The 512,026-nt window shown below is 40.9% G+C and overlaps 3 protein-coding genes and 1 long non-coding RNA gene across 12 annotated transcripts; 2 read left to right on the forward strand and 2 right to left on the reverse strand.

Moving 5' to 3' along the window:
* Positions 1–58,913: 58,913 nt before the first annotated feature.
* On the reverse strand, positions 58,914–117,102 carry LOC109269321 (uncharacterized). Its single transcript, XR_008420047.1, has 4 exons — positions 117,002–117,102; positions 115,688–115,863; positions 114,810–115,042; positions 58,914–60,298 (listed from the first exon to the last, which is right to left on the reverse strand). It is a non-coding gene; the product is annotated as an uncharacterized LOC109269321 (long non-coding RNA).
* On the forward strand, positions 92,218–269,421 carry SULF1 (sulfatase 1). 5 transcript variants are annotated; one of them, XM_053896527.1, is made up of 23 exons: positions 92,218–92,525; positions 127,115–127,209; positions 185,865–185,937; positions 186,231–186,462; positions 198,606–198,845; positions 209,217–209,368; positions 211,720–211,889; positions 223,068–223,218; positions 224,131–224,306; positions 226,044–226,172; positions 226,444–226,500; positions 227,221–227,350; positions 239,391–239,601; positions 242,248–242,494; positions 244,296–244,392; positions 244,859–244,953; positions 245,272–245,337; positions 246,416–246,588; positions 249,454–249,596; positions 249,691–249,814; positions 251,666–251,699; positions 252,962–253,027; positions 267,092–267,245. In XM_053896527.1, exons 4-23 carry the CDS (start codon positions 186,291–186,293, stop codon positions 267,120–267,122), a joined length of 2,664 nt encoding a protein of 887 aa, XP_053752502.1. In that variant the 5' UTR covers positions 92,218–92,525; positions 127,115–127,209; positions 185,865–185,937; positions 186,231–186,290; the 3' UTR covers positions 267,123–267,245. The 5 variants fall into 5 exon arrangements, with proteins under 5 accessions (XP_053752502.1, XP_053752501.1, XP_053752503.1 ...); XM_053896526.1 differs by lacking the exons at positions 251,666–251,699; positions 252,962–253,027 and adding an exon at positions 93,726–93,835 and having other exon boundaries at positions 267,092–269,421; XM_053896528.1 differs by lacking the exon at positions 252,962–253,027.
* A 4,686-nt stretch (positions 269,422–274,107) lies between these two features.
* On the reverse strand, positions 274,108–424,535 carry SLCO5A1 (solute carrier organic anion transporter family member 5A1). 3 transcript variants are annotated; one of them, XR_008419882.1, is made up of 11 exons: positions 424,173–424,535; positions 421,074–422,472; positions 361,366–361,498; positions 354,280–354,497; positions 337,050–337,214; positions 306,086–306,284; positions 287,375–287,534; positions 284,999–285,240; positions 282,768–282,832; positions 279,330–280,158; positions 274,108–275,228 (listed from the first exon to the last, which is right to left on the reverse strand). XR_008419882.1 is itself a non-coding variant. In XM_053896096.1 (10 exons), exons 2-10 carry the CDS (start codon positions 421,987–421,989, stop codon positions 279,689–279,691), a joined length of 2,568 nt encoding a protein of 855 aa, XP_053752071.1. In that variant the 5' UTR covers positions 421,990–422,472; positions 424,173–424,535; the 3' UTR covers positions 274,108–279,688. The 3 variants fall into 3 exon arrangements, 2 of the variants coding, with proteins under 2 accessions (XP_053752071.1, XP_019308779.2); XM_053896096.1 differs by having other exon boundaries at positions 274,108–280,158; XM_019453234.2 differs by lacking the exon at positions 337,050–337,214 and having other exon boundaries at positions 274,108–280,158.
* LOC109269323 (voltage-dependent calcium channel beta subunit-associated regulatory protein-like) lies at positions 423,151–451,469 on the forward strand. 3 transcript variants are annotated; one of them, XR_002081023.2, is made up of 3 exons: positions 423,151–423,346; positions 433,672–433,822; positions 451,278–451,429. XR_002081023.2 is itself a non-coding variant. In XM_053896097.1 (3 exons), exons 1-2 carry the CDS (start codon positions 423,689–423,691, stop codon positions 433,711–433,713), a joined length of 528 nt encoding a protein of 175 aa, XP_053752072.1. In that variant the 5' UTR covers positions 423,466–423,688; the 3' UTR covers positions 433,714–433,822; positions 451,278–451,469. The 3 variants fall into 3 exon arrangements, 1 of the variants encoding a protein (XP_053752072.1); XM_053896097.1 differs by lacking the exon at positions 423,151–423,346 and adding an exon at positions 423,466–424,174 and having other exon boundaries at positions 451,278–451,469; XR_008419883.1 differs by lacking the exon at positions 423,151–423,346 and adding an exon at positions 425,179–426,920.
* Positions 451,470–512,026: the final 60,557 nt, after the last annotated feature.

Genomic DNA, 512,026 nt, shown 5'->3' on the forward strand with positions numbered 1-512,026 from the left:
TCTCCCTGAACTCTTCCACACTGTGGGCCCACTGGGGTTCTGTGCTCCTGGAGCATTCAGAAGGCTGTATGGGAATGGTGTGGCAAGAAATAGCAGACACCATGGATGCATTTCCTCTAGTCACATACATGTTCTATTGTCCCTTAAAAAATACAAGTTCAAATGCAAAACTATTGAGAATTTCAAGATGGCAACAGCAGAACACCAAACCAAGTGCTTCTAAGCACAAGACCCCAAGTAATTGCACAGGTCGTATGCCCACGAAGCTGGCCTTGAAAGCAGATGTGGCCACCCACAGACAGTACTGGTCATGTGGTACAGTGAAGGCTTCTCTGCTTAGCCTCACCCCTGAATCGGCCCAAGACATGGCATGGTTGGAAATCTTTTCTCATCTTTCTTAGGATCGCCACGTGGTTTCCACAAAAATACCAGACACACCTGATAAAAATGTGTAGACTGAAATACATCCATAAAATATATAGATCAAAAATACACCATCTACAAACTATGTTAACAGCAGCCCGTATTATAGTTTCTGCATAAAATACTATATATTGCGTACTACAAATATATCTTCTATACTTATAAATATTAGACAAAATAAAACAACATGCTGCATGGCACTGAATATAAGTCATGTTATAATAAACTGCTCTTAATCTTTTAAATGGGCATTTTTATATCTCATCTTTATTTCGTCAGTGCAGAAAGCTCATGCAAACTGTCAGCTTCCAAGCTGGACACCTGGGTGCCCTAACCTTTTCCTGCCTGGCCTCCTATTCTGTTTCCGCAATTTCAAAGTCTGTGTCAGCCGCTAACGGTTTGTCAATCCAGCCCCATCTGTGTTGTGGTTACTGAAATTCTTCCCAGTGTCTGGCAATCAATTATTTGATATTCCTGGTTTCTGGTGTTGTTGGAACTCGGCGTCAGCTTCTATGCTTCCAAGAGTATTCAATGAGAGCAGCAGGAAAGGCAAATCAGCGAGTTGCCTTCAGAGCCAATAAATCCACCTGCTATATTGTCATTTAAAAACAAAGAGTCATGGGTTTTCTGGGGTCAAATAAAGCAAAAGCTGTGTACTGCCTTATAATATTGGTTTGGAACACACACACTAGGTATTATTCATGTGGGAGACACTGGCTCAAAAATATAATCAGGATTATACTCAACCAACCCTACCCCTCCACTGCTGTGTATGGGATTCTGCTTTTAGAGAGAGAAAATCTCTGTTCTTGTGGGACAAGACACAAACACATAAAAATGTAACATGTCAGAGGGCGCCTGGGTGGCTCAGTCAGTTAAGCCTCCGATTTTGGCTCAGGTCATGATCTCGTGCTTCGTGGGTTTGAGCCCCACATCATGCACTCTGTTGTCACCCTGGAGCCCTCTTTGGATCCTCTGTCTCCCTCTCTCTGCCCCTCCCCCGCTTGCACTCTGTCTCTCTCTGTCTCAAAAAATAAATAAACATTAAAAAAAAAAAGAGTGCACGTATGGCACTTAAAAAATTAATCAAGTTTGAGGATTGGGGGGCGTGGGAAGCAGGGTGCTATTTTAGGTAGACTCACTATGGACATCATTCCTGATAGGGTGACATTTGAAAAGACACCAGAAAGAAGCAGCCGCACAGATATCTGGAGGAATGAGTTCAGAAGGAACAAGAGCGAAGGCTCTGAGGCTGGATGGTCACGTGTTTGAGGAAGATCAAGGAGACCAGTGTCCCTAGAAGGCAGTAGGAGGAGAAGATGTCCGAGATTTTTTTTAATTGCGAGATGAGAATCCATTGGCTATTTGTAGCAAGGAGTGGTGCAATCTATCTGCTCGGGAGGAATAGACGTAGGAATCCAAGGGCTGAGGCAGGGAGGCCACTAGAAGGCAACTGCAATAGTCCAGGAGAAAGATGGCGGCCACTTGCACCAAGGCGGGAGTAAGTGGCAACGGTGAGGTGTGGTCAGATTTGGGATGAATCTGATACATTTTCTAATGAATTAGAGTTGCGGTATGAGTGAGAGAAAACCGTGAAGGGCGACTGCAAGTTTTTAGCCCAAAGAGCTTAAGAATAGAATCACCGGCTGTAATTTCACACTTTTTCTTCCTTTATCAAGAGAGTACATCGTAATGCAAGTTAGCATTTGATATGATGATAATGGACAACCTGTAATTTATTCTAATTTAGAAGATAAAATAACATTCCAAAATGTGGGTTTTCTTGACTATTAAATAATAAAGTATACGTAACGTATCTCAGAATTGCTAGTTGTAATCCCAGTGTACATTTAGATATTCCTGCATGTCTTTTATTTGGAGACGTAAAGAATAAGTGAGCATTCTGTGTTTCCCAAATGAAAGCTTATTTTAGGCTACTGTCTTTTTGTTTTCCTAAGTTGGTTTTTTTTTTTTTTTTTTAAGAGAGAGAGAAAGGAAGAAGGAGAGAGACAACATCAAGCAGGCTCCACACCCAGTGCAGAGCCCCACATGGGGTTTCATTCCACCACCTCGAGATCATGACCTGAGCTGCCAAGAGTCAGACGCTCAATGGACTGAGCCACCCAGGCATCCCTGGGCTACCGTCTTAACTGGAAACTACTTTGGAGAACATTGAGTATTTCTTTGTAAAGGTGCAAAATCAGATACAGTTTATGAATAGAGTGATCAAATAATTCCTCATCCAAATGAAGATATGTTTAAATATGAAAGGGGTGTATGCTGTAAAATGGACATAAACAAGCATGGCCCCAGGCAGCCTAGCTAGAGGGTGTGATAAGAATAGAAACGGGAACTGACAGGGTGATAAATAGGTTCCTAAAGGCTGAACTGCTGCAAAGAGCTGAGATGTGTGACAAATCAGCCTTGACCTTGGCTGCTATTGCAGTTGGAGCTGGTCTACCTTAATGGTGGGGCGTGGCGAGAGTTTCTAACCAGAGGCAATTATGAAGAGCGACTGTAGGAAAGCCATCTGGTTGAATGCAGTACAGTGTGGCATACAGGGAACAGAAACTGGAATATCAGGATCTGGCCAAGAAAACGAAACACGGGACCAGGCTCCCAGCCCAGCAGCGGTCAGGGAACCAAAGTGGAAGTGCAGTCCCAGCCACTGAACACCCAGGGGTCACAATTCCATGAGGAGCCTTCATGAGTCTTAAGACAGTTAAGCTGTCCCAAACCTCACCTCATTATGGGGGGGGGGGGGGGGGGGGGAAGGACAGTGCTGAGATTCTTGGCTCTCTATGTGCCATATCTAAAAAAGCTTCGAGAAAGCTGGAGGCTCAAAATGGAATAATGCCTGAAAGACACTAACTATCTACAGCATTTTGCACAAATAGAAAAAACAAGATACGGGATGCATCCTATAAAATATGTCAAAGGCTACTGTCAGAGGGCATTTAAAATTGGTATTGTGAAATATTTTTAAACAAAAGAGCACTGAGGAAAAATAACGTCCATTTACTTGCCAATTAGCTTTGCCAAATATATATGAAGATATACTTTGCAATATTTGCTCCAAATCTTTTATTTGTTTTTAAAAAGTAAAACATTACAGAATGTAGCTAAATTCAACTGTTGACCCTCTCCTAACCCATCTCATTTTTCTTTCTCCTCTCCCAGATGTCACCACTATCCAGAATTGGATGCTTCGCATTCCCATGCACATTTTTCTGTTTTTGCTAAATATGGATTATACATTAAAATACCCTATTGCTATGAATGGTTTAAAATTCTGTGTAAATGATGTCACATTATTTGTAGTACTCTGCAACTTGGTTTTTTCTTACCACATTATATTTTTAAGTTCTGTCTGTTTTGATAATATAACTCTAATTTATCATTTCAGTATCTAAGATGTCATTATATGAATGTACGAAAACTGCATGTGTCTGCACACACGCACGAAAGATGATAGATAGAGAAAGACAGAGAAAGAGAGAGAGAGAAACTATTGTTCTGCTAATAGATGTTTAGATTATTTCCTTTTTTTTTTTTTTTTGCTATTACAAAGAATGTAGCAACGAAAACATCTTCACATTTCTTTCTGTGCCCACATGAGAGTTTTCCTTCAACTGTGGCTCCCAATAGGGCAGGACCACCCTCCAAGAAACAGTTCAGCACTTTGGAGGGGAGATTTTGTTTGTCTCAATGATCGGGTAGCACTTCTGGCTTTCCTGCCCCGAAGCCAAGGGAACACAAAGACTTGTCCTTTAAACAACAGGAGGACATTTGTGTAAATGCGTGTAAACCGATGCTCAAGAAACATAACTACCGTGTAAGTTGAGGAAAGATTCTGTTTTGTTCCCAACTTCATTAATAGTTGCTTGCCATTTTGAAAAATTACATCTTCAGTAGCAACATAGCATCTGAACGGCCAAAACAACAGTCTGTATTTTTGAAAGTCCCATTCATGTAATACACGCAGGCATGTGTTACCTCTTTACTTCTTCTGGTTGCGTTGTACCCAAGTATGTACATATTGAAAACACATTCCATTGCATTGCTTTACTTCTCCTTTATATTTCTGTGATGGCCTTATGGTGATTTCTGTTTGTAATCAAAAAGAGCGTTATGTTGGGAGTGCCACGAAATATTTGCTATAAAAAGAGAGCGTTGGATCTGATAGGCGTAGAACCGCTACCATAGTGAACGTGCCACACAGTGACTACCACACGCCTCCCCCAAGGTACACCATTTTGCCAAGTTTCCTTCTGGGGGACTTGTGCCAGCGCGTACCCCACCAGCAGTGGTTGAGGATTTTAATTGTTCCGCATACTTTGCCAACTCCTGAATTGTCACTTCTTAAAAATTACTGCCTATCTAATGGGTATGACATAAAATATGATGGCTCTTTAATTTCCATTTCCCTGATACTAGTAAGGCTGAGAATCAATTTCACATGTTGGTGGGCCTCTCGGAGTCCTTCTGAGAATTTCTGGTTCACATCATTCACCCACTTTTCTGCAATTGTTTTTATATATTCCAGACCTAGCCGTTTTCTCATTATATGCTTTACGAATGTCCACCACTCCCTGGAATGTCTTTTCACTTTGATTCCGATGTCTTTTATTCTATGAGGTTTTCATTTTAATGAAAACAGATTCATCAAAATATATATTTTTGTATATGCTTTCTGCATCTTTTTAAAAAATCTTTTTCTATTTCAAGTTTAAATTTCTCCGGAAAGTATTAACATTTTGCTTTTTACATGCATGCCTTTAATTCACTGGAGTTTATTTTTGCGATTCGGATGAGGTAAGAATCTAATTTTTTCCAATGAGATAACTATTTTCCCCAGCATTATGTATTGAATCATTCATCCTTTTCCCTTTTGAAATGCCTCCTCCGTCAAATATGCACAGATCTGTTCCTGAAGCTTCTCTTCCGTTGACTTGTCCAAAAAGTCAAGTCATTTTCTGCTCCAAAAAATATCCCTATCTTAATTAGTTCAGCTTTATAACAAGCATCCGTATTCGGTAGGACAAATTCCCCTGCTATTTCTATTATCCATCTTCAAAACTGTCTAGCTTATTCTTAATCCTTTGTTTTTCCACACAAATTTTAAGGTCAGCTGCTCACATTCCATGAAAAATCTACAGGAATTTTGATTGAAATGGCATGAAATTGATGTATAAATTTGGAGAAAAGTGACATCTTTCCAATATAAAGTCATTTCATCTTTGCATTCGTACTCTTGTGTTTCAGTCAAGACTGCGTTGATGTTATGGCAGATTCTGTCACTTGCCAACAGACTTCTTTTTCTTCCTTGATAATGAAATACAAGTACTTTTTAGAGATGGCCACCAGCCTCGGGTGTTGAACACACAGTAAGCATTCAATAAACGGCAACTTTTTCCTGTCATCACCCCATGGCCCACGTTTAGTAATCAAAGTAAAGCTCTTTGCAGGGGTTGATGAATCACGGCCCACAGGGCAGATCTGCCTCACTTCCTATTTCTGTAAAGAAATGTTTATTGAAACACAGCTATGCTCTTTATTTACACATTGTTTATATTTTCTTTCACCCTACAGCGGCACAGTTGACTAGTTGCAACAGAGTCTGACTATACAACATCGGAAGCCTACTTCGGAAGGCTTCTGAAGAAAAAGTTTGCCAACTCCTAGCTTAGACACTTTTCTTAGCCAGTTATTTGTTTGGACGGGTCTATCCTATTTTCCCAGATGCTTACTGTTCCATTCTTTTTTGCAATTTGAAGTGTCCATGGGGCCCAGAGTTAGCCGAACGCCTCTGGAAAGATGACTATGAAAAAAGAGCTTGCTGTCACCTACTCCTCCGCCTTTTTGCTGCCTCAAGTGGAGACTGATGCCTGGAGCTTGGAGAGCAGTCTTGCAGTCATGGGGCAACTCTAATGGGGAAAGTGGAGGAAGGTGAACAGGGCCGGCTGTGCCATTTGCAGGAACCAGTACAAAAATAAAAATACAGGACCCCTTGTTTAAAATGCAGGGGGGAAGGTACTGTGAAAGGTAATCACAACATAAAGCCTTTTTCCTTTCTTCTGTGGTTTGTCTCTTGACCTGCCAGGGTGCCCTTTATTTGCTATCAAATGGCGTTCTCAGGAAAGAAAAATTAAAATCACAAATTAGCTTGAATTTTCTCATGTTCTTTTATATTTATATATGAAGTCTATAAATTACAAATATATAAAAATTCTCAGGTTCTTTATATTTATATATTTAAATATCTTTCTAATGGGCAATGCTAGTTTTTAAATGCAGATAAAATAGCCTTTGACTCATGTGCAGAACCCCCAAACTACACAACTTGTATTTCAGAGCTTATACATGCTTCTGTATTTCATTCCCACCCAAAGAGCAGAAATGCTGCGCCAGACTAACACAATTGTCTTTTTTTCATGTCTCGATTTGTACACATTCTACCAACTCTCTCTACTTTAGACTTACTGATAAGTAAGGACTGAAAGGAAAAGATACAACGGTTGCCTTAACTTTCCCTTCCCTTGTATTTCATCATTTTCAGTATAAACGAAATGGCTAATATAGGGAAGCAACATAAGTAAGAAAGGATATGATAGGGTTAGATTCCCTGGTTATTCATGTTTCTTAGAATGTCATTACTTTTTTCCTATATTTGAAGCAAGTTCTGATTTGAATGGAAAATGTACCTTTTTCTGGGGTGTCATGTCCCCAACTTAGTCACAGATGTAACATGCCTGCCTACCTAGTACTTCGAGTCTCACTGAACTCCCATACATTGTGGGTCAACCAGAGTCCCGTGTTCGTGGGCTTTCACAGAGGCTATATGTAAATGAGGTGGCAAGGAATGGCACACATGTATCTTTCACATATCTTCTCTGTTCACACACACGTCCCATTGTCCTGTCGGACTTCATTCACTAAACGCAAGTTCAAAGATGAAATTACCAAGACTTTCAGAACAGCAACGCAGAGCCCTGAACCAAGCACGGAGCCCTACTATGTGTAGGGCTTCGTGTGACTTTACAGATCACATGCCCACAAGCCTGGCCCTGACAAGACCCGGATGAGCCAGCCCACTGAGCCTCGCTCATCGCACTCATGGTGGAGCTGCCAAATCGAACTACCTTTGAACATTTTCTCAACTAAACAATGAGTGTCCTTAAGTTTGAAGTCCGTTTTTCATTTTCTAACAGCTGAAACCACTGGTCTTTTGTTTCTCCCTGGCACATTAGAATTTTCATTGCTATTGTGGGCTCCTGGGTGGCTCAGTCAGTTAACTCTCCGACTCTTTTGTTTCGGCTCAGGCCATGATCTCAGGGTTGGTAAGGCCGAGGGTGGGGTGGGGGGAGGGGCAGTGCATGGGGCTCTGGGCTGATAATGCAAAGCCTGCTTGGGATTCTCTCTCTGTCTCTCTGTCTCTCTGTCTCTCTCTCTCTCTCTCTGTCTCTCTCTGCCCCTCCCCTTCTGTCTCTCTTTCAATAAATAAATAAATAAATAAAACTTTTAAAAACATTAAAAAAAAAGAATTGTTATTGCTATTGTAAAATACAACCTCTTAAATTGTATTTTCTAATTGTCATTGCAGTGGTATCTTAACACAATTGATTTTTTTTTTTTTTATGCCTGTAGTTTATTCAGAATCTTTGCTGAATTCTCTTGCTAGTTTAAAAAAGTTTCCCTTAGGTTCTCCTAGATACTCTTGGGTTTTGATCACAAAACAGAATACATAAATATTGAAAGTGTTGCTTTGTTTTTGTCAAGCTTGATACCTTTTTTTCTGGTCTGGCCACAACCAGCACAATGATGAGCCGAGTTCCTGCTCTCAGTCCTGACTTCAAATGGAATTCTCTGCTCGTGATTAAGTATGCTGTTTGCTATAGAATTTTGATGACTTCTCATCAAGTAGGAAGAAATTCACTGCTATCTTTATGTTGCTGGGAGTTTTTATAATGAAAGAAAGCAGTTTCCTCAGATTTTTCTGCACCTATTGAGATAGTCAAATGTTTTGTCATTTAATATTTAATGCAGAGAACTATATTAAAAATTACTAATTTTAAGCATTCTTTACATTCCAGAACTAAACCCAACTCAATCATGATGTATTACAATGTTATCTATACATATTTACATATACACTCATACACAGATATGTATCTATATAAATTTAATATGAACATCTGTTTCATGAATGTTAATAGATTACAATTTACCTTGTAGTTCTTGTCTGGTTTTGTTATTAAAGTTACATTAGCCTTATAAAAGTTGATGGGAAGCTTTCCTTCTTTGCTTATTCTCTTTATTTATTAAGTCATGCGTATATTTAACAAATATTTATTTAGGAGGTGCTATAAAATACAAGAGTTATCTGTTTCTTAAATGTTTGAGAGAACGTACCTATAAATGACCTGGATCTTGGGTGAGTTTTTTCTTTATTTAGTGTGTTGTTGCTCTTGTTGTTGTTGTTGTATTTTTAACTGCTGACACAATATCTTTACCAGTTTACTTCTTCTTGATTCAATAGTAGTAAGTTATATTTTTCCCAGAAAGTTTACATTTCACTTAAGTTTTTAAATGTCCTTCATAACTTCATCATATCAATGATTATTTTCATACATTTTAAAGTTTATAAATATATACTCCCACCAGATTATAAACTCTGTCAGGCCAGACATTAAAACTATTCTTCTGAATATGCCTGGAATCTAATAATGGTAGGTGCTCACGTACTATAATATTGAGTGAGCAAATGAATGAATGAATGAATGAATATCTACTTAAAGAAAACTGTGGGAAACCTTTTTGATCTCCATTTCATACACTGTTGTGGCACACTTGTCTATTTCTATTATTTACTATCTTTTATTACAAATAGAAATTGATGCATCTAATTTTACCAGCAGATTTAGGAAGATTTTGCTGCATTTAAAGAATACTTCAAATTCATTTTAAGCAACCATTTTATTACTTTGTGTAGCTCTTAATATTTTTAATAACTTAATTCAATACTCTAAAACCAAATTTCGCTGCAACATGTTCAGAAAGTTTTCTTTCTTCCATGAAAATTGAACCTTTCTAACCAAGTAACAGTTGCTAAGGGATTTGGAATGGAGATTAGCATAGATTTGGGTAGCACAAATGATCCTTTGTGCATGGTAAACAGTCTACTTTTCATTTAAAAAATTAATATCCGTGTCTGTGATGCTCACTAAGACTAGTTTGAAAATAAGCTAAATATAATCCTCTTCTCTTTAATTTCCATGAGAGCAACACCACTCCATCTGATTATGTAATGTCAGAAAATTCAAGTTTACTGTCTAAATGCGTAGTGCCTCCATGTCCTAATGCTGACAGTCTTAAGCAGTAATTAAACTTCTATCTCTTTAAGGATGTTCTGAAAATACACTCAGGGCAGGCAGTCCAAACAATCTGAATGTAGAAACATTTTAATTTTGTTGCCTCAGAATTTTGGAAATTACTCAGGGTTTGTTTGTGGTTTTTTTTTTTTAATCTATTGGGTTTTGTTTCTTGTTTCTTGGTTTGTTTGTTTGTTTGTTTTTTAAGAGACTCCTACCCTTGCCACCAATTTCCTTCACTTCAGATCCTTGTCACCTTTCTCCAGGGGCGTGTCTCCACTATCCTCATTCTAACTGGCTACAAATCTACTGAAAGAAGTCCAAGTCCAGCTGCCACAGGAGGGAGTTCTACCTAGCTGCTTCCATCTCAGGACTTTCAAAGAAGTCAGCTTTGGGACAAGATAACGTCTGTGCACAGCACATGACTTCTCTCTGGGACAACCTTCTTAGGGTCCATTGTATACCTCTGACTTGCCTTATGTTCTGAAGATTTCCAAACTCATTACAAACGTTCAAATAATTCAATTTTCCCAAGGAGATCTTTTAAAACTGTTCCTCAAAGACTGCCTTACTGTAGCCACAAAGGACAATTAGGTGAAAACTTTATAGCGTCAACCAAGAGATAATACTACTCAAAGGGACAGAAGAGGAAGTGAGAACTCACAGCAAAATCACTAGTCAAGATGAATTGTTAGACAGTGGCTAACGCATCACTTGAATGCATAGATGAATGAAAGGAGTAACTTCAAAAAGTCAAATACTTTATCTTCGAAAACTGTGTGATTAATTACTTCAGGGTTATTTATGGAGCATCCCAGGTACAGCTGGCATTCTAGTAGTTCTTGGGAGGCATGTAAAAATCACGCCTCTATGGAGTTTATGATCCATTGACAGTAATACAAGATCTCCTATAATCATATTGAAAATTATCTGAATTACTTTGAATTCCAAAATTTATCCTTGTATCAGAACATATGCTCCTATATTTTTCACAGTTTCCGGATTTCTAGCCTTCTTCTGGTGTGGAGGTATGGTGGGGGGCAGTGGGCAGAGGTTCATTCCTCTCAAGTAAACCCTAGGCAACTGAAATACGATGAAACCCAGTAACACCTGGAGAGCAGGTGGAAGTCGGACAGACCTTTACATGACATAAGGTAAGGGTTAGACCAGTGATTCTCAAACTTGACTATCCATTGGCAGAGGTGGCTATGTAACTTGGGGTCCAGTACAAAATAAAATGTGGTGTGATACCCCTTATTCAAACAGGAAATTAAAGTTTTCTTCTTTTTTCCATGTTCTCTTTCTTGACTATTAATGGTGCTTTTTATTTACTATTTAATAATGTTCCAAATAAAGAACATTTAAAATCTCAAATCATTGGCAATTATATTGTGCAATGCCGGTTGTGAATGCAAATTTAAAAGCATTCAACTCATACACAGAATCACCAAAATTATGTAATTCTTATTTTACGGTTCAACAAACCTATGTATTTTGTTCTTACTACAACAGTGGAAATGTGGCACAAAACTAATCAATTGTCTTTATTCCACTTTTTGATTTATGCACATTCTACTAACATTCTCTGTCTTTGGCTTACTGATGAATAAGGAAGGTCCAAAAGTCAAAGGTGTGCCCTATCTTTCCTTTTTCTTTCATGTAAGAGAAAGTCTGAATGGAAATGAAATGACTAATATACAGAAAGGACATAAGTAAGACAGGACAGGATAGGGGTCCTTGGTCATCTGTAGTGCTCAAAAAATTACTGTCTTCTGAGTTTGAAGCAACTTCTGGTTTGAATGGAAAGTGTAGTTTCATTGGGCTGTTCTTCCCCCATTGACTCATAGTGTAATATGGATGACTTACTCTCACTTTAAGCCCCACTGAACTCCCGTGCATGGTGGGTCCAATGGAATTCTGTGCTCCACCTCAGAAGCTATACGTGAATGGCGTGCTCCGTTGTCCCATCAAACTTCACATCAAAACAGTTTCAAAGACAAAGTTATTATAAATTTCAAGATGGTGACAGCAGAGCCTTAAATTTTTTTTTAATGTTTATTTATTGTGCGAGAGAGCAAGCAAGGGAGGGGCAGAGAGAGAGAATCCCAAGCAGGCTCTGTCTGACCTGAGCTTGAGCACAGAGTTTGACTCGGGGTTCAAACTCACAAACCATGAAATCATGATCTGAGCTGAAATTAAGAGTTGGACACTTAACCTAATGAGTCACCCAGGTGCCCCGACAGCAGAGCTTTAAACCAAGCGTAGGGTCTTTCTGAGTACAGGCCCATGAAGCCAACCGTGCACATTGGACTCATCTGAGGATCTTTAAAAAATACTGATACCTGGAGTTGCCTTCAGAGGTTACAATTTAATTGATATTTAATTGATATTTAATCTGATATTCACCTGAATATCAGAACCATTACAAAGAAATTCTATGTGTAAGCAAGGTTAAGATCACTGGGGTTCAAAGGTTTTGGCATTACTGTTCAAGGGGAATGGAAGAAGTAACTAATATTCTAAGAAGTACAGACTGGGACCATGAGTTACCACTTTTCACTACAGTATTAGAAGGATTATTTTTATTTTTATTATGAAAACAATCCAGTATACATCGCCATATGGAGAATGCACCTTCTCAGAAGTTTTGCTGCAATGCAAACCGGTTCCTGTTTAGAGGGCATATTGATAGCACTTATCCAACTCCTAAATGGTAATTAAAGCAGTGCTATTTCTAAAAAAGAAAGAAGAAAGAGAGAAAGAAAGAAAGAAAGAAAGAAAAAGAAAGAAAGAGAAAGGAAAGAAAAAAGAAAATAGAGGGAGATGAAATGAAAATGAGGAGGAGAGAAGAAGGAGGAGGAGGAGGAGGGGGAGGAGAGAAGAAGGAGAAGGAGGAGAAGAGCAAGAGGAGGAAAAAGAAAAAGGCAGCAAATAGAGAAAACATAAGGTCCAACATAAGAAAATGGTTAAATAAATTACAGTGTATCCACGTTCTTATTTGCCACACACCATTTAAAAAAATGATTTTAATCTACACGTGTTACCTAGGGGGAAAAAAAGGTTCATAATATATTGTCAAGAAAAATATTTTCAGAACTATATAACTTATATGAGTTCATTTGTATAAAATATAAGTAGATAAGTTATTCATATTTATCTCTGTGTATATGTATAGGTTAAGAAAAAAAATCCGGAAGAATATCAATTAAAGAAATAACAGTGGTTAGCTCTGAGTAATGGAATCTGTGTAACTCTCCACTGTTTGCTTTATACGTGTCTACGAAAGTGAACTGCATTACAGTTATGTGTTAGCAAAGAATGAGAAACAAATATTAATAGCAATACGAAAAGAAAAATCATTAAATTCAGATTCCAAAGACATTGTATGCATTCACACATTTGTTTTGCACAGAGGATGAAAAACAGCACTAAAGCTGTTTATGCTTTAGGCTCTCCATCTGAAAACTGTGGGTGCTGGTTCCTATCTCTTAGAGATAAGTGAAAGTTTATGTATTTCCAGAGACTAAATATGAATTCAGGCTATTATTCTTACAAATATTTAGTATGCATCCTGACTTCAAAACAGTATAATAAAGTATAAAATATTATAAACATAAAGTATTACGCGCTTCCTGATTTTGCTGTCTGACAAAATCAAAGTCATATCTCTTAGGCCAAGGCGCCATCAAAGACCTTATGATTTACATTGAAAGAAGCAGGGGAGTGATATTTTAGGATATTTAACATGGACCGGTCTCCCTCAAGTCCTTGCTATTGTTCCCAAAGATGTCCTTATTCTTTCAGAAAAAGATAAATGGTTGCAATTGTCCCTATTAGGATGGAGGAAAATCCAAAGGAAAGCACTTCCTCACTAATTCCCATCTCCATAGAAACCGCTCAGCTCCTCAAGCCTCTTGTCTACAGACATCAGTCCACAGTTTTCTGATATTAGGCAGCCTGAGCCCAGAGCCTGCGTTCTCTCACATTGTGATACCTTGAAGGGTGAGTGGAAAGAACAAAAAAGACTTGTGCCAAATTTTTAAAAATCCCACTGCATCAAATTTAAATCCTTCCTGTATTTTTTTTTTCAAGTTTCTAAGAAACTATCCCAAACCCAAGTTAAACAGACCCACGCAAGATGTGCCTCTTATCAGAATGCCTTTAATCCTGCATATCCCTTTCTGTTATTTACACTTAAATAGTGTATTGATAAGAATTTCCTCTCTCCCTTAACTTTTTTTTTTTTTTTTTAATATGTATATCCTCAGACGGCTGAGATTAGGCTGTGGGAATTTTTACCTGCTGTGTGAATAAGTCACTTTAATGTGGAAGTGATAGATGAGTAGTATTCAAGTCCCCATGCCCCTTTGTTCCCATTCAGATCATGGGCTGGGGGATGTTATAGTAAATAGCCTAAGGTTGATTGGAAATAATTTAACTCAGTGGCTAATTGGATTTAATAATTACACCAGCGCCTTAAGTGCATTGAAGTCCATTGACCTGAAAAAGAATGATCAAACTAGAATTCTGGGGTTAGCTGGGATGATAGAAGTTTAGAGCTGGAACTTTAGAGATAATTTAAGTCAGGATTCTAACCTTAGTTTGGGTAAGCCAAGGAATTTAAAAAACAAACCAGCATCAGAGTCCCCAGCCACACCCACTGAGTCAGAATCTACAGGACTGGGGGGGCTAAAATTCACATTTTTATTGATATGCAAAATTATTTCTATAAGCAGCTAAATTTGGGAACTCTTTCCTAGTATTACCTGTCATTCTCCCCGCAGCCCATTTTACAGATGATAACATCGGTACACGGAGGTCTGGCTCAGAGATTACAAACTCAGTGCTTTCCAGATCTAGATGATGAAGCAGGGGGTGGGCCAGAATAACACAACAGAGAGCAGTGAGGACGGTGGCCACTAAGACAGCACGAGCTCCAGTCAAGGGCATGGTACTACTCGGCTCTGGTCAAGCGTCATAGAAAATGCAGGCCCAAGATCAATGGATTATCCTTTTTTTTTTTTCCCAAGAGAAACTGGATATCCACGTTTTTAGGTGGAATTTTCTAATCTTCTCAATGCTGTAGGAAAAACAAAGCAGATGTTTGGACTGAACCACGGCATGTAGCTACCAGTTTGCCACTCCCTTATAAAAATAAAAAAGTGACTTGTCAAGCATCATGCAACACTAGGAGAGAGTAACGGAGGTTTCTTGGCACTCCGATCCAAGCTCATTTCCCCTGTCCTATGCTCCTGTTTCTTCAAGTGATAGCAACTTGTGAAAGTCAGAGGGAGGATGACCTTTACATTTCCTCCCAACACGAAATTCTATGATTTTGTCCTAGGCAACAGCTAGAGGGCTTTTTTACAGTGGTTTCACATCCCTCTTTTAAGAGACTCTCTTGGCCTTTAGAAAGGCATAGTTTGCACACTGGTTAAAGTAAAAGCTAATGGCTTGATGAACACATAGGACCAGTCCTCTAATCATGTCCCCAGCTCCAGATCAACAATCAGAAGCTGATGGCTCAGTAGCTTTGTTTTCATTACATCTGTCTTGAAAAATAGGGAGTTATCAAAATTTAGATTAACAACCTTAAAAACAGGCTTCAGGGAATATTCACAACTCTTAGGTGAAAAGCTTGGACGCAAACACTGAACAGGTTAAACACAGCGACCCTCACTGATGTGCTATGACTTGACACGACCATTGGCTATCAGCTCCTGCCCCACCAGCCCCAGAAGCACCCTCTCCTCCAGCCCCCTACGCTTCCCTGAGTGACAGCAAACCCATAGGCAACAACCCAGGGTTGCAAAGTGCCTGAGTCACAAGGTATTGAGAAGGCTTGCAACGCTAAAATTGTCTTCCTGGAAAGGCACGAAATTCCACACTTCACTTTCTCACACCCCTTGATATTCTATCCCTTAGAAATGCATTTTGGTTAAATGGCTGACCTCTTTTCAAATGAGAAACCCCCTGGGAGGGCCCTACCCTAGGGTCGATTTGTTTAGCAGTTGGCTTTAGTTGAGGGCTCCTGAAAAGCCACATGGTTGTGATGCAAAGGAAAGGCAACTCAGGGGTACAGGTCACTTCAGAGGGTCAAAGACTCGTTGAGACATCGGGACTGGGGGAAAAGCAAACAGCAAAAATATCTCCACAATATCGCCACACTTGGTTATGAAGGGAAAGGTAAGAAAAGGACTTGGAAATAAACCCAAAGTGAACTTAATCTTACCTCAAAACTTTACTTGGGGATATCTGGTGAAGGAGTCAGGGAGTCAGGCCTGGCCAGACGCTGTTGTCCTCATGCTGGGGGAAGCTTCAAAGCCCTAAGAAATCTTGTTTTTCTCTCAGTCATACCTACCACTTTTCCTCCCCCGCCCACCATCGTTTTTTTTCACATCTTGAATTGGTAATTATTTTTTAGTCATTCATGTTGAAATTTTATGACAACTGACCAGGATTTGTTTTCAATTCAAACAAAGACCAGTTATGATTTTTCTATTAAGACCCAAACCAAGCAAAAATCCTTATATTGATTACACAGGGCACATGTCATTCCCTTCTTAATTAGTTAATGATTTTTCCTTAGGAACATCTCTGCATTATTGATATGTACTAGAAGAAAGAAAAGGCTCACCATTTTGATGCTCTAATACCCACAAATGCCGCAATTACAGTTGTTAAAAGTAGCTGACTTTAGAGAGCTGCTTCTTGCCTGGAGTGCCAGCTGAGCTCAGAATGACTCTTTGGAGCAATGTGCTTCCTGTGCCTGTCAACTTTTCTTGTTTTTTAACTTAAAAACTACGGGTTTGTCAGATATAATAAAAATGAATTCGACAATAATAGTTTCCTTCCTTCCTTCCTTCCTTCCTTCCTTCCTTCCTTCCTTCCTTCCCTCCTTCTCTCTTTCCCTCCTTCCTTCCTCCCTCCCTCCCTTTCTATCTTTCTTTCATTTAAAAATAATTTGTTGGGGCGCCTGGGTGGTTCAGTCAGTTGAGCATCTGACTTCAGCTCAGGTCATGATCTTACGTTTCATGGGTTTGAGCCTGCGTCAGATTCTGTGTGTGTGTGTGTGTCTCTCTCTCTGTCCCTTCCCTGCTCATGCTCTGTCTCTCTCTCAAAAATAAATTAAACATTAAAAAAATTTTTTTAAATAATTTGTTGAGGGGTGCGTGGGTGGTTCAGTTGGTTGAGCGTCAGACTCTTGATTTTGGCTCCAGTCATGATCCCAGGTTGATGAGGTCAAGCCCCACATTGAGCTCCACACTAAGTGTGGAGACTGCTTAAGATTCCCTCTCTCTCTCTCTCTTTCTCTCTCTCTCCCCTCCCTGTCCCTCTCCTCCACTCATGCTCTCTCTCTTTAAAAAAAATAAATAAATAAGGGACTAAAAATAATTTGTTGAATGCCAAAGACGTGCCAGGCATTGCTCTAGCCTCTTGGGATTGCAAAGATGAATAAAACACTATTTCTGTGTTTGAGGAAATTCTTAATATGAGCAAGGTCACTTGTTCATTCCAGAATGAAGACATCAACAAATTGCTACATCAGAGGAGAGGAGGGAGTGATGAGCTCACGCTCCACGAAGTAGTCAGGAAAGTCTGCAGAGAGTGCACGAGAGCCATGCTAAATGATGAGGGGGGGTTGCTAAGTACAAAAGGAAAAGAGCACTTTAAGCAGGAGGAACAGGTTGGCACAAAGGCAAAGTGGGATCAAGGAAATGTGTGCTGGTTCCTCGTGACTGGAAATTAGTTGGAAACAGTGGAAAGGTGGATTGAAATAGCAATCATAACCTCAGAAAGGGATTGGAGTATTAACTCAGAATGACACGCTAATAAATGGGGACTTAATTCTGGAGAAAATTGGGATTTGTTGTCAAATGTTAAGTGAGACCAAAATTGTATTTTACGTTTTTTTCTAGGTGCTGAGGGTGGAGGAGGGGAGTGTAGATAGACTAAAGGTGATGTTTTCCCACATATCGATTTTAATCCACTAAAGGACCGGAGGGAGACAAAATTTCCTTGTCTTCTCTGTACAGATATGGATTCAGGCTGAAAAAGGTTAAGTTAGATGCCCAAGGCCAAATGATAGACTGAGGATTCAAACCAGATCTCCTGATTCTTGTCCCAGTGAGAATCCATGGCCCCTGCTGGCTTCTTCTCAACATGGGAACAGTAGCCGCTCGTGAAAGGACACTTACAGTTGGCCAGGCACTGATCTAGGCTCATTGCCTTCATTGCCTCTTCTGAATCACAGTGAAATGTGTGAAATCTAAATGACTGTGTATGGTAAATAAGAAACCGAGGTCTGGAGAGATTAAACAAGGACGCAAGGATGCATTAGCTAGTCATGACGCTGGGACTCAAAACTGGCTCTATCTGAATCAGGACACCTGCTCTTAGCTACTCTGCTGTAGCTCTTCCCAACACTTAAGAAGAAAAACAAAAACACGCCATCAGTCTGCCCTGGAAGAGGCATCCACAGACGTTGGATAAGCGTTGAACGAAAGTTGGAGTCATGCGGCAAATTAGCGGCAGAGCCAGACCTAGAAAGAAACCAGGTCTCTCCACCAGCGTTCGTCACACAACCACGCTGGACAGCAATCCACTTCAGACCTAATTTAGACAGACGAAGTTGTCAAACCCACATGGAGAGAGGTTACAGAATGCCTGACGTTGGCTTGAAATCTCCGGCCTCCAAGATAAATTTTTCAAAACCTCATCTCCTTTCCGGTATGCTGCCAGCCCGGGGAGGTGGCTCAGGCGGGAGCTGACCCCTCGGATGGCCTAATACTCAGATCTTGAAAAGTTCAGCAGTCATCTCGGAAAACTAGATGAGATGGAAAGAGGGATTTGTGCTGGTTACAATGAAGAGCCTTAACCAATATTTAATTTTTAATTCACATAAAACGAGCTCAGCAAAATAACAGGCAGTGAAAACACTTCCCAAAGCGAGCTCTCACTGCATACCATACTTTGAACATTACTTAAAACACGATTTCTCACTGAAACAATCTAGAAAAATGTGATTACGCCAGAAAGAAAATGAAGGTATATGCTAAGGAGACATTTGTCTTCTAGGAATTTAACTACAAAATAATTAAATTCAATGGAGTGTGTAATTATACAAAAACGAAACCCGATCTCCCTAGAAACTTCCCTCCTACTACCTCAGGGGAACGAGCCAGATCCCGTGTTTTTTCTTGTTCGCATTTTCTGTATTAATCTTGTCATGATCCGTAGAAAAGAATCCCATTATAACATTTCAGATGGGTTTCCCATCTTCTGGAGCCTCACTGAGGAGAAGAGTCTGTTCTGTCATTGCTGCATGTGCTACCAGGTCCCTCCTGGCAAGCAGAAGAGACCGAGGGCGCAGTGGCCCTTGGCTGTGGCCCATCTCTGTGCCCAAGACCGTGACTCTTTGTAGAACAAAAGCCTTTCTCATTACAGGCACCAGGCTGATGAAACTGAGTTTTTTTTTAACTATACCATTCAGATAAATCTCTTCAACATGTTCACAGACTAAACTCTAACTGACACAGTATATGTCTTTTCAAAAGTATATTTTGGGATAACCTCATTTAATTAACATTTAGTGGCTTATTAAAACTGAAAGGAGATAAGAAGGGAATGCATTTTTCAGATTCCAGTTGGATTTTTTACCTTTCTGTTAACTATGTGATCCACATACATTTAAATTCTGTTCCATAGTATAACTTTTCCTTCATATTTTCATCAGTACCTTGAGAAAGAGTCTTGCTCAGTATATGGTATCTGAAAATTGATAACAACTTTCCTGAATCCGTTTGCTCTGAGTTAATCACTTACCAATTACTATTGAGGCTATTTTTTTCCCCAGCGAAGTTTGCCATCATGTGGGGAAGTATGTAGCCACGAATAAATAGGCATTTCCCACAAGCCATTCTTCATTACGTGACGGCAGCAGGTTTAAAAAGAAGAGACAAGGCATACCTGGGTGGCTCAGTCGGTAGAGCTTCCTTCTGACTTGGGCTCAGATCATGGTCTCCTGGTTCATGAGTTTGAGCCCCTTATCAGGCTCTCTGCTGTCAGGACAGAGCCCACTTTGTATCCTCTGTCCCCCTCTCTCTCTGCACCTCCCTCGCTCATGCTCTCTCTCTCTCTCAACAGTAAATATTTACAAAATAATAGTAATAAAATATAAAAAATAAAAAAGTAAAAAGAAGAGACAGATCCACCCGTGCTCTTTTCTCTCCCAGTCTCTCTCCTTATTCCTTTTCCATGCCCTTTAAAGGGGCTTTGAGCAAAAAGAATTCTGAGTTACAACCTTAGCAGCAGTAAGTGGAAAATCTCAGCCACCATTATTCTTGCCTGCATACACACGAATTTCTTTTGTCATATTAAGAGATTGATGATATAGTAGGAGAGGTGTCACAATAACTTGCCATATCTATCTTCGTGGTTCTCTTGATGAAAGCATTATGGCAATTTTGGGATTCTACAGGGTGCATCTCTTTAACGTCAAGTCCTCACAATTCTTTCCCCTCTTCTCCAGAACTTTCCCCTGCTGTCTCGCACCATTTGCTTTTCAGGACCCTCACTCAGCCATGACAACCCTGAAGCAGAAGTTGTAAGTTCAGAAAAGCATGAAAACCTTCCCATTTCTCTCTTTTCCTAAGATAAAACACCCACTATGGAGCAAAGATAGAGTCCCCAGGCTAGCTGCTTCAAGTGCTTATCAGTTCCAGAAGAAACTGATTTTTTTGAAAGTCCTTTGATATATACTTTAAGGTGAGATTTGGGGGTTCTCTGGAGTGAATTTTCATGTGGATGTTATAAACCCAATAGAAACGTTATTGACCTATGCCATTTGTGAATATGCTACTACAGTCAATGCCCAAATCAAATCCCTGCCTTTCTCCAGGAACCCCGTGGAGTTTACAGATTAATTCAATTGCAGAGTTAGGATCTTTACTGTGATCCTCTGCAGGGCAGTAAAAAGAGCAAAGGACTTTAGGGATAGACTGTTGGAGTAGGAACAATAAGTCTTAGTGAAGTTTTGTTTTGTTTTGTTTTGTTTTGTTTTGTTGAATGACTCTCTCTAACTTTAGTACAGGAAGGTTTCTCAAAACATAAGCAAAGAAGATTCCTTGTTCTGTTTGTGTACAAGCACGTGTATTTAATGATTGCGAGTCAAAATATATCACAAAACCTTGGTCTTTGTGGAAAGGGCTGCATTTGCATCGAAAGAGGATGGCTAAGAGACAGAGACCTGATCCAACTGCATCACAATACTTCATTTTCAGTCTTTCTTCTGAAGCCATGACACCAACTGTCCTCACAAGCTGGGAGTGTGAACTGCTTTCTGAGCTTTAAAGCATGGCTTGTTTTCTTCTTTCTTTTTTCACCTGTCTCTCTCTTTCTCTCTCTCTCTCTCTCTCTCTCTCTCTCTCTCCCTCCCCCCCCCCCCCGTCTCTCCCTCTCCATATATATATGGAGATATATATATGATTTTTTTGAAAAAAATCCATATATATATGGAGAGGGAGAGACAGAGAGAGAGAGAGAGAGAGGGAGAAATAAGTGAAGTTTCAAGGACACAGTGCCGGTTGCACAGATATTAACCGACTTTTTTCTGACTACAGGATGTCTGTGGGCTCCAAGCAATTTCAATTTCAGTTACCCACTGCGTGTACCCTGCATTACAATGTCTGCATTTACCAGACCCAAACAGAGAATTCCTTATGTGAGTTTACGGTTTTCATACCTATAAATGTATCTATTAACTCTTTTCCATGCATAGGGCTAGAAACAAATTTTTCATGTACAGTTTGACAAAGTGAAACATTACATTTAAATGATATAAGCTAGATGACCAAAATCAGTCATAAAATAACTTAAAAAATGTTTTAAAATATTTATTTTTGAGACAGGGAGAGAGAGACAGAGTAAGGTGGGTGGGGGGAGTTGCAGAAAGAAAAGGAGACACAGAATCTGAAGCAGGCTCCAGGCTCTGGGTTGTCAGCACAGAGCCTGATGTGGGACTCAAACTCACGAACCTTGAGATCATGACCCGTGAGATCATGACCCACAAGTTCATGACCTGAGCTTGAAATTGGATGCTTAACCGACTGAGCCACCCAGCGCCCTAGTCATAATGTAACTAAAATATTTCATTGCCAGACACTCTTCTAAACATAATAATTTTGTTTCTTAATGTTTTCAGATTCTTAAACTACTACATTTTCTTTTCTTTTTTTGTAATTATATTTATAAATGGTAAAACTTAGAGTCAGAAATTGAGCATCTGATTCATTTCACCTTGAAAAAATCAGTTGTGGATTATCAATGGGGGGGGGAAGTATATAGCCACCAATATCATATCATATCATATCCATAATATCACACAATATTCATAATATAGCACATGATATTGATGGGAGTTTGGGGTGATGATGGGAATTCAGAGCCAACGGCCAAGAAAGAATTCTTGAAGATGTCTTTGGTGCAAAAAGGTGATTTCATTAAAGCATGGGGACAGAAAGAGCTGCACTGGGGTTGTGACAGGTAACTGGTCATATACCCTCAGTTGGGAGGGGTCAGGGATAGAGTAAGTCTCTAAAGCACATTTTGGAACCAAAGTTTTCAGGACCTTGAAGGGCTAGGTATTGTTAGGAAAACACCATTTATTACTGTTTATAAAACCTCAGTGGTGAGACCCTTCAGATGTATATCAGGGGGCCACAAGCTTGGAGTATGATTGTCAGCATATATCTTGGGGGAGTTGAGATAAAGGAAGTTTCCAAAGGAATTTTTATATGTTAAAGTAGACTTACAGAATAGTGAGGGGTCAGGATAACGTTAAGCCAAGGTTCTCTTTTGCCCCTAGAAAAGTATCATCATCAAGGCGGCTGAGTTCCTAGAGGGAGGTCACTCTGCCTGTTTCAAGGACTTGTCACTGGGCTGTAGGTAGTAAGGGAATTTAATTTTTCATTTGCTTTTGTTTCCCACATCACCAGGGCAAACATTTAAGCCCTCTTACATCTTGATCAGGGTAATATTAGGGCTCCAGGAGTAAAAGTCTACAGGTTTCTGGAGATTAGGCTATGGATAAGATTGCCTTTTTCTTGCAGTTTACTAAGTTATCCGTAAACTGAAGGAGACTCCTGTCCTGCATGACTGTGATCAACCATTTGCTTTTTTTTCCTTTCCCCCGTTCTTGGGCAGCCAGGAGTGTCCGAGGAATATCACACATATCACACCTGGCAGGGGGAGGGGGGGAGGGGGGAGGCTGCCTTTAGCCTGTACTTGGCCCTCAGCTTGCCCCACGCTCCCTCATCAATATCATACCATATCTGTATCTTTTTTTCTTTTCACCTGTTTGATTTAAACTACTAAGAACAGAAATTTTGTCAGAATGATTTAAGCCTCATATTTTTGGTTTAACTTTCACATTTTTGTTGATGTTGATTCAGCTGAAGGGAGTGAAAAAAGAAAGATATTGATTTTAGGAGCTGAGAGTGTGCCGTAATAGTAATGACTTCTGGCTGCCATCACGATGCAGCTCCTACCGTCCCCCACCAAGCCCCTGGGATGTCCGCCTACTTGTGTCCCTTTCCCTTCACACACATTCTTGCCTTCCCTCTGTAAGCTTTTGCTCATAACAAAGGTCAGAAATAAAACGTTTGCCAAGTCCTGAGCGTACTTTATGCTATGTGAGTTAGTTTGTACACACCATTCGATTTAACTTCCAAAATAATCCTCAGAGGTACAGGTCTCTATTTTACAAAAAAAGAAACCGAGGCTCAAAGAGGTGCGCTTCCTTGCCTCAGGTCACGGATCAAATAAGTGCCAGAATGGCAAGTTTTAAAAAACGGCGTGAAGTGTTGCAACTGATGTATACAGAATAGATGGCAGGAATGCGATGGAGTGGCCTCTTCTACCCTGTGGGAGGAGGGGGTGAGGCGTTAGTTAAGACTTCAGCAAAGAGAGGACTGGAGCTGAGCTCTGAAGATGAGGAGAAACCCAGAGTTTTCTGATTCCAAAGTCAAAGCCATTCACACCATACGCTTTCATTGTCTCCTCTTCCTGTCTGTCTATCCAGAGAGACAAAGTCTGTCCTTCAGCACCAAGATCAGATTCCACTACCTTCATAGAAACTTGCTGACAACCTTCGTCCTTTGAACTCCTTGAGCAATCATTTATTAGTCAATTTAAATGATGAAAAAGAGTATGCGGTCTAATGAGATCCTTTTGTCTTTGAAATGTTTGTTTTATAAATTCTTATGCGTTTGTCCATATTTGGGGCCTATCACATCAAGTATACAGCAAATTGTCCTCATCACACTTTTTACTATTTTTCTTCTAGTGCCTTGGAAATTGCCGCAAAAATCTCAGATGCTTCATAGATCTTTCACATAATTTTAAGATTGTTCTAAGGTTTTAATTAAAACTGACAGTTAACTAAGTCCTAACTGTATATCTGACACTACTATTCAAGCATGATAAAAAAACATCAGAAAATGAAAGGAGAAGAGGTAGTCAATCTAATTATTATGAGTGTTTTTTATTTAAAAAAATTTTTTTAATTTATTTGTTCTTTTTTAAGTAAACTCTACCCCCAGCAAGGGGCTTGAATTCACGACCCTGAGATCAGAGTCACGTGCTCTACCAACTGAGCCAGCCAGGGCCCCCAATGTTTTGTTTATTGCTTTTAGTTTTTTAATTTGAGCATACTTGCCACACAATGTTACATTACTTTCAGGTGTACAACATAGTGATTCAACAAGTTTATACGTTATGCTGTGCTCCCTGCAAATGTAGCCGCCTTCCGTCACCTTACAGCGTTATTACAATATCGTTGACTATATTCCTTGGGCCATGCCTTTTATTTCCTTGATTTATTCATCCCATAACTGGAAGCCTGTATCTCCTGCTCCCTTTCACTTCTTTTTCTTAACCCCCCACCCCCTTCCCTCTGGCAACCATCAGTTTTTTCTCTGTATTTATAGGTCTGGTTCTGCTTAAATTATAAAATATTTTAAGTAAGTAAAATTTTATACAGTAATCCAAATTAAGCAAATATGAAGACCCGCCCCCTCAGTAAAAAATCCTTGCAGAAGTCAGTGCGTGGCTTCCTTCCCATCCTTCTCTTCCTTTATAAGAATGGCACCCTACAGCCTTGATCTGTAATCCTTCATTGCTCAGGCATATTTGCCTAAAGGGCAGATTTCTTCTATTAGACACCACTGCCCCTACTGGGGGTCACAGACTGTGACCTATTCATTTTTATGTCTCCAGCAGCCACACAGGACCTGACAGGTACATAGTAGATGCTTAATGTTGAGTGAATAATGAAAGAATGAGGGTGTACATTTATGTTTAATTCCAGAGAGCTGTGGGGCCCCTGGGAAGTCATCTGGAAGAGTCAGAGAAGATTCAATTTAGAATGATGCTTGAATTTAGACATAGAAGATCAGGGGGAGTTGAACAAATAGGTGTGGAGGAGAAGATGTTCTAAAAAGGAAGTCCACATACAAAGGCATAGAAGATGAGAAAGTCAGGTACATTCAGGGAATGTCAAACAGTCAGAGTGGCCCTTAGAGCTCTTCAGGAAAGATTTGCCGCACCCCCACTGAGGCCTTGATTCTTGGACACCACCAATAATAATTTTTCCTTCCCAGAAGTACCGATAAGATTTCAACCGATTGTAGCTTTTGTTCTGAAGCAAGTTATTGCAAGACCTCCGTCTCCATTTTCAGAGACAATCTGCTTATCTACTAAATAGAGGAAGCATAGACTGTCTACAGGTGCCCTGCATAAAAGACCTTCTTGATTTACAAAGTATGCTCTTATTTATGTCTTAGTAAAAAAAAAAAAAAAAAAAAAAAAAAATGAAGTAGCCCAGTTTTTAAAAAGAACAAATTGAAGAGTTTAGAGTACCTGATTCCAAGACTTACTGTAAAGTTACAATAATCAAGACCATATAATAATGGCAAAATAAGCAAACAAACGAAAGATATATAAATTAATGGAAGAGAATGGAATATAAATACAGATCCACATGTATATGGTCAATTGATGTTTTGACAATTTAATGGAGAAAACATAGTCATTTCAACAAATGGTGTTGGAATCATTAGATATATACATTAAAAACAAACAAATTGGGGTTCCTGGCTGGCTCAGTTGGTGGAGTGTGTGACTGTTGATCTCAGGGTTGTGAGTTAGAGCCCCATGCTGGGTGTAGAAATTACTTAAAAATAAAATCTTTTTTTTAATTTTTATTTTTATTTAAAAAAAATTTTTTTTAATGTTTATTTATTTTTGAGACAGAGAGAGACAGAGCATGAACAGGGGAGGGGCAGAGACACAGGGAGACACAGAATCGGAAGCAGGCTCCAGGCTCTGAGCTGTCAGCACAGAGCCCGATGCGGGGCTCGAACTCAAGGACCGTGAGATCACGACCTGAGCTGAAGTCGGATGCTTAACCAACTGAGCCACCCAGGCACCCCAAAACTAAAATCTTAAAACAAACAAACAAAACAAAAACAAAAAAACTTACCTAACTGTATACAAAAATTAATTCAAAATTAATCATAGACCTAACAATTAAACCTAAAACTATAATATTTCTGGGGAAAGACACAGGAGATTGGGGTTAGATAGAACATGAAAAGCATAACTCATAACATCATGAAAGCAAAAAACTGACAAATTAGACTTCATCAAAATTTATAACTTCTGTTCATCAAAATACAGTGTTAAGAAAATGAAAAGACCCTCAATTCAGAGACTGAGATAAAATATTTGCAACACATATACATAACAAAGGACATGTGCCCAAAATACATAAAGAATTTTCAAAACCTAAAAGAAAAGAAACCCAATAAAAATAAATAAATAAGGGGAAAGAATTTGAATGGATGGTTCACTATTGAAAATATGCAAATGGTAACAACAAAATCCACGAAAAATGCTCAACATTATTAATCATTAGGAAAATGCAAATTAAAATGACAATGAGATACTACTAAACACTTACTGGCATGGCTAGAGTTGTTTTTAAAACTCTCATTGGGGCGCCTGGGTGGCTCAGTCGGTTGAGCGTCCGACTTCGGCCCAGGTCATGATCTCACGTCCGTGAGTTCAAGCCCCGCGTCAGGCTCTGTGCTGACAGCTCGGAGCCTGGAGCCTGTTTCAGATTCTGTGTCTCCCTCTCTCTCTGACCCTCCCGCGTTCATGCTCTGTCTCTCTCTGTCTCAAAAATAAATAAACGTTAAAAAAAAAATTAAAAAAAAATAAAAATAAAACTCTCATTATCAGGGTGCCTGGGTGACTTAGTGAAGCATCCCACTACGCTCATGTCACAATCTTGTGGTTCACTGGTTTGAGCCCCGTGTCCGGCTCTATGCTGACAGCTCAGAGCCTGGAGCCTGCTTCAGATTCTGTGTCTCCCTCTCTCTCTGTCCTTCCCCTGCTCGCTCTCTCTCTCTCTCTCAAAAATAAAATTATCAAGTGCTGACAAGGAAACAGAACACTTTCTGGTGAAAACATGAATGGTTATAGTCACTTTGGAAAAATTTGGGAGTTTCTTATAAAGTGAAATATGCACTTGCCATACAACTCAGCAATCTCATTTCTAGATATTTACCCAAGAGAAATGAAAACATATGTCCAGATAAAGATTTACATACAAATGTTTATAGCAGCTTTATTCAGAACCACCAAAAACTGAGAACAATCTAAATACACACGAGTCAGTGAAGGAATAAGCAAATTGTTGTACATCCATACAGTGGAGTACTACTCAGCAACAAAAAGGAGCAGGCTACTGGAACACCTGGGTGGCTCAGTTGGTTGAGCGCCTGACTTCGGTTCAGGTCATGATCTCACAATTGGTGGGTTTGAGCCCTGCATGGGGCTCTGTGCTGACAGCTCAGAGCCTGGAGCCTTTGGATTCTGTGTCACCCTCTCTCTCTGCTCCCCCCATGCTCACGCTCTGTCTCTGTCTCTCAAAAATGAATAAATGTTAAAAATTAAAAAAAAAAAAAGAGGAGTAGACTACTGATGCATCTAATGGACAAATCTCAAAAGCGTTATCTAAGTGAAAGAACACAGACACAAAGGCTTTATAATGAATGATTCCATTTATATGACATTTTGGAAGAGGCAATACAGTAGGGACAGAAATCAAATTAGGAGTTGCCAAAAATGGAGGTGGAGTGAGGGAACTCACTAAAAGGACATGAGGGGTGCCTGGGTGGCTCATTCAGTCAAGCATCTGACTTCAGCTCGGGTCATTTTCTCACAGTTAGTGAGTTCAAATCCCACATCGGGCTCACTACTATCAGCACAGAGCCCCCTCTAGATCCTCTATCCCCCCTCTCTCTCTGACCCTCCCCCAAGCCCCCTCTGTCTCTCTCTGTCTGTCTCTCTCTCTCTCTCTCTTTCTCAAAAAAAAAAAAAAAACATTAAAAAATAAAGGGTCAGGAAAGAACCTTTTATGGTCATGGAATTTTCTATATCTTGCTTGTGATGCTGGTTATACAACTGTATATGTTTGTCAGAACTCATCAAACTGTGCATTTGAAGTGTACCGTATGTAAATTGTATCTTACTTACAACATGTGACAGAAACCTGTCTTAGCAATCCAAAATAAGAGGAAAGTAGAGATTAGATTATACTAAGAATACTCAATTGCTGTTCTGAAGAAAATACAACAGGGACCCGGACTCTTCCCTCGTTATAGTCCCTTGGCCATATTGGGTTGACAACCACCTTCTGTTGGTCTCCCTCATCTCTGAGCCCAAAACCGCTCAAATGACAACACATAGCACTTCAAGCAGTGGACATGGTTTTACATACCTAAAATCTAAAAGAGCATAATGACAACCAAAAAACTTTGATTCGGCCCCCAGCTATTCTGGATGCCGACTCGGAATTTTGTTCCCACTACCTGGACTTAGGGTTGTGAAAGATGTAGTATACACACACACAATTGTAATTCGGTACATTGGACTGTTACCAGACTAAATCATTACTACTCATGTGTTTCCAACGGGGACTGCCTTCTCGTTCTGATGATTGTTATTTATTATCTGGGTCACTTGTCTATCCTGTTAACGAAGAAAAAGTGGCATTACCAGCAGTCCGCTTGAAGCCAGGCCAATCAGATCACAACATCACCACATTGTGGAGCATCGTTTGTCCACTAAAAAGGTGTAATCAAAACGTGGAAATAGTTAAACAGTTCTCTGAGGCCACTGCCCCTGTTTGGATGCCTCTGGGATTTAGATTCCAGAATAAGTCATTCTGTACCACGGATCACATCATGAGAGTGAACCAGATTGCCTAAAAAAGAGTATGTTGAGAAGCCAAAGTAGCTGTCACAGAACAAAATCCTCAGAAACATCAATAAAGAGAGCTATGAATAATATCAAAAAATGAAATGACCCGAGAGGCAATAAAAGAGCCAGGTAGGATCATAGAAGCCAGGGGAATAGAGATTCAAGGGCTTATTGGTCCCCTGTGTCAAAATCCATCAGTAAGGTACAGATTGGAAAATGTCCATTAAATATGGCAATGTGGTGGTCAGGGTGATACATACTGAAACCATATTTTGTTGAGTGATAGAATCGGAAACAGGATGGCTGGGGTTTTAAAAGCGTGTCAGGGGGAGATAGGAGATGGTTCTTGCAAGAAACATGGCTAGAAAGGGGAAGAAGAGAGACTGGACTGTAGCTCAAGTGAATGCAGAAAAGAGAGTCTATTTTTAGACTGCCTTCTGTCCTTAATCTCACACTCTCTTCTACCACTTTACCCCAAGTCTGTCAACTTGCTCAAGTCTTGACCATCTAAAAGTTGTTGGAAAGGCCAAAGAAACATGGATCTAGGTAGATAGACATTCCTCAGAATCACACAACATAGGGAAAAGCTGTCCTGTATGAGCAAGAAGCCACTAGTAAGATTGAGAAGTTCTAGAAGCATATCATTATTGCTACAGTGTGGACACCACCAAGGAAATACCAGTCAATGCCACGCAGCATCAGCTGAAAGAAAACAGAAGAACCAGTGGAAACATAAGCATCACCCTATATTAGGAAATATAGGCATCAGCTCTAACTTAACGAGAACATGTGAGCATCAACCTCAGTGACATCCAGAATCCTAGTTAAAGAGAGTCTGGAAGCGTATGAAAATCCAAAGCGTATGAAATGAGAAACCATATGTAAAAGATATGGTTTGCAAATTTACATCTATTACAAGATAATCCTATTTTTGTCAAGACCTAGAAGGTAATATGGATAACTGAAGTCTAAAGGTAATAGGGGAAAAATAATTTTATTTTATTTTTTGATGTTTATTTATTTTGAGAGAGAGACAGAGAGAGATGAGTAAGGGAGGGCCGGGAGCGGCGGGGTGGGGGGAAGAGAGAATCTCAAGCAGGCTCCGTGCTGTCAGCACAGAGTCCGACGCAGGGCTCAATCTCCAGAACCAAGAGATCATGACCTGAGCCAAAACCAAGAGTCGGGAGCTTAACCAACTGAGCCACCCAGGTGCCCCCGGGGAAAAATCGTTTCAAATAGCACTTAAAATGTCTTCCTTTCTTTGATCCTTTTAGTGGAAATTGTAATTAATAAGTGGCATGGTCAGTATTTTGAGTTTCATTTTTGCTTCTGCACGTCTCCTCCCACAGTGCACTAATAAGTAGTAAAAGAGCCAAAGGAAGACAGCTGGCAGGAAGAAAAACAAAATGCTTCGATCTCGCATTTATTGGATAACCAGCCAGTGAAAAACTGAGCATTGGTGGAATGTATCCATATTACAATGTTTACACCAACAATGAAATATCTAAGAATATGCAAAAAGATGTGCAAAGAATAAAAATTTGTTGAGGTTTTGGGGTAAAACAGTTTAAAATAACATTTTAGGGGCGCCTGGGTGGCTCAGTTGGCTGAGCATCCGACTTTGGCTCAGGTCATGATCTCACAGTTTGTGGGTTCGAGCCCCACATCAGGCTCTGTGCTGACTGCTTGCTCAGAGCCTGGAGGCTGCTTCAGAATCTGTGTCTCCTTCTCTTTCTGCCCTTCCCCTGCTCGTGCTCTGTCTCACTCTGTCTCTCAAAAATAAATACATGTAAAATAACATTTTAAATAAACATTTTAAAACATAGGGAAAAAAAGTGACGGTCAAAGGACCATGAAGGGGCATACTAATATGGATCACAGCATTTGATTGAAAATGTTTGCAGTGAAACTAATTTGAGTTCTAGCGCAAAAAGCATAAGCCAAGAAGGACACAGCCCAGCCCACCTTTGTTCTTCTGTGTGTCTTCGTTGGGCCTTGTGCAAGTTGAACCCTCAGGGTTCTTGCCTTACGTGAGGCTTGGCTCTCTCTTCTTACACCCAGTGTCCTCCCAGATTCAGCTGCTTTTTCCATCTCTCAGTTGAACCACCAACTACTTTCTTGAGATTCTCCGCTCCCCCAAGACTGGCACATAGTTGCACTCAAATATTTGCTGAATTAATGACTGAGTAGAACAGTCTGTCCAGCCTCACATTTCTTTGCCGTCCCCCAAATTAGACACACTAATCTTTAAAAGATTAGTGCCACTTATCTTTAACAAACAAGAGAAAATAACAAGCTTGCTCCATCATTGTCCCTATTCCCTAATTTCTGAAACTTCATTGGTTAGCCAATACCCAGCAACCCCTCTCAGGTAGAAACTCCTCTTCGTTTTTAAAAAAAAGATTTTTTTTTTATCTTTAAGTAATCTCTACACCCAACCTGGAGCTCAAATTCACAACCCCGAGATCAAGACTTGCACGCTCCACTGACTGAGCCAGCCAGGCACCCCAGAAACTCTCTCCTTGATCCTGGATTTGGGGCTAAGCTGCTGAGACTCATTGCCAGCCCAGAGCATAGCAGGGCTGGCGTCAATGTTAAGACTGGCCATGATCACCTGGATAAAGAAGGTATTTTTTTCCCTCATTCCAAAGATTCTTCCCCTGTGCTTCAGACGGCCCCAAACCAAGTGTAGAGGCTCTGTCTCCCTCCTCCCTAGCAGCTGGAGCTGGTACCATTATGGCAGATTATTTTCCAACAATGGCCACAACAGTACTCCCTGGTCTACCTGCTCTTCTTATGATATGATTCTGACTCTGCTCCAGTGAGCCTATGTTCCCTCCCCCTTGAATCTGGGATGATGGTGGAGGTGAAGCCATGTGCCTTCTGGGGTTAGGTCACAAAAGGCAAGACAGCTCCTGCTGGGGTCTCTTGGATGGCTTGCTCTTAGAAGGCATGCTATGAAATAGCCCAAAGTGGCCACGTGAAGAGACCACACGGAGAGGCCAGGTAGGGTGCTCAAGGGGACAGCCCCAAGTCAGGCCACCAAGTGGACAGTCATTTCTAGATATGTAAGTGAAGACACCTCCAGATGATTCCAGGCTCTACTCTTTGAGTCATCGAGACTTTGACAAGCCGCTCCCTCTGTGGCCTGTGCAAATTCCTTATCCTCACAAGCCACGAACATAAGAAGATGGTTGTTTTGTGCCATTCAGCTTTAGGAACATTTATGATGTAGTAACAGTAGAACAAAGATTCATCTAAAAGAACTTATTGCGTCCCTAATAGGTGTTAAATATGCATTTTCAGGGCCTACCCAGACCTACTAGTTCTTTCCTATGGAAATCTGAGAGATTCTTTTCCCGATCTTCAGAGGACTTGGCAGCTGCCTCTCCCACTTCTCCTGTAAGACTACTTACCCTCTGTGCTCAGAAAGTCGTTCCCTTGGCCTGGTCCTCTCCATATGATGTGTTGTTTGTCTGCAACACAATAGCTATGTGGTTGCTAAGGCTAGTCCACCCTTCAGTGATTCTGGGATTCTTCACCTATTATTGTAAGTCAATTCTAAGTCAATGTCTAAGCCAAAGCTTTCTGGTTACCACTTGGTTCAGATGGGGAAACTTCCCAGGAGTTTTGATCAGCATGTTGCCTCTGCAACAGATCCCATCTCACTGCCCTTTCTGGCTACATTTGGGGCATAGTTAAAAGCACGTTAGAGCATTATTTTGAGGGGTCATTAGGACACCTGTGTCACCTATAACATTGCCCAGCATGCTATAGGACTCAATGCATAATAATTTTTTGTCCCCTTGCTCTCTTGTTCAAAAGGTCTTAAATTCCCCCATGATGTTCCAGAATATTCTTGTTTCTAATCTGAGAAATATTCTAAGGTCAAAGTCCATTTTCAAAGCCAAAAATGATCGTCATGCTGAGGGATTAGCATTCGATCTGAATTTTTTTTTTTAACTTGAGGGGTCTCCGAGCACATTTTCAGGAGCCCACAAGTTTGTCAACATTTTAAGTATCTCATTTTCAGCACTATGATAATTTTACAAATAAAATTATTTTGCAGTGTTCCTGCAAAATTTAGAGAAATTTTCATAAAGTTCCTTTTAATTTCTTCAGTTGATTTTAATTTAATGCTATTTCTCCTTTAGAGGTCCAGAGGTCCACAGACCTGTTCCCATGGCCCTTAAGGAAGTGTTATTGTTGTTGGGTTGTTGTAAACTGGACCATGTCTTTTTAAATACAATTTTTAAACAATGGTTTCAAATCTGTGGTCATTGACTCTTGAAGGGGCCAAGTCAGGGGAGTTCCTGAATCTATATAGGTTCATCATATTTTTAGACTGAATAAACAATATATTGTACACAGCTTTTCTGTTATTCCTCAAGTACATTTAGATACTATTATAATTATCAATTTAAAGTGCTATTGGGGGTACCTTAGCTCATTCAGTTAAGCCTCCGATTCTTGATTTCTGCTCAGGTCATGATCTCAAAGTTTGTGAGATCGAGCCCCATGTCAGGCTCTGCACTGACAGCACAGAGCCTCCTTGGGATTCTCTCTCTCCCCTCTCTGCCCCTTCCTCCCCTCAAAATAAATAAATAAATAAAAGCATTAAAGTGCTACTGAAAAGTCTTTCATATTCGTTTTGGCAAAATTTATTTTTTCAATCAATAGCTAATGGAATTTGGTAACTATGATAGGGGAATACAGAAACTATTTTCCACGTGAAAAGGGTCCTTCTGCTCAAAAAAGGTCAAGCGTCATTTCCTACTCATCTACTCGTTCTGTTGAAGATGACGAATTCAGGCGACCACCCTAGGGAACCAAGGGAGATTTCAGAATTACAGCTTCTAATAAGAAGATTACTTAACCATACGTAATATTCATAATATTCAACAAGGGAAAACAAGAATTATTTCATAACATAGGCCACATTATAATACAGAGATCCAACCAGGGTGTGTGTGTGTGTGTGTGTGTGTGTGCTCGTGTGAAACACAGGGCTGTGTTTTCATACAGATCTCTGATGTAACAACACGTGACAAGATGGCAAATGGCTGGCAAATTTAGCCTATAAATACCTCACCTCACCCAACACTGAATTGATTAAGATATTCTTCACAGGAAATATTCATTTCAAAAGTAAAAAAAAGGATTACTGTTCAAATAAGCCCTTGTTTCAGATAGCTTTTATTTTCCCACACTTACATGACAAAGAATAATTTAGCTAATCTTTTCCTATGGTATTTCTGGCTTATTTCTTAAACAGAAGGGTTCCTGTTTTGAGAAAATTCATAAATGTCCACTTTTCTTTCAAAAACCTGGGTGACCTCTAATATTATTTCAATTTTACAGGGGGTGGAGGGAGGAGTGGCCAATGGGAATCACGTAAAAGTTATTGGTTTGCTGCCATTATAATGAAAACCATGTGTACAGGGAAATTTACAGCCATAAATCTCTCAGTGCACATAACTTCTAATTAAAACCTCATAACAATCTTTTTCAAATAATGAACACAACTTTGAGATCGAGTTTAATTTCATTATTTCAGAAATGGACATGAGAACCGTGTGTCTGGGAATATGTTGCTCCGATACTATGACGAGGATACCAGAAGAGAACATCATAGCCCCCATATCACAAAAAAATGCAGGAGGCAGGAGGTTGTTGGCTTTGAAAACCAGCATTTATTGCACAGAACAAACATCCAGTGGGTTTCAGATATACTATTTGGTTAGAAATTTAGATAACCAGTCTCTCCAGGAAGAGAGACAGAATTACTCTAGACAGAATTAATATTAAATTGCATTAAAATTATCTAAGCTTTGCTGAAAACACACCTCACAGTATATGCTGTTATGTGGGTCCAGGAGAAGAAGTGCATGTACTGATGAAACCGTGATCCCATTCTTTGAATCTCGACAGCCAGCCTGCCTCTTGGCAACTCTTTCTGGCCAGTCCAAATAGTGCTAAACAAATTCCATGGAGGACAAGTGTCTTTCCAGAGGAAGACAGATTGTATAAGAGGCGTACAATAAAGTCTCAATGATTCCAGGTTACAGCAAATTTCAACAACATTCCATGAACAATGAAGAAAATATCTCCTTTCAGTTAGAATCCTAACGAGAAAACAGTAATTTGGCCCTTAAAATGGTATGTTTACTGCCTTTCTTATGGACGATTGTTTCTGATCTCAGTCGGACAATATTGATAATGGTAATAAACATGTTTATTCTATTGGTTTAAATGGAGCACTTATTCTGCCCTAAGGAGCCCTCTTTTAACTCCTTTTCCTTCTCCTGAAAGTCATGGTTAATCAACAAGTGTAAATCACTGTTAAAATACAGTAAATCTAATGGGTGTATTACTTGCCTTTTAACATCAAGTTAACTCATCAACTATGAATATACTCTAATGGTAGTTGATAGAAATTATAAATGATACTTTTACTGAAGCAAAAGAACATTTAACCACAGGTAATACAGGTGATAAACTTCTAGCACCAGCTCAGCAAAAATATATGCAACTGCCTCTATGCCAATGCAAACAGAATTTTATTGAGTGCACCTGATTTTCAGCCCCTTTCAGTATTCCCTTTTAATAGCTTAATAAGGACCAGTTATAGCCTAGCTAGCTCCTGCACATGTGCTTAAAATTCAGAAAGCTCCATCGGACAAGCTTATCAACGTATAGAAACTCATCAAAAGCAGCGTAACATGGATTTAATGTTTGAAGAAAAAGAAAAAACTATTTTTAAATTAACCTGGCCCTTTGTTGTAAATTATTTTCACAATCTGCTTAGAACATCTAAGGCCCGGCCTATCAAAGGGTTCCCAAGACCCTTAATTCAGGCCTGGCCTTTCTGTGAAAGAGCTCAAGCTGCTGGCTGCAACAAGGACTCCGGGATTACAACTGAAGGAGGGTACCTAAGAGTGATCATTCTTCGCAAACATCTGCAGCCATTGAGAGGCGACCTGCTCTGAGGGCCGGGGAGCAGGCCATTATGGTCTGGCCTTCTCTGTCCTCTCTCAGCTGCAGGCACACACGAGTGCCAGGTGCAGAAGCCTCGCTCAAGAGGAGACTATAGACTGGGGTAATGGTCACGGCGATTATGAACTGATAATTATTCCCTCCCTATTTCCTTGTTTCAACCAACCGGTTGCTCCGCTGACTATTTTCTCTTTATTGCCGAAAATGGTATCCTATGGCTAGGGGCTGATTATATCTTTCTTTCTGGCAAGACGTTCATTTCAAGATTATGTAGCATGTAGTTTGTTAGATTGGACCTATTAGCCACAAATCTTAACAGGGGAAAGTTGCAGGATTAATGCAAAATATTATACCCTTTTTATTTTTCAACTATAACTCCATATGTGGTCCACCTGATTTTTTTTTTTTTTTTTTTTGCCCGTATTGGTTGAGCATGCTCTCAGTTTATCTTTGTAGCGCTTGCTTCATTTTCACTGAAACAGACCGAAGAAGCTGTATTTCATTTCTGCTCACCTACTAAAGTACACCACTATGCTTGCCTTCACAAATGTGGCACAACTTTTATACGACACGATAAAATAAGCATTTTTATAGTCGTGTCCTCTATGGCCAAACACTAATTAAAAACAGGATGGAGCTTTTATTTCCCCCATTAGAGATATGAGAGCCAAAGTGTGTCAGTAGAACAATGGTTTTCATTGCTACACAGCGTCGTTATTTAAAGGCTGTCTGAATACAAGAGTTTCAAATGAATGTTATACAAGTAACAGGGGCTACCCAGTGATGTTACCTTAAGAGACTATCTGCCAAAATTGAGTACCGTAAAAGAAAGAAATTTGGAATTCAATGCTTAAACACTAAATAATTGAAACAATTGTAAAATGGCACAGGGCTCTCACACAAGTGAACGTATTCTTTCATCCGGAATCTCCAACTTACCAGTTTGCCAAGTTTTCATTAGTAGAAGAACATTTCAATCTTACAGATAATTGCAACCAACATCAGTGACATCTTAAAAAGCGATTTAACATTTCTGGAAATTTTGAATCGTATGAGGGGAGAAATTTGTTTTTCATCATTTCGTTCTTTTCCCCAAAGGGTGAAGAAAAAACACCTAGTTGGGAATATTAAAATCATGAAATAGTCAAGCATATTTTCTAGATCTAAAATAACTCTGCTACTTTATGAATATTAACTATATTATGTAGAAATCGGTTTGTTCACCAAATTATTATATTTATATTAAATTAAAAAAAAATCTTATCAGGCAGTTTAAAAGTTACTACTTGAATTTCTTTCTAAAACTATAAGTAAAAGGGGTGCCTGGGTGGCTCAGTCGGTTGAGCGTCCGACTTCGGCTCAGGTCATGATCTCAGGGTCTGTGAGTTTGAGCTCTGCGTTCGGCTCTGTGCTGACAGCTCAGAGCCTGGAGCCTGCTTCGGATTCTGTGTCTTCCTCTCTCTCTGCCCCTCCTCTGCTCATGCTCTGTCTCTCTCTCTCTCTCTCTCTGTCAAAAATAAATAGACATTAAAAAAAATTTTTTTTAATAAGTAGGAGCTCATATCGTTGAGCTTCATGGAATCCAACACCTCTTTCTTAACCTTTTCTAGAATATGAGAAGCAGAGCAAGACTCTAAAGAAAAAGAATATTTTTAAATGTACTCTACTGTGTCAAATGAATTCAGAAAGCACTTTAAAAAAAAAAGAAATGGATTTGAGAAGAAAAGAGAAATACAAATTTCATTGACTATTCTGCTCTATGAAATATTATCTACTATTCTCTGTTAGGATTGTATATTCCATATGACATTATTTTCTCTCTCTCCCTTGCAGTGTGGAAATGTTTCCATATGTTAGAGGTTGGTCTCACCATTTCGCTGAGGGAAATAAATAAAACAAACAGAATTTTGTGGCCAACTTGAACATAAACACCAAATAACCAGCATCAGGTACACATCCAGCCCTCACAGTCCCTCAGAGTTAGCTGTCCCGGCTCTTCAATAGCCTGGACTCTGTCTTGGCTAAGACTGGCTTGTGAATTTTCCATTCAACACCAGATTGTTAAGGATTCCACTAGGATTTCTATGTGAGTCTATTATTATTGAGTCTAAGATGTATATATTGTGAGTGTCTAATGCACATACTGTATTAACTCTGATTCAGATATGTAGGTGGTTTCACACACCTCTTAATCTAAGGTAGAGAGTGATTAAAAAAATTTTTTTTAATGTTTGTTTATTATTTGTTGAGAGACAGAGACAGAGTGTGAGCAGGGGAGGGGCAGAGAGAGAGGGAGACACAGAATCCGAAGTAGGTTCCAGGCTCTGAGCCGTCAGCCCAGAGCCTGACACGGGCTCGAACTCACAGACTGAGAGATTATCACCTGAGCCTGTCAGATGCTTAACCGACTGAGCCACCCAGGCACCCCCGTAGAGAGTGATTTAAAAATTGACCAAAGACACTTTTTCTTTTTCAAATTAAAAACGTGTAATGCGGGGCGCCTGGGTGGCTCAGTTGGTTGGGTGTCCGACTTCGGCTCAGGTCATGATCTCGCGGTCCGTGAGTTCGAGCCCCGCGTCGGGCTCTGTGCTGACAGCTCAGAGCCTGGAGCCTGTTTCAGATTCTGTGTCTCCCTCTCTCTGACCCTCCCCTGTTCATGCTCTGTCTCTCCCTCTCTCAAAAATAAATAAAAACGTTTAAAAAAATTAAAAAAAAAAAAAACGTAGAACGCTTTTAATGTATGAAAACACAGTATGAAAATACTGTGTAGGTCACTAGGCCAGGAGTAGCAAGTTCCTGTTTATTTTAGTATTTGCTCTTATTCTTCTGCCCACGTCATTTTCAGCAAACAAAGCAATATGGTTTTTAAATTCTGATTTCTACAAGAATATAGGATTGCCATATTTCTGGGTGTAGATCCAAGATCACCACGTCTGTAAGTGCACTGAATTCTTGCAGCTTCTTTTTACACGGCAACGTGAATGTCACCTTTAGGCCAAAGTGCTTCGGCTCTGGCACCCTAGACCTCTGCTCTGGTGCCGATATTCATTGCATGGAATGTTGACTAACCTGAAACCATTGATTATTTTATGAAAGTGGCTTCCTCACGTACGCCTTTGGGATGTTTTTTCCCCTCACTTTTTTGTTTTACCCCCTTATTGTCTCATTGCGAACCAATCTGGAGATAATATCGTTGAACGTATTCACTTTGTGGAGAGTTGTGTAAACAGCATGGAGCCGCCCAAGTGCGCCAAGTGCTTGGCATGCTCTTCTGTCGGTGTACAAACTGCAGCACACCAGGCCGGCCGGATCTGACACGCAGCATCACCTACTGCGAGCAAATTTGGCTCCTTTGACTGCCCATAGCCCCACTACGTCATAACCGGACAATTACCCTTAACTACTTTTTGAAAGTAGTATATGCCGTCTGTCACATTATGGGGCATGATTTTTTTTTTTTATGTTTATTTATCTTAGAGAGAGAGAGCAGGGGAGGGGCAGAGAGAGAGGGAAACACAGAACTTGAAGCAGGCTCCTTCCTGGCTCCGTGCATTTAGCACAGAGTCCGGACGTGAGGCTCGAACTCACAAACGGTGAGATCATGACCTGAGGCGAAATCAGATGCTTAACCCAGGTGCCCCAAGGAGCATGATTTTTGCTTCTTGCTATCTTCAGAGGGATACCAGAAATGGGGGATGCTAAGCACTGTAAAACATGGAAAAACCTCAGAGGGAAGCTCTATTTTCACTTGTTTGTTAGGAATGTGTTCACTGGTTAAGAATGCTAGTAATATGGAGAGAATTCTCAGAACTTTCTGGTAAAATTCCATATATATATATATATATATATATATATATAGGAGTTAAAGAGATTCAGTTATAGGCATCCAGTATGGTTCAAAACCAAACACTGTGGCTGTGGATTTGATCTGGGTAGTCTTTAAAGAGACAGTGTTAAGTGGGTAAGTCTTTAGTTTAACCTCTCTTAACCTCTTCGCTATGTGTGAGTTGCCATTTTCTTAGTCCTAATGATGTCACAGTGTATTTTCACTCTAAACTTTCAAACCCAGATGCATGATTTTCAAATCTACATTACCTTCTCTCCGCCCTAGAAGTACCCATACCGTGCCTCATTTATGAAAAACAAATAATTATTTTGCTTACTTTTTTGTGTTAACTTGATGTCTTGGGTTTCGACATGTTCTCTGGTAATTTAGTGAGTTCTCCAGATTCCCAAGATTTTCACTTTTCTGAAAAAGGATCCATTTATAAGGTACTGATTTTATAAGAATTTCAGTTTTATCTTACAGTTTTTAGTGACCAACATTAGAATAAGCTTACAACCTGAGATTCCTGTGGTGTAGACAATGACACCACTGTCTGTCCAGCACTCAACTTCTTCTGGAACTACTTCTTCTTCAACTCCAACAATGTGGGTCCAAGAAACAGGGTGGTGACTTTATAGGCCTCTGTCACCCACCCCTCAAACACAGGGCCACCATTGATGGGTCCAGAAGTGGGCACCTGACTCAAAATGACCAGTCAGATCCCTTCCCTGGGCCTCCTGAACTGAACCCAATGTGGGGAGTTGGCCTTTCTCTGGTGGTGGAAACTACACGATGTGAAACTCAGTGGCTTTTAATGATCATGTTCTCTGCCCCATGAGGAGGAGGTGGAGGAGATGAAACTTACCAGTAGAGAAATTAAAAGATAAGAGATAGAATGAAAGACAGCCATTATGTCCCTAGGCTCAGTTGTTCCTAAGACCTAATCATATCTTTACCCTTATGATTTAGCTCTTCATCCCTTCCCTTCAGTTGATGCCTCTGCCTTTCTCAGCTACTGCAAAGATGGCTTTCTATTACAACTGAAACAAGTGTTATTAATACCCTTGTGCTAAATTCTTTTTTTTTTTTAACGTTTATTTATTTTTGAGACAGAGAGAGACAGAGCATGAACAGGGGAGGGTCAGAGAGAGGGAGACACAGAATCTGAAACAGGCTCCAGGCTCTGAGCTGTCAGCACAGAGCCCGACGCAGGGCTCGAACTCATGGACCACGAGATCATGACCTGAGCCGAAGTCGGATGCTTAACCGACTGAGCCACCCAGGCGCCCCCCCCCTTGTGTTAAATTCTAAGTAATACAGATTTTGAAAATAAGAAAGCTATGATTAAAATGGGAACTGAATCATGGGAATGCAAACCGGTGCAACCACTCTGGAAAACAGTATGGAGTTTCCTCAAAAAATTAAAAATAGAACTACCCTACAACCCAGCAACTGCACTACTAGGTATTTATCCAAAGGATACAGGAATGGTGTTTCAAAGGAGCACATGCAGGGGTACCTGGGTGGCTCAGTCGGTTGAGCATCCGACTTCAGCTCAGGTCATGATCTCACTGTTTGTGGGTTCGAGCCCCACATCAGGCTCTGGGCTGACTGCTCGCTCAAAGCCTGGAGCCTGCTTCAGATTCTGTGTCTCCTTCTCTCTCTGCCTCTCCCCTGCTCATGCTTTGTCTCACTATGTTTCTCAAAAATAAATAAATGTAAAAAAAAAAACCAAAAAACAAAAAACAAAAAAAAACAAAGGGGCACATGCACCCCCATGTTTATAGCAGCACTATCCACAATAGCCAAAAGATGGAAAGAGCCCAAATGTCCATCGATGGATGAATGGATAAAGAAGATGTGGCATATATATGTAATGGAATATTACTCAGCAATCAAAAAGAATGAAATCTTGCCATTTGCAACAACATGGATGGAACTGAAGGGTATTATGCTAAGCAAAATAAGTCAGACAGGGAAAGACAAATATATGATTTCACTCATATACGGAATTTAACATACAAAACAGATGAACATAAAAGAAGGGAAACAAAAATTATATAAAAACAGGGAGGGAAACAAGCCATAAGAGACTCTTAAATACAGAGAACAAACTGAGGGTTGCTGGAAGGGTTTTGCGTTGGGGGGACGGGCTAAATGGGTGAGGGGCATTAAGGAGGACACTTGTTGGGATGAGCCCTGGGTGTTATATGTAATGATGAATCACTAAATTCTATTCTTGAGATCATTAATACACTATATGTTAACTAACTTGGATGTAAATTTTAAAAATAATAATAATAAAATGGAAACTGAAACTTCTTGACATTGGTGTTTATTTTCGTTTACTCTTAGACAATAATAAAGGAATAGACTGTGAACAAATCTCAGAATTTCCAAGGTGTCCTGCCCATTTTGTCCTTGCCTCCCAAATCCTGTATCACATATAGTGAGAATCAATAAAACAGCAATTATTTGGTCTTTTCTATTTTCTCAGTACTGGCAGGGATATAAAAGAAAAATAAAATATGTTCCATTTGATTACATTTGCCTTATATTACTCACTTAGTAAGGAGTTACTGCCTTGGTAATTTGGCTAGGGTCACATGGGTAGTAAATTTAAAATTAAGCCAAGATTTAAATACAGGAATTATCTCAGTGTCTAGTTTTTGTGTTTTTTTTTTAATCACCAACCATGCATTATTCTTTTCTAACCAAGCATGTATCTTTCCTCTCCACCTCAATATTTTATTTTGACAAATTTCCAACCTCAAGAAAAGTTGAAAGAATAGAACAATGAAAAATCCATACAACCTTTATCTAGATTCACCAATTGTGGTACATTTGCTCATTCTCATGGTAGGTAAGAGATAGATAGATGATAGATACATAGATAGATAGACAGACAGATAGATGCTAAGCTATTTGAAAGTAACTTTCAGATATCACATTTTACCCCTAAATACTTCAGTGTGTGTTTCTGAAGAATCTAGGCTGAACAGACTTCTTCCACCTGTTTCACCTTTCTTGGCATTAACATTTTTGAGAGGTCCGGGACAGTCATCTTATAAACTATCTTGCAGTTTGGATTTGTCTCATCATTTCCTCATGGTTAGACTCAGATTAAACATTTTTGGCAAGAATAGAGACTCACATCAGGAGGCATATGAATCTGTATGTTTGATAGTGATGCTGCTAATTTGATCACTTGGTTAATATAATTTATATTAGCTCTGCCACTTAAAGGTGCACTTATTGGGGTGCCTGGGTGGCCCAGTCCGTTGAACAACTGACTTCGGCTCAGGTCATGATCTCAAAGTCTGTGAGTTTGAGCCCCGCATCAGGCTCTGTGCTGACAGCTCAGAGCCTGGAGCCTGCTTTGGATTCTGTGTCTCCCTCTCTCTCTGCCCCTCCCCTGCTCACACTCGGTCTCTCTCTCAAAAATAAATAAATATAAAAAAAAATTTTGTCAATAAAGGTGCACTTATTTCTTTGTAATTGTTATTTTAGCATCAATTGCTATTTCTTGCCTCAATCAATTATTATGCTGATCATAAATAATAATTTTCTTTTTTTTATTTTTTAATGTTTATTTATTTATTTTTAAACATTTATTTATTTTTTATTTTTTTTAACGTTATTTATTTTTGAGGCAGGGAGAGACAGAGCATGAACTGGGGAGGGTCAGAGAGAGGGAGACACAGAATCTGAAACAGGCTCCAGGCTCTGAGCTGTCAGCACAGAGCCCGACGCGGGGCTTGAACTCACGGACCGCGAGATCATGACCTGAGTAGAAGTCGGATGCTTAACCAACTGAGCCACCCAGGCGCCCCTTTAATGTTTATTTTTGAGAGAGAGACTGATAGAGCACAAACAGGGGAGGGACAGAGAGAGAGGGAGACACAGAATCCAAAGAAGTTTCCATCCAAGCTCCAAACTGTCAACATGGAGCCCAACATGCGGGCTTGAACTCACAAGTCTCGAGTTCATGACCTGAGCTGAAGTCTAACGCTTAACCGACTGAGTCACCCAGGTGCTCCTTTAATTTTTTTTTAATATTTATTTGAAAGAAAGGGAGGGAGAGTAAGAGTTGGGGGGGGGGGGGAGAGGGGGACAGAGGATCCAACGCAGGCTCCTCGTTGACAGCACAGAGACCGATGTGGGGCTTGAACCCACGAACCATGAGATCATGACCTGAGCTGAAGTCAGACACTTAACTGACTGAACCACCCAGGTATCCTATAAAATAATAATTTTCTAATTGTATTCCACATTTTATTAGTTAAAATATTTCTGCAGAGAAGAGCTTTTGGTCGCTGACTCCTCACCTGTGTTTGACTATCATCATGAGATTGTGGATTAATTTTTATTGAATGTATTCTGATCCATTAGTACTATTACTCATTTTGATGCTTGAATTATTCCAAATGTGACCAGTGGAAGCCCCCATTAAGCTAGTTTCTGTGTTCTTTTGACATGCTGTCATTACTCTTTGAGCATTTTCTTTCTTTTTTAGCCCAAAATGTTCGAGGCTTACCTCGTACTTCCCTATTCCACACATGAAATCAGCCATTTTCCCCTGGAGTCTTGGTCCCTGCACTGGGGAATGGAATTAGAGACTGAGATGGGTGCTGGAGATGCTCATTGCTTCTGGAATGTTCCTGCTCCAGGCTCTTACAACGGACTGAGCTATGAGATGATTTTTTTACAAATGACTTCATCCTTATGCTTCCAATTCAAATCTTATACCATAGATTTTTACTCTTTTCATGGCATATTTCTATATCCACACACACTCCTAGTTCCCAGTGATATCGACATTATTTACTCATTTGCTCTATTCTGCAATACATATAAAATCAGTTAATAACTTCAATGCCATCAATAAATCTGCTAAGTTCAAGTTTTCTTTGCAGTTCTTGTCTTAGAATATGTGCTAATAACAGTACTGAACCAGAAGGCTGGGTACCCCAGGTGGTCACATGCTCGTTCTGAGATGTAATTTCTATCTATTAATCAATCAATCTATCTATTGCAGCCCTTTCACATCATGACCTCCTCATTCTTGAATTCTGGACTTTCATCTATCTTTATTTTAGCTCAGCTATGTTTCTAAGTAACTTTTGCAGGGCGATGTGTATTTTCTGATATCTTGCCACATCACTGAATTCTTTCTGCTGTCTTTATGCATGAGTGAAAATTTGGATCTCCTTGTCCATTTATTCAGTTATTCCAAATATGTTATAAATTTGATGCTATTACTAAGTGGAGTTTTATCCTGCTGTTCTTCTGATTATAATAATAGAGATCAGTGTATTTGTTTTGAACAAGGCTACATTATTAAATCGTCCTAGAGTTCAAATAGTTTTAATTTTTTTTTTTTTTGCTTTTCTGAAAGATAAATATATTGTCTGAAAATACAGACACTCTTCTACTTAAATAGTATAGGTAAATGAACCAAAAACTTGTTCACTAGTCCCAGTATCTGTCAGTGCAAATTGACAGCATATGGCCACTGTTAACAACATCCAATGGAGGCAAGAAGAGTTGATGTACTTTTGCTCAGGTGTACTAAAATCTGTTAACACATATAGCACTGGGTTTAAATACATGTTATACCAGCAGAAACAAAATCAAATGCAAGGACTATAAAAAAAAAAAGCCTTGAAAGGAATGTAAGATAAAATTAGACTAAGTGAATTATTTAGTAGCAATTGCCTTTGTCTTTAATAAATTAAACACTGATAAACTACCGGAGTTAGGGAGAAGGATAGCAAAGCAAAAGCAAGCTAAGTAATTTCCCCAACATTACCAATATATTCTTGATTTGGGTTATTAAAGAAACAGATTCCTTAACTTGCAGATCATTGCCAAATGCTAATGTGATGTGTATTTGCTATCTTGTTTGAGAATATTCAACTCTGCTATTGAAAACAAGCAAAATAAATGAGATGGAGGAAACCCACAAGAAGGGTTAAGCATAGTCATTAAGCAAGCAGTTTATGAGCTATACATGAAACACACAGGATGCGTTAATTGCAGATAATAAGTAAGCAGGAAGCTTGAGAGAAATAGGCAGCATACACAAGATTTATTAAATGTAAAATGTTAGTAACCTCTAAGACATGTTAAAAATATACAAAATAAATGGAAGCTGCAACAGAACAAACAAGAATGATAGTTTAGACAGAAAGGGATGGAAAGACCAAAAGGATAGTTTAGACAGAAAGGGATGGCTTTAGGAATCCAAAAGGATCATGAATCAGGCAGTGTGGCCCTTCCACTCTGTACCCTAACCTAAGTATATTAACTCTCCCTTCCTTTTCCCCTGCCTCTCACTGCGTGTTTTTAACTGATTTCAGAAACTGTGCAATTTGAGCATTTAAGTTGATCTGTGAACTTCTCTGTTCCATGTCTGTTAGGTCAATTTGTCCAGCTAATACATTTGCAGGTTTTGTTGTACAAGGGTTATTTCCCATGTGACAGCAAAATTAAGGACAAGCATATTAATTCCTATAATTCTTTGAAATCATTTAAAAGGCAAAATCTCTACTAAGTTTTAATCTAAAAGTCTAATCATTCTTTTATAAGGTAAATGAATTACCAAAGAAAATTAAAAGTAAATGCTTGGCCAAACATAAATCAAGCAAATATCATCCAAAGAAAGCACTTTTGTAATACGGACGTATTAGCGAATCGACTTGAAGAGTTCCTCAGTTCTCAAAGCTTGCATCGTGTCTCCCAAAACTGAGGAGGAGGAATTGGAGTTGTGTAGAATGTGTCAGGGATCATACATAATCTGCTACCTGTGCTAGCCAGGGAGTGGCCAGTAGCAAACAACTCTTTCCAGTGGAAGGAATGCCGGCCTTCAAAATGTCATCTCTTTTGCACTGGAAAAGTACATAAGCATGATCCAGCTGAATTTTTTTTTTTTTTTTTTGATGTGTACTTATTGAGAGAGAGAGCATGTGTGCGCATGAGCGGGAGAAAGGGCAGAGAGGGAGGAAGACGCATAATCCCAAGCAGGCTCTGCACTGTCAGGGCAGAGCCCCATGGGGGGGCTCAATTCCACGAACCGTTAGATCATGACCCGAGCTGAAATCAAGAGTCAGACACTTAAGCTACTGAGCCACCCAGGCACCCCCCCCCCAACTGAATTTTAAAAGAACCTGAGAAATGTAAGAATGATTAATATCAGAAAACTTAATAATGTTACAAATCAGCTGTCAAATTAAACAGATAAATAAACTAGATGAAAAAATTAATAGAAACAACAAAAAGTTACTTGATAAAAATAGAACACATATACCTAGTTTTTTATAATGATCTATAAAAATGTAAGATCAAAACTTCTGCAAAGTATATTGCATAGAACTTTTCTTGTTGCTCCAGGATTAGTGACAATCATCGTCTCTGTTGAAAATAAACAGCATGAAGTACCCACATTCGAATGAGCAACACCAGAGTCGGGTCCAAACAATCCCACAACCACCACCTTTACAAAGAAGTGGAGAAATCAAACATCTGAACCCTACGTTGCCCTACCCCCACCCACTGGTCTAGGAAAAGAACTGGGACACAGAGTAGGGCCATTTGGGTCATCAGCCTTAGAGAGTTGCCGAGTTCATGAAATGAGATGGTCTTTCCCCGGAGGGAGGCAGGGCACTGAGGGGAACCCCTGATACAGACTGGAGAGCCTATAGAAAGGGACATTGGCATCTGCTGCCACTCGGGTGCTCTGTAAGCCATAGGACCCGACCTTTTGTCTGCTTCTCATCTTGACACTTCTGGAAACAAGAAGCTTGTTGGACAACTCACTGGGGCAGGACAAGAAAAACTTGTGTAGAGTGTCAGGGAAGAAGACAGTCTGGCCCTCTGCTTTGGTCTTTGTGCTCCCAGAAGACGGGGTCCATGGCTCCATAAGAGGAGCACTGAAGGTGGAGAAGATGTTGCATTATTACAATCTCTGCTAATAGATAGACCCTGACATAGCCATAGAGAGGCCTGGGAATTCTCCCTACTACTAGGATAGTACCTTGCTCGGAGTACGTGCTCTACATTTCTTAAATAATAAAGAGACGATCAAACCATCAAATTACCTTTTTGGTATATTTGCATGGGACTTATATTTCAAGATGCATTTCAATTTTGTGTTTATTTCCTATTTCTCTTCCTACTTTATAACTTTCTTGAGACCAAAGACTAGGTTCTAACCTTTCACTGTATCCCAGAGAAGCATCTTAATTAGTGCTTTGGACAGAGCCACTAGAGAAGTGTTTCTGAATGAGTAAATAGATGAAAATAAATACTGGCCTGAATCAACTAATCACTGGCCCCACATTCCAAGCTCAGAACTTGATACTGCTATTACTGCTTTTGGTTTTATCTGATAATCTTAGTATAAAAGTTCAGATAAAAGACCACCATTTCTTTTTTTTTTTAATTTTTTTTTTAATGTTTATTTACTTTTGAGACAGAGAGAGACAGAGGATGAACAGAGGAGGGTCAGAGAGAGGGAGACACAGAATCTGAAACAGGCTCCAGGCTCTGAGCTGTCAGCACAGAGCCCGACGCGGGGCTCGAACTCACGAGCCGTGAGATCATGACCTGAGCCGAAGTCGGACGCTTAACCGACTGAGCCACCCAGGCGCCCCAAAAGACCACCATTTCAAGTGGCAATAAAGCCCACCTAAAAATTCCCTTAGTCCCATATCTCCATTAAGATACTGCCCTATCTCTCGCCATCCTCCTACTGTGGATGATTTCTTTAAAAAGAGTTGTCTGTGTTTGGATGAAGTGGTGATATTTACTTTGAGAGAAAAAAAAGAAAACAGAAAAATAAGTTGGAGTAGGAGAGGAGGGGGTAGGGATCAGTTCATATACTCATTTGAGCTATGTTGGGTTGGAGATACCTGTGAGGCACCCAGGGGGAAATGCCAGGTGCGCTGTTATGTGGTCAGCTTACTCTCCACTCCCTCACTTATCCTTCTTGCTACACCCACAAATGTCCAATCCCTGTTTCCACCTACATTTTTCCATAACAGACGTCAAATAAATGTTAACTGAATCAGACAAAGTCATTCAACATTTGTCTTATTACCTACCCTCTTCTAATATTCCATGATTTTCTTCCTTTTGTTATTTTCTCCTTCCTTCCTCTTCCTTCCTTCTGTTCTTTCCTTCCTTCCTTCCTTCCTTTCTCCTTTTTTTCCTTCTTTGAAATTCATCTCTATTTTATGGATATTATTGAATATTATATTAAATAAACTTTATAAATACAATTTTATATGTTTTTACCTAAAGCTGTTTCTTTATAAATCACTTCGTAAAAATTAGAAAGTGATTATAAAAATCAGAAAGGACATCTGTGAGATTATATATTACAGTAAAAGGAATTCGTTAATTTAAAAAGTTGGGGAGCCATTCTAATCTACTTTAACTATTTTCCAAAGAGTTCAAGTACACACAGTAGATACATCATTGAAGAAACAAACACACCTACTGGGCACATAACACTCTTGTCGTTTTCTTACCACAATTTGTTTAATGTTGTATCATGTTCTACAATTAAGGTTTTAATACACACACGCACATACGCTCGGACAGTCAGTGAAAGTGACATTTACAAGTCTTCCCAATCAGCTGCATATTCCCCTGAGTAAATAAAATAACCTCTTAGATTTTTTAAAGAAAGAAGCATTTGGGATTTCTTCAGAAACTTAAACAATAACCAGAGAATGAATTTATGCTCCAACTATTCAAGCCAGCATTTAGAATTCCATGTACTTCAAAATGTGTACAATTTTAATTAAGTCCTAAATCACTTTAGATGAAAGTATGCAAAGAAAATTATTTTCTGACTACAAAATCATAGGGATTTAGCTTGGCTCCCTGAGGTCTGTACAAATCACTTAATCCCTTTTCCTCAGTTTCTGATTGGAGGTTCTATCCCTACCATATAGACACAGGATGACCAAATACTCTAACATCTGTAATGGGCTTTGAAGTTCGGGTAATACGGATGTACTGGTTGGGGACCAGCACTATTGTTTTCGTTGTGTTTCATTACTTTCCTGACTCAGGGTCTCTGTTGATGGGAGCCCACAACAAAGGATTCATGGTGTGTGTGCTTCTAACTGCCACATTAGCGGCTGCTTGTGTTTACACACAAAACACCCACTTACTGGGAAATCAGTCCGAACTATTATTATTTGATATTTTTCAAATTTTCCATTCTTTTAAGTTGCCTTCAGAGAGAGTCACCAGAATTATTTCATGACTATTATTTGCTCAGAAATGCTCTTAATGTACACACTCTACATTGGCTAACAATACTTATTTCACACATATGATGTGGACCAAAAAAAAAAAAATTGTGGCATTTTACAGCCTGCCAAATGAATAAAAAAGGGATGTCATCAAAAAGGACCGATATTTAAAATATGTATACATGATGAGATCAAATATTGCCAAATCAATGTGACTTTCTGAAATCTCAGTAAAAATGAGAGCAGAAAGACTATTTTATTGACATCCATTAGAAGGATGTTAATAAAATAAGACATATTTCTCTTTTCCTTTCTTTGTCAATTTCCATGTCAGAATGATGCAAAGGTTTATGTTCCAAACTGAAGCCAAGTATCACCTTTTATTACTGTTGAGGTTTTAAGGAATTTTGCCAGACTTTTCATAGAACTCGCATAGTGCCTTCACTGGCAATAAACAAACAAACAAACAAACAAACAAACAAACAAACCTGGGTGGCTCAGTTGGTTAAGCCTCCAACTTCAGTTCAGGTCCTAATCTAACCGTTCGTGAGTTCGAGTCTTCCATGGAGCTCCCTGCTGTCAGTACAGAGCCCACTTTGGATTCTCTGTTCCCCTCTCTCTTTCTGCCCTCCCCCACTCTCTCTCATGCACTCTCTCAAAAATAAACATTTTAAAAATAAAGAAATAATAAAAAAGTAAATTTCATAAAATGAGTTTGTCATACAAATAAGGCCTCATTTAAAGTATTAATCTATTTAAAATAATACCAATTTATTATTCCTACCTAACATTTATTCTGAAAATTTTAAACTAATGATAATTAAAATTATTTTTAGTTAAGATGAGATACAGTAATACATTAATATGAATCATATTGAATGCATTCTACACAGAGAAAAAATGAATCTAGTCACATCAGTGTAGTCTTACTAGGAAACTACACATGTATTCAAATGGTATAGTTTGAAATAGTTTTGTAGCTATTATTTGTATTATTTGTATCATTATTTGCTAAAGTCCTAAAATATGAATGAATGAATGAATGAATGAATAAACAAGTGAATTGCCTTCAGAGAGTATGTGATTTTTTAATATAAAAATGATAATAAATAGTGATTCCTCAAGAGTAGTTTCAGAAAAGACAGGACCATTAGAAGCACACTCTGGTGACTAACAAGGGTCTGGTGAACGATGGAGAAAATGTGAATTGTTGGCTGAGCACCTACTATGTGCCTGGCACATAGTAACACTGCTGGTTTCTAACTCTTTTTCTGCCTGTATCTCCCAATTTTGTTCTTTTCTCTCTTTTCCCCCTACTGTTGAAAGCAAAGTCAAGTCAATCCCTTTCCCAGATCCCAGGGAAGATCCTCATGAATCTAAGGTAGTTTGTACACATAGAATTACCCTAGTAACTATAAGTGAATGAAGGGTAGGCATATCCTTTTAGCCCAGTTAGACTAACAAAAAGGATTTATACACTCTGATCAGGAAAGTTTTTTTTTTCCTTCCTCTCTCTGAATGTGAATAAAAGGAGGCCTGTTTTTGCCCATGCTCCCAGTGGCTCTGAAGTCATGAGGGAAGCCAGCTTGGGCTCAAATGAATAAACATGGCTAAAAAGTATGACCAAGAGAATATTAAGAAAAGCAGAGGTGGAGTCATGACATGCCATGACTGGTGTCCACTGAATCTCTGGAGTACTTGATGTGAAGGATAATATATTCCCAATTTTTAAGCTAGTTTGAATAGGGGTTTTCTCTTATGCCAAGCAAAAAGCATCCCAACTAAATGAATAATAGTGCCAATAACAGCAGTAATAATTTCTGAAGTGTTTAACATTTGTGAAATAAATCAGCAATATTAATGATTACTCTTGAGATCTTCAAGTTCATTGCCATTTATGTGTCCATTATCATTCACAATTGATGGTAAATAAATATAATTTACCACCAATTTAATAGACAATATATGCAGTGTGCTTTCTAATCATGAAGTTAACATTTATAAAATGAGAAAACTGTCTTGGGGGAAAATACAAAGCATAGAGACTTTCTAAAACCGGCAAGTGGCTAGAAAAAACATGAAGTTCTCCCTACAAATATTAGACTGTCTATGTCTCAAATACTATTTGGCAGTCCGGGTAGATCTAAGAGTTCAGACATCTGGCAAAGCCAACAGAACCAATGGCTTAAATGGTTAAAGATTGTGAGGACCATTGTTCTTCAATTTCCCTCAGTTGTGGAGATCTGAAACACACCATTGGTTAGGCCAGTGGCCAATACCTCCCAAGGAAACTATTGAAAAACAAAACAAAACACACACACACAAAAAACAGCAACACAAATTTTATACCTGAGCCAAAGGCACACTTTCATTGTGAGCTAGGGTTCATATTCCAATTCAATGAAAATGAAAGTACAACTTTGTAAATACTCATTGTCTATTAACAAGCATGGACTTGAAATTGATTTTAAAATGAAAAAAAAAAAAACAGACATAGTAGTATATAAAAAATGTCTAGTTACACAGTTGTCCATAGACTGCACCAATAAAAGGTATATGAACTTTCACATTTTGCTTCCCTAAACTGAATTGCTTAATTTATCTTTTTCAGCTTTATGAGTGAACAACTTGTTCTTTTTTTTTCTTTAACATTTATTTATTTTTGAGAGACAGAAAGAACAGAGCGTGATCAGGGGAGGGACAGAGAGAGAGAGGGAGACTAGGAATCTGAAATAGGCTCCAGGCTCTGAGCTGTCAGCACAGAGCCCTTGCGGGTCTCAAACTCACTGACCATGAGATCATGACCTGAGCCAAAGTTGGACACTCAACCAACTGAGCCACCCAGGTGTCCCAAACAACTTGTTCTGTAAGAAAAATTTTAAAAGATTAAAGCTGAACATAAAAAGAAAGAAAGAAAGAAAGAAAGAAAGAAAGAAAGAAAGAAAACAAACCTTGCTTACAAACCTCCAGTCATTTCCATTCTACTCCTGTCATTCTATCCCACCTTGATGCCCTGGAAATCATAATTACCAAGTAAGTCAGCTCACATTCACCCCACATAAAGAAAGAAAGATGAGAAAGAGAAGCACACGCACACTCACACACACATATATAAGACCAAGGAAGAAAATGTGACACTCTACCTTCACTCTTTAAGTAGTCATGAGGACATAGTGGCTATTTTATACTTTTATAAATCTCTTTCTTCACTACTTATTCCATGTTCTTTTTCTGTAAAATATACTCCTTGTCCATAATCAATGTTAAGTGCTTCCTCATTGTGTCTCATTCATTTGTTGTCTTATTCACCAAGAGTGTATGAGATAAGCAGTGATGTTAAAGTCAGAAGTCCAGCAAGCAAGGAAAACAAGTGCATATCTAATATAAGTATTTGCTCCAGTGAATACAATGCCTCCCAACAGAAATATCTAATATAATCTATCTTCTGCCAGAATGGGATGCTCTACTGGAGACTCAGCTTTGATATTTATGACTGACAGGTTGTGTGTTAATTAATGTCAGAAGTTTAAGTAGCCTTCATGAGAAGGAACCCAGATTCTTAAGGGTCTATCCCTGCTACCACTCCACCTTGCCGTTCAGGAGCCATCGACAGCCCCAGTGTAGCCGGAAAAGAAATTAACACCCACAGAGCAGGTCATTTTGTGCATCAGATTGTGGAGAACCTCCTCTACCAGGAACCCCTATGAGGAATAATCAGTTGGGACGCAGATATGTAACTGTTCAAACTTTCTTTTCACCAGTCTTCCAACTGTGTTCTCCCCAAGTCCCTGACCATCTAATCAAACCACTAATCACTACTCAAGAATCAGCGTTTCAAACCAAAAGCAAAATCTCCTTCCAGATTAGTGGAGAAACGGAGAAACTCTCAGTGTTTTTTACTTGGAGAATTTTCTTCCCCAATAACCCTCAGAGCCAGAATGGGGACTGGAATATAAAATATCTGGTATAAGATATGCGATATGTGGTATGTAATATTGTATGAATATAATGTTGCCAGTCTAGTTCTCGCTCGTGCCAGTGTGGACACACCACACGCTACTAGCCAGTTGGCCTTAGGAAACACCCCATGAGGAATAAGTATAGACTGAAAGATGGCAAAGGAAAGATGGCACTGAGAGCCACCCGTTCTAGTCACCTGATGATGGGATGCTCCCATGCAGACCCAGACTTGTTACAACAAGTTCACAATGTATTTTCTACCAAATCAAAAAACTTCGGGCACTTTTCTGTAACTTTTAATCTTAAAAAGTTACTCAAACAATTACCTAAAAATTCCTGGACTTTGTATAACTCACATAGCTTTGTCTATTATGTGGTCAGAACTTACTGTTCTATTAGAAAGAATTTTTCATTTAATAGGGTGATCTCAAGTTTAGCCTACTAGTCTTAATTGCCTTTATTTAACGATAACATTCACCATCAGATACAGTATCCTTTTAATTTTCTTATTGTTTATGTAAACAGATTATTTTATATGTCCTATGCTACACCTTCATTTAAATTTATAAATAAATTTATTTATGTATCATTCATTCATCCCAGCCATTGTATTCTCCTCTTTATCATTTTTTGTGTTCTGATCAGATATTAATTAGCATCTGTCAAGAGTTGTTTTGTGGCAATTTGGTTGCTTCCCTCACACTGTCAGATTGTGTGAAATGACATGTTCTCTTTTACAAAGTACTTCACATGCATGATCTCAGTTTAGGTTCCCACTAAATCTAGGAGATGAGGTAAGCAAAGAAGGTATTCATTCTTTCATTCACTAATTATCTTTTTTTTTAACTCCTTTTATTAACAGACTATTTTCAGAACAATTTTAGGCTTATAGAAAAATTAAGCAAATAGCACAAAGAGTTCCCATACTCTTGCTCTTGCACATCCAGTGTCCCCTATGACTAACATCTATCATTAATGTGGTACATTTGTTATAATTGAGGAATCAATATTAATACTATTACATTTGTACTAGCTAAAGCCCATTGTTTACATTAAGATTCACTCTCTATGTTATTCAGTTCTGTGGATTTTGACAAATGCGTAATGTTGTGTGTCCCAGTCTGCTAGGACTGCCATAACAAAATACCATAGACTATGTGGCTTAAACAGAAATTAATTTTCTCACAGTCTGAAGTCTTAAAAGCCTGAGATCAGGATTCCAGCATGGTTGGTTCCTAGTGAGGTTCTCTTCCAGGTTGCAGAGAGATGCCTTATCACTGTGTCCTCACATGGTGGAGAGAAAGAAAGAAAGTCCTCAGAGTTCTCTCGTGTCTCTTCTTATAAGGGCACTAATCCTATCAGATCAGAGCCCCGTCTTTATGACCTCATTTAACCTTAATTATTTCCTTCTAAGCCTTATCTCTAAATACAGTCATATTGGGCATTAGGATTTTAACATATGAATTTGGGGGTGGACACAAACATTCAGTCCATAACATCATGGAGTCGTCCTTACAAGATCATACAGAATAGTTTCATCAACCTAAAAGTCCTCTGTGCTCCACCTATGCAGACTACTACTGACATTACTGTCTACATGGTTTTTCTTTTTCCAGAATGTCATATAATTGGAATCATACAATATGTAGCTTTCTCAGACTTGATTCTTTCACTTAGAAATATGCATTCAGTTTTCCCCCATGTCTTTTGGTGGGTTGGTAGCTCATTTCTTTTTAGCATAGAATAATATATTGCACTGTCTGGATGTTATCTGGTGGTTAACCAGGAGTCCTAGAAAGATGAACTTGTTATAGACGAGGAGGGATATGGTCTGGTTTGTGATCATGTTAATAATAGGATTGTCAAAACTGAAGTAACAGAAGGGCCATTTAAGCATTAGGGGTGGTGAGGGGAGTATATTTTTAAAATGATTATGAGATAAAATTGACAATATTTAATAAATAGTTGAATGTAAAGGTAAAGAAGAATGAACATTTGAATTTGTATTTAAGGTTTTAAGCTGAAATGATTGATGGATGGTGTTACAACTAACAAAGAAAAGAAATACTCTTGAGTTGAATTGTGATAATAATCTCAATTTTCTTAACATTGAACATGGGATGCCTTTGGAAATTTGTTGAGAGCTTTTTCAATCAAGGTCACAACCCAAAATATGTAGTGTACTTTGAAAGAAAAATGCTTGAATAGACTTAACAAAACTATTCACAAAGTTATGAGTAGTGTTAGAGGAAATCAGTAAGAAATGATGGGATATTCTAAGTCTAGAAATCAGAAGTAAGGCTCCAACCACTGCCAGGCTTGAAAGGATAAGGGAAGGGAGTAGTTTCCAACTTAATGAAACCATTAGCTGTAGCCATGGACAAGAGCAGTGGCCATCAGAACACAGTCACTAACCACCTGCTGACTGAGAGGAAGGGCACAAAGGGATGAATATATCCACCTCTCTTCTGCTCCCCCACAATCCTCTGCCACTGGCTTTCATTGTCCAAACACAAATGGACATCAGAGAACAAGGGAGTCTGTCCATGTGTCCACAAAGGTATGCCTCCTGGGGCCCATAGCAGGGTAGGGAGAGGGGAGGGTGGAGATCCAGAGTTCTGGAGACTATCCTCCAAAGAGAATAGTCTAGAATATTCTAGATCAGAAGGATATCTAATCTAGAGATTGCATTTAGGGATTTATCACTGTGTAGGTTATAATTGAAACAATAAAACAGAGGTGATGCCCATTTCACGGATTAGAAAAATTAATTCATAAAGTTATAAATTATAATTATAGTGTATAATATAATAATTATACTGTATAATATAATTTGTAAAGTCATTTGCCTCAAGTCTATCAACTAAAAAGCACTCTGATCTTCTGGATGCTAGTCCACTTTCTTTTTTTTTTCTTTTCTTTTCTTTTTTTTTTTGTTTATTTATTTATTTATTTATTTATTTCAATATATGAAGTTTATTGTCAAATTGGTTTCCATACAACACCCAGTGCTCATCCCAAAAGGTGCCCTCCTCAATACCCATCGCCCACCCTCCTCTCCCTCCCACCCCCCATCAACCCTCAGTTCTCAGTTTTTAAGAGTCTCTTATGCTTTGGCTCTCTTCCACTCTAACCTCTTTTTTTTTTTTTCTTCCCCTCCCCCATGGGTTTCTGTTAAGTTTCTCAGGATCCACATAAGAGTGAAACCATATGGTATCTGTCTTTCTCTGTATGGCTTATTTCACTTAGCATAACACTCTCCAGTTCTATCCACGTTGCTACAAAGGGCCATATTTCATTCTTTCTCATTGCCACGTAGTACTCCACTGTGTATATAAACCACAATTTCTTTATTCATTCATCAGTTGATGGACATTTAGGCTCTTTCCATAATTTGGCTATTGTTGAGAGTGCTGCTATAAACATTGGGGTACAAGTGCCCCTATGCATCAGTACTCCTGTATCCCGTGGGTAAATTCCTAGCAGTGCTATTGCTGGGTCATAGGGTAGGTCTATTTTTAATTTTCTGAGGAACCTCCACACTGTTTTCCAGAGTGGCTGCCCCAATTTGCATTCCCACCGACAGTGCAAGAGGGTTCCCATTTCTCCATCTTTTCTTTTTTTTTTTTTAAGTTTATTCATTTATTTTGAGAGAGAGCATGAGCAGGTGAGGGGCAGAGAAGTTGGGAGAGAGGGAATCCCAAGCAGACTCTTCATGGGCAGTGCGGAGCCCGATAAGAGGCTCAAACTCACAAACCATGAGATGGTGACCTGAGCCAAAACCAAGAATGGAGCACTTAACGGACGGAGCCACCTAGGTGCCCAGATCCTAGTCCACTTTCTCTCTCTCTCTTTTTTTTACACTAGTAAGCTGACCCTAGAGATGATAATAGGCATTGACCATCCAACTCAGTGATGTAATCTTTTGTATTATACATTAGAATTTTTTTTCTCCTCTATCCCAGTCTTCATGGTTCAGATGGAGCTGAGCCTCTGTCCTAGCTTCAGAGTGGAGGACGTGTCCCAGACTTGGCTAATTAGAATATTCCATTTCTCTGGACATGGTGACTGATTCAGGGACTGCCATATGTCCCAAATTATCCCAGTCAGAATAAATGGCTGGCAATGTTGGCAAAGAGGCTTTCTCCTGAGATTGCTAAGGTTTTAAGACATGAGCCAAGAGTTGCTAATGGCCTCTTCTGCCACCACTGGGGAAAATCTAAGATTAGAACCAATACACTGATCAAAAAAGAAGAAAAAAGCAGACGAAAGAAAGTTTCTACAGCCTGCCATCCATAAAGCCAGTTTAACCTCTGGCCTTCACAGTGATCAAAAGAAAAAAAAATGTAAATGTCAGTTATCATTTGATGCTAATGTCGGTTTGAGTTTGTTTCTGTCACTTGCAACTGAAAGAATGCAGGTTAATGTATTCGTGTTGACTTTCATAAGTGTATAGAATTGATTTCAAATTTTTATTTGAACTGTCGTTGAAGATCTTCTGTCAATCCAAAAATATACAAGTTGTTAGTTTTTAAGAGCTTGCCATTAATGAGTGAGAACTATTATGATGACCCACAAGGAGAAATCCACATACAAGTCTGAACCTAAATGAGCTATTCCTAAACTTCTGGGCCCTTTATTCAGGCAAATTTCATAATAGAAAAGAAAACAAAGCGGGGGGGGGGGGGGGGGGGAGTATCCTTATAGGAAATATACACTTTAAAATGTGGATAAATCTCTCCATTTTATTTTCATGCTTTTATTTTGGCAAATCATCACTAGGAATCTCAAAGCCTAAACAATGTGAAGCAAAGCAAAAAATGGGATAATAAAAATTTTATATCATTAAATATTACTTACAGAATATTTAAAAATTCAGACAAACTAATGGCTCTCAGATTTCCATTTGCTTTTCTGTTTATCAAAATGCAAATGGGGCCGAATTGCTGACACATCGTATTGTATAATTTATTAGTTTATATGTAGAAATAATTCATGATATTCCAAATTGAAATATAATGCCTGATATAGCAGTTCTCACGACGGCAAAATCACTCTAGGTTACAGAAATGTCGTTTCAATTTGCAGTGCAAGGTTATTTTAACATGATAAAAATAGAATTTAATTAAATGCAGGTAGAATTATTTCCAACATATGTATGAGATGATTTCAAGATTTGGGGGAGGGGGATAAAACAAATATTTCTTCAAAGATGTTTTCCTTCCAGCCCTAATGGTGACAACATTAAGTCTGCCCTCTGCAAATGGTGTCATGTGGTCCTCACCAGAAGAGGCCCCTTACTTTGTGGCTGCCATTGGTCCAAGGCAGGGCTGGCTTCCTCCCTTTCACACCAATTTTCTGGTTTGAGTGCACGTGCTCTGAGGCGTATAAACCGCTTTACTTCCCTTATTAAGACATTGACATCAGCGTCCCTGGAGCACTGAAGAAAGACTTCAGCATTGAAATGAACCACCCTTGGGGTTTAATGTTCTTGTCATGTAGGGTTTCTTCTTTTCTTTCTTGTGTCCTTTTTTTCCTTTCTTTTTATTTGGATAAAGACTATAACAGCAGGGAATATACAGACCCTGAAATCGCTAGAAAATGAAATGTTTCCGCAGCACTGAGATGCATTTAGTGCTAAGACAGAAATTTAGGTCCTTCTATTGTTCTTTTGTAAGGAGTAGTTTGAAAAAAAAAAAAAAAAACACAGATGAAATAGAAATAATTTCAGAGGGAAGGGAGAGCTCCATGCTTCAGGACACACTGCTCTCTTATCATTTTCAGGGTGTTTGGTGATAAAAGAAAGTGAAAAAAAAGAGAAATTTTCCTAATCAGAGTTCCATCAACCGAGTGTATAAACTGGAGATAATGAAAATGGTCAGGCTTGGGCTCATTAAAGTGACTTTTCAAAAGGAGAGATTTCAGAATCAGGGGCACAGAGCACCTATTGCCAGATTCATTGTTGATTGTTTCTTGCAACTTCTTATTTTATGTAGTTATCTCGATTTTCTTCCTCTGTGGCATAGCTTCATAATATGTACATACATAAAAACAGTTGTATACTCATGCACGTAGTGTCTTCCTTCTTGCTTTAGTCTCTGAGGTTAGATTGCTGATAGGTCATTGTTCTGGAAACATCACATTCAAAAGAGATGCAGAGGTTTTCAATTTTTTAAAAAAGCAATGAACAGTTCAATGAACATATAACTTTTAATCTAAAAAATAAGAAATAATAAGCTATGCCTTTTATACATGTATTCTTTTCATTGTTAAAAAGTTCTTTATTTTATATTTTTCAGATGATAATGGTATTATGTGACTGTCATAAACAATTGAAATAATATAATATACATATGTAGAAATGTGAAAATAAGCTCCCAGAAACTCCTACCTCCCATTTCATCCACATACCACCATCTCATTCCACTGAGTTAACCAATGCAATGTTTTTGGATAGATTCTTTCATGCTACTAAGTTCATTGATCCTATATGGGCATATATATGGGGACTTGGAGAATGATTTTAATGAAATATAGTCATCACTTTTTTGCAAATTGCTCTTTCCATTTTGAAGATGCCATAGAAATTAATGTAAGATTTATATTATATATTTTTTAAACCTTTCATTACATAAAATTTTAAACATATACAAAAGCAGACAGATTAGTACAATTAACATTTATCATTCACCTTGAACAGTAATCAACTGAAGAAGAATATATTTTTTACTTTTTAAAAAAATTTTATTTGAGAAAGAGAGAAAGAGCATGAGTAGGGGAGAGGGGCAGAGGGAGGGAGAGAGAGAGAGAGAGAGAGAGAGCAGACTCCACACTCAGCATGGATCCCGACCCGGGGCTTGATTCCACAACTGTGGGAGGTTGACCTGAACTGAAATCAAGAATGGGACACTCAACAGACTGAGCCACCCAAATAATTTTTTTTAATTGAGAGAAAGAGTGGGTGCAAGTGAGGGTGCATAGAGGTGGATAGAGAGAGGGAGACAGAGAGAGAGAGAAGCAAGGCTCATCGGAGACAGGGCTGGTGCTCACCAGATGCGGGGCTCTAACTCAAACCGTGAGATCATGACCTGAGGAGAATCAGATGCTTAACCAGCTGAGCCACCCAGGTGCCCAAGAATAACATTTTTTAACCTCATTCTCTTTTATCAATTATATTGAAGCAAATTTAGACATAATATGACTCCATCCATACATGTTTAAAATATATCTCTAAATGATGATTTCTTTAACATAAACATAATATTTCTAAACAATCTAAAAAAATAATATACAGGTTTCAAATTTCCATAGTTTTCTCAAAATGCATTCTTTTTCTTGTTCATTGGTTGCTTTGTTTGAAATAGGATCCAAATAAGACCTAAATGTTCCAATACATCAATATGTTCCTTATGTCTTTTTTGATCTATAAACTTCCTTCTCTCTCCTTCCCTCTCTATCTCTGTGATTTATTTGGGGGTAAAAAAGGCAGGTTGTTAGTCTTGCAAACGAGTTTCTCACAACCTGGATTTTTGTGGCACGGGTACCTCAGAGGTAAGATTGTGTATTTCCCCAGGAGGCACACATCTGGTGGTCTCTTTTTGTGATATTAGCAACCATCAATGACTATTACCTACTTCCATTGATTCATTAATGGTTACTAAATTGTTATCGTCTGATGATATCATTTCTTCTTGATTTATGACCTGAAATGCTTCCATTTAAAAAGAAAAAGCCTCTCACCAACAACTTGATGGTTCTGAGGAGTAAATCACACAGGAAAGAGAGGACAAATTCTTAACACTAACCTTTTATTTAAGCTTCTTATATACTCCAGAGATGATCAATGATTTCAAAATATCAATATGAATTTATGGATTCAAGCATATTTGGTATGTCTTAGTCCATATTTGGTATGTACTTACTATCCTTCGTGATGTTTAAATTGTTACATCTTTTGCCACTTCACAGCCTTTGGGGCACAACTCTGGTAGTCGCTGATAATTATTTTACCCTCAAAGACAAAACACACCAGGTATGGATTATGTGTTACCTACCACAGATCCGGAATTATCCATTGTGCCAAAAGTCCCTGCTTCACCCTCATGGGAAATGCTGGTTAGAATGACATATTTTTAAGGAATAGGTTACCATCTATGTGTTATTGGATCAAATGACCTGTATGTCTTTATTTTTTAATAGATAATCAGAACACCAAAAGTATAGTAATAGTTATTCATTGCTACTATGTTTGTTATTGCCCCTAACCTTTCTTCTAGCCTAGTATATAAGTCTAGGAAATTTAATATTGCACATGAATAACCTTACATATAGAAATTATATATACGATTCTGATATCAATTCTATTGTGTGGTTTTTTCACACCACGAAGCAATTAGCTCAATTCTGACACTATCTGGATGAAGATTGCATCAGATCACAAGATGCACCTGCTTCAGACACCAATCAAAAAGTCCAGGTTGTCACTCCATGCTTCTGACTGCCTGGCTTTAGACGACAGCTTCCAAAGACTTCCTTCTCAGATTCAATTAACGTGGTGGAGCAGTTCACAGAACTCAGAGAAACATTTTACTTACTAGATTGCCAGGTTATTATAAAAAGATATAACTAACAAGTTGTCAGACGTAAGAGACGCATAGAGCAAGGTATGTGGGAAGGGGCACAGAGCTTCCCAGCTTTCTAAGCACACCACACTCCCCAAATCTCCACGTATTCACCAATTCAAAAACTCTCTGAAACTTGTCATTTGGGGCTTTTATGGAGGCTTCCATACCTGGGCATGGCTGATTAAATCATCAGTCTTTGACAGATGATTCAACCTCCAGCCTCTCTCCTCTCCCAAAAGGAGGGGAGAATTGAAACTTCCGATCTGCAATCACGTGGTTGGTTCCCCTGGCAACCAGCCCCAAGCTAAGATACTTTCAAAAGGTCACCTCATTAACATAAACTCAGGTATGGTCCAAATGGGTTTGTTATGAATATCGAGACACATTTACCTCTTTCATCAGTTAGGATATTCCAAAGGTTTTAGGAGTTCTGTGACAGGAATGAGGATGAAGGCCAAATACATATTTCTTATTATAAATCACAGTATCACAACTGTCAGAACTAACAAATGAATTCAGGAAGGTTGTAAGATACAAAATCAATATACAAAAAACAGTTGTTTTTATACATTAACGAGAAACTATCAGAAAGGGAAATTAAGAAAACAATCTCAGTTTAACACCAAGACAATAAAATACCTAGGACTAAATTTAACCAAGGAGATGGAAAATGTGTACACTGAAAACTATAAAACATTAATTAAAGAAATTGAAGAAGACAGAAATGTTCACAGATTGAAAGAATTCATACTGTAAAAATGTTAATACTATCCAAAGCAACCTGTAGATTCAATGCAATGCCTAGCAGAATTCCAGTGGCATTCTTCACAGAAATAGGAAAAAAAATCCTAAAATGTTTATGGAACCACAAAAGACTCTAAATAATACCCAAAGCAGTCTTGAGAAAGAAGAATAAAGCTGGAAGCATCACACTTCCTGATAACAAATCTATAGTGATCAGAACAGTATGGTTTGGGCATAAAAACATACACACAGTTCAATGGAACAGGATAGGCATCCCAGAAATAAATCTATGCACGTAAGGTCAAATAATTTTTGACAAAAGAGCCACGAATATACAATAAGGAATAAAGGATCATCTCTTCTGTAAATAATGTTGAGAAAACTGGATATCCACGTGAAAAGAACGAAACCAGACCCCTTTTTTACACAATACACAAAAGTCAGCTCAAAATGGATTAAAGACTTGAACATAAGATCTGAAACTACAAAACTGCTAGAAGAAAATATAGGAATATGCTTCTTGACATTAGTCTTCGCAGTGATGTTTTTGGACTTGATACCAAAAGCAAGGGCAACAAAAGCAAAAACGAGTAAATGGGACAATTTCAAACTAAAAGCTTCTGTGCAGCAAAGGAAACCATCAAGAAAATGAAGAGGCAACCTACAGAATATGGGAGAATCCTACTGCAGAAAGTATTTGCAAACCACGTATATAATAGGGTATTAATACCCAAAATACAAGGAATTCATAACAATAGCAAAAAAAAAAAATCCAATGAAAAATGAAGAACATGAGTAGACATTTCTCCAAAGGAAAGATATAAATGGCTAACAGGTACATGAAAAGGTGATCCACATCACTCATCATCAAGGAAGTGCAAATCAAAAGCACCTCACGCACGTTAGGTGTCTATTATCAAAAAGACAAGAGATAACAAGTGTTGGCAAAATATGCGGTAAAAAAGGAATTGTTGTGCACTGCTGGTGGGAATGTCACCTGGCATGTCCACTAGGGGAAATGGTATGAAGATTCATCAACAAACTAAAAATAGAACAACCGTATGATCCAGCAATGCCATTTCTGAGTATATATCCAAAGGAAACAAAATCGCTCTCTCAAAGATATCTGTACTCTCATGTTCATTACAGCATTGTTTACACTAGCCGACTTATAGAAACAACCTCAGTGTCATCAGCAGATGGGTGAATGAAGAAAACATGAGTATGTGAACGAACAAAATATATATACGTACAATGGAATATTATTCAGCTTTTAAAAAGAAGGACATCCTGTTTTTCGCAACAACACGGATGAAACTGAAGGGCATTAGTCTAAGTGAAATAAGCAAGCCAAAGACAAATATTGCATTGTATCACTTACATGTAGAAGCTTTAAAAACAAAAAAGTGATCTCATAAAAATAGAGAGTAATGGTGGTCGCCAGAGGCTAAGGCATGGGAAAACAGGGAGAGGCTGGTAAAAGGGTATACACTTACTTTCAGCTGTAAGGTGAATAAAGTCTGAGGATCTAATGTATAACTCAGAGACTAAAACTGTTAATAGTGCATTCTTTTTTTCGCCAATTTTATTAAGATATAATTGACCTGTAACTTACTTTAAAGTGTACGACGTAATAATTTGGTTGTGTACAAATCGAGAAATCATTACTACAATAAGTTTAGTTAACATCCAGCACCTCACATAGCTACCATGTCTTTCCTTGTGATGAGAACTTTGAAGATCTGCTCTCTTAGCAAACCTCAAATATACAATGCAGTATTGTTAACTATCATCAGCATGCTGTACACTACAGCCTCAGAACATACTTCTCTTCTAAGTGGAAATCTGTTATTTTGCTCACTCTCCCCACCCTGCCCCTCTGGCAACAACCAACCTGGTCTCTGTATCTGTAAGTTCATGTTTTTTTAGATCCCATCTATAAGTGAGATCATGTAGCATTTGTCTTTCTCAGATAATACTGTATCGTATAATAGAAATTTGCTAAAATATGAAAACTTAAATGTTCTCGGGGCGCCTGGGTGGCTCAGTCGGTTAAGCGTCCGACTTCGGCTCAGGTCATCATTTCACAGTCTGTGAGTTCGAGCCCGGCGTCGGGCTCTGTGCTGACAGCTCAGAGCCTGGAGCCTGCTTCGGATTCTGTGTCTCCCTGTCTCTCTGCCCCTCCCCCGTTCATGCTCTGTCTCTCTCTGTCTCAAAAATAAATAAATGTTAAAAAAAATTTTTTTTAAAGACCTAAATGTTCTCGCACACACAGAAAAGGTATAGATGTGAGGTGATAAATGTGTTAATTAACTCAATGATGGGCGTTCTTTTCACAATCTATGCATATATCAAATTGTCACATTGTATACTGTATTATCATTTTCACTTCTCAATCATATATCAACAAAGGTGAAAAATAAAATAGAATGCAGCCCTTTGAGCAGCAAATAAAAAAAAATTATAAGCGAACAATTCCTTCGAACTTTTAAAGAAAAGTATTTCCTAACTAGAACACCATCTTGGGCCAAAATATAGATCAAGTCAGAGAGCTAATAAAGACATTTTCAGACCAACTGTAGCAGGATTCTCACACTGAGAGTCGTGACACCCAGGCTTTTCTTTCCAGGAAGCAACTTTATTCGTTCCGGCACTGCTCAGTTGGGTTTGTACCCAAAGAACTGAGCCCTGAATGCCACGTGGTGTAGTTTTTTTATATATTTTCTACTTCTTTGTCTCCCATATATGGTAACACACACACAAACATGCAGTCTGATCAAGTGGTCTCATGTTACAAGGTCACGAGGGATGTTGTCAGGTACGCGCATAGCCAGGTTATCTTGAGGTTTTTTGCTTTTTGTTTTGTTTCGTTGTTTCATTCCTTAGGTAGGGTACCCTACCACAAAACAAGTTCTCAAAAACTTTACCATGTCTGTACCCTTTCTCTGAAAACTACTGGAGGATACACTCCAGAAAAATGAGGGTGTAAAACAAGAAAAAAGAAGAAATGAAATTTAGGAGAAAGGAGACCACGCACTGAAGAGAGGGGCAGGAATCACAAGACATGGAGAGGGATACTCAGGATGGAAGCTCTGACCTGGCACATAGTCAAGCAGACCACACATACTCAGCTCAGAAGGCTCTGGCGGGGATTTCCACAAGAAGATAAAAATGAGAGAACTGCTGAGCGGCACGAAGGTTCAGGACTAGGTTCACACCCTCGTGCCTTTCCTGTATCACTGAGTCCTCTAGATATCCAGATTATTAATTCCATACCATGAAATTAACGACTGGCATTGGGGTTAAATTATTGATAAAGACAAAAAAATGAGGCAAATGGAAACAAGACTGTTGGTTATCTTGAGAGAAAACAAAACATGCTGACAGGAAAAGTAGTACATGGCTCTGCTGTGAATAGCATTTACATCGATGTCACCATGATAATTTAAACACTGAATGTTGCAGCTAAAAGGGGTGCCTGAGTGGCTCAGTCCGTTGAGTGTTCGAATTCAAGTCAGGTCATGATCTTGAGGTTTGTGAGTTCAAGCCCCACATGGGGCTGACTGATGTCAGCCCAAAGCCTGCTTCAGATCCTCTGTCCTCCTCTCTCTCGGCCCCTCCCCCGTTGGTGCTGTATATCTTAAAAATAAATAAACATTTTTTAAAGTAAAATAAAATCAGTTAAAAGAAAGAGAAGAGAAATCTGGGAAGAAAAGTCTGGGGGAGTTCAAAGAGAATTGCTATTTTTTATACGATAACTCATACAACCATCTAACTCTTTAATATATATATATGTCATTGTGATAAAAGAAAAAGAAATTTTACTATTTTATGAAAATAGCCTCACTAAACTGCATTTTAAAATTGTGATTTCCCAAGTGAGCTAACACTTCTTCAGAGCTTACCTCCATCATTTATTTCCTCATGGAATCTTTTTATCACTGACGGGGGTTTCCCTATCTTCGTTAAAGACAAATTAGAATTAGCATAAGTATCCATTTATTTATTCAGTCAATAAATATCTATTGAGGCATCTTTGTCTTGAAGGTCTTCACGACACCTCAGGGGAACACTAAGCCAAAATTCCTTGGCCGCTATAGAAAAAGAACACAGAAAGTGCTATCGGAGTTCAGGACAGGGATTGACCTGCCTGGGCGTGTCTCACAAGGCTTCATTCAATGTAATGAGTGTTATGGAGTACATCTTTGTTCAGATCACTCTCCTCGGGGTTATAGGAAACGTAAACATTTCCCAAAAGGATAGGAATAAGGATAAGGCCTTTATACTCATGATGCACAAGATATGAGGAGGAGTAAGGTAAGCACTCGTATACAAATTCAGAGAATGGGGCTCCCGGATGGCTCAGTCGGTTAAGCTTCCGACTTTGGCTCCGTCCATGATCCCATGGTTCATGAGTTCGAGCTCCACGCGGATCAGGCTGTCTGCTGTCAGCAGAGCCCACTTCAGATCCTCTGTCTCCCTCTCTCTCTGCCCCTCCCCCCTCTCAAAAATCAATAAACATTTAGAAACAATTTAGAGAGTGATCATAGGTGACGAATCTGGAGTTGGGGCAAAGAGACGATCTGTCCCATTGAATGACAGAAGAACATTTGCTTTACCCGTTCACTGACTGTTTCAGTCATTCATCTGTGGTTACTGAGTGCCAACCATACCCCGGACACTGGCTAGGTAATGCGTACACAAAGGTATATCTAAGCATAGGTGAGGGAACAGATCAGAGAAATGAGAAGAGCCCAGGAAGGGAGGCATATAGGAGTGAGCGGGGTAGGGAAAGGGCAGGGAGGAGAGGAGAGGAAAACAGGAAGGCGAGTCATAAGAATGAAGGAAGGAAGGATAGGCTGTTTGATCATTCTGCCCTTCCTGACTTATTTTTCCCAATGCCCTGTAATCTCTAAATTATTCACTGCTTGCTTTTAGGCATTTTTAAAGCATTTAAAAAGAACATTTCAAATTCTTTTTTTTTAATGTTTCTATTATTTATTTTCGAGAGAGAGACAGAATGTGAGCAGAGTGATGGGGATGGGAGGGGTTGGAGAGAGAGAGAGAGAGAGAGAGAGAGAGAGAGAATCCAAAGCAGGCTCTAAGCTCTGAACTGTTAGCACAGAGCCCAACAGGGGGCTCGAACCCATGAACCTGAGCCAAAGTCAGACAACCTACTGAGCCACCCAGACGCCCCTCAAGGTACACTTTAAAGTCTTCTGCTACCCCCACGTCCCTCAAGGACCCCCCACTAGGCAGCGACACACTATCAAAATGCAGCTACCAAGTTCCCCAGAAATAATCCGGGAGTCTTCTCTTTGGGTCAAATCCCTTATTTCCTTTGTTTTGACTTTACTAACCCAAATGTAAGGAGGACAGATAATACCAGGTTGTGGAGCTCTTCAAATCCCACACAGAGTTGTGCTTGAGTTCCCTGTCATATGATTCTATGAAACTCTACTGTTTGGTCCGTTCAAGCATGAGCCTGGTGGGAAGCGGGGGCATAGTTATCTTTAAACTCATCTTTTATTGCTGCTTTTCCCATATCTTAATCGTCTGGGAATCAGCAAAGGCTTAGACAAAATGTAGAGGTTCATGCTGGCTCTCATATTCTCTCTGTTTAGTTCAACCAATCTGATGATTTTCCAAAAGCTTTCTAGGCAAGCTTGCTGTGGTTTCGGGCATGCGCACTCCTCAGGGGGCATCCACACTCCTCAGGGGGCATCCGCAGAGACCTACCTGCTTGGAGCAGGAAGTATTGAAAACCTGAATCTAGCGGGTGGCAGTAGGGATGGAGGGGCGCAGGTCGATATAAAGACCATTTGAAGGAATGACCAAAATGCTTACTAACTGAAGCGCCTGGATAAAAGAAAATGCTAAGTATTAAGACGGCTGCAACCTTTCCGAGGTGTATTGGCCTGCTACTCACCTTTAATACTCACTCCTGGCTCCTGGGTTTGGGATTCCACATGCTCAGATGAGCAGAGGACAGGGCCCTGGAGAAAAGCCACGGACAGGGGATGTTTTCCGGGAGGAACTTTGAATATGTTGAATACGGATGGTGGGAAAGCTGGAAATACCCATCTCCAAGGTCAGGAGACACTTGAGGACCACAAATACAAGCTAGATGGTTGCCGGCTTCCGAGAAAGGAAGGACAGAAACAGTAGGTGTTGTCCAGCGGCGAAGTTTGGGAAAAGCACTTCCTTTTAACATGGGAGAATCCAGGAAAATTTTAAGATCTGATGATCAGTAGGATCAAATAAGAAAAATTGTTTTAAAAAATGAAGACAGTTGGGTTTCACAGGAAATAAGTAAAGTTTTTAGAATCTTCTTTTATCTTGGTCTCTCTGTCTTAATCTCTTTGTCTGTTTGTCTCCCAGCCTGGGTTTTTTGTTTGTTTGTTCATTTGTTTGTTTGTTTGTTTTCCCATTTCTGCTTCTTCCCCTCTTCTTTAATTCTTTTTTTATTTTGGTATGATATACATAACAAAAGTCACCATTTTAACTATTTTAAATTATACAACTTAATGGCATTAACTACATTCATAATGGGCAACTATTATCACCATGTAGTTCCAGAACATTTTTATCAGTCCACAAAGTAACCCCACGTCCATGAAGCAAAAACCAGAAGCAGTCACTCTCCATGACCCCATCTCCCCTGGCAATTACTAATCTGCTTTCTGTCTCCATGGATTTGTCTCTTCTGGATATTTTATGTCTATGGAAGCATAGAATTTGTGGTCTTTTATATCTGATTTATTTTACTTGCACAATGTTTTTAAGATTCATCCATGTTTTAGTATATATCAATACTTCATTCCTTTTTATGGTCAATTAATACTGTGCTGTGTGGATATACCATGTTTCATTTGCCCATTCAATAAATTGGTGGACATTTGGGTCATTTCCACCTTTTGGATATTATGTATAATGCTGCTCTGAATATTTGTGAACAAGTTTTTGTATATATGTCTTCATTTCTCTTGGGTATATACCTAGGAATGGAATTGCCAGGTTGTATGATATTCCTAAATTTAACTTATTAAAAAACTACCAAACTGGGGGTGCCTGGGTGGCTCAGTCAGTTAAGCGTCCGACTTCAGCTCAGGTCATGATCTCGCGGTCCGTGAGTTCGAGCCCCACATCGGGCTCTGGGCTGATGGCTCAGAGCCTGGAGCCTGCTTCTGATTCTGTGTCTCCCTCTCTCTCTGCCCCTCCCCCGTTCATGCTCTGTCTCTCTCTGTCTCAAAAATAAATAAACTTAAAAAAAAACCCCACCAAACTGTCTTCCATTCATTAGTGGGTACACCACTTTACATTTTTGCCAACAATGTGTGAGGGTTCCAGTTTTTTTATATCCTCACCAATTCTTATTATTTTTGTTTTGTTTTTTTAGTTTGTTACTGTAGGGGATGTGAAATGCTGTGTCACTGTGGTTTTGATTTGCATTTGCATGATAACTAATGACATTGAGAATCTTTTCATATGTTTGTTGGACAACTGCATATCTCCTTTGGAGAAATGTCTATTCATGTCCTTTGCCCATTTGTAAATGGGGTTGTTTGATTTTTTTGTTGTTGAGTTATAGGAGTTCTTTATATATTCAGGAGACTAAACCCCCTCCCCACCCTTAAACTAGGCTCTGAAAGAAAAGTGAAATTTAACTTGGTAAAGAGTCAGAGACGATCTTTCTGGGCAAAGAGTACAGTGCATAGATCTGCCGTTTTAGCCTGCTCAGACTGCCATAACAAAATACTGCACTTAAACAACAGAAATTTATTTTCTCATGGTTGTCTTTAAATTCATGTTTTGTTGCTGCTTTTCCCATATCTTAATCATCTGGGAATCCGCAAAGGCTTAGACAGGTTGTAGAGGTTCATGCTGGCTCTCACATTCTCTCTGTTTAGTTCAACCAATTTAATGATCTTCCAAAGCCTTTCTAGGCAAGCTTGCTGTGGTTTCAAGCTGCAAGTTTGAATGCATGGTGCCAACATGGTCAGGTTCTGATGAGAGCTCTCTTCCTGGCTTCTAGATGGCCACCTTCTCTCTGTGTCCTCCCATGGCAGAGAGAGAGAGATAGAGCGAGAGAGAGAGAGCGCGCACATGCATGTAAGCAAGAGACCTCTGGCATCTCTTCTTATAAGGGCACTAATCCCACCATGGGGGTTATAATCTGGAGATTTTATCTAAACCTAATTAACCCCCAAAGACCCCATCTTCAAATACCATCACTTTGGCGGTTAGAGCTTCAACATACGAATTTTGGGGCAGGCAAACATGCCATTCGTAGCACCTGTAAAGGCTCTGTTGGGGAAAGAGGCATGGGGAATGAGGCACGGAGGGTATATCTCTGCTGCTGGATCCCAGGAAGCCCTGAAGAGGCTAGTCCTGTGAGGCTGGTGCAGCAGCTGGAGAACCAGATTATGAAGACCAACACTTCTCAATCTTAATGTGCCCAGGAAGCACCCAGGGTCTCGTAAAAAGGAGGACACTGATTCAGTAGGTCTAGGAGGAGATAAAGATTCTGCATTTCTAAGTTCCCAAGTGATAGTATCAGCAAGGATATAAAGCTCCAAGGAGCCTGCTAAATTATTGTATTATTTTTTTAAAAAGAGAGTAGTGAAATAAACTGTGGGTTTTTTTTAATGTTTATTTTTGAGAGAGAGAGAGACAGAGCATGAGCAGGGAAGGAGCAGAGAGAGGGAGACAGAATCTGAAGCAGGTTCCGGGCTCTGAGCTGTCATTTCAGAGTTCATTGTGGGACTTGAACCCAAAAACCTTGAGATCATGACCTGAAATGAAGTCAGACCCTTAACTGACCGAGCCACCCAGGAGCCCCTGAATTGTGAGTTATTTCAAAGATGACTCTTTACTAAAGAACAACTCTTCACTACTTCAGTGGAAAATATATTGGAATGGGGCAAAGGAATGGGGAAAGAGTTAATAATTGAGTCGATCATGGTGAAATAAATAAGATCTATATATTCATATGACAAAATGTTCTATCAATGTTAACAGCAACGGGTATGAAGATATTTTCATGACATGGAAGAGTGTTTGTGATACAAAACTAAATAAAAAAGCAGAAACCAAAATTATGTATGCAAATTGGTTTCATCTTTGTAACACAATGTGTGTAAGAGAAAGCAAATGTACCCAGTTGTTAACAGTGCCTCCCTGGAGGTTGGATGATGGGTGATTTTTATTCTTTATTTACGTTTTTCTCTGTATCATTTTTCTACCATTTTCATTATATTTTATTTGTTTCAATTGCTTTCTAAACAACAACGAAATATTATTAAAGTAATCAAAGACGAACATTTCTCTCCATGAATCTTGAATAAACCTCTACAGAACTCAGCTCTAATACAGTAAATAGGAATGCTGGGAGAATTCATTTCCTGGCCCTTCTTAAGGTGCCATGCTGTTGCTGGTTGTCAATTTCACACATGCTATTTCTATCCATTCAGAGCTGACAGCTTGGATTTTCCCCTCCATTGTAATAGCTGTTCTCTCTTCTGGCTTCCCCAGGCTTGCATTTGGTAACCTTTGCCCTTTTATTTGGTACAAGCCAAAATGCCATCTTTGGAGAACTAATGTACCAGAGAAAATGGTAGCACGAAGCCACATAACCTACTGTTCTTTTCCTTTCTGTTTGTAAAGGTTATTATTAGAGCTTATTTTAGAGAATTTCAAATCCATTCAAAGTATCATGGGTTTAAATTTTTCTAATGGAAGCAAAGCTTTTGATGTTTGGGTTTAGAAAGCTGCCTAGCCTCTTTAGAGTTCAAATTTTCATACATTGGCACAATTGATCAAAGACTTTATTTTAAGACAGAGAGAAAAGGCAATTTACCTATAGTTGTTTTGTATTCTTAACATTATTATTATATTCCTTTTTTTTTTCCAGAACCATCTCCCTGTTTGAAGATCTACTTTTTTACTAACATATATTGGCTTCACCTTCTTTTTGATCAGCCTGAGAAGCCATCTGGAAACAATTGAGAGTGACGTCACAAATCCAGCATTATGATTTCAATATAGGATCAAAGAATAGGAAGAAAAAAATCGAGGAATGGAGAAGCTTGATTTAACCTTTAAGCACAAATATCTAAACAGTAGAAAGAGGCAAGAAAACATGATAAGATGAAAGAATTACTGATGGGCATTAAAGTAAGGGCACTTTGTTTACCTGAGGTTCAATTTAGTTAATATGCTGGCATCCGTTTTTATATTTATTGTGGGAACAGAGGAAAAACAGTCATCCAGGGTGAGTCTGACAAGCGGTATACCACAGTTAAAAAGACTTTGTAGCCTTGGGCTTGGCAGAGTGTCCTGAAGCTAAATGTAGACAACTACAGAAAAATCTTAAACGGGGGTTAAAGGTCATAAGCACGAACAATAGACCTGAAATTTGGAGGAATTCATACTCTACTGAAGAATTCCTAGACCACTCATGAAAATAACAGATTGTCCAGTCACCAGAAAAAAACTTAAATTAAAACTAAAACTAAGCCACACCTGAAGAGTAAGCAAATGATTAGAAAGGAGGGATTTCAGGAATTTGAAAGGGTGAGAATCTAGAATCTAATGTAAATGACCCTGAAATTACCACTAACATAGGAAGTCTCTAGAAACTGAACTCTCAGAACCTGAGTGACAGGTAAGAATATTAGCTCATTCTGGACAGAAATGTATGTTTCTGGCTGACCAGGCAGTTGATCTCCTATGTACAGATTTCAGTCAGAAGCTAAAGGAGACGAATGAATGTCAACAAGGCGGTTAGTCTTGCAGGATGTGAGGACTTTTCTTTAGAAAAATCAGAGAGCAGTAGCTCTAAAATTCTTCTGCTATTCAAATTAACAGTCCTGCATTTTCCAGGATACATTCCCAAATACATTATATTTGTAGATCTTTGTAATATCACCTTGAACACAAAGGTGTTTATTTAAAACATCCTTGAATGCTATCTAATTTTAATATCTATTTAATATCTTTGCAAAATATCTTTACCAATACATTTGGTCATTCCTTCAAACAATCATTACAGAATTGTGTGTCCCAATTTAGGCTTAGAAAATATGGCCACTGTACTAGTTCCTAAACTTGCTTGGGCCACCAGCTATGCCCAAAGAGGTTTTCCTTTAAATTGGTTATTGTTATTCTTATCACCATAGAAGTCATTCAAATATTATATTGAAGGCATTTTTATGTAATATATTTATTTCCAACCCTTGATTTTCTTGTTATTCTTCCTTATTTAATACAGTATGTGCCAAATGAAGCACCAATAGAATCTTCTTTTTTAAAGTAAAAATACAAATGGGCATACCTATGGAAAAACTAATGTTTAAAAAGAACATACATAAAACTGAATTCTACTGTCCTTAATTTGGTGGGAAAATTTTTTAAACACTCAGGAAAGACAGATATATGTCTTCTGTGCCCCATTCCCATACCAACAAAAATTCATAAGCAGATCACTGCAATCTTCTTTTGAACCTGATCAAGCTTTCGAATCCTTCTTAACACAATATTCCAGGAGCCACTAGCAACTAATTGGAGCTTGCACTTGAGTGCAAAAAGCATTGGCCTGTCTTTAGATGAAGAACATTTCACTTCTGTTGATTATTTCGGGGAAGGGTATATGTGATTTTATATATAAATGGAATGATTTTATATTTTTGTTTAAAATATTAAAACAATTAAAACATACAGAGAAGAAATTCTTAATTTATAAATGTTCCATTTGTAGGTTGTTTAAAACTCATAACCCATGAAAACAATAGTTGGGAGTGGGAAAACAGGAAAGAAGGAAAGTAGTAAGAGTATGTTTTACCACCCAATCACCCAGAGTATCTACCCAGGTAATTCAGAGTTAAATCCAATCTATATTAAGTTGAGGTTTCTATGTGAATCCAAGAACGATGGCAAAACACATCTCTGTACAAAAACTTGTAAACAAATGTTCAGAGCAGCATTATGCATAAGAACCAAAGGTGGAAACTATCCAACTATCCATCAACCAATGAATGATCAAATAAACTGTGGTATATCCATACAATGCCATATTAAGTATTGGATTTAAGGAATGGAGTACTGACATATTCTGCAATATGGTTGAACCTTGAAAACATTATGCTGAGTGAAATAAGCCAGTCACAAAAGACCACATATTCTGTGGTTCCATTTATAAAAAAAATCTCCAAAAGACACAAATCCATAGAGATAGAAAGTAGTGACTGCCAGATGCTGGGAGAGGGAGAGTGGGGAGGGACTGTTAATGGGTATGGAGTTTCTTTTGTGGGTGATGAAAGTGTTCTAACATTATTGTTATGATGGCTGCATGACTCTCTGAATATATTAAATATCTTTAAGGTATACATTTCAAGAGGGTGAAGTATACGGTATGTGGATTATATTTTAATGAAGTTGTTATTTTAAAAAATTCTGTTGGGGGCACCTGTGTGGCTCAACCAATTGAGCATCCAACCTCTAGTCAGTTCATAATTTCACAGTTGGTGAGTTTAAGCCCCACATCGGGCTTGCTGCTGTCAGTGCAAAGCCCACTTTGGATCTTTTGTCCCCCTCTCTCTTCCCCTCCTCTGCTTGCACAAGTGCTCTCTTTCTCAAAAATAATTTTTTTTAATTCTGTTGGAAAAAGATGCAGAGAACCAAATTGTGACTCATTCAACTTCTAGGTAAGTTTCTAAGGAGCTTCCTATAATAAAAACAAGATTGTCTAAAAATGTCTGTAAGTCAACATTAGTTAGAAAGGTATCTTTGGTGTCTTCTGTTAAGGAACGGAGACAAAAAAAAAAGAGTATCAGCAAATGAATTTTGTAGTAGGGTAGGTGGCAAATTAACTTTCACTCTAAAAATTAAGGGAAATAGCCAAAAAAATCTGCACCCAGTGTTCTCAGGTTTTCTCTAGAGATAAATGAAAATAAATCCAGTTTGAGGATTCTGATCACTTACATTTGTGTTTCACTATTTTTTTTTAATTTTAGAGAGAGAAAGAGAGAGAACTGGGAGAGAGGCAGAGAGAGAACCCCAAACAGGCTCCACGCTTAGTGCGGAGCCCTACATGGGGCTCAATCCCACCACCCTGGGATCCTGACCTGAGCTGAAATCAAGAGTTGGACGCTCAACCAACGGAGCCACTCAGGCGCCCCTGTGCTTCACTAAGTTTAGATTTTCAAAGCACTTTATTATAATTCCTAATGGCAAAATTATCTACCAGCAGGACCAACCCAAGTAATCTATGAGCTTATAAAGCAATGGACCTTCCCTCTCCCTTGCAGACACACATACATAATAATATCTAATGTTGAGACCTCCCACTTCTGTATTAGAATATATTTTTTGTCTTGCAAATCGACCCTAGAGATTCATTTTAACCTGACTTTATCTATATGTATGTAGCAGATTACTGTAAATCATCTATCTATTCATTAATGCAAAGTTCCTAAAGATTCTTTCATAATTTTTTTTTTTTAGAGAAAGATAGAGAGGGGGAGGGAGAGAAGAAGAGAGAGAGAATCTGAAGCAGGCTCCATGTTTAGCATGGAACCCAATGCGGAACTCTACACCCTGACCCTGGGATCATGACCTGAGCTGAAATGAGGGGTCAGTTGCTGAACCGAATGAGCCACCCAGGCACCCCTCTTTCATAATCTTATCACTACTTTTGTTCTAATTATTAGGAAGAGTGAAAAATATTACCCATAGTAGTTCAAAACAAAAATGCAAAAACCTCCTCAGAAACAAAAGAAGTCTCATCCCAATCGGCAGATAAATGCAAACATTGAGAAACAAAGAGCTAACTAGTTTTACAGTGACTTTTCTCAAGAACACTTGGGAGGTGGGGGGGGGGGGGGGCTGGTAAGGAACTCTGTGCCTGGTTCCCAGGTCTGATGTACTATTAACTCCTAATAACTGAGGAGGACAGATCTCTGTCTTCTATGTCTACTGGCAACATGTGTAAAATTACTCATCCTTAAGAATCTTGCGGCTGGGCTTTCTGCCTAGCTGCTCTCCTGGATGAAGATCTGTGCATGTAGCAGCTCACAGAACCATGCAGATAATTTCCTATTCCTAAAGCAAGGGGAAAGGAGGCATGGGGGGCTTCAAGTGCAGGATGTGTGTGTGCCTGATGTCAAAGGTAGGGAAAACTGGAATGAGACTACGCTTACTTGTACTTGAGGAACAGTTTTAATAGAAATTGTGGAAGATTTCAGCAAAGTGAAGAGAGATGAAGGAGAACCGATGTGGAGATGGCATTGGGTGGGTTTTCCAAGGTGATTTTCTATGAACTGTCCAGGCCGGGTAAGCTCTGCTGTAAAGTTGGCTGCTTTGCGCATTTTCTGCCTCCAGTTTCAAACACAGTCCCAGTGCTGCCCAGGGACAAAGCTTTACTTTAGTAAGAGAAAGTTGTCCAGGCAAGGGACAGGTGGTAGGAGCGAGAAGGGAAATGGCTCTTCTGACAGAGATGAAAAAGTGAGCCACTCCTTCGTATTTTCTTTATTGTAAAATACACATAATGTAACATTTATTTATTTATTTATTTATTTAATTTTATTTTAAGTTTATTTATTTTGAAAGAGAGAGAGAGAATGAGCAAGGGAGGAGCAGAGAGAGAGAGAGAGAGACAGACAGAATCCCAAGCAGGCTCCACACTGTCAGTGCAGAGCTCAATGCAGGGCTCAAACTCACAAACCTGCGAGATCATCGCCTGAACTGAAATCAAGAGTCAGATGCTTAACCATCTGAGCCACCCGGGGGCCCCATAATGTAACATTTATCAAATGCAGAATTCAGCGGCATCAAGTGTATATAAAATGCTATGCAATCCCATTATTAATCTGAGAAAAATTTCATCAGCGCAAAAGGAAATCCTGAGTGCGTTCAGCAGTCATTCCCCACTCTTCCTCCCCCAGCCCCTGGCATCACCAATCTGATTTCTAGCTTAGGGAAGCTTGTACATGAACATTCATAGCACTATTCGCAATAACTAAAAGCTAAAAGCAACCCAAATGTCCATCAGCAGATGAATGGATAGACAAAATATGGCACATCCATATGACAGAATATTATTTGGCCATAAGAAAGAACAGAGTGCTGATACATGCTACCACACAAATGAACCTTGAAACATTGAACTTTCCATTTCTGCCCTTAGAAGAAATGAAGGCATCAGCAGGAGAGTGGCAGAATATCACACAAGGGTTCACAGACCTGGGTTCTGGGAAGGGTTTCTTCTCTGCTCTAAGGCGTCAATGAGCTAATCCATTTAATACCTTGCAACATTTCAAATGTTCCCGTCATAAAACTGGGTGAAGCAACCCTGCTTCCACACTGGTTCATTTTAACAATTTGAATTGTTCGGGGGCACCTGGATGACTCAATAGGTTAAGCGTCTGACTTTGGCTCAGGTCATGATCTCCCAGCTCATGGGTTTGAATCCCACATTGGGCTCTGCGCTGACAGCTCAGAGCTTGGAGCCTGCTTTGGATTCGGTGTTCCCTCTCTCTCTGCCCTACGCCCACCCCGCTCACATTCTGTCTCTCTCTCAAAAATAAATAATAAAAGCATTAAAATTTTTGTTTAAAATAATTTGAATTGTTCTTTTTAAATGCTTTAAAAATGCCTAAGAGCAAGCAGTGAATAATTTAGAGATTAGAGGGCACTGGGAAAAATAAGTCAAGAAGGATAGAATTGTCAAACAGCCTATCCTTCCTTCCTTCATTTTTGTGACTCGCCTTCCTGTTCTACCGCTCCTCTCCTCCCTGCCCTTTCCCCACCCCACTCCCTCCTATAAGCCTCCCTTCCTGGGCTGCTTTGGACTCTGTATCTCCCTCTCTCTGCCCCTCCCCCACTCAGTCTTTCTCTCTTTCTCTCTCTCCCCCTCTCTCTCTGTCTCTCAAAAGTAAATAAACAAAACATTTTTTTAATAAATACAGTATACCTTGAAGCACTGAAACATTCCCATTTCATGGATGGCAAAACCAAATCCCAGGCATGTGCAGTAACTCACCAGCATAGCTCAAACAACAGGTAGCAGAGCTGAACTAGAACGTAGATTATTTGCTTCCCATATTAGTGTTTGTTTCCTTTTCATTATGCCCGACATCAATCGCTCCTAAATGGGGTAGTGCTCCTAATAGGGCAACATTTGAAAGATATCAAAGCAGCAGCATTATTCGCAATATTCTTCCTTCTGAGAAGCCCACTCCTGCCAATCCCAGGAGTGAGACAGCTGTCAAGGAACTGCCACTTGTTAATGGAAAGAACTTCAGAGAGGCCCCAGGGGGTAGGTGTCATGGGTATTCATTGCCATGTGCACTGAAGAGTGGGGAAACATTAGATACATCCCTGAGGTTACTGTCTCAATAAAGGAGACAACGATGCCTGTAGATCATTATGTTATTGCCTCATTAAGTATGATAACAGAAGTATGAATGAAGTAAGTAAGTACTGAAAAGAAAGCCAGGATTCTCTCTGTCTATGAGGTTAGAAAATATCCTCAGAAGTGACACCTGAGCAGGACTTTTCAGGGTAGACAGAAGTTCTACAGATCAGCAGAAGAGTGTATATGTTCTGGATATGTGCCTGCAGTATAACTTTTAGACCTCACTCCCAGCTCTTAGAGTCATGCTTACTGGAGAACAGCGTTTGCTGCTCTCATTACAAGCTCCTGTCCAGGAGCATTATTCCAGTCTGTGCAAAAATTCCTGATCCTCTTAGTCCTTATCTGCTATTTCAAGGCAAGTGTTTGATATCAGCGCAGAATGAAGAAAGCCTCCAGGCCGGCAGCCACCTTATGCTAATTAGGTAAACACGCACACTTCTTCCAGATTCTGCAATGGTTTTCTGCTCTCCCGGCCTGGAATGTCTTTTTTTTCTCCAATCGTCAAGAACCCCCAAATCCGGAGGGGAGAGAAAAAAAAAAGAGGTTAGAGTGGGAGAGAGCCAAAGCATAAGAGACTGTTAAAAACTGAGAACAAACTGAGGGTTGATGGGGGGGTGGGAGGGAGGGGAGGGTGGGTGATGGGTATTGAGGAGGGCACCTTTTGGGATGAGCACTGGGTGTTGTATGGAAACCAGTTTGACAATAAATTTCATATATTGAAAAAAAAAAAAGAACCCCCAAATCCAATCCAAGCGTCCGTACTACAACCATATTCCCTCCTGCCAACTTAGACCTCTACCTCACCATGACACTTGACCTCTTGCCAATCCACTTGAATTCTGAGCCTTCTCCCATTAGTGAGACCTCAAACTATGATCTCTCTCTCTGACTCTGTTTCCCGTTTCCCTGCCAGCTCCTGCCTCATGAACCTACTTCATAAGCCTTCCTCCCCTCTTGACTCTTCCCATGAGTCCTTTTTTCCTCAACTGCATAGGACCTTGCTCTGCACTGGGTATCCACAAAGAAACCAAAATTCATATTTCTGATAGTATCTCCAAATTGATTACATTTACAGTCCCAGAAGTACTCTAAAAGGATTTTTTTTTTTTGTCATTCAGTTCAAATGTGTGTCCTCTTTTCGGCCTTTGCTCTCTGTTGTGTACTAGGAATTACTAATTTTTTTTAATATTTATGTTTTTAACTTTATTTTTTTAAATTTTTTAAATGTTTATTATTTGTTTTTGAGAGGGAGAAAGAGAGACAGAGCATGAGTGGGCAACAGGAAGAGAGAGAGGGAGCCATAGAATCTGAAACAAGTTCCAGGCTCTGAGCTGTCAGCACAGAGCCCAATGTGGGGCTCAAACTCACAAACAGCGAGATCATGACCTGAGCTGAAGTTGGTCTCTTAACCGACTGAGCCACCCAGGCATCCCCCAAGATATTTATTTTTGACAGAGAGAGAGCACCCACAAGCTGGAGAAGGGAAGAGAGAGAGGGAGACAGAGGATCTCAAGCAGCTCCTCATTGAGAGTGGAGAGCCAAACATGGGGCTCGAACTCACGAACTGTGAGATCATGATGGCCCGAACCAAAGTCGGATGCTTAACCAACTGACTCACCCAGGCACCCCTAGGAATTACTATTTTTGACAAATCTTATAATCATAGAATGAGTTTTTTATATTTTATATATTGTGGGTTGCAAGCATAAAGTTTCAAATGGAAGTATATATACCACGCTGAGTGTATACCACAAGGATGTATTAGGTGATGGCCGTCTCATTTTTTCTCATATGATGGACACTTTCCTTCAACTTTATATCTTTCTTCATAGTATTATCACTAGCAGGGGGCTGCTGAATTTGGTCCACAAGAGCCACTGAAGAGGCGAGTTCGAAAGAAGAAAAGAAAGCCTAGAGAAGACATTTTTTCCCAATGATACAGTGTGGTTATCTTGGAGACAAGTGTCAGGGCCCAACTGATGTGTACTGTAACCACATTATGCAGTACTGAGGAATGCCGCTTCCTAGCTCGGTAAAAGGTCCGTTCTAGGCACAGCTTTGGAAGATGTGATTTGATGTCTTTCTTTCCTACCAGCCCTCCCACACCACGCTCCCAGAAGCGCCCTCCCATGCAAGCTCTAATATCCTCTCGTGAGTTGGCAAATTTCTTCTCTGAAGAATAAAGGGCAGGAGGTTTTTGTTTTTAAAACCACACCTATTAAACCAGATGAATCTCCATCAGAGGAATTTCAGATATGAGAGAGGTCAACACGGCTAAGAGTTTCTGTTAGGCTCAGTTCCCCTGAATTTCCACTTCATAACCCTCAGATTATACATACAGTTCCAAGGTTTTTGCAAGGATTCTCAGAGCTATCCAAGGTGAGATTTACAGTGCCTGGTATTGGGTGAGTTTTAGACACCAAATGTTGTTAGGTTAAAAATTGTCTAAACAATCTTCCTCCCCTCTTCCAGAAGACTGGGCTTCTATTTTTAGCTCGATATTATACTGAGTTCATTTTCAGGAGACTCAAACAGCACAGATAGAGCCTTGATGAGTTTTTAAATTTTTTTCCATATCGACTGCCTGCCTTGCAGCCATGGCAAACTTTGGGTTTAGTGTCTGATATTTATGATTACATAATACCGTAAATATCAGATAACAGTAGCATTTAAAGCAATAATAAAACGCTTTAAGTGGCCCCTTTTAAAAACTACTGCTTTCCAGAGTAACAAAATGCAAATGCTTGGCTGACATTTCTGTTCTAAAAGCTGATGGAAGACAAAGATTTGGAACACTACCCTCTGCTAGCTTCTCTAGAGAGACATTGTGGCACTTTCTACTGTAGATGTCCTGTAGGGGGCATTACTCTAAAAACAGATTTCCCCTGAATTAACGTCTTTCAGATTTATTTAATTTTGAATTACCATCTCAAAAAAGTACTCTAAATTTATTCGAGTGATTTTTTGTGGAAAGTATCTTTTTAATGACTTTAGAGCCGAGTGCTAAAATATCCATTGCCAAGTGCATGAAGCACTTTGAAAATCAAGGTTCTGATATATCTTCTCTAGGAAAAACTTAAAAAAGTCAATAAAGGAGTCTGTGATAAATGAAGTATTTCACTGAAGAGATATTTATAAAACAAATGAGCACGTTTAGTCAATTTCCTAGGACTCAAACAGCCAGGTAATAAAAATGGAAGATCCCATACCATATCAAGTTTTCTTTTTTTAACATTTTAACAAACCATTTAAAAAACATTCCTGGGGTGGGGGCGGGGGGGAATGAAAACCTTAGATAGTCTTTTAAAAAAATGCTGGCACTCTTTACATTTACCCTCTGGCTATTTTTAAATTTAATTTCTAATCCCATAATTGAGTTCACAGTGGTTGCAACTATTATCAAACATCTTTCGGGGATTAGAACTCACTTTTGGTTCAAATGAAGCATCAGAAAATCATGTATGTTGTTGTCCTGAGAAAGTAATGCATGCCAATTAAAATTCCCCTGGGATTAATGAAAAGAATTGAAAATGATTTATTAAAAATGGTATTTCATGACTGCCATGGGGATTACTTGCCATATTTTTTTTTAAAAAAATCAAATGTATATCACTATTAGGCCCTGCAAAAGATACAGAGGCTTAGAAGAATGAAAGCTGACCAGGAATCTGGTACAGGGAAGGCAATTGTACACAGTGCCACAACTCTATTTAATGTAACCTGAACACTTTCTGGGTCCTAAGTGCACCCATGTGCTTGGGTTGGAGAAGTGGGGGGCCTCAGATCCCTCCCCCTGGATGTAAGAGACAGATTTCATTGTAAGAAAGTTCTCTATATGGGTCATTTGTGTCTCTCATTTCAGAGCAAAAATGGCGAGTTGTTTCTATCATTTACAGAAAACCTCTCCTTGTAGAAGGTATCCTTATACTTTTTAGACACACACATAAACATGGTGTCTGGATGGGGGGCGGTGTCTGGGTGGCTCAGTCTATTAAGCACCAGACTTTTGATCTCAGCTCAGGTCATAATCTCGCAGTTCCTGAGTTCAAGACCCGCATCCGTTCTCTGCTGTCAGCACAGAGCTCGCTTCGGGTCCTCTGTCCCCTCCTCTGTCTGCTCTGCCCCCCTTTCTTGCTCAAAAATAAATAAACATTAAAAAAAAAGTGAGGTCAGGGCACCTGTAGCAAAGGGAGAGAGACTTTTGATGAATGACTTTACCACCTTAAAATTCTCATAAATAGGAACTAGGGAGTTGAAACAAGAACAAATTCATTACTGATATAAATTCTAAAGGTGGGAGTCCAAATCCAGAATCTACTTCTTACTGAATGTTTGACCTTGAGCAGAGCACTTTATATTTCTAAACTTCCCCTTGTCTGTAAAATATAGATAATAGTAGCTTCCTTACTGGAGTATTGTAATGGTGAATTAAGTTAACCAGGGTGAATATATTAAAAGCCTACCTAACAGTGAATGTTCTAAGACTATTAGCCATTATTATTTTTATTATGGTAAGAATTTAGAAGAAGGAACAGTCCTTTTTACAAGATAGTTTGGGGGTGGGGAAAGGGAAGGCAAGACTAAAGAGCATTATCTTTAAATTAAAAGATACGTCTGTTCTTTCAAGGTTTACCAAGAGAATTTAAATAAATTTTTTAAATAAAATACAAAAAAAATCCTCTCAGAGAATAGATTTTTTAATTAATTCTATTTGTTTTCAAAATAAATAAGAATTATGGCAATAAACCTTTAAAGTGTTAGAAGCAGTTAAGCAATTAATTAGAACAAGAAATAAACAATTTCAACTTTAGTTTGTAGGATTTATACATTCAAAATCAAATCCTTTGTTACACTAAACCAGAAAGAGCTATTTAGCCTATGAAAGAGTTAACACTGATTTAGAGGTGTCCTATTTTTTTTTTAAAGAGATTTGTCAGAAGATGCTTGACAAATCTGCCTCTAAAATCAACTGCAAAAATATTGTGACTGCTCTTTCCACAGTTTTCCTAGGCAACTTAGCTGATGCAAAAGAAATTGTGGTTGTCAAAATAATAAGCAAACCACATTTTACAACCATCAAGAGAAAAAAGGAAGTGGAGTTTTCTATTTTGTACAGTTGTGCATGTCCTAGTGTCTGATGAATCAGAAAGACTAGCATAAGGAGAGGTTAAGAACATCAATTTGTTGATTATCTTTCTTAAACAATCTAACAAAATCCAAGCTTTTATTTAGCTTGTAGAAATTACATCGGTCCATTGAGTAAGCAACTGAAGATTGCTGCTCATTAAAAGAACTATATGTTCATGGAAATGAACATTTTTTTTATTAACATCTGTAAGCTCTGGTTTCTTGGTAAAGACTATAATGGTAACGAATGTGCAGCTGTTTTCCATCTGTTACTTAGAAATTTTTACCCGAGTACTTACTTCCCAGTAGTGTTAAGTGAGTACTAGAACACGATTACCTTCCTTACAATGAGGGAGGACAGTGTGTCAAGGGACTATACTCTGCTTTTGAACAGTTATGGACTCCACAGTTCAGTTATGCAGTCAGAAGTAAGGGCCTTCGTGCTAACTAACAGCTTAATCTCCTCAAACAAGCTGAGCTGCGTTGTTCAAGCTGAACCTGTAAATTCTAGCAAGACAAGCAATCCAGTAGCATTGGAAATAGATTGGAAGATCTATTATGTAAATGCACTGTGCTAAGTTCTAGACAGAAAGGATGCAAAAATGAATATGACAAGTTTCTGTTCCCAAAGAGTTTACGGTTTTAAAATGGATTGGTTTGGGGTCCTGAAAGAAGGAAACCGGTCCCCTTTTTTTCACTAACGTTTTTTAATGATATTACTTGTGCGCTATGTATCCATGTTTCTATCGTCTTCTGTTGTTTTGGTTCAGTGATTATTGTTTTGCCACTATTTTTTTTCTTTTGTAAACTTATCTATGACTTACCTTTGCATTTTAAGTTTTTAAGTAAATATCAGGAGAAGAATGAACTCAGGATCCTGATTGAGAGCCAATACAGTAAAACTTTGGATTGCAAGAATCTTGTTCTGTGAGTGTTCTGCAAGATGAGCAAACATTTCTAATAAATTTTAACTTGAGAAACCAGAGATGTCTTGCAATGTGAGTAGTGTGTGACACAGAATGCCACATCATCACAAATGAGCCAATGGTTCTCTCTCTCTCTCTCTCTCTCCCTTGCTGTGGGATTGTGGGTGATCCTCTCCCATGCTCAGATGCTCTGTCTCAGGCAGCGGTGTTTGGCAGAAATCAGTGATCTTTCAAAACGTTGGAAGGTGCCCAGTGATCTTCCAAAACTGGCATTAGTGTATGTTTTGTCACTTCAAAGCACCTATGGACACCCCTTGGCTTTTCCATACAAGAGAAAGCTTAGGAATGTTTCCTTCATACTAGGTCAGGCTGCCTGCAGCATAGGCCCTTTCTTCTGCTGCCTTACTGCCAGTTACATTAAATACAGTAGATGACAAGAGTTTATTAATACTGTATTGTAGTCAACATCCATGTGAGTATATACAATGGCCCCCATGCAGAAAAAGATTCCATTGAGCCAATAGATAGCAGTGATTCTGTTTAGTGACAGTGAAAGTCGTCCTACACGATACCCTCCTTTCTCTTGTCTCCCTCACAATAGCCAGAAAAGTTTTCAAAAGTAAGTGCTGGTTAATTTATTTTTCTCTTTATTTTGTATTTTCTTTATTACTTTGTATTATATTACAGCACTGTAATCATTTTTATATGAATATTCTAGGGTTGTGGAACGAATCATCTGAGCTTCTGTTATTTCTCATGGGGAAATTCTCTTTGATATACAAGTGCTTTGGATCACAAGCATGTTTCGGGAACAAATTATGCTCGCAGACCAAGGTTTTACGGTCCCTCTTCATTAATTTCCTAGACATTAGGCAAATAACAGGGACATAGGGACTGCCGTATGGCCCTAGTTAGGAAAATTCTCAGTTCGGGGTCTGATGTCCATTTCTTTCAAAATTAATATAACGTGAATCTCACTCAGATATTCCCAAGTTTTTAATCTTATATGTTGAAAAAAAAATACATGGAAGTAAGAAAGTTAGATGATATGTGCCCTGGATCTAGCCCACTTTTTACAATAAAGCAGGGACACAAGAAAAATTATATTATCCAATAATTATTAAGAAGAGCTGTGCTGCGTTTACAATTACATTTGCCTGACATTTCTCAGCTAAGCCACTATAGTGGCTTAAAGAAGAAATGCTGCATGGACAAAGATATTTTATGCTTCTGAACTCACAGCAACTTGTCAAATTCTGTAATGCAACACCAATGAAACATAATCACTCCAGTTTAAGAGAATCTTTGCAGTTCTTAATTTTGTTCCTAATAAAAGTGCATGTTGCTATTGAGAGAAAAATACACGATCTGATAGATTGAATCTTGGGGTTCATTCCCTGTCCACCAATGACTTGGACATTAGCCTGATCCTCCCTGAGCTTCACTTTTCTCATGTCTATCCCTGCTTCCAGTTTTCTACCTTTTTCCCCTGCTACATACCTTAACTCAGGAATGTTCATATTACGAATGAAAGATCATTATTTGACTCATTGGGTTTAGGATAAACTCCATCTGAAACACCCTCCACCCTTTCTTCCAGATTTTTATTGCCGAAAGTCACATTTTCTTCTCACTTGATACCCATACTTCCTAATATTATGTCTCCTAAACTTATTTATCTGTTCAAATGAGGACTAATACCCAATACTCAAGTACCAATTTCTACAAGATGGGTTTAAAAGAGATTTGTAAAAATGTTTTGCATCCTTTCTGCATTTATCATTGAATCCACTCCATTTCACCAAATTATCCCATTTGAGAGTTACTGTTTTGTCCTAAATGGTTTAGTGCCTCATTTCAGCCTCCCCAAATGATTTGCAGTGTAGCTACATATCCCTTTTCGGCATAGGCAGGCTTGCGCTTCCGGGAGAGAACTTCCCCTCAGTGATGAAACCATTTGTCTGGCATGAAAGCTACCACTGGCTCCAGTGCCACCTCCGATATAGCTGTGCAGTCATTGAAAACATGAGCAACTTGGATGCTTGTTGCGTGGCATGTGACTTCATTTAACAAGCAATCGTGTCTTCTCTCTTTCTGAGAGTGATTTGGTTCAATGTGACTAAAGGCAGTAAAGTATAGTTGAAGAAGAATAAGTCACCGTCTGAAGCTGGGTAGCCCTGAGTGCAGGATGTTCCAAATTATAAGATTTATTCTGCATCTACAGACACTTCATATGATATGAATAGTAATGGGCTAGTTGTCACACACATATTGCTAGCACTGTGGGCCTTTAGACGACATTTGTCATTTGCTTCAAAGGAAAAAACCCAAGGCAGTGTTACCGTCAAAGAAAGGGGGCTTCACAGATTCACATATCCCATCACATTAAGCATTGGTGATCAGAACTTTTTCTTTTCTGATACTTACAGATGACCTCAAAGCCAACTTCAGAAACCATTTTAAGAATGAAACATTTCACCAGCATCGGGGAATCTTATTCTTTCAGTCATTATTTGTATGCCAAAATAGGTGCTGGGAAGATGATGGTTAGCAGACATAATAGGAAAAAAAAGAGATCCAATGCTAGCTACCCTTTTGACTTTCTCTTACAGAGATTATGCCTGGTCGTCACAGAAGATTGGCTCCTCAGCTGGAGGCTTCCCAATTCTTACGGTTTACCTCAGCATAATACAGAATTCAAGCTATGTCCAAAGAAGTAAAATCAGCACAAAGTACGTGAGCTTATGACTTTCCGCGTTCTCGCAATTCCAAGTGCTTGCTGATGGCTCTCCCCCCACCCCCCATCAGATTCCTCTGTGGTCACACTAACCTCTGGGGACTCCAACAGCATCGCTTGCTCCCAGCCCCGTGGCACAGGGCAGCCTGTGACAGCCAGGATGCCTCAGGACCCAGTTACCTTTCTTCCCGCCAAGTGACTGGAGCCGCCGGCCCTCTCAGCCCCACTGATGATTTGTTTACTATGCTTCTGTTGGGATTCTTGGCCAACTGGCAGCACCAGGGGGAAAAGCACCGTGGTGTCTTAAGTGCACTAAATCTTCGTATTAGCCCCCTGGCTTGGTAAACCTTTCTGTTGGCTTTGTTTTCTTTTCTTCAAGCATGACAAACAAGTGGTTTTTCTTTTTCACTTTAATGATTCTTTAAACAAAAAGGGGTAGTTTAGGCCTTTCTCTGAGGCTGATAGGTGTTTCTGTTTAATGAGGTTTTTATTATACTGTATTGGCTTCCCTGAAAAGAAATTACAAGCAGCAAACAGCTGATAATAGAACAAGGCTGGAAGAAACAATAACCAAGAGGGGGAAAAATTAGTGTGGCGGTGGATGCACACGTTGTAGCTCGGGGACCAAATGCCATTTCCATCCTCCCGTGGCCACGACTGTACTGGTCATAAAGTGATGTGGGCACTCGTGTGCCGGTGATGTGTGCATGAGAGATATGAATATAGATATAGACCCAGCTAAACTGCCATCTGTGGAGGAAGAAGGGTGGCGAGCTCAGTCTAGACAAAGATGAGTGGAGCTCCGAGTGCGGGTTTACAAGGGCTGGTCGGTTGCCATGGAAACTAATTGGAGCTAATAAGTAAAGGGACATTTTAACTGTGGGAACAGAATAGGAGGGGCTATTTTTCAATATCACCGTTACCTACAATTAATCTCTCATTTGAGGAGTGTCCTGACTTAATTCTTACGAGGAAGCCAATAGCCCTGCACACAACCTCACCCTGATCAACATCACATTCAAATGCTGACTGTCATCTTCTAGAATGTGCCGTATTTTAGGTTTAGATCTTTCAAAACAGAATCAATTTCACTTTTTTTTTTCCTCAAAAAATAAACTGTTTGCAGATGGCAAGGAGAAAGGAAGAGAGGTAATGGAAAATTCTTAACTTCTAAACTGACGCTCTGCTGAGCACTGAACCGGGCTACAGGGAGAGGGAAGCTGGGACCTTATCCTACAGCACCGGCTTCAGGTTTTTGTTTGAGTTGATTTTCTTTAACAAAAGCATTTCAGAGCATCAACCAAAGAAAAATGTGTCCTTGTAGACTCATGTTATGATACTTTTGAAAGGTGATGTTTACGGACACTGCACAGAGCAAGAATGAGGTTCATAGCAAATGAGCAGGAGTGATGGCTCAACTTGTATTTTCTTATTTGGCAGCAAGTTTTAAGTAGTATAAATAGCTGAAGTTATCAATAAAAGGGAAATAGTAGCTGGGAATTAATGAAAAGATTTACAATCAAGAACAGAATAGAAATGTGTGTGTTAAAAGGCACTTTCAACAATAATGTGGGTCAGAGCCAGGATCACTTGGGAATGTCTTACAGAAGGTGTGTTACAAGCACAGGGTTGATAAAACATGATTCAACACCTTTATAGTTTCTTAGGTTTTACTTTTGTAACTCAATTACAGTTTAAGAGAATGCAAACTACCTTAATAATGTCTCCAGGGCCTTCAAAATCTATGCAGTGGAGGTAATCCAGATTTTCAGACATGAGTCTGGGTGGATTAACCAAAAGAAAAAAAAATTTTTTTTAATGAAAAAAATTGCCTCACAATAATTGCCACTATTAAAATTTTTATGGTGCCCAAGGGAAGTCTTAGCCCTGTGGTGCCACTTGCCATTGTTGAAGGTTTCTGTGTTGATTATGTATCTGGATTTAGCTGATTAAGAGTAGTGGTGTAGTACATATAGTATATATTGTGAAACACACACCTCATAATCACTTCTGGGAAGAAATTAAGCAAATGAATCGGAACTCCGACCTCTAATTCTTTTTCTTCCCCTCATCTTTTCTATAGCCCAGTTACAGGGAAAAAAAAAATCACAATCTGAAAATTATAGTTCTTAATTCTGTACTTCAAAACATTACACCAAGAGTAATTTTTAAGTATCTTAATATAATATCACATTAAAAACTCCTGGAAAAAAACAAGCCAGTCAAGTCAATTTTGCTAGTTATTGAAATAATTCTCTTTGCGATGCTGGCGTTCCAAACGTGAGATAGCCAGTTGTAATCTAGATTTTAATGCTTTGGGTAAGTCTAAAGTTTGTTGTTTTGTTTTGTTTGGTTTTTTTGTCTGGTTTTTATGCCAGCACACCCATCCCTGTTCAAAGAAATTCAAAAGGTGCAATATTTAAAATGTTGGCTCCCCACAGACACTGTCAGGGAGTTGATAATATTTCAAACTCATATTTTCCTTTTCAGATTATCAAAATTCCTTAGAAGTCTGATGGCATATTTTAAATGGTGAGATTTGTAGCAATTAATTTATTGCCAGATATGTCCTTAAAGCACTGTAACAAGTATAGCCATTTTCTGGTTCAGACTGCTATCAAAGAAGTAATTAGGTCTGTAAAAACAGTTCAGAGAACTCAAAAAAAAAAAAAAAAAAAAAGGAAAGGAAAAAGAAAGAGAAAAAAGAAAAGAAAGTAAGAAAGAAATGCACATAAGAAAGAGACACTGAAATGACCAAAAATTGAAAACATTTCAAAGCAAAATTGTTAATGAGCTGCTTGAGCTATATGGACATTATAGGTGCAATTAACTAGAAGCCAATAAAAATAATCAATGACAGAGTGCAGCCCTCTAGTACCAAGTGCTTTTACAAAGAGATGTCTGTGAAAGCAGCAAGTGATTAAAAAAGCCACCTTCATCTATGGGGGTGCGTGCTATTTTACATGAGTAGAAACTAAAATGATTTTCGTGGACTATTTCTGAAGTTCAGCCTGTGGCAAACGGTGAAGAGCCGTACGTGGGAATAGACAAGTTTCTGCTCTTAGCCCTGTGCCCCCACCCCCTTTCTCCCTGGAATGTTGGAGGCAGCCATGATCTAATCAAAGGAAGGTAGGAGTTTAGATCTCAAAATGCAGATGTCACATTTCAGTGCAAACTGCTCCTACATTAACACTTTATCAGTATGGCAGGATGAATCTTTTCTCTCCTGGGGGTGGTGGTGGTGCGTGCGGGGAGGGTGCCTCACTGAGAAGATTGCCCTCGCTAGGTTGGCCAGGAAAAGATTTTTAGTGTTTCAGTGCATCCCCGGGAGGGTCCCAGTCGTCCCCGGGGGAGCACAAGGAGTTGTGAAAAGTAACGCACAACTGGCCACCGGAATAATTCATTCCCTCCACCTTCTCTTTAGCACCTCCCACTCCTCCCCTCTTTATAGCCGTCCTTTCTCTCTGAAATCTCAGGTTACTTGACTGGGAGTTCTCAGACCTCCAGTTTCAGTCCTGCCCTCAGCCTCCAGTCGGTGAGAGACACCCAGCCCCAGCAATTGGATTGGGCAGCCCGTCTTGACACACCACCGTGCTGAGTGCTTGAGGACGTGTTTCACCAGATGGTTGGGGTTAGTGTGTGTCATCACATTCGAGTGGGGATTAGGAGCAGGGAGCTGTGTGGTCTTCTCCAAGTGAGAGTTGCGGGCAAGAGAGCTACTTTGCCTTTGGAAGCAGAGGAGGAATTCATTTGCTGCAGCCACAAGAAAGGCAGTTTTTTCAGGTAAAGTAAAAGACATTGAATGCTTCTCTCCCTCTCTCCCTCCCTCCCTCCCTCCGTCCCTCCCTCTCTCTCTCTCTCTCTCCCTCTCTCTCTGAACATAGTTTTGAATGGAATGCTAGCACAGCACACTTGTCAAAGCCAGTTGTTGCTCTCCTATCAATGCTGCTATTGTACGGTGGACAGATAACAGTGAGGAGCTGGGTGCTTGGCTGTCTTTATAGAGCGAACACTCCCCATGCCTTGCTCTTGAAGGTGTAGCTGAGAAAACGCCTTCTGGAGCGGCATTCGTACTCTCTAATGCCCTCCTTACCTACCCGAAGCGGGAGCTACGGATTGTTCATAAAGGACGCGTCAGGCCGAGAGAGCATTTATTTTAGCTTTCAGAATTAAAATTCACTTTCGAACTGTTGCATTTTACGCCTCACTTTATAAAGCCCCCCGTAAGAGTCTATTACTGAGTTGCCGGCAGAGGTGGAAATGCTTCCTTGCCCGATTTTTAAAACATGCATTATGTCTGATTTATGACGGACCCAAGTGTTTTTAACACAATTTGGCGACTGAAAACTCCTTGAGAGAAGAGGCTGCCCTCTGAGCAGCTGATAGATCGGCTTTAAAACAGAAATGCTCAGAGTTGGAAGAAAAGCAGAAAAGGAGGAAGTAGGAAAATGCTCTTTAAACGGAGTTTATCCCTCTTGCAGCTGCAGGGAAGCAGATGGAGGGAATTCATTTGCAGATCTGTTTGTGAAAGTTTTACAAGTCATTGAAAACTAAAGTAGCATCTCTGTGATGGATCATTAAAGTCACGACATTTATAGGTTTCAAACAGGCTATCTGAAGTGTTAATTAAATGGAAATAGATTTTCTGGCTGGGTTATAAACAAACATTGGAAAAAAAAAGGCTTTAATTATAAATTAGTCACTGGAAATGAATGGTCATCCGGTGCCGGAGCAACAGAAAATGAGTTGCCATCATCTATGTGAGTAGCTATTAACGGGACCAATCTGCCAAAAGCACCCACCAAAATTAAATTGAGCCGAATGAAACAATGGGGTTTATACACTACGTTTAATGTGTGGCATAAAAAAGGCCTTTCAAACTGACGCCTTATTTTTACAGGGATCAAAAAATAAAATTTTCATTTTTAAAATTTTTGGCCGAGCGAGGGGAGTCAATGAGTTACTTCTTCTGCACTCTAACAGACTTGCCCTCCTACATTCATGTTCGTATACCTGTGGTGCTCAAGAGTTCTTGTGTCTACCGGACTCTCACATTTGCTAGAGAAACCCAACACTGTCCTTACCCTCTGCAGGTGAGAAATCTGATGAATAATACTGTATATAAGCTATTCTGAAATGGGAGCGGTTTAATAGGCTGAACAGCAGGATTTATGGCTAGTGCTTTGTGATTTTTGTACTCATTCAACTGCCTAAAGATGCTTGTAAAATTATGTTTCAGGTTGCATTATACATTTTTTTTTTGCAGCCAGTTATATTATTTCATCTTCTTTTTTAAAAGTTCTGATTAAAACAACACTTCAGCATGGTGTGTAGTTGTTATTCACAGTGTTCTCTGGTCTCAAAGCCTTCAGTGCGAAATTATCCTCATAAATAAGCAGGCAGCTATGACGACTGAGTATTATCCGGTTCCCAATATTACATAACCCAAATAGGACTAAGTTCATAAGCTGAAGTCTTCTGGAATTCCAGTCATTCCACTTTGGCTTTACAATGGAACCGGGGCTTAAAAAAATAAAGACAGAAAGGCAAACTGATATCTGGGGTTGTGTTAGGATTAGGAGGACTACACGCACGGCGTGTAGCAGGTATCGTCCTGACCACCAATGCCATTTTTCACTCTCACAGAAGTATTTCAGAAGAAAGTAAAGTTTCTGCTCACAGGATGGAGATGGGTGTGATGGCATCTAACAAAGGCAAGTTTCATTTAGCCATGGAGCCCCACAAGCATATGTCGCTAATGTCGCAGACTGACCACCAGGCTGCCTGCCCAGGACTTTGACAATATGGAAGAAACCCACCCCTCCCCCCCCAAAAGCCCATTGCATGCAGGATTAGGCGGGATGGAAGCAAAAAAGGGAATGTTGAGAAATAATAAATTCACACCTTGAGAAGGCAAAGTGGTGTGTCCATCCCCCCAACAAGGCTAAAGTACGATGAAGTTATTTAGCACAGCTAAGAGGCTCTGCTTAGAAGACAGTGCCCACAGGGCAATCCCAGTTGCTTGTCAAAATCTAAATCTACGGTTCCAGATGGTAAACATTCAGAGACATATTTATGGTGACTTCTACATACCTCCGTTTGACATTTGGTTTCTTCCTGACAGCACTTGCGCTGGTAACACACATGAAGTTCCCATCAGTATTGCAACAGCTGTAAAAGTGTTTGAGCACCAAGGCTGTCCCTCCTGGTGAAGGGGAACAGAATCGGGAGGGGGGGGGGCCCGGGGGGTGCAGATCTCCACTGGCACTATTGATGCATCCTGCTATCTAGGCACGCAGTCAGGTGATGAATCTCAGAGGCGAAAAGCCATCTGAAAGCTTGATTCAGTAAGTTGCAAAATCCATTTTTATGGTCGAGTGGAAAACTAACATACATCAATCCAAATATTCACTGAGCTCATGCTAAGTTGTGAGTGGGAACCTTCATCAAAGAACTAAAAGGGCTCCTCTCTGTTCACTTCTAAGGAAATTTATGTGACTGCGGGCAGATTGTTGTGGTCATTTCCATTGTAATAGTTACTAGTAGAGACAAGTGTCAAGAGTGACACTTTGCATTTCCTTTCCTAATTATATATCCATATGGGAATGCATAGGGGCTTGCTTCCTTTGTATTTTAGACTTAAAATGGTTTACACATTACGAATCTATAAAGCAAGTTTTGTGACACTGAGTATTAAGCTTTTCCACCCATTGCCATGTGGTTGAGGCCAACCAGTGGGTCAGGTCAGGAAATCTGGTTCTTTTTTCCCTGTACAATATTTTTGTGTAGAGAGTGTGGAGTATGTTTAAGGGGATTAAAATGTTTAAGGCGCTGACTCTAAATAGATTATTATTTTTATCACCATTATTGACTTTGAGGGAAAAGAAGCCCATGTATGAAATTAATTCTATGGTCATATGGTAAATTTACCTTTACTTTAGGTTAGATCCCTGGCAGGGGGAGGCGTTTGAAAGAAGATATTTTTGGAAAAAGTTTGTCCTGAAATGTGTTTCCTATTTAAAATATTTTCAATTCTATCTCAATATGCTAGGAAGGAGGGGAATTAGCCTGTTGGGTTTTTTTTTTTCTCTCTAATAGCCCCCTCACCCCCGTAGCTAATCTGTCGTCAAATTCTGTGAGTCCTTCCTTTAAAACATCTCCCACATCTGGCCCACAGCCACCGCTCCAGTACAATGATTGCATCACACACATGGATCATTACAACAGCCTCTTATCTGGTCCGCCTGCCTCCATTTCCCTCTTCCATCCACCGGTCCAGACTGAGCTTCCTAAACTCTGCTTCCATCAAAGCATTTCTGAGCTGAGAACTACTACATGGACCCTCATTACTCACAGAATGAAGTTCACATGACATGCTGGCCATCTGTTCCTTGGTCCCAACTTTCTGACAGCATCTTCCACCAAATCCTTACAGAAGTACAAGCCAAACCTCCTTTTCCCTGCAGCCCAAGTGGCCAGTTCAACTCACCCCCCAGCCCCCAACACCAACCCCATCCCCACCCCCCATCCCTGCTTCCTGGTCTCTTCTCTTACCGCAACCTCTCTACTTTTCTAGCTTGTCTGCAAAATGAGGGTCTGCCCTCACGGGCACTGTTCCTTCGGGTTCTATGTTTGTGAGACTGTGTAGAACACACATCATCTCTCTAACTTCATCCTTCAAAAATGTCAGCTTAAGTCCCATCCCTTCCAAGAAGCCTCCACTGATTACCACATCTCCCAGGGATGTTTTCCTTCCCTTGAAACTGACCATTCGTTATGTATGGGTTGCACTTAGCACGACCGCCTTGATTTTATCTTGTTTTCTATTTTGCCATTTTTCCCTTGACTCCTCAGGTAGGGGGAGGTCTCCTAAGACAGGGACTGGCTTGATCTACTTGTACTTCCCACGGAAGACACTAATAGTTGTGTTGACTAGTTCACAGGGACATTCAAACATCCAAGGCACTTTTCTCTCTGGTTACCCCACTTTAGAGCTGTTTGCCAGCTCTAAGAGTCTTCTCCCCCCGTGAGAGAGAAGAAAAACAAAATGATGACACTTGAGTGGTTGTATTTTGGGGTAGCTTAGAACAAATTCCACCTAAACAGAATGCGAAATTATTGCCCCAAATGAAGTTTGAGTATTACAATGACAAATCTCCATCTATTTCAGCTTTCTGTAACTATGGTAGAAATTACATCTATTAGCTGCCCCTCATGGTATAAAATTTCAACTACGATTTTGAAAGCGGGAGAGTACAGTCTTCAGTTCAGGTGGACTTGTGTTCTAATCTAGGGACAACCACTCAGTAGCTGAGTGGCCTTGGACGGTGACTTGCCTTTCAGCCCCCTCCTCTGTAAAACAGAGTCAGAAGTACTTACCTTGAGGATGTTGTGGAGAAAACGCACAAAGCACTGGCTTGGCGCATGTGCAATAAATGGGAGAGAAAGGAGGTTGATAGGTGCGTACACAGATATAGATCCAGGATGCGTGAATGTGTTCATCTCAGTTATGTTAGTCATTGATTTTATGTATTTACGGTGTGTCTGTAGGTAGCCTTTTCTGCCACCAAAAGCAGGGGGGGAAGGGGAAGAAAGATCAAGAGAGTAAGACTCTCACCAAAAGCAGGGGCGGGGAGGGGTGGGGAGAGATGGAGAGGGCAAGGAGAGGGAGACAGAGGGAGGGCAGAGGAAGTAGGAGAGGGAGACGGAGGGGTGGCTGCTTTTGGCATGGAGCAACTGAGTTAATGGATCTGTGGGGACAATGGTGACAGTTGAATACACTTTGCAGGGAGGAGCAGAGTCCTGGGTCCTGCATTAAAGGATAATAAAGAGCAGGCACTGGGCTGCAGCGCTGGGGGAACAAAGGGTCCGAGCGGTGGACCTCAGCAGGGAGTGGAATTCACCAAAGGGTCATGTGCTCCTCTTCCTTCCTTCTGGCCCACTATTTAGAAAGAAATAATAACTTGGCAAAACATTGTAGGAGTCAGGTCAAGCTTCCAGAAGTAATTGGTAAAGCGAGATACCATTTAGACAAAACCAGGGGCTTGGACCTTTGCTGTCCTTCACCTCCAAAGCAAATTTAACAAAATGCTGGAAGCAATCAGCCTGAGCTCGGTTCTCTTCCCAAACTGCACCCACCATCAAACATCGAGCCTACTCTCTGTGTCCTTTCCCCAGAAGGGCAGCTCACTGAGAAATTATCTAACAAAGCACTGAATGCCACCTCCCAAACATATCTGTGGACACTGGTCATTCAATTTCAGTTTTCAGGATCTTGGGATACATCAAAGGATATTCTTTCCAAGCCTGATCATCTGGTGTGCACCTGCCCCAGGCCAGGGAGAGGAAAGAAACTCCTCTAGCATAAAGGGCAAGGAGGCCTTTCTGGAGATCCCTCCCTATCCCCGGCAAACACGTGCATAGAACTTTCATTAACAGTTATGTTGCTTGACATCGTCTCGGCTGCTTCAGTTAAACTAGCTCCCTCTGCCCCCAAAGTATATGATCTTTGTACTACTGCACGACAATGTGTTAAACCTTGTTAATTTAAAAAAAAATGGAGGTCTCTACTTCACCTTCAAAGGTAGGACTTTTTCTTATACTCTGATTTTCTTTATAACCACAGAGCTACAAATCTGTGAGACATATTTCTTCATGTCTTAAAATGTGAATCCCAGGGACTGGGACATGTCACCACTTAACTGTAGTGGGTGAGACTGATGTTAAATTGCTAGGCTGAAGAAATGAACAGACACACTGTGCTTCTGGGTAAAAAAAAAAAAAAAAGAAAAGAAAAGAAAAAAGAAAATTCATTGTAGGACGTAAAGTGTCCCAAAATTAATCTCCACATTTTGTGTGATACTAATCAAATTTTCACACAAGGTTAGATGGCTAGTGGTAGGAACAGAGTTCAGGAACCGGCAAGAGCCCGGATGACTCTGCTTAAAGTAAAATAAGGATTCTAACGTCCATCTGGGTAGTAAACACATGAGCAAGCCTCGACATTTTTGTAAGAGAAGAGTACCATTAGTCAGATGGGGACTTGTTTTCTCACGTATCCGAGTACGTTATAAAACTACCATCATTGACTTTTCTGTTCGTGAGCTACTGGCTCTGACATAGATTTTTACCTACCTTCACATATTTTTGCTTCTGTTGTGTTCTCCTCAGTTTTAATCTATTTGTTGTCATTGGCATTGCCCAGATCTTTAGTTCAGCTACAGATTACTGTTTCTAGATACTAGTTCTGTTGCTACAATGAACTGAAACCCTGACTAGTTTTTTATGACTTGTGTTACAGTTCTCCCCATCTGTGAATAAAGCTAATACTCTATGAACTTTTTCACTTCATAAAAAACCCAAGTTTGTCTCAAGAACTCAAGAAAATCCCTCTGAATCCATTCCCTTGATGAAAGAAGCCCGAAACATACCAGCCTAAGAGCTGTCCCAGTTTTCTGAGCAATATACTAGAACACTCCTAATAAACAAAATAGAAATCTGAATTACAGAGAGTTTTGTCTATTGTCCAATTTTGTGGTTTGTTGTTGTAGCTCACGTATGTTGTTATAACACCTGCTATAGTAATTTAAAATAAAACTGCAAGTTAGACTCTTCTAAGATATCAGCTATACCAGAGTCATGGTGAGAAAAGATTAACTGCATGCCAAGTGTGCATTTATTAAATTAATTTAGGAGTGTGCACCTGTGGATATTATCTTCAAACTCATATCACTAATATGGCTTAGCACTAAAATCACCTCTCTATAATATAACATGTCCTCTGAATAGACTTCCTGCCAGTTTAAAGCTTCCCCCTTAACCTTCACCTGCCAATAATCAATCTTCCCCTGAATAGAAGTTCTGAGTAAACAGATGTGCTTGGCATTGCATCCAGATATTCTTGAAACTTCAGCTTTTTAACTTTCATGTATAAGAAGTGCATCCCAGCAAAGAGGCCCCTGCAAATCATGTGATCCTTTTTTCCTCTTGAAAGCTTCATGCTGCTAAGAGAAAGAAGTGTTCTGAATATAGCAGATGAATAAAAGCGTAGGTGATGTAATATTTGTTATTTGAGACACCTAAAGTCTCCACATGTGTTATCACCATCTTTTTCGTATATAATATCTATACTTAGTAAAAGAGATTTGGGGGATATACTCAATGTCAAACAGCTTAAACTACTTTTTAGCCATTGAGTTGATGCCTTAAGGAACGGCCACAATGTGCCTTCTAAATAGAATCTAAATAGAGCCAAAAGGAACAGGCTTAAGAAATCTCCATCGATTTGTTAATTTGTCTATTCTGTATGTATTTGAGAGCTTCCTGTGCATTTCTGTCCCAATGCGGAGAGGAATGCAAAATAATAAAGGACACCATCCTTGCCCTAAAGGAATATCTAATTTAGCTGTGAGGGGAGACATGCACACAAGCAATTGTTTAATAGTAATGCAAAGAATGTGGTGATTAAATAACCCTTGTTAAGGTCTAATAAAATAAAAAGGACATCAACAGAGCCCCCTATTGGAGGAATGGGAACCTTAGCTGGGCAAGACTTTGCTCCAGATCATAAGCAGATGAATCAGAGCAGTGAATCTTCTCTATCCTTTACAAACTGTGTGGGGCCTATTGACCCTCTCTTTCATTCAGTTTCCTTTTCTATAAAATGGAGATATGGTTACCACAAAGGGTTGTTATAAAGGTTAAGTGAGATAATGAAAGTAAGATGCTTAACACAGGGATTAGACCACAGTAAGCGTTCCCAGGGCTGTATCTTTCCAAGATGGTGGAAAGCTCCTCTTCAGCAAGGACTTGGACTTAAGCCAGGTATGTCATTTTCAAATCAAGACACAGCATTTTGAATCAGAGCATTTGTATAGATGCGCTTTGGGAATACAATGAAGGAGGGCACTAGACAAAGAGGAGAAGGAAGAAGGGAAGGGAGAGAGGGAGAAAAGAGGAGTGATAGAGGGAAAGAAGAGAGAAGAAGAGTAGAGTGTGGTCCTCTGATGCCTCTACTCTCTGTCTTCTGTATTAAGCATGTCACGTCAGAGCTACATTAAGCTAGATTCTAGATGTGTCACGACATCTCAAGTATACAAGTTGAACTTTATAGTTAAAATGTACCTTAGGAAGTTTAAGCAATAGGCTTTTCAAGAAAGGAGGAAGTGAGAAAGAGAAAGAGAGAAGAGAGACAACAAGACAATTGGAACAAGACAAAGACCAAAGGTCAAAACAAAAAAAAAAATGTTGCCCAGTCCCAGTGATGATGTTGAGAATGAAGAAAGGATGGGTAGTAGGAAACATTATGAAGAGATAAAATAACAGCATCAACGACTTGGTGATTGGTCAAATAGAGGACAAGTGACAAAGGTGACACTGATGTATCAAAGCCAGGGAACAGGGGAATGGTGACACCACATAAGAAAATGGGGGTGCTGGAAGTAGAATTTCCATTTTGCAGCACTCTAAATTTCCAAAGTAACAATGGTCGTTGTGGAATAAATGTTTCTCTGTTATCTGTAAACTGATAACTATGCCTGGGATAACTTTATAATACTTTATAATTTAAACATGAAATCGAATTTCCTGATCATCAGTGATACATAAGATGGAATGCACAACTGTGATTTTTCTTAATAACATATTCCTCCTTGGATCAAAAGGATCTTCTCTCAGGTTAAGAAAACGGTTGGCCAAATAACAAGTCTAGTGTTCTTAAACTCTGGGGACGTAATAAATTTTCAAGTCAGAATAACAAACTACCTCTACAGAATACCTATAATTCTCTTCTTCCAACTAAGAAAATGCTGATGGAGAGAGACATATAATTAAAAGGGAATCTAGAGGCAGGAAGAAATGAAATATTTGAGTTGCTTCTGTCCATAAACCTTTAAATTCTACCATAGAAGAGTTGGACAACCTTTTCACAGAATGTATGAATGACTTATTTTACAAATGGTATAGACACTCCCTTCTTCATTCACCGTAAAGACAAATCATTCTTAATTTTAAGGTTTGGGATAGGTTTCCCCATCCCCTGCTTTTCTTTCTATCCCCTCTTCCTTTGCCCTTTTATTTTATTTGTTTCAGCCACATAATTCATAATAAGACCCTCTTCAAAATAGTAAGAGTTTTAGTCACTTCTTTGTACTAAATCAGGGCATAGTTTCCAGGATTAGGTGTAATTTTATTAGAAATAGAAAACTGTATTTTCCATTTCAAACTCTGGCACTAGATGTTGGGGGGCAGCATGATTGAAAGAATACACTACTTGAGTCAGCAAGATTTAGAATTAAAATGTAGTCTTATTACTAGAAATAAGTGGGAATAGCATTGACCTGTGGAGACGTGACAGCATTTCGGTTCCTCAAAAGAGACTTGGGTGCTATTCAAGTTTTTAATGAAGACTTTGGCCTGTTTTATTTTACTCAACTGAGTTTTCTGAACCATGTTCCCTGGTTCCTATGGGAGAAATGCCAGCCTAAGTAACAGCACCTGTAATCCATTTCTCATTCACGGTTGCCATGCATGATGGTCTAATTGGTATGAGCCAGTTTATATTTGAAAGCTATTAATGGCTAATGATTTAATTGGTACTTCATGAGACATCCCGTTTAATGAACCAAGGGGAAAAGATATAATACACAAGCGCCACAGTTAGATCAATAAACGTCATCTGCCGCAAGCACAAAAGTTGGGCTTAGCTGCCAAGCTTAATACCAGGTCAGATCTCTTCATCTGGTACCCCCTTAGGTCAATGGGCTAGTGTGCTTGCTTGGAGATTGGGGTATGGAACATGAGCTGCTATTCCTAAACTTAATTTCAGACCACCTAAATCCTGACTTCAACTCAGGATTCTACTCCTACATGTTCAACTTCCAGACCTGCCTCAGAGAGACAAAGACATATTGAATAGAAAGGTGTGGTCCTTGTGTTAAAAAAAAAAAAAAAAAAAAAAAGATTAAGTGGAGAGGAAGCCAGGAAAATGTCAATGTAGTCAAAATATATTCTGTCAGAGTCACTTTTTTAACACAAAAATTAAGACAAAAAGCAGAGAGAAATACCCTGTATTGTGCTTCACGTATAGCAATTGTTATTTTCAATAGCCATTTCGTTTCTCACTGTTGATCTACCATTCTGATCAACCGCGACGGTAGTCTCAGAAGTGGAATTGGAGGTGTTCCTACAATTGTTTTTTCCGTTGTTATAACCCCTGTGGAAGCTTAGAATACACCACTCGGCTGCCTCATTGGTTCAGGTCAATCATATTTCATGCTGAGCAAGTAATGAATTCAAATGTTGCTAGCAATGAAGTAAAATTTGCTGACTAATGGCAGTAGTATTATAGTTAGGAAAAAGAGGCAGGGTGGTTCAGTGGAAAAAAACATCGGACGTCTGGGTTCTAGAGCTTGGCTACCACTAGCCATGTGATGTTGAGCACATCAGTTAGCCTTTAGGGAGCACGCTGCCCACCACCTCTTTGCCTTTATTTTGCCCTCTCCCCACTCCACCTAGATTACATTATTCTCGGCTACTGGCAAATTCTGCTCTTCCTTAAAACAGGCCTGAATAAATAAAACAGACTCCTTGAAATTAGAAGGCGTGGTGGGGGAAAAGGGGAAGGACTTTAATTCAATTCTGCATCACCTTATGCTTCTACATCGAGCTCTGTTCTTCGTCTCTTCCTTATTCCCACTCAACTTACATACCACTGTTAAACCGACCTCCCTTTCGCGCGGTTCACCATGTCAGCTCTTACCCTAAAACAGCCATCTCTCAACCTTCTACAGCGCCTAGTCTAAATAAAACATCAGCATCCGAGGACCTGCATAATCTTTCCCACTAGAACCACCCCACTTTCCACATACGCTTTCTGCTCTTCATGAAGCCGGTGCAGCAGCTAATTTACGTCACTTACTTCCACTCCTAAGCATTTGCTCCTACTGTTTTCCAGGCTGACAGCGTCCTCTCATCATGCTTCTGAATTTCCAGATTTCACCCATCCTTGAAGAAAAATCAACCCCCTTCCCTCCATGGAACTTTCTTTCTCTAACTATTCCAGTGATAGACCTATTACTTCTCATAGGTGCTCTGTCACCACTTAAAATCTTGTCATGTAATATTAGCTCTTAATTAGGTACAATTTTGCATTTATTGTTACTCTTCATAGATTTTTTAAGGACAATTGGGATAGAAAATTGCATTTTGGTTACTGAGAAATTTTAGCAAACTAATCAGCAACAAATCCACAGCTCCGCCAGGCAATCCTCTATCTTAGGTGCTGGTTCTTGGCTTAAATGTTTTTCCATCTTCTGCCCACATCACTTTCCAGGGCTGCATTTGAGCCAGCTGGATTCCATCCAGAAACAGATTCAAATAGACAATAGGCCAACTCGAATTCCCATCTTCCTTGATTAGTTGTGAAATTGTATAGCTGGGTGACACTCACATGCCAGCCACTCAGGATTCTATGTTATCAATTAAATTCTGTTGAGAGCTGAACTGAGGAGTTTGTGACAATTCTGTTTTTAAGGACCTGTAAAATTATGGCTAGACAAGCATTTCAGAGATAGTGACAGATATGTAGACTTGTGCCACCTGAATGAATATATCCACTATCTGCTGCATAGCATAAATTAAAATGCCCTATAAACTCCATAGTAAATCATACTGCTTCTCTCTCTCTCTCTCTCTCTCTCTCTCTCTCTCTCTAACTTTACAGTAGGATTTGATTGTAAAAATTCTTTGGCTAAGGAGTTTTCTCAGTTGTAGGACAATTAGCCAGTCAGATGACAGGCTTTAACTTACGCAAAAGAAAAAGGAAATTAACACACATTCTGTCAAACCTACCAGATCTTTGTTCTTGTAGTTTTAAAAAATAATTTAGAATCAGGGATAGATTTTCCAGGAAAGATATATAAAACACTATAGAAACCCAGAAGGTTAGAGGTATACCTTAGAGGTCATCTAAGTAAAATCCCTCATTTTACATCTGAGGAAACTGAGGCCTGGTGGGTATTCAGAGACCCGCCTAAAGTCACAAATGTCATTCTTACCAGAGAAACTTCTACAAGCTAGGCTTCATCAAGAAGTGCATGTCAGGGGGCGCCTGGGTGGCTTAGTCGGTTAAGCGGCCGACTTCGGCTCAGGTCATGATCTCGCGGTCCGTGGGTTCGAGCCCCACGTCGGGCTCTGTGCTGACAGCTCGGAGCCTGGAGCCTGTTTCAGATTCTGTGTCTCCCTCTCTGACCCTCCCCCGTTCATGCTCTGTCTCTCTCTGTCTCAAAAATAAATAAACGTTAAAAAATTAAAAAAAAAAAAAGAAGTGCATGTCAGTGAAATTCTACCAGGACCAAAGGGAGTTCATAGGTCTATTGTACATTAGGATCTAACAAAAATGTGAAGGTATGAGCCCAGTTTTGTTTGTGACCATGGACCCTCTTGCTGAATGCTATGATGAATAATCAGGTACTGTCGAGAATTCTTGGGACTGGAACAAATACCAGAAAAAGCATTTATTGGATATATTCCTTGCAGAAAATCCATTCTAACAAAAATACCCAAGCACTGTTGCTACGGATGATCTGAACATTATCTAGTGTTAGTATAGAGAACTTTCTTTGTAGAGGCATGTTCTAACCTACACTAAAAGGATCCTACCCAAATGATGATGACAGTAGTAATCATTATCCCTTCAAAACATCGTTTCTTAAGCTAAATCATCGGAATTTGAAATATTTGGGTATGCAAATATTTCTGCACCCCATAAAGCTGAATCTGAGAGAAGACAAGCCCGAGTCTAAAGCGTTAGTAAGTGGAGTAATCGGTGTTAGAACTCGTGTCTTCTAACTCCTTTTTCACTGCTCTGTGCTTCAAGCGATTCAAGAAACATCACATTTTCTCAATATTGGGGAAAACTGTAGCATTAGAACAGTTGAGCTTTTCCTCAGAAACGTCACCTCATTGAGAAATAAACATTTGAAATTCTTACTCAGGTACTGCAATTTTCCCAAGAGAAGCCTAAAAGCAATATTCTTCATAGCTTAATAAATTACACAAGTGTATATACCATTATATATCTGTATAATTTATGTTGAAAACTGACTTATTTATAAAGGAAGTAAAATCAATCATTATTGGATTATAAATGTATTGCTTAGTCATTAACTTACATTTTTTGTGTTGTATTATAAAGAATAACAATTTAATAATTCAAAATAAAAGATGTATTTAGAATGCTTAAGTGTGGCTTTGACTTTTTGAAAAATAGTTTTGTTCCTAAAACGTGTTCTAGATTTCCTTTTTTTGTTGTTGTTTTAAGTATCTAAAGGAAGCCATTATGATTTTTAGGGCAATGAAAGAAATATGCGACCGGAAAAGCAGTATTTTTATAAATATTTTCAAGTTATTGGTCGTATTTCACTCCACTGGAGAATGTGATTGCAAATCTGGTTGGAATTATAAAGAAATTGAACTTACCAGTGTTACAACTTCTGATGAAAGGAAGAATTCTGCAGAGAATGCAAAGATAATGTGGCAGAATAATTACCTGTTTGTCACATAGCTAAACCGTATTATTACAGCAAATGCCGAAAAGGGATTCTATGAAAGATTATTTCTTTGGTTCATGCGAACACTTAGTTTCATACTATTTTCGACTAAGCCTATACATTGAACTCTTCTGTAAAACATGCTTTCCTTTTTCCTATTTGTATTTCAGCTGTTGTCTATAATGAAAATAAAGCAGCTCATGTTCACTACTTAAAGGGAGGACCAGAAGAAATAAAGCTGAGCTCTTATTAAACCCTTAGAGCTCTATGGTCCTGCCATTGAGCAGCAAATGCCCTTGAGTTTCTGTGACCTTTTCTCAAACATGCTCATAATCTCTACCAAAAATACCACACAAAATGGCAAACTGTTAAAGTAAAAAACAGCGTAAAGATTCAAGTCTTTGCAGGAGGAATAGAATTCCAAAGTTATGTTGCAAAGTGTGAGAGCATCTTTGTTGTTTCTCTCACGCATCACAGAGACTCTTGAGTTAGCTCTAGTCTTCATCTTGTTCCAGACATATGCAATGGACTTTCTTAGTTTGTACTCTACTGCACTTACAACTTGTGAGTCCTCTGAAGTTTTATGTAATTGGATTGTTCCCAGTATAGGAAATGCACATCCTTTGATTTTATATAACAATGTATACCTTTCCAAAGTGCTTTCTTTTTTTTTTTTTAAGTTTATTTATTTATCTTGAGAGAGAGAGAGAGAGAGAGAGAGAGAACAGAAGTGGGAGAGGGGCAGACAGAGAGGGAGAGAGAATCCCAAGCAGTTTCCACATTCACAGTGCAGCCCAACGCAGGGCTCTACCTCACAAACCATGACATCATGACCTGAGCCGAAGTCAGATGTTTAACTGACTGAGCCACCCAAGTGCCCTGAAGGTGCTTTCAATTGTTTATTTGATTTCGGCAACCCTGTGGAGCATGTCACACAGCTAAGCATCTGTGCCCCTTTTAAAGAATAAGAAACAGAGCCACATTCTTAGGCAATATATACTGAAAAATATTTAGGGGTATAAGACCATGATGTTTTCAAATTACTCTCATCAAGTTCAAGGAAAATATATATATATATATAATGTATATATATTATACATGTATTATATATATATATAATATATATATATATATATAATATATGCATATATATTTCAGTGGGGGGCAGAGATAGCAAGTGAGCAATTGATAAAGGAATTGGGGCCAATTGTTAACAATAGATGAATCTGAGTAAATTATCTTGCTACTTTTCTACAAGGTAGCTCAATTCTCCAAGCCTCAGTGGGTTTGTTTGTTTGTTTGTTTGTTTTTTGGTAATTATTTTCAATTTTTTTTTACAAATTTTTATTTACAAAAGTTTTTAAAATACAGGAACACAGAGGAGTTAAATAATTCACATACACAAATAGAGCTGATCAGAGGCACAGTGGAGAATGGGATCCAGGTCTTCTATTTCTCCACACCTCCCACAAACCTATAATTTATTTCTATATAAATTGAAAAGTAATTTCCACTTAAAGTATTTAGAAACCACAACCACACCTTTCTCCAATCAATCACCAGTAATCAGTACCATAGCCCAGGACAACTTATTATTATATTACCCATTACAAATCATTTTGACAATTCTACTTTATTTGGTCCTCATAACTCCTTGGATGAAGTTGATAACACAGGCTGTATTGAACCCATTTTACAGATTAAGAAACAGGCTATTAAGGTAACATATCATTCTTATTCATAGCTACTAAATGGCAGAGTCATATTCTACAGTCAGATACTCAAGTCCTCAAATTCCAGAACCACTACTCTTTCCATTATATCCTCTTGACATTACAATGCTTTTTCATACCCTAATGACCATATATCTAAAACTTCTTGGGCTCATGTTGTATTTAGCAATAGAAAAAACAAACAAACAAACAAAAAAAAACCCTTCTCTTAAAGAACAAAACAAAATGACTGAAAAAGATGCCTATGTTTTATTTACTAATATAATGTATAATAACAGGTAAGACTTCTTAAGTACCTACCTTCCATGTACAAGTAAGTGCTTTATATACATTATCGAATTTAGTTTTTTTCAACAACTCTATGACCTGGAGTCTACATGATGCAAACAACGAAACGGGATCTGAGAGCTTGACTAAGTTAACTGATATGGTTGACCTATAGGGATCAAATCAGCATCTGGAGTACTCCAGATCCCCTATCATTAATTAAATTGTCCTTATTCCACATTCCCATTTTTTTCTTTAAGCTCAGATGATATTTTAAACCAATTTCTTTATCATACATCAGTAATTTTTTTTAATTCTGTGAGTGACAGAATTCTTTCCAAGAACATAGTTTGTATGGAAAAGCAAATGTATGAAAAAGCAGGTACCACATCTCATTTACATCAGCAGCAGCCCCCAACACACATTATGCATTGAATAAATGTTTGTTAAATGAATGAATGATGTTTGGAGTTCTCTAAAAAGCTTTTAAGATGTCATGATCTAAATAGTTAAACACAAGACCTAAAAATTAAATTGGTTCAATTCACCAAACCTGGCTTCACAGCAAAGCACACCTTTCACAGCCAGAAAAAAAGAAATAATAACAGAAAACAAATTTCGTTTTTTTAAAAAGCCTTCCCCTAGAAAGTTGAAGTGCTTTGTCGATAATCTGACAGATACGGCTTTTGACCATCTGGATAACCTCTTGGATTATCATCTCTTGTCTATATGACAAAAAGAGATGCCCAGTCTCACTACTAATCGGACTTTATGAGTTTTTCTCTTTGCTATAACCAGTTGGGGAAAAAAGAGGTGAACCCAGCTGGCTTTCTAAGGTGCCCTGACAGGTGCCCACTGAGCAGTGACACAAGAAGAAACCAGGAAGAGAAAAGAGGAGTTCAAGACAGGTGGTGGGATATACGACACACACTTTTCCCTCTCTTCTTCCAACCCACGCTTTGAGCCATCCCTTTTGTGATTTCTTCCCACTCCAAAGGTTTTGGTAATACTCATCTGTATACATTATTCCTCAAATAAGAACGGTTAGCTGAGCTGAGAAGACCACATTCACCTTCCTCCTTCCTCTATTAGTAATACGACCCCTGTCCTGGCCCTGCACCCTAGCACAGCACACGGACACCTTAAGTGCACAACTTAACCTTACTGCAGTGTAAGGAAATTTCAGGGTAAAAACTGCATTCGTGGAAGTCAGTCACATATCAGGTCTCAGGTTATTTAACTTGGCATGAGTTTAAAGCATAAAGCAATTCCTTTCGGGAACTGCCCATTATCACTCCCTTTGCTGTCCATCATCCTTGCCTCAGGCTCTGGCTCTTAGCCTCTCGTTCTTCTTACTAATGCACCTGCCAGCCCCAGACATGGGTACTTGCAGATTCTGCAGAACGAGACTTTTTCCTGTCTCAGTCTCCGGACATCGTCTAACCAGCATCTCCCAAAGAGTGCAAACTCTGCACTAGCTGTGTCCAGGGCTCTGTCTCACATACCTCTTGCTTTCTCTTCCATTTTCTCAGCCCAATCTGCACCCCTGCGCTTTGCCCCAGCTCCTCTCTCTGGCATATATGTTTTTTGCATACGCAATTTATTCCTCCGCCTGTTCACAAAAAGACTGGAGGGGATAATCTGAATTTGGCACATGCTGAATTTCTTGGATGATGTTCCCTCTGTTCATATTTTCTATGTCTCTCTAACCCACTGTTTTCTAGCAAAAGCTTTCTTAGGATTTCTAACATAAACCCGAACTCCCTGAGTTTACCTAATCCCCTGAATAACTGTTTGTCCCCCAGGCTGAAGTCACAACAATAACATTCGTGTTATTATTAATGATTATCAAGCACTGCCTTCTTTGAGAGAACCCTATTGTTTTCCTTTACATAATTAAATATTCATATTTAAACACGGAAACTTAAGCAACTGTTTATAGGGTCACCCTTTCACTAATGCTTACTGAAAGAAGGAATAGATTTTTTACTCGCCCAGGGCAAATAATACTGAACTCATGCTTAGGACACGAACTCCCTAAAAGACTGTTAGAAAAGGGAGGAGGAGAGCCTGGGTGGCTCAGTTGCTTACGCATCCGACTCTTGGTTTCAGCTCCAGTCATGATCTCTTGGTTCATGAGTTTGAGCCCTGCATTGGGCTCTGTGCCAACAGTGTGGAGCCTGCTTGGGATTCTCTCTTTCTTCCTCTCTCTCTCTCTCTGCCCCTCCCCCTCTCATGCTCACTCTCGTTCTCTCCCAAAATAAACTTTTAAAAAAAGAAAAAGGAGGAGAAACTGAACGATAACTGAGTACTTAGCACATGATAGACACTGCTATTCACATTCAGACTTTGTTATTCCTATATTAGTCATTCTAGTTGTAAGCAAAGAGCTAGATGAAAATATTACACACCTGTAGAGCTAGGAATTGGACCCAAGTCTCCAAAAATCAATTCTGTCTCTCAAAAGAAAGTTCCATATAAATGCTAAACAGTAAAACTGGGTCATTAATTACGTGAAAGCAGTTTACATTTTTCTACAATTTACGCCTTTTTTCTTCCGCCAGACTAATTAAATCTCAAATGCTGGTAAAGTGCTTCTTCCCACAACTTACTAGTTTTTTTTTTTTTTTTTTTTTTGGTAAAAAGCTAGATGAAGTTTCACTGTGAAGCTGGCGAGGAAGAGAAGACCGAGCTTCCAATAAAAACTTGCTAACTGGTGCGGCACACTGTGCGTATCAAAGTGGAACAAGTCCTACAGAATACAGACTGGTCTGCACACTGTTTGCTATGGGCTGGCTGAAGTGCTCATCTCTTAGCCTCATCCCCTGGGCTCACCCCCAAGCCAGGCTTGACAGGGTGGAAACAACCCCCCAGGAAAGCACGACTGCTGATTTGGAATCTAGGGCACAACACACACACACACACCTCTCGGTGTTTTCTGTAAGGCATTATTGCCGTTCCTAATAAGCAAGACACATACATGCTTACTCAATGTGTTTTCCTTTGATTTACATGTCCTGGCTTCTTAAATCATTTCCAGAAGTCCTGAGGAAATGTGACATAAATGTGTTATCTTTTCCTCCAACAGAATGTCAGATCACTTCTTGAAAGATCCTTTCCAAATGCTTTAGTTCAAACCGGTTTTAACAAACTTGAATATATACACCATAATTAGGAAGCCAATTTATTCAGTTAATTTGCATCAGTCTAAATAATTTTTCCTGACAGATGACTTCCGTTCTAAGTACCAAGTACTTTTTAATCCTAGTCAGGTTATTGCTAAGGATAAATGATTTCACATTTCTCATAAAGATGCCAGTCATTAAGAATATTAACGCAAATTCCTTCCCCTTGAATAGAAATGAGCTGTTATGTTAGCAATGTTGCTGCGTCAGCTTTTCTATTGTCAAATACAACAAATGATGAGAAAATCAATTTACTCTTTAGAATTAGTCAAGTGAGGAATCCTTTGAAGTGGGGGTGCCGGGTTTTGCCTGGGTTCTATAATCACATAAAAGCGGGTACTGTATATATGTTGTGAAATTTAATGAGGACTATTTGCCGCCGTAGACCTTCCAGACAGAATCTATCTCTGAAAAAGAACTCCCCGCTCCTAAAATAGAGGTTTGATGAGCAGCAGATGTGGGTTAAATGAACCCTTGTTCAACTGAACTGAGAATATATTCTGATCTGTACGAGGCACAGGCCAGAAAAGGGGGTGTGATGATATAGCACAGCCTCAGCGTTGAGGTTGGCTGTGGAGTTCGAATATATTTATTTACTCCATAAAGTGTCTCTTGTAAGGCAGAATGCAAATGAGCTCTTCGTTAATACATCCTAATAGTCAGAGGATGCCATACATGACGCTCAGGGAACAATTTACAGTTTTACTTTGTAGTCAAAGAATGTGTGGAGGAAAGAAAGTCAATGGGTAGCCATAACCTTTACAGTGATCTATGCCCTGGCAATGATTTGCAAGTTCCACAATTTTTGTTTCTCCACCCATAAAGGGAAGATTAGATCGTTGCTCAAGAATGACAAGCATTTAATATTTGGAAATGACTGTGAAATAATGAAGTGCCTGGATTCTATAGAAATGCCGAGGAGAAAAGAAGATTAATTTCAAACCAAAATCTAGTACAAACACGACCTTCCTATTGTAAATCTCATGAATAGGAAAAGAAATTACATCTAAAGCTTTGTTTCTAGGGCTCAGAATTTGGAAATATATTAATATTGGAATGTTTCAAATGGAGGGAAAAAAGAGCTGTTTATTATAATCTCTTCGGCTGTGGAGATGGGAAAAATTCTTTCTGCTACATTTTACAGAAAGAATGCAGTTAGTAGAGATTTAAATGACAGGAATGGAAGGGTCATCTTTTTATTCTTTTGCCTTCAGGCAGGGCTAAAGTTAAGTCCTCTCAGGAAAGAGAACAATGCTGTTACTCCCAAAAATCTCCAGGTGAGAACGATAAAAATTAAAAAGAGCAGACAGGAAAGCTCTGGGGCCTGGAAATTAATAAAGGTCAGTTCTGGCTGACATAATTTCAGTTAAAACTCATTTCTATTTGCAAATAGCCTGACACTTAGCAAAACTCCAAAGGATGTGATATTTGGCACCAGTTCTCTGCAAAATTCCATTTAGTATCAGTATTCATGTCTGGTCATTGTTTTGTTCACCTCCTCTTCACCCCGTGGGTAAGAGGTTCTAGAATGACCAGACGCAGGATGTCCGACACTGCACATGTGGGAACAACAGCGGTTTGTCAATCACATAGACCACCAGCCCAGGGGAGGCGGACGCTACACGCCTGTAGAGCCACACAGAGGTTGCATTCGGGAACACAGTGAAACAGAAAAGGCTAGGGCGAGGGTGTGGGGGGGGGGGGTGTGGTAGGCTTTGTAGTAACAAGAGGATGAAGTGTACCTTGATTCCAGGGCGGGATACAGTTGGCTTGTTTCAAGGATCGTGTGGTCTGGCAGGGAAGTGAGACTTACTAGGCTGGGGACCAGGTGGAGTGCAGCTGGGGCAGCTGTAGAGGAGCTGGCCAGGTGGGGAGCCTTTCCGCCTGCCGAGGGAAGGGAGGAGCTCACTTTCCCTTGCTATATTTGGCCCCTCCAAGAAAAATGTCTTTGCCACACACACCGTGTCTCTTGTAAAAAGAGTTGCTTTTTTTTTATTTTTATTTTTTTATGTCTATTTATTTATTTATTTATTTAGAGAGAGCTCACACATACATGCGCATAAGCTGGGGACTGGCAGAGAGAGAGGGAGAGAGAGAATCCCAAGCAGGCTCAGCGCCCTCAGCACAGAACCCGATGTGGGGCTCAAACCCACGAACTGTGAGATCGTGACCCGAGCCAAAACCAAGAGTCAGACACTTAACCAACTGAGCAACCCAGGCACCTTGAAAGAGTTGCTTTTGACTGGATTAATAAACAGGGGGATGTAAACAGTTTTCTAGTGAGTGCTCTCAAGTCAAGCCTATATAATTAGCAAGATGATTCATGCAAAAGCGTCCTTTGCCACTCACTTTGATTTGAATGAGAAGGGGAAGAGGGTCCTAAACCATCCAGACAAATTACATATTTAATTCCTCACTTGATTTTAATTTGTCACGAGGTGAATATTGACTGACTTGAGACTTACAGCCAATGGCCGAAAACGGTCTAGCTTGCTGAAGCCAAGGTGTTTTTCTGCCTTCCATTTTTCATGAAGAATTCTGTCAGGAAAGACAGTCAGGTCAGATGATCTCTCACTTTCCCTGCTGTTTAAGAAGCAAAGAGATAAAGGGTACAGGGAGGCCAGTGGTTTCAGAAAGGGCTTGGACATCTGAAGTTAATGCTGGGCCTATTATAAAATTTGGGGCAAGACATTTAATCTCTCTGGACTTTTTCAGGAGGAAGTTAAACTATATCAAGAAGGTTGGTTTTGTTTTTTGGGTTTTTTTTAGTTTATTTATTTATTTTCGAGACACAGCCCAAGTGGGGGAGGGTCAGAGAGAGGGACAGAGGATCCCAAACAGGCTCCATGCTGCCTGCACAGAACCCAAAGTGGGGCTTGAACCCACAAAACTCCGAGATCATGACCTGAGCTGAAAGCAAGAGTCAGATGTTTTCTTCTTTTTTTCATTTTTTTAATGTTTATTTATTTTTAAAAAAGAGAGACAGAGCACGAGTGGGGGAGGTGGTGCAGAGAGAGAGGGAGACACAGAATTCATAGTAGGCTCCAGGCTCTGAGCTGGAGCAGAGAGCCCAACGCAGGGCTCGAACTTGTGAACTCCAAGGTCATGACCTGAGCTGAAGTCAGAAGCTTAACTGACTGAGCCACTCAGGTGCCCCCAGGAGTCGGATGTTTAACCTACTGAGCCACCTAGGAGCCCCTAGATCAAGAGTTTTAAAATAACTTTTTAGTAGCAAAACCCTTATTTCAAACAAAACTTAAAGTCACTCTATAAAACAGATAGAAATGAAGCTTCTTTGTTTGAATCCAATGACTGGGGCCAAGCCCAACTTACCTGGCCTCCCGACACGTGTCCTCTTTCCCAGTTCTTCCCCAAAGATTCCTAAAGCACTTCCTGGAGAGCCTTGCGTTCCTTAGAATCCGGTTTGAAAACCAGCCGATGAGACACTGCCTAAGGTTCCTCCCAGCTTTCAGCAGAATGGAAAAATTGTAGGCTGGGTAGACAGATAGATGTGGGTTCAAATCCTCGTTCTGCCACTTCCTGACCTGAGTTACCAGTTTCTCCATCTGCAAAGTGAAGATAAAAATAGTTCTGTTTTAGGACAACTGCTGCGTTAAGAATGCACGTGAAGCATCTAGCCAGTGTCTGGAACCTAGTAGGGTCTCGCAAATGGGAGCTAGAATAAACGTCATGGCTCTGATTGAGGAAATATCCTATACTTGAACTGCTAAATTGCCACGAGACTTCTGTCATTCCTAAAGCCAAAACCTCAAGAACTTGAGGCAAACATTTCCCTTTAGAACCTGAATTGGTTTTCATTGTTCCCAATTAGTGGAGGCGGGAAAATTCTTCTAACTGACTGAACATTTTGTGTGCACTGGAGAGCATGTACTGTGTAGATACACCCCAAGTCTCTTAAATGACGCCGTGGTCGATCCAACCACCACAGATGGAATTTAAAGCACGTTGCCTTCACCAGAGAATATCAGGGGGGATGTCATTAAGAACACTTTAATGCTAAGCCACAAGAAATTCAGTACCTGACAGCTCACGGTCTATATTTCACCCTGTATCATAAAACGATTCACCAGGGAGCTGTTGTTCGTTTGTGCAATTGCTGTTGTGATAGCCTGTGGTTCTTTCAATAGCGGAGGGGTACCCCCCCCCCCCTGTAAAATGCATCCCAGAAGTCTGATTTCTGAAAATCTCACCTTTGGGGAATTTTCCTGGCATTCTATTAAGTAAGCTCCACTTTATAGGTTTTCTAAATGTAGTAGCAGAGGCTCAGTGGATGCCGGCCATTCTGTTACCCTCGCGAACTTACACCTGAGGGGAGGCTGGCTCTGGTAAAGTCTGGATGCCCCTTTCCGTGTTTTGTAAAGCTTTCCTTTAAAAAACAAACAAACAAAAAAGGTTATGCACAAACCCCTCTAAGCCTAATGCCCAGGTCCACCATCAATATTTTGCCACCACGTGGCTGCGTTCACCTGAGCCCACGGACGTTACCCAGGGCCCCTTCGGCTCCCAGACTGATGGGCCAGGTGAGATCAGGTCGGCTGTCGGTTAAATTCAGGAAACATTCATTAAGCGCCTGCTTGACACAGGCCCCGGTCCCCTAGGCCATCCTGGGGAACCACATAAGTCTCGGAGCCTAGAGGGAGACAGATGGCCACTGAAATACAGCAGAGAAGCAGAGCCGGCAGACAAAAGAGGAGAAATTTGGGAAGGATTCTGTGGGGAAGTTGGGATTTAACTAAGCTTTGAAGGAAACGGGAGTGCAGACATTCCAGACTAAGGAGGAGGATGTGAGTAAGGCTAGGAAGCGAAGGAACTGAAAGGCCATCTTTAGAGCATGATTCATATTCTAATGTGCTGGGGTAGGTGAGGCCAAGCGAGGGCTGGGAGGTTGGTCAGGAGCGCGGAGACAAATAAACGGGAGTTCTAAATACCAGGATGAGAAAGTTCCTTAGGAGTTGGGGAGATGGGGAGCAGGGCCGGGAACAGGGCAGGACAAAAAGAATCTTAAAAAAAAAAAAAAAAATAGGAGGTAGCAAGTTGGGGAGGGAGAGTCAGCAAGGAAGATTGATGCTCAGAGTGAATCAGAACTTTCTCAGACCCAAGCTCCAGGGAGGCGGGAAAGAACCCTCTGGCTCGGTCTATTGCTCCCACAGAGGGAAAAAAAAAAAAGAGAGAGAGAAAGAGAGAAAGAAACCACGAGACCCACAGAGATTGCAACTGGGGGACTAAAGTTCAGCCCCGGAGCAGGGAGCTCCCTGCAAGCCTTCACCGGGAAAACAAGAGAGGGCGTAGAGAAGCAGCGGCAAACACCTGGTCTGAGTCTCAGAAACATGAGTGTTTGCTCAGCACTTGGTCTCTGGAACGCCCGCCTTTGCAAACACCACATCTTCCCCGTCCACTGCGTCCCGCCACAGGCGGCTACCGTGCGGGCGCCCGGGGCGGGGAGCCGGAACCGCCCGCCCTCCGAGGAGCCTGCCCCCGTCGCCGGCCGGCCAGCTGCAGCTCACTGTTTGTTTGCCGACGTTTGCATACAACACTGAGTTGCCTTTTTTTCCTTCCCAGTCGGTTCGGCGGTGTCCCGAGATTCACCCCCAGAGTAACTTCTGCCTCTGCTCCTCCTCTTCTTGGAACTGCCTTTTGTTTGTCTGGCAGCCCTGGTTCTATGGGGGTGTGTGATGATAATAATACGCGGGCTTATATAACCCTCTTCATCTTGCAAGCACTTCGCAGACAGTCCCTAATGAATCTTCGGGCGGCTGTAGCGGCAAAGAGGAAACCCCAAGCCCGGGCGCGGAGGCCAGAGGGGAGGGCGGCGCGGGTCAGAGGCCGGGCCTCCCTGGCTCCCCGCGCCTCGGAGGTCAGGGGAGATAAGGAACAATGACTCTCGCCCTCGGGAGGAGGAAGGAAGTCCCGCTGCCACCTTATCTCTCCTCCTCTGCACGCTCTCAGTTCCCAGAGCTTGTTCTCTAGAGAAGATTTTGAAGGCGGCTTTTGTAAGTATGATGCTCTGCTTTTTCTTTAGAAAGGAAGGAAACTTTCCTCGCTGCCCTGGTCCACCTCATATTATCTATTCCTCAGGAGTCAGTTTCCCCCGCTCAGCTCTGGTTCTTGGGTGATGGAAAGTGTGCTTCTGGCCAAAGGTCCTCCACCCAGTAGGGTCCCTCCCAAAGACCATGGGAGGGGAAAGAAGTTTGGGTTGATAATGCACTGAACGAAAGAGCACCCCGGCCAGGTGCTGAAATTGGCCACTTTCACCACCTCCTGGTCATGTCTGGCCGTCCCACACACATCTCGTCACCCTAGAGAGGAATCCTGGTTCTTCGCCTGCCTTGTTAGGCAACCAGAAAGGATGGAGGGACTTTAATCTTCAGGTTCTCTGCTTGCAGTGCTCACAATTTCAGATAAATGGAATTGTTGGAAGTTTCTTTTCACACTCTGAAATAAATCCCGTCTCTCGGTGTAGGCTTGAAAACTTGCACGGGCTTGTATAAACTCTACAAAAGCACTGTAACTGTAGTGGACATGTGAATTGTTATTAAGTTTTTCACCGCATAGCTGAAAGGTCTTAATATTAAAGGAACATGGACACTAACTTCTCAGGCCCTGGCAAACCCCAAAGCTCTGTTATTAAACGGTTCTCGTAAAGAATGCTGAATTCACAGAGTATTTTTCTCAGGGATGATGCTCACTGCTTTGAGAAACTGTCTTTCAACAAAAAGTGACCTTAAAACCCTGGAACAACACGAAGAAAGATACAATTTCTGAACACAAACTAGAACTTAAAGAAAGTTCTATTCTGGGGACTTGTGCAATTTGCATTTACAGAACCATGATTACAACTTGGCTTAAGTATGGCATATAGAAAATTACTGTCTTTACTCAGGTAAGAAAACCGAGACTTAGAAATTGGCAATAATGTAGAAAAACAAGGCCTCTCACTTTTAGTGCCAGAAGTGCTATCTATGATGTGTCCGCTGAGCTTGATTTTCTTTATCTTTAGATACACAGATGCAAAAACCCCATATAACGAGTATGTATAAATGTGCGTGTTTGTGTGTATGTTTATACACATACATATGTGAGAGTTCAGGACAATTAAATATATATTTAAACATATATACTCTTACATTTGTTGTATCTATCTAGTGCTCGGAATTTTACATGATAGCATGACATCCAAAATGGGCCAGGCGGAAAGATTTCATATCAGATTTCAGAATGCCATAGAGCTATTTATTCAGCAAACATAGGATACATTATAAAATTATGTCTGTTTTTAAAGAATCTTTTTAAATGACATTTCCACTTAGAATTCTCTGTGGCTTCCAAGAAATTCTAAGGCATAATTAAAGTTGAAAATGAGACTGGATTCTAGTTGCTTTTACCCCTAAATTTAAAAGTGATCTGTGAACACTAAATTCTATCTGCTAGCTAATGTAATTACAAGGATCGGCCACATAATCTCAACGTTAGCTTCAAAGGCATACTCAGTCATAGTAGAAAGAGTACAAACCACGATGGGGTCCAGATTTGAGGCTTGCTTTTGCCATTACCTGAATATGACCAGCGGCAAGATCTTTAAGATTTTTAGCCTCAGGTTTCACATCTATAAAATAAGTTCAATACTACTTTCCCCAAAGGCAGGATTGTTGAAAGGACTAAAAGGGAATAATATATGTGAAACACCCAGCACAGTGTCTGAAAATAGCAGTGTTTCAGTCAATTTTAGGGCTTTTTAAAACAATTTTTTTAATGTTTATTTTTGAGAGAGAGAGACAGAGACAGAGACAGAATGTGAGAGGGGGAGGGGCAGAGACAGAGGGAGACAGAACCTGAAGCAGGCTCCAGAGTCTGAGCCTTCAGCACAGAGCCCGACACAGGGCTCATACTCACGGACTGTGGGATCATGACCTGAGCCGAGGTTGGACACTTAACCAACTGAGCCACCCAGGCACTCCTTAGGGTTTTTCCATGTACTTTATTATGTTTGATTCAGTTCATTCATTTATTGAACATCTACTATGCATTGCGTGCTATGCTAAGCACTAGTGATACAAAGGTGAATAAGATTAATATCCTGCCCTGGGAGAATTGATAGCCTGAGGAGACAGTTTGAAATGACTGATAATTTTCTTAACAGTGCGATACCTGTAAAAATAGAAGTGTGTTTCAGATGAAGTGACAGAAGTGAAGCTAGAGTGATTATTTCTGCCTGGTGTCAGTCAAAGGAAGTTTCGCAGTGACACGGTGAGTGTGAGTTTTAAAGGATCAGCAAGAGGTGTGGCAGGACTTCGTAGAAGAGAAGAGCATTGGGAGAGAAGAAGGTGTGAGAAAGCGTGGGGTGAGGAGCTGATTTCAGTTAATGCCAGAGTGTTGCCTCTAGGAGGGGCTGGGGATTTAGTCAGGGGCCCAATCATGAGTATCCTGGTGCCTCATGCCGAAGTGCTTGGACCTAGTACTGTAGTAAAACTCAAACTCATGCACGGACCAGCTCACGATCTGCAAAAAATCTGTTTTATAGGTTCAGATCGTTATACAAAAAACTTGGGCTGAAATGCAAACCAACTGCACCAGTAAGATATCGTTTGGTTTAATAGACTATTATTGCATTTGTTTGTACCGAACCCATCCCAGTGACGGAAGCATTATAGCACAAGCTTCTTAAGTCACCAACCCTAGCACTTTCAGGATCACTTTTTAACCAGTGGGAGTTAAGGGAGGACTTTGCATGGGGCTGAGGAGGCAGCAAGTAGATAGGATTTTTTTGTTTCAGGAAGGTTTTACATACAGGAGTTAGTATCCAGTATGGAGTGGGGGTTGAGCAAAGGCCCAGGGGGCTGGCAATACTATAAACTAGAAGACCAGTTGATAGACTGTTGTAGGGGAGCACCTGAGTGGCTCTGTCGGTTAAGCGTCTGACTCTTGGTTTTGGCTCAGGTCACCATCTCACGGTTCATGGGATCAAGCCTTCCGTTGGGTTCTGCACTGACCACACGGAGCCTGCTTGGGATTCTCGCTTTCTCCCTCCTCCTCTGGCCCTCCCCCGCTCATATGCTCTCCCTCTCTCTGGAAATAAATAAATAAACATTAAAAAAAAAAAAAAAAAAAAAGGACATCTATTGAAAAAAACAAAAAGGCTATTGTAGTTTTCCGTGAGAAATGCTGAGGTCCTGAGCTGTGTAGGTGGACAATAGGGTGCAGATTCCAGAACTATTTAGAAGGTACGACATTCTCAGCTTGGGGGCTGAATGAGGGAGTGAAAGAAAAAGGAAAGATCTGTGTTAGTTTTGGGCTCACCCGGGTAGCTACGATGGAATACCATAAAACAAGAGGAGGCACAAGTTTGTAATAAAATTGAGTTCGTTTGGAGGGGTGGTGGGGGAGGGGAGATGTTGAGTTGAGGTGTCAGTGAGAGGGTAGACTCCAACATTGAGTAAAAATCAAAAGTAGTTCTTAAAAAAGTGTAAAAGTTGCCAGATTTGGGGTGGTGGCTTTTGAGGAGAGACAAAGTTTAAGCCCTCCCTATTCTGCTTGGTGCCCCCAAGAAATGTCAATATCTAGACTCACTGGGCTCTGCCCTTTCATCTTGCAACCGTGCTGTTGAGTGGATTGTTTTTCCATTAACTTTTCAACAGGAAGGCCATGTCTAGGGCAGTCTTGCCAATAGCCATGCATACCCTTAAAAAGACTAATCTGTACTTCCTCTGAGCCATCAGGAATGAGTAGAGACTCGGAAAAAAAAGATCTGGGCTAGTAGAATACTTGCTGAGAAAGAACACATATTCTTAAAGAATATTGGATCATGAAGAAGAAGCCCTTCCACAGCAGACTTTTCCACTGCTCTTGAATTAGGGGATACACTCAGAAACTAGAGAAAAGGAGGTAATTTCTAAGACTAAGGCAAAGTTGGTGATTATCTACTTTGCCGTTACTCAGCCTACAACCATTTCCTTCTTCGGTGTGACAAGGGAAGTTCTTCCTATATGCTTGAATGATACGTAACTGGAGAGAACGGGTGGATAACATTTGCTAATTTTTCAAAGATGACAACTGGAAGAATTTTAACATTTAGAATGAATAGAAAACAATCTGATTAACAGGAAGCTGTGACATTTTAAATCTTTGAGGTCTGATTACTTGATTACCTTCGTTTTCTTCTACCTTCCACCCTTTCTACACTCAGCACTTAATCTTCTATGGCAAAGCCTCGCTCGGATTTCCCGCATTTCAGAGTGCCTTCCCCACCTGAATGCTTCAGAGCAAACACCACTTATTATGAAACGGGCTTAGCCCCAGACTTCATGACTAGTCTCACAAAGTCATATAATATTTCTGTCTGGTAGGTAAACTGTATCAACATATTTAAAAACAGATTTTAAGAAGCTATTTCCACTTCTGAATATAAAGAGGTTTATCACTCATCAGAAAGATATATTTGGTTATAAGCTGAATCCCATCTGGCCTCTGATGGTTCACTTCAAAATCCCCCAAACTTCAGAAATTATTTTGGGCTCTTGAAATGATGAAAAAGGTTTCTATTTTTACCAAACTGCTTCCGACATTAAAAAAAGAAAGAAAGAAAAGAAAAAGAAAAATTCCAAAAAGGAACTGTTACTATCTCCATTATACAAAATAATCACCCTCAATATATTTTAGCATAAGATGAACTTGCATCCTGCAAACGTTTATTATTTAAAGAAGGAGCAAGATACATTTGGGGGAATCCCCATTAGCACAAGAGGAAGCTTGAAGAATGTAGTGAGCTTCCATATATGGTGCTGACCATCCCACACGTAGGCTACTCAAGCCATTTAAAGTCTTGGCTTCATAAGCAAGTGCTCCACTCTCCACAGTCGTTTTGGGTCTGCTGACATGATGATTTACTCCAGGCGGGGTGCCACCAGAGCCACTGCGCTGTCCTGAGCAGTGTTTGAAGAGTGGATAGGCTGCAGCTGTGCAGTCCCCCAGACACCTGAGTGCGGAATATCGCCGGATTCTGCCTCAGTTCGGAAAGCTGGAAGTTCCCCAACTCTCTCTTGGGTTTGGCTTCCTGTTCACATGTTTTCGGTCCCATGTCATTGTGCATGAAGTAATAGTCCCACATGCGAGCACCAGCCACAATGGCAGGATTTGTGTGGTTCAGTGCAAGGTTTCTAATGAGGACACTTTGGACCTTCCAACAGCTCCTTAGGGAAAGCAGTTTGGAACAGTTATTACTTTCCAAGGCACAGCAAGCAGAGACGGAATGCACTTCTGCAACAAGACTGAAAGCAGCTTCCAGAAGAAATGGAAGGACAACTACCTGAGAAATCTAAGCGTTTACCGTCCACGTCTGTCTAAATGTATATGTGTGTGTGACGTAGATAAATGCCTCCAATTCACAGTTTAAAAACATCAGTTACTGTTTCAGCATTTCGCTATGAACGCTGCTAGTGTTTTCCACCGAGGACTGTTATTTTAATGACATTGCTCTGCACCAAAATCTGATGAGTTTACGAAGTTTGAGAGCCAGGAAATGCAGCTCAGTTTCTGAACAACTGAAAAAAGCCAAGAGTTAAGTTCAATCATCTACTTGCTTTATAGCATGGATTCCTAAGTGCTAAGTACAACGCTAATGCGGAGAGAAAAGCCAAACCAAACTTTTAAAGTACAGTCCTTAAACTATCCAACTCAACTTCCCAGTATATTATCAGCAGGTGAAATTCTGGCACACACCCACATTGAGTTGTGGATGTTAATGTCAAATTAATGGGCATGGGTGCCAGCATTTCCTAGAATTTTAGAGCAGAAAGGGATTTTGGATGTCTCCCAATCTTATCTGTATATTTTATGAACAGAGAAACCGAGATTCACACGAGCACACGCTCTCTCTCTCTCTCTTTCTCTCCCCCCACACGTCTTTGCGTAAGACACATCTGAGTCTTGTGCTGAGCGGTTGCTTACAGAAAATATCATAAGTCTGGCTTGAGAAAGAGAAAGAGCAAAATGGTCTAGAGGTAGGCCAGAGATCCCCTGCTTCATTCAAGTTTGTGTGGCCTAGCTTCAGTGCCGTGTGGACCGGAAATGTATCCTTGCTTCAGGAACCATCCAAGGTCTTAGATTAGATATTTTTGACCAAAACTTAAACAAACTCCAAAACAAACCCGGGATCAATATGTGACTCGGGTTCTGGCGATAAAGTGATGCTCTGGAGTGCCTGGGTGGCTCAGTTGGCTAAGCGTCCGACTTCTGTCAGGTCATGATCTCGTGGTCCATGACTTCGAGCCCCACTTCGGGCTCTGTGCTGTCAGCTTAGAGCCTGGAGCCGGCTTCGGAGGATTCTGTTTTCCTCTCTCTGTGCCCCTTCCCTGCTCAAGCTCTGTCTCTGTCTCTCTGTCTCTCTGTCTCTCTCTGTCTCTCTCTCAAAAATAAATAAACATTGAAAAAAAAGTGATAAATAAGTGAATAAAGTGATGCTCAATCAGTGCCCGGTACTTACCAGGGGGCCACATTATGATTAGAGTATGAGATGTATATAAAATCCCAGGTATAATCTCATGCTTAGCAATCTTAAAACCTGGTTGGAGAGATGAGACCTTCACCCGTGTAGGCAGCAGCAACAACAGTGGGGGCTGTATAACTAAACGTTACATTTGTGGAACAAATTTCTAAGTGTTGGAGGGCTGACGCCAGAAATGAAAATGGACCTTGTCAAGAAATGTCAGGACTTCAGCTGATCCCAGACAGGTGCTTAGAATTTGAATATGTGGAGGGAATAACTGTGGCTTTTTCTAGGTAAGGAATGGCAGAAATGAAAGCATAAAGAGAGTCTCACAGGGGACCCTGAGGAAGCCAGGCTGGTGGGAACTCTCCTATAGCGTTTCCCTACCTGACTGATGGATCACAGAGCCCCCTGTATTGTCTTACATTACTATCTACCAAAATGTGACTGAAATATAAACCCTAAAAAAAACCTGGGCGTAACTCACTTGAATGATATTTATATAACTTTGCGTCCACAATATCATTATATTTGTATCATTGAAAATCAAAAAGAAATTACAGATTAAATATAAACGAAACCATAAACTAATAACATTCTCTTTAATAATGTTAATTTTATTTGCCAGATGATGCTGTTTTGCTGAAATTGAAGAATAAATTTGTTTCAGCAAAGTGTTCATTAATGAAATTCTAAAAAGAAAAAACATTTTAATAAGAAATTTCTTTATTTTTTTTTTTCAACGTTTTTTATTTATTTTTGGGACAGAGAGAGACAGAGAGAGACAGACAGAGACAGACAGAGCATGAACGGGGGAGGGGCAGAGAGAGGGAGACACAGAATCGGAAGCAGGCTCCAGGCTCTGAGCCATCAGCCCAGAGCCCGACGCGGGGCTCGAACTCACGGACCGCGAGATCGTGACCTGGCTGAAGTCGGACGCTTAACCGACTGCACCACCCAGGCGCCCCTTCTTTATTTTTATTAGTAAGAAATTTCTATTGCACATTGAGTACTATGCCTATTTATAATGAATTGGTATGAGTGCTACGTGTAAATGAAGACAGGATCCAGGCAATACATCTGCTGGGATCAAGGTTATGGAACAGAAAACTGCGATGGCTCAACTGTCTTATCACCTTGCTCTATTCTGGCCAATAAAACTTTACACGGCACTGCAAGAGGTATTTGACTCCCATGGGCACATACTTATCAGGCAGATATTTAGGCTGCCTCTGTTCTTTCTGTAATAGCCGGTAGCAATTAAATTGTTACATTATTCGCCCACAAATTGTCATTTTAATGATGACAAATCAGAGCCTCCATGTATAAAATTTACGAAAAGTCTGATCTCGGTCCATGAAAATATCTTTTGATTGCAAATTACCACTGCAAGAGCTAAAACAACAACAACAAAAATTAACCCCAATTATAATGCTTGCCAATGTTTACTGTGTGCTTATGATGGGTCATGAACTCTTCGAAATTTTTTACATGGATGCTTGCATATAATTCTCACATCAACCCTGTGGGTTAGATACAATGTTAGATCTCCATTTTTCAGAGGATATTGAGGCATAGGGAAATTAACTCACTCAAGATCACCTAGTGAATACTGTAGGCTGGAATTCAGGCATCTAATTCCAGGGTCTGCTACGCCCAATAGTATATTCAGAACGATTGCACAAAGGATGTTCTTTGGCCTTAGGCTATGCCAGCGCGACCATCCCAGATACTTATAGCTTTACGTTCATGTGTTAACTTTTACTTCCAGAGATCACAGGGTGTCATGCATAATTATAAAAAAAACATTTCTATGTCCTCCAGGGACGTATTTAAAAAGTAGACATCCGTGTGATACTTATAACAGTTTGTAATATTATCAGAGACGTGAGAACAGAGAGAGTAGAAGTCCTCCAGCTCACCAACCCCCAGAACGGGAAGCACAGGGGAGTAGTTCAAGGGCCAGCTGGGTTGGGTGTGCCAGATTACAAGGGTGGCGTAAGTGGGTGGAGGAGTTGAGCTTCTGTCAGGAATGGAAAGAGACATGATAAGGGTGGCGTGGGAAGAAGGGTCCTGCAGCAACAGGCCAGCTCCAGGGAGTCCCTGCTGCAGGAACCTCACTATAAGAATGAAGCTTCCAGAACAGAGCAAAGGACTAGGTACTGCCCCACATTCAACCTGGATCACTAGGGCCAGTTAAGATCGAGAAGAGATCCCAGGTCTATTTTCCTGAGGGAGATCATCTCTACCCATTACCTCTGAAATTCCCCTCTGCATATACCAATAGACAGTTGTTTTTACCAGTGAAGAGGTAAGAAAGCTCCAAATGAAATGTTTTAATATTTATTTACATGGGCAAGAGAAATACCTTTTCAAGGTAAAGGAGTTTTGGGGTTATTAGATCATGTGTGATGTTTTCCTGTTCTTTTGTATTTCTTGTATCTTATATTTTCTGATAAGATACACATTATATATCTAATATTTTTCTATATTATAAATCATAGATGTGTACATGTTAAAAATGTGCTATTCATGGCAGCAAGATTGCATCATCAAATACTTAATGCATTAAACTGCGTGTTTCCTCTTATTCAAAGTATCTAAGTTGATTTTAGTTACTTACATTTTTCAACTGTAATAAATGCAGAATAGAAACAAATTTAACCACTTGTTAAATAAGTAGCAAGGTAGCTTACTTTGCTACTCATCAAATAATAGCTTACAGCAACTTTAGGAGATTTTATGACTCAGCACATTTCCCTTTAAAACAGGTCTCATAACCTCAAATTAGATGTCACTCAACTTTTAAACTCGGAACACCTTCTAAACTTTTGAAAAGAAACTCTTCTCTATTAGTCTTAGGAAATCCAGTCAAAGAGTAATATGAAATGAATCTGAGGGAAAGTCTTTCCCTTGATGAAGAGAGAGTCAAATGGAAACTTCTACAAAAGGACTGAATTACTCACCATACTTCAAAGTCTCTTGCAAGTGATTGTAAGAAAATCGGCGTGGATAAAATTTGGAGAATATTATTCCTAATGATGTTCTCTTTTGAAGTTGTGAAAGGGCGCTATCAGAAAGATAAGAGAAGCCACTGATAAAATGCAACTGAGGACACTTTGACTCTTCTCCATCGTAGGTGCTGACTGCCACCCACCACTGTCTGAAGAAGGCGAACTTGGCAGATGACGTGAAGGTTCTCCAGGACAGAGTAACTGCAGAACATCTTCAAAGGTACTCGTATCAAACATTTATCTCTTAGTTAATTAAACCAAGGTGCTAATTAAACCTGAGCACACCATGTCACTTGAGGAGAGGAGAGTTCCATGGATGGGGAATTGTAAGAAAGAGAGCCTTCCTGTAACATTTTCATCCTTCTTGGCTGAGAGAGCTAAAAGGGGCCTTAAATGTGGTAGAGCCATTTCATGAAATTAGGCTTCAGGAATGGCAAAAGAACCATCTGAATAATGAGTATTTGAAGAATCAGGGTGCCTGGATGGCTCAGTCAGTAGAGCCTGTGACTCGTGATCTAAGGGTTACTGGGTTTGAGTTCCACATTGGGTGGAAAGATAGAAAGAAAGAAAGAGAAGAAGAAAGAAAGAAAGAAAGAAAGAAAGAAAGAAAGAAAGAAAGAAAGAAAGAAAGAAAGAAAAGAGAGAGACAGAAGAAGAAGGGAGGAAGGAAGGAAGGAAGGAAGGGAGGAAGGGAGGAAGGAAGGATCATAGAACTTTATTAACATGTCATGAGCTGCTCAGGAAGCTCAGGGGAATCAGTCACAGGGAATGGCAGGCCAGCTACACCCAGCCATCATCCACAGTCTCAGGAGTGAAAACCACAGATGTCACCTGTCTTGTTCATAGCTTGCCTTCACAGTTTCTTGTCTTGGCCACATACACACTAGTGCCCTGAGTGTTGTGGGGCTGGGAAGAGTTACAGAGACCCATCCCAGCCATGCAACCTTAGCTGCAGAAACATTCTCAGGGGTGTTGATTCATGTGAGTTTACAGCCCCATGTGTCTTTGCTTAAATGTCAACATTGAAATTTGTTTCCTTCTACCCCCAACCAAATTAATGCAATGGAAACTGCTGAGTTCCTGTTGGTTTCAAATTACAGCTCTTCAAAGTCATTACTCTCTGCTTGCTTTTCATTCTAAGCCTTGTGTTGGCCCAGGTTGGCTTGGATAAAGTCCTCCAATCACCAAAAAGTTTGTGAACCTCACACAAACAAAACAAAATGAAATCTTCAACAGGTCTGGCCTGAATTTCAGGTTTGTCTTTTGAGGATTGATTTATCCAGCTCCTCTTTCTAATACTTGTGACATTAAGCATTTTGTGTCCTCTACAAATGCCACATTTAGAAGGGAAATATCTAGAAGTGTATGGGAGTGTGGGGTTACTTCCTTGACAGAAAATTATGAACACTGGCAATTTTTTTCCTGTAATTCTCAGTGCTCTGTGTGCAAATGGTCTGGGGTATCACCAGAAATGTAGTGGAAGCTGGTTACCCACAAGCTAAATAAAAAATAAGAGAAAACAAGTTGAAGTCGAATGAAGTCTCCTTCCTTCAAAACTCTGGACAGGAGAGGAAATACTCCCAAACAGAAACTAAAAAAGATTTCTGTTCAGAAATAAATTCAATAAACAGTAGAACTATGACTACTTCAGAGTTCTTCATCTTCTTGAGTCAGTTCTCCATTTAATGGGGAACTTTATCACTTTAAGCATTATATCCTTTTCATTAGTATATTCTTATTATGAGAAAACACAAATGTGTTTAATATCGCATCAAGTTAGAATTACATGCTCAAATTTAACACACAAGACACTACTTCTTAAAAACCTATAGGCCCCCTGTGAGAGAAGTCTCTGGTCTGTTTTTTCTCTCTTTGGACTGGAATATTCAAATTCAAAGTCGGACCAGTGGCCAGCTTCAACATCTTCGCCCTTCCTCATCCATCATTTGAGCTGTATTAGATAGGTAACTGAGTCACTCTTCACCACCACATCTGTATTCACAGATCCACAGTCTTCCCATCTGGTAAATTTTGTAGAAAAAAATGAGTCCTTTCTATGTGTGCTCAGACAGTCAGGTTTATAAAATAAGGACCACTTTAATGAGGCTTAGAGCTTCAAAATGCTGCCCTGTGCATTTTTGATTACCTCTCTGCTCATGTCATCTGGATATAAAGTTCTTTCATTTAATATTTTTCCAGCTTTAAGAACTGCTTACCTGCAGTTCAGTGAACTTGGCATCACCTCCAAGATACATAACACAAGAAACAGAACCAGGAGATGTCATAAGCAAAACTCAGAAGCTGCCTAAGCATCCCCTGACTATCCGATTGCCAGAAGATTCTCTCTTGTTCCAAGGAGAGATAGGTTGTATTCACATGCAATAAAACAACAAAAGGACAATTAAATTTCACAGCTTGGGGGAGATTTTGAGGGTTCTTGTCAAAAATGTTCACACCTGTGGAACAGACTGTTATTTTTTTGTGGAGCCTGGTTTTCAGCTTGAAGTCCACCTGCCAAAATCTGAATGGCTTCTATTGTACCTTCTGGTCTCAAAAACTGCACTGTCAGACAAGGCTTGGGGCACACAGATGGGATAACTTAGAACAGCAAATATGTTGTTTATAAGGAAATTAAGACCTTTCCTAGCCCTGTTGATGCCCATTTAGGATGGAAAATTTTATCAAAGCATGTCTTAGTTGTGCCTCCCTGGCATTTTATTATTTTCTATATTACTCTAATAATTTAAGTTATACTCAATGCCTTAATTTAAATTTAAGAGATTTTTTAAATTGTCCATAAATTGTAATAGTAAACTCTATCTTTTCAAGGAATCAACTTCAGATTTAGACCCTAAAAACTTGCTAAAATTTTCTTTGGGTATCTACTGAGCATTTAAAGCTTGCTGTGGAATATAAAGAGCTGAATCTGGGGCTGCTAAGAAGCCAACTGTTTTCATTTGTGACCATTGTCACCCTGAACATTTCTCAGTGCACATCCTAATGGCAATTAAAATAATGTATTTGTTGTAAAACAATACGATAGCGGGACACTAGACTGGCTCAGTTGGTGGAGCATGTGACTTGATCTCAGGGTTTTAAGTTTGAGCTCCACGTTGGGTGTAGAGATTACTTAAAAATAAAACCTGGGGCACTTGGGTGGCTCAGTCAGTTGAGTATCCGACTCTTGATTTCAGCTCGGCTCATGATCCTAGGGTCATGGGATCAAAGCCCATGTCGGGCTCTGTGCCGAGTGTAGAGCCTGCTCGAGATTCTTGATTGCCCCTGGATCATGCATTCTCCCTCTCTTACTAAAAAGAAAATAAAATGATATAAAGTAATTCATAAAAAAAAACACAACATAATAGGGACCCAATATGAAATTTTTTGAGGTAAAACACACACCCACTTAACCCAAGCCCAGGATTTTTTTTTCTAATATGAATCTATGCAATGCGGAATCATAGAAAATTGCTGCTATGGACTATATCTGACCCACGAAAGCAGCAATTTCATATGGTCCTAGCTAATATTTTATGTAATTGGAAACATAGAGAATATACAATTTGATTCTGATTCTTTTCACTCTTATATCGAAACAGTCTACAGTTTCTGCATTGTCTTCATAGTTCATAGTTTGAAATTGTGCTCTATTACATAGATGTGGACACCTGAGTGGATTTTGCTTTTTCCCGATAAGAGATAACAGTCAAAAAAAAAATCTAACCCACACCTTCCTCACATAGCCGTTTTATTTAGTTGCCTTCTAATGCCAGTTTTTAAACTAATGTCTTCTCCTGCATCGTCCTTTCAGCCCCTCCGAAACTAAGTACTTTCACATGTGAGTCATAATACAAATGTAAGCGATCAAGCAGGTGCCAGTATGCGCAGGCATACCAATGTGCACACATGCATACACATCGTTAAATGGACCTGTGTAGACAGTACATCCTCAAAGCCAAGGAGTTTGTGGTGAAAGAAAACACCAAACGTCAATAGGATGGGAAACATTGTGCCCATCAGGCTGTGTCACCTTTTGCTGGCTTTTCTCCATTTTCATCTGACTGAGACCTATCCCAGCAGACGGCCCTCCCAGTGCACTTTGGCTGCCAAGAGAATAGGGCTTTGTCTACTATGGCGAGGAAACAAACTCCAGGGATATTAACCGACCAGAGGAAAGCCCTTTGCTCTTGCCGTAATGATACATTCAGGCAGGAAGTTAAGAGGAAAATAGCTACTTCTCTGGGGATGAGGAGTGTGGAGCGGGAGGGAGGAGAGCAGTTTAATTATGATGAGGGTGGGGGTGGGGAGATGAGGACAGTCACAAGTGGAGATCAAGAAAAAAAGAATGGGATGATGTCATTCTTTACTGGGACAGTCACTGAAATGAAATCAGGTCACACACAATGGTCTTGTTCTATGCCTGCAGCCATGAGTGTTACAAGAGATCACTTTGTGGTAATGCTTGTTAGGAAGGGTCTAAGGGCCCTGCTTACATTAAGATGTCCCCCAAGACATCTTTAAGATGGATCAGAAGGGCAGAATCAGTCCATCCAATGCTGAAATGACCCACGCTAGAGGCACAACATTTGCTTAAGATCAGCGAGCCACAGTTTAGGATAGAAAAAGTCTGCATTCTCACAACAGTGAATTTTAAGAAGTAAAATGCAACTCCACAACTTGGTTTCAGGCCAGATGTTTTAAATTGATGTCCTTTTTCATAGGATAGTTTTGAATGGCATTTTGGAGTTAAGATGGAATATATTTGCCAGTATAATGTTGCATTTCCTGAAAAGAAATACTGCTTTGTACTATGTTAGTGCATTTTCAGGACTGATTAACTCTGCTTACATAGGAAGCATTTGATTTGTGTCACTGTTGAATCCCCAGTGCCACTGGTGGCAGATATATTCAAATTTAGGTTCCTTCTCTCAAAGATGTCCTAATTTAACCTCATTCATCTGCTTAGATTTCCTAAGGAGAGCATCACAATTACAAATGAAGGTTAAGTTTTCTAAGAAGTCATCCCTTGAATAATTAGGTGATAAGGTCAAATCCTGTTATTAAGGTTCTGTTGTTACCGCATTATCTAGGGCTCCAAACAAATAGGTCATTGATGGAGACTTTTTTGGGACATTTTTGCCGTGTGAGTATTTATAAGGGTAGAACTGGAACACTGGAGGCTTTTTACATTCGCATCTGCAGGTTAGAGAATCTACAAAATTCGATGTTCGCTTTTGGCAAACCGCTGATCTTCAGGGATGGTAAGATCCTTCTCTCTCCGGTAGACTATAAAAAATGTAAAAATAAAATTAGATTCCAGTGAGAATTCATACTGGTTTTATGATGTTGCCCTCAAATTACTAGAGAATCTTGTAGTGATATATTTGGGACAAATGTGTTTGAAAGTTGCTGCGGATTATGGCTGTCACAATGCAAGGTGGCATATTTTGAAGGGATTCTTTGGGGTGGTAGAGTCTAACATGAACTTCAGTGGTTTCTGCTTCCCTTTTTTTTCGCATTTTTATTTAAATTTTAGTTAGTTCTGCTTCCCTTATTTTTAAATGGAAGACAGTCAGGCTACAGGGCCTTTGAGAGAGTATAATTATTTAAAAATTGGGGTGTCTGGGTGGCTCAGACGGCTAAGCATCTGACTTTGGCTCAGGTCATGATCTCATGGTTCGTCATGGTTCGTGGTTCGAGCCCCATGTCAGGCTCTTTGCTGACAGCTCAGATCCTGGAGCCTGCTTCGGGTTCTGTGTCTCCCTCTCTCTGCCCCTCCCCCACTCGTTCTCTCCCTCTCTCTCTCTCTCTCTCTCTCTCTCAAAAATAAATAAAAACATTAAAAAACTTTTTTTTAATTAAAAGGTATCCATAATATTTTCAAACAAGTGATAGACATCATCAGAAACTCTCAAAATTTCCAGTGTTTGATTTTCTTTTCTGTTTATCTCCTAGTAGCCTTTAAAGAAATCTAAATTCATTAACCATAGCCAGTTGACAATAGCATCTAAAATGCAGGTGTTACTTTAAGCACATCCATTATTTACAAAGCAGGTAAAGCAGACATGGCTTCTTACAATGGGATTCACCATAATTTTTTTTTTTTAATTTTTTAAAGTTTATTTATTTGAGAGAGAGAAAGGGTCGGGGCAGAGAGAGAGGGAGAGAGAGAGAATCCCAAGCAGGCTTTGCACCATCAGCATGGAGCCTGATGTGAGGCTCAAAACCACGAACTGTGAGATCATGACCTGAGCTGAAACCAAGAGTCGGGTGTTTAATCGACTGAGCCACCCAGGCGCCCTCCCACACTAAAATTAATTTTAAAATTACTTGCTTTTATAGTTTTACCAAAAAATATAAAGAAGATTTGATGCATTCTCTGATTAAAATGTATTTATTACTTAAAGTAAGAATGCCCCAGCAGATTAAATCTCTTCTACAATATTCATAGGAATCTGGGCTAGCCAGACGGTGATGCTCAGGAATGCACAGTGGCCACAGGAGAGGGACTAGCAGCCTTTCAGAGCCATCAGTTGCCCGTGCTATAAGGGATATAGATATTTTGAATATCTCTTCTGATGATGTTTGCCATCATCCTGCTAGTCACAAAATTCTGCCGTTCGAAGAACACTGCACTAAGAGTTGGTTCCCATTTTAGGCGTTTTGTTGACTGTGTAGCTTTCTACAAAATTAGAATATACTTGTCCCACTTCCCTTACTAGGCTGTTGTAAATGCAGATGAAGAATGGAAAAGTACATTTGTGGGGAAGCAGATGTAGGGAGTCGTTCCAGCACAACGTAACGCTATTGCTGTGGTATTACAAGGCTGAGGTATGGCACGGCCATCGTTAGTTCCCATCACACTCTTCTATTCCCAGCACCTTTTTGCTCCCTCATTATTCTTTTACTTTTATGTCTCTGCCAGTAAACTAATCCCAATGTGTATTTTTGATGGTTGGCAAACATTCAAAAATGCTTTGCAGAGAAGGAAGGCTATAGAATCACTTGGATTATAACTATGCCCTCAGTGGATTTTTCCAAAAAGCTTCAGAATGAACTATCTTTACTGGCTGAGGCGTTAAATATAGGCGTGAAAAAAATAACTTGTATTATATACACTTGTGGTTGTTGGAATTCAGCTCAGGACTGACTCCCAATAATCTTTATGATTGGGGCCGGAGGAAGATTAACTCACCAAGGATGGGTGCCATTGCTTTTCATAATCTTGTCCATGGCCTCCAGTCATGTCCCAAAATGGATCGAGAAATTGCCGTCACCTGCATCCCCTCAGACAGAGGCCATCCCTCTGCTCTAGGCACAAGACTGTCTTTCTCTTAGGGAAATTCTTAATTTTCTAGTTGCTTTTTCTACCCCCCCTCCCCCGTCATTGATTTATAGAGGAATTTCTTTTAAATGTCCAATATAGTATCAGCTTAGTAGTTTGCACATGCTGAAATATCCCTTCTGGGTGAGGGGAAAGGAATACAACTTACATTTCACATTTGGAAGTCCATCTTAGTTTGAAGAACTTTCTCTCTGGTTATAGAACTATTAAGACAGAGTGTGTATGGGATGAATTGCCTATATATGTATGAATAACTGTTCCAGTGACAACCAACTCCTAAACATGACAATGATTCTGACTACCAAAACATTGATTTGTTTTTTCTCCCTGACTCATGTAGACAGTAAGATCATGCATCTACCTGGTAATAAGAAGGCTGAACTGTTGGCCTTCATGGATGTCTAAAGACATACGCCGTGGGGTGTTGAAGGGATGTAAACAAGAGCCTTTTCTACCTTAGGGAGCCTTTGGGAATTCAAGAGCTATCATCAGCAAAGGTGATGTGGTTTTCTTAAAGTGGAAGTCTCTCGGTTTCTAATTCATAGTGGTACATGGAAGAAGTGTAGATACTGGATAGGAACACGCATTTGGGAGACAGACTGCCTTGGTGTGAATGGCTTGCCGTGTCGTTGGTTCGCTGTGTAACTTAATTTCTTTGTGTCTCTATCCTCATCTGAAAACTGAGGGCCACGCTAATACTGTGTCTGGCTGTTTGGAGGGTGAGAGGTTTCCATGTGCATAAAGGGCTCAGCACAATGCTTAACACTTAATACAGTGTGTTATGCATGTTAACAATTGTTATTATTTGTGGAAACTTTTAAAATCCAGAAACGCATGAAGTGTAAAATATGTTCCCCTACCATTACCCTGCCCATAATTCCACACACTCAGATACACACACACACTCACGCTGACAATTACCAGGCACTATAGGGAAAGCAACCACGGGTCACAGCACTCACCCTGTGGGAACTGGACAGGAGTAGGACGTGTGCCTCGCAAACAGTAGCAATAATAGTATCGTGTGTTTGCACACTTACAATGTCCTCCAGTAACAGTTGTCGAAAGTCCAATAACATGATCAATGGAAAAGTACTTTGGGATTATATTGTCAGCATACTGAAAAAAACAGCTTTTAGTTTTCAAACTTCTGATTTCCCTTTAGATTTGCTTAGACCTGGGTTCACCTTTTCCCCTCACCCAGCCACCAAAAACAATAAATAATAATAATAATAATAATAGTCACTAATGCGATACAAAGATTCTCCTTTAAAGACCTGCATGGTTCCACAGGTCCAGATTCTGACCCCACATAGCTGGGTATTTATCCTGTAGTCTGCATTCTGAGATCCACAGAAGTGTAAACTGGGTTTGCCTCGTGAAAGCTTTTTTTAATCTTTTGTTTACAAATGAAATACATTTGATGGGTTTTGGTATTTTTACAGCTTTTACGCTTTAGATGCTGTAATTTCAAGGCTCCAGGTTGACAAGTATACAGCACCTGGTCTCCCCATCGTGCCATCAGTAGGATTCCCTGGTTGAAAGGAGAGGAAAAATATATATATCCTCAAAGAGTGATAAAAGAAGTCTCTCTCTCTCTCTCTTTTTTTTTTAAGTTTATTTACTTATTTTAAGAGAGAGAGCACGAGCAGGGGAGGGGCAGAGAGAGGAGAGAGAGTCCCAAGCAGGCTCTGCACTGTCAGCGCACAGCCCCCAGGAGCTGTGAGATCATGAACCAAAATCAAGAGTCGGATGCTCAACCTACTGAGCCACCCAGGCGTCCCTAAAAGAAGTCTCCTGAAGAGAGCGTTCCTAAGTATTTTGGAGATTTTTCACACAGCGGAGAGCACTAATTCTGCCTGAGTTTGATACTTCTGAAAATGGCATTTTATATGTATAATTCAAAATTTTGATTGCATATCAAATGTTGCCACAAAAATCTAAAAATCTTGGGGTTTGAGGGGCACCTGGGTGGCTCGGTCAGTTAAGCGTCTGACTTCGGCTCAGGTCATCATCTTGCAGTCGGTGGGTTCAAGCCCCACATCGGGCTCTGTGCTGACAGCTCGGAGCCTGGAGCCTGTTTCAGATTCTGTATCTCTCTCTCTCTCTGACTCTCCCTCATTCATGCTCTGTCTCTCTCAGTCTCAAAAATAAATAAAGGTTAAAATAAATAAATAAATAAATAAATAAATAAATAAATAAATAAGATGAGCTTTGTGAATTGCCAAAAAGAGGCATCTGTGCTTTGGCTCGGGCCAGTTCCCTAGTGGCAAATCTTAAAACTCATACAGTCTTTCTTCTACTTGCCTAAGTATTTGAATATGTAAGGGCTCTGTTGGTGTGGGCAGGGCTTCCCGGCTGACTTTCGGCATTTCAGCCATATTTCTAAAAATAGAGGCAGAGGATTCTAGCAAAAGCTAACATCTGAAAGACAGATAGTAACATACACCCTTAGGAAGTTTTCTAGGAAGGGGTTCCAACATGTATTTTTGGTGTTGTCTGTAAAGATAATAAGAGGGTGCGGTATAAGGGAAGGTTTCAGGGAGGCTGAGTTTTGTCCCGGCTGTATATTTAAGTGGCTGTGTGACCTTGGGCAAGTTACTTAACACTTCTGGGCCTTCATTTTCTCATCTGTAATACGATATAGGTGTTCACTTCCAGCTGTAAGATGACACCACCAGATTCCGCCAGTTATGCCTTTACTATCGTCTACCAAGGATTGACCGCCTCTCAGATGAGGATTATACTTTTCACCTGAGTGTTGTTAGGAAAATGATAGATACAATGAGAATAAAGAATGAAAACATACGTGATTCCCATTTTATTTTCCTTTATTCAAACTGACCCTAGATTCTCTCAACAACTGAGACGAAATGTCTGTTGATATGAATATTTGTGAATATGGGCAGATCCCTACTTACAAATGGACAGTGTTAAAGATGATCATGTATAAACTGGTCTACCAGTGGTTCAATCTAGATTATCTAGTAATATTATTTATTGATGCTGTATTTTTTACAGGCCCTTTAAGGCACAAATACTTTCACAAGCCCGCCTAGAAATCCAAGCTTGAAGTGTAGTTTTGCAAAAAAAGGCACTTCATTGTGACAGTCTGTAAACCCGAAAACTTATCTTCACATCTCTGCTTCTTGTCCCCTAACCTACTTCCCCACCCCTTGTAAGGAAAGTAAGGGTTTCTCCTTACCTCTTAAGCAATGCTGTTGATCTATTCAGGCTGAAATTCTAATGAAACACAAATTAAGGAACCAGGAAGTAGGAGTTTTTGGAGAGATGGAAAGAATTCAGGTACGGAAAGGAGGTGGGGTTTCACCAGTAGGCACTTTAAAGGCAAGTGGAGGGATGGGGCAAAATGAGCAGAATATTTATTGGACCCCGAGGGCTTTAAACAGTAAGTATAGGGTAAGTTAATTGTAAGACGTGAACGGAAAGTAAGAAAAAAAAATGTCTAGTGAACAACAAGCCAGTAGACGACAGGGAAAGAATAGAAAAGAGTTTCTCTATATTTTTTCATTCTGTATTTTCATCATCTGCTTCTGCCGCCCCCTCTCCTTACCACAGATCCTGACCATCTTGACACTTGGTTAGACAGGAAGCAGGGGTGGGGGGTGGCGGTCGATGATCGCTCCAAGTGGATGTGCAGAAGGAAGGAGGAATTAATGCACAAGTTGGTCAAGGAAAATGATGTATTTTAAATTTAGGATAGGCTTACATTTGTGTGCTTCTGGTATAGCATTCATCAGATTGCATTCATCATGTTTTCAGTTAGCTGAGCTTTTTGGATCTGGTGGGGCTTACATTTTTTAAACACATTTAGAATTTTTTTCAGTCATTATTTCTTCAAATATTTCCCCATTACCCCCACCCCTCCTAGGACTCCAATTACATGCGTGTTAGACTACTGGATACTAAAATTGTTCCACAGGCCACGGGGGCTGCACTCACTTTTTTGAAAAGCCTTTCCTTTCAGATGTTGTACTTTTCAGCTATAGAAATTCCATTTGCTTCTTTTTAATAGTTTCCATGTATCTGTTCATTATGTTCACGTGTTCCTTCAAATCCTTGAGCATATTTATAATAGCTGTTTTAAATTCCTCGTCTGCTCATTCAATCATCGCTGTCATTTCAGAGTCTCTCTTTTTTTATTGCAGTATAATTAACATAACACCATATTAGTTCTGGGTGTATAATGCAATGATTGGGTATTTGTATGTATTGCAAAATGATTACCATAGTAAGTCCAATTAACATCCATCACCATACACAGTAATGGATTTATCTTTTTCTTGTGATTTTTTTTTTTTTTTCTTTTTCTAGGACCAGCGTTTCTCCTGGTTAGGAGTCACCTTTTCCGGCTTTTTCACATATCTAGTAATACCTGATTGGCTGCTGGATATTGTGAATATTACATTGTTGAATGTCTGGATTTGGGTGTCTTCTTTTAAAGAATATTGGATTTTGTTCTGGCAAGATAATTAATTTACTTGAGGATCAACTGGGATTTTTTAAAGTCTGTTAAGTTGTGTTTGGTCAGATCTAGAGTGATCTACACTCTAGGGCTAGTGAGCCCTATTCTCAAGGCTTGATCTTTCCAGTCAGAACATAAGTATCCCCAGCCATATGTAGTGTGAACTGCTGATCTTACAGCTCCCCACTAATTCTTTGCCTGGTAGTCATCCTTTGCCCAACTCTGTGGCGTCTCACCCCACACATCTGTGGTTTAGTATGCGGCCGAGGACTCAAGGGGACCCCATACAGATTTCTGGAGCTCTTTCTCTTTGTCTCTACCCCGCAGATTCCACTTCCCTCCTCAAATCACCCTGTCTCTTCAGCTCTGCGTGGGTACCCCGCTCTGTGCCATATCCAGAAAGTGTCTAGTGGGACATACCTCACTCGTGTTCCTTTTCTCAGGGATCATAGCTTATCATCCAGTGTCTGATTTCTGCCATATGCTTTGTCCAGTTTTCTAACCATTCATAGTGGGAGGACTAGTTTGGTACCAGTTACTCCAACTTGATTAGAAATAGAAGATCTGAAAGAAAGAAAGAAAGAAAGAAAGAAAGAAAGAGAAATAGAAGATCTACCACATTTGTATTCAAACCTTGTTTCTTTCTCTTTTCTCCCCACTAATCACTAAGACCTTTCAAGGCAGTGACAAGATCTCATTCATCTCTGTATTCCCAATGCCTAACATAGAGTTTAGCACATAACAGGCATAATAAATACTGTTGAATGAAAGAACGAATGACTATTGTTAAAGAGATCCACAATATTTAGAATATCTCTATTTAGTTGAGGCATTGATGTAAATATCTAAGCACTTCTGTAATACATGCTTTTTTAAGCCACAGAGAAAAATCTGTTCAGCAGCCAAATTCCCATAAGCTCGGGATCAATGCTATGGTAGACAAGTTCTATGTTAAGCTTACTTAACATTCCTTATAGCTGTAACATGCCCGTGTCCAGAAACAGAGATCACATGTTTTTAAGTACCTATAGGACAGTAATGACAAATTATTCTAAAATCAAAAGTAGCAGTGGCTGTTTTTAACATTCAGTCCACGAAGTTGGCAAATGCAGTATTTACCTTCAGGGATTTCTGCCTCTAAGCATATGCCAGGATTATAAATGTCCAGACCTTAGTTGCATTTACCTCCATCTTTTGAAGGGACTAGGATGGGTTTTTATTTAATAGCAAGATGCATTGAGTTGGTCTTTCAGAAGTCTATCTGGCTCTCTTTCTATGATCGAAAAGTAGACTTATAAACTAGGAATTACAGTCAAACTTCTATAAACTGCACAAATTGAGTGGAAAGGAGTCCTACATTTTTGTGTTAAAGATTTCTCTCTGAAATCTTAATACAATATCTGTACAAGTTTTATATAAGAAATATCTGTAGCTGGATGAATGTAGGATTTGTGGAACTCTCTTTACTTATTTTTTTAAGCTTACTTATTTATTTTGAGAGAGAGAGAGAGAGAGGACTCAGAGAGCACGAGTGGGGGAGAGGCAGAGAGGAGGAGAGAGAGAATCCCAAGCGGACTCCTCACTGTCAGTGCAGAGCCTGATGAAGGGCTCGAACTCACGAATCGTGAGATCATGACCTGAGCAAAAATCATGAGTTGGACACCTAACCAACTAAGCCACCTAGGCACCCTGTGGAAATATCTTAAAATTTTCTGATGCTTAAAAGTCTCTGGTTATGAGTGCATCTCCTATAATTAGAATAGTTTTACCTATTGAAAGGGTTCCTAAAATTCCAGTCCTATAAACATACACAAACACACACACACACACACGCAAACCCCATTACTGATAAATTATTCCTACTCCATATGTCAACTCAGAGTTTGCACAATACTGTTTCCGTCAAAAGCAAAAGCACAGTTTTTTAATACTTAATCGCACCTGATCCACAGGATTCTTAAGGTTTCCCTTTGTCTCTTTGTGACTGTATTTCTGGCTTCCTTCAATGAAAGGCAGCAGGCTTTTAGGATAAGGAACTGAGCTGTGAACGAGATGTCCGCTCTGTTGGCTCATTCTTGTAGGTGCCTTCGTCAGGTCACCTCCTCATCTTTGTTCTTTGATGACAAAGCCTGCCAGATGGAAATAATAACTTGATCTCCACATGAGTGTGAAGGACCCCTGAAATTTCTAATACAGGATAACAAAAAACCGGCTCATTAGTGGGGGAAATTTTTCAAAACAACGATTGCACTTATTTAAAGTGTGTGAGTGAGGTGATGTTTAAGAGCAGCGATTTAAGCTTGCGGTTTCAGGACCATTCAGAACTAAAGGTTTTATTTCACTTTGTTTTTCTCCAACATGTACCCCCTTGGTTTATATTTCCCAGTTAAGAATTTCACGTGAATCTTTGCCAAAGCCTCTGGTTCCACCTGGTTTGGGGTGGAAACCACATGAAGCCACTGAATTCTGCATAGTTTCCATTTGAAAAGATATATCAGCTGAGAGGTTCCCTTTCAGGGTGAGCCAGGTTTACATGAAATTTGGCCAAGCTTTAGATGAACCTGCTCTGAGTTTTTCATTTTATATCAGACCCTAAAATGAGGCCACTTACCTAGTTCCGTCGTTTTAGAAGTTCATATATAATGTCCCCAGGGAGTGTGTAATAGTTACCAGTGGCTGAGGTGTGGCAGCACCTTGTTTTCGTGAGATGTGGGGGAGGATTTCTCAGCTACTTGGAGTTCATTCTAATTGGAAAGCGAAAAGACTCACTAACAGGGGCTCTAGAGTCAGGCACAACATTTTGGGAACAATCTCCTTTGAAGTCTCAACAAAAAGCAAATTTCCAAGCAGCTAGCTCAGAGAAACCAGGCTAACTCACCTTTTTTGTCCCTTCCTTTACTTTACGCCTTCGTTAATTCGACAAATCCTCACTGAGCGCCTACCACATGACATGCCAAGCCCTGTCCTAGGTTTTCGGGATACATTTGTGAGCAGATTATTCAGAGGTCCTGACTCTTGTGGTTCTTACCTTCAAGTAACAGAAGACAGAAAATAAAAGTAAAGATCCACACAAGTCAAACATATATAGCCTATTAGAAAGTGGTACATGCTATGAAATAGAAGTACAGCAAACTTAGAAATCAGGCTGGGTTGCAGTGTTGAAGAGGTTTCACAGGGAAACCACTGAGATGGTAAGATTTGGATAAACACTTGAAAAAAGGAAGGAAATGGCAACCAGATATCTTGAGGAAGAGCATTCCAGACCGAGAGAACAGCTAAAGCAAGAGCCCCAGGATACCTACATGTTAGAAGACTCACCGTGACACCATTAAGACAAAAAGGAAGTGAGCAAACAGAAGAGTGGTGGAAAATTAGGTCAAACAAGTAACAATAGGCCAGCACATGACCTGTGGGCCACGAGAAGGACTTTGTCTATTTCTCCGGATGTAAAGGGAGCCATCGCAGGGTTTCGTACAAAGGAGGAGTACATTCTGATTTATATTGTCAAAAACTCTCTCTATCTGCCACGTGGAGAGCCTACTATAGATGGGCAAAGGTAAGAAAAGGTGAATTATTACTGAAAGAGATAAGAGTGCTTCAGATTTGGTGAAAGCAGTGGAAGTAGTGAAAAGTCGTCAGATGCTAGTTAGTTTCGAAGATAGAACCGGCCGTATTGCCTGATTGATTGCAAGTGGTATGGGGGTGGGAGGAGAGAAGAATCAAAGATGCTGCAAATGTTTTGGTCCAAGCAGCTGAAAGGATAGAGTTGCCACCAGTTGAGATTGGAAGCATTTTGGGGAGGAAGATCAGGAGTTCAGTTTTGGGAATCAAGTTCGAGGTGTCTTTTAGATTTCTGAGGGGAGGAGATCTCATTACACAGGCAGTTGGATTTATTTGCAGACTGCGTAGACAGTGTGTGTTTGAGAACAGAGGTTTGCGGGGCGCCTGGGTGGCTCAGTCGGTTAAGTGGCCGACTTCGGCTCAGGTCGTGATCTCGCGGTCCATGAGTTCGAGCCCCGCGTCGGGCTCTGTGCTGACAGCTCAGAGCCTGAAGCCTGTTTCAGATTCTGTGTCTCCCTCTCTCTGACCCTCCCCTGTTCATGCTGTCTCTCCTTGTCTCAAAAATAAATAAAATGTTAAAAAAAAAGAGAGAATAGAGGTTTGCATTTGGAAGTCGTAAGCATAATATCAACAAGGAGGTGCGTATACACAGAGAAAAGAAGTGACGACCAGGTGCCGTGGAGATCAAAGAAAAGAGGAGACATCAGAAGACACCGACTGAGGGGCCCAGGGAAGTAGGGGGAGCACCAAGGGGTAAGGGAGTTCCTGGTTTCCTGGGAGCTGAATGAAGACAGTGTTTGGGGAAGGGAAGAATGATCAACTAGGTCTGACAGGTCCAGTATGCTGAGGACTGAGAACTGACCATTGTATTTCTCTCCTTGGCGGTCATTGGTTATGCGCATGAGAGCAACTTTGGTGAAATAAAGGGCAAGAAAGCCTGGTTGTACTAGGCACAAGAGAGAATGGAAGGAGAGAGACTAAGACAGAAATATGGCAACTCTTCCAAGGAGTTTGTTGCAAGGGGAGCAAAGACAAGGGGCGGTAGCTGATGATACGAGGCAAGTAAGGTCATGAACGTTTTTAACAAGATGGAAGAAATGACCACATGTTTACACACTGCTGGGAATGATGTCAGTGGGGGAGGGAAGATGATTTGAGTACGAGAAGGGAGCATTGCTGGAGCTATGGTTGTTTTGAATAGATGAGAAGAAATAGAACCTAGTACAGAGGTGGAAGAACTGGCTCCAGACTGAGAGAACGAGGAGGACTCATCGACTCAAGTGAATGAGAAGGCAGAGCCTAGGGGAACAGATGCTGGTAGGTGAGCCGGTGGGGGTAGAGGAGCCTGTGGAAGTTCCCTTCCAACTGCTTCTGTCTCTTCGGTGAAGTATGAGCCCAGGTCATCTGCTCAGAGTGCCGGTGAAGAAGGAGCGCTGAGGGCATGAGCGGGGACAAGGGGATGGGAAACAGATATCTGAGGGAACAGAAGAGTAACTGGACTGGGGTAAGACAGGGTGGTTGCCCGGAAGCATCCGGGGCCTCCTTGAGGTTTGTGGCACGGGTACAGCCTGAGCCCCTTCAGGGCAGCTTGCCTTTCTCCGGGTGTGGGCAGTTGCACAGGTTGCAGATGAGAATAGGCAGGGAGTTGGACTTAACTAGGGCTGTGGTGTCCCAGGCAGAGGTGGCAAAGTGACAGGGGAGGTGGGGAGGCTGAGCATTTTCATAAAGGACTGATTACCATGACTGTGTGAAATGACTTTAACATGCTAAGGAGAGGGGTGAAGACGTCAAGGGAGTAAGGGCCACTAAGAATGGTAGGATCAAAGGACGGAAGAGAGCTCTGCCATGTCAAAGAACTGTTGGGGTTGGCAGACTGAAAGACTGAGAGAGCAATGTCAGGGCAGGACACGGGCCACTGAGATGCCAGGACAAGAGCCAGTTTCCAGTATTGTTCAGGGCTAGGGATTGACCAGCTGGACTAGGGAGTAGTTAGGGGAGAGGAGAGGTGACCCAGAAAGGAAGAGTCAGTGGTGCTGAGAAATCTTTGAAATCTCCAAGAACTCAGGCAGGCATAATACTGCAGAGACTGAGAATGGAGAAGAAGCTAAAGTCACTTAGAAATGGGAAGAAATGTCCTGGAGTCAGTTGATAATGATGGAAGTACTAAGCTGTGTAACCCAATATCATGAGCTAATCTTTTTTTGTTGTTGTTAAGATGAGAAATAAGAAAGCATGTGGATTTAAAGAGGAGAGTAGAAGGAGAGAGAGAGGGAGGGAGGGAAGATGGGAGGAAGGAAGGAAGGAAGGAAGGAAGGAAGGCAGGCTTTAAGAAAGAGTTTAGCATAACACTGATTCAGTGGATATACCCAAATTAACATTCAATTTTCTAGAACTATATTATTCAAAGATAACATATTTATACAGAAACCTGGATAAATCATTGCACTTCATATAAAGTGACATTTTGCCAAAATGAGATTTTTCCCCCTTTCCCCACCAGAAACCATCCAGATGCACAATAACTTGCTGCTTCTTATTTTACAGTGAAATAAACAAGAACGTCCTTAGGAAGGTGCCAACAACAACACAGAAGAAGGAATCCAATTTAAGCATAGAGGGTCTAGGCTTGCTTTATGGCAATACTAAACCAAGGATCTTCTCTGGGAAAAAGAGCCCAAATCTCCGAAGGAAGGTGGATAATGCTTTATATGTATAGTGGTGGCTTTATTACCCCCTTTTTATGGCTTTGCATCTTCTCTTTACTGTGACAAAAGATCATTTAGATGTGAATTTGTTTTAACGATACCTAGACAGACTTTATGCCTGCAAAAGTAATTCATAGTGTTTGTCCTGGTGACAGCTCAGAGGATATGATTAAATTTTAATACTTTCAGAGTTAAGCCATATTCCATCCTTGATGCCATAAGAGCACTTGAAAAAAAAAATCCTGGAAGTCAGGAACAGCACCTGGTCAGATTCTGTACAAATGTGAGCCCACAGATGCTCAGAGGGTGTTCAATGGGACTAACTTACTTGACCGTTAATCTTGTTGTAAATTCAATTTTGCAGTGGTGGAAACAAATCCTGTTTTCTTTGGAATGAAATTGAGAAAGATGGCCAGGTAGAATTTCCCCGGTGTAATTTTCCTTTTCACATTAATGAGTCATGTCTTTGCCATGGAGAGCAATGGCAAGGATGCCACCGGGTGATTTGTTTGAAAACTCAGTAAACCGGAAGTAACCTTTTCCTTGTACTTTTCTAGGAAATTGGGTAGGGAGAAAGAAATACTCAGATGGGAAAAAACCATTAAGTCAAAGGATTTTTGATAAGTTAAGATCTTGTTCAGTTTTTACCGTATATGACGATAATGTCATAAATTGCAGTGAGCTGCCCAGGCAGGCGATACTTTGCGAAGTGGATTTTGTGGACTTTCTCAGAAATGGCAAATCTCGGGCATTCTTTCCTTTAACAAATATCAATGCACGTATTACGTGTGTGGGATATTAACATAGGCGCTGAATATATGATGTCGGACGTGACCCACAGCCTCTGCTGTCAGAGAGCTTGCGTTCTAAGACGACCACAAGGCTGCCCCAGTGTGAGCTAAGTAATACGCACTGAAGCTTTCTGTCGGTGTGATTGCTAGAAACTGTGTGTCTTTAAAGAGGCAACAACAGTCTTTAGCACTGACTCCAGTCTGAGGTAGCGGTGGGAAAAGATAAAGGGCTCGGCAGCGAGGACAGAAGACATCATTCTAGATGCTCCAAGACAGAGAATGTATTTCGTAAAGCTCTTCAGTGGAAAATTCCCACGCTATTGTTTGTTAGAATATATTTCAGAAAAAATGATCAGACGTGAATAATGAAAATTTACTAGATCCACCCCAGAACTGTAAAGTTTATAGGTACAAATTGCTGTGTAATCAACCCTTGCCAGCTTAGGGATGCTTAGGACGGTGGCAGAAAGTATTTCCCAGGAACTTCACTAACCAGAGGCTTTGAGTGCAACACAATCCCTTCACTCACGAGGCCGTGTTAGAAGAGCAGTTACTACCCAGGCAGAGAGCTCTCCTGAACACGCTCAGCGTAAAGGACTTCTTTGCAAGGCTATTGGCAGCTTTTTAGTGCAAAGGAGAATTTAAGTTTCTAGACTTCTGTTCCCAAAGGTCAACCTATCATTTCTGAAGTTTTACTACTCATCCTGTTAAAATTATTGGCTTTTTTTTTTATTAGTCGATTTTTAAAAAAATGCTTCTATTTCCAAATAGTCATTTCCTAAAGCTTGCAGTGAGAGGCTACTTGAGTTCCACTCAAGTTAGAGAGTTTGCTTCATAAGAAAGATAGCAATAATAATAATGATGATGATGATAATAACAGTTTCTTATAAGTGTGTGACCGATAGAAGTAATCCAAAAGTACTTTAAACACTTCAGAAATAAAAATAATAAAATGTCAGTGTGTACAGTACTCGGCTGGGCCCAGCTGGTAACTTAATGGCGTTTTCAAGAACCCCCTCCAGTTTGCACACACCCATGTGCTTCCCCGAGGAAGACATCCCAGGCAGGCAGAGTGCGTGTGCACTCTTCAGGACAGACCCTGCAGATGCCAAAGTAGCTTGTATTCAGAGCTTCGTTTTTAACAGTTTGTGACCATATTCTCAATCTGTACATCGTCTCTGCACAGAAAAGATGCAAAGGGAAAATAACAGGGGAGAAACCCTCTAGCTAGCAGATCCTTCCATAGAAGGAAGGGCTTGTCGTGGAAACCAAAATAATACAAAAACCTTACAATAGCCATGTCATTGGGGGCAAGTGAAAAGACAAGGTGAATGAGCAGTAGAGCAAGAGGAAAGAGCCGGAGGTCAGAAAAGACAAAGGGCTCAGCAGAGAGGACGCAAGACTTCATTCCAGATGCTCCAAGACAGGATGGCTGGTGTCAGCAGGGGATTCCTGGGCAGCTTAGGGTCTAAGCAGGCACAGGGTTTTGGTTTACTTAAAATACCACTTACGCAAAAAACAGGATTGCAGGTGTCTCAAAAGGATGTATTTCTCCACACGTTCCTAAGTAAGTGGAGAGTAGACGGAAGATAGATAGATTAAATGAAAAACAAACACCCATTGTCCATACAGATTTGAAGGCTTAAAAATGAATGAGATTCTCATTGTGTGGTTCCTATCCTCATAGCATGGGCACATGTCTCTGTTTCCTTTCCTTTAGAATTGCGGGGAAAACCCATGATGAAAAATGTTTGGGTAACAAAATCTGTGTGCGTTTCACCGGGGTGGGCAGAGAGAGCCAAGGACAAGGGAGATCAGAAAGAGGGAACTGGTAAATAGTTTGATTAAACGCTCTCTCGTCGCTTTAATGCAGGAAACTAAAGGAAGGCCGGTTTTGCTTATTTCAGCAAAATAATGTAAATGAGTAAAGCTAAGTAATAAAAATGTGGTATATCCAGCCAGCTTCCTGCTTTCCAGGAACTCTTTTATGTCCAACTGCATGGTCTCTATCTTCCTCTAATCCTTTTTACTCTTCTTGCCCTTTGCCCCCACACGACCTTTGGCACATTGCCTCCTAACCTTAAAAATGTGGAGTTTAGAGTTTCGGGGAGATTTTGATGAAACCACCTGCTGTTCTACTCAACTCTTTCCCCGCCTCCCACCCCACTCCCCCACCCCCCATCCCACCCCCACCCCCACACTGAATTCAAATAGAACGGCTGAGTGCATAAATATGCTAATATCCTGAACCACACTCAATCCCCAGCCCCACAGCCCCTGTGAGACAGGACAGTCGTGATTGGCTGGATTCATCTTTCTCCCACACTACCCAAGTAAGAATGGGAACGACAGATCTTACAGAGAGAAGTGGACTCTGATTTCTTCTGTCGCACGGAAAAAGACTGTGAAAAAGTCAGACCAAATTCCCAAAAAGGTTAGTCAATTTAGTATTGAGCTTTAAAATTGAGGTGAATCTTGATTTTTTTTTTTCTAACAATACTTGGCTTTCTTTAATTATATACTGGTAAAGTGACTATAACCCTGGAATATTTGGTTCTCTAAAGTTTTCTTTTAAAAATCTAACTTTCAGGGGCGCCTGGGTGGCTCAGTTGGTTGGGTGACCGACTTCGGTTCAGGTCATGATCTCATGGTTTGTGAGTTCGAGCCCCGCATTGGGCTCTGTGCTGACGGCTCAGAGCCTGGAGCCTATTTCAGATTCTGTGTCTCTGCCTCTCTCTACCCCTCCCCTGCTCATGCTCTGTGTCTCTCTGTCTCTCAATAATAAACATTAAAAAAAAATTTTTTTTAAATCTTTCAGATATACAACTTTTATTTTTATATATATATATATTAAATATAATTTATTGTCAAACTGGTTTCCATACAACACCCAGTGCTCATCCCAGCAGGTGCCCTCCTCAATGCCCATCACCCACTTTCCCCTCCCTCCCACCCCCCATCAACCCTCCATTTATTCTCAGTTTTTAAGAGTCTCTTAAGGTTTGGCTCCCTCCCTCTCTTTTTTTTTCTTCCCTTCCCCTCCCCCACAGTCTTCTGTTAAGTTTCTCAGGATCCACCTATGAGTGAAAACATATGGTATCTGTCTTTCTCTGCCTGACTTATTTCACTTAACATAATGCCTTGCATTTCCATCCACATTGCTGTAAATGGCCCGATTTCATTCTTTCTCATTGCCAAGTAGTATTCCATTGTATGTATAAACCACATCTTCTTTATCCATGTGTCAGTTCATGGACATTTGGGCTCTTTACATAATTTGGCTATTGTTGAAAGTGCTGCTATAAACACTGGGGTACAAGTGCCCCTATGCATCAGCACTCCTCAGATATACAACTTTTAGAAGACAGAGTCTTTCGCATCCATGCACCCTGAGATTGGGTGTCATTTAGGCCCGGGAGTGGGAAGGGAATGAGACTACAAGACGTGGCCTTTGTGCTGTCGGTGCTGAGGCGTGCCAGCTGGAGAAGGCAGGGAGGAGGCCAGGCAGGACAGGCGACGAGCCACAGTGGCTCTCCCAGATAGTACTTCCTCTTTCTCTCAGGTTCCAGATTCAGTTTGGAAAATATCTTAGTTGGCTAAAGGAACAGCAGATGAATTCTTGGATCGTGGTGAAAAGAAGAAGAAACTATGACACGGTTCAAATATTTAGGTTGTGAAAATAAATTGGTAATAAAAATGATAATACGGGGCACTTTCTATGTGGGAGCTGTTCTCCAAAGAACTTCACATATATTAGGTTATTTAACCCCGACACATATCCGTGAGATAGGTACAGCAGCATGTTTATTAATGGGGAAACTGAGGTCCAGAAAGTTAAACTCATGCAAGGTCTCAGAGTTAGAATGCAACAGAGCCCACACTGGAGCACAGCTTGTGAGATCCCCAAAGCTATGCTTATTATCAACTTCTATGTTAGATGCTAAGAGTGCTCGCATATGTGAAGAGGGGAAAGAAGTAAGGCTCTTCTGAAAAAGCCACTAGAAAGTGCTTTTGAACTGTCACTGATATAGCTACTAAACTTTAGGACACCTCTACTCTCTATTCTCATAAATTATTAACAGTCAACAGTATAACAACGAAACTGAAAAGTGACTTCAGTCACTCATGAAATCAATCTTTTTTATTTTATTTATTTATTTTTTGTTAACGTTTATTTATTTTTGAGACAGAGAGAGACAGAGCATGAATGGGGGAGGGTCAGAGAGAGGGAGACACAGACTCCGAAACAGGCTCCAGGCTCTGAGCTGTCAGCACAGAGCCCGACGCGGGGCTCGAACTCACGGACCACGAGATCATGACCTGAGCTGAAGTCGGCCGCTTAACCGACTGAGCCACCCAGGCACCCCGAAATCACTCTTTTTTAGAAGCCTCTTGTATTAGTTCTGTATTTTTGCATTAAAAAAATTACTCTAAGTGTAAGTGGTTCAAAACAATAATAAACATCGATTGGTTTATATAGTTTCTGCGGGTCAGGAATCTGGGGTCAGGTTAGCCAGAAAGTTCTGGTTCAGGGTTGTTCGTGATGTTGCCGTGAAAGACACTGACCAGGCCCTCAGTCATCTGAGGGATTGATTGGGGTTGGAGGGTCCCCTTCCAGGATGGCTCACTCCCATGGCTGGGAGTGGTCCTGTCTCTTACTGGGAAGCTTCAGTTCCTTGCCATGGGGTCCTCACCATGGAGCTGCTTGAGTGTCCTCACAACACGGAAGCTGGCTTTCTCCAGAGTAGGTGATCTGGGACATTAAGACAGAGCAGCGATGATTTTTATGGCTTAGTCTCAGAAGTCACACTCCATCATTTCTGCCATATGCTATTGGTTACCCAGATCAGCCCTATTAAGCATGGGAGGGAATTATACCAAGGTATAAACACCAGGAGGTGAGAATCCTGCAACTGTGTTGGGGGCTGGTGGTCACACATTATCAGCTCAGTAACAGTGTTGTTTGGTGATTTGGGTTCATTTTTCTACTTCAGGGAAAGGCCAACAGAGAAATGAAATGAGAGCAATAAATACATTCAAACAGTTGTGACTGAAGCAGGCAATCTGCTTTTCCATCCATCCCCGGAGAGCTAGAGTTTGAGGAGTCTTGCTGGACTCTCAACTCCAGTAATTCTGCGTGACTGGTGATACCAAGTGTAGGACTTGTGTCTGAGTATAAGGCTCATCAAGACACTCGACCATCAAGCACTTTGAGCACGCAGAAAAAGCAGGCGTGTCTAAGACTTGCCCTCCCTACACATCATTTGGCAAATATTTATTGGATACCTGATGGTGGTCAGAACCACAGTCTGTGTAAAATCATAGATATAATGGACCATTGGGAAGGCTCAGCCTGCTACTCTTAGAGATTCATTGCTAAAGTGAGTCTTAGAGACCATTAAATATAACCACCACCCCTTTTGACAAATGAGAAAATTGAAGTCTCCAGAAAACTAAAAATTGGTTATTATTACACAGCTATGCCTGTTCTGCCTTAACTTCTCATTGATGAAATCACAATAATAATAATAATAATAATAACTGCCTAAAACTGTTTTTAGAGGTTTTCCATGGATTTCATTGTTTTTCCCTACTTAGGTAACCAGATGTACCATTTGAATGAATTGTACCTCTTTCTTGAATTCAGCTGAGAGTCGTAGGTTGCTTATAGATACGTAATCTGGTTCCTTTATCTTAAAAAGAGGAAGATCTAGCTAAACCTCAATAGAGGCATTACCCCATACCTAAATGAACACTGTCTATCCCCTTGGACCAATGTATCAAATTAGACAACTGTATTTTCCAAAGAGGTTGAAGCTGTTGCTATCTTGCATAAGCAGGTGTTTCACCCTAAGGGGTGAAACAGAGTGAGAAAAGGAGAACGTACTTGTTGAGGGCCTCCTGGATGCCAGGCAGAATGTGAGCACCCGCACCAACTCTGTAATCCCCACGAGAACGCTATGAGGTGATAGGCGTGACTATTATCCCATTTTGCAGAAGAGAAAGCTGAGAAGGCAAGAAACTTGCCTAAGAATGCTCAGGAAGCAAGAAGTAGATTAAAATCTTAAATCCAGGTCTTCCTCAGCCTGTGTTTTTACCCACCAAGCTTTCCAAATACCCCTAGAAACTGACTTCTCGGTGAAGGGGCCTAGCTCACGGCTATGCCATCTCCTCAGATCGTCCTTTAGGGCTTTGTTAAGTGTTGATCTTTAAAAAGCTATTTAATCTTTATGTTTGCATGTGTGTGTAAATGAAGAGCTTCCCAATGTATTATTACCTCCTTAATAACAGTATTCCTCTTTAACTTCCCCTTTCCCAACAGCAGGGCTCTCTGCCCACAGTGAGCTCTGAAGATAGTTTTTGTTCTCATGACAAATGTGCTCCCAAGCACCCCCCTCACCTCTCCTCCATTTCCATCCCAGCCCATTCAGTGTTCACTTCCACTGGTGAATGATCATTTATAAAGATCAAGTGATTTCCCTTAAAACTTGTTCATATTAGGAGGGCCTGGGTGGCTCAGTCAGTTGAGCGTCCGACTTCGGCTCAGGTCATGATCTCATGGTTCCTGAGTTTGAGCCCCACGTCGGGCTCTGTGCTGACAGCTCAGAGTCTGGAGGCTCCTTCGGATTCTGTGTCCACCTCTCTCTCTGTTCCTCCCCTGCTCGTGCTCTTTCTCTGTCTCTCTCTCTCTCAAAAATAAGTAAACATTGAAAAAAAAAAAAAAAAAAAAAAAAAACTTGTTCATATTATACTCTGCCCAAAAAGTTCTTCTTGGTCAATGCACTTGTTTGCCCCAGAGTTGTGATTACAGTAATTAATATGGAAGCTGAAAACCCATTGTGTTGTGACTAAGAGAGATTCCTATGGGGACCCTGCATCTTAATGTCATCTTAGAAGTATTTTTTATTCTGGAATCAATTTTTAAGTGCAGGCACATTATAATCAATGCCTTTTCTTTCTCGTTCTCTTTCTCTGTAATTACCAAGAAGATCTTTTCTTTTGTTTGTGTTATGTGGTGGTTCCACAGCTCAGTGTCAGCACAGGGAAAAAGAGGCAGTTGTAAGCTGGTTAAATACACCAGCCCTCCGCTATGAAGGGAGCACTGTGCTTCATAGGAATTCACATCCTTCATAGCAGTGGTGCTCTTGAGCCGGTGACTTGAGACTCCCTTGCCAGCAAATAACCTATGACAAGATAATTTCTTTTTTTATTTTTATTTTTTTAATGTTTATTTATTTTTGAGAGAGAAAGATAGAGTACAAGCAGAGGAGGGGCAGAGACTGAGAGAGAGACACAACCTGAAGCAGGTTCCAGGCTCTGAGCTGTCAGCACAGAGCCCGACACGGACTCGAACTCACGAACCGTGAAATCATGACCCGAGCCAAAGTTGGATGCATAACCGACTGAGCCATCCAGATGCCCTAACAAGATAATTTCTAGCTTGCTGGCCCTCCAAAAGGAGCAAGTTACAGGTTAAGAAGCAAGAGTGTTCAAGAAGTCACTGGGTCTCCACTCAAGAACATTGAGAAACAGACCTTTGAACTAACATATCCATTTAGGTTATAGAATTGCTCTTCAGTCATCATACAACCTCAAACTTTATCTCTTTTTATTAAAAAGTCTTTTTTTTTTTTTTTTTTTGCCTGAGGGTCTTTTAAGGAAACAAGTCATTCTGTCTTAAAATAATTGTTTCAAAATAGACACATGAGAAAGCTTTAAGCTTCACTGAACCTTAAAAGAATTTTCAATATTTAGGCGGGGGGTGGAGTGGGGAGGGTGAGACAACCTTCAAACCTTTAAAAAAAAGAAAAATGGACAGTGATATGAATAGAATAGATTCATTAGCATTGTGAAAAACAGGTCACTAACTCCTTTTTTTCCCAAAACAACAACAAATACTTTGCCGCTATTAATAACTGTTAGAAAAGTCTGCTCATGAACAGAAAGAAGCTTGTGCTGTCACTACCCTCTGGGAGAAGAGAGTGCATTGTGTGATCTTTAAATGCATTCTACAGTAATAAAATGAAGGGAAAAATGCAAGAAGAAAGAGATCATAGATTTACTACTAATTAGAATATTAGTATTTAGTTGTGAGGACAACCAAAATGTAGATATGCAAAGGGATTAATCTGGATGTACTAATATTAAGAAAAATCACAGATCAGAATCCTGATTGGTCAAGTGATTAAGAACATTCACTTGGCTTAACTGTTTCTACTATAGCCTTCTACAGGCCTGGTTTTATGCAGAAGCTGTTGGAAAACATGGTCACAGATACCTGGAACCCCAGAGAGTTGAGGGTTTTTTTTGGGCTGTGGAGAGTGGTAAAACCTGACTCTGAGGGCCTTTGGGCCGTTTGTTTCAAAACCAAACAAGTTGAAAAGAATGTGGTAATTTTAAGCTCAATCTGGTGCTATTACGATATTGAAATCAAAGGCTGGCTGTAAATAGCTTACAACTCCATAAACAAAGTTACAAGGCAAACAACAGATGGGGAGAAAGTATTTGCAAGGTTCCGTTGTGAAGCTGACTATTTTTCCTGGCTTAAGGGAGTTTTATTCTCAGCAGTTGTGATAATGTCAAAAACTGTGACATGGAACAGGAATGATAAGGAAGCTATTGATGGTTTAGGAAAATCTTCTATTAATGACTTTAGCGAAAGCTACATGATCAAAGTTCATGTTAAGGCTGAATATACTTGATAACGTACGTTTCACATTATTGATCTGTTAGGTTTGCTTACTTGCAGTTGTTCTGGGAAGTACCTACTAATTAAATAGGCAATCTCCAAGGACCCCATGAAAATTGAAAAATTCAGGAAGCATTTACAAATGATTTGTTTAAATGTCTGTAATACAATATTACATCTTGAGAGCTAAATGGCTCTGAGAAACTCCTTAATTAAGAGATACACAATTGCTATTTTCACTAAATCATGCCTGGTCCATTTCTGGGTGACTCACTATTAACTCAGTTTTTAAGGGAATTACTTTTATGCCATAAAAAACAAGAACCTAGTGCACTTAAAGATGCCAACTCTGAAGAACAGGGATGTATTTCTAGCAGTTTTATAATACATGAAAACAATTGCCAGAAAAGCAGGAATATTACATTCCTTTTACTCATATCTATTTTATTACCAATTCAAACTTCAACTTTGGTGAACTCAGCTCGGTCTTCCATATGTCATGAATTGCGTTTCCTCGACAAATGAATGAATTATAAGACTGTATTTCACCACTCTTCTGAGACTTAAGAGAAATGAGATGGCATAAGGGTATCCAAAGGCAATTTGACGAGGTTGGCAAGACTACAGATTTCCCGGGCCTATGAAATGAATGTGCTACATTGATACAATTGATGTCATACATATTTAACAAGAACTGTATTTTTAAGTTGTCCTAAACACAAAGTCACCATTCATAATTAATTAATATGTAAGTGAAAAAATTTTAAATAATTCAGATAGAATTGTGCTGATTAGAAGTGAAACAACAGTAGACTTCAGAGGGATTATTTTGATCACAAACGCAAGCTGTTTTTTAAATTAAAGTTTTATATATACATATAATATATATAATGTATGATAACATACATATATGTGACATCATATATCATATATATCAATTTGAAAGCTTTGGGTTGAGAGAGAAAAAAAAATCAGCCCAAATTCCTTTAGGCGACAAGGGAATGATGGGGCTGATAAATGATACTGCCCCTGTATACTGCTCTCGGCAACTGGGGCTATAGGAGCTCCATTAAAATCACGGGCTGTGTTTCTTCCATCTCATGGCTCCGCCTGCTGTGGAGAGCTCTGTGTTTAGGCACGTTTAAGTTCTCGTATTTACAATGTGGCTGCTGCAGCACCAGCTTCTCATCCTCATAGTCTTAAGTCAATGAATGACCGAGCACCGCCTTCCTCTAAAGCTCTAACAACAAAGCCTCTGAAGCAAGTTTCATGGCTCTGAATGATCTGGCTTCAGTCAATTGTCAGCTTTTGAAACAATTACTCTTGTTGAGTAGGGAAAAAGAATGCACTCCAGACAGTATGCCCTATGGGGGAGGTGAGGGATGTATGAATATCCCTGGAAGTTCGTGGATACCAAAGTGGGAGAAATGATTCCTCCAAAGCCTAAAATCAGAGCCATTTCCAAAAATAGGAAAGAGTTCCCAGACAGGAAAAAGGCAAACAGCCCCTCTAATACCATGACCTATGAAGTAAGGCTCTAGTCTTAGATACCTATTAATGTAAAATCCATGAAGCTGGCTTAGATACGATGAAGATTCCAATTAAATAGAGCCGTGTGAAGAACACATCCAACCTATCAGGGAATGACACAACCATCTTTGTCCAAGAAGAAACCATGAGAGAGCCCTGTGAGTTATCTCTGGCACCTCGCTCTTCTTGATGATGAAAACCCCTTAGATAAGAGACACCTCCATCAATCTGACTCGATCATGGTTTTTTTTACAGTATGAATGCCCAGGTGTTTTCTGGCTGGCACTGCCACTCATTTTCTATTTGGTGGAAAGACCAAAGCAACTTTCCATGTGGGTGCCAGTGAAGCCTTCTGCATAAATTCATCTTGCGGCTCATAAGAAAGCATCATCTAGTACTTATCCAAACAGTGTTTGGAGAATCAGAAAGCAAACGTTGTTACCTTTCATCAGACGTGCTACAGAAACTCATTTTGTTTATACTTTATATAAACTCCGTGATCCTAAGTATCATTTGCAATTTAAACTAATACTGCATAGCAGAGGACATTCAAACTCTCTTTGCGGCCTGCTACTCCTGCATATTAATATCTATGATAAGCAGGACACCGGCTACTAAGTACATTTGGTCAAGGGAAGTGGCAGAATGTAATCCATTAGCCAGATTCTCCAGGCTAAAAGTGGGTTGCATTTTAAGATAATCATTTAACAAACATGAAATCACTGAGGATGAAGCCCCAGAACACAGATACTGGAGGGTGTTTCCTTTTTCTAGGGATGCTTGGTATGTTGATTTCACTACCATTCACTAATTTCTATTCATTTAGAGCAGTGTGTGTTTTCCAATGTTTCTGCCAGTGTTTCAGAAGGATCAACTACAGAAGCAAGACACAGAGAGGTAACTGCCAGGAAGTCTGGTGAGATGGTAGAAAATCTACCCAATGTGGCCCTCCCAGGGAGGCCTTGTGATGTCCTGGTTCGTAATTACCTGAGTTGACCCTGCAGTGACTGGTCATGTAACCTTGGAAAAGCTATTTAACCTCTACTCCTCAGTTCCTTCAGGTGAACATGGGGAAAATAGTCTTACCTCCTCTGTTCTGTGGGAAGTTACTGCACTGTTCCTGGCACAAACTATGAGCTCAATCTTTAAGAGTACCTGTGTCCTTGGGAGAGAGCAAAGCCTGAGTTGGGCCCTTCCGAGAGTCCTCTCTGTTTCTCTCTGCAAGTGGAAGGAGATCAGCTAGCAAACCAGGTGCAGAGAGTCGGATTTCCGGGGAATTCCTGATAGCACACGGTACACAGTGGGGCTCCTTAAAAGGTTTGTTGAGTGAATGCTGGTACCCTAGCTGAAAACTGCTTCTCGCTCCCCAAGGCAGCTATCGCTTGGAAGTTTCATACATTTCTGCTTAATAACCTCAACCTAATGTCCTCTGAATGGATTTCTATTGCTAGAAACTGTCATTAAATATGCATAATTCTGTTAAAAGATTTTCTTGATCCAACTTCTGGTCTCCGGGAGTATATTATATCAAATGGATATAAAAAGTCTCAGCTCTGCTCTCAGCATGGTGTGGGCATCATAGGGATAGCATGAATGTGAATCATTCAAGAAGATTCTCCCTCATGACTAAACCATTCCCTGATTTTAAAGTTACGTGCTTCCCATTTGTACCACAGAGGACAGAGGGGCCTACAGAAATGCTTAATACCTTGCCAGAACGTCAGAGACATCGAGGCAAATTCTGCACGTTTGAAATGAGAGTCTGTTACCTGTAGCGCTTCGTGCAATATAAGATGGCAACTCTGACTTTCAACTTCTTGCTTCCTTTGTTCATTTTCAAATTCCTCTGAAGCTCTGTCATTTCAGAACTCTTAACCATGCATCTGGAATTAAAATATTATACAACCTGAGAAAACAATTGTTTTTTAAGGAGAGAGGTAATCAGCGTGCTTGTTTTGTTTCATCTGTTTGCCCCTGTGTTTTTTTTGGTTTGTTTCGCCTTTTTGTGAGCCATGGAGTTTTTTTTTTTCAGTCCTTCATCTACCCCCTGACCTGCCGCACAATGCCATAGAAGCTAAACAATCCACAGCCACATCCGTTCCCTTCGTCTGCAGGCAGTGATTATAAATCTGGTTTGAGATTTCTAGGTTAAGTGTGCCAATGCACTAGGGCCAGAACCCCTTTCTAGAATATGTCGGCATTCAGGAGTCCTCCCCAAGTAGTCCAAAGTTTAGTGAATTTTGAAAGCTCTTGTCTAGAAGGTGAGGGAGGGATACTTAGTCTCGGTTTCTGCAGTGGGGCTTGGAAAGAACGTACAGGGCAAACCTGAGACCTTGAGAGAACACAGAAAATCCTGTCATGTTTGAACCTTCCCACACTACGGTCTTCTTTCTTTTTGCAAGCTTTACTCTATTTCCAAAACAAAGTGAGATAAGCCAGGATTGAGCCCTGCAGCTGCATACCTGCTAGTGGCCAGGTCTGGCTTTGAAGAGAACAGGAGCACATCAGTCCATGAGTCCCTCCCCACCGTGCACACACTCACCACAAGGCCATCCGGCTGCAAGGCTAAGGGGCTGCTTCAGAATCCAAATACCTGAGCCTCTGTTCTCAGAAAGGCCAACTTGAGAGCTAAAAAATGGCTTTCAAATGGATTAGGAATAAAGTCAGACTGACACAACTTTCATTCCTTTTTCTTTTTTCTTTTCTTTTTTCCTCTTTCTTTTCTTTTTTTCTTTTTTCTTTTTTTTTTTTTTTTTTGAATCTGCTGAATGAAAATGACCTCTTGGAGGCTCATTAAAAGAGGAAAAGCTTTTAAAGATGAAAGATCACATATTATTTGACAAAGGCATTTAAATGTCCTAATTTTTCTCATATTATACTATGACATGCAAATATGAAAACATCTTGCTCTAGGCAATTGCTAACTAGATGTTTAGATACGGTTGAAAATACCAAAATGTGAGGTAGCCTATTTATTTTTAAACATTTTATATTTGGGTTCAAGAAATATTCATAAGGCAGTGGGTGCATTACCATCTAGACATCCGTTCTTTTATTCCACAAACATTTTCCCAACCGCTATGCTCTGCCAGATTCCAGTGGGCTCTAGAGGGGTAAATGACAGTTCAAAGGTGGAGATATGCACAGGATATTACCAGAGCCTAGAGGAGGAACACAGAATTTCTGGGGAGGGAAAGTAAGTGTGAGTGGCAGGGGAAGATTAAGGAAGGCTTCACTGATGTCTGTACTTCTCAGCAAATAAAAAAGGAGCCAACCCTTTTTGTGGGAGTGGAGTTGGCTGGACAATCAGCAAGTGCTTGAACCTAGCAAGTGTTTTTAAAAGAGGGGAGGTGATGGGGAAGGTGTTGAATTTTGAAGAGGGAAGAGACATGGTTAGGCTAGCATCTAAGAAGATCGCTGCGGTGCCTGGGTGAGTTGAAAATGAATTTAAGAGGAGGCAGACAGAAGACTGAAAGACCATTAGAAGCTTTTAGAATGATCTGGAAAGGAGATAAAGGCATGACCTATGGTAGTGGAGAAAGAAATAGAGAAAAGGAAACAGAATTGGTAAACATTTAGCTGACAGAAATAGCAGGCTAAGTGATTGATCAGATCCAATGGATGGGGAAGATGCCACAACTGATGGAGAAAAGGAATACATATAGCCTCCGGGTTTTTCTGTCATTTATGGAATGATGAGTTGTGCCACCAGCTGAGATAGAAATAGTGATAAGACCCTAAGTCACTTTCCCTCCCGACACAAAGACACGGATTATTTTGTGTAAATAGAGACCAAGATATCAGAGAACCCAATTTTTTTTTTAAGTTTATGTTTTTATTTTGAGAGAGAGTGCCAGTGGAGGAGAGGCAGAGAGAGGGAGAGGGAGAATCCAAAGCAGGCTCTGTGCTGTCAGCACAGAGCCCGATGCAGGGGTTGAACTCACAAACTGTGAGAACATGACTTGAGCTGAAATCAACAGTCAGACGCTTAACTGACTGAGCCACCCAGGCGCCCCAAAGTGCCAAATTTTTGTAAGACATTTTCATGTTCATCAAGCACGTCACTGATTTTAAATCATGTGATGGTAATAACCATCTGGAAGACAGGCAGGGCTGTTACATCACAGAGATGATGTCAGCTTCGAAATCACAGGACGAGTTAGTGGGAGAGCAGATACTCAGGTTCAGAACTTCTTTCCAAACCCACCTCTCCCTCCTCCTCCAGCATCAGGCCTCGTTCTTGAAGGAGCTGTCTCAGCGCCAGGACTGAGGCACAAGCTGGTTCTGTCACGGTGATGGCATTCCCTGATTTTTTTTGCCCAGGTTTCTGTGCCTCGTCCTATGTGCTGCCAATCTCGATTAGGAGTATACGTTCTTTTTTTTTTTCCAACTGATATATAACAGACATATAACATTGTATTAGGTGTGGGTGTACAGCATAATAATTTGATATTTATGTGTACTGCAAAATGGTCACCATGATAAGTCTAGTGAACATCTGGCACTACCCGTAGTTACAGATTTCTTTTGTTTTTTCTTGGGATGAGGACTGTCAAATATACAATACAGTGTTATTAACTAGAGTCACCATACTATACATTAGATCCCCATGAGTTATTTATTCTGTAATTGGAAGTTTGTACCTTTTGACCTTCTTCACCCGTTTCTTCCACCCCTAACACCTCCACCCTGGCAACCACCAATCCGTTATCTGTATCTGTGATTTTATTTGGGGGAGGTGGGGGATGTTTGTTTGTTTTGTTTTCTAGATTCCACATATAAGTGAGTATATAATGGTATTTGCCTTTCTCTGACTTATTTCACTTAGCATAATGCCCTCAAGGTCCATCCCTGTTGTCTCAAATGGCAGAATTTCATTCTTTTTTGTGGCTGAATAGTATTCCACCCATATATACCCATATTCATTCCATTCCAGTACATATACATCACATTTTCTTTATCCATTCATGCACCGTGGGCACTTGGGTTGTGTTTGTGTCTTGACTATTGTGAATAATGCCGCAATAAACATGGGAGTGCATATGTCTTTTCAATTAGCGTATTCTGGTTTTTTGGATACATATCCAGAAGTGAAGTTGCTGGATCGTATGGCAGTTTTATTTTAAATTTTGGGGGGAACTTCCATACTGGTTTCCATGGTGGCTGCACCAATTTACATTCCCGCCGAGAGTACCCCGGGGTTCTCTTTTCTCCACATCCTCCCCAACACTTGTTATTTCTTGTCTTTTTGATACTGGCAGTTCTTACTCGTGTGAGGTGATATCTCATTGTGGTTTTGACTTGCATTCCCCTGATGGTTAGTGATGTTGAACACCTTTTCCTGTGTCTGTTGACCATCCGTGTGTCTTCTTTAAAATATTTAAAATATTGTCTATTTAGACCCTCTGCCCATTTTTAAATTGAATTATTTGTTCTTTTCCTATTGACTTGTATGAGTTCTTTATATTGTTTGCATATTAACCTCTCATCAGATACATGATTTCCAAACATATTCTCCCATTCGTTAGGTTGCCTACTCATTTTGACGTTGATTTCCATGGGAGTATACATTCTTGCATAAGATGCCATTCGGGAGCTACACTCTAGGTAGATATTTGTTATGCCTTCTTTCTCCTTTTGCCAGTTAGAACCCACAAATGAAATACCAATGATGAGTTCCTGGGGGAAATATGCTGTCTGTAACTTTCACAGGACCTGTCACATAGGTGATGGCAAGCTCTGTCAGGATCACTCTAACCTAACCCAAATGAATGTTGGACTAAAAAAAAAAAAATCCATGATTCAATATGAATCTATAACCTAAAAAACTCATACCCTTTCCTATATGGCACAGCTAAAGCATTCCCGGAAAGGAGTATTCAGGAAAAGAGAAGGGAAGAAACAGAAGAGGAGTGTGTGTTTGGGGGCAGAGAGACGGAGAATGGTGGGGCAGGAATGGGGAGGACAGGGCAGGATTTATAGGCAAGAAAAGATGATGTCTCTAGGTCCATACATAATATCCCACTGAACTCAATCCAGTGTCGATAGAAGTGGCATCCACATTTTACAGAAATATGCCGGAGGGCACCTAGGTAGGTCAGTCAGTTAAGACTCCAACTCTTGATTTTGGCTCAGGTCATGATCTCATAGTTTGTGGGATTAACCTCTGCATCAGGTTGTGTGCTGACAATGTGGAGCCTGCTTGGGATTTTCCCTTTTTCTCCTCTCTCTGTGCCCCTTCCCTGCTTGAGCGCTCTCTCAAAATAAATAAATACACATTAAAAATAAATCAATATGCCAGTAAAGCAGATTAACTTGAGCTGACTGCCATTCATGAGATGAGAACAGGTCAGGACAACCTGGCATTTCCTCTGAGAAGCACAATGCCAGTTAGGCTTGCCCAGCGTCACCGGGGCTTGGTGTCTTTACTCAGAAAACCTGAGGCGGTGGAACTAAGGAAAACATATTCTCACTTCTCATACCACTTGTTTACCTTAACATGTTATTTGAGGACTCACTTTATAAGGAAGGAGAGAAGGAGACGAGGCTCTAAAAAGAGAATATAGGACATTTTTCAGATGAAAATGAATGAATCAGATGAATGAATAGAAGGAAGAGATAGTAATAAAAAGAAAAGATATGCACTTAACCGTTAACATTTTTTAAGTAAGCATAGCGATCCCTGAACACGTATTTGAAAGCGCAGATGTCTTGTTTAAGTAGAGTGTCATGGGATCCCAGCGTTCTCAAAGGGAAGAGAATGTATGAAGAGAATCTTTCCTTTTAAATATTTTGGGGGGAGGAGAGCAAGCCATTTGATAAAACATGTGGATACTGCAAGTAGACGTGTGTATATGACTAAATAGTGATGTTTGACTTCAAGAGCAGAGGATACAAGACTTACTTAAAGAAAAGAAAAAAAGAATAAGGATGAAAATGTTTTACGATCAGACCTATGGATCCATTGGCGTGCTTGGGTGGCTCAGTCGGTTAAGTGTCCGACTCTTGATCTCAGCTCAGGTTCATGAGTTCAAGCCCTGCACCGGGCTCCGCACAGACAGTGCAGAGCCTGCTTGGGATTCTCTCTCTGTCTCTCTGCCTCTCCCCCACTAGTGTTCCCCACCCCCTCTCAAAATAAATAAATAAACTTTAAAGAAAAAAAAGAACTTTGGGGGCGCCTGGGTGGCTCGGTTGGTTAAGTATCTGACTCTCAATTTAGGCCCAGGTCGTGATCTCATGGCTTCATGAGTTCAAGCCCCACTTTGGGCCCTATGCTGGCAGCATGGAGCCTGCTGGGGAGTCTCTGTCTCCCTTTCTCTCTGCCTCTCCCCTGCTCACACTGTCTCTCTCAAAAATAAATACACTTAAAAAAAAAAAAAGAAAAAAGAGAACTATGGATCCTCCAATATGTAGATCACTGGAAACGTTCGATTTTTCATTCGTCATTCTCAACACTCTGGATCCGAGCCATTGGTGGGTTGGAGTTGGGGAGGCAGGGAAAGAGGGGTATGAAGAAGTCGTGTCCTTCCTTAAACATGGGGCTTACTGACTTAGAATGGTGGACACAGCCATTCACTTGAAAGACCAGAGGGTACACAAGTTCCCTTAGCGCCTTCTTCCAGAGAACGGAAGACATGGTGCTTTCTTTCTCTCCCTCTCGAACCTTCTCCAGTGGCAGAACTTTGCCTGGGAGTCAGTACTTTCAAACCTTGGCAGTTCCACCTACTCTGAAGAATGTTGGAAGGGGTTTCACAAATTTTAGATAGATGGGTGTGGTGAGGCAGAACGCATTTCTTCATAGCACAAACACAGTTTATCATTTGCAAGTCCCTTGAGACAGAATTGACTTCAGCGAAAGTGTTTGTGTAACTAGAAGGAAACTGCCTTAAGTTTTGCGTCAGACGCAAAGCATAGCTCAAACGTGGTCACGACGGAGCATTCGGTGATACAGCAGGAAGGTACAGGGTGCGGGTTTCCCTCCCCACTTTGAGAGACAGCAGTTTGGGGTGAACCGTTTAGCGACTCTGGTTCTGGCTCCAATTAATTCTTCTTACATGTCAAATCAAACTACTTCTGTTTTTTTTTTAATTACTCTAATAAACACCACTATATACAATACATACAAATATAGAAATTAAACGATTGATTTTTTTAAATTTTCTGTTTTCAATATCTTTACATAATGTGTAATGTAAGGCAGATAGCCACATCAATGTAAAAATCCTCATAGCCAGTTTGACTCTCTAGGTCACAGCATCCTAAAGGCCACTCTGCAATGGTGATGGGCCACAAAGAGATAATAGGGGTGTCAAGGTATCTACCTCCTCAGCCTCAGGATGGCTGGGAGATCTGGGATCACGAGAGCCCCTCTGAGGAGCCTTGTCTGATGTTCATAATTGTTATTATTATTTTCTTTCTGTGCCATGACGTGAAACAGCTTGGGGAACGTAATCTAGACCAATTGAATTTACCAAATAATTTCCACTTCCTGCCAGCTAAACATAAGTCAATTGAATAAAGTATTTTGGTTTGTGAATTCGTATTTTTTCCTTCTCAACTTTGCTAGTTATCAATGAGAACTTTGGATTAGCCATTATTAATTGCTATGGAATTTAGGCAGTCTCACTGCCTAAAAGTAGTGTGCCAGATACGTATTCATTTAGTTTACAGAATCCTAATTTGAGGTATAACTGACACATAACCAAGACACCATTGCAAAAAAAAAAAAAAAATCATTTTTTAAGAAATTCTTTTAAAGCACAGAAACCTTGAGTTTTAAGAGTTTGAATTTTTTAGGAAAGCCTTGCTACTCAAGTAAAGACAGAATTCCTGTTCCAACTAAAAACAAAAGTCCTATCTGCTGGCATGAGAAGGGAAAAGAGGAAGGTCTGCAGGTGAAGAGAGATAATTAAGTTTTTCTTATAAATGAATATGACCCAACATTCCTACAGAGGAGTTGGGGGTTTTTTTGTTTGTTTGTTTGGATTTGTTTTGTAAAGTTTATTTATTTATTTTGAGAGAGAGAGAGAGAGAGAGAGCATGCGCATGCGTCGGGGGAGGAGCAGAGAGCGAGGGAGAGGGGGGGAATCCCAAGCAGGCTCCGTATCTTCAGTACAGATGCAGGGCTCGAACCCAAGAACTGTTGAGATCATGACCTGAGCCGAAATGATGAAGAGTGGGACGCTCAACCCACTGAGCCACAGGGGCCCCACAGGGGTTGGTTTTGTTACCTCTGTATCCAGCATTAAAGTTTTGCACAGTCTGATCCGGAAGTACAGCCTTAATATGCGTCACCAGTGACTCCTTCAGTAAGCAAAGGACAGAGGCTGCATTAAGCTGGACTAGTGGGTCAGCCACCGTGTCTACCTAGCTGCAGAAACAATGCCAGCTCTTTGTACATAAAAATGAAGTTTCTTTAAGGCTTCAATTACATGTGTTTTAGTGTGAATGGAATCGTCAACTGATTATAGAAATCTCCTTTTTAAAATCTACTGTTATCTTCTCAATGGATTCATTTTCAAAATACGTGGCTTATTTTCCTTCAGTCATATAAAAGTATTCACACTGGGAAAAAAAAGAAAGAAAGAAAATAAGACTCAGGTACGGTACTGGTATATTGTCTATGTAAATGATTTCAGGCTTTTTTGTTTGTTTTGATTTGTTTTAAGAAGCTAAAGAACTATTCATGCCATAATAAAATCTACTTGGATCCTGAGAAATTATCAAAAAATAGAAGAATCCATTTCTGTTTTTCGTTTTCATAGCTAATAAGAGATTTCTAACATTCTTTAATTGACCCAGAGACCTTACACTGCCTTAAATATTAGTTTGGAGCTTAATGCCTGCTGAGAGAAATTCATGTTCCCACTTGCCCCTATGGATTTCATAGCACTTGCCATAAGTTGTAACTACACATTTATTTGTGTAGTTCTTCGTGTCTTTAAATCGTTCACTAACCACAGGTTTTGGTGAGGTTTTTTTCCCTATTTTGAATATGAACCAAATGCGTTTAGTTTGATTTAAAAGGCCGTGTTTTCCTAACATTTCAAACCTAGGATGGTGGTAAAATGATGAAAACAGTAGTGTTAGTTAGATATAGTTGGGAATTTGACTACACGTAGCAGAAATCAAATTAGTGCCTTAGCTACAAAGGTCTTATTCTCTCAAGTAAAAGAAATCCAAAGTCAGGCTGGCAGAGCTGGGACAGGAGTCACTAGGGACCCAGGCTTCTTTTCTCTTTCTGTTCCACCATGGGACATTCCATCAGTGAGAGTATCTCATGGTCCAGGGATGACTGCTGAAGCTCCAGCCATGTTGTATGACAGATGGCCCCTCACACTCTTGTGTGGAACCTCCCAGAAGTCTGACACAACCCTTTCATTATAACTCATTGGAAAAGACTCAGTCATGTGGGCACATAGAGCTGCAAGGGAAGCTGAGTGATGTCACCTGAAGCTGGGCACACTGCCACTCAAATATAATCGGGATCTTGTTACAAATGAAAAAGCTAATGAATGATGAGGTAGACATTGAAAAGTCCTTGCCAGATAAGTTAGGGCTATTTGCATCATTCAGAAATGAAAACGTATTTTTTCCTTTCAACACATGGTAACAGAAATTATATGAGCTCAGAATCTGTCTGGAGGAAAAAAGGTTGTCACCAACAGAGACAAAATGAGGAAAAATTGTACCCTGTCGTTGTATGGAATGCTATTGTGGCCTCTCTCTTCATCCCAGTGGTCAGGCAAAGCAGTGACTTTGGGTGAGGTGAGTTTCCAGGAATCACTGTACTACCTACTGCCCTTTCCCCCATGACTCCTACCCAGAAGACAACAGTTTTATAGCCGGTGTCCCCTGAGAAGGTGCTAACTTCTCACCACACAGTCCTTTCTGCTTGGGTCAAGTTTCAGATCACCTACAAATGCATGTTCAGCCGTGTGACCAATCCAGGTCTCTAGTGTGTGTTTATAAAAAGACTATTAAAATGTTAAAAATCAAAATTTGAGATTTTCCTCAAGTTAGCAATCATTAAGATATTCAATCCAAATTATCTTATGGATATATTTTTACCAAAAGTTGTTTTTGCCATATTTTTTAAGCCTAAGATTCTACTATGAATACTCTGATCAACCTAAGAGTATTGCTAAAATTTGTAGAAAGCAACATTAACACTTTTACTCACTCGATTCCTACTAATAGGGACATTATTGCTTCTTTGTATTTTCACTGGTCAGTGGGTTTATGCAGAAAGAATAAGCAAACGTAATACCAACATTCTGTTTGCTTGAGTTGTAGAGAAAAGTAGCAATGAAAAATTTAAAACTCACACAAAGGCGTTTTTCTTTGCCTGTTTGCACATTACCTTAGTCTATTTTTAGCATGTATGTCCGCAGATAACCAAGTTGGAGCGTCGTCACAAAATACGAGGGAAATGGAAAAGAACTGATTTACTGGGGGGAAAACCACCGCTTGCAGAATCAGAGACCTGAGTGTGCAGTGAGTTTTAGCTTCAGCCTAGTGACCCTCTCATGGGGGGTAGCGGTGCATTAGTGAAGGAGTAACGATGCTGGCTCTTCTTTCCTATTGAGTTGTGGCAAAGAGCAAATTTGATCATTTATGACAGTCGTTCCTGAACTGTGATGCATTGTGAACACGGGAGTTATTTTGTTCATGGAAGAACAAATATGTCTTCAAATGGGATTTGAGATGAAAGAAAACACCTGCACGTAGGGACAACTTCATTCACAGTGCAGTTATTACCAGTGTAAGGTCAGGCTTTCAGAAGAGAGCCAAATACCTATTAGCTAAGAAATAGTTGTCCACTGACCAGATTGGTAACATTTGACTTTCACCTATCTTGACTGGCAAATATGGCTCTGGAGGGTTTGTTTTCATCTGAAAAAGATGAACATCAGACTCCACTGTGGTGCTCAAGGTAATATAAGTCCAAAGCAAAGAACGTGCACATTCTAGGGCATCCTCGGGCCTTTCAAAGCGTGCTGTCTGTCTCACCTATAGAAAGAGTGCTGTTGCCTGCACATTCTGGAACTGAATTCTACCTGGCATTGTATGTAACTATCCATTTGAAAGCTGGACTCTTTTCTCATTCATCCATTATTTCCAATAGTGCCTAACCTGAGTGCCTTAGCGGAGGCTCTACAAAAGAATGCTGAATACAATGTGTATGGCAATGAAAATAAACGGAATCGATCAAGAAATGGCAGATAGTCGTAATGCTTAGTCAACTATGTGGAAAAGCATTCCCGTTAAATATGGAAAGTGGCAAAGCAGCGGTTCTACTGTGGAACTTCGTCCAAAGCCAGCTCTCCTCTGACTTTATGTATCCAACCCCCTCAACCAGCGAGACACAAGCAAAAGCAAAGAGGAATCTAACAACTGTATGAGGCGCCTACACCCAGATGTTTGTCACACCATCTGTGCACTGAAGCCAACACACTACACTGGAGAGAGACTCTTGCTTTAAATGCAGAGCTAACAAGGTCCAACCAGCCATCTCTCTGGTACTTCCCTAGCATATTAGAAGAAAGACAGTGGAGTTCGGAGAGGTAAATACGTTTATAGTACCTGGTGATATTTTCAAAGGAGGTAAAAGCAATACTATGAAAAGCATTCATAAGCAATTCCCAGCAGGATCAGCCCAGTGTCATTTACGCGTTGGTCAAACAACTTTCCACATCCTCATATCCCTTGGGGGCAGCCTGAATTGTAGACAAAGGCAATGTCTATGTTAACGATGATGACCCAGAGCCATAAAACGAAGCAAAACAGTGATCTCATTCCCAGTATTCTTTGAAGGCTAGAAAATATGTAATTAATTTTTGAAAGTGTATGTGGTAGGTTAAATCATAATCCCCAATTATTGCCACCCCTCCCCCACCAGAGAAGGGACCAGAGTTCAGTGTTCCTGCCCACTGCATGGGACTTGCAGAGCAGCCCAGGGAGCAGAACGTATCCCCGCCCGCGCTGGGCCCCACCACACGGCTGGCTTTGGCCAAGGGCACGTAAGCAGGTGTGCCGGATGCCAAGTGCAAGCAGATGCTGTGAGCGGCTTTCCACATTTCTACCAGCTTTCTTGCTCCCGGTGTGGGTCATGAGGATGCCGTGTCTCACAGAAGGGCTGCTGCCTCCGCCTGAGTCCTAAAAAGAAGACTCAAAGAGCCACCAACCTCTGCAGCCACTATGGAATAACACAGGGAGGAATAACCCCTTTCTGCTATAAGCCACTGAGCTTTGGGAGTTTGTTGGGCAAATACAGTGGTTCCTTTTTGTTTAAGTTTCTGCCTTTAAATAGTCAAAGGAAGGTATTGTGAAAATTCACATAGTTGGAGACCCTCCTTCCCCCTACTGTGATAGATAATTGAGGTACTACTATGAACAGTCTCAGTTAAAATTGCACATGAGGGCGGAAACACGGTCCCAAGCAGCCCCGTGCAAGATATGAACCAGATTGTGCTTCTTCCACCCAGCAAGCCAGGAAGCCAAGCCTCGGGGAGGGCCCCCATGGCCTCCTTGGGGCTGGCCCGCTGGGGGTGTGGTATCTCGGTGGGTGGAATTTCCAGGGACTGGTGATATTGAGGATGATGTCACGAGGGTGCGGATTAAGGACAGCTGGCGGCCACCTGCCCTCCTTTTAGAAACTTTCAGGGATTGGGGGGTGGATCTCTTGGATCACAGGCACAAAAGCAGAAAGTCAAGTCCAATCTTCTTTCCGTCTCTGGAAAACGAAGCACTCCAGCACCGACTCACAGCCTGAGAATGACCAACTGCGTGACTATGCACAAATTATTTCACCTTCTGCCTCGGCACCAAGGATTAATTAATCATCGCAAGTTGTCTCGCAACTACACAATGCTAAACACAAATAGAGGAGACCCTCGAATCCATGGAGTTGTGACTCGTGGTCTTTAATATTCATGTTGAGCCACGCCAGTCCACTGTCTCACCCAGCAACGACTCTTTGTTTTACTGAGCTCTGAGGGGTCCCCTTCTGTTGGTAAGGTGAAAGGGGGCCTGTACGTGGTATGTGGCCACAATACTGATGCCCTGTTTTGTTCCTCTGGCATAGATGCTGTAAAGCACAGTGGCAGGTACCTCGAAACACCAGCAACAACACCTGACACCCATTTTCACCCAAAAAACGTCTCCCTGGTAACTTTGCCAGCTGGAAATTCTCCGGGCGTACGAGATCTTTTAAAGTGAAAAGATACTTCTGAAGAACATCCAAACACAGAACGGTTAACAAAGATTTTGCTGTGCAACCTTGGATGGATTCCTTAACTACCCTGAATCTCCGTTTCCTCATTAAAAAAAAAAAAAAAAAAAAAGAGTGGGATTTGTACCTACTTCATAGGTATGAGGCGGGATAGAGTAAACTAATGACCATGCAAGTTTTAATACACTGTAACTGCTCCACAGATGAGTAGTGAAAATGGTTACGTCTCGAGAAAAGGTAAAGTCTGATCCAGAAGCTGGAAATTAACAACATTGGAGACTCAGGAGGGCAAAAGGGAAGAAGCGGTGAAGTCCTTCGGGTAGTTGGAGCGGGAGGTGGAGGGGGGGGTGGTGATGGGCAGTGGTATATGAGGAGTGAAGAAGCAGACAGTCCCAGGATGGGTGACAGGGAAAGGAAGAAGGAGAAAAGGCTCCCAGTTCAAGTTGGGCCACTTCCCTGTAGCTCTCAGGCCCCCCGCAGTCCACAGAGTGGGGGAATGGACTCCCTGAAGTCAGACGACTGGAAAACTCAGACTCCAAACTTCGTGCCCCTTCTCGGCCAGGACTGCCTAGTCTCCTTCTGAGAAGTGGCTGCTACAAGAAAGAAGACACACAGAGTAGTTTGGAAGGTTGCTGCCTTGACCTTTGCTCTGTTTTCCTGGTTACTTGTGTCCAATCTGCTCAGCTCAGTTCTGTCAGGCTTCCTCCCGTTCCCCACTCCCCCACCGTGTGGGAAGAATTCAGCTTGGAGTCCCCAGAGCACCTAATATGTGTTGTGCATCACAAGGGGTTGGTATATTTTTTTGGATCATATTGTTTAGTTCAGCCAAGTGTTCATTTTGGCTGCATCTGTGTCTGTCTGCCAGTGTCTCAAAGAAGAGGTGATAGGGGCACCTGGGTGGCTCGGTCGGTTAAGCGTCCGACTTCCGCTCAGGTCATGATCTCACGGTTCGTGAGTTCAAGACCCACATCAGGCTCTCTCTCAGCACAGAGCTCACTACAGATCCTCTGCCTCCCTCTCTCCGTGCCCCTCCCCCACCTCAAAAATAAATAAAAACATAAAAAAAAAAAGAAGAGGTGATAGATGGGGTAAAAGGCCCAAAGTGAGTGATTGGCAGAGACAGCTAGACAGAATTGGACCCCTTGGGGTGGGGGCTGGGCTTCACTAAAATAAAAACAGGTAACTCGCTCTACCTCTTTAGTTGCCAGTGACAACTATGCAAAGATCCCAAATAAAATGTAGTGGTCGTAAACCTAGCTTTGTGCCTAACAATTGTTTAATAAATGTAACAAACTTCAACATGGTCCAGGGCCACTGTCAGACTCTAGTAGTTCCCATATGTCAAGGATTTATGGAACTTCTTCAGACATTGAAGGAGAACATACAGAAAGGGATATCAGAGGGTCATTTGAAAACCGCTTGGCGATTGTTTGCCGAGGGAAGTTTCATGCTCTCCAATGGAAAACTTCCCGCTGTCCATGCCTACTGAATGAGGTCTGAGCGTGTGGAATGCTTGCCTTCTCGGCAACTCTGCAGAAGATGATCTTACACACGAATCCTATCAGCTATGAAATAATTGGCGATATCAATAGTCACGGCCTGGGAATGCTCAGCGGCCCCAGCCAGTGCCCAACCTGAAGGTCAGCCTTCGTGAAAAGGCTTGAAAGACCTTCCGCAGGCTTGGCTCTGTGTCCCTTGCCTTTTGCTAGTGCTGGTAGGCTGACTGCTCTACCCTGGACCAGTACTATCAGCATCAGCATCACTGGGAACTTCTTAAAAATGCAATTTCTGAGGCCCCATTCCTGAATTGGAACTCTGGAGTAATTAACAATCCCTCCAGATGATTATGACGAACCCCTACTCTACCTTCTGATTTAAGTACTTGAACTTGGGGCCTTTGTTTCATGGCAGAATAAGTGTTCTTCTCTTGCGTGGCTCTTTTAAACTACCCAGTTATTCTGAAGTTGGGAATCAAACGTGGTAAAGAAGATGTTTCTTAGAAGGAATGCTTTGTCAAAATCTGGAGAGAAATCAATGACTAAATTGTCAAGGGATGAAAAAAAAAAACCCAGTACTTGGATTGTAACTCTTAGCCTGGATCTCCGTCTTTCTTGTCTGGCTTTATTCTCCAATAAAACTGATTAACAAGTTAATTACGCAAATTTTGGAAGATTTCCGAGTCGACTTTAGTCCAAAAACGAAAGTAGTAGTACATAAAGGAAATGTTCCTTAGTGAGTTTGGAAAGCATTGATTAGGAGTCTAGCAGTCTAAATTCCTTTGAGCCAGAAAGGTATTAAATATACACTGGCTTCCTATTTGTACAACTACAGCTTTATAGAATCTCTTGATCCAGTACTTAACCAAGGAATGGCCAAATTCAACAATAACCCCTTCCACTGTTCTCCCATATCTCTCCACCACATAAGTATGTTTTTTAAGAGAAAATGATTCAGGAGTCTGATGGAAACCATCATCAAAGATTAAAACACTTGTTATAGAGAAGAATATAGAATTATTTTGTGTGGCTCAGTAGACTAGAGAACTATTAAACATTTAGAAGAGAGGAGGGCAGAATTGTTGTTCAACAAAAGGGAGAATTCCTAAGGTTCAATGTTGCCCCAAACAACACAGGTGGACTGGTAAGGTCTGTGATACCTAGATGGGCATGTTTCCATTGACGCTCTAGAGAAGTTTTATTCATTAGTTAAAAGGTAACCAGGTGAACTTTAAGATCCCAATGTCTTAGTCTGTTTGAGCTGCTCTAACAAAAATACCGTGCCCTGGGTGATAAATAACAAACATTTATTTCTCACAATTCTGGAAGCTAGAAGTTCAAGATTAGGGTGTGGGAGATTTGGTGTCTGGTGAGAGCCCACATCTTGGCTCACAGATGGTCATCTTCTTAGTGTCCTCACGTGGAAGGGGGTGGGAGAGATTTCCAGGCTCCCTTTCATGAGGGTACTAATCCCATTCGAGGGTTCCACCCTCATGACCTAATTACCTCCCAAAGGTCCTACCTCCTAATATCACCACATTATGGGTTAGGATTTTAACGTATGAATTTGGGGGGGGGGGGCAGGGACTACACAAACATTCAGTCCATAACACCTTCAAACTAAGAGATTTCTATGATGTATTTTCTAGGTTTTGTCCAGCACATTAACTCCCGTAAGTACAGTTGCAAATCTTTTTCATATATGATCGGGTATGTGAAGCAGTGTTCCATTGAGGAATAGCACGTTTTCTGTGTGTCAGGGTGTTGCTTTTTGCTAATTTCATAAACCAGTTCATGATCATTTGCATGTTTTCTTTTATGTGCTTTTCAAGGATATAGAGTTGTATGCAGAAGATCCTAAAATGGGACTAGAAACATATCAAATCTAATCTTTTATATTTTCATCCACGATTGAAACTAAATACAGAGACCCTTGAACAACACAAGAGTTAGAGGTGCCGACCTCCTGCACAGTCGAAAATCTGAGTATAACTTTTAACTCCCTAGAAGCTTAAGTAATAGCCTATGGTTGACCAGAATTACCGATAATATAAATAGTCAATTAGCACATATGTTTTATGTTATATGTATTATGCACTGTATTCTTACAATACAGTAAGCTAGAGAAAAGAAAATGTTATTGAGAAAATCACAAGAGAAAATACATTCACAGTACTCTACTGTATTTATTTTTTAAAAATCCATGTGTAAGTGGACCCTTGCAGTTTATACCCATATTGTTGAAGAGTCAACCGTACAATTAGAAAATAGATAAAGGATCGGGACAAACAAACGAACAAACAAAATCTCCAGAGACCCTCCATGTCTGGAGGTCTTGGTATAACATAGGCAGCCAGACTTATGAAGTAATTGGTTTTTGTTTTTTTAATTTGTTTAAATGCCTTTTTAGTTTATTTTTGAGAGAGAGAGACAGAGTGCGAGCAGGGGAGGGGCAGAGAGAGGGGGAGACACAGCATCTGAAGCAGGCTCCAGGCTCTGAGCTGTCAGCACAGAGCCCGACATGGGGCTCGAACCTGTGATCCGTGAGATCATGACTGAGCTGAAGTCGGATGCTAAACTGACTGAGCCACCCAGGCGCCCCTTTGCTCAGTAGTTGTAAGAATCCAGTTCCTCAAATGACATTAGCTTATATTTTTAAGTTGTCAAATGCTGTTCTAGGACACATTTTGATGTACTTTCACCACAGTGAGCCAAAAGAACGATATACTAGAGAGTCACAACTTTATAAAGAGTTTTCTAAATAATCCAAGCTCCCCACTATGTATAGTTACAAGTATTTGCTGTGCTTTGCTAATTTGTCCACCAGTGAAGACTGTTTAAGTTTCTCCTCTACTTTGTATGCCAATTTTATATATAAAATATAAACCCCGTTCAGATAGCAGGGTAGCATTCTTTATTTCTTTTCTTAATTAATAAGTAAACACCGTCTACCTTTGTATGCAGGACGTTTTTAGTCAGCTTACGAATATAATTGAAAATTGCTTTCTTTTTGAAGACTCAGATATTAAAATCAGCCCAACCCTGTTGCATTATATAATCTCTAATATCACATCAGGTTTTAATAAGCCTTCTTTTTGTAGCACACATGTGCTTAAGACTTCATGGAAACCAAATCAGTAGAGAGAAGGGATTACTTTAGATTACTTTGAAATATGCATTGTTTGAAATGGCCTCTGGTGACCAGCTTTCATGAATGGCTGATTTTACTTGTGGGGCACATCATCTGGTTTAATTACATCAGCTCCTTTGTGTGACAAGTGCTGAGAAATGAAGATTTCAAACAAAGTAGAGTAGTTAGAAAATAAATTCTGGAAGTGGAACACCATTGAGTATTTGTGGTCTAGGTGAAATCTAAGGACTTGTTCAACTGTAAACATCTGTTTATAAAGAAACTAACATTTTATTTCTTGTAAAAATAACATAAAGTTGCCCCAAACACCCATAGACAGAGATCCTCATCTGAGCCTTTTCAGGAAGATTATTTTACCAATATGACAAATCATAGTTTAGGGTGATAATATGACTCTTAGAATTTTCAGTCTATGAATTCTTCCGCTTAAAATGTCATAAAGTTTACTCTTCGTAACAACAGAGTAAAACGTTCCTTTTCATTAACTAAATGTTTTCTCAGCTTCCGTCCAAACAACAAACTAAGACAGAAGTCATATTTTAAGTTTCAGGTTAGTACAGGCCTTTGATGCAGTGGCATCACTGGAATCAGTAAATGTTAGTCAACGTATGGTCTTAAAAATCTCCTACTCTCTCTCTTCACGTGCTAATCAATCCGAAGACATTGATAAGTATCTTCATGTCCAGATGACGATTTGAGGTTTGGTAGATGAAATCGATTGGACAAGAACGCCGTCTATCTGATAGACGTCAATGAAAACAGACCATTGACATCTGTCATATACTTTATGCACGCATTCTGGCCAAGATTAATGAATTTTCCTGGGGAGGCCTGTCCGTTACTCGATTTGTTCTACTATAAGAGTATCTGCCATGATTGCGGGCTTGAATGTCACTTGAAATTTAAGTAGAATTACTCTTTTTACTTCATAAATGCACGGCTGTGCGTGTTAGTTGTTTGGAGGAAAGCCTACAGCCAAAGGACAGACAACAATCTGAAGATGGTGTAAGGATGTAGGTACGTGTAAAGCGCGTGTTGAAGGTGATTTTGCCATTAAAAGACTTGGAATCACATATTTAACCAACAATACGAAGAAATCTCAAAATAGTATTTCCCAGTAATACTTGCGAAGGAGTATTTTTGAAATATCAATAGATGACTTAATCTGAATTTTAAAGTTTCCTTGAAAATGGCTCTGAGCAGAGAGTTGATTTAAATATGAATCTCTTTTCTTTTTTTAAGTTTCTCCTGTAAGTATGACATCTGGGGGGGAGAAAAAGAGTTACTGTCTGCATTTGTCCCTAAGTCTTGAGCTAGGAGCTTGCATTGTTTTGAAATGCGTATTCATCTTGCACACTCTGTTTCCCAGACTCCCTTTCTTGGTCATCACTCTGTGTGAGGCCAGCAGGATCCCTCAGAAGGAACTTGTAACTCTACTCTGCTGTATTGAAACCCTTAGAAAATGTTAACGAGCATTGTATTGGTGGTAAGCTTGCCGGCATAAAAAGTAGGCCAGTGGAACTTTTTTGACTGTGGCTTAATTGATGTTGTAAAGTCAGGTGTGCCTTCTTTCCCCACGTAGGTTTTAACTGCAAGAAAATATTCGGAGAAACGCTTTTGAAATATAACTATAGCTTCTAATTGGTTCTTTAAAAATATTTTCTTCAACTTAAATGCTTTGCAAGGATTGTGGCACTTTAGAATAAATTTGTATTGTGGCAGATAATGTACATCAGGGACACAAACTAAAACGAAACATCTCCCCCCCCAAAAAATGTATGAATCTGTGAAAAGATACATTTTTCAGCAGCTAGGAATAGTTGAACTTTAAGCTGCAAAGACTGTGTTTCTTCATTACTTGGCATATGTGTCTGCGTGAGTCTGAATATGCACATCTCTTTAGTATGTGCGTGTGTGTGCATGCAGACACCTGTGTGTGTGTCTAGAGAGAGAAAAAAATAAATGCAAGAGGTGCTGATGAAACTTGATGCTTGTGGCATGGACAGTCGTGCTCTGAAAACACTTCTGCTCCACCATGTTTTCAGCCCTCTGACAGCTGGAAGGAACCATGTGACTAGTTACGGCCAGTGAAATGTTAGACGTGATCTGAGTCACTTCCAAGTTGGAGCCCCGAGAGCTCTCCTGCAAGATTCTCCAGTTTATTTCTCCTTCTCTTGGTCCAGTGCGGCAACAAGGCAACTGGGCCCCCGTCAGCCTGTGTCCATGCGCGACTGGGCAGAACAAAGCTCCCTGCCACCACCCTGTGTGTAACTTGCAGTATGAGCGACAAATACACTTTTATTGTGTTAAACCATTGATATTTGGGATTTATCTGTTATTGCGACAAACTATGTTAAGAGACTTCAATATAAATCAGCTATAAATACATAAAACTGAAGGCACATTTAATACGGTTTCGTGTGTTAAACCATATACTGTAAGACCTAGCTAAGATGTCTAAGACCACATTTGTAATTCTTTTTGTCGATATCGCTATCTTTCACCAGGCCCATTTGAACTGAAATTCCTGATGCTCCTTTTTTTTAGAACTCCAATAATTTCGTTGCTCTCACTGCCACCGTGGAAACTGGTGACCGTCATCAGACCCTTCAGACACTTCACAGCATCTGCGTCAGGAATATCAGATCCCTTTGGTTCTTTCAATAATTTTTAGATCACTTTGTTTTCCTTTGTTTTGCTGATTCCTATTTGAGAGAAGCTGGACAAATCTTAGTCTTGGACTTTTGGGATTCTCTAAAATGCCCTCGGAAAGTTCATTTTTATGGTTTAACTTCCTATCTTTGTGAGGCTGCATCTCAAACGTACATTTCTTGCTATAACTTCTCACTTCATGTTATCGTTGCTCCTTCTATCTATTCTCTTCCTCCCTAAGAAGACAGAGGGTAAGTGTGGAAAACTTAAATCTACTTATCTCCATTTTTTCTTGTTTTTTATCTCCATTTTTATAATGCAACAGATCATTGAAAAAATCCAATACAGACATGAATGAAATAAAAACAAAATCTTTCTCACCATACCCCAGGGACAACTAATACAACAATTCTGTGAATAGATGGCTTTTCAAGGTTCCTTTCAATTTCAGGGGATTCACATGTTGGTGGGAGAAAGAGTGAAAAGGGAGAAAGGGAAGAAAGCAAATACTGTTGAAGGAGGACTTCATCATTTAGCCAAGTATTTCCCCCAAAGTTGTTCCAGGTCAGAGATGCACACTTCTCAGCTGTCATTAGTTGTTGGAAGAGATTTATTATTCCAGGGGTATAAAAATGTTATTGCACCAGAAGGAGACTGTTGTCTATCTTCTTTGCTTGGAGGTGTAATAAATTAGTTCGAGAAATAGGCTTCCTGGGAATTAACAGTAGATGAAGTTTGCCATCTATGGGGTTTTTAAAAGAAAAAATTAGCTCCTTCATGGTTTCACGTAGATTATAAAGAAGATAACATGTCCTGAAGGCTTCTCCTAAAGAAAAGAAGTAATGTAGGGGAAACTTGAAAGCCAAAATTAAGGGAAAAGGCCATTTAAGCCCATCCTTAGAAATGTATGTAGAGTGGTTGTGGGCGGAGGGGGTGGGATGCGGATACCAGCTTCTTGCTGGTATAACCTTATTTTGCTTCACTCTTAGGATTAAACTAAGTATGTTCTGGCTAAATTCAGCTTTGAATAATTGCATAATGCTGGCTTAGTCTCTCCTGCTGTTTTGATTGGTTATGGTATCCCTTTTTTTCTCTTTCCTAACTGGGGTGGCATTGCTTTGTACTAGAAATAATTCCTTTACCCCATCCCTGAGAGGTTTATCTCTGTGCTGAGTGGGTTGTTCCGATCTGGTCTTTCACATACTTTAGATGTGTGGGCATTCATTTGTAAGACTCTGTGTTACCTGAGATTAAAAAACAAACAAAACACAGGGTGTCATCACTCAGCAACAACCTGTATGTATACTAGGCATTTGGAACTTAGGATAGTTTCAGGGCTTTAAGGGACAAAAAAGTGAATAAGTTTGTGAATAGGGCCAGATCTACAGCATTAGAGGTGAAAGTCTGGGCTTCACGGTGGAGCCAGGTATACGATAGGCCAGCAATTCTCAAACCTTTTGGGCTCAGGATCCCTTTATATTATTAAAATTGACTGAAGACCCTCAAGAACTTTTGTGCATGTTTTAATTTTTTTTTTTGCATTTTTATTCATTTCTGCTAGACAGAAGGAGACAGAATATGAGTGGGGGAGGGACAGAGAGAGAGGGAGACACAGAATGTGAAGCAGGCTCCAGGCTCTGAGCTGTCAGCACAGAGCCTGATGCGGGGCTCAAACCCACAAACCATGAAATCATGACCTGAGCTGAGCTGGACACTTAACATACTGAGCCACCCAGGTGCCCCTTTTTTGTTCGTGTTTTAATTACCAATTGATAAGTAGAAATTAAAACTGAGAAATTTTTTAAATATTTTAAAACTCTTTTGAGAATAACAGTAATATATCTTTATATGTTAAAAGATATATCTTGTGAAAAACAACTATATTTTCCAAACCAAAAACATATTGGTGACTAAAGTGGCACTGTTTTACATTTTTACACACATTTACCTGAATAGCAGAAAGCTGGATTCTTATATCTACTTCTGCATTTAATCTGTTGAAATATATTGTTTTGGTTCAAATATAGTAATAAAATTCAGCTTCACATGGATAAGTAGTTGGAAAAGGAGAAGTATTTTAATAGCTTTTTCAGACACTTGTAGATCTCCTTTGATACTATGCCAAAACTTGACAGGTGGTGATTTCTTAAAGATTAGCTGTCGTAAGTAATCTGAAACCCTATCAATGCACTTTCACACTCTGTTACATTAAAATCCAACGGTCATCTTCCACTTTGAAATTTTTTTGCTCATGTATGATTCTGTAGCATTATCTTTGGTCATTTGGGAAATACTGGTTCGCTGAATTATGCCAATGCTAAATGTTGGCACATTTCATTTTTCAGTATCAAAAAAAATAATGTTTGTTAATATCAACATCAATGTCATCAAAAGGTCTTACACATTGGGAAACTGCCCAGTTCATGGTGGCAGATACAAGTTTTCCAAAATTCTGATTTTTGCTTGGAAGCTACATTTCAATCATTGGCAACAAGTAGGACAAATACTCTCAGCTGCTTTCCTTGAAATGACAGGCTCATTTCATTCATTCTGTGAGAAATGCCTGCCAAATATCCAAGTCCAAATAATTCTTTCAAGTAAAAATAGAGTTCCGTGAGCAAAAGGCAGTTTCTAGTTTGCAACTCAGCCACACAAGTGCTGTTCCTCCACTACTGTCAGCCTCCATAGACAACAAAGGGCTTTGCATGTAGCTCCTGTCTCATAAAACAAAATTAATGAGAAAAAGGTGTGCATTTGAGGGTCAGGATTGAGTACAGTTCATCATTTTACTGTTTCATCTTGAATGAGACTGGCTTTTTTTGTTTTAACTGCATGTGATGTTCCCTTTATTCGGACATAAGCAGTCTTACCCATCGGTGCTCTTACACCCAATCAGTGCAAATGTCAACAAAGTGAAAAAAGGAAATGTGTCAGTATTCTTATCAAAATAGTGTTGACCTTGGGGTGCGTGGGTGGCTCAGACAGTTGAGTGTCCAACTCTTGCTTTTGGCTCAGGTCACGATCCCAGGGTCATTGGCTCAAGTCCTGTGTCAGGCTGTACGCTGAGCATAGAGCCTACTTGGGATTCTCTCTCTTTCTCCCCCACTCACTCGCGCGCACAAGCTCTTTCTCTCTGGCAAAAAAAAAAAAAAAAAATAGTGCTGACCTCATGGAATCTCCCCAAAAAGGATCTCATCAAGATAAAAAGCTTCTGCACTGCAAAGGAAACAATCAACAAAACTAAAAGGCAATAGACGGAATAGGAAAAGATGTTTGCAAATGACATAGCAGATAAAGGGCTAGTATCCAAAATCTATAAAGAACTCACCAAACTCCACACTCAAAAAACAAATAATCCACTGAAGAAATTGGCAGAAGACATGAATAGACACTTTTTGAAAGAAGACATCCGGATGCCCAACAGACACATGAAAAGATGCTCAATGTCACTACTCATCAGGGAAATGCAAATCAAAACCACACTGACATACCATCTCATGCCGGTCAGATTGGCTAAAATGAACAAATCAGGAAACTATAGATGCTGGACAGGATGTGGGGAAACGGGGACCCTCTTGCACCGTTGGTGGGAATGCAAACTGGTGCAGCTGCTCTGGAAGACAGTGTGGAGGTCCTCAAAAAAATGTAAAATAGCTCTACCCTATGACCCAGCAATAGCACTGCTAGGAATTTACCCAAGGGATACAGGAGTGCTGATGCATAGGGGTACTTGTACCCCAATGTTTATAGCAGCGCTTTCAACACTAGCAAAATGATGGAAAGAGCCTAAATGTCCATCAACTGATGAATGGATAAAGAAGATGTGGTTTATATACACAATGGAATACTACTTGGCAATGAGAAAGAATGAAATCTGGCCATTTGTAGCAACGTGGGTGGAACTGGAGAGTGTTATGCTAAGTGAAATAAGTCATACAGAGAAAGATAGATATCATAGTTTTCACTCATGTGTGGATCCTGAGAAACTCAACAGAAGACCATGGGGGAGGGTAAGGGGGAAAAATAAAAGAGTTACAGAGAGGGAAGGAGGCAAACCATGGGAGACTCTTAAACACTGAGAATAAACTGAGGGTTGATGGGAGGTGGGAGAGAGGGGAAAGCGGGTGATGGGCATTGAGGAGGGTACCTGTTGGGATGAGCACTGGGTGTTGTATGGAAACCAGTTTGACAATAAATTTCATTAAAAAAAAAAATATCGTGCTGACCTCATGGAATCTACCCAGAAAGGATCTCAGGGACGCCCAAAAGTCCTGGTTACACCTTGAGAACCACTGCAACAGACAAAGCAGAGCCTTTCAGTGTGTTGCCATCCCTCAGCACCAAACACCCAGACAGGGGAGCTTGGTGAGGACAGGTCTACCTGCTGAGGCAACGAGGGTCTTGATTTAGGGTGGGTGTTGCTCAGTGAACAAGTGAGCTAGACTTCCATCCAGTTGGTTTGAAGTCTCCCTGGTCAGCTTCCTTTTCCCCCTTTATATGTGACTTGAAACTTTTATTTTTAACGTTTATTTTTGAGAGACAGAGAGAGACGGAGTGTGAGCAGGGGAGGGGCAGAGAGAGAGGGAGACACAGAATCTGAAGCAGGCTCCAGGCTCCCAACTGTCAGCACAGAGCCCGACGCGGGGCTTGAACCCATGGACCGTGGGATCATGACCTAAGCTGAAGCCAGACACTTAACCGACTGAGCCACCCAGGCTCCCCTGTGACTTGAAACTTTTATTGTCACATTTCTAGTTTGGCTTCAAGTCCTAAAAACTTTCCACATCCACTGTCCATAGCTACCATTGGTGTTTTCAGTTTAGGACTTGAAGAAAAGGCAACTTGTATTCTAGTCCTGATTCATGAATACAACACCATTCCTAGAGCTCACTTTCCATTTCTCCCACTTTCTGCTATTTCTCAGGACAAACTGTTAGTCTCTAAGGACACTTGTCATCTGCTACAAAGTATCCAATTCAAACATTGCATCCTTGTCTCTTTTGTCAAGCTCTGCATTTGTCTCTCAGGGTTTTCTTCTTCTTTTCCTTCTTCTCCTCCTCCTCCTCCTCCTTCTTCTTCTCCTCCTCCTCCCCCCTCGTCCTCCTCCCCTTCCTTCCCCTCCCTGTCCCCCTCGTCCTCCTCCTCCTTCTTCTTCTCCTTCTCCTCCTACCTCCTTCCTCCTTCCTCCTTCTTCCTCCTCCTCCCCCCTCGTCCTCCTCCCCTTCCTCCCCTCCCCGTCCCCCTCTTCCTCCTCCTTCTTCTTCTCCTTCTCCTCCTACCTCCTTCCTCCTCCTCCTCCTTCCCCCTCATCCTCCTCCCTTTCCTCCCCCTCCCCATCCCCCTCCTCTTCCTCCTCCTCCTCCTTCTTCTTCTCCTTCTCCTTCTCCTCCTACCTCCTTCCTGCTTCCTTCTCCTCCTCCTCCTTTCTCCTTCCTCCTTCCTCCTCTTCCCCCTCCTCCTCCTTCTTCTCCTCCTCCTCCTTCCCCCCTCGTCCTCCTCCCCTTCCTCCCCCTCCCTGTCCCCCTCCTCCTCCTCCTTCTCCTCCTCCTCCTCCTCCTCCTCCTCTTCCTCCCCCCTCATCCTCCTCCCCTTCCTCCCCCTCCCCATCCCCCACCTCCTCCTTCTCCTCCTCCTCTCCCCTCGTCCTCCTCCCCTTCCTCCCCCTCTCCGTTCTTCTTCTTCTTCTTCTTCTTCTTCTTCTTCTTCTTCACTTCTTTTCCTTATGGAAATGGAAACCTGGCAGTGAGAAGATGACAGGTTTTAAAAGGTCATTTTTGAATAAGGAATTGTCTGTTTAAAGGCTTTTCAGAGTGCTGTGCTTTGTGTTTTTGTGAAGGGAGATGGTGTGGAGATGGTGTAAAGATGATGTGCTGTGGGTCAGACCTGCCTGAAAGTCCAGTGTTCTGTACCACTCAGTTTCTCTGCACCACTCAGTTTCTCTGCGTTTACATATGCACCTCCTGAATCAATAATAAACGGCAGCAGAAAAGAAATGTAGGCTCCTTCTGCACCTTTAACTCTCTAAGGAAGGTCACTTTGTAGGCGAAAAAACATGCATCTACTTGGCTGTCCTTTTCCTTTATTAGGAAATGCTTTTCGGTGTAGTTGAATGCAGTTTATTCAAGGGACCATTAAGGCTAATTTTCTTTTTCCTAAAGGAAGGGGCAAAGTAAATAAGATAAAGAAAAGAATAACCAGTAATGTTGATTGGGTTCCAGGGAATGTTATCAGCATCTTAATTGTGCAGAATTTTCAGTTTCATGTGTGGCCGATTCTTTCAACTCCAAGGGCCACTGTTTGCCCGACGCTGTGAGTCTGAGTGTAATTTCCGGGTCACTACTGTCAGCAGAGGCTGGTTCACACTAGAACGAATGCAAAAAACCCTTGCTCACTCTCTCTTCACACACCCTTGCAGGCTTGGAGAGGTGAGCAAACTCTTGCTACTTAAAAGACCAACTCTGGAAGAAATTTCTGTATGTAACTGTTTAGCCTCTGCTACTCTGCTGGAGACAGCCATTGTTTGACTTCTTTCTTTCCTTCGCCTGCCTTTCATGCTTGTATCACTTTTCTCATGATTTGAAACAAATGCACAGAAACCAAACAGTCAGTGCAGAAAAATTGCAGGCTCTCAGTGTTCAGCAATCACTGAAATAACCCTGAGTTATTAAGAAAGAAGAAAGAAAGAAAGAAAGAAAGAAAGAAGGAAAGAAAGAAAGAAGAAAGAAAGAAAGAAAGAAAGAAAGAAAGAGAAAGAAAGAAAGAAACACCACCAAACCTTATAAAATCTGTTTCTTATAGTGCCTCTCTTCCTCTCTCTCTCTCTCTCTCTCTCTCAGAGTAATTACAGGCTGCAGAGTGAAAAGCATTAGAACTGTTTACAAAACAGCTCATAAAGTTTAAAATAATAGGGGTGTGTGTGTTTTTGTAAAACAAAATAATGTGTGTGGTGGGGGGTAAACAGTCCACAGTCTTTCTTCTTTCTTCTCCCACTGCCCCATGTCACCCTCCAGAATTTAAGGCATGGAAATGAGTGATGGGGTCCCTTTCCTTCTGCTATGCAACTCTCACACTTAATTTCTTATGCTTATTTATCTGATGCCAGTTCATTGTTGCGATTCAAAATACAGACCCTCAGGTGTGTGGGGACAGAGTGGCTGATGAAGCAGGCTGCTATCTAATTAATTTTAGGGCAGCCTCAATTCCCATACAGACATTTCCTCGTGACATCCGAAAGAAAGAGTTGTGGGGTTTTTTTTATTATTATTTTAATGAGCCCTTTGCTATCAGAAGTCCAAGAGAAACGCTTTCAGCAGGTTGGTGCTCTAAAGTGAAAGGGGCTTTCTTCCAACTCTTTCCGAAGTCTCCTCTTGGGCCGATTTGCAAAGCTTGTGCAGCACCCCCTCCAGATTTTATGTATTTATTTATTTTTAATGATGAAGGGTAGCCTCTAACCTCCAGCTCCAGGGCCAATCAATCATTTAGCTTTGCAGGTTTAGGTCTGCCGCGGCAAAGCCTCCGTGCTCGCGACACTGTTACAGGTCTTGATAATAGTGAGGCTGGTGCTGACAGTCAAGGAGGGCTCTGTCCCCTTAGGCGCCGGCGTGCCAAGGACACAGGCTAGACGGAGGGACAAGCCTTGCCCGGAAGAAGCACCCCTTCCCCTGGTGATTGATGGAGGACAGTTAGGAGCTTCTCGGGGGCTGGGAAAGGTTGCCCTCCCAGTCACTTACTATGAAGTCTTTGTCAGCAGAAAGAACTCTCCTGGGTACTGAGTGACATAATGCAGATGACAAATGACAGCTTTGCATTTTATTCTGCTTGATAAGTACTCAGTATCTACGCAGGTGAGTCGACGCTCCCCCACCACACCCCTTCATGCCAACCGCTCCCCAGAAGCAAGGGCTCTCCAGACGCACTGGGGTTTCACAGGCACTGGTGGCTCTTTCTGGTCCATCGTGAGTTTCCTGGGGACGTTTAAAGTACTATCAGAGTGTGAGTAGGGACCATACCTATGTCATTGTTTCATGGGGCCGATTATGAAATGAAGATACTTTTTGAGTCATTTGTTAGCAGTTCTGAATATTGTTTTCTTCTGTTTCTCCCTTTTGGAGTACAGATTATTGACATTTATATTTATAAACATAGATAATATGCTACTTTAAGAAACTACTTCGGACCAAAATCTGTATCAAAATCCTTGACTGACGTTTCCTTTGTATTTTTTCTCGCCCTCTAGGACCCCATCTGCAGATGGTCTGGATACCTCTGAGCATAGGAATTGATTCTTCAACGAGGATACCTACTTCAAGGTATTAGCTCTCGTCAAAAGGCTTTTACATTTGAGCTCTGTGTGGGAAATTATATTTTGGCAGTGACTTTTGAAATAGGAAAAAGTTGGAATGAGAATAAAGGACAAAAGTGAATTTGCAAAATAATCAAGTGCTTAAAAAACTATCCAAAGCCTGTGAGGGTTTGCCGCTTCTGACTCATGTGCCGGTTCATGTGCCAGTTCCCACTTAGTTGTAGCCCTTTTTCTGCAACTGTGTTTGGGGTTTGGATTTCATTTTCATCTCTCCCTCTCCCTTTTTCCCTGACTGCCCAGACCTGCAGAAACCAGGAGGCTGAGACGTTTTGTCAGTTTTGCGACGTTGGACCAAACACAATGAAGTATTCTTGCTGTGCCCTGATTTTGGCGGTCCTGGGCACAGAACTGCTGGGGACCCTCTGTTCGACTGTCAGATCCCAGAGGTTCAGAGGACGGATACAGCAGGAACGAAAAAACATCCGACCCAACATTATTCTTGTGCTCACCGATGACCAAGACGTGGAGCTGGGTGAGACGCTGGATTTTTCACTTGTTAGTCTCCTTTGCTCAGCTCATTTGCTGACCTTTCACATGCTCAGTAAACACGGAGTGAACACTGGGGGGGTTGGCGCTTTAACTAGACTGTCTTAACCAGCAACCTAAGTCTATAGAACGAACTTGTGTTGACCGTAAGGCGTTTGGGTTTTGTTTCAACATCACTTTTCTGGTCCTTAGTTTTTGGTACAGTCTGGGGAGGGTCCTCAAGCAATGGGATGGAGGAAAAAGAGCAAAGCACAGCTACTCTATAAGTCAAGGATTCGATTGTGCACCTTCGGAAGCTCTTGGTCAAGAAGTTTGTTAAGTATTTGGGCAGAATTGTTTCCAAGAGTATGAGTTTATGGCTGTAATTCTTTTTCTTTTTTAAGTTTTTTGATGTTTGTTGATTTTTGAGAGAGACAGAGAGACAGAGAGAGAGAGAGAGAGAGAGAGAGAGCACGAGCTGGGGAGGGGCAGAGAGAGAGGGAGACACAGAATCTGAAGCAGGCTCCAGGCTCGGAGCTATCACCACAGAGCCTGATGTGAGGCTCAAACCCACGGGCTCCAAGATCGTGACCTGAGCTGAAGTCGGGTGCTTGAATGACTGAGCCACTCAGGCACCCCAGTTATGACCGTAATTCTACACAATGTACGTGAGCATAGATACTATTACTCTCTTTTAACAGTTATTATTATTAAAGGGAATGATTTATCACAGCCTGTGATAATTGTTAGATGGTTGGAAGTAACAGTGTTGTATATATCTTCTGGTGATAATTCATTACTGCCACCTTAGAGATGATGCTTTTCTGAAGAATTAGCTAACCTGGGTTAATTCTAGAGCACTTGGAAAGGCTGCCAAATTCTGGTGGTTCCAGCTTACCTTCACCATCTGATTCAGTGTCTTACCCTCTCACTTTCTGTAATGGCCCAGCCCCACGGTCTTGTCTGTAAGTCTAGGGCCAAGGTCAGGCCTCCAAGGTCTGACCTTCCAGGGTACCCTAGAAGAGATCAAAAGCTTGTCCTCAGAAGTTGTCACCGGCACTCATTTTCATTCCTGGAACCAAATTCCTCGCTCTCAGGAATCGCTCGGCTGGGCTTACCCATCACACCCAACCGGACCGTCACCGGTATCTTTTAGGCTTCGGGCTTGCAGAGCAGCGGGGCTTCCTTACAGGGCTCCTCTGGCTAGGGTTCCTGAGGATAAAACCCTCCATGCTGGAACTTGGTCTCCATGGAATGGGACTTTTATTTCCAGTTTGAACCGAATCGTGGAATCCCAACAGAGTTAATCCCTTGGCTTTAGCTGGAAGCACATACGCTAAAAACCAGCAGCGGGTCGTGATTTTTGATTTGCAGCGTCTGCTGTCTCTCCCTTCACTTTTTAAACAAGAGTATCGGTTTTCAGGCAACACGCCCAAGTGAAGTCTTGGAGGTATGACTTTAGCATGTTTGTGGCTGGTGGTTTAAGTTTTCGCCAATCTATAGAGCAAGTAAATTGAGGTGAACACATTTGAATTCACCTTCCTTCTCATCTCTTGTATCTCTCCCTTTCACTACAGCCACGATCTCCAGACCGTTCTCTTGTCTCCTAGTTCTTCCCTAACTGGTCACCTGACCCACTTATCCCCCAGAGTCTTGATGCCCCTTGTCTATCCTTTACTCCATGGCTCGAGTTATCATACAAGTATCCAATCAAGTCTTTTCTGCTTCAAATTCTCCATCGTGTCCCTTTGGCATGAGCATTAAGCAACTCTCCTCTGAAGGCCAATGAGCTCTGGGCCATCTAGCCATCTTCTGTTTCTGTCGGGCTATTCCCTTTTGCTCTGTGCTTCATGGAAATAACTCGCACTTCCCCCTAAGGCATCTGGTGGTTTCATCTCCCTCACTTATATTTCATGCCTTTGCACATCTTGTCTCCTCTGTCTTTCCCCCTCTCTCCCCCCGAGGAAGCCCTACCTACTCTTCATGACCCAGTTTCAGATGCCTTGCCCTCAGAGATCTTTCTTCACCAAAACCATTCTCCCTTCCATCAGGGTAGATGGCACTTTCCTTTGTACAGCCTTGGACATGCCTCCAGCATGGCCCCTAATCCATCATGTGCTTCCATACCTGTTTCTTCCACTGGCCTGAGAGCAACAAGAAAGGAAGGTAGTGCTTTGTTTATGTTGTATTTCAGATACTGGGACCATGCTGGGAATATAATGGGTGCTAAATAAATTCAAAATTAACCTACAAGGGCCTGAAAAAGCTAATATGGGTATCTGTCATAATCTATCTCTTCAGCATATAGTCCTTGTCTTTATATATATACTTTTAAGTAGGCTGCATGCTGGGCACAGAGCTCAGTACAGAACTTGAACTCACAACCCTGAAATCAAGACCTGAGCTGAAATCAAGAATTGGATGCTTAACTGACTGAGCCACCCAGGTGCCCTTCCTTGTCTTGAAAATAAATTAAGGAAGGGGCGCCTGGGTGGCTTAGTAGGTTGAGCTTCTGACTTCAGCTCAGGTCATGATCTCACGGTTCATGAGTTTGAGCCCCACATCAGACTCTGTGCTGACAGCTCAGATCCTGAAGCCTGCTTCGGATTCTGTGTCTCCCTCTCTCTCTCTCTGCTCCTCCCCTGCTCACACTCTGTCTCTCTCTCTCAAAAACAAATAAAGATTGAAAACATGAAATAAAATAAATTAAGGAATTATTTGGCACATTTATTTTTAACAGAGTTCAAAATTTCACCCTTTAGTTTCATCCTATAGTTTCTTAATTCATTGAGCAAATATTTATTGAGCAATTACCAAGTACTGGCTTCTATTGGAAGCATGTAGGTATAATGGATACAACTCATAGACCAGGCTTAATCAACCCAGTTGTTTCCTGTATATTTTTCTCTACCTCCTTCCTTGATTTTCTAGCCAGGTGTGATGCCAAGCATTCATTCATTCAATTTTCACAATAACTCTATGAAGTAGTTACTCTCTTCAATTAATGCGTAAGTAAAATGAGGCTGACAGTAGTCATGTGGGCTGTGACGAACTGGTAAATGGTGAAACTGGGACCTGTGTTAGGTCCAGGTCTCCACAGCTATGCATCTAACTGTGATGCCTCCCATCAGTCCTTCAACAAATGTTTCAAGCCCTTTCTAAAAGCAAACTATAAATGCATAGTACTGTTCTAGGTTCTGAAAGAGACGTAACAGAAGCATAAGATGGGTCTTATTACTTCATTGGCAGAAAATGATATGAACCACAGTGACCTGTGGGGTAAAGACTAAAAAAGACCTCCTTTTGGGACACCAAAAGGACACCTCCTTTTGGGTGGCTCAGTTGGCTGAGCATCTGACTTCGGCTCGGGTCACGATCTCGTGGTTTGTGAGTCTGAGCCCCGCATTGGGCTCTGTGCTGACAGCTCAATTCCTACAGCCTGCTTCAGATTCTGTGTCTCCCTCTCTCTTTGCCCCTCCCCTGCTCTCTCTCTCTCTCTCTCTCTCTCTCTCTCAAAGATGAATAAACATTAAAAAAAAAAAGAGGGGTGCCTGGGTGACAGTTGAATGTCTGACTTCTGCTTGGGTCATGAACTCGCGGTCCATGAGTTCCAGATCCACGTTGGGCTCTCTGCTGTCAGCTCAGGGCCTTCTTCAGTTCCTCTGTTTCCGTCTCTCTCTGCCAGTCCCCTGTTCATGCTCTCTCTCTTTCAAAAATAAATAAAACATTGAAAGAAAGAGAGAGAGAGAAGAAGGAAGAAAGGAAGGAAGGAAGGAAGGAAGGAAGGAAGGAAGAAAAGACCTCCTTTCTCTGCCAAACAGTTGTGCCCTTGGTGGTGGACACTACCTAATGGAGACTTTTGCCCGGGCTTTTGTAATGTTCTCATAATCCTTCTGGAGCCTAACTGCTCTAGACTTTAGTTGTTGTTTTTATTGGTTTATTTTTACTATCTTAACCATTTTTAAGTGTGCAGGTCAGTCGTGTTAAGTACATTCACATGGCTATGCAACCATTCTTCAGAAGTCTTCATCTTACAAAATTAAAACTTTGTACCCATTAAACAATAACTCTCCCCACCCCCAGCCCCTGGCAACCGCCATTCTACTGTCTCTACAAATTGGGCTATTCTAGGTACTTTATATAAGTGGAATTATACCACTTATGATAAAGGAAAAATATTTGTCTTTTTGGGACCGATTTGTTTCACTTAGTCTATTATCCTTCCTCGAGGCACATCCATATATCAGAATTTCCTTCCCTGTGAAGGTCAAATAATATTCCATTGTGTGTATATGCCACATTTGTGTCCCTATTCATCTGTTGATAGAAATTTGGGTTGCTTCCACTTTTTGACTATTGCAAATAATGCTTCTATGAACATAGGTGTATACATACCTCTTTAAGACCCTGCTTTCAATTCTTTGGGATAAATACCCAGAAATGGAGTTGCTGGATCTCTTGATAATTCTATTTTGAATTTTTAAAAAGCCTTCCATAGTGTTTTCCATAACAGTGTCACCATTTTACATTCCTACCAACAGCGTGCAAGGGCTCCAATTTCTCCACGTTCTTGACAACATTTGTGCTCTTGGTTTTTTGGTTTTTGTTTTTTGATTTTTGTTTTTTAGTAATACTCATCCTAATGGGTATGAGGTGGTATCGCATTGTGGTTTTGATACAGTTGGGTTTGATTTTGTTTTTTCACGTACATGTAACTATGCTTGCCAAATGCTTAAAAAGAATAGCAAAATTATTTGCACCTGTAATACTGCAGGCACTTTTGGCTACTGTACCTCCAGAAAGATAGAACAGACTTATTAGAAAAACAATTACAAAAATTATAATAGAATGCCTTTCTTTAGGGGAGAGAATAAAGCTATTCTACCTCTTTGTTTGGAAAGACAAAGTCTGAGAAGGGTTGTAATCAGAGTTTATGAAATCAAGCTCAGAAGGAAAGCTTTTATTCAATGGGAACGGGGGCCACTCCCTCAACTTTGTCCAAGGACAAATAAAATAAACTAGTACTCTGTGAAGGGAGGAAGACACATAAGGAATTTATTAATAAAAGTGCTAGAACCTTGCATGGTATCTTTTTCCAAAGAACACTCAGTCTCATTATTGTGTTTGTGTTCATCCCACCCAAATTGGGTGGGTAGATCATTATCCCGGGAGAAAATTAATCTGTGGAAAGATGAAATTACTTAACCAATGGTCCCCTTGCTTCTGGTTTTACTTTTTGCCCAACTTAAGAAGTAGCTTAGGTTGTATCTATACCTATAAACAGTTCAGATTTTTGGACTATGTTAACGGGTGGAAGATTTAGGCCTTTTTTTAAGCGAGAAAAACACACATGGACACGATCAACATGAAGTTTGAGGGAGACGGAGAAGTAATATCAATAATACCAGTTATATCCACATTTTCTTTTAAAATTTGAAAAATACATCTGAAGCAGCTATCATCAAATATTAAACTTTTTTAAAAGCTTAAATTCAAAAGCTGAACATCTAAAAATACTAAAGCTAAAAGTTCCAGTATTTTCCTGCAGTTAAGATATTATATAAATCAAAAAGAACAAAATCAAAAATGCTTGCGGAACTCCCCTAAATTTCTGAAACTAGAGTCAAAGAAATTAAGCTCTACATCTTTCCAAAAGGGTCCCTGGGTGCCTCTCTGAGGAATAAAATGTTGAGCTGATCTGACTCAATGTGGCATTTGTTAAATTCTTAGGAAATTGGGCAGAGGCTAACATCTCGGTAATGCTGACCCAGTGCTTCTTTTCCATCATGCGTGGAATTAGGAAACCATAATACATGGAAATACTTTGTTTCTTTTTTCTTTTTTAAGTTTATTTCTTTATCTTGAGAGAGAGAGGGAAAGAATGCCTGCGCACAGGCAAATGGGAAAGGGTCAGAAAGAGAGAGGGAGAGAGACAGAGAGAGAGAGAGAGAGAGAGAGAGAGAATCCCAAGCAGGCTCCACACCACCAGTGCAGAGACCAACGCGGGGCTTGAACTCACGAACCACAAGATCATGACCTGAGCCAAAGTCGGATGCTTAACGGACTGAGGCATCCAGGTGCCCGATATTTCATTTCTTTAAATCAGAGGTCACAAATGGGATCTATAATCCAGAGCTAGCCCACAGATGTGTTTTACCTGACTAGTGTACTTTTTTAAATTAAGGCAACATTTTAGGCTACTGGATCCGATTACAGTCACTTTGTAGCATCCTTGTCAGGCTTCCACCTCCAAGGACGATTTTATTTATTTTTTTAAATTTTTTTTTTAACGTTTATTTATTTTTGAGACAGAGACATGCTCTGTCTCTACAGAGCATGAACGGGGGAGGGTCAGAGAGAGGGAGACACAGAATCCAAAACAGGCTCCAGGCTCTGAGCTGTCAACACAGAGCCCGAAGTGGGGCTCCATCTCACGGACCGCGAGATCATGACCTGAGCCGAAGTCGGCCGCTTAACTGACTGAGCCACCCAGGTGTCCCTATTTTTATTTTTTAATGTTTATTTTACTTGTTATTTTTGAGAGAGAAAGAGAGCACATGGGGGAGGGGCAGAGAGAAGGAGAGAGAGAATCCCAACCAGGCTCCGTGCTGCCAGTGCAGAGCCCAACTCAGGGCTCGATCCCACGAGCTGCGAGATCATGACCTGAGCCACAATCAAGAGTCGATTTTAAGAGGTTTAACAGATCGAGCCACCCAGGCTCCCCCACGGACAATTTTAAATGAAAATGAAGTCAGGCTTCTTGCTTAAGGGGAGGTAGGGGAGCAGTATATGTGGAGTAGGAGAGAATTCAGATTTTTAACTATAAGCCATCATTAACATTTTACGTCTTAAAACATAGAAATAATAGTTGACTTCTGTCTTACTCCTGAACAGTCTATAGCAAAACACCATAGACTACATGACTTGGTGGCTTATAAACACCAGACATTTATATCTCACAGTTCTGGAGGCTGGGAAGTCCAAGGTCAAGGCACTAGCAGATTCAATGTCTGGTGCAAGCCTGCTTCCTAGCTCACAGATGGCTGTCTCATTATGTGTTCTCACACGGCAGAAGGGGCAAGGGAGCCCCGTGGGGCCTCTTATATAAGGGCATTAATCCCACTCATGAGGGCCCCACCTTCATGATCTAATCCCCTCCCAAAGACCCCTCCTCCTAACCCCATCGCCTTGGACGTTGGGTTCAACACACACATTTTGTGGGGGATACAAATATTCAGTCTATGGCAACCTGTCTGCTTTTATCCCCCTTTTGGAATTCAGATGTAAATTACAGAGAAGAGAAGGGCATGAAAACGACAGGAGAAAATTAATGTGGCGGGTTGAGGTGAGCACACAGTGAAATCCCAGCCCATCTGACAACACTCCATGCAAGAGGCACTGTAACAGCATCATGCCATTTGCTCCTCAACAACCCTGTGATCCAGCTGGGGAACTATTCTTAGCCCCATTTTACAGATGAGACATTCACCCCAGAAGAGAGTAAAAGACTTGCTCAAGCTGATCTATGGCAAAATCCAGATGTTTTCCCATAAGTTCAAGTCCAGGGCTCTTTCTCGTCTCATTCTTAGCCTCCTAAGCACTGCCTTGTGAATCTTGTTATGAGTCTTCAGCCGTAAGCTTCGTGTCATGCCTATGAAATAATTGTTCTAATAACTGAGAATCAGCACAATTTGCATTTTCGACCCCAAAGACCTGAAACTCAGGGAGGTGAGGAGCTGCAGCTTAAAAACAAAACTGAGCGCTTCCAGGGCACCTGGGTGGCTCATTCGGTTAAGTGGCTGCCTTCAGCTCAGGTCATGATCTCGTGGCATACAGGTTCGAGCCCCACATGGGGCTCTGTGCTGTCCGCGCAGACCCCTCTTCAAATCCTCTGTCTCTCTGTCTCTGCTCCTCTCCTGGTTTCTCTCTCTCTCTCTTTCTCTCTCTCAAAATAAATAAGTAAAAATTTATAACATACAAAAGTGAGTCCTTCCAACAACAGGACAGGACATTGTCCCATTCATTAATCTCAACAGCTGTAAGTGCATAGTTATGAGTTTTATTACAGAATAGCTTCAGGGAGAGAGAGCGTCCCGATGAGAAACCAGTAGTGTCATCACCATCACGACGGTGATGCATGCGGTGCAAATCGGTGTGACCGACCGACCGACCTTAATCGACACGCAGCCGTGCCAAGAAGGTGCTTCGTGCTTTCCTTACTGGTACATATAAAGTCAGAGTGAAGGGGTGGGATCCCCGTGCCTGTCATCTGCACAGAACCCACCGAGATCAGAGGCTGCATTTAGCACCGGAGTGGATGTCAGCTACGAAGACAGACGCATCCACAGCCCACTCCCCCTTCACCTTGGCCTGGGCCACTGAGGTCACTTCAGCCCTCGGGGAGGGGGCTGGCAGGAGGCAGGCAGCAGTGCCTGTCAGCATCGCCTCTAAGAGGCCAGGTGAAGCAAAATACAAGACTGCGGAAAGTGAGACGTATCTTGACTGCGAGCAGACAGCTTTTCTTTTCTGTTTCTCAGTCTTGAAAACGTCAGTGTCACGGCCAGTACTCAGCCGAGATCTAGGGGCTCTTGAGCACGGTCTCTGGAGCAGATTGCCTGCATTCGCGTCTAGGCTCTGCTAACCTAGGGTTTGTGTGGCCCTCAGAATGCTATTTAACCCTTCGGCCCCTCAGTCTTATCATCTGTGGTTTTTATATACGAGTAATAAGTAATAACACCTGCTGTGAAGGCTTATCGTCAAGATTAAATGAACTGATTGATGTGTGTGAAGTGCTCCGAAGGGAATCCGGCTGAGAGTTAAGCATGACATCGATGTTTCCCATTCCTGTCTGCAGTGTCTTGCACCTCGGGACTGGGCTGAGCCACTTAGAGGCACCCACGAAAGTCTCTCGCAGCTCCAGGCTTCCCAGGTTCTGTGTCCAGCCAGACACTCGAGTGCGAGTGTGGTCCAAGTGCAAGTGAAGTGAAGCAGCTTCACTAGGGAGCTTGTTACAAGTACAAATTCTCTGGTGTTTCCCCAAGTCTTCTTCAATCAGCACCTCAGGGCTGGCCCAGGATTCCGATTTGACGTGCTCTCCGGGTGATTTTTAAAGTTGGAGAAACACTGTCTCAGAATCTTCTCTTCACTGAGAAACGTCAGGCCAGATACCCACTTTCAGGAATCCTAATGGTGGGGCTACAGTGGTCATGGTGACCGAGGGGACCAAAGGTCCTCATCAGTCCCTTTGATGTGGGACCTGGTTGGAATCTGGACGAATTATTTAGGACCTCGACATAATCAGCTTAGTTAATTAAAAGAGTGACATTTAGAATGGCAGAGGAGTCCTGGTGGCGGCAAATCCAAGTTATGAACTGGACTAAGTTTTAGCTCCCCTTTTCCTGTTATTTGACCTTAGATCAGATTTCCCACTGCCGTCCCATATCAGCAGTCTGAATGAGTCTGAAAACAGGAGATTGCAGGAGATTCAGGACCTTGGAGGAGGGTTCCCAGTACTTTTTTTTTTGTTAATGTGCTAAGACTCATAAAGGAAACGGATACCCCATTCTGTGAAATAAAGAGAGTATTTATTTGGCAATGAAAATCCATCAATAGTGTTTGCTGAGTTTTCCCCAAATTCAAGATACTACATGAAGTAAGCACTGCAGAGATGTAAAGAGGAGAGAGGAACAAATGAGTAGACTTGGGCGTCTACCCTTCACTCTCCCCACTCCCCATGTCTGTATCCGTCTAGTTCTTTCCCTGTCCAGGGTGCTTCCCCCATATGATCAAAAAATATAAACCACATTTCTAAAATGGACTTCCTTGATCTTCTACAGGGCATATGTCTTTTTAGTTACTTCTTTGTTAAATTCATTTTGAGAGAGGGAGGGAGAGAGAGAGAGAGAGCACGACCACACTGGGGAGGGGCAGAGAAAGAGGGAGAGAGAGAATCCCGAGCAGGCTCTGCGCTGTCAGCACAGAGCCCAAGGCGGGGCTTGAACTCACGAACCATGAGGTCATGACCTGAGCCGAGATCAAGAGTCAGACCCTTAACTGACTGAGCCTCCCAGGCGTCCCATCTTTTTAGTTACTTCTTGAGCAACAGCGAACCATTACTTCTCCAGTTTTCTTCCTGTGCCGAAGATGTTGCCGTATAGTCAACTCATCGCCTTCTGATGCATTATGGTGTCTCTGGGATCTGCTTCTTAGATGCTCCGTTTTAGAGGCACCATCCAGTTCAGGTGCTTATCATCTCATGGCCTGACAGCCTCAGCGATCCCTTGGCTGTGACGTCGATGGAGCGGCCTGTTCCCTCCTCAGTGCACATACCTCCATCACCACGTTGCCACAACAACACCCTCAAAGACTTTTTCCTTATCGTGTCATTCATGCCTTTGACAAAGAAACTGTTCTGCCTTCATTTTGGCTATTCTTTCAAATCTAAATATCTCTGCCCAACCTCAAAGCCATTCACTAACTCTGCCTCCCACATTTCATGAAGAGAAGTGTCCATTCTTTTTCGTTCTAGGGAATCAGTGTGCTGCACTCCTCCGTCTACTCCCCCCACCTCCCGAGCCCACACATACCGTCCTGTCCACTAACACACTGCGCCCGTCTTGCGTTTTTCTTCCTGCTCTCCTTCCATTTGTCCTCATTTCTTGTTTCAGAACTCTTATTAGACATCCCCCTCAGTCCCTTGTAGCCTTATTTTACTGCTACTGCTATAGCCACACTCTTACGTTGCTTTGCAAATGTCCCCAATGTGATTTCTATACGTAGGTTCTCGTCCAGATAGTTTACTGCCGAAGACCAAGGGAGCAGAGGATTTTCCATTTCTTTTGTTAACGCTACACTTACGGGACCAGCCCAGAGTACTGAGGTTGATAGAATGTTCAGCATGAAGTGGGCACTCACTACATGTTATTCACCGATTACAAAGAGGTTGCTTGATCCCCTGAAGACAACCAGGGGAGAAAAAGCAGTCAGGAATCCTCCTAACTGAAGCCTATTTTAGGGAGCTCTAATGAGACCCAATTAGAAACCTTCCTCCTGTTTTCGTATGTTTCATGTGAACAGAAAGAGCTAATATGTGAAAAAAATCAGGCTAACTGTGGCTTTTTGGACCATTGCACACTTCTCTTCTGCTCTGAATGCTTGCCTGGTTTGCATTACGATTTCCTTCCTCGCTGGAAAACGACATAGACTTTCTCCCTTTCTTTGGAAGAAGTGGGACCTGTTGGAAATGTGAGGCTCCAGGATTCAAATGCAATGGGCTTGGCTGTAGTGCTCTGTAGTGCATTTCTTGACAAGTCCTGAAAAGACTATTGAATTCTAGCCTGTGCTTTTTTTTCTGCAGTATTTGGATGTGTTTCAGCGGCAGTGTTTGGCTGGGTAGAGTAATCGAAGTAGTTTTTTTCTTCCTCAGCAATCTTATGTTACAATTTCATCCTTCACAGTCAGAATGGAATATTTTACTCTATGTAAATCCTTTTGAGTGCAGTAGAATCATAGCTCTTTCATAAGCAGTCTGTCTTTTGATATTACATGTAAACAAGTTAAGATGTAAATTGGTAGTACTATCCTGATAGAAAAACTGGCAGGTATTTGGTGACTTTGCTAGGGAACACCAAGTTACAAAGAAGAAATTTTTTAAATTAAATACAGACATTTGGGAGAGACTTTTACTTAATAGGGGGAAAAATGGCTTTCCTCTTTAATTTCATATGATTGAAACACTATATCTAGTAACCTCTGCAATGTCACAAGCATTGTGCATATGTGGTGGGCTGGGGTTTTGATGTTCTGTGTAACAGGCTATTGTTCTCTGGTAATCTTCAAAAGGCTGCTGGCCTTTGAATTTGCTCCATATCTAAAATTCTAGCTTTAATTATCAGATTAGCCTGCATTTTTTTCTTTGTGAGTAAGGAGAGGAGAAGCTGAATTGTGTTTATTATTCTGCAAAATGCTTGAGATGATAGGATCCCAAATGCTTAATTTTGTTCCGGAAATGGGAACTGTCAAATTATAGAGCCCTTCAAGCCAATGGAGGGAAATTAATAAATCAGGGGAACAGGGTCACTGAGTGACACGGCATAAATGGGTGTTCGTGTGGCGCAGGCTGCTAAACAACGTTGAAATTGTCCTTTCCAGGGTCCCTGCAAGTCATGAACAAAACAAGAAAGATTATGGAGCATGGGGGGGCCACCTTCACCAACGCTTTTGTGACTACCCCCATGTGCTGCCCCTCCCGGTCCTCCATGCTCACCGGAAAGTATGTGCACAACCACAATGTCTACACCAACAATGAGAACTGCTCTTCGCCGTCCTGGCAGGCGATGCATGAACCTCGGACTTTTGCTGTGTATCTTAACAACACTGGCTACAGAACAGGTAAAGGTGGACTTTCTAGCCAATGAACTTCTGGCTGTATATCTGAGATACAGGTAAATGCATGGTGTAATGAAATAGATGACGTTCCAATAAGCAGAAGTAGGGTAGACTCTTCTCTTCTGCATCAGTGTCCTCCCCATGCCCTTCTTTTTTACTCTGAAAAGTGTACCAATGAGCGATCCCTTAGAAAAAAGAGTGATTCTCAGTGGGTACGTTACAAAAGTGTTATATTCATCAGAGCACCCAACGATCAGAATTTTCTAAGAGGATCTGCAACAGAAGAGTATTCACCCCATTTGCCTGCTTGGGATCATTTGCCTGCTTGGGATCAAGCCTGAGGCTTGTCTTAGGTGTTGGTAAATTCCTGCAGATTGTTTCAGTGAGAAATCATCAAATGTTTGAAACTGCTTAGCATCCACTCCAAGACCTGGGACCCACTAGATAATCAAAAATTATTTTTTGAATTAGTAAATAACTGAATGAATAAGCCAATGAGGTGTGCCTTGTTGATTCATCTGTTTATTCATTCATAACTAATAGAAGTTGGAGTTTCTTTAGCTTAGGCTGTGGTTATTTGTAGGTCTCACATGTTCACCCCCGTCTTCCAGGAAAGGAAGGCCTCCCAATCGCTACACCTGCTGTCATTGTTTAACCTACATAGGGCAAGAAGAGGTTTCTGGTTAATTGCTCTTTTGAAAATTGGAGACCTCTTTCAAGAAAAGTCACAGGGGCGCCTGGGTGGCTCAGTCAGTTAAGCATCTGACTTCGGCTCAGGTCATGATCTCGCGGTCTGTGAGTTCGAGCCCTGTGTCGGGCTCTGTGCTGAGAGCTCAGAGCCTGGAGACTGCTTCCGATTCTGTGTCTCCCTCTCTCTCTGCCCCTGTCCCACTCGCACTCTGTCTCTCTGAAATAAATAAACACTAAAAAATTTTTTTAAAAAAAGAGAAGTCATAAACGTCATTCAATCTTTGTAAGAAAGACTGTGGTAACGTTAGCCCCCAAAGCCTTTATTATCCCAGCATTCCGATGTTCTCTTAGGGGTTTTCTGAACATTTCTTCATGAAAGGCAACAAAGGTGTTTATAGAAGAGCTGCAGTGCACAAATAGTTTTTTTCAGAACCACCAAAACTTAGAAGGATTAAAGATGTCATCATTAAAGTTTGTTGGAAATGGTTTGAGGGTCTACAGCCTCTCTATTCTGAAGATTTAGAAGTAAAGGGTTTCAGATATATGTATTCTCTGAAATATCTTTAAAACATGAAATTAATCTTTCCCTCTGGACTTGGAAAGTATGAGGCCATTTGCTTCTTCTCAGGGCGTTCTGTGCGCTCTTAATACTTGTTATTTATGGATAAAAATATTGATTTTGACTCTGATAGCATTGTCATTCACAAGCATCTCAAGATCTCCATTCAGAGGGAAGGCTCCTCCTGTGACTCTCAAGGGTGTTTGCTTATACTTAGGAAAGAAACTAGGTTACTGAGAGTGCCTTATCCTAAGTGTGTTTTCTCACATAAGTGATTTAAATTTATGGCACCTTTCGTCTGAGAGCCCTAAGGCAATTTGCAAACCCATCAAACATCCCTGTAGGGTTTACAGACAGCAAATGTACTTGGCTGTGTGTTATAACTGGGGTGGGGATTTCAAATACTGTGTGACCAGCTAGGAAGCGAAACCAGAAATTCTCCCCTGATGCCTGGTTCCTGATTTTAACCACCGACTCGTGTTTTGTTCATGAGAAGCATCATATGAAATCAATGCCTTTCGACTCCCAGGCTCCCTAGAATTTAATCCCTAGTAGCAGGTATAGAGCTTGAAGGGTCGGGACTCTCACCATATCCAGAGTGAGACGGACGATGCCTGTCATGAGAAATAAAGCTGCAGGATGACACAGAGAACCCTACCAAGACTAAGAGTGGTCAACCAGGGTTTGATAGTCTGTTTCGGGGCAAATCAAGCAAGGGCAAGAAGAAGATGAATGAGTTCTGAAGAAACGACATACGGCTATGTAACCATAGCCCACAATATTGTATTGTGCACTTGAAATTTGCTGAGAGGGTAGATCTTTGGTGTTGTGACCACAAAAGGAAAATAGTAGAGGTGTGAGGTGATGGATATGTTGATTGGCTTGGCGGTGGTGAATGTTTCACAGTCTTTATGTATTTCATGCCATCGGGTTGTACACCTTAAATATATTACAGCTTTTGATTGTCACTTACACATCAATAAAACTACGGAGAAAAAAGAAAGGGGGAAAAGAAGGAAATTAATATATGTCGTTTACTTATGTGCACAGACGCTTTATCTAAATTGTCTCACGTAATTCTTCCGGCAACCTGGAAAGAAAGGATTTGCCTGTGTTGCCAGTGAAGAAACAGAGACTCAGGAGAGTTGTCTAAGGTCACAGGCTTGTCCGTGGTAGGATGAATCTAGCACACCTGACTCCAAAGTCTTTCCTTTTTCCATCATCTTCTTTCTTTACATGTTTCTGTCATGCCTCATTCCATAGCACCTTCAGAGACATGTAAAACGTAACAGGATACCGAACAGTAAGAACCCTGGAAAATGGAAATGAAGGGCTGTACCAGTTAAAGTCAAGGCAAAGCTTGGTATACAAAGTGCATGCCATGGAGATGTGGAGAAAAGGTGCATATTTGGAACTAAGCTTCCAGATGGCAAAAGGAAAAATTGAAATGCCATCCATTACGAAGTTTACTGGGTCACCAAGATAGAAACAAATTATCTAAGAAGCACAGTATACTCTGGGCCTTGTTTTAGTTATACTACATTATATCTACCCTACAATGGATTACAAGAGCTTGAATAAAATAGAGATAATTTAGTTCCATCCCCTTATTTTCAGGTGAGCAAATTTACACCAACAAGATCAAAGTGGCACATCTGATATTCTAATGGGAAGAACGGGTGTCAGGACCTTGGTCTTCAGAGTTCTTTCCAGTGTCCTACCCTAAATGTACAGGTTAGGTCTAGAATGACACTGCACCCCATAAGCCTGCCCCGATGACAACTGTCAGGCTTTTTGTGCAGCCCAGCAGCCTGCTTCAGTCACTTGTCTTCTCCAAGAACAGGAGATTTGCTCCTGGAACCTAAGTCTGATTCTGAGGCCAACCTTCCACCCAGGGGCCTGGATACTTAGGTAATAATTGAATTTATAGTGAGTCATCTTAACAGGGGAAAAGGAATTCTTTAAAGGAAACGAGGACTTTTCCAAATAGTTGATAAACCAAAAAAGGATGATACACACATAATAAATTTTGATGGGCCCATTAGTGAATCAGGCAAAAATACAAATTGGAAGACTAAAATGTCAATGATAGAGATCTATACAATTTAAATTTATCCTTGATGGGAAAATATTGAAGTGTCTCAGACAATTAGGAAGCAGAGATGTCTTTGTGACAAGAGTTTATTGATCTAGCCAGGGACAGGGTCCCATTTGAAAATACACAAATAAGCACATCAGGAGGACAGGCATCTTAGGAAATTAAGAAAATTGGTGAATAGGTATTAAACCAACATAATTATTTATAAGCCACTAAACTAGAAGGGGGGAAAGCCAATATATAAAGATTTTATTGTTTTTCTAATAATGAATACATTATTTGGAACATTTAGCTGAGAAGCTAAGAAAAATAATGCAAGAAACCAAAATATATATCATACATAAATATTCATCTAAAGAAAAGCACAGTGCAGTAATCAGTTTTATGAAGAACAAGTCAGAGAAGACGAATTACTAAGAGGCTTATTTTGGGATGCCTCCAGAATATGTGGATTTAAATGAATCGAATTGATCCAATATTATATTTACCATTGTCTGACATGATTTTTTCTTTTTCAGAACTGAGGCATATTTTTGGACTGGCTATAGCCTAAATTTTTCTAACTTTACTCATGGAAAATATGACTGTCCAACAGCTTTAATGTTCAAAAGGGGAAAATACAACAACACGTCTATTGCATTCTATGTTCTGACAAGTGAAGTGGGACTGATATTGGATTATCTATCATAGAAATGAATATCCTGCCCATCTGCTCAAAAAAAAAAAAAATGTAGTGTAAAGTTCTTGTAAGAGTATAGACATGAATGTAAAACCTGTCATTGGTTTTAAGGTAAAAGTAACAAGCCACGTTGGAGAGATAGCATCACATATCAGAAAAAAAAAAACCCTAAATCAAGGCTGAGGGGAGTCGGACCCTTGTCCCATCTCTGCCTTTAATATGTTCGGAGAACTTGCATGAGCTAGTTTCCCAGTTTGTATATGCAATGCAGAGATCAACCAGAATGATTCCTAGGTTTTCTTTCCTGCCTGAAATTAAACTGTAATTTTATTATAATCCCTGTACGTTTTATATGGACTCATTTAAAGATTGTAGTGTTCACATTACAATCGTAACACATGATACATAAAATCACATGTGAATTAAACTTTAGTCATACTCATTTAACTTCATATCACTTGGGTGAAAGGGGCAATATTTAATGGAGAGCTGCAGTAAATCTCTTTGTAAAGAAGTCTTTTATAACAAAATAATTTAGACCAATGAATCAATTCTTCTGATTTCATGTCGTTTTATTTTACAAAACTTATGTTACTCATAGCAAAATTATTTATTTATTTATTTGTCCTCCACACACTAATATTCTTATTTTAATGAATTATGGTATTATAGATCTTGATAGTAACATATGGTATAGCATACATGTATTGAACTACATATGCTTAGACTTACACTAAGTGCTGGGATATGAAAAGATATAAAGTAAGATCCCTGGCTTGACAAGATATAAGTAAGATCCTTGTCTTCATTAGACTTACAGTTTCCTTGGGGAATTAAATTATAATTTTAACTTGGTTCAAACTTACGTATATTGGTGTGTTAACTACCAGTAAAATCCTGTGACCCCAAGTTTATCAATTACACGCAGTAAAAACTCAATTAGTGTACCATTTGTTATGTTAAATAAGATTTAACTTCTCCACAGCATCAGAACTCTTTTCTATAGTTCCTCCTGCTGACCTAAAAGCCTTTGCTTCAAAGAGTTGAAGGAAAAATTTTTAAGTATTATGTAACAGATTGTCCTCCGCAGACGTAGCAGGGCCTAAAGTCACCCGTAATTATAATCAGGTCTTTCTGATCTTTCTGCCTGTCACCCGACCCCCCCCCACCCCCTTTTTAAACAGCCATGAAGGGAAGTGCTTAATGATGTCTCAGAGAAGAGAATGATCTAGAAGGACAGGTAGATGGTGTGTTAGTGATATATTCTGATGGTAGTAAGTTGACGTGAATTGCCAATGCCAAGGGATAAGAAAAACTTCAAACTACACATAATATAATGGCAATATGGGCGAGAAAATGAAATTCACCTTAGGGAGGGAGAACGAGATTTAATACATCTGGAAGAAAATAATTAGAAGCCCAGATAATCAATTGCAGAGCGCTGCCAGGAAGCATAATGTTGAAAGAGGCCAGGGGTGATTACAAATGAGTCTCAATGTTACGAGGCAACAAGAAAGGCCAGAGTAACTTGAAGCCAACAGCACCGGGGTGCCGCATCGTGATGCATGAGGTCCTGGTCTCTCTCGGAACAAGTGTGCTGGATGAGGGCACATCTGGAATCCTGAGTACATGTTTTTACACTCTGTTAGCGCAGAGACACCGAAAACCTGGAGGGAGTTCTGAAGCAAGCAACAAGGACTATTAAGAGACTAGAAGGAATAGTTTACAAGGGGAGGATTAAGGGAGGGGCACTAGCCATGGCGATGGATAGAAAACAGCACTAAATAACCGAACAAGTAAAACAACGAGGCAAAGGGCAGGAGTGACCCATCGTGGCTACCCCGAGAGGAAAAAACAAGAGAGCAAAACTGAACGTAACAGGAGAAAAATCTAAAAACTAATTAAGCAAGAAAACGGAAGCCAAATGGGAATTCGTTGCCGCAAAATGTGGCCGATTGGGGAAGAGAAGTATGTAACCTCTCAAGAAAGTTTTCCAAATGCACAAGCGCGGAACTCCAAGATCTCCTTCAACAGCCGAGTGGTACATTATTTGAAACCAGGATACAGCGTTGGGAGCATAATGATAACGGTGCTGCTAATAATAATACCAGCAGCAGCAGCAGCATTAAAAAAGCCCTTGTTATGTGCCAGGCACTGTTCTAAGCGCTTTACGTATGTTTTATTTCACTCGATTCTAACAACGACCCCGCCACTGTGCTTATGAGTATCCTCGCGTTTTCACAGATGGAGAACTGGACGTGAAGAGAGGCTAAGTAACTTGCCTGAGGATAGCTAGCAAATGACACTGCCAGGATTTGAACCCAGGCAGGCTGGCTCCAGCGTTTATATTCCAAGCCACTGTACCCTTTTACCTCTTTTAAGACAGACGGAGAGGAACGTGGGACAAAACCCCTGGGGATGAGGAGAAGGCCAGGGGAAAGAGCTGGGCCGAAGGTTATTAAGTGGAAGGTTCCTGGAAATCGTCCCCTTCTGAAGTAATGGTGGGTGTGGCCCTGGTCCACGGCCTCTGACTGGAGGTCACATTGCCTTTTGTTAGAAAGGAAAATTATCTTGTACTTTATGTGAAAAGGTGATTAGTCTCTAAAGACAAGAACCCCTCATTAGAATTCCTACTGCACACAGTCAGCTCAGAGGGAAATCCTGAGTCCTACCTGATGGGAGACCCTCTGACATTTTGTCCTACCCCCGTTTCTCAGACCTGAGTCAACTCTTCCAAGAAAATGACTCCGACCAGAAATATCAACTTCAGCCACTTATAATTCAAGTGAAAACATAAGTCTAGAATTTATAGAATCCCCAGAATACATGGAGGTCCATGAACCCCAGTGCAAGAAACAAAACTTTCGGAGCCCCTATACTATATGCAAGGATGGGAAGCAGGGGGAGTACAGAGATGAGGCAAAGGCGGTGTTGGCCCTCAGAACCCTTACGGTCTAAAGGAGATCAGCTTACGTACAAACATGACCGTAGCATGAGGAAGAAAGGGAAAATGGCACGAGAGCCGCAGAACCAAATCGCTGTAGAACCGGGCAAAGACTGAGATTGAAATGGCACCTCGTCTGGTCTTGGTAAACAGTGGGGAGAAGAGGGCAAAGCACAGGCAAAGCAGAGAGGTGAAAACCAGAGCAAATGGAGAAAATGCATTCTCTGGACACGGGGTCAAAGAGAAATGCAGGATGGAGCTGGAAAGAGGGATTTTGTCCAGATTTTGTCCAGTCAGGGTGGCCTTGAATGGCAAGCTACCAAATGAAACTTGGTTGTGCAGGTGAGGGGGACGGTCCGTCCACAATTGTTGGAAGAGGGTGATGTGACCAGAGCCAGTCTTCGGGAAGGTGGCACCAGGAGTGGAAAGAGCCTGGAGCCTGGCTAGGAGAGCTGGCAGAAGCCTGTAAGCGTTCTGTAATCAAGGGTGGGGCAGGTTCGAGAGCCATTTTCCACCTAGAACCTGCAGGTGGTGGCAACTACTTAGCGAGGGGACCAAAGGAGCGGGTGAAATCAGGGCAGACTCTGGGGTGCCAAGCCTGGTTGACCAGGAAGGTGATTATGACACTCAGAGAATAAAAGGAATCTGAAGAAAGAAGTAATTTCCTAAGGGAAAAGGATTAATTCCATTCTGGACGATTGTATTAGGTGCGAGTGAAACATTCAGGTGGAGGTATCCTACAGGTGGCTGTGGACCAAAGATGAAAGCAAACTAGCTATCCCATAAAGACACAGAAATGATGTACTCTGGACAAGTTTACAGATTCAGAAATGCGTGCTTGAAGAGCACTATCAATAAAGTGCCTGATCCTGGGATCCGTTTTCATCTTCTCAAGCCAGTCTTCCAGAAGCTGTCTTCCTTCGTGGATGTAAGTGGAGGTGTCTGGGAGACCCTGCTTAATGAACCTAGAAAGTGGCTTTGACATGGAAGGCATCTGGCTAGCCATCGTTTCCCCCTAAAACGAAAGATTGCAGCCTCGTAAAAATCAGTAAAAGTAAAACTTGTATGCATGTGTGTGTTACATATGTATGTACATACAGGTGTAAGTGTGCATGTGTGCAACACACGTGTGCACATATACACACCTATACATACACATATAAAAATCTCTCTACTCCTTCCTACTTAAGGGGAAGGCTATCTACGTCTGCAAGCTAATAGGGCGACCAAACATCTAGGTTACCCAAAAAAGTGCTTGTCTATACCCGTGTCCCTTGCGAAATTACAACTATTGGAAATAGTACCGTCCTCCTCTTGCAGACTGATTGAGTACTTCAGTTTTTAGGGTTGGTTGGCTCGTAAAGAACCTTTTCAGAACAGTGCATGGAATATCACATTATAAGCTTCCTTACAAATGAAAATGTGTGTGTGTGTGTGTGTGTGTGTGTGTTTAAACCAAACCTAAAAAGCTGAGAGCAGCTGCTGAGAAATAGTATTTACTTAAGAATCATACATGTAAACATGAGGATAACTTAACTACAGAACATAGTTTAGCTTTTTGTGTAGCTGCGGAATTACGGTTATGTTGCTGTTGTATTAGAATAATTTTTAAACATCATCTTGAAATAGAAATGTGTATTTTAAGTACTAATGCGAAGTTAATGAAAAACACTTTTTAAATGTATGCAGTTTGTTTATTTTCTCTGTAAGAATCATAAATGTTAACAAATTATGGGGCGCCTGGGTGGCTCAGTTGGTTAAGTGTCTGACTTCAGCTCAGGTCATGATCTCGCGGTTCGTGAGGTCGAGCCCCACATTGGGCCCTGTGCTGACAGCTCAGAGCCTGGAGCCTGATTCAGATTCTGTGTGTGTGTCTCTCTCTCTGACCCTACCCCATGCTCTCTCTCTTTCTCTCTCAAAAATAAACATTAAAAAAAAAATTACCTACAATTAAAGTGATTAATTATTTATCAGCAAGGCGATTTGGTCAGACATTATACACAAACTTTGGTATATTCCAGATCGCTTTATTGCACTTGTGAAGCTGTCTTGTCTAACCTGAATTTACATTCCATGGTGATAACATGGTAAATGTAATGTGATTAAAGTCAGTGAACATATGAGAGAAAGAAAGAAAGAAAGAAAGAAAGAAAGAAAGAAAGAAAGAAAGGGAAAGAAATAAAAAGAAAGAAAGAAAGAAAGAAAGAAAGAAAGAAAGAAAGAAAGAAAAAGAAAGACAAAGAAGGAAAGAAAGAAAGAAAGAAAGAAAGAAAGAAAGAAAGAAAAAGAAAGAAGGAAGGAAGGAAGGAAGAAAAAGAGAAAGAAAGAAAGAAAGAAAGAAAGAAAGAAAGAAAGAAAAAGAAAAAGATAGTACCCTCTTTCTCAAAAATATGCTAACAATACATTTTTGGGACCCTTCTAATAGTTACAAGGTATTTGACTTCAAAATCTAACCCATTTTGTTCCCAAAACTCCAACCTGCCTTTCTCTCCCCTTTGCCCCTCTCCTATCATCATCTGTGGCAGAGGACCAAATTCAAAGTTTTTCTCTGAAAGGATCAATAAGTCTTGTTGCACAGTGGCCTTTCTTGGATGTGTGACATGCCAGAGTTACAAATATGAAGCCCCTCCAGTGCCCTCTTCGATGAGCAGTGGTGTGCATGTTTGTGGCCCATGTACTTCTGTTGCACTATAATTCTATGAAAATTAGCCATCTGTGTAGTAACTCTATGTTATCAGGATTTTTAATTATCAGTAATAGACCTATGCATTCATGAAATACACATAATGTAAACACCGATGCTGTAAAATGTGTGTGACATAAAAACCCTTACCATGTGCCATAGAAATGGAGTTTACCATGGTTCCTCGATTTGGAAAATTTGGATATGTGAAAACAAAGACAAGCTTTTCTATAGTGTTTTTACAACTCAAAGAGTGAATAGTTTTTACAATTCTCAAATAGTGAAATTAGGAAACTTATTTTATCACAAAGAGTGAACTTTCAGTCTTCCAGTATTTGCCCAGAGGTAGCATTCCAGATTTCTATTGGCTACTTCTCTGTCACATCAACTTAACAAAAGGGTAATTCTGCTATTATCCCAGCACAGCCACAAGAAATAGATGTACCCGCAGTATCGTGATCATTATGGTAATTTTATTGAACGATAATCCATGTACTTGGGTGCAAGGTTTATTTATTTGAAAGGAAAATGCTTATGTGTGTCACTTGGCCAAAGAATCAAGAGTATTACACTATTGTTGTTTTGACATCCACTGTTACCTAGGTTAACTTTTGTTTTACTGCCTCTTTTTCAAGTCATAATTTCATACTTATGCATTTATGCATTTATTTGTGATTAATCATTTCATATGAGAAAATAATCCTGTTTTTTCCCATTGCAGCCTTTTTTGGAAAATACCTCAATGAATATAATGGCAGCTACATCCCTCCTGGGTGGCGAGAATGGCTTGGATTAATCAAGAATTCTCGTTTCTATAATTACACTGTTTGTCGCAATGGCATCAAAGAAAAGCATGGATTTGATTATGCAAAGGTAATTTTCAGGCACTTTCACACTGCATCAATTTACTTTATGTGTAATGGGGAAAAGCCATTTTCAGTGAGTTAAGTTATACATGAGATTAGCTTTCTATGTTCTCACAATGTTAGAATGAGAAATTTTAAGGTAATTTTAAACTCCAGGCAAGAAAAAGATTTTCAAGGAACACTGACTTTGACTAGTGATTTTTTTCCCTCATTAGGATGAAAGGCAATCAGCCTCTGATGAAAGTTATCATCAAGAAAATCATAGATCTCTCCACTCTGTCTTGTGATAATTTTTGATTTCTCTGCGCTCCAGAGGATTGGTCCACATAATCAAATGTTCATCTTGTACCATTTTGCTTTTCATTGGGGTAAAAGTATATTTCGTCCATGGCTTCACGTTTAGATGTAAGAGTAAGAGCAGACAAGTGCAATAATCGAAGGTCAAGAAACCACGGTCCTTTCTCTTACTCCTGTGGGAGCAAGCTTTGATACATGGCAAGGACACACCTGCCCCATGGCGACTCGAGTCCATGAAAGTCTCTGAGGCTATCAGTCCTAGGATTTCCAAACCAGTTCATAGACACTGAAATCGACATGTCCCTTGGCTCTCTGATAAATAGATCCTAGATTAGACTTTTTTAAATTCACAAACGTTTTGTGATTGCCAACTTAAAACAAAACAATTTTCAGAGGACAAGAGTGAAGGGGGAAATATCTTTGAATTTAGCCTGCTAGTTAGCCTAAAATATGCTCTTCCCTTATAGCCATGCCCATCTCTTCCTCGCTTATCTAAAAGAAGCTGACAGTCTGCTCTATCCAGCATAGATCGCTGTGAAAGAGCCATTGGTAGAAGTCAGAAAGAGGGAACTTGATTTAATTTTGGCACAGTGCTGCCTTTATGCTTGGCCCGATTTGAGCCCAAGGAACTTGGTTGGAGATGAGGTGTAAGCCTCGCTCTTTGGTATCCCTCAGAAAACAATGAATGCAAATGAAATTCACAAACATTGCTAATAGGATTCCAGACTCATCAAAGTCGAGAGCTGGCAGGGACCTTGGAGGCAGATTTGAGCAATGTCCTACAAAGTGCACTAATTGTCACTGCTATCATTTTTTATCTGTGGGGATGCTTTCATGCTCCTTGTTCAAGCTATTAACCTTTCTTTCCCTGTTGTCCTAAGGAGAGCAAAGTAATCAAGATTCCCTCCAAAGACTAAATTAGCGTAACTTGCCCATTATCACAGCTGATTAAGTGTCAAAGACAACTGTGTCCAAAAAGAATATATGGCGCTTTTTTTAGTGAGAAAAGGAATGAATCAGACACTCCCATGGAGGAAGGTGATAGCCTGTGGACTTGTCCTAACAATGACATGTGACACAGATTTCCTCCCTTGGGCACTGCTTTGGCAGCTGTTCTGGTCCTTGAATCTACATGTGATTAGTCATGCCTGGAAGCCTCCACCATGGTGAACGTTGTCTGGGCACTTTCTGAATAAAGTTTGTACTGGAACTCCAGGCCAATGATACCCACTTGGAGGAAGCAGGTGGTTTAATTTAAAATTTTCATCATTCCTCTTCATTCCATTTCTTCCTTCTCCCTTACAGAGTTGCATCAGTCCCTCAGACTGTGGCTTAAGTCATTTTATTAAGAAGTCAGGCCCAAATGCCAGCAGCTGTATCATTTTAGTTGTGCAATTAACAGTATAATCTGCAGGAAATCAAATGCTCCCCATATTTAGTGTTTCAAGTAAATTAATTGATAAAATATTGCAGCTTTTCCCTGTGTACCCAGATTTTGGCTATGGCTTTCATTAGCAATTAATTACTGTGTAATTCCCACAGGTGAAATTTTAATTTAAAGAAAAGACCTTTGCTTTTGTTTGTGCATGTGGCTGTGTGTGTGTGTGTGTGTGTGTGTGTGTTCTGCAACTGTGAATTTGTAGTGGGCGTGGGTGTTTCCTGCCCTTGAAGTAATTAAATTTTTTGTCAACGAATTACATCAATGAAACCTGAGAATGAAATATGTATCCGGTGTTTCATGTTCTCTAGCATTTGGATTGCCAGATCTGATCATTATCTTGGACAAACAGAACTTGACTTTTTTTCTTTCTTAATTGCTAAGTTGTGCTTTACTTAAAATAAAATTTTTGCGTGTTACCAACCTAGCAGCCCTAGCAAGTAACTGGCAACCGATTTTCTCTGTTAGGGAAGATGTTTTGCTGCTTTGGGAGTCATTTTCCTTCCTGCTTTAGACCTTATCTCTTCGTTCAGGGAGATGCTTCTGAAGAAAGCAGTATTCAAATGTGATCTGATGAATGTCACCTTTTGTAATTTTTGTTTTGTGTCAAATGTATGTTTCAGGACTACTTCACAGACTTAATCACTAACGAGAGCATTAATTACTTCAAAATGTCTAAGAGAATGTATCCCCATAGGCCCATTATGATGGTGATCAGCCACGCTGCGCCCCACGGCCCCGAGGACTCGGCCCCACAGTTTTCAAAACTGTACCCCAACGCTTCCCAACACATGTGAGTAATAACATCCGTTCTGGGACCTGCTGAACACAGGCTTTTCCTTTGCTCTCCACCTCCCACCTCTCCCTCACCCCATTTCCTTCCACACCGTGTCTCCAGAGGCCGGAATACCAGCTTCTGATATGAGACCATGGCGCAGGCTGGCCACAGGGCCTTCTCTAGTGGTGTTGTTAGGAATCATATTTCCAACATGTATAAGTAGCCAAATAGAAAGGAAGAGAAGCACATAGGCTTACTGGGGGAAATTTTTATCAAGTGTTCCCTTCAGTTGTCTTAAATACTATTCCTGAGCGTGACCTAATAATAAAAACAACGATCCAGTGGTATGCTTTTCATAGCAACAGCCTGGCGATCCCTGGTCTGGTTGTAGAAACGCGGGGTTATTTTCTAGGTGAATAGTGTCGTAGCTTTGCTACAGATGTGCAATTAGGATTGCTGCAGAAAGCTTGAATGGGCTTGCCCGAGAGGCCTTCTCAGGTCACGGCTTTAAAATACCTGATGTTTCTTTTTGAGAGGCAGGATCCTTGGTAAGGAGGGGCGGGGAGGCTCGGGGAGGGGGCTGATGGTGTGGGGGGCTGAGGCAGAGAGCATAGAGCTGCGTTATGCTGATAATTCTCACTAGCCCAAAGTGCAAAAGTCTAGATGCTTTGGCAGCAAAGAACATGAGTTTGTTTTGTACTCTGTTGACATGCTTCCTTCCCACCCAATGGCAATAACATGCAGGCTTCCCTACAGAGCAGTTGGCTCTGTGTCTGCTGAAGGATCGGCCATCAGACAGGTAGGGAACAGGGAACTGATATCTGTTTCTTTCATCACTAAACCTCCAAAATTGGCTCTTAATCTGTTTATGCTTAAATATCATCCGTTTTCATCCACACTGACTTCCCAGCCACAATCCCAGACAGAAAGAAAATAGATTAAATGTATTTATGAAAAGAGAAGCACTGAAGGCACCATCGTTGCTGGTCATTCCATATCCCTGAAGAACCTTTCCTGATTTCTTATTTCTTATAACGAATAAACTGATCACTTTTGGTCAGTGGTACTTAATGCGTCTTGATCACATCAAGTGATTTAGAAAGAAGGAAGGGGATCAGAACTGACAGAAGATAGGAACTAGCAGTAGATATAAAGCCAGGACGGATATCCTACCGAACATGCCCAGTGGGATAGGAGGAGGGAGGTGTTTTAGTGCAGACAATACTGTCAACAAATAAAGAAGTTTGCCCCAGCACCTGGGGAATGTGGTCTGGATGACTCACTGTGTTTGGGAAAGACCCCTGTGGTTGGATATATAAGTCTCTGAAGGTCTACCTACATATAACCTTGCGACTAAATTCATGAGTGAAGCCCACAAGTGGCAAGTGGCTGTCCATTACAGATCGCTTACAGATTCAGCAACCTGCTGGTTCAGAAGTCTCTACCAGGTTCTTCCGTGCCTCTTTCCTTTTCTTTTTTTAAGTGTTTATTTATTTATTTTGAGAGACCGAGAGAGAGCCCGTGCGCACCCACACGAGGGAGGGAGGGGCAGAGAGAGAGAGAGAGAGAAAGAGAGGGTCAGAGAGAATCCCAAGCAGGCTTCATGCCGTCAGCACAGAGCCTAACACAGGACCCAATCTCATGAACCGTGAGATCGTGACCTGAGCCGAAATCAAGAGTAGGAAGCGTAACCAACTGAGCCACCCAGGCGTCCCTCTCTTTTCTTTTGAATCAGAAATCAGTCTGTGTAGGTTCTGTTGTTGCCCTGGCAGATTCCCAGCCTATGGTGGCTTTCTCCAACTGTAAACATTACCGGTGTTTTCCCGAGTTTGAGGAGAAGGGATTGACAAAATGTGGTGTTTTATGGCTCCTTAGAAGTCATCCTGCCTTTGAAGCTTCCAGGCAAGGTCCTGGGCCTCCAGAAGAATCAGCCACAGGTCAAAAGGTTCTGACAGCTCAGTGGCATGCACAGACAATTGTGGGAAGAGAGGAATCTGCAGATTTCTTAGGGCCTTAGTGATAACTAAAAAGCAGCATCTCTGACTCCAGCAATTAAAAATTCTATTTGACTCCACAGATATTTACGAGTAGTGCTATATAGTACGGCAAGAATGTAGGCATGAGGAAGACATGAGTGCCAACATTGGGGAACCAATAATCAAAGACAGGGATTGGCACGCTGGGGTCAAATCCAGCTTGCCACCAGCTTTTGCTAATAAAATTTTATTGGAATACAGCCATGCCCATTGATTGATGTGTTATCTGTGGCTGCTTTCACAATTCAACAGCAGAGTAGTTGTGGCAGATACGCTATGGCCTGTGATGCCCAAAATATTTACTCTCTGATCCTTTACAGAATAAGTTTGTCCCCAACCCCTGCTCTAGGCAGGGGATGGGCAAGTGTCCAAACAGCCATATCACCGGTAGGAACAGAAGTGGTGAGTACTAGGGAAGGCATCCAAGGAGCTACGGAAGTTTGGGGGAAGACCCATTCACATCTTTTAGGGGAATAAGGAAAAGTCGTGGAGAAGCAGACATTCAGAATGGGCCTCAAAGAATGGGCAAAATTTCTGCAGCTGATCCTGTAGTTTGGGTAGATGACCTCAGGAAGACAATGTGGCACGGACAGGTGGTCGCCATGTGAAGTAAGGCGACCTAAGATGTGACCTAAGAGAATGGAGTGCAAGGAAAGCAATAAGGGTTAGAGCTAGAAAGGGAAACTAGCAGAATTTTGAGGGCTTGAATGGATTTGTATGTAAGCATAAGCAGAGAGTCACTGGAGGTCACTTGGGAGGGTAGTAACTTGGTCGTTTTCACATGTAAATTGTTTCAGTTATTTCTTTTTGTTCAAATGGACCACGAGTGTGCCTTACTTGTGATTCTATAAAGCAAAATCTACACACGACAGAGCGAAAAATATTTAGGCCTTTGAGACAAACAAGCCTGGGTTCCTTTTTCATCGGTCCTCCCTAAGCAATTTTTTTAACCTCTAGGCACCTCCATTGTCTCATCTGTAAAATGAGGATAATACTAGCATGTTGACATGATGTCATGAACAAAAATTAAGAGAGGAAGCGTAGCTAAAGTCCCCACAGAGGGCCCGGGACACAGATGCTACTTCAGAGATGCTAATTCTTAGTGTTCCTTTCTATCAAGATGAACCACATAAAGCCACTCTTTCTTGATTCCATCTTTCTTGACCTACAAAAATCTCAATTTCATTAGGCTCAACCCGTGTTTAGGGGAAGCAACTGAAGAATTGACAAGTTGATACATGTCCGTTGTGATGTGACAAATCTCCTGACAGGCTAAGCCTCACACTGTGATGAGCCTTTCACACCTGGCCATTCCAAAAATACAGACAGGCTAAGCACCAATCTGGGCCGTGTTATCTTTTCCAGGTGCAAAGTGTGCTCAAGGAGCAAGGGCCAGTTAGGAGAACACCCTTCACCATAGAAAATGAAAATCCATGTGGTTGATTAAGTGATTCAGCTTCTCTTTGCTGCTAAGCCTTGGGCTTCGGTGCACCTAGGATGGAGAGATCTGTTGTGTCTCCTGTGGGTCTTAGGAGCCTCAAGACCCTGGCATCTTAGTGGTAAAGGTTTCCCCTAACTGATGCTCACTCGAGGAAGGGGCTGGGGTGAGTCGGTGTGTGGCTCTTGTCCCTGAGCGACTGCCCGCGTTCACGGTTCAGTCTGTAGACACGAAGAGTGAGACAAATGAAGACAGGCTGCTAACTGTGGTGCATGGGGCTCCTGAATGGCCGGTTTCCTTAGCGAAAACACGAGCCACACATTCAAGCAAAGGGATGTAAGCAGTTAAGTACTTTGCAGAAATGTTTGGCAAGGCCCTGAAAACACTGAGAAGCTGTAGACGCTCCCTTTTTGAGAGAAGCAGGTAACACGAACACGCTCCTTTAGGTCACCTTCCTTGGTGGTCATGCATCATCCAGATGCCTTTCACGTGGCCCAGCGTTGTAGTTATCTGACCCTCGCAGACCGGAGTGAATGCATTGTGTTTCCACGGTGTTTTCCATTCCCAACAAAGGAAGGAAGCCAGGCCAATACTGGCTTATTGGCTTTACACACTGAGGCTAGAGACTATGCCCACTGACTAAGAATGTGGACAGATATCGACCACGCGTGACATGGGGCAGTGTTTAATCAGAAGCAGCTTGGCTGTTCACGGCCTCGGTGATATCTGAGGGAGCCTCCATCAAAACATCACACATGATAATCCTTATCCTAAAGCCCTTCACTATGGGGAAGACCCTTCTGTGCTTTTCAGTAAATCATCCCCCCAGTAGCCTCATACTAATTCTGTACCCTCACTCTCGCTTTGACATAGCTTTTCTCTCCTGGCCTCCGTGATGTGATAACATGAATCAGTGACAGGAAAGGAGATTCCATTTACCTACCTGATGAGTCTGTGGGAAGCCAAGAGACTCCTTTGTCACCTTCCTACCAACCCTGTCCCTATCGACTTCAATTTTTTTTTGTTCTAGGTCAACACTTCTTTCTCCCCCTCCCCGGAAATGTGTGTAATTGTGCATGTGTGTGTGTGAACACACACATGCGTGCACACACACACACATGAATTCAAGAGAAATCTAAAATCTTGGTAGAACAATCCAGGTGCACTAACTTGCAAGGATCATTCTGAAACTGTGGTTTGGGGATGACATAGTATGTTAAAGGGACAACTAACTACCTCTGTGTAAGCTTCAGAACAAAGTTTCTGAAACACCTTTATTATCTGAAGTTGGAAAAAAGGGTTTTTACTTAAAAGAGTTTGCACATTCTTACTTCACTTCTTCCACAAATCCATAAAAGAGAAAGAAAGTGCTTTTGGAAAGGAGAGAATTGTGTTTATTTTTATTTTTTTAACGTTTACTTATTTATCTTGAGACAGAGAGAAAGAGAGAGTGCGAGCAAGGGAGGGGCAAAGAGAAGGGGACAGAGGACCCGAAGCAGGCTCCAGGTTCTCAGCACAGAGTCCCATGCGGGGCTCGATCCCACGAAGCACGAGATCATGACCTGAGCTGAAATCAAGAGTCAGATGCCTAAGCGACTGAGCGACCCAGGTGCCCCGGAGATGAGGGAATTTTAAATTCTCCATAAAATCTTTAATTTGGGCAGAACCAATTTCTCCTTTCCTATGTCCCCACTTTGTTCTTCTCTCCATCATTGAGTACATATCCCATTGCACTGGCTATTTACCAGACCCTTGAAGGCAAATTGCACACCCCCAGGGGGCAGCATTCACACAAGACAATGGTGCCCTGGGGTGATGCAAGACAGCTCTTTCCTGAAGGCGGTCACACTTTGCACCTCTCCCTCCTGGGCCTGGGGCACATGGCTCCTGCCGCCTTCCCTGCCGTGATACATTTTTCTGTAGTAAATGAATAAGCGTGTTGACCCCACCACCTACGTGACATTAGAACACTTTTAATAGTATAAAAATATTGAGGCAATCAGTTTTATGAATTAAAGGACACTTAGAGATCATCTAATGCCATGAATTTTTAGATTAGAAACTGGAGGCCCAAATTCTATTTAAAAAAATAAAAGACCCAGGTCAAATGGCTTTACCCAGGTCACATAAGAGGTAGGAAAGGACAAAGCTGGAGCCAAAACTCCATTCTCTTGGCCCCAGGTGATCTTTCTGCTGCACCAGTCTTGCTCAGTATGACTCACAGTCACGGTTAATATTAGAAATGGTTCCTGTGTGTGTGTTTGCACAATTCTATCGGAGTTTGCAGTACCTTAGAAGACTTTATAAAATTAGTCTCCTGATATACCTATAATCAAGATCATTTGATATTATTCTGCATGTATTCAAATGTTACCCACCTAAAGACATTTGAACTCAGGTGGGGAATATCTCCACAAAGTCAATTAAATAAGTTCAATTTGAGTGAAAGCTGAGACGGTGCAACTTGGGAGATTAAGTATAGAATTTCCAATTTAATGCTTTGAGTGTGTGTCTTAAATCTGTATAACTGGCTTATTCTGGGAATTGAAACTTATTTCGTTTCTTAGAGAATGATGGTCCTGCTACCAAGACCCTTTACGAGTTAGATCATTAGAGTTTTTGTTGTTGTCCAAGACTAAATAACAAATGAAGAAAACACATGTTCAAATATAAAACACTAGAAAGGTATTTCTTTTCACTGGGTGACAGCAAAGGCCATCAGCAGTAAAAATGAACTGCTAAATTCTGTGTAATCCCCTGAATATGGATTTAATATACAACACGTGTGTTTCTTGAACCTATTTCTTTTCTGGGAAGAATTCTTCTCCCCAAATACCCACCCATCAAACAGAAAGGTGACATTATTGATTTTCAGAATTCTTATTCTTGTTATGCCAATAAGCAACACAAGAAAGAAAATCAAAGCCCAAAGAGAATTAGCATTGATGGAAAAGGTCGAACTTACAAATGTGTGGTCTAAAGGATCTGTGATCTAGTGCGAAGCAATAAATCCAAACAAATAATGACTGCAGAAAACCAGTGTGCAGAGAAGCCTTACTGGGGAACGTTAACATTTTAAATATAGGAATAGTCTGTTGAGGGCTACAGGCATGTTTTGTGCCTGGAACGCACACTTACAGGTAAAATCCTTCTCTGAATAGACAACAAGAAGTCTTACCAGATCAAGCATATGGATTTTTTTTTAAGAAAGCAACAGAAACTTGGGGCGCCTGGGTGGCTCAGTCGGTTAAGCGTCCAACTTCAGCTCAGGTCGCAATCTCACAGTTTGTGAGTTCAAGCCCCGCATCGGGCCCTGTGCTGACAGCTCAGAGCCTGGAGCCTGCTTGGGATTCTGTGTCTTCCTCTCTCTCTCTCTGCCCCTCCCCCACTCAAGCTCTGTCTCTCTCTCTCTCTCTCTCTCTCGCTCAAAAATAAATAACATTTTAAAATATATTTAAAATATTAAATAAAAATATTAAATAAAAAAAAAAAGAAAGCAACAGAAACTCAGAAACGCAATCTGTTCATTTGTCCTCTCACTTTTAAAGCAGACAGCTAGTGTTACCTACGCTTTTTGCTGCTACACCCAGTTTGCTTCAGAGGGTCAGACTTTGTCTTGTATTGTCAGCAGGTGTGGACACAGAGCAGCTGGTAGGACGCACTTGAACGGGAACCAGAAACGGCTAATGTTTTAAATCAAGACGAATGTTAAGGATCTTAGGACTTAATTTTGAGAGAAAGAAATATATGTGCCAGATGTTTTAATGACTGGGATTTTGAGGAACTTCTTGGGGACTGTGATGCAGGACTCTGGTCATTAGGATATCATGGAAGAAGTTCCAGCCCCAGCCCATTCTTTCTGAGTCACTTCTGTACACTTCACTTTCTCATTTGTAAAATGGGAATGAGATGTCCTCCTACCCTCCAGGGTTGCCACAACAACCAAAAGAGCTATTAAATGATCTTTCCTAGATACCTGTATAAGATCTTTCCCAGCTACCGGTGAGTATGGGTATGATGTGGTCCCAGGATTTGTTCTCTGGAGTCACTGAAGTCTCTTCGAATCCTCACCAAATACTGTAGCTGGTATTCCCATTACATAGATGAAGAAACAGAGGCTTAGAGAAAAAAAAAAAAAAAAGTTGCCCACGATCACACACCAGTAAGTAACAGGGCTGGGATGAGATTTTGGGTCTGATCCCAAAACATTCTGGAGCAATTGATTATGGGATTTTACTCTTTTCCCTAAAACAGTTACCTGCTTCTTTCAGTGGTTTCTGTTCCAGCTGACAGCTCCAAGTCCTGTTTGAATAATTGTGAGTCAGTTCTTTGGGAAGCAAGCCTTAATTATCACTGGGGGACAGAAGGCTGCATCTTCCAGGAATCTGGCAGACCCCGGCAGGAGGCAACCACAGGTCTTTGGCAAAAGATCACTTTTCAACAACATTGTCAATTGCAGCGACCCGCGAACTTACACCTGCAGGTCCCCGAACAGCTGCCGTTCTGTGGGAAGCAGTGGCAGTCTGTCTTCCTTTAAAAGGCAAATGTGTACCCCCCCTTGCCCCCTGCTGAGATCTCACCTGGGATTTCATCCCCAGAGCTGGGGGTCAGCTCCCCACTGCGAGAAATTAAGGGGGGTGGGGAATAAAGGCAACGGTTGGGGGTGGGGAAGGACAGCTCTGACAACAGACCTGAACTCTCCTTTTAATATAAGCCAGATTTAACATATGTCATTCTGTAAATCTGGGAGTCCAATTTGAGGCTTGTAATTTGCTGTGACCTTTCCCGTTCCTCCAAGTAGATGGAATTGTGCCAAGCACATCAAGGTAACCGGTAGAAGATATAATTTGCCCGCTGTGAGCCTTCGTTCTGGTTCCCTATTGTAGTTTTTATTTGTGTTGAGGTTTTGTGGTTTTAAAAAAGTCAACTCGATTTATTTTAAAATTAAGGCAAACCAACATCAAAGGCAGTAAGAGGAAGATGTTTAGGTATTACAAAGAAGCCTGTGTAATCTTTTATAGCCGTATTCTTTTTCAGGGCACGTATCAGTAAATGGTTAGGGGACCTTTCATGACCCACTTGCTATATTTCTCTGACCTCGAGCTACCCCCACGGGTGAAAATCCTTTTCCTATGGGGTTTAGAAGCCTCCCCTCTCCTCCTCCTCAGCCTCTCAATCTAATCCTGTTTGTACCACAACATGCCGCGTGAAGAATAAGAAACAGGGCTTACATTCCTTCCTACTGCACAAGCTCCTGAGATGCAACAGGCTGATCCTGCCTGTGTTCACTTTTAGATATGAGGAACCCTTTCAGGCCAAAAAAAAATGGGACCAAGTGGTTCATGAGTCATTTACTGGGGAAGCAGAAGAAAGCTTATATGGAAAGTTTCTCTTAAAAAGAATGGCGGGCGATACCTGAAGAGCTTGCCTGGTTTTTAATGCGACAGGATTTTCTCAACCCAGACACTTATATAGAATGTATTTATTTATTGGTTTATGTAGGAAACTCATGTGCCTCTGTACTAGGCACTTTTAAGTGATATAGAGATAGATAGATAGATAGATAGATTTATTTCTCAAAAGAGCTTTTGAGGAAAGGTACTATTATCTCCATTTACAGATGAGCAAATTGAACCACACCTGCTTTTTCTACTCTGCAAATCTGTCCCTTTAAAAAAGGAGTTGACTTACACTAACTACTGAGCACAATTTATACAATTTTAGGTACAGTGCCTTCTGTGTTCAGTGTTATATTGGTATTTGTGCTGTCGTAGTTCTGCTAGTTAACCAGCATCCATACTGATCATCAGGGTAATTTTTTGTGCCAAGAAGGTCTGTGGTACCAAAACGATGTTTTCAACTATCGAAAGAGAAGTTCTGTAAATCCACCAGCAGAAGAAAATGTATAATAACAGGCAGCATTTATATAGCTCAGTATACAAGTATGTATCCCAGAAACTCCAGGTTTACCCCAAGGGAAATTGATATCACAACAAACCAGAAGGGTACATGTCAATATCCCTGAATTCACCTGGCTTGCAGCGACTGTTTCTCTGGCTTTATAATGTAAATGATGGCAGAGGGTCATCTTCATTTGTCATCATCCACAATTTTTCACTGAGAGGATCCTCCCCTCAGTGGACAGTGGCTACCAGCTTTCTCAACCAACATAGATGGTTACTTGTTCTGTGAGACCAGTTACTTGTAAAGTTGGGGTTCATAGAAAAGCAGTCTCAGATATAGGAAGCACCCCGCACTTCATTTTTTCTTTCATTTTGTTAGAGTAAATGGGCTCTGGAATGGAGTCCGGGATCTACCACCTGATGACTTTGTTAATCTGAGGAAATTGTTTAACTTTGCTAGGCCTCAGTTTTCTCAACTGTAAAATAGGAATGATAAACCTACTTCTTTCTTTTTTTTTTTAATTTTTTTTTCGTGTTTATTTTTGAGACAGAGGGAGACAGAGCGCGAGTGGGGGAGGGGCTGAGAGCGAGGGAGACACAGAAACCAAAGCAGGTTCCAGGCTCTGAGCTGTCAGCATAGAGCCCGATGCGGGGCTCGAACCCACGAACCGTGAGATCATGCCCTGAGGCCGAAGTCGGACGCTTAACCGACTGAGCCACCCAGGCGCCCCAGATAAACCTATTTCTAAGAACAACAGAGATAATTGAATCAGTTAAGGTGTACAAAACAACTCAAAACCCAACACATGGTAAATACTAAGTTTTTAATATTAAACAACTTTTGCATGCTTAATAACATCTAAGGAGAAAGTTCAAGTACATTGTAGTCTGGCAGAGGTAAAATATACACGAGTAATTCTCAATGGGAGAATTACTCTAGTATAGATATGTACTTTGGGAATATGAGGTGGCAGCATCTAATGGTCAAGAGATTTGGGTTAGATGATGTCAAAAGGAAGGGGACATTTTGTGGGTCCCCAATGGAATGTGTGGGACACCACTTGGGTGTCTGCAATAAATTAAATAGAAGCTTGAACCAAGATGTTTGAAAGTAATAGGACCCACCACCCTGTAGTTAAGAAAAATTGGGCTCTGCACCGATATTGATTTGTCTATTAAAAGAATAGCTTTATTGATCAGCATGTATATTGCGGGCATAGAATTGGTTATAATTCCAGCAAATCCAATTAAATTAATAGTATCTATATATAACCTATGTATCCTATATATAGGAAGGGGAAAAAATCATAGAGACTAGATATATAAGTAATCAATAAAACAGCCCAGTAAACTCAAGAGAAAAGATATATTGAAATTATGATTATTATTACACATATTTGTGACTATATCTAATAGCCCAATTAGCAATGAAAGTTTACAACTTAATATCACCATGAAAACTTTCCCTTCTGTATTACTGAGTTTTATCTGTAGATATTACAATACCATGATCATCTTGATGTGTTTTTACACATTTTATTCGATGAATCCAAATGAACTTACACTAATTACTTTTTTAGCTACCGCTCTTGGTTTTATAAGGTTGAATGCACATGCCTTTAGAGGATGTGTGCTGTTTGGGGTGGTGAAGATTTTAGTTTTTCCTATAAACATAGAAGGTACATGGGAGAAAAAAAATACTTTAGCAATGTGTAAATGACCTTTCCGAAATGATTGTTTTACAACCTTTAACTTGAAATATTTCTCCAAATGACTAAAAATATGTATAGTAAGAATTCTCTCTGGATATTTTCAGAACCCCTAGTTACAACTATGCACCAAATATGGATAAGCACTGGATTATGCAGTACACGGGGCCCATGCTGCCCATCCACATGGAATTTACAAACGTTCTACATCGCAAAAGGCTTCAGACTTTGATGTCCGTAGATGATTCTGTGGAAAGGGTAAGCATACCAATTTACCTCAGTGACAGATTTTGGTCCAGCTGCCTTTGTGCGGACCCATTCTTGCCAATTCTGTTTTTGTTTCATTGTTGTTTTTGAGAGAGAGAGAGAGTATGCATAAGTGTTCAGTGATTTTATCTACCCTCTCTTATCTTGACCCCTTCTGTTAACTCTCCAGGCCACACTGCCTTTGGAGCCAGTGGCAAAGACGAGACAAAAATCAAAACACCATAAATCAAGGGCTACACTCACAAATACCCTCAAGAATTAAGCAAATAATGTAAATACCTAAAGCTGGTCTCGTATGAAACAATAGGGAATGGTGGGGATTATAATGAACTTTAAGTGTCCCCATCTATAACAGGAAGCAACCACCCAGCTCCAGCTAATTTTCGCCATGTAGAAAGGTAGATCCCGTATCATGAGGTCTTCTGACTTTTTTTAAGGAAACCAGAAATGCAAACATTTTATGTGAAATTTCCTGAATTTTAAAAAATTAACAGAAGCCGAATAAAACTTGTCTACAGGCTGGATCTAGTTGGATCAGGCCCAGAAGCAGGCTGTTTTTAACCCTTGATAGCCATATAAGAGTGACGAAAAAAATCAACAATGGATTTTTCAACGTAAAACTGATGTGAGGTGGTAGAGGCTGTTTTGTGGAGGGTTTCTTTTGAAAAACAGGTGCACAAAATCTTTAGGAAGAATGTGCCAGATTCAAAAAGTTACATGTCAACTCTATCATTGGACTTCTTCCCTCCAGAATTGTAAGCAACTTGAAAATGTAGGTAGTGATCGTGTTTCTTGGTCTTGTTAAAAGAACTCTTGCCTTTAAAAATTAATGGGGAAAAAATTGAGGAGAAATCATGGCAACACTATCGTCATCTTGCACATCTCGTCTCTGTTGTATTTCAGTTGTATAATATGCTTGTGGAAACGGGGGAGCTGGAGAACACTTACATCATTTACACGGCTGACCACGGTTACCATATTGGGCAGTTTGGACTGGTCAAGGGGAAGTCCATGCCATATGACTTTGATATCCGTGTGCCTTTCTTTATTCGCGGTCCGAGCGTAGAGCCAGGATCAATGTACGTATTTCTCTGCTTGCAACGTTCAGCTGAGCTGTCGTGGCTCGTGTATATCTGAGCGAATTCGGTCGCCAATCTCAGTGTCTGGTTTCTTTTCATCCAAAACAGAAAAGGGTGTGTGTAGGTTCGTAATTCAGAAAATGAAAACCTTTTTCCCCCTACAACGTGTTAAATGAACTAAGAGAAAGGAAAATTAACTACCTTTAAAGAGAAAGGAAAATTAACTACCAATGTTTATTTCTGTCACATAGACCAGAATCCATGTCATATGGGCTGTGTACACAGACACAAAATGTGGTCTTTAGGGACACCACCTATACCTTCTTTGAATCAGAGATACACTGTCTTTAAAAAATAATAACAATAACCACTGCCTGCCTTTTTTTTTAAGTTTATTTATTTATTTTGAGAGAAACAGAGAGAATGTGAGTGGGCAGAGAGAGAGGGAGAGAGAGAATCCCAAGCAGGCTCCACGCTCTCAGCACAGAGCCTGAGTCAGGGCTTGATCTTACAAAACTGTGTGATTGGGGTGCCTGGGTGGCTAGTCAGTTAAGCGTCTGGTTCTTGGTTTCAGCTCAGGTCATGATTTCACAGTTTCGTGGGCTCGAGCCCCGAGCCAGGCTCTGTGCTGACAGCACGGAGCCTGCTTCGTATTCTCTCTGTCCCTCCCTCTCTCTGTCCCACCCCATTCACGCTGTCTTGTCTCTCTCAAAATAAATAAGTAAACTCAAATAGGGGTTGGGGGGGGGGGGTGTCCTCTGGGTGTCTCAGTCGGTTAAGCATCCAACTTTGGCTCAGGTCATGATCTTATTGTTCATGAGTTCAAGCCCTGTGTCGGGCTCTGTGCTGACAGCTCAGAGCCTGGAGCCTGCTTCAAATTCTGTCTCCCTCTCTCTCTGCCCCTCCCCTGCTCATACTCTGTCTCTGTCTCTCAAAAATAAATAAATTTTGAAAAAAAAAATTTTTTTAAACCAACTGTGAGATCATGACCTGAGTCGAAATCAAAAGTCAGTCACTTAACCAACTAAGCCACCCAGGTACCCCCAGCCCCTGACTTTTAGCATTTTTTTTCAATTATTAATAAAGAAAAATTTTTAAAGAATATAACGTTTTAAGAAACATGGTTTTCATTTAGAAGAAAAACATCTTCAAGGTGTGAGGTTCTATTTCTGCACCCCTCTACATCTCTATTTTCCCTTCTTAAAATGGGTTTTACACGTCCTGCTGGTCACATCAGAATGTTCTGTGTAAAATAAGATAATGTACATGAAACACTTACAGAAAGAATAAAAGAAAAGAATGCAAGTAGAATTCGAAATCTGGAATGGCCTTAAGGAGCATCTAGCCCGGACTCCTGATCTAACAAGGAGGAAACTTGGCAGATAGAATTAAGTGCCTCTCGCAGAGTTCCCGATTCTGCAGCGGCATTGGGGCCCAGAAACCAGATATCCTGAATCTCACCTGCGTGCCTCTTCTGCCGCCACATTGCACTACATCCTGGGAGAAGGGAGAAGGTGATGACAGCAGAAGGCTTTCTTTGAAGAATGTTATTATGTCTCTTCAGCTCATTCGAAACTTTGGGAATTGTCCGAACCAAGTTAAAAGGTTTTATGCGTGAAAGACCACGCTAGAGGGAGAGAAGACCAAAAACCAGTGCATCTCGGTGTGGAGAAAGTGGCCCTAAGTGCCACTGCCACAGGTGTTTGGTACGGGGCATAACCATCTGTCCCTTTGCAGAGTCCCACAGATCGTTCTCAACATCGACCTGGCCCCTACGATCCTGGACATCGCCGGGCTCGACACGCCTCCCGATGTGGATGGCAAGTCCGTCCTCAAACTTCTGGACCCGGAAAAGCCAGGTAACAGGTGCGTCAATTTGCTTTCCATCAGCCAGCCCCAAGCTCATGGGCGCCTAGAGCCAGCCAGCAGCTGTTAAGAAGTGGAGGCAAAATAAGGCTTTGCCTAGGAGAACCGCCCCGAGCTGAGAATTTCCCTGCTGTTTGTGAATAGCATATTGATAGAGATGCAGTCGTGGTCTGTGGGAAGTGAGAGGTGTTTCTTTAAATAAACTGTTAGTGCAGAATCGTTTGGAAAAACGTCCAGATGCCAACAGTAAATATTATTATTTTGCTTTCAGGTTTCGAACAAACAAGAAAGCCAGAATTTGGCGTGATACATTCCTCGTGGAAAGAGGGTAATTATTGGTTCCTGGGGTGCTTCTGGGAACCAGTCCTAGTGGGCAGCTCTCCCTGCTGGGTATTTTTTCGCCCTTATTCCGGTTTACTAAGCATGCAGATTTCGTAAGCCCAGTCACAAGATTGAATGGTTTGCTACTCATTCTCCACTGGCCAGCACCATCATGATTGTTGCATCAGACTGTAAAACATAAATTCTCACAAGATGGGACCAAAGCACTTATGGTTGCATTTCTCAGCCTTGGCTCCTAATCAGACCAGTCGATTGACTTTCTCAGCCCTCCTTCCCAAGTCCGCCTGGCCCTCACCTTTCTCTTTCCTTTCCTTAGGTGCCTCTCCTGGCTTTAAATATATGAGACTTTAATTTCCAGAGTCTCTTCTGGAATTCCCCTTTTGGTTCATGATCCCATTGTCTTGTTTTTTTCCATACCTACATTGAGAGAAAAGCATTTATATAACTGTACAGCTAAACATTTATGCCCAGAGTTTTGAAATTAACGCTTTGCAGAGAGAATGTTCTTCATTAGTGCCCGGCCTATAATCTTCACAAAGGACTCGGCAAATGCCGAACTCCCATGAGCCAGATTCTAACATCTATGTCATGCCATTTGAAGAATGTGTAGTTGTGTCACAGGGGAGAAAAGTAAAAAAGCCACATGATGCTAGGAAGATAATGCAGATCGTTTCTCACATTAGAAACTTTTTCTTTTCTGTCAAAGGAAATTTCTACGTAAGAAAGAAGAATCCAGCAAGAATATCCAACAGTCAAATCACTTGCCCAAATATGAGAGGGTCAAGGAATTGTGCCAGCAGGCCAGGTACCAGACAGCCTGTGAACAGCCTGGGCAGGTGAGTGACACAGCTTGTCTTCACCACAAGTCACATCCGTCTTTATTTCTAATTTAAAATTTGCAGCGTGTGAAACAATGTACATTTAGGATAAATGAGCTTTTCATTACGCTCATGCCGTGCTCACTGTGGCAGCTCTCCTGTGACTGGGATTATCTAACTGGTCTAAGCTGGGCCTCCTCTTCACAGCTTGGCTCCCTCCAGTGAAAAAACACGGTGCCCTCGGAGAGTACGAGATATCCACCCGACTAGCCAACACCAGTTCAACATATCAGACATGTGAAATGGTTAGCCAGGCTAGAAAGTTCAGAAACTCGGTTCCATTTGAGGAGAAGCCAACACCACTTGGGTTCCTGTTAACTGGTTATCAAGAAGTCTACTTAGTCAAGATCATGGGCAGATGCTGAGCCTCTGGACAGTGAACCAGCCAAGAGACACGATGGGGTCTTCCCATCCTGTACTGAAGTCAGATGTCATCCAACCTACAGAGGAGGACAGAATCTAGGACCAAGATTGGGGAATGAAAAGGGAAGACATATTGTGTTTGTTTATCGTTTCTACCTCTGCTCACAAAGTATCTGACATCAACTATTCCATTAGAATGAATCCTCTTTATTAATCGAAGTATTACTGTAGAATTCAGGGCTACCCAGAACATCCACTATTATCAATAAGAACTAAAGAAATACCATGTAATGAATTAAACAGACCTGTTTCTAAGGAAAGTGGGAACATATGAACACAAGCTATTTTTTTAAATGTTTATTTATTTTGCAAGAGAGAGAGAGAGGTTGAGCTCTGGAGAAGCGCAGAGAGAGACGGAGAGAGACAATCCCAAGCAGGCTCCACACTGTCAGTGCAAAGCCTGATGCAAGGCTCGATCTCACAAACTGTGAGATCATGACCTGAGCCGAAATCAACAGTAGGAGGCTTAACCTCCTGAGCCCACCCGGGCGCCCTTCACACAAACTATTTTAAACACTCTCGATCAACACCAATGCTACCTAAAAGAGGTATTGTGTCATCATGAGAGAGGAACTGAATTTCTGCCTAAGTCATTGCAACTTAGAACAAAATGGAAGGAAAGTGAAAACTAATATTTATTACTCATGTGTCTTAAGTAAAGCACTGTATATGGAATTTTCTATGTATTAGCTCAGTTTAATCCTCATATTCATCCGGTGAGGGAGGCATCGTTGTCCCCATTTACAAACGGGCAGCCGGTGAGTGCAGAGCCGGGATCCAAATGAGGTGTAGGATTCAAAAGCAGCGGCTGCTTGCTGCCTTCCAAGGTAAGTTACATGAACTAGGCAGAGAGAAGTTCAGATCTTTGGTGAGTCTTTTTTTTCTTTTCAACTTATCTGACCTCTAGATATCCATACAGCTAGCCAATACCAGTTCAAGATATCAGGCATATGAAATTGATAGTCCCGTTATTGAAATGGCCTCATAAATGTAAGGCATCATACATTTGTACATGTGATATGGCATCTAGCTTATTGAACAGACATTCACAATAAACAACTTGGTCCTCATACATTCTGCATTTCCTCATGCCTTTTTGTGCTCAGGGATTCCCCGGAAATAGAAAAAGATGGGGCGGTGGGGGGAGGTTGTTGAAGGAAGGGATGAAACCAGGCCTTCAGGGTACTCCAGTAAGTCTTTATTTTCAAGTGTTTAGCGGAGAAGCTTAGACTTATTCATTATAGTTTCATCTGATGTCTTCAAATCCTTCTTAAGGAAGCTCTAAGTATTATTATGACTAAAACCTCAGAATTGCTTTGTAGCTCTGAAATGATTTTTAGGAGCCAGCCTCAGTAGACTAATTTACCTGTATTCGGGAGTTGGAAATGTTCAGTGTTAAATATATCTCATGCAAATTGGTGATTTTTGTTACTATTTTAGCCCTCTAAGCTGCAAGCATGATAGCCGACTGAGAATAAGGTACACTGCCTACCTTTCAGTACACAATTTTGCAAACCTCACCATATGGCTTGCCCTGAAATTTTAATACGTGTCCTAAAGGGCAAATGTAGTATAACTGGATTATGGCACTTTGGCATGAGTTCTCCACTCTTGTGCTGAATGCTAACTATGTTAAAAACTTCACTTTGCTTTTTCATATTTTTCTAAACTTGTTTTGCCCCCACTAAATGCTTAAATGTCTAGTTCCCTGGGATTTTCCTCTGCTGCTTGATTTCTATGTGCATCAGTCTGAATTTAGATTATATCACATGAATATATGAAAATGTTAGCAACAATTTCTTTCAGAAGTGCCTGAATTATGAGAACGGAGAATTACACTATACCCCAGATGATGATTTCTTTCTATAGGTGACGCTCACACAATGGCTTAAGAATCTGAGAACTTCTGGAAAATCTCAAGCCTCTTCCAGACAGTTCTCGAATCTGTGGGTCAAGCCCAGTTGCTCTACTGTGTTCTACAGAATCTTTATATTTTGGCCTTTTGCTTTTTCTATCTGGCTACTTTGAAGATTTTCTTTTTAGTTACAATATCAGTGACGATAGAAAGGGAAGAAAAAGTCCGGAATAATGAGATTGTATTGATCTGGATCAAGGCATCAGTTGAGGCCAGAACTAACTTGCTAGGAATCTCTTCTCTTGACATTGATTTCACTCCTGGCCTGTGCCCTGTGTCTTTTTCTCTGACCAAGGTTAACTGCCTGCATTCAAAAGACAACACAGTCTTCTCTTTGGTTTGATTCTGTTTGGGATATAAAGGAAAAACCCATGCTCTCGGCCCCATTCTCTTCACTTTTCCCCCACAAAGAGAGCACGAATTTCCCCTGTCCCACTACACCCCCATGCCTGGTCACCTGAGGATTGTTTGTCAGAGTCATGTGAATGCATGAAGCAGGTAAATGAAAGAAAGAGAAATATGACATCAAAAAGTTTGGGTTAGAATATTGGCATCCACTACTTTTTAGATGTGTGTTTGGGGACAAGATTCTTAAGAGTCTCAGGTTGTCTATCCCTAAAGTGAGGAAAATTAATCTCAGGCTTGTAAGAATCCAGTGATATCATATATGTAAAGTCCTAGATGAACTATAAGGCAATGTGTGAATATTGGGTGCTATTACTGTTCCAGGCCATCTTACCTGCTGTTTTCATTCCTATGAAGCCAACAGAGAATTAAAATGGGCTGGAATCCCAGACATTTGGCAATACTTCTTCACTTTGTGAACAGAGCAACCAGCAGGGACTAATTAAGGCAGTGTGGACATATGTGTTTGCATTTCTTCTGTGTTCCTGAATTAATATGAGACTGAGTATGAATCCCCACCACCCTCTCAGCTAGCATTACACCCCCAAGCACATTATGTACAGATTTACGTATGATACACTGCACACACACACACACACTCACACACACACAAATCTCAACTTCTATCTGAAAAGACTTTGGCTCAACAAAGACCACACATCAATGATGCTCAATTCTACCTGCACCCTAGAATCACCTGGGCAGCTTTTGAAAATACCGACTTATAGCCTCCCCCTAGACCAATCAGATTAACATGTCTAGAGGTGACGCCAAGGCATCTGTATTTGTTAACAAAGTTAAGAACCAGAGGTCTAGAGTCCGAGAATGTGAAAGTTGGAAAGAGTCTTAGAAATCTTCCAGTTGAATGAGATCCTTTTCCTCATAAGGAAATTTAGGTCCGGAAAACTTCAGCTACAAACCCGAAGTCAGACCTGCGACTCTGTACTTCACGTTCAATCGTTTCTTCCCCAGAGCATGGTGCCTCTACAAAAATGTAACAGAGTAGATACTCTCTTGAAATTGTATGTGGCACTTGCCTGGCTGAAGCCGTGGGTTTGGGACCCACTCACAGCATCTAGGGAAGTGGTTACCAAGCAGGACTGCACACTAGAATCACTTAGGCAGCTTTACAAAAGCTAATGTTCAAGCTTCACTCCAGACGAAGTAAAACAGACCTTCTGGGGATGAGACCCAGACATCAGTGATTTTTTTTCAAGCGCCTGGGTGATTCCTATGAATAGCCAGGGTTGAGAATCACTCACGTCAGGTAAGCGTTACTGGTTTTTGCTTCTCTAGGTACAGTGATTGACTCCTTAAATAGGAGTTACATAAAAGAGAAAATCCCTGGGCATTCAATTTTGAACTGCACATCATAGATTCTGTCATTTGGAAAAAAACAGGTTTCTTTTCTTTTTTTTTTTTTTTTTTTTTTTTGATAAAGCACATTTCATATCCTTTGTGAGTTGTTAAACTCCAGCAACTTTGCAATTTTGTTTGCCTCTCTACTATTGTATCAGTATGAAATCAAAGATTTGTTTAAAATTATGAAAGAACCCCAGATCAAGCAAGCTGATACTGTTTGAGAAATCAGACTGTCGCTGGTTGAATGTACTGGTTTAACTCCAGGATCTGTGTTCTCATCCCCAAAATTATCCCTCTGGCCGTAGAGCCCTCGACCCTCTGTGACCAGCTGCAGAGCAGGAATAAAAGGCATTTACCAGTAAGATCTGGTTCTTTTGCCAGAAACTGACAGCCTGTTTCCAGAAACTCACTGAGTCCTGGTTAAAATCTCAGCTCATAGACACCTCCCCCTGGAGCTCCTAATTCCGGAGGGACAGGCCATAAGGACCAAGCCCCAGTGCCACCCTCTGGCTGAACATTTGTGTGCTCAGGGCTCGTTATGGACGGCCCAGCCTCTAAACCTGGCCACCTCCCCTCTTCAACCTGCACTGAAGGACGTGTCCGAATTGTGTGTCTAAATGGTTTGGCTTTGGTGCAGTTTTCAAAATACAAACCACAGGCTTAAATGTCAAACCATATTTAATGATGTTCCAAACAAGTCAGAAAAAGACAAACATAAGGACATTTTACTTATAACCTACCTAATGTGTCCACACCCAATTTAATGTATGCTCTTGTTCCCCACTGCTCCCTAACGCGGCCTCACTCTGGTCAGGAGCCCCTCCTCCCCGTCTCTTAAACATAACATTCTCGTCTACCTTCCCCAATGCCATTTCCTCAGTTGAGCCTCACCGGAAGCCTCACATTCTGCCCAAACCATTCTTCTTTCGCTAGGGTCCTACTCAACTGGGATTGCATCCTGACTCCATGCTTGCTTTGTCACTTAACCTAACTCTGCCTTAGTTTCTTCATCTCGAAAACGGACATAATACTGGTAAAGATTATATGGGGAGGTTACTATAAAGATTATATGAGTTAAGTGTAGTAAGCATTCGAACCGGTACCTGGCACATAATAAGCACTCAATAAATACTGGCTATCACTTGTTGGCCAAGGTCAGTTTACCAACTTTACTTTCCCCAAACTGCAAGAACAATATTTCCTCCAACATATCATTACGGACTTCAGCATACGATCATCCAGATTAGAATCTAAAGGAGGAAACTTCTTCTGCCTCTCTTTCCTTTCCACTTTCCCTCCTTCATCCCCTCTCAGCCCGTCTCAAAGAAAAGAGGAGGAAACTCCTCAGCACGAGTAACTCTAGTTCATATTTGTGAGAAAATTGGACAGTGGCTTCAGCTAAGTGATAACTTCATCAAGGATGTTTATATGGTGTTTTTATATTCCCGGTGTTGAGGCAAAAATTCTAAACACACATCCACATGCAGGTAACTGTTTTTCATGATGTTGGTACTGGCCTAAAGGATAATCAGGTTATCTGAAAATTACTGTATGGTTGTTACATTTCAGAGAACACGATTTGACCTGCGTTATGACCAAATCCACATAATAAGGCATATAATAATGGGGAACTAATCCGTGTGTGTGTGTGTTTGTGTGTGTGTGTATGTGTGTGAAGTTTTCATTGCAGTGTACCTTCGAAAAAGTTGTAGCCAAAATTTTTATTTCTTACTCATGAAAATGGGCATAAATGGGCATAAATAAGAATATAGAACATTCTTGACCAGTCTGAGAAATATATGCCGTTGGAAATGTAGAAAGTATCATGATTATCTAGTAGTTACATCAGGAAAAGGAAGTAAGCAGAGTTCTGTCTTCATCTCATATTATGCTAGGCATTTACACAAAACATTTTATACCTGAAAATTATAGTAGAGATCTCAGGCTCATTTTAAATATAAGGAGACGAAAGCTCAGATGGGAAAGTAACTTGACCAAAGTCACCCAGCTGGAAGTGTGACAAGTCTGAGTTCAAACCAAGATCTGTGTGATTCAAAGCCACAGTCTCCCCACTAAATAATAATTACTGTATTATATATAATTTACAAGCAGGAAACATGAACTTGCCCAAGGATTGGCTAACCATTGTTAAAGGTCAATTATAATAGTATTGCTCTGGATTTATATGGCGCATCGTTTTTTGAGAACTCCAAAAACAATTTATTCTCATGACATATCCTTGAGGCCAGGAGGAGCAAGTATTATTTTGCCAGATGTGGAATCTGGAAGAACAAAGAGATTCTGTAATTTGCTCACGGCCATAGAGTTAGCGGCGAAAGAAAATTAAAATCGAGGTCTCCCCATCCCTAACCCAATACTTATCTCCATTGAAAATGTCTACCTTCCATTCAGTTTGCCTAAGACCAAATTCTTTAGGTAATAAACTTACGTGGCGGGGGCGGGGGTGGGTTGGGAACTAATAATAATAATAACAACAACACCAGCTGCCTTTGTTGAGTGCCTACCATGTACTGAGTTCTTGCGCGTGAGTGAGTTCTAATGCTCATGGAGCTTACAGTGTGTAGCTGACTTGCTCAAGGACACATAAGCAATGTGATAACGCTGATATTCAAATCCAGACTTTTCTGGCCTGAAAGTCCAGACTTTTGCCACTGTGTCACATCAATATGGGTACAAAATGCCATTCCCAAGTCCCAGGTGGAATATAGGTGATCTTCACTACTACAGAATCCTAGTCCAGTGAACGAATTATGGTAGCGCTTTAGGTTGTCGTAACGATTAAGTGGATAATTTATATATAAAGTGTTCTAGACAAGTACCTGGCAGCAAGTAAGAGTTCCCTAATGATGACAATGATGGTGACAAAGACAGTGTTGAAGGGAATTGTTTGAATGGCATTTTAGCATATTTCTCATTAGATTTGATTCCACCAAACTAGCTGCCACACACCTGAATCCTTACACCAAATAGCCAGTCTTCTCTTCGTTATGTGTTATTTATATATAAGTATATATAATCAATCAAAATATACTAAGACATAATTACTAAACAAAGTGATTTGATGCTAACTTCAGGGAATAACTCAGGAGTATGAGACATGGTCCCTGCCTTTAATTCCAAATTCCAGTGTGGCTGGAAAGGGTAAAATGAAATCAGAATAACCTACAAAATTATTTACATGGTTTTATCTAGCCCCTCATCAGCAGAACGTCTGCAGAAATAGTTGTGCGATGAATGTATGTTAAATGATTGGCACAGATGGAGCCAGAGAGGCAAGAGAAATGTTGAAACGAGGTCTGACAAAGTGGCAAAGGAATTTACAGAAGGGGTGAGTGGTCAGGGAAGGTGGAGACCATCGGCTTTGGCAGTTAACTGATTTACTGATAAACTTCAAGAGAGTAGACAAAAGGGAGACAGTTTGATGTCTGTATGTCTGCACGGGCGGGTCTTTCACAAAGCTCGTTTCTGAGGCTGACTCCGTGTCCCGTTAGCAGATGCCTCCCTGAGTTCGTGCTTCCTTCTGATTCCGGAAGCTCTTCTGCACTGCGAAACCGTCTCCTCATTGTTTCGAGCGCTTAAGTGACTGGTGGTGTGAGTTTCAGAGCAATTCTCTGAAAGTTCTCTTCCCTCGCCTCCCTCTATAAACTCTCAATGATGACCACGGTGGTGGCGGTTATTCAAGGATTTATTGCTCAGCTGTAAAAATTATCATGATATCGAACACTAAAATGACTGTGGCAAATATGTGGTAATTACATTTCATTAAAATTGCTAGTAGGCTTGCCACTAAGAAGAGTTTGAAAGCCTCTAGCTAATTACTCCATCTGATAGGGTCTATGGCTTGTTCAAAGGGTTCATGGTATAGAAAAGCGTTGGCATTTTTCACTGTGGCCCTTGTTTTATACAAGAATGTGTGTAGGTGGATGTATACCTTTAGTATATGTGGGTACGTGTGTGCATGTGTGTACAGAAGCATACATACATACATATATGCATACATACATATATGCATATATGCATACATATATGTGTGCATATTTGATTTGTGTGATATGTCACCAGTGCCCAGGATGGTACCAGACCTCAGGTTTGGTTAAATTCATCTCTCAGGAAAGAAACACCCCTTCCCTTCACCTCTGATCCATGGGACATTAGCAAGGAATTTGGCTAATGGGAAAATGCCGGTTAGATTCCAAATAGACCAAATCACTAAAAATTCTACCTACACTTTCTGTTCTGTACACTCAGCTCTTCAAGGCCAAGAAAAAGGCAGAATTTTGTTTTTTTAGTGCGTTATGGTTACAAAACTAAGGAAGGTTTTCACTGCAGTTACGTGTTTTAAAAATTAGTATGTGTACCAAAATTGGTATAAATTCGAACCACAAAAGACACAAGACCAGACAAGAATAAAGACAACCATGTTTTCCTGTCTGGGAGAAAACAGAGTATTTCTTAAGCTTCTACTAGGCTGTAGAACACTGGCCTCTTCTTTTGCTACCCTTGGAATTAAGCAGTAAACTCTTAGTTTTTGAATGCTTGAGTTAGAGGTTACCCAGATAGATGGATAAGTCTTAAACCACTTGCATTTAAGACAAATACAGATCTAGACTGACACTCTAGTATCACTGATCACCAAACTTTCTGGAGCTATAAAAGGTTATCATTGATTTTGCTGACACTTCTCACCAGCAAAAATTCCACAGGGCATATCGTTATTCCTTAAGGGAATTGTATATCTGTTTCTGAGAACTTTTTTCAAGAACTTCACGACACCTCCTCAAGCTCACTGGATGTGTTTGGAAGTACCACACACCCAGGCTTGAAAATCACTGGTCTCCACCTTGAATGGCAGAACAGGCACACACAGCTTTCCACTAAGCATTTGCAAAGACTAAATTCTATCACTTGTCAACTACCTGTGGAGAGAAAGTAAGGAAAACTGGTTACTCTTACAGAGAACGCATAGTCCTGCCAGTGTAGACAAGCTGGAAGTGTACCTCTGTTCAACTAGAGTCGTTTTCTGACCTGATTGCATCAGTGCATTTCTAGACACAGCTTCCTTTGCATATCCACGCCCCCAAATGCATATATCCTTCCCAAGGCTCCTCCATCCGAGCTACTTAGACCTCTTTTGCCCCTGCCAGGGATTCCAGCTGCAAAGAGGTCCAAGAACCAGTCGCAAATTGAAAGCGGTTGTTCTTAACCCCAACTGCACATTAGAATCACCAGGGGAGCTTTTGAAACTCCCAAAGCCCAGCCATGTGTGAGAACCACTGACCTGACATAAGTCCTGTGTGCCTGATCAAGTTGACTTCACTTTTTTTCTTCAGTTAAATTATCTCTAACTTAGTTAGTCCTTGACTGTGCTTGTTTGTGTCACCTTTTCATGGCTTTGTAAATAGAGTTGCCCTGTCCCTTGAGCCTGCTTCTCTGGATGGAGATGATGGACATTCAGGATATGCTGGTCAAGCCACAAAAGAAGACTGTAACCTGACGTGGCTTAAAATCACCGAATTCTGTAGCACCAAGAGTGTATGGGGGCTAAAGCAAAATCACAGAACAAGCCCTATGGCCCCGGGATTTGGGGACTATCGGGTAGAAGTGCAAAGGCAGCACCGATAATTCAACGCTTATTGAGGGCACATGGCTCCATTAAGAAAAAACAAAGCATGACTCTGTACCTTGGTCCATTGTGAATGGTCACACTCCATTTGGTTTTGGGGGTAGGGTTTTTGTTTGTTTGTTTTGTTTTCTGTTTGTAATATAATTTCTTGTTAAATTGGCTAACATACAGGGTGTAAAGTGTGCTCTTGGTTTTTGGAGTAGATTCCCGTGGTTCATCACTTACATACAACACCCAGTGCTCATCCCAACAAGTGCCCTCCTCAATGTCCATCACCCGCTTTCCCCTCTCCCCCACCCCCCCCCGACCCCCTCAGTTTCTTCTCTGTATTTAAGAGTCTCCTATGGTTTGCCTCCCTCCCTCTCTCTTTGTAACTATTTTTTCACCTTCCCCTCCCCCATGGTCTTCTGTTAAGTTTCTCAAGATCCACATATGACTGAAAACATACGATATCTGTCCTTCTCTGACTGACTTATTTCACTTAATAATACCCTCCAGTTCCATCCATGTTGCTGCAAATGACAGGATCTCATTCTTTCTCATTACCAAGTAGTACTCCATTGTATACATAAACCACATCTTCTTTATCCATTCATCAGTTGATGGACACTTAGGCTCTTTCCATCATTTGGCTATTGTTGAGAGTGCTGCTATAAACATTGGGGTACAAGTGCTCCTATGCATCAGTACTCCTGTATCCCTTGGGTAAATTCCTAGCAGTGCTATTGCTGGGTCATAGGGTAGATCTATTCTTAATTTTTTGAGGAACCTCCACACTGTTTTCCAGAGCAGCTGCCCCGGTTTGCATCCCCACCAACAGTGCAAGAGGGTTCCCGTTTCTTCACATCCTCGCCAACACCTGTTGTTTCCTAATTTGTTCATTTTAGCCACTCTGACCGGTGTGAGGTGGTATCTCAGTGGGTCGCACTCCATTTTGTACACGAGTGTCCTTTGTCTGCTGGCCAAGCCATCTGGGACCCTTGACTAAATTTTACCTTGCATCAGATCACCTTGAAATTAAAATGCAATCCAAAGTATGGTTACAGGTACACAAGGAGGGTATGGTGAGATCATTTTATGTGGCTCAGGAAAGAGCATCTTTTATTTAATAATTTTTTATTTATTTTAATATATATTTGAAATATGTAACTGGCACACCAAATACGTAATTTTACAGGGGCTGTTGCTTTGGCCACTGCTTAGAAATGTGTCCATTTAGAGAAAAGTGTCAATAATTGTACACAGGGGATACTCATAGATGGAAGGGGAAAAAAAAGACGAAAGTTTGATAACACTGCATGACAGCGTGTTGTCACAACTGTGGTCAACTTCAGACCAAGGTCAGCATACTTCCCAAATTACCATTTTAGAGAGGAGGCCAGGGGAAAAGAAAAAGTAAAAGGAAGGTTATTAGGCCTTTAGGTAACATGCGGAGGATCCCATGAAATGCCGCGAGGAGAAGTGCTATTACTTCAGGCAGACTGAAGTTCAAGAAGCCTGGGCAGCAGGTGGGAGGGACACGGAGACCCAGTGCCGCGTCCCATTGATCTAGAAGTAAGCCCGCGGTGTCTGCGGCAGGCTTGATAGAAGGCTCAAAGCAGAAAACCCAGTGCCAACCCCACCCCCACCCCCACCCCGGGCCTGTCTCTTGGGAAGGTGCGCGTTGTCTCTTCAGGGTTGCGGGGTCCGGAGGAGGATAAGAAGAGGCCCAGAGCACCCCTGACACGTTTGCTAACGTCCCGGCCCTGTGAGAGCTGGCCCGCGCTGCGGCAGACTCCGATTAAACTCTCCCGCTGCCTCACGTGCCACTCTTCCCTGGCCCGGGTCAGAAATTCAGGGGCTTGAGAACAAAGCAGCCAGGTTTGTTTTTCCAGAGGAAGAGGGGTCTGGTGAAAACAGCCGTGACAGCTGTGCTCTGTGGCTGGGTGAATTCAGGGCTTTTTACGTGTCTCACTCAAGACTGTTTAGTCTGGATCCTGAGCATTTATGTATCAATTTTGGGCTCTAGTGTCGCTGAGGTAGTTCTGATTTCCGATGATTCCGGTGTCATCTGTCTTTGCCTCCCGTGAGAGAAATAACCGAGAGAACCGGGGGTAGGCTCGTTGCAGGGTCAGTTAAAAGCTTGCCTGCCTTCCTTCGTTGGCTCTGCTTATCGGGGTTGCCCGGGCTTCCGGAACCCGATGCAGCGGTCCTTGATACGAAGCACCTGGAGCAGGAGGGGTAAACCGCTCTCACGTTGGCTTTTGCAGAAGTGGCAGTGCATTGAGGACACATCTGGCAAGCTCCGAATTCATAAGTGTAAAGGATCCAGTGACCTGCTCACCGTGCGGCAGAGCACGCGGAACCTCTACTCTCGCGGCTTCCACGACAAGGAATGCAGCTGCGGAGAACCTGGCTATCGCACCGGCAGAAGCCAGAGGAAGAGCCAAAGGCAGTTCCTGAGAAACCAGGGGACTCCGAGTAAGCAACACGCAGTGACGTCTCAGTGGCAGGCCAAGGCTTTGCAAGTGGACATTAGAGAGAAAAGGCCGCTCCTTCCACATTTTAGATATTATCAATGCATGGCGTTGGGGCGAAAGCAAATAATGGTCCTGTTCCAAATACGAGAGCTAATTTGGTATGTGCACACTTTAACTTAAGCATAGAACGAAAATATATTCAGTAAACACACCAGACAAAACGTAAACACGCACAGGAAAGAGCTATACAGGGTAAAAGGTGGGGCTAGGGGCGGAGGGTAGAGTTTAAGTCAGGTGTATTTTACATTAATGCTAATATCCTGATTAGTCTGCTTTGAGCTACTTTTAAAAAAAAGGAGAAAATAAAAAGTCAAGGTTTCATTGCTTATGCATTTAACTAGTAAGAAAAGCATACATGCGGTTTTTAGGCACATCTGTTTTAGGACAGTTTTTGTTTAATTCCTCTTGTTGGCTGGGATGGTCAAACAGTCAAATTCAGTATGAAAAGCACTGCTTGCCATCTTTATAAAAACCCTATCAGGCAGCTATAAGATTCCTATGATTGTACAGATGTGAAAACCCAGTCGGGCACCTTCTGTAAAAGAATGAGAGTCTAGTGCCATCTAGTGGCTGAATATGAGAAGTGACTCATCTGTGGCAATTTTTTCTATACGGGTTTGGAAAACAGTAAGATACATCAAGTTCCATTCCGTGTTGTAAATTAGGTAGTTTGTTTTTTTTTTTTTTAAGTAGGCTGTACGCCCAATGTGGAGCTTGAACCCACAACCCCAAGATCAAGAGTTGCATGCTCTACTGACTGAGCCAGGCCCGTGTCCCCCATATTGTAAATTAGGAAATCAAATCAATCACTAGAACAATAGACACTCTTAGCACTGGCTTTTTTTTTTTTTTTTTTTTTTAACATTTATTTATTATTGAGAGACAGAGAGACAGACCATGAGCCAGGGAAGGGCAGAGAGAGGAGGAGACACAGAATCTAAAGCGGGCTCCAGGCTCCGAGCTGTCAGCACAGAGCCCGATGTCGGGCTTGAACTCACAAACCTCGAGATCATACCTGAACTGAAGTCGGACGCTTAACCGACTGAGCCACCCAGGCGCCCCAGCATTGGCTTTTTTATCCTGGAGTCCACAGGTGGACTTCTGTGTGAAACTTTCAATAACTTTCTGAGTATAACTTTCAATACATTCTTAAAGGAATCCATAACCCAAAGGCTGAGAATGATTGATTTGGAAGATTTTTTTTTTCCTCCCTGAGAGAAAATGCCAGGTTTAATAGTTCACACAAAGATATCAAATGGAAAGCCGACAAATGACAAAGATTCCCCCACAGCCTCCCTTAACGGAAGCTGATTGCCAGCGTTGGGCTAGGAGGTAGGGACAGCCTCCTCTCTCCCAGGAGGCTCAATGTCACTCTGCAGCAGTGACCGTAAACCCTGCTGTTGTTCTCATTGAGCACAAACTGGAGATGTCTGGGGCCACCCTTTCAAACCACATGGAAGCTCACGTATTCGAGGACAGGAGGTGTTCCTGACCACCCTCAGTGGCCTGCTGATTGTTACAGAGGCGTTTTCCTCCTCTGGAAACTGCCATCACAGCGAGATCCTGTGGTGAGCACTATTCTGATTCCGCAGCCTGTGTGCCCCCCTTCTTCCTATTTTAGCATCAGGCTGGAGAGAGAAAGGCCACGTGAGTAGGCCCCCTCAGATCCCAAGTGCATCTCGTAAGGAGGGGCAAAGGTTTGCTGGTGAAAGCTCTTGTCTAACACACCATGAGCAGTGGATTACAGTGACCAGAAAACACGCCGGCCTCTTCTGGCCTTGCCTTCCATCTGCCAGGTATCACTAGTCAGCTGGCTGATAAAAACATCTGCAACACTTAATTTTTCTTAGAGCATTCCTCTGTCATTTGCACAAATATAAGGTGTCGAGAGCATTTACCCTTTGGCACAAGCAGCCCAATGTGGTGGGAGGACTGTAGCCTTTAGAACCTGGGAGACTAGAGTCCTGGTTCCCACAGCTATGGGCTACGCAACCTCGCACTTGCCAGGTAGCATTCAGAGCTTCAGTGTTCCCTCCTGGAGAAGCGTAGCACCAGATCTACGAGCCTGTTCAGACAATCTAATATGTTTTCTTAATGTAAGGATGAATTATAATAATACAGGCCTTCCAAGATTGTGGGTTAGAGATAAGTATGAGGTGGGTGATACATAGCAAAAGCTCGATAAATGACAGTATCATTATTAATACTGTAGTTGGGAGTATAGTTTTATCCAAACAAACTGCCTTAGCAGTTCGAGTTGAAAACGCAGTGTGCAAGTTCACGGCCTGCCCTAAGTGGAAAGGAACTTAGAAGGCGCCCAGACCTCCCCCCTGCCTGGAGGGATGAAGGGCCGAGGCCCAGAGGCACGTGCCCTCCACCGCACTGCCGGGCAGTGCCAGAGCCGGACGAGAGCCCACGGCTCCGGACGTGGATTCCAGGGGGCTGCCCACAGCACCCCGCTGCCCCTCAACGGTGCAGCACATACTGCCTGCCCCTTCCCAGCATGCCCCCTGAGCCAGGGCGTGATTCTCCTCCCTCCTCAACTACACCTGGATGTCCGTATTAACACATCTTCCCTTATTTCCAGAGTACAAGCCCAGATTTGTCCACACTCGGCAAACACGTTCCTTGTCAGTCGAATTTGAAGGCGAAATATATGACATAAACCTGGAAGAAGAAGAGCTGCAAGTGCTGAGACCAAGAAACATCGCCAAGCGCCATGATGAAGGCCACCGGGGGCCTGGGGGTCACCAGGCTGCGGGCGACGGGGACACCATGCTAGCAGACAGAGGCAATGCCCTGGGCTTGCCCACCACCGTCCGAGTGACCCACAAGTAGGAAGGCTCAGTTCTCGAGGGCTGAGTTCACAGTTGTCACTTTATCTTATCACTGTCTTCCTTCTTTACGGAAAGTGATACCACTTGGCAGTCCAGGGTCTGGAGGCTGGCCTGTATAACAACCAGGGTTAAAAGCAGCAACGGGGAGTCCAAACAGTCGTGCATTTGGACACATGCTTTGGGCTCGGTTTCGCATTGAGGCTGATCAGCCAGAGTGGTTCTGTCGCATCTTAACTTAGCAGGCATGGAGTTCTGCCCTTGAACGGTTACCTTTGTGGGAGTCTGGGTAACAGATGGAAGCCATTCCTGGCGCTGGTAGAGGCTCTGGGTGCTGCACCGTTACTGCGGCTCAGAACAGTGGTGCGCTCACAGCCTCAGGAACAAAACCCAGCCCACGGGAGGGCTGTGGGGCCTGGAGAACAGTCGTGAGATGCAGGAACACCTCACGAACCCGTGCAGAACCCAGAGAGCACGGAGGGCCTCGGGAGCCGTGGAAACAGGGAAGGGAGCTGATAATCTCACAGCTCTAATGGACCACCTCGGTTCTCCTTTTCCTTCCAAGATCCAGGTCTTGTCTTGATAGAGAAAAATTTTCCTTCTGAATGTATTAGGAGGGTCTTTTTTTCTCTCTCTCATCGTATCACTTTGGGGAGGCATGCTGTCATGAGCTCTGTCAGGATCTTTATCTTTGGGTCTGGTCTTCCGGTGCCCGTACAGTTGACCTTGAACACGGTGGGGGTTGGGGACACAGACCCTCCCCCCCCCGTACACACAGTTGAAATTCCACGTATAACTTTGACTCCCCAGAAACTTAACTACTAATGGTCTACTGCTGACCAGAAGTGTTAGTGATAATATAAACAGCTGATAAACACATATTTTATGTGTATCATATACGGTATTCTTACAATAAAGTAAGTTAGAGAAGAGAATGTTATTAAGAAAATCACAAGGAAGAGACGATGTTTACAGTACTGTACTGTGTTTATCCGAAAAAAAAAAAATCTGCACGTAAGTGAACCTGTGTAGTTCTAATGCGTGTTATTCCAGGGTCAACTATAGTTGTTATAGTTATACACTAAGAGATTTAGACCAGGGTTCCACTCTTAGTATTGACTGACTGCTTATCCCAATTCCTCTCTATCCCTAAGGCTGTTTCTTTGCTTCAAACTTTTTAAAAATGTTTATTTATTTATTTTTGAGAGGTGGAGGGGGGAGGCAGAGAGAGAGGGAGACAGAAAATCCCAAACAGGCTCTCCACAGTGTCAGAGCAAAGCCCAAAGACGCGGGGCTCAAACCCACAAACTGTGAGATCGTGACCAGGAGTCGGATGCTTAGCCGATGAGCCACCCAGGTGCCCCTCTTCGCTTCAAACTTAATGGGGTGTCTGTAACAAAATGAATGGGATAAACAACCCCCTTCTAACTCTACATTTCTTTAATCAGACAACTTACTTCCTCTTCCATCATAACTTGTGCAAACTTCCATTTTTCCTGTGGCATTTCATCAGGCTTTCGAAATTGGAGTTTTCCGGTGGTTATCTGTTCTTGGAGACATGAATATTGAATATTGCTGTGAAAGGCGATCTTAGTAACGGTCTGTCTCTGTCACCATCATTTACCCACACCGGTGGTCAGGAGACATTGCCACGCATCCTGGTCTATGGCTCAGCTCCAAACAACTGCTTGCATCCAAATTAAAAGTTTAGAAGATAATTATATTCCCTTTGCTATTTCTAATGTTTATTTTAACATTAGCATATAAACCTATTTCTATTGTTTTGGGTTTGTTTCTGCAGGTGCTTTATTCTTCCGAATGATACAATCCATTGTGAGAGAGAACTGTATCAATCAGCCAGAGCCTGGAAGGACCACAAGGCATACATTGATAAAGAGGTTAGCCACGGCTATGTGATTGGAAGGTGTATTCCAAATGTGAGCTCGGCTCGCCAGCCCGGCTGTGACCGGTGGGGCTCACTGAGTGTCCACTTCATCTTTTTTTTATAATTACAATTATGTGAAAAATAGAATAGCAGGGTATTTATCTTTCCCCAGTGATAGAGTGATGGTCCTGCCTGAAAACAAAATAGAGTGTAAAAATCATAGCGGGGACTGGCCCAACGCAGACTGAAATCTCTGCGAGGAAATGATTCAGTTGTTAAGTTGAGACATCTGTTAATGTTTACCTACAGCACATCAGTAGGAATATCGAGGTAGGCGTATTCCGTGCCCAGTGGGTTTCCAAGTTAATTATCATCTCAGATGAATAGCTAGGATGATGGAACACAGAAAGTAAAAGAGAGGTAGGCAGCATAGAAAATCCTTGCCTTAAAAGGTAACTGTTCAAGTATATGTCTTCCAGATTGAAGCTTTGCAAGATAAAATTAAGAATTTGAGAGAAGTGAGGGGGCACCTAAAGAGGAGAAAACCCGAGGAATGTGCCTGTAGTAAACAGAGGTGAGCGTGTAACCATCCCACGGTCTTTTTTCTAAACTCTTGTTTCCGCAAGCCACAGTGATAAGCAGCAGGCTTGTTTCTCTCTTATGCCAACAGAAGGCATAACAAACCGAATTTGTTACCATGTACTGTAATGACCTAACCTGTTCGGGTCAAATGAGATCTGTCATAAACCTCAGCCCAAGGTTAAAAGGTCCCTTTGAGCTAAATAGTTACAACAAAGTAACAGCTTTCCTTCTATTCTGCCTTCTGTTTCTAAAATGAACTGTCTGATCGAATGTGGAACTGAGACTCACTTTTCAATCTTCTTGCCCGTAGCTATTATAATAAAGAGAAAGGTGTGAAAAAGCAAGAGAAGGTGAAGAGTCATCTCCACCCATTTAAGTAAGTGACTCTCTGTTTTCCACATTTGCTGGGAGCGAAGGACTGTCCACTGGGCACTTCTGAAACACAGCAGGGACCCCCTTGTTCCAAGTGGTGCTGCTTCATAAAAGCAGATTCAGCCAAGAGGGCACCCAGTCCCAGAAGCTGGAAACAAAGCCCACACCTTGCCGAGAGAGCATGGCAATGTTTTTGGAATCCTTTGAGGAGGAGCTATGAGGAGTTTGTTCTAATTCTCTATGTGTTGTCTGCCAATGTTGGGAAAGTAACTGGATTTTACTCCGTGCACTGTTTTCTGTGGACAGTGACTGGGAAATGGGGACCGTCTTGCTTAGGTTGGTGCATTCCGTAGGGTAGTCTGCAATTGTGCTGAGTTCTGAAAGTTGGAAGAAATACACGTATTTTTAAAAGAATAATATAATTGGCATATGAAGGGGATTTAGGATATTAGAAGTTGAGCCTTTTATGGAAAATAACAAAATACTAACCAAAGGAAATTCTTTCCAAGGCATCTAATCCAACTATCCGTTGACGTTATGGCTGATAAATACTGAGTCCCCAGGAAGTGAAGCCATTTGTCCACAGGGTGTGGCAGGATCCACGCATCACGTTGACTACTTCCACCAGTGTTTACATGTACATGAGGAAGAAAATGTCGATCCTTTAAGGCTCAATCAAATTCTTTTTATTTTTTTTTACAATGTTTTTTAATGTTTATTTTTGAGAGGTGGGGGAGGGGCAGAGAGAAGGGCGACAAAGGATCCGAACGAAGCCAGCTCCGTGCTGACGGCCGAGAGCCCGATGCTGGGCTCAAACTCACGAGGTCAGGACATGAGCTGAAGACAGATGCCCAACTGACTGAGCCACCCAGGTGCCCCAAGGCTCCGTAACATTCTAAGCGAGCTGTCACTTAATGAGCATGCCTTCGTTCTTGCCGATTAGAGTTTGAGGCCCTCTGTGAAAAATAAAAGTCATCTTATTATTGTGTGTCTGCCTATTTGTGTGAGATACAGAGCGAAGATAGTAGTTTCCGTTGGGAAAGTGCTCTCCGATCATTAACAGATCCCTTCTGTTGGGATAGGGAAGCTGCTCAGGAGGTAGACAGCAAACTGCAGCTTTTCAAGGAGAACCGTAGGAGGAAGAAGGAGAGGAAAGAGAAGAAACGGCAGAGGAAGGGGGAGGAATGCAGCCTCCCAGGCCTCACCTGCTTCACGCACGACAACAACCACTGGCAGACGGCCCCGTTCTGGAACCGTAAGTTTTGAGTGGTTTGGTTTTTGAGGGTTTTTTAGAAATCTTTCTCCCAGTTTTATGGAGTAGCGCTGTATAAGTTTTAAGGTGTATGGCAGACAGACCTGACGTCTATGCACAGTGGAACCTTGGATTGCGAGTAACTTGCTCTGCGCGTGTTCTGCAAGGCGGGCAAACATTTCTAATAAATTTTAACTGGACAAACGAGCGATGTCTTGCAGTACGAGCGGTCCATGACGCCGAACGTCACACGATCACAGCTGAGCCAACGGCTCTTGAAATTCGCTTTGATACACAAGTGCTTTGGATTACAAGCATGTTTCCAGAACGAATTATGCTCGAAAACCAAGGTTTTGCCGACTGTGAAATGATGATTGCATTAACACCCGTCACCTCGTGTCAATTGCTCCTTCTAAATGCCACTAACTGCTGCCACGCAGAGACAGTGACTCACACTACAGTCCTGAAGACCAGGGCTTCAGCAGCATAAAACCAGGGATCTAGAATAACTCAAGTGGGGAGCATCCTCTTATTTTCTAGAATGATTTTTGCCAAGAATTATTTTTTTCTTTAGAGCTTTGTTTTCACATTTTACTTGAAAATGCCAAGCTCGCCCTGGGTCTTTCTCCTGTTGGTGTTATTTCACATAGTGCCCACCTCCTGGCAGAGTGCCTACCCAGCAAGACTGCTCTATGACTGAATAACTAAATAAATGGGCAAACGATTTTGCCTCTTATGTATTTTGTTGCTGCTGTATTTCATGTAATGCTCTAAGTATAATAAAAGGAAGTGAAACCCCCTTAAAGGCAGGAGCCATAGCCTACTAATTCTCAGCCCCCTTAACTACCTAGTGTCATGTTTGTGGGGAAGAATAGAGACTCCACAAAATACTTAGTTTTATACGGAATTGCTGATGACATGGAATAATAACAATTGTGTGCTTTTAAAATTATACTTCACATTTGTTTTGGTGGTCTATGCACAGTGTTCACTGAGGCCATCTAGAAATAATGCCCTAAATTCTTGTGGCACATCATCTGATTGAAGGCTTACCGACCCAGGGAGTAGCTAAAACCCCAGATCTCCTCATTGAAAAGATCACAGTAGGACCAGCTGGGTCAGTGTTTCTCAAAGTGGGATTTGGAGACTGCAGGAACCCAAGACCCATTCTTTGGGAGTTTCGGGCCTACCTATGAGGATTTTTGTTTTGTCTTTCCATTTTGATGCTTTTTGATTTCAGTGTTCAAGTTTGCATTTTCATTTCCAGCCACGCTAAAGCCAAGTGAACTCTTAAACTCATAGCATTCTGACTTTCAATGGTGTTCCCTAAACCGGGACATGAGGATCTCTGAGGGTCATTCAGGTTGTGGGGGTCTGTTCTCCGCCAAGCTCTGGGCTGGGCCCCTAGAAACACAGCAGCCTGAAAAATCATCTCCTGTGGGCAGAAAGGAATAGATGGAGAAATGCGGATGTTTAGGTCAGTGATGTGACGTACCAGCGTATGACCCTATACTGGTAGGCACATGTCATCATACGTTGGTCAAAGCCCATAGGACGTACGACACCAAGAGCAAACCCTAATGTAGGCTGTGGACTTTGGGTGATGACGTCGTGTTCATGTAGGTTCATTAGTTGTCTCCGTGTTGAGAGATATTGATAGTGGGGAGGGTTCTGCATCTGTGGAGATGGGGGTATTCTCTAGAAATTCTCTGTGCCTTCCGCTCAGTTTTGCTGTGAACCATTTTATTCTCTAAAAAGTCTATCAAAATAAAATTAGAAAAAAAATCATTTCTCATTCGTTGTCTAAAACATTTCTTTTAGCTTAAGGGGACAGATTTAGTGTGTTTAATACTGGATAGGTGGGCAAGTGACATATAGTGGTTAAGGGTATACCCTCCAGCCAGACCCTTAACGCTGCTACTTGTCAGCTGTGTGACCTCAAATAAATTACTTACCCTCTCTGAGCCTCATTTTTCCCATCTGTAAAATGGAAATAACAATAATCTTTGTCTCATAAGATTTTTTTAAGGATTAAATGAGTTAATACATGCAAAGTACATAGTAGACAATGAATGCGCATAAGTGTGCCTATTCCAACTGCTTTAAAAGTATTTGCTAGACAGCATATTTCTAAAGTTCAATTATCGTTGCAGGAAAGGTCAGAAATTTAGAAACTTTCTTCCTATAGAAGAAGACTGGATGGTTTGTTTTGTTTCCAAAGTGTCTGAGACACTTTCCACCAGAAAACCAGTGAACCTCTGCATGATGCCAAAGCTGTTCAAGGTCATAGCCTGTCTCATGTGAAAGTGTCATCTACAATGATCACAAATTACATCATCCCTCAATCCACTGAGCTGGGCTCAAGTCGTCTGCAAACCCCTTCCCGCTGCAGAACTCCCTCTTTCCATGCACCATTTGTGACGTGTGGCCAGATGAGGACACTCAAGGGCACCAGTCCACGTCTTTATTTTAGAACCATTTTATCCTTTAAAAAAAATAAATAAAAGATAAAAATAACCAGAAATGTAAATTCTGATAATTCCCTTCCCGTTCTCCACCCACCCTATTCCAGAGACCGCTGCCCAACAGGGGTGGGGGGCAAACCAACGTGCCTAAAACTTCACCCTGGCCTTCAGCCTGTATTCACGATCATAGATTGCCATCGTTTTCCCTGTTTTCCACCTTTCCCCGCTTTCCACCTCTTAGAGAGGGGGAAAATACAATTTTTTTAACACCTAAACACATAGTACTTCCAAGAAAGAAAATGTGCCCCTAAGTTATAAAGATGAGGAAATGCTAGAATGGCTAGCCTGCCTACGTTTTCGTTTTTTTCATTCTTTGCCTTTCGTTTTTCTTTTTTACCAACAGTGGGATCTTTCTGTGCCTGCACGAGCTCTAACAATAATACCTACTGGTGTTTACGTACAGTTAATGAGACGCATAATTTTCTTTTCTGTGAGTTCGCCACTGGCTTTTTGGAGTATTTTGATATGAATACAGATCCTTATCAGGTAAGTCAGTATGTTTTCATTTTATGAAGGTTGTTGGAAACAAAACAGCCAGAACATGAGCTTAAATATGTTGTCCTGGCGTCTTCACCCACAGCTCACAAACACCGTGCACACAGTGGAACGGGGCATTTTGAACCAGCTACATGTACAACTCATGGAGCTCAGAAGCTGCCAAGGGTATAAGCAGTGCAATCCAAGACCTAAGGGCCTTGAAGTCGGTAAGGGGGGAAAAAAGGTGGTGGTTGTTGTTGTTTTTTTTCCTGTATTTCCTGGGAAATTCTTTGTGTTGTCAAGTTTTCTGCCTTTGAAACGACGCTATGCATAGAAACCCAGAGATTGGGACACTTCCAGGCAGTTCCAAACATAATCTGTTCTCTAAGTTTATCTCTGGGAGCATTAATGAAAAATTTAACACGCCAAAAGATTTGGTGAGTGTTTTATTCCAATTTGTCCCACACGTCTGTTCTACTAGTAAACCTTCCTGATAGAGGCATCCACTGGCAAGCGGGATGAAGGCATTGGGGATTTATTTGTTATTGCTGTCAACAGGCATGATCTATACTCTTAGGCAAACCAGGATATCCTCATTTTTTAACTGAATTTGGATGGGAACACACAATGTCCTGTTTCTGCTTAGCACAGTTGGGAGCTGCCCTAATTGGATCCCTGCCCATGACACAGTGAATTCGATTTCTTGTACCAGTATTTCCCCTCTGAAACTAGAGATACTTGGGTAATTCACTGTCTTGGGATCCAGCAGTGTTAGAGGGTCCATATGGAATCAACTAGATGCTCCCTCCCAGATCTGCAGCATTAAGCTAATTTCGCCTGTGGTTCGTGAGGCTGCCATTTTTTTCAGTGTCTGTCCCAGCTCTTTCCTAATTGATGAGAATACTCAGTTTGTCGTAATTCCTGTAGAAACATAAATTCCAGCAGTCCAATGAAGGGAGGAGAAGGAGCTGGCACTGGCAAGGTCATTGGCATCAGCACGGCAGCCAACCCCAAAAGAGCGAAGAGCTGAACTCTGTGGTGGCGGGGAGTGGTTTGCAGGAGACCTTTGTATGCAGCTGAGTTTGCTTTGTGTCCCTAATAGCCGGTGTCTCTGGGCACCTGGCAGAGCCAATATCACCAGCCCTAAAAGTAGGCCTCTCCCCTGGGTCATGTGACTTGAAGGGGGGGGAGGGGGTCCTACCTCCAAAGAATCAATGTCTGCCTCTTGTCATTTCCACCCCTGCAGGGTCCTGAGGCTTTCAAGCTGCAAAGACCCCAAAAGAAATTATAAACACTGTGAGAGAGGTCACCTCACAGCCATCGGCCAACACTTCTCAGTTAACACCTTAATCAAATCATTTGGCCGCCTGTAAAGTCCAGTCCTGACTGAGCTGCAGAATAGGTCTTTGGTCGCTGACCCCACCCAGCTCCAATCTTTTCAGATATCCTGCTTATCTGTTTGAGCTTTTCCTCAAATCTTACCCCTCCACACACCAAAAACAAAATAAACAAACAAACGAAAAATCTCAATAAGGCCTAGAAATTGAACCAATTATTGCTTTTTCAAATTTTATACCCGGACAGTTCTCCCCCAAAAGACCTGGCTCTCTTACTGGTGGTGACCTAACTCTGTTCAGGGAAGTCTGATAGTCTCTTGATGGAATGACACACAAGGGAGAGCCAGTGAAGCCAGTAGTCCCCTCCACCTTCTAGACAATTCCTACAGGAGATGATTGTTGCCCCCCCCCCCTTTTTTCCCAACTGTTTTGTCTAAAAATAACCAAAATTTTACTGAGACTGACTGGAAGTACTTTTCATACTGCTTTTAAATGGGCTCTCTCCTCCTTTGCCACCAAAGAAACTCCTATACATTTTATCTCAAACCTTTTAATTTATAGCTTTCACTGCTCATTTTGAACCTGTCTACTAGAAAAGCTCTGTGGGACTTCAGCACTGTCTGTATTTAACACAATATGTTTCTTTCTAGGATTTAGATGTTGTGCATGGAAAACGACATAGTGAATGGTTTTATGAGTTCTAAAGCTAACATAAATTACTCTTGTATTTTCCTATGTCAGGAAATAAAGATGGAGGAAGCTATGACCTACACAGGTATTCACATTTTTTTTATTCTCCCCCACAGCTTCTTTCCCAATAATTGCATGATCCAGCCATTTCAACTAATTTCTGTTCCTCACCATGCTGCACAGAGCAAAGTGTGGGTGCGTGCATGTGCTAACAGCATTCTCCACCATATTGTGTCGTTGGTTACAGATCTGTCATTTTGCTTTTAATCAGCTGACTGTCACAGCGGGATGTCTCTCAGAGCATTTACTCCCATGCGTGTTTGCTCATTAGATGATGCTTTTAAGCATGGATTGCTGTGAAAGGGGGGGAAAAAAATAGAATGACCCTTGGGAGCCCTGGGGAGAGTTTGGGAGAATTCTTTTCCCTTGTGGTGCTCACACATTGATTTGGTGGAGAGGCTTCATGGAAACCGGTTTAGAGATTTTTTACAAAGTATAATGAATGTCAAAGACCCGAGACCCAAAAAGGAGTAATGGGAAATTTAAGAGCATTCAAAAGCCGAAGTTGGAGGAAATAGAAGGAGCTTCCTTGTTAAGACTCCTTAATTAGAGTGGGTGGTGAAAGGCAGCAGTGATACGATTCCAAAGGCTCTGCAGGGTGGTGGTGAGTGAGGAGAAGGTGCTGGGTTGGGGACAGGGTACCTGGAGTCAAGCCCTACAGAGAGGTCTCAGCACAGCACAGAGACAATACCGCCTGACACACCCAAACTTCATAAACAGGCCTCAGCCCAGCCACCTTGTTCTCTCCAACCCCCACCCATCCCTCTTACCTCATGTTCAGTGAGGGGGTCCGACATGCCTGGTGGCCATGTCACAGGATCACCTGGCATCATCAGCCCTTGATATTTTTCCACTCTAAGCGTAGACCTTAGGTGGATTTGTCAGAAACGTGCAGTGTGGGCAGGAGGGGACTGTCCTGACCACCTCCACTGTGGGGAAACAGAGTCACAAGGAGTCAGCACCATAGTTGAGGAATCCATCAGAGGAACATGGGCTTCCTTGGTGCCATGCCAGGGAACCCTGTTTGCCCCACTGCCTCTCTCCAGCCTCCTGAGCTGTACTCTCAGATTCTTCCTTTTCCGGGGCACCTCACTGATCTGACCAGAAGCTAAACAACAGGAAAGGTGGCGGGGAAGATGTAAACAAATAATAAAACAAAGAAAGCTGGACTTCTGAGGATGTTTAATAACCATGTATGTATCTCTTCTTTTTCTCTTCTCTCCTGTCTTCTTCCCTTTCCTTGCTCTGCCCTCCCCCCCCCCCACCCTGACCCCACATCACCCCCAGCACACGTAGGACAGAGCAGAAGAACCCACCCTTAAGCTGGTCTCACCAGGGCTATGGGCTGACGAGGTAATATCCCACACACCAGCATTGTTTTGCCTGCTTCCCAGGGGCCACATTAAAACATTTCCAGAGTGTGACATTTTTAATGGACCTAACACTAGATATTGACTTTACGGTTATTTTATGATGCACTCAATTTTACAGCTAAGGGATTGTCAGTTGAGCTTTCTTTTACTTCTTGTCATGAACGAGGTAAAAGGGTATTAATAGGCTATTTAAGTCACCGGCCTGGTCAGAGCTGAGTCAGAGAGCTATTCTCCATCAAGTCATACCCGGCCAACTTTGAGATGAAGAATGTTTAACTGCACTCTGGTCCTGATTAAATGGCAAGCATCTGGGACTCTTCCTTCTCCCTTCTCTGCCACCCACCACTAAATCCGCCATTTGTGAGGCCATTTGTCAGAGCCTTGGTAACTCGTTGTTGACGGGGTCGCCTGAGACTGTGGCCGTTGAAAGCTAACATGTGCAAGGTGACAGAGTTACCCGTTGCCTCTTCCTCCCTAAATTCCTTCCCAAAGGACAGATAGGCGGACACTGTGTAACACGCAACGACTGGCACTTCCAGATCCTACCATTTCATGATGCGGGGGGCAAGCTGTCTTTTGGCCGACACCCACATTGCAGGCAAGAAATCCTGAAACAGGGCTACTGAGGGGCATTTGCCTGTCCCACTCGGGGACTCACTGGATACCCAAATGCAGTGTTTGACGTGGCCTCCCCTGCTCACTGCGCCCCGTTGGACTGAAGGGAACAGGTGTCGAAAAAGCCACCGTAGGTGTGGACTCACCGAAATGACTGTCTCAGATGGTGCTTACCGGGACACAGCCCTCCAGCGATGGCCCTCTTACCAGGTTTCAGAAGCCCCGATTCTCCAAGAAGATTCGGATTTTTTTTTTTTTTTTAGAAAACTAATTAAATGCATTTTCATATGAAATTTCATTATAAAAGACTTCGAGAAAAGTGATAGTAGCCAAACCTGAGGGATGTGAAATTTGAAAATTCAGCAGTCTTTCAGAAACGTTTCTCTCACACGAGATTGACTAAGGGCTTTTTGACTGCCTTCAATTCTGAGGATGTGGAAAAATTAATCTTTACATGTATTTGTTAAAGGGCCTTCCAAAGGCAAGTCTGTTCCCCGTTCAACTTCATATTTATTCTATTTACTTAGTGCCGTGGCATGCGCATGAGGCGGGGACAGGCTGCAACGCTTTGCTTACTCATACTGGTCATTTTCCAGTTAAGACAAGCACAGAGCAGGGGCACCACTCAGAAACCAGCCGCCATGACTCAGGAAGGAATTTTTGGCTTGAGTTGAAAGCCATCATTTCTGTGTTGCAAAATAGAATAGGATCAACAGGTTGAGGGGGTGTTTATTTTTCCCACTGCTTGTGAAAGCTGATGCTGCTGGCCTTTGATGGCCCAGAACTGCTCCTGGCAGCTGGGCTATGTGTCCATGGCAGGCAGCGTGGGGCCGGCCGTCGGTTCTGGGCAGCCTCGTGCTGGCAGGGCTGCTTCCTGACCCGTGTTCCACGCCCAGTAGACCGGCAGGCCACGCTGTGCTCCGTCCTTGGCACCCATGCTTCTGCCCACATTGCATTTACACTTTTTGACTCATCTGCCCTGTAGCCACAGCTCGCTGCTGGCAGATGGGTGTGGGCGACCTGGCTGCGTGTTAGGGGCTGATTAGTGCTGACGGGGCCGGTGTGCCTTGGGTTCAAATCCTGCCTCACTAGCAAGAAGTTGAGAATAGAGCCTGGCAAGCATCAAGCCCCAGCAATGATGGGTGCTATCAGTGAGGCGGGCGTGGATGCAAAACATTAACAGGAAGGAGACAGTGTTTGAAAGGGGATAGTGATATTATGATTCCAAAGGGTGTTACTCGACTTCATGAGACACAAAAAGAGATGCTCATCAGCACCACCCCCAGCTTCCTCATCACTCACTGCCAACCCAGAGCTCAGTCTTTTTTCTGAACTGCCTGAACGTACTGAAGGACAAAACCCAAACTTCACTTCCCGGCTCCGTGTTACTTTAAGGAAGCTTCAGCAGGTTCCGTTCTCTCTGTCACATCTCAGGACTCCATTTTATTTACTCATTTTCTCTCCATATTTTTTCCACTTCTGCTGAGAAATAATTGACATAGGTCACTGTGCACCCTATTTTATTTTTACGCTGCGCTTGCTTAGCTCTGTTGGACTTCTCTGTTTAAGGTGCTTGACCAAGAGTTGGGTTCAGGTCAGGGTTTGGGGTTAAAGGGATGGGAAGTGAGGCTGGCCTCCTAAGGTGATGGGGGCCTTAGGGTCAGAGTTGTTAGGACACGGATCAGAGGCGGGGTCGCCATATGCAGTGGACAGCTTGCACCCTGCCCAGAAGTGTGCCCTGGGGAGGTCGGGCAGCCACTGACATCCAGCCAGAACTCTGCTAGACAAGCCGTGCCAACTGGCGGGATAAGTTTTTCATCACACAACAGTGGCCACTTGGTCAGGATCAGGGGCAGGGGCAAGTCAGAATTAACCTAAGCTCCCAGAGGACGTCCAAAATTTTGTCTTTTCCAGGGGTGATTCTACACCTGGTGCCTTTCTTCTCTGTAAAAAAAGGAACAAAAGTGTTGCAGGACTCTAAGCCCCTACCCTCCAAACTGAGGAATATAATTTACCTTTAATTGGTTTCAAAATAGGAAAGATAAGAGGGGGAAAAGTTAATCCTCTTTCGTCCATTCAGTAAATAAATAAAGAAGGAAAGAATCCACATGACCACCTGTATGCAAGCCACTGCCTTGGAGGAGAACACGGTCAAGTATTATCATTACTGTTCAGAAAACAAAGTGTCCCAACAGGGGAAGAGATGATTCTGTAAGAGCCGTGTGGGGCCCCTAACCCAACCCCGAGGAATCCAGGGAAGCTTCCCAAGGAGGTGGCATTTCACGCTGCATGCTGAAGGCAATGCTGGCACCATCTAGAATGGGATATTGAGGAAAGAAAACCGGTCCAACTAGAAGGGACAGTTTGTGGGAAGGCAAGATCCATTCGGGGGACTGTGATCAATTCAATGGTAGTATAAGGGAATGGGAGGCGAGCAGAAGAGGTAAACAGAGCCAATTTCACAAAGAGTGCTATATGTCAGGTGACCACAGAATTTATCTTCCAAACAAGGATGCTTCCACCAGAGAGGGCATACTAAAAATAATTAAAATGGTCTATATTTGACATATGTATTTGCTGACCAATGATATGGTCAGTGGATTTATAAAATAATTGCATTTAAAAACTATTTTCTAAACTAAAATTTCAAAAGTTCTGGACAAATGCTAAACTGAACAGGATGCCAGTACAACAGATATAAACTGGGACCCTCGGCCAATCTAAACAATCTGATCACCCTGGTTACCTACTACCTCAAAGGATTGGGTTTTTGGGTTTTTTTGTGTTTTTTTTTTTTAATTTTTTTTTTAACGTTTATTTATTTTTGAGACAGAGAGAGACAGAGCATGAACGGGGGAGGGGCAGAGAGAGAAGGAGACACAGAATCGGAAGCAGGCTCTAGGCTCTGAGCCATCAGCCCAGAGCCCGACGCGGGGCTCGAACTCACAGACCGCGAGATTGTGACCTGAGCCGAAGTCGGACGCTCAACCTACTGAGCCACCCAGGCGCCCCTCGTTTTTTTTTTTAAGAGAAAGAGAGAGAGTGTGTGTATGCATGTGCGAGCAAGAGGGGCAGAGGGAGAGAGAGAATCCCAAGCAGGCTCCACACTCAGCACAGAGTCCACCACGGGGGTCATGACCTGAGTCACTTAACTGAGCCACCCAGGAGCCCCTTGCCCCTCCCCCCCCTGCTTTTTTTTTTTTTTTTTTTATAGGATTGGGTCTTTATCCTGAATGCAGTAAGGAGATATTCAAGAGTGTTAAACTGTGAGAAATAATATGGGAGGATCTGGGTCGATCAGATTAGGTAACATACATAGTTGTGAAGAGTCTTGTGGGCCTGCTTGCCCACAAGCTCTGGCTCAGTGGCCTCCCATTTGGGGGACAGTGTCTAACAGTATCACGTGACTTACCGTGCCCCTGCTCTCTTCTAAGTACTTTGCATATATTAAATCACTTACCCCTCACAATAGCTCTGTGAGGTCAGCACTGTTATCCCCATTTTATAGATTAAAAAATTGGATCTCAGAGAAACTCAGTAACTTTCCCAGGATTGTACAGCTGATAAATGATGGAGTAGGTAATCAACCCAAAGAGTCCGATTCTAGCCTGTGCTTTCAATCTCCATACTGTGCTGACTCTTTCAACAATTTAAACTTCTTTTTTTTTAACGTTTATTTATTTTTGAGACAGAGAGAGACAGAGCATGAACGGGGGAGGGTCAGAGAGAGGGAGACACAGAATCTGAAACAGGCTCCAGGCTCTGAGCTGTCAGCACAGAGCCCGACGCGGGGCTCGAACTCACGGACCGTGAGATCATGACCTGAGCCGAAGTCGGCTGCTTAACTGACTGAGCCACCCAGGCGCCCCAACAATTTAAACTTTTAACTGCACTTTCTCATCTGTAAAAATTTGCTAATAATATGCATATACAGAACAATATGTAAGGATTACATAGGCTGCAATCTGAAAAGTGCTTAGCACAAGTAAGCCCTGAATATATATTATTCTATGAACAGTGTTTTATAACAGAGTTGAATAGTGAGAGATATATCAAAGAACCCTAGAGTTTTGAAGGACATTTACCTTCACGTTAATGAGTAATAAAGTTAGCGGTTTTTTTACTAATCAAGGGCTAAGAAAGAGGGAAAATTATGTGCTTTTGTCCCAATAAGCAGGTATGTGCTTTTAATCAGCCATTGACTATACAAAGTCATTTGTCTATAGATAAATGACATAACTGACATTTATTGATAGTTCTATACTGTCTTCTTAGTTGAAGGTTTGTAGTCTTTTATTTGTAAAATAAATAGGTGTTCTTGCAAGTCATCAGTAAAACTAGTGCACTAGAAATCTTCCGTGCATAGCAAACAAAAAGGTATTTATGATTGGCTTTTAGTTACTTTGCAGGACCCTGAATTCATCAGAGGCTCTGAAATTTCAAAACCGAAAGCAAATTTTCAGGCAGCATGAAAGTCCTCCACAATACACACTGATTTGGCCCCAAATATTGGAAACTCTGTGCCTTCAGAAAAACATTCAAAGACAACACAGAAAAACAGGGAAGGGCTTCAGAGAAAAGAATGGCTACATTAGGGCAGATACCCTGTTCAGGCTCTCTCAATTTTGTAAATCAAATCAATGCCCTCAGAACTGAAACCTGGGAAGAGAATAGCCATATCAATGAACACATCCTTCCGGTTAGCAACGATCGGTAAAACTACAAAGCTTGTGAATTTCCAGTGGACCTCTTACAGTTTGCTGTTGGGCACAGGTACCGACATTCATCTACAGGCGTGATGTAGGCCTTCCCAACGTGCTTAGGATGAGAAGAGGAGGGTCACGAAAGGCTTTGCAGAGAGAATGATGTTCAAATTTAATTTTGAAGGCTGAGAGCTGACTCAGATGATGAGGCAGGGAAGCACATTCTAGGAAGAAATGCCAGTGCGGAAGAGAGAGAGAGCCTGGTGCTTTCAGGAAACTGCACTGTTTTGGCGAGGCTGTGGCAGAGATGATGTGGGGACAGCAGGCCGAAGGAGTGGGAGGCATCAGGCCCTCTCTGTAGAAACTATCCTTTCTGCTTCTCAGGACACTCCAGCAGCCTTTGTTGATTGTAACACCACTGCTCCAGGAAGAGTTCCAATGCCACGCATGTGTGATCTCTCCCACCCGCTCGTAGAGTGTGACATAATTACGTGGTCATGTTCTTAAAAGCAAATAAGTTGCCGTCTGGTAAGAAATGTGGCTCAGCTTGCAACCTGCATGTGGTTTTGAATTGCTGTTAGTGGTTTTGCCATCTTTGTATTTCCCAGATTGGATGAGAATCGCCTGGAACTTGAAATCATCTGCATTTATTTTGAAAATTCACTTGTCAGAACAAACCTATTCATCCGTTTCCTCCCTGAGTAAAGAACTTCAGAATGGCCCCCCGAAAGGAGCTCCTTTTGTGATAGGAGGACTGGTAGAAACCAGGACAGAAATGTGGAAAGCTTAGTTCTAAGGTCTAACAAGGTGTTCACTTTATATTTTGATACAATGTTACATTTACAGAAAACTTGCAAGAATAGTTCCAAGAAATTTTATCTCATTTGCCTTATTGTTTTCTCTTGCTCTCCGGCTCTTTCTCTGCATATACACACACGCTTCTTTTTTTCCTGAATCGTGCGTAATTTGCAGACATCATATACCTTTATCTGTAAGAGTTTTTGTACGTATTTCCCAAGAACAAAAACATTCCTACATAACTATTGTAAATTTATCAAAATCAGGCAATTTAACACTGATACAATACTATTATGTAATCCACAGTCCATATTCAAATATTGCCATTTGTCCCAGTACTGTCGTGTTTATGGGTTGGGGAGGATTTTGTTTTACTGGTCTGGGATCCAATCCAGAAACACACATTGTAGTAAACTGTCATGTCTCTTAAGTCTCTTTCCATCTGGGATAGTTCCTCAACCCTTCATTGCATTCATGACATTCTGAAGTGTACAGGCGAGTCGTTTTGTAAAATGTCCCTCAGCTGGGGTTTTTCTGATGTTTCCGCATGATTGGACTAAAATTGTGCATTCCTGACAGGAATACCACAGAAGGGGAAGTGTGCACTCAGGATATCTTACTGGAAGCTACGTGACATCTGTTTGGTGGTCTCACTTTTGATTACTCGGTGGAGGTGTTGTTTGCTAGGTTAATCCACTATGAGCCTACTATTTTTCCTTTTTTAATTAATAATTCATCCAGTACCTTTTGAGGAATCCATAATTCTTGCCTGAATCATTATGATGGCTGCAAAAGGATGATTTTTTCCAATTCTGTTTTTCTTGCTACATTTAAGTGGTACTCTACCATAGACAAGAGATTTCCCTTTTTCTTGTACATACGTACATATGTACGTAGGTATGTATGTATGTATTTATAGCAATAAGGATTCATAGATCCTCATTTTATCCCATGAATATCTTTTTGCTACCATTATTTATTTTGATGACCAGAATGTCCCAGTTTGGGCCAATGATGTTCCGTCAGGTGTGTCCCCATCACCTTTTGAGCACTTCACTGCTTCCTGGCCTAACACTATGTTCCAGGCTCACCTTGTATTTCACTCCTCTACCTCTGGAATCTGCCGTTTCTCCGAAGGACCCCAGTTCCTTTTAAGTGGGCAGCAGTGGCATCTGAACTAGGCTTGAGGTGCACAAAATTGATATGGAGGCATCTTTGTATGTAGACCCTCTGGGCGGACAGAGCTAAAATACATGTGCAGGTATATTGATAGCCACTCCTGTTTCTACAGATATGGAGATACGTGGGGACATAGCTATCTAGATACATTTAACATTGTATGTTTGTACTGATACCTCTAATTCTAGCTTAACAGCATAAGGTTCATTCTAGTCTTCCTAGTTTCTAAATAACTTCCTTTTGTTTAACATGCTTACAATTATTTATTTGTTTGTTTGTTTGTTTAATTATACTTTGTTAATAGTAGACTCTTTATTTTATTTTATTTTTCAGGAGTAGAACCCAGTGATTCGTCACTTACATACAACGCCCAGTGCTCATCCCAAAAAGTGTCATCCTTAATGCCCATCACCCATTTAGCCCATCCCCCCCGCCCCCCCCAGCAGCCCTCAGTTTGTTCTCTGTATTTAAGAGTCTCATATGGTTTGCCTCCCTCTCTGTTTTTATCTTAGTTTTCCCTCCCTTCCCCCATGTTCATCTGTTTTGTTTCTTAAATTCCACATATGGGTGAAATCATATATTTGTGTTTCTCTGACTGACTTCTTTTGTTTAACATAATACATCCTAGTTCCATCCACATTGTTGCCAATGGCAAGGTATCATTCTTTTTGATTGCCAAGTAATATTCCACATAAATGATAACATCCTTTTCCAGCAGTGAGAAGCCTAGTTTCCATTATCCTCAATGGATTAACTCACCTGTTAAATGCTACAGCACACGGAAAGCAATTTCAGAATTGCTAAATCATACTGCTGTAAACACAAACCTGCTAACCTGAGTTCAATATATTTTTTCAGTTCTTTCTGTCTTTAGAATGAGGGAAAATGGGTGGCTCAGTCAGTTAAGCGTCCAACTTTGGCTCAAGTCATGATCTCACAGTTCGTGGGTTCAAGCCCCACATCAGGCTCTGTGCTGACAGCTCGGAGCCTGGAGCCTGCTTCAGATTCTGTGTCTCCCTCTCTCTCTGCCCCTCCCCCATTCATGCTCTGTCTCTCTCTCCCAAAAATAAATAAACATTGAAAAAAATTTTTAAAAAGAGAGAGAAAATAGCACTGTGTTTGAAGTGACTCAGAATAGTTCTGTTTTCCCTTCTTCTTTATTTTAGTTATGTTACCCATTTGAAATACGGCAAGGTTTGTTTATTTCCATTTGCATTCCATTTTCGGTTCTATTTTTTCTCGTCATTGGTAGTTTAATTTTGTTTTTCAGTACATAATACTTCAGCGTCGTTCCAAAAGTCAAAACTGCCAAAAGCATGTGCAGAGAAATGTTAGTCCTTCCCACAGTCTCTTCCCACCCGTGCACGTATGTAGATAACCAATCTCATCAGTTTGTTTTACCTTCCTCCATTTCTGGTTGCAGTAGTAAGCAGGCGGTGATATTTTATTTCTCTTACTTTTTTACACCAAAGGTAGTGTACTATATATATTGTATTGCACTTAGTTTCTTTTTCACCTAAAATATTATTTTCACTTTAAAATATATCCTTTCCATCGGTTCATAGAAATTTTCCTACTCTCTTTTCACTTCTTCTTAGTAATTTGCTGTGTGTATGTACCATAATGTATTCAGCCACTCTTTTAAGTATGAGCATTTCAGTTCTCATATTTTGCAATTACAAATAGTGAGACAGTAAAGAGCCTTGTGCAAATATATTTCATATCGTTGAGGATATCTTCAGAGTAAATTCCTAGTTGCGGGATTACTGGGTCAAAGGTAAATGCCTATATGGATATATTAAATACTGCCGGATTTCCCTCCATATGGTTTGTACCATTTTGCATTCTCATCATCAGTGTACGAGGGTCTGCTTTCAACAGTTGTCAAGCTTTAAAATTATTTTTCCAACTGAATGAGAAAGAAAGGGTATCTCAGTATGGTTTGAATTTGTATTGCTCTTATTATGAGTAAAGTTGAACATGTTTTTGAAAGTTTAAAGGCCATTTTACTTGCTTTTATAGATTATCTGCTTGTGTCCTATGCCATTTTTCTATCTGGTTTTTGAAAGAATTATCAGGAAGAGTTTGCATCTTTCTGATGATGAGTCTTCTATCTAGGTACAAAAGCTGTCTTTCCACCTGGTTCAGTAAACTTCTAGGTCTTTCAGGAGCTTTTTATATTATCTCCTTATAGGTTTTGCACATTTCTTGTCAAGTGTATTCAGAAGTATTTTATCTTCTTTGTTACTGTTATGAATTGGGTTTTCCTCTCTCATCAAAACCTCTTTGTGATTATCATGTGTGTATATGAGGGCTATTGGTTTCTGTGTATTAATTTTGTATCCTGCTACTTTAAAAAATATTTTTATTTTTGAGTTAATCTTGTCATTGATTTTCTTGGGTTTTCCAGGTGTACCTGTCAGATATTTGCAAATAGAGATCGCTTTGCTTCCTTTCCTATTGGTTGTCTCTAATTGATTCCTCTTGTTGAATTGAATGAATGAATACTTCTAGTACAATGTTACCTTGTTTCTGATCTTAGTGAAAATGCTTTTAAGACTTCCTTTTGGGACGCCTCGCTGGCTCAGTCATTTAGCATCCGACTCTTGATTTTGGCTCAGGTCATGATCTCACATTTCGTGAGATTGAACCCCATGTCGTCGGGCTCTGCACTCACAGCACAGAGCCTGCTTGGGATCCTTTCTCTCCATCTGTCTCTGCCCCTCCTTCTCTCTCTCTCACTCTCTCTCTCTCTCAAAAACAAACTTTAAAAAAATATTTTTAAAAGAATTCCCTATTGAGAGGACAGATTTTAGGACTAAGTTAATACGTTTTTGTCATGTTAAGGAAATAGCCATTGACTTTTTTATTTTTTATTTTTTAGTGTTTTTATTGCTAATGAATGTTGAATTTGTCAAAAGCCTTTTCAGCATCAATGGAGATGCTCAAATAATTTTCTCTGTAGATCTTCCAGTAGGATATACTATATTAATGGATGGGCTATGAATGAACCAACCTTTCATTCCTAGAGTAAATTCTACTAGGTTATCATGTGTTATATTCTTAATATAATATTGATTTCTATGCTTTGAAACAATTCATACAGCATTCAGATTCTCTTTTCCTTGAAGGCTTGATAAAATTCTCCTGTGAAACAACATGGACCTGGTGCATCTTTGAGGATAGTTTCTTAATAATCTTTCTTTCCCTTCTTTGGAAATTGCTTTATCTAAGCTTTCTATTTATATTGGGTCAATTTCAATAAACTGCATTTTCCTGGGCAAGTACCTGTTTCATCTGGGTTTTCTAATTTATTTGCTTTAAGGTCTGCAAAGTAGTCTCTCTCATGCTTTGAGTTTTGTATATTTCAATGATTATTTCTCCCTTGTGATTTTTTTATTTTGTGTATTTGAATTTTCTCCCCTTTGTCTCAACTAGTTAAACTAGTGATCGTCTGCTTTGACGCTTCTTTAAAGAACCAGGATTTTGATTTATTAATGAGATATGTCATTCTTCTGTTCTCTACCTCATTAGTTTTTGCTTTCACCTTTATTATTTCCTTCCTGGTGCTTTCTTTTGATTTATATTGTTCTTTCTCCAGCTTTCTGAGTTTTGAGTTTGATTTATTTTTTCATGATAAAAGTGTTTAAGGCTATGAATGCTTAAAATGACACATAAGTATCATACTTGATGCATCATAAGTTCTAATACATAGTGTTTTCATGATCGTTTTTTTAAGTTTATTTATTTTGAAAGAGAGAGGAAGTGAGCACAAGCAGGGGAGGGGCAGAGAGATTGGGAGAGAGAGACAGACACAGAGAGAGAGAAAATCCCAGGCACAGCCAGACACAGGGCTCAAACTCACAAACCATGAGATCCTGATCTGAACTGAAATCCAGAGTCAGACACTTAACCGACTGAGCCACCAGGCACCCCGTTATCATTTTATTTTATTTTATTTTATTTCATTTCATTTCATTTTATTTCATTTTATTTTACTTTATATTTTATTTTACTTTATTTTATTTTTAATATAATTTATTGTCAAGTTAGCTAACATACAGTGTATATAGTGTGCTGTTGGTTTTGGGGGTAGATTCCCGTGGTTCATCGCTTACGTTCAACACCCAGTGCGCATCCCAACTAGTGCCCTCCTCAATGCCCATCACCTGTTTTCCCCTCTCCCCCGCCCCCCCATTATCATTTTTTAAATTCTGCACTTTTAGCTTTGTATTTTCCTTTTCACCCAGATGATGTTTGTCAGCTTCCAGATGAAAGAGCTCTCTTGTTGTTTTAATTTTATTAATTTCTAGTTTCATTGTATTATATCAAAGTGTTGTTTGTAATATTTCTATTTTACGCAACTTCCTGATGCATTTTCCGTGACCTAACACATAATCAAATAATGTGAATTTCTGTGTGTGTTCGACAAGGTATAACCTCTATCCTCGGAGTATACTGTTGGATACATTTGCATGAGAATTACCTGATTGATTATATATTTAGGTCTTCCAGATTCTTATTTATTTTTTGTCCATTTGGCCTCTCTTAGATTGAGTATCACTTATTATTATGTCTTTGTGTATTTCACTTTGCATCTTCTACGGGTAGTTTCTTCTAAATTTATAAAGGTGTTGCCCTTTATCCCCCCTCTTTGAAACTTTGTATGGTTTGTATTTTTGTCCTCTTGGTTGTCTTTGATCTTAAATGTTAGTAACGCCCCTAGTTCCTGCTTCTTACTTCATCTTTTATTATCAGTGGTCAGTTTTTAGTGTTGTTCTTTGGCTTCCAACTATTAGCTCTACCCTCAATGAGCTTCTTCTCTTTCAGTTTTTCTATCTTTCCTCCCGTGTTGAGTCACATTATTTTTACTTTGTCATAGAAAACGTATATATTATCTTTTGACCCTTCTACCTTTATTGTATCCTAAATCTGATAAATATATTAAATGCTCACCATCAACCCTTTTGCTGAAATTTCTCCGGTGATTTCTTGGTTGGATGTGAAGACTACTTACTCAAGATGAGCTGATATGTACAGTATTACCTGTGTTCTTACAATTTATTTCTGGAACTTTTTCTGTAGCCTTGATAATTGAAGAAGAGCTTGAATGGTTGTGAGATCCTTGATTCGTACTTGAATTTTTGACTTGAGATGGCTTTTCACATCCTGGGGTACTTGATGGAAAACACGCCGTTTACTTGGCAGCATTGTGTTGTGGTTTTTTCCACTTTATGGTCACTTTGGGCAGGGCGTTGGGCATTTTCATAAGATAATAGGTTTTGTTATTCTTAGTTTCTATTTTATGATAATTTTGTATAGATTTAGGCCGTTTTTATCAATCTCCTGGATTTCAAGTATTTATAAGATTTCTAGTTTAAGAGGCTCCTTTCTAGCATGTGTAACCAAATATACGTTCTTTTTACTTTTTTACTTTGTTATTATTTGGGAGTGGGAGTTGGGGAGGTTGTGTGTCTTCCAGTTTTTTCCTTCTCTTTTTTCTTACAGGATCTGAAATCCACCACCACCACCACCACCCCCCACCCGCCTCTTTCGCTGCCTTTTTTCTTTTATCACCCAGTTTCCAAAGGATGTTCCTTCTTGCCCTTTGTCCTTGACTCCCTGCCGCCAGGGCTCTCAGACTGCAGCCTCGATTCGCGCCCAGTTCTGAGTCTCTTCCTCGTTGTCTCCACCGCAGCTTTACCGGGACTTTTACAGTCTTTCCTACTTCAGGTTGACACTCTTTCCGGCGATGGTTTCAACTCAGCTCTTGGCTGCAACCTCATTTCCTTCTTCTCTCATCGCTACTGTTTTCCCAGGGCTCGTGCCCAAAGTGCGGCGTATAGCTCTGTTGACATTCGGTATTAACTTTTTTTTTGCTTACAGGTGGTTCGAAGATTACGTCATTTTTGATCTTTTAGTGATACGGAGAGTGTGGGTTTTGTGCAGTTTTTCTTATTGTCCCTGGTGATCCGTATTGCTTTGTGGCCAGTTCATCGCATTAATCCAGGCTGCCTCTTTCTAAATGGTACTCAGACACAAGAGAAAAGATGCTATTTTCCACAGGACTGTAGTCACCTTGGTGATGTAAAAAGATCTGAGAGAGGAAAAATTGGGGGCATTCTTTGTATACTATGAAAACCACCCAAAGATCATTTTATCTAGATATAGATATTTTAGGGGGAAAAAAAACTAATCAAAAACAGATTCAAATATTGGATTCCAAGAGTTTAATTGCTTCCATGTTTGTTTTTATACTGAGTGCCAGGGAGCATGCAAATATCGTCCTAAGCATCACCTAGTCCATGAAAACACTTTCAAACTCATCATTCACCCAGCAACCCTGTAGGTAGTAAAGGTTCTATCACACAACTATTCCCACATCTGACAGATGAGGGAGCAAGACTCAGAGAGCCTCGCTCACATGATGTCCCGGGTGCAGAGTTGACTTGAGTAGAGCCGGGAGTGAAATGTAAGCCTCCTGACTGATGGGGCCGTGCATTTCCGGCACTAACCACGCCTCGTCATGGAAGTTTGCATGTGTTTGAGCCTCTTTCTAATTTTTTGGTATTGTTCAATCGCTTCTGTAACCTAAGGCCACTCCTTGATAACGAATTACCAGGAGAAGATACTTTTTAGCACTGTATTTCAAATTGACTTGCCTTGGTAAAAAACAATGTAAGTTGCTTGTCCAGTAAGTGGGAAATCCTTTCTCCACTAACGATCCACCTTTGTCTCTCTTTTCACAGAGGACAGTTATGGGATGGATGGGAAGGCTAACCAGCCCAGCCTCGCTGCAGACGTCAACTGGCAAGGCCTGGAAGATTTATACAGTGTGAATGAAAGCATCTATGAGTACAGACAAAACTATAGACTTAGTCTGGTTGACTGGACTAATTACTTGAAGGATGTAGATAGAGTATTTGCACTGCTGAACAGCCACCATGAGCAAAATAAAACAAATAAGACTAAAACTGCTCAAAGCGATGGGTTCCCAGGTGGATCTGCTGAGCTCTCCGTGCCAGTAGAGATGGCCTCCGCGGAGTCAGATGATGACCCGAGTCGGATGGTTGGGGAAGCACCTCACGTGACCTTGCCAGCTGACCTTCGAACCCTGCATTTGAACCAACCAACATTCAGTCCAGAGACGAAACTTGAATGGAATAACGACATTCCAGAAGTTAGTCGTTTGAATTCTGAACACTGGAGAAATCATAAAACTGAAAAATGGATGGAGCACGAAGAGCTAAATCATCCCGAAACTGATTTCAGTGGCAACGGCATCCCAGAGTTGGTGCTCAAGCCCAGGCCTAGGCTGCAGCCCATTAGCAGGCAGCAGAAAGGACTTCCCCGGGTTGGTGGCCCAGGAGGTGTTTTTGAAGATCAGCTGTATCTTCCTGTGCATTCTGATGTTGATTCTGTTCATCGGACGATCAATACGTCTGCCCTGGAGCAGCCTATTAACTCCAGCAGCGTGAAAAGGATATTGAACAAGGTGAAGAATCACGAGACAGGCAGCTTACAGAGTCTAGAAGGCAGTGCCTCCTTTCCACTCTCCTCGGATTAGATGAAATTGTTACCTGACCCTAAACACAGTATTTTTTTAACTTTTTATTAGTAAACTAATAAAGGCAATCATGACAGCCAACATTCTGAGCTATCCTAGATACACATGTGCGAAGTTAGCATAGAAGTTAGCACACAGGCGAGCAGCAGGCACACAGGGATGCGGTGTTGTAACTCCCTATTTGTCAAGAGTAGAAATAAAGGTTGATTTGTGTTTATTTGAGGGAGATTAAAGCAGTATTATCTTTTGAAAGCCATAGGGACATGCCTATACGAATGTTATCCAATCAAGATGGCTAGAATTGTATCTCTCTGAGTTTCTAAAACGTGACATCCTCCGTGAATCTTTCAACCTGCTTCCCACTGCCTGCATCATGTGGTTTTGATTCCTTTTTAACCACTGGAATTTTTCGGTGCCATCATGTTCAATGATTTTGCACTTTGAGATCAGATTGCCATGTCTATTTGGTTAGTCTTTTTTTTCTTCCCAGAGGCTTTTCCTAGTCTCACTGCTTGCTCTCAGTGTGACCGTGGAGAGCCGACCCCAAGAATGACACACGGTATGGATCACATATTGTCTAGCATAAGCTCTTGCCAGAAAATATTGCATGCTTTTTCCTTGACTTGCTAAAATTGATTAGCAGAAAGGCATGGCTAACGATGTTGGCAGTGAAAATAAATAAATCAACAAAACAAAGATCGCTTGCTCTCTCTGTGCCTAGCCTCAAAGTGTTCATCATATGCTTAAGATTGCTAAATTTTTGTTATTTTACTAGCAGGATAAAAGGACTGAAGACTTTTTTTGTCATCTTGGTTTTCTTGACCTGGCTAATAAGCTAAAGTGTTGAGAAAATATACCTAGTTTTGAATTTATATAAGGAATCTTTTTCAATAAAACACACTCATGAATGTTTCATATTTTAAACACACCATAGGTGTTGTATGATTATTTTTAAGGCCTTCACCAAGTACGGATTTTTTTAAAGCGTAATTCAAGACTGCTTTTGAAATTCTGTATTCTTGAAAATATTCTTGTTATGTATTAGATTTTTAAATATCAGCAAAAGGATTACCTCATCGAGAGTTATCAGTTCCCTAGCCAACTTCCCAAACAGGTTTATTTTTTAGCTTAACAGTGATTTTCTTTTTATTTTTAGACCATTCAAATGCATAGGTAAATTATGTTTTCTTCAAGTGTTTAAGGTAAACTCTTTTAAAGAAAATTTAATATGTTATAGTTGAATCTTTGATAACTTTAAGTCTTTATCATAGACTCTGTACATATGTTAAAATTAACTAGCTCTTTATCAGATGTGTGTGTCACCAGCTGAATGACAGAAGAAACATATTTATGGTCATGAATGATGTGCTTTGTAAAAAGATTTCAAGTTATTAGGAAGCATACTGTGTTTTTTAATCTTGTGTAATATTCTGTGATACTTTTATAGAACAATTCTGGCTTCGGGAAAGTCTAGAAGCAATATTTCTTCAAATAAAAGGTGTTTAAACTTTACCTGTTTCAGAAAAATGAGCTTTCCAACTTTTTGTGGTATACACACTCTGTGCAAGTAAAATTGAGTCCTGATCTCAATGGACATGATTGAATATTAGCCATATCTGCAAAATTGCCCCAAAGTCAGTAGGTTCTAGAACATGCTCAGATTGATGATTCCAAAGTGGATTTGGCTCTGTGCTTCAGGGAGGATGTGACAGAGGCCACACAAGCGAGGCTTCCCCACTGTGCATCCTGGCCAGTGGCACAGAGTCAGAGCTTGGTTTAACTCTCTACTGTTGCCACCTTGAAATCTTCAATGATTTTTGAACAAGGAACCCCACCTTTCCATGTGTCACTGGACCCACAAATGATATAGCTGGCTCTGGGCAACACAAATAGAGTTTCTCAAAAGTGGGAGGACAGATCCACCAAAGGAAGTTTCAATTCATGGAGGACAGGACGGCGGACTCTGCTTTTTTTTTTTTTTAAGTTTATTTACTTTGAGAGAGACACATAGTGTGCAAGCAGGGAAAGAGCAGAGAGTGGGGGGCGGGGGGAGAGAGAGAATCGCAAGCAGGCTCCACACTGTCAGCACAGAGCCCGATGCAGGACTTGAACGCACAAACTGATAGCATGACCTGAGCTGAAACCAAGAGGCGGATGCTTAACCGACTGAGCCACCCAGGCGCCCTAAGGACCATGGACTTTGATCAAGACCTAACCAGTCTCCAATACCTCAAGTTTTTCCTGCCTAACCTATACTTCTTTCTGATCCAGGTTCCTGAAGCGCTTTCTCTTCTCGTGATATAGGGGCTGACAGTCTGTGAAATGTCCAAAGACCAGGAGGTTAATAGTAAAGGAGAAAAAACAAAAGCAAAGGGCTTTTTGAGACCTGCTCCATCCTTAGATAATTGAGGAAACAATCTGTATTAGTTTGCTAGCATTGCCATAACAAAATACCACAGACTGGGTGACTTAAACAACAGAAACTTATTTTCTCACAGTTCTGGAGGCTGGAAGTCGAAGACCAAGGTGTGGGAGGCCTTGGTTTCTTCTGGAGCCCCTCTCCTTGGCTTTCAGATGGCCACCTTCTCTGTGTGTCCTCACGTGGCCTTTTCTCCGGGCATGCGTGTCCCTGGCATCTCTTTTTATGAATACACCAGTCATATCAGATTAGGGCCCACCCTTAGGACATCATGTAACCTTAATTACCTCTTTAAAGGCCTTCTCTCCAAATACAGTCACCCTGGGGATTAGGGCTTCAATGCATGAATCTTGAGGGGACACAATGGAGCCCATAACACTATAGTTTCATCAAGAGGACAGCTCAAGATAATAGTGTTGTCCGAAGGCACATCATTTTGCCTCCCTCCTTGTTCCTTTCCTACAAAACGTGATGAGGCCAAGCGTTGCTTTCCTGGGGAAACATCCATTTTAGTTCAACAACTATTTATGGAGCACCTACTATGTGCAAAGGGCATGCAAGAGCCTTTCAGACTTTGAAGAGTGCCTAGAAATTGGCCAGCCCGCTGACCCTGTCTGATCTGTGAGGAGCTGATGCCCAGAGGGTCAGCTGGTTCTCCAACTGCCCATTTCCCGCAGACTTAGAAGACGAAGACATTTACCAGAGGCAGGGCCAGCCCCTCTCCACTCTCTCCACTTAAATATGCTCACACACACACCAGATCAGGGAACAGAGAGGCCACAGTGTGACCCCATGTGGCAAAAAGTAGTGGAAAGAACATGAACGGACACAGATTCTAAAGTTTACTATCTGTATGAGCTGGGAAAAGTCGCATCACCTCTCCTTGACTGTAAAATAATTCCCTTTGACGGCGAATACATCACATATGTGCTTTCTCTTCCTAAAATGTGCCCAGAGGAGACATTGTGAATTCATCAGAACGCTCTTCCATCCAGGCAGAGCGCTTGAGCCCTTAAAATCCTCTCAATGCAGCCAGCTCCTGTCAACACCGTTGAGCTGGTACTGGAATGTGAGACAGAAACCGATTTGCCATATCCAAACTACCCACAGTATCTGAAGCTCCTCTCACTTGTCTTTAAAAAATTCAAATAAATATCCCTATGGTCACTATCTGCAGGGTTCTGGGTTAGGAGAGAAGAAATGAATACTTAACACCCCATGCCACATGTACCAACGCATGTTGGCCTTCTAAAAAGATTTTTAAATGCCTATTGTTCAGAACTAGCTTAGAGCTGATATGATCTCACATATAAGAAAGTCCTCAATTCCCCAAATTAATCCAATGCTGCTTGATATTAGTTGCCCGGTATTTCCAAAAGTTATTTTGAAAATATTTTTGAAGCTTTCAAATTGTTATTTAGAAAATATTTGTGATATTTTCAAATTTTATTTTAACAGAAAACAAAAGATCTTAGAGCAATTCATTCCTCAATATGGTCCACCACCCTGGTTCATTTAAGCCCTCATGACCTCTTATAGAAGCTGCTGGAAAAGCTGTAATAGCACCCTGGCCCCTTCCCCTCCACCTCCAACTCTACCACATCCCACAGTCACTGTCTGTGATCACATGGCTCAGATCTCAGCCTCCTGCTCAGATATCTTCAGTGGTTTTTAACACACACACACACACACACACACACACACACAAAAGCATGGAGGTGCGCGCGCGCGCCCCCAGAAGCTCCAGCCTTCCACCCACCCACCTGATCTCCTTCCACCTCACCCGTCACTACCAGCTTCCCCTGGATTAGCCACCCTCCCAGGTCTGAATTTTTCTCCAATTCCCCATCTACCTTCTTGGGGTATATCTTCATTTCCTATCTCAACTGGCAAAAATTTCATCCATTCTTCAATTCCCATATTTTGTTTTCCCTTTTACCTTATCAAATTTTACCTTTTCTTTCCATGCAAACTCTCCTTGACTCTTCCACCCCTTGGACATAGCATCTCTACCATTTTTACTTTACGCCAAATAAGGAAACACTGATGTTGTACCAAGTCTCGGGCCAATGGAGGGAGAGTGGCCACATTCATAACTTTGCTATTTGCCCCATTTCTAATCAAGAAACCTATCTAATGCAACCATTATTCATATTGGTCTAATTAACTCACCTTCCTCTGAGTTGTGTTGTTGATACTGAGGACTTTACCAGCACAGTACCGAGGGCCTTATAGGGAGCCCACTAAAAGAAGTAGAGAAAATGACTTTCAAATAGCAGACATTTCCTGTTGAGACCTAGGGAAGCCCCTGCTCCCTGATGTCCCAGAAAGCACCGCAGCGGGGGTGGGTGACAAAGGGAGCTGCAAACGTTGAGGTCTTTTGTGCTGAGCATTGCCTCACTTTTCTGCTAGCAAATGCAAGTGGTGGACAAAGGGATCTACCTTCTGTTTTGAACTAGCCCCTACACCTGTGTGCCTCTCAGGACTCAGGAATTCAGAATCTGCGTCTTTCTATCCACCAGTCCTCTTCCCCATTACCCCACCTCCAGCCCATAGCACAGGTGACCCAGAGCCAGAGTAGAACCAATCCAATTACTAATAGGTTTCAGCACAAGAGGAGATGTCATTGCCACCCTAATATGAATCTGGCCACAAAAAGCCCCGTACAACTCAAGTCCAGGAACCGGAAGGGAAATTAGTATGTGATTTCCACAATGACCACTAGGTGTCACTCAGCTGCAACTAATGACATCTTTACTTCCAGCCAGGATCCGCCCCTGGCAAAGTGGCCACTTCATTGATTTCTAAAGTAGCGGCACTACCATTTTGACAAGAACACATCTAGAACAACTTGATCCGTGGCAGGCTCCCTCTTTCTACGGTACCTAGGATCTTAGCCATTCCAGAAGACTAAAGAATGGTTTTAGCTTTCTACTGATTTATATTGTTATTATAAGTTGGAACTGCATCAAACTTTGACATTTAAATACAAAAGTGAGCAGCAAATATTGATCTCCTTGCTTTCCAATGACTTTGTGCAATTAAATATGTCTTTCGGCCCCCTTTCGCCAAAGCTACAGAGGCCATCTCTGCTCAGCTGGCAAGTTTAAAAAGAATTGGATGCTTTTTAACAGCTTTTAAAATGCTGAGGTTGTACCAAGTCTGGGGCTAATGCAAGAAAGACGAGTGGCCACGTTCATAACCTTTCCTTTCGCCTCATTTCTTAAAGAGAAACATTCTTGTGTGTCTGTTTCGAAAAAGCCCAATATCCAGAAAGGCTTTGCCTCTCCCTTCAAAGTGTGGGGCATTTAAGAAATTTAAGAGAAATCTCTAAATTGCCTAAATTGCACACATTGTTGAAAAGAAGGTAGACTGGGGAAGAGGGTACTCTTCACCTTTTGTATAAATGGCTCGCGTGATGAATGCACACAGCCAAGGAGGAAAGTAAATGCTTATCCAGAAGGCAGCACAGACACACACACTCCTCCCCACACTTCCCCCTGCCCCCGCCCCGCAATAACTCCTGTGTCTTGGGCCATTGTGACCCTTTTTGGTTCAGCTGTGCAGGAGGGGTGACTGAGTGAGAAATGGAAATCAATTGCCCTGCTTCACACCTATGGAGTGCTCAAGGCAAGGTTCTAAAAATAACCACTTTGTGCTTCAGTCCATGAGTCATACTGTTATTTCAGTAGTTCCTTTGCCTCCTTCCGCCTCTCACCCAAAAGTTTTAGATGCCTTAGAAAACTCGGCTGCCCGTCAGAAGAGACCTCCGAGACTAATTTCAGTCCACACACTTTATTTTCTTTACTTTTTTCTTAATATTCAATGATCAAGTATTCAAGATGTTGTAAACCAAGGTTTATTAGTACATTGACAATAGATTTCATTAAACACAAGGAAAGTATACATCTGTCAAATTACCCTAAGAGGTCTCCAAATAAATACTCATTTTAAAAATCACAAAATCAAACTCCTTTAGGCAACAACTCAAAACAGGCTTTCGTCACCAACACACTTTCACACAAAACACACACACTGAACACATGCTCCATTAGGATCCTAATGCCAGTTTATTTGACACAGTATTACATCTCCTTGAACTAAAGAGTTAGAGGCTGACCTGCCTGTTTCGTGCTTCTAAATTAACACTTGGGGTTTGGGGTAGAGGTATGTATTTTAAGAAAAATGCCCACTATAAAGTTTTATCAATTATTCTTATTTTTCGTTTCTAGATACAAAGTTTAAACTCTTTTTTGTTCACCCCTTTGGTTTAATATGTCCCTGCAATTACTTTAGTTTTCAATATCTTCTCCTCTGATTTTAACAGGTAATAGAATTCAAGAAAGAGACAACACCTTCAAAACCCATTATTAAAAACACTTTACATGAGTGTCAGTTTTTTTGGAGAAGAAATAAGAAAAGATTATGGGAAATATTTTTGCCCTCTCTCTGAAATTATTTTTAGCATCTTATTATTCTTGCTAAAAGAAATATCAAAAGCTCTGAGTTTTCCGTAGAAAAGGTATTTCCCTTAACACTCTTCATTTTGCAGGGTAACGTTCACGGATTAACTGTAGTAATGAGCGTAACGAATGCTTGTGTTCTGGGAAGCTCTCTAGATTTCCAAAAGCAAAGCACATGCAGTCCCTTACCAGTGAAATACTGTAAATTCAGCGGCACATTTTGTGGTGAGCATGCATCAAATACTTTTAGCACCGAGGCGTTTTTTGTTTTGTTTTTTTTTAATGTTGCAAAAGCAAATACCCAGGGAGGGTTTTCAACATACTTGACCCTTCGCAGGGCTGAGTAAAAATGAAGTGCTTAAAATAACCCGTTCAAACATACACAGATCTGATTCCAATGTAGCAGGAAGTCTGGGGCGGATACAGCCAGCAGCATCCTGGACGGTGAGAAAAGGAGAGAAAACAGAAAAGATAAAGTGCACAAGGCTGCTACCTTCGCGGCCAGCCATGGCACTCCCTCCCACGCCAGGAAAGTGGAAATACAAATACGTGTAAAGGCTACCTACTGGTCTGTGTAACAGAATTAGCCGACTGCCATCTAGGCAATTCTGGGATTATACAGTATTTTGGTATCTATCTGCTACTTAGAATACTCCATATGCACCTATATCAATACTTATATTCATGTTTCTGTGCCATTTAGGATGTTTTCAGTCCACACACACGGAAAGTATACTTGGCTCTCCCCCCCCCCCCCCCGCCCCGCCCCCAACCCCGAGTCAGGCTCTCCTGCTGCTCCTGGGCACACCCGAGAATTTCCACAAATGCTTCGGGTCCATTCAAACCACACAGCTGCTCTCTGGTGCGCTTAGGTTGATGCCAAACAGGTTCCAAAAAGAAACTTTCTGGCTCCAAGCCCACCGAAGAATGCAAGCTGGAATTGCAGACCGAGGAAGAATTTTCCTGGTAGTTGGTGAAAATGTAAGACTGCCATTACTTCCTCCTTCTCTGATTTCCAAGCGCATGCTCCCCGTTTGTTAGGGCAGCCACTAACAGGAACAATCCCGTCAGTTGTCTGGTGTATAACGTGGAGCATTGTGTAACACTTCGTATGCGTTCGTTGAAAACTTTTATTAGGAAACCCAAATCCCATATTCACTAAAAATTAATGGAAATGTTAACATTCTTAAAGAGAAGGAAAGAAAGAAAGAGCATACACTTAAAGTTCCCCAAAGTTCAGATTCAAAAATTCTGAACCACATTTCCTCATGTTTCATTCCAGAAACTCTACTGGGACTCAATGCTAACATCAACATTGGATTTGTTCTATAATATGAATCATAAATAAATAAGTGAGGTATGTTGTGACAATTTTGAGTATAACACTTCGCTAAAAATCAATATAAATTTACCTTGAAGAGCTAAACATTAAATTTTGAGGTGTCCTACAGATTTTTGTTTTCTATCTTACACAAAGAAATAATAACTTCCCTACTCTTCAGGAACAGTAACACATCAAAAAATGAAATGATTTACCTCGCTAAATTAGAGCCGCACTTGTCTTTGTTAACCAACGCTATTGTGGGCATCATAAAACATAAGAAGCAGGTGGTGGAGACAGAAAGCTGCTTCTGAACCCTGACTTGGCCATTCTCTAGAATCCTAAACAAGTCTCTACCTCTCTGTGTCTCAGTTTTCATGATCTGTTTAAAAAGAAACAACAACAACACAGAATGAAAATAGTTATCTTGCAAAGTTATTAAGAGTATTAAAATAAATGATGTATATTAGGTGTCTGACAGAATTCTCTGAAATGGTCAACACTCAACAAAAGCTCATTTGTTTCTTCTGTGCTCTCCTTCCCACCCAACCTTCATTCTGAATGACTTCTGACTATTTTCAAGAATTAAATCCACCTACAAAGGATAAGGATTTCATACTAATGGAGAGAACTGAAAAAAAAAATGTGCTCCAACCACCCACCCTCCCCCTGGGAGTTTCTAAATTAATAGGCTAGACTCATGGATATTATATTTGCATATTAAAGCCAAATAATACAGTAATCTACAGAGTTGATAAAAGAACAAGGTGACCTTTTTCCAAAACAGGCGATTAGAATCTAAGCTCATGGAAAGTGGGAATTAAACTTATAATAGAAGCCGTAACTATAAAGTAGCAAGCAGAGAAGAACCTCGTATCTACAATGAAATGGTGCCATTTATAAAATAGTCACTTTAGTTGATTATGCAATATTGCAAGGATGCTACCGGGACCCAAAGCATTTTGGGGACAATTCTTAATTGGTACATATTTCAAAATTTCAGTCTTCCATGATTTTCACTACTTACTCTACACTTACCAACAACACACTAATGATACACCTGCTATTTATAAGTATCACATACTTGAGGAAGTACAATATTAACATTGTGGTGTATAATTTGGGCCAATTTCTTTGAATTCTGGCCTAGTCAACCTAACAATTTCACTGAGCGGCAGATGGTAATTGGCTAAAATTGTGCCCAATAGAGAAGTGGCACCTGGTCGAGGTTGCTGAACTGGATGACTGTTCAAGGTAGAGAGAGAGGGCTCTCGAGTCGTACCCAAAAAGTCTATCACTTGTCACCTGGGAGTTCGGAGAGCAGCTCCTTTTCAAAATATACTACCAAGAAGAAACAGATTCTAAGAGTGTTGGATCATACAATCTTGGCTTTAAGGAAAAAAAAAACCAGTGCTACTCCCATCCAAATTCTCTCCATGTAGTTCCTTAGCAATTAGAGGAAAATTAAGAAAACACCGCCTCTCCCCAACCTGTGTATCTTTAGCTCCAACACAAAAGGAAACTTTCCCTTCTAAAGGAGCAAAGATCTCCCACAGAGAGTAAACGGGAGCCCCGGAGCACCAGAGCGGACACTAAGTTAATCAGCAACATTCTCTGAAGACGTTCGATACACGCTATACTGACCGAAGGTTGACAGACAACAGTGCAATTCCAGGCAACTTAGGACTTAGGACTCAGCCAACGAGACTGCTCAAAGGGAAGTCCGTGTCACCCGAGACCACCGGCTCCCCCCTTGTACACATTATTCAGTCTAAGAGTGATAACTCTGTCCACAAACTGCGTGCAACCAAGAGAACCACCTGACAATGCCATTCTTAGGTAGAGGGGAAAACAATCTTGGCCCCAGGAACGTTCGCACAACTCCACCAGTGCAGCCAAGGATGAAGGGCAAAAGCCTGAATCATGGGACAATTCTGTCAATCACTTGCCCTCCGTGGAAGAGTGTAAGCCAGCCAGGGAAATCATTTCCCAACTCAGCCCCTACATAAGCATAGGCTCCTTGGCAGAAACTGCTCACAATTATGTTGGTATTTGGACCACAGTCCCTCCTAAATCTGGATTGTCAGGATTCTTTTTCTGGGCCGCCAGAACCCAAGAGTTAACTTGCTATCAGCCCGTAGTGCTGGCAGGAAGCATCTACCTTAAGAACCATGTAGAAAGCATTCTGTGTGGTGCCTAAGTCAAAGTGATGTGCTGAGAGGAACTGAAAAAGACGATGGGTAAGAATCCACAGTGCATTTAGGAACAGAAAAATCCTCTCTCAGAATTGCTTCAGGAAGATTACAGGAGGAAGGAATCAAAGGGAGGCGTAAAATCATTCGAACGCTGATAAAATAGAATTCAGGATGACAGACAAGCTGATTTTAACTAACTTCCGATCATTATTTAGGATCATACTCTGGGCCCAGGTCACCGATCGCCCTCCTCCTGTATTCAAAGTGATTTTCATATCACAGGTGTAGCTTTCCTGATTTAACTACTCAGTTTCAGGGGGCAACCATAGCAATTTTCTGTGCATAAAAAAGAAAACAGGGCAGACTTGCCGGGCTTCTGGACGTATAACTAAAACGATCAGATGGGACTCAACTGTACCTTTGTGGAATTTCTTTTTCCAACTATTTTGAGTGTCAAGGTTACCGTTCTTAACTACCCTTGTGTGGGCCCGTAAGAGCCGAAAGGATTTCTGTAGCATTTTTCTTTGGAGGAGAAAGCCATCAGTTTCTCTCCTTATGATACGTCTCGAGTTCATCTCTAGCCATATTGTTTAGCACACTAGTTTTAAAGCCCCTGGCAAAAAGAATACTGGAGTTTCTATTCAAGCTCTCAGATTTATGATCCAGCAGACTCTTTACCTTATAATGGGGCAGAGAACGTGTCTTATGGAAGAAAGTAGCAGTTCCTTCTATCACACTATGCGTATGATTCCTTTGAAGCATTTGAAAAATTCTACCTGATTTATAACTCTGCTATGGCTTAAAATGCTATTAACAGTACTTTAGGGAAAGTTTCTTGTCCTCTTCTCAAAAACGTATCTGCTTTTAGTCTCTGAAAGCAAAAGTAACATGCTGCACTTACATTTTCCCCATCAAAATTGCATAGTTGAGGCAAATTCATTTGTGCTTTGTAGCGGGACTCACAGTAGGTGTTCATATCTAAAAACCTTGATTGGTAAATGCGAAGTCATGGTCAAGCTCACCTCGGTTTGGAGTGTATGCTAGTGATATGCTCCGCCATTACGCTTCCCGTGATTTTGTTACAACCAGGCACCTCTCAGCCTTATACCACACCGGAACATGAGCGTTAAATTAACATAGCAGAAATGGTAACAACTCTATCTAAACTCCTCCTTCTTGGAGAAAAGGGGGGGAGAAGGCTGTCAGTCTTGTTGAGGTATCCAGCCCTCAATCAACAGTGGCTGTGTATACTGAGTTTCGTTGGTCTGAGGATCGTGTCTTTAGAGGTTAAAAAAAGAAAGAAAGAAAAGAAGGCACGGGTGTTTCTCAAGTTGCCATATTCGACTCAACCAACAAAACTAAAGTCTTCCGTTTTCAAGCTTCAGGAGGGAGGCTCCGTGGCAGTTGGGCTTTCCTCGAGCCCCGGGGCCGGGGCCGGGCTTATTGCTTCGGGGAAGGGCCCCGGGTAGGTCTGTGCTGTGCAGTGGACGCCTTTCCGCAGGCCAGTCTCTTCGCAGAACCCCCCCTGGCTGCCGAGAGCTGGGCAGGATCTAGTCCGGGCCTCCTTGTGGGCACGGTCCGAGTGGCCCACCATCTCGCTCACGGTGCTCAGAGGGAACTCTCTCCACCTCTGCCTCTGCAGCTCGTCCTCCTTGTATTTAATGGAGTACCAGGCCAGAAAAATGAAAATAAAGCCAACAAATTTGAGGCCGGCGGCCAAACCGAAATAGACGAAACGGAACGAGGTCACATTGTACTCCCAGCAAGAGCCTTGTACCCCACATTCCTGTTGCCAGAGCATGCAGGTGGTGTCAATGACTGCTCCAAAGTAAATTGGAGTAGGAATGTATGCTAGAGTTGTAGAGAAAAAGAGAAAGAACATTTAGCCTGTCTTGCAAGAGACCACCGATTTGTAAATCAGCAACGTGCTTCTCTGCTCTAAAACCAGTGGAGCGGGGCGGTTTTCTTGTGTCTCCCGACTGTTTCAAATACGTCACATCTTACCATAATATGTTTATTATAGAAATGTTCACTAAGTCACAAATACTTTAAATCTTCCGGTTTGCAACTCAGTCAGAGCGTTACTGATTTTTAAGACCGTAAAAATGTCTATTGCTAAAAGTTCGGTTACAGAATCCTCTTTAACTTAACAATCAGATTGTCATTAAAGAAATTTAATGTTCTATTTATTTTTGAGACAGAAAGAGACAGACGAGCAGGGAAAGGGCAGAGAGAGAAGGAGACACAGAATCTGAGGCGGGCTCCGGGCTCTGAGCTGTCAGAACAGAGCCCGACACGGGGCTCGAACCCACGAACCGTGAGATCATGACCTGAGCCGACGTCGGACGCCTAACTGACTGAGCCATCCAGGCATCTTTCAGATTCTGTCATTAAATACTCAAGAGGCCATACTAAAACCCTTTATTATCCACTAAAATTCAGTACACTTAGTTTTTATGGGTTGGGCTCTCATCCTCGGGTACAGGGAGAGTAAGAGGAAAACAGTGTCCCCAGAAGTCAAAAACCACATCAAATGGCAAACTGTATAAAGGCACTTGGGGTATAGAAATAATTAAGGCATAAAATTCATCTCTGAAGCTTGTGAAACATCTATCATGAGTACAGCTTCATTGTTTGGGCCAGGAGATAGACATTTCTTTACCACCATGAGAGAGAAAGTCTACCCAGGGACACTTCCTTCACCACACGGTCTCCAAATGTTCACCTTGTAATTATCTACTTTCCTTTAAATTCCTTACTCAGAGCCACCATATTCACACTGAATTTTGTATACGTCTCCATTTTATCAACTACGATGCAGCATTTAAACTGTTTGCAGAATTGTCATCCATAAGCTCCTCGATGGCAGAGGGCATGCCTTTTATTCCTTGTATCCCAAGGACTTATCAGGGCAGCCCGTGGATCCTCAATATGAGTTTATAAAAGGAAGTGATAGGAAGGAACAAGGGAGAAAGGGAAGAAGAAAAGAGAGAAGAAGGAAGGGAAGATGGTGAGCTAATAGCCCAGGAGGCTGCACGTGATGTATCTTTAAATATGTTGTATTCATTTAAAATGAGATCTGATCACTACAATTAAAATTTAACATTATTAAAATACCTAAAACTCTCTTTTTGCTTTGAAATCGGGGGAAATGGAAATCGGTTGTTGGCCCAACTATAGTTTTTCATAATCAGCAGAACTTAAGTGATGGTTAAATTATAAATTCAGTTCCAAATGCCTTCCACTTGCTACTGACGCTGTGACATCCCTCTGGCGGAGCAAAAAGGAGGAACTTTTTTTTTTCTTTTCCTATTTAACTGACTCTTTGCTCAACAAATTTCCTTCTTTGAAAACAACTTTATAGTTGCCCACGAGAAGTATAAGGCAAACTTCTTAACTACATCAAAGGATGTCAGAATTTCCTTTAACCAGTTGGTTTTGAAAAACGGGACCTTCAAAGTTTTATTGGTACCAAAATGCAAGCTACCCATTCAATGCAACTAGAGGCCTTTGAGGGTCACTGGAAAGTCCTTACCCTCAGACGTGGCTATCAACCACAACATAATGACAAATCGAGAGTTCCGGAGAAGATTAATGTTTCAAAGGGTCAGGGGATACTATTTTATCCTTCAAGATGGAAATTAAACATTTAAATTTAAAAAAAACTTTTTTTTCTTTTTTTTTTTTTTTGGTCCTGTGAACAATGATACTGATTACTGGGGGAAGTAACAGCTGAAGAAACTGACAGGCTGCCACTTACAAAAGAAAAAAATATGCTTGATAATGAGGAAGTCAATTAAAAATACATTTCTTTTGATCCAGGGAGTGGGCTATTTCACACAGTATTTCCCATGCATCGTCCCAAAACACCACAGAGTGATATGGTGTTTGTCAAAATCAGGACGATATTCTTCGTGCGCCAGTGGACTCTGTGACATATGGACAGCGCTAACAAGCTTCTCTTCAATTTGGGAATCTCTCTTTGTTCTTTTCAGAATTTTTCATTTCTTTTCCTCAGAAAACTTGACAGGTATACTTTTTGCCCAGTCCAATAAAATTATTGTAAAAAAGTAAGGAATTAAAATGTTCACGAATAATACGAGTGCCATCACTTTCCTGTTAAAAAGGCATAAAGGGACAAGAATGCCAAGACCATGAGTCCATTGCAACTGCTTGGTTCAATATTTCTTACTGTTCAAAATTTTCTGGGGAATTTAGTCCGAGTTTATTATGCTCATTGTGAAAAAGAAACTGTTCTAAAGTCAGTTTTGTTCTGTTTCATCAAACGACAGAACTGAGTAGCTTCTAGTTCAAATCAGAGAGTAAAGACGACGTGCCCTGTAAAATCCTAGCTACCACTAATGGTAACAAATGATTGACTTGCGATTTTTAAAGGACAGTGAGGATTTGCCATCTGTAAAGAGGAACTAAGAAGCACGTGCGGAAATTCAGGAACATACCAAGCGTTCGCAATAGAACAAACTGCATCCCCAGCGCGAAAGGTCTCTCCTCATCTTCTACCGACCTATGGTGAAGGGAAAGAAAGAAATGTTTTAAAACACTGGCCTCAAGAAAACGAACATCACATCAAGCCCGCTTAGAGCAGAGCTGGGGACCAAAGAGCTGCTGTGCCAAAACATTAATTTACTAGGATTTTTTTTTTTTTTTTTTTTTGAGACAAAGAGTGAGTGCGAGCAGGCTGGGGAGAGAGGCAGAGGGAAAGGGAGAAAGAGAATCCTAAGCAGGCTCCACGCTCAGCATGGGGCCCAACCCGGAGCTCAATCCCACAACCCTGGGATCACGACCTGAGCCAAAATCAAGAGTCGGACGCTTAACCGATGGAGCCACCCAGGCACTCCTATTTACTAGGATTTATTAACAACAGCCAAACAAGACTGCTGATACAGCTAAATCTGTGAATAAGTTCTCCCCAGCGAAGACCCCGAAGAAACTCTGATGACCTCTGTTTCTGTGTAAATACTGGTAGAGGGCCAAAGGGTCATGGTTAAGGTACAGAAGTAGCTCTGAGCTTCCAAAATCGGTTCTGTGAAAAAACACATATAGTGTTTTATCCTACCTACTGCATTCCTTTTTTCTATTTGCTTACACTTTCCAGAGGGTAGGTGTGTAGACTGAAAGTTACTCCCATATTTTCTCAAGAAAAAGTATAGAGGAAAAAAGTTAAAGAAAGAAATAGAGTAAAAAAAAAAAAGGTATTAAAAAAGCAAATCAAATGTTAGAAAAAGAATGAATCCCTCCCACCACATTATTTTTTTTTTCTTCCTTTCCTGAAATGTATGCTCGAGTAATTCCCACATGGCAGGAAGATTGGAATCTATTGATTTCTAATTAGAAAAGATTAAAGGGCTCCTTTTCTGATGTGTTGGGTTAAAAGCCAGCTGGTGATCTGCCTCATTCGAGCAATATAACATGGGCAGCCCATTTCTGGGTTATTTAACATCTCTTGCAGGACTAAAGTCCAAAGAATCAGATTATTAATGATTCATTTTCTTTTAAATGCTGAAGCACCTCATCCTTTCTGTCCCATACGCATCGACTTCTAGGTATAGCATGTCAAATTCCCAAGGACTAGTACACTTGCCATCTTTTCCCCATCTTCCTTGTCGTTCCCTAGCCACTTCCCCAAAGTGGCACGCACTGCTGTTACCCCATAAGTATCTGCTGATGGAGGCAGTGAGTGAATAAACCAATGGGCCTTCCCACTGGGTGCCGTTATCTTACAGTTGAGGAATGAATTGGCTGGGAAATGTCTAACTCAGCATCCCATAGAAGAGAAGCCAAAATATGCAGACTAAGCAGCAAACAGCCCAAGGGAATGATGTCCCAGCAGGTGTGGCCACCAGGTGCCCAGCAGTGTGGGGTACTGAGGAGCCAGGGAGGAGGTGAAGGAAAAATGAGACGGGATTCCCTCTCCTCCTCACTCCTTCACTGCACTGCCTCCCTGACCCCGTCCCCCTAAACCTGCTGGGCTGTGTTCCTTCCCCATACCATCCCCGTCCTTCTCTGCCTGCTGCAGCCTTTACTGCAAATGCCAACACCCTGATCTGAATAGGACTTCCATTAAAGTAACGTCCGTGTTCCCTTACAAACAAAAAAAGCACAAACAGTATATATATTAAAGCACAGCATGAACAACTGAGAAGAGACATCTCCCAGTCTGTCCTCAACTCCCAAACTGTATATGCTAGTAAAACTCATGAAATCAGCATTTTGAACTGCAGGCCCAGCATGAACTGTCACTGACCGCGGAGGTACTATCTACAAGGTTGGAGATAATATTCTTTGCCGTGGGCGAGATTTAGCAACTTCACCAAATGACTTCCTGCCCCCGCTGGAGTCAGGCTTCTTGTGGCTAACATGGTGACAGCTTTCAGCTCCTGAAACTTGAACCTTATCGGGCACAGACTGTAGGAAGAAAAGACACTCACAAGAAGTTTCACCAAACTATAGGAATAAAGAACGTTCTGGGGTACGAAATGTTGCAACCTTCCTCTCCCTTCCTGACCTGGGTAAACACTTCTCTTAAGTTCAACAAGCAAACGTCTGAATGCTTTCCTGCACAATCTACCTTTGCTTTCCGCTCCGCTTTACCACACCAGTCCAGTCTGGAACGTGTATTCTGGCAAATTCTGAGCGTACAACCCACCTGGGAGCCAAGTGCGGTTCTCACCTGAGTGTTACTATGATGGCTGATGGCTGGGCACATGCTGTGATGAAGGTGACTATGAAAAGGAAAATTAAGAACGGGATAAGGGTATTGCAGGCCCGTTTACACTTCCCGGACACAGCATAGCCGTTCTCGTTGAGATAGGTTTTGACAATAACGACGCGAAGCTGACTGCGCTGGCCCACTGTGGGCGGGGTGATCACCTGCCGGCTTTGGACACACGTGCATTCTGTGTAATTCCTTATCTGAGGGATAACAAAGATCGACTGTAAGCCAACAAAAGCATAGGAAAATCAAGACAAGGTTAAAAGCTCTAAAATAACTCTCGTATTTAAATATGCATCATATTTAATTGAAAATACATCCTCATTGGGGCACCTGGGTGGCTCAGTCGGTTGAGCATTTGACTTCGGCTCAGGTCATGATCTTATGGTTCATGGGTTAGAGCCCCGCATCAGGGTCTGTGCTGACAGCTCAGAGCCTGGAGCCAGCTTCGGATTCTGTGTCTCCCTCTCCCTCTGCCCCTCCCCTGCTCGCGCTCTGTCTCTCAAAAATAAGTAAACATTAAAAAAAGTAAAAAAAAAAAAAAATTGGAAGAAGAAGAAGAAGAAGAAGAAGAAGAAGAAGAAGAAGAAGAAAAAGAAGAAGAAAGAAAATACATCCTCATTGCTAACAGTAAATATCCAAAGCGTGCATCTAACAATGTCTGCTGGTCAAACTGTTTTTAACCTAAACCTTTATTAGTAGCTTTCGACACTCAGTTCTATAGCATTCACATTCCATATGCTCATTTTTGGTCACAATTATATGCTACTTCAACTGCTGTTTAATTCGTGGACTCCCTGATTGGAGAAGCCCCCCGAACACAGGAACCAAGCCTTATGTTTATTTATGCCCACCAGAGCACCTAGCATAAGCCAGAACACGGCGTAGGACCCAAAGTAAATACTTGTTACATAAAGGCAGAGATTTCATGATGTGATAGTGATGACCTCAGGGCCAGTACCAGTGAACATACCGCCGGCTGTTTCGTTTGAAACCAGCTAATTCAAGGAACTAAAAAGCCATTTCAAGTAGGGGCACCTGAGTGGCTCAGTCAGTTAAGCATCCGACTTCGGCTCAGGTCATGATCTCACGGTTCGTGAGTTCAAGTCCCGCACCCTGCATTGGGCTCTGTGCTGACAGCTCAGAGCCTGGAGCCTGCTTCAGATTCTGTGTCTCCCTCTCTCCCTACCCCTCCCCTGCTCACATTCTGCCTGTCTTTCTCAAAAACAAATAAACGTTGAAAAAAATTCTTTTAAACCCATTTCAAATAAAAACAGCCAATTAATCTTTCTGCCTGTTATGTTGTTTTCACCGTGCAACATAAGCTGAACTCACTGCCATTGTCACCTCTCAGCCACTTAGAGAAGCAGTAGCAACAAATATGAGGACGGGGCACCGTTTGGCCCTCTGTGCTCTGGGGACTGCTGGCCTCTTTTTAGGAATGAGGACTGTGCATTAGAGAACTCACTCGCTCACTCCCAGGACTTAGCCACCGAGAACACTTCTCATTGTCTCTTTCAACTTGGTTACACACTGGAGCTCACCAATTATATACTGGGGAGCCAGCCACAGGATTTCTCAATTTATCACTATAGCTTAAAACTCCGAAATCGAATCTGATGATCCCAAAACATACAGTCAATAGTATAATCCCTTAACACCTACACAGTACAGGCAAATGCACCTTAACCTTTTTGATTAAAGCAGCCTCCTACAATCCGTTCTTAAGCAAAGAATGAAACCAGGCTCAGTAAGGAACTGAGTAGAATATGAAAACCTCCCACAGTATTACAGCCTATTTATAATTCACGGGGAAGGGAATTCTCAAAATAGCCTATTCTTGAACTGACAGAAATATCTTTACTCTGAATGTTAAAAAAAAAAGAAAAAAGTTTGAACTGATAGTCTATGAAAAATCCATCACGCGTCTTCACAGACTCTGATCAGGGAAGGTGCTCTCCTATCCTCTTCTATGGGCACCAAATGTGGTCATCTTGACCTTCAAATGCATCACAAGGGCCCTGGCTGAGTAATAAATGGGAAGCCCAGCATTCATCCTTATCCTGTTTCACTGAGTTGGCACAGAATGTAAAGTGGGAGAGGGCTGATATGAAACCAAGTCACTACACCCACATGTTCCAATCGTCCTTGGGAAAAAAAATGATAGCATTGCATAATTGTCATTCCTCTGGGTTTTCGTCAGGAAGTATTTTGGAGGTTATTTGAAGTTTCTTGAAAAGAGGGACTAAAGCCACGTGTTAGCATATGAGTCCTAACACGTCCCTGTCACAGGATGTTGGATTAACAGTACAGGAACTTGGGAAATATACTCACCCCAGTGCTAAGATTACCGCTGTTAACACAGCCAGCCAGACAAGGGTTAAAGTATGTAATTCCATCTGATCCACAGACTGGCTCATACTCGTGTATTTTACAACCACAATTAACATTGCAGCTTCCTGTCAGGTTCCTGTGAGGCATGGTGAGAGAAGGTCTAGAGAGAAAAAAGCAGGTCATGAGCAACATTTACTAAAATGTTTAAAGAAAAAGTTCTCAATGTTAAGTAATTTGTAATAAAGTAATATTTGTAATAAAATAAAATAAATTTTAGAGAAGCTAGTTCCCATAAATCAAAGCTATAATACTGGAAATAGCCACCCTCGATAATTATTATGACTTTTAAACAAAGCATGAAGAAAAATGTTTCAGTCTTCTGGGGCTGTAAATTCATTATTTTTGTATCAAATTATCTATCTTGCCTCAATTCTACCTTCCATCTTGGATCTTGGTGCTACAGATCTGGGCTCAGCAGTTCTAACCCTTGTTTAACTACTGACTTACTGTAGACACTAAGCTCTACGTTTTAACAAATCCAGACCTCAATTTCTTTAACTCTGTGCCAGATCAACAACATCACTAGGAGGGCGCAAACATAAAATGCATCCATCGGGGTTGTCGACGCAGATTGCTTTGACCAAAAACTTTAATTGTTCTGGAATAAATTATCTAAGAAAGACATGGGACTCTAGAAAATGAATCGGAAGTGATTTCCAAAGAAGATCAGGAATCCTATCACTAGCTTGATTCACACAGCCAGAGAAGAACGATTCAGTCCTTCCTTCAGGATGCCCAGATGTGGATTCACGGTCAACGTGGTGGGTTTTGTTTTCTCGTAGGCTATGATGTCTGATTCAAAGAAACGATACAATACGAAAAGCTCTGATACAATCAATTCAGGCAACAAATATAAAAAGGAAAAAAAAAAGGCAAGTCAGGATATAGGGTTGGGGAGAGAAGTAGAAAGAAATGCTTTGGAAGAGCAGAGGCAGGTACCCAGGAGGGGCTCATGGAAGAATGAAAGGGGCTCTGTAGTGCTTATACTCAACAACCTCTTTCCTTGGCTTCTCTGAGACCAATTTTTTAAATATTTATTTATTTATTTATTTATTTATTTATTTATTTTGAAGGGGGAGGGGCAGAGAGAGAGGGAGAGAGAGAATCCCATGCAGGGCTCTATCCCATGACCCAAAATCACGACATGAACCAATATCAAGAGTCGGATGCTTAACCGACTAAGCCACCCCGGTCCCCCGTGACCACCATTTTCTGTTACTGATGAAATACTGTTCCTAAAGCCACATGAGTTAGAAATAGCAGATCCAGGGGCGCCTGGGTGGCTCTCAGTTGGTTAAGCGTCCGACTTCGACTCAGGTCATGATCTCACAGTTTGTGAGTTCGAGCCCCGCCTCGGGGTCTGTGCCGACAGCTCAGAGCCTGGAGCCTGCTTTGGATTATCTCCCTCTCTCTCTGCCCCTCCCCCGCTTGTACTCTGTCTCTCTCTGTCTCTCTCTCTCTCCCTCAGAAATAAAATAAACATTAAAAAAATTTAAAAAAAAAGAAATAGCAGATCTATATCATTCATCCATCCATCTATTCATCATCCATCCATTCAACAAATATTTTGGAATGTCTGCTTAATGCTAGAACTTACCTTTAATGCCTATGTTGACTACCCACCCCTCCAGTAGCATAGCCCACGCCAACTATTTGTGTTAATCTATAGACATAAGGCATTATTTGTTCAAAGGGCTCTTTCCTGTGTCCTCTTTCACACTTTAATAACTGAGTCCTCAAATTTTAAAGGAAGGAACAAATTCATGGCAGTATTTAAACCTTATCAAGAAACTCTTCGAAAGAGGCAAATGTAAAATAAACTCTGTTCTTCATTTATGTCATTCCACAGAAGAAATTTGGTCACAAGACTCTGACAATTATGTCCACAAACTCGCGGATTCCTATCATTTTGTTGTATATTTCAGGAAATGCAGTCCTAGGCCAGTAATGCTCCTGAGGGGCAATTTTGTTTTCTAGGCAACAGTTTTGTTTGTCATAACTACAGGAGTGCCACTGGTATCTAGTGGGCAGAGGCCAGGGAAGCTTCTAAACATCCTACAATACACAGAACAACACCCCCTCCACACACACACACACAGTAACAAATTAACCTGCCCAAGTCTTAGTAGTCCTGAGGGTGACGGTGAGAAAGCCCATTCTAGACCTCTTACTACATTCCACAGACAATGACATAGATGTCCAGTGAGGTCAAATGATTCACTATGATGCTAATTAGTGCCATTTAACTGGTACATCTGAAAACCGATCTGTACCTTGCCACTGTCTTCACTAGTTCCTCAAGAGTGACATTTCAAGCCATGACCCGATAAAAGGGTTTTTATATGTTTGCATGCTTAAGTCACTAAAAACAATAGGCTTCAAATCCATACAATATAATTGCTACTATTGTTATTTAGAAGTTACAAAGAATTTCTTATGAAGATCACGATCCATATTCATTTATGACCACCACAGATCCCAAACACCTCTCTTTTATGGGTATGTCCACTCAAGAGAAAGGAAGCTAGGGGTGCCCGGGTGGCTCAGTCAGTTAAGCATCCAACTGTTGATTTTGGCTCAGGTCATGATCTCACGGTTTGCGAGATCCAGTCCTGCATCAGGCTCCGTGCTGGGTATGGAACCTGCTTAAGATTCTCTCTCTCCCTCTCCCTCTGTACCCTCCTCTCACCCAAGAACTAAAAGAGAGAAAAATGAATCTAGAGAGAATATAAACAGATGCTTAAAACCCCCTGATGACAGCAAGCACAAGCTTTCCTGAGTTCCAGAAACAGAGGCACATTCCTAGGTCACCACTGGGTATGTTTGCTTTTCTCATGAGAACACGGTGTCTGAAACAAAGAAATGATACAATAAAGCTCTCAGAAAATCAAGACAGGCAACAAAAATAAATAGCAGTGAAAAGAAGTGGGTATTCACAAAAAAGTCATTGGGGAAAAGGCAACAGTGGCACAAAAAAGGGAAAGATACCAACATGGTTAATGCTTTACACTGCGCTCATTTTAAAAATAAAATAAAATAAATTTTAGGAATAATAATGTCTTGCTTGACTCTCACTCACTTTTCAGAAAACAGGCTGGATTGTAATAATGGCATAAGCGTATAAGCCTGAATAGTACTAAGCACCACTCACCGGCCTGCAGTGAGCCCATCGTGGGAGTACTAAACATACAGGATAGAGTGTACCACGTCCACGCTGTGCGAAGGGACTGTGCGTCCCCTTCCAATGAACTAAAGCATTTCTGACAAGTTAGCTTTGCAGATCAGGCTCATGCTAGCTCTGAATCAATGTAAGTGTTAATTCCAAGTGAAGAAAAAGGCCTCACTAACAAACGGACTAACAAATAACCGTTTGGTCCAAGTTGCAAGCCTGAGAGTCACACATGATATCTTATTATAAAAATGGCAGAGGGGCGCCTGGGTGGCTCAGTTGGTTAAGCAACCGACTTCAGCTCAGGTCACGATCTCACGGTCCGTGAGTTCGAGCCCCGCGTCGGGCTCTGGGTTGATGGCTCAGAGCCTGGAGCCTGCTTCCAATTCTGTGTCTCCCTCTCTCTCTGACCCTCCCCCGTTCATGCTCTGTCTCTGTCTCAAAAGTAAAATAAACGTTAAAAAAAATTTTTTTTAAATGAAATAAAATAAAAAAATAAAAATGGCAGAATTCTAGAACTAGAGAGATGGGATCAGTCTCTGAGATTATCTAGTACAGTTTGCGGATCTTAAAAAATAAGAAACCATAAAAAGTGCAATGATGTGTCCCATAATCACTGAGGCTTCGAGAAAACCAGCCACAGGGAGACTAAATGAACAAAAAAGGAAAAAAAAGAACAAGCTTGCTGCCTAATGTTTTTTAAATCAATTGCTTAAGGATCAACATTTATTTAAAGTAATATACAATAATAAAACAGATTATGGTTTAACATAGGTAATTATGTCCACCATGGGGCCATCACAGCTGGGTAAGTAAGAAGACAGTTGTTCTCTAATGTCTCTCTCTGTCTCTGCCTCTGTCTCTGTCTCTCTCTCTCTCTCTCACACACACACACACACACACACACACACACCCCACAGAGTATGTCAAATTATGCCACCCCAAGACCGAAGAATACTTGGACTTCCCCATCTGACATATTTCTACAGGTCCCCATAAATCAAAGAGGAGCTCCCCAACCATCCTTCTGCCTCCTCTTAAGTGGCTCTCTATTAAGAAATATGAAAAGAGGGAATCCATGCTTCTTATGCCCAAGTCACATGGATTAAAAGAATATGATTAACATAGCAGGTACCTTTTTAGGAAAAAATACCAATCACCTAGAAAAAAGTGATATCTCTCTCAAGTCACTATATATTCAAGTCTAACTGAATTCAAGAAGACTTCAATTAGAATGTGTTCGTTTTTTTTTTATTCCCTTAAATTCTTGGCTTCATATTAAAATGCTTCCCTGGCTGTATAGAGCTATGCAACTTCAGGTTTATAGTGATTATTATTATAATCATAATCATCATTATCATTTAAAACTAAATGAGTAAAGAGCCCAATTTTTACTCCAGGAATTGTGCACTGAAATCTCTATATAAACTACCTCATTTATTCCTCACAAGAATTAAAGTTGTTATGACTGTGCCTTCATCTTTTAGATGAGGAAATTGAGAGGATAGATACTGTCAAAGTTCACAAGAATCAAAGATGGGTTTAAACCCAGTTATCTCTGTGTCTGTGGCCTACACCCTGAAACCCCTATACTTGGAGGGCAGCTTTGCGTAACTGTCCGTATTTTCACTTTCTCTAGCATGAGTCTTCCGGGCACCTCATCCCATTTCCTTCCTCTTCATCTCATGCAGCTTTTCTGGCACTCACCTTTCACCGTGACTGAGCATTAGAGTCAGAAGGAGCAGGTTCAATTCCATACCTACAGCTCACAAGTGCTGTAAACCAATCTAAAGAGATTTCACACTTGTGAAACAGAGATCATAATGTCTCTATCACATGGCTGTTGAGAGGATTAGGTGAGTAAATGCACAGCCAGTGTCCAGCATTGTTCCTCGAACATAATAGGCACTAAGATACTGGTGTGCGGTCTTTATCTACACATGAAAGAAGTATAAATGAATTAAAGTAATACAATCACAAGCACAATAGGCCTTCAATGACGTTTTTCTTTTCAAAAAGGAGTAAGTCGGGGCGGCTGGGTGGCTCAGTCGGTTAAGCATCTGACTTGGGCTCGGGTCATGATCTCGAGGTTTGTGAGTTCAAGCCCTGCATTGGGCTCTGTGCTGACAGCTCAGAGCCTGGACCCTGTTTCAGATTCTGTGTCCCCTATCTCTCTGACCCTCCCCCGTTCATGCCCTGTCTCTCTCTGTCTCAAAAATAAGTAAACGTTTTAAAAAAATAAAAATAAATAAATAAATAAAGGAGTAAGTCATTTTCGAAGTTACTCCTACAGATAATTCGGGAAAAAGAACTAAACTGGGATCTAGTTTCAGGCCTACCATTTTGTAGCCATATGACCTGGGGCCAAATCTAAGTCTATGGCTATTAATGCCCTTCCTGCCTGTATGAGGAGAGCAAGTGTAACCAAGGAATCATACATTACATAATACAGGTAATAGAACAGGTTTATTAGAGGACTACATTCATGAAAGTTATAATTACTATTTCCAATCATTATTTTTAAAGTTTCCTTGAGCTTTGTAGTCAACAAATAAATTCATACCAGTTTTAACCTGAAATTTATATATAATGACCTACAACTTACACAAACCATCTCTTTGGTTTGAGCCCCAATGGGGGGCTCAATGTGGGGCTCAAACTCACAACCTCAAGATCAAGAGTCACATGATCCACCAACTGAGCCAGCCAGGTACTAAACCATCTTTTTAAATCCAGAATTACTTTAAAAAAAAAAAAAAAAAGAAAAGAAAAAAAGAAAAAAGGGGCGCCTGGGTGGCTCAGTCGGTTGAGCGTCCGGCTTCGGCTCAGGTCATGTTCTCACGGTCTGTGAGTTCGAGCCCCGTGTCAGGCTCTGTGCTGACAGCTCGAAGCCTGGAGCCTGCTTCGGATTCTGTATCTCCGACTCTCTGCCCCTCCCCCACTCACGCTCTGTCTCTCTCTCTCAAAAATAAATAAACATTAAAAAAATTAAAAAAAAATAAATAAATCCAGAATTACTTTTTAAAATGTATTATTGAAGTGTAGTTGACATACAATGTTATACTAGTTTCAGGTGTACAATATAGTGACTTCACAACTTTATACATTATTCAGTGCTCACCGTGGTTAAGTGTAGTCTCACCATCCGTCACCTTACAATGGTTATAACACTATTATTGACTATATTCCCTGTGCTGTACTTTTCATCTCCATGACTTACTTAATTTATAGCTGGAAGTTTGTACCTCTTAATCTCCTTCGTCTATTACATAGTTTTTGAAACACCTTTATTTATTATTAAAGTAATACATACTCTTTGTACAAAATTTGGACAATACAAAAAGACTGAAAAATTAAATTAAACTCACACGTGATTCTACCACCCAGAAATATCCACCATATTATGCTTTTAGTCTATCACTTTCTGGTCTTTTTTTCAATATGCATATACAATAACATTGATAACATATTGTTACCAAGATTTTGTATGGTTCTATTTTTTCCGCTAGCATTAAATGATGAACATTTCTTATTGACTATGTTAATATGACATTATAAAATGGTAAATTTGGTCCTGGGTTTATTAATATTCATAGGTATTTTTGAAATAAAAAGGCTTATTATATTTAAATAGGTATTCCATAGTTTTATAGATTTCATGTTATTTGTTTAGATCTCTGTTACAAAGTTGAAAACTCATTGGAAGGAAAATTTGCTTATATTTCGTATCTCCTTGGTACTCTCAAAGTGAAGTAAGGCAAATTTTGTTTGTATCTCCCAAACAGAGCCAAGAATAGATCAAATCATATACATATAGCTAGACATGAATTGTAAGCCTATGAATTAAAGTAGCTAGGATAATCCAGAGACACACATCACATACCTAAGATCTTTTAAGTAAATTATTTGTCCTCTACTTTTCAGGAATTTCTCTGAAAATTATTAATGTCTATAACAAATAAAAGATCTTGAATGTCACCAAAAGATTTAAACAATGGGAGAAAACTTCAGTAGGTTAAGCTGAAGACACAGATGAGGAGATGAATGGTTTCATTAGAGAATTTAGAAGTGATGTGGCCAGAAATGATAGTCACGCAGAGGGCTGGTAATGGAGTATCAAATACACCGTGCGGCCGGGGAAGAAGTGGTGACAAAGAGAATGACATGAATTGGGGAAAGTTTCAGAGAAGGTAGGAATTAGCAGGCTGTATTCAATTTCCATAGTTTCAGTACTTTGGGTCAATAAAACTGTACTGAGAGAGGCCACTTCAGGGAAAATTCCCAACCTCTGAGATTTTGGACTTGGTTGAACCTGGTGGACCACTCCATCCAAGTCACTGCCGAACACAGAAAACTGAGAAAATGATTCCCCCTCACAGCTCAAGAAATCACCCCTGGAAACATTCTGGTGCAGTAAGTCAAGTCACAAAACCAGAGGATGATATAATAGATCTTAGTGTTGAGTTCAAAGAGATGACACTTGATAAATGAAAGATAATAAAGCTAGCATTATGAAATGATTTATCAAGACCCAGTACTATTGAACAATTCTGTACATGGGAATCAGATCTAACCCCTTTTTAAAAATTACTTTTCAAGAAGAAGTGGCAAAGAGGAAAGAACTCACATTATGCAGTGTGTTTATATAAAGTGTTATTTAAGCCACCGTGTTCACAGTAAATCCTGACTCTTATGGCAACGAGATGATTACGGCATACCTGTGTGAAACACAGACACAGAGGGGAAGCAAAACACATTTCCTAATTAAAACTGCAGGGACATAGTGGGTGCTGGGAATGTAATTACTTGGGTTGGAAATGGGCCAGGATATTCAACTGGAGCACTAGCATCTTTCATAATGAAAAATCATCCAATTCTCAAGTCTGAATTTTTTCTTATTTTAGTATATTGTGGCTGGAACACTTAACATGAGATCTACTCTCTTGCCAAACATTAAGTGTATTACACAGTATAGTTGACTATAGGTACAATGATGTACAGCAGATCTCTAGAGCCCGACTGACTGACACTTGATGCCCATTGATTGGCAACTCCCCATCTCCCACTTCCTCAAGCCATCATTCCACCTCTGATTCCATGAATTTAATATTTTAGCTATCTCATATAAATGGAATCAGTCAGTATTTGTCATTCTGTAACTGGCTTATTTCACTTAGCGTGATGTCTTCGGGGCTCATCCATTGTGTCACATACTGCAAAATTTCTTTCTTTTTTAAGGCTGAGTAGTCTTCCATTGTATGTATATGCCACATTTTCTTTATCCATCCATCTGTTGATGGACACTTAGCTTGTTTCCACACCTTGGCTATGAAATCTGAATTTTCTAGGGGAACCACCAGTAACATGTCAGGTTCATTCTGCAAAAAAACTGTGACTCCATTTTGGCTCAACAGGAAAAGTTCATCTTTCTAAAACATCTCAACCCCATATCAGGCATTGAGGTACCTCTTGAGCATTTGATACAAATTCAAAGATGGATCAGTTATCAGGTCCTTTAATATAAGAAGATTCATCCTGCTGGTGAACCTGGGGCTTCGTTTACAGGCTTTAATAGGAGGTAGCTCATAGGTTGTGCTTGCTTCTTTGTGCTTTTTTCTTCTTTTGGAACTTTTTATTTTATTTATTTTTTTAATTTTTTTTAACATTTATTTTTTTTTTTGAGAGACAGAGAGAGACAGAGCATGGGCAGAGGAGGGGCAGAGAAAGGGAGGGGGAGACACAGAATCTGAAGCAGGCTCCAGGCTCCGAGCTGTCAGCACAGAGTCTGATGTGGGGCTCGAACTCACGAACTGGGAGATCATGACCTAAGCCGAGGTCGGATGCTCAACCAACTGAGCCACGCAGGCGCCCCTTCTTTCAGAACATTTTAATAATTAAAAGCATTGCATTCAGAATCAGAGAAACCTGGGTTCAAATTCTAGTTCTATCATTTTCTGTGTGACTGAGCAAGTTATTCAATCTTTCTGAGCTTCTTTCTTGAATTTCAAATGAGAAAAAAATGCCATTAAATAGTTATTTATCAATTGCTTAGCATGTATGGGTTTTATCCTATTTCATTTTTCTATAATTCTAAGAGATTGGTACGGTTATTGATGCAGCTTAATGATGAGGAAACTGACGCACAGAGAGATTAAGGAATTTGCAAAGTATTTTATTCAATCCTCAGGGCAATTCAGCAACATAGTATCTATCAGCATCTTCACTTTAAAGGTGTGGAAACCAAACACAGAAAGGTTGAAGAATCTCCCCATCCTTACATGGCTAGTATGTGGCAAGCCTGGGGTGAAAATCTAGGCGGATTGACTTGAGAGCCTCTGAGCTACAGCACTGTGTAGACACAGCATTATGCCTGTAACCCAGCCGTATGAAAAAAATGAAGAAACAATGCACCACTGACAGATACAGATACAATCTCTCCAGCTCTCTTCCTAAGGAGGTGGTGAGTACGCTTCAGTGTTTCCCTACATGAAATAAAGCAGCAACTGGCCGTGGTGCTCGAAAAGAACAAACTCTGAAATGGATTGGGTTTCATTTGGTTCTGCTCCTTGTTGACTGAGGACTTTGGGCAAATCACTTCATCTGTAAGCCCAGTTTCTTTAATTAAAACATGCAGGTAATAGTACACACAGTAGAGTGGTGTTGCAAGCATTATATATAAAAGATATACACGAGCAAGTGCCGATCACCAGACCCGAATCAAACAGACACCGAGCAAAGACTCCTCTCTTCAATGCCACTCCCTTCATCTCTCTATTGGATTTAAAGGAGAAAAAAAAAAAAAAAAGTCCCACATGCAAGCCTCAAAATCACGCAGAACAGCTTTTACTTAACAGGCCAAGCCAGACCGATAAGCAGGTTGTACACTGCACAAGAGCACCCAGCCAAAGGAGCAAGGAGAGGCTGAAATGTAGTCCACACCCTGCTTAGAGAAAGGACCCTCTTACTCTTCACACAAACATAACTGCTGTTCTTAAAGTGCCCAGCCTAGGGGTGCCCGGGTGGCTCAGTCGGTTAAGCGTCCAACTTTGGCTCAGGTCATGATCTTGCAGTCTGTGAGTTCAAGCCCCACATCGGGCTCTGAGCTGTCATGAGCCCAGCATTGGGTTCTGTGCTGATAGCTCAGAACCTGAAGCCTGTTTTGAATTCTGTGTCTCCCTCTCTCTCTCTCTCTCTGCTCGTCCCCTGCCTGCTCATGCTCGTGCTCTCTCTCTCTCTCTCTCTCTCTCTCTCTCTCAAAAAAAAAAAAAGTGTCAAGCCTTTGCAGCTGCACCCCCCCCCAAAAGTGTTTACATTAATTCAATTTTAGACTACCTTCCTAGAAGTATTTGGGAAGCCAGACGAATTCTCCAAGGAAACTGGGTTTTTATGTTGCTAATTTATGAACTTGGATGAAGTCAGGCTGCAACTACTGGAATGAATGGAAACCTGAAGTAGCCTCCAGCATGCCTTACCGAGTTTTTCTCTGTTGGATACAATCGAATGAGAAGAAGTGTACCATAAATCATGGAATTGGGTAATTAAGATGCTTATTTTCATCAAGTTCTTAAAAGTTCAACATCACTAGATGAATAACATCCCTACACAGACATAGATGCCAGACATTCATTCATCTTGTAAAGAAGAAAAGGGGGTTGCTTTGTATGATCTAGAAGGGAAAGGAGAAGAGACAAGAAACTGACTTTTTCAACATATACTCAGTGCTGGACTCTGTGGTAGGAAATATCAGAAAACTTCCCTAATACAGTCCTCAAAATCAAAACTACAAACACAAAATATTGGAAAGCTTAAAACTGGAGATTGAGGACGGAGGAAAGAGACACTGGCTTCCCATTTTTTAACCCGTCTGCAGTATTTTGTTTTTTCAACCACATGTGTTTTATGTAATTACATTTGTAACCAGATGTGACTGACATTATCACCAATTTTACCATGAGGAAACCAAAACTCAATATTAGCTTTTTTTTTTCTTTCCCAAGGTCACACAGTTAGAAACTTGATGGCTCTGGTACTTTTCTTTGAAAATAACACCGTCTTTGACAAAGGAGTTTGAGGGGAGAGGGGAGAGAAGGCCAAGAAGTTCATTGTTGGGACCCCTGTTTTCTCACTAACACAGAATCTGGGATGTCCAACAAGAAAAACAAGATGAGAGTAAGACAAAATACTTGAAGAAAAGAATTTTAAAAAATGCAACCATGCTGGGGCACAGGAAAGGAAGCTGAGTAGGGCCAAGGAAATGGATTGCTCAGCAAAGATGAGGGCCTGCTAAGATTGGAACTCATAAATTTGTAATGGGGCCAATCAGCACAATTATGTAATTTTTGCCCATAGTGCTGGAGAGTCCAGAGTCCGTTGATTCAGGATTGGCAAGACTTATGTGGTGCTAAGCAAGGGCTTTAAATTCTTGAGGGGACTTGCAGTTTGAAAGCAAGTAAGACGGCAGGCCGGGGGGGGGGGGGGGGGGAAGGTGCCTCCCCACCCCACCTCTGAGAATGCACTTAAAGCGAGCAAAATTAAAAGGAATAATGCCAGCAAAGAGGAATGGAAAGACTAACACCAAACTTCATGAAAAGAGCAAAGTGGATACGCATAATACGCATATTATGAGCAGATGAGCAGATACCACCTTGGAGAAGACCCAACCTGCCCCATGGACCCTCCATGAGGCTCCACAAGGTTGTGAGCTCGAAGTCATCAGATGCGGCAGAAGCCCCAGATGAGGAGGAAGCTGAGGTTTGAGGGAGAGAAAATTGTACCAGTGGATCCTTCCATTCTCATATTCACTCACCTCCACCCCCATGTCAGAGCCCAGACATTCTCCAGAACGTTCTCCTCTAAAGAAATTGGAAGAAATTCAAAAAGCTAAGCTTCTACTCTAGATTTTGACAACGGAGACTAACCCCCCCATGTTTGTATGGGGGTGAGGGTGGAGCACATAACCTGAAAGATGCTAGACTGAGTCTTGTCAGCCTGTAAAGCCCAGAATAAATGAACAGAAAAACTAACCCTTAAAATCAAATGGCAAAATGTGAGGCATAGAAACAAAATTAAAAAAAAAAAAAATCTAATTATATACACAGATCTGAGAAGATATTACTACGTAAAAAGTCATCAGGAACGAGGCGCCTGAGTGGCTCAGTCGGTTGAGCATCCAACTTTGGCTCAGGTCACGATCTCATAGTTCATGAGTTCGAGCTCCATGTCAGGCTCTGTGCTGACAGCTCAGAGCCTGGAGACTGCTTCGGATTCTATGTCTTCCTCTGTCTCTCCTCCCTGCCTCCCTCCGCACTCATGCCCTGTCTCTCTCTCTCTCTCAAAAGTAAATAAACATTAAAAATTAAAAAAAAAAAAGACATCAGGATGTTATGAAAAGGGAACACTCAGAATACAACAAAGAAAAAAGTTATTCTCAAAATAAAAAGACAATTTACATAAAGAATAGAAAACAAAGCATGGAAGAATCTCTCAGAGCGAAGGACATAGGAAATACAAGAGAACAAATGAAACATATAGGCAACCAGTCCATAAGTTCCAACAACAGATTAGCAGGAATCCTGGAGAGAGCATGGAAAATGGAGACAGTGCGTAAAGCTATAGCGGAAGAAAACCTCCCTGGAGTTTAAGACATACGTGTGAGATTAAGACGGTTCAGAGAGTGCCTAATGTAATGAACGAACAAAGCCCTAGGCCAAAACATTCATTCATCTGTTCATTCCTTCATGCAACAAACGCTGTGCATTGCTTCAGATGGTGGGGATGCGGTTATGATATAGACAGCTGTAGTAACTGTTCTCAAGGAGCTCATAGTTTAGAAACAGAAGACAAGAGCAGAGCACGTATTTAAAGAAGATAACTTCAGCTAGTGGTAAGTGCTACGAGGAAATTAAGGAGGAGTAATGCAATAAAGGGGAGAATGGGTTCCCTTAGGTTGGGTAGAGAGGGAAAGCCTCTCTGAGAAAGTGACATTGGAAGGGTCCAGCCAAGACAAAATTGGATGGTAAAGCATTCCTTATGAAATTTCAGAACACCTTGGATAAAAAATTTCCTAAAATCATCCAAATAAAGTTGGCTACAGAGAAATGAGAGCTAGGCCTGGAGTTAAATTTCTTACCAGCAACATTAGATGCTAGATGACAAAGCAGTGGTTTCAAAGTTCTCCGAAAAGCAATTTATAATTCCATACCCACTCAAACTATCTTTAAATGTGAGAGAAAGAATAAAGATGCTTTAATACATTTACAGGATCAAAAAGTTTTTCTTCCCATGGGCTCTTTCCTAGGGAGGTATCTGGGTATTTTTCTCTAGCAAAACAAGGAGTTAACAAATAAATAAACACACAAACAACTAAAAAAGTGGATACAACTGAGAAACATGAAAGGAAGGTTCCAGAATATAAATTACGCCTAGGAAGCAACTAGCCCAACTGAAATAAGATTACAGAAAAACAAGAATTCAATAAAACAAAGTATGTTGAGAACTTAAAAAATAATATGAGTATGGTAAAGGCTAGTAGTCGGGGAAAGAAGAATAGGCCTTTAGAACTCAAGGACAGGGGACACCTGGCTGGCTCAGTCAGCTGAGTGTCCAACTCTTCATTTTGGTTCAGATCATGATCCCGTGGTTCACGAGATCGAGCCCCGTGTCAAGATCTGCTGACAGCAAGAAGCCTGCTTGGGATTCTCTCTCTGCCTCTCTCTCTTGCTCTCAAAATAAATAAACTTTAAAAAAAAAAAAAAAAGAACTCAAGGACAGACAACACAAGTAAGCTGTGGTCTAAATGTACAATTTTAAGCAGATTTCCATCCCCACTCTAGTTAGTGGATGACTACTTTTTCCCTCATGCCTTTATTTTCTGGAGAAAATAAACCAAAGTCTACGGATGTAAGAACATCACATATAAAGAAGACCTTTGGTGAGATGCTAGAATGATGGCAGGGGAATTAGGTAAAAGTCTACAGAATGAACAGAAGGACCCAGGTCCCTTCCCACCACCATCCCACTCCCAGCCCTAGAACACCAGGAGCTAGGCTTACAACCCTGAATCTATCTCAACACAGCTCCAGCCGAGAAACAGGAGAACCCTTCTCCTGAGCAGCCAAAGCACTCCAGAGGTAAGGCCTCAAGTTCTGACATGCATTACCCCAATGAAAACGCCAGCTCCCCATCTCCCATTACCTACGGTGAGATCCACCAAATGACAAGCTCTACTGTCAGACCAGAGCACTGACCTAGCTTTTTAAATGCATGTTCTTTAATACTAAGAGAAAGCTAAGGATCACCAGAAATGTAAGGGAAGCTTCCAACATAATCAGGACAGCAAAATAAATAGAAAGCAGGCACTCAGAGGACATAGACAATTCAGGAAGAAAAACAAACTCTAAATAATGTTGGAGAAGTAAGAGAAGGGATTCCACCTATGAAGCCAGAGGACTAGAAGCAAAAAAACAATCAAAAATTTGGATGTTAAAAATACAGGGGCACCTGGGTGGCTCAATTGGTTCAGCTTAGGTGATAATCCTGCAGTTCGTGAGTTCGTGAGTTCAAGCCTCACATTGGGCTCTGCTGACAGTGCGGAGCCTGCTTGGGATTTTTTCTCTCTCTCTGCCCCTCTTGTGCACTCTCTCTCTCTCTCAAAAATAAATAAATAACTTTTGAAAAAATACAATATTCAAAATAAAGATTTAGCAGAAGACTGAAAAAAATAGAGCTGAAGAAATCTTTCCAAAAGTAGCACAAAAAAAGTGTTTTATACAATATAGGTGAAAAAGAATACTAGAGAATCAATGAAGGACAGAGAAGAGAAAAAATGATGAGGAAAAAATATCAAAATTTAAGTAAAAAATAAAAACAAAACTCAAGGACAGTTTCCAGACATTAAAAGCTCACGTAAGTGCTCGGAGCAGGGGGTGGGAGGGGTGGAAACCCACTCCAAAGTATATCATGATGAAATTCAGGAACACCAGGAGTAAACTGGAAGCTCCTAGAAAGAAAAAATAGGGTACGTACAAAAGACTGGGAAAAAGAAAGGCCAGATTTCCCACAATAGCAAGCGAAATTAGATGACAATGGAGTAATAAAATTGAGTGAAAATGATTCATCCAATCTAAAATTCTTTACCCAGCCAACTTGGCAATCAAATATAACAGCTTTTTTTGAAAAGCTATTTCATGAACAATATTCAGAAAAAAAAAAAAAGTTACAGCCTTTATAGCCTTCCTGTAGCTACTGAGGGATGTGCTCTCACAAAATGAGGGACGAGCCAAGGAAGAGGCATGTGAGCTCAGAGGAACAAAGCATCCATACAGAGGCAAACGGGATTCCAGGGAGCCGACCGGGCGCAGCTAGGACTCTGATTAGATGACTCCAAGGGGTGGGAAATGGAATCACGAGGTTATCAGACAGGAGAAAAATCACAGCGAGATAGTTTGAGCCCTTAGAGAATGTAGGAAGCCAGACACACATTCAGAGAGAACAAAGGAAATGAAAATAAAACAATTATGAATTCCAGGAAAATCAACGTTGTACACAAGAAGAAATCTAATCATGACATACTGCTTGTGCCTCAGCAGTTAATAATACTGGCAGGATCAAGCATAAGAATATCCAAGAAGGATTTGACCACAATATATGAAGGGAAAACTGAACTCCTCATTTATCAAGATAGGAAGTCATACATAATGTCTCAATTTGGTTAATTTACACATTATGTCTTGAAAATACAGAGGTAAATACCAAAAGAGTATTTGTGATGACTGATAACAATAGCTAACTTCCAGTGAGCGCTTACTGTGTGCCAGGCACCAAGGTGAGAGCTTTACACGTGCTACTCATGCTGTCCCCGCCTGCAGCCTCTAAGGTGATTTTTATTGCTGTAGATGAAACGTTTGGGTCCCCGCAGCATTCATAGGTTGAAAACTAACCCCCAGTGTGATGATATTTGGAGGTTGGGCCTTGGGGAGGTGATTAGGCCATGAGGTTGGAGCCCTCATGAATGGGATGAGTGCCCTTATGAAAAGGACTCTAGAGAGATGCCCTACCCCTTCCACCATATGAGGACACAGAGAAAAGACCGCCATTCATGAATCAGGGAGGGGAGCCTCATAAGACACCGAATCTGCAGACACCTTGATCACGGGCTTCCCGGCCTCCAGAACCGTGAGCAATAAATTTCTGTTGTTTCTAAACCACCCAGTCTATGATACTCTGTTACACCTGAAGGAACTAAGGCATTATTATCATCACCCTATTTTACAGAGGATACTGAGGCTTACAGTTAAGCAACTGGCCAAGCAAAGTGAAGATGCAAATTCAGATTTAACTCAAGAATCTGGGCTCCTATTCTAAACTGCCCTTAAATTTTTAAAGATTTTATTTCCTATGCCATTGTAATAGGCACGGAAAAGGAGTTGTGTATCAGTACATGCATTGCCCAAACCCACATCTCTTGGTGAAAAAAAGACTCCTGAGACAAGTGACCATATTCTGTCATCCAAATAAGCTCTGATTGGCAGTTCCTCCTTTTTTCTTTCTGATATTCTAGGTTGGCTAAGTGAAATTAAAGCTCTTCTTGTTCAAAGTTCAAGTGGAACATTTTATAAGATAAAACTCCACTGAAAATCAAAAGGATATGGTGCTCGTTGATACCAAGCACCAAAATCTAGGCACTGAAATTCTGTCCAATAAGTAGATTCTAATAACCCCAATGTGCTCAAGAAATATAAGTTATGGTTGTCATAGCTCTCAAAGAAGAATTTTCCACCTTCCTTTGGACAGGGTGTGGGAAACTGACCCTCAGATCCATTGCTGGTAAGGGTACAAATTTATACAACACCCGGGGAGGCAATATTCAGTGCAATCTCATTTCTGGGAATCTATCCTACAAATACATGGCACACAGGAGAAGTGATATAGGCATGAGATTATTTTTTGCAGCATTATTTTTAATGACTGAAGATTGGAAACCGCCTGTCAAATGGGGACTGGTTAAATTACAAAACAGAATTAAATGAAATGTTACATAGCAGTTAAAAGGAATGCAAACGGCACAGACTCTGAATTCTCTGGGGTGAAGTCTGAATTAAGTTTGATGTAACATCCAGCACAGCCACCCTGGGTCATAAAATCTTCAATTTTCAAGGATTTAGTCATCTGCTTGTTTAGCGTAGCCATTATTAAAAGTTAAGTTATATAGGGAGGCCTGGGTGTCTCAGTCAGTTAAGCGGCCGACTTCAGCTCAGATCATGATCTCACGGTCCGTGAGTTCGAGCCCCGCATCGGGCTCTGTGCTGACAGCTCAGAGCCTGGAGCCTGTTTCAGATTCTGTGTCTCCCTCTCTCTGACCCTCCTCCATTCATGCTCTGTCTCTCTCTGTCTCAAAAATAAATAAACGTTAAAAAAAATTTTTTTAAGGTAAGTTATATAAACTTACAGTTAAATAAATAATACAAAGATAATAAATACTCAATTCATTACCTCCTAATTATTTTATTATACTACTCTCTACGTCTTCACCAGGCTCTTTAAGTCTAAATACCTCCTTGATAGAAATATTATATAATGGTACGTGACTGGGCATCTCCTCCCAGCTTGGTGTTCAGTATCTTCACGCGGTTAGCTTGAAATCAGCGTCAGTGGGGATAGTCAGATCTCTGAAATCGGCAAATGCTACAGGTTGGAACTTTTTTCTTAGCTGTGTGTTACATATTATCAGCATTACCCCCAGTACGTGTGTTCTGTACCTCAGTTTTGCCATCTGTAAAACCAAGATAATCATAGAACCTACCTGATAGGGTTGTCATGAGGATTAATGAGTAAAGCATCGGAGAGTGTCGATATAAGGGTAGGCTAGGCTCTGTATTATTATTACTGGCACAGAAAGATCTCCAAGCTATATTGTCATATATTTTTTAAAGCTGGGAAAGCATATATAGAATGCTACCTTTTGGCTATAACACAGGTAAAACTTTAAATACATGTTCATAGTCTCTTCGATAAAGAAGCCTTGGCAGGACATGTAAGAAATGAATTAAAGTGCCTGCCTCGTTTGTCTCTGACGGGGGGGATGAGGTGGAGGACTTGGGTAAGAGCAAGACTTTTCGTTCCCGTTACATTGCCACTGAGCTTTATGTTCTTCGACTACGTGAACATATTAGCGACTCAAAACATTGCATTATAAAGAAGAATCATTTCCTTTAACCCAACAAGCATCTCCTCCTCATCTGTTACAACCAAAATACTAGGAGACACTCTGTGAGGGTCAAAAGGGGCATGAACCAAGGAGGGACCAGGGCCGCTGCCTTCCATGAGTGCATGCCCCCCCCCCCCCGTGCCCCCCCAGGAGACGAAACGTGCACAGGAGACCCGCCTAGAGCAGGAGACGGTCCAGCCCTGGGTACCAACACTACAGGGCTTTGCACTCAACTCATGATCAGGACGATACAAAATGGCTCTTTCAGGATACTTACCCTGTTGTATATGGGATGTTTATGCCCCCTAGATTAATACTTTCACATCCAACGATAAACAGGGTGGAAAAACACAGTAAAGATACACCACTGCAGATCATGGCTAGTTTCGCAGATTCTCTTGCACCAAGTTTCAGTTTTTTTATAATGTAGCCTCCCAGGACAATCCCCACACCGGCACTGGGGACAATAATAACACCTAGAGAGAAGAACGGAAGGACAGGATTACTCTGAAGGTTAACGTACACTGTAATTTGTTTTCTAATTACTCCTGTTCCTACTTACTGATTAGCACTGAGGAAAAAAAAAAAATCCCATAATCAATAAATCTTCAATGTGTATGATTTTATAGTATAATTTGTTTTCAACACATACAACCAACAAAGGACACATATCCAGAATGTAAAATAACTTTTACAAATCAATAAAATAAAGACAAGCAACCCACTGAAAAAGTGAACGAAACGTGAACAGGCCCTTCACTAAAGAGGAAATCCGGCTGACCAACAAACACATGAAGGTGCTCACCCTCATTGCTAAGAGGGAAATACAAGTTAAAACCATAGTAAAATGCTACTCTGCACCAATTGTGTCGATAAAAATTTAAAAGGCCGATGCTACCACATGTTGGCGAACTCATAGAGCAGTGGTCACTCTCTGCACAGCTGATGGATGTAAACTGTGACAGCTACTTTGAGAACAGTTTGCCATTATCTGGTAGAATTGAAGATACACCCATCCTGTGACAATCCTGGATCTATACCCTAAGGAAACTCAGGCACATGGGGATCAAAAGAAGTGTACCAGAGGGGAGCCTGAGTGGCTCGGTCAGTTAAGCTCTGACTCTTGATTTCGGCTCAGGTCACGATCTCACAGTTCATGGAATTGGGCCCCTCGTCAGGCTCTGTGCTGACAGCACAGAAACTGCTTGGGATTCTCTCTCTCCCGCCCTCTCTGCCCCTCCCCTGTTTGTGTACACATTCTCTCTCTCTCTCTCTCTCTCTCTCTCAAAAATAAATAAATACACATTTAAAAAAAGAAGTGTACAAGAAATCTGATGCATCTTAATAGCCAAAAACTGGAAATAAACCAAATGTCCATTAATAGATACATTGCATGTTATAAATTCATATAATGAAAGGCCACTCTACAGCAACAAAAGTGAAGGTCATGACAATGCTCAACTATGAGGATGGATCATACAAATGCAATGCTCGATGAAAGAAACAAAACAGAACACATGACATGAGGGCATCTGTAGAAAGTTCAAGTGCAGATAGAACTGAATGCTTTGTTTAGGAATACATATATAGGCAGCGCCACTACGAAGAAAACCGAGAAAATAAGGGTCATAAATCCAAGATAGTAGGGGGAACAGGTGGGGTCAGGAAAGGATACAGGGTGCTCCTGGAGTACTGAAAACATGCCATTCCATGCCCTGGGTAATAGTGACACAAATGTCCACTTTATGATTATTCATAATCTCTCAATTTTGATTCACATATTTCTGTGTGCATTATGTTTCACAGTTTTTTTTAAAGCTAAGAGAAAAGCTATATTGCCTGCCCCAAGAACCTCATAATCTAAAATAAAAAAAAACAAATTAGACTACAATAAGACAATTAGACAAAAGGCAGGAAGAATACTGGAAAAGAAGCATGTGAGCCTTCTCTGGGAGAAATCAGGGAGGGCTTCACAGAAGCGGCAGTATTTGTATTTGAGCCAAGTATGAAGAAGAAAGTAAGGAGAAGACTGAAATGAGACAAATATGTCACAAGAGATCTTGGCAAGAGCAATGTTAAGGGTGTTGTGAAGGAAGAAGCCAGATTCAGACTCTTTCCAGAACTTGGGCTACAAAAGGAAAAATGGGTATGGGTCTAGAGTAAGAATGGGATTAAGGTAGAGTTTGGACTTGGAGAATGCCATGCATTTGCTAAGACTGGAGGAGACTAAGCATACTTATATACTGACAAAAATAGACTAAAAAGGAAGGGGAGGTTAAATGTGGAGGGAAAGGTTTATCTGATACCAATGCACGATCCTTGAGAAGTCAAGAGAATATGGAATTAACAGCATAGATGATCACATTAGCACTAGATGGGGAGAGAGAGAGACCCCTTAATTCCAGCTAGGAACAGGATAGGGGAGAAGGGGGTGGGGGAGAAGTCAACAGGTGGGTGGTAGCTCCTCAAACTGTAGCTTTTCTGTTTCATAATTTTTCCATTATTTTGCAGACACAATGTAATACGTGTTACAACAGAATGCTTGAAAAGCATAGAGAAGTATGAAGGAACAAACTCCATTGATTACATCCTGGCGTATTTCACTCCAGTCTTTTTTCCATGCTTTTTTTCTTTAAGAATTGGTAACATGCTATAGATTCTTTTTTTACATGGTTTTGGTTTTTTATTTCCGGGTGTGTTTGTTTTTTCTGTATAATTGAAAACAAAACTAACTCTTAGAGGAAAGGGATATTGAGAAATTTTTTTTATTTTTATTTAAAAAAAATTTTTTAATGTTTATTCATTTTTTGATAGAGACAGAACATGAGCGGGGAAGGGGCAGAGAGAGAGAGGGAGACACAGAATCTGAAACAGGCTCCAGGCTCCGAGCTGTCAGCACAGAGCCCGACGCGGGGCTCGAACTCACGGACCGTGAGATCATGACCTGAGCCGAAGTCGGTCGCCCAACCGACCGAGCCACCCAGGAGCCCCAGGGATAGTGAGAATTTTAAATACAGCCAAGGATTAGAATAATTGTTGTAGGAGAGTAAAATGGGAATATGCAATAGGCTTTGCAAGTGGAGAGCCCAACGGGTCCAGATGAGATTGGCTTTCGGAAGTCTGTAGTCTCCAGCAGCGCACACGGTTGGACGGTTTTTGCTCCAGCATGTTCAGCAACCCACATAAAGGAGCAGAGAAGGATTAGATTAATCTAAAACCTGAGCTTTGCCTGGCAACCAGTGTTCATCTTGTAATCCCCACGACAGCCCTGATTTTGCAAAATCAGTAATGACCTTTTTACAGATGAGGAAACTGACAGCTCAGAGGAGTGATTGATCCCACAGTGCACACAAGGGAGAGAGTGTCTCACAAGGAAAAGTGAGGTCTCTGATTCCCAGCCCAGCACTCTGTCCACATCACCACAGATGTCTCTGAGAGTTAACAGGTCCCTGGAATCTTCTAGGTAAATTGACCAGAGCTCTGGGCTTAAATGAGCTGCTTAATAAAATATCATCATCGTTAAGGAAGAGTACGCATTCTATCTACACAAATAAATAGGCAAGACTTTCTCTTTAAAGTGAAAATGACACATTCATGAAATCTTTATTTCAATTAAATAATTTATACTGTTCTAGACCCCCAGGATAACAAACAAAACAAACCTCCATGCTCATAGCTCAAGTCACAATTTAAAAGTAATATAATTGGGGTGCCTGGGTGGCTCAGTCGGTTAGGCGGCCAACTTCGGCTCAGGTCATGATCTCGCGGTCCGTGAGTTTGAGTTCGGGCTCTGTGCTGACAGCTCAGAGCCTGGAGCCTGTTTCGGATTCTGTGTCTCCCTCTCTCTGACCCTCCCCTGTTCATGCTCTGTCTCTCCTGCCTCAAAAATAAATAATAAATAAATAAATAAATAAATAAATAAAAATAAAAGTAATATAATTTATTTGACTATGCGTTCTAATCAGTATTCAACTCTTCAAAACAGCAAATTTGTCACCGGTAAATATGAGGTTATATTGAACAGAGTGAAGACGCCTTAAAATTTTCTCCTGATGTCCCCGTCTCATCTAAATCTCACTGCACTATCCAAACAGAAATTCTGACCATCCGTTCATGGTAATCTGTACATCATTCAGATCTCCAGCTTAAGTAAGAGACCCAAACGTCTCCTTGTTAGAATATCAGGCACAGGGGATAAATAGGGCAGATTTGGTGCTGGGGAGAACGGGGGTAACAGTAGAGCCTCCTCGCTGCCCCTTCTGAAAGCCTGGCTCTGGGGAAACCAGATTGTGCAGAGCCTGGAGGGGCTGGAAGTTGGTTTCCCACCCAGCACCACACTGCATCCTAGGCCTGGCCAACTCCCCCACTGCCTTGTAGGGAGGGGAAATTACAGGCATCTTCTGCTTTCGCTAACCAAAAGAAATCCAAAGAGGATTTTCACTTTTATGGGGGGGAAAAAAAAGGCGAAGAGTGAAAATAGCATTCAGCATTTGTTTGGCAACAAGGGGTTATAAAGGCACTGAGAGCGGCCCCGCCAAGCCCCTTCCCTGGGAACCACACTCAGCATCTCAGCATCAGGCCCCGCAGCTTTGAAGTGTCTGCGAGCATCTGTGCTTTATCTCCATTTGTTTTGTGCATCATCAGGAAGAGGTTCCTAAGGTATCAGAAGAGCCTAAGAGGGGTTGTATTTTGAGCCTGGTAATGCTCAACATTTTTTCCATATAAATTAACTATAACTGCTTCTCCGCTTTATGCCCTTCTGGCTTATGAAAGGCTTCATTGGAACACTCGACTTTCAGATAGCAATAAATAAATATTATAAGATGTAAATATATAAGATGGGATCTCCCAGCAGAAGCTGCCCGCCTGCCACGCACCGTGTCTGCGTTCAAATCCACCTCACTGGCTGGTGCTCACCCCTTCCCTTTGTCCTCAGAACCCAGAGAGCCCTCTTCCAACTGCCTCCTGGCTCCTCAGAGCCTCTGCTCCCTATCAGCCCCTTTCCCAGCCCTGGCGGGATGGCTGTGCAGTCCCCGAGTTTCTGCTCCTCACGCCCTCTAGTGGCCAAGACATGGCTGGGACCCAGGGGGTACAAGAGGGTGGGCAGGGGAAAAAAGCATCAAGTCTGTGTGTATGAGGGGAGACGGTGGAGGTCTGAACTCAGGGACCCAGCCTAAGGTAGTGGTAGAGGATAGAAGCCAGTGCATTTGCAGATGTCTAAGAGACAAATGCAGGCAAGAGTACAGGCCACATGGACACATTCCCGGAGTTCAAATCTCAGCTCTGACACCTACAAACTGTGTGTCCTTGGACAAATTTCTGAATATTCCCAGGCCTCCGATTTTCTCATCTGTAAAATGTGGCTAAGAATAGTATCTTCCGTCTACGGCCATACCACCCTGAACGCGCCCGATCTCGTCTGATCTCGGAAGCTAAGCAGGGTCGGGCCTGGTTAGTATTTGGATGGGAGAATAGTATCTTCCTCATAGGTTGTTAGCTTTAAGTGAGTTAAGAGATATAAAGTGCTTAAGACAGTGTCTGACTCATAGTATACGAGTCAGGACTTAATAAATGTTGGTGATCATCATCATCATAAATATGAACATCATTATTATCTACCTAATATTAATATGTTTAACATTTGCACAAATCAACATATTGACATTATAATTAGGCAAAAATCTCTATATGCTATTTTATCTATAGGATTGAATCTTAAGATTGAACACTAAACTTTTATGTGTTCTTTAATATATAAGCCTTTGAGGTTTAGCTACTATGTAGTTTTTTTTAACATTTATTTATTCTTGAGAGATGGAGAGAGACAGAGCATGAGCAGGGGAGGGGCAGAGAGAGAGGGAGACACAGAATCTGAAGCAGGCTTTAGGCTCTGAGCTGTCAACACAGAGCCCAAGGCAGGGCTCGAACTCACAGACCGCGATATCATGACCTGAGCCAAAGTTGGACGCTCAACCGACTGAGCCACCCAGGCGCCCCACTACTATGTGTTTTAAACACATACATCTCTGTTAGCTATTTAGTACTGTGTGTATATATCTGAATTTAAAGACCTCATAGCAACATTAATTGTCAACAAAGCGGAGGATCCTGTTTGACTTCATAAAAGGTCTGTGAACATCCTGCTGTTTTCCAGTTGGAAATGTTTTTTCTACTTACTTATCCAAGCAAGTCAACATGTTAATTGTCCTACTTCCTTTCTTTCGCTTACGTCAAGCACTATCCCGTAATATTCAATTTTGAAGTTTTTACTCTGAGTCACAATATTGCTTGCCCTTATAAAGTGTAACTTCATGGAGCCCAAAGGTCTTTATGAAAAATGATATTCACTGAGTTGCCAAATATTAAAGCTACTGGTGGAATTTTTCCCCTCCCCTCTAGTTTTTGTCAATATGTAGAAATTATCTGTATTGCAAATAGACACGTAAAACATACCTACGCTTAATGCATGATTTGGGATGCAAAAAAACCTTAAACTGAAAAGGAAGAGGAAAAGATTAGGTGACCCACTCATCATCAAGAATGTTCCAGGCTCAGGGAACTTGAATTGTGCCACTATTGCTATTGAACAATAATTCACTTTCATGGTACCCAGGGCTAACTCCTGTCATGAGGCCTTCCACTGTCTGTTGTGTTTACCTCTTTCTTCCCTGCTAGACTCTCAGGTCTTTGTACATGGCAGGGACTTTATCTTTATGATCTTCATACCTTTCTAGCACTTACCAGGACCTGGAAATGTAGGGATGAAAGAACAAGCTTTGTTATTTAGAATTTATTATACAAAAACTTCAAATGGCTTATTCATTTCCATTTTCTAATTATTCCTGAACTAGGCTATATCCTGTTTTACAAGTAGGAAATCTAAGACCTCATTCGGGACCAAAATAAGCTGCTAAAGATCAGTTTAAGCCTGGCAGGCACTAAATGATGCCTGAAAAATTTCGCTGTTATCAAAATTCTGAGTTGAGCGTTATTAGCAAAAATGTAACTGGCAAGCCACTGAAGGTGACAAGGCACGTGATGCCTATGATGTCCGCAGCCCTCTGATACCTCTTTTCTATCACAAAATCACAATGGTGCAAAATGTCCCACTGTGGTGTGAACTAAGTTAACAGATACTCAGAATCTCAGATGTCCTCATGCGCTTTTCTCTAAATTCACTGACCCTATGTGTTTCACATCCAAAGTTTTCTTTAGTTATGTTGAAAAATAAATGGTTTGCAAACGTAAGTCAGTAAGAAATAAGCCATTGTGACTTTGAGGTTCTGCCGCTGCCTTGGGGGAAGGGAGCTGGGCACGGGGAAGGAAAAGAGGGGAAGGGAGCTGGGCACGGGAGAAGGCGGGGAGGGGAAGGGAGCTGGGCACAGGGAAGGGGGGAGGGAAAGGGAGCTGGGCACAGGGAAGGAGGGGAAAGAACAGGATGGGCATCTGGAAAAGAAGGAAGACCAGTTTGTTCTCATTCAGTCATTCTCTATTTCTCCCTCTCTTTTTACACACACATACACATACACACGCACAGGTGTAGACTATATACCACATACAGTGACATACAGTATCTCATCTCATTCCCAGAATTGTATGGATTTTGAGTTGCTCTGAAATCAGAATGTGTCTTACAATCAAAAGTATCTTAGCCTCGTGGCATAATCGAATTAAAAGCATTTTCCTTTCATAGACTCCAAATCATGCAGCATCGTACAATTAATGGTGTCTTAGGCTGGAAGAAAGATAGCCTCTTTCCACATCACAGATGAGGAAACATCTAACGATGTGATAGAGCAGGGAAACAAACTCAAATTTATTTAACTTTTCCAAAGACTGTGCTTCTAATCTTATAATACAAAACAAATGTTTTTCCTATCATCCAGGGTAAATGAGTTTACCCTTTTCAGCTTCTACTTTTCCTTGCAACATTTTCTATAGGAAGTTAATCACAAGGAATAAAAGAATAAAAGGGGAATAAAAGAAGAGAATATTTAAAAAATCCAAACCTTAAAGCTAGCAAATTTTAAGTGCTCCGAGAATAGACAGCATAGTAAGCATACATTTTCACAAACAATACATAAATCCACAAAGTGTCACAAGAAGCACAATATATCTCTTCCTCCTGCATATCTCAGTATCACCCTTGTGAAAAATCTCAGAAATCCTTTCACAAACTATGATTCGGTGTATCGGGGTGAATGTCTGGTATCCCTTTTATAATTCAGTGGCTGTCGTAAGACAGAGAACAGACAGTTTCTTTAAATCCACAATATCTCATGGCATAACATCTAGTCACATTCTAAAGCAGGGGCAGCAAAGCCCAGAACCACGCCTTGTTTGGATTAGGAGAAGCAGCCCATGTGTACTGAAGGGAACAGCGTGTGCCACCATCAAAGCTACCAGTTCTGAAGGGAAGCCTATGGGCCAAATGGAAGAATTTATAGGAAGTTCTTTTAAGAATCCTCCCGAGGCGGATACGCCGGCAGGGTGGCTCGCCTCACACAAGGCTGCTGCAGACAGCCTGTCTCAAGTTTTGCCCCTCTGTAGCTCCAGTTAGAGGACACAGTGCGAGAAGCAGACCTCTCCGACCACAGCTTCCTCTCCGAGTGCCCGGCAACAGCCACAGTGTGGCTCAAATGGGATCACTTGCAGCTAACCAAGAGAGAATGCTCTGAAATTGCTTGCCTGGCCTTGCTGAAATTACTAATAAAGGCTTTCAATGGAAGACACACTTCTAGAAGCCTCAGCCTCCGTGACTTCATCATGGAGATACAATATAGAGCTCATATTTAACTCCTAAGACAAAGGGGGCTCATTCACCTACAATAACACTTTCTTCAACTCTGCCAACACAGGGAGACACTGTACAGGAGAAGGGAAACATGAGATTCCCAATCTCGGGGATCCGAGGTCTCGGGAGCACTGAAGGAAAGGTAATAGAAAGGTACATTCAGCAAAGAAAACAACCACACTTTTCATTTCAGGTTTTTGCAAAGGCCCGGCTACGATAATACATAACGGCAAATGCCAAGCTGCGTCAGGAAAGGGATTCAAAAATCAAATCAAATTAATATTTCATCTTTTATGGCTTAGAAACCTAAGCGTTTTCTGCATGTAGGCAATAAAACCACAGAGGGCAAGAACAACTCGAAATGATGAGATACAAAAATCAGAGTGTTGCCTTCCATTTTTCACCAGCTCTGGGCAACTTCAGGCAAAACAGCGAAAAGCTTGAACCAAATTACTGCAGAAAAGGAAAAAGCCTTGCAGAGGAAATTTCACAGAAGAATAATGGAGTCTTAATAACTTTTTTGGTTTTTATAATAAGTCTCCAGCAAAGCCCTTGGTGTTAAGTTACTGCACTTTGTTTCCGTTCATAGAGGCAAGGGCTACAGATGTGGGCCAGTGCCAAATGCAAAACCCTCTTTGGAGGCCCTTTGGGCAAGATCCACTTTCTCTCTCAGCAGTTTTCAACTTCTCCCCTTTCCATTGTTGTCCAAATCCAGCCGCTCTCAGAGCTTTCCCATGGAGGAGGTTAATCGTCATTACGCCCACTAATAGCTGAGCCACAAAAACCCGACAAAGCTACCCTCCCCCTGGGAGAAGTAAGCAGATTTTTAAAACCCTATTTATCTGAAATTTTGAGACACACTTCTAAACACCTAACTATACCTGTTACAATGTCTTTGCTCCCCCCTCCAGGGGCCAAGTGCAGATTTGCTCATTAGATACCATATGAATTCTACCAAATTAATTCTAATTTCATGAGGTGGACCAGAGCACCCATTTAATAAATACAGTCAACGCACTAATCCAAATGTTCTGTGCCTCTTTTTCTTTTTTTTTTTAAATTTACAGCTTCATTGAGCTATAATTAACATACCATACAATTCATCTACTTAAGTGTACAATCCAGTAACTTTCAGTATACTCCCAGACACACACAACCAGTCCCACAATCATTGTTCGAACATTTTCACCACCCCCAGAAGAAATTCTGTATCCATTAGCTATCACCCCATTTCCTTCAAACTGTCTCCCTCAGCCCTAGACAAACTCTAGTCTACTTTCGGGCTCTATGGATTTACCCATCGTAGCCATTTCATATAAATGGAGTCATACACTATGTCTGTCTTGCTTCTGTCATTTAGCAGAATGTATATAAGGTTCATTCATACTGTAGCATGTATCAGTTCTTCATTCCTACTTATGGCCAAACAACCCATTGCACTGATATACCACGTTCGATTTATCCATTCATTCATCAATGGGTATTTGGGCTGTTCCTATTTGTGGCTATTATGAGTAATGTTGCGATGAATGTTCACGTTCAAGTTTCTATGTGGACATATGTTTCATTTCTCTGGATGCATGCCTAGAAATGGAATTTCTGGATCATACGGTGACTCTATGTTTGAGGAAGTGCCAAACTGTTTTCCAAAGTGGGTGCACCTTTTGACATTTCTACCAGCAGTGCGTGAGGGTGCCAATTTCTTCCAATCTTTAATTGCTAATATCACAGATAACATTGGATTATTGTCATCTCAGTGGGTTTAAACTCGTATCTCATTGTGGTTTTGATTTTCACTTCCCTGATAACTAATGAGGTTGAGTATCTTCGTGTGGCCATTTGTATATCTTCTTTGGAGAAATGTCTGTTCAGATCCTTTGCCCAATTTTTAATTACTTTATTTTTCTTTTTACTATTGAGTTGTAAGGATACTTTATATATTCTATTTAAAATTTTTTTTAATGTGTATTTATTTTTGAGAGAGGGGGAGACAGAGCACGAGTGGGGAAGGGGCAGAGAGAGGAAGACACAAAATCCGAAGCAGGCTCCAAGCCCTGAGCTGTCAGCACAGAGCCCTACCCAGGGCTCAAACCCACAGACCATGAGATCATGACCTGAGCCAAAGTCGGACGCTTAACCAACGGAGCCACCCAGGCAGCCCTCTTGATACATTCTAGATACAAGTCTTTTATCAGATATAGATTTTCCAAATATTTTCCCCCATTCTGTGGGTTGCTTTTTACTTTTTTGTTGTTGTTTTGGAATTTTATTGGGTTTTTGGGTTTTATTTTATTTTGTTTTACTTTTCTGATGGTGTCCTTTGATTTACAAAAGTTTTTAATTTTGATGAAATCCAATTTATGTATTTTTTTCTTTGGTTGTATTATCTAATCCAAGGTTACAAAGATTTATGCCTATTTTTATTTCCAAGGGTATCATAATTTTAGCTTTTACATTAAGGCCTTGGATCCATTTTGAGTTAGTTTTTACACATGGTGTGAGGTATGGGTCCAGCCTCATTCTTTTGCATATGAAGATTCAATTGTCCCAGCACCATTTTTTGAAAAGACTATTCTTTTCTCATTGAATGGTCTTGGCATCCTTGTTGAAAATAAGTTGATCATAGATGTATGGGTTTGTTTCTGGACTTTCAATTCTATTCAATTGATATTTATGTTTATTTCAAGTCAGTGCCATATTGTCTTGATTATTGTTGCTTTTTATTAAGCTTGGAATCAAAAGGTCTAGGTCCTCCAACTTTTGTCTTTCACAAGATTGTTTTGGCTGTTCTGGGTTGCTTGCATTCCAAATGAATGTGTCAAATTCTGTAAAGAAGCCAGCTGGAATTTTGATGGGGATTATGCTGAATCTATCTAGGGAATACAGTCATCTTACTAACATTAAGTGCCCCAATTCATGAACATGAGACGTCTTTCTGTTTATTTAGGTTTTCTTTTTTTAAGCAATATTTTACAGTTTTTCAGAATATAAGTTTTGTACTTCTTTTATTAAATTTATTCTTAAGTATTAAATTCTTTCATGCTAGTGTAAATAGAATTTTTTTCCTTAATTTCTCTTTTAAAATTGTTCATTGCTAGTGTCTAGAAATACTATTGATTTTTGCATGTTACTCTTTTATTTTCCAACTTCACTGAATTCATTTACTAGTTCTAATACTTTTCTAGTGGATTCTTTAGGATGTTCTCTACATAAGATCATATACTCTCAGTAGAGGTAGTTTTACATCTTTCTTTTCAATCCAAATGTCTTTTATTTCAGTCTCTTAGTTAATTGCCCTGGCTAGAATCTCCAGTGCAATGGTGAATACAAGTGGCAAGAACAGATATCTTTGTCTTGTTCCTGATCTTAGGGGGAAAGTATCAGTTTTTCATAAGTATGATGTCAGCTGTGGGTTTCTTGCAGATGCCTTTTAATTCATCATGTCTTAATCTCCAATCATTTAAATAGTAGTCAAACTAAAATTCATTTTTGTTGTTACTTAAAAATGTGTTGCTAAGTATAACCTTCAGAAAACTCATAAACTATACAATTTTTAAGACACATCAGGGCACCTGGGTGGCTCAGTACATTGAGTGTCTGACTCTTGATTTCAACTCAGGTCTTGATCTCACGGTTTGTTAGATTGAGCTCCGCATCAGTCTCTGTACTGACAGTGCGGAACCTGCTTGGGACTCTCTCTCTCCTTCTCTGCCTCTCCCTTGCACATGCACTCCCTCTCTCTCTCTCTTTCTCTCTCTCTCTCTCAAAATAAATAAACTTTTTTCAAAAGCTTTTTTTTTTACCTTAACAGAAAACACTTATTGAGCACCTACTGTATATGAGATTTTGTACTAGACTCTGGAGATAAATAGTGCATAAAACCGACAAAAATCCCTGCCCACATTGAGTTTACAATGTACTGTAGGAAAACCAGATAATAAACAATAAATCAAGAACTAAGCAATTCTTACTGAATGTTAGAAGGTGAAAGCAGTCCAGAGAAAAAGGTTGAGCCTAGCAAGGAAAATCAAGACTTCTGGGAGAAGAGTTGCATTTTTTAATGGGGGATGCTGGTCTCACTGACATGGGGCCATTTGAGCAAAAACCTGGAGGACAGAGAGTGCAGCATGCACAGGGAATACACGATATCCTAATTATACACTGTGTTCATCTATCCACTGAATTTTCATCTATCCACTGAAGTAAGTTTACTGAGAGCCGAGATTATTATTAAAGGTCACAACATTTTATAACTAGAAGAAAATTCAAAAAATGATCAACCTTCCTTGGCTTCTGAAAGAGAAAGCTTAAGCTAGAAAACTAAGAACTCAGCAAAGCAGTGACACATGAAATGGAAATCTTAACCAGTATGATACATTCTGCACTTTATACCTAAAGACTTTGTTGTGTTTCAAAAGACATGCATAATTCCAACAGGTAATAATACCCACAAAATAAGTTTTATAGATAGAAACATACTCTAGTAATCTAATGGTCTGAGCAACTTTGGAGGACACCAAACCAACTATCAGAACTTAGGTTTCAGAAATCTACTAAAAAAAAAAAATCTACTAATTAATCAACTTTTTAAAAAGAGGCATTGGGTAGAAAGCACTAGAAAAGAAACAGATGACATGGGTCTCACCTGACTTCCCAATGCGATGACGAGCACCACCAACTGATCCATTTTTAAATCTCGCAGCAAAATACCAATAGCCTCTTTCCCTTATTGTTCTGATCTTATCTACTGTCGGTTTTGAATAATAAAATCACACATTTGCAAATAAAACTTCTTTTAGGAAGACACTAAAGTATCTTGAAAAGATACAAGAATAAGAAAATGCAGGGGTGCGTGGGTGGCTCAGTCAGTTGGGCAGCCGACTTCGGCTCAGGTCACAATCTCACGGTCCGTGAGTTCGAGCCCCCCGACGGGCTCTGTGCTGACCGCTCAGAGCCTGGAGCCTGTTTCAGATTCTGTGTCTCCCTCTCTCTCTGACCCTCCCCCGTTCATGCTCTGTCTCTCTCTGTCTCAAAAATAAATAAACGTTAAAAAAAATTAAAAAAAAAAAGAATAAGAAAATGCAATAAATATTTTAAATTTCAGCCCAAATGACATGTGAACCAGCAAAAGAAAAAATGACAGTATAGCAACAGTCAATGCAATGTACCTCCCAACTAATAGCCATGGGTGCCTCTCATACTGTTGTGGTTACTGGTTCACTACCAGACCCAGATATTACACTGAGGGGCTTCACCAGAATCAAAGGTAGCCCTGTATCTTTTCACATTTTAATTTTCACCAAAATGAAGGACATGCAAGGCACCTGCCAAATAAAATAGATTTTTATTCAAAGCTGGAGAGGAATAGCCAATATCTTAGACAACTGGGCTGGAAATGAAAGCAACCATTGCAAGATGGGGAAGTGGACAGAATAAAAAAGAAGGCAATTTAATAGGTGTGACTCAAGTTGCAAGCTGTTAGAGCAAGAAAGGACTTTGTGTTTTAGTATTTACTGCTATATTTTAGCCTTTACTAACATTTTCAAAATTATTCCTACATTATATGAAATTAATTGTTTGAGTTTCTTATTTGTTATCATAGAATCACAGAATTTGGGAGCTATGATGGGGAGTGCTACTTATCCCCTGAGGACTACCCTTCTTTCTTCTAGAAACACCAATAGTCTCCTATTGGTGGCAAGTTTTATTTATTTGTTTGTTTGTTTGTTTTTATAAACGACCAGATAGCGAATATTTTCCACTCAGTGTGCCTGACAGTGCCTCTTACAACTACTGTTATAGTGCTAAAGTAGTCAGTCTTGTGTAAACAAATAAGTATAGCTGTGTTTCAATAAAATTTTATTCGCACACCAAACAAAACAAAACAAAACAAAACAAAACAAAACAGGTAGCAGGCTACATTTGACCCAAGACTCCTATTCTAAAGTAGTAGTGTAGCTTATGGTTGTCTGAAATGCAGACTACATTTCCCAGACTCCCTTGCAACTGGATGTGGCCATGAAATAAGTTCTGGTCAATGTGATGCAAGCAAAGGCAGTACATCCATTTACGCCTTTCTTCCCCTCTCCTACCACCCTGCTGCTATGAATGCTGGGTTGACAGCTACACCTCTCCTTTGGACCATGAGGACAAGAGTCCAGATGAAGCAGAAATTGGAAATTGTCTCCGTTACTGCAGTCACTATACCATTCCTGAGCTTCCTATGTCCAGATTTTTTTGTGAGGGTGAAATAAACATCTATTTTCCTTTGTCCTCTGTTATTTTGAGTCTCCAGTATTCTCAGAAAAGTGTAATCCTAACTTAACACAGGAGATCAGAGATCATTTCTTCAACTTCCTCATTTTATAGACGACAAAGGAGAGAGAGAGAGATGTATGACTTAATTTGGATCAATAGCTTGTTAATGCCAAAACAAGGGCTAGACTGTAAATGTTTGATTCTAAATCCAAAAACTTTTCTAAATTTTGTATGAGGCTAACACTCCCATAGACATACATTTAAATTACAAACATTTGTTATTTTCTTTGTGTGATCTTTCTCAACCATTTAAGTCACTTGTTTTCCCTAAGAATGGGTGTTTGGTTTTTTCTCAAAGTGAAAGAAAAAATATTTTTATTTCTAGAAACTTGCTTTATGGTTAATTTTTCAAAATTGTATATTCAGGAAGGGAAGTGTTTTAGACAAATTTCTCACCTAAAGCAGCAAAATTCCTCAAAATTTCTTTCAAAAAATCTTACCTATTATTGTCTTGAATCATAAGGTACACATCAAAAAATAAATACTGTGGATTAAAGGTTAAATGTGGGAGCAAGAGGTCTTCAACTTTAACCAACATTAGCAGAAACAACCTAAAATCATATGAGGCAAATGAACTTTTATAGTGTTTTCAAAGCACATTCATATCAATCATTTAATGGATCAATATAATGGCTCTATGAACAGGTATTATCTCCTTATAACACATAAGGAAACAGACTTTGGGAAAATGAAATGACAATATAATCATCATGATAAATTTGTAGAGTACTTTAAGCCTTAAAGCACTTACACTTAATCTTATCCCATGAGATGGGTTACTATTTATCCTCATTTTCCGTAAAATTAAACATTCAGGAAAGTAAGTCACACAAATGATATCAGCAGGCTCATAGAGCACAGCCAGGACACAAATCTGATTTCCAAGCCAGAGTCCTTTCAAGTCTGAGAGGAGAAAGCTACTATCTGAATTCCAAATCCATTGTTTCTTCTAAAACTGAAACCTAGTCTCTTAACTCCTACCTTTTTTTGTTTCAATTCGTTTCACTGTCTCCTAAAACAAACTCAAGCCTTCAATACAAAAAGGATCAAATTTGTTAACATTTGCGGTGTGTGTGTGTGTGTGTGTGTGTGTAAATATGTACCTGTGTGCATACAAGTGTGTGTATGTATTGTGTATGTGTATAGATGTGTGTGTGAAAGCATACAGATGTGTGTGTATATACACATGTGTGTGCATATATGAATGAATTTGGTTGAGGCAGATAGTGATGAGTCTTTATCTATAATTTGTCCTCAATGTATGTTAAATATATACTATTTGGCAAATTATTCACATTTGAAGTTTAATCATATAATATAATAAGAAACAACAGGGGCGCCTGGGTGGCTCAGTCGGTTAAGCATCCGACTTCGGCTCAGGTCACGATCTCACGGTCCGTGAGTTCGAGCCCCACGTCGGGCTCTGGGCTGATGGCTCAGAGCCTGGAGCCTGCTTCCGATTCTGTGTCTCCCTCTCTCTGTGACCCTCCCCCGTTCATGCTCTGTCTCTCTCTGTCTCAAAAATAAATAAACGTTGAAAAAAAAATTAAAAAAAAAAAAGAAACAACAAATGATATTCACAGAAGAACCTACCTACTAGGTTCACCACAATACCAAAAGTACAGCACAAGACCAGAACCTTGACTTCAGCTCTGGTGGACTATTTGTAAAGATATATTTGTTCTTCGAATCAGGAGACTATAATTGCTGGAGAGGATGTGGAGAAACAGGAACCCTCTTGCACTGTTGGTGGGAATGCAAATTGGTGAAGCCACTCTGGAAAACAGTGTGGAGGTTCCTCAGAAAATTAAAAATAGACCTACCCTATGACCCAGCAGTAGCACTGCTAGGAATTTATCCAAGAGATACAGGAGTACTGATGCATAGGGGCACTTGTACCCCAATGTTTATAGCAGCACTCTCAACAATAGCCAAATTATGGAAAGAGCCTAAATGTCCATCAGCTGATGAATGGATAAAGAAATTGTGGTTTATATACACAATGGAGTACTACGTGGCAATGAGAAAGAATGAAATATGGCCCTTTGTAGCAACGTGGATGGAACTGGAGAGTGTGATGCTAAGTGAAATAAGCCATACAGAGAAAGACAGATACCATATGGTTTCACTCTTAGGTGGCTCCTGAGAAACTTACCAGAAACCCATGGGGGAGGGGAAGGGGAAAAAAAAAAAAAGAGGCTAGAGAGGGAGGGAGCCAAAGCATAAGAGACTCTTAAAAACCTAGAACAAACTGAGGGTTGATGGGGGGTGGGAGGGAGGGGAGGGTGGGTCATGGGTATTGAGGAGGGCAACTTTTGGGATGAGCAGTGGGTGTTGTATGGAAACCAATTTGACAATAAATTTCATATATTAAAAAAAAAGATATATTCGTTCTTACATAACATTAAAACTGTTTTGTTCTACCTACAAAGCAATTTTTATTAATAGATGTAATGTACATAACAAGTGTGTGAATACAAATTAAACATTTCTGAAGTATTTCTAATAGTCAACATTTTATTCACTTTTTCCTTGCATCCCTTAACAAATGATTTGACATGACAGGCTGATAGTTTTAAAACATATGAACAAGATTATGAATAGAAAAGATAACTAAAAAGAATTATATAATCTTCTTCTTAATGCCCTCCCCCCAAAAAAAACCATGAGATAGATGCTAATTTGTTTAGGAACATTTCAGTATGCTTTTTAAAAACAGCAGCTAAAAAAAAAAGCACAATATGGGAGTATCTACACAATTAAGTGGAACTCCATAAAATAATGATCTCATTAAAACTAAAAAAATTAGTTCTCTTCTTTAAAAAGAAAAATAGTTCTGGTATTTTCTAATTGCTGGTTGATCTAAAAATTCCTCCACCAGAGATTCAAAAGTTTTTGTTTTTTTTTATGTTTATTCATTTGTGAAAGACAGAGAGAGAGAGAGCAAAAGAAGGGCTGGGGTGGAGAGAGAGGGGGACACAGAATCTGAAGCAGGCTCCAGGCTCTGAGCTGTCAGCACAGAGCCTGATGCGGGGCTTGAACTCACAAACCGCGAGATCATGACCTGAGCCGAAGTCAGACGCTCAACCGACTGAGCCACCCAGGCACCCCCAAAGGTTTTTATAATATGAGACCATTGCACATTATTTCTTCTATTTCCTCTATTAATTATATTATTTCCTCATTTATTCATCTTCACATGCATCAGAGTAGTTTGCTAAATGACAGACACTCAGAAACTACTCAGTGAATTCAGGGAATGGACCTACTATCCTATCCCTAGATTATGAGCCTAAGAGAGGCTGGGAGCACGTACCATAAAGCAAAATTCTCCCAAGGGCAGATATTCTATATTAACATGAAATTTTCTGGCACCTTGTTCTGAGATTCTTGGGAATCTGATCTAAAGACAAATAAGATTTATCTATTATTAGTTGTCAGCACTGAAAATGCCCTTAATGCTCTACAGTACTTGGGTAAACTTAAAAAGTTGTTTTGCTTAAGTATTTTAATCATTTTTCAATTAATGTGCAGAATACTTTGCTTAGCAAAGTTAAGGCCAATGACTGTTTAAATAAACAAAAGTTTTAAGTACAAATTGACATACAAGTACACATAATACATATATAAAACCAAACTGTCAACTTGTACTTATATACAGTGTATATGTACATTATATATACATATTTATATATGTTGTGTTTTATAGATACAAACATACACACATACATATTCTTGTAGCTATAACTACCAACACATTGGTTACATGAGCAACTATCTCAGAGAGCAAGGCTGACAGAGGACAAAAAGAACTTGTAATGTCATGAAGACAGATGTTCTATTGGACAATCTATGGACATTTATACAGCTGTCCTACAGCTGTCCATTTCTGGATAATTCCACCAATCTCAATTGCATTTCCAAAAGAGATGTATTTATATAGAATATATTTCAAATGAACTGCAGGAAGATGTTACAAAACATTATTGAACTACTCAATACACAACAATGGTACATTAATTGTTCCTGGCACAGGTAAGAGAAGCATGCACCTATAATGTCTCTAAACATCCAGTTTAGTCAAAACACCAACATGAATTACACTCATTTTTATTGTAAATAGAGATATAAAATTTTTTCAGTACCATGGCTTGGAAACATTAACTGTTGGTAACAAATTTAACCCCATATTTTGCTTTCTGGCCAATGAAAAGAAGACATCAAGTTGAGCCTGACAGCAAGGGAAATTTTCTGTGGTCCATCATTAGATGGTTCAGGTTACAAAAGGACATTGTTTCCACTTCTAATAATGTTTAAGCCCATATTTTATTGTTTAGTTGAAAAGAGTAAGGTATTCCCTTGTCTATGTGGTAATAAACCGGCCACGCTCAGGGGCAAGATCTTCAGAAAGCATTTCTGAGGAAAGGAGGAATGGTGGCACAAGCTGGGAGTCAGAAGAGTTTGTCTCTAGCTCTCCAGGATGCCACTACCTGTGCAGCCAAGAATCCTTCAGTTAGAGCCTATACCTCTACTTATCTATCCACAAAACTGGGATAATGTTATACTCTGAGCCCCCTCTTCCTCATCTCCTTCCATAGCAGTCCTGACTCTCCTGTCTTATTACAGATGATGGAATATTTGATGAGTAGAGAGGAAAGCCAAGGTCATTCCCATTAATAATTAATATTTATTTACATTTAATAAATTTTTTTAAAAAATTTTATTTCAGTATAGTTGACACATGATGTGACATTAGTTTTCACTGTACAACTTAGTGATTTGGCAAGTTTATATGTTATGCTATGTTCACCCCAAGTGTAGCCACCATCTGTCCCATTACATCGTTATATCATTGACATATTCCTTAGGCTCTGTCTTTTATTTAATAAGTGGTTTTGAAGCACTTAAAAACTTCAACAGCCCTATAAAATCAATATGATTACATCATTCACAACTAGTAAAGCAGAGGCCAAAGAAATTAGTTAACTCACCCAAAGTTACACAGCTAATAAGTGGCAGAGGCAGACCTTAAACCCAGACATTCTAACTCCAAAATCCATATCCTTACAACATATCAGCTTATAACATATTGGCTCACTACAAAGCATGTGGGGATCACCTCACTTTAGCAGGGTACGGACCTGCCAAAATGGGATCATGCTTGGTAAAATGTTCTTGAGCTCTCAAAAGGAGTATAGTTAATTACCAAACTACCTTAATCCTTGCTAATTCCTCCCCACCCACCCCCCCCCAAAAAGTAGCAATTCACTACTGAGGAACTACTTCAGTTCCATCACATACAACAAAAGAGAAAAAGAAAAAGAAAAAATATATATTTAATATGTCTAATTTGAACTACCAGGAAAAGGTATTACATACACCTTATATATACCTTACATATACCAAAGCAAAATATTAAGACATTGACTAACTTGAATGCCTAGAAAAAGAAATTGCTTGCAAAAATCAGAAAATTTTGCAGGGTTGGCAGGGGGTCGGGGAGTGATGGTGGGATGTTTGCTAGTTGATCTTTGAAGAAAGGTTGTCTAATTCAATCCTTCATTCAAAGAGCAGACTGAGGGCCAAAGAGATTAATATTTACAGTCATTCATTCATCAAATCTATTGGGTGCACGTCAATGCTGACTTAACCAAGGATACGATGCACTTAGCAGCCTCTTACTTCTGTGCCGGACATTTCATTCTCTCCCTTGGGTTTTCAGTCCTTTTCAAAAGCTCCCTAATCTTTCTCAACTCAACTTTTATACATAAATAAATCCTGCTCTGTGAACGAAATGTATTCTTTTTGATGGCTAAGGCTCTCAAGGGGCCTCTGGGCCATTCTGGACATCAATGATCATCAAGGGGCAATGAATGTAGATGTAGAAATCTGGAGAAAACTGGTCTGAATGTCCTCTGAGCCCATAAAATCCCTTATAAGTGATGCCTGTCCTCATTTTTCTCTGTGCACGCATACACACATGGGTGTGCATGGGAAACAAATCCCAGACATAAGGACTAGTAATCATCAAAGATGAGTGGAACAAAAACATTTCATTTAATTGAGAGATTTAGTCATCTGGCATTTCACTGCACAGTGCTCGAATATATGAAATTAAAATACTTAAAATGTCTTTTTACCCACTAAGAGTTATGCAAAACAGACATATTGGAAAGTTGAACAATAAGTGGAGAATAAATCAAACTGAGATATCAAGATCTAACCCTACCTCAACACTGATTTAACTGAAATCAGTTTCACGTACAATGTATTACACTTTAAAGCAATGCACTTTATAATTTATATTGCATCTCTAAGCCTCCCTCAGTTCAGATAAAATAATCCCTCAGCCTTTCACATTAGTGTCAAGTCTCTTGTCTCCTCTTTCATTTTCCCGCTGTTAGTCACCTTTCATCTCTCTTTTTATTCCTCAAATCCATTTCCCCCAGATCATCTTTGCTATTAATGTTTCCCCATGCCCTAAGTCCTGCCTTCACTATTCTTCCTGCTTTAGATGTCTTTTCCCAAGAGTATCTCATAAAGTGGGTATTGCAGTTATTCCTAATGGCTACTTCCCAAACACTGTGCCAAGTACACAATCTACATTCCCTCATTTAATCCTCACAATCTCTACCACTCACAAAACTTCATGAACTTGTCCAAGAACACAGGAAGCATTATAGGGTCATTATACTACAAAGTCCTTGAGGATGGGATCGCTCTATATTCTCATCATGGTTTTCCTAGAACTTGCACAGTGCCAGGCCCATAGGAGAAGTTCTATAAATACTTGTGCAAGATGGATGGATAGGTGGATGGAAGGAAGGATGGAAAGAAGGATGGATGGATGGATGGATGGATGGATGGATGGATGGATAAAAAGGATGAGCAAGAATTTCAACAAGATCTGTCTCCTTCCAAAACTGATCCTCTTACTCAATGCATAAAAAGTTGGAGGAGAGATCATTTATGCAATAGAAATTCTAAAACCATAAGCAGCTTCCCTGAGGACCAGCCCAATGTATATATTATGGACCTGTATTATGGACTGCTGATGTACAGCTTGCAAAAACTGCTCTTTACACCTGTTTTATCCACTGTAAACTAGAGAGAGTAGGCCCTCCAATGCAGCATTGCAACAAAGGCAGCAAATGATGCCTAGAAGGGCCCCTTTCTATCATTGCACCTAGCTAAGAGTGGAAGCCTAACGAAGGTCACCTGCTTTTACCATCATAGCACAGACTCATACTAAAGGAAAGACTCCATTTTGATCTGGATTCCCAAAAGCTATATAGATTTTTCAAAGAGCTTTCAGAAAGATTCCCTCTTTTGATCATTACAGCACTCTGAGGGAAAATGCTAAGCCTTGTTGGGGGAGGGGGGTAAGGACTGAGTATTATACGACAAATATATCCCTGAGCTCTCCGTTTCCCTCTCCTGTGTGGAATCCGCCTTTTTTTTTTTTTTTTTTTTTTTTTTTGCTGGAATAAAGGTTAATTGAAAGCTGGACGAGTAAATTAAATAGTTAAAAAGAAAGAAGTATTTTAGACAAATGGGCTTTTTAGTATGAAATTACTTCACTATATGTGTCATTATAGCAAAAGAATGGAAAAAACCCAATGTCCTCAAATCAGGGAGCAAATAGACTATCCGCACAATAGCATACTGTACTATTTGGCTGTAAAAGAAATGAGCGAGGTCTCTGAGGTACTGAACAGAGTGTATGGTATACCAATTCTGGGGTAAGAAGAGGGAAAGATGCTAATATAAAATGCTCATGCATATATTACATATATTGCATACTTAATATGCATATTTATACTTACCTATTCAAAAGGAAGCAAGAGGGATAAACTAATAAAATGCTACCTTTATAGGGAGAGAGAGAACTGGGACAAGGATGCAAGCAAGGCCTCTCTGAATGTCCTTTGTTTTACGGTTTTGACTTCCCAATCCTGCAAAATGTATTACATAACTTTTTTAAATTAACTTAAAAATATAAAAATAAAATAATCCCTAAAAAGTGAAAACAAACTAAAGCCAATAAACTCCCCACTATATCGAGTTGGTGGCATAACCAGAGAAGAATCATTTCAAATAACTTTAGGTCACAGTATTTTACACAGCCGTTAAGAGATAGTCTAAAGATAAGAAGAACCACAAAGAAGTCTAAAACTGCATTTCATATTTCATGGTTGGTAACAATACTGATATTTGGTTTGAAGCTATTATACACACACATACACACATGTATATACACGTGAAACTATTACGCACACACATGTATACACACTTGGATAAATTATTCTAAAGTCACTAGGAAAAAAGACTTTCAGAATTAGAGCAAAGAGATACAATATGATATCAAAGAAGTTAGTTAATAACTTGCTCTTAAGTTTGAAGCAAAAATATCAGTATAACTTCATGATCTATTTTTCTCTTTATTAAAAAAATTTTTTTTTAAAAAGGCCTAACAACAATGACAACCTGGTACCAATGAGCAACCCTACTGTCCAGATGGTGATCTCCAAATATCATTTTCCTCTAAAAGGAACCACAGCTCCTTGCAGAAATATGACTGATCCCAAGTCTAGGGCAGGAAACATAATATAAGCAAGTCATTTTTTATCATGCCAGAGACTGAAAAACTACTGAGCTAGTGCCAAAGGATACAGGTGCTAACTTGAAAGGGCACCCAGTGACCAAAGACTGGACAAATGGAGCATCAAACAGAACAATGACCACTATGGATTAAAGCACATCAAGCTTATAAATAACCATGAGTTCATTATATTTTCAAATTTATCGGTGACTATACAAATCTGCTAGAATATAAATTGTTACTCTGGAAATTGGTAAACAAAGGGAAAGAATAAAAAGAAATAAGGGCATTTGGAGAACTGGCCAAACAGGAAGCTGGTCAGTTGGTGAATTAATTAATTTCGAGCAACTGACAGACAGACAGACAGATGGAGATCCATGATACACTGATATGAATAACCCTCCCAGCAACTTCTGTCTGTCTCCTGCCCCAGGAGGTTTCTGCTGCTTTACTCCTATGATCGAGACTAAAAAAATCCCTCCTTACAATTTCATTTGAATGTATTACTTTGCCTAACAGGCGGAATTTAACAAAATGCCTTCAAATTGCCACTCTAAATCAGACTAATACAAAGTTTGTTTTAAATCAGAAAACCTGGGGTGCCTGGTTGGCTCAGTCAGCTAAGAATCCAACTCTTGATTTTGGCTCAGGTCATGATCTCATGGTTCATAAAATCGAGCCCCGCACTGGGCTCTGCACTGACAGCATGGAGCCTACTTGGGATTCTCTCTCTCTCTCTCTCTCTCTCTCTCTCTCTCTCTCTCTCTCTCTCTCTCCTCTGCCCCTCTCTTGCCCATGCATGCTCTCTCTCTGTCTCTCTCTCTCAAAATAAAACAATATACTTGAAAAAATAAATAAGTAAAAAATAAAACTTTAGAAAATAAATAAATCAGAGAACCTAAGATAACTTTTTAATAGGAATTTAAATTTAACAGTTTCTTACAGAGGGAGGTGGGTGTGGGATGAGCTAAATGGGTGATGGATATTAAAGAGGGCACTTGTTATGATGAGCCCAGGTGTTGTATGTAAATCATTAAATAAATCACTAAATTCTACTCCTGAAACCAGTATTACATTATATATTAACTAACTAGAATTTAAATAAAATTTGGAAAAAAAAAAGAAAAGAAACCCCCCCACAGTTTCACAACATATAAAGGGGGAAAAACTAATTTTTACTGAGCAGCTTTTCATACTAGGTATGAAATGCTTTAAGATATAATTATTTCATTTCATTTTTTCAGTAGCCCTGGGATATGAACACTCACATTTTACAAATGAGAAACAAAGTGGTTAAGTGACTTGGCTAAAATCATGCATTTAGTTAAATGACAGATCTGGGATTCAAAGAGAGGTCTGTGGATTGCATCAGGCTGCCCACAGAAAGAAAAACAGATCATGTGGATGTTAGACATGGCCAAAGTTGGTGGCGATGCAAATTACTAAAAATACCACGGAAATGATGACTTGCTTAATAACTAATCCCCTTGTAAGAAAATAACTCTATCGGTTATATGGTTAAGAATAAATTGATTTGGTACGTGTGGCCTTAGGAAAATTATTTAATCTAAGATTTGCAAAAAGGAAGAAATCAGAGTTCACTCCAGTCCAAACTATTATTTTCTAGATTAGAAAACTATTCTCTGATAAAGAAAAACTGATAAACTTACAGTTACACAGTGGGCCAAGATGCCGTCCACCTTATGTACTAACGTACCCTGGACTAGCTCTGAAGGGTAACTTCACAGGCCTGAGATCCGCCTGGGCTGCCTGCTGAATCAGGGCACTGACTCCTAGTCAAGACGTGAAACACACAGATTAATATCGTTGATCCCAACCTGGATCTGAGGAGTTTGGGGATGATTTGTACCAGCTTTTAGCACTGTTTATTGATAAAACTGAGCATGAAGATTTGTACCTGGTCTCGCTAAGACCACCTGGAGAGTTCCAATGCTAAGGTTGGTTATGGAGCAGGAACTCACGGGACCAGCAAAATACAGAAAAGAAAAATATATAAAAAATATTTTGAAGTATAAAAAGTATTATAGGGGGCGCCTGGGTGGCTCATTCGGTTAAAAATCCAACTCTTGGTTTCAGCTCAGGTCATAATCTCACGGTTTTGTGAGTCCAATCCCCGCGTTGGGCTCTGCACTGACAGCATGGAGCCTGTTTGGGATTTTCTCTCTCCCTCTCTCTCTGCCCCTCCCCCATTCACACTATCTCTTTCTCAAAAATAAATAAATAAACTTTAAAATTTTTTTTGAAATCTATAAAAAGTATTATGAAAATATAACACCAGCTGAGCCTCCATCTGGGGCTCTGCTTCCTGGGTGTTTCAACTATATGTCAGCGGTGCCAGATATAAGAGAGAAAACTGGTCCTGCCATGCCACCCAGAGATGGTCTGTGACTGACAAGGACACTCTTATTTCAGTGCCGTTGCCATGGAGTATTCATGTGTAAACATCCTCATCCTAAGTCCTCTGAATCTTCTTAAGCAACTGAACTCTGTGTAACCACCACCATTAGTGCATTGGCTAAGGATCTGCCACATGGTAGGCACTCAAACATGTCTGAAATTAACTGGCTAATCAACAAATAAAAAGAATCTGAGTATCTTAACTTACTGTCCATCATTACGTTCTACAAAAGTCCTAATTAGCACTGAAGAAAAACACATGTAATTTAGTGTAATAAATACCTTTCTGCCCAAAAGACAAAGATCCTGTAATTGCCACTCTTAGGTCCTAATAGCCTCTATTTATCTCAAGATTGTTTAAAAGTATGGAAGTGAGAAGACTCTAGCAACTGCAGCAGGATGTTGGTTTGCAGGGACCTTCCTCTCCTTTCCCAGAGCACAGCGTGTTCGAGGGTCCACCCACATCTTGTGGAATCCGGTGTCATTGCCTGACCTTGGAAATGGGCAGTGCTGCTAAGTGCATCCATTCTTAATATGGTCCATTTGCACTTAAAAGTTTAATGTTAATGTTAAAAAAACTATGTATACATTTATAAAATTGGTATAAAATGTATTTTTAAAGAAAGTATTTTTTAATGTTTATTCATTTTTGAGAGAGAGACAGAGCGTGAGCAGGGGAGGGAGAGAGAGAGGGAGACACAGAATCTGAAGCAGACTCCAGGCTCTGAGCTGTCAGCACAGAGCCCGACGCAGGGCTCAAACCCACAAACTGTGAGATCATGACCTGAGCCGAAGTCGTACGCTTAACCAACTAAGCCACCCAGGAGGTGCTCCTATTAAACTATTCTTATAAAATTAAAGAAATGGTATAGAAAAGCTGTAGATGCCCTCAGAAGAATGAAGCAAATCAAAGCATGTGCATGTCTCTCTGGCTTCTAAGGATGCAGGGATTCCCAAAGGCTGCAATCTGAGTTCAGTGGTACTGCTTTGAATCTCATCGACAAAACTTTGAATCAGTAGCTAAAGACAGATGGCAATTATTTGGTTAATTTGACAACAATAAAAATGACGGACATTAAAAAAAAAAAAAAATCACACCCCATCTTAATCCCCTTACCAAAGAAATAAGTATTTTGACTATTCTCCAATGAAAAGCAAAATAGAGTTCTCCATGGCCATTTCTCTTGCAAAGACCAAGTGTCTAACCCTTTATAATTCTGCACACAAAAGGGCAGGACCCCAGAAAAGCAAAGGTGATGCTAAAGGACACCGATGCTCTGAAAATGAATGTTGTTGACCATGGCTCAGTGACAAAGGCTGCTATAGAAAGGGAAGAAGTTGAATCTTAGAATACAATTTCTCTGAAATAAAAAAAAAAAAAAAATTTAAAAAACAACTGCCTAGAAGTGATAAAATAGCATAGGTCTATTATAATATTTCAATAAAAATCACATATGGATAGTTATATACTCCAACACACTAGCCTCCTGGCTCTAATTATTTGCATGTCTTTAAGCAAGTTATTTAAATTTCCCTAGACGTTTCCTCAACTGGAAAATGGATATAATCAAGAACACCTACTACACAGGCACTGGTTACAGGGATTAAGTAATGTCCATATGAAAAAGTTTAAATAGTGTCTCCTGCTTAGTAAACATTCAGTAAATGTCAGTAGTCGTTTTATTATCACCATGATTAGTATAGAGCTGTCATTCTCAGACCTGTTCAAGCTGCATGACCTCAAATGGAAGGTGCTACTGTCAACATCATCAATATTAATTTTCTCCTTATAATATATGATTAAGTTGGGTGCCTGGGTGGCTCAGTCGGTTAAGCGTCCGACTTCAGCTCAGGTCATGATCTCACGGTCCGTGAGTTTGAGCCTTGTGTCGGGCTCTGGGCTGATGGCTCAGAGCCTGGAGCCTGCTTCCGATTCTGTGTCTCCCTCTCTCTCTGCCCCTCCCCCGTTCATGCTCTGTTTCTCTCTGTCTCAAAAATAAATAAACGTTAAAAAAATTTTAAAAAAATAATAATAATATATGATTAAGTTGTATTTTTCAATTTATATTGTGCCCATTTGAAGTTAGGGAAGATTCAGCACAAATCACTAGTCACCACTTCATTGAATCCTCACAACATGGACACCTAGAAACAGGGGAGCTATTGTCTTCATTATACAGGTAAACCTCAGTTTCAGCTGAAGTGTAGGAAGCAAAGCGATTTGCCAAAAGTAACACAGCTAATAACCAGCAGCGGCAGGATTCAAAGCTGCTCTACCTCCTCCTTCAGGGCTCTTTCCCTTCTTTCAGCCTTTCCTAAAACAGCAACCTCATAATAGTTCATTTGAATCAACAAATGTGACCCTAAATGGGTTAGCAGAAAGACCACAAACGAGAAGAATGAAACATGAACCCGGATTCACTGCCATTGTGTAGATACAAATACAGGCAGCTCTATACATATCTTATGGCTCTGGTTTGAGTCTTTATAGACACGCCACCATACCCTACCTCCCCCTCCACCCCCCACATCCCAGCCATACATACACATGGCACAGTGCTGTGCACAGAGCTGGTACTCAAGGACTATAGGAGACAGATACATGTATGGAACTTCATCTCTACCATATAACACAACACAAGCAAATGGCTCTGGAAAGGCCAAAGTATTTACCCAAATAATCCTCTTAAATATTTTTTTTTTAAAGAGAACCTTAGCTTGAAAATCTTGTCAGATGAGATTACAACTATTTTTAACATTCTTGTTCAGATACATTTCTTAATTCTCCATGTCACTTACATGCATATAAAGAGAATAAAAGATTAAATTAAACTAAATAAGTTCTTTAAAAATATAAATCTCTGCTCAGAGGGTAAGAAGAAGGATTCAATTAACAAAAATTCAAAAAATCAAGGTAAGCTTTATAAAGCTTTATCATCCTTGTTCATCTTATTGTTATATGACAAGCAATCTTCCACTCTTAATTAATCTGAATACCTTTTGGCTATTATTATTTGTTATCTATCTGGAAAGGAAGGAAAAAGAATATGAGCTGGGAATAAAAAGCCTTTTATCAGAACACAGGAGACTATTAAACATAATATAAATTGCATTCACAATGATTATTAAAACAAAGCAAAGCAAAACAAAAACTACTGATGACAAAACCAGAATGGAATTGTCACTGGGTGATGTTGCTTTTTTAATCCTGATGTTAGAACAGGGGACGAACTAATTCTGTGAGCTAGCTTTATCTAATCCTGCACTGTCCTTCACTGAGGGTGCCATGTTCAGTGACTACAGCATTGACCACACCGCTGTGGGATTCCGTAGTGAAACACCCCAGGTCCAACTGAAACCTTTATTTTTCCACAAGTAGTTTTATGTCTAGCCTATGCCTCCAGCAGTGTCCAACAGATAGCCAATATGATTCAATATGTATCAATTCCTACCTGGCTCAGCACTGTACTAATGCCCCTATAACTATAGGGGTCAAAATGGCACCTCTGGATGGAAATGGGATGATCCAGACAGCTTTGTTCCCCTAGTCTGGCTGGGACAGGGGTACATAGGATAGAATAGCAGTGTTTCTCGATGTGGGTCCTGAAGAAAACAGTTCATGGGAGAGATGCCATTAAAAAGTTGGATTTCATAGTCAAATGTATTTGGGAAAGACAGTACCCTTGAGCCTTCATCTGGGAGTTTCACCACACAGATCGGCATATTAAGGGTAATGAAGAGTCCTGTGGCAAACAACTGTAATACATTGTTCAACTCAGCAGGTCCCCAATTTATTTGACTGTGAATCTCCGTGCCAGTAACACCTTCTAATACTGAAACTTAGGGAAATGCTTGAGACTACTCTGCATTTATCAGCTGTATGGCGTCAGATCTAGCAACGAGACAACACTTGTTTCCCTGACCAAGAATTGTTGCTCAAAGGATTAGTGTAAAAATTAAATTAGAAATGCATCATTCAGGTTTTGATCTGTAAAGTCTATTTTATACATGTATAAGTAAATATGTAAGGAAAACATATTTTGAAAAACAAATGGGGAAAAAATATTTTGGGGTGACAATTACAATGGTCCAAAGCAGTATACCCTTTACAAAAATATTTGCTACCAGGGCCCCACCACCCAGTATGTAGGTCTTTTCATGTGGAAAATGAAATAAGAAAACAAAGTGATCACCTAAATATTTCAAGCCAAACTCTCTTTCTACAATCATATAATTTTGCCTGTTAACTTCCAGATAATTCTAACTTGCCAAGTTTGAATCCGGACATGGAGGATAAAGTGGGAGCCAAAGTCATCAGAAAAGTTATCATAGGTCTCCACTAAACTGTTTAAGTAATATTTTAATAACAAATTGAGCCTTAGAAAGATATAGTCATTTGACCATCGTTGAAACCACTAAGGAAATATCCAAAATATTATGATATAATGCACTGAAAATTCCCCCCATATCTGAGAGTTAATGTCCCCATATTTCTGAGCGCCTAATATACTATGAAAAAAGACCTGAGTACTATGTACAATGGGTACACGTATCATAGCCTCCAAAAATCATTTTCCCAGACATAAAACATCTTCTAAAACAAAATTCATAGATTTCCTTTATAAGTTCAAGTATCTCCAGTAATTCGATCAAGATCCATTTATATTCATCAAGAGGATATCCTGGTACCATGGACCTGATCTACTTTTCATATTATCCATTCAAAAAATGTTTTCATTAATTTTTCAAAATTTAACTCACGTCAACCCATAAAAAGATATATTCATATTTAAATTTGAAAGCCACTGCCTGTTACATTCTTTTTAACTGAGAACCACTAAAAACATAATTATGCAAAGTTATCCCTTTCCAAAATACAGTCGGTAAAAACGTCACACGGTAACACAATCTGAGTCAATGAGAAAACAGTCAAGGACCCCTTCCTCCTAAAATGGGGGTGGAGTCTGGGGCGGTGGGGAGGCAGGTAGCCGTTAATGAACTTATTAAACACTTTGATGTTAGAATGAACTTTCTCTTCAACTCATTGCATTTTAGTTTAGTGGTCAAAAATGATCATGTTTTCAAGGAGCTCTAAAGGCAGTGCCTTACCAGTGTAGATGCTGGCATTGGAAGCTGGGATACCAAACTGTGACTCGATGAACTTGGGAATGAAGGTAATGAAAGCAGTTACAATGGCACTCTCAGCTGTGTATGACAAACTCACAAAAAGGAATGTCATGTTGCTTAAGATCCTGACAGCTGCTCTTGGTAGGTCTACAAAATGACAAAAATGACAAATGAATGTTATAAATAAGGGATGGAAAGTAAAATAAAATTGAATTGTTTTTGAAATGAACTGGAAATAGCCATTCAGCAATTTTCGAGACTACTGAATAGAGAATAAAAGAAAAACTTGATGACTGATTAGAAACCAGCCCCTTTATTAAACAGATTTGGGTGTTCTTTTTTTTTAATTTTTCAACTAGGATAAAGAAATTTGATAAAGTAGCAAAAAACATATCCATACACAAATAACCTTATAGGAGGTATCCAACCTAGGACTTCTGTTTTAAAAACTGTTTAAAACAAATCATTTACATTTTTATTAATTAAAACAATGTTATTCTTTGTTAAGACCCAAAAATATACTACATGTGCAAAGTACCTACGATACAGTCCTACATTACAGTTTCCCCTTCATTCACCAGGCACTTCCCCGAGAAAATGAACTTCTGAGTTGTCATGTTCCTGACCCGGCACTGCAGACACCCACAGCAGGGGAACTGGTACATGACTTTGGACATCTGATCTTCCAGCCTCATTATGAAACAGGAAATGATGCAGCTAAAGGGGCTTAAGGGACAGGTCACCAGGTCAGATACTCCAAGGGACCTCTGGACTGGGGAAGGAAGAGAAATGATCTCCAAAGGACAGCCCAGAGGTGGGGGCTCAGCACCTGCCCAGGTGCCTCTCAAGGGAGAGACAGTAGTCTCATCCTCAAGTCTTGGCGTTTATTTCATACAACTTGCCATGTATATGCTCTAAAATGTATGTCCAGGTGTCTTCACTGCAGCATTATTAGTAATAGCAAAAATTTAAGGAAAAAAACTAAATGTCCACCACTGGAAAATGTTTAAATAAGTTATGGCACAGCCAAATAATGAAATACTATGTAGTAGTTAAAAAATGATGTAGGGCTAGATGTACTGGCATAAAAGGAACTCCAAGAAGTATTTTTATTAATGAAGAAAACAAACTGCTGCAGAAATATACATATACATGTGTATGTAAATATATATGCATATATTTATATGTATATATATATATATATAAATAATATCTAAGTAAAAATCACACAAGCCAAAACAATGCATTTATATGTGGTTGAATATATACTTCCCAATATATACAACACCAAGAAATTCTGTAAGTAGGAATAAGATTGGGAAAGAGGAATAAAGGAGATGCTTGTGCATATACTTTTGTATTTTTGCATGTTTATAATGTGAATTAACTCACATGTATGTGATCTTTATTTACATATCTTGGAATGTATCATGGAAAAGAGAAGCTGTATTGTTTCTGACGTGTGCAGCATCTCAGTTATGAGAACAGTTATCTCCTTATTCTACAACATAATAAAATCATTTCAAAAAATTAAGCAAAACTTGTTACTAAAGTTATAATTCATAGGCTATTCACTAGAATTTAAAACTTAGGAAGTCAAGACTATCTGCTATTATCATTTTAAAATGCAAATTAATTTTAATATTCTATATCTTAAGTTAATTGTTTAAAGTTTCAATGAACATTTTAAAATAAAATTTAAGATGCATTCTTCACTTTTTAACATGGATAAACACACCAGAAAAAAATAATTACACTACTTCATAAAATGACCTAATATTCTCTTATAAATATGCAAATAAAAAGGTTATATCTAAAATTTTTAAATTAGAAAATTAAGATTTTCTTTTTTTTTAAGAAGATTTTCTATCAACATTTGGAGATGCAAACTAAGTTTATTTGGTATATTAAAAGGCAATGTGTTTAAAACATCTGGTGAAATTGTACATTTTTTAATCCAAGAAGATAACATATGCATCACATGAATGTTTTAAGATACTAGTTATAGAAAACTGAATTTTCTTTTATACTCATTTGGTATGATAAAATAGCCCACTAATTTCAAAGCTAACTAAAAATGTATGCGATGTTGGGGCGCCTGGGCGACTCAGTCGGCTAAGCATCAGACTCTTGATTTCTGCTCGGGTCATGATCTCATGGTTCATGAGTTTGAGGCCTGCATCGGGTTCTGCGCTGACAGCATGGAGCCTCCTTGGAATTCTCTCTCTCTCTCCTTCTCTCTCTGCCCTTTCCCTGCTTGCTCAGTCTCTCTCTTTCAAAATAAATAAACTTTAAAAAAAATATGTGTGACATTTCTGTCTTCTCTTTCATTAAAGAAAAAAAGTGTTATTGAAGAAGGATTTAGTAAAAGTTGACTTTCAACAACTTCAAGTTAGCTTCCTCCTTTCTTCCATGTTCCTCCTTCTGTTTATTGGAGCTAAACCTTCAGCATACATGCCCCACAGGAGCAGGGGGACCAGATATCCATGGTTGTGTCTTTTGCCACTGGGACAGGGAATTTGTTTAAATATAGGAAGAGTGGGTTAAGTAAGTACATTGAGACTAATTGCAATCAGTTTCTAATGGCCAGAGAAGGGAGTTACAAAATGGACGGGGGATAGTTACATATCAGGTTGGAACTGAAGGTAATGGTGTGAATTCATGGGATGGATGGATGGATAGATAGATAGACAGATAGATAGATAGATAGATAGATGATAGATAAGATGATAGACAATAGATGGACAGATAAAGATGATAGATGATAGATTTGTGTATGTGTGTACATACACATATTTCCTAATTCTCTCTTCTACAGGGTTTAGAAATAGTATAACACCCTAGGAGCAATGAGCCCATCTAGCACCAGTGCTTGGTTTTTAAAGGCCATCTTCCACTAAAAGGAACCAAAGCTCCTTGGAGAAATGTCTAACTTCAGAGGTGAGGCAGAGAAAATACAACATGAGCCTGGAAAATCTTGTTAAACAAGAAAGCAAAGTGCTCAAAGAATGATGGAGACTTGCCAGAAGGATACCAAAGACAGTTTGAAGGATCCTCAACAGGCAAACTTGAAGCAATTTGAGGTCAATGGATGCTAAAAGTGGTAAGTGAAAGTTTAATAGAAATAAGACACAGTCAGTCCTCATTATTCATAAATTTAGTATTTGCAAATTCACCCACTCACTACAATTTATTTGTAACTCCCAAATCAGTACTCGCCAGTGATGGGGTGGGGGGGTCTCATTCAAGGACATGCACAGAGTTGCAGGACACACGCATTCTTGGCTAAGGCTGCATGAGGCCTCTCACTTTGCCTTCTTGGGTCAGCTTTCATGCTGCAAACAAGTGTCCTTTTCACAAGATATTGTCACATTTTTAGCATTTTTGTGCCTTTGGTGATCTCCCTTTTTCAAATGGCCTCCAAGCATAGTGCTGAAGTGCTGTCTAGTGTTCCTAAGAGGCTTTCATGTGCCTTATGGAGAAAATACATGTGTTAGATACACATCCTTCAGACATAAGTCATAATGCTGTTGGCCACGGGGGCTCAGTGTTAATGAATCAACAACATACAGTAAAACTTTGGATTGCGAGTAACTTGTTCTATGAGTGTTCCGCAAGACGAGCAAAGATTTTTAATAAACTTTAACTTGATAAACGAGCGATGTCTTGCAATATGCCAAATGTCACATGATCACAACTGAGCCAATGGTTCTTCTCTTTCTCTCCCTCTTTCTCCCTCTCTCTCATTTGCTCACTGCAGGATTGTGGGTGATCGTCAATGCAATGTCACATTTCTGTGAAATCCTCAAAAGGAGGCAAAAGCAAGTGTCATTGAATAGGTTTCTTGTTAAAGTTGCATAAAAAGAAAAAGATTCCATTGAACCAGTAGATAGCAGGGATTCTGTTATTGGTAATGAAAGTCATCCTACACAATAACCCTCCTCTGTCTTGTCTCCCAAGGGTAAGTGCAGGTTAATTTGTTTATTTTTCTTTACTTATTATTTTGTGTTATATTACAGTATTGTCATCATTTTTACATGAATATTTTTGGGTTGTGGAACGAATCATCTGAGTTTCCATTATTTCTTGTGGGGAAATTCACTTTGATATACAAGTGCTTTGGATTACAAGCATGTTTCCGGAATGAATTCTGCATCCAAACCAAGGTTTTACTTTATATTAAACAAGGTGTCTTTGAACAGAAACACACATAAACCAAGGTTATGTACTGACTGGTTGACAATTATGTTGTGACAGGAATCCACCCCTGTATTTCCCCTAGAGCGATGCTTCCGTATTCCCTGACTCTATGTTCATGTTATTTTATGAAATATAACTACCACGAATGAGACTCAACTGGATTTGCATAGTTTCAAAGTACCTCCCCACAAAATATTTACAAATTACTTATTGACTTATAACTGCAATATATTTATTAACTTTAGAGAAATCTGGTAGCTACAATCTTACCCCAGAGATAAAAGTTCACTAGGAATTAGCATTATATACCTTCTGTTTTAAGACACTGAGCACAGCATCATCTCAGTTGTATGCCTATCAAACCCAAATTGAGGGTCATTCTATAAAGTTATCAGCTGGTACCTTTTAAAAAGATCAAGGTCATAAAAGATAAAGATATATGAGAAACTGATCCAGATTGAGGAAGGCTAAAATACACCATAACTAAATACAACATGTGATCTGTGAATTGGATTTGGACATTTATAAAGGGCATTGTTGAAATAACAGACAAAGTTCAAACAGAGCTTGTGGTCAAGGTGGTAGCACTGGATCAATGTTCATTTCCTGATTTTGATGGCTGCCCAGTGGTCATGTAGGAGGGTGTCCTTGTATCTAGAAATCACACACTGAAGTAGTACAGGACAGCAGAGCATCATGTCTGCAACTTCTCAGATGGGTCCAAACCATTGATAATTGGAGAACTGGAGTACAGCTCCATGTGCTACTTCTGTGGCTTTTACATAAATTTAAAATAGTTTAAAAAACACGAAGTTTAAAAACATAAGCTAAATCCATACATATGCTGTCAAATACCTGATTTTTATGCTGTACTATATATTTTAGATAAGTTTATTAGTGTCGTTTATAACTGTCATCGTAAAATTAAAAATGCAGCAGTAGGGGGCGCCTGGGTGATTCAATCGGTTAAGCATTGAACTCTTGATTTCCACTCAGGTCATGATCTCACTATGAGGTAGAGCCCTGCATCGGGCTCAGAAGTAGGCATGGAGCCTGCTTTAGATTCTCTCTCTCTGTCTCTCTCCACTCCCCCTCTGCCTACCCCTCCCTGCCTCTTGCCCACATGCACATGTGTGCTTTCTCTTTCCTTTTCTCTTAAAAAATAAATGAATGAGTGCATAAATAAATAAAATTTTAAAAAATTCAAAATGCAGTAAAAAGCCTGATGAAGGAGAGATGAGATCATGATAGTGATTCTCATTTTTTTATTGTTTAATGTTACAAAATGTTACAAATTCTATTGTAAGGGCAAGGTGACACTAAAACCGGAAATGCCTTAAATACTAGTAAAGGAGGAATAAAATTCAATACAAAGCACCAGAATTCAATAGCATGTAATATAAGCTATACATAGAAATCACTTTTAGCAGAAGTGTTACTTAAGGAGTGCGCTTGTCATGAGCACCAGGTGTTGTATGTAAATGTTGAATCACTGGGTTGGACACCTGAAAACTAATATTGCATTGTCTGTTGGCTAGCTGGAATTTAAATAAGAACTTTAAAAAAAACAACCCTGTTACTGTCATTGGAAAATCCTTTGCTTGTTCCCACGTGCACATCCACAGTAGTGCAGGCAACCAGCCGGCATGTGCACCTGGACCGTGTGTTGAGTTGCATGGTGATCGTAATGGTGCTCCGCTACAATAAATTTGATGGAGTCCCCCAATTACCTTGTTTCAGAAAATCTGAGATGTGTGGTGTGGCTGGGTTCCTGTGGAAGCTGATTAAGGGCAGAGGCAATAGCTTCTTGTTCTCCGAGGCCTCGCAGCTCACAGCATAAAATGAGGCAGCAGGTGTTGATATCTGTGTAAGTTTTTGACCATCAGGCAAGTGTGCCCCAATATGTGTGAGTATTTTGTGCTCAATCATAAAATAAGCCTACAACTTGAAGTATCTACTTAGAATAAAGTGGGTTTTTTTTTTTTGTTTGTTTTGTTTTTTGTTTTTGAAGAGTAAAGCTTTAAGTGAGCCTGAGTTTCATAGGAACCGAAAGGTGGCAGGCATCTTTTAAAGTGGGCAGAGGGAGAAACTCACTGGGAATACATTTAGTCTGGTGTGAAATGGATCCCATTCTGGAGATAGGTCTGTGGGGCACTACCATGCTGAAAGACCCCTTTTCAGTGGTTCTTTACGCTGATGTAGCAAGGTTTGTAGCATGTGACCTGATATCCCAAAACCAGCCTATTGGGCCAGGCAAAGAGGCTGGACTCAAAGGTGCTTCTGGAAGGTAGCCCTGCAGCCAACAGGCCTGGGACACCCCATGTGAACCACATGCTGGCCAAGCCCTTTATTTCACGCCCCTTAGTGTTGGCACCTGAGACAGAGAGTGAACTAGGCAGTGAGTATGAAGATTTGAGTGAGAACATAAGTAAGGAAAAGGAACTGAGCCTCAACCTGCAGTTGAGTATGCAGAGTGGCTGTGGGTCCGGAAGCAGGGACCACATTCCCAGAACTGCCAGGGGCCCTTGAGAGAGCCTTACACTAGAACCCCACTATCTGAGGGGGCATGAACTTGCTTCTGTCCTTTACAAACTGAAAGCGCACATCATGCCTTTTTGTCTTAAACTACTGAAACAGACTTTCTTACATAATGATAAATTTGAAAAAGATATACTAACAGAGAGAATGACCAAGAAAATAAGAAGGCTTGGCTGCCATGAACTTGACCTCACTTGCAAGACCCTTAAGACAGGGTTGCTCTCCACCCTTCCAGTTCTGAAGTACTGTGATTGCCCACCATAAGCTCCCTACAGGGCCATGGTCTTTCTTGTCTCTACTATTAACTGTATCCCTCACCAGTCTGCTCAGCAAATGTCAAGTTCATCCATCTAGTCTATAAGAGACAGCCCCTCCGGACAGACAAGTGCTCCTCCTCCGTGCTCCCACAGCATGCCATTCATACTGCTACTCATCAAGTCTTCCATAGCTGTGTGTGTTTACCTGTTTCAAGAGAGTGTAAATGCTACAAAAGTAGGACTTTGGTACATCTGTATAGCTTCATCTCCTAGCATATATCTGGCATTTAGTAGGTCCTCAAAAACATATTTGGAATGTGTTTATTAATATTCATTATAAGATCATAGCAACAATTTGTACTAAAACAATATCCACATACTTGTAAGAAAATAAAGTCTATTCCAAAGATGCCTAATTTCCTCCTGAGGAGTGAGCTAGTTTTTAAGAAAGTATGAGATAAACGTTGATCCATATAGTGGTAGACTTACCAAAACCACAGAAAAATGTGAAGGACCAAATAGTCCTTTTCAAAGTATGGCTTTTGATAGCTAAAGAAACCTAAAAGAATTTAGATCAAATTATAAACTAAAGATTCCATTAAAGAAAACAATAAAATGCTAACAAGAGAAGAAGGAGGAAATATACAGTATTCATTCATCCAGCATATCTGGGAAAGAGGTGTTTGGTATGCTTGAATTTTTCAGATAACTGGGCATTTGCCTCTTAAAGCAACAAAGCTGTAGACATTTTTTTCTATGAATTAACTGGTATTACTGGAAAATCTATAGCATAATTTGACATTTTCTTTAAGATTCAAAGTCACAATTATGAATGATAATATCTATATGCTAATTTGTTTTAATATATTTTTAATCCTTCTATTTATTTTCTGATCTTTTTTGGTTGCGGGAACATTCCTTCCCTATGATATGTCATGGTGTCTGTTTTTGTCTGCTGACATTCTACTTCCACATCAGCTTTTCTCTGTTACGTTCTTCTAAGGACCTTTATTAGGTAGACATAGATTTCAATTTTGTTCTTTTGACACCTTTTTTTTTTTTTAATTTAAACTGGGGATAGGATGAGGGGAGTGGTTTTATTATTATATAAAATGGATGATGGGAATGCAAACTGGTGCAGCCACTCTGGAAAACAGTATGGAGGTTCCTCAAAAAACTAAAAATAGAACTACCCTACAGCCCAGCAATTGCACTACTAGGCATTTATCCATGGGATACAGGTGTGCTGTTTTGAAGGGACACATGCACCCCCATGTTTATAGCAGCACTAGCAACAATAGCCAAAGTATGGAAAGAGCCCAAATGTCCATCGATGGATGAATGGATAAAGCAGATGTGGTGTGTATATATATATACACACACACACACACACACACACACACACACACACACACAAACACACACAATGGAGTATTATTCGGCAATCAAAAAGAAGGAAATCTTGCCATTTGCAACTACGTGGATGGAACTGGAGGGTATTACGCTAAGTGAAATTAGTCAGTCAGAGAAAGACAAAAATCATATGACTTCACTCATAGGAGGACTTTAAGAGACAAAACCGATGAACATAAGGGAAGGGAAACAAAAACAATATAAAAACAGGGAGGTGGACAGAACAGAAGAGACTCATAAATATGGAGAACAAACTGAGGGTTACGGGAGGGATTGTGGGAGGGGGGATGGGCTACATGGGTAAGGGGCACTAAGGAATCTACTCCAGATGTACAACATAGTGATTCAACAATACATTCTATGCTCACAATTAAATAAATAAATAAATAAATAAATAAATAAATAAATAAATAAAACAGATGAATACTATGAAATACTATGAAGTTGTCGACTGAATTCTATTACCTGGAAATTAACATTAATCCCAGATATAAATGATAAACATCAAATACCAAACAAACATACTGACCCTTGTTAATGCTTTTTGTAATTTTTCTGACATAGATATTTTTGGGCATAATATGTCTTCTTGTGGAAAAAACAAAGATATATCTAAAGTTTACAGCCCATGTCTAAATTCAAATAAAATAAATATCTTTTCAGAAACAATTTATTGACGTAAAATTCACATAACATATAATTAACTATTTTAAAGTAAACAATTCAGTAGTATTTGGTACATTTACAATGGTGTTCAACCACCACATCTATCTAGTTTCAAAATATACTATTTTATTATAAAAATAATGTAAGCATTTATGTCCAGGAATGATATTGGAACTCACTTTCATTTTATTCTTTATAACTTTATGCACTTTCTAAATTTTCTACTATGGGTATGTATTGCTCTTATATTCTAAAAAAAACCAACTGAACAAACAAAAAACTGCAATTTTAAAAGGATGCAACAATATGTCCTCTTCCAGAACAAGTCTTCCCTGACTCAGGCAGCTGACTTAGGAATTCCTTCCTCCTGCTCCTTCAACTTTCCTTAGAATGTACATACCTCCATTTAAAGACTTCTATTGTATTATGTCTATTTTCCTTTCTACCTCCTAGTTCTTCATTCTATAGTAATTGGTCAATAAAGATATTTGTGAAAGACAGAAAGCAAGAAAGCAGGAAAGCAAGAAAGCAAGCAAGCAAGCAAGAAAGAGAGCAGGGCTGGGAGGGAGTTGTTCTCCTGTGTAACACGGCCAACATAGAACCCAAGCGTCCCTATTTCCTGCTCATCTTCTTTGAAACTAATGACCCCCACTGTGTTCCCTAATCATAAGTCTCCCTGAAAATATTGCAGTTTTCCCTTCCCCTCCAAAACACTCTGGCAAATGGCATTCCCTGCTTGCCAAAAAAAAAAAAAAAAAAAAGAGTAGAAGGAACTAGGTGACTTTGCATATCAGAATCCCCTCTGGGCCAGCATGTGAAGCTCCACGGCCATTTACGTACAAACAGTGGACAGAAACAGCAGCTGTCAAGGCCCAAGATACAACATTAGTGGTTACTGGCCACAGTACTGTTGTGCTTGTTTAAATCCAGCATCAATGAGTATTTTTATATATAACTTTCTAAGTAGATACTACTCTGATGAGTAATCCCACAGTTAATTTGCACTGAATGTAAAGAAAGTGCTTTCTTTTTCAGGAATTCTTTGTTAGGCCTGTTACCATTTACCTCCTAAGCTCTAACTCTAAAGGTCTGGCTTACCACAAGATGACATATGTACAACAAAATAAACGCAAAAGAGAAATGAAACAAGGAACCAGAGATAGAGAAGACATAAATACAGCAGAACATCAAAACCAGAAAAAAAGGAATTAAATATGTCTATAAGATCCTTGCTGGGCTTCAAATTTGACTCTTCTTCCCGGCCACCAAAACAAAAAGTTGTACAATCATCGTTTGCAGAAAAAATCTAATTGCTTTTCCTCACTCTGTTGTAGACTAGTGATTCTCACAGTGTGATCCCTGGACTACCAGCATCAGCATCACCTGAGAAGCTGTTACAAATGCAAATTCTCAGGCCATACCCCAGGCCTCCTGACTCTAATGCTCTGAGCCAGGACCCAGCCCTCTGGGTTTTAATAAGCCCTTGTGGTGCTTCCTAGAGAGCCTAAGTTTGAGAACCACTGTTTTCACTACACAGGGTTTTATATAAAGGGCAGCAGGCAATGCACCTATGGCAAATATGGGGAATTCAAAAGCAATGGCTTTCAAAACAAAACAAAACAAAACAAAACAAAAAACAAAAGCAACAGCTTTCAATAAAAGCTGCAAACATAAAACTAACCTGTAATTCAGCAAAGGAACAAAGGCAGGATGCAAGAGGGCTAACATAGCATAGACCAGGCTTTGGTGATCCCTCTTTGCTGAGTCAAGGATTGACCCCAACATATTCCATACTATACTAGTTTTAAAACATGTAGCAAAGGGCCACATGCAATAGTTCTCGATGTTCTTGGGCAACTCAGATTTGGGATTTATTCCTCTGCTCCTCTCAGCCAGCTCCTCTCCCCATATCTGAGGTTGAAATCCTGAAACCAGCTTTGACCCCTTCATCCCCATTATCCTCATATCAGTTACCACATCCTATAGACACAACCTCTCTTTCCCTTCTCATCACTCAATAATTCAGTCATCAAATATTGACTATCTACTAAGTGGTATAAATTCATCAAGGTACCTGGAGGACAAAATATCCTTGCCTTCGTGGGGCCTACTTTCTCACTGTGGAGACAACAAATAAGATAGATAAATAAGTAAAATATATAATATGTTAAATAGTGATGAGTACTAAGGAGAAAAATAGAGGAGGGCAGGAGATAAGAAGCTTTGGAGAGGAAGGTGGAGATTTGTAAAAAGGGTGACCAAGCAAGGTCTCACTGAGAAGGGACACTTTGAGTAATATCCTGCAGGAAGTGAGGACTTCTGGGGAAGAGCATACCCAGTACAAGAATGTCAAATGCAAAGGCCGTGAGGTGAGAATATGCCCGGCAAGTTTGAGGACCAGTGAGGAGCCCAATGTGGCTGAAGTGGAATAAACAAATGGGGCTGTAGGAGGGAGATGGGGTTAAACAGATAAGCAGGGACCAGATACTAACCCTGGTAGGTCATAGAGGGAGGAGACTTTTCTGCGAGTGAGATAGGAGACCACAGAAGCTGGCAGAGGAGAGGCATCCTTCTGGCTGCAGAGTTGAAAGCAACCAAGAGGGAACAGGGATAGAAGTAGGGGGACTAGTTTGGCAGGCTACTGTCCTTTCCTTGTTTGCTACTCAAAACTATCATCGCCTTTCCCTGGGACTCTGCCATAGCTTTCCACCTGGGCCCCTCCTCCCATTCTACCCCTTTCCCTCCCTAATCTACCAAATGGAGTGCCGTCAAATGTCTGCTCAAACCTCCCCACTGCCCCCTAGGGACAGATTCCATTAAAAGTTACTAGAACTTGGGGCACTTGAGTGGCTCAGCCGGTTAAGCATCCAACTTCAGCTCAGTTCTGATCTCACCGTTCACGGGTTCAAGCCCCACATCAGGCTCTGTGCAGACAGCTCAGAGCCTGGAGCCCACTTTGGATTCTGTGTCTCCCTCTCTCTCTGACTCTCCCCCACTCGCACTCGGTGTCTCCCTTTCTCAAAAATAAATAAACATTTAAAAAAAATTTTTTTTTAAGTTACTAGAACTCAAGCTCTCTACAACACAATGTGGCCATGCCTTCCCTGCCCAGCCTCATCTCGCAGGTATCTCCACGTACAACCAACCACAGTACACTTGCTCTGCATTCTCAAACACATCTACACAGTTTGACCTTGCCTTTGCTGTCTCTGACTGGAACCATCCAACCTCCACCTACCGAAACCCTCCCAGCCTGCCGGGGTTCTCCACCAATCCCACCTCCTCCATGAAACCATTCCTGACCCCTCAAACAGATGTTCCCTTGCCTGCCATTGAAGTTCACACCATCGTGTCAGTCCTCCTTTCTGGTCTTTCCATCTGTACTCATCCTGTCTCCCTCCACGGACTACAAGCGCCCTAAGGGCAAACCATGGCTCACTCCTCTTTATCTCCGCCGCAGCATGGCATACAGCACTTCGACAGAGTGACTAGTCATTGAATTAAGTGATGCCAACACAATCCTTCAGTGATAAAAATCCCATAACCTCCAGTAGCTGTTTTAAATCAGTTCATCATTTCAGAATAACTATTTTATTTAGTTAGGATTATAAACATATTGCAATCTACCACAGACAAAAGTCTGGAAGAGAAGAATCTGTTATATTTTATGCTAATTAATAATGCTAAGCAGTTAAAAGATTAAAAGTGGACACAAAAGTAAAAAATTTTTTCTTATGATTAACTGTAACCAAAAGTTTTCTATTTAGGAAGATATCCAGCTAAATTTGGAAGACACCAAAATGCTGGACCTCAAACCTCAGGAAAATTGATCTAGTTAAGAATTTTAAGTGTTTATTTTTATTGGTAAGATTTTGATGCAATCAATGTTAATCTCTTTATGGAAAGGTGATGCAGACACACTAAAAATTCTACTTTCTCCTTTGTGGTGTTTTAAAACAGTCTTATTCCTGCATAATTTATAACAAGAATCTAGAAACACTGAGTCAGATTTCCCCAATGTCTATCATTAAAATGTGGAGGCAGAGAGTGGATTTGTATGGTTCAAATCATTTTTTTTAAGGAAGTATAAGTTATTAACTTGGGTATCTTGTCACCTCCTCTTTGAAGAAGCAAACACTGGTATCCAAATTTCAAATATTAAGTAAAGGGGCACCTGGGTGGCTCAGTCAGTTGAGTGTCTGACTCTTGATTTGGGCTCAGGTCATGATCTCAGAGTTGTGAGATCGGGCTCTGCACTGAACATGGAACAGCTTAAAAGTCTCTCTGTCTCTCTGTCTCTCTCTCTCTCTTTCTCCCCCTCTGCTCCTCTCCCCCGCTCGTGCTCTCTCTCTCGCTCTCTCTCTCTCTCTCTCTCTCTCTCTCTCTCAAATAAAATTTTAAACTTTATGGGCATCTGGGTGGCTCAGTTGGTTAAGCATCCAACTCTTGGTTTCAGCTCAACTCATGGTTTGTGAGTTTGAGCCCCGCATAGGGCTCCAAGCTGACATTGTCGAGCCTGCCTGAGATTCTCCCTCTCCTTCTCTCTCTGCCCCTCCCCTGCTCGCTCTCTCTGTCTCTCTCTCTCAAAATAAATAAATAAAATTAAAAAAAAAAAAACAAATATGAAATAAGACCTAAAGGATGAAGCACCTGGGTGGCTCAGTTGGTTAAGTGCCCAACCTCGCTCAGGTCATGATCTCACAGTTCATGGGTTCCAGACTTGCATCCAGACCAGCCTGAAGCCTGCTTCGGATTCTGTGTCTCCCTCTCTCTCTCTGCCCCTCACCTGCTCACATTCTGTTTCTCTCTCTCAAAAATAAATAAACATTAAAAAAAAAATTTTTTTTTAAAGACCTGAAGGAGCCCTCCTGCAGAAAGCTGGACAAGGGAAAAAAGAATCTGAGAATCACACTCAGACTTAACTCAAAATGAAATCTTAGCTACCATTCTTTAATTCAAGGCCTCAGTGAGGGATCTCCCTTTCGTAACACAAACTGTGTCCACAGTGGAATGACTCCCAGAGATGTAATTTGTCCTTTTGAAAAGCAGATTAAATATTAGACTGTCATTTCCTATAGGTGATAGGTATTACATATTCTGGAGAAAATCACTAAGTACAAGATAAATAGGAATTAATTGTAAATATTCTATTAAACATGATTCCTACATCATTAACATCATGTGAACCATTTTTAGCAAAATATTTGCACTGCATACTCCCATTAAAACAGAATTCCTTTCTAAAAGGACAAAGTGCTTCCTGAAGTCCCAGTCCAGATACAATTAGAGAACCCAGCACAAGTGAAAGTAAAAATGAACCAGCTCTGTATCCCAATCAGGAGGTTTAGCTGCAGAAGCGAGATCAGTCATCACAATGAAGGCATAGGATGAAAAAGCTGGGAATGTATCAGAAACACTGACAGAAAATCAGAAAGGAAACAGATTTTATAAACCAACTACCCATCACTGCTAAGACTCCTCTTACTTTTTTTCTTTAAAAGAAAATATCCTCATCTATCATATTGAGCATAGAGAAGACAGAGAGGAGAAATCCCTAGCAGTACAAGATGACCACAATAAAATAGTATATAGATTCAGTTTTGAAAAATAATCTTAGAATTCCATAACCACTTTTTCCACTTTTGAACCCACATGCCTAAGTGCCCTTTCCCACGGAAGTAGACCCTGAGTCAAAGATTCAAGTCCAAGCAGTTTATTGGGGAGGTTCAGAAAAAGCTGTTCAGGAGTGCCCAGGACACAAGAGTCCCCTACAAGGGATGTAGAAATATACCTCAGAACTGTCTCACCCATCAAGTAGGGAAGCTGGGGTGTTCATCAGCCAGTGGTTAAGACTGCCATGGGGAGGGGGAGACCTGGGTGGCTTAGCCAGTTAAGTGCCCGACGTGGACTCTGGTCATGATCTTGTGATTCGTGAGTTGAAGCCCGACATCATGCTCTCTGCTGTCAGTGCGGAGCCTGCTTCAGATCCTCTGTCCCCTCTCTCTGCCCCTCCCCCACCCTCTCAAACATAAATAAACATTGGTGGGGGGGGGGGAGGCTGCTGTGTGGAGAGTGGGAGAGTGTTAATTCCCTGGCACTTGATACCAGACTCAAGTAGGAGCCAAGAGGTTTCCCAGCCCACAAAGAAAATCCTCAGGCAAGAAAGACCTGCAGAACTTCAGGAAGGTACCAGCAGCCAATAGGCCTCCACCACAAAGACGGTAAGGTCCCAGAGGGAGATGGGACATGAACATCATTGTCTACGCTGCATCCTCCAAAGGAACGCCATCCCCCTCTCCAGTCATATCTGTTGTTGGTGTTTGATATCAGTCTTCTCTTCCTTTTCTCTACTATCCAAGACAGCATATATTTCACATTTAAGCATCTACCCCTAAGCTATAAAATATACAATCTTAGCTTACCTATGTCTTTATTTTCCCTTTGACTCTACTTTATATTCTTTATAAATTAAGACTCTAAGTTGGGGCACCTGGGTGGCTCAGTCAATCAAGTGTCCAACTCGATTTTGGCTCATGTCATGATCTCACAGTTTTGTAAGATCAAGCCCTGGGGGCTCAGTGCTGACAGCATGGAGCCTGCTTGGGATTCTCTCCATCCCTCTCTCTGCCATTCCCCTGTTCAAATGCTCTCTCTCTCTCTCTCTCTCTCAAATAAATAAATATTTTTTTAAAAAGACTCTGTCTATTCTTGTGTTGTAAATTCTTTAATATCAGTCTTGCTCTCTATCAAGTTATAAAAAAAAATTACTCCTTGGTAATAGCCAACAGGATCCATAATACACCCATGAAAATGATGGGTTGGCCCACATGATAAGAGCTCAGGCCACACTAGCATCCAAAGAATCCTTGATGGTATTAGAGGAGAGTAATTTTTGCAGTTCTAAAAGTACACACTGTCACAAAATAATTGCAGGGGGAAGGGGAGTAGAGGAGGCAGGTCTAAAACTTAACTGGGAAGGACCATTTTCAAAGAAATGTGACTTCACTTGTTTTGCAAAAATATGGTCTTAAAAAAAGTCCGACCTAACTATTATTTTTCTTTGACTGCAGGGACTATTCCGTAATATATTAGTAACTTCCTTCTAGGCCTAAAAAGTTCCTCTTTGACTTTAGTGTGTATATAATCAAAGTGAGAGGATAATGTGCCTAGGTAAATTTTACCTAAAACAATCTTGACTGATGTAAGCACTTGGTAATTCCTATGCTTCATAATTTCAAGAAGAAAAAAAAAATCAACTCAGGGATTAAAAGGCTGAAATCAATGGGAATGTGGTATTATAGTTTTCTTGACTTAAAGGGACTTACTGTCACTCAACAGATAGACTGAACACTGAACAAATATTGCCTGGTTAAAATTAATTTGTTTGGGTTTGAGATTGCCTAATCTAGTCTTTAATTTTAAGACAAATAAAAATGAAAAAATAGACCCATACACATCTCTGAAACTTTCTGGATGTTTTTACACTGATGTTTAGAGGCCCATTCTATGGCCACTTACAAGCATCTGACAGAGCCACTGTTAAATGAGATTGCTACCCAGTATTAGATTTTACTTTTAGGTAAGGATCAGGCCACACATCACCAAACCCACCGTTCCTCTGGAAAAAAACCATTCATCATACAATGCAGTATTTTAAAAATCAGACATCTCTACTCACAGTAAATGACATACATAAATATCTGTATCTTTAGGGTCTATATCAGTGCTTCTCAAACAATCTGTGATGAAGAACTATTTTTGAATTGATGTTTCCAGGCTGTCATATACTGATACTTTTGCAAAATATATTAAAGAGGAACTATAAGAAAATAAAATGTTTACCATACAAAATGCAAACTAAGTTTATTATCTTTTTAGATTCAACAGGCATAGAGTTATTGTCAAATATCTTTAAACGTTTCTCAGCACTTACTCAAACTTTCAGTACTTATCACAAGCCAGTAGCAGTTGGTCGGTAGCACTGGCCTTGGACCACAGTTTGAGTAGCACTGATCTAAAATACCATGCACTAAATAAATAAATGAATGAATGAATAAATAAATAAATAAACACACACAGATAAAAATAAGATAAAATAAAATAACGGCACACATATTTTCTCAAAAGATATACTTTACCTCTGACATTCTTTCCAAATCCCATAGAAGAAACTTTTTTGTCCACTTGTTCACTATTGTTTGATTTCTCCTTCATAACGTCATCATCACTAACAACATCAGCAGAAAATTTTTTCTTTTTCTTTTTCTTGTGTCGAGGAGGAAGCTTTTTTGGAAAAGTAAACATTGGGAATATCACAAGAAACATTGCAATGGCACAAAGGAGGAATCCACTCCACCTAAAAAATTGGGAAATGTGAATAGCATTTATGGCCTTTGTATTATGAGTGAGAACAAATTAGCAAAGTAGAAGTTCATGGTAATAAAATTCTCCAGGGAAAATTTTTTACCTTCAACAACTGTAAAGCAATAGGAAGTTGGACAAACTAAGAAAGCACAGGAGTCCTCCCTTTCTATGTTATAAATGAGAAATCTACCCAATAATTATACTAGTATGATAATGAACATTATAATTAGCAACCTGACTAGAATTTTATTCAAATATTTGTTAGTTCTGCTATAATGTGCATTTTACCATAAATCAAGAAATAAAAAATAAATCAATAACTCATAAGTATAATAAGAAAATAACACAGACTCCCTCAGCATACTTTGTGGACCAAAATAGACACATTTTTCTTACAGAAAAGCATCCTTACCTCATGTGAAATGTATTTTAAATTGCTAATGGCATTCAAATATTTTTCTGCAAGAATTTCAGAATATATTGAGCCTCTTAGCTGGCCCTTACAATAGTTAATCATGAGGGCCACCGAAGACACTTATGTTTGATCACTGCCTTCAAGAACTTACCTAGTTGTAAAGGAGCTAAAAATATAAGAAACAATCTCCAAGGAATGCACGAATGTATACAATTAAGTGTTAGATCATGTGGTATAGACTATGAATGCTATAACCATTCAGATAAAGGAAATGTGTGTTAGAAACAGACACAGGAGAAGCAGACCTTGGAGAAGCAGACCTTGAGCTATGTAGAATTGAGAGTCTGTCATTGAACTCATCTGAGGTTGCCATGCTGCAGAGAGCAGAAAGCAAATGTAGAGAGTAGAACTCAAATTCTAGTTAAGGCCTTGGGCTTCCTGCTTGCGTAATTCCTCAGGCACAATCTCTCAGTCCCCTGTCAACCCTTTCTTAGCAAAGCAAGTAGAGGCTTCTGATCCTACCTAACAGGGTTGCCACTTTCTTACATACTGACTCCTTGCCTCTAATCTCTGTCCTTAAATCTTTCAGGTTCTTAATGCTCAGACTCTGACTTCTGTATCAGCACATTCCTATAGTTGCAACCTGGATGCAAGCAGCATTCTAAGCATCGGTGTTGAAATCAACATTAATCATCATCCATTAAGAATATTAATCATCCATTAAGAATGTAGATCGGGGCATCTGAGTGGCTCAGTCAGTTAAGCGTCTGATTCTTGATTTTGGCTCAGGGCATGATCTCATGGTTTGTGAGATCAAACCCCACGCTGAGCTCTGCACTGACAGGGCAGAACCTGCTTGAGATTCTCCCTCTCCCTCTCTCTCTGCCCCTCCCCTGCTTGTGCTCCCTCTCTCTCAAAATAAATAAATAAACATTAAATATATATATATTAAAAAAAGAATACAGATCAATAGAAAAGTAAAAATTCATTCAAAAACAGCGTTTCTATTAAAGTACTGTTATCAGCTGCTAAAAAGGTCACACTTTTGCTGACAGAATAATTCCAAATAATTCCATAAACCAGTCATTAATAATCCAGTGTGCTATTTTCAAAGATACTTAAAGTTATATCAAATGAAGATTTATAAACAATCAGAAGAAAAGGCTTTATTTTGAGAAGATTGCTCAGAGCAGACTTCTAGCAATTTCAATTATTCAGTGTACAATCAAGAACCCAGTGCCTGACACAGATTAGGTACTGAAAATCCTGAATAAATAACATTGAATGAGATAGGTTTTAAAAAATAAAGTCATCTGTCTACAGAGAACATGGCTACGATCCTACCTGGCCCGGTAGTAACTCACTGCTTATGGGGCCTTTGCTGATCTGTCCCTCCTTATCTACCACCTTTCTGCACACACTACATTCAAGTCCCTTGAACTTCCTCAGTTCCCTAGACCAGAACAGGACAGATAGCGCAATATAAGGGACAGTTCTAGAGCTGTGGCTTCAGACAAACATGGGTTTTGTCTTGTCTTTACCACTTACTAGCTCTAAGATCCTGGGGAAATTATTTCACTTTTCCAAACCAGCTTTCTCATCTGAAAGAAGAATACTACTAACTGCTTTTTGACATCATCAGAATTAATAAGACAATGCATACGGTGGACCTAAAAAAATGCCTGCCCCCAAATCAGCAATCAATTCAAAGTAGCTAGTTTTGTTTTTGTTATGTAGATCTGTATTCAGCAACACTACCCACCTCCACGCAGAGATATCAAATGAAAATTATATGTAAACATTTAAGATAGACTTATAGTTGGGGCACCTGGGTGGCCACAGCCAGTTAAGCATCCAACTCTGGATTTCAGCTCAGGTCATAGTCTCATGGTTTGTGAGACTGTGCTGCATTAGGCTCTGCACTGACAGCACAGAGCCTGCTTGGGATTCTCTCTCTCTTTTTCTCTCTGCCCCTCCCCTGCTTGTGCTCTCTCTCTCTCAAATAAATAAATAAACATTTAAAAAAATATATACTTATAGTAGTCCAGAATAAGAGTAAATAACAGAAGGAAGGGAAAAATTATAGCAAATAAACAAAAATAATATAAAAATAGTATAAAAGTTTGGGGTCTTTTCAAAGCAGAGCAAGCTGGCCCATATTCTTCAATGGTCTTCAGTAGCATCGACAAAATGCATGATCTAATCACAGAGCCAAAGAAGACCCCAAGAAAAGCTGAGGAAGACAGAAAGTATGTGCTATATGTTAGCAAAAGACCATCAGTAAGAGCTAAAACTGAGAAACCAGAGTCCCTAAGTCTCTTTCATGAAGCATTACTCAGAGACGACTCACAAAGTGGAGCCAGTTAAGTATATTGACTAAGAGCTTCGCCTTGGACTGTTTCTTATCCCAGCTCTCACTGCCTCCAAGGCTTTGGGCAAGTTATTCAAATCACTGTGCGTCAATTTCCTCATCTGTAAAGTGGGCATTAGTGACTACATATGGTTGTTGTGTATGTAGGCCTAAATATGAGGCTTAAACAAAAATGTCTGTGAAGCACTTAGTACAATGCTTGACACACAGTCATCACCCCATAAACATTAGCATTATTCATGCCTTCCTTCACTCTCTCAGTATATAGTTATTGAAAAATCCATCATTACTACTAGGCATTGGATTAAATAACATTGTATCAAATACCTCGCTTCTGGTCAAGGTAAAAGTCTATTATAAACTAAGCTACTTGATAAATAAAATTCAATTTTTGAAGAGATCTTTATTATACAGTTCTATATTGACAACTTTTATCATGTATACAACTAATATTGGACCATTAAAATAAATAGGGGCTCTTGGGTGGCTCACCCAGGTAAGCGTCCGACTTTGGCTCGGGTCGTGATCTCGCGGATCATGAATTGGGACCCTCTGTCAGACTTTGTGCTGACAGCTCAGAGCCTAGGGTCTGCTTCAGATTCTGTGTCTCCCACCCACTCTCTCTCTTCCCCTCCCCTGCTCATGCTCTCTCTCTCCCTCTCTCTCAAAACTAAATAAAAACATTCTTTAAAAATTTTGTAATAAAATAAATAAAAGTTCCTGAACATTTATTAAATTCAAAGAACTGAAAAATCGCTAACACAAACCATGTAACAAGAACTATTCTTTTTTCTCTCTTTTAAAAAAAATTTTTAATGTTTATTTATTTTTGAGAGACAGATTGAGAGCGGAGGAGAAGCAGAGAGACAGGGAGACATGGAATCTGAAGCAGGCTCCAGGCTCCTCATTGTTAGCACAGAGCTGGTCATGGGGCCTGACCCCCGGAACGCAAGATCATGACCTGAGCCAAAGTCAGACGCTTAACCAATTGAGCCACCCAGGCACCCATAGCAAGAATTATTTAAAGCTGCACAGATACATACCCTTTTATTCCCCATAACAACCCTATGAAGTAGCTACTGCAATTACTTCTATTTTATGGAGTTTTTTAAAACCAACAACTGAGGGGCACCTGGGTGACTCAGTCCATTGAGTGTCCAACCTCAGCTCAGGTCTTGATCTTGTGGTTCGTGAGTCTGAGCCCTGCATCAGGCTCGCTGCTGTCAGCACAGAGCCTGCTTGTGATCCTCTGTCCCCCTCTCTCTCTGCCCTTCCCCTGCTTGTGCTCTCTCTCTCAAAAATAAATAAAACATTTTTAAAAAAAATTTTTTTTTTAATTTTTTTTAACGTTTATTTATTTTTGAGACAGAGAGAGACAGAGCATGAACGGGGGAGGGGCAGAGAGAGAGGGAGACACAGAACTGGAAGCAGGCTCCAGGCTCTGAGCCATCAGCCCAGAGCCCGACGCGGGGCTCGAACTCACGGTCCGTGAGATCGTGACCTGAGCTGAAGTCGGACGCTCAACCGACTGAGCCACCCAGGCACCCCTAAAAATTTTTAATAAATAAAAATTTAAAAATTAAACCAACAACTGAGGCACAGAGAAGTTAAGTAACTTCCTCCAAGGTCACACAGCTATTAGGTAGCAGACTAAGATTTAAACCCAGGAGAATATGGCTTCAGAGTCTGCGCTCTTAATCACTCTACTTTGCTACCAATTGGAGTGATGTCTACTAGAAAACTTTAAAAAGTCAGTATATGGGGCACATGGGTGGCTCAGTCAATTAAGTGTCTGACTTCAGCTCAGGTCATGATCCTGTAGTTCATGAGTTCGAGGCCTGTGTTGGGCTCTGTGTTGACAGCTCAGAGCCTGGACCCTGCTTCAGATTCTGTGTCTCCCTCCCTCTCTGCTCCTCCCCTGCTCATTCTTTGTCTCTCTCTTCCTCTCTCTCAAAAATAAACATTAAAAAATGAAATGAAATGAAATGAAATGAAATGAAATGAAATGAAATGAAAAATTAAAAGTCAGCATAAAGTACTTATGAGCCTGAAGCTCGTATCTCTTTCCTTCTCCCTGCCCCCAATTTGGTCCTCTTCATCTTTCCCCCTCCCTCTAGATGTTCCCTTTATTGACATGCTCTTTTCACAGACATCTAAATAGAACACAAAATATACATTGAATGTTCATAAACATATTTTAATAATCCACTTTTCCGAGAATAAAAAAAAAATCCTTACTCTGATTTATTTCAGAACTGTAAAGAAAACAGTAGTCGAGACCAAAAATTTCACTATTGGTTAAGAACTTAAAACTCCTGTGTTATTCCCCTAATGCTGACAAGGGAACTTCCTTTTGTATGATTTAAAAATTCTACCAGTCCAAGTTCATCTAGATCTTAGCACATGCATCTTCAAAGAGCATTACTTATGAAAAGAGAAGTGTTATGTACCTTAATTGATATTTCTTAACTGCTTTGAAAATAGACAGTGTTAAGCATTATTCTCATGTACTTAAGAGTTATGAGATTATCTTATGATGAAATGCATAGGTAACAAAAATGCTCTAAGAAACTCTTTTGAAAGTAATCAGTTGACACTAATTTCTAATAGTGAACTATTCTCTTTATTATAAAATGAGCATTTCTTGTCAGTGTATACCTATTACTAATCCATGTTAAATGAACTCAGGAAGCCAATACTTTTTGGTTGGTGCTTGCTATCATGAAGAAACAACTTATGTGCAAGTTGAGGACAATGAAGAACTCGAACACAGTCCTGGCTGTGTGGATGAATAACCTAACATCCAAAGTTGGAGTTCTCATTCTAAGTCCTCAAGATTACTTATTTAGCAAGACAATTAAGGGCTACAAGTGAGAGAACAGCTAAATCTCTAGCACTCGTTGGAAAAACAATTACTGAGTGAAAAGATTCACTAACAGTGTGACAATGGAAAAGAGGGGGCTGGAGTTTGGGGCAGTCGGGGAGGGCTGACAAAGCAGAAACGCAGATATAATAAGGAAGTGGGAGGAAAATATTTTTTTAAAAGGCACAGCAAAGATAATGAAAGCTAGGACACAGCAAAGATAATGAAAGCTAGGACACAGCAAAGATAATGAAAGCTAGGACACAGGAAAGCCCCAACACAGCCACCTTCTCCTCCTCCACTCTGCTATTTATAGCAGAAAATGCCTCAACCCTAAAGAAGGATTGGATTAAGCCAATGTTCCCAAGCCCTCAGCACTAGTTTCCCATTGCTGCTATAACTACCCCACCCTTAGGGTTTAAAACTACATAAACGTGGTATCTTATAGTTCTGGCGATCAACAGTCTCAAGTGGGCTGACAAGGCTGCATTCCTTTCGGAGGCTCTAGGGGAAAAAACCTATTTCCTTGGGTTTCCTAGCTTCTAGAGTCTGAGTGTGTTCCTTGGCTCATAGAATCTTCCTCCATCTCCAAAGAATGTGGCTCCAACCTCTGCTTCAATCACCATATCTTCTCTCACTCTGACCCTCCTGTCTCCCTCTTATCCTTATTAGGGACCCCTGTGATTACACAGGGCCCATTCCTGTCATGAGGATAACTTCCCTGTCTCAAGACCCCTTAATCACATCTGCAAAGTGTCTTGCCATATAAGCCAACACATTCATAGGCTCTGGAGATTAGGACATGGATATCTCTGGAGGATTAACTATTCTGCCTTCCACCCCGTACTGGGTGACTTTCAGCTGTTTCTCATCTTCCCTTGGGGGAAATTTTTATTTTAACTATAAGAGTACCACAACGTGAATTATCATTAATAATGAGTGAAATAGGGGCGCCTGGGTGGCTCAGTCAGTTAAGCGTCCAACTTTGGCTCAAGTCATGATCTCACAGTTTGTGGGTTCAAGCCCCACATCAGGCTCTGTGCTGATAGCTCAGAGCCTGGAGCCTGCTTCAGATTCTGTGTCTCCCTCTCTCTCTCTGCCCCTCCCCTGCTCATGCTCTGTCTCTGTCTCAAAAATAAATAGAAACATTAAAAAAAATTATAAAAAAATAATAACAAGTGAAATGAAAAAATTTAGTAAACAATTCTTACCAGTTTCCAATGAAACGAGGGTCATTCTGATCAAGGTTAACAGGATTTCTGGGATCGACATAAAACCCAATAAGAAGTCCACCTAATAAATATCCCACTGCAGGACCAAGTGCTCCCATGACATACATGATGGCTGAGAAGACAGAAGGGGAAACATGAAATACAGCAACGTGTTATTTAAATTTCAAGAGCTGTCTAATTTCAGTCATTCCATTTATATGTCACAGTTAAACCCAGTTAACAGCATCCAAAAACAAAGAACTTTAGAGATTGTGCCTCTATTTATATTTGGGTTTCAAATCATGCCCTTTATTTAGCTGCTGCCTGTTGTCCTTTTAGAACATCAGAATCATCTGGACAGCTTTTCGGTTGCTTTTGTTTGGTTTTTTTAATATAAGTGCTCGGGCCCCACTAAATTTAAATTTCTGAAAGTGCTAGTTAATGAGCAGTCACTGGATAACCAAAAGAAGATGAAACGTAGTGTCAAGATTAAAAAATAAATAAATAAAAATAAATAAATAAATAAATACAAGGTCATTTCAAGATAAGAAGGAAAAATAAGTAGATGTCACTTGTCACAGCTGGAAGATTCTAAAAGAACGAGTGAACCAAGGCCAGATGCTGCCATGAAGCTGGATTTAATTGAATTGGCAAAGGTGCTCAAGCCCCCTCAAATCATGAATATTTTTCAAACCACCACTTTAGAATCAAAGAAGAGCTTCCAATGCATTTGGTTTATTGTTAATTGAGGAACCTTAAAGATTCATAAATCTCGTTAAATGGCATGAGTGAGAAGGTCCAAATGGATAGCAGGAACCCACAGCTGAATGAAAAAATAACTTTTTAAAGCACATGACCAAAACAGGAGGGGAAGGGGTTCTGTCAGTAGATCAGAAAGGTTTTCATTCTATCCAGAAAACAATTTGGCCATCAAAATGGGCTTAGAGCAAAACGTAACAATAATTTAGGGGTGCCTGGGTGGCTCAGTCGGTTGAGTGTCTGACTTCGGCTCAGGTCATGATCTCACAGTTGACGAGTTCAAGTCCCGCAATGGGCTCTGTGCTGACAGCTTGGAGCCTGGAGCCTGCTTCACATTCTGTGTCTCCCTCGCTCTCTGCCCCTTCCCTGCCCATGCTCTGTCTCTCTCTGTCTCAAAAACAAATAAACATTAGAAAAAATAACAATAGATTCACTGTCATGCCTTTATATTGTTTTGACTGCTGTGATTTCAAATAAAAAAATAATTTTGTCAATTTTTAAATTTTGAGGTAGGATATGAAATTCCTTGAAAATCGTAGAAAAATCTAGCCACACATTCCAAACCCATTTTTTTTTCCTGCTAAAATTTAGTTATTTGGGGAGAAATCTATAAACACTTTTAAGATACTCTTGGGTGCAAGGCATGATAAACTCAGGTGTTGAGGCGCCTGGGTGGCTCATTGGTTAAGCGTCCAACTTTGGCTCAGGTCATGATTTCACGGTTCTTGAGTTCAAGCCATGTGTCGGGCTCTGTGCTGACAGTTCAGAGCCTGGAGCCTGCTTCAGATTCTGTATCTCCCTCTCTCCTCTCTCTCTCTCTCTCTCCCTCTGCCCCTCCCCTGCTCATTCTCTCTCTCTCTCTCTAGAATAAACCTCAAAAAAAAAACCCTCAGGTGTTACATATTTCTCATTTCTGTTGCCATCATGCATTTAAGCTACTGAATAAATAACTAGTTTTCCATACCCTTTAAATAGCACCATATTGGGGTGGCTCAGTTGGTCAAGCATCCAACTTCAGCTCAGGTCATGATCTCACAGTTCATGAGTTCAAGCCCCAAGTTGGGCTCTGTGCTCATAGCTCAGAGTCTGGAGTTCAGATTCTGTGTCTCTCTCTCTCTCTGCCCCATCCCCACTCATGCTCTGTCTCTCTCTGTCTTAAAAATAAATAAAACATTAAAAAAATAAGAAATAAAAAAATAAATAGCACCATATTTACCAAAAAGAAAATTTGACTAATCAGACTAGCTCCACCTTACTTTATCACCTGAACCTAAATAAACTTTGAATAAACTTGTACCTCCTGTTACTTATCACTACAGACAGTAATTTAACACCTGCTCCCATTTTTCACACTATTTCATAAGAGAAAGTGCCGTGTTTATTTTACAGAATCGTCTGCTTGTAACAAAAGACATTAGGTGCTTCGACTTCTCCATCTGTGTTTGGAAATGGAGAATGGAAGCACAGCCACAAGTAACTGGTATTCCTTTGGAAGCATGCTTTTAATAAAACAAAATTAGAATTTTGATAAATATCTTGTTAACCTGTTTATAGCCTGAAACAGAACTCAAGAATAAAAAATGCCTTTTCAGTTTTACCCATATGCATATGAAGATAAAATTTATGTTTACACCTCCAGGCAAATCAGCACCATTTACAACTTAAAACTGTAATGAGGCCAAAATGTGACATGAATCATCTTCCCAAAATAGTTCTTCTGGCATGAAAGAGACTGTCTTACAAACACAGACAGGGAAAAGGGTATTTCCGCCATCCTGTTTATGCCTGGGGCACTTGAGTACAGCATCTCGGAATGCCAAGCAGCACGGTGCAGGATGTGTGCTGGCAAGACCTCGCAATTACATGGCGAATGGAACACCAATTAAATAACATCTCCAAAAAAACTTAACTACTCTTTAACTTCTCTTAAATTTTTGTTTATTTTTGAGAGAGAGAGAGAGAGAGAGAGTGCACGCGCGCACAAACACACACACACACACACACACACACACACACACGGGGGGGGGGGGGAAGGGGCAGAGAGAGAGAAAGACACAGAATCCGAAGCAGCCTCCAGGCTCTCAACTGTCGGCACAGAGCCCAACGTGGGGCTCGAACTCACAAACCGTGAGATCATGACCCGAGCCGAAGTCGGAGGCTTAACCGACTGAGCCACCCGGGAGCCCAAACTTAACTACTTTTTCAAATACAGATAAAACTTTTTAAAATTCAGCTATGTAATCAGAAAAAGTTTATTTGTAATATCTAGCAAACACTTAGGCCAACTGAATCATTCACACTAACATATATACACACACATATCTATATAATTGTATTACATATTATGCTCTCTATAATAGTGTCGTGACTATACTATATATCTATAAATCAATAAATATATAACACTATAGATAGAGATAGAGATATATAATAACTCGTTGACATGGTCCTATTTTGTAAATAAATCCTTCTGGCCACTGAGCTAACATTTATTAATTGATTAACCAGTAGAACTCATTCAGAGCTTATTAGAGGGGCAAATTGTTGACACAAATTTGTATCACTCACCCTCCCAGTCAAAAATTCTCAATCGCCACCCACCCACCAACCACCACTGCTTGAAGAAAGTCCAAACTGCTCTGGAGTTCAAGGGTGGGACGAGTTGGCCTCCTCCTGCCATTTTACTCTTCAAACCTACTGACTGCACTCAGGGCTCCAGGCAGACTGACTCTCAGACAGACCTGGGCAGAGCCACCTCTCTTCCCTTGAAGACCCACCGTGCCCCCAGGCTTCCCTGTCTGTCTGAATCCTACCTGTTCTTCAAGGCCTAACCAAGTCCAGTACTGCCTGTCCTCCCCTGAGTGGTCTCTGTCTCCTCAGAGACCTCCTCCTCTGTCTATTCCAGTGGACTCCACACTTTTTCATCAGCCATCTCTATTGGTAAGAGTTTTTAAACATTTACCACAGGGGTGCCTGGGTGACTCAGTGGGTTAAGCGCCAGACTCTAGATTTCAGTTCAGATCATCACCTCACAGTTCGTGAGATCGAGACCTGTGTCAGGTGGGCTCTATGCTGACAGCATGGAACGTGCTTGGGATTCTCTCTCTCCCTCTCTCTCTCTCTGCCTCTCCCCTGCTTGTGCTCTCTCTCTCTCTCTCTCTCAAAATAAATAAATAAACATTTTTTAAAAAGCTTCAAAAATGAACTATTGGGACGTCATCAAAATAAAAAGCTTCTGCACAGCAAAGGAAACAATCAGCAAAATTAAAAGGCAACAAATGGAATGGGAGAAGATTTTTGCAAATGATATATCAGATAAAGGGTTAGTATCCAAAATCTATATAGAACTTATCAAACTCAACACCCAAAAAACAAATAATCCAGTGAAGAAATGGGCAAAAGACATGAATAGACACTTCTCCAAAGAAGACATCCAGATGGCCAACCGACACATGAAAAAATGCTCAACTTCACTCATCATCAGGGAAATACAAATCAAAACCACACTGAGATACCACCTCACACCTGTCAGAATGGCTAACATTAACAACTCAGGCAACAACAGATGTTGGTGAGGATGAGGAGAAAGAGGATCTCTTTTGCACTGTTGGTGGCAATGCAAGCTGGTGCAGCCACTCTGCAAAACAGTATGGAGGTTCCTCAAAAAATTAAAAATAGAATTACCCTACAACCCAGTGATTGCACTACTAGGCATTTATCCAAGGGATACAGGTGTGCTGTTTCGAAGGAGCACACACATCCCAATGTTTATAGCAGAGGTATCAACAATAGCCAAAGTATGGAAAGAACCCAAATGTCCATCGACTGATGAATGGATAAAGAAGATGTGGTATATATATACAATGGAGTATTACTCGGCAATCAAAAAGAATGAAATCTTGCCATTTGCAACTACGTGGATGGAACCAGAGGGTATTACGCTAAGTGAAATTAGTCAGAGAAAGACAAAAATCATATCACTTCACTCATAGGAGGACTTTAAGAGACAAAACCGATGAACATAAGGGAAGGGAAACAAAAACAATATAAAAACAGGGAGGGGGACAGAACAGAAGAGACTCATAAATATGGAGAACAAACTGAGGGTTACGGGAGGGGTTGTGGGAGGGAGGATGGGTTAAACGGGTAAGGGGCATTAAGGGATCTACACCTGAAATCACTGTTGTACTGTATGCTAACTAACTTGGATGTAAGTCCAATAAATTAATTTAAAAAAAAAAACTTTAAACATTTACCCACAGTGTACTTTTCTGTATAAGCAACGTGTACTTACCATCAGCCTCTCTCTCATAGCTTGCACCTGATATATCAGTAAACCCCGCTGGTTCTACCATCACATCACATACAACACGAAGCCTCTTCCCCATGCCTCTACTTGGCCCAAGCCACCAACGTCACTCATCTGGAAAATGGCTCCAGGCCTTCCAGCTGGTGGTATCCCTGCTACTCTCTTCCTCCCTACAATGAATTTTCAACACAGCAGCCCTAAGAATCCTTCAGAAACATAAGGCAGGTCATGTCACTTCTTTGCTCACACCCTCCAGTGGCTTCCCATCGTGCTGGCAAGAAAAGCCAAAATCCTTTTATATGGCTGCAAGGACCTGCCCACACCTTTGCACCACCCCCTATGATCTCTCTGCTCCATCTCCTATCCTTTTCCTTGTTCACTCAGCTCCAGTCAAACTGACCTCTCTCTTCACCCTCCCAGGCACATTCCCACATGAGGGTGTTAGCGCTTGGATTGTGCGTGCCTGTGTGCACGTGTGTGCAGGTGTCTCTTTCCCAGAAAGCCACACGGTACATTCCCTTACTTCCCCCAAACAGGAATTCAAATAGTGCCTTCCCACCAAGGCCTTGCTTGGCCATCCTATCTAAAACTTTAAAAAACTTTTCCCCAATGCTTCCCACCCTCTCTCTGCTTTATTTTTCTCCTTAGCATACGTTGGCACCCAATACACTCTACACTTCCTTTGTTCATCTTGTTTATCACCTGTCCTCCCCGTCTAGAACATAAGATCCAGAAGGGCAGGGATCTTGCCAGTGGTGTTCACTGACAAAAGTAGTGTAGGAGGCATGAAACTCATTTCGCTCCCATTATTCATTACCTTTCCCACTCCCAGTGAACGCTCTGCTGTTATTAACAACAGTAGATGTCAGGGATAAGAGCCTTCTTCAGCATACATCAGCTCTTGAGATATCAGCTAATCACTGTCGGGTTGATAGTTCCATGTTTTTGTCTGTGTTTCATCAGATGTGATGATACTGTATTGGTTTTCTCTCCCGATGAGGAGCTTATACTGGGAGTACAGGCTATCCAGTGAACCAGCAATAGAAAGAACTACAAGTTCCAAGTTTCAAGAGTTGTCTAATTTCAGTCATATCGTATATTTATGTCACAGTTAACCCCAGTTAAGAGCATCCAAAAACAAAGAACTTTAGAGATTGTGCCTCTATTTATATTTGGGTTTCAAATCATGCCCTTTATTTAGCTGCTGCCTGTTGTCCTTTTAGAACATCAGAATCATCTGAAGAATTTTCTTCCTATACCCCAGTGGACTGTATCACACCCCTCCTGGGTCATACACAATTCAGCTTCATTTCCCTTTGGGAGAACCCTGGGCCATTCCGTTCATTTAAATTTGAGTATGCCTTGCTCTTAATTTCTACTTCTCTCTTCAAATGTTTATATCTTATCTTTTGAAGTAGCTCTTCATCCTTGAGAGCAGGAGCTGTATCGTGTACAGTACTGTGTGGTGGTTAAATCACAGACTCCAAACTCCCGGGTTCGAATCCCTGCTTCCATTATGCACATGAAGTGCTTAGCCTATGATAAACACTGAAGAAATATTAAGTTGTATTTTTATATGTTGAATGATCACCTATTCATCCTCTAACAAATATTATTAAATACTAAGTTTGTATAGGCCAAATACATATATTATTTAACGGAAGACACACTTTTCTTTATATTACCTTGATAAATTATCTTTTCTGGAATCATAACTTTTGATCCAGGAGTTAGTTTTGATAATGGGCTTGGCAGATGGGAATGGGGAAAGACAAGATCCGGACCTTTCTTTCTTCACACAAAGGTCAGTATAGGGTATCTTCCTGAAGCTGAGAATGTGCCTTGCTTGCCTGTGTCTATTATTCTTTTTAAATAACTTTTAGGGTTTTTTTTCCTAATGATTACAAAATATAATATGAATTCCTTATGGAGAAAACTCTCAAGAACACACAAAATTTTTTTTCTAAATCACCAACAATCCATACTATCCAGATAATGATAGTAATAATACTAATAAATACTTTTTACTATTCATATACTGTATAAATTTTTTAAGTAGCTGGAATTATACAGTACTTATTATTGTATACTATGTTTTTTGGGGGTGCCAGAGTGGCTCAGTAGGATAAATGTCTGACTCTGGCTCAGGTCATGATCTCACGGTTCATGAGTTCAAGCTCCGCGTGGGACTCTGTCCTGAGAGCTCAGAGCCTGGAGTTTGCTTCAGATTCTGTGTCTCCCTCTCTCTTGGCCCCTCCCCTGCTATACTCTGTCTGTCTCTCTCTCTCAAAAATAAACACTAAAAAGTATATGTTTTTTTTCACATAATATCTCAAACATTTCTTGTATCGATAAATATTCTTCTAAAACATTTGTCAGCTAAATGATGAGCCTTCGTGTGGCTATCACATACGTCCTTTAATAACCCCTCACTGGGGCGCCTGGGTGGCTCAGTCAGTTAAGCATCCGACTCTTGATTTCGGCTCAGATCATGATCTCACAGTTCGTGGGTTCTGCGCTGATAGCACAAAGCCTGCTTGGGATTTTCTCTCTCCCTCTTTGCCCCTCCCCCTCTCCCTCTCTCCCTCTCTCCCTCTCTCTCCCTCTCTCTCTCTCAAAAACAAATACACATTTTAAAAAATCTTTACAAAAATCCCTTACTGATGCCAGCTATTTGCTACCACAAATGTCTGATTGGGGGTATTCCTCTGAAGATTATCTCAACCCTTTGTTATTACATATGCTCCAGGGAACTAAACCCCAGCCTGAGGACTACAGCCCCCACCCCAAACCACCCTCAGCTGGGTGAGCTTTTGTGGAACTAAGAAGCCACTATTAAATGAAGTGGGCCTGAAAGGGCCCTTCAGCAGGGTGGGGCCAGTTCTTGGCCTCCATCCTGGACATCACGGCTGGTTTGACAAAGAAACGACTCTGGGGCAAGGCTGACCCACCAACAACTTGGTAACTGTCTCATCACCTGCTTCCGACCTGCTTCCTTCACTTCCTTTCCCCAAGCTGTTTACTTTTGGACATTCTATTGAAAATGTCCAATTGAAAATTGAAAATTCCATTTTAATTTTCTTCTTAAATTATCGTTTACCCTATTTTGTGATCATTTATGCTTTTTTACATTAAAGCACATTAACTTCTACTTTTAATCCCATTTACCTTCCTTAAATTATTTTTTACCCCATTTTGTGATCATTTATGCCTTTCGACATTAAAGCACATAACTTCCACTTTTAATCCCATTTACCTTCACATTTTTAACTTTTCTCTTGTAGATTTAACCTTTATTCTAATTTAATACCTCTTTTCACTTTTACATCATAAAATGTTTTAGCTGCTGCTTTTTCTGTACTTCTTAATGCATTTTAATCTTTTAAAAATATTTTTCTGGGAGCCTGGGTGGCTGTCGGTTGAGCATCCGACTCTTGATCTCACCTCAGATCATGATCTCAGGGTTTGTGAGATCGAGCCCCACCCACATCGGACTATGTGCTGACAGCACTGAGGCTGCTTTGGGAGTCTCTCTCTCTCCCCCCCTCGCTCTCTGCCCCTCCCCCACCCACGTGTGCATGTGCTCTCTCTCTCTCTCTCTCTCTCTCTCTCAAAATAAACATTTTAACAATAAATAAATATTTTTTTCAAGAATTTTAATTTAAAATTAAGTATCAATTTTTTTTTCAAATTATCTGTTGCCTTCTATTTCTCATACCTTACGTAACTTTGCTTATGTTTTTAGCCCTATTTATATTAGGCTAATTTTTTAGTTTTATAAACTGTCTTTATTTTAAACTTTGTTATACCCTTGATTTTTGTTATATTTCATGTTTAGGGCTTTCTCTTTCCTTTTGTATCCTTTCAACAACATATTCTTTTAAGAGTCTTCGTTTATCTTAATCATCTCTTATGTTTTACTTATTTTGTGATCAGTTTTGGTAACAGTTCATTAGATGTTGGGCCTGGCCATTGCCCACACTGTCTCTGTAGTCCTGTTCAGCTGCCCTGCATGGCTTTTCCAGCCAGTTAAGGACAGTAGCCTGAGATTCAGGGTTAATTCTCCCCTGGGCTCAAGGTTTTACCCATAGCATATCTGATTAGCTGGACCCCATGACTGCTGTCGCCCATGATCCAATAATGACAAAATGTGAGTTCTAAATCCCAGGTCTCTGATGAATAAGCACTGACTCTAAGACAAGCCAGGCCCACAGAGTGAAACAAACAAGCCAGAGTGTTCTTCCTCATTCAGGTCCAGTCTGGCCTAGGGAGGGTCCCATGGGTTGTCCTTCCCAATGGCTACCCGGGAGAGAGAAAAGGCATAAGTGGACCCTGCAAAATTCACCTGTACCTATTTCACCCCTTGTTAAAGCCTACATCTCCATCTCTGGCAGACTTAAAAGACACTCCTCCTTCCTCATCACAAAAGCCCAACTTGACTGCATTGGTATTATCCAAATAGGATTGTTCTGTGGGGTCAGCAGCAACCAGGGGAACAGCTCTCTGAACTCTACAGAGTCTATGTTGGGTAACTTAACCTGCTCCTGAGTCACAAGAAATGATTCCAGAGCTACTAATAGCGACCAGCCAGCCATGAGCCTTGCTGGACTTGGGAAACTGAGGGCCCAATCAAAATCAGCAAAGACTCTAGTATCACAAATCCCTACAGTTACCTCCTTCCTAGCCTCAACCCCCAATGGTGAGTAGGGCTCCACATTGCCAGATCAGAGGTCACTCAGTCACCCATGTGCTCTGTGATGCCAGGCCCTAGGACAAGGAAGGGGCCTCGAAAAGTTCAATAAGATTGTTCCAGAAGAGGAACAGGTAAAACCAGCTATGATTCAAGGCTCAGTGAATAAGTGTGCCAAGTAGCAGCAATAGGCCAGGGACCGGGGCAGAGGAATGACTCACACTGTAACTAGCTGAGGAGGGAGAATAGATAAGCCTTTCTGGAAAAGATGACTTTTAACATAAGCCTGCAAAAATGGGCAAAAGAGGACACTAGATGCTGAGGGTCCCATAGGGGCAAAAGCACACGAGTCTGGAAGCATACGGCCTGTCCGGGGAGTCGCAAGTGGTTGTGCCCCTGGAGGTACAACTGCCTCAGAGGAGAGTGACCACCGCTGCCTCTGTGCTAGTCCCATCCAGGGGTCTCGGTGCCCAGCTGTGTGCAGGCTGCCCGGTCACTGTTCTCTGAGGACGGTGAGGAGGGACGGCAGCATAGAGCATCAGCTTCCCCATCAGTGTCATCGGTGACACTGAGAGATGGTTTTGCTGTCGCTTTCCACACAGCAGTAGAGGAGCAAGTCACTTCCACTGTGCGACTGAGGTCAGGCCTGACATGGAGAACAGGAAGTCAGAGCACTGGTCCTTGGGGTCTCCTGAGCACGTGATTGTCTCCCCTCACTCTCCCTCCCCCCTTCCTTCTGCATTAGTCACTGGAATGCAGCCAGAAGTCTCAGCCACCATGTTACATCCAAAGGCCTCTCCTTCCACCTCATCCCTGAGTCCCTAGCTCTTGGGAGAATAAAAATCTCCCCTTCTCATTCATTCTCTTCATTTATGGGCAGAATTCAACTGGATAGATATCTTTCCTTTCTGTCTGTTCAGTTTCTATGCCCCCCTCTTTTGGCAAACGCTATTCTGTTTTTCTTTAGGAACCATGGACCCTCCATTGCACAGTCTCAATGACCTCCATGATTCACTGGTAGACAGATGACCAGTGCAGGCCAATCAGACGCTCTTCTCCCAGACACCAGGTGGCTCACTCCCTTACTTCTTCCAGATCTATATTCAAGTATCATTCTTCAGAGAAGCTATAGTTCACCACATACCTAAACATGGCGCCCCCCACCTCCCCTGCCCCATTACTCTTTATCACCTTGCCCTGCTGGGGTTTTCATTATGGCCAATACCATCATGTGGCATTACATTTGACCGCTTGCTTATTCTCTGTCTCTCCCACTGGAATGTTGGTTCCATGAGAACAAGAGCCGCTTTTTTCATTGATGCCTTATCAATGCCTGAGCAGCGCTGACCTTAAGCACTAATGAATACTGTTGAACAAGAAGGGATGAAGGCATGGACTTCTAATCTTGAGTGAAGTAACAAAAGCAATCAAAGTGGATTTGTCCTTGCAACACTGCCTTGAAGAATCATCCATTGGTTCCTGTTCCCTAGACCCCTGGGGCTGCCCTGTCCTTGTGAGCCATCCCTACTCACCTTCCCCAGAACATCCTTGGTTTGACAGAGCTGGCTCCTGTGGTTTACAGCCACAGAGCCTTGACACCTACCTCCAAAACACCTCCAGGCCTGACCCTTACTTCTGCCAGGCTCTCCGAGGTCACCACCCTCCCTAGCTGGGCTCCCCCAGTTCTCAGAGTTTCATTGCAACTGGCCTGGATGTGCTGCGCCCTCATTTGAACTTGGTTCTCATTAATCAGCCTCTGCTCTCTGTTGCTGCCCACTTCCCACTTTTCGCCGCTCACTGTCCACCACTTCTCCACATTCCCTCTGGCACAGGACCCACTTTCTCAGCTGCCCTCCATAGCCAGTAAATGCTGCCAAGAACCGATGATGACAGGGGTTTGGGTTACAAGCATAATTTAGGCTCAGTCCCAGGAGCTGGGATTTACCCAGAATGGTCCCATAGCAAAATGTACTGCACGCATGCCTATTAAACCCGGTCTGGGACATAGTGATAGGAGGTCACCCTTTTGAATACATTTGGTGTCATAGCTGTTGCAGACAGGAAGACGACGTGAGAAGCAATCCACACTTCACTGTTGTATCACAGCAATGACACCAACTCGCATTTGACTTGCACAATGTCTTGAAAATTAGCCAAGGTACTTCACAGCACCAGTGCACCATGTTTAAAGAAAATATTCCCTTGCTCGCTCCTTCCACTTACAAGCACAGGCAGATAAGAGACCTCTGATCTCAGTTATATGTAGCAGCAATTTGTCTTGTCTTAAGTGATTCAGTTATTGTGACACAGGCCTGACAGTAAAAGAACAGCTGCCACAGCAGTCAGGGAATAGTCTATCACTTTGCTAAAACATCCAGAGAGCATCTTAGGTCACAAATGAGAAGGGAAAAGGGTTAGGCAGATTCAGAGTGTTTTTTCCTCGCTACCATAGCAAGCAAGGGTTGGTTTAAGTTCACTATCTTCCTTTAGAAATATTTTCAAAGTCGTTCATTTCTAAAATGGAACACGCTTAATTTTTTTTTTTTTAATTTTAATTAAAGGGGTGCCTAGGTGGCTCAGTTGGTTAAGCATCTGGCTTCAGCTTAGGTCACGATCTTGCAGTTCATGGGTTCGAGCCCTGCATCAGGCTCTGTGCTGACAGCTCAGAGCCTGGAGCCTGCTTTGGATTCCGTGTCTCCTTCTCTCTCTGCTCCTCCCTTGCTCTGTCTCTCTCTCTCTTTCTCTCTCTCTCTCTCTCTCTCTCTCTCTCTCAAAAATAAACATTAAAAAAATTTTTTAAGGGAACACCCAAGTGCGTATTGAAGGAGCCATTTACACTTAATTAACATCTGGGGCATGGTGGGTGTTTAATGTGCTATAGTTTTAAAACATCAAATTGGGCACCTATGAGTGACCACTATCTATAAACTCAGTCCAGTCCTTAGGAGGGACCATGAGGACAGCTACTATGAAAGCATTAAAAAAAATTATGTTGGGGTGCCTGGGTGGCTCATTTGGTTAGCATCCGACTTCAGCTCAAATCATGATCTCACTGTTCCCGAGTTCGAGCCCCGTGTCGGGCTCTGTGCTGATAGCTCAGAGTCTGGGGCCTGTTTTAGATTCTGTGTCTCCCTCTCTCTCGCTGCCCCTCCTCTGCTCATGCTCTGACTCTCTCTTTCAAAAATAAATAAAACGTTACAAATTGTTTTAATCATGTCAATTTTTTAAAATTATATTTTGAGGCAAAAAGAGTTTTATTAAGAGTTAAAAATGGATTCCTTGGGGCGCCTGGGTGGCGCAGTCGGTTAAGCCTCCGACTTCAGCCAGGTCACGATCTCGCGGTCCGTGAGTTCGAGCCCCGCGTCAGGCTCTGGGCTGATGGCTCGGAGCCTGGGGCCTGTTTCCGATTCTGTGTCTCCCTCTCTCTCTGCCCCTCCCCCGTTCATGCTCTGTCTCTCTCTGTCCTAAAAATAAATTAAAAAAAAAAAATGGATTCCTTTAGAACACAAACTGAAAACGCATAACAGGATAGTCAAAATACTAAATGAACCCATGAGAAACTAATTTGACTAGTTATCAAAGCAATAGAAGTTGCGAACAATGAGATACCACTCTACTAAAATAAACTAAAAAGACGGAAAGTGCTCAGTGCAGATACAAGTCAGTGAATTCATTATTCCCATCCATTGCTGGCACAGAGTTACAACTGGAATAAGCTTTGGACAGCAATTCACCATATCTATCATGACGACATTTATCATTGTGTTTTGTAGACAGAAAAATAGAAACAGTAAAAATAGTAACTAACTACATTTTGATTCATAATGCAGCTGCTATTGACTTTAATGTTGACAAAGTTTTTATCCCTTAAGGATATACTTATTTTTTTTTTAATTTTTTTTTTTTAACATCTATTTATTTTTGAGACAGAGAGAGACAGAGCATGAATGGGGAAGTGTCAGAGAGAGAGAGGGAGACACAGAATCTGAAACAGGCTCCAGGCTCTGAGCTGTCAGCACTGAGCCTGACGCGGGGCTCGAACTCACGGACCACGAGATCATGACCTGAGCCGAAGTCGGACGCTTAACCGACTGAGCCACCCAGGCGCCCCTATACTTATTTTTAAAATGTAAGTGAATATGAAGAACACAAAATTTTGTTAACCATGTGATCATAATTATGTAAAAAAAACATACATTTAAAAAAATTTTTTATGTTTATTTATTTTTGAGAGAGACAGAGAGACAGAGCGTGAGCAGGGCAGGTACAGAGAGAGTGGGAGACAGAATCTGAAGCAGGCTCCAGACTCTGAGCTGTCAGCACAGAGCCCGACAGGGGGCAAGATTCGAACCCACGAACCCTGAGATCATGACCTGAGCCGAAGTCGGATGTTTAACCAACTGAGTCTCCCAGGAGCCCCCCAAAAAACATACATTTTAAGACAAGACTGTCTACAGAAAAGCTACTAGAACCAATAAGTGGATTTAACAAGGTTTCATGATACAAGATTAATATTTTAAAAATCAATTAAATTTCTATGTACAAGTAACAGTCAGAAATAAATACCATTTATAAAAGAATCACAAAATAAAATACTTAGAAATAAACCTGACAAAATATAAGAAACACCTATACACTTAAAATTGTAAAACACTGCCAAAAAAATTAAAGACGATCTAAACAAATGGAGAGATATGCCCTGTTTCTGGGTGAAAAAAAACAATATTGCTAAGATATCAAGTTTCCCAAAAAGAATCAATAAATTCAATCCAATTCCACTCAAAATCCCTGCAGGCTTTTTTGTAGAATTGACAAACTGATTCTAAAAGTCAAAGAACATATGGAAATGCAAAAGACATAGATCAGCCAAAACAATTTTGCAAAAGAGCAAAGTTAGAAAACTAAAACTATCTGATTTCAAGACTTATAAAGATGCTGTAATCAACACAATGTAGTGCTGGTTTAAAGGTGGACACATAGGGGCACCTGGGTGGCTCAGTTGGTTAAGCGTCCAACTTCAGCTCAGGTCATGATCTCATGGTTCATGAGTTTGAGCCATGCATCGGGCTCTATGCTGACAGCCCAGAGCCTGGAGCCTGCATCAGATTCTGTGTCTCCTTCTCTCTCTTTCTCTCTCTCTCTCTCTCTCTCTCTTTCTCTCTGCCCCTCCCCCACTCGTGCTCTGTCTCTCTCTCTCTCTCTCTCTCTCTCTCTCTCAAGAAAAAAAGGTAAAAAAAAATAATAATAAAGGTAGACAAGTAGATCTGTGGAATAAAAAAGAAAGTCAATAAATAAATAAATAAATAAATATTAAAAAGAAAGTCCAAAAATTAATTAATAAATTAAAAATAAAAAAGAAAGCCCTCAGTGGAATAAAAAAAAAACAAAACTAATTAATTAACTAATTAATTTAATAAATAAAAATTAAAAAGAAAGTCCAGAAACAGACCCACACATGTGTAAGAACAAGTGACTTTTGACAAAAGTATAAAGATAATTCAATGAAAAAAGGAGTTTTTTCAACAAATGGTGAAATCCATTAGATATCCATATATCCATGTAAAACCTAAAACTATGAACCTAGAAGAAAACAATCAGGTAAACTATTTTCCAACAGATACTTTACCCAAGAAGATATATGGATGGCAAATGAGCACATGAGAGATGGTTAGCATCATTAGTCATTTGGGAAGTGCAAATTAAAACCACAATAAGATAACACCAAACCTGCTGTGCAAATGGTTAAAATTAAAAAGACACATTATACCGGTTATTGGTGAGGATGTGACACAACCAGAACTTTTCGACACTGCTAATGTGGAATATAATATGTTACAGCCACTTTGGAAAACAATTTGATAGTGTCTGAAGGAGTTAAACATATGCCTATCATACAATTCAGCCATTTCGCTTCCAGGTATTTTCACAAGAGAAATGAAAGTATATGTCTATATGAAGGGTTATGTACAAAGGGGCGCCTGGATGGCTCAATTGGTTGAATATTGGACTCTTGATGTCGTTTCAGATCACGATCTCACGGTTCATGAGATCGAGCCCTGCGTTGGGCTCTGTGTTGACAGGGCCAAGCCTGCTTGGGATTTTTTCTCTCCTTCTCTCAAAATAAATAAATAAACATTTAAAAAAATTTAAAGGGTTATGTGCAAATATTCCTGGCAGCTTTATCTGCAGTAGCAAAAAACTGGAAACAACCAAAATGTCCATCAAGAGATAAACGCATAAACAAATTGTGGTGTAGTCATACAATGGAATACTATTTAGCGTTACAAAGAAATGAACTACTGATACATGCTAAAACATAGATAAACCTCCAAACAATTATGCTCAGTGAGTGAAAGCAGACATAAAAGAGTATATACTGTATGGTTCAATTTATAAAATTCTAAAAAATGCAAACTGATCTAAAGTAATAAAAAAAATAGTCCAAGGTGACCTGGGGGGTGGGAGGGGACCAGGCAGAAGGGAGGGATTACAAAGAGGCTCAAAGAAGATTTGGTGATGCTGGATATGTTCACAGTTTTGATTGTGATGATGATTTCATGGTGGGGTGGGTGTCAGACCTTATCAAATCATATACTTTAATTATATGCAGTTTGTTTTATGTTAATTTTACCTCAGGATAAAAACTCTAAAACTGAGTTTTGGTGATGGTTGCGTAATTCGATAAATTTACTAAAATTCAGTGAATCATACACTTCAAGTGGGTTAAATTTATGGTATGTGAATTATACAACAAGAAGCCATAAGAAAGACTAGAATTGAACATATCCTCTATCGAAAGTTGTTAGCTTGGGGTAGTGAAATTACAATTGGTTTTTGGTGTTTTCTTTGTAACTCTCCATATTTTCAGGTTTTTCAAACATAGAGTTTAATAAGCAAAAAAAAAAAAAAAATTAACATACCTTTCGGAATTAGTACTTTTATCTCTTTCAGCTACTAATGCTCAGCCATCAAATATATCATCTTTGTGCAAACTTATGATGAATATAGTTTTTTTTTTAATTTTTTTAACCTTTATTTATTTTTGAGACAGAGAGAGACAGAGAATGAATGGTGGAGGGGCGGAGAGAGAGGGAGACACAGAATCGGAAGCAGGCTCCAGGCTCTGGGCCACCAGCCCAGACCCCGACAGGGGGCTCGAACTCACGGACCGCGAGATCATGACCTGAGCCGAAGTCGGACGCTTAACCGACTGAGCCACCCAGGCGCCCTGAATATAGATTTTTTAACTTGAAGTAAGTCTTTACAGGTTAATAAACTTGTTTTATTTGTTCTTGTATCTGTTCACCTCCCAGAGGCACCAAACACATAGTGAGCTCTCAGCAAACGTCCAGCAAGCAAATACACAGTACTTATAAAGTAATACTTCAACTTTTCTTAAGACTGATCTGCCCAATACGTCATGATGACTCCTCCCAGCCTAAATTATAATAAATTAGGGGTTGACAAAAGACTCACTAAATTCAGTAAAATTTTATTGGATCACAGCGACGTGCATTTATTGACATATTTGTGTGACTACTTTTATCACAGCAGCAGAGTTAAGACTAGTTGCTATAAAGACAGTATGGTCCTTAGACTAAAATATTTACCACAACAAGCCCTTTAGGTGAGAACAAGTCTGCCGACCCTTGTGATAAATAATGACCCTTGTAATAAATAATTACTGCATATTTACTCTGTTTCAAGTATCAGCTGAATGTTGGCTTATTCACTATGTCTTTTAGTTTTTATTGCTTAGGTTGTTATAATTATCTAAGCTATGGATATAACTCATAGAGGTATGGGTGGGTTTTTGTTTAAATGAATATCTGGAAAAGCCACTTCTCAATAAATGTTTTATTTTTAACAAGTTATCTATGGAGATTAAAAATTATGAATGTAAAATTAAGGATTATTTGTATAAAAATTCACTTTTAAAGTCAATTTTTCTGGAGTTGGCAATTTCTCAAAGATTCCATTGATAAGAGTACATCCCCAAGTAATATTTTAGTAGAAGTATAATTCACTGAGAAGTAAAATGATATCATAACTATTGTTTATTGACAATCTTTCATAAACTACACCAGGTACTTTATATCTTTTGTAAGTCTTTTTTGCTTTCTGGAAAAAGAATATTGTCATTCCCAATTTACAGATGAGAAAGCTGTGTCCCTAAGAAGTTAAGGAGATCAGCAATTAGTAAGTGATAGAACCAAAATTAGAACTTGGGTCTATCTAAGACCAAAGCCTATCCTTTTTCCATTTATGGGCACAAGTCTCTAAAATATTTTTTTGTAAAGGCAGTAAAGGTTTAATTGTAAGAAGTATATAGGTCTCTACTACTGAAGAAATTAATCCCTTAAGAGCTGAAAATCTCAAAATATTTTTGGAATTGTTAGTAGCAGCAGCCTTAAAAGCATTCTAAATGAAAGAGAAGCTCACTATTTATATTTCCATCTCTAGTCTCATCACTAATTGACTGCCATACGGATGGCAGAGAAATGTACATTAAAAGAAAAATACATTCCAAATATGTTGTATGACATTTACTTCAATAATTACAGTGAAGACCCAGAAGAGGGTACCAGCTGTGAAGAGCAGATTACATTTGTCTCCTGGGAAGGGTAAGTCACTGCCAGGAAGCACTTTCCAGGTAAACAGGCACAGGTATGACACCACTCTAGTTTGCTTTCCAGGCACTCAAAGAAGCATGATTCCCATAGGAAAGATCCAAGTCTAAAGTAACACTTAGGCACACGTGAAATAATGTCTTGTGCAAATGTTCCCACAGTCCATGGCATCATCATGGTCATCTATTGGATTTTACAGGTATTCGAGTGATATAAATGTTTTAGGGCACCTTTAATATTATCCCCCTATTTCCCCATCAATACACAGGCATTAGTTCTGGTACAGGAAGACTGTTCCACTAGGGCTCATTGCAAAGCTTATTCATGTATTTAAGGAAGTGTTAACGGTCAAAGTCTACAGTCACTGACAGCAGAACAATTCCTAAAAGATAACACTGGGCATTTATTACATGGATGATACTGCACTAAGTGCCTTTATATGTATCTCTCAGTATTAACAGCAACTTTATCAGGCAGGCACGATTATTTTCTTAATTTAGGGCATTTTCCTTTGTAATCACCTCACTGATGAAAGAATACAATCAAGTCATCTGAATTAAAAATAATCCCCAGTTCTTTGTTATCTAACAATAACAAAGACAACTTATAAACACAAGCAGCTTTACCAAGTTAATGCTGAAACATTCTATGTTTCTTCTATCACACAACATTTAGAGTAGTAGAATAAATTCTCATTTGGAAAATTAATCTATGGTCTACTTTTATATGAAAGAAATATGGCAAATAACCGACCTAATATCAAGCATTTCGTTTTAAAATACAAAGTAATTACTTAGGTGTGCCTGGGTGGCTCCGTTGGTTGAGCGTCCAACTCCTGATTTCAGCTCAGGTCATGATCTTGCAGTTGTGGGTTTGAGTCCCACATCAAGCTCTGCACTGACAGTGTGGAGCCTGCTTGGGATTCTTTTTCCCTCTCTCTTGCTCCTCCCCCGCTGACTCTCTCTCTCTCTCTCTCTCAAAATAATAAAATAAAATAAAATAAAATAAAATAAAATAAAATAAAATAAAATAAAATAAAATGTGATGCCCAGTGTCCTGAGGGGAATTATGATTCAACTCCATATCTGAATGTCTCATAAGTACACTGGCTTCAGCATTAGATGTCTGTGTAGTTCTCAATCAGGGACTGACACAATACTTAATCCTGCTAGACACACTTCCTCATCTATAAATAGGGGACCATAATTTATCTACTTCTGAGAGTTATTGAGGGGATAAATGAGATAATGCACATAAAACCCTTAACACTTACTAAGTGCTCAGTCAATGTCAGCTATGACAATTATCATTATTACTCCTATTATTATATCTAACTTCACTGTTAAAATCATGATTCGGAGACAATATAGGATTTTAATCTTCAGAGCCATGTGGTGATGTTCTACTCAGTATTATTTTAGCGTTATGTGTATTTTATTGTTTCCAAAGTCTTCCCATATCTTGTGATCAGATAATCAGAATATTCCGTTACTCAAAATACCTTATTCCCTAATCATTAATCAATCAGTTATTGTAACTAAGTACCATAGTTACTTAGTGAAATCATACTATATGAAATAACTCGTGCAAAATATTAAAGTGATAAAAAGGGTCGTGCCCCTTCCTGAAAAGTTTATGGGGAACTCTTTCTTGAGAAACAAAACAAGAAAAAACGATTGACAACAAAAGACATCTCTGTTAAGTGCTAAATTGTGATTCCGTAAGAAGAGCTCTGAGAAAAGGAGAGAAATGGGAGAAGAAAACTAATACTTTTAAGTGGTTTCTCTGTGCTTTTTAAACACAATAGCTAATTCTCCCAACAAAATACCTGAAAGATAAATTAGTTCCCACTTTACAAAAGGACTCTGACCTTTAAAATGTTAAGGAATATACCTAAGTCATAAAACCAGTAAAGAGAAGATTCAAGGCCAAGTCTTTCTGACTCCAGTCCAAATACTTACACTACAGCACATGGCCTCTCATGTGATTTAAATGGGCCACAAATTAAATCTCACTCTACACCCAACAAATGTCAAAATGAAACCGTTAAAAAAAAAAAAAAAAATCAAACCATCATTAGTGTTCTCCCAGAAGAAATATATGAATTTATACATCAGCCAAATAATACCTAAGAAACCTCAGTAGTAAGTCTTAAGCTTTAAAATGAAAACCCTGGGGCACCTACAACTTCGGCTCAGGTCATGATCTCAAGATTCATGGGTTCAAGCTCCACGTTGGGCTTTGCTCTGACAGCACAGAGACTGCTTTGAATTCTGCCCCCCGCTCATGCTTGCTCTCTCTTTCCAAAATAAATAAACATTAAAAATTTTTTAAAATAAAAAACAAAATGAAATGAAATGAAAATCCTGAATTGTCATTGGAGCTGTTATGATTTTCAGAGCAAAGTTACCTTCGAGGTGTTTTCATGAATTTACTATGTTAAATTTTCAAATTTACTCACACACTTTATCAAGTTCTCAAGGACATTTCTAGAGTAATCTCATCACTTATAGAGCATTAATTCTGAGACCTGACTAGAGATAATATAGCTATTATGTAATATTTAATAGTTCAAAATGAGAAGTTAATATACTTCTAAAAATACCAAAGAAACTAGTATATAAAAATGTCAACTGTGATCCTCAAAAATTGCTTTGAGTTCTAATTCTCTCATACTCTTTTTTAAGGCTTCTTCATTTTTTATCAGGGATGGCCTGAATAAATAACATCATTTGATATGTGGCAACTCTTTTTTATATTTTAGCCCATTCTCAATGATTTCACTATCTTTTAAACCCCATGACCCATCCAATCTGTCAATTTTCAACTACTTTCAGGAAGTTTCACCAATAGGCAAACATGGCGAAGGAAAAACCAGATACTTCCTAAAAGCATTTTTAAAAATAAGACTTCTAAGCTGTGCCTGGCTAGTTTCAGTGCTTCAAATACAACATTTAATTAATATGATATACCAAGTTTTCATAAGTGTTGTGCATCTTTACAGCTTAGCTAATGGAGTTTTGGTAATGCTATTAATTAGCAAGAAAATTTAGAGACAATCAATTATTGATTCCCCTCAAGACAGTAAACTCTTCATTATTTAACACACACACACACACACACACACACACACACACACACAAAGAAATGGAGAGCTAAAGCACATGTCTGGTAATCTGGAATCCCTCAGAAAATCATCTTACCTAGAAGTATCTAGATAATTGACGGAAAATGATGTTTATGTCAAGTATTTGAGGAAAGATTTGACCTAAAAATACTTTAGGGGTACCTGCCTGGCTCCGTCGGTTGAGCATCCAACTCCTGATTTCGGCTCAGGTCATGATCTCACAGTCATGAGATCGAGCCCGCTTTGGGCTCCATGCTGGGCTTGGAGCCTGCCTAAGATTCTCATTCCCCCCCTTCCCTCCTCCCAAAAAAGGAATACTTTGACTACTCAAATAGCCTACAAGAAATTAAATAAAAGGCTTGACAACCTCAAGTAAATGACAACTCAGTCCAAGAAAATAGTGAATAGATAAGAATACATTTCTTTGACTATTTATGATTTTGGAAGTAAGAGAAAACATTCATTGAAAATGTTAATAGACTGGGGGCATCTGGCCGGCTCTGTCAGTAGAGCATGTGATTCTTGATCTCAGGGTAGTGAGTTCAAGCCCCACATCAAGTATAGAGTTAAAAAAAAAAAAGTTACTAGATTGAATTTGCAAAGCTGCCTCTATGGCGGGAGGCACAGGAACTCCTTCACGACCCAGGACTGAGCAGTGCTCCACCACGAGTATGTCCTCATCTCTTCCCCACTAACATGGCTGACTCCCACACCAACACCAGAAGAATGAAATCAAAAAGAACCTTACATCATTTCAATTCATGGCATCTAGCACTAAACACATGAACTTCTTCTTATGAAGAGTAACATTATTCTAATTTCTGATACAATCCGATAAATCAAATTTCAAATCTACACATGCCCTAAATTGACATATCATTTCCCTCACTGCAAAGCTGTGATGGTTAATCTGATGTGTCCATTTAACTAGGCTAAGGGATGCCCAGAGAGCTGGTAAAACATTATTTCTGGGTGTGTCTGTGAGCGTGTTTTCATGACATTAGCAGGATATTGAGTCAGGAGACTGAGTAAAAGGTCCACCCTCACCAATGTTTGTGGGCATCATCCAACAAATACTATGAAAAGGTGGAGGAAGGAAAAATTATCTCTCTCCTTAAGCTTGTATGTCCATCTTTCCCTGCCTATACACATCAGAGCTCCTGGTTCTCAACTTTTTGAACTTCAGGACTTACACCAGCAGCCCTCAGTGTGTCAGGCCCTTGCACTTGAACTGAATTACATCACTAGTTTGCCTGGCTTCTAGGTCGCAGACAGCAAACTGTGGGGCTTCTCGGTCTCCATAACCATGTGGGCTAATTTCTATAATAAATCTATCTACCTACTTTATCTATCTATCTATCTATCTATCTATCTATCTATCTATCATCATCACCTATCTCCTATTGGTTCTGTTTCTCTGAAGAGCCCTAACACAGACTTGCTTCAAATATTAAATGTTTTCTTTATGTCTCATGATTATTGTATTGAGTCATAGCCAGTCACTGACCTGAAAGAGGCCATTAACTTCACAGACAGTCTTAGTCACCAGCATCTGTACCTGTTTATGTACCACCATAATTAATCAAGAATGTCCACGTTGGAGAATAACATGAATTTGGGCCCACAATCCCTCAGCCAACCCTTGAGGCTGGATGTGATGTGAAATCAAGAATTTTTCACATTTTTACAAAACTAGAAAGGTGAGTGACACTGTCTATTATGCAACTCCCCCCACCCACCCATGGAGTCTGGAAAGGTGCTCCAAGATCAAGACACATTAATATTTTGGCAACCAAATGAATGAATATTCACACTAAGTACGATTTAAAAACTAGTCCCCTATCAGATCAGGCCTGGGTCTGCCATGAAACGGGTTGCAAAACTAACTTTTGGATTTCAAAACTTTTAATAGAATGAAGAAGTAGTAGGAGAGGAGGAGTAGCAGTAGGAAATGTTCGCAATTGCTGTTATGAGAACAGGCGTGTAAGGGGCGCCTGACTGGCTCAATCGTCAGCGTGTGCGACTCTTGATATCGGGGTTGTGAGTTCAAGTCCCACGTTGGGTGTAGAGGTTGCTTTAAAAATAAAGTCTTAAGGGGTGCCTGGGTGGCTCAGTCAGGTAAGTGTCCTACTTCGGCTCAGGTCGTGATCTCACACTTCATGGGTTCAAGCCCCGCATCAGGCTCTGTGCTGACAGCTCAGAGCTTGGAGCCTGCTTCAGATTCTGTGTCTCCCTCTCTCTCCATCCCTCCGCGACTAGTGCTCTGTCTCTCAAAAATAAATAAATGTAAAAAAAATTAAAAAATAAAATAAAAATCTTAAGATGGGGTGCCTGGGTGGCTCAGTCAGTTAAGTGTCTGACTTTGGCTCAGGTCATGATCTCGGGGTTTGTGAGTTTGAGCCCCGCGTGGGGCTCTGTGCTGGCAGCTCAGAGCCCGGACCCTGTTTCAGATTCTGTGTCTCCTTCTCTTTCTACTCCTCCCCCGCTTGCACTCTCGCTCTCTAGATCTCTCTCTCTCTCTCAAAAATAAACATTAAAAAAATAATAATAAATAAAATAAAATCTTAAGAAAAATAAAACAGCTTATGAGAACAGATGTCAGGCTCCAGCTATGCATCCTTTCATCTAATCTCCCCCAACAACTTTTATTATCAAGAGGGTATTTTACTCAAACTGATTAAAAACCACCCTCCTAAATCCTGGATTAAACCTAACATTGTTATAGCCTTTTATTTGATTGGTCTTTTCTCTTTGAACATTACTTCGACCTCTCTTTGATTATAAGATTTTAATATCATTAGAGGCCTACATAGCAAGTCCAGAGGTAGATTTTTTTTTAATCACATAATTTCAAGTTATTTCAGTGCATTCAGACAGCCACAGGTTCAACCCTTAGGTTATTCACCAGTTCTGCTCCTCTGACCAAAATTATATGGTAACAGTGATCCCTCGAAGGCAGCTTTCCTTCCTTCAGTGAATTTCTGTATGTTCGTCTCATAATTCTGAAATTTGTGTTTATTCTGACCACCATTACAAGGAAAAACTTGATTTAAAAAAAATAGGGGTGCCTGGTTGATTCAGTCAGTTAAGCATCCGACTCTTGATTTTGGCTCAGGTCTTGATCCCAGGGTTGTGGGATCGAGCCCCACATCGGGCTCTGTGCTGAGTGTGGAGCCTGCTTGGGATTCTCTCTCTCTCTCCCTCTGCCCCTCTCCCCCCCACCTCTCTTTCTCTCCCTCTCTCTGAAAAATAAATAAATATTTTTTTAATTTTTTTAAATAAATAAATAAATAATAAAAAGGCTATGAAAGGGCTCAAAATGTTCATATTAAATTGGACCATAAGTTGCTGAGCCTAAAACTAACATACAGAAACCTATGCAAATCTCATTACCTGTCCTCAGCCATGGTCACCTAAGCTGCTTAAGTGATCCAGTCTTCCTCACTGTTTACTCCACGTTTACCCTAGTAATTTGGATTAGTTCTCATCCAAACCCTGCCAGCTCAGCTTGAGAATTGCCAGCCTACATTGTATCGTGTGGGATTGTCATAAACATGAGACTCCAAGAGTCACAAACCTTATAATATCTGAGACCAGAGTGATGGTGATAATAATCCTTTATACCTCTGGCGAACAGTTTACTCTAACAGCCCTGGTATAAACTGATTACACATGTAATTATCATTCTTAGTATTCATTGAGCTCAAACAATGAATCAGATACTGTAACAATGTGATGTATGATCATTTTACTCTTTAAATAAGATGCTTCCCTACCATGCTTCTTAATTACAGAACAAGAAAAGCATTCCAACTAAAATCACGGTCTTGGTATAATCTAAAATTATCTTCTCAAAAATATGAAAGACTTTGCTGTAGCAAGGGTCTTATTTTGAGCCCCTAGAAGGAGTGCAAGTAGTTTAGGATGACTCTGGAATACACGCATACTGAGTTTAGAGGTAGCATACCAGGTGCTGACTCAACTGAGTACTATCTGCTTCGGAAATATCCTCAAACATATCTATTTATCTGCACACATATAATAATCTATTTCAGTTGTGTGTGTGTGTGTCCATCCCCCAAGAAATGTGTTTTGTTGTCAAGCAGTAGTAATTGTTATGGGACACACACTGCCTCTTGGCCAACGGGCCTTAAGCACCATATAGTACAATCACCCTCAACTAGTATCCGGAGGGAATATGTCAGCACAGTTGTTGGCTTCCCTTTTGTCCATTTATTTTGCATTCTGTCAACAATTTTGACTCATACTGTCCCAAAAAAATGTATGCAGGAAATAGTGCTGGACATGTGACCAAAAAAAAAAAAATCTAGAAGGAGAATCAGCCTGGATATTGAAAGGCAAGTAAGTTTTATGTCTCTTGAGGGTCATCAAGGAAATGGTCAAGGACGGCGAGAGTGCAGATCAGCAGGCAAGTGGGATTGGTGAAGGATGCCCTTTGATATTCTGAGGGTGTCACAAACATAACTGCAGTTGAGGAAGACTAGTCCGTGACTAGGAGACTGAGAACTGGAGAGAACTAAGGCCAGAGGCAGTGACGACTTCAGGGGATTTGAAGGAAACAGAGAGCCTTTGCCAAAACTGCCATTTACACAACAGTGTGTTTCCTTCAAATGTTACTAACATCATTTTTAAAAAGGATGGGGAGCCTGGGTGGCTCAGTTGGTTAAGAGTCTGACTCTCGATTTTGGCTCAGGTCATGATTTCACAGTTCATGAGTTCGAGCCCTGGGTCGGGCTCTTCGATGACAGCACAGAGCCTGCTTGGGATTCTCTTTCTCCCTCCCTCTCTGCCCCTTTCTCTCTCCCTCTCTCCCTCTTTCCCTCTCTCTCTCTCTCTCTCAAAATGAATAAACTTAAAAAACTATTAAAAAAAAAAAAAGGAAAGGAAAAAGAGCAAAGGACTGGATTTCCCTGTTCTGGAGGCCATCAGATGGTCCACAGCTGAGGCTCCCTGTACCTGCTCCTCAATTCCCACTCCCCAGAGATTCTCCAATCACACCCACCTGCTCTTTCATTCCTTCTCACTGGGCCTCCATCACCACCACCCCCGGGAAGTTTGAGGTTGTTTGGGTGTTTGGGGGTAAGTTATAAAGAAGCAGAAACTGGAGGCAAGGACAAGCACCTCGCCAGCCGGCATTACCACTCTACAGAAAGGGAGAAGTGGAATTTCAAAATCCCACAAAGCCAGGACAGCAGCAGTCACAGTAAAATAAGTAGGTGCTATAAATCCGATACGTGGACGTACTAAGTTAGGGGATGTGTTAGCTCAGGCTGCCATAACAGAATACCACAGACCGGGCAGCTTGAACAACACAGATGTATTTTCTCATAGTTCTGGAGACTAGAAGTCCGAGATCAAGGTGCCAGCAGGTCTGGATTCTGATAAGACCTCTCTCTCCGGCTTCTCACTGTGTCTCCATGTGGCCTTTACTCTATGCACACATGGGAAGAGAGAGAGAGAGAGCGCTGCTCTCACTTCCTTTTATAAACTCACCAATCCTATTGGATTAGGGCTTCACCTTTTGACCTCACTTAACTTTAATTACCTTTGTTAAAGGCCTGTCTCCAAACATAATCACATTGGGGGTTAGAGCTTCAACATGACATTGGGGGGGCGGGATACAGTTTAGTTCATAATAGAAAGTGGGGTGTTTAAAAAATCATTATATTGTTAAATTATAGTCATTAAAAAATTGTGCTCTGTTCATTAGAAGAAAAATAAAAATTCATGATAAATATTCAGTATGTTAAAAATACCTAAGATGGGGGCGCCTGGGTGTCTCAGTCAGTGTTCAACTTCCACTCAGGTCATGACCTCATGGTTTGTGAGTTCAAGCCCCTTATTGGGCTCTGTGCTGACAGCTCAGAGCCTGGAGCCTGCTTTGGATTCTGTGTCTCCCTCTCTCTCTGCCCCTCCCCTGCTCATGCTCTATCACTCTCTCTCCCTCCCTCTCTCTCTCTGTCAAAAAAGAAACATTAAAAACATTTTTTTTTAAATAACTCAGATATAATCTCCCCCTCCTTTGAAATCTGTAGGGCTGTTCTGTGGTTTTTTCATTTTACACAAATTCAGTATTCACTGTGAGCCAGACACTGTGTTAGGCATTTCGGATCGAGCAGATGACTGAAAAATAATAACTCCTCTCCAGGATCTCATGGTTCAGTGGGAGAGCATCCAGGGCATAAACAACAGGAGTATTTGCTCCCTGTCACTGAGATTTCACTAACTAGACTTTATTTCACTTTTATTTTTAAGCTTATTTTTTTGAGAGAGAGAGAGCACGTGCAAGTGGGAGGGGGGGCAGAGAGAGAGGAGGGAGGAAAGGAAAAAGAGAGAGACAGAGAGAGAATCCTAAGCAGGCTCTGCACTGTCAGCACAGAGCCTGATGCAGGACTCAAACCCACAAACTGGGAGATCATGACCTGAGCCGAAATCAAGAGTCAGAAGCTTAGTCAACTGAGCCACCCAGGCACTCCTCATTTTTAAAAATCCTACACTCAGCACTTTAATGGTTTTCTCTAATAACTGAATTATAAAAGGCTTGCTTGGGAGATAATCAAGCAAATACTGACCTGACCGTTAAAGGAAGCTCAGACTCTCAGGATAAAGAGCATTTTAATAGTAAAAATCTAAAATAATGAAGAAAATATCCAAATTGAAATTCTGTCTTTCCTTTAAAAAAAAGGAACTTTTTATTCCAGCATCTATTTTTATCAAATATTAAAGATATATGAATTCATCAATCAATATCCCATGTATTACCCATTTTCTGCAGAGCACTGGGTGTTGGGAAATGCAGGCACCCTCAGAAACATTTCAGTTTAGTTGGAGAGAGGAGATCAGTGCATGAAATGTTAAAACACACAGAGATTAATACCATTTCAATACGAGAAAATCACAAGCCAGTGTGTGATTAACTGACAAATGGACAGAGCAGTGCTACTGCAACTTACAAAGGCAAAAATGTAAACACTTTGGACAAGGATGTATTTAAGCAAGATCTTCAGGAATGAGTAGAATCTGGACGCAAGGAGGGCAGGAGGGCAAAGGCACTCGTGTATAGAAATATGAAAGGAAAAGACCATACATAAGGTAAAAAGTAGAATATTTGGGAGAGTACAGAAGGAGCAAATGTGGAGATCCTTCAATGTCACGCTAAGAAATTGGATTTTAGCCTTAACAATGAGGAAACTGAGGAGCCCCCTGAAGTGCCTGAGCAGAGGAATGATAATAAGAAGAGTGGAATTTGAAGACATTAGTCTGGCATCACTACGTAAGGATTAAAAGAAACCAATGGATGGGGTTTCATCTTAAACGACTGGATGACTCCATTGATTCAGCATCCAGCCCTTGATTTCAGCTCAAGTCATGAGCTCACAGTTCATGAGTTCAAGCCCCAGGTTGGGCTTTGCACTGACAGCTCAGAGACTGCTTGGGATTCTCTCTCTTCCTCTCTCTCTCTCTCTGCCCCTCCCCCATTCACATGCATGCTCTCTTTCTCTCTCTCTCTTTCTCTCTCTCTCTCTCTCTCTCAAAATAAATAAATAAACTTAAAAAAGAAAAAAAGAAACCAATGGACAAGAATGCCCAATAGTCCAGGTATGAAGTTGTAAGGATCTGAACTAGGCTGGGGCAATGGACATTAGTGTGAGAAATTTAGGAGAAAGAATTGATAAGACTTGGTAAATTATAGAAGACTAAAAGATTCACTGGTCTCAACAACATGTGGCCAAGAGAAAGAAAGAATCATTAACAAAATTAAAAAGCCAAGGTGGAGGGACACCTGGGTGGTTCAGTCGGTTGAGAGTCCAACTCTTGATTTACAGGTCATGACCTCATAGTTCATGGGTTCAAGCCCCACATCAGGCTCCACACTGACAGCAGAGTCTGCTTGGGATTCTCTCTCTCCATCTCTCTCTCTCTGCCCCTCCCCTCTTCTCTCTTTCTCTCTCCCTCAAAATAAATAAGCATTAAAAAAAATTTTTTTAAAGGCAAGGTGGAAAGCTGGTTTCAGAGCAGAGGAAAATTCAGTAGAAACAGGATCACAAAATGATGAGGCAGAAACTGCAATCATAGGATGATATAGTGCGGATACTGCCAAATAGTCTCTTGGAAAATAATCATATAAATGCGTTATTTTTAAATGGCCTTTTTTCTCCAATTATAAAGCAATCAAGTTCAGTGCAAATAAATTCAGAACCAAAAAAAGAACCAAAAAAATAAAAAGCACTCAATCCTTCTGAGAGATGACTACTTTAACACTGTGTCAATCCTTCCAGTTTTTTTTTTCTATGTCAATAATAATAACAAAAGGGAGGAGGGAAGAGGAGAGGGGGAAGAATGACTAAGATTTACTGACTGCCTGGGAATGCAAGCTGGTGCAGCCACTCTGGAAAACAATATGGAGGTTCCTCAAAAAACTAAAAATAGAACTACCCTACGACCCAGCGATTGCACTACTAGGCATTTATCCAAGGGATATAGGTATGCTTTTTCGAAGGGGCACATACACCCCCATGTTTATAGTAGCACTAGCAACAATAGTCAAAGTATGGAAAGAGCCCAAATGTCCATCGATGGTTGAATGGATAAAGAAGATGTGGGATATATAGACAATGGAGTATTACTCGGCAATCAAAAAGAATAAAATCTTGCCACTTGCAACTACGTGGATGGAACTGGAGGGTATTATGCTAAGTGAAACTAGTCAGAGAAAGACAAATATCTTACGACTTCACTCATATGAGGACTTTAAGAGACAAAACAGATGAACACAAGCAAGGGAAGCAAAAATAATATAAAAACAGGGAGGGGGACAAAACAGAAGAGACTCATAAATATGGAGAACAAACTGAGGGTTACTAGAGGGGTTGTGGGAGGGGGGAATGGGCTAAATGGGTAAGGGGCACGAAGGAATCTACTCCTGAAATCAATGTTGCACTATATGCTAACTAATTTGGATGTAAATTTTTAAAAATAAAAAATTAAATTAAAAAAAAAGATTTATTGACTGCCTAGTACATTGTGGGCACTTAGTTTAAGCTCTTGGTATGCACTGGCAGTTGTATATACTTCACAACAGTATACATCCTTCACAACAATTCTATGAAATAGATACTATATTATCCCTCTTGCAGATGAAAAAACTGGAGACCAGAGAGCTTAAGAAATCTGCCCAAAGTGCACAGAGTTGGGCTCTGAATGGCTGGCAATGCAGCCTGCCCTGGATCTTAACCACCATGTATACTGCCCCTTGCACTATGTGCTTATATAATGCGTATCAATTTGAACACATAATAGTAGAACCTAAACTCATTCATTCATTCTTTAGCCAAGTCTTGAAGCTTTGGTGTTCCTAAGAACACCAGAATTCCTCAGAAAAAAGTCCATTAGAGGAGTGGTTGCCAACTCTCATCTGCTCTTTAAAAATAATTATTCTCCCGGGGCGCCTGGGTGGCTCGGTCGGTTAAGTGTCCGACTTCGGCTCAGGTCATGATCTCACGGTCCGTGGGTTCGAGCCCCGCACTGGGCTCTGTGCTGACCGCTCAGAGCCTGGAGCCTGTTTCAGATTCTGTGTCTCCCTCTCTCTCTGCCCCTCCCCTGTTCATGCTCTGTCTCTCTCTGTCTCAAAAATAATTAAATGTTAAAAAAAAAAATCAAAAAAAAAAAATAATAATTATTATTATTCTCCCAGTCACTCACCCAGAGTGACTCCCGGGTCATTAGAAAGTAGATTTCTACCTTCATTTTAGCTGAGGCTATGAAGACCCACGGAGTTCAGTGGATGCCTCAAGTACCCCATTAACGCGTTAGACCAAAGTCTCAGACCTAGTCCTTCACCTCCACGCTCTGTGTGCTTTCCACCTCCCCACATCACCTCAGGCTTCACTGTTTTGGACAAGTAATTTAATTTCTCTGGTCCTCCGTTTCCCTAGCTGGACATGAGGGAGAAAGGCTCCCTAGATCACGATTTCCCAAATGTGTTTCAAAGAACACCAGTCTTTGAGATGACTGTGGAATTAAGTTTCATCTAAGTTTGAGAAAGACTAAATGCCTTCATCCTCTCCTGGAGATTTCTAATGGATATCAGCAGAGGCTTTAAGATATTCTGCAATAACGAAAACCATTTCATGTTGTTGAGACGAATGGTTCCCAGACTTGGTAACAAGAACATTTCTGTGCGTGATGCTCATCAGTGTCCTCCCCTGCTCTCCGATGGCTCTTCCCCCATTTGCTCCTCCTACTCCCAAAAGACCAGCTTCAAACACCCCAATCCCTTCCTACCTGCTGGGTAGGACCTGCTGTAGCCTCTACCTGGAGGCCTCATCTGCCGAAGAGATCTTCCCTGAGCACCACTCTCCCACAGGGTCCTACTTGGTGTTCTTTTCCTTCACAGACCTTACCCCTGCCCAAAGTGACACAATGTCCTGTCTGCCTCTTGCACTAGAATAGAGACTTCCAGAGACCAGGACTTGGTCTGTGCATCAATGTAACCCCCCAGCACCTGAAACACTGTCTGAGGAGAGTAGGCGGGCAGTACATAGTTCTTGAGTGGACAAACTGATGAACCAATGAGCAAAGCCTGTGAAACGAATGTTCTAATGAATACAGGAAATTGTTGCCAAACTAGTCACATCAGCATCGCCTGGAGACTTGATAGAAATGCAAATTCTCAGGCCCACCCTGGACTTACTGAACCAGACCCACTAGGGGGGGTGCCCAGAAACCGGGGTTTGAACAAGCCCTCCAGGTGATGCTGATGCTAGCTAAGGTTTGAGAACCACTGGTCTAGATTATCTTTAAGATAAAATCAACCCATGAAATTCTAGAATTCTATTATTTGTGAGCAATTCTCTTAAGGTGCTTTGAGCATTTTACAGAGGAATGAACTAAATTCTCATGTATCCTTAGTGTCTTAGAATTATCATATATGGCAACATCCTGCTTTTTTCTCCAATAGAACTAAAGCCCTAATTAACACAAAATGTCCCGCTAAGATTTAATCAGTTTAACAGCTTCCCCCAACACACTCAAGGGCCATTTTACTGTCTGTTATAACTTAGAAAAATCAGTTACCCTAGCACAATTAGAGCTCTCTCCAATAAATACAGGTTAAGTTCTTCCAAAATCACATACGCACACCCACACACTACAACACACACAGGCACCACACACACACTTTCTCATGATGAATTAATTCTTTGATTATATTCTCAATGATAATACAGAAGACCCAATTCATTTTAATATTGAGAAACACTCTAGAGGATAATTTAGGTGCTCTCATTTTCATCTATTCTCACTTTCTGTTAATTGAAAATGGACAACGGGGCAATTTTTAATAAAAGTTTTTCTAGAAGATACCAAATCAAGCAAGCATTATTGAATGCAAAAAGCCTGGGGTATAAATATCATTTACAAGTCACAACGCCTCTAGGCCATCCACAATCTGGCTCAAACACGCTGTCATGCTCATCTAGGAAGACGCTCTATTCCTGCCAAATTGATAGACTTGCAGCCCCCACATGGTGCTTTTCACACTTCCCTGTCTTCCTTGTTTGTATTCTACCATTCTCATCCTTCTGGCCCAGCCCAATCTTGCCTCTCAGTCAAGCTGGGCTCCTGTGCAAACCGTGCCTACCGCTCCAGGACAAAAAGCATCACCCTCTTAGGAGCCTGACAGCATCCAATGACAGGACTGGCCGCCAGTCCTGGAGCCACACTGAATTGCACTACTGTCATCTGATGTGTGAGCGTCATCTCTTCTTATAATTAGTTTCCGTGAAATAAGAAGACTAGTACTTACACACTTCTGCACCCTCCCTCACCAGTTCTCCTTCTGAACCTGCCATCTTGAATCTTCGGCTCATCCCTCAGTTTCAGCCATACCAAAAGATCTAGCTAAAAGGCCATCCCTATGGCTTTCAAGAGATTCCACCGACAATATGGGCCCCACCCTCACCTCCTCACATCCCTGTTGGGGAAAGGGATAAGAGAGGGGGAAATCTAGGGGCATCTGGGTGGCTCAGTTGGTTAAGCATCTGACTTTGGCTCAGGACATGATCTCACGGTTCATGAGTTTGAGCCCCACATGGGGCGCTGCACTGATGGTGTGGAGCCTGCCTGGGATTGCCTCTCTCTGCCCCTCACCCATTTGTGTTCTCTCTCTCTCTCAAAATAAACAAAGATACTTTTAAAAAGAGTTAGATAGAGGGAGAAATCTGAGTGAACAGCCAGGAAGGAATCCGGACATATAGGAATCTTGACCATAGGCAAAGGGGATAGCAGCTTCCTTGTGAAGCCAGAGACCAAGATAGATGTTACATCTGACCAGGTATATGTGAGTTTTTCAAGGTCCTCTGGAAGTAGGTATTGGAATTCTCAAAAGAGGGTGTAGGATAAAACCAGGCCTGGAAGTAAAGCATTTTGTCAGAATCTAAAATCTATATCTTAAAACTCAACCAGATTTTAGGCTCCTTATACTTTCTGAGTTTACTTCCCTGTTGTTTTCAGTATTTATAGATGCCTTTTTTGAGCTTCAGCTTATTTCAGCATGCCAAAGAAAACCAAAAGAAGGAGGTCATCTATTCCATAGTTATTAGAACATCAAGCAGGAGGCTACCCACCCCACCCCTACCCCTGAGGATGAGTGTGGAAATGATGTAGAAACCAAAGTGAGACATCCCCAGGGGAAGATGAACAGGCATGTCAGAGTCCTACTCCATCTGAAGGTACTCCTACCAGAGAAACCTGGAAGTGGCTAGGCTCTCCTTCATTAAAGGAGAGGGTAAACTCTTACAGTCCATACTGCTTCATCAAGATAAATCTGTTCAGAAACCACATGTTAACTCCTCCTCACCAGAGAACAACCATCATCATTCAGACCTTGGTGGTCCTAAAGGCCTCAATCAGTGGCCATGAAAGAAAACTCTCAGTTCATACCCTGAGACTACAGAGAATAACTATTCAGAATATTCTATATTTAAGGACGAGTTGTATTCTGAGAGATTATGTGTCACTAGCCACATCCTACCAGCCACTGACCTCTACTGATCTGCTAGCAATCAATCTTTTAAAAATACAGCCTGGAGCACAGGAGGATTTCTAGAGTAAACAAAGTTTGAAAAGCCTCTTATTGGTAAATCCCAGTAGCTACTTTACGCTCTCAAATATACTGCTCCTGGCTTCCCTGAAAGCCCCCAGGAAGGAGAGAGAAATGAGGAAGAGGCTCTTGTTTCCTTTGACCCAAACTCAAATTGAGTTGTGCCTGACCTTAGGATCCCAACATAAGAACAACCCCTACTTCTCTTTTTAAAACCACTCAGCTATATGAACTATACATAAAAATATATTGAAGTTATATTAAAACTAGGCAGAGGGATAAAGTACGATGAATTCTGCTGTGAGGAATCTCCATGCTTACTTTCATAGAATTCCAAATATGTTCCCTATATGCATAAATTTACAAAAAACATTCAGATTTCCAAAACAACCCACAGCAATCTACGTAACATACAATATTATGCACCAGAATTCCAATATAGGCGCTAGAAATAGACTTCCCCTCCCTCACTTAAATAGCACTAGCATCCAGAAGTTCTCCCCAGAAACACACCTGCTGAGAAATGGGGACCAGCCCAGCAGAATTAGAAAGCAGGATACAGGGGCGCCTGGGTGGCTCAGTCGGTTAAGTGTCTGACTTCAGCTCAGGTCATGGTCTCATGATCAGTGAGTTTGAGCACCAGGTCGGGCTCTGTGCTGACAGCTCAGAGCCGGGAGCCTGCTTCACATTCTGTGTCTCCCTCTCTGCCCCTCCCCAGCTCTCTCTCTCTCTCTCTCTCTCTCTCTCTCTTTCTCTCTCTTATTCTCTCCCTCACACACTCTCTCAAAAATAAATTTAAAGATTTCTTAATTAAAACCAAAAAAAGAAAAAGAAAAAGAAAGCAAGATACAGAGGCACCTGGGTGGTTCAGCCAGTTAAGCATCTGACTCTTGATTTCGGTTCAGGTCATGATCCCACCGTGGGGAATGGAACCCTGCATCCATCTCCTTCTCCTTCTGCCCCTCCCCTACTCATTCTTTCTCTCTCTCTCTCTCTCTCTCTCAAAATTAAAAAGTAAAATAGATGTTTAAAAATAGAGAGAAAGATACAAGAAGATTTAGCCACAGTCATTCCTTTCAGAGGCCATTGTTGTTTCTGACTAGAATTTCTCTAGGACAAGTTTCCAAATCTGACAGATCAACAGAATCATCTGGGAAGCTTTTTAAAAGTACAGACTCCAGGGCCTGACCACAGTCCTACTAAATTAGGCACCCTTACAGGTGGATCCAGAGTCTACATTTTTAAGGATGCTCCTTGAGTAATTATGATGTTCAGACATGTTTAAGAATCCCATTCTAGGGGCACCTGGGTGGTCCAGTTGGTTGAGCATCCTCCAATTCTTCATCTCAGCTTAGGTCATGATTCCAGGGTCATAGGATCAAGCCCCATGTCGGCCTCCAAGCTGAGCGAGAAGCCTGTTTGGGATTCTATTTCCCTCTGCCCCTCTCCCCTACTCACACACTCTCTCTAGAATAGGATAGGATAGGATAGGATAGGATAGGATAGGATAGGATAGAATAGAATAGAATAGAATAGAATAGAATAGAATAGAATAGAATAGAATAGAATAGAAATCCCATTCTAGGGTTTTTGATATCCAAATTATGGACTGAGATTATATTTTACTTGTCACAGTTCTCAAATATCCTTTAAGCCCTAGCTTACATGTGGTTTCCTCTTAAAGATCTTACTATTTAAGTACCTCCTCCCCAAATGTGGGGCGCCTGGGTGGCGCAGTCGGTTAAGCGTCCGACTTCAGCCAGGTCACGATCTCGCGGTCCGTGAGTTCGAGCCCCGCGTCAGGCTCTGGGCTGATGGCTCAGAGCCTGGAGCCTGTTTCCGATTCTGTGTCTCCCTCTCTCTCTGCCCCTCCCCCATTCATCCTCTGTCTCTCTCTGTCCCAAAAATAAATAAACGTTGAAAAAAAAAATTTAAAAAAAAAAAAAAAAATATCCTTTAAGCCCTAGCTTACATGTGGTTTCCTCTTAAAGATCTTACTATTTAAGTACCTCCTCCCCAAATGTAATGCCATGTGATTTCTTTTATTTATAACACTTACGATGATTTGTAATTACTCATCAGTTACCTTTTTACTGTCTCCCCCACTAAACTAAGTTCCATGAAAGCCGTCCTGTTCTGTGGCATACCCCAGCATCCAGCCCAGAGCGTGTGTCCATAAACCTCTGATGAATGAAAGGACATTGTACTACCTCATCTCGTTTCATTTTATTGCCACCTGTATGATATGGGTGGAGTAGAAGTTAATATTCCCAAGTTAATGAGATGAGCCAGAACAGCTGGGTGGCTAACGATCACATGGTGATTAAGTGGCAGAACCACATCTAACACCCAGGCGCAGGCTTCAGGTTTCTCCTCCACTCTTTCCATTCTCCCACGCTGCCTCCCTTCAGGGAATATCAAAATGTGGTTCCAATTGATTAGTATCAAACTTACTAAAGAGATGGTGCCTATGTCTCAAAGTCTTTATTTCCTATATGACAGGCAATTAAAACCTTGAACACATTCTGTTCATTTATCAGAGAAACAATATACATGAGGTGGTGAGAAAATGGAAGTTCACTGGAAAATTCTGGCATAATAAATTCTAGTTGTAGCCAAAAGAAAAAGGCATGTTATGAAAGGAAAATTATTTAGCTATAAAAACGCTTTTCAAAAAAACTGATAGTAAAAGAATCTTTTACCAGAAAAAGGAAGGAAAACACAGTTCATGGAAACTTAGAATATAGAGGAGAGGTTAATGAATTAAATATAATGAGTTTGTTCTAACCTAAATAATTTATAGGAAACTAAAAGGAATATCTAGAAAGAGGAAACTCTGGAAATTAAATGGATAAAAACATAATAATAATGTTCAAATGACTAAATTGGTCATTAAAAATCTGATTTAACAATAATGAAATTAGAACCGGGTCCATTAGGGACTAGTAATACTCTGTTAACACAGACTGTAACATATTTGTACTATTCCTGGAGAACTGATATTTAATCACAGCAGGTTTAGATTGTACAAAGTCACAAGGGGAATCAGTTACTAAGCCCATTGTCATACTGGCAATTTGGAAGAAAGGAAAGAAAAGAAAGAAAGAAAGAAAGAAAGAAAGAAAGAAAGAAAGAAAGAAAGAAAGAAAGAAAGAAAGAGAAAAAGAAAGCAAGCCAGTGAATTTTTCAAATTATGTTGACACAAAGTCTACCTAACAAAAATCTCTAATGAAAGAATAATAAAAAAGAGAGAACGAATCATAACGAATTAGATAATAAAATCAGCAATAAAATATCTAGCCATTTTAGGAAAAAAAAAGAGTTTTTACTGAGTAAGTAAATGAGCATAGTAACCTTAGTAAGCATTTGACTATAGGCCTCCTAGGGTCTTCTCTGAAACATTAATTCAAATTGACTCACATTAAAGCAGTCATAAGACTTTAAATCAGTAGGAGTAAATTAAACCAAAGGATAATAATCAACCAATAATGTTTTAAGAGTTAGGGAAGATCCCAGTAGGAACCCACAGGCTTGGTAGTAAGCTTGAATTGTGACATCAGTGAATGGATTAATAGCTCTCAAATTAAAATCCCAGATGATGCCAAATAAAAAGGGAGAAGAAAACCCAAAAGGGAGACAATGATTTATTAGTCAGATTCCGTGACAGTGAGAAATAAATATCTGGAATTAGAATATATATGTGGGGGATTTTCACAGATGAACATGCTCCTAAAAGCTATAAAATATATTTTTGATAATCATAGCTAAAGGAATTCATAAAAAAGCAAAACCCAGGGTGCCTGGGTGGCTCAGTTGGTTAAACTTCCAACTCTTGATTTCAGCTCAGGTCAAGATCTCACCATTTGTGCAATCAAGCCCCAACTCAGGCTCTGAGCTGACAGTGTGGAACCTGCTTAGGATTCTCTCTCTGCCTCTCTCTCTCTCTGCTCCTCCCCCATGCTTGCATATGCATTCTCTCTCTCTCTCTCTCTCTCTCTCTCTCTCTCTGCCTCTCTCTCTCTGTCTCAAAAATAAATAAACATTTTAAAAAAGATTCTCTCTTCCTCTGCCCCTCTCCCCCACTCATTCTCTCTCTCTCTCAAAAAAAAAAAAATAATAAAGCAAAAACCTTGTTATAATGTGAGAAATTCACCTTCCCACCTGGAAAAAAAATTATGTATTCTAAGTTTTTACTTTTGCATAGCACTTTTTCTTAAAGCAAGACAAACCTACAGGTTTAAAAATGAGCCAGCATAGTCTGAAATCAATTCCTTAAAGAAAGTGTGCAATAATCAACATGTACTTTTAATCAAATAACTCAGATGGAGTATTTTTTTTCTTGTTTTGGTTTTTTTTAATTTTTTAATGTTTATTTATTTTGAGAGAGAGAGAGAGACAAAGCATGAACGGGGGAGGGGTAAAGAAAGAGGGAGGCACAGAATCTGAAGCAGGCTCCAGGCTCCAGTCTCTGAGCTGTCAGCACAGAGCCCAACATGGGGCTCGAACCCATGAACTGTGAGATCATGACCTGAGCTGAAGTAGGACGCTTAACCAACTGAGCCACCCAGGCGCCCTTGATGGAGTATTTTTTTAAGTATTTGAAGGGATATCAACACCAAGAAGGAAAAGGAATATTTATTTCTTTTTTAACCTAAATACGATTGCCAATGATATGTGTGAATATTTTGTTTGGCGTATAAATTTTCTTTAAAATTTTATCTATTAGAACATAATCAAATATGCCAAAAGAAAATTTGCAAAGACCTAGAATCATTTGAGTCACTGAAAACCAGCTTGGTCAGAACACTTAAACACCCTGCCTCCCAGGGCTACTTATAAGATGATGGTGTAATTACTATGTCAGCATTATTATGCTCAGTTAATTATGATCATTATACATTTTCCATGTACTGAGATAGAGTACATGTGTTTTGTTTTTGTTTTTGTTCTTGCAATAAAGGTGGGTGAGCACTGTTCCTATTCTTTGTCCCCTGGAGGTCAGTCAGTAACCTCATTTGCAAGTTGACAGGACAAGGGGAGAGCAGTGCATTATGGAACAGAGCAATGGTGACTGACTCACAGTAACTCATGATCACCGTCCTCAATAATATTGGGCTCTGCCTAACCCAGTGAGTTCACCAGCTACACACAAAATAACCCCTACCAAGAATTACAGCTGTATACAGCAAAGCACCTGTGTGTGGCTTCATTGTCAGGACTCCAGGCCAGAACAGGCCAGTGCCCCAGGCCCAAGTGGGTCTGAGAGCTTGAGTTGGCACTCTATATATAGTGAAATGGGCCAAACCCCAGGAAAGAGTCCAGAACAAGCAAAGCTCAGCATCTTGGAAAAGTCATAATTAAGATCCAAACAGTCCACTAGAATCCAGAGGGACTGAAGGGAGAAGGTGCTAGGCAGTGAGCATGAAAGGGAGGTACTGGGGCAAAAGCAAGTTGGTTGAGAATTTAGGGTAGTTAGGTGCAGTCTGTGGAGATTTTCTGAGACACTTGACTGATTATTATTATAGGTAACCAAAGGCTTATAAGTGGTTAGTGAGCTGGTGCAGTAAAGACCAAAAAAAAAAAAAAAAAAAAAGGCCAAATAATAACACTGATAACCCAACCATTATCTGTGATAGCATGGGCCAAATCACATGGTTCATTGATACGAATCCAAACTTTGTTTTATTTTGAAGTTTATGTATTGATTTTGAGAGAGAAAGAGAGAGCACACATGCGAGTGCCAGCAGGGATGGGGCAGAGAGAGAGGAAGAGAGCGAGACAGAATCCCAAACAGTCTCTGAGCTGCCAGCACAGAACCCGACGCAGGGCTCGATCCATGAGACGACGACCTGAGCCGAAGAGTTAGACGCTCAACCGGCTGAAATCTCCCAGGCGCCCCCCAAACTTTATTTTCAACTTCACTTCCCACTTTTTAAGCAAAAATGTTTATGAGTAATTAAATATAGAAAAAAAAATCAATTACTTCAGACTTTAATCCTAAACTCTGAATGGAGCACCGATCAACAATAAACTCACTACAGTTAGAGAGAAGGAAAAACAAAAGGCTTTGATAATAATCTATAAACTATCAATTGACCCTGGAAAAATAAGAAGTAATACAGAAATTCCTACTCCAGTAGTAGCAATCCTACTCCAGTAGGTAAGGTCATATTTCTGAGGGACAGTATAAGCAACTTCTGAAAATGTACCCATTTCTTCCACTTGTTTTTTTTTTCTTCTATACTTCCAACTCTCTCCCCCTACTCACTCTCTCTCTCTCTCTCTCTCTCTCTCTCTCTCACACACACACACACACACACACACACACACACACGCAAACATAGACTGTGTGTCCTCTATGAAAGAACTTAAGCAAGAAGACCCATTCCAGTATTTCTGGGACGTTGGCTTTCTGTTCCCTTATATAATCCACCCAAACTTCCTACCCATAATAAACCACATGAGCCAGGACATCAGTAAGTGGACCCATGAAGGTCACAGGCCCACTCCAAGAGCCACAAAAGCTCTGGGGTTCATACACCAGAATTTGCTGGTTGAAGAGCTGATCAGAGATGTTTAAGTCTAGAATAGGACAAAAAAAGCATAACGCATAGCCCATGAGCATATGTGTTTAGGGCTACCTCCCTGTGCTTCTCAGCAATTAAATTTGATTATAGCCAACAGCTGCCATCATAATTATCAAAGCCCATAGCAAGAGCATCTCATCAGGAAGCTATTTATAACCTGGAAGCTTTTCTTCTTTCTCCCCATGGTCACTCTTCACTTCATAGGGCAGATAACAGACACTCCAGACCCGAGGAAGCACAAAGTCCACATATCTTTGTGGAGGGTAGGGAGATGGGGTGGATACCTCCAGAAAAGGTGCTGGCCCGTCAAGAACACCAGTGATGTGGTGGAACCCACGTGTCTCATTCCACCTGCCTCAGGGACAGCTTAACACACAAAGACACGAACAGGGGCAGTCAATGCAGACACATGGAACACAGCTTGTGAGGCAGGAAACCTGTTCAGAAAAGCCACATGATATCCATACACGGCCAGCAACAGTGAAAGCTAACACTACTCTCTTCCTGAACAGGATCAATTTTTTAAAAACTAATGACAGACAGCCCACTTTTTTTTCTTTTTTTTTTTTTTGAATGTTTAACCATACGCTGGGCCAGGTCCTGTTTTAAGTGCATCACACACATTAATTCACAACTAGCCCACAATGACCCATGTTAACAGAGGTGGGTTGAGGCACATGAAGGCCATAGAACCTGCCCAGGTTCACCACCGGCCCTGGCAGAGATGGGATTCGAAGCCTGCCAGCACTCTCTCTCTCTTTTTAATTTTTTTAAATGTTTATTTATGGTTTTTTTTTAATGTTTACTTTTGAAAGAGAGAGACAGAGCATGAGCATGAGCATGAGCATGAGCATGAGCATGAGCATGAGCAAAGGAGGGACACAGAGAGAGGGAGACACAGAATCCAAAGCAGGCTTCAGGCTCTGAGCTGTCAGCACAGAGCCTGATGCAGGGCTCGAACTCATGAACTGCGAGAACATGACCTGAGCTAAAGTTAGACACTTAACTGACTGAGCCATCCAGGCACTCCTTTTTTAAAAATTTTTTTAATGTTTGTTTATTTTTGAGTGAGACAGAGACAGAGACAGAGCATGGGGTGGGGGGGGAGGGGAAGAGTGGGAGGGGCCACTCACGTAACCATAGGATTCAATTGCCTCCAATATGCTAGCCTAATGGATCCAGGTCACAGCAGGTCCAGAAGAAATCAGAGAGTCTAGAGATTCTGTATCAGACATACATCTCTATGTGTCTCTAAGCAAAGAGTATTTGAGAGTCTCTAATTCCACCCCACCAACTTACAAATCTGAAAACTGAAAACCCTGAGATGTTGAGGAACTTGCCAGAGGTCACACACTCACAGATCATCTTAAGCCATCCTGAACACATGGTGCTAAATGCATAGTCAAACTAGATTGTAAGCTCCTGGGGGATCAGGACCCACTTCTTAGGCTTAGTCTTAGAAATACAGTACACAGTATATAGCCACTCCCCTCTCCCACTGTTCCAGTCCCTAATCAAGCCTGCAAAAATCACCACAGATGAGAAGTCTTTTGGTGTGATCACACTAGACCATTTTACACAAAAGGAAACTGAGGTCCTGAAAGGTTACATGATTTGGTCAAAGTCATGCCAGTAATTACAGCGGAGTTTGTGTCAAATTACAAATTTGCCATCTGCGTATGATTTACCATCTCTACAAAACAGGATGACCAAGAAGGTTCAAGTCTTAAATTAGTCATTTCCAAAGTGGTATGAGAGGTCACATAAGTGAATAAATAAGTATCCCATGAGAAGCCATGTGAGGGTCTCTCCCTGACAACAATAACTCTGGAAACCAAAAGGAAAGAAAGTGTGATTAAAGGAGAACAATACACACCCCCAAAAAACTGAATCCAGAGATTAGAAGGTGCACTACCCATCACTCTTCCTTTCTTGCATTAGCCACCATTGCCTTCCATCGATCCTAAATAAGAAATTAAAACTGGGGCACCTGGGTGGCTCAGTTGGTTAAGCCGCCAACTTCAGCTCAGGTCATGATCTCACGGTCCATGAGTTCGGGCCCCGCAGCAAGCTCTATGGTGACAGCTCTGAGCCTGGAGCCTGCTTCCGATTCTGTCTCTCTCTCTCCCTTTCTCTCTCTCTCTCTCTCAAAAATAAATAAGCATTAAAAAAACCATTAAAACTAATTCTTTGAGAGTTTCACAAGAATGACATAACTAGAGATATTAAGACCAGCAAAACCAAAATTTAAACATAACTATTCTAAGATTTAGATTTGTATTTGTATTTGTATTTAGATTTGTATTTGTATTTGTATTTAGTTTTGTTTAAGTAAGTCTTTCCCATGGAAACTTTTTCAGATTTACCTCAGGAAAATTTTTGCATCTTGTTAAAAGTTGCTGCTGTCCTTCACCAAAAAGGAAAGGCGTCCGACTTTGGCTCAGGTCACGATCTCACAGTTCATGGGTTCAAGCCCCGCGTCGGGCTCTGTGCTGACAGCTTAGAGCCTGGAGCCTGCTTCGGATTCTGTGTCTCCCTCTCTCTCTGTCCCTCCCCTGCTTGTGCTCTCTCTCTCTCTCAAAAATAAATAAACGTTAAAAAAAATAAAAATAAATGCTTATTTTCATTTTTGAGAGAAAGAGCACGAGCAGGGGAAGGGCAAAGAGAAAGAGGAATAGAGGATCCGAAGTGGGCTCTGCGATGACAGCAGTGAGCCAGGTGCGGGGCTTGAGCTCACAAACTGTGAGATCATGACCTGAGCCGGAATCAAGAGTCAGATGCTTAACCAACTGAGCCACCCAGGCGCACCCCCACTTTTATTTTTAATGCTTATTTATTTACTTTGGAGAAAGAGAGAGAGTGCACATGCATGCACACACACAAGTTGGGGACGGGCAGAGAGAAAGGGAGAGAGAGAATCCCAAGCAGACTCCACACTGTCAGCACAGAACCCAATGCAGGGCTCAAATTCACTAACTGTGAAATCATGACCAGAGCTGAAACCAAGAGTCGGATGCTCAACCAACTGAGCCACCCAGGTGCCCCAATTTCTCCCCTTTTCTTACAAAAAAAAAGAAAAACAAACTTTAAAACTTCTATTTTCCTCCTAGGAATTCGAGGCCAAATAAATAAATAAATAAATAGATAAATAAATAAATAAATAAATAAATAAATAAATAAATAAGAGAACACCTGAAAAAACCAAAACCCATTATTATTACTATTATTATTATTATTATTAAAGTATTACAGCTGAGAATTCCCACATGCTAGACAGGAATGGCACACTTCAGTTTCATACATTTGCCAATTATATAATTTCCTCCTGCTGAAAATATTAATTACCTAAATATGCTCTCTTCTGAGCAAGAGTAATCTGCACCTGCCTTTTCAGGTTATATTAGGTAACAGAGACTAGCATTTTTGCAGGGTGGCAGTTTCACAAGCAATCATAACTCCCAGGAAGGGAAGTAGGCTCTGAATTTACCACCAGGTAACACACAGCTGCCTGATAAGGAGCAAAAGGAATGCCTGATTCTGGCTCAGAATCAGGAGCATGTGGCTCTTGATCTCAGGGTCATGAGTTTGAGTCCCACGTTAGGTGTAGAGTTTACTTTAAAAAAAAATTTTTTTTTAAGGAATATTTGACTTCCCAAGGACAGATGTCACATGGTGATCGTCAAGGCACCACAGGTTGGAGGAAGGGCTCAAGACTAGCTTCTAATGGCTTAAGGGAAAACAGAACAGAGTATAACTTCTCTCAAGATCTGAGTACAAAGTTCCAGAACAAGACTATATCAAGCCACACAGAGAAGGCACAGAATTGGATAACTTAAGAGGTGATAAGAATCTAAGAAACCACTAGCCTTACCTCCTCATCTCCTTTATAGGTAAGAAAGACTAAGAAAATCAGCCAAGGGGTGCCTGGGTGTTCAGTCGGTTGAGTGTCTGGCTCTTGGTTTCAGATCAGGTGATGATCTCACATTTTCATGAGTTCGAGCCTGGCATCAGGCTCTGTGCAGGCAGAGCAGAGCCTGCTTGAGATTCTCTCTCTCTCCCTCTCTCTCTGCTCCACCCCCACTCGTGTTGTCTCTTTCTCTCTCAAAATAAATAAATACAACTTTAAAAATTTTTAAAAAAAAGAAAAGAAAACTCAGCCAAAACCACACCAGAAATTTATAAACTTTTCCCTCCCATCCTCTTTCCATAATGCTGATCCTTAGAGTTCAGACTCTGGATGATGGCCTTGGGTGCTGGCTTTGCCACTTTTGAGATGGCCTTGAGTATATTAGTCAATCTCAATTTCCTCAACTATAATATGTATGGCATATTATCTCCTATATTCCAATAATAACATAAGATAGTATAAATACTATGATATTTACTAAGCAAGATGTAGCAATGAGTAATGCACAATGAATTTGCATTTCCTATCCCTTGCTTGCTAGAAACCCTTTCTATTTACAAAGACATGTTTTACCTGGATCTCCTCCATCCAAATGTTCAATGCTTTCTGATTCTATGACCTAGAGATTTCCACTTATAGTTCCAAGACATAAAAAAAAAATACAAGATATAGAGTAATTTGGATCCTTAAGATTTTTTTTTAAGTTTATTTATTTAGGGGCACCTGTGTGTATGTGTGTGTGTGTGTGTGTGTATATATATATATATATACATATACATATGTATATATATATAAAATAGTTGTACAATTTATATATACACATTTTATACCTACATATATATGTAATATAAAATATACATATAATATAAAAATAGAAAATAGAAAAAGAGCTGTCAATTTTTGACAAGGGAACCAAAACTACACAATAGGGAAAGGAGACCCTGTTCAACAAATGGTATTGGATGTCCACATTCAAAAGAAGGAAGGTAGACCCTGACTTTACACTATATGTAAAAATTAACCCAAATTAAAGACCTACACATAAGATATAAAACTATTAAAAACACCTAAAAGAAAACCTAGGGAGAAAGGTTTGGAACATTGGATTTGACAATGATTTCTTGGATATGACCTCAAGAGCATAGGCAATAAAATCAAAAATAGACTAATGAAACTATACCAAACATTAAAACTTCTACACATGAAAGGAAACAATCAACAGGGTGAAAAGCCAACCCACAGAATGGGACAAAATAATCGTAAATCATATATCTGATAAAGGGTTTATATCCAGAATATAGAAGAAAATTCTAGAAGTCAATGACGACAAAAAAAATAATCCAATTAAAAAATGGCAAACAATTTAGACATTTCTCCAAAGAAAGTATGTAAATGGCCAATATGCATATAAGAAGATGTTTGGTGTCGCTAACTATCAAGGAAATGCAAATCAAAACTACAATAAGATATCAACTCACACTCATCAAAATGGCCACTAATCAAAGAACAGAAAATAAGTGATTGTGAAAGTATATAGAGAAGATGAAACCCTCATGCACTGTTGGTGGGAGTGTAAAATGGTGGAGTCATTATGGAAAATAGTATGGAGGACCCTCAAAAAATTAAAAATAGAGTTATCATATGATTTAGCAATCCCATTTCTGGGTATGTGTCCAAAAGAATTGAAAGCAAAATCTATCTCAAAGAGATATATTCACAGCAGCACTATTCACAATAGTCAAGAAGTGGAAGCAATCCCAGTATCCATGAAAAGATGAATGGATAAAGAAAATACGGTATATGTATACAATGGAATATTACTCAGCCATGAAAAAGAATGGGATCTTGCCATTTGCAACATGAATGGAACTCAAAGACGTTTTGCTAAGCCAAACAAGCCAGTCACAAAAGAACAAATACTGTGTGATTCCACTCATATGAAGTACCTACAGTAGTCAATACAGTTTACACAGAAAGTAGAAAGGGGGCTGCCAAGAACAAAGGGAGGGAGCATTAGTGTTTAATGGATATGGAATTTCAGTGTTACAAGATGAAAAAGATCTAGAGATCTACTGCACAACAGTGTGAATATCCTCAACACTACCAACCTATACTCTTAAATATTGTTGATGGTAAATTTAGTCTTAAGTATTTTTTGCCACAATAGAAAAGAAGAAAAGTAGCTACCATGTAGAGTTGTTCTGAGAATAAAATAAGATGATAAAGCATTTAGCACAATGGCTGGTATATATTAAACTCTCAAAAATATCTGCTGTTGGGGTACCTGGGTGGCTCAGTCGGTTAAGCATCCAACTCTTGATTTCAGCTCAGGTCATGATCTCATGGTTCATGAGATTGACCCCCACATTGAGCCTGCTTGGGATTCTCTGTCTCCCTCTCTCTCTATCTCTACCCCACTCACACTCTCTCTGTCTGTCTCTTTCTCTCTCTCTCTCTCTCTCTCCCAAAACAAGTAAATAAACATTAAAAAAATATATTTGCTGTTAAAAATAATCCTTGTTAGATCCCACAATGAAACTGTATCCAAGGTTGTTGGTTTTTTTTTGTTTGTTTGTTTTTTAGTTAATTTAGCATTCATTTATTTTTAAGAAAAAATTTAGGTCTTATAACCCCTCATTAAATCTATCCTACATCTTCTCTTGAGGTCCAATTATTTGGTGAGCTGTGCTTTCAAATGCTGATTAATCACTTTACAGTTCTCCAGAATTCCTTGTCTCAATGTTTTCTTTACTAAAGCCACAACCACTAAAACAAAGTCAGATATCAGAAGCAAATGGCATTCCACTACCTTAGTACACACACACACACACACACACACACACACACACACACACCATTCCCTTTTCAAGGGTTTCAGTATTCCCAACTCTAAAGATGGTCCAGAAAATCTCTATGATTAAAAACCTTTTCAAGCTGGGAAATGAAGTCACAATAAAAATCATGAAACCCTACATATTTTTATATCCACTGAAAATAATATACTATGGCATATTATCTCCTATATTCTAATAATAACATAAGATAGTATAAATACTATATTTACTGAGCAAGATGTAGCAATGAGCAATGCACAATGAATTTGCATTTCCTATCCCTTGCTTGCTAGAAACCCTTTCTATTTACAAAGACATGTTTTACCTGGATCTCCTCCATCCAAATGTTCAATGCTTTCTGATTCTATGACCTAGAGATTTCCACTTATAGTTCCAAGACATTAAAAAAATACAAGATATAGAGTAATTTGGATGCGTAAGTTTTTTTTTTTAAGTTTATTTATTTAGGGGCGTTTGGGTGGCTTGGTCCAACTTCAGCTCAGGTCATGATCTCATGGTTTGTCAGTTCAAGCCCCATGTCAGGCTCTGTGCTAACAGCTGAGAGCCTGGAGCCTGCTTCACATTCTGCGTCTCCCTGTCTCTCTGCCCCTCCCCCGCTCATGCTCTGTCTCTCTCTGTCTCTCAAAAATGAATAAACATTGATCTCACGGTCCGTGAGTTCAAGCCCTGCATCGGGCTCTGTGCTGACAGCTCAGAGCCTGGAGCCTGTTTCAGATTCTGTGTCTCCCTCTCTCTCTGCCCCTCTCCTGTTCATGCTCTGTCTCTCTCTGTCTCAAAAATAAATAAACATTAAAAAAAATTTTTTAATGAATAAACATTTAAAAAAATTAAAGTTGATTTATTTTGAGAGAGAGAGAGAGAAAGACAGGAAAAGCAGAGAGAGGGAGAGAGAGAATCCCAAGCACTGTTAGTGCAGAGCCCGATGTGGGGCTCGAACTCACAAACCGTGAGATTGTGACCTGAGCTGAAATTAAGAGCCAGATGCTTAACTGACTGAGCCATCTGGGCATTTCTGGATGCTTAAGATTAAACAAAGTTTAGAGCATCACCATTGACAAATCTCTGGGGATGGGGGGGAGGGCGTCCTGTGCACTGTAGGATGCTTAGCAGCAACACTAGCCAAAATACCACTAAAATACCCATCCAAGCTGTGACAATTAAAAAAAGATTCCAGACATTACCCAGTTGGGTGGTTGGGGGGAGGGAAGCAATCACCCTGCTTGAGAACCACTGTTTCAGAATGACCTATAACCTACAAATTTTCCATAAAGGAACTGAGATTCAGAACATGGCACTCCTGACTACTGTGAATGGTTTTGGAGGAGGAGGACCAGGCAGCTATGAAACCCCCATCTCTTTTTCTCTAGAACAGGGAGATGGAAAACACAAGGTGAAAGCACTACTTCTTTCGGGAGCACCCAGCACAGCACAATATGTGGACATGGACCCATATTCTCCAATTTCAAATATTCCAGTCTCTTTCTCCAAAAAGACACAACAGAACAATCCAAATGCCCATGTATGTCTCTTCACCTTTTCTCACTGAAGACTTCCTCCCTAAAATGCTTACTGTAAAATCCATTTTTTACTCCATTTTTCTTGTACAAAATCCCTATTCCTTTTTTTTTTCTTAATTACACCCATAAGAAATGACTTGAAACTCACACACACTTGAAAAAAATTCTCATAGCTGAAGTATAGACACCCGAACCAACACATGCTAGAATGCTGCATGGGCTAGGAAAAAACAATTCTACCATCCAAGGACTTGAAATTCCCAGAATTTCCATTTTTGTAGTAGACTTTTTTAAATACAGATTGGTGGGGCGCCTGGGTGGCTCAGTCGGTTAGGCAGCCGACTTTGGCTCAGGTCATGATCTCGCGGTCCGTGAGTTTGAGTTCGGGCTCTGTGCTGACAGCTCAGAGCCTGGAGCCTGTTTCGGATTCTGTGTCTCCCTCTCTCTGACCCTCCCCCGTTCATGCTCTGTCTCTCTCTGTCTCAAAACTAAATAAACGTTAAAAAAATTTAAAATAAATAAATAAATAAATACAGATTGGTTTATAATCTATAGATCAACTCAGACTCAAAACAAATTGGCTGTGTGACTTGGGGAAACCCTTTAATTTTTTTACCTCAATAACGATTTTCAAGCATACAGTTCAATACTGTTAAGTATATTGTTGTGCAATAGGTCTTCAGAAATTTTTATCAAGCAAAACTGAAAGTCTATACCCATTAAACACCAACTCCCCAATCCCCCTTCCCCCCACACCCTGGCAACCACAATTCTACTTTCTGTTTCTATGAATTTGACTATTTTAGATACCTTGTATAAGTGCAATCAAACAGTACTGTCTGTTTCTGACTGTCACATTTCACTTAGCACAATGTCTTCAAGATTCATCCATGTTGGGGCCCCTGAGTGGCTCAGTCGGTTAAGTGTCTGACTTGGGCTCAGGTCACAATTTCACAGTTCATGAGTTAGAGCCACACATTGGGGCTCTCTGATGTCAGCACAGGGCCTGCTTAGGATCCTCTGTCTCCCTCTCTCTCTGCTCTTCCCCCATTCTCTCTCTCTCTCTCTCTCTCTCTCTCTCTCTCAAAAGAAAGAAACATTAAAAAAAGAGATTCATGGGAATGCAAGCTGGTGCAGCCACTCTGGAAAACAGTATGGAGGTTCCTCAAAAAACTAAAAATAGAACTACCCTACGACCCAGCAATCGCACTACTAGGCATTTACCCACAGGATACAGGGGTGCTGTTTCAAAGGGACACATGCACCCCCATGTCTATAGCAGCACTACCAACAATAGCCAAAGTATGGGAAGAGCCCAAATGTCCATTGATGGATGAATGGATAAAGAAGATGTGGTTTATATATATGCAATGGAGTATTACTCGGCAATCAAAAAGAATGAAATCTTGCCATTTGCAACTACGTGGATGGAACTGGAGGGTATTGTGCTATGTGAAATTAGTCAGAGAAAGACAAAAATCATATGACCTCACTCATATGAGGACTTTAAGAGGCAAAACAGGTGAACATAAGGGAAGGGAAACAAAAATAATATAAAAACGGGGAGGGGGACAAAGCATAAGAGACTCATTAATATGGAAAACAAACTGAGGGTTACAGGAGGGGTTGTGGGAGGGGGGATGGGCTAAATGGGTAAGGGGCACCAAGGAATCTACTCCTGAAATCATTGTTTCACTATATGCTAACTAATTTGGATGTAAAATTTAAAAAAATAAAAAATTAAATAAAAAAAAAGAGATTCATCCATGTTGTAGATGAATGTATCAGGATGTCCCTTCCTTTTGAAGCCAAATAATATCCCATTATATGCATATACATTTTGTTTATCCATTCATATGTTGATGGACACTTGGATTGCTTCCTCTCCTTGGCTATTATGAGTGATGCTGCTATCAACATGAGTGTTCAGATATGTCTTTAGACCCTGCTTTTACTTCTTTTGGATATATATACGCGGACGTTGGACTGCTGGGTCATGTGGGTCACGTGCATTCTCTCTCTCAGAATAAGTAAATAAACCTTAAAAAAAGAAATAAACGAGATGATCTCCGGAACACACACTGACTTGACAATTACTATGGGAAAGAACTCAGTCAGCCAGTCCAGTCATGCCCTTCTCTGTCTGATCGCCCTTTGCAAAGGAAAAACTTCTGATCTTCATTCTTCAAAACCATTTCCAATATACCCAGATGTCACATTTATCTATTATCAAACTCCCAATTCACTATTAAATTTTCTAGATTGTTTAGAAAGAAAAAAGCAGAGCCAAGTACATGGCTCTGTATGCTTTTCCCCAACCAAGGGACCTCATAGGGCGAGCACACAAACGCACCTCTGACAGAGTTCCACCAACAGAGAGAAACCCGTCAGCGCGGAGCCTTCAGGGTGAAGAATGAGATAAACAAAGTGATGCTTCCTTTGGTGAATGTCAAGATGAACAACATTTGTTTAAGGTCACTTTCTCTTACTGAACTCAGCAGTGATCATGTCACACAACTGTGGAATTCAAAACAGGAGCCACAGCTTATGAAATACCCAAAACTGACATCTTGCTTTCACAAATGAGTAAGAGATGGGAGGGTTCTTGATGACACGGAACTTCAGTACAGGGGCTCCACCCCCAAGCCCAGACGGCAACTTCCCACGGGGGACGTGGGGGAAGCGAACCAAAGATCTGTGGACCCCTACTCCTCCAAATACGGTCCTCAGACCAGCAGCACTCCCCTCACCTGCGAGTCTGTTAGAAATGCAGAATCCCAGGCCTCACCGCGGACTTACAGAAGCAGAAATCTGCATTTTTTAAAAGACACCCTGGCGATTCACACGTTTTTAAAGTTTCAGAAGGGCTGTTTCAGACTGCGTACATAACAGAATTCATAGCACCGGGAGGGGAGAGATGGAATAAATCATGCTTGAAAAACGTAGCATAAATACTACTAAAAAGGCTGTTCTTTTTGCAGGTGGGCTGAATAAATCAAGGCGCACTCAACTGTCTTTTCCCCAGCGAGGAAGCAAACCCTTTTACTTATCAGTTAGAATATGAAGGGTTTCTCAACATCTTAGACTGACTAGTTTGTCTTAGAGGCCACAAGTGACCAGCACGCAGCTGATATAAATTCAGTAATCGCTAAGGGTAGAGAAGACATTTCTGACACAGACTAACTGTCCCAGGTATATGTAAAACTCACTGACATCCCAACAAGACGCCGCCACAGGCCACAGATGCCACGTCGTTCTCACTCTCTGCCCTGCATCCATCTGGGTTATTTCTCTAGGTGTCCTGGATCATCATTTCCTCAAATCCCTCAGCCGTCATTCTCCCTCATAGTAGTTTTCAGTGCAGATTATTTTTTTTTATGTATTCATGATTTATACAGAGTCTACTTCCCAAAAGGATTTTATGAGGCTTTCAAAGATGAACACATTGTAAACAAGACAAGCAAAATTAAAGCAGAATAAAAAATGAGTTAGAATTAAAAGAGAATACATATTCCACATGATCTTTCCTTTTTGGCTCCCCCCTTGCCCCAGCACCATTCTTTCCTAGGAAAGCAGCAGCAGATTAATGTGATTGATGAATCTTAAAATAAACCAAGATGTTCAGCTCAACTCCTCCTTTTTGTCTCTTGGGAGTTAGCACGCAGGTAGGGAGTAAAAATTCTGCCCTGCTCCCTCTTGGCCTAAGTCTTAGCTATGCTGCCCCCAGCCAGGGCCCCACCCCACACGGGGAGACCCAAGGCCGCTACACTGTTAAGCCCCAGCATTGCCTGTGGCTGGATAAGTCTGTTTAATGGTGGCATAATTACAAAGTCCATTTGCACAAAGATATGAGCTACATTCTTCAATCTCATTTCTATCCCTTTACAAAGGTGATATTTTGGTCTTTGACTTATTTCTCAACTACCTCAGAAGTCAAGTGAGGGAAAGGGTGCTATTTATTGGGTCCTTTCAAAATCCCATCCAAAAAGTCAGGAAAAACAATGCTATAAACTACTTAGGGTAGGTTATTAATACTGGCCAGTAAAAAAAAAAAAAAAAAAAAAAAATGTCCTAAATTTTCTGGCTACTGAGATAAAAAAGAAAAACATAGCCGGTGTGGAAGACTTCTACAACTAGAAGTCACTCCGTATTTGCTCCACCTTCATTTTACTTGCCTTCCTCTCCCATACAGACTGGGAACCTAAAACTTTGCCTTCCCCAAAATCATGTTAGCTGGAAGAGGCCAGGAGACTCCAACTGGCCAAGAAGACATCCTTGAGAGTAAACAGGTGCTTCCTCCTCCACTTTCTCCTTGTGAGGAACAGGCATGCAGTGCCTCAGGTGTAGCACCCATTGCCAGGAGCCGGGCAAGAAGAGAGGAAGCTGGGTTGTTGCTCAAGATAAATAAACCCCTAACTTGCCAAAGCCACATATACACTTTGGTTATACAGTTTTGGGAACACTGAACTGAAACATATGTCTTTGTACATTTCATTGTTTTTATTACTATAAATAAAATCCTTTACATTGAGACACAGATTGTTCTTTTTTTTTAATGTTTTATTTATTTTGAGAGAGAGAGAAAGAGAGCATGCAGGGGAGGGGCAGGGAGAGGGAGAGGAAGAGAGAGAGAGGGAGGGAGAGAGAATCCCAAGCAGGCCCGACGCAGGGCTTGATCTCACGAACCATGAGATCATGACCTGAGACGAAACCAAGAGTAGGATGCTTAACCAACTGAGCCACCCAGGGCGCCCCAGATACAGATTGTTGTATACAACGTTGCTAAAAACTAATGAAGATTTTTCTATACAATGTTTCTAAGAAGTACCTTCTCTTTTCCAATTATAAAAAAAAAAAAAAAAAAAAAAAAAAAAAAAAATGAAGGGTTCTCATACTTGGAAAGAGCACTTTATCTCAGAAAAAGAGCAAAAATATATATACACACACATATACATACACATATATATAATGTTTATATTACTATAAAACCTTGATGAAGTAGAACTCAACTGATTTCAATCTCACTGTACTTTTAAAAGACTGAGGAAATGTGAAAAAAGGAAAAAAAGGAAGAAGCCACCAGCTATTTATTTTAAGATAATAATATTACTTCTGAGGGGCACCTGGGTCGCTCGACTGGTTAAGCATTCCACTCTTGACTTTGGCTCAGGTCATGATCCCAGGGCCATGGGATCAGGCCCCATGTTGGGCTCTGTGTTGAGCATGTACCTGCTTGGGATTCTCTCTCTCTCAACTTCTGCTCCCTCCCCACCCTGCGTGGGTGCCCGAACATGCGCCTGCACTCTCTCTCTCCCTCTATCTCAAAATAAATAAATAAATAAATAAATAAATAAATAAATAAATAAAATAATAATAATATTCCTTCTGAGTATGTGTATGTCCTCGGACCAGCTCATGTTCACCAAATGTCCTGCCAGTCTATGTGGGCAAATGAAGACCCACAATAGTAAAACCAGGACACCACAGAGCCCCCTCAAACTTCAGAAGAGCTTCTGTTACGTTACACGAGGCACAAATATCCACTGCATAAATGTTCACACACTCAAGAAAGATGGTCATCAAAGGATGACATACAGAAAGCTCTGGTAATAAAACCTTGGGTTCGCAAAAAACTCCTTTACTCCCGAGTATAACGAGCATAACATTGCTGAAACGCTGATCAAAGGTACACGTACAATGTTTCCAAGGAGTGATTTCCTATACAATGTTTTAATTGCCTACACACTGTTTCTTTCCTTTTTTCTAACTGTAAAAAGATCTGGTGAAGGGTTTTCATACTCAGAAAGCGTAAAATATCTCTCACTCCTCACTCTGCCCACTCTGTAGGATGAGTTTGAATTCCACTTTAGCAGAGCGGAGTGCTGCCTCTTACAGTTGGCAGAATGCTTGCACACATGTAATCCCATTTGGTCCTCAAAATATTACAGTGAGGGAAACAAATGTACTAATCCTCGTGCGGAAACAGAGGCTGGGAGACATTAAAGGATTTGTCTAAAGTCTCACCACCAGTCACCGGTAGAGCCAGACTAAAATATAGACCTCCTGCCTCCTCATCTAGCGCTTTCTAAGGCACTGTGCCAACCCCGCCCCTTCTCTGTGGTGTGAAGTCAAGGCTCACACACCAAGGACGTGAATGCTGCACCCACACCGCTTGGCCAACGGCCAACCCATACCTATTATTACTTATCCTGAATATCCCCCAATGAGACTTGTGGCTTTCGATTCTAGAAATGCATCCCCTTTTCCCTTTTCCTACCTGTTAGCCATTCTTTCTCATTTCACTGTTAGTTCACTAGTTTCTTGCCCCCAAAGGACCACATTTCCTCTCTCTTCGTGAGATACAATTTCAAATCATGGTCTAGTTACTAACCTCACTTCTTAATAGCCGCAAAGCTTTCTCTGCGCCCCAGGTCAACACTAAACCTCTCTCCCTGCAGGAGTTGGGGCACTTAGTGGGTGTAAAGGCCACCGTAGCTCATCTACGACCACAACTGTTCTACGGTTAAAACTGCCAGAATGCTAACATCAAACATCCACAAGATTAAGACATACATTTACGTTCCGTTTCAATGGTTTTAATGTTAATTCAGTATCTGTTCGTGCCCACAATTACGAACTTGCTACCTGCATTTATTTTTCCTTCTATGGTTGTAAAGAGAAGTCAAAAAGATGGACAGAAACACTAAGAAAGGAGTGGACAGTGAAAAAGGTAATATAGAACAGTTTTGCAAAAAATAACAAAGATTGAAAGAGTTATTTATTAGAAACAATCCCACATCATACTAGGTTAACACCTCTCATGTCTAGGAATATAGTGGCCTCTCTTATTTGAATTGACACAGAGGTTACCTACAAAACCTGCTTTAAAAGGTTTAAGACGGGGCGCCTGGGGGGCTCAGTCAGTCGAGCGTCCGACTTCAGCTCAGGTCATGATCTCGCGGTCTGTGGGTTCGAGCCCCACGTCAGGCTCTGTGCTGACAGCTCAGAGCCTGGAGCCTGCTTCAGATTCTGTGTCTCCCTCTCTCTCTGCCCCTCCCCTGCTCAGGCTCTCTCTCTGTCAAAAATAAATAAACATTTAAAAAAATTTTTTTAAAGATTTAAGACGGCTCTTGCTCTGAGGAACTGTGGGCCAATTCAGCTTCCTTCTGCACCATGTTCAGGGCTCTTATGGACACGGCACATCCTTTGCTTTCTTTCAGTTGACTTTCTTTCAGTTGGCTCTCAGAGCCTCTTGCCAGAAAACACGCAGTGAGGAGGGAAGCCCAAGGGCTCTCTGGTCAGAGAGGGGTGGGTTTGAAGCCCTTAAGCAAGTCATTCAAACTCTCTGAGCTTCAGTGTCCCCATCCATGAAAACAATCCCATCTCAGGAGGTCACTGAGAACATTAAGTAAAATAGTACATGTAAGATTCCTGGCACTCAAACCACTGTAGCTTTTGCTGAGATCCACTTAATACAACAGAATTCTCCAGAGTTTCCCAAAGAATGTGTCCTAAGGCCTTCATCAAGGTTTTTTCAAAAGAAGAGGAGGAGGAGGAAAGGGAGGAGGAAGTAGAGGGGGGGAAAAGAGGAATAGAAGGAGGAATAAGCAAATACCATTTTTCCTCCCTTTGCACGGGTCACTTCACACCCCTATGTCAAATGGGCACTATTTATTTATTACCCTGAAAGCTCTTCAGGGGCTGGGACTCTGTCTCATTTTTGGTTTTCCCCAAAGTAGCACTTTGGGAAAAACTTGCTGTTTTTCTTCTCAGTGTATAACCACGACCAGAAAAGTTAAATCGTAGGGCTCTTACTAGTGGATGTTCTCCCTTTGTGTAGGGCCCTGCCTGTGTTTTTGATGAAGCAAATTTGTGTGAACAGTATCCAAGAAGTGGGGTAGAAGGGAGTTCTAAGTAAACGGAGGCAACGATCGGCAAAAATAAGAATAACAATTGGGATATTTACAGAGTCAGGTTATCTTTCTAAAGATTACTTATTATTTTCCAAGGGAGAAGTACATGTTTACAGTGGAAAGACCTAGCAATCACCCACTCAACCAAGTGATTAAACGTAACATCACTAATGAATGGCCAGATCCATGTAACGTAAAACACACCGCATTGCCTTGAAGTAGTCTGACCAAGAGTGTTGTGTCTGAATCTACTTACATCTTTAGACTGAACTTTCAGCCTATGAGAAATATTCGGGACGGAAGACAAGGTAAGCAACCCCACAAGGAAATAATCAGATAAATCTAGAATGTAGAACATCCCGCAAATCAACTAGCCTTGTCCCTTCAAAAAGTCTATATGATGAAAAAAGAAAAACACGTTGAGGCACTGTTCTAGATTATAAAACCACTAACAAGGTTAGTGGACAAATGCAATGCATGAGAATCTTGATTGGCGTCTGGTTTGCAAAATACAGTTATCAAAGACATTGAGGGGGCAATTGAAGAAATTTTAATATGGACTGGATATTTGATGATATTAGGGAATGATTATGAACTCGGCAGGTTAAAGTTCCTGCACAGATGTCAAAAAAAGTCTTTATTTTTATAAGATACACACTGAAACTTAGTGATGTCTACAATTACTTTAAAAGGGCTTATCTCCCCACCCCCACCCAGAAAATATATTACATAATACTTACACACGCAGGTTGATAAAGCAAATCTGACACAATGAACAATTATTGAGTCTAAGTGGTGGAAATATTGGGGTCCATTGTACTGTTTCACCTGTTCTATATGTTTGAAAACTTGTCATAATAAATGTTAGAAGATAAGGAGACAAAGTAACAAGCAAGCTAGTCCTCTCTTCTCTGAATGAAAATTTCCTTCCTTTGCATTTAATAATACAAATAAATTATAAAACTCTTGTCCTAATGCATTTGAACCAGTTATTGGGGACTATACATTGCTCAGACACCCTCTACAACATATTCTGGGGATAGCAATTGTGTTGAGAAAAGATCATAGCCCTCTTAATGGGGTATCATTCTCACCGTCCTTTGAAACCTTGTTATTCCCACACCAAAGATCCTATCAACACATGGCTAATAAAATGGTAAATGCAGCTGGTATTTGCTTATCTACTGTTGTTTCTTTTTTTAAATAAAGTACAATTCTTTATCTTCTTTTAGTTGGACCCCAGTATAGAAACATAGAAAAACAGAGATCCCATGTAGCATGACTGCTATTCACCCTTTTCAAGGGTTTAAATCCATCCCTTAAAAGTTCAATTTTGAAGGGGCAGCTGGTAGAGGGAGGTGCTGACAACCACACAGATTTCTAGGAACTACATTTTCCTACCTGCTGCAGTGGCTGCCTCGCCTCATATGAGCACCCTCTATTTAACCCCAGCATCCCTGTCACAGGAGCTGATTCTTGCAGGCCAAATGACCAAATCCAAGAGCCACCTGCTCCCAAGTTCATGTACTTAAGGGTCTTCAACCAGCAACAAAAATAGCAACGTGCGATCTTGCTTCTGCATAGAGATAACTTAGTCATTTGGTATCACTCGAGTTTTGTTTTTAGATAGTGATGCAGGTGATATACGTAAGGAATACAGGTACAGAGGCAGTAAAGCATCTTGTATGTAGTCTGGATGCTCCATTAGCCCTGCTGTGGAGGACAAGAATGAAAAGCAGCAGGGGATGAAAGGAGTAAATAATCCAAAGCTTCACTCCACACCAGGTGCTTCTATTCGTTCCTGACCTTTCTAGAAGAACAGCCATTAGAAAATAAACTTGATCAGTTCGGGCTTTTCCAAAGGAAGACAGCAAGAGAAAGAAGCACGACCCCAAAGTTAAAAGTTTGCATTACTTGGGGAAAGAGTGTGAAGTGTGAGTCTGACGATTAGCTCAAGGACTTCTCTATTTGATTCTCTTCCAAACTAAAACACATCACACTAAGGCTAACACACAAAAATATAAAATACACTGAAGCTTAATGCTGAAAATATGCATGTAATATATACAATGACATTATAGATACAGTATATGTATATATATATATATATATATATATATATATATATATGTATAGTGAGGTATATATGATGAGATTCTATACACATATATTTTTTGTGTCGTGTGTATGTGTGTGTGTGTGTGTGTATAAAATCTCCTGGGGAAATGTGAAAAAGTGTTTCCTTTTGATTGTTGAGTTCAAGCTTATCTGAGAGGACAGGAAAGTCTTACCTAGGTACAAGGATGCGTTTTCTTTCTTGACGTTGTCATCCAAGTAGGTTGGTCCCAAGGTATAAATAGGTGTGGAACCCATTCCGATGAGAATCTGTGCGCAAATGAATAAAGCCACATAGACCCAGTGATTATTTCCTCCTGAGTCCTTCAGGCAGGCGGGAGGCTCCGAGGTGGCCGTGGAGTTGCCATTCTGACACAGGCCGTCGTTGGAGGCCGAGGCATTCAACTCTTGGATCTGGTAGGGAGGCGAGATGAAGTGAGGTAAAGCAAAGAGGGCAGCCCCGATGGCAATGAAAAGTCCACCGACGGCCAGCCACAGGGGCCTCCGACCCCGGCCGCCAAAGTAGCTGACGAACACCACCACCACCAGGCTCCCAATGTCAAAGCAGCTGACCAGTAGCCCCGACTCAGAACTCTTCAGACTGTAGCGCCTTTCGATGGTGGTGATGACACTGCTCAAGTAGCCGGAGACCATCAACGCCTGGATGAAGGTCAGGAAACACATGCAAACCAGGAAGCAACGGGAATCAGTGAGGACCACATAGAGGCACCTTCTCCCCTGGAGCGTGGCCAGCGTGGAGGACACCGACACGGCTTTGCTGACTTCCACCCTGTGGTTACATTCCATGAGCCCTGCCATCTCTGCCGAAGTGGACGGAGCAGAGGGACTGGGGGCCAACCCGCTTGGGCCCTGTTTCGACTCCTGACGGCCCAAAGAATCTGTACAGCCAAAAGCTGCCTTTGCGCCTGTACTCGCAGGACTGAGGTCTGGCCGGCAGGAGGCGCTGTTCAGGACGGGTAAACTCTTGGACCTAAAGGTCTCTGGTTCGCACTTCTCTTGGACAGCTCCTACTGTGGCTTGCGCTTCCAACTGCTCTCCCGCCTGGGGCTGCAGCCCAGTGCCTTCGTCCATGGCTCTTAGAATTCAGATTCGATCGCTGGTCGCACTCAAGGACTCCGGCGCTTTTCATCCACCGGCACCAGGGGCCGAAGTCTGGCCCTCTCAGTCGTGCCTACCAGGGACCGGGGCCGGGGGTGCAGAGCCGCGCAGCAGGGCATCCTCACCAGCAGGGAGGCACCCAGGGCATCCTGACCGCAGATGCTGCCCCGAGGCTCCGCAGCCGCGTGCCCCGGGGGGCAGGGGTCCGCGCGGTCCTGCGTTGAGCCCTGCTGGGGGTCCACCTCGGGGCGGTAGCTGGCGGTAGGAGCCTTGCGCGTCCCGGGCGCATCCCCTCCGCCGCCGCTCGGCCCGCCGCCTGGAGCGAGTACGCCCCGTGCCCAGCGTGGGGGCGCTTAGCGCTGTTGCCCGCGCCGCATACCGCCCGGCTGGCTGGGCCGGAGGCGCCCTGTCCTCGCCGCCTCCGCTTGCGACACCCTCGGGCGCAAAGATGCCAACCTGCAAAGCAGAGAGAGGGCGGTCAGCGAAGGGCGGCTGCGGCTGGGGCTGGCGTCCCGCCGCCCCGGGGGCCAGCGCTGGGTGACGCGGACGGTCCCAAATGGGACCGAGGCACGAGCGGGGAGCGAAGCCCTGGAGGAGGAAGCGGCTGCAGGCTGCAGCCTCTAGTGCCCGAACAATAAGCAGCAGGCGGTCGGCAGAGACCCTCCCTCATTGTCTACCATGGACCTGCCCCCGCCCCGCCCCTTTTGCCTTAAACAGAGCATCTGCTTTTATATGTTAATAATTATCAACCTGGCAGCCGTGACTCAGAGGCAGTGTCTTTTATTCGGCTGAACTAATTGCAACCTTTTGGTACTCCTACTCCATTACTCAAAATAGAAAATGCCCAAAAGAACAAAGGAAAGTTTTTTTGGGGTGTGTGTGTGTGTGTGTGTGTGTTTCCTTACAAACAGTACATTCCCAGTACCGATTTTAAAAAAGAAAAGGGGAAAGCTGCGTGTGTAGAAATGTGTGTACACACTTGTGCGCAGGCACGTGTGCGCGACTGGATGCGAATCCGTCTGCTCCATCAGGGACACGTATGCAAAGCCCAAAGCAGCCGCAAAAAGGTCAACGCGCTAGCCTCTTTACTCCCGACACTAAAAATAACCCCCCGGAACGAAAGAACTATTCAATTTCAAATACCAGGGGCATTTGAGGCTGCGGCCCACACTAAGTCCCAGCGCGCAGTGACACGCGAAACCGAAAATCAGTTTGCTTTGCGGAGGGGTGGGGAAGCAACAGCCAAACAAAGAGATGCCGGCACGCTCGCTGTCACAGAGCTCGCTGGGAGCCCACCGAGCAGTCTTGGCGCCAGGAGGCCGCGGGAGAGGTATGCTGTTTACATCGAGCGCACCCTGCGCGCGTGGGCCCGGGGTGCGTGCGCGAGCGCGCGCGCACACACACACCACACACACAGACACGCGGAGAGACCCCTCACACACGCGCGCACACACACACACATACGCACACAGGCGTGGATATCGGAGCCCCTCGCGCGCTCCCGCATCCGGCTTGAATTCAGCGAGAGCCGAAAACAGGTGTGTCCCCGGGGTAAGCCCCCGCCCCTCATCTCGGGGACTCCCACTTCAGTGCTCCCGCCCGGGGTGATGTGCACCAGGTGGGAGAGGAGAGCCGGACTTCGCCGCGTTGGGTTTCATTTCGCGTTTGTGTGATGCTGCTGAGAGAAGAAAGGAGGACGGGTAAGGGAGAAAGGCGGGGAGGCTGGGCGGCCAGGGGCGGCCACTCCGGCGGCTCCCTCGGCTCCGCCGGGCCGGACGGGCTCCCAGATTCCCGGCCTGCCGGCCGCTCGCAGCCCGGGCTTCCCCGCCGCCTCCTCGCCCGGGCGCCGTCCCGGGGAACCCCACCGGCGGCCGCGCGCCGGCCCGGGGAATCCCGGCAAACTCCCTCGGCGCTCGGCGGCGGCCGAGCCCCTGCCCGCGCGGGCACCCACCCCGCAGCGCCGGCGCGGAGGGACGCACGCTCCCCAGCCGGGAGCTCTCGGGGCCGGCGTGGAATCCCTGGGACACCCCTGCGCGTGCACACACACATACACACACACACACACACACACACACACACGCACGCACGCACGCACACACAGCCCGCGGGAGGACGGCTCGCCGCGCTGCCCGGGCGCACCAGCCGCCGCTACTCACTGGTGAGTGTCGGTCAGAATGTCTGGCTGAGAGCGGAGCGGCGGGAAGTGGGGGCTGTGGAGGCGCGGGAGTAGTGGGGAGACGCCTGGGGAGGCAGCTTCGGTCCAGCCGCGGAGAAATCAGTGAATGAGACTGTGAGTCGGGCTGAACTCTTACCCCCACCCCTCGCCTGTCACCCAAGCCTCCCTCTCCAGACACACGCGCACAGAGACGCGCCCGGAACGGAGCAGCAGAGGGCGCAGGCGCGCGGGCGGCCGCCCAGCCCGGGCCCGGAGGCAGCGGGCCACCCGCCGCCCTTCACCCGCCCGGCCAGGACGGGAGGCGGAGGAGCGCTGAAGCCCTGAGGGGGCAGGTCTCCAAAAAAGTGAGCTGCTGAGCCAGGGAGCCCATTCTGAATAAAGAAATTATTTCTGTCCGTTTGCTCCGTGTCGTGGGCACCCACAATGTCTAGGGACCAGAGTAGGTTGTGGGGACCAAAGATGAACAGGACAGGATCCCTGGACTGAGGAAACCTCTGTATTGTGGAAGAAATATCCCCTAAGTAGCCTGAAACAACGAGGCGAGCTCCTTACAGGATGCCACCGAAGAACCTAATATCCATTCACTTAACTCCATCATCATTTCCAGGCAGAAGGAAAGGCGTGTGCAACAGCACGGGGCATGGTGCTACAAGTTAATAGGTAGAGGAGTTGCAGGGAGATCGCAGGGGTGGGGCCGAGGAAGGACCGCAAGGGTTGCAGCGTGGAGAAGGTCAGCAAGGGCTTCACGGCTTGTGAGCTGTCTGCTGTGAAGGGCCGGTGATGTTCTGAGTCGCTCACCAGAGAGGTGTTCTGGCAGTGGTGGGTGAATCGAGGCCACGTTGAGGGCACTGAGACAAGTTAGGAAGCAATCTCTCGACAAAATGGGATGAGGTGGTGACAAGGACATGGAGAGGAGGAACTGATTAACTATACAATGAGAAGGTGGAAGTGGACAAAATGGGATGAGGTGGTGACAAGGACATGGAGAGGAGGAACTGATTAACTATACAATGAGAAGGTGGAAGTGGCCATACCTGGAAGTCAATGTAATCTGCAAGATGAGAAAACGGTCCAATGTAAGATGTCTCTCAAGTTTCATACGGGACTGACTGGGTAGATGACATCCAACCAAAACACAGGAGGAGACGTGTGCTCTTGAGGGAAAGGTGGTTCTCCTTTCAGACGCACTGATTTCGCCAGGAGGGTATACATGTCCCATAAGCCATTTTGATATATGATACACAGGGAGTTTGGACTGGAGATGTGAATTAACAGGCATCAGCCCAAAGGTGACAATCAGGTGAATAAGGAAGACCAGGCAGACTGCAGAGAGGAAGGCTAAGGACAGGGCCCTGTCTAAGACCACAGTCTAAGAGACGGAGAGGGAAAAAGCTCAGGAGGGAGATTAGAAGCAATGGAGGTGGGTGAGGAATCAGAGAAGTCACAGAAGCCATAGCAGCAGAAAATTCTTAAGAAGGGAGTTATTAGATGCATGGAGACCTGAAGAGAAGTCAGATAGGTTAACTGAGAAGAGTCCATTCACTGTAGCAAGTAGGAGGACACTTACTTCAAGCTGAGCTTCAAGAGAGGGAGATGGTGATCTAAAGAAGGAAGGGGATTGTCCTTCTACAACTGCCATGACTATGCTCGCCATTCCTGCCATGCCAGAGCCACTTCGTTGACCCTCGGCCGTTTCCAATGAGAATACTGTCTCCACTTTACAGACCTGATGAGTGAGGTGCAGAGAGATTAAGTAACTCGGTGAGGGCGCACAGCTGGTCTGTGGAACCCATGTGTTCCTAAAGCCCATCCTCTTAACCCTGACTGGAAGATCTCTCATAATTGTACAGCAGCTTGACTTTTCGGTGCACCTTGCATCTGTTAATTATCTTACTTTAGTCCAATAACTACCATTCACAGTCAATCCTTGGAGAACAAAATAGGCCAGCTGACACCAAAGAGCGGTTAGTGTGTGCTTGATGCCCATGATGAGGCAACACTGATCTTCTGGTAGCTTCCAGACTGACCAAACAAATGGGGCAAAGATACTCCTTTCCTCATCCCCTGCCACTATGCCCTCCTCCTGAGATCTCCATCAAGCCCACTGTTTCTTTTCCACAAACAAGCAGTATGACTCCAGCTCCACCCCGGCCCAAATTGTAGTCTCCTACTGCTGGTAATGTAGGCAAAAGCGTGCATCACTTCTTGCACCTAAATACTCCTCGGAGCTTAGTCTGGATCCAAACAGAATCGATCTGCCTCCTATTACATCCTTCTAAGCTCTTTGGCCCATTCTCTCCTTTCAGCCCCAGCCCCAGACGTCAGTTTTTCTCCAGCAAATTCAATCTGTTGCATTAGGTGCCAACAGACGGCTTCCCTGCTGAAAGTCAAATAATCATGTCCCTGGAACATGCTGTGTTTATTCATGGTCCATTACTGTAGTTAAACTAGAAACAACTCTAAGAACCTATAGATTTTTTTATTGCCCCTCATAGAAAGATCATGATTTACAGACAGAATCTAAAAAGGCCCAATTAGCTACCCATATCGGAAACAAGAAGAAAACATTTAGCAAGAGACACTTCTTTTGCTTTCTCTTCCATAGTTAAGTGTGACCTTGGAAAAGGCCAGGCGTGTCTCCATCAGCCCTAATTGTCAGATTCATAGAAAGAAATGGATTCACATCATGGGATTCTGCTACACCCGTGGCTTATTTCACACCATGTAAGTGAGTACAGCTGCCTAAACCAGAATGTGTACCTTGTTAGGTATATTGGGATAAACTCTCTTCAAATTTCCAGGTTGCTAATGCTTCTCCTAAGTCATTAATCAGTGTAACTTACACATAAATTGCTCCTTTCCCAGCCTTCATATAATAAGAAGGTAGCCTTTGGAATTACCTACTGCATTCCATGGGCTTAAAATCTGGCTGCTCTGGAGAATGGAACAAGGAAAGTGAGAGGGAACTTGTTATTCACTCCCTTCTCTCCTTCCTGAAAAAAGGCTCACTTCAGAAGTCTCCCAGACACGTGAAGAACTGGATTTTGGTGCAGAATATTTTCTGGACTTAAAATATAATTCACAGTTGCTATAACTGAATTAGACACTGGTTGCTTCAGAGGGGACAAATTGTATGTTTAAGTTAACTTTTTTTTCAATATTGAAACACAGCTTTATTCACAGACCCTAAAGAGGTATCCAGAGTATTAGCCTCTGTGACATATTTAAATTACATCTCTATTCTTAGTTCAAAAAAGGAATTTGTTTTGTTTTTACTTGTTTTTGTGAGAGAGAGGGGGAGAGAGAGAGAGAAAGCACAAGTAGGGGAGTAGCAGGGAGAGACAGGGAGACACAGAATCCAAAGCAGGCTCCAGCCTCTGAGCTGTCAGCACAGAGCAGGACACAGGGCTTGAACTCACTAACTGTGAGATCATGACCTGAGGCAAAGTCAGATGCTTAACCCCCTGAGCCACCCAGATGCCCCCAAAAAGTAATTTACGATATAACTGATTTCCTCAAATTGTTTTTATTTTTTTAACTTAGTTTTATTTTTATTGAGATATCCTTGACATGATGCTTTTTAGATGTACAACATAATGGTTTGATATATGTATCTATTGTGAACTAATTGCAACAATAAGTCTGGTTAATATCCATCACCACACATGGTCACAAATTTTTTTTCTTGTGATGAGAACTTTTCAGATCTACTCCCTTAGCAACTTTCAAACATACAATACAGTGTTATTAACTATAAGATTAAAAAGTAAACTCTGAACAGGACTTGGCATTTACAGCCTCACTTAGAAGGAAATTTCAAGCTGGGTAAAACAAAAGAGAAACAGATTTGGCCCTGGGGTCCAGAGAATGCACCCAGTCACTCCAGCCCTGTGGTTTGCAAGTGCTGAAGGAGTATCTGACCAACTGCGTGAGCTTTAGCACTGCTAGTCCCATGGCCCAAGAGGCCACAGTCCCCTGAACACTTGGACGCATGGTCACCCTCTAAAGGAGCCAAGCAATTTGGCTGCACCTCTGGGACACAGCGAGGACAAGGAGACAAGACTCTATCAGTCAGGACCTTCTAGAACCTGCCACCTCCCTTAATAAAAGTAAGCCAGATAATCTAAGGCTAGTAATGAGGAGAAAATTCCCTGTGAACAGGAGACATCTATCTCCAAAGATTCACATTCCCTTGAAAGATATTCATATTTACCACCACTGGCTCCTGGGCCTGGAAAAGGAAGGAAGTTGGACAGGAAGGGGGAAGAAGGAGGTAAGAAGAGGTGATCTGCCATGGGCCCTAAGCATCTCTGCACATTCTTTGTGGGTAGGCCAAGAAGGCAAGGCCCAGGCCATTTCTCAGTGTGTGTCTGCAGCCAGCAAGAGGGATGGCTAACCTCTTCCCCTGGACAAACCAGGCTTGCTTCTGCTTCAGTGCAGCCCCCAGGCTCAATGCTCCTCTCCTGTAAGGCAACCCACTGCAGGTACAGGACGCTGCTGCATCACCTGGGGGGATTTAGTGGGCATGGGGAAGCGAACAAACATCATACAGACACTGCCTGCTGCTTTTGCCATCAGTAACAATGTCCTTTGTCTGACTCTGGAGTCTCTTCTCCCTAGCACCCATGAAACAGTAGCAGGCTCTCTTGTTAGCTTGGAAGCAGGGTTACATCCTCAACCCTACACAGTTCCCAACAGGCACCACCCAATTTTAACATTCTGACTCAGATATTAGCTTTCCTTATAATCTATAGTACAAGTTGGGTCAAGGCCTGAACTAAAAAAGGAAAATAAATACAAAGCATAAAATGAAATGAAACTGTGTTAGATATGCTTGATTGACATTCAATGTGCAGCCCCTACATTTGTTTCTTCTTGAATGACCGTCTAGAAAGCTTTAAAAAAAAAAAAAAAAAAAAAAACACATCCCCCAGACTCCCTTGCTGATCAGGTGATTCTGGATGAGAACTGAAGCACTCCTGTGGGTTTGGGAAGGTGGGATGAGTCACAGGCCAGCTTTTTGGCTGTCTTATGCCTGCAAGCAGGTCAGGGAGACATGTTGTTTTTCTGCTTCAGTATTCATTTGTCCAAACTCCAGCTTCTGGGTGTTGAAAGGCAGTCGTAGCACTGGGTCTCCTGAAGCAAATACACCAGGGAAGATCTTTGATTTCTAACCCCACTGCTTCCTCCCCCAGATTGTGACAGATAAACCAGTTTCCCTAGCAGGAAAGATCTACAGTGTTCCAAGAGTCATTCCTGGTCATCCAATCTAGAGATCATTTGTCTGGCCCTTCCAGAGATTTTCTAAGCATGTATCTTTCTGTAGTGAGTCTCTTTCTGCCAAAAGCCCAGAGTGATTTCTCTGTCCTACACTAAGCTAAGATTAATACAGCAGATAGGTGGTTTTTTAAATTATGGCTCACTCATCCACAATTGGAGGCCCCTCTGCCTAGCTCTCAACTCGCCTTTCTAAAGCAGAGGTCTCTTTAGGACCTATGTTAGGGATGACCTTGAACAATCGGTAAACTTCTCAAAGTCGAGATCCAGAGAGCAATGCCAAGAGAAAGCTAGAATTCCTCTCTCCTTCCTCCTTTCTCGTTTCCATTCCCTATCTGAGGACATTTTTTTTTTCCCTAAACGATTGGAAAGATCCATATTCCAGCGGTGACCTGAAGGAGGTGATCATATCCCAGAGCACAGAAGAATAATTAACACAAGATAATATAAAACAACACCCTCACTGCAATGACACACTGTTGAAGCTCCCCTTCAAAGCAGGTAGAATGGCAGCACGTTCTCTCAGTTCTTTACACTTATCTAAAAGACCTGCAGGGGCGCCTGGGTGGCTCAGTTGGTTGAGTGTCCAACTTTGGCTCAGGTCACGATCTCACAGTTCGTGGGTTCGTGGCCCGTGTTGGGCTCTGTGCTGACAGCTCGAAGCCTGGAGCCTGCTTCGGATTCTGTGTCTCCCTCTCTCTCTCTGCCCCTCCCCTGCTCGTGCTCTGTCTCTCAAAAATAAATAAATGTTAAAAAAATTTTTTTATAAAAGACTTGGAGATCTGCTGTATGACATGGTATCTATAGTCAGCAATAATATATTGTACGCTTAAAATTTTGTTGAGGGTTGGTCTCATTGTAAGGTGTTCTTACCAATAAAATAAAGTTATAAAAAATAGTAAGTGAGGGGTGCCTGGGTGGCTCAAGTCAGATAAGTGGCCGACTCTCAGTTTCCACTCAGGTCATGACCTCACGGTTTGTGGGATCGAGCCCTGCATCAGGCTCTGCACTGCCAACATGGAGCCTGCTTGGGATTCCCTCTCTCCCCCTCTCTCTCTGCCACTCCCCTGCTCTTGCTCTCTCTGTCTCTCTCAAAACAAATAAATGAACTTTAAAATAATGATAATAAATGAAAGACCTGAAGCACTGACGGTTATAAACAATCTGTGGTGTATGTAAGTCCTGCTGTTAGCAAAAGGGAGGCTAGCTTCTGGACAGCGGCATCCTCCCCCGTTTCCCCACCCCCTTCCGAAGGTCTGTTGTCATCTGTGGCAAATTAACACTATTTCATCTTTGTGGTGAGCACATGGGTGTCACTTATACATATGTCATCACAACATGACGCCCCAATTCTAGAAGGCACCATTGTTTTATGCACCACTCAGAAGGAAAAAATGCTTCCAATTAGACTATGATACATGCCTCAATGATGAAAGAGAGAAAAAGAGGGCTCTGTTGCCAAACTGCCTCAGTTTCATTCTGGCTCTGCCCTTTATGCCGGTATGGCCTTGGATAATTTACTAAACCTCTCTGCCTCAGTTTTCAGGCTGGGGTTAATCACAGAATCTATCTCACGGGGTTGTTGTAAGCAGTAAATGACAGAACATCGGCAAAATGCTTCCTTCCAAGAAGTTCTTGGAACCTAACAAACGTCAGGCATTGTTACAGATCTGTATTGCTGTCTCCCGCATTCATCTTAACCGCCTTTTTTCCTCTCTGGTTGTCAGAGGGCAGGGAATCCGAATCTTTTCTTTCATGCAGGCCGCACACTTCTCTAGGATTCGTTCCTATCTGGGAATTATGATCAGACTGATAAAACATCATATACCCTTTAGGATCCGGTATTTGGTTGTTTATGTTTGTTCTGCTTCATTTTTCATCTTTCAACTGTGGGTACCCTTTCCTCATCGGTACCACCACCCCTACTCACAAATTTAGGAAAAGCTCAACAATAATGATCCCTCTTATTTACCATATTAGGGCTGATTACCTATTTTATGTACATTATTTCATCTTCACTCCTCAGTTTAGATTATCAATTCCATTTTAGAAGAGAGAGCTGAGGCTCAAAATGATCATCAACTTACCCTAAATCTTTAGGCATAGAAAGTGTGGAGATCCAAAGCCAGATTAGCCACGTTCCAAGACCTATGCTTCTGGCTACCTAGCTGTGTTTGCTTGGAAATGTGCTTTACATACATTTTAGGAAGTCATCATTGATTAAGATGAGGCATGTCTCAGGGCGACTGGGTGGCTCAATCGATTAAGCGTTGGATTTTGGCTCAGGTCATGAACTCACGGTTGTGGAACTGAGCCCATTTTGGGCTCTGCACTGACAGAGCGGAGCCTGCTTGGGATTCTCTCTCTCTCTCTCTCTCTCATTCTCTCTCTCTCTCTCTCTCTCTCTCTGCCTCTCCCTCCCTCTCAAAATAAATAAGTAACATTTAAAAAGGGCGGGGGGGGGTGCCTGGGTGGCTCAGTCAGTTAAGTGTCTGACTTCAGCTCAGGTCGTGATCTCGCAGTTCGTGAGTTCAAACCCCACATTGGGCTCTGTACTGACAGTGTGGAGCCTGCTTGGGATTCTCTCTCTGCCTCTGCCTCTGCCCCTCCCTCACTCATGCTCTCTCTCAAAATAAATAAAAATAAATTTAAATTAAAAAAAAAAAAGGATGAAGCATGCTATTGCTTTTGAGTAAAACTACAAAACAAACACCCATCAAGGCCTGATCTCTATAATGAGTAGGCCTCATGGTTTTACAGGGCTGCCCAACTGTCCAGTCACTAGCTGTGGTTTCATTCCCAACTCATGACTCCTCCCAACCTTCCCCACATTCCTTCTGTGGAAGGCGGGGAGCATGAGCATCACCGACAAGATACCAGAAAGCCCATCCCTCGGAAGACTGCTCCCCACCCCCACCTCCAGTGCATTCCATAGTAAAGCTAAGAAATACCTGGCCAGCCGCTTGTGGTGAGTCAACTGGCCTCCTCTCACAGCCAGTCTTGCAAAAGAGAGGCGAAATCGAACCTAGCTTCCTGAGATCCTGAGTCACAAACGCCCATGGTACACTTCTTTAACTAAAAACACAGAAATGGAAGGGGCTGTGTGGGGATGATCAGGAGCTCAGAGCTCAAACCTCCTTTCCTTACTGGAAAGACACTCTGAAAGAGCTTTCCACAGAGTTCACTCAAGTCCCCTTCTCTCTTCTCTGCCTTTTTTTGTTGTTGTCAATGATATTTTTGATAATTATCTGATTGCGAATAAACTCCAAAAGTCCAGGTTGAAGTGCTATATTATTTTTTTATTGGCTTTGGCATGTGTGCACAGGGGCTTGTTTTTGGCCGACTTCTAGGCTCCATTCCCTTTGGCTGTGATACTCTGACAACTGCTCCGTTTGTCTTATTGTAACTAATGAAGACAAAATGACCCAATACGAGTATAACGTACCACTCAGGCCATCAGGGAAGTGATTTTAAAGGCTTTAGTAATCCATTTGGGGGATCACAAAACCTGCCATCAAGGAATGGGATTTAAATGACAAATGAATTGTCTATCTTTCCCTTTGAAGAAATTAGAGCTATTCGAGGCTAAGTTTAGTTTGCCTAAACTGAGGAATGACCTGACAAATGCCCATGTATATGATAAGGGAGCGTGGGATAAGCTGAGGCCAAAATGCAGGCTAAACAGCAACCCCCCCACCCCAAGTGGGACATGTATGATATTCCTTGGACACTCAGGCTGTCCCAAAACAGGAAAGGACAAAAAAAAAAAAAAGTTAAACTGATAAGAGTCTCCACCAGTTTACCAGAAAAAGGCAATCCTGTCATAGCCTAAAGTCCAGGAACTTCCTACTGTCTTAATGGTAATGCCTTGCTGGCGGGGGGGGGGGGGGGGGGGGGGGGGGGGGGCAGGTAACAACCTTAGCTTGACAACGGCTAGGCCTCCAGTAAGTGGTTTAGCATGTGAAAGTGTCTTTGGAAACTCCCTCTAGACTTTATCTCCCACCCCCCAACACTAGCAGTGTGGCTCTTCCGGCCCTTGTCCCCATGCTTTAGTAAAATCACCTTTTTGCACCAAAGACATTTTCAAGAATTCTTTCTCGGTCACCGGCTCTGGATCCCATGAACCGTCCATCGCCCTAAAACTCATCATATACGGTGGAAATATAACATCTAAACGTGGCAATCTTTTCCCCTTCTTTCAGTTGGCTTTCTTTGTGAAATTTCACACCAGAGGAAAAATGTGATTTTTCAAGCAGAAAAGAACTATTGTGAGAGTTAGCTCATTTTGGACCCAGGATGAATTTTAAGCCCCAGAGAAGAAACTGAAATATGCTTTAAGGAGAAATAATACAGGTAAGCGAAAATATACATTTTCTCTCCATATTATGGTCATCCTTCTTCAGTCTTCCCTAAAGAAAAATATCTTTGGGAAGAAAAATCTGAAACCCTGAAGACAATTTTTACTAGTCTTAGAAAATGTCTTTTCATTAATATATTTTACACACATAACAAGAAAGCAAAACTGAGAATAAGCAAAGTAATCCAAACTATCAAAAACCTAACAAAATTGGCTCCCTTATATGCCACCAAGACAGGAGCTTATCTGTCTCCTGCAATTTGAAGACAAAGATCTGATTTCCTCTAAGTGCAAGGCCCAGGAGGGAAACACTGCATGCATGATGAAGGGTCTGCGTTGAACCCTGAAGAATAAGCAGAATTTGCACATGTGTGCGTGCACTGGCCTCTGAGACAGAGCAGCCCTTGAAGAGGGAGATTAAAAAAGGAACACTTTTGGAGCGCCTGGGTGGCTCAGTTGGTTAAGTGCTGGACTTTACCTCAGGTCATGATCTCACAGTTCATGGGTACGAGCCCTGTGTCAGGCTCTGTGCCAACAGCTCTGATCCTGGAGCACGCTTCAGATTCTGTGTCTCCCTCTCTCTCTGCCCCTCCCCCACTCGCACTCGCTCATGCTCTCTCTCTCAAAAATAAACAAATATTAAAAAAGAAAGAAAGAAAGAACACTTTTGGGCACCGGTGGTATTGTTGTGGAATCCAGAACACATGAGGGGGATAAACAGGAAGTAAGAAAAGAAAGCTGGTCACCGCCAACTAAGAAGGATAGCCTCTATTCCATAGACCACAGAAAGTCATTGAAGGTTTTCTAAGCAAAGCAGTGACAGGATTAAGCAGAACTTTATGAAGATGAATTTCTTAGGAAGTGGTGGGTGGGACTGGAGTGGGAAAGAGACTGTAGGTAGAAAGACCACTCCCAAAGCAACTGGGATAGTACAGGCAAAACCATGACCTTGGGTTCCAATAAGTAAGGACCAGGAATTAGACCGCTGTTGTTTTATGACATGGGATCCGTGACACCAGATTGGAGGGATCTTGGGAATTGTGTAGCCAAAAATTTACAAACCTATGGCCAAACCAGGCTGATGATAAAGCCTACATATATATGTGTGTGTATGTGGGCTTTACACACACATATATATTACACACACACACACACACACACACACACACACACACACACACATACACACACATATATATTTCAGTTTTCAGAGTTCGATGCCAAAACTATTCTAAACTTGACATGTTTCAGATGAAAGATCCAGATTTCTGCATTCTGGATATTTGCCATTTGCCATATTGGGTTCCAGGCCCTCAGTTACCTGCCTGGCCTGTATGAGCCTCTTAGTTTGAGATCTCTTGATTTAGGCCAATTCCTGTCCTGCCACCCCTACCCCAATCTCGAAGATGAAGGAACTTCTTTCAAGGAAAGTTTCAAGGAACTTTCCAAGGAAAGTGATTTTCCTAAAGCTTCACCTGCAGAGGGTGGCAAAGTCAATGAGGAATGACATGGGACAGTGACGGTTTTACTTTGTACAGCAGCTTGAAATATATGGTCTTGTTCCTCACAGCTCTAAAAGGTAGACATCATTACACCCAAAACTAATGCAACATTATGTGTCAACTATACTTCAATTTAAAAAAAAACAAAAACAAAAACAAAAATAGAAGCAGGTAGACATCACTATCCCCATTTCATAGAGGAAGCAAAGGGTTGAGAGAGAGACTAGGTAATTTGGCCAGAGCCACATGGCTGATCAGCAGTGGAGACAATGTAAATCCAGATCCATCCTAGACCTTTTGTTACACAATTAGTGTGAGATCCTGGAGGCAGACAAACCTACTTAAAATTTGGCCAGGCCATTGACTGGCTGTGAGACAGCGGGGATGTTACTCAACCTGAGTTCAGCTTTTTGGTCTCTAAACTGACATGAACATGTATCCAACAGCAGCTAACACACAATAGGAATTACAGTTCCTATATATTGATCCTATATGTATATTACAGTTCCTATACATTGCTTACTTGGGCGGGATATTGTGCTATGTTCCATACTCCATGATAAAATGAATGCTGTTATCCACGTTTCGATGGGAAAAAAACTGAGTTTTGGCGCAGGTCATGATTTCACGATTTTGTGGGTCCAATCCCCGCCATTGGGCTCTGTGCTGAGAGCACAAAGCCTGCTTGGGATTCTCTGTCTTCCTCTCTCTCCACCCTCCCTTGCTCATGCTCTCTCTCTCAAAATAAATAAATAAACATTAAAAAAAAGAAGAAGAGGAGGAGGAGGAAGTTTGGACACAGACAAGAGCAAAGGGAAGACCAAGTGAGGACACAGGGAACAGGAACATATGGATGGCCACCTATAAACCAAGGAGAGAGGCCTCAGAAGAAAATAATCCTACTGACAACCTTGATCTCCAACTTCTAGCCTTAGAACTATGAGAAAATAAATCCCTCTTGTTTAAGCCACATAGTCTGTGCCACTTTGTTATGGCAGCCCTAGAAAATTAATACAAAAATTGTTTTTTTAAGATAAATATTTTAAAATTATAATAGCTAGTAACTTATTTTAAAATTCATTATTTTTAAAAGTTTATTTATTTATTTTGGAGAGAGAGCGAGTGCGGGGTGGGGGGGAGCACATGCATTAGTGCACATGAGCAGGGAAGGGGCAGGGAAAGAAGGAGAGAGAGAATCCTAAGCAGGCTCCATACTATTAGCACAGAGCCCAACCCAGGGCTCAAACTCATGAATTGTGAGATCATGACCTGAGCCAAAATCAAGACTCAGATACTTAACCAACTGAGCCCCCAAGGCATCCCTAAAGTTCAATCTTAAATAAGTTTCAGGATTAAAAAAAAAAAAGTTTCAGGATTTTAACTATTTCTGACAATAAGGAAAAGTAGTTAAAACCTTTCATGATTCACTTCTCAGAATAAATTAAAAGGAAATTACTTGTGGGGCACCTGGGTGGCTCAGTTGGTTGAGCGTCTGACTTTGGCTCAGGTCGTAATCTCACAATTTGTGAGTTCAAGCCCTACCTCGGCTTACTACTGTCAGCACAGAGCCTACTTCGGATCTTCTGTCCCCCTCGCTCCCTGCCCCTCCCCCGTTCTCTCTCTCTCTCTCTCTCTCAAAAATAAAAATTAAAAAAATTTAAAAAAAAGGAAATTACTTGAGGAAAAACCCATGGTGCCTGTCAATCAGAGGATGTAGTCTCATAAAGCGTGTTTTAATGCATCAGAAATGTTACAATGATTGACCGGAAAAAAATACGGTGATGTAGGACATATTAAAAAATAAAAGCAATTTACATCAAAGTAATGTAATCCATAAGTAAACAATTTAAAAGAAGAAGGAAAGTCAAATAGATGTGCCAAATTGGAAAAGAAATGAAATATAGTATACCTGTGTCTAAAATAGAGATGCTAAAAAAGAAAAAGAAAAGAAAAGAAAAGAAAAGAAAAGAAAAGAAAAGAAAAGAAAAGAAAAAGAAAGAAATGCTTATCACAAATCTTAGAACCTCCCTAGGATCCAAAAGTATATAAGCATCTGGAATGATCTGGAAAAAATCTGGAAAAAAGTGACAAACCCCTAACAATCAAGTGGTAACGTTATCAATGTATCCAGTTTCTCCCCACTTCAGGCTTCTCAAACTGGGGCTATGCGTCCCCAGAAGCACTGGGCAGCCTGCTAGTAATAAAGCAAAATGATAAACATGTGCATCTTTCTAGAAATTCATCTTTATTAAATTTTGGAAATAATATGATAAACAGAGATACATTATAGGATAGAAAGAAGAACTCATATGTTATTTAAATAAACAACCCTTTTAATAAATGCAATGCTTGCTTAAGGTTACTTAGGGCTACTGGCATCCCAGACTCCCAGGGGTATGTAGCCCCCTCCCTTCGGCCAGGCCACATTTATTAAAAAGTTTAAGAAATGCCTTTATCTGATGCCAGTTTTATCCTCAGGAGAGGCGCCTTTGATTTAGAGGGCTCCAGAAAAAAAATATCTCAATCAATCAGTTTGAAATTCTCTTAATTTTGTCTACACAACTCTGTTTCAAATAAAACATGCTAGAGGAATTATGCTATTAGGCATTCACACTTGAGAATAGATTACATCATATATTTTCTCAATACCTGAAACTAATTATATTTAGAACTTGGAGGTAGAGGGAAAGACATCTAATAGTCAGGGTTTACCTGGGGAAAAAAGTTGCCAACGCTATTGGTTAGTTTGATGGGACTGTTTACCAAAATTTGGCAAAGTATGGGGAAGCCATTAGGGATATGAAGTACCCTGAGGGTGGTAACAATGGGATGCCACACTATTCCCACAGCAGGCCTGAAGAAGCAGGGCACAGACAGCTTTCAAAAGTTGGGCATATGGAGGCTCCTCAAAAAATTAGAGACAAAGTTACCATATGATCCAGTAATTCCCTCCTGGATATTTACCCCCCAAAAATGAAAACACTAATTCAATATATGTTTATTATTATTCAATAATATGTTTATTGCAGCATTATTTACAACAGCCAAGATATAGAAGCACCCCAAATATCCATCAATAGATGAATGGATAAAAAAGATGAGGTGTATATGTATATATATTATGAAACATTACTCAGTCACAAAAATGAATGAGATTGTGCCATTTGCAACAACATGGATGGATCTTGAGGGTATAAGGCTAAGTGAAATAAGTAAGTCAGAGAAAGACAAATGCCATAGTAGTTCGCTCATATGTGGAATTTAAGAAACAAAAAGGAAAAAAGAGAGGAAAAAAAACAACAAAACTCTTAAACACAGAGAACAAGCTGGAGGTTACCAGAGGGGATGAGTGGCTGGGGGGAAGTGACTGAGGGGAAATAGGTAAAGGGATTAAGATACACTTATCATGATGAGCACTGAATAATGTAATAATGTATAGAATTATTGAATCATTATATTTCATATGAAATATATGAAACCTGAAACTAAGTAACACTGTACCAGCAACTAATATACACTGTACGTCAATTATACTTCAATTACATATAAATATATAATATATAAATAATATATATATTTATATATATTTAGTTATATATATTTAGTAATATTTATATATATTATATATTATAAATATATATTATATATATTATATATATTTAGTAATATTTATATATATACATATATATTTAGTTAGTTAGAGAGAGAATGTTACAAAGCATGCCACAAGATGGGAGCTGTTGCCTTCAGTGCATGGACAAAGTCAGTCTACAGTGACCCTGCAGAGAAAAAACTGGGAAATAAACCCAGTCTTGGGTCCTCCCTCCTCTGCCAGCCTCTGACCTCCGGCTGATTGGAAGCCATCGGAAGCCGAGAGCCAGGGAGCCTGCTGAAGCTATCTATACTACAAGTCAGCCTCCAAGGCACAGAGTGCAGGAAAGTGAAGAGTTGATCTGGAAGGAGAAACGGGTGTCCAGCATGCAAGGACTGAATGGGAGGACTAAATGGGCAGGGAAGTGCTGGCAGGGGAGTGGAAGGGCTAAAGACGGAAAGGACTGAAAAAGCTTAAACAATGAAAGACCTTGGATTCTGTTTCCAAAAACTTAAAGCTTTGGGACACCTTGGTGGCTCAGTCGGTTAAGCATCTGGCTCTTGATTTTGGCTCAGGTCGTGATCTCACAGTTTCAGGAGTTCGAGCCTTGCATCGGGCTCCGGGCTAACAGCGCAGAGCCTACTTGGGATTCTCCCCCTCTCTCAGCTCCTCCCCACTTGCATTCTCTCTCTCTCTCTCTCTCTCTCTCTCTCTCTCTCTCTCTCTCTCTCTCAAAAACAAACAAACAAACAAATGTAAAGCTTTAATGTTAAAAGGGGATTTAGAAAATATGGATGGTAGGTAGGTTTCTGTTTAAAGTACAGAAGAACCTTACAGATACTAGAGGTGAATGTGCCACATGACAAGGCATAGTCACATGTGGTGAACAATCAGTCTCCCGGCCGGCCGCAGTGACCGCTCCAAGCATAGGCATGGGACCAGTAGGACAACTGGAATCCTTCCCTGGACTTGTATAAACTGAGGCTGAGGACCATCTCTCCTTTTGTATCACCACAATGGAATGTTGAAAGTCTGGCACTGCCTGAAGCCATGTCCCATGCCACATGGAAAATTCCAACCTGCAGCGGTAGAGAATGAGGCCATGCACAGTGCAGAGCGAGGGAGAGAGAGAGAGAAAAAGTCCCGACAGTATAAACTGAGTTATCTGTGAGGTTAGTGCATTCATTCTGTCCTGTCCTTTTATGTAAGGCAATAAATTCCCTCCTTTAACAGACTGATTTGAACTGCGTTTCTGTTACTTATGATCAAAAGAATCCTGACTCATATATTCCCTATATTATTGGTTGCATTGTGTCTCCCCCTGCCCCACCCCCCAAAAACTATACATTGAAGTCCTAGCACCCAGCATCTCAGAATATGACCTTATGTGGATATAGGATCTTTACAGAGGTAATCAAATTAAAATGAAGTCATTAAAATGGGCCGCAATCCAGTACAATTGATTTCCTATAAAAAGGTGAAATTTGGAGACAGATGTATACAGACAAAACACCACGTGAAAAATCGTGTCAGGCTGCCACAAGCCAAGAACCAACCAAAAGGAGAAAGGCTTAAAAAGAGACTTGCCTTACAGCCCTCAGAAGGAACCAACACTGCCAACACCATAACCCAGACTCCTAGACAATATATTTCTGTTATTTAAGCCACTCAGTTTGAGGTACTTTGTTTTTGTTTTATTATTTCAAAAGAGAGAAAGAGCAAGTGGAGGAGGGCAGAGGGAGAGAGAACCCTGGAGCTCAGCACGGGGCTCAAAGCCACAAACCCATGATATCATGACCTGAACCAAAACCAAAAGTCCAGTGCTTAACTGACTGAGCCACCCAGGTTCCCCAAGGTACTTCGTCAACAGCAGCCCTAGCAAAACTAATACACTCCATAACTAGGATGTGGTTAGAAAGACTTTGTACATAGAACTGAACAAGATGATTTCCAAATTCTTCCAGCTCAGAGATGTGATCACTTCAGATATGGATAATTAGCCCACAAGACCCAAAAGTTGAGTCTCTTCCATTGTAAGTGGCATATATATAGCTCTTAATTCAGAGACTGCCTCATAGCCCTCCCCAAGATCCTACACCTAACACTGTCAGTCAGCCATGCAGCATTTACAGAAGATTTGTTACTTATATTCATTAAGTACAAACACCAATAAGAAAACAAAAATAATAGAAGGGGGGGGGGGGGACGGTCCTTGTGAATTATATGGAGAAAATATAGTATACATGCATAAAGCAACTTATATAAGGCAAACTTATGGAAGAGTACAAACCAATATCCATGATTCATCATTTCTAGTGAAGCATCATTAGAGACTCCCTCTGCCCTCATCCACTATTGAGACAGAATCTATAGAAATCCCACTTCTAAGCATTTTAAGTAGAATAAAAATGAACACTCCCCTGTAAGAGGGCAAAATCTTTGTTTAAATTGTTCTACAATGGGGACCTACACAGCTCCCCAAATATGAAATCTAATTAGAAAATTGGAAAAATTAGGGGTGCCTGGGTGGCTCATTTGGTTAAGCATCCGACTTCAGATCAGGTCATGATATCACAGTTTGTGAGTTCAAGCCCCGCATCAGGCTCCAGGCAGACAATGTGGAGCCTGCTGGAGATTCTCTCTCTCCCTGCCCCCCTCTCTGCCCCTCCCTGCTCATGCTCTCTCTCTGTCTCTCAAAATAAATTGAAAACAAAAACAAAAACAAAAAACAAAACAAAAAAAAAACCTGGAAAAATTCAACCAATACCAAATTTTTTATTATCTTCAAATTGCTGACTTGGAAGACTCCATACTTATTGCAACAATGCATTTATTGGTCATTTGGAATTTGTATTAGTCAGACAACCAAATCCAGTGTTGCTAGTTGAAGTAGTAAAGAATTTATTAGAGAGTGTTAGCCACATTATGGAATCTCCAGGAGAGTCAGGGAAACAGAGTTTGGTATGACACAGCCAGAAACAATATCTGGAAATAGGCCTAGGGGAATGTCCTGGCCAGAATTCCAATGCTGCTCCTAACGTTACTTCACACCTCCGACTTTAGGGATCAGAACCTTGAATCTTTGCCAGAACTGCCCCCCGAAGAACCAGATACCTCCACTCCTGTCCTTGCAAGAACTCATCTCCCTGCCTAACCACTGCCCCCAGGGGCTCTCTCTTCCTACCACAACCCTTGTTCAATCTCCCTGTTTGGCAAAACCAACCACAGGTGGGTTCCCAAATGCAAAAGAGTCCAGGAAATGTATATGGTAGCTTCCTAGTCCTTTCCATATAGGAAAGCGTACAAGAAGAGTGAGCCAAACCACAGTATCTGCCACAAAATTACCTTCAGAACTAGTCTGCCAAACATAGGAGAAAACTATGTATGTCTTTTATAGCCACACACAGTTTTGACCAAAAACAAAACAAAACAAAACAAACAAACAGGGAACCTTAGTGGGTTTGGTTGGACACTTTATTTGCATTATTGGCTCTGAAAATCTTTCTTGTCTCCAAAGGATATAATCCAATGCCAGATTCTGATAGTACCCACCATTGATGGCATTCGAAAGATACTATAAGAATAAGATGGTTCTTTGTGCTACTAGAACGAAACTTTTTTCCAAAAGATTCCACAAAAAGTTTGAGCAATAGTGGCCATATTGGAAGCCATGTTTAGTGTCCCAAAGATCCTACTTTGAAACACTCATCAGGACAGAGACATTATGAAATTTTGCTTTTTAATCAATCCTCTTTAGTGATAGACATTCCTCATTGGAGTCACGCTCCAACTGGCGTTACTCCTCGAAGGAAAATTGCCAAAATACCTGACAGCGAGCAAAGCCCAAACCACCTGGATTCCTGCCAGAAATCTTACAACTATCAACCTCCTAAGAAGTCTCTGGTTAATTGGTCTTCCAAGCAATAGCACTGCCATGACTCAATACCTAGAAGGTCTCTTATAAAACAAGCATGCTTCAAAAAATGACATTGCTATTTTCCCCTTTGGTTGAATTGGCCTCTTTTTAAGATTCTCATGACCTAAAATCAAGTCTTAATCTATATATTCCACTGTATAGTCTTAGACAGTATTTAGAATTTGTGCACCTTTGCTCTGCCAATACAAAATTCTGGGCCAGATCCCAAACCTTACTCAGAGTTCAGACTTAGTTCTCCTTTTAGGCAACAGAATTCTCTTCATAGATGCATCGGTGAGTGATTTTAGTTTTTATTTTTAGTGTTCACATATTAATTTTTGTAGGTACCCATAAAATTTATATTTGGGGGAAAATTAGAAGAAATGAGGATTATTTAAATTGTACTACTTGAAACAATTTAGGAACCATTTTGTGAATGTGATCTTATCTGTAAATGACACCGCATGTCCACCAGGACCAAGAGGGAGGTGAATCAAAGAGCCACAAGTCATGACTTCCTGCTGTATACGCTCATTCCAGCCATCCCACTCACTTCCCGGGAACACCATGCTGTTTCGTCTTGCAAGCTTTTCCGATTCCACTGAGCCTATCATGGCAATGTTACCTTCGTACCCACAATGCCCCAACCCGTTGTAGATTCCCAGGCATACCAGGGCACAAGAACCCTAAAGAAATGACAGGCCTCAGAGACAGGTGAACTACGAATCTAATGAAGTGGAGCCTCAGAAGCCTCTCACCTGCCTGAGTCCTAACGATATCCTAGAACGTCTCTATACACGTGTTCACATGTTCATAGGTTTTTATAAAATTTGCAAAGGTAAGATGTTTTAGCTGCAATCCATTAAGACTTTGGTCTCTTCCCAATCTAACTTCCTCTTTTATCTGTTAGCATTGGCATTTGTGGGATCCAACTAAGGGGAAATAGGACTGGGGAGTCATTTCTTTTGTACGCTTTTCTGATTCACAGTTGCCTCCATGCATGTTTACACTGAGGCTAGCTATCTCAGAACAAGGATAGCATCCAGGAATATAGATAAAGCACACTATACCCACTCACTCAAAATCAGGACCCAAAAATTATAGTGCCAGAGGTTACACTGTGATATCATGCCCACCAAGTTACAGAGAGTGGGGTAAGAAATAAGTTTTGAGGGGCATCTGGGTGGCTCAGTCAGTTAAGCATCTGACTTCAGCTTAGGTCACGATCTCATGGTTCGTGAGTTCGAGCCCTGCGTCAGGCTCTGGGCCGACAGCTCAGAGCCTGGAGCCTGCTTGAGATTCTATGTCTCCCTCTCTGCCTCTCCACTGGTCACATTTTGTCTCCCTCTCCTTCAGAAATAAACAATAAGAAAACTTTTTTAAAGAAATACGGTTTGACATATTCTATATTTGTCAGAGTTCTCCAGAGAAACAAAAAAGAATAAGAAATTAGATAGATAGATAGATAGATAGATAGATAGATAGATAGATAGGCAGGCATGGAGATCTACAGAGAAAAAGAGATTTATTATAAGGAATTGGCTCATGCAACTCTGAAGGCTGAGAGTCTCCATGTCTACAATCGGCAAGCTGGAAACTGAGGAGAGCCAATGTGGATAAGTTCCAGTCTGAAAGCCAGCAGACTCAAGACCCAAGAGGAGCCAATTTTTCAGTTCAGTCCAAAGGCAAAAAAAAATACCCATGTCTCAGCTCAAATAGTCAAGTGGAAAGATTTCCCTTAGGTCTTCCATTGATTGGATAAGGCCCACCCACATTGAAGAAAGCAGCCAGCATCACTTAGTCTACTGATACAAACCTCAATCTCACTCAGAAACACCCTAACAGATACACCCGAAATAATGTTTGGCCAAATGTCTGGGTGCCCAACGGCCCAGTCAAACTGACACATTAAATTAAACATCACACACACCAAGCCAGAAAATCCTGCCAAACCTTAAAACTCACATATGATGGAATCTTAGTAGAGATTTTCCCATATTTGACAACAGTCCTAAAATTTATATAACATTACCCGTAATGAATTATGAAACTGAAACAAACTTTTCTGAACTATCCACAAAGAAAAAAAAGTATCAAAAATGGATGTCTGATAGTTTATTTTTCTGGATTAATTTTTATGTCTGTGATAACTTGCCAGCTTTTTAAAACTTGTAATTTGTTGTGATTTCTTTTTCACTCTAAGTAAACATCCTTTTGCATATCTAATTTTGTGTTTGTAATTTTATATTCTTTTTATTATAGATGGTATCTGACATTGCTTAAGGCCCATGAAGCCTGTCACTTAGCAAGCCTACATCTTTCCATAGAATTGGCAACCCTGACTGCACATTATAATCAACTGGGGAGCTTTTCAAAAGAGTAATACCTGGGCCCCAATTAGACCAACTAAATGGGGATCTCTGAAAATAGGGTTATGGTATTTTCCCAAAGTTCCTCGGTTGACTATCGTATAGCCAAGTTGAAAAGCACTATTCTACATAATCTCTTCATATTACAGACGATGAGACAGAGGCCCAAGGTGAGGCTGAAGTCATGAGTCACTCAGCTAGTAAGTGGTCCTAAGCCCAGAGCGGAACACAACACTGGCCCATCTCTTCCTTAACCGTAGGAATGATCACAAATAATATGATTGTAGATTACCAGTAGTGCTCACTCGCAAAAGGTTGCTGGCCAGGGATACCAAGGGATGAATGTTTTAAAATCCTTCAGTAGAAGCGTACTGTTTACATTCAATTTTTATTCTGCTCTGGCAGAGCTATTAAGCCCACTGAATAGTCTGGAGACAAAGGGTAGAGGATGGGGGTTATAATCAGTCTTAAAACTACTGAGTTGATTTAAATGTCAAGGTCATGCCAGACTAAAAGCTCCTAAATATAGGTGTTCTATTTTAAGCAAAATAGTTCATTCTGTTTCCATAGCTTCATGTAAAGTTTGTCCTACATTTTTATTTTTTTAAGGCCTTATGTAGGCCCTATTATTTAGATAACAAAAGTCACTAATACATCCTAGGACTTTAATTTCCATTTAAATGCGTAGAGAGAAATCATAACCACCTCTCTTTCCTTGGATTTCCATGGTTGGGAATCACTGGACCTGAGCGATCTTTAATAGCCTTTCCAGCATAAAAATTGTTTTATTCTATAAAATAATACAAGCCTATCATTTCCTTGGTGTTATCACTACGACTCAGAATTTACCAAGAGTTTACAATGGGTGGGCAGAGATTTTTGTTGTTTTCTTTTTTTTACAGTTGGTATTTTTACACGGTTTTATATGGTTCCTTTACTGCACATAACGATTTTAAATACTTTAATGTACATTGAATTTTAGTCATTAATCTCAGAGTGTCTCACTTTACAATCTCTTAGAATCTTACGTGTGTCTGTCTTGTCTCCACAATGAGATTGTAAACCTTCCACTTTACATCTACCTAAATATCAAGCACCTAAAATAGATGGTCTATAAATATTTGTCAGATTGAATAAAGAAAAGCCCCAATTTTTAAAACTATTTATAAAATTCTCTCTTAAGGCCACTTCTTAAGACACCTTTATAAAGTGAACAACAGTCTACAATTAATGGAGACATCACCCCCATCTTAGTCCATTTGGGCTGCCATAATCCTATACCATAGACCCAATGGCTTATAAACAACAAATTTATTTCTCACTGGAGGCTATATAGTCCAAGATCAAGACACCAGGAAATCCAGTGTCTGTTGAGAGCCCACTTCCTGGTTCATACAAGGCTGTCTTCTCATTGTGTCCTCATATGGTGGAAGGAGCAAGAGGGCTCTCTGGGGTCTCTTCCATAAGGGCACTAATCTCACTCATGAAGGCTCCACCCTCATGATATAATCACCTCCCAAAGGCCCTGCCTCCTAACACCATCACATGGAGCATTAGGTTTCAACATACGAATAACTGAGGGTGGGAGGGGCACCTGGTAGCTCAGCTGGTTAAGTGTCTGACTCTTGACTGTGCCTCAGGTTATGACCTCACGGTTTGTGAGAGGGAACCCCGAGTCAGGCTCCATACTGTTGGCACACAATCTTCTTGAGATTCTCTCTCTCTCCTTTTCTCTCTGCCTCGCCTCCGCTCATGCTCTTTCTCTCTCAAAATAAATAAATAAACTTTAATAAAAAAAGAAGAAAAATAAATTGGGGGTGAGAGGGACACATACATTCTATAGCACCACTAAACTAGTCACCTGAGAGTTATGGTTGGTTTTTACTCTTCCGTAACCCCTGCTCTCGCCCAAGCAGCATTACCCCTACACCTCTCCGCACCCTCAATACCTCTTATTGGTCATTAAATTTCCTTTCCTCCTACTGCTACCTCTGTCTCGGTCCTCCTAATCTCTCCAGCGCCATGGCAGTAACTACCTAAACCTTCCCTTCTCCTGCTGCACCCTCCAATCTTTTTCAGTACTGCTAGATACTTCTCTCTAAAGTAAAAGCCCCTTCTTGTCACACTCTCCACTCCAGCCTCCCCACAAACTCCAGTTTGCTGAGAGTGGAGAATAAAGTTGTCCTCCATGTAGTAGTCTCCTTCTTCTGTTTCAACAGCAACTCAATATTCCACACACCAGTATCTCCCATGCCACAGCCATGTTAAGGTATTGTACTTGTAGTTCTTTAAACTCTTGCGTAAGTTTTGTCCTTTCTAGACTGCTCTTCTCCCCACTGTCTACTTAATTAACCTGTTGACGTCCTTTAAGACACAGATCAGCATCGCCTCCTCTCGGAAGCTTTTCTGACAGCAACTCTTCCAGTAACCACAAAGGGTTGACCACACCCTCCTTATTCCATCAACATGTATTATACATACTTTGCATGATACTTTATTTTCTCTTGTGTTTGCACTCCATTTCCCCTTCCCAGAATGAAAGCTCCTTGAGGACAAAGATTGCATCTAATGTATCTTTGGGTCCACAGTGCCTCACCCAGGACTTGACACATGGTAGAAGTGGAATATTTATTGAATGAATAAATAAAAGAGTAGAGTGAGGTTAAATTCTGAAGATAGTATTAGATAAAAATCTCATGTAGTCAGGGGCACCTGACTTCCCAGTCAGAAGAGCACGTGACTTGATCTCAGGGTTGTAGAGATTACTTAAAAACAAAATTAAAAAAAAAAAAATCTCATGTAGTCAAATTACCCTTTACATCTCTAAATTGGCATACCTGGTTTTGGATATACCAAAATCATCTTTTTTTTTTTTTTTTTTTTTTTTTTTTTTAACGTTTATTTATTTTTGAGACAGGGAGAGACAGAGCATGAACTGGGGAGGGTCAGAGGAGGGAGACACAGAATCTGAAACAGGCTCCAGGCTCTGAGCTGTCAGCACAGAGCCCGACGCGGAGCTTGAACTCACGGACCGTGAGATCATGACCTGAGCCGAAGTCGGCCGCTTAACCGACTGAGCCACCCAGGCACCCCTATACCAAAATCATCTTTTAGGAAGTCCAACTAAGCAGTTTTTCCCCATCACTGGAACAGATAATTTTTGTTCAAACTACATTGGCTTGCATTTCTGGGCCATACTGTAAAAAAGGGGTGGGGGAGGGATGGACAGGTAAGGGAGGGAATTGTGGTACAGAGTATGAATATTTGAATTCAGTTACATGTGTGTAATATAAAATTCCACCATGAATCTCTTTACTTACGAAAACTAGATACCAGCATAAACTATAAACCCAATGTAGAACAAAGGCTTTCAATAAAGTAGCATTGCTTAAATGAGGGGTTAGCTCTATCCACAGGTAAGTAAAATATCCAGATCCAGAAAGCCTCGGAGGAGTGACAAAAATGCTCTCTGCTCACAATATCCTTATAATCGAGCTGCTAAGGTTCCCAAGGTTCTTATATTGTCACCAAATTCCCTAGGAGATAAGACTATATGGTCAGAGATATCCCATTTCATCTCAACTTTATTTAACTACTTCTTCTTCTTCTTCTTCTTCTTCTTCTTCTTCTTCTTCTTCTTCTTCTTCTTCTTCGAAAGAGAGAGAGAGAGAGAATGTGCACATGTGCACTGGAGGAGCAGAGGGAAAGACAGAGATAATCTTAATCAGACTCCATGCTCAGTGTTCAGCACTGAACCCAATGCAGGATTCTATCCCATGACCCCAGGATCACGACCTGAGTCAAAATCAAGAGTTGGACGTTCGACTGACTGAGCCGCCAAGGTGCCCCTCCACTTTATTCAACTTTTAGTGGCTGCCTTGGGAACTGAGTTAGAACAGTTCTAAGACCAAGTGGGAACTCAGAAGGGGAATACTGTGAATGTTGATGGGCAATAGCTACCATTCCATCTTAATATGAAAGCCATGACCCATGAATCTTAGACCTGGGCAGAGAAGAAGCTGAGAAGGAAGAGGTTAGGGATGGCCCTGAATTACTGACTCAGATTAACATCAAAAACTTCCCAAATTAGGAGGCTCCTGGCTGGTTTAGTTGATGGAGCGTGCAACTCTTGAACTTGATCTCGGGTTCATGAGTTGAAGCTCCATGTTGGGCGTGGAGTCTACTTAAAAACAAAAACAAAATAAATCTTCCCAAGTCAGGTCAGACTCAACTAAGAAGAGCAATGAACAGGAAACAGTTTGCTAACCAGTGTGCTAGCCTCCTAATTAGTTGCCGAATGAAGCTGGTTGATGAGGAAGTCATGAGGACCCAGGAGAGCCAAAGTAAATCAGTATACATAAGCCTGATGCTAGCGAATCTAAGTTAGCATATAAGAGTTAAATTGGTTCTGGAAGAAGCAAGATAGGAGAAAGAGGCCAGGGACCAGGTGGACAGAGGAAGGACCAGGCATTGAACAGCCAAGGTGTAGAGACCATGTCATAACCTGCAGGTATGCAGACTACCTGCCAGTCTAATGAGGAATGCCCTTGGCCTTTGAAAGAGAAAGGCCCTGAGGAAATGAGACTCAATGATAGGTAAGACTCTAATTAGAGAAGGGAAAGGCTGAATGCACAGAATGGAACCAGGAGAGATCTGAATGGGGTTCCGCAGTCTGCACTCTGGACAACCAGGAGGGAGCGTGGAGGGCCTGGGTGAGAAGAAGGCAAGCTCTGCCTAAACCAAGGAGACACATGGAGTGGGAGACAAATGCAGGCAAGTAGACCTGACTGTCATAGATAGTCCCTGAACCTATGGCAAGTGATTCCGTTGTCCAAATTCCTGCAGAATAGCAAAGAGCTTAAGGGTCCCTGGGATTCTCAACCATTAGAAGCTATTGATCAAGGTGACATTGATAAAGCAGATGCCATAGCAGCCAGAAGGATAAAAGGGAAGTTAAGTAATTAACAAGTCCTAAAAGACCAGGGCAGAAAGAAGGAGGCTTTTGGGAAAAAAAAAAAAATCACCATTCTTTTAAACATGGTGGAAGGGGTGCCTGGGTTAAGCATCCAACTTTGGCTCAGGTCATCTAGGGTTCCCAGGTTCGAGCCCCACATTGGGCTCTGTACTGACAGCTCAGAGCTTGGAGCCTGCTTCAGATTTGGTGTCTCCCTCTCTCTCTGCCCCTGCCCCCACTCATGCTCTGACTCTCTCTGTCTCTCAAAAATAAAAAATAAAAAAAACGTTAAAAAAATTTAATGTGGCATGAGCAGGGAATCACGAAAACATGGGAAAATATCCTTTGAATTTGGCAATTAGGAGTGATGGCAGGGGAAATGAAAGAAATTAAACTCAGCTCCATTCATTGTGCCCATTCTTGTGAGCAGTGCCCATAGTCGAACTGATGAAGGAAAAGGCTGAAACTCATGTCTGAAACGGATCCCCAGGGATTATCCGTTAACGTTCATTAGCACGGCAAAGTGAGAGCTGGGTACACTGTATAATAAATAGTGGAGTCGTGCACAGTCTCAAATCATTTTTTCTGTGCTAGGAGGACTGCCTAGGCAGCTGTAAGGATCAGTTTTTGAATCATGTGAGGAGAAAATGTCACGATCCCATAGTAATGATAGAGCAACAAAGGAAAATGATCTCTCTCGGCTGTGTTTAAAGGGCTAACGGTGCCCTTTGGCTCTATTTCATTCCAGAAATTATACCCTCATGATAACTACCAAGCAGCCCCAAACAAAGGAACCCTATTTTCCATTCTTCATCTACTCTTACTCCAATCCGCAGGGGCAAAAATAGAATACTGTTGTAATACTGGTCGTAACAGGGAAGAGAATGCCTCAAGCAAGAACATCTGTGGAAGAAATATATTACATTTAGATTATAAAAATCACACTTAGTGGTTTATACAGCACAGGCAGAAATAACACCATATTTTAACAAAGGCAAGTGGCACTAACCATGTTTAAAGCAAAGCTTTAAATGATACAAATGAATGAATGTTGATTAAGAAAGAAATATCCCAGGGCACCTGGGTGGCTCAGTTGATGAAGCGTCTCTTGATTTCAGCTCAGGTCGTGATCTCATGGTTCCTGGAATTGAGACCTGCATCCAGCTCATGCTGACAGAGCGGAGCCTGCTTGAGATTCTCTCTCTCCCTCTCTCTCTGTCTCTGCCCCTCCCCGCCTTGTGTGTGCACGTGCTCACTCTCTCTCTCTCTCTCTCAAAATAAATAAGCATTAAAAAAAGAAAGAATTTCCCACATGATTCGGTCTTCATTTTAATTAAGAGCATTACCAGCAGGTAAAAAGCAAAGTTTTCACTAATTTTTCAGAATAATGATTATGATTACTGCATTATCAAAGTAATATCCCAATTAACACTTTAAACAGTGAAAAGCAAAATTGTGAAAAGATTTTACAAACTCTTAGTTCCCTTTGTAAATGGTTCCTAGACATTTAGACATGGATAAATGGTAACAATTGCAAAACCCAACACACAATGTTATGCTCTCTGTATCTTTAGGGCCTACAACCATAGAAATAAGTCAAGTGGCTTCAAGTGAAGATTCAAATTTAAATTTTTCATTTTGGTCAACTAATATTTGACAAGGGAGCCAAGAATACTCAATGGGGAAAAGACAGTCTCTTCAGTAAATGGTGATGGGAAAACTGGATATTCACATGCAACAGAATAAAACTAAACCCTTGTCTTACAGCAGTCACAAAAATTAACTTAAAATGGATTACAGACCTAAGTGTAAGACCTGAAGCCATAGAACTAAAAAAGAAAACCAAAACATTAGAAAAAGCTCTTTGATATTGATCTTGGCAGTATTTTGGACATGACACCAAAAGCATAAGCAACAAAAGCAAAAATAAACAAGTGGGGTTACCACAAACTAAAAAATTTCTGCACAACAAAAGAAACCATCAACAAATTGAAAAGGCAACGTATGAAATGGGTAAAACATACTTGCAAACCACATATCTGATAAGGCGATAATATCTAAGATATATAAGGAACTCACACAACTCAAATTTGACTAAAAACTGGGCAAAAAAACTTGAATAAACATTTTTGCAAAGAAGACATACAAATGGCCAACAGGGGATGGAGTTAGAGGGGTGTAGAGCGCCATCGGGGCCACGCTCTGAGGACAGGAAAATGATGGTCTTAGGGTCACAGCACTCACTTTATGAGGCCTTCTATGGGTGTCGTGCTGTACAAAGGTGGCCACTGGCTGACCCTATTGCGGCACCGTGGCCTATCGGTACCTCATGAAGGCTTTCCGTGCACAGCGGGTTACCAGTGAGAAGTTGTGCAGAGCCTAATATGAGTTTCATTTCCAAGCTGCCACCTGTCTCTGCCTGCCACACAGCATTTGAGAACACGTGGCCCTTCATCAGAAATTTCATGGCAAGGGTGAGCGCTCAGGGAGGAGTCTGCTGGCTTGGTGGGTCTCAAGTTGCCCAAGCAGCATGGAGGGAACGGCTGGGAGCCATGAGCATGGAGAGATTCCTTGGATGCTGCCTTCATACAAGAATTTAATCATTCCTATCAATATGTATTTATCATTAAATTTTTAAGTTTAAAAAAAATGGCCAACAGGTACATGAAAAGGGGCCCAACATTACTAATCATCAGAAAATGCAGATTAAAAATACAATGAGATATATCACCTATGCCTTTTAAAATGGCTATCCTCAAAGAGCAGAGATGTGGTGTTGGATGTTAACCAGACTTATTGTGATGATGATTTCACAATATATGCGTATTTCCAATCATTACGTTGTATACCTGAAATTAATACAATGTAATATATATCAATTATATCTCAATTTAAAATAAGAAAAAACAAAAGATAACAAATGAAAAGTACTAGCAAGTATATAGAAGAAACAACAACAACAACAACAACCCTTTGTGCATTGTTAGTGGGAAGGTAAATTGGTACAGCCATTATGGAAAATAGTATGGAGGTTCTTCGATCTGATTTCAATTAAGCATCATGAGTTTGAGCCCCACTGTCAGTGCAGAGCCTGCTTGGGATTCTCTCTCTCCCCCTCTCTCTCTGCCCCTCCCCTGCTCACTCTCTCTGTCTCTCTCTCAAAATAAAGAAATAAACTTAAAACAAATTTTTAAAGTTAAGAATAGAACTACAACATGATCCATCAATCCAACTTCTGAGTCTATATCCAAAGGAAATGAAATCACTATCTTAAAAATATATCTGCACCCCCATGTTCATTGCAGCATTATTTACAATAGCCAAGACATAGAGACAAGCTAAGTGGTCATTGACAGATAAGTGGACAAAGCAAATGTGGGGTGTGTGTGTGTGTGTGTGTGTGTGTGTGTGTGTGTGTGTGTAGTATATATACACATATGCCATAGTGGAATATTATTCAGCCATACAAATGAAGGAAATCCTGTCATTTGCAACAACATGAATGGACCTTGATGGCATTATGTTAAGTGAAATAAGTCAGACAGAGTCAGACAAATACCATGCAATCTCACTTATATGCAGAATCTAAAGAAAACTGAAAGTAGACTGATGGCTTCCAGGCGCAGCAGAATGAGGGAAATGGGTGAAAGTGGTCAAAGGGTACAAACTTTCAATTATAAAAGTTCTGGGAATGGGGCGCCTGGGTGGCGCAGTCGGTTAAGCGTCCGACTTCAGCCAGGTCACGATCTCGCGGTCCGTGAGTTCGAGCCCCGCGTCGGGCTGTGGGCTGATGGCTCAGAGCCTGGAGCCTGTTTCCGATTCTGTGTCTCCCTCTCTCTCTGCCCCTCCCCCGTTCATGCTCTGTCTCTCTCTGTCCCAAAAATAAATAAAAAACGTTGAAAAAAAAAATTAAAAAAAAAAAAAGTTCTGGGAATCTAATATATAGCATGATGACTATAGTTAACAGTACAGTATTGTATACTTGAAAGTTGCTAAGAGTAGAACTTAAAAGTTGTCAACACACACACACACACACACACACACATAAAAGTAACTATGTGAGGTGACGGATGTGTTAACTAATCTTATCGTGGTAATCATTCTGCAATATCTGCATATATCAAATCATCACATTGTAGACCTCAAACTTACACAATGTTATATGTGAATTATATCTCAGTAAAGCTGGAAAACATTTTTTGAATGAAGCTTCCCAAAGAACCTAGACAACTTCTTTAGGGTTCTAGAGAATTTAACAAATTATGTTAACTAGCTGGAGTCCAATGAGATAACTGGCCGGAGTCCAATGAGATAACACATACAAAAACATTTGTGAACAGTAGCAGCCTGTATAGATACAAGGCCCCACTCTTTGCTTTTTGGTTTGTTGGTCAATATATATTTCATTCATTTTTAAAATTTTTTCTAGTTTTATTGAGTTATAATTAACAAATAAAAATTGCATATATTTAAGGTATACAGTATGATGGCTTGATACAAGGCCCTGCTTTACTAGTATCATAGCTTTGAAAGTTCTTCTGGAATGTTGGGATTAAAGAAGAAATAGAGATCCCAGGAAAAGAGGTGTAACCTATATTGTCATCTTAAATAACTAACCCCCCCAGATATACATACATATACAATATATTATCAACATATTATATATTATATAATTATTCTCCTATTTAACAAGGAGGAAAAATAGAACGATGAGAAATGCACTCGATCTAAGATGTGTCTAGACTCATTACATAACTGGCTTTCTAAAAATAAAAAGTAAAAATAAGCTCAGTGTATTTTCTACAGATTATTTAGATGCCCAAGATGTTTATGTTATATCAAATGAGCTCTAAGCTTTAAAAAAAAACACACACACACACAAAATTTTTTTGCTTTTTATTTATTTAGAGTTATGAATCTAGTCACTTCGCACTTGCCGAAGAAAAAAATATTTAAAGCACTAACCTCCTCCACCCCCAACAGTTTTAGACACTGAGTAAATTATCTCCACACTGCTAACCATAAATGTGATGCTCGATATAAAAGGCCATGACTCAGAGGAGAGGAGGAGGAAAGAGAGAGAGAAAGAGAGGGAGAGGGAGACAGATCATCGTGTGCCTGTCTGAAGCACCAGCCACGTCTTAATGAGAGGACAGGAGAGGGCGGACTGGTTTACTAGCACTGGCACTGTGGGTGGTGGCTGAGGACAGGCACACAAGCCAAGGAAGTAACTAGTCTCAAGAGTCCAAATGGAACTTGAGCATACAGTTGTTGTTGGCCTTAGAACTGACTCAGTCTTCCAGGTGCAAGGGAGGATTTGATTCTCGCCTGCAAACAACTTCCAGTGACCTTGGGAGGTCCGGATGTGAATCAGAACTCCAGATGCCCAGCACTCGGATTCCTTTTTAAGAAATGACCATATGTCAACAAATTAACTGGTTAGAATGTGACCCGTCCAAGTGATTTATCCTCTAATTTTACGTGAATACAAAAGATGTGACCAGTAATTAGAATTGATTAGAGCTGAACGAATATAGTCATGAATATCATGAACGTGGACATATCTAGAAGGGAATTTTGCAAAATAAAAAGCTTATGATGAAGCCATAGAATAATAAGACTTTTTTCTTTGACCTTGTTGTTAATTTATTTTTGCCATTTCAAAAGTGATTATCATCACTTCTTGGCCTTTTGGCCAAGATCAAGTGTAAAAGTGATCACAAGAAAAAGTCAAAAGGCAAATGAGTATTTCTACGAGAAAATGTTTACAACTTACATCACAAAAAAACTAATATGTAAAAAATTTAAAAATGCAGAAAAAGGCCAAAAGCTCCATAGGAAAAAAGTTTGGAAAACTAACAGTTCTCAGAAAAAGAAAGGCCATTTGCTTACTAACATGTGAAAAAGATGCTTAACCTCAACTCATACTAAGAGAAATAAATTAAAACTGCATTGAGATATAATTTCTCACATATAAAACTGACCAAAATCCAAAAGCCTGACAATACACTCACCTGAGGACGCTGTCGGGAAACCGGTATTCTTATACACTGCTGGTGGAAATAAATTCCAGATGCATTTATGGTTAGACCCAGCCACCTCACTTCTAGGAACCTACCCCGAAGATATATAAATACTGAACAACATACTTGCAAGGTGAGTCATTGCTGAATTGTAAAATCAAAACATTGGAAACAACCTAAATGTTCACCAATAAGGAAGTGATTGAATAGACCCACATAGGGAAGGATACATAGTCTTGGAAGAGAATAAGTAAGATTTCTATGTACTGATAAGGAGTGGTTTGAGTGGTTTCCAGCACATAGTATGTGAAAAAACTGCACAACAGTATATATAAAATGCCACCTTTTATATAAGAAAGAAAATCAAATAAAAAAATACGCAGGCACAAACACATATATATGTGTATGTTTGTTTATTTTGCTTATTTTTCCAGAAACTTTGGAAAGATAAACCAGAAATAAATACTAAGAGAGTGAACACAGGGAGATAGAGTGTGGAACAGGAAGAAAAATGATAAGGATAGATAGAAGCAAGATTTTCCGGGCACCTAGGTGGCTCAGTCAGTTAAATGACCAACTCTTGATTTCGGCTCAGGTCACGATCTCATGGTTCATGAGTTCGAGCCCCACATCAGGCTCTGTGCTGACAGCACGGAGCCTGCTTCAGTTCTCTGTCTCCCTCTCTCTCTGCCCATCCCTGCTCATTCTCTCTCTCTCTCTCTCTCTCTCTCAAAAATAAATAAATAAACATTAAAAAAAAAGAAGAAGAAGAAGCAAGAGGGACACCTGGGTGGCTCAGTGGGTTAAGTGTCCGACTTTGGCTCAGATAATGATCTCATGGTTCGTGAGTTTGAGCCCCACTTCAGGCTCTGTGCTGACAGCCCAGAGCCTGAAGCCTGAAGCCTGCTTCAGATTCTGTGTCTCCCCCTCTCTCTGCCTCTCCCCCACTCAAGCTCTGTCTCTGTCTCAAAAATAAACAAACATTTAAAAAAATTTTTTTAAAGAAACAAGATTTCCCTAAATATACATTTTTCTATAGTTTCCATTTTTGACTCCTGTAAATGTTTTAAATGTTCAAGAAATAGGTTAAATTAAATCAAAAAAGGAAAAGCAACCCAAAAATTGAAAAGAAACAAATTTAATTTTATATCAAATGAGACCATACTGACATAAAGCAGAAATCTGTTTCAAGTGGACTTTTTATTTTCTTTTTCAAGTGACCTTTTAAACACACATTTGGACTGCACATTTCTTAGTGGAATATAGTCTAGGGACTACCAAAAAGTCCTCAAAATTCACTTAGTGTTTTTGTTGATGTAATGATGTGGTAATACCAATATTGTAATTTTGAAGCCTTTTTATGTATCTACTAGGATAGAGCAAATAAGTATGCTAATTTTATTTGGAAAAAATGTTCCAGTAAAAGAGAAAAAATATAAAATCAATAAGAAAACCTCATACTGTTAAATTTTTACAATTGTTTTATTGAAATATAATTCACATACCATAAAACTATTTTTGTTTTAAGTAGGCTCTATGCCCAGCATGGAACACAATGTGGGGCTTGGCCTCACAACCTTGATCTGAGCTGAGATCAAGAGTTGGAAGCTTGACCTACTGAGCCACCCATGTGTTCCATAACTAATCTTCTTAAAGTGTAAAATTCAGTAGCTTTCCGTATATTTACAGAACTGTACAACCATCACCACTATCTCATTTCAGAACATTTATCACCCCAAAAAGGAATCCCGTATCCATTAGCAGTCACTACCATTTGCTCTCACCCTAAGCCCTGGCAACCATTACCCTGCTTTCTGTCTCCATAGAGTTGTCTACTCTGGACATGTCACATAAATGGGATCACACAACATACAGTCTTTTATAACTGGCTACTTTGACTTAACAAAAGTCACCGAAATCTGTATTACTTCTCTGTGGGTGCTTTTACAAGCAACCATAAATTAAAACAACAGAAATTTATTATCCTTGCTGACCGTAAGGAGCCTATTTGGGATTCTCTGTCTCCCTCTCTCTCTCTGCCCTTCCCCCACTTGGGTGCATACTCTCACTCTCTCTCTCTCTCTCTCTCTCTCTCTCTCTCTCTCTCAAAAATAAATAAATAAACATTTAAAAAAAGAAATTTATTATCTTATAGCTCTCAGGGCCAGAAGTCCAAAAGCAACATATCAGTAGGGACATGCTCCCTCCAAAAGATCAAGGGAACTATTCGTTCCTTCTCTCTTCCAACTTCTGGTGGCTCCAGGCATTCCTTGGCTGGTGGCCACATCACTCCAATCTCCGCCACCATAGTCACATTGCCTGCTTCTTCTCTGTCCTCTTTGTGTCTCTTATTAGAACATTTTCATTGGTTTAGGGCCTGCTTGGATAACCCAGGATGATCTCATTTTAAGATCTTAACTTAATTACATGTGCAAAGACCTTTTTACCAAATAAAGTAACATTCATAGGCTCCAGGCACTAGGACATGGAAATATATTCACAGGGGCTCATTCACCACACTATAGACCACTATAGACTATCTTCAGACATCCAAAATTCACATCCATCCCACATGCAAAATTCACTCACCCCATCCCAACATCCCCCCAAATCTCAATCCATTACAGCATCAACTCTGTCTAGAATCTCATCAAAATGTCATCACCTCAACGGTCCCAAATCTTATCGTCTAAATCATCTAAACCAGGTATGGATGAGATTCTGAGTATGAGCAATACTAGGGAAAATTTTTTCTCTACCTGTGGGCCTGTGAAGTCAGAAAACAAGATACATACTTATAAAAAACCATGCTGGGACAGACATAGGATAATAGGAGAAAATGTAAGAAAATAAAAAGGACATTGGTCCCCAGCAAGTGTGAAATCCAGCAGGGCAACTCCCATTGGGTTTCAGAGCCTGGGAGTTACCCTCTGTGTCTCAGAGCAACACAGACCTCTGTACCCATGGCTCCACCAACCTCTGCCTCTGTGCCTGTGGCTCCATTCTCCGGGCCCAAGATTCCATCCTTGGAATCATTCTTCCTTTTTCTTGAAGGCAGCGCATGTTTACAGCTGAGTAGCTTCTATCAGCCCATTTCCTGCCTGTAGAATGTTGGAAGTCAACAGCCTTCTTTCATTTAGCCCAGCCTCTGTCCCTTCAGTCCAAGCTGGCACGTTCCTGCTGATGCAACACTCTCAAAACCTTGTCAGTCTCCTGTGTATGTCATGAAACACCACACCATTAGAGACAAGGGTCCTCCATCGATCCTTCCTGAATAACCCCACCTCTATTCCTGACTTCTACTGAGATGGTGGTCTGGGTCCATGAGTCATACACTTAATCTTTTCAGCAAAGTTTGTCCAGCCAGTCACACTCTTGTCTTCTCTTCAGAACATAGTTTCCTAATAGTTAATTTCCTAAATTTGGCATCCTTTGCAGTCTGAATAGGCTGATAATTTCCCAAATCATCAAGCATTAGTTCCTTTTTGCTTAAGTTTCTTCCTCACTTTACTGCTTTTTATTCAAATTTTACTATAAGCAGCAAGAAAAAAAAAAAAAACAGAACACACCTTCAGTTCTTTGCTTGGAAACCTCAGCTAATACCCAAGTTCATCACTTATAAGTTATATTTTCCACAAAACTATAGAACACACTTTAGCCAAATCTTCCGCCACTGTATGAGAAAGATCACCTCTCCTCCACTTTCCAATGATGAGTTCTTTACTTCTTTTTGAGACCTCATTAGAAATGCTTTTAATATACATACTTCTACCAACATTGTGTTCATAATGATACATGTATTCTCAAAGATGCTAGAAGTTTTCTCTGACAGGTTCACTTCTTTCTGAGCCCACATCAGAAGCATGTTTATTGTCCATTTTTGTACCAACAATCTCTTCAAGGCAAGCTAGACTTTTTCTATCGAGCTTCTCAAAATTCTTCTGACCTCTACCCATTATCAAATTCCAAGCCACTTCCACATTTTTAGACATTTATCAGTACTTCATTTTTTTATTACCCAACAATTTTCTTTCCATGAATATACCACATTTTTTAATCCATTCATCAACTGATGGACATTTGGATTGTTTTATACTTTTTGGCTATTATGAATAATGCTAATATAAATATTCATGTCCAAGTCTATTTGGGAATATATGTTTTCATTTCTCCTGAGAATACAACTAGGAGTGGGAATTGCTTGGTCCTAATTACTGTTATAATATTTTGAGGAACTGCCAACCTGTTTTCCAAAGTGGCTGCATCATTTTACAATTCCATCAACAATATGAGAGGGTTCCAATCTCTCCACATCCTTGTAAACACTTGTTATTGTCTGTCTTTTTTACTTTAGCTAGCCGGTATCACAGTGTGGTTCTCATCTGCATTTCCCTAATGACTAATAATGTTGATCATCTGTCTTTTCATGTGTTTATTGGCCATTTAAATGTCTTCTATGGAGAAATGTCTATTCAAATTATTGCCCCATTTTCTTAATTGAATTTCTTATCTTTTTATCATTGAATTGTAAGAATTGTTTATACACCATAGTTACCAGTGCCTTATCAGATATATGATTGGCAAATATTTTCTCATGATGTTAATTGAAAGTGAAAATCAATATAAACTATTGACTTATTTTTCTTATTTCCTAGCCCCGTTTATAAATAGAACCTAAGGCAATGAATCTTGAGCAGCAATAAACCCCCCTATCACCCAGATCCTAATCTCCAAAAACTTGGCCCCACTAAAAGGAACAAAGACTCCTTGAAAAATTAGTCATCCCAAGTCTAAGTGAAAGAATAAACAAAATGGATACAATACCAGGAACTATTAAAGATTAATGGGGTAGGGGCAGGCACCTGGGTGGCCCAGTCAGTTAAGCGTCTGACTCTTGATTTTGGCTCAGGTCATGATCTCACAGTGAGATCTAGCCCTGCATTGGGCTCTGCATTGATAGCACAGAGCCTGCTTGAGATTCTCTCCCTCTCTCTCTGCCCCTCCCCTGCTTGCCCACTGCTCTCTCTCTTCTAAATAAGTAAATAAACTTTAAAAAAAAAGACTAACAGGGTGGGAGTAAAGGGACAAACTCCTCAAAGGATCAGGAACCAGGAGAAATTTCTGCTGGCCAAATTTGGGACTATATGAGCATTTAAAAGAATTATAACTATAAATGATTATAAATATTGGATATATAGAATTGAAGCATCCATAGTGATATTAAAAGCACAGTGGGAGAGAAAAAGAAGCAAACTCATTCATCATCACTGGAGGTAACTATTAAACAACTACTGTCTCTAAGAAATTGGCAATTAAACAGAAAAAATAAATATTTATCACTATGTTTTAAGGAGAAACAATACTTCATTCTCATTTGATCAGGGAAAGCTCACTTTTAGGGAAGAATGTCAGGTAATAAATGGAGGAAGAAAGATATCATTGAAAATTCACTACTTTCCAAAAAGAAAAAAAAAATCCAGCATTAGAAAAGAAAAAAAATTCACTGTTTTCCAAACCCCAGTAAAGACATTGATTCAGGCAAGGATCGTCAATGCATGTTAAAAAAACAAAAAAACAAAAAAACAAAAACAAACAAACAAAAAAAACAGATGAAGATGTTTGCACAACAAGACGGTCACAAGGTACAAAAGTATCAACCAACACATCACTTGCTAACGGCAAAGGCAAAGTACCTTTACAGTGATGAAATCTGGTGATGGTTATCTTAACTAAATGTTATGGACTGAATGTTTGTGTCCCCACAAAATTTATATACTGAAGTCCTAACCCCCAGTGAGACTGTATTTGGAGATGGGGCCCCTAAGGAAGTAATTAAGATTAAGAGAGGTCATGAGGGTGTGGGCCCTGATCTAACAGGATAGTGTCCTTATAAGAAGAGAACCCCAAGAGATCATTTTCTCTCTCTCTACACACACACACACACACACACACACACACACACACACACACAGAGCAAGGAAAGGCCATATGAGGGCACAGTGAGAAGGCAGCTATCTGTAAGCCAGGATGAGAGCCCTCACCAAGAACCAACTCTGCTGATCCTTGCCCTAGACTTGAAGCCTCCAGAACTGTGAGAAAGTAAATTTCTGTTCTTTAAGCATCTAGTCTGTGGTATTTTGTTATAGAAGTCTGAGCAGGTTAATACACCAACTAACCAAATTTAGCATCACTAAAAGCAGAATAATCAGCAATGATGCAATATGAGATACACAGCATGACCTGTAAAAAGAATTTCCTTGCCAAAAATGTTTAACCAGAATGTAAATACGCCATTCGACCTAACTACCAGTTTATAGAAAATACAAGTGCCTCGGTCAGGGTTCTAGAAGATAACAGATGGTATGCTCAGATCACTACTCAAAATTCAGTAAAGGGGGCTACTTTTGCCTCTGGCCAAGATAGAACAGCAGAAACCAGATTTGCCCTTCTGTCTGAAACAACCAAACAATGGACAAAATATATGAAGAAACAGCTTTTAAGATACTGGACCCGGGGCAATGAAGAACAGTAATCTATGAAAGACAATATGCCAATTATGAATTTATTGCCCCTAGGCTCCAAACTCAACCTGAATTGCTTAATTTGCAAACATGAAGATAGGCCCTTTCAATATTTTCCTTTTGCCAGCTGGCACAATATTAAGTGTGTGGTTAGTGAAGGGCACAGGGGTGATATTGCAGGAGAAAGGAGTTTTGCTGCCAGGGTCAAGTGTGCTTACTGGGCAGACCCCTGAAACATATGCAGCTTCCCCAATATCAGGCTCCTGCAGTCTAGGCAACTGTGTCTACCAGAAACCTACAGCTAACACTGTATTTCATAGTGAGAGACTGAATGCCTTTCCCCTAAGATCAGGAATACTGCAAGGACATCTACTCCAACCATTGCTATTCCACACTGTACTGGAGATTCCAGCTTATGAAATAGGGCAAGGAAATAAAAAAATAAAAATGCATTCAGGGACATGTTCAGTATTGAACATGGAAACTGCTTAAGAGTCTCTCTCTTTCTCTCTCTCTCTCTCTGCTCCCCTACCTTGCTTCTCTCTCTCTCTCTCTCTCTCTCTCTCTCTCTCTTTCTCTCTCTCTCAAATAAATTTTTAAAGAGTTTTTAAAACAACAGCAACAACAAAACAAATACGAAATAAACACCTCAAGGAGCCCTCCTGTAGATCTCGGGGTCATGAGTTCAAGCCCCACGGTGGACATAGGGATTACTTAAAATAATAAAGAATAGGGGCACCTGGGTGGCTCAGTCAGTTAAGTGTCCAACTCTTGATTTCATCTCAGGTCATGATCTGGTCGTGGGATGGAGCCCTGCACTGGGCTCTGGGCTGAAGGCACAGAACCTGCTTAGGATTCTCTCTCCACCTCTCTCTGCCTCTCCCTTGCTTGTGTTCTCGCTCTCTCTCAAAATAAAGAAATAAAGTTAAAAAAAAAAAAAGAAGAAAATAGCCCAGATATGGAAGCAACCTAAGTGTCCACTGATGGATGAATGGATAAAGAAGATGTGAGAGATCTAGAATTAGATTTAGATATATAATGGAATAGTACTCAGCCATAAAAAAAAAAAAAGTGAAATCTTGCCATTTGCTACAACACTAATGGACCAAGATGCTAAGGGAAAGACAGAGAAAGACAACTATATGATTTCACTCATATGTGGATTCTAAAAATTAAACAAAACAAAACAGACTCATAAATACAGAAAAAACAAAATGGTGGTTGCCAGAGGGGAAGATAGGTGGGAAAATGGGCGAAACAGGTGAAGGGGATTAAGAGGCACAAACTTCGAGTTATAAAATAAATAAACTAAATAAGGGATGTAAAGTATAGCATAGGGAATATAGTCTATAACATTGTATAAACTTTGTATGATGACAAATAGTAACTTGAGGCATCACAATCATTTTGTAATGTATATAAATGTCTAATCATTATGTTGTATACCTGAAACATAATATTGTGTGTCAACCACACTTCAATTTATGAATAAATAAATATTTGTGTTTAATAAATAATTGATGTTCTTCATGTCACCACTAATATTTAAAATTACAGGTCTAGGGGCACCTGGGTGGCTTAGTCAGTTAAGCGTCTGACTTCAGCTCAGGTCATGATCTCGTGGTTGATGGGTTCAAGTCCCACGCTGGGCTCTCAGCTGACAGCTCAGAGCCTGGAGCCTGCTTCCAATTCTGTGTCTCCCTCTCTCTCTGCCACTCCCCTGATTGTGCTCTTCCTCTCCCTCAAAAATAAATAAATAAAGCATTTTTTAAAAATTAAAAAAAATAAAATTACAGATCTAGACTAATCATGTTTAAATGTTTTTTTAAATATCCTAATATGCCTGCTTTCCAAAAAGCATTAGCCATGTTGAATAAGACTTGATACTTCTGCGATTAAATTTATCAACTATAAAAGTGACACTGACTTAGCATTGGTTTCCAGGAGTTGATTACATTTTTTCTTCCCAACTCCCACATCTCTAATCTGAGAGCTGACCTGATGGATCACAGAAACACTTTGGAAGGCAACGTAAAAGAAAAGCAATGGGAAAATCACTGAAAGCCCGCATTACTGATAAAAATACAGCAGCGGCCATAAAGTGATTTGGGAGTACAAAGCGCCTGAAAGTATTCTATGCATTTAATCAAAATAAACCTCATAAACAAGAAATAATATCCCAAAATATTTCACTGGCTTAAGGGATTTTTTTAATGAGAGAAAACATCCTAGTTTGATGAAGCCTGTGAATAAACCGTGTATTAGGCAAAAATTCGTGTTCACTTCAAACAGCCTCCCTGTGAATACTCTTTACTGTTACCAGCGCTTAGAATCAACCCAGAAAAGGATAAAATCTCCAACCCACTCACCATACATTTAAGCCTGAGGGCTTTTGGTAAAAGATTCCCAGAAAATTGTTCATCTGGCCCAAAGATTAACCCATTTGTAAATGCATCCAGTAGTCACTGAGCACGCTGGGGTTTTATCCATTTAATGAATACTGGTCAGATGCAAATCTGTATGTAGTTAAAAATAAAAGACCCCATTTAATCCTCCTCCGGACTTTTTGTTTTGCTTCTCAATACAGGACTGCTGTGGATATGTCAATGTTACTTCCAGAATTACGAATTCCTCCAGAGTAATTCAAAGATACTAACATTAACAGCGGGAAGACAACTCCACGCACTTTGCTCAGACCCTATTCATTAGAACTCTTAAGTGAAATAAATAAATAAATATGAATGAAGCAGTCTGCATGCACAATTGACAGTGGTCAAAAATATGGGGCTCTAAGCAAGACAAAAAGAATAGTTAACACTAAATTGCAAGAAGGCAAAGATCATAAGGCTGGAAAAGCCATTAGGAGCCATCAAAATTATAACAAGATTCCAGGCTATGAATCCTATCCAATTTATGTTGTCAGTGTTTAGCAAGGTGCCTGCCACAGGGTAGGAGGCTAAGTAAATAAATCAGTTGATGTTCTCTGCTGCGATTGAGAACTCTAATAGCTAGTCTCTACTTCTTCTGTAACAATAGAATACCACATTTTCAGCTGGGTACAGGACTGCCCAGAATCAAGACTACATTTCCCAGTTTCTGTTGCAGCTAGATCCACCCATATAATTAAGGTCTGACCAATGACATAAAAGTAGACGTGGCGCGCTCCGTTTCGTTTGCTTCTTCGTTCCCGCTGGCTAGAATGCAACGATAAAGGCTAGCACTCCAACAACCGTCTTCTATACCAAGAGGTGGCCCTGGGAATTTAAGTAACCCAGGGTGGAGCCACAAGACAGAGGTAGCCTGAGTTTCTGGCCCAGGGAGATTCATAACATTCCTTCATATTCTCAAATGTGAAATAAACTTGTATTTTCCTTAAGTTGCTGATATTTGGGGGTTTCCTTTATTTGCAGCTGAACCAAATCCTAAGTATTACACATGCTTTACTTAATTATTTCCCTATTGTGTGTTTAGTTTTCCATTTTTAGCCTCTTCAAATAGTGCTACCACCATGAAAAGGGCCAAAAACTTTTTTCCTGTAAAGAGACAGACAATAAATATTTCAGGCTTTGCAGAGCACAGATGGTCTCTCTCACATATTCTTCTTCTTCCTTCTTTTTTTTAAACATCTCCTTAAAAATGTAAAAACCATCCCAAGCTCATAGGCTGTACAAAAACAAACTCAAACTCTACAGCCCAGATTTGACCTGTGGGCTACAGTTGGCAGACCCATGTTTTCAAGCAGTAACTTCAAGCTTTTTTCCTAGCCTCAGAAGTCACTCTACAGACCAAATTTTACCGGTATCCAAATATGTAAGAGAGTAAGAGTCCGCCTGATTGCACTGGGCTATTTCCTTTTCTCCTCTTTCTCCTCTCCTCTGACGCCCAATGTCCTAACAGGGCTTTACCAATCCACAGGGCTCCTCAAAATACACTTTGAAAACCACTAATCTCTGACTTAGTACTTTTCAGTCTCTGTCATCTATTTGTTCAAGTGCTATAGTAAATCTAGGCCTTTTTTTTTTTAGGAAAAATCTCAATCATATCAGCAGGTCATTCTTCAGACTAGAGGTTGTATGTAGTATTGTTATAGGTACACAAATATATACATATATATATTCATATATTCATATACATATATATATACACACACACACTCATGTACACATACATACATATTTCTTTTTATCAGAAAAATAGAAAATAGACTACTTTCAACATAAAATTTGATGATTGCTAATTGTCCCTATGAAAGAAGGCAAGTGATACCACCATTCACATAAATAGGGACATAAGTTGTATACTATTCCCTTCTGTTTACAAAGACTGGCAAAGGAGGGAAGGAGTACTTAAAGCTATAATTGTGCTAAAAAAGAAGAGATTGTAGACTATAGTTTTAAACTTCAGCCATGCTTCGTAGCACCTGGCCACTCAGTCGGTAGAGCATGAGACTCTTGATCTCGGGGTTGTGAGTTCAAGCCCCACGTTGGAGGCAGAGATTACTTAAAAATGAAATATATTTTTGGGATGCCTGGGTGGCTCAGTCGGTTAAGTGTCCGACTTTGGCTCAGGTCATGAACTCGTGGTTCACAAGTTCAAGCCCCGCGTCGGGCTCTGTGCTGACAGCTCGGAGCCTGGAGCCTGCTTCCGATTCTGTGTCTCCCTCTCTCTCTGACCCTCCCCCCATTCGTGCTCTGTCTCTCTCTGTCTCAAAAATAAATAAATTTAAAAACATTTTTAAAAAATAATTTAAAAAATGAAATATATTTTTAAAAATTAATAAATAACAAGCACACAGGGAAATAAAGTATCAGGAGTGAGAATCAGCAGGAAAATACAGTCAACAGAAATAGATTGACAAAGACTACAAATACTGGATTTGCCGGCAAGTTTTGGGTTTTGTTTTTTCGTTGAGTTTATTTATTTTTGAGAAACAGAGAGAGCAGGGGAGGGGCAGAGAGACAATCAAGCAGGCTCCAAGCTGTCAGCACAGAGCTTGACTCAGGGCTTGATCTCACAAAATGGGAGATCATGACCTGAGCTGAGATCAAGAGTTGGACACTTAGCCAACTGAGCCACCCAGGTGTCCCACAGGTTTTTTAAAAACTATGTGTTTATGATGTGCATCAACTAGTTTTTTGAAATGACAAGCCACCTGAAACTCAGTGACTTAAAACAACAAACATTTCTATTACTCATGGATTTGGGTTAGTTGGGAGCATTTTCTGATCTGGGCAGACTTAGCTGGGACGGGATGGTCTAGGATGGCCTAGGATGGCCTCACCCATATACGGTACTGCTGGGATGCCTAGAATGGTTGGAATTGGTGGGGTCTCCTTCTACATGGCCTTTCATCTTCCAAGAGGCTAGCACAGGTTTGTTCACGTAGTAACAAAGCATTGCCAGCAGCATGAGAAGACAAGCCCTAAAGCACTAGCACTTTTCATGCCTTTTCTTGTAAGTTGGCTATTTTCCCACGAACCAAAGTGAGTCACATGGCCAAACCCAGGGACACCATGAATATCCATATCCAAGAGTCAGGTAATTCCAGTGGCCATTTTATAATATATCTCCTTCGCTGTATTTTTTTTTCTTTATTTTATTTTAGAGAGAGCAGTGGGGGGGGGGGGGGGGGGCAGAGGGAGAGAGAGAATCTCAAGCAGGCTCCACACTCAGCACAGAGCCTGACACGGGGCTCAATCTCATGACCCTGGGGTCATGACCTGAGCAGAAATCAAGAGTCAGACACTTAACTGACTGAGTCACCCAGGTGCCCGTCCCTCAATGTATTTAAAGAAATGAAATACAAGCTTGAAATATGTGAAGAAAATAGGAAACAACAAAAAGATATTTAGCAGACAGTATCACTCTAAGATCTGGGCAAGAAAACAAGCAAGGCCGCTGCTCTGGACCACACGCTTTAGAGAGCCCTTATTATCACAAACACACATAAAGATAAATGTATTCAAGAACACACGAACACTACTGTCACTCAGGATCATGCACGTTCCATTCTTATAACTAACACCCTCCAGACTCCAGAAAGAGCATTACCGTTACCTTTCTTTTTGTCACCCAAAGTCAACTGCATCTGAAAGCTGCGATGCTGTCTGTGTTCTGCTTCAGCATAGGGAAGGGATTCAAGGGACAGAAATATGCTAAGGTTAGAATAAAGAAAACTTGTCAAGTCCTTTCTCTCAGTTGACATAGACTCAATAAATCCTTACAGAACAGTACTGCTTCCCAGAAATGACAAGCATCCGTTTATTTTTTGCGAGGGATAACCTGATAAAAGATTTAAAACAAACAACCAAAGACAAAAATGCATTTTTTTAAATAAAAGACATAACAGTATTTAAAACTCACTGGATATGTTTCAAAGCAAATTAAAGACAGAATTAATAAACTAGAAAGTAAATCAGAAGCCAGAATGCAGCTAAGAGAAACAAAAGATGCAAAATATTACAGGAGAAAAGGACTAGCCTGAGTCTAATCAGCGTTCCAGTAGGAGAGAAGATAAATGGAGTAGCAGTGATACGTGTAGACAGAATGATGGATAATTTTCCAAAATAATGGTCAAAACCAATACACAGATTCAAGAAAGTTAATGTACTCCAAGAAGAACACATAAAAACAACAAATATATCATAATAAAACAGCAGAAGAACAAAGACAAAAAAATCTTAAGTACCATCTAAGAGTAAAGACAAATTAACTTCAGAAGAGTTAGACTGGGGCACCTGGTTGGGTTAGTCAGAAGAGCATGCAACTCCTGATCTGGGGGTTATGAGTTGAAGCCCCATGTTGGGAGTAGAGATTACTTTAAAAAAAATTTTTTATTTATTTATTTATTTATTTATTTATTTATTTATTTATTTATTTATTTTTAATTTGAGAGAGACAGAGCATGCATGGGTGAGGGGAGACAGAAGGCGAGAGAGAGAGACAGAGAGAGAGACAGAGAGAGAGAGAGAGAGAAGGAATCTTAAGCAGGCTCCACACTCAGCACAGAGCCTGATGGGAGCCTCAGTCCCACAATCCTGGGATCATGACCTGAGCTGAAATCAACAGTCAGACGCTCAACCAACCGAGCCACTGGGAGATTACTAAAAAAAAAAAATCAGTGAACTTTAAAAAAAGAAGAAGAGTTAGACTGACAGTCAACAGCAATAAGGGAAACAAGGAAGCAGTGAAATGATATCCTCAATGTTCTATAAAAATGTAACTACCAATGTAGAGTTCTACAGACCAAAAATAGTCTTAAGAAGGACAAATAAAGACCTTTTCAGACAAACAAAAACAGAGTTTGTCTCCAGCAAATCCTCACTAAAAGAAATTCTCACAGGGGCGCCTGGGTGGCTCAGTCGGTTAAGCGTCCGACTTCGGCTCAGGTCATGATCTCACGGTCCGTGAGTTCGAGCCCCGCGTCGGGCTCTGTGCTGACAGCTCAGAGCCTGGAGCCTGCTTCAGATTCTGTGTCTCCCTGTCTCTGACCCTCCCCCATTCATGCTCTGTCTCTCTCTGTCTCAAAAATAAATAAACGTTAAAAATAAATAAATAAATAAATAAATAAATAAATAAATAAATAAAAAGATTTGACAAGTCCCAAGAATGGTGCCACCTAAGAAAATAAGTGCTTCAGTAACAGCTTCTTCATGTAGCTGTAAAACTAAAGAAAGGAAACCTCATTTAAAATGGATGGGGAGGCCAGAAGTGGGAGCCCTTGTGCCCTACCACTCCTTGATTACAGATCCCAAAAGGGAGAAGCCTACTTTACTACTCCAGGAGGAAGAATGAATTTCTCTTTGCCCAGCAACAAGCTCAGCCAATTAGAAAACACCACAACTCAGCCAATGAGACAGCGTCATCACCCTGAACTCCCCATTTCCTCTAATGGACTTTCATTCAAAGCAGCCCCTCCCAACTTCCTCCTTTTCTCTATAAAGTAACATTCCTCCCCAGACTTGTCTATGTTTTGCCATAGCTTGCATGTCCCTAATTGCAATTCCTCAGCTCGTCCCAAATAAGCCCATTTTTCTGGTCAAACAAATACAACTGGCTACTTTTCTTTTAAGGACACACCTAATATGCTAAGTGAAATAAGTCAGGCAGAGAAAGACAGTTACCATATGTTTTCATTCATATGTGGATCCTGAGAAACTTAACAGAGAACCATGGGGGGAGGTGGGGGGGGGGCAAAAAAAGTTACAGAGAGGGAGGGAGGCAAACCATAATGAGACTTAAATACTGAGAACAAACTGAGGGTTGATGGAGGGTAGGGGAGAGGGAAAAGTGGGTGATGGGCATTGAGAGGGGCACCTGTTGGGATAAGCACTGGGTGTTGTATGGAAACCAATCTGACAATAAATTATATTTAATATAAAAAATAATAAAATAAAATGGAATTAAATCCAAAAAAAAAAAGAAAGGACACACCTCAGAAAGCAGGGTCAAAGGGACTTTGAGCCCAATTAAACTTGGGAAAACTCTAATCTTTGCCACAGTAATGACTAAAAAGTTGGGAGAAAATTATTTAGAGGGCTAGTTAAAAGGATGAAGATTATTCAGACAAAAGTAGGAATAGTAAAAACCCTTTCCATCAGTATGAAGTGTTCTTTCTTTTTTTTTTTTAATTTTTAAAAAAAAAAATTTTTTTTAACGTTTATTTATTTTTGAGACAGAGAGAGACAGAGCATGAACGGGGGAGGGTCAGAGAGAGGGAGACACTGAATCTGAAACAGGCTCCAGGCTCTGAGCCGTCAGCACAGAGCCCGACGCGGGGCTCGAACCCACGGACAGTGAGATCGTGACCTGAGCCGAAGTCGGACGCTTAGCCGACTGAGCCACCCAGGTGCCCCTGAAGTGTTCTTTCTTAAAGAATCCTAACAAGCTGTTCTCTTAAAATGGGTACACTTGTAACTCTGAGCCCTTCAACAAAAAATGTTTTCCCGTTTTATTGAGAAATAATACATCACTGTGTATAAGTTTAAGATGCACAGGGCACCAGGGTGGCTCAGTCGGTTGAGCATCTGACTTGGGCTCAGGTCATGATCTCACGGTTTGTGAGTTCAAGCCCCACATCGGGCTCCCTGCTATCAGTGCAGAGCCCACTTCAGATCCTCTGTCCCCCTCTCTCTCTGCCCCTCCCCTTCTCATGCTCTCTCAAAATGAATAAATATTTTTTTAAAAGATTTTTTTTAAAAAGAGGTACAGCATGACAGTTTGATTTACATATATTGCGAAATGATTTCCACAATAGGTTTGGCTGACATCTATCATCTCATAAAGATACAATAAAGAGAAAAGAAAGGAGAAAAGAAAAAATTTTCTCCTGTGATGAGAACTCTTAGGATCTACTTTCTTAACAACTTTCTCGTATATCATACAGCAGTGTTAACTGTAGTCATCATGTCCCACATTACATCCTTCGTACTTATAACCAGAAATTCGTACCTTTTGATCCCCTTCCTCCAATTCCCTCTCCCCCCCACCCTCTGCCTTTTTTCAGATTCAGCATATAAGTGAAATCATATAGCATTTGTCTGTCTCTGTCCAACTTATTTCATTTAGCGTAATGCCCTCAAGATCCATCCACGTTGTCACAAATGGCAAGATTTCCTCATTTTTCATGACTGAATATATTCCATTGTATATATACACCACAACTTCATTATCCATTCATCCACCAATGGACTCCTAGGTTGTTTCCATTGTCTTTGCTATTGTAAATCATGCTGCTATGAACGTGGGGTGCATATATCTTTTTGAGTTAGCTCTTTTGTTTCCTTTGCATATATTCCCAAAAGTGGAATTGCAGGATCATATGGTAGCCCTATTTCTAATTTTTTGAGGATCCTTCATACTGTTTTCCACAATTGCTACACCAGTTTACAATCCTACCAACAGTACACAAGGGTTTCCTTTTCTCCACATCTCTGCCAGCCCTTGTTATTTCTTGTCTTTTTGATGATGGCCATTCTAACAGACATGAGGTAATATCTCATTGTGGCTTTAATTTGCATTTCCCTAATGACTAGCAATGTTGAGCATCTTTTTATCTTTTCTGTTGGCCTTTCGTGTATCTTCTTTGGGAAAGATGTCGATTCATGTCCTTTGCCCATTTTGTAATTGGGTTATTTGTATTTCGCTATTGAGTTGCATGAGTTCTTTATGTATTTTGGATATTAACTTTTCATCAGATATATAGTTTCAAATATTTTTCCCATTCCATAGTTGTCTTTTCACTTCGTAGACGGTTTTCTCTTTTTTTTTCTTTTCTGTACACAAGCTTTTGAATTTGATGTAGTCCCATTTGTTTATTGTTTGTTGTGTTGTTTGTGGGCAAACTTTTTAGAACCAGACCTCAGAGCAGATTTTAAAACATGCCATGGTCAAATGCCCAGACAGACACTGGTGGTTGCCTATATTCACAGTCATGCCCCCATCATCTTCCTAGCTAACAGAAGACTCATCTTCCAGCTCATACACAGCTACTGGCTTCAGAGAAATCTAGACCTTGCCCCCATCATGAATGACTTATTCATACTCTTATTTCCCTTACCAATCATTGGTTTAGACATGAGCAGTTACATGATTATGATAAATGAGACATGAAAGGAGGACTGCCAAGACAGAAAAGACTTCTGGGAGGTTTTCCACTGGCAGAAAGAGACAGCCCCTCTTCATCCAGTTGGAGTTAACATCTGCTTGTGAGGATGGGAATATGAGATGGGTAGAGCTGCTATCTCAGACCATGAGGAAAAAACCAGAGACGTATTCAGGCCAGTCAACTCACTGAGTATGGAAGAAAAGGAGTCCCTGATATCACCTTTGAATTTGAGCCGTTGAATTACCATTAGACCCATTTTGTTTCGGAGGGTATGTTTTCCATATTGTTTAGGTCAGTTGAGGCAGGATTTCTTATTAATATCCCAAAATACAGACCCAATTTAAAACTGGAGTCATGAGTGACTCTTATAACCTAATCCACCACTATGTGTTGTCGAGCCTTTTTAGCTTGTCTCACCCATCTCTCCCTCCCCTTGTAGATCTCACTGGCAATCCAGACGCGCAGAACATTTCACTTCTGGGTTACTCACCAAGGCAGCTTCTTAGTTCATCTCCAGCCTCCAGTCCCATTGGTTTACTATTTCTCATAGACGACGGCCCCCCGTGGCAAACATTTCAAGGCTCCCAATCTTGCCCAGTGAAGGTCAGCTAAATGCTTCACCTAGTTTTCAAAAATTTTAGCTGGAATTTTTCAGCATATGTTTAACTAGCCCAACTTCACATTTCAGGCAGACTTGCGCCCCACCGAGCAGTGTGGGTGGCACATTATCAAATGCCACTGCTGGACATGGCCTGCGCACAACTGGCCAGCCCTGCAGCGGCTCTTTCCAAAGGTCACGCGCTGCAAACGTTTCATCCGGAAGGAGGAGCCCAGCCTCCCTCACATCTCAGCTGTTGTCAGTGGTTGTTTCCCTCTGGAGTGTCTTCACCTTTTAGACTCCTTGCTCTTACTTTCTCTCTCATTTCTTCCACTTGAAATTCTTCTTTTTTTCTCTCTTGAGGACTTTTGGGGGTTTTTTTCTTTATTTTGACACTTAAAAAAAAGACCATTTTCATTCTCAACTCCCTAACTTTATTTTTAACATATTTTATATTCTTCTCACTTTCATACTTATCTTTTTATTTCAGTAGTTGTAGCTTTTCACATCTTCTATTTTCAATCTTTATTTCACCTCTCATTTTCAACGTTTTATTTTATTTACTTATTATTTCTTTTGAGACGGAGGGACAGATCATGAATAAGGGGGAGGCAGAGAGACGGGGAGACACAGAATCTGAAGCAGGCTCCAGGCTCCCAGCTGTCAGCACAGAGCCCAACGCGGGGCTCAAAACCACAAACTGCAAGATCATAACCTGAGCCAAAGTCAGATGCTTAACCGACTGAGCCACCCAGGAACTCCTTTTTCAGTTTTTTCTTAGATGATTCTTTTTTTTTAATTCCATTTTTTTATTCTCTCAATAGGTTATGAACATTTTTCAGTTCTCTACACAGTCCTTTTATTTACAATAAATCTTCAGAAATAAGGTCACACTTGGTTGAGTGCTACAATTTTTTTTCCAGTCAGCTCCACACCCAACATGGGGCTTGAACTCACGACCCTGAGATCAAGAGTTGCGTGTTCTACTAACTGAGTCAGCCAGGTGCCCCTAGACGGTTCTTCATCTTAACTCTTTCAACCTTTTACCTCTCCCTATTTTTACCTTAGTCCCCCTTTTCTTCCTTTCCTATTTTTCTTACTTCTAATCGATTTTTCTTATGCCTACTCAGACATATGACTAGTGCACTATGATTGGAAAAGGCCCACACCACAAACAGGGAAGATGAGATTTACAAACTAAGCCAACTGGGTAGCTCTCCCAAGTAGCAACCAGCTCACCTAAAACACCCGAACTAAGGAGAAAAGAAGGTTGTTTTCCTCCACATCAAGGAGAAGTCCCAGGGAGGAGCACTGCAAAGTGGCAAAAGGTAGATTCTCTCTTGCCTCTCTTCCCAAAATGGACACTATCATCCAACCACGCGACAAAATTTGTTGAAGATCTTTTATGTTCTAGGCACTGGGGATACAGAGTTAACAAGACAGATGTGATTTTCTGCTCCTCTGGTGCCTATATTTTAGCAGAGAAAGGGAGACAGGCAACACGTGAATAAAATAAGTGCTTTGAAGAAAAGAAAACAAGACACTGTGCCTTTAAAGGGGATGAGGAGAGAGGTCAAAGTAGGTTCTCTGAGAAAGTGACGTCAGAGGTAAGAGGTGATTGAAATGACTCAAGCAAGCATGTGACTATCTAAAAGGGAGCAGAGGGGTGCCTGGGTGGCTCAGTCGGTTAAACGTCCGACTTCGGCTCAGGTCATGATCTCACGGTCAGTGAGTTCGAGCCCCGCGTCAGGCTCTGTGCTGACTGCTCAGAGTCTGGAGCCTGTTTCAGATTCTGTGTCTCCCTCTCTCTCTGACCCTCCCCCGTTCATGCTCTGTCTCTCTCTCTCTCAAAAATAAATAAACGTTAAAAAAAAATTTTTTTTTTAAATAAATAAAAGGGAGCAGAAAGTAATAGCAAAAGCAAGTGCGAAGAGCCTAAGAACAAGCTTGGCTTGTTGGGAGAACAGAAAGACCAGGAGGGCTTAGAACCTAGTGAGCAAGGGGGAGCCTGGACACAGGCAAAGCGAGGCTCAATCCCCCCGGAGGTCCTCCCCCACCACAACACGTCCGGGCCCCTTGCAGGGCCCTACATGGAGGAGCTCTCTCCGCAGGGCCACACCTGCCCCGTTTGTACAGCCTCAAACTGCACGGGGATTCTTGCTCACGTAGGATTACCAGTTCCACAAATGAGTACAAACTGGCATTATCCTTACATTTGGTCATTTAGGATGCCTCAAGGATAAATTCCTAACCTGGCCCTTTAAAGTTGCTGGATAGGGGCACGTGACGGGCTCCATCAGTGGAGCATGTGACTCTTGACCTCTAGGTTGTGAGGTGTTTTTTTGTTTTTTTGTTTTAAGGTTTGGGATTTTTTTTTTTAATTCTTATTTTTAGAGACAGAGTGAGAACAGGGGAGATGGACAGAGGGAGAGAGAGCGAGAATTTAAGGCAGGCTCCACACTCAGCCTGGAGCCCCACACAAGGCTCCATCCCATGACTCTGGGATTAGGACCTGAGCCAAAATCAAGAGTTGGATGCTCAACCGACTGAGACACCCAGGTGGCCCCGAGATTGTGAGTTTGAGCCCCATGTTGGGTATAGAGATTGCTTAAAAATAAAATCTTAGGATCACCTGAGTGGCTCAGTTGGTTAAGCAGCCAACTTCGGCTCAGGTCATGATCTCGTGATCTGTGGGTTCGAGCCCGGCATCGGGCTCTGTGCTGACAGCTCAGAACCTGGAGCCTGCTTCGGATTCTGTCTCTCTCTCTCTCTCTCTCTCTCTTTCTCTGGCCCTCCCCAACTTGTGTTCTCTCTCTCCCTCTCTCAAAAATAAATAAACAATTTTTTTAATAATAAAATCCTAAAAGAATAAATAAAAATAAAGATGCTGGATGGTTCCTAAACTGCAGGGTATTCCTAAACTTCATGGAGAGTTTTTTTTTTTTTTCTTAGAGCCCTTAATGTGTTTGCAGAAGCAAAACCTGGAATATCGGAAAATATTGTTTTTATTTATTTATTTTTAATGCTTATTTATTTTTGAGAGAGAGAGAGAGAGAGAGATTATGTGCATGTGAGCAGGTGAGGGGTAGAGAGAGGGAGACACAAAATCCAAAGCAGGCTCCAGGCTCCAAGCTGTCAGCACAGAGCTGGGCTTGAACTCATAAACCGCGAGATCATGACCTGAGCTGAAGTCAGACGCTTAACCGACTGAGCCTCCAAGGCACCCCATGGAAAAGATTGTTTTTAAATTTGAGGGTTCAATAGGTATACAATATTAAAACTGAACAATATTAGAAAGCTAACATCGGGCAGCCCTTGTCCCAGAAAAGGAAACTTAGTCATTGAGAACCACATTATACACAAAATAAAAACAAAATAAGTAAAAAATATGCAGTCGCTGGCCTTATTGTGTACTTCAGGACAGACAGAAGCCACTGTTCCCTGCCAGTGAGTGGCTTCCTCCAGACTGGGCAAGGCAACCCCACCCCCTCAAAGGGTCTGAGAAGGAGTGGGATTTGCAGGCAATCATGGCCAGGCTGCCTGCACTGGAATGTACCCACGGGTCACTCAGCCAAAGAAAGATTCCCAACCTAATCTTGGGAAGGGTAAACTGGGCAAAACTGGGAGTAATCTGAGGATCTGGCCCTTCCAGGAGGGAATGGCTGGCATAGATGCTGCTCTCTGATTCTGGGTGACAGGATAAACATAGGAGAAAAGCTTTATGACATGGGTCTAGGCAATGATTTTTTTAATACGACACCAAAAAGCACAAGAAACAAAATAAAAAATAAACGAGTGGGACTACATCAAACTAAAAACCTTTTGCACAGCAAAAAAACAAACAAACAACAAAATGAAAAGATGACCTACAGAATGAGAAGAAAATACATGCAAATCATACATCTGATAAGGGTTTAATATCAAACAACTCAATAGCAAAAAAACAAAATAAACAATCCAATTAAAAATGGGCAAAGGAGGGGCACCTGGGTGGCTCAGTCGGTTGGGCATCCGACTTCAGCTCAGGTCATGATCTCACAGTCTGTGAGTTCGAGCCCCACATCGGGCTCTGTGCTCACAGCTCGGAGCCTGGAGCCTGCTTCCGACTCTGTGTCTCCCTCTCTCTCTGCCCCTCCCCTGCTCATGCTCTGTCTCTCTCTGTCTCAAAAATAAATAAAAACATTATTATTTTTTTTTTTTAATGGGCAAAGGAGGCACCTGGGTGGCTCAGTTGGTTAAGCATCCAACTCTTGATTTTGGTTCATGTCATGATCTCACAATTTGTGAGTTTGAGCCCCAGGTCAGGCTTTGCGTTAACAGCACAGAGCTTGCTTGGAATTCTCTCTCTCTCTCTCTCTCTCCCTCTGTCCCTCCCTCACCCCTTAAATAAGATGGGCAAAGGACATGAATAGACATTCTTCGAAAAAGGATATGTGAATGGTCACATAGGTACATGAAAAGGTGCTTGACGATCCTCTAATTATCAGGGAAATGTAAATCAGAATTGCAGTAAGAATTCACCTCACACCTGTTAGAATGGCCATTACCAAAACGACAAGAGGTAACAAATGCTAGTGAGGACGTGGAGAAAAGGAAATGCTTGTGCACCATTGTTGGGATTGTAAGTTGATACAAGCACTATGGAAAACAGTATGAAGGATCCTAAAAAACTACAAGGTAGAACTATGATCCAGGAACTTATGATCCAGGATTTCCATTTTTCCATTTCACCATGTCTAAGAGACATCTGCACTCCCATGTCCATTGCAACATTATTTACAATATCCAAGACACGGAAACAACCTCTGTCCAGTGACTGATGAACGGATAAAGAAAATGTGGTGTACATATACAAGGGGATATTATTCACCCTTACAAATGAAGGGGATCCTGCCATTTGAGACAACATTGAGGGCATTATGCTAAGTGAAATAAGTCAGATAGAGAAAGAGAAACAATATATGATCTCACTCATATGTGGAATCTAAAAAAAATAGAATAAAATAAAACTCATTAAAAAAAAGAGATCAGATGTGTGGTTACCAGAGGGAGAAGGGAGGGAATGTTCTAGACGGGTAGTCAAAAGATAGCCTTCCAGTTATGAAATAAATAAGTACTGTGGGGGTGGGCACACCTGGCTGGCTCAGTCAGAAAAGCATGTGGCTCTTGATCGTGGGGTTATGAGCTCGAGCCCCGTGTTGGCTGCCAAGATTCCTTAAATAAATAAAAATGTAAAAAAAAAAAAAAAAGTACTAGAGATGTAATGTACCCCATGATAACTGTAGCATCAACACAGCTATAGGTGCGCCTAGCCGGTTCAGTTGGTAGGGCAAGCAACTTTTGATCTCACGGTTGGAAGTTCGAGCCCCACGTTAGGTGTAGAGATTACCTAAAAACAAAATCTTTAAAAAAACATAGCTATATAGTATATATATATTTTTTAAGGTTTTATTTATTTTTGAGACAGAGAGAGACAGAGCATGAACAGGGGAGGGGCAGAGAGAGAGGGAGACACAGAATCGGAAGCAGGCTCCAGGCTCTGAGCCATCAGCCCAGAGCCCGACGCGGGGTTCGAACCCACGGACCGCGAGATCGTGACCTGAGCTGAAGTCGGAGGCTTAACCGACTGAGCCACCCAGGCGCCCCCATAGCTATATAGTATATTTAAAAGTTGTTGAGAGTGAATCATAAGAGTTCTCATCACAAGAGAAGAAAAACTTTTTTCTTCCTTTTTTTTTGTATCTATAAGAGACGATGGATGTTAACTAAACTTTTTGTGGTTATCACTTCACAGTATATTTAAGTCAGGTCATTGTGCCGTATACCTTAAACATACACAATATTGTATGTCAATTATATCTCAATAAAACTGAAAAAGATTAATCTCCTACAAAAAAAAAAAAGAAGAGGAGGGAAGGAGGGAGGAAGTCAGGAAGAGAAAAAGGAAAGAAAAGAAATAAACCTTTACCAAATAGCCCATACTGTACTAGGTGTTTTCAAAAGCATTAGTTCTAAATTACCTGCCTTTAAAGTCAGAAATAGTCTCCCTGACATTAATCGTAAGCAAGGCCAGATTTTTTAAGCCCTAAAGCTTTGAACATGAATTAATTTGTCCTCTAAATCCAGGTCTCTCTCAAACAGATGATGTTAATGCCCAAGGGGGTTATGAGATCAAGATCTGTGTGTGCATTTAAATTCCTCATCTTGCCTCAATTTCAAAATAGATGTTCAAGTATCTAACCCTTAAATCCGCTTACAGGGAGATAGATGTTTTTGTCTCCAACTTCCTCTTCTCTGTGTGTGGGACTGAGTAGTAGGACAGATACCAAAAAACCCCTGAATGGCTGCTGTGTCACATAAAGAGCTGCAATCTTAGGAAACTTCACGCCTATGTGGTTTATGTACTCTGCATTTGTACCTAGTGAGAATTAGTTGAAGGGGCTAGAAATGTTTGCCCTTTGAAAAAGGTAGATGTTTGAAAGACTGAGTGCTGAAGAGAGACTAGCTTTACATTGTGTACATCGGGCAGACAGGGCTAGGATATAGAAGCGGCAGGGAAGCCGTCCAGCAGTTAGAACTCTTCCACGATGGATGGGCTGCCTGCGGAGACAATGTGTGCCCTCCATGGGAAGTATTCATGCAGAAGCTAGAACATCTGTCAGGGATGCCATAATTAGTATTTCCACCTAAATTGGAAAATTGAACTAAACCAGTGGTTTCCAAATATCTGTCCAGCTATGACAGTCTCCACTGATCTGAGACAAAATGATTTTTAAAAAGCAATGTCATGAATTTTTCCCAGAGCTCACTTTATTGAATTTAAAGGACTGCTCTTAGGGGTATCTGGCCAGCTCAATCGGTGAAACATACGACTCTTGACCTCAGGGGTGTAAGTTCGAGCTCCACATTGGGTGTAAAGATTATTGAAAAATAAAAATGTTTAGGGGCACCTGGGTGGCTCAGTTGGTTGAGCATTCAACTCTTGATTTCCACTTGGGTCCTGATCCCAGGGTCGTGGGATAGAGCTCCACATCAGGCTCCATACTCAGCATGGAGCCTGAGATATTCTCTCTCTCTCTCTCTCTCTCTCTCTCTCTCTCTCTCTCTCTCTCTCTCTCAAAATAAAACAAATAAAATAAAAATAAGAACCCTTAAAAAAACAAATAAAGGATTGCTCTTAGTTCTGAGATTACACACAATGAATCCTTCCTACCTTGTCATCATTAGTCTCCACACTTCTATGAAATAGTGGTCTAGGAGATGACAGTCGCTGCTTTGTTTTTTATTTATATGGCAAAAGTAAAAATAGCATCACTATGCTGACTACCCCCCAATTTTTCATCTATGTTAATAGCCCATAGAATTCAAAAGTCAGGGGACTGTTAGACTATAGTCTAACTCAATTCAGACTACATTCAAACTCAAAAGTCACCCAGTTAGTTGTTCAAACCAAAACCTTGGGGTACGGTCATCTCAAAATGTTGAGCCTTCTCCTTCCCTCAACCACAACATCCGTGACATACGAGCCTGTCACATTGACTCTATGTTTACAATATGCCCCAAAGTGGCCCTTTTATCCTGCAAGATGCCCCTAGCCTAAGCCCCCACCATCTCTCCCACCAGGTCCACTGTAGCAGCTTCCTAACCAGCCTCCCTGGTCCACTCTTCGCCCAGCACTTCAGTTCATTCTCCACTCAGCAATCAGAGCAATTAAATATGTCTTCAGGTCATGATCTTCCCCTTAAAGCCCTCCAATGGCTTCACATCCCACCTGGAATAAAATCCAAATTCCTTATCATGAGAGAATACCCTAAAATATCTTGCCCTGCCTCTCTCTTCAGCCTCAATTTATCCTTTATGTCCATATATACGACCTTTCAGTCCTTCCAACAAACCAGTCTGGCTTCTGCTTCAGGACCTGGCACTTGTTTTTCCTTCTGGTTTGAAGACTCTTTCCCAGGATCCTCCAGAGCGGATTCCTTCTCCTCACCATTCAGACCTAATGTCACCTCTTTCAAAATCTTCCGAGGCGTGCCTGAGTGGCTCAGTTGGCTAAGTGACCAACTCTTGGTTTCGGCTCAGGTTGTGGTCTCACGGTTTATGAGTTTGAGCTCCGAATCAGGATCTGAGCTGGCAGTGCAGATCCTGCTTGGGATTCATATTCTCTCTCTGTCTCTCTCTCTGTCTCTCTCTCTCTCTCTCTCTTTCTCTCTCTGCCCCTCCCATGCTCATGTGTGCTTGCTCTTGCACTCTCTCTCAAAATAAACTAAAAAAACAAAACAAAACAAAACTTCCAAGACTACCCATCTACATCAACCCCTCTCCCACCCCAGTGCCTCTTTAACTTAACAAATGTCTGTTTTGCTTTCTTATAACATGTATTTATAGTTTAAATTGCTTTGTCCACTTATTCATATGTTTATTGCCTGTTTTCCATTCTAGAAGGAAAGCTTCCCTAGGGCAGGGGCAGCTGGGTGGCTCAGTCAGTTAAGCTGCCTACTTGGGCTCAGGTCGTGATCGCATGGTTCATGAGATCGAGACCCCATTGGGCTTGGTGCTGACAGCATGGAGCCTGCTTGGGATTTCCTCTCTCCCTTCTCTCCGCCCTTCCCCTGCTTGCTCTCTCTCTCTCTCTCTCTCAAATAAATAAATAAACATTTTTTTAAATAAAAAAATAAATTTATAAAATAGAAGGAAAGCTTCCCTAGGGCAGCAGCCACATCTGCTTGCCCGTTTCTGTATTCCCAGCTAAGGAAGGGAACAGCACCCAGGCAGGTGAATGAATGAATGAAAACCTTCTAAGATTCCAAGACCCGTTTTCTCTTCCAAAATGTCTTTCTATGAACAAATACACTGAAAGAAAGCGTCATTTATTGGAGAAGAATAAGCAAGGTGACCTCTAGTTCTGAGCCAAAACAAAATACAAGTTGTCATAGTATTGTGTCTGTTTTGTTTTGTGTCACAGAGAAGCAGGGATCATGGGGACTTCCCCTCCAGAGCAGGTTGAAGCAATGAGCGAACAGAAGCAAACCTAAAAGGGAGGCCCTCAAAAATGCTGATGTCTCAGAATATACTCAGAGATGGACTGAGGAATGAAGTCATGATTAGAATACTTACAACAAGAGCACGGAGGTTATTTAGTACTGGGCACTCATCTGAGCGCTATGTGTCCATTAACTTGCTTAAATGCTCCCCACAACCCTACGAGGAAAATACTGTTGTTATTCTTCAAGTCAGCTACAGAAGAAAAAACAAAAACTCAAGGCTCTGACATGGTTTCTCACACTCCCTGACTGTCACTGGTAGATTCAGTGCCCGTTCAGATTTTTTTCCTTCCAGCTTCTCTCAACACCATTCGGAAAGTGGAGAGGGGGGACATCTTTATCCCTTTCTCACGCAAAGATTAATTCCAGTCACAAATATAATCTGTCGTGCCCTATAATTTTCCGCGACAGGATGTGAATTTGTAACTTCTGTGAGACAAGTTAGGCAAATAAGCGCACCGAAAAGAATGTATAAAATAGAGTGCAGTAGCCACCGGAAACCAGAACGACAATAGCCCTCGTGTGGTCAGTTGTGGCGGTAACCTGCCGGAAGGCGGCCTCCTCATGCGCAGGGGGTCAGGGTCTCGTCAGGAAGAAGTGCACAGCTGCTCCTGATCCTGCTCCAAGAGCTGACTCTGCTGCCAGAGGCCAAGAGCTTCCCTTTAATTGCCTCTCTCCTGCCCCCATTCATTAACATATGTCCCTCCACATGACACAGAGAAAAAACACTCCCTCTGGAAACGGGCCACTCCACTCGGAAGGACGGCCCTTAGAGCCCTGCCTGGATAACACTTTTGTATGTGGTAGTGAGTAACAATATGGCTGGCTAGCACCTTTTCATTCACAGCACCACTGACATATGTCTATATGGAAGAAGAAAGAAAAAAAAAAGATATTCCCAGATTAAGTGGCACATTTGGTGGGAGAGACACCCGAAGCAAGATGAGAAGGGGGCAGGGGACATGCATTCAGGAGGCATGGAAGAGGCATTTCTTCATTTACTTAAGTAACATTAGGAGAACCTCATCCCCAAAGTAAAAAGCTCTGGGCGGGCCTTGGACAATTCCGCATAGAAGGCCACGGCTACTGAGCCCGGTGGGCGCTGATGTGTCCTGTTGTCCTAAGGATAACAAGGACAGAGCACACAGCTTGGTCTCTGAGCTCAGGCTGAATATGAGAGTTTAAGAACCAGGTTTCAGATCAATTTCTAAGTGGACAGACTTAATGTATTGGCACTTAGAGCCAAGAAACACATTCCTTTTATAGAACGCATTTGTGTTCCAGAAAGACGCTATGCGCATCAGTTTCAAATTACTGACTGGCTTTTGCTTCTCAGGGATTCAACGTATCATTTTTAAGCTGATCTCTACCTTTTTAAAGACAAGCTGTACGTTTCTTTAAAAGACTAAATGATTACTGGCGAGGTTGCACAACAATGCAAATGTACTCGATGCCAGTGAACTACGGACACTTGGAAACGGTTAACAGGTCAGTTTTATGTTACCACAATTTTGTAAGATTTTTACTTGGAAGGAAAAGGAAATGGAAGCATATTTGAAAGTTTCATCTTTAATGATACAGTGAGGAGACATAACGATACTACCAACAGTGTTTTACATATATTTCAATATTAAAATGACAAAACAACAAAGAAGAGAGTTACTAAAACTAATGCGAAATATTTTGTTTTCATGCATAATGTTTGCATGAGGACCCACAACTTGTAATAGCACAAAGTGCAGGTATTTTCTGCTGAAGGTGGGACTAAAACATTGAACAAATCATAAGGTTTTTTAACAAATCAAAAATCAAATCTTTCAGGGGCGCCTCAGTGGCTCAGTCTGTTGAGCGACCAACTCTTGATTTCAACTCAGATCATGATCTCATGGTTTGTGGGACTGAGCCCCAAGATGGTCTCTGTGCTGATAACCAAGAGCCTGCTTGGGATTCTCGCTCCCTCTCTCTCTGCCCGCCCCCCCCCCCGTCTTTCTCTCTCTCTCAAAATAAATAAATGAACTTTAAATGATCAAATCTCTTAGAATTCTGGTGATTTTAGCTCTCTAAAATGATAGAAAATACTGTTTCAATAAAATTCTGAATCACTTTGTGAAAATCTCTTTAAAAGTTTTCAGATTTGCTTGACATCATCAATGGAACAATACAGTCTGGGGAGGCCCTGGGTGGCTCAGTCAGTTAAGTATCTGACTCTTGGTTTCAGCTCAGGTCATGATCTCACGTTTTCATGAGTTTCAGCCCCGCATTAGGCTCTGCATGGGCAGCCGCAGAGCCTGTTTGGGATTCTCTCTCTCCTCTCTCTCTGTCCCACCCCCACTCGTGCTGCCTGTCTCTCTCAAGATAATAAAACTTAAAAAAAAACAAAAACCAAACAGAGTCTAGAAATAAATACAAATTCACTCAGGAATTTAGTATTCAATAAAGGTGGATTTCAAATAAACAAGGAAAAGATAGATTCATTAATAAATAATATTATGACAACTGAGTAGACATCAGAAAAAAAAAAATTTAAAGAGGCGCCTGAGTGGCTCAGTTGGTTAAACACCAGACTCTAGGTTTGAGCTCAGGTCATGATCTCACGGTTGGTGAGTTCGAACCCTGCATCGGGCCCTGTGCTGACAGTTCAGAGCCTGGAGGCTGCTTCGGATTCTGTGTCTCCCTCTTGCTCTGCCCCTCCCCTGCTCATGCTCTGTCTGTCTGTCTCTCTCTCTCTCTCTCTCAAAAATAAATAAAACATTTTTAAAATTTTTAAAAAAAGAAATAAAATCTTAAAAACAAAAATAGGTAAAAGGGTAAATAGTTTATGTAGAACAAGTACAAAGGTCTTTTACACATATTAAAAAATGTTCAGGGGGCACCCGGGTGACTCAGTCGGTTAAGCACCGGACTCTTAGTTTCAACTCAGATCATCATCTCATGGTTTTGTGGGTTTGAGCCCCGCATCAGGCTCTGCGTTGGCAGCACGGAGCCTTCTTGAGATTCTCTCTCCCTCTCTGTCTGCCCCTTCCCTGCTCACTCTGTCTCTCTTAAATAAATAAATAAAACTTTTAAAAAAATGTTTCCTTAATTTAAAAAATGATAATTAGGGGCGCCTGGGTGGCTCAGTCGGTTAAGCGGCCGACTTCAGCTCAGGTCACGATCTCGCGGTCCGTGAGTTCGAGCCCCGCGTCGGGCTCTGGGCTGATGGCTCAGAGCCTGGAGCCTGCTTCCAATTCTGTGTCTCCCTCTCTCTCTGCCCCTCCCCCGTTCATGCTCTGTCTCTCTCTGTCTCAAAAATAAATAAACGTTAAAAAAAATTTAAAAAATAAAAAAATAAAAATAAAAAATGATAATTAAAACCACAATGAGATGCCATTATCACTTTCATATGAGCAAGTACCAGTTGGTGAGAAAATGGGCAAACCAGCACTGTGTATATTGTTGGTGGAAATAAAAATTTACACAGCTTTTTCAGAGGAGCTATTTGGAAATACATATGAAAAACATCTAGCGTACGTTCTGTTGGGCCTAGCAATTCCATATTTAAAAACTCGTCATACAGTTATGCTCACACTTATAAAAAATGCTGTTTGTATAAGAATTTTCACTCCAGGGGTGCCTGGGTAGCTCAGTCGGTTAAGCATCTGACTTTGGCTCAGGCCACGATCTCACAGTTCATGGGTTTAAGCCATGCATCGGGCTCCACACTCACAGTCCAGAGCCTGCTTGGGATTCTCTTTCTCTCCCTCTCTCTCTGCCCTCCTCCCCCCGTCATGCTTTCTCTCTCTCAAAATAAATAAACTTAATTTTTTTTTTTCTTTTCACTCCAACCAACACAACGTCCGGCTGAAGAAGGGCTTTTGTAAATGGAATATTATGTAGCTATTGAAAGGAACTATGTGGTTCTATATGTAATATATCCATTATCTACAATGCAAAAAACAAGGTGCAGAACAGTATGTATATGCCACCATTTGTGTGTGTATAACTTTTAAAGAGATACACACACACACACACACACACACACACACACACCATACATGCTCAAAATGTGCTGTAGAATGGTCTAAAATGACACACAAGAAACAGTGGTTGCTTCTGTAAAGAGGAAATAAATAGCAAGGGGAATAACAGAAAAACTTCCTTTTGAACATAAACTCCTAGGGGGACCTGGCTGGCTCAGTTAGAACATGAAACTCTTGATCTCAGGGTTGTGAGTTCAAGCCCCACGTGGGTATAGAGATGACCTAAAAATAAAATCATTAAAAAAAAAACTCGTAAGATCTTTTGAACTTTGTTCAGCCTGGAGATTCCAGACGGAAGAAAAAAATTTTTAAGGGACAAGGTAATCAATATCAATGTCTTACCTACACACACTGATTAATTAGCTCTAAGTTTAAATGGTTGGATTGATATTTTTAGAAAAGAAACTGAAACACAACCCTCACCAACAACAATACAGGATAAGAGCAATGAAACAATTTCATCAGGAGAAGTCATGAAGAAAAAAATGTAAGAACAAAGACAAGTGAATAGAATAAAAATTTTTTTGGCCAGTTGTCTAAAACACTCTAAGATTTCAGAAAGTCTTTGAAGCAGGAGGGCAAAACAATAACAACCTGTATTTAGGAAATGAAAAATTTGTTAAGTATTTTCAGATATAGATGGGTTTCATGTAGTTTTAAAACACAGCTCTCAGGTTCTCCTCCCCATTAATCCTTGAGCTGTCACCCCAATACGTATACGTACAAATTTCATTCTCATCCCAGGCATGCATACTTATCAATAATCACAACTTATCTGGATAGGCAGGCAGTGTGGGAAGTTGCTAACAACCCTTTCAATTTGGCCGTTAAGGGTATTAGTTCTCCCTTATTGTTTACAGGAAATGTTTCCTGCTAAGGCCAGCCTGACAGCTTCTAACCAAAGTATCATAAAGCTGGAGCCCAGACCTCTGTGTTGTCTCCAAGGAAAGCAAGGGAGACGGGTCCGGATGCCTGCCAAACGCTGCCAGGGCAGGCCGGGGTCCCCTTCTTCTCTCTGCCGCAGAACAGCAGGAGCAAGCAGAAAAGAGGTGGGATGGCACTTTGCCCTTGAGAGAGCAACAGAAAACACTTGACGTGGTTCAGACCAGAAAAGAAAAACTACGTGAGAAAAGAATTTCAATTCTCCAGAGCCCTTTCCAGAGATTGCTAGGTCACAGCTGGTAAGTCTATTTGGTCATTTTATTGTTATACATGAAATACTGATTTGCCCAAGTGGAAAGAAAACAAATTGGTTATAAGACCTGTCCCCAACCTACCTTTCCAATCTAATGTCTCATTCTTCCCCTGCATGAACTCTCATTTCCCCACCTCCTCACCCTTGCTTACCCTGCCTGTCTCACTCACAAGATACCGTGAAAAGCTTCCCACCCTTCAAGCCCCTTTTCAAATCCCAGTACCCTTCCCAAACCTCCTTGGAACACCCAAGTCCCATGAGATATCTCTGAATACTAAGACATTAAACATTTTTTTAAGTTTATTTATTTATTTTGAGAGAGAGAGAGAGAGTGTGCGCACATGGGGGAGAAGCAGAGAGAGAAAGGGAGAGAGAGAATTCCAAGCAGGCTCCACGCTGCCAGCGTGGAGCCTGTCTGGGGCTTGAACTCATGAACCGTGAGATCATGACCTGAGTTGAGATTAAGAGTCAGATGCTTAACTGACTGAGCCACCCAGGCACCCCTACATTTAATATTTTATATTAAATATACACACACACACATACATACATACACACACACACACGTATCTACATTGTGCATCTAGGTAATTAGACACAGCAATTAACCCTAACAGGCAATTGAACATAACGGTCCTGGGATTGGAATCCCCATGTCATCCCTCACTGTGGCTCTGAGGAATTTTAGCTTCTCTAAACCTCATTAGAAGACCCACATTTAAGAACTGCTACTCATTGGGGCACCCAGGTGGCTCATTTGGATAAGCGTCTGACTTCAGCTCAGGTCATGATCTCACAGTTCGTGAGTTTGAGCCCCGCATTGGGCTGTGTGCTGACAGCTTGAAGACTGGAGACTGCTTCCAATTCTGTGTCTCCCTCTCTCTCTGCCCTCTTCTGCTTGTGCTCTCTCTCGCTCTCAAAAATAAATATTAAAAAAAAAAAAAAACTGCTACTCATCAAAAAAAAATTTTTTTTAAGAATAAAATATAAAAAAAAAAGAACTAATACTCATCAGTTCATTCACTTTGCTCAGGTATTTACTGAGAGGCAAATATGTACCAGGCCCAGGAGGAAAATAAAATGAACAAGATCCCACCTCCGTAAGTATCTAATGTATGAACAGGATCAGTGAAATGTAGGTATATTCTAAGTAGAGTCCAAATCATAAAAGAAGCCACAATTAACTAATAAATCATTCCAATGGCAGAAGACTTTGGTGGATGGTTTTCCAGAATATTTTTATGATGATGTTTTGTAGCAGATGACAAAACTATGATCATGAAGAATATTTTGTGAATGGAATTGTTTAAATTAAATTTCTGGTCAGGGCGCCTGGGTGGCTTAGTCGGGTGAATGCCTGACTTCGGCTCAGGTCATGATCTCTCGGTTTGTGAGTTCGAGCCCCGTGTTGGGCCCTGTGCTGACAGCTCGGAGCCTGGAGCCTGCTTTGGATTCTGTGTCTCTCTCTCTCTCTATCTGCCCCCCTCCCCCCGCTCTTGCTCTCTCTCTGTCTCTCACAAATAAATAAACGTTAAAAAAAAAATTTTTTTTAATTTCTGGTGACAAGAGCATACATTCTAGGTCCCTATTTTTTCTCAAATTTTTATTTCTTAAAGAAATAAAATAATTGAAGTAAAGTAAACAATTAAAGTAAAATAAGTTTAAAATTAATCATTAAAAATATTTTAAAATTATATTAAATATATTTATATATTAATTTATATATAACATAAGTATTATAAATATTATTTATTATTTAAATATAATATTTTTTATATTACATATTTATATTTATTATAGATTGTATATATAATTTATATATTAAAGATACTTAAAATAATTAAAGTAAAGCAAATAATTTGTTTGTTTGTTTTTTTATTTTTTTTTTTTAATTTTTTTTTCAACGTTTTTTTATTTATTTTTGGGACAGAGAGAGACAGAGCATGAACGGGGGAGGGGCAGAGAGAGAGGGAGACACAGAATCGGAAACAGGCTCCAGGCTCCGAGCTGTCAGCACAGAGCCTGACGCAGGGCTCGAACTCACGGACCGCGAGATCGTGACCTGGCTGAAGTCGGACGCTTAACCGACTGCGCCGCCCAGGCGCCCCGCAAATAATTTGTTTTTAATACAAACATTTTCCCTTGACTGTGCACCAAATAGTGCTTTTACATACATTATACATGTTTGTACATACATGTATAAACAAGTTATATACAAATATAAATATTTTATATAAATATAGCAATTCATCTTTCCTCGATGACTAAGGATTTTGCCAGGCCTCAGTCACAGTACTAGACATAAGTGTCATTATAATATACTCTACCCACAATGCTATATCTGAAATAAGAAATACAAAAATAAGAAACTGAGCTGAATGTATACCCGAATCAGGATATCCTGAAATTGCCTTAATTGATATATTTTTAATACATTTAAAATGGGAAGTGTTCTTAAGAGTGGCCTGTTTTACTGAATTAACACTCAGCAAATACTTGAGTATCTGCTCAACACTGGTCTAAGTGCTAAAAGGTAGACTTGGAAGTGGAGCAAATCTGAAGACAATCGGTTCCTAATGAAGAGAAAATCTGCTCTAGTTAAATCAGTAACAATACAAGCCAAAAAACTGATTCTCTCGTCTATCTTTACAAGAACGGCGTTAAAACTTTACTTCCTTATTCACAGAGCAGCTGTCTCGAGTATGCACTCCCTCTCTCACTTTGCAGAGATCCTTTTCTACCTAGCAACTGATAAACAACAACAGCAAAAAACCTTTGTCATTGACCAGATCTCCATTTCGAAACAGGCATAAATTCACTGGTCTTAATTTTAGCTACTAAAACCGCATCTTAGCAGAGAGAGAGGGAAAAGAATATAATTTTTAAAGCACATCAGCCTTCAACTTGTATGAACTCCACTGAAGAAGAGAGAGTCACAAAGAATGAAAAAGAAGAAAAAGCAGGACTTAATGACACATTTAACTATTGAACAGAAACGTCTGCTGTTTTCCTAGTTGCTATAGCTCATGGCAGGACAGGGAATGATAGATTTTAAAAAGCAACAACACCTTGGGATGATGTTTTATTAAAAAACAGCCATGTGAGGGGCACCTGAGTGGCTCAGTTGGTTAAGAGTCCAACTCTTGATTTCAGCTCAGGTCATGATCTCACAGTTTGTGAGTTCGAGCCCCACATGGGGCTGAGTGCTGATAGTGTGAACCTGCTTGGGATTCTCTCTCTCCCTCTCTCTGCCCCTCCTGTAATTGCTCCCTCTCTCTTTCAAAACAAATCAATCGACTTAAAAAAATTAAAACAAAAAACAGCAATGTGAGCCCATGCTTGAAAAGCCTATAGAGAAACCCCTCAGGTGTGCCTCTCACTGTCCTGACCTCACCAGGCTCAGGGTAAGGGGACTGGTTCCGACACTTAAATCTTCCTTTCTAGGGAACTTTGTAAAGGTCTTCAAAGCAATTTTCCTCCTCTCAAATTCAACCTCCCAACACCCCTACGTTGGTTGGTATGCTTCACACAAGAAAGCTGACCCTAAGAGGGATTTAGTAACTTATCCAAGGTCGTGGTGAGTTTTCAACAAGTCCGGGAATCAAATCCAGGTTTCCGGCCTCTACTGTCTGGTTCCCCTCACATGTTGGAAGACATTCTTTCCCTCACCCCATCTCTCTCCTTGTTCTATTCTCAGATGGTGCTTATGCCCACGCTGAAAATAGAATCTCTTGATCGCTGCCAAAAGCTCTTCCCTTCATTGCCCAACACAGGGAGAGTCAAGAGAATATGGCAATGACCCATTCAGGCTTATCTCCAGATGTCCCCCCAATTACAGCTGCCAGATTTAGCAAACAGTAATACAGAATGCCTGGTGAATTTAAAATTCAGATAAGCAATGAGTAATTGTTTAGTGTAAGTATGGTCCATACAATAATTGGGACATGCTATACCAAACACTTATTTACTTATCTGAAATTCAAATTTCAGATATTGTATCCTGTATTGTATCTGGCCACCCTATCCTCACTCATCTCCACTTCTACCCTCATACCCCCAAACAGGAACTACATTAAGGGCAGGTAACTCAACCAACACACAGGGAACAACACACAGATACTTGGGAAGGTTGCTCTCAATGCAATTATGCAAAATGCTTCTCCAGTCCAAACTTCAGCGATTTAGTTCATAGGTACTTTATAATAAGCTTTAATTAAAAAAAAATACGATGCAATTTATGGAGGTTTTTTAACTGCACAAGTAACAGTGTGTGTATTTTCCAATGATGGCTGTAACAATATCTCTCCTCTCACTTTTCTACAATGCGACCAAGAAGTGGTGTTGATGTCCCTTCTCCCTTGAATGTGGATGAACCTGTGATCTGTACCCAAGAGAAGCAGAAGTGATACCACACAACTTCCAAGGCCGACTCAGAAAAGGCAGTGCGGTGTCTGGTCCCCCACTGGACCGCTCATACCCGAAGCCCTAAGCTATCATATCAGGAGTCCAACTACACTGGGGCCACCAGGCTGGGATGGAGCCACAACACATGGAAAGGCCGCATGGAGACGCTCCGCAGGTAGATCCAGTCTTCAAATCCTCCTAGCCTAGGGGTCCCTCATGTGAGTGAAGTGGCCTTCAGATAATCCCAGCCCCCATCTGTTGAGTCACCCCCAGACTTCCAGTTTCTTCCCAGCTGAGGCCTGACACAAAATAAGTAGATACAAGCTGTCCCTACCCTGACCTTTCTAAATTCCCGACCCACAGAACTTACCAACATAGTAAAACAACTGTTGCTTTTATGCCACTAAATTTACAATGGCCTGTTCCGCAGCAACTAACTAAAGCCTAATACATGCTCATCACAGAAATGTTTCGAAAAGAGAAAATAATCACCTGTAATTCTACATAAAAAGGCAATTGCTTTCAAAATTTTTGAGATATGTGCTTCCAATATTTTCTGTGGCTAGATGCACACTTCTTCCTTCTTAAACAAACATGGTATCATAGCACTGGTCTGATTTTTTACTTCAGCAGAATTACTTGAAAAAAATTTTTTCCCATCTCCTTGAACAAGTTCATCTTTGACAATAACAACCACAATAGCTATTACTGAACATTTAGGTTGTTTCTAATTTTTTACAATTGTCAATACAGATGCACTAAATATCTCTCCACCCATCTGGTTTTTGCCTTAGTTAAATTTCTATAAGCGTAATCGGTAGGTTAAAAGGCTCGCATATTTTTTAAAGCATTAGATACCTACAAACTTCGGTCTAGAAACAGCTGTTCTTTTTATTAATGGGTCAAATCCTTTTACACTGCCAACAACGATGTATGCTTGTTCACTTTTTCACATTCTTACCAGCAACAGGTACTCTGATTACTTAAAGTTTTGCCAATTTTATGAACAAAAATGATAATTCATTGTTGTGTACTACCTAGTACTTTTTCATGTTTACCAGCCATTTGAATTTCCTTTTTGGCCTCATGTCCAAAGCGCCTGGCTGGTTCAGTTGGAAGGGCATGTGACTCCTGACCTCAGAGTCATGAGTTCAAGCCCTTTGTTGGTGTAGAGATTACTAAAAACATAAGCAAACAGGGGCACCTGGGTGGCTCAGTCGGTTAAGTGTCTGACTTCGGCTCAGGTCATGATCTCTCGGTCCGTGGGTTCGAGCCCCGCGTCGGGCTCTGTGCTGACAGCTCAGAGCCTGGAGCCCGTTTCAGATTCTGTGTCTCCTTCTCTCTGTGACCCTCCCCCATTCATGCTCTATCTCTCTCTGTCTCAAAAATAAATAAATGTTAAAAAAAATTTAAAAAAAAAAAACATAAGCAAACATTTTAAAAAATAAAATAAAAAATAAATTGCCTCATGTCCTTTGCCCATTTTTATATTGGAATATTTGTTGTCTCTTAGTGATTTATAAAAGCTCTTTGGATGTTAATGATATTAATCCTTAATATATTAATAATATATGTACCAAAAATGTTCTAGTTAGTCATTTACCTTTTATTGAATAGGCATTACAAATACCAAATACATTTGAAAGACAAAATAGCAGGGGCCCCTGGGTGGCTCAGTCAGTTAAGCGTCTGACTTTGGCTCAGGTCATGATCTTGCAGTTCGTGGGTTCAGCCCCACGTCAGGCTCTGTGCTGATAGCTCAGTGCCTGGAGCCTGCTTTGGATTCTGTGTCTCCCTCTCTCTCTGCCCCTACCCTGCTCGTGCTCTCTCTCTCTCTCAAAAATAAATAAACATAAAAAAAAAAAAGAAAGAGAATATAGCATCTATGAAATTGAATGCTGTTATATGCTTGGCTATACCCTGAAATGCCAGCTTATTATCATCCCTAGAAAGCATATTTATGGGTGTTTATCAAGTTCAGGAAAAGAAACTAAACCCAAGAAGCATAGATGAGCAAAAATTAAAGCACACATACTGAAGCCAATATGTAGCACTCCAGTTGAAACAAAAAGAGAAGTGACTTAACAACACAAGCTTTACTAATAAAAATTATTATAACAATAACCAAGATTTACTCAGACACATTGCTAAGCACTTATATGCATTTTCTTATATAATTCTCACAATCACCCTTTAGAGAGGTACAGTTAATATTTCCAATTTATAACTGAGGAAACCAGGCTTAGCGGGGGTCAAATGACTAGTAAATGCTATCCTTTGAGGCCTGGCCTCATGCGTCAGCCTGAGTTCTCAAACACTAAACATTACTGCTTCCCCTGGACACCCTGCCTCACCTCTCCAAGCCTCAACTTTTATCCTTCATCTTTTGAAGATTAACTGACATCATGTATATGTGGTGCTTAGCACAGTGCCTGTCACGTAATCCACCCTTGATAATGGCACATCACCAAAGACAAGTGTCGGTGAGGATGTGCACGAATTGTAACTCTCATGCGCTGTTGGTGGGAATGCAAAAGGTGCAATCGTTATGGAAAACAGTATAAAAGATCCCCAGAAAATGAAAAATAGAATTGCCATACGATCCAGCAATCCCGCTTTTGGGTATTTATCTAAAAGAATTGAAATCAGGATCTTCAAGAAATAGAAGCCCTCCCATCTTCACTGAAACACTACTTCCAGAAACCAAGATGTGGACATAGCCTAAATATCCATAAATGGATGAATGGATAAAATGTGGTATATACACAATGGAATACGATTCAGCCTTTAAAAAAGTAAATCCTGGGGCGCCTGGGTGGCTCAGTCGGTTAAGCGTCCGACTTCAGCTCAGGTCATGATCTCACAGTTTGTGAGTTTGAGCTCCACGTCGGGCTCTGTGCTGACAGCTCAGAACCTGGAGCCTGCTTCAGATTCTGGGTCTCCCTCTCTCTCTCTCTCTGCTCCTCCCCTGCTTGCACTCTGTCCTTCTCTCCCTCAAAATAAATAAACATTAAAAAATGTTTAAAATAAAATAAATAAAAAAGTAAATCCTGGGGTTCCTGGCTGGCTCAATCAGTTAAGTATCTGACTCTTGATTTAGGCTCAGGTTATAACTCACGGTCATGGGATCAAGCCCCATGTCGGGCTCCACACTGAGCATAGAGTCTGCTTAAGATTTTCTCTCTCTCTCTCTCTCTCCCTCAGTCCCTCCCCTGCACTCGCTCTCCCTCTCTCTCTCTCTCTCAAAAAAAAGGGTAAATCCTGGTGTGCTTAGCTGTCTCAGTTGGAAGAGCAAAAGAGCAAACGACTATTGATCTCAAGGTCACAAAATCTTGCCCGACATTGGGTATAGAGATTACTAAAAAAAAAAATTAAAACAAAATAAACTGTAATAAATAGCATCCTTCATATGCTATAACATGGATGAACCTTGAGGACGCTGTGCTAAATAATATATGTTAACATGTCACAGAAATACAAATACTGCATGATTCCACTCACATGAGATTTCTAAAATAGCCAAAGTCATAGAATAAAGAGTGGAGAAAGAAATGAGAAGGTACTAATAAACAGGCATAGTTTCAAAAAAAAAAAAAAAACAGGCATAGTTTCAGTTAAGCAAGAAGAAAATTTTTAGAGATTCGCTGTATGACATTGTACCTTCAGTCATCACTACTGTATTGTACACTTAAAAATGTGTTAGGAGGCTAGCTCTCATATTAAGTATCCTTATCACATTAAAATAGATAAAGAGTAGCCTATAGAACTAAAAAAACAGTGGGGGCGCCTGGCTGGCTCAGTCGGTAGACCATACGACTCTAGATCTCAGGGTCGTGAGTTCAAGCCTTGTGTTGGGAGTAGAGACTACTTAAAAGAAAAAAGTGTATATCATCATCCTTATTATCCCCACATGATCTCTATCACACCAGGAGAGCTGCACCAGCATATAAATACACCTTCCTAGGGGCACCTGGATGGCTCCGTCCGTTAAGTGTCTAACTTCCAATCAGGTCACGATCTCACAGTCTGTGGGTTTGAGCCCCGCATTGAGCTTTGTGTTAAAGGCTCGAAGCCCGGAGCCTACTTCTGATTCTTGATTCTCTCTCTCTCTCTCTCTCTCTCTCTCTCTCTCTCTCTCTCTCCCCCCCCCACTCATGCTCTCTCTCTCAAAAATAAATAAACATTTAAAATATTTTTTAAATGTTTTTAATGTTTATTTATTTTTGAGAGAGAGAGAGAGAGAGCGTGCAAGCAGGGAGGCGCAGAGAGAGAGGGAGACACAGAATCTGAAGCAGGTTCTGGGCTCTGAGCTGTTAGCACAGAGCTCGATGCAGGACTCGAACTCACAGACCATGAGATCATGACCCAAGTGGAAGTCAGACACTTAACCGACTGAGCCACACAGGTGCCCCAAAAACAAATAAACATTTTTAAAAATTTTTAAATACACCTTTCTACATCAATAGTCATTTTTCCCCTAATCATGCCCACCAGTAAATTTTTAACACTTACAGATATGCTGTTCATGCACCATGTCCCTTTGGAGGGCCACAAACCAATGTACTCTGTTGAAATAGCTGAAATATTTTTGTCCCTACTCCCCAACCCAAGAATCAGTTATCACTCCCTTGGGAGTGATCTTGCCCCACCAAGTTCCCAAACCTCCCTCCTTGAGAATGCTTGGTCTATGCTGACCAGGAAAGCCTCTGACGGGCATGTCTGGTGAAACCTGCGATTCCCACATACATCTTAACATGGTTCCTCCACACAATAGTGACCATGCAAATCACAGAAGACACAGGACAGCCCACTTAAAACCCAGCCCCAACTCTGACATTTAGAAGCTTCGTAAAAAGAAACATACAAGTTGGGAATGCAAGCTGGTGCGGCCACTGTGGAAAACCGTATGGAGGTTCCTCAAAAAAAAACAAAAATAGAACTACCCTACGACCCAGCAATTGCACTACTAGGCATTTATGCGAGGGATACAGGTGTGCTGTTTCCAAGGGACACATGCACCCCCATGTTTATAGCAGCACTATCAACAACAGCCAAAGGATGGAAAGAGCCCAAATGTCCATCGATGGATGAATGGATAAAGAAGATGTGGTATGTATAGACAATGGAGTCTTACTCAGCAGTCAGAAAGAATGAAATCTTGCCATTTGCAACTACATGGATGGAACTGGAGGGTATTATGCTAAGCGAAATTAGCCAGTCAGAGAAAGACAGATATCGGAAGACTTCACTCATATGATGACTTTAAGACACAGAACAGATGAACACAAGGGAAGGGAAGCAAAAATAATATAAAAACAGGGAAGGGGACAAAATATAAGAGACTCAAACATGGAGAACAAACAGAGGGTTACCAGAGGGGTTGTGGGAGAGGGAATGGGCTAAATGGGTAAGGGGCATTAAAGAATCTACTCCTGAAATCATTGTTGTACTATATGCTAACTAACTGAGATGTAAGTTTAAAAAATAAAATTAAAAAAAGAAAAGAAAAGAAACATACAAGTTAAGTCAAAAATTTGATCTATTTTTTTCTTCTACTTTCAAAGAGGAAAGAATTATCACTGATAATTTTTTTAAAGAATAAGGCTGGACAAATTATCAAGTCTGGGCTAAATCAATATGACCTTCCATGTGTTTTACCCACTGTTATATGATATATAATTGACCAATGATGAAAATCAACAGAGAAGAGATGCTACACAAGAGCTCGGAGTTATTAAATCATAGGCTAACAAGCCTCCTGCACTGCATTGCAAGATTGCCAGTTCTCTGTCTCCTACGTTTCAATTTAAATAATCTAATGTTCTGCTCAAGGTCAGAAAGATCCCGTGTTCATGCATTGTGATGAGGTGAGGTTTTTGCTGAGTGTTAAGAAATAATAATGATCATTTAACAAGTAGGACAGAAGATAATCCATTGCTGAAAATAGTATCCACAACCAGCTGGAAAGGTTGACTATGGAAGAAAATGTACTCAGACAAATGCCAGTGGCTTGACACTTTGCCAGATTTTTCTTCTTCCTGGTGTGTGTTTTGGACCAAATTCTTCTTATACACCAAACACGGTCCCACCTCACCCTCAAGTTAGTTCAATGAATTGTGCTTTAGTAGCACATGTCCTCAGCCTACGATGAGGCAATATTAACAAAAATACCCCAGCATGCGAAATTCATCCTTACCGTAAGAATCTTGTTGAGGATATCGTTCACTACATAATACAACATGCTCTACAAGACAGTAGAAATGTATCTTTGCTTTCAGCCCCAGTAATAGTTGTACTTCTCCTAAGCAGCCAGTTTATTTTTAGATACAAACCATGAACAGGAGGCCCTTGGCATTGGCAGATTTGATATTTGCCAATTTCAACGTTCAAAAGAGACAAATCAGATGGGTCTCAAGTTCAACTCACAGCCACCAAAGCTGGGATGGGGTATGAAACTCGTGCTAATAAGTGAGTCTGATGCCCCAGTGTGCACACATTAGTACAGCATTGTTCGCTGAGGTATCAGAGTGAGCCTCATTGTTCTTTGCCACCTGCCATGTCTGATCATGCTTAACTCCTCATCTGGCTGCTAGAAAACTCAGAGTCAATTTTATATTTCCCTTCTGAAGTGAATTAAATGTCACTGCATTGATTCTGGGCACCAACCCCCTTCTCCTTAAGGATTCCATCTTAGTGCAGTTAAGTTCAGAGTTTCCAGGCACCCTTCCGAACAGTGTTACTCCACCCTGGACAAAGTCAGAGAGCTCAGCTCTGGAGGACCCCTGAGCTGGGCTCTGCAACAGGACCAAAATGAGCAGGCCAGGGTGGCTCTCCTTAGTTCAGTGCCACTCCACGACCAGAAATGCTCACTTCAAAAAAAGAGTTCCATCTTGGCTGAAGAGAAGGATGAGGAAAAATAAAGAAGTGGAAATACTCATCTTTCACCCACACTGAGAAAAAAAGAGGGCATCTTTCCCAGCAAATAAGGGGGAGAGTGCCAATTCCAGCACACTGAGTTTTGAGAATAACTTCTGGGTATTTCCAGCAAAGGCACTCAGCAAAGTGGTCTACCTCCTAAGGGGAAATCCAGAGACAGCACATGTTGGTTGCCAACTCAGCTCCAGAATGTCTATACAGAAGGCACTTAGGGTAACATTCTGGGTGGAAGCCGGGAGGGATTCAGAGCTGTGTTTACATGGAAGGAGAGACGGAATGGAATTGCCCAAAGAAATCCACAGAGCTTCAGCACCCTTCCCAACAAGCCACCCTCTAGAACAGTCACCAAAAATAGGTCACATGGGGCGTCTGGCTGGCTCAGTCAGCAGAGCACGCAACTCTTGATCTCGGGGTCGTAAGTTGAAGCCCAATGTTGGGTGCAGAGATTACTTAAAAATAAAATCTTTCAAAAAACTGGTCAAATACTTCCAGCAATTAAGACCCGTTTTATTAATGATTTCCCCCAATACTATTACAGGTTCTGTCTGTACTTCAGACATTCACTGAATAAGTTCATTTTAAGTGCCTTTCATGCGCCAGCAAGATGCCAGATGCTGGGGAGACTTGAAACATGTAAATCTAGTTTGTGTCCACAATGAATTTATCATTTACAAGTGTATTTAGACAAAGACACAAATTACCATATTCTGCAAGTCTGAACATCGCCAATGCTATCAGAAAGGCACAAATAGCTTACGGCAGAAAAGGAAAGTTCACATGTTGCTGAGGAGAATAATGAAGAAACCATTTGTGGTTAGGGGCTCGCCATACCACTCCCGGCTTGGCTAACCGTTAGTCTAGGGCAGTCTCCAGAGACCTACAAAAGTCCCATGATCACAGACATCGAAATGTCATCTGAGGCAAGAACGGATAAAATCCATTACAATTAATCTTGCAGAACTTCCAGACTTGACTCTAGGACCTTGGGTATCTTGAATCCTCATGACAGCCACACAAGGGAAGCATTGTTATTCTCACAGATAAACTGAGTGCAGTGGTCACCCATTAAATGTCATCACTGGGGTGCCTAGCTGGCTCAGTCAGAACACATGACTCTTGATCTCGGGGTTGTGAGTTCGAGCCTCATATTGGGTGTAGATATTACTTAAATAAATGAAATTTAAAATACATACATACATACATACATACATACATACATATCATCATAGTCAGGATTTGAACCTAAGTCTATCAAAGTCACCCATGTTATTCTCGTTATTCCATCCTGCTTCTCGCAACTTCCTAGTAATTGTATTTTACCAAAAGACAATGTTTTGAAGGGAAAAGTATTTAAGAGCCAAAGGAGCAAAGCCTTGGAAAACACTGGGCTTTTCCAGGGGAAGGGAGGGATTTTTGTTAAGATGGTCTGATGACACATCCCAAAGGCACACAGACTTCATTATTCTCAGGGCTCATATTTATCTGGCTATAATTTTTCCTTCAGCAAAACCACTAGTTATCAGCCTGTTTTGAATATTAATAATAAGAGTTTTTGGATGACCATATATGAGTAGCTAGACTCTTTGTACTGAAAGCTAAGTGTCCTAACAGGAAAACACTGTGCATCTCTTTTCCAAAAATCCTGTAGGTGGCATCCATGCACTGGTTTCAGCTAAAGGAAACACCTGCCCTTTCAGGAATCACATTAGGCAAACAGCATACATCAAATGTAGCAACTCTTTTCTTTCTAAGTGAGAAAGACAGACGTATAGCCTTGTTCCCCGTACCTTCTCCCTTTTAATAACACTTATGTTCACCTGGTGAAGATATAACCTGTGTACTGAAGGGTAAGTGCCAGATTCCAGACACCTCAAAGCCTCAGCAGATGACCATATGACCTTGAGTTCCTTTTTAGAAAACGATAAGGGTGATCTAGACAGCCTCTAATGTCCCTTCTAAATTCAAAAATTTTACTTTGCCTCCCGCCTCCCCCCCAAAGAATCCTAAGTGATCACAAAGGGAGAAAAAAAAAAAGATTTTGTAAAGTCAAAGTTGAAAGGGACTATGAGAGTGATCCAGGTCAAAAAGCCATTCTGTTCTCAGAAGTCCTCTTTCGTATCTCCCCAGAAGACTGTTGGCCTCCAGGAGTCACCAGTTCATGAATTCACAGGACAGCCCATATGACTGCTGGAAAGTTCTTAATGCTGAGTTGCCACGCTGGGCCTAATCCTGTATTCTCTGGTAAGACTCACTCCATGGGCCAACTCTCCATTTACCTGGAAGCAGAGATCATGCCCCCATTGGGCTTCATATACTCTTACATACACACAAACCCCCAGAGCCTGTCCATATCCCTGTTCATTCTTTTTTTTAATTTTATTTTTATTTTAAGTAATCACTACACTCAACATGGGGCCCAAACTCACAACTGAGATCAAAAGTCATGTGCTCTATCAAATGAGCCAGCCGGACACCACTGTCTACATCCCTTTTAATCCTGCTACCTAGAAGTGAATGAAATGTTCCAGATAAGTATAACTAAAATGGAGTAGAACAAAACTGTCGACTTCCTTCTTCCAAATACTGTACCTTTATTATTTCACATTATTAATAGCACATTGCACTACTAATTCCTAAACAGCCGTAGCCAATTGAAACTTCTAAAGCAACATGGTCCAATATGGCAGCCACTAGCCACATGTAGTTATCGAGTACTTAATATGTGGTCAGTGCATTTGAGGAACTGAATTATTTTACTTTTATATAATTAAATTAAACTGAAAAACAGATACTTAGTTCAATTACTGGAAAGCTTTTATTTATTTATTTTTTTAAGTTTTATTTATTTAAGAAATCTCTACACCCAACGTGGGGCTCCAACTCATGACCCTGAGATCAAGAGTCGCATGCTCTTCTAACTGAACCAGCCAGGTGCCCCATAAATCTTTTAAATAAGTTGGAAACTTCATAGGAATCTACTTTTTCACCTGTAAATTTTATGAAATCTAAGTACAGATCAAGTATTTCCAGTGAAAATTTTGCTTCTGGATTGAGATGTGTTCTCTGTTTAAAATACACACTTGGATTTCAATGATTTCATGTAAGAAGTATAAATACCTCAATCATTTTTATATTGATTATATGTTGAAGTAATATTTTTGATAAATTGACTTTGATAAAATACATGATTAAAACTAATTTTATCTAAATCTTTTTACTTTTATTAATGGACTTACTAGAAAATGTAAAATTACATAGATAGCTTGTATTACTCTATTAGACCATGCTGCTTCAAATTACCCAAAGTAGCTGCCAATCTCTATTTCCTGTGCAAATCTATCCAGTTGGGTTTTCAGTTTCTAGTGTAGAACTTTATATTAACTCCCTTTACGATTCTATTTCTTGGGTCTGATTTGTTATTTTAACCAGACAATATGGCCTTTTGGAACTCTGATCCCATATATTTATAAACCCCTTCAACTTCATGTTATCCACAAATATGATAAGTAAACTTGATTTATATTCATCTAAGCCTTTGATTAAAATATGGACAAAGTCAAAGCTGAAGACATTATCAGAAACCATCTTTCATGTTAGAAATGACCCATTAATTAAGCATCACCTTGGATATGTTTTTTCTTTTATTAGCTAACTAATAATTCAGCTAATTGCAATAGTATACAATCTGTAGTTTTCCATCATGTACTATGTTGCTCTGATCTGCCTATCTCCTGACAAAGAGATGATGGGTGGAAAATTCAGGACAATCAGTGAAGCTCAGGGTCAGGGTCAGGGTAGGCCTGGGGCTGGGAATGAGGCATCTAAGGAGACAAAGACAGGGCAGTGGCTGAGATAAGCAAGGCTGCAGCTTGAGAGAGCAGACCATCTCAAACTGCCTTGGGCTCTCAGATAACAGGGTGAGAATGCAGGGGCCTCTGGGACCTGACTGATAGAACTGAGACCTTCACGTAAGCTTGCCAGGTGGGAGGCAGGTACTCGGAGTGAAGTCCAGGGTGAGCCAGCCCTTCCCTTTGGCTCTCAGTTCCCTTGTCTCCCTTGTCTTAGGGTCGGAGAATCTTAAAGGACTCTTACACATTCTTTCACTCAAATTTCTAGTCTGTTCTGCATCATCCCTGAGAAATTGGAGGTGCCAGTCATCTAGTCGCTGCTGGACACCTCCGCCAGCAGGGGGCTCACTATTTCACCGGGAAATGTTCATTGGCAAAAAAAAAAAAAAAAAATCAAAGTGTTAAGCACCCTTCTTCCTTAAATTAAGTGGAAATCTGACTCCTTAAAACTTCAGCTCACTGGTCTTATTTCTGCCTTTTGAATAAACTGAATTCTTCATCGACATAACAGGTACAGTTATACATCAAGGTAGTAAGTGATCTTCTTAATTCTGTTCAGATCCAAGTGATCCTAATACTTTCAGTCATTCTTTATTAGAAATGACTTTTAATCTCTTCACCATCCTAGGTGCCCTCCTCCAACACACAGAAGAGTAAGCCTACCGACACCCCTCATAAAGTACAGCACCCTGTACTGAGCACAGTACTCCTGCAATGTACCAACTCCCTTCCTCCTTGACGCTATCCTCCCTCTAACAGCTTATGAATTGAGGCAGTCACAGTGTTGACACATTCAGAACTCGCTATCTATTCAAGCACATAGGTGATATTATGCAATACTATTTATTGCACGGGTACCCCTGCATATTGCAGCTTGACAGACAATACTATTCAATGTGGCACCTTGTTCCCTGGAATCCAGAAGTATCCTCAGATTCCTTCTCAACACAATCTCCAGCCACTGACAGCTGACACAGAAGCAGCCCATTTGGCACCTGAAATACAACTTTCCAAAACATCTGGTTTACTCCGAATATTGAACCTCAGTTGCCAGTTTGGTGGCAACCAGAGAACAAGACGTTATGAGCCTTAGTCTCCCTCGCTGAGTGTGCATGTTGCACACAGTGCAAAAGTTCAAAACCAGAATGCTCCATTTCCATGCTCTACTCGAAGGTGCCAAGTGAAACCTTCTCCCCCCTGTTCCTTTGCGGCTGGTTTTTATCTGACAAATAAGTCCAGTTTCATCACCTCCATAACATAGTGCTTAACAAAATATCTATGACACCATCCAAATATTTCCCTTCGTGTTATTTTTCTTTTAGTATTGCTCCTGACAGTTACTGGAAACTATCTGTTTTATTATCTGATGTCTTTATCGAATGGACTTTTATGTTCTCTCTTTAGTTTCATTCCATTTCATATCAAAATAGCTGCTTTTTCAAATTCCTGTGCACTATATTTTTATGCCACTTCAGTTATAAACTTGCATTGGGATTCTGTGGGGCACAAGCAGTAGGCAATGTGAAAATGCATCACCACTCAAACTAGCCTGTTCTTCAATTCATGTAATTTCTTACGGGATCAGTAGGCTCCATGATTAACAACTAGCATGCTCTTTTTTCATTTTCATTGTCACAGAAGCCATTAGGGCCAGGACAGAAGACCTGAATCCTTTAAGACCATAAACTGGTACCAAGCTTTTGTTTTCCCCTGCTGAGTCTCTCACAGGTCTATGCAGCGAGTAGAGCGTGGAAATGCAGTGTTCTGGTTTTGAACTTTTGCACTGTGTGCAACACGCACACTCAGCGAGGGAGGCTAAGGCTCATAACCTCTTGTTCTCTGGTTCCCACCAAACTGGCAACTGAGGTTCAATATTCGGAGTAAACCAGATCTTTTGGAAAGCTGTATTTCAGTTCACCGGCAAGGGGCAAGTCTTTGGTGTTTCTGAAGCGGTGTTTTAGTCGAATGATGTCCTGGGGGCTAAGAATGCAGAATTTTACACACCCAGCTTAATCCCACCATTACAGAACTCAGTGTCACCAAAGGTCAGACTACATTAAGTAGATGTTGAGCTGCTGGCCAGCCTCATTTACCCAGACACATGTGAGCCGGATATTCTAGTTAACAGAATATGATTCACATAATTTCTTCGGCTCTCCCTATCCTTTATCCAGCCACCGTATTATTGGGGACATGATACTCTGCTAGACAGTCTACACCCTAATTGAAATTACCCAAAGACAACAGCGTGATGAAGTGGTTTGAGCATAGAAGCTGCAAAGAGAGATCCATTTTCCAATCCAACTAGGAGGTTAATGATTATATGTCACTCTGGAAAATCATCACCTCTTTGTAGAAATGAAAACTAAGTCCAAATGCATGTTGCTTTGTGTTGGGTCAGACCCTCTAACCTTTGGAGGGGAGAGGTCAAGGCCTCATTCCCACCCTGCACTCTTACCCCTATAAGGGAGCTCTGATAAAGGACAAAACAGTGCCCGCAAGATGCAAAATTTAGAAACAGTACTAGAGAGTAGAACTTTCTGTGGGAGGAGAAACAGAGCTTGAAAGTCCCTGCACGAGAAAACAGGTGTAGGGAAGAGGGACTTATTCTCCCCCTAACTGGACCAGCAGGACCCCCATGGTGCCCATGTTAAAGGAAACAAACCCAGAGCAGGTAGATTACGGCCAGCTCTCCCTTAGGCCTTAGGACAGGAGGAAAAAGGAAATCTAAGGTTCCCACACCATCTTCCTCAGCTCAGCAACAGGACAGACGTGATAGAGGCTTGGGGCAAACTTGCAGCAGGAATAAAAAGAGGATTTGCCTGCCTGCTCCTCTACCCTGGGAACCACGCCTCTCTCTAGGGGCTAAGAAGGGGCTTGGGACTGTGGGACATGGAAACGTGTCTCCCAAAACACCTGACATTCTGGAACCAGGCAGCACTTTAGTATAGTGAAGAGTAGAATCCTGGGGAGCTGGTTTTCCATCTTGGCTTAGGCTTCTACCAACTGTGTGACCTTGAGCCTCAGGAAAGTCATCTATAAAATGGAGATGATAATATTATCCACCTCAAAGGAGTAAGACTGGAAGGGTTGAAGCTCTCATAAAGAGATTATCGGGAAGTGAGTGCAAAATAAGAGTTCCATAAATATGAGCCATTGTGATTATAATGAAGCTTTTCAAGCTGAGGTTAGAACACACCATTTGGTGTCAGCATAATCAGGGCCCTTAATTCATATTATAAATACCCACATGGAGCCTCAGAAAGGTGAGCATTAGGTGACAAACACCCTGGGGCAGCCCCCAGGGAGAATATTTAATAACTGAGGAAGCTTCTGGGTAAGGTCTTATTATCAGTCACATCGATTTCCACCTCCACCCTCTGCAACGGCAGCTCAGAATCTGAAACCTAGTAAATCCTAGTTGCTGGTGACTGAAAAGTGGAAAAACTGCACAAAAGTCCTGACCTTGTGGTGCTGATGTTCTAGTGCAGGCAAAGAAACAAGTAAATAAACCAATCCAAAGGTTATACACAATGGTTTAAGTATCACGAAGAAAAACCGCAAGGTAAAAGAATAGAGAGTGCTGAGTGCTTAGGTCGAGCGGGCTACACAGTCTCAGAAGAGACCCACTGGAGCAGCGAACAGACTGCAAGGAAGAAACTGGGAATATGAGAGGTGAGCTCCCCACAGAGGAGCGACAAGTGCAAAGTTCCTGAGGCAGCGCTTGGTACTCCGGGCATGGGGAAGCCATTGCGTAGAACACGCAATAAATACTGGGTGATTGAAGGAATGGTACCAAGGCCAAGATAAAGACTTAGGGTTTGGGGGTGCCCGGGTGGCTCAGTGCGTTAAGCCTCTTACTCTTGGTTTTGGCTCAGTTCATGATCTCACGGTTCCTGAGATCAAGCCCCACATGGGGATCTGCTCTGACAGCATGGAGCCTGCTTAGGATTCTGTCTCCCTCTCTCTCTGTCCCTCCCCCACTCGTTCTCTCTCTCTCAAAATAAATTAATTTTTTAAAAAGACTTGCAGTTTGTTCTTTTAAAAAAAAATTTTTTTTTAATGTTTATTATTTATTTTTGAGAGAGAGATTGACAGAGTGCAAGCAGGGGAGGGGCAGAGAGAGAGAGGGAGACACAGAATCTGAAGTAGGCTCTGGACTCTGAGCTGTCAGCACAGAGCTCAATGCGGGGCTCGAACTCAGGAATCACAGGATCCTGACCTGCGCCAAAGTCAGATGCTTCACCGACATGAGCCACCCAGGCGTCCCAACTTGCAATTTGTTCTAAAGGCAATGGAACTTTGAGGATATTTGGAGCAGGAAAATGATATGCTCAAATTCATGGTTTTGATTGCTTAAGTACTGTGAGGGGAAAAAAAAGACCAAGATTTAATGAAAGAATGGATGATTGAATGAATTTCAGAGTCCATAACTCCTGCTTTTGACAACGAGGATTTTTCAGGTGGTACAATTCAAACCAGAAGCTGTTCTGCTAATATGAGAGAGTAGAACGGTATCCTCACTACATCCCACCCCTACCCTGTGGCTCAGAGTGACCCTAGGGGAAAACAAGTCAGCTGTGGTGCAGTACAGCGGGAGCCCCTCCCAGCAAAAGTCAGGGGACTTGCCCATGTTAGCAAACCTCACTCTACAGAACTCTGAGCAAGCAAACTGGCCTGCAACAGATCCTGAGAAGCTGCAGGAAAGGAGACAGAAAAGATCCAGGATAGCCAAGGGGATCTGGGCGCAACTGACAGCAATGGCTCCTGAGACACATGCCCAGCTGATGATCCCACCAGCTTCCTCGTGAGGAAGTAGAGGTTAAAGTCAGAGCCAATTTGTAAGGTCATTGTGGTAGAGAAACTCCTGTTTAAGGCAATCGTTTCAGAAAGCAGAAGTCTTGCCCAATCGTGTAGTCCAGCCATTCTGTTATTTTTTTCAAGTAAGCGCCAGCCCAGTGTGGGGCTTGAACTCAGACCCCAAGATCAAGAGTCACATGCTCCACCAACTAAGCCAGCCAAGCACCCTTCAATTAAACTTTTTTTTTTAAGTTTTTTTTTTTGGGGGGGTGGGGCGCTTGGGTGGCTCGGTTGCTTGAGCATCTGACTTCAGCTCAGTTCATGTTGTCACGGTTCGTGGGTTCGACCCCTCGTCAGGCTCTGTGCTGACAGCTCAGAGCCTGGAGCCTGCTTTGGATTCTGCATCTCCCTCTCTCTCTGCACCTCCCCTGCTTGCATTCTGTCTGTCTGTCTGTGTGTGTGTCTCTCTCTCAAAGATGAATAAACATTAAAAAAAAAAAAAAGTTTATTTATTTTTTTGGGGGGGGGGGCAGAGAGAGAGGGAGAAAGAGAATCCCAATCCAGCTCCACACCCAGTGTGGGGTCAGACACGGGGCTCTGTCTCACATCCATGAGATCATGACCTGAGCTGAAATCAAGAGTTGGATGCTTAACAGACTGAGCCACCCAGGCGCCCCTCGGTTAAACTTTCTGATGTTATTATAAGGTCCTGAATTAAAGAAACTCTTAAGGGACTGATAAAGTGAGCAATCTCATGGAGTGGAGACTAATGAAATTGTCAAGCAGAGCAGAGCACCCCCTAAAGAACAGCACCTTAGTGCTACCATGTTCCACATAATTCCCTTTCTACATCAGATTGGGGTTTTTTTTAATTTTTTTTAACGTTTATTTATTTTTGAGACAGAGAGAGACAGAGCATGAACAGGGGAGGGGCAGAGAGAGAGGGAGACACAGAATCTGAAGCAGGCTCCAGTCTCTGAGCTGTCAGCACAGAGCCCGACGCGGGGCTCGAACTCACGGACCATGAGATCATGACCTGAGCCAAAGTCGGACGCCTAACCGACTGAGCCACCCAAGCACCCCCAGATTGTTTTTATTAAACAATGTTACTGGCTTACGGCGTATGTGATAAAGAGCAAATACTCTGTGTATATTCCATGCGAGGCCATATTCACGTTTTTCTACGTTTATTTTTTTGAGTACATAGAATGACTATTCCCCTTGTGTCATATCAACATTTGCTTCCACCGAGTGAGCAACTCATCTGCATAAATTGTTCACAAACACAGAAAGGAACTGGTGAAGTTCTTCCTCTTCAAAATGTACGTATAGTCTTTCTCAGCCTCTTAGCTTCTGGTTTCCTCCTGTGGCTTCTATAATTCTATGCAAGTGATATTTTACATTTCCTAAAAACCTATTAAAATCTCCAACTTTGGTAAATTAGACAGTATCGTCTTTCTCCTTTGGAAGAAGAAATTGCAGTCTTGTCTTTACCTAAATCATTTTATGGGTCATTAATTGGATAGATAATGTTTCTCAGCAAAGGCTGAAGGGTCATTTACCATTTTCAACTCAACAACTAGCCGTGATCACAAGACAGCAATATGGAGAGAGAGGACACCAAGCTTTTTACGCACAAGCCTGGCTGGAATTACAAAGCCACACAATTTAGTCTCTTATTCTGCCCTTACACATGGGGTGAGAGGACTACCAATCTTTGTTTTGATTGGAAATCCTGGACATCAAGAAATCTACCGGTATGATAGTCTGATTTTAGAAAAGCAGAGACTATGATTTGCTCTTTGAGATTCAAGAATTAGGAAGATGAAGGCCCAAAGATCTCATCCCAGATACTCGCATCCTTGTGCCCTTGACTGTGCCCATGTTTTTTGGTAAAACGCCAGGGGCATTTAACTGCCTTTCTAGCCAGGATCAGAGAACTTGGGTCTCTCAGAAAATAACTCTGCAAGTGACTAGATCAGTACGATCAGAGGAGAGAAAGCAAGTCTCCTTTGAAAAGGTGCCAAAGAAACAGAAAAAAGGAGTTTCGTCAGAATGCTGAGCCCTTGGGATAAAATGCAGCTCCGTCCCAAATCCCCCTCCAGCTCCCCTTCCCTCACCACCTCTTCAATAACCTTTGATTGTCTGATGAGACTATGCTTAGCGGCATCAAAAGAGTCACCACCGGGCAGGGGAGCTGCAACCAGCTCTGGACACTCACTTTTCTTCCATCACAGGAGAGTTTGCCTACCCTTATCTTAAAAAAAAAAAAAAAAAAAAAAAAAATACACCGTTACCAAAAAATAAAAATAAAATCATGGTGGGGCACCTTGGTGGCTCAGTCCGTTAAGCAGGCAACTCTTGATTTCAGCTCAGGTCATGATCTCATGGTCATGAGATCAAGCCCTGCATGGGGTTCCATGCTAGGCATGGGGCCTGCATAAGATTCTCTCTCCCTCCCCCACTACCAAGTGTGTTCTCTCTCTCTTAAAAAAATTTTTTTTTGTAAATCATGGTAAAATACAGATAACATAAAATTTACCATTTTAACCATTTGGATGTATATTTCAGTGACATTAAGTACATTCATATCGTGCCACCCTCACTGACTGCCATCCATCTCCAGAACATTTTCATCAACCTAAACTGAAACCCTGTACCCATTAACCACCAACTCCCCATCCTCCTTTTTCCCCAGCCGCTTGTGTCCATCATCCTACTTTCTGTCTCTAGAAATTGATCTACTCTGGGAACCTTATAAAAGAGGAATCACACAATATTTGTCCTTTTGCAACTGGCTTATTTCACTGGTTCATCCACATTGTAGCAGGTGTCAGAATTTCCTTCCTTTTCAAGGTGAATAAAATTCTACCATATGTATATGCCACATTTCATTTATCTATTCATTCGTCTATAGGCACTTGGATAGTTTCTGCCTTTGCCTATTGTGAATAATTCTGCTATGAACATGGGTGCACAGATACCTGTTTGAGTCCCTATTTTCATTTCTTTCGGGTGTATACCCAAAAATGGAACTACTGGATCATATGGAAATTCTGTGTTTAATTTTTTGAGGACCCACCATACTGTTTTCCACAATAGCTATACCATTCTACATTCCCACCGGCAATAACGCACCATCTCCATGCCACTCATCTATGTATTAACAGTGTCTTTGGCTCAAAATATCACCATTTTTATTTTTTTTCATTCTTTTAGGTTTATTCACTTACTTGGAGACAGAGAGAGAGAGAGCGAGAGAGAGAGAGAGAGAGAGCGTGCACATGAGCAGGGAAGGGGCAGAGAGAGGGAGAGAGAATCCCAAGCAGCTGGAGAAGCTGAATGTCCACCAGCACGAAGCCCAATGTAGGGCTCCATCCCACGAACCGTGAGATCATGACCTGAGCTGGAACCAAGAGTTGGTTACCAAAGTAACCAAACACTTACCCAACTGAGCCACCCAGGAGCCCCCAAATATTGCCACGTTTAAGTCTCACCTGTCATCTGTCATGTTAGAGTACAAGGACACAGAGGCAAGCAATGGACTTCAGTGAAATTTCCCCCTCAGGAGGAGAGTCAGCATTCAGCACATTGTTGGTGTGGGTGAAAAGAAGGTTTTGACGTAGTGTGATACAAGCTCGAAACGAGAAAGAGAAATCCTTCAGGTTGCAGTATAAAGCCCGTTGGACATACCTACCCCCCACCCCACTTCATCTTCTTCAAGACAGAGGCAAGGACTCTGATACCAAGTTATGAGCAGAGCTCCCCAGTATAAAGTGGGGAGGAGGGAGCTCTACCAGAAGAGAGGATGAGATGATGCCATTTCTGAACTAGCACACCTGAGACTTCCCTTCCCCCCAGGGAGGCGAGCAC

This window comes from Panthera pardus, unplaced genomic scaffold (assembly GCF_024362965.1).
Source record: "Panthera pardus isolate Hobbes unplaced genomic scaffold, ASM2436296v1 HiC_scaffold_7, whole genome shotgun sequence".
NCBI lineage: Eukaryota > Metazoa > Chordata > Mammalia > Carnivora > Felidae > Panthera > Panthera pardus.

What these genes read in the sequence shown, in the direction of transcription:
- SULF1 (XM_053896526.1), top strand. Translation starts at nt 186,291, where the DNA reads ATGAAGTATTCTTGCTGTGCCCTGATTTTGGCGGTCCTGGGCACAGAA. An exon ending in CAACACTGGCTACAGAACAG is followed by an intron (nt 198,846 to 209,216) that starts GTAAAGGTGGAC and finishes TTCCCATTGCAG; the next exon opens with CCTTTTTTGGAAAATACCTC. An exon ending in ATGGATTTGATTATGCAAAG is followed by an intron (nt 209,369 to 211,719) that starts GTAATTTTCAGG and finishes TGTATGTTTCAG; the next exon opens with GACTACTTCACAGACTTAAT.
- SLCO5A1 (XM_053896096.1), bottom strand. Translation starts at nt 421,989, where the DNA reads ATGGACGAAGGCACTGGGCTGCAGCCCCAGGCGGGAGAGCAGTTGGAA. An exon ending in GCGGTAATCTTAGCACTGGG is followed by an intron (nt 285,241 to 287,374) that starts GTGAGTATATTT and finishes GTTATCCCTCAG; the next exon opens with ATAAGGAATTACACAGAATG. An exon ending in TGTTCTATTGCGAACGCTTG is followed by an intron (nt 280,159 to 282,767) that starts GTATGTTCCTGA and finishes CTACAACTCTAG; the next exon opens with CATACATTCCTACTCCAATT.
- LOC109269323 (XM_053896097.1), top strand. Translation starts at nt 423,689, where the DNA reads ATGCTGCTGAGAGAAGAAAGGAGGACGGGTAAGGGAGAAAGGCGGGGA. An exon ending in CCAGCCGCCGCTACTCACTG is followed by an intron (nt 424,175 to 433,671) that starts GTGAGTGTCGGT and finishes CCCTTCTTTCAG; the next exon opens with TTGGCTTTCTTTGTGAAATT.